This window comes from Eubalaena glacialis, chromosome 14, assembly GCF_028564815.1.
Source record: "Eubalaena glacialis isolate mEubGla1 chromosome 14, mEubGla1.1.hap2.+ XY, whole genome shotgun sequence".
Lineage (NCBI taxonomy): Eukaryota > Metazoa > Chordata > Mammalia > Artiodactyla > Balaenidae > Eubalaena > Eubalaena glacialis.
Window position 1 is genome coordinate 29,629,008 of NC_083729.1, and position 421,298 is coordinate 30,050,305.

A 421,298-nucleotide genomic window follows, 5' to 3' on the forward strand; every position below is an offset into this window, starting at 1 on the left:
CTATTACAACAAACCTGAAAGTGAACAAAAGCTTAAACATAAATGCATGTATTTCTTGCCCACACTAAGTCCAAGGAAGCACTTCATAGTGGCAGTAGGCTCCTTTCCAGTGATTCGGAGACAGTCTGCTTCCTTTTTTCCTTCCGTCTGGTGCCTCCACCACCCTCAACATAGTGGCTTATTAGCTCACAATCAAGCCAAAAATGGGAATAGCATGAAAAATAGCTTTACAAGTGGCTATGGGAGAGTCTTGGCATGCATAACTTTCATTCACATTCCACTGGCTAAAAATCATTCATATGGTATGTGAATGATATATCAATAAAGCTGTTATTTTTTTTTTAATGTAGAAAGAGGATTTAGAGAGTATGGTGTTATGAAAGCAAAGAGAGTTATCTGAGATAGGGGGTTAACTGTATCATATATTGCAAGGAGGTTGAGGAAGACGAAGCCTAAGAAGAATGCATAGAACTAATTAAGAGATTATTGTCAATCCTGAAAAAAAAAAACAGTTTGAGTAGAATGATGAGCATTCAAGGCTAATGGAACTTCGTTAAGGGCGGGCTAGGTTAAAATTGTAAGGAAGAGCAAGCAGTACTCAAAAGCTAGTCTACTGAGTTTTGCAATAAAAGGGAAGAGATATAAGACTACAATATTAAGTGATAAAGATAGAAAATGAAGGATTATTTTTTATAAGAGACCTAATGATACATGCAATGATATAGCACCTGACTCTGTAGCACTGTCTTATTGGAGGCTGGGGGATGAGATTCTATGCAAAAACAGAGGATTAGCCTTGCCAAGAAGAGATATTTCTTCCTCCAAAATCTTAGAGAAATAGAAAAATTGGGTGAAGAAATGTGAAGAAATATTAAATAGAGATAGTTGATCAGATGGTTTTAATCGCTTCAGTAATATAATGCTTAATGATATCTGCTAAGGGAAAAGGAAGTAAAATGTGTTTGAGATAGTGCAGGAAATGGGGCAAGTTTGGGATAACTGTCATTGGAAACACAATCAGAAAAGAAAATAAATTATCAGGGGTTGGTTTTTTTGGTAGCCTCCAAAATCTTAAGGTGAGTATCACATAGATGAATGGACAGGGATAAGAGAGTTTGGATGCAATAAATGTGAATTTAATTGACTGGTATTGCCTTTCTTTAAAGAGTTCAAATTATCAATTATCAGAAAGTCCTCAACAGGGGATGAATACATCTTTTTTAAAGTTGCCCAAATCTCACAATTATCTTTTCCTTTTCAAATGAAAAGGCTGCTTCTCAATTTAAAAAACAAAAAAGGGACTTCCCTGGTGGCGCAGTGGTTAAGAATCCGCCTGCCAATGGAAGGGACACGGGTTTGAGACCTGGTCCGGGAAGATCCCACATGGCATGGAGCAACTAAGCCCGTGCACCACAACTACTGAAGCCCGCGCACCTAGAGCCGGTGCTCCGCAACAAGAGAAGCCACCGCAATAAGAAGCCCGCGCACCGCAATGAAGAGTAGCGCCCACTTGCTGCAAGTAGAGAAAGCCCACGCACAGCAACCAGGACCCAACACAGCCAAAAATAAATAAATTAAAAAAAATTTTTTTCTAAAAAAAAAAAAAAAAGGCTGCTTCTATTCTTTGAAATATTTTCCACAAAAAAAAATGTGTTTTATCACAAGTCATCAACCATGTTACTCAGATGCATCAATAGATTTAATAGCTTATACAAAGCCCAATACTTTTTTTCATTTGTTCTTGTCCCTACGTATTTTATTCAGAAGAACCCCACATAGTTCAATAACTTCTGGGGATGCTTTTATTTATCTTGGGGGTGTTTCAGTACAATACATGAGACCTACAAAATTTTCAGTATGTATTAAATATTTATTGTCTAATTTCCCTGATCAATCCAAGAGGTAGATGTAGAGACCATGGTCCTGAGGGGATGAAACAGAGGCAGGTGACTGGTCCAAGGGGAAAACTCTAGTCAATAGGGCAATAACATTAGTGTACATTGGAAGACCCTCAGTCTCTGAGAGCAGCATGGATAGCAAGTTCTTGTGGACAGAAGGGGTGGCTGAAATAAGAATAGAGGGATGCAAAAGGCTATTACATTCCAGGATGACCTTAGCTTGAAGCAGCTTGAACGTGATCTCATCTGCCTGTCTGCTTGTGGGACAAGGGAAGAACACAGGGACAAATTGTTCTGGAGCCACAGGACAAACTCAAACTAAGAACTAGCCTCCTATGAGCTGAAATGGTCCCAGCAGTAAAAATTCCAGTATCCAAAGCAGCAGGGAAGTTGGATCTCATTTTTTACTGGTATCAATATTCAAAAATTCTGAGCTGGTTGAGACTCCAGTCACAAACATGGAAGCAGGAGCCTCCCTCAGACAATGATCATGGTCACACAAAAGGTTTTGTAATGGTTCCCAGGAGACATGATCAGTTTGAAATAGCTCTGCAATTGAGGGCTGGTGGTGGGGTTCCATGCTGGCTAGTGGGCTGGCAAGGCCTGGGAAGTTAGCAATGTCCCAGCAAACAAGATACATTTCAGGAGAAAATCCTAATACCAATTATGAACTCATCCATGAATCAGGAACTGAGTAACCATATCAGAGGTTAGAGAGAAACCAACATTTCAAGGAATGCTAGGCAACTGGGTTAGGTTGTAAGACTAGTATGGGGGTTTCTAATAATTATTCATTCATGCATTAAGCCATTATTATGTGCCTACTATCTTCTAGGTTCTGTGATAATTGCTGGTAATGCAAAGATAAATAGGGTATAGTCTCTAAGTAGTTTACTATGTCTAGAGGGAGAGACAGTGAAGAGCCAATGCACTATGATTTCGGTAGGGGATGCTTCTGAAGAGGAATGAGGGCCTTACGGAATTCCAAAAGGCCAGGGTACCTACAGTAAGCAGAAACTGACAACTCCTTATTTCCAAATCTTCCTTAAATCTACCCTACTCTGAACATAATTCTCCATTTGAAAAAAAAAAAATGGGGAAACTTCAAAGGAAATGTGAACGAGTAATTGTATTACACAAGTCAATCCCACAAATAGCAATATAAACATTTTTTTAAATTTCATAAACAGCCAAGCCCATCTGCATTTATCTTATCTCATCCAATAGCACATACAACTCTGTTTCCGTGGCTCCAAAACAGCAAGTCAATTTGGTCAAGTCAGTCAAATAAAAGTCAAATGAGTTTTTAAAAAAAGACACAAACTGGAATAGTTAATATCTTCATCCTGTATAGGCATAGCCTAAAACTTGATATTTATTTCTATCCGTTGGCTTTTTGTTTTAATACTGATTCTCAAATCCCTTTTCACTACTATTTTATAAAATGCACAACTTTGCCTGAGTTAAATTGTATATAGTATCTTAATACATCATCTTCCAATCATTAATTTTCATCAGAGAATGTCAGCAGGGAATTAGGTCAGATTACTTGGACCTGATATCTTCTCATAAATCCATTCTAACCTCTATACAGCCTTTCATTCTATCAAACATTTTCCATCTCTCTTGGAAGCTTCTTAAATTTTTTTCTTGAAATTAAAGTTGAACTTATCCAAACTGTTCCTGTTTTTTTTAACAAATGTTTACTCAGTTCCAATTATTTGAAAAGCACTGAAAAAAAATTAAAAAAAAAAAGAAAGAAAAGCACTGAATAAAATGTTGAGATGGGGACAAGTATTTTCTCTAATTTATAGGTAAAGTGGGATTTTCTGTGTTATTCTGAACAAAAGGCAAAAGTTATCCCCACTGACAAGGAGCTGTCCTCAGCTGAAGCTGGAGCCAGCAAGCTCCCTGCAGGACTTGTTGAGAGGCACAGTGCAGAGTTTTCACCAAGTGGTCGATCCCCTACTAATCCTCACATCCAAAAAGAAGACCAGGGAGCCATATGAGATGGATACTACAGTGTTTGTGAAGAAAAGATACTGAAATCAGGGATGTTTCCCCTCTGAAAAGTCAAGGTTACCATTTCTGAGGACTGAAGTTTCCAGAAAGAAAAAGTTAAAAACATCTAGTTCTCTGGCTGGAGGGCTGCTGAGCTGCAGAGCCCTCAGGCCCTTGCTGACAATACTCTGGGAAGGAGTATGCCAAGGGATTCTTGGGGGAGAGTTCTTTGGAGAACTCTAAAGGTTTGTTGTATTATCACTTTTGTTACATTTCCCCTACTGTGGAGGGAAGGAAGTAAGTGCTTCACAGATTTAAAGTTTAAAGCTCAATCTTGAACATAAAGAATGATGCCTCTTTCTGGCTTAGAGATTTATGAATGATGGAGACCACTGAAGCAGCCCATGCCAGTGGAGCTTAAGGTTTGATGTCCCTAGACACCTCGTCCCAACTCCCCACAACCCTCAGAGCATAAAGATAAATGTCTCAGCTCCACAGAAAAGAGCACAGAGATGGGCTGAGAATGCCTGGACAGTTGCTGGACCAGTTGATGGAATGTCCAGTCCAAAGAAGGAGTTGAAGTAGGTTCTGCTGGGGAAAAAGCAGGGGAGACACATCTGCTCCTCTAAGGGATGCTTCAGTGACAGAGAGAGCTGAGGTAAAGGTAAATACCACTCAAAGAAAACCAAGTACACCATCTGGGTAGAAACCTTTATACCAGCGGATACTACCAGCATCAGCTAAAACCAGACTAAGCCTAAGGGAAGACACTGATCCACCTCTGATACATGGGCAGTCATGACAAAAGACTTATGCCTCCCATATGCTTCCTTCTTGTCCACAACACCAGAGAAATAGGTTTGGTGGGGAGGGAAGACTCAGAGCCAGGTGTCAGCCTGCACCTCCTCCACATCCAGCTGCCATGGCCACAGCTGGGGAGAAGATGACATCCCATCAAGAGTAAGAGAAAAGCTTTAAAGTAAACACATATAAGTCTCCAATTGGAAGCCATTATTCAATAAAATAAAACAAGTTCTTGTATAGGTCAATGAGGTAATATCTATACACACAGAAACTTAAAAGTTGCATCAAATGTCTAGTTACTTCTATACATTTACAAAGCTGGTATTTTTTCCCCTCTCATTAAATTGTTCATTACCATCCTCATTAACCACTGAATACGACTTGTAACTCAAAAAAGAGCATATAGCATATATTGGAATTACTAAAAATAAAAATTGATCATACAAAATTGGTTTGGATCAAAATATACAAATGTATTTTATATTCAGTTTTCCAAAATTTTATGTCACTAACATATCCTTTAAAATTATTCACACTAATAATAAATGTTGTATATCAGAAAAAAAATGTATTTGCTGTAGAAGTAAAATGAAGCAATGAAATAAAGAATGTGAAAAACATCACTTCTTGAACACATCCCTGCAAAAATTATGTGTGTTTAAGTAAAACTGATTACTCTAGTATGGTTAGTTTGGCTGCAAAGAGAAGAAATAAAATTGCAAGTAAAGTGAAATGTATTTTAAAAATACAATAAGTTTCTTGAATCCCAGGGCTAATGGTGTATTTTTAAGAGGTTTCTAGAAACTAGAAGCAGAGAAGACCTATAATCTCTCCCTTAGGGCATCTCAAGTTCTCTATGGATGATTGTTCCATTCTCAGCTCTTCACTGAAGAGAAGCCCCCATGGTTTATACTGATTCATAAATTTGCTCCAACTCTCAGGATCATGACCCTTTGACCTCAGATTCCACCACTGACTGGCAACTTCCCTTTATGTTTCTTAATTCAAATAAACAAGTGAGACAATTGTACTGGTTTCTGTTTTTATTCCAAGCCATGTGATAATAGCCAAAGCAGATATGGACAATACTTAGGTCCCCATCCACCAGTCTTTTCCAGCAAGAGGGGGACACATAGTACTTGAAGAAACTGAGTTTCCAGTGAACTCCAGTCCTGGGTCCCCATGTGATATCTGATATAAAGGATTCTGATTCTTTAGTATATTATGCATAGTTTTATTGTTTACTGAATTTTTTACAAATAAATCAGCCTTTTTAAATCTTCTAACTCCACTTTAAGGCAGAAATTGAAGTCTTTTAAGAGAATATTTTTATTCATATGTTGGACCATGGCATCATTCTCATCAAAGGTCTCAAAGAACTTACAGGTCATCTACCCGATCTGTTCTCACTTGCTAGTTCCCCAAATTTTACCACGGTTCTAAAATTTTTAAATTGCAAGTAAATTATTTATCCATAGTAGAACCCAGAATACAGACATTTTCATATTATAGATAAAACAGTCACCTGAAGAAAGAGTGTGCTGGTGGCTCTACACTCTGAAAACCACTTCCCTTGTGGAAAAGAGAGCTTATAACCACAAAAGAAATCCTAGCCAGAAGCAGACTCTTTCTGTCATTTAACCTAACCACATCCCCTCACTCTTTACTCAGTGGAGACGAAAAATAATCTTTCTTGAATGAGCAAAAAAAAGCAACATCCCCTTTCTTACATAGTATGCGCTCAATAAGTGATAGCTAAGTTCAAACCTCTTTTGTTAAATATTGCTGGATTTGACTCAAAATATGGAGGTCCTCTTGAGCTCAATTCTTCCCTATCTTAAAAAGTGCTCAAGGTCAACTACTAGACGCCTATGAGGCGAATCCAAAAAGCCTTTCCTTTTGGATGCAACACTTTTGTTTCATGTAGCACTGCTGACTTAACCTCATGAAACAACTCAATAATAGGAAGGCAAGAATTAGTGGCTTCTAAAATTAAATGTAAGTGCTTGGTTTCCATATGATTAGCCTGATTGTAACAGATCAACAAAAATATAAGAATGTATTTTTCTTCCTTCTAACTTTTCAGGGGAAAATGACCAAACTATCAATTACATTTAATTAGCAATGCCATGCTTATTCCATGATAATATTTACCAACTGACACACAAAATGAATATGCTGCAGTAGAATACTGAAGACAATCTATTTGCAATCTGTTTGCAGTAAGGAGGCTCAGTAGCAAAACACTCTGGGAATGAACATTAACATACATTCTAGAATTTCTCTACCAATAGGTAATTGTCTCCAAGGGAAGAAGAGACAGAGAGGGAAGACCACATTAAAGAGTGAAGAGGCAGGTTCTAGAGAAAGGCTAGAAGCCAATAAGCTAAATGAAGGTCACTAACTCAGTTTTAATCAATTTCTAAATGAAATATACCTAGAGGGCAGAGCAATCCCAGGAAGAAATTGATTTAAAAAATGAGAAAGATTCTGTATTCTTTACTCTATTAACAGAGATACATTACTTTTAATGACTAAAATAAGTGGTTTTTCTTAAACATCTTTATTGGAGTATAATCGCTTTACATTGTTGTGTTAGTTTCTGCTGTATAACAAAGTGAATCAGCTATACGTATACTTATATCCCCATATCCCCTCCCTCGCCCGTCTCCCTCCCTCCCACCCTCCCTATCCCACCCCTCTAGGTGGCCACAAAGCACTGAGCTGACCCAGCTTACCTTTCCCCCTCCCCCATCCTTAAGTCCATTCGCTACGTCTGTGTCTTTATTCCTGCCCTGTCCCTAGGTTCATCAACACCATTTTTTTTTAAATTCCACATAAATGTGTTAGCATATGGTATCTGTTTTTCTCTTTCTGAGTTACTTCACTTAGTATGACAGATTCTAGGTCCATCCAACTCACTACAAACACTTCAATTTCGTTTCTTTTTATGGCTGAGTAATATTCCACTGTATATATGAGCCAAATCTTCTTTATCCTTTCATCTGTCCATGGACACTTAGGTTACTTCCATGTCCTGGCTATCGTAAATAGAGCTGCAATGAACGTTGTGGTACATGACTCTTTTTGAGTTCTGGTTTTCTCAGGATATATGCCCAGTAATGGGATTGCTAGGTCATATGGTAGTTCTATTTTTAGATTTTTAAGGAACCTCCATACTGTTCTCCATAGTGGCTGTATCAATTTACATTCCCACCAACAGTGCAAGAGGGTTCCCTTTTCTCCACACGCTCTCCAGCATTTACTGTTTGTAGATTTTTTGATGATGGCCATTCTGACTGGTGTGAGGTGATACCTCATTGTAGTTTTCATTTGCATTTCTCTAATGATTAGTGATGCTGAGCATTCTTTCATGTGTTTGTTGGCAATCCGTACATCTTCTTTGGAGAAATGTCTATTTAGGTCTTCTGCTCATTTTTGGATTGGGTTGTTTGTTTTCTTGATATTGAGCTGCATGAGTTGCTTGTAAATTTTGGAGATTAATCCTTTGTCATTTGCTTCATTTGCAAATATTTTCTCCCATTCTGAGGGTTGTCTTTTCATCTTGTTTATGGTTTCCTTTGCTGTGCAAAAGCTTTTAAGTTTCACTAGGTCCCATTTGTTTATTTTTGTTTTTATTTCCATTTCTCTAGGAGGTGGGTCAAAAAGGATCTTGCTGTGATTTGTCATAGTGTTCTGCCTATGTTTTCCTCTAAGTGTTTTATAGTGTCTGGCCTTACATTTAGGTCTTCAATCCATTCTGAGTTTATTTTTGTGTATGGGGTTAGGGAGTGTTCTAATTTCATTCTTTTCCATGTAGCTGTCCAGTTTTCCCAACACCACTTATTGAAGAGGTTATCTTTTCTCCATTGTATATTCTTGCCTCCTTTATCAAAGATAAGGTGACCATATGTGTGTGGGTTTATCTCTGGGCTTTCTATCCTGTTCCATTGATCTATATTTCTGTTCTTATGCCAGTACCAAACTGTCTTGATTACTGTAGCTTTGTAGTATAGTCTAAAGTCAGGGAACCTGATTCCTCCAGCTCCTCTTTTCTTTCTCAAGATTGCTTTGGCTATTCAGGGTCTTTTGTGTTTCCATACAAATTGTGAAATTTTTTGTTCTAGTTCTGTGAAAAAAGCCATTGGTAGTTTCATAGGGATTGCACTGAATCTGTAGATTGCTTTGGGTAGTAGAGTCATTTTCACAATGTTGATTCTTCCAATCCAAGAACATGGTATATCTCTCCATCTGTTTGCATCCTCTTTAATTTCTATCAACAGTGTCTTATAGTTTTCTGCATACAGGTCTTCTGTCTCCTTAGGTAGGTTTATTCCTAGGTATTTTATTCTTTCTGTTGCAATGGTAAATGGGAGTGTTACCTTAATTTCTCTTTCAGACATTTCATCATTAGTGTACAGGAATGCAAGAGATTTCTGTGCATTAATTTTGTATCCTGCTACTTTACCAAGTTCATTGATTAGCTCTAGGAGCTTTCTGGTAGAGTCTTTAGGATTACCTATGTATAGTATCATGTCATCTGCAAACAGTGACAGCTTTACTTCTTCTTTTCTGATTTGGATTCCTTTTATTTCTTTTTCTTCTCTGATTGCTGTGGCTAAAACTTCCAAAACTATATTGAATAATAGTGGTGAGAGTGGACAACCTTGTCTTCTTCCTGATCTTAGTGGAAATGGCTTCCGTTTTTCACCATTGAGAACAATGTTTGCTGTGGGTTTGTCATATATGGCCTTTATTATGTTGAGGTAAGTTCCCTCTATGCCTACTTTCTGAAGAGTTTTTACCATAAATGGGTGTTGAATTTTGTCAAAAGCTTTATCTGTATCTATTGAGATGATCATATGGTTTTTACCCTTCAGTTTGTTAATATGGTTTATCACATTGATTGATTTGCATATATTGAAGAATCCTTGCATTCCTGGGATAAACCCACTTGATCATGGTATATGATCCTTTTAATGTGCTGTTGGATTCTGTTTGCTAATATTTTGCTGAGGATTTTTGCATCTATGTTCATCAGTGATATTGGCCTGTAGTTTTCTTTTTTTTGTGACATCTTTGTCTGGTTTTGGTATCAGGGTGATGGTGGTCTCATAGAATGAGTTTTGGAGTGTTCCTCCCTCTGCTATATTTTGGCAGAGTTTGAGAAGGATAGGTGTTAGCTCTTCTCTAAATGTTTGATAGAATTCACCTGTGAAACCATGTGGTCCTGGGCTTCTGTTTGTTGTATGGTCTTTAATCACAGTTTCAATTTCAGTGCTTGTGATTGGTCTGTTTATATTTTCTATTTCTTCCTGGTTCAGTCTCAGAAGGTTGTGTTTTTCTAAGAATTTGTCCATTTCTTCCAGGTTGCCCATGTTACTGGCATATAGTTACTTGTAGTAATCTCTCAAGATCCTTTGTATTTCTGCAGTGTCAGTTGTTACTTCTCCTTTTTCACTTCTAATTCTGTTGACTTGAGTCTTCTCCCTTTTTTTCTTGATGAGTCTGGCTAATGGTTTATCAATTTTGTTTATCTTCTCAAAGAACCAGCTTTAGTTTTATTGATTTTGCTATCGTTTCCTTCATTTCTTTTTCATTTATTTCTGATCTGATTTTATGATTTCTTTCCTTCTGCTAACTTTGAGTTTTTTTGTTCTTCGTTCTCTAATTGCTTTAGGTGTAAGGTTAGCTTGTTTATTTGAGATGTTTCTTGTTTCTTGAGGTAGGATTGTATTGCTATAAACTTCCCTCTTAGAACTGCTTTTGCTGCATCCCATAGGTTTTTGGTCATCGTATTTTCATTGACATTTGTTTCTAGGTATTTTTTGATTTCCTCTTTGATTTCTTCAGTGATCTCTTGATTATTTAGTAGTGTATTGTTTAGCCTCCATGTGTTTGTATCTTTTACAGATTTTTTCCTGTAATTGATATCTAGTCTCAGAGCACTGTGGTTGGAAAAGATACTTGACACGATTTCAATTTTCTTAAATTTGCCAAGGGTTGATTTGTGACCCAAGATATGATCTATCCTGGAGAATGTTCCATGTGCACTTGAGAAGAAAGTGTATTCTGTTGTTTTTGGTTGGAATGTCTTATAAATATCAATTAAGTCCATCTTGTTTAATGTATCATTTAAAGCTTGTGTTTCCTTATTTATTTTCATTTTGGATGATCTGTCCATTGGTGAAAGTGGGCTGTTAAATCCCCTACTATGACTGTGTTACTGTCAATTTCCCCTTTTATGGCTGTTAACATTTGCCTTATGTATTGAGGTGCTCCTATGTTGGGTGCATAAATATTTACAATTGTCATATCTTCTTCTTGGACTGATCCCTTGATCATTATATAGTGTCCTTCTTTGTCTCTTGTAATAGTCTTTCTTTTAAAGTCTATTTTGTCTGATATGAGAATTGCTACTCCAGCTTTCTTTTGATTTCCATTTGCATGGAATATCTTTTTCCATCCCCTCACTTTCAGTCTGTATGTGTCCCTAGGTCTGAAGTGGGTCTCTTGTAGACAGCGTATATACGGGTCTTGTTTTTGTATCCATTCAGCCAGTCTATGTCTTTTGGTTGGAGCCTTTAATCCATTTACATTTAAGGTAATTATCTATATGTATGTTCCTATTACCATTTTCTTAATTGTTTTGGGTTTGTTATTGTAGGTCTTCTCCTTCTCTTGTGTTTCCTGCCTAGAGAAGTTCCGTTAGCGTTTGTTGTAAACCTGGTTTTGTGGTGCTGAATTCTCTTAGCTTTTGCTTGTCTGTAAAGGTTTTAATTTCTCCGTCGAATCTGAATGAGATCCTTGCTGGGTAGAGTAATCTTGGTTGTAAGTTTTTTCCTTTCATCACTTTAAATACGTCCTGCCACTCCCTTCTGGCTTGCAGAGTTTCTGCTGAAAGATCAGCTCTTAACCTTATGGGGATTCCCTTGTATGTTATTTGCTGCTTTTCCGTTGCTGCTTTCAATATTTTTTCTTTGTATTTAATTTTTGATAGTTTGATTAATACGTGTCTTGGCGTGTTTCTCCTTGGATTTATCGTGTATGGGACTCTCTGCGCTTCCTGGACTTGATTGACTATCTCCTTCCCCATACTAGGGAAGTTTTCAACTATAATCTCTTCAAATATTTTCTCAGTCCCTGTCTTTTTCTCTTCTTCTTCTGGGACCCCTATAATTCAAAGGTTGGGGTGTGTAATATTGTCCCAGAGGTCTCTAAGACTGTCCTCAATTCTTTTCATTCTTTTTTCTTTATTCTGCTCTGTGGTAGTTATTTCCACTATTTTATCTTCCAGGTGACTTATCCGTTCTTCTGCTTCAGTTATTCTGCTATTGATCCCTTCTACAGAATTTTTAATTTCATTTATTGTGTTGTTCATCATTGTTTGTTTGCTCTTTAGTTTTTCTAGGTCCTTATTAAATGTTTCTTGTATTTTCTCCATTCTATTTTCAAGATTTTGGATCATCTTTATTATCATTACTGTGAATTCTTTTTCAGGTATACCGCCTATTTCCTCTTCATTTGTTTGGTCTGGTGGGTTTTTACCTTGCTCCTTCATCTGCTGCATATTTCTCCGTCTTCTCATTTTGCTTAACTTACTGTGTTTGGGGTCTCCTTTTCCCAGGCTGTAAGTTTGTAGTTCCCGTTGTTTTTGGTGTATGCCCCCGGTGGGTAAGGTTTGTTCAGTGGGTTGTGTAGGCTTCCTGGTGGAGGGGACTGGTGCCTGTGTTCTGGTGGATGAGGCTGGATCTTATCTTTCTGGTGGGCAGGACCGAGTCCGGTGGTGTGTTCTGGGGTGTCTGTGAACTTAGTATGATTTTAGACAGCCTCTCTGCTAATGGGTGGGGTTGTGTTCCTGTCTTGCTAGTTGTTTGGCATGGGGTGTCCAGCACTGGAGCTTGCTGGTCATTGAGTGGAGCTGGTTCTTAGTATTGAGATGGAGATCTCTGGGAGAGCTCTTGCCTATTGATATTATGTGGGGCCAGGAGGTCTCTGGTGGTCCAATGTCCTGAACTTGGCTCTCCCACCTCAGAGCTTTAGGCCTGACAGCTGGCTGGAGAACCAAGACCCTGTCAGCCAGATGGCTTTTGGGAAGTCTGAGGTCTTCTGCCAGCGTTCAGTAGGTGTTCTGTAGGAGTTGTTCCACATGTAGATGTATTTTTGATGTATTTGTGGGGAGGAAGGTGATCTCCACATCTTACTCCTCCACCATCTTGAAGGTCCTCTAAAATAAATGTTTTTAAAGAAAATTATCTAAGACCCTTGTTTTCCCTGGGGATATTGTTTAGTTCCAAAGGAGTATTCAGACTATACACCAGAAAGCACTTCTGAGAAGTTTCCTTCCAAGTTTAAACATCTGTGATTTTTGTGGTCTTTTCACCTGGAGAAATAGTACAGTTGATTTAGTTTTTCCACTTTCTATGACACTTGGCCGTGTCTCAGATTTAAGTCACACTTGGGTTCAACTCTTCCCTCTAAGTGATTTCTGATCTTATATCAATGTCACCCCTTATTCAGTCATTCTTAAGTCAAAGTTAACGTTCTATAAACATGAGAATTAGGCCAGCATTTCAGAAAGTCGCAGACAAGAAAACCCAGGTGGGAACAATACGGAAATATTCTTTCCCTGTGTCAACCAACTCTACTCTCCTGCTAATTCCCTGCTATCACCTTCCCCAGCTACTCTCACCTTTCTTCTTTTGTCTAGTACACCCTCTCCATCTTGTTTGGATTAAGTAATCACTTATAAAAATAAGAATATGATCTCTTTTCTGAATAAGAAGAAATATATCACTATGTATAGAACTCCTCATTTCAAAAAATAAAAATACTGCTCTACGTTTTTGAGATCTGCCTACTTTTTATTCAGAAACAATTGTACCTAGAAAAATATGGGGGTCAGGAACTTGGACTGTTACCAGGTTGTCAAATACCGTGTTATAATCTAGAGATAAACTGTATTCACACACATAGGCCCAGCCTACTACATGTATATCAGTGGCCACTCCAGGAAGCAAATTGGAAGCACTTTACTTATCAATCCCCATGACCTCCACCTCACTAAACAGAGAATCTAAGCAAAAACTAAACCCTTTCTATGCAAACACATATTCAGCAGACTATTCCAGGCCCACATTTAAACTATATTGCTGCTGCCCCTAAACTCTACCCACATAGAAATCATGGAGCACTTGTGGCCTCTGACCCAACGGCATGAGAATGTCTTTCTTCAGAGCCCAAGGACCAAGGGACCATAATAAAACAAAAGGGATGGGGTGAATCAAAACCAGTAATCCAGAAGATCAGGTCATCCAAAGAAGCAGAGTCTGAGGTAGTCCTGAGAAATGAGAGCATAAATCCAAGAGATTAAACAGCCAGGGAAATGAAAAGATGATAGCAAGTCTGGTGGGCAATCTGAAGCCAGTCTGGGTGACTAAAAAACACTGGAGATTTTATTCAATACTGGGTTTTTACCTGCTCTCGATGGCAAGATGCCCAGGTGATCCAACTGCATTTGGAGGACTATGGTTGGTACAGAGATTATCTGATTAATCTATTAATTTAGACGCTGGTTCTGTAACTGGCCTAATTCTCAAGTATTAAGAATGCATCTACTCCTGCATTTGTCCATAAGCTTTTTTGTGACACTGGTAGCTGTCTATCCAAATCCTTTCCACCATCTAACTTGACAATATGCCAAGATAAAAATACTCACTTTCTTGTACTCCCCTGCAGCTCTAGATGGCTACATGACATAGTTACGGTGAATGATATTCAAACTGGGGATTTCCGTTATTGGAAAGAAATGACTCCCAGTTCCATATCTGCCAGAGAACACTGTTTCCTCTTCATACTGCCTGGAATGCTGAAGTGAGAGCCACTTAGAGACCATACATCCAAAAGCATGATAGTAAAGGCTACACACTAAAAGTGTGTAGGAGAAGGAAAAGAACCATGACCCCACCAGCATCACAAGGGACCATCCCTGGACTTCTTGGTATCAGAGACAAATAAATCTCTGTGTGTTTAATCTAGTGTTTGGGGGATCTCTGTCGCTTATAGCAGAACACATTTCCCACTGGTTATAATAAGATATCACTGTTTCAGTAATGGCTATGAACTTTGAAATTCCAGAAAGTTCCACACTCATCCTTTACCATTCTACCTGTGCCCTGTGAATGACTAAGAAAACACATTTCACTCAACGAAAGCACATGAGTACAGATATGATCCTAGAGATATACAGATTCTTAGTACACGAAAAAAAACTGGAAGTTATAATTAAGAAAAAATGTCCCAAAAAACCTCAACTGACAGAGGCTGCAACAATGCTTTCAAGAAACAAATTATCCACCTGTAGAACTGTCTTTGTCCAACATCTTATCATTAGATTCTGTAAGAATAAAATATGCTTCTAAATCATAATACCAAATAATACCAAAGGAAAAAGAAAATATAAAAAAATAGAGTAAAATCAAGAGCAGAATTCAGACAACTAAAGCAATCTGCTCTTGCCTGGCTGAATTCATCCAGGACTCTGGCCCATCTCCTCCCATTCTTTTTCACTTCTGATGTCTCTGCCAACTCCCATCCCTATGTTAGCTACCTTTGCTCCTCAAAGTCCTTTCTGCATCAACATTTCTATCTCCTGCCTTTGATCCCTCTTTGCTACAGAGGCCTCAGTTTTGGATTCTGCCTTCTCTTCATATTCAGTTTCTAGTTCTTAGATTATAACAGTTTCTCTGCCCTCATTCTTAGAGGTCATCTTGGATTCTGGTTGATTTCTTGAGCCCAGAGGCCAAAATCAGGGTTCTACTTCAAGTGCTGCCTCCCCGCAGCACCGTCCAGCCTGAGTCTCCCAGTTCTGTTTACACACACTCCCATCAAGGGAATTAAAATCCCCCTGTAAGCCCCTAACCTAGCTTCTCTTCACATACCAATCCACTGGCCAAGCAGCAGGCTTTGAATTTACTTTTTGCTAAATAAAAAAACAAATGCATTACAAAATTAAGACAGAAGTCACAGTGTATGACAGTCTCTAGGTCCATCCAGCTCACTGCAAATAACTCAATTTCGTTTCTTTTTATGGCTGAGTAATATTCCATTGTATATATGTGCCACATCTTCTTTATCCATTCATCTGTTGATGGACACTTAGGTTGCTTCCATGTCCTGGTTAGTGTAAATAGTGCTGCCTAGAGACTGTCATACAGAGTGAAGTAAGTCAGAAAGAGAAAAAGAAATACCATGTGTTAACACATATATATGGAATCTAAAAAAGAAAAAGGAACCTGAAGAACCTAGAGGCAGGACAGGAATAAAGACACAGACGTAGAGAATGGACTTAAGGACACGTGGAGGGGGAAGGGTAAGCTGGGACGAAGTGAGAGAGTGGCACAGACATATATACACTACCAAATGTAAAACAGATAGCTAGTGGGAAGCAGCCGCATAGCACAGGGAGATCAGCTTGGTGCTTTGTGTCCACCTACAGGGTTGGGATAGGGAGGGTGAGAGGGAGACGCAAGAGGGAGGAAATATGGGGATATATGTATATTTATAGCTGATTCACTTTGTTATACAGCAGAAACTAACACACTATTGTAAAGCAATTATACTCCAATAAAGATGTTAAAAAAAAAGTTACAGTGTAATTACAACTATGGGTAGTAAAAAAGGGGGGTCAAGTGACAGTCTGTATCCCCACTGTTCAGAATTAAGCTTTTATGTTTTGTTGCATTTTTAAGGTAGATTTAGAGTCCCAGAGAAGCTCTCACATAGTTGAATAATACATCCTCAAGTTATTTCTTTGAAAAATTTACAGAATTTTTTGGCAACTTAGAGTCCTCCCTCTCTATATTCACCGCTAAATTAATCAAAAGGGCAAGTGGTCAAAATTTGGTGTCTTCCAGTTAGTTCCTTGCATCTCTCCAAAAATGAGGGCCTAAAACCTTGCAGTAACTTCCAGAGTGGTACTGATATTTATACTGGATTATTCTTTCTTGCAAGAGTGATTTTTTAAAAGGCACCAAATAGAAAGAATCTGCATCATTTAAGAGTCCCCTGTGTGGAAGAATCTGTCCTAGTTTATGTCTGTTGATTTGAAAGGGTGTTTGAGAAAGAATGGGAAAATGAGCCCAGGAGATCAATATTCTGAACAATTAACCTATAAACAAATAAATAACACAGTACATGGGCTACTTAATCTCACATCTCTATAGACAGACAACAATAAGTTTGCAGGCGAGGTTGACATGACAGATATCACTAGATTACTAGCACACTATGCCAGATTCAGAAACAAAAGCACATGCACTTTCTTTCATTGTCCCACATTGTAATGGATGCTTCCCCACTCTTTAATCCCCTCATCCTGATTTTCATCAATAATTTGGACATTTATATTTATTCTCAAAGGAATGGCATATAATAGCCTTGCAGATGAAAAGGCAGGGGCAAACTTAACCATTGTGAGGCCAGAGTTCAAGTCATCTCTTAGGACTCCAAGGGATATACCAAAAAAAAAGGACACGTGTTGAGAAGCTGTAGTTTGCCTAGTGCCATGAAGATGCTTTTGCACCTGTATACATTTCCACAGTTTATCAATCTGATGATAAATCAATGGTTCACAATTCCAACTGCATATTAGAATCAACTCGGACGTTTTCTAAAATACTCACTCCTTGCCACCTCCCCAAAGCTAACTGAAATTAAATTTTTGAGAGTTAAGCTCTGTCATCTATAATTTTTGATGTGTTTGTAGGGGGAGGTGAGCTCAGAGTCCTTTTACTCCGCCATCTTGATCCTCCCTCCTGGCATCTGTAGTTTTTATTTAAATCTCCAGATGGTTCTGAGGCACAGGGATAGTTGACACCAACTACACTAAATAAACAATTTTTTTGTTATTCTGGTCCACAAACTACATCAACAAGGTCAAAATCTTACAAGTCACTAATATTACCTTTTCCCGTCTGCTAGAAAAGTCTTAACAAAATTAATATAAAGATGATTTGATTGGATCCTAGGAAGGTACAGAGTCAACAAGATATCCAGTCATGCCAGAAACAAAAACCATCATTAAAACTAGAATAGAAGGAACTCCCTGGTGGCACAGTGGTTAGGAATCTGCCTGCCAATGCAGGGGACAGGGGTTCAAACCCTGGTGCAGGAAGATCCCATGTGCTGCGGAGCAGCTAAGCCCGTGTGCCACAACTACTGAGCCTGCGCTCTAGAGCCCATGAGCCACAACTACTGAAGACCACACGCCCTAGAGCCCATGCGCCACAACTACCGAGCCCGAGTGTTGCAACTACTGAAGCCCGCGCGCCTAGAGCCCATGCTCCGCAACAAGAGAAGCCATCGCAATGAGAAGCCCGAGCACAACAAAGAGTAGCCCCCGCTCACCGCAACTAGAGAAAGCCCGCGTGCAGCAACGAAGACCCAACGCAGCCAAAAAAATAAAATTTAAAAATTTTTTTTAAAAAACTAGAAAATTTCACTGACCAAAATTTGCAGTTAACACATTGAACACATATCTCCTAGAGATAACCCCATTGTGATTTTCAAAACAGATATTTTTTAGATTTTAGGAAATATAGTCTAATATTATTACCTACTTAAGCACTTAAGGCTAGGAATCATATCAATATATAATTAAAGCATTTATATAAAATTTGAAATCTTACACAACTGTCCTAAAGAGAGAATACAACAGGTGAAATGGTGTTCTCTTCCTCACTTTTGATCTTTCTCCATTCCTTATAATATTTTCCTTTTCTATGGGTGGTAAGAATTCACAAGATTCTAACATAGAACAAATCTTTAGAAGGGGATGACACTGCTTTTTAAATAACAAAAACTAGGACTTCCCTGTTAGCGCAGTGGTTAAGAATCCGCCTGCCAATGCAGGAGACATGGGTTCAAGCCCTGGTCCGGGAAGATCCCACATGCCACGGAGCGGCTAGGCCCGTGCGCCACAACTACTGAGCCTGCGCTCTAGAGCCCGTGAGCCACAATTACTGAGCCTGTGTGCCACAACTGCTGAAGCCCATGTGCCTAGAGCCCATGCTCCGCAACAAGAGAAGCCACTACAATGAGAAGCCTGCTCACCGCAGCGAAGAGTGTCCCCCGCTCGCCGCAGCTAGAGAAAGCCCATATGCAGCAACAAAGACCCAATGCAGCCAAAAATAAATAAATAAATAAATTTAAAAAAAAAAACTAGATTAACTATTAAAGGGAAATATAAAGAAATTTACAAGAGAGACATTTCATGTGAAATAGCTATCCTTTTTTTTTTTTTTTTGGCTGCCTTGGGTCTTAGTTGTGGCACGCACGATCTTTCATTGCAGCGCACGGGCTCTTTGTTGTGGCACGTGGGTTGTGGCACAAGGGTTTTCTCTCTAGTTGTGGCATGTTAGTTTTTTTTCTTTTCTTCTCTCTCTCTCTCTCTTTAGTTGGGGCGTGCAGGCTCCAGAGTGCATGGGCTCTGTAGTTTGCAGCACTCGGGCTCTCTAGTTGAGACACTCAGGCTCAGTAGTTGTGGCACGCAGGCTTAGTTGCCCCGAGGCATGTGGGATCTTAGTTCCCTGACTAGGGATAGAACCTGAACCCGCGTCCCCTGCATTGGAAGACGGATTCTTTACCACTGGGCCACCAGGGAAGTCCCAGCTATCTGTTCTTTGAAAGAAAGAAAAGGTGTGGCATATTCTTTATCCACTAGCTTCTCCTCTGGGGTAAAACAGAGGTGAGTGCTTCGACAATATTTACATGAGCAGGATGAAATAAAGGAGGCAATGCCAGCTGCCAACAAGATAAAATCCAAGGAAAACAAAAATACAAGTAGTAGGTATGGGGGGAAAAAAGAAAGACATTAAAAATTAAAAGCCAGACAATAAATGCAGCAGAGAATTTTACATCTGAAAAGACTTTTGAACTACAGGTAGTGCTAACAATGGAAGATGAATTTAGGGAAAGTAAGGTAAGAGAAAGAGCAATCTAAAAGTAGAATGAAGAGTAAAAAAGAAAAGAAAAGAAAAGAAAATAGAATAAAAATTACCTCATCCGGTTTTATCATTTTAATGAACATAAGCCAAGGAGTAAGGTCACAGACAAAAGTTTTTTTTCATCTCTGTCCTTTCATCCGTTCCCAAGTCAACAAATATTCGGGCAGAGAATAAGAAAACCTTTAAAGCAAGAAACAGAAATGAGAAGAAAGCTAAGTGTGTATGTTGTTGTCAACGTTTTTAACCTTTGCTTTCAGATTTATTTCAAAATATTTGCTTCTGGTGTCTTGTGTCCTAAGCTGTAATGTATTTTGACTCAGCAGTCAGTGGACCACATTTTTGCCCAGGCTTATCCTCAGCTTCTTCAGTTCCACATGGCAAGGGGACCATTTGGAGTATTCTTCCTCGTGAAGGAAGGTCCAACACAGCAAAGTTTGCCGTTGCTTTCCAGGTTGCCTTGGGAAGGGGGGGATGGTGGGAAGGTGTTGATGGAAAGAGAATAGAAACTTCAGTGGGGACCTCATTATTCTGCAAACCAATAATAAAGTAGAATGCTGCTTTCAGATGAAATAAAATTGTTGCTAAAATAAAATGATGCTAATAAATAGCATTAGCATCATACAGGAACTTGTCAGAAATGTAAATTCTTGGACCCCATCCCAGACTTACTCAGTTAGTAATCTGATGGTAGAACCCACCAGTCTGTGGTTTAACAATCCCTCCAGGTGAGTCTAACGGATGCCACTGACTTAATCCAAGCACTATGACACAATCACTATACTATAGATAACTAATGTTCTTAACTGCCTAGAAGCTAGTTCTGGGGGAAGAAAAGTGCTCTAGTGCTCTTGCAGAGGCAACTTTTGAGATCTGAAACGTAAGGCAGGTGAAATGGAGGTTGCAGGCAAAAGCAACAGCATAAATAAAGACCTATAAAAATTATTTTGCACATCAGTTTTAAATGTTTGTTGTATACTACTTAAATGTGTTTTTTTTTTTACTACATCCTTAAATAAGCTGGTTTTTCGACTCCCAAGGCCTAAAACAATTTATGCTAGATGTGTGGTTGTTGCTAAAGGACTATGGGATATACCCTATAGAGCAGAAGGGCAAAGTCCAGGTAAGTTGCCTCCATGTGTTTTGCTCACTGGACAGTTTATCTGGGGCTGAGAACATTTCTAACTAATGAAAAGATTGTCATGAGCCTGACATGCCACTGATATGCAGGCATTATACCTCTGTTATTCCCATCTTTTGGCTTCTGTCTTTGGAAAAAAATATGATAAAGGACCTCAGAATATCTATTTTTATGTCATACTAAGTGGTCAAGTGCTAAAAGCAATATTCAGCCAAAGCCAAGGCTGATGCCAGATATCTTATCATAGCTCCTGTATTTGAGAATAAATCCTGAATTCAATCAAAAAAATTACTACTGCAATTTTATTATTAACAGTTTAAGAGTCAAATTTTAAGCACTTGATATAGTGCATGAATAATCATTTCTTAGCCTTGTCAACTGCTGAAATGTTCCTATGGTCACAATACTGCAAATTTATGATACCAAATAGATACTTAATTTCAACTGAGGTAAGTGAAAGAACAAGATATCTCTTGGGTATCTCATTTTTCTCTAGCACTTTCTTCTTTTCTTCACACTCTTTATATTCTTTACTATTCTGGACCAAAGATGATTTATTATAGATGTTGCACAAGATGAAGATGATTTCCTTCAAAAAATATCGAGATGGCAAAGTTGACACTCTGCCTTAATTCAATCTCAGGTGATGTGAAAAATAATCAAATAGAACTTTTTCTTGAAAGACTCAGAACTAATTTACAGGGCTACAAAGCTACAAGAGAGCAGAAGTTTGTTGCCCTCACTGACATTCCCAAGTATGTAGAAAGTGCTAAGCACATAGTAAGTGCTCAAGGAATATTAATGGGATAAATGGAAGATTAAATGGATTTCAATAACTACAAACTAAAAATCATTCTTAAAGCTTATTTCGCTTAATGTCATAATTACAAGTATACCAATGATTCCACAAGTATTCAAATTATGGTATATAGCCATGAGAACTCTGAAAGAGAAGAGGATGAGAATGGACCTCATTAAATTCAAGAATAGTCTAGAGCCACAATAATTAAAGCAGTGAAATAGCAGAAGATTATGTGGACAGACCAATAGAACAGAACAGAAAAGCTAAGTATAGATCTAAATACGTGGGATTTTGATGCATAATAAAGATTGAACCTCCAATCAATGGAAGTAAAAATGGACTTTTTAATAAGTGGCATTGGAGCCTCTGGGTAGCTATCTGGCCATTCACATACCAGGCCAAACTCCAATGGCTCAAAAATGTACTTGAAGAAAACATATCAAATCCCTTTATGATCTTGGAATGGGGAAGACATTTTAACTGACTTAAAATCTATAAGCTATAAAACAAATTATAAATTCAAATGCATAGTTGCATTTAAAAGAAAAAAATGGCATACTAAGCGGTCAAAAAAATCCAAGATGGAAAATAAGAAAAAATATATATTTACAACTCATAGTCAAGAGTTCATCTTCCTAATACATAAAAAGCTCCTAAAAATCTAGAAGAAAGCCATTGACAATCCAATAGAAAATGGGTAAACATATGATCAGAACCCTCACAGGGAAAAAAACCCACAAATGATCCTTAGACATATACAAATATGCTCAGCCTCAACCATAAGAGATACCAGTTTTCATCTACCATATTGGCAAAAATTCAAAAATATGACAACACATTCTGTTGATAAGGCTTTAGGGTAACAGGAATTCACATATCTTGGCCAGTGGGAATGCAAAATAGTAGAATCTCTATGGAGGGAAATTTGACAGTGTACATAAAATTTACAAGGCAATTGGCCAGGCAATCTCACTTCAGGGAATTTATCCTATAGATATACTTGAACACATGTGAAACATATAAGGTCATAGCAGCATCTAATTTTGAAAGTTAGGAAAAAGTCCAAGTGCCCATCAAAAGAAAACCATTTAAATAAATGATGATGAAACACTACCCAACCATAAGTAATGAGGAAGCTCTCTTTATACTGATGTGGAAAGACCTCTAAGACATTGTTTAGTAAAGAAAGAAAGTATGAAAATGTGTTTATAGTATGCTACCCTCTGAGTAAGGAATTAGGGAAGGTAAGTATATATTTGCATTTGCTAATATCTGCAATAATACTGAAAGTATATGCAAAAAAATATAGGGGTAGGGAATAGACTAAAGAAGCACAGACGTAAAGTGACATCACAAAGTATACTTTTAAATATAGTTTTTTAATTTGAATCATGTACTTATTCTTTTTTTTTTCTTTTTTTAATTGAAGTTAGTTGATTTACAATGTTTCAGGTGTACAGCAAGGTGATTCAGTTATACATATAAATATATATATGTATTCGTTTTCAGATTCTTTTCCATTATAGGTTATTACAAGATATTGAACATAGTTTCCTCTGTTATACAGTTAAGTCCTTGTTGTTTATAAAAACATATTCTTTTTATGTAAAGAATTGGAAACAATAAAAAAGAACTGTGACATAATCTAATCTATATAATTCTGCTTTGTACTATTATTTAAATGTTTCCAAACATCTGTTGGCTCAAAATGGTTATAACTTTTCTTAAAGTTATCCTGCTAATACACTCTTTTTAATATGTCTTCACCATGATTTCCTCGATTTCAACTTTAAAACAAAAATCATTATTAAGATTGTAGTGTGGGATGAATTGGGAGATTGGGATTGACATATATACACTAATATGTATAAAATAACTACTAAGAACATGCTGTATAGCACTGGGAACTCTAATTTACTTTGTTGTACAGTAGAAACTAACACAACATTGTAAAACAACTGTACCCCAATTAAAAAAAAAAAAAGATTGTAGTGTTTACTCTTTTAAAGGTTGTCAATGACCCCTATGACCCACCTCTCAGTTCTTAGCTTACTTGACTTGTCAATGGCCTTTGGCAGAGTTGATCTCTCCCTCCTCCTTGAAACTCATTTTTTCATTAGGTTTCCAGGATACACTCTCTTTGTTTTCTTCTTACTTCACTAGTGGTTCCTCATGTTCTTTGCCAGTTCCACCTCTCCTGCCCAACTTCACAGTGTTGGTACACTTATGCTCACTCATTTTGTGATCTCGTCAGGTCTCGTGGCTTTAAATACCCATCACATGCCAATAACTCCCAAATTTAAAACTGCAGCCCTGACCTCTTCTGAACTCTAGATTTATATTCCTCGCTGCCTAGCTGAAGTCTCCAGTTAGATATCTGACATCTCAAATTTAAGATATCCAAAACTGACCACGTAATCCTCCTTCCCAAACTGACTACCCACAGCCTTTCTCATTTTAATTGATGAGGAATTATCTTTGACTCCTCTCTTTTAAATCCCATCATCTACTGTTGGGAAATTCAGACAACTCCACTCTCAACCTCATCTGCTTGTTACCACCTTCACTACACACTCATTCAAGCCACCACCATCTCTGATCTGCATGATAATAATCTACTAACTGGATCTCCTCCTACAATCTCTTTTCAACACAGTACCCATTTGACATATAAATCAGATTGTGTCATTCTGCTGCTCAAAATCTCCAAGGGTTCCCCATCTCACTCAGAAGCCATAGTCGTTCAAATGTTCTACAAGGTCCCATATGATCTCGCTTTTCATTATTCATCTAACTTCATCTCCTATTACTCTTCTCTCATCCCTTAGTCCAACTACTCTGACTTTACACACTCCAGATATCTGCTTGGCTAACTCTCTCTTCTCCTTTAAATCTGTTCACAGATGTCACCTTCGCAATGAAATCTATCCTAATGATCCTGTTTAAACCTGTAGCATTCTCCTCATCTCCAGTGCTCCAAACACCCTTTGCCTTGCTCATTTTTTTCTAAACCACTTATTGACTTCCATATAATTTGTTTACTATATTTATTGTAAATTTTCTGTCTCCCTTCTCTGCAACATAAGTTCCATGAGGGAAGGAATTTTGTGTGCAAGCACCTCAAACGTTGCCTGCCATATGGTAAGTGTACAGTATAACACTTGTTATTTATTTATTTATTCATTCATTAATTCATTCATTTATTTTGGCTGTGCCGGGTCTTTGTTGCGGCATGCGGGATCTTTAGTTGCAGCATGCGGGATCTTTAGTTGCGGCATGCGGGATCTTTAGTTGCAGCATGCATGCAGGATCTAGTTCCCCGACCAGGGGTCAAACCCGGGCCCCATGTATTGGGAGTGCGGAGTCTTACCCCCTGGACCACTGGGGAAGTCCCAACACTTGTTAAATGAATATATAAATTCATTTTAAGAATAGAGAAGACAAGTATCCTGTTTGGAAAGAGGAGAGTCAATTATCAAATAGGAGAAGTCATTATTTGTTATCAAATTTAATTAACCCACAAAACTAATATCGAAGGAGCAAGTCTGGGAAAAATTTAAATTGAGTTTTAATATAGTACTGAAAAGAAATAGCTATTTTCTAGCAGACTTCTATTGGTAGACATTTAGGTTATCTACAGTTTAACAATGTTTCTATTTTCATCTTATTCATACCTCTTTATCTGTACAAGCATGTCTCTAGGATGAATTACTGGTAACAGATTCACTGGGTCAAAAAGCAGATACATTATAAATTTTGAAACATGCTACCAAATTACATTTGATGAGTGTATATCAATTTATACTCACATATTCAGGGTATAGACATGTCTGTATATTACCAATTTTCTATAATATCCTCTTTATTATCACAATAAAATAAATACCTGCACATAGAAAACATGTCATTTTAATTATCGGTATTTTTACAAAATATTTCAATAAAGTATAAACACAATGTCCAAAAAGGAAGTGAAAGTTGAATGATGACTGATAACTGATTTAATTAATTGAAAAATGAACTAATAGCTAGATGGATTAATGGAGGAGTGGATGGATGGATGGATGGATGGGTGGATGGATGGATACTGAGTGAGTAGATATCTGGCGAGAAATGTTTAAGAGGAGCAAATGCGAAAACAAGGTTACCTGGTTCTATAAAATGATCAAGGCAACAACAGGAAAGTAACTCAGCTTTGAGAGTAAAAAAAAAAAAAAAAAAAGACTCATTCAGGGAAACAATTGGAAATCAAATTTTGTTTCTCTTCTAATTAATTTGAAGAGAATAAAATGAAATAGAATGTGGGAAGCATCAATAAAAGCGTCCCCTCTCACAAAACAAAACACTCATGACTGCTTGAATAAAACAAGTGTCCGTGTGAGGCTAACTGGGAATAAAATGGTAAAGTTTCTCAAATTAAACTGTAAACTATATTCTAACTTCCCACCTCACAGCATAGTTAGTGCTTCAAAGATGCAGAGTAACTTGGAAGATTTGAGCATGAAAAGTAATGTCTAACCTTTAGCATAGTGAACTCTAAGTGGGGGAATGTTTCCAGACATCAGAGATGATGTTTCAAGTCCTTAATTCATTCTAGAACACATCAGAACCCTCTAACACTAAATGATCACCCCCACCAGCACTTCTCAGATTCATTCTCCTTCACAGATAATCTGACCCACGGCCTAGTGTGTTCTGACTGCGTACTACCTTCTTAAGGATATATGACAATATAAGATCCTCTTTGTTTCTCTTGTCTCTGTAAAAGCCAGAATTCTTTCTTTTCTTAATCAACATCAATAATCTAAGGTAATTGAGAAGGACTTTCTTGAGTCCCTTGAATAGTATATCTCTTCAGAGAATTATGAGAAAATATTTCTTATACATTTACCAGAAAATTTTCATGGAACTATGCATGGCTGGTAGGGTAGGCAGGGATTAAAAAAACATGTGTTTTGAAATCAGAGAGACTTGAGTTTGAATATTGACTGTGCTATTTCCGGCTAAATGACCTTAGCATCTCTAAGCCTCTGGTTCTACAGCTTTAAAGGGAAATAATATTTACTTTGATGGGTTGTAGATTAAGCTAGTCTGTAGAAGCACCAATTATCACACATTGCAGCCAACAATTTTTGAATAATGGTCTTCAAGATAAAACACAAAGGGGAAGATAAATGGGCCTGTGCAATCTGCCATTGTATATTGATTATTGATTTGGGGAGTTGAATAATTTGTAATTTATTATAAGAAATTTAAAGGTCAAGCAAGCAAAATACTTATATCAGTTATTGCATATGCCGAGAGCATCTAGGTGTTCCTTCACTGATGGGGAACTGCAGGGCATCTTCTAAATTTATGAAACATCTGTTAAAGAAGCTGGTTCTTCATTAAATAAAAATAATTTCCTTGGCAATGCTGATAAATGAGAACAGGTGATGATCCCGGGTGAGATTATGATTATAAATGAACCTATTGAAATTCTTTGGTATTTTTATATAGACATCAAAATCAAAATATATGAGAAATGAAAATAGAGTTCATGGAGCCCCTGAAATACACTGGGAACCACAGGAGAATGGCTCACTCATGCCCCAGTCAACTTAGATTCCACATTCTAAATGGGAATTAAATAGGATCAAAACTGATACTTTCTGCTGGACTCCCTAAATCTACTACCTGAAATTTCCCAGTTAGTAACAATAGAATAATTTCTAAGATTCAAATTCAAATCATAACTACACATAAAGAAAAGGCAACATTCCCTGAAAGTCATGTTGAACAGTCTGCCTTTAACAAGTGGGCACCAAGCAATAATTTAGGACATTTTATCCGCATAACTTCTCTATGAGATAGGAAGAAGGACTATGCTAACTTAATAGATGAGGGAACAGAAATTAAGTGACCTGTAGATCTACTAAGCATTTATACAAAAATGATCACATTTGGCCAAAAACGTGAGATTCAATCTCCAGCTTCCCATCAGTCAATGCCTTTTTATTAAAAAGGTACCTTAGAAATAAGAAAACAAATCAGGTCATCCAAAGTGGCAGTGAAACAGCTGGGAGACGATTTCCTGCTTTGTTCCTTATTCTTCACCTTACCAAGTGACCAATGAACTTTTCCAAAGCACACCACTCTCTAGCAGGTTCCCACCATAATCATGGAACTCCAAAATCCCAAAGCCCCAGAGGGTAAAGCAAGGTCAAGAGAAGTGACAACACTCTCATTGTGAGCCTGACTCAACAGAGTTGCTTTTAGAATTTAGGAGCGAGACATGCTCAACTGTTATGAGTTGCTGTGATGATGCATAATTAGACGGTGATTTAACACAGAGCTAAAAAAAAATGACAGTAATCATGGGGGGGAAGGAAGAAAATGCCAACGAAAGCAGTTAAATGAGCTGAAGTGCCTGGCATTTTTGTGATGTGTATCTGTTAGTAATTTGTCAGACTCTAACAATAGAGGTAATTTCACAAATAACAGGGGTTCATCAATTCACAATAGCACTCACTGGTATTTAACATGGAAGAAAAGGATTTGTATTTGGCTTATCAACTTAAAGAAATAGTTATGGGACTTAGGCCTAGCGTACAATTACAAAGTGAAGTGGAGAACTGGTCGTTAATCAGGAAAATTCAAAGCTGTACAAATCTGACTTATGATGACTTCCAAGGTAGAAAATTGCTTTGGGAAAGATTTCACAAAATTAAGAAAAAGTTAATAATGGTGTTTCGTGGGTAGGGCAGACTGTTTCCCATCACCTTCAAACATTGTTTGGCTACTGTACTTCTCTCCAGTTTCACCTGCCACCCCTCAGAGGCATCCAAAGTTTTAGCCATGGGAAGCCATGCACATTATCCCCAATGAGCTTATCTTTTCCACACCTGTGCACGTGATTCTTCCTAACTGAAATATCCTTTCTCTTTGTTCCACTCAGCTAGCAATTTATCCCCTAATGTTAAATTCAAATGACACTTCTCCCAAGACACTCCCCTGACTTGTCTCCTCAAACCCTACAATACTCATGTGCTGCTGCCCTGTACTCCATTCCACCCCATCATATTAATCACTCTATATTGTAATAACCAATTTGCATACCTTTCTTTCTGGGAGTTCTACACGGGCAATGACTGCATTTCTTTGCTATTCCCTCTTTCCTAGAAACATCATAGATATTCAACAAATACTGATGAATGAACAAATGAATTAACAGTAGACTTAAAGCATGGTCAGTGAGAAAGATATGTATTGAATCTCCTCTCTTCTCACCATTACTCTCTCCTCAGTACCCATGAAATGCACATAACAGGAGAGTCTGTAAGTTTCTCCTTATTCTTAACATTGCCTCTAACTCAAGGGATAATTTCAAACAAAAATATCTAAGAGAATATTGACTCAAAATATCCCTGCAACTAAAATGAATGAAAAATAGGAGAGTGAGAAACATGAAATATGACTTATTTAAATCTGGCATTTGAAAAGATTCAGATGATACTCCATGATAAAATGAGATAGCAAAGTAATCCTAGCTAGTCGTTTTCCTTTTTTTGTTATTCAGCTGTATTACAATAGGTCATAGTGTCTAATTAGGAGTTGCTATAGTTTAGGAAAAAAATCTCAAATGGCTTAAAACACAAAAATGTGAGACTTCCACTGTTCTATTTTTTTCTAAACCTCAAGACATTTTTTATCTCTTTGTTGATTCACAAACCTGGACAGCTTCCCAGGTGAAATCTGAAACCAGCCCCCATACATGGAGGGCAAGGAGAAATCAAAGAAAAATTCAGACCACTCCAGATTGGTAGGTGACGGTATTAATAAGCAAGGGAACTTACAGAGGAGGCATATCTTGGGCGACCTCAAGATAAGGAGATCACTGCACCCGCCCACCAGAATCTCTCGAAGGTTTATATGGAGCTTTAACTGGGCTCAATCACATCAATCACACCGTCCAGATGGTCTCAACAACACATTATTCTCTCAAGGCTGCGTCCTTGAAAACAACTCCCACTGTAGGAATGAAAGTAGATTCTACTGACAGCGGAGGAGGTGAAGAGCCCCCAGCTACCCAGGTGCAGCTCAAGGATCAACGGGTAGTCACATCCCCTTGATGATAATTTCAATATTCCTGTAAACCAACACAACCTTGTGTTTCTCAAAGAAAACATAATGCGATGGAAACATAAGCAACGTATGTAATTAAAAATCAAAATACAAAATGATATAAGTAACCCCCTTACCTTTTAAAAAGTCATAAAATAGTGTGTTTACTTGAAGAGGAAAGGATATCTTATTGTGTCACTCTCAGAGGAAGTACAATTTACGACTTATCAGTAAGGGCCCATAAAGAAAGATAAACAATCCTACACCCGATGCAAAATGATTATGCAAATAGGAAAGCTTTTAAATTACTGCCTAACATCTTTCAACATAGGATAATTGGCTTTTCCCCTTTGCCTAAGTCATCTATGTTCAAGCAATTGTGTCCCAATTTTGTCCGTCTTAGTCATAATAAATTTATCTTTTCATGTTCCTTCTTAAGTACTATCATAATCTTTATACTCATTTAACCCCAAGGGAATGATGGGATGATTACCCAGGTGAATCAGTTTGGGATCAAAGAAATCATTTAACACTTCCCGACATAAAGTGAGTAACATTTTAGAGGCTAGGGTGAGGGAGGGCACAGATTATACTCGAACAAGGGGCTGAAGCCCTGGGGGTTCCTTATACACACAATAGGAAGTACATAAAATCCATAGTCTTATAGAACAAACTGACAGTTTCCTGGGACAGTAAAATGACATTATACCACATTTACTATAACCAAGTTTCTTTTTTTTATAGGGATGGAGAACTACAGAAGGGAAATTATAATGTAGGAAGATACAATGTTTTATGTGCCATAACCCAGAAAGTACAATTTATCCCAGACTGCAGTACACCAAGCGAGTACTTTATATTACTTTTTTTTTAACACCTTTATTGGAGTATAATTGCTTTAGAATGGTGTGTTAGTTTCTGCTGTATAACAAAGTTAATCAGCTGTGCATATACATTTATCCCCATTTCTCCTCCCTCTTGCATCTCCCTCCCACCCTCCCTATCCCACCCCTCTAGGTGGACACAAAGCACCAAGCTGATCTCCCTGTGCCATGCGGCTGTTTCCCACTAGCTACCTATTTTACATTTGGTAGTGTATATATGTACGTGCCACTCTCTCACTTCGTCCCAGCTTACCCTTCCCCCTCCCCGTGTCCTCAAGTCCATTCTCTACTTCTGCGTCTTTATTCCTGTCCTGCCCCTAGGTTCTTCAGAACCATTTTTTTTTTTTAGATTCCATATATATGTGTTAGCATATGGTATTTGTTTTTCTGACTTACTTCACTCTGTATGACAGTCTCTAGGGTCCATCAACCTCACTGCAAATAACTCAATATCATTTCTTTTTATGGCAGAGTAATATTCCATTGTATACATGTGCCACATCTTCTTTATCCATTCATCTGTCGATGGACACTTAGGTTGCTTCCATGTCCTGGCTATTGTAAATAGAGCTGCAATGAATACTGTGGTACATGACTCTTTTGAATTATGGTTTTCTCAGGGTATATGCCCAGTAGTGGGATTGCTGGGTCATATGGTAGTTCTATTTTTAGTTTTTTAAGGAACCTCCATATGGTTCTCCATAGTGGCTGTATCAGTTTACATTCCCACCAACAGTGCAAGAGGGTTCCCTTTTCTCCACACCCTCTCCAGCATTTATTGTTTGTAGATTTTTTGATGATGGCCATTCTGATTGGTGTGAGGTGATATCTCATGGTAGTTTTGATTTGCATTTCTCTAATGATTAGTGATGTTGAGCATCTTTTCATGTGTTTGTTGGCAATCTGTATATCTTCTTTGGAGAAATGTCTATTTAGGTCTTCTGCCCATTTTTGGATTGGGTTGTTTGGTTTTTTTTAATATTGAGCTGCATGAGCTGCTTGTATATTTTGGAGATTAATCCTTTGTCAGTTGCTTCATTTGCAAATATTTTCTCCAATTCTGAGGGCTGTCTTTTCATCTTGTTTATAGTTTCCTTTGCTGTGCAAAACTTTTAAGTTTCATTAGGTCCCATTTGTTTTTGTTTTTATTTCCATTTCTCTAGGAGGTGGGTCAAAAAGGATCTTGCTGTGATTTATGTCATAGAGTGTTCTGCCTATGTTTTCCTCTAAGAGTTTTATAATACCTGGCCTTACAATTCGGTCTTTAATCCATTTTTAATTTATTTTTGTGTATGGTGTTACGGAGTGTTCTAATTTCATTCTTTGACATGTAGCTGTCCAGTTTTCCCAGCACCACTTATTGAAGAAGCTGTCTTTTCTCCATTGTATATTCTTGCCTCTTTTATCAAAGATAAGGTGACCGTATGTGCATGGGTTTATCTCTCGGCTTTCTATCCTGTTCCATTGATCTATTTTTCTGTTTTTGTGCCAGTACCATACTGTCTTGATTACTGTAGCTTTGTTATATTACTTTCTAGTGCTTAGACAAGTACTAAGGCAAGGCCTTCACAGTACTTTATGGTATTAAGGAAAATACTATGGGTGCTTATGTTCTACCCAAAACAAGATCAGGCAAACATTACCAAACCAGCAACGGCCTGTGAAGAGTGAATTGTTTTTTCTGTTTTTCCCAGCAAGTATGACATGGACACCTGCTAAAGAATATGCCCACAAGCCCCTAATTCTTCCCACCCTGTCCCATTCACATGGGCCCCACAGGAGTTGCTATGCTCTTACATGGCCACTGTTGATTAGCCCAAGGATAGCCACCTGAGCAAGTTGGGCCAATGAGCACATTCCCTTGGATGTTTGGACTTGGAACCCAAGAGAGAGCCAAAGCACTCTCTCTTCAGGAGACAGAAACTGTCAGCACCATGTTTTCATCAATATGGGAATAACTGCCAATGATGAGATTAATAAATGTGAAATATACAGAAGAGACATTCCTTAGTTGTTCATCCACTAAAAGAGGAAAACCACAAGACAGGACTTGTCTATGTAGATCACTCTCTTTCAGATCTAAAGACAACAAAAGTGGCCTTCTTTTAGCATCATTCCATTCCTCGGTCAATAGCACCTCTGTTCATCCAGCAGTAGTAGTCAGGAATCTGGAAGTTCCTTGAACTTGCTTTTTTCTCATTTCCTGTATCCAATCCAATTACAAACTCAGTTGACCATAAATTATAACGATCTTTAGAGTCAAATTCCATCTCTATTGCTACCATTCTAATTCAAGCCACAGTCTATCTCTCCTTGACTTCAACAGTAACCTTCTAACTAGCTTCCCTCAACCAATATGCACACTTGAACCCCATACTCATTTGATTAACCACACACAGCCAAAGTGAGCTTTCCAAAGTATACATCTGAAATCATGGGACCTTCTGCCTCCACCTGATCACTATATCTAAAACACTCCAGTGGCATCTTGTTCCAATAATGTAAAGAAAAAAAATCCTTAATGTGGCCTACAAAATGCTAATTTTCTGAACCCTACCTACCTATTAGCACTATCTTGCACATCAACTCCACACTGCCCAAATCTATAGATACCAAGGAAAGCATTTCTATTAGTCAGCTTTTTCCATATGAGGTAGCTATGGTTTTTGTGCTTTTCTAGTTCCCTTTGCTTCAAAGAATTGTTTAGCTTGACCAGTACCACTAACTATAAAAGATACTCCAGTCCTGGTAACAAGTGGATCTGCCATACAGCTAGCTCTTCTGTTAGGTGCCATCTCCAAAACAAAGAAAAAAATATCATATAACTACTTGACACATACTCTGCTCTGTTTAAATGTAATTCTAAATCCAGGGTTTTCAAAAGTGTTATTAGTGCCAGTGATTTCTCTTAAAAATTTTGAATTTTATAAAACCTCTGGAAGACATAACAAATTGAGCAAAGCAAAGACATTTTTGCAGGAGAAGAGACAGTAGACTAAATTCTGAGAACTACCTAAATCCACTCAGAGATGGGCGCTTGTTAAAAATGCAAACTCTTGTGTCTTCTCCTATACCTACTAAATCAGAATCTCTTTGGGAACACTCCAAAATATGCATTTTAATAAGTTCCTCAGGTGATACTTCTCCACATTAAAGGAGAGAGAGTCAAGTGAGGGAAGAGTTCCCAGGATCGGGCTGTCAGAAATATCAATTAGAAACTATGGAAGGAAGATGGAAAGGACAAAGGAGATTATGAAGAAGGGATCAGAGAAGCAGGAAAGAAACCATAACAGAAGTATCATGGAAACCAAGAAAGCAAGCTTTTCAAGGAGGGAGAAGCCAACTCAGCTGAATGGCAAAGTGAGGTCTTGTAACATGAGGACTGAGACATGTCCACTCAGTTGGGCCTCACAGAAGTAATTAATGACTTACTGTCACCAGTTTCAGTCAAGTGCTGGGGATGGAAGTCATGGTAGAGTGAGCTAAACACTGAATAAAAAGAAAACCTGGGAACAACCCTGTATCTATCAAAAGGAGAAAGTACTTCTACATAACATTCCACGGTGTGAATTTATTTGTAAATAAAACTGAATAAATTACAGCTGCATGCTGCAATATGGAGAAGTCTTAATAATATAATGTAAGTGAAAAAACTGAGTCCCAGAAGGCTATATTTAGGAAACAGTCTTTGTGTAATTTTAAAAATAATTAATATCAAATATTATATATTTCAGGCCTGCATAATTATTTGGTAAAATGATTTTTAAAGATAAAGGGAACAATATAAAATTTTAAAATTTGGTCACTTTGAGGGGTGAGGAAAGCAGGGGATAGTATAAACAAAGAGCACATACAGATTGAATGAGTGTCAATGCTCTAGTTCTCATGTGTTTATATAATTTCTATCACATGTGTCTATTATATCATTTAAAAATAAATATATGGGTTTCATTTCTGGCAGGAGAGCATGAAGAGCTCCATGGATTCACCCCTCACCCACACCCAGAGAAACTGATGGAAAATTATGTAAAAAGAACAAACATTTAAAGTCTCTGGAAATGGCCCTAAGAGCATACAGCAAATAAATTAACATCTATTCCACATATCTAAGAAGGGGTTAATATCCGAAATATGTAAGGAATTCATACAACTCAATATCAAAAAATAATAATAACCTGCTTAAAAATGAGCAAAAGACATGTCTCCAAAGAAGATATACAAGTGGCCAACAGGTATATGAAAAGATGCTCAACATCACTAGTCACCTGGGACATGCAAATCAAAACCTCAGTAAGATATCATCTCACACCTGTTAGAATGGCTATTATCAAAAAAACAAAAGACAAAAAGTATTGGCAAGAATATGGAAAAATTGGAACTCTTGTACATTGTTGGTGAGAATGTAAAATGGTGCAGCCACTATGCAAAAGAGTATGGAGGTTCCTCAAAAAATTAAAAAGGGAACTAACATATGAGCCAGAAATCCCACTTCTGGGTATATAGTATTCAAAAGAAGTGAAATCAGAACCTTCAAGAGATATCTGCACTCTCATGCTTATTGTAGCATTATTCACAATAGCTAAGATAGGAAACATCCTAAATGTCCATCAATGGGTAAAGGAGAAAGAAAATGTGGTATACAATGGAATATTATTCAACCTTTAAAAAGGAGGAAATTCTGCCATATGGAGCAATATGGATGAACCTGGAGGACATTATGCTAAGTGAAAAAAACCAGTCACAAAAAGGATAAATACTGCATGATTCCAATTACATGAGGTATCGAAAATAGTCAAATTCATAGAAGCAGAGAGTAGTACAGTGAGTTGGGAAGGGGACAAGGAGAAGGGGAAGGGGACGAGGAGAATGGGAAGTAGCTGTTCAACAGGTAATAAAGTTTCAGTTATGCAAGATGAACAGTTCTAGAGAGCTGCTTTGCACCAGAGTGCTTATAGCCAACAATAATGTATTGTAAACTTAAAAACTTAAGAGGATAGATCTCATGTTCAGTGTTCTGAATCCCAATTTAAAAAAAAAAAAAAAAGAAAAGAAAGGAAATAAATTTAAGGATAAGGGCATTTGCTGAATCCAGGGGCGCTTGAGCTTTGATTTTTTTTCAAGGCCTCCGAGAGAGCTGAGTAGACAGAAGTCCACCAAAAGATGGGGAGACCCCTGTATAAAAAAGAGCCCTGTGTAAAGAACTATATCCTCAGATCTCAGAAAAAGAGTGAAAGTAGAAATAAGTCTGTTCCCACTCTCAGCTCCAAGCAATAGCAAGTTAAACCACTCATCTTGAACCTTGGCACTGGGTGAAGAAGAACAAAAAGAAAAATTTCCTGGAAAATTCTCAACCAAAAATCAGCCCTTGTATGGGTTCCCAGCCTAAATCCATTCTTCCTGGATGATCCAAAACCCCTCAAGCCAAGAATTTAAATTCAAGTGGTATCAGACTTGAGGCTTTTAATGAGCACAGAATATAAAATAATTATGTTTAATTTATCTAAAGAAATTTTTTGTTTTGAAAATATGAACAAGCAAAAAACAAATGAACAATGAGATTTAAAAATAAATAGAATTTCAATAAAAGAAAAATTCAATAATGAAATCTGAAACAATGGATAATGGATAGGTTTAATAACATTTGACACAGCTACAGAGATAGTCATTGAATTGGGAGATGAATAATAATACACAAACACTTAGATAATGTTTAAATACTTGCTTACTATTCCAAACACTTTAAAAATATTAATTCATTTAATCCTTAAAACAATCCTATGAGGTAGGCACCATTAATTTTCCCATTTCAGATAAGAAAAAAAGAGGCATAGATTAAATAAATTGCCTAAAACTAACATTTGGAGGAGCCACCTCCCAAACAGGAGCAAAAGATTCCAGATAAATCATTTAACCTACCCTCAAAATTATTACTTAAACCCTTAGATTAATTGACAACAATTAGTCTGTTAGTCTGTTTTATATTTTAAATCATGTTCTAAAAGAATAGTTTGGGTATAATTATTAACTGTTTTTATACTTATAATTACCAATTAGGTTATTTTTCTAGATAAGAAAAAACTTGAATGGCATCAGAAAGATCTGATCATTGAGACCTTAAGGCTATAATCCATACATCATCATATCTTATGAATGTATTATATATGTTAATATTTATTCATACAAAGATGTGAAGTGGCTTCCAGGAAATAAAATCAACATATCAATAAAAAAATGTCAAGACCAAGAAAATCTAAATTAGAGTAAAAGATCAAGCCTCAAGAGAGGTAGAAGCTTCTAGGCTTCTTGGAGGGGTTACTTTGAACAGAGCCCTGGAGGATACATAGACCATCAGTAGCCACAGTATCAGAATAAATAAGGGTACACACTATAAAACCTCATCTTAATCAGATGTGCCAATGTGTTTCGGGGGTTTGTTGTTAGGGGTTTTATTTGGAGACTTTTTCCAAACTTTTTGATGCAATTTTTAAGTTGTTTCTCATTGACCACTGATAGCTGGATTCACCATTTTAAGCTTCAGACTCGTTATATCAGGTTTGCTTTTCTGAGAGTCTTTATGGAATCAATTATGACACTATCATTTCTCTGATTTAATATGCTTCTCAAAATATAATTTTTTTCTGTATTTTTAGTACATTTTCCCACTGTTTATTATCCTAGGGAAAACCAATCCTAAAGGCATTTCATACAAAATTGTCTGGTTTCTGGAACTCAATACATTTTATAGTGCTTGGAACATTTCATTGTCCATCCTTGTCACTTTGCTTTCCTCAAAAATAAATTTATATCGATTCATGATGTACCACACTTTTCCATTATTCTAGTGAGGCACATTTTCAGATTATTTCTCCAAAGTTTACTCTTTACAAAAGCATTAAATATAGTATGAGATGGAGTTTTGTGACTTCATCAAAAAAAGTAACAGTTTTCATCTAAAAATGTAGTTTTGGGTTTTATTACAGTACACAGTCTAAATATTATATTTGTAGATTTGTGTCAAATTTCCCCATGGATTTTTTTTTTTTTTTTTAGAAATGTGTTACACACGAATGTTGGCAACTTGCAATTCTAAAATTGTAAATTGTAAAAAATATTTTTGAAGAAAAGAGGTATGTGTCACCTTATATCATCCTTAAGTGGGGACTTGATAATAATATACCAATCAGTGAATTAAGCTTTAAACTTAAAGCTGAAGAACAAAGTGATAAGAATAGGAAAGAAGATATTTTTCCCAGGAAAGTAAATAATTTGACTTTAGGTCAGCCTTTTGGAGCACAGTCGGGAAAACCAAAATAAGAAAAGAGATGCAACTGGCAGGAAGACAGAAAAGACAGTAAAAAAGTGGCTCAGTGACTCCATAGTAAAAAGAGGATAAAGGAACACATTGCCCCTTTATTACATGGAGAGAAAAGCAATAACAGTGGATACCAAAAAGCCACAGGTTTAAAATTGTTTTGTTGAGGATATTATTTTTTTCCAAACTGAGTCAAAACTTCATAGCTGAGAGGACTAGAAGGTCTAGCACACTGAAGAAACTTTCAAAATGTTTTCAATACTGTGACTTCCTGTCATACTTATCATCTAAATATCATATTTTAAAACATAACCATATATTATGCTGTATTTTATCTAATTGTTTCATACAAACACACACACACACACAAACATACATACCCCTATCTATTAGTATATTCTAATTAGACTATAAACTTCTTGAGTAGAGAAACTGTTTTATACTTACTTCATAATGCCAGTTTCCAGCTTAGAATAAAGTGGATAGCAGACAGTCTAAAAAATATTTGTTAAATTGAATTAGGATTAGTAAAATATCTGATAGAATTTATCAAAAGTTGTCTTTCAGGAGGTCTGACTTTCAGAAAAGTAAAATACAACACATTGTAGCAGCCTGAACTTAATCTTGATTATTCAGATGATGACTTAGATATTTATTTTCATTATAGTGTGTGTCTCAGGACTTCCAGGTTTTAATTTTTATCAGTGTGAGAAAAAACACAAAAATACTTAGTAACAGAGACACTTTTAATTGAAACATTATAGACAACCCAGTTTAGATGGTATGCATTGTTTTAAAATCTACATTTATTGTGTAGCTCACACAATTCGTGGACATAAAATGATTGAAGCACAGAACCAAGAGCTGCTATGTGCAGACAAGGACTATAGCTGCATTCCACAAGAGCTGTGATGGCAGCCATTCATTTTCAGCTCTGGTCCAACCTAGGAGAGCCTCTCCCTTCAAAACATCCTCCCCAGCCCCTAAGGCAGGCAGAATGTTGACCACGAGGAATGCAAGGACAGCTAGCAGTGAGCTCAGATACAGAGAGAGATTTTTAGGACCTTGAAAACCAAAAAGAAGTCACTCCCAGGGTGGTAATTGCTGGAGGCCAGGAGATAACAGAAAGAAAGCATAGAAGAGAAAAAGCTGCATCCCTTCAACAGGTTAGTGAACAGTATCTTTACATTCTGAATTTCAAGCTATTGTAGACCCAGAGAGTGGTCATTTTTTAATGACCACTTAGCAATTAGTAATGAGGGCCCTGATACAGAGAAGGGAGAAGCCTCATGAATTACAGCACAGAACAAGAATCGTTTAAGACACTGAAGACAATCCTAGACAAGGTCACCTAAAACAAAGACACAAATTTGAACCCAACCAGAAAAGAGATGAAAATATAATTACAAGTGTATCATCGTACATCACATATAAGTATCCTGAAGTGGGGGTAGAATAAACTGAGCAGACACTTGGCTCGGATCCTGGCATTTTCTATCTATTTGATCCTGGGAATGAATGGGAAACTAACCATTCAGAGTCTCAGTAGCACTTACTTTTATGTTTTGTGAAAATGGCCCACCAAGTGGCTTTTGGGATCTTAGTTCCCCGACCAGGGATTGAACCCCGATGCTCGGCAGGGCAGTGAAAGCTCAGAGTCCTAATCACTGGATGCCAGGGAAATCCTGCAATTATTTTAAAAGCCCCTGCTCTGGCATTAGACAGGTTACAGGTGGACAGCAAGTAGTGCCTATTTTTATTATTTCTCTCACTTGTTTTTCTAGCTGTTCTTCTTTTAAGAAAAATGAATAGGACACTTTCATGATTCTCATTCTGTAGAGTCACTTCAATTACTTTTAAATAATGCTATGATTTCTCTATATATCCAGAGTTAAAGAAACTCCTTCAGTCAAGGACATGAAGCAAAACGGATAAACAATGCCAACTCCAGAAAGGAGGCCTAACAAGCCAGTGTCTGGGTTTTTTTTTTTTGCGGAGGGGTGCGGGGGAACTCTCAAAAATAGTGACAGGAGCTTTCACTATTTTTTTTCAGCTTGTATCTTGATAATTATGAGTTCAGAAGTCAAGAGATGGTTGCTTGGAGGGGGAGCAAAAGTACTACTCTTTCACCACAATTTTTAGATCTGAGAACATTGGGCATAGACATCTTTAAAATGTACCTATTGAGGGTTCAACATAAAGTACGTAACCTTTAAAAGCAAAGGAAAAGTGACATAGATTAATCAATTTTACATTATCACATGTTAATTATTAAATGAAACCATGCACTTGTTTTTCTTCAGATGCTACTAAATGAATCTAAACCCAGACACTATAGAAAACAGTATAATATCAATTACAGCAAAACATTTAGGATCAGGATTTGACACTTTCAAGTCTCTCACTGACATACCATCATTTGATACATGAAGTTGCTGAATTATTGTTACTTTCCTTGACCTGGTGCTACTTTAGAAGACATAATTACCAGGAACTTTGATTGTCTCTATCACTAAGTATGAATGATTCACTTTTTAGAAGAAGGAGAGTTGGAGGATCTGGAGCAGAGATGACAGACAGCATTGTTGAACTCCTCTCCCACCTACACTCCATCTTCACCTGCCTCCACCTCACCCTCTTCCAGAAAGGAGTGATGTTGCTGCAATGAGTCATTGGAGTTCAGTGCAGCACAAACCTAAGTTCCAGGGAGAGGCTTTGTCCTCTTGATTCATTTGGACTAATATGTCCATCAAAAACAAAACAAAAATTAAATAAATAAATAGCGTTAAGGTCCAAGAATTAAGACTAGACCACAGCTATCATAAAGAAGAGTTGTTTTCCACTGTGTGTGTATGTGCATGTCTGTGTTTCTTATTGATGATTTCACTGCTCTGTCTCTAAGTACTATTCATTCAGATTAGCACAAAGTGTTCTACTCTGGGTTCAAATTTGTTTACACACAAAGACACAAGTGTTCAGATTTAATTTGTGATGTATTTTGATAAGCATTATCAAAATGATCACTAGGTTAAGTGCCAGTGGTATGATCACTTACTGCCCAGTTACTCATATTTTCAGCTATCCAAGGCAGGACCACCCTTTATGTTCCTCAAAATAGAGTTGGCTACACGATTTTTTTTTAACGTACCTATTTACAAAAACAAAGTGTATTTTTTTACTATACCAAGAGTGATTTATTAGAATAATACTTGGTTTCAGAATTTCTCAAATCTAGCAAAAATATCCATAAAACCCTCCTAACAACTGGTTTAAGAGCAAAATTTCATAAACACACAAAAAAAGGACTAAAATAAGTTATTTCCACAGGTTTCTTGCTGAACTGTGAACTAAGAAGGCTTCCCCTGAAAATTATTCACTTGAGAAAGTTTAAACAATTGGGTGGAAATGACTGACAGAATGTTTTCTTCAAAATAAGTGACTGCCACCTGTAGCTCAGTGCCACTCACATGGAAAGTCCTTCATAAATGCCTGTTGATGGATGTGTATGTTTCAAGTACACACTCCATTAGCATCATTGATCCACATTCTTTGTACCATGATGCATTAGTTAAACATGAAGTGCCAGTGTTTATAATTGTGGTTTAGGGTTCATTCAGTCAGCCAGTCAACAAACACTTATTAAGTTCCTGATATTCATTTTTTTATTCATTCATTCAACAAACTGTATTCAATGCCTACAATATGCCAGATACTGGCCTTATCTTGGGAGGTTCAGCAGTGAGTCCAATTGACAGTTTCCATTTCCTTCAGGCACTTGCAGACCAGTGAGGAGAGAGGGAAAATAAACAAGGAAGCAAATAAATATGTAAGAAAGACTGGTGCTAAGTACTTAAAACAGAGTAATGGGATAAAGTTTGACTTAAAGGAGAGGGAAGACCTATTTTAGAAACTAAAGACAAGAAAAGTCTCTCTGAAAGATTGGCTACTGAAATAAATCTAGTTAGCGAATGAAATACCCGAAGAAAGAAATATCTGGGCAAACAGAAGAGTTAGGGTAAAAGTACAGGAATGGGAATGAGTGTAGTAATTTTGAGGAACAAAGACTAATGTGATTGAAACAAGAATGATAAATATTTTGATTTTATCTTAATTGTAATGAGAAGACATTTGGGCAGTTTTTAAAACCAGATTTATTGAAGAATAATTAATGCAAACAATTTGTGCAAAAAATTTGCCCATTTTAAGGATGTAGTTTAATGAGTTTGTCGAATGTGTACAATCATGTAACCATCACCCTACTAACGTAATTAAGATATAGAATATTTCCATCACTCCACAAATTACCTTGCAGTCAACCCCATTCCCCACCACAAACCACTGGGAATCACCATAAATTTGTCATATAAATGAAATCATATAGTATACAGTGTGCAGTCTTTTGTTTCTGACCTCTTATACTTAGCACAATGCTTTTGAGATTCATTCATGATGTTGCATGGTGATTTGAAATCCTATTCGATATCTAAGAAGCAATGTTGACTCGGCAATTAGATATACAAGTCGGGACTCAGGGAAAAGATCAGATCTATTGTCTCAACATCTAGATGATATTTAAAAGCATGGGATTAGATGATACCACCAAATGGGAGAATGAGGGAGTGAGTGACACCTGGGGCCCTGCAATGTTGAAAAGAGGCAAAGAAGCCACTAGACTGCAAAGAGATATCTAATGAAATAGGAAGAAAATAAGTGATATCACAGAAGCCAAGAGGAGAAGGCATTTCAAGAAGAAGAGAATGGTCAGCTGTGTCAAATATCAAGTAGGATGAGGTCTTAGTACTGATTTGTCAAGCTGGAAATTGTTGATTACCTTGATAAGAGCTATTTTAATGGCTCTGTGCCAGACATTGAAAAATGCTTGGTATGACACAGTGAACAAAGCAGAAGTGATATTCTCTCTTAGAATTTACTGGCTAATATGTGTGTCTTCAGTTTGGTTCTTTATTAACTGTATGTTGAGACTGGGAATTTAACATGTAACTAGCTATTCAACAGATGAGTTTAGAACTTTGGAGAAAATCTGAATTCTTTGAGTCTTACTCTTCGTCCTCTCAACAAAATTTTGATACAACTATACTAGAGAAGAATAAAACATTATAATTTTAATGCTAACCATGAGGGAAGGATATCATTTCCTTATCTTATATTTAAAGGAAAATATTTACTCTTTTATAAATTAATAATTCCTAATATGTTTGAAGACACAACCAATTAGCTGCAGTAATTTGCATTTTATGTTTTTTCATTAGTTTCCTAAGTCTTTTTCTGCTGTTTCTGTAATGAAAATGCCATCTTTCAAAGATGAATGACTGTTTTTGTATTTGCTTGGTAATGAGCTTTCTTTAATTATCAACTGGCTTATTTCACAGATTTCAAAGTAAACATAGCTGTTGGTGTTGAAAGACTAGCAAACTCATGTAATATTAAGTTTGCTTCTTTAACTTGGTGCAAAATTATTTCTCAACTACAAATGTATTGGGTAGCTTTTTTGTTTCTATAATTTTTTTGTTGTTGTTACTTATTTTACTGTTTTTGCTGAGTTTTTTATATAAATTGGATTCAGACCAATATTCACCAAACATCAAATACAAACTCTACAAAGTACCGTATACTTGACTTGTTTAATCCAAACCTCAGTGGTATATTCCCCCCACAGCATTATAGGAAGACAAATGAGAAGTGAACATAAGACACCACACAAGTAAAAACCCTGCATCATAAATTATTTTTTCCTCCAAATGCATACAAATTTTTATTCTCAGGCCTAACCCACAAAGGATAAAAAGGACTGAGACAGATGTGTCTAGTATATTTTAAGTCTAACTGACTAGCTTTAAAAACATAAATCCAATATTATCATTAATAAATGTTAGGTATACTGAAAACTCCATTAACCATCCATGACTTAACTGTTTAATTGTTCAGTAGGTGAACTTTCACCCTGAGAGGTATCTTTAAGCAACTGAAAAGTCTGGTTATTTAAAACTGGTGAAGTCTAGTTGTACATCTTTATGGATTTATTGTGATCAAAATAAGTCTTACAGTTCTCTATAGCAGCATAAAGGAAAAGAAAAAAGAGAGAACTGATTGAAAAACAACGTACAAACCAAAATAAAACTTGAAACACATTTACGCAAGAGAAGATATGTTTGCTCTTCACAGGCCTGAGGAAAATAGTGATGAGTGAAGTTTGGTTTCTTAGACTCTTCCTCTTTTTATCATACTCCCTACTCCAGGTATAAAGACCAGATCCTTATTTCCACGAACTTCCACCACAGACCATATCAGTCAGGATAGATCATGCAATGCTGCAATTACAAGCAACACCAAAATCTCAATGGCTTAACCAACACGAAAGTCTCCTGCACAATCCAGGGCTGCAAGTTCTCAGTGGCACCTCCCTCCGTCTGTTGCATCTCTCTCTACGTGTTCCACGCTCTCTACAGCAGAGGAAGAGAGCACTGGAGAGTCAGAGACTTGAACTAGCAATCAAATGCCTCAGTAGAGAAGCCACAACCATCTTACAATCCAAAGGGCAGAACTAATCATATAAGCCTGCCTCACTGCAAGGGATGCAGCAAAGTGTAATTCTCCCAATGTGTGCAGAAAAAGAGTGTCAAAAATGAACACTAGAAGTTTCTATATACTGGCTCTACTGAAACAATGCCCAAGCTCTCAATCTTTCCTACTCTGCAAAATTTGCTCAGAATTTGACTGGCAAAGTTGTCAGAAACCTTACTATCCTGACACTTCTGTCCCTCATGATACACATGAGCAATGCAATGGAGGGGAAAGGCCTTGTCCTGGGTCCCTCAACACACCAGACAGGACTTCTCTGACCATTCCTGTGATTTTTTCCACCAGGTCGTGACTCTTCTACTCTGGGTTGAACTCCTCTCCTCCACTTCAGACTCGTTTATCAAATGCCTACTAGCATCTCCACTTGTGTGTCTAAAAGAGATCTCAAACCAACATGCCCCACAGGGAACTCCTGATCTTTATGCAAAAATCTGCTCCACCCAATCTCACTGAATGGCAACTCCATTTTCCCAACTGCTCAGGCCAAAATCTTGGAGTCCCCCTTGACTCTTCTCTGTCATACCTCCATCTAATCCATCAGGAAATTCTTTCCCCTCTAACTTCAAAATACATCCATGACTGACATAAACTGGCTGAGTCATCCATTTGGTTGGTCAGTGCCTCTTCCACAGGCAGAACTCCCTGGTATATGTTAACAGGTGATACAAGTATCTTTACCCTCTGTGCCTACTCTGATAGGTCCACCTGCTCTTCTCTTGTCCAGACATATCTGTCCCCAATATGCTCATCTTGCTCCTTCCAGAACAAGATCAATCAGCTAAGCCGTTTTGCCATTGCCCATCGTCCACATTTATCTTTACCTCAGGCAATTTCTCTCTCCAAATAAAGTGGACTACCAAGTACAATATCCAAAGTTGTGTCCACTGGGAGAATTTCCCTTCTCCATTGTCTTTCAGGGCCACCTCAGAATGGGGTTGTAGTGTACCAACAGTCAACGTGGATATTCACAGCAGTCAAAATTGATATTCACAAACACGCCAGGCCAACCCATTCATGAACCAAGCTTGGATTTTTTTCCCTCCTCTGTCAGCTAGTTATAAGGAACCCCAGCCCACACCATAAGACCTAGGTGTGAGCAAAATTCAAGGTACTGGTACAACTGTGATGGGTGATATGGGACTTGGGGCTTCCGTTCTTATAGTTTACCTGTACCCTCTATACCTGCTCGAGCCCACTTCCAGATTTACTACTTCAAGCCCTACTAAGTTAGATGATTGATGGACCCAATTTGGTGGCTCGGACAGTATCTAGTTCATGATGGGCAGTTATGGCCATCCCATTCAGTCTGCTGGGGTAGTAGCATGACAGGATCTGATTTTCAAATAATATATAGTTCTCTGCTGCAGATGGCACTACTTACTCCAGGAAGTTAGGACTTCACTCTCAGACTCTCCTATTGTGGCTTGGCACAAGTGCCATTGCAACATTCTTTCCTCCGACTGATATCTCCAGTACTGTGGGATTGGCCAAGTCATCTGGTCCAAGCCACAGGACTGCTTGCATCACAGTCTAGGTATGCTACAGAGTGCTTTCTGGGCCTCGCTTAAAGTTAGCAGTATTTTACAACATCATTCAGCAAATGATTGGAGCAATATTTCCAAGTGCAAAGTATGCTGCCCACCAAAAGTTGAGGAGGTTTACCAAGTTTTATTACTTCTTCTTTAGGCTTGTGGTGGGCCCCTGAATCTATAGGGTTTATCTCCTACCCTCTGGACCTCACTTCTCTTACTAAGGCTTTCAGAGTACTTGCCACTTGTAGCTCCTCACATGCAATTTATCAATATAAAATTATATTGATACAAAATATTGACGTTGACATATAAAAACATATTGATGTCATCAATATAAAAGAACAGTGTGATGTTCCACAGAATATCTAAATGTTCCAGGTCCCTTTAGACCATATTATGACAGAGAAAGGAAGAATTCACATAACCCCAGGGCAATATCCTGATGGTATAATGTCATTGTACAAGGGAACTGCTTCTGATATTTCTTCCTGATGAATACGGAAAACACATTTGGCAGATCAATAACCACATACCACGTACCCACGGTTTTGTTAATTTGCTCTAACAAAGATGCCACATCTAACACAACAATTGCAATTGGGCTTCCTACTTGGTTAAGTTTGTAATGGGCCTCTCTCACCGACCATGATCCATTTGGTTTTAGTAGAGACCTGATTATTGATTAAAATGGGGAAATAAGGGGACCACAATGCCTGCAACTGCTGTCAACTACTAGGTCCATTCCAATGCCATTTTTTGAACCTGGGGAATGACACAGTAGTCATGGACTTGGTGGGTCCATGAACCCAGTGGACCCAGGGAATAATGATCTGGGCTAGAATTGCAGGTATTACCTCACGCCCATATTCCTTTATCCTAAAAATGGAAATATAATGCAGAGAGAAAATGTCTTTGCAGCTTCTTCAGCTACATTTATAGCTTTGCCAGGTAGCTTAAAAGAAGGAAAGTGTAGTGGTTCTTGAAGCCACTTAATCAGCCATCATTTAAAAGTCAGTCATTATATCAGCCAAGATGGCGGAGGAGAAAGGACCCTGAGTTCGTCTCCCCTCACGAGCACACCAAAACCTCAGCTATCTGCAGAACAACCATCTATGAAAAAGACCGAAACCTACCAGAAAAGATTTTCTGCAAGTGAAAACATAAAGACAGGTAAGAGGGGCGGACTCACAGTATAATCAAGTTCCATACCGCCCCCGGGGTGGGTGACCGAGGTTCTCCCACAGGAGTGAGAGTTCTGAGCCCCACATTGGGCTCCCCAGCCTGAGGGTCCTGCACCGGGAAAACGAGCCCCCAGAGCATTTGGCTTCCAAGGCCAGTGGGGCTTAATTTCGGGAGTCCCAACGGACTGAGGGAAACAGAAACTTCACTCTTAAAGGCACACACCAAATGTCACGCGCACCGAGACCCAAGGCAAAAGTAGTAATTTGATAGGCGCCGAGGCCAGACCTACCTGCTGGTCTTGGAGAGTCTCCTAAAGAGGCGGAGGGCAGCTTCGGCTCATGCTGGGGCAGAAATATCTAGGCGCTCCTTCTACCGCAACAAGCCGGCACCAGCTGGCGCCACTGTGGGGGCTCCTCCCTCTCGCTCGTTTGCGCCAGACCTGGCCCCGCCCAGCAGCCTGCAGCCGCCAGAGCTGGGGCACCTGCCTCAGGCCGAACGACTAAGCGGACGCGGACACAGCCCCGCTCAGCAGCTTCCGGAGCCCACAGTCACCTCTAGACAAACCGCGACACACGGCCCTGCCCCGGCGGGCCAGACAACAGCTCCACCCACCAGTGGGCAGAAAACCACAATCCCACAGCCGGCCAGACCCTACCCTGGAACAAGCTGGACCCCAGCCCTGCCCACTAGCAGGCCAACACAAGCTTTGGGACACCCCGGACCCCATACCCAGCTGTGTCGGGAACTCACACACACCCCAGCAATCTGACACCAGCTCTGGGATCCCTGGGCACTGCATCTGGACTCAGGACCTGGCCCTGCCTGCCCTTAGTCCGGCACTAACCCCAGGACCTGGCTTCACCCACCAGTGGGAGGGCAATAGCCCCAGAGTCTTCTGGACCCTGACTCCACCCACCAGTGAGCCCACACTAGCCCCGGGGCCCCCTAGGGTTCTGCAGCCAGCCAACTAGTGACCAGGCCCCACCAACCAGCAAGGGCAGCAGCATCTGCACAAGGCAGGGCCTGGCAACCTGCCAGACTAGGGGCCAACCAAGCATAACAGATCACACAGTCAACCCGCTGCAACAGAAGGGCCCACACAGCCTTCTTAGAGGAAATCCCTAGAACATATAGCTTGGGTGATGAGAGGGGAGTACACTGCTGGGACACATAGGACATCTCCTACAGAAGGCCACTTCTCCAAGGTCGAGAAACGTAAATAACCTACCACATACGTAAAAATACAAATAGCAACTTAGACAAAGTGAGGCAGCAGAGGAACATGTTCCAGATGAAGGAACAAGATAAAACCCCAGAAGAAGAACTAAGTATAGTGGAGATAGGCACTCTACCTGAGAAAGAGTTAAGAGTAATGATCGTAAAGATGACGAAAGAACTCAGGAGGAGAATGGATGCAGAGAGCGAAAAGTTAGAAGCCTTTGGCAAAGAGTGAGAAAATATAAAGAACAACCAAATAGAGATGAAAGATATAATAGCTGAAATGAAAAATACATAGAAGGAATCAGTAGTAGACTAAATGACTCAGAAGAACGAATCAGGGAGCCGGAAAACAGAGTGGTAGAAATCACAACTGCTAAACAGAAAAAAAGAAAAAAGAATAAAAAGAAATGAGGACAGTTTAAGAAACCTCTGGGACAACATCAAGGGCACTAATATTCACATTATAGGGGTCCCAGAAGGAGAAGCATGAGAGAAGGGGACCAAGAACGTATTTGAAAACATAATAGCTGAAAACTTCCCTAACCTGGGAAAGGAAACAGTCATCCAAGTCCAGGAAGCACAGAGAGTCCCATACAGGATGAACCCAAAGAGGAACACGCCACACACATTGTAATTAAAATTACAAAAATTAAAGATAAAGAGAGAATATTAAAAGCAGCAAGGGAAAAGCAACAAATAACATACAAGGGAACTCCCATAAGGCTATCAGCTGATTTTTCAGCAGAAACTCTGCAGGCCAGAAGGGAGTGGCATGATATTTAAAGTGATGAAAGGGAAAACCCTATGACCAAGAATATTCCACCCAGCAAGGCTCTCATTCAGATTCAACGGAGAAATCAAAAGCTTTACAGACAAAAGATAGATGAGTTCAGCACTACCAAACCAGCTTCACAAGAAGTGTTAAAGGAACTTCCCTAGGAGAAAAAGAAAAGGCCACAACTAGAATAAGAAAATTACAAAATGAAAAATTCACCAATAAAGGCAAACATGTAGTAAAGGTAGGAAATCATCCACATACAAAGCTGGTAGGGAGATTAAAGGACAAAAGTAGTAAAATCATCTATATCCACAATAAGCACTTAAGGGATACACAAAACAATTAGATGTAAAATATGATATCGAAAACAGTAATCATGAGGGGAGGAGACTACAACTGCAGTGTTTTTTAATGCATTTGAAATTAAGAGATCAGCAACTTAAAACAATCATGTAGGGCTTCCCTGGTGGCGCAGTGGTTGAGAATCTGCCTGCCAATGCAGGGGACACGGGTTCGAGCCCTGGTCTGGGAAGATCCCACATGCCGCGGAGCAACTGGGCCCGTGAGCCACAATTACTGAGCCTGCGCGTCTGGAGCCTGTGCTCCGCAACAAGAGAGGCCGTGATAGTGAGAGGCCCGCGCACCGCGATGAAGAGTGGCCCCCACTTGCCGCAACTGGAGAAAGCCCTCGCACAGAAACGAAGACCCAACACAGCCATAAATAAATTAATTAAAAGAAAAAGAAAAAGAAATCCACTCAACACTAAAGGTAGTTATCAAAAATGTAAGAGAAGAGAACAAAAGAAGAAAGGGAAAAGAAAACCTACAAAAACAAACCCAAAACAATTAACAAAATGGCAATAAGAACCTACATATTGATAATAACCTTAAATGTAAATGTACTAAGTGCTCCAACAAAAAGACATAGAGTGGCTAAATGAATACAAAACAAGACTGGTATATATGCTGCCTACAAGAGGTTCAGTTCAGATCTAGAGACGCACACATACTGAAAGTAAGGGAATGGAAAAAGGTATTCCATGCAAATGGAAATCAAAAGAAAGCCAGACATTTGATTTTAATTTGCAGCAGTTGATTATTGGTGAGTGAGAGCATTTCTACTGTGTTCAGTTACTGGCTGTGAATTACCTTCTGGTGTCCTCTGCTTGTTTAGAATTAAATTGATGGGTTGACAATAATAAAGGTTGATGGCCAATTTTTGTTACCAAAAAAAAAAAAATGAAAGCCAGAATAGCAAGACTTAGACAAAATAGACTTTAAAATAAAGACTGTTACAAGAGATAAAAATGGAATCATAATGGGATTTGGGGCTCCCAATTATCAGAACCAGTTTGGACTCTGGATTTAACAACACTTCAGAGTTCTAGGTATTTCTCTCTGCCCAGTACATGGTTACCAGAGTAAATGACCATAAATCCCTTTGGGGAAGGATTAAAGGAATTACTAGACTATACAACTTCCGTGTTTATTCAGGGTCCTTCATCATAGGAACTTTATCTCTGCTGATGAATCTGAGATTTGGTTTAGGTCTGGAAACAGAACAAGGAATTGTGACTTTTTCACTGAAGTGGCTGACCCCAGTCTTCTGCTCATTCTTGATCTCTTCTGACTATATATGCAGCAGCATTCTTTTTGCCTGCCCATCTATCTCGTTCTATAAGTACCAAGTTATATTAGCCATCTCAACAGACCTCTCTGTCTCAGGACACCTGGCTGCCATTTCAAATTTTCTATCATAGTACTTAAGCCCACCTTATGTCTTGCCTTTAAGTGCTGCCACGTAGCCACTGCTATTCTGAGATCTTTGTCATTCCCACTGCTGCTCAACAGAGCCAGTTTCATGGACATTCAACCAGCACAGCCCCACAGGGCCCTGCACTCAGAAGGGTCCCCATATTTGGAGTTCAATGCTCTGTTGTCACCATCTTGAATTTGCTTTTATAAGTGAAATTTGATGGGACGATGAAGCATACACTAGGGACTTGGAACGTTGGATCATATGTGGTTCCAGCTCCCATCACTTCACTCACCCTAGGACAAGTTCTTGACCAAGCACTCTTCCTGCTTAGTGACCACTGCCCCCTTCCATGCCCAGCAGGGGCCTGAATACAGATGTGGGTGACTGGGGTCAGGCATATGCACTGCACACCTGGAAGGGTCTACTATCACCCTGCAAGTACATATCTCATGCCCAAGGAATCACGCTTTAAATAGCAAATAAAAACAACAACAAAATGACAGGTCAAGAAAGACCAAAGAGGAAAGGAAGAAGCTTTTTTCTTGATTTTTCCAGATTCATTGAGACATATTTGACATATAACATTGTTAAGTTTAAGGTGCACTTGTGATGATTTGATACATTTACATTTTGAAAAATGATTACCACAATAAGTTTAGTTAATACATTTATCATCTCATATAATTACTATTCTTTGCTGTGGTGGTAGTCATGAGAACATTTAAGATTTACTTTCTTAGCAACTTTCAAGTATATAATACAGTATGAAGTAGAGTCACCATGCTGTACATTAGATCTCCAAAACTTAATTCATCTTCTAACTGAAGTTTATACCCTTTGACCAACATCTCCTAACTTCCCCCAACACCTCCCTCCGCAACCCCTGAACCCCTGGCAATCATCAATTTACTCTCTGATTCTATGAGTTCCACTTTCTAAAGATTCCACATATAAGTGATATCACACAGTATTTGTCTTTCTCTGTCTGACTTATTTCACTTAGCATAATGCCCCCAAGTTGTTTCATCCATGTTGTTGCAAATGGCAAGATTTCCTTTTTTTTATGGTTGAATTATATATATATATATAATGTATACATCCATTATATATCCTTCTTTATCCATTCATCTGTCGAGAGACATTGAAGTTGATTCCATGTCTTGGCTATTGTGAATAATGCTGCAATGAACAGATATCTCTTCAAGATAGTGATTTCATTTCCTCTGGCTATATACTCAGAAGTAGGATTGCTGAATCATATATTAGTTCTATTTTCCATTTTTTCAGGACCCTCCATACTGTTTTTCACTGTGACTGCACAAATTTACATTCCCACCAACAGTACACAGGGTTCCCTTTCTCCACATCCTCCCAACACTTATCTTTTTGGCAATAGGTATTCTCACAGGTGTGAGATGATATCATACTGTGGTTCTAACGTGCATTTCTCTGATAATTAGAGGTGCTGAACACCTTCTCATGTACCTGGTAGTGCTCTCAAGCATCTACATAGATATCCATCTCAAATATGAGGGTACATCCTTTCCTTACCAAGACCTTACTTTGGCTTGGGGTTAAAAGTTTTAAAACCCTATAGAATGCAGTCAAATATCCACTTATTGGGACTTCCCTGGTGGCACAGTGGTTAAGAATCCACCTGCCAATGCAGGGGACAAAGGTTCGATCCCTGGTCCGGGAAGATCCCACATGCCGCGGAGCAACTAAGCCCGTGCGGCATAACTACTGAGCCTGCACTCTAGAGCCCGTGCTCCGCAACAAGAGAAGCCACCACAATGAGAAGCCCACGCACTGCAACGAAGAGTAACCCCCGCTCGCCACAACTAAAGAAAGCCCACATGCAGCAACAAAGACCCAACGCAGCCAAAAATTTAAAAATTTAAAAATGCACTTATTATCAAACTTTCTGTCAGAGGATTATCCAACAGAAAATTTTATCTGCATAACTATATATACAAAATTAACTTCATTTTCTACTCAAACTTCACTTCCCCAAAGGTCCAGAGCTGTGTGGATAACACCCCTGCCCTGGCAATAACCCAAACTCAAAACTCAAGCATCTCTTTTGACTCCTCAAGGAGTAACATCTCTCTCACAATTTTACACTTCCATGACTGCCATTCTTAATTTCTCACTTTCAATTTTGCAATTCCTCATTGTCATCCTCAGTTTAATCACCCCATCACTCTAAGCTATGTTCCCTGTTACGGAGTTTAACTTCCTAACTGCTCTCCCTGCCTCTTGACAACCTTTGTATTCATCTTGTATACGGCTATCAGATTAGCTCTCCTGCAGCCCACCTATGTCATATGACAAGGCTTTTCAAAAACTGTCAATCATAAAAACTAAAGTACAACCCCTTTAGATAGCTCCTCAATGTTCTCCGTGGCCTGAATCTAAACTAACATTACATAGCCTACCTTTTTATTGTTTATGATTACCTCTCTTTATGTGCCATCCTCCCCATACCCTCCTTGTCCTTGCCTGCTGCTGCCTCTCTACTTGTTCTTCTAGCTCTGGTGGGAAACCACTCCTATCCATTCTTCCTGGCACAGGCTGGTGAATAGAGCTGTGGTTAAATGACCAGCCTCTAAAGCCAAACTGCAGGTCACTTGCTAGCAGGTTATTTAATCTCTATACCTTAGTTTCTTTTCCTGGAAAATATGCGGGGTGGGGGGGTGGATTGCATCCACCTCATAGAGTTGCTGTGAGCATTAAATAAGTTAATACATGCTTAAGGCCTGGTACCTGGTTAGCAATTAAAAGAGGTTAGCTCTTTTTTTTTTTTAATAAATTTATTTATTTTATTTATTTATTTTTGGCTGGGTAGGGTCTTCGTTGCTGCGCGTGGGCTTTCTCTAGTTGCGATGAGCAGGGGCTACTCTTCGTTGCAGTGCACAGGCTTCTCATTGCAGTGGCTTCTCCTGTTGCAGAGCACGGGCTCTAGGCGCGTGGGCTTCAGTAGTTGCGGCACGCGGGCTCAGTAGTTGTGACTCACGGGCTCTAGAGCACAGGCTCAGTAGTTGTGGTGCATGGGCTTAGTTGCTCCGCGGCATGTGGGATCTTCCCGGACCAGGGTTCAAACCCGTGTCCCCTGAATTGGCAGGCGGATTCTCAACCCCTGCACCACCAGGGAAGCCCAAGAGGTTAGCTCTTAATGGTTATTATCACCTCCTTCGTGTAGACTCCCCTGATTCCTCCAGTGAAAATAACCTATTCCTCCTCTCAAATACTATGATGACTTCTCTGTCCTTCTCTAATGATTTTTATCATTTCTTACCATGGGATATTTATTTGTATAGACATCTTATTTTCTCTATAGAATATAAACTTCAGTTTATCCTTGTATATCCCAACTCAATAAATTTCACATATTTAACATTAAATTTAATTAAGGAATTGTTGGTTGTCAGATTGAATATAATTGTGGAGAGAGCAGTAGAATTTTTTTTTCACTCTCTCTTAGAGGTTATCATCACTGTCACAACCTGGAGAAAATATCAATAAAATAAAGGAGTGTCTGCATACCCCAGCCCTGCCTACATCCTCTTTTGCATTGATTATTATTTCTCACCAAAAATGAGCTGTTTGTACAAAATGGCAGTGACAATGAACTATTGAACTATGGCTGACAAATTCTCTCTCTGGTTCCCCCTGCCCATAAACCACAGCAAAAAAGGCCAAACCTTGACCAAGATCCAAAGAGGAGAGGCTTCTGTGGTTGCCTTCTCCTTCATGTAAATTCCTATCATGGATTATAATCTCAATAATGGTACTTTTATTCTGCCTCATATTGTAGACATTTGCATGCAGTTTTTCTCATGTTTATCCCTTTGCCGTTAAAATGGAAGCTCCTAAGGTTAGAGGCCATGGCTCATGTATTTTTGTATCCCCTACAGTGCCTTGCACTGTGCTGCAAGTAGTATGGTCAATACTATATATTTGGAATACAGAAAAAGGAATCTTGATCTGTGCAGAGGTTGTGCTATCTTGATTTGTGCAGAGGCTGAACAATGTTGAAATTGACTGAGAGTGTAGGAAGGATAGCATTGCCTGGCAAGAAAGCCAGATAATATAAAAACAGTGTTGGCTTCTACATGAAGTAATCCAGCACTCAATAGGCAAAGTTCTCAGTCACCATAGCCTAGTGAAAGAGAGTGGACTTTAGAGTTGAACTGAATTAGTTGTGAGTGTGTGTGTACCACTCAGTAGATGTTTAACCTTGAGAACAGTATTTAAATTTTCTTGAGTTTCAGAATCTCCGATTGTAAATGGAAGGAATATCTACCTTGTGGGCTTGAGTCGAGAATTAAATGAAGTAACATATGTAAGGCTTACTGAACAGGGCTCAGTATATAGAGCATATACAGTAAGTGCTTGATAACGGTAGTTCTGTTGAGTATGACTTGATATGTGCTAGAAGGTAAAAAAGTAAAGAAGGCAAGTTTAGCTATCCTTTCAGGAATAGCCAAAAGAGATGACATCAGCAAGTAATTGAAAAAAAGAAGACAAGATAAATCAGTACAAGACGTAATAAGCATGTGCCTTTGTGAATACGGAGGAAAGCCCAGACTTGTGTGTTAGATGTGATGCAACGCTTTTCAGCCTCTTCTAGGTTGTACAAAATATTTAAGATATAAAATGGAAATCAATTTTATCAAATCAATTCGCAGAGTAAGTGAGCCAGCAAATACCCATTTTACTCTTGCAGAGATGATTTTTTAGAATGTTCATAGCTTATACAGAGTCCCTGGTGGAAGCAAGAGCCACCAAGGTAAAGTCTTTATCTATAACCACAGAGGGCAAGATTGGAGGAGGAGTGAGTGCCCATTCCAATTAGTAATGTCAAGTTAGTTATAAAAAACAAATATTCCCAAGTTCCTCTAGCACAGTGGGAGAGCAAATAGGGCACAGAGAAGACTCACTCTTCTACATGTTCCCTTAGCTTACCTCCTTCCTGCCCTACACTCCTATCTATTGATTCTTGGACCTCTCTGGTCATGGAAACTGGGGATTACATCCCAAAAAAACCTGTTATAGTCAGGAAATCACCAACACTCCATTTTCCTAGTTTGAGTGGTCTAACCACCCAGATTCCTGCTGACACACCTCACTTACCTTGTCCAGCTTCGTTCCATGCCTACCCTCCCTCCCTATCAAGCCATGACTGCTGCAGCAGAGAGAGCCAGACCACAGAAACCACATCCGTGAAGACAGCACTGTTTCCATTCACTGCTTTTCCAATGACTTGTTGGTGCTACTGCCCAAGTCCAAAAATCATAGACCTAGAGAATTTTTTTTAAAAAATGAAAGCCTATTAATAAATGTAAAAAAAATAATATTAGAAACACCATTTTAATGATGCCAAATGAAACTATATTTACCTTGTACTCTTCTCTTTATTGCTTTAGACAGTAAGCAAATATTTATTCTAGAATGATGACTTAAATACAAGGGGGTCTTTGATTTTATTAAACATGTCCTTAATACATTTACTTTTAATATCCAGTGAATCCCTAATCAGTGTATAAGATATGTTTATTCCAAAATTCAAATATTTGTTGGTTAAATTTCACTAGGTAGGCAACATAGTCTCTGCTTCATGCAATAATTGCAAAACGTAATAAGAGAACTATCCAGGTATAGCTCAGAACAGAGTAAATTTTGTTTGATTTTATTCTGTTTTTAGCTAATATTTATTGGGCGCTCACTCTGTGCTAGACACTTCACATGCCTTATCCCACTTAATGTTGGAAACATCTCTCAGAGGCTGGTAATAAAATTGCCTCCATTTGACTGATGAGGAAACTGAGGCACAGAGAACTTAGGGAGCTTGCCCAAGGTCATGCACTAGTAAATGAAAGAGTCAGGACCTGAGTAAAGACAGTGTGACTTCAGAGACCCACACCCCATCCCTCCACCCCCACCCCCGCCTACCCTAATGCTCCCTCTGCTGGACTGAGTCAGAAAAGCTGGGCTATCCGCAAGTAACATGATCTCAGTTAAGTCAAGTATTTCTCCTAAATCAGGCATTATTTCTGTATATTAAAATGTTAAATGAGTTGTATAAAATTCAAAAATATTTATGAAATCCAAACTGTTTCATTTATTAATGACTGGCTAATGGCTTGTAATTAAAGCACAATCTTTTAAGCTAAACAAACAAACAAAAAATTAGCTTATTGGTTTGGAAAGTAAATAGAGAATTCATTAACTCACTACTGTCTTTCCCTGCTGCTATATTTGATCTTTCGTTAGCACTTGGAGTGTATAGCTGGAATAGAGTAGATTGGCTTTCCTGGTAGGAAAATGTATACTACCTTTCAACTTTGACCTTTATTAAACCCTCCAAATCTCTGATATTCCTGTCAGGTTGAGAAAATGGGCTCACTCCTTCTTAGGAGCAGAAATCTGGCTGTTTTCCTTAACCACAAAAAATACCAGAAGATCTTGGCTATCTTTTTTGGCAGCTGCCTGCTACTGATTACTTACTAGTAAGATGAGGCAAGAGGCTATGAGTGACATTGCCCAAATACATCAGGACTAATGGAAAAACACTCAGAATGCATGTCGTGTCTAATGGTGGGTTAGTAATAACATTTTTGCACACAAACAACAGACGCATTTGTTTTATGACTTTTCATTCATTGATGACTTATTATAGGAAGCCACTAGAAACATGTGAAAATAAATATTTGCTCTCAGCTACAGTCATTTCTTCTCGCTTTTGATTGCATTCTCTTCTAACATCTGTTTCTCAAACAAGGGTAGGTTTTAGAATTATAATACAAGAAATCCATTCCTCGGAGAAAAACAAATATAAACCCAAGTGTTCCAATTAGCATTATTAGAGTACCCGGAAATAGGACTGCGTTACTGGAAAAACCCTTCGAATCACTGCTCTTTGAAGCAGAATTATTAGTATTTGAAAGAAGAGAAGTATGTTGTCCTCTAAATATGGACTCCAGAAATTTGCAGAAAATTGGAAGACCCAAACTCTGCAGTCTTCACAGTGATGCTGGGCTGTGAGTTCAAATATAGTGTTCCTTTTTTGGAAATGACCATTTTCATTGGATGTTAAACTCCAGCTAAATGTAAGACTCATAAGATTGATCTCCATTCAATAATTTCCTTATCCATCTCGTCATTATCATCATTATTATAGTCAGTGGCAAAGACATCTCCTGCTGCTTTTAGGAATGTACTCTGAAGTTGACACATCCTAGCAAGGAAGCTTGTCAAACTTCAGAAATGCCTCTACAGAAGCAATAATGGGATTTAAAAATTAAACACAAATTGCAATCCTTATCTTGCCTAGAAACAGCACTTACACACTATGTGTTATTAACATTTATTCTGCATGGCAATATCACCAGGCTTGCTTGCTTGGATAGACAAACTGCCCCCCTCTGAGCTTGCTAAGAAATCCTTTCAGGTGCACCAGCTTGGCCAGTCTTGGCATCGGCAAAATAGGGAGCTGACTGCGTGCTTTGTGGGCTCCACTTTCTCTCCTGCCTTGTCCCCAAATCCCCTCTATTAAAGTAAATTGGAAGTCTCAGATACAGAAGAGGAATGGCAATAGTAAGCTCCAAGGGGCTGTAATGCAGTCAACCCCTGGACTAAGTTAGCAGGTAGGTCCTAGAGGGGTGTCTCAGTGGAAGGTTGGGACAAGAGGGACCCATTTCAGAGTTGGGAAATGCATTTCAGGAGCCTGAGAGCTAGGTGGTGGAAGGAAAATATCTAGGAAGATAGCTTGAGTTACAGAGTAGCTATTATGCTATCAGAAAACTTGCAAACATGACGTCCTTGAAATAGAGTTGCCAGACTTACCAAATAAAAATGCAGGATACACAGGCCCTCCAATTAATTTAATTTTCAGGTAAACAACAAATATTTTTTTAAATTTAAGTCTGTCCCATGCAGTATTTGGGACATACATTTAAAAGATTATTTGTTTACCTGAAATTCATATTTAACTAAGCATTCTTTATTTTGTCTGGTGGTCCCTCCCCCCTTTACATGACCTATGTTTCAGCCTGAATTATATCCTTAAGCCCAAGAGCTTTAAGCTACCAGAAAACAGGTCGCAAAGTGTGATCCCTGCCTCAGCAGCCTCAGCTGCACCTGGGAAGCTGTTAAAGTGCAAATTCTCATTCCCCACTGCAGACCTGCTCCAGCCCAGAAATTATACTGAGACCTCTAGGAGATTTTGCCACACACTCAAGGTGGAGAACCATTTCCCAGAGCACCTGAAGGCTGAGGGACTGTAGAGGTTTGGTGAGATAATGAATAAAAGAGGAGAACTTGATCTGGGGAGTCTATGAGAAAGAGGAACAATCCCAGGTACATCCACTGGGTTGAAAAACCTGAGATTCTTGACCCCTTTGCAATGTGACTGTGCTCATTAGATTTGATTTCTACCATTTCCTAGTTCCTTTTATTGACGATTAATAAAAAAGGTTATAATGAAAAGAGTTTGTGTGCTTATCTTCAGGAACACTGAAGATGGGAATACCTACTATTTTTTAAATTGAAGTATAGTTGATTTATAATATTATATTAGTTTCAGGTATACAACATAGTGATTCAATATATTTATAGATTTAAATCATGCTTCAATTAAAGTTATTGCAAAATAATGGCTATATTTCTCTGTCCTGTATAGCGTATCCCCAGTGTCCACCGTTTTTGAAGGGAAAGTCATGTAATAGGGAAAAAAAGGGAGTTTTGGGCCCCGGGACTTCCAAGAAATGGCCTCCAAGGCCTGAGAAATGAGCTATGGGGGATTCCAAGCAGGAAGTTCCTTGTGTTTCCTGACAGGAGTATAGTGCTGAGCCTGAGAGACTTGCTTCCCACACAGCCGTGCTTTTAGGGACTAAACACAGCACAGACCTGGTGCTTTCCCCATGATTCCCACAACACGCCAGCATGTTACAGTGCGATGGGAGAGGGCCTCTAACCACCATCCAGTCCAAGCTACCTGATAACACTGCTCCAGGACCACATGCTGTTTGCCAGGCCTCTCTGTCCCCAACACTCATCCGCCCAGAGGCCGGCCTGGCTCCAGACCTGTCGCTTCATCCCAACTGGCAGAAGGATCATTCAAATGATCCTCATTTAAGCTCATTTAAGCTGAAGAGGTAAAGCCCTCTCACTTCAGACCTTCTCTGTGCTTGACAGTGGTGCCTACATTTTTTTTCTGTAAAATATAGATAATTATAATGTTTATCTTTGAGTATGGCTATGAGGATTAAAGAGTTAATGTACTTAAAGTTTAGAACAATGCCTGACTCACAGGAAGGGCTTGGTAAATGTTGTTATTAGTAGTAGTAGTAGTGGTAGTAGTACTACTACTACTACCACTACCACTACTACTACTACTAGAAATCATATTCCCTGGGCTCAGTGTTTGGGTTGGAAGGAAGAAAAGAGTTATATAACATCAGTACATCAACTGTGTATGGCAGGCTGTGCTTTCCCAGAGTTGGTCTATGAACAAAAGCTTCCCTGGCTCCTTAAAAATCAACTCAGGAGCTTATCATATATTCAGATTCTGGTTCTCCACCCCAGAGGTCTGATCTGGCAAGCAGGGAATGGATAACAAGCACCCTGGGAGTTTCTGGTGGTTTCTGAGGTTTAGGAAGCACTGCTCTAGGAGACAGCACCCCTCAAGCCGCAACTGCCCACAGCTTCAAGAAAGACCTTTCTGAAGTGACTCATTCTTCCATTCAATCAATTGCTTTCTTCTACTTCAAGTAACTCCTTGAAAGTTAATTGATGGAAAGTGTTAAATGATTTATTATGAGACTCAGTTCTGTTGGCGTCAGGAGAAGCTATTTTACCCCGGTGATGCATGACTAATAATAGTAGCTGTTACAGTTAAATGCTTACAATAATGCCAGGACTATACTAGGCGGTTCTTACACATGATGTCTAATCTTCCCAGGAAAATACTATTATTCTCGTTTTACAGATGAGGAAACCAGAACACCAAGAAGTTAAGTATTTACGTAAGGTCATACTATTACAAAATGACAGCGTCAAGGTTCAGGTCTGACAGACAATAAAGCTTAGGCCTCTTTCTCTACTCCAGTAGCTCTCAAACATTAGTATGGTAGGGAAATGGAAAAAACAGCAACAACAACAACAACAAAAAAAACTTAAAATATCAACTTTAAAAATTTCTAAAAATTTGGATTTCTGGGCCCAAAAAACAAAGCTTCTGGTTCAATAGGCATGGGTGGGCTTAGAAACCTGCATTATTAACAGGCAGCCCCTATAATTTGAATGCTGGTGGTCTTAGCCCACATTTGGGGAAGGACTACTCAGTGCAATGTCTCATCTTGATTTTTTTCCTTTTTTTTTTTTTTGAAAGACTATTTTTTAGAGCAGTTTTAGGTTCATAGAACAATTGAGAGGAAGGTACAGAGATTTCCCATATACCCCCTGCACCCCCCCCCCCAGGTGTAGCCTCCTCCATTATCAACATCCCCCACTAGAGGGATACATTTGTTATAAGTGATGAACCTACCTTGACACACCATTATCCCCCAAAGTCCGTAGTTTACTTTAGGATTCGTTCTTGGCGTTCTATGGATTATACACAAAGGTATAGTGACATGTATCTACCATTACAGTACTGTACTCTAACACTTAGATAGATTTTATTTTTTTATATATATTTTATTTTTTATTTATTTATTTGGCTGCGTCAGGTCTTTAGTTGCAGCACGTGGGATCCTCGCCGCCATGTGCGGGCTTCCCTCTAGCTGCGGCGCACCGGCCCTCGAGCCCACGGGCTTGCCCCGCAGCATGTGGGATCTTAGTTCCGACCAGGGCTCAAAGCGGTGTCCCCTGCATTGGAAGGCGGATTCATAACCACTGGACCACCCGGGAAGTCCCTCTAACACCTTGATTTTAAATCTCTTCAGCCCCACTGAATATTAAGAGGTTTAAATAAGTCCCAAATATTTTCTAAAAGGATAGTTTTGTGTTGATTTTTAAACACTTGAATAAAAGTTGTGTGATTAGCACTTGCTCCAAGGAAATCTTAAACTCTAGTTGTTACCTCAGAGGGCAGCAGATAAATAACCAAGGTTCTTTTTGGATTATGTCTTCAATAGAGACACTGTTCTGAGGAGGATTGTTTTAAAAGGGCTGTTGTTGCTTTTTGTTTTCTAACCATGACACCTAGATGAAATATACTTCCTTTTAATTATCTTAAAAGTGGAAATTATGTTCAGGTTCATGAATGGAAGACAGACGTTCCTATTTTTCTTTATGCTAAAGTAACTACCAAAATCCTTTAAATATCTGCAGTGTAGACAAATAGAAAATTACTATATTTATGATATAACATAAAATAGTATCAATAAAGAAATGTATGCATGGAACCAAAAAAAAAACAATGACTTTTGTTTAACCTCAAAATTCAAACCTGATCTTGATATGACTCCCTTGTACATGGTGATAGTGGGCATGTGTTCCAGGGCACTGAACATGAGTTCTCTTCCTAGAAATCACAGGCCACAGGTCTGACCCATAGCCCCAGGGAGGCAGAGGAGGTCCCAGTCACAAATCAGCTGAGTGAGGAAAGAACTTGAGGTGTGACAAACAGTCAAAATTGGAGGAACGTCAAAATATCCCTCTTCTGAGGTTAGCGCCAAGAAACAGCCTCCTCTGCATGTCGTTCCTGTATAACTGCAAAAGCATCAAAACGGGCAGGCTGGCCAGACCAATGGAAAGAGGCAAGACCTTAGTCAAATCTCTTCATCTTTCTAAGCCTCAGTTTCCTCCTATGTAAATTTGGGGGAGGAATTTCCTTCCTCATAGAGTTGTTAAATGAGATCATTTTTATGGAGTCCTTAACACACTGCCTGAGACAATGGCATGGAGAAAATGCTTTAAAATTTTGCATTATGCCTCCAACAGTAAATAAATTCGAAAAAACCTGACAAGCCTATAGGGCATAGTAAAAAGGAAAGGGAAATAGTTAAATAGTGTTCTCTGGAAGCCTTTTAACAGTCACTACTTTGCCCACATTATCAAAGTGCCTGGGTTTAAAATCAATAGGTGCACAATATGATCAGATAGAAGTACTGAGGTCATTTATAGAGGATGCAATCTGGCAAGTGCACCTTTCATTAACGTTTCAGGCAACAAATTTTACCTAAATATAGATGAGTTCACATCAGGCTCATCCAAGGTGCGAATGTTCTCTACTGCAGGAAAGCTAAGAAAATCTGTTTATGTTCTTTTTGTAACAAACACCCACTAATCGAAAGTAAAAGACTCTCTCTGGCCCTGCTTCCCAGGTACAAAGCACTACTTCTCTGATTAATGATCCAGGTATCTGTAAGAACTGCAACACCAACATTCTCTGGTTCTAACAGTCAGCTACCTCTGCCCAGATGTTAAGCCCATGCCCTCATCCTGGGGGGCGTTTGGTAATTAGCAGGGCCAGCAGGTGTGTGCACTTGCCACTGTTCCTCTGTTCCTGGTAGTTGAGCATATGTGTCAGGTCCCTGCTGAGGGGAAGAAAGAGGGTGAAATAAATGCTTCACCCCAGCTCTGGCAAGGTCAGCTCCTTAAAGAAAGAAAAAGCAAACTTTCTGCCTCGGTATCAAGCTCTATCCTTGTTCATCTGCTAAAACCCAGCTAATTTTGAAGTTGACTTTGGCACTTTCTCCGCCCCCATTTAACAATACTTCCTCATGTTGGCGCTCTCCAAATATCTCCCTAGGAATTTGCTGTACTCTGGGCCTTTATGACCCGATTTTCTGCAATTGGAACCTCCCTGTCTTGAATCTTACCACGTTTTCTCTGCCTTTACTCCCTGACTCTCAAGGGAATGCTTAGCTAGCCTGATAAAGTAACTGCTGAGTTATAATGAGTGCCCAAGTTGTGCCTTAAAAGAAGAGAATGACATGGCAGCTCAAAAGAGAGATGGAATATTTCCAGCTTGGGGTAAGCATTGGGGTGCTAAGGTTGCCAGATAAAACACAGGACACCCAGTTAAATTTGAATTTCAGTTAATCAAAAAATACTTTTCTTAGCGTAAGTGTAAACATGACCACTGATGGGGCTGGGTTTTGTAGAGAAGGTAGAGTCTGAATTGCTCTGGAGATTGGAGACAATGAATTGCAGGCAGAATGGGAAGTACAGTTACTTATTCAATTTTTGAGCTTAAATATCACCTTCCCAGAAAGGTCATTCTGACCTCTTTGTTTAAAATTGCAACTGCCTGTTCCTGCAGGATTTTTCTCCATAGCACTTATCACCATATGGCATATCGTGTGCTTATTTGTTTATTATTTATCTCCCCTTTCTGAAATACTACAGCAGGAAATGTCTATTTTGTTCACTGCTATATCCCCATACCTACAACAATGGATGGCATGAAATAGGTGCTCAATGCATATCTGCTGACTGAACTAAAGACAAATGAACAAGTAAATAGATGAAAATAGGCGGAAACTGATTCATTTTCTTCCTCTTGTGACTGACAGCTTAGTTCATATTTGTTAAAATGTGCAAATACTAAAACAATCCCAAACCTGAAGTAGTATTCAAACTAAATGAGGAAAGACAGTAACAAAAAAAAAATATGGTAAAGAAATATGAACTTCACCAAGAATCACAAATAGTGTATGCAAAACCTATGTCACTTCTGCCAAGCCAGCAGCTGTTGCAGTGGTTGAAGGACTCAAGTCAGCAGTGGCGACAGCATGGAAGAGGTGGATCTGGTCAATGGACTTCCAGGGAGAGCGGGAGGCAGAGCCTCTGGTCCCTCTGGGCCTTGAGAGCAGTCAAATTCCTTACTCTTGGACCATGTCTTCTACAGGTCATGTTTCTCCAGGAAGCAAACACACAGCCTAGCATCCTGCTGCTCATCTTCCTCCAAAGCGATGGCCAGCTCTGCAGATGGACTCCAGAGGCAACAAAGGGACCGAGTGAAAGGAGAGCGTGCATTCTGAGTAGAAAGGTATGATGATTCGGAAACCAGAAATCAGAGAAACGTATTTCTGCATACCACCTGTGGTAGTCAGGGTTTATTGGGCAATTTCTCAGAATCAATCAATGTTGCACGTCATGTCCGTGTTCCTCGCCACCCCCGCCCCCAGGAGAGGGCTATACAATAGCAACATCGCCTACAGTTAAAGTCAGACCTGGTCCCTGTCAATCTGTCTCACCATATCACGTGCTCTCTGTCAAGAAAGATGCATGTGTCTGTAGATGCTAATTGACGGGCAGATTCAAGATAGGAACATCTCAGAAAGGAAGGATCAGATGGCCCTTCCATTTAACAGCTACCACATCACTAAGACCATTGAGATGTTTTTTACATGAGCATGCACTTGTATCCCTCACTTCCTATCTTCCTACTTTCTAGTGACATCTCAAGGCCTTAATTCTCTGTTATTAAATTGTCAGTCACTGTCTTTTATGGGCTTGTGACACTTAGACTAATATTGCCAGAAAGAGAAAAGAAGAAGGAAAGAAGGGAGAGAGGGAGGGAGGAAAGAGAAAAGTAAAAGAAAGGAAAGGAAGGGAAGGAAGGAGGAGGGGTAAACCTAAGATATTGTCAATATTTCTACAGGAACAGTAAACAATAAGAAAATAAAGCCAAAACCCTATTACGATATAAGACCCTGCTATGTTAGAGCCTACATATCTTTTTTTGTTGAAGTATAGTTGATTTATAATGTTGTGTTAATTTCTGCTGTATTATACATACATATACATTCTTTTTTGTATACTTTCCCATTATGGGTTTTTTTTGTTTTTTAAATTATGTCAGCATTTTTTCCTTGATTTTTTTTTTTTAATTTTATTTATTTATTTATGGCTGTGTTGGGTCTTCGTTTCTGTGTGAGGGCTTTCTCTAGTTGCGGCAAGTGGGGGCCACTCTTCACCGCGGTGCGCGGGCCTCTCACTATCGCGGCGTCTCTTGTTGCGGAGCACAGGCTCCAGACGCGCAGGCTCAGCAATTGTGGCTCACGGGCCTAGTCGCTCCGCGGCATGTGGGATCTTCCCAGAACGGGGCTCGAACCCGTGTCCCCTGCATTGGCAGGCAGATTCTCAACCACTGCGCCACCAGGGAAGCCCCCCATTATGGTTTATTACAGGATATTGAATATAGTTCCCTATGCTTTATGGTATGACCTTGTTCTTTATCCATTCTGCTAACCCCAAACTCCCACTCCATCCCTCCCCCTCCCCAACTCCCCCTTGGCAACCACAAGTCTGTTCTCTATGTCTGTGAGTCTGTTTCTGTTTTGTAGATAAGTTCATTTGTGTCATATTTTAAATTCCACATATAAGTGCTACCATATGGTATTTGTCTTTCTCTTTCTGACTTACTTCACTTCGTATGATAATCTTTAGGTCCATCCATGTTGCTGCAAATGGCATTATTTCATTCTTTTTTATGGCTGAGTATTATTCCATTGTATATATGTACCACATCTTCTTTATCCATTCATCTGTCAATGGACATTTAGATTGTTTCCATGTCTTGGCTATCGTGAATAGTGCTGCTATGAACATAGGGGTACATTATCTTTTTGAATTATAGTTTTGTCCAATATATGCCCAGGAGTGGGATTGCTGGATCATATGGCAACTCTATTTTTAGTTTTCTGAGGAACCTTCATACTGTTTTCCATAGTGGCTATACCAACTTACATTCCCACTAACAGTGTATTTGGGTTCCCTTTTCTCCACACCCTCTCCAGCATTTGTTCTTTGTAGACTTTTTAATGATAGCCATTCTGACTGGTGTGAGGTGGTACCTCACTGTAGTTTTGATTTGCATTTCTCTAATAATTAGCGATGTTGAGCATCTCTTCATGTGCCTGTTGGCCATCTGTAAGAGCCTACATATCTTTAAACAGTGGAAACTTAACTTTACTGGAATAAACCTGAATTAAAGAAATGTGAACTTTTTAAAGATTTGCTCACTGGCATGTTCCCAGGGCCTAGAAGAGGATCTGGCACATAGTAGGCACTCAATGAGTATGTCTTGACTGGATAAATAAATTAATTGAATTAATTTACATATCTTGATCAAGAAAAGTATCACATGACAGTGTTCCTACTTGAAATGTTTTATGTAAATAGAACTAAAAACGGAACAGGGAACTATCCATTTAATTCAGCTAAAACACTATGACACTGAAGATAAGAAAAAAATCAATCTTCATCCAATACTTGGCTCAGAGTGGAGCATGACACTCATAACTTGGGATGGCACCACTGCCTGAATACTCACATCACTGGGAAGAAAATAAAACCAGTATTGAACTAGTCAATACTGAGTCCCAGTCAACCCCTTATGGTGTGTTCCTTCTGGAGGGACTGCCCATGTGTGCTGCATTCAGTGGCGCATACAGCCCATATGGTCCTTCCCATTGACCAACCATGTTGGCAGCATGACACCATCACAATTTTGGAAGAAGATGGACACATTTCTTATACTGATACTTTAGGCTTAACTACGCCAATGAAACCTATGGGGTTTTGCATGGTTATTTCACTCCTTACTCTTTTCAGCAATTATTATCTGAATTCTAGAAGGACTTCAAAGTATCCATCAGAATCAGGCAGTCTGTGATGTTCCAATGTTCTCAGAAAAGAATCAAGTTAGCGGGAGATGTAGGCTCGGGTGATGTTGAGGGAGGGAGATGACACTGAGTGAGAATAAGCAGGGTGCTGTGGTCAGGTGTCTTCCCTACCTCCTGCCAGAGATTTCAGTCTACAAATCTCAGTGAGCTTGTCCCACACAATTCACCTTGTTAATATGAAGAATGGCACTTAGAGGAAAAGGACACCAAACACATTTCAGAATGTACCCTGCCTGAGCTGCATTGCCTGGTAACACGAACCCAGCTGACGGGTAGCATGGTGTCTTCAAGGCCACACGTGGGAGCAGGTCTGAGTAGCAGCTGTTAGAGTGGAAGCTGAAAGGTGAGAAATTGAATTAAGAAAAAGAAGAATTCAGAAACCTTGCATTGTGGGATCTGTTGAGACCCTCACTTGCTTTTCCTTTCTCTTTGTCCATGAAAATAATAATTTTATCTGAAATTCAACTTACGTGTACTCTGCCCTTTCAAGTTAAATAAAACATTGTTCATGAAATATTTCCTGAACATGTCCTCTGTGCCAGACATGGGGCGAGGCCCTGAGGACTCAGAAGTGAATAAGACACAAACATTGCCCCCCTGGGGCTCCCCAGTTGAGGATAGGTGTTCACACCCACAGTCTACAGACTAGATGAATATGAATCCAGAGCTATCAATTCTCCTTTCAGAACATCCACCTGACAAATTAGGAATGGATTTTCTGTGATTCATGGAATATCCAACCCAGAAGCTTAGTTTTTGACCAGAAGCTTGAAAGACAATTAGATAAAGTTAAACGTGTCAGTTGGAGATATTAACTAAGGGTCGCCAATCAATGAGCTGGAGAAATATAAAAAATTTCCTGATAGAAATGTAACCTAAGCTTTTCCAGGCCTCTTGAACCTATGGGTGCAGATGGCATCACTGAAGCAGCAGTAATGCACATCTCATTGGCTCTTACCCCCATCTACTTGAAAAGGGATAAATCCTTCTCTGCTTGTATCTGGGAATGCCCAAGTGTCTCTTGGGATCAGGAAGGTGTCAGTGAAGTACACATCCTGCCACGTTCTTCTTATCTTCTGCCCTCCATTTGATGTCCACTTCATTAAATGTGTCTCTTCTATCAATGGTACTGCTCCTCTCATGAGTATATTCATGTCTGTGACACCTGTGCCCTCCCAAAGATGCCAACCCTTGAGATGCCAGGGTGGCCCTAGGAGCAATGGGATGATCGTCTCTCATCCACTTATGTCATACACCATGTGTGTCTACATAACTCACAGAGCCCTCATGGAAAGCAGTCCTTCACTTCCTGCCCCCTTTCATCATCATGCTCCACACAGGAGGTTTGGGGGCCATATTTTCATTCCTCTTCCTCCCATGCACATTAACTCAATAAAATAGACATAGATTCCTGTGTGCCTCCCACCCTCCAAAAGGACAAGTCCAGATGTGTCTGAACCCAGTAACTGGCACAGCTCAGGCTTAAAATGGAGCCCTTGATGAAGATGAATTCTGGACTTCTGTGGAAGAGTCACTAAATATAAATTTGGTTCATTTATTCTTCAAGTAATAGAGAACACATGTTAAGTGTTGGACACTGGGAATATATTGATAAATTTTTTAAAAGATATACTTAGTCCTGTGCTTATAGAACTAGTAAATTCAACAAATAAGTTTATAATTTCTAAGACAAAGTGTTATGAATGAAGTGAATTGTGAGGGAGAGGAGATTTTCATAGGCCTGCTAAAACACAGCCAACATCCTGGAGCCAGTTTGAGAGTTTTTGATAATGCTTTATTGTCTATTGTGTGTTGGCTAGTGCAAAGCTGTTGAGTTGGAACAAAACGTCATCCAGGTAACTCTTACAGCTCAACAGGTTCTACAGAAGGTAGCACCCTGTACTTTCTCATTTCAGTGATAAGCCACAGACTATCGTCAGATCATTGAAGAGGATTTGGAAGTGCTCTCCTTGACTCAAAAGGTTACACTGTGCTCTTTGTGTGTGAGCTTTGAGGTGTTAAGCCCTGCCATCTTGGTGCTGTTTGCAAACTTGATAATGCTCATAATTGCATTATCCAGGTTAGTGATTAAAAAAATAAAATACTAATCCAGTGTCATCCACTGACAATGTCAACCCAGGTGGATAAGTAGTAAGTCAGTACTACTATAAAAACCACTTCTTGTTGGTATTAATACCATGAGGAATGAAATGAAACCCATCAGGATCCAACTATGCTGTCTGTATTGCCTTCTCCCTCAGTATTCTCCCCAAAGGAAACTAAAGCCTTCTCACATGATCAGCAATTCACGGAAGGGCTGGGATGACCATGAAGTATTTTCAGGTCTTACCCATACTTACCAATTAAAGTATTTATTCATTTATGATCCCACATCACAGGCATGTAGTTGTGCTGGTGCCTTTTTGTGTCAAACTGTGCAAATTGAGTTACCAGGGGCTGTTTTCACATCTAACAACACTGCAGCCTTGGTTCTGCATTATATTGCATTCAATATTTTCCTGAGACTTTATGTAAATTAATTACTTTTAAAACTAATAACATATCCCACTGACTCAATTATAATTTCCAAGAATGGTTCCCACTGGGACTATGTTGGCCACAACACACATAACCTTCACATCTAGAAAGCAGCCTGTCTTTACCAATGCATGATCTATATGCATTTAGTAGCCTGCCCTATAATGTGTTGGGCAAATGGACAAATCAATTCACATGGTCTTTAGTCACCAATTGATAATGCATTCATTAAAATATGTCACATTAAATCAGTTTTGCATTAGATGCTCTCACTGATCTGGAAAACCTGAGTGTTTAAGAAATCACAAAGTTCATGCTATTGTTCCAGATATTTTATAACACCCAACAACTTTCTTGTCTGAATAAATGTTCTTTTAAGCAATGCTCAGAGTATGCAAAAAGATACTACTGAGCATTTTAGTGCAATTATTATGCAGTTATTTTTAAATTGTTAAATATGAATTGACCATTTATTTACTGATTGATGAAATCCACAACCAAATTAAATTTCTAATAAAGTGTACTGATGGATATGTTTCCATCTGGAAACAACAACTGTTTAACCAAAGAAATGCATTTAAAGGAACACAGAGCTGATATGGAAATTAAACATGTAAACAAAAATATCTATAAGTATCATACATATAATGTGAAATTTACTAATGAAATACGGATTAATCGTGGCAAGAGAAAAAGAAATATAATTAGCACTTTATCAGATTATATATCATCACAGTGGTTGCTGTACTCCCTCCTCAAATAGCAGATGGAAGAAAAGCACAAGAAGATGAGTACACACACACACACACACACACACACACACACACACTCACACGCACCTGCATGCACAAGAGCTACATGTGGTAAGTTCAGGACAGGAAATTCTACAGTAGCAGAGTTTGAATAAGCACCTTTCATTGCTGTTCACCTCCCTCTTCTAGCCCATGTTCATCCCAAGAAAAAATGGATTCACAGACTAGTAGAGGAACCGGCTCTGAAAATTCCGAACTCTGCTCCTTCACACGAATTCTTGAAACAAGGCGGTGATCTTTTGGGAATTCCCTGATGGTCCAGTGGTTAGGACTTGGCGCTTTCACTGCAATGGCCCAGGTTCAATCCCTGGCCTGGTCAGGGAACTAAGATCGCGCAAGCTGGGCAGTGCGACCAAAAAAAAAAAAAAAAAGTCATCTGAAAGAATAGAAATGCTGTTTAAAAAAAAAAAAAAGACGGTGATCTTTTGCATGCTAACAATACCTCCTTGTCCAACCAACAAATTCTTACTCATCCTTGACACCCCGGTCACTCCTCACTACCTCTTCTGTGATACATTCAGTGTCCCTGATCTGCACCCCCCAGTGAAAACAAACGTTTTATACACATTTTACTTAAATTCCTATTGCTCCCTGTAAAATATCCTACCTCCCTCAGTGCTCTTAAGAGACTACTCTGGGATTGTTTATAAATCTGTCTCCCCACTGGTTCAAGAGCCCATTAGGACTATGAATTGTATCCATATATTTCCAACTTCTATCTCCAGTGTCTTACACAATACCTGGCATGTAGTAGACAAGCATTCAATAAGTATTTGTTGAATTTGTTAAATAGATAAATTAAAATTGGTGAGAGTCTCATTTCTCACCTCTGCCAGAGAGAATCAAATGGAATTAATCTGATACTTTCACCCTTGACTTCATTGAGTCGTTCTATATTTCTATGTTACAGTTCTCAATTATTTTTGAATACTTCCCTTGCCATTACCATGACCTAATCATGAATATTTTTATGAAAGTGTATTCCCGCTCATCTCTATGACTGAATGGAGTGAAATGAAGAGTGAGGGAAAGTATCATTACATGGCAATAGGAATGCAAAATGCAGCCCAAAGGCATTTTTCAAACCTTGGTGTCTGAATATTTACAGGCAGGTCATTTAGGTTCTGTGATCCTCAGTTTCCTGATTTGTAAATTAAGGATGAGAATACCTCCCTCTGGGTGTGGTTGGGGGAATCAGAGCTATTATATAAAAAACCCTGACAGAGCACCTGATATACAATAGATGCTCCATGAATCACAACACTATAATAATGCAAAAGCACTTTGTAAGGTGTAGAGCATGACACAGATGTTAGTTACAGCGTTACCCCTCATCCTGGTACTTCAGTGTTCTCTAGACTCGTCATAATTGTAATATATAGAAAAGTGTCTAGCAAGAAGCCACCATAAAGCTTGGTCCCACTACCATAGTAACCAAAGAAGGGAAAACAGAAAAAGAGTACAGTGCACACCTGATTGCTTTTTGTTATATTCATGTGCTTTGTAGATGATCAAAAGCCTCCTCCCCTTTACCACCTGAGTCCTGCGATGATATAACAAGTCTTTATATCCCTAGCAGTCCCAAGCAATTGCCTCATTCTACTTATACAATGGCTATCACTCCAAAGCAGAGACTTCCCCCATGGCCTCCACAGGTCGTCCCCAGACACATGATCACCCTGGCGTCGGCCAGCTCTTTCCACTCCTCAGTCCTCCTCCATCAGCTAGAAATGGAGCTTCACTTAGGACACTTTGGGATGCAAACAACCAAACCTAACTCCAGCTAGTGTGTCAGGAAAGCCGTCGGGCCTCCAGAGAGAATTGGAACCAGATACTGGAAATACTTTAGGAATCCAGAAGAGGTGTTGTCTTTGTTTCTCAGCTCTGCTTCTCTTTTCTTGACTGATTTGTTCATTCTTCCTTCTCCATGACCTGGTTTCTCGGTTTCTCAATTCAGTTGCCAACCTCCCTTCCCACCCTTACACGTCTCTCTCCCACCAGTGCTCAGTTTTCCCATGTCCCTCCGTTCTGGCCACACAGAGAAATTAACTGGCTTCTCTGGATCAGGCGTGCACCCTGTTCTCATCAGTGACAGTGGGGAAAAGATGGGAGAGTTTCACATGCTATGAACATGGGAGCCAAGCCAGCCCCTGTGGATGGGCGGGCAGTCTCACAAGTCATGATGATTATAGAGCAGATCAGGTGTACCCACAGAGAGTGTGGTTTGCACAGGGTAACATATTTGAGGTTCCAGAGTATAGGCAATTAAGTAATATCAGAATCAATCAATTTAAGTTATGTAGATTTTAGTATCTTTAACTACCATCCCATTTCCCTGACCAGTGCAGCTCAGGTTTATATATATATATATATATATCTTAATTGGAGTTTAATTGCTTTACAATGTTGTGTTAGTTTCTTTTTTTTTTTTTTTTTTTTTTAAAGTTTATAAAGCTTTATTAAACATTTCAAACAGCTGTGCAATGAACACACCAGAAATAAAAGCTCCAGAATAGCAGTCCAAATGTTCCACAAGTGTGGCCTCGCAGTCCCATTCCCTAGATGGACTGCCTCCAGTTCTGTCCTCTGCCTGGCCCACCTCCCTCCCCCTTCAGGCAAGAGAAAGATGGATGGTTTAGACTGGAAGGACAATCATGCTGATCCCCAGCGGGCAGGGGCCAGGAGACAGTCTCATTTGCCAACACTTTTACTGAAGCGCAGAAAAAGAAAAAAGCAAGTGACAGTCACAAAGTCTTCCCGTGTATTCTTCATAACGTATACAGTCTATACGCGCGGGACCGGAGAAGCTCCTGGCACGAGGACGATGGCCACTGCTCCCCTCTGTCTCGTCTGAACCACCTCGGAGTCCAGTGTGCTGGTCACTCTGCAATCCCCATACTAAATACCAACTGTAGCGGCCCCTACAAGCTAGCTATTGCTACACCTCAAAATCAGAACACGTTCGATAAAGCTTCTTTAAAAAGGATTTACACATGTACTTGTACACGTACGTATACACACAAGCGCAGGCACGGCACACCACACCAAAAAATATCCAAACACCTATCAGGGGATCGTGGCTGTTATGAAACACACAATACTCTCCCATTCACTCGGCTGGGGACCGCTAGATCTACGTAAACACACCACACGTCAATCCTGCAGAGCATGCATGGGAGACAAAATGAGGCCCCCTCCTTGCGACAGTTGAGAAAGGCAGGAGGAAGGGCAAAGGAAGCGAAGCTGGGCTGCTGAGCAGGAGCCCAGACCCCCAGGTGAAAGAGCAACATGTATCTGTTACTTCTTCCTTCAAAATGAAGTGGGGAAAATACTGAAGATTTGTGGACAGCAGTCAAGACACAATTCTGTCTAGCCTGCCGGCCAGGGAAGAAGGATGAAAAAGCGAGGCTCTCGGGCATCAGCAATCTCTTTATATTCGAGATAAGTGCAAAACTGAGCCCTGTCTTGGACAGGTGCTCCCCAAAAAAGGAAAGGGCTAAAGAGAACTAACAGGAAGCCAAGAGAGGGACGGAGGAGTCAGTAACACTCTGAGAAGGGAGGAACCCCTGACAAGGAAGGGTCACAGAGGTGACAATGAGACTGGCATTTTATCTGCCCGGATCATGCTGGGGCAGTTGACCAGGATGGGTGCAGGCTCCTCGTGGGAATGAGGCGAGGGGGGTGGCCATCCTGCCAGTCGGGGGCCAAGATGGGGACAGAACACACACAACCACAAGACCACCCACGACTACAGGACTCTACGATAAAAGCACCGGTCAGTGCTATTATTCACATTATAAGGATAAAACGTCACAGGCCAAAAAGGCGCCATTAGGAATGTGGCACCCGCAGGGCCGCGGGATTTGAAACTCCAATGCTTTATGACCTATGTCAGTGCCTCCCCTCCCGTCTTCTGCTTCCTTGGAAAGCTAACTGGGCTGGCTGTTAGGTGCCCACAACGCCGGGGTCGTGTGCCGATTCCGGAAGCGGGGAATCGGAGCAGTGGTACAGGAAACAGTTTCCCCAGCAGCTATAGCAGATGAGGAACAGGGCTGCCAGGAAAACCAAGGCACAAATTGTGCAAGGCTTCCGTTCCAGGAGGAAGCTGAGCAGGTAGAAGCCCATGAACATGGAGTGGCTGAACCACAGGGCGGGGTTGAGGGGCTTGGGGATGAGGAGGACGGGCAGCAGCCACTGGAGGCAATACATGATCTCTGCTGGACAGGGCCTTCGCCAAGGCCACCGGGCACCGCTGCAGGAACCGACCTAATGGGAGCCAGCGGGCACGGGCGGCTGCCCTCTGCTTTCTTCAACCCTCGCTCTCCAGGAGCTGAGCCGCTGTGGTCTCTGGCTGTCAGCCCGGGATCACCAAGGCAGCAGGGATCCTGCGAGCCCTGCCATGGCGCCGCCGCCACCGCTGACGCCTTCGCAGCTGCAGCCTGCCTCCGCCTCAACTCGCCTCCGACGCCGCAGGAAAGATGTGTTAGTTTCTGATAACAAAGTGAATCAGCTATATGTATATATATATATCCTCATATCCCCTCCCTCTTGCGTCTCCCTCCCACCCTCCCTATCCCACCCCTCTAGGTAGTCACAAAGCATCGAGCTGATCTCCCTGTACTATGCAGCAGCTTCCCACTAGCCATCGATTTTACATTTGTTAGCATATATATGTCAATGCTACTCTCTCACTTCGTCCCAGCTTCCCCTTCCCCCCCTGTGTCCTCAAGTCTGTTCTCTACATCTGCATCTTTATTCCTGCCCTGCCACTGGGTTCATCAGTACCGTTTTTTAGATTTCATATATGTGCGTTAGCATACGGTATTTGTTTTTCTCTTTCTGACTTACTTCACTCTGTATGACAGACTCTAGGTCCATCCACCTCATTACAAATAACTCAATTTTGTTCCTTCTTATGTTTGAGTAATATTCCATTGTATATATGAGCCAAATCTTCTTTATCCATTCATGTCGATGGACACTTAGGTTGCTTCCATGTCCTGGCTATTGTAAATAGTGGCAGCTCAGGTTTTAAACCATCAGTAAGTTGTAGGACAGGCACACTTTGCCTTTATTCTTTTTAGACACCTGTAAGATGGGGATGGTAGCATCTGCCCTGCCTACTCTTGGGGTTGTTAGGATAGTGTCTACAAACACATGTTAAAAAACATTTTGAAAACTATAAAGCATTTTATGAATGTGAATAAGCACTGGGGCTAAAACTCTGACTCTGGGGTTCCTCTGATCTGAATTTAAATCCTGGCTCTACCACTTATTAATGTGAGACTTTGGGCAAGTTATCATAACCCTCTGAGCCTCAGTTTCCTTTTTTTTTCTAGTGAAAGAATTTCTTTATTTTATAGATGGTTCAATTCAACAGAAAGATAAAATAATCCTAAGATTATATGGACTTAATAATGTAGCCTCAAAATAGATAAAGTAAAAAATTTACAGAACTACAAAGGAAAATAGGCAAATCCACTGTCATGATGGGGGAATAAGGCAAGCAGACTAAAAAGTATCATCAGGATGAATAAGATTTTCATAATACAATGAACATGTTTCCCTTAATCATAGATCATTTCCATTCATAGATGTTCTTTGTCACTAAAAAAAATGGGGTTTTTTTTTATAGCTGATTGATGTGGTATTCCATTTATGAGCCTCAGTTTCTTTATCTGTAAAATTGGCATTAAAAATACTATCTCATAGGTTTATTATGAGTTAAGTGTGATGATGTGAATAAAGTGCTTTGCACAGTGTCTGGTATTTTAAAATTCATTATTATAAAACCTTATTAATACCTACTGGGTCTGTAGATTGAACTTTTAGCTTCTATGCAAAAATGAACAAATTTTTTAAAAAGTTTTCTTCTACTAGAAAATAAGTGTGGATTTTCCTCTAACTCCAGAGTAGCCTATTTTCCTATCTCCACAGACCATTTGTTTCTTAGGTAGACTCTTTTTTCTTAATCCACTAGAGACTTGGTCTTTCTGCTTTTATCTATCTTGTCTCCTCTGGGCTCAGGGTCTCTGTCTTTGGCTATCAGGTCCTGCTTTCCAGGCCCTTCATCTCAAAGTCAGTCATGTTGGCTCTTGCCTGTCACTTTATTTATCTCCTCTTTCAATTATTCACTTATTGATTTACTCAACAAGTAGTTTTTGGGTCCCTAATATGAACCAGACACTGCATTAGATGCTGATGATATGAAGTTGGATAAGAAGAGACATCATCTCTGTTTCCACAGTTTGATGGGAAGAGACATGTAATTGGGTAATAATTTTGTATAATGGCCAATGTGCTTATCACCTACTCAATCTTTTTCTCTGTGACCCTCCTTCGTTGGGGCACTTAGACACAAGGCATCTAACTACCTCAGGGAAGTATTATCATGAAAGAACTAGAGCTCAAAAACCAAATTCTTACTCCAGTTTTAAAAGCTGAAGCACAGATGTAAGATTTTTTTCAATTAGCCAAATTGATTAGGAAGAAGTACTTTATTCTAGCATTCCCTCCCCCACCAATTCCATCCTACAAGATAGAGTTATAGGAGTAGGAGGAAGTGAGGAGGGAAAGAAAGGGAGAGGAAGCATGTTGAAGGAAAGTCAGGGATGTAGGGCCGGGATCAGACCAAGAGGGAGCTTGCAGACAAGAGGGAAGGGTTACCCTCCCAGTTCTGCCCACCTTCCTTGTGAGTGAAGCACCATCTGTTGTCAGCACCAGGGAGCCAAGTGAAACAGGAGACCTTTCCATTGCACAGAGCCTGTGATCATATAAAGAAAAACTGATCAGTCCCCTTCCAACAACCTGTGAGGATTACCCCTCTCTTGTCCACATACACACATATCAGAGGCAAAGTGAGATCCTGGAAATACAGAAAGTGGTAGAGGTGTGGAAGGGAAGAGTGTCCGTGGCCAGTCTTGGTGAGATTCTTCCTCAAGCTGGGACAGTGATTAACACACCCCTGTTACACGGACATTAAATTAATAATCGTGCTAATACACAATTACAAACTGAGATAAGTGCTCTGAAGGAAAGAAATTTTGAGAGCACGTAAGAAAGGGATCTGACCTAAAGTGGAGGGTCAGGAATGGGTTCCCCTGAGGAAATGACATTTAAGCTTAATTTTCAGTGATAAGTGGCAGTTAATTAGATGAAGATCGGGGGGGAAGCATAGCAATGGCCCATGGTGTGTTCAAATAACTGGACAAGGGTCAGTGTGTGTGCAGAGGGAAAGGAAAGTGACACAGGGTAAATCTGGAACGTTGATGCAGAACATGTAGGAACTACTAAGAACATTGGTCATTGGCCCAAGAAAAATGGGAAGCCACTGAAGGAATTTAAGTAGAGTGATGAAAGGGATCACTCTGGTTATAACATGGAAAAGGAGTGAGGAGGCACCAGAGTGAAAGCAAGGAGGCTATTGCAGTCAAGAGGTAATAGGCAGAATGACTTTATTCCCTCTTCCTATAGATGGTTTCATTATTATTGCATTATTTATTAGTTTTTTAGGACCTTAACATTTTAATTCTGCCCTATATCACTTTTCCTTTAAAAAAAAAATCTCAGAACTTCTGGGTTGGTGAACATGTGGAGGTGCTGGCAGGGTGGTGAGCCTGGAGAGAGCATGGAAGTCCCCTAGTCCGTCCCCCATACCTTGCCCTATGCATTTTTTCCATTTGGTTGTTTCTGAGTTGTATCCTTTTACAATAAACGAGTAATCTAGTTTCAGAGTGAAGTTTAATGCTATGTGTGTTAAAATATCAAAACTATTTTCAGAAACATAAAGGTTTAAGTTGAATTGTAGATTTCCTCAATATCTATCCTGAGGGCTTCTGCCATTCCAGATGCAGCAGGAGCTGAACTGGGAGGAGCCAACACCAACAAAGGGAACCGTGGAGGGGCAGCTTAATTAATCCTGCTTCTTAAATTTGCCATTGATATAAATCAAGCAGTGCAGAATTAGCTGCCAGTGAGTGGCCCACACCAGCCCCCTGGCACCCAGGTACCCCCCATGCCTGCCGTGGAAATCAGTTCTTTCCCAGCATCCAATAGCTGGGGCCCAGGAACCTGTTCAGCATCGTGATGCCATCTACAGCCTTCCACACCCACTTTTCTTACTATTAATGTCAATTGCTTATCATGTACCTAAACATCACTATTAACATTACATTTTAAAATCACATTCTATCTGTGTATTTATAACAACCATCTTGGATTTTGAAATACACACTAAAAGAATTTAACACCCAAGACATTCTTACCAACATGCCTGACCACATTTTATTCTAGGCGATTTCCCCTTCTCCTCAATCTCTTATTCTTTGCATATTATGCTTGGTTTTGAGTGCTAAGCTTTGAGGATTATTAGAAAACAAGGTGTCCAGAGGATAATGACCAAGACAGGTTCAAACTGTGACACAGAAGATTCATGAAAACTGGAAATGGTTTTTCGTTACAAAGGGAAACCGTTGGGATTGAAATGACGGAAGCCTTCCAAATGCGATCACTATAAATAAGCAGTAATTTTTTTCCTGTGTCATCTAAAAAGTCAGAAACAGGACTAATAGGAGGATTCCAAATGAGTCCAGATATGTGCTTAAATAGAGCAAAAGTTAGATCTTTCTACTATATTGCCTACGGGTAGATAGACAGTATTTAATCCTTGGAAATGTTGACATAGAATCTGAACAGACACATGACACAAAGTTGGGGATAATCAAGCACCAGATGGAGGCTGGAGCGGGATGATCTTCAAGGTACATTTGAACCTTCCCCTTTAGTCTACCTATTGCCCCACCACCAACACAAATGTGGGGGAGGGTGAAGGTGGGCCTGATTCCCAGGTCCCAAATGGCAGAGAGGAGACCACACCCCAGAGAGAGGCAGGCTGGTGTTTGCAAAGTATGAGTCTGTGTTTAGGTGACTGCATTTCAAAAATCTGTCTACCTTTTTTTTAACCATTGGTTTCCATTATCTAAATCTTAGTCCCTTCCATTACCATGGATTATCATTTAACTATAAGGCATATTCCCGGAGATTGGTTCAAGATGGTGGAGTAGAAGGATGTGCGCTCACTCCCTCTCACGAGAGCACCGGAATCACAACTAACTGCTGAATAATCGTCGACAGGAAGACACTGGAACTCACCAAAAAAGATACCCCACATCCAAAGACAAAGGAGAAGCCACAATGAGATGGTAGGAAGGGCGCAATCACAATAAAATCAGATCCCATAACCGCTGGGTGGGTGACTCACAAACTGGAGAACACTTATACCACAGAAGTCCATCCACTGGAGTGAAGGTTCTGAGCCCCACGTCAGCCTTCCGAACCTGGGGATCCGGCAACGGGAGGAAGAATTCCTAGAGAATCAAACTTTGAAGGCTACCGGGATTTGACTGCAGGACTTCAACAGGACTGGGAGAAACAGAGACTCCACTCTTGGAGGACACACACAAAGTAGTGTGCGCATCGGGACCCAGGGGAAGGAGCAGTGACCCCATAGGAGACTGAACCAGACCTACCTGCTAGTGTTGGAGGGTCTCCTGCAGAGGCGAGGGGTGGCTGTGGCTCACTGTGGGGACAAAGACACTGGCAGTAGAAGTTCTGGGAAGTACTCCTTGGCTTGAGCCCTCCCAGAGTCCACCATTAGCCCCACCAAAGAGCCAGGTAGGCTCCAGTGCTGGGTTGCCTCAGGCCAAACAACCAACAGGGAGGGAACCCAGCCGCACTCATCAGCAGAAAAGTGGATTAAAGTTTTACTGACCTCTACCCACCAGAGCAACACCCAGCTCAACCCACCACCAGTCCCTCCCATCAGGAAACATGCACAAACCTCTTAGATAGCCTCATCCACCAGAGGGCAGACAGCAGAAGCAAGAAGAACTACAATTCCACAGCCTGTGGAAGGAAAACTACATTCACAGAAAGATAGACAAAATGAAAAGGCAGAGGACATTGTACCAGATGAAGGAACAAGATAAAACCCCAGAAAAACAACTAAATGAAGTGGAAATGGGCAACCTGCCAGAAAAAGAATTCAGAATAATGATAGTGAAGATGATCCAGGACCTCGGAGAAAGAATGGAAGCAAAGATCAAGAAGATGCAAGAAATGTTTAACAAAGACCTAGAAGAATTAAAGAACAAACACCTAGAAGAATTAAAGAACAAACAAAGAGAGATGAACAATACAATAACTGCAATGAAAAATACACTAGAAGGAATCAATAACAGAATAACTGAGGCAGAAGAATGGATAAGTGACCTGGAAGACAGAATGGTGGAATTCATGACCACAGAGCAGAATAAAGAAAAAAGAATAAAAGGAAAGGAAGACAGCCTAAGAGACCTCTGGGACAACATTAAACGCAACAACATTCGCATTATAGGGGTCCCAGAAGGAGAAGAGAGAGAGAAAGGACCCGAGAAAATATTTGAAGAGATTATAGTCGTAAAATTCCCTAACATGGGAAAGGAAATAGCCACCCAAGTCCAGGAAGCCACCCAAGTCCAGGCAGGATAAACCCAAGGAGAAACATGCCGAGACACATAGTAATCTAATTGACAAAATTAAAGACAAAGAAAAATTATTGAAAGCAGCAAGGGAAAAACGACAAATAACATACAAGGGAACTCCCATAAGGTTAACGGCTGATTTCTCAGCAGAAACTCTACAAGCCAGAAGGGAGTGGCACGATATAATTAACGTGATGAAAAGGAAGAACCTACAACCAAGATTACTCTACCCAGCAAGGATCTCATTCAGATTTGGCGGAGAAATCAAAAGCTTTACAGACAAGCAAAAACTAAGAGAATTCAGCACCACCAAACCAGCTCTACAACAAATGCTAAAGGAAATTTTCTAAGTGGGAAACACAAGAGAAGAAAAGGGCCTACAAAAACAAACCCATAGCAATTAAGAAAATGGCAATAGGAACATACATATCGACAATTACCTTAAAAGTGAATGGATTAAATGCTCCAACCAAAAGACACAGGCTCGCTGAATGGATACAAAAACAAGACCCATATATATGCTGTCTACAAGAGACCCACTTCAGACCTAGGGACACATACAGACTGAAAGTGAGGGGATGGAAAAAGATATTCCATGCAAATGGAAATCAAAAGAAAGCTGGAGTAGCAATACTCATATCAGATAAAACAGACTTTAAAATAAACAACAGTTACAAGAGACAAAGAAGGACACTACATAATGATCAAGGGATCAATGCAAGAAGAAGATATAACAATTATAAATATATACGCACCCAACATAGGAGCACCTCAATACATAAGGCAACTGCTAACAGCTATAAAAGCGGAAATTGACAGTAACACAATAAAAGTGGGGGACTTTAACACCTCACTTACACCAGTGGACAGATCATCCAAACAAAATTAATAAGGAAACACAAGCTTTAAATGACACATTAGGACAGATAGATTTAATTGTTATTCATAGGACATTCCATCCAAAAACAGCAGATTACACTTTCTTCTCAAGTGCGCATGGAACATTCTCCTGGATAGATCACATCTTGGGTCACAAATCAAGCCTCGGTAAATTTAAGAAAATTGAAATCATATCAAGCATCGTTTCCGACCACAATGCTATGAGATTAGAAATCAATTGCAGGGAAAAAAACGTAAAAAACACAAACACATGGAGGCTAAGCAATACACTACTAAATAACCAGGAGATCACTGAAGAAATCAAAGAGGAAATCAAAACATACCTAGAGACAAATTACAATGAAAACACAACGATCCAAAACCTATGGGGTGCAGCAAAAACAGTTCTAAGAGGGAAGTTTATAGCAATACAATCCTACCTCAAGAAACATCTCAAATTTGAGAAAAATCTCAAATAAACAATCTAAACTTACACCTAAAGGAACTAGAGGAAGAAAAACAAACAAAACCCAAATTTAGTAGAAGGAAAGAAATCATAAAGAACACAGCAGAAATAAATGAAATAGAAACAAAGAAAACAATAGCGAAGATCAATAAAACTAAAATCTAGTTCTTTGAGAAGATAAACAAAATTGATAAACCTTTAGCCAGACTCATCAAGAAAAAGAAGAAGAGGAGTCAAATCAATAAAATTAGAAATGAAAAAGGAGAAGTAACAACTGACACTGCAGAAATACAAAGGATCATGAGAGATTACTACAAGCAACTCTATGCCAATAAAATGGACAACCTGGAAGAAATGGACAAATTCTTAGAAAGATATAACCTTCCAAGACTGAACCAGGAATAAATAGAAATATGAACAGACCAACAGACTTGTGAGTAATGGAATTGAAACTGTGATTTAAAATCTTCCAACAAACAAAAGTCCAGGACCAGATGGCTTCACAGGTGAATTCTATCAAACATCTAGAGAAGAGCTAACACCCATCCTTCTCAAACTCTTCCAAAAAACTGCAGAGGGAGGAACACTCCCAAACTCATTCTATGAGGCCACCATCACCCTGATACCAAAACCAAAGATACTACAAAAAAAGAAAATCAAAGGGCTTCCCTGGTGGCACAGTGTTTGGGAATCCGCCTGCCAATGCAGGGGACACGGGTTCGAGCCCTGGTCCGGGAAGATCCCACATGCCGCAGAGCAACTAAGCCCGTACGCCACAACTACTGAGCCTGCACTCTAGAGTCCATGAGCCACAACTACTGAGCCCACGTGCCACAGCTACTGAGCCCGTGAACCACAACTAGTGAAGCCCGTGCGCCTAGAGCCCATGCTCCAAAACAAGAGAAGCCACCACAGTGAGAAGCCTGCACACTGCAACGAACAGTAGCCACCACTCACCGCAACTAGAGAAAGCCCATGCACAGCAATGAAGACCCAATGCAACCAAAAATAAATAAATAAATAAATATATTTTTAAAAAAAGAAGAAAAAGAAAATTACAGATCAATATCACTGATGAATATAGATGCAAAAATCCTCAACAAAATACTAGCAAACACAATCCAACAACACAATAAAAGGATCATACACCATGATCAAGTGGGATTTATCCCAGGGATGCAAGGATTCTTCAGTATACGCAAATCAATCAATGTGATACACCATATTGACAAATTGAAGAATAAAAACCATATGATCATCTCAATAGATGCAGAAAAAGCTTTTGACAAAATTCAACACCCATTTATGATAAAAACTCTCCAGAAAGTGGGCATAGAGGGAACCTACCTCAACATAATAAAGGCCATATACGACAAACCCACAGCAAACATCATTCTCAATGGTGAAAATCTAAAAGCATTTCCTCTAAGATCAGGAACAAGACAAGGATGTCCACTCTCGCCACTATTATTCAACATTGTTTTGGAAGTCCTAGCCACGGCAGTCAGAGAAGAAAAAGAAATAAAAGGAATACAGGTTGGAAAAGAAGAAGTAAAACTGTCACTGTTTGCAGATGACATGATACTATACATAGAGAATCCTAAAGATGCTGCCACCAGAAAACTACTAGAGCTAACCAATGAATTTGGTAAAGTTGCAGGATACAAAATTAATGCACAGAAATCTCTTGCATTCTTATACACTAATGATGAAAAATCTGAAAGAGAAATTAAGGAAACAATCCCATTCACCATTGCAACAAAAAGAATAAAATACCTAGTAATAAACCTACCTAAGGAGGTAAAAGACCTGTGCTCAGAAAACTATAATACACTGATGAGAGAAATCAAAGATGACACAAACAGATGGAGAGATATACCATGTTCTTGGATTGGAAGACTCAATATTGTGAAAATGACTATACTACCCAAAGCAATCTACAGATTCAATGCAATCCCTATTAAATTACCAGTGGCATTTTGTACAGAACTAGAACAAAAAATCTTAAAATTTGTATAGAGACACAAATGACCCTGAATAGCCAAAGCAGTCTTCAGGGAAAAAAACGGAGCAGGAGGGATCAGACTCCCTGACTTCAGACTATACTACAAAGCTACAGTAATCAAGACAATATGGTACTGACACAAAAACAGAAATATAGATCAATGGAACAGGATAGAAAGCTCAGTGATAAACCCATGCACATATGGTCTACTAATCTATGACAAAGGAGGCAAGGATATACAATGGAGAAAAGACAGTCTCTTCAATAAGTGTTGCTGGGAATACTGGACAGCTACATGTAAAAGAATGAAATTAGAATGCTCCCTAACACCATACACAAAAATAAACTCAAAATGGATTCGAGACCTAAATGTAAGACCGGACACTATAAAACTCTTAGAGGAAAACATAGGAAGAACACTCTTTGACATAAATCACAGCAAGATCTTTTTTGATCCACCTCCTAGAGTAATGGAAATAAAAACAAAAATAAAGAAATGGGGCCTAATGAAACTTAAAAGCTTTTGCAAAGCAAAGGAAACTACAACCAAGACGAAAAGACAACCCTCCAAATGGGAGAAAATATTTCCAATGAATCAACGGACAAAGGATTAATCTCCAAAATATATAAACAGCTCATTCAGCTCAATATTTAAAAAAAAAACACCCCAATTGAAAAATGGGCAGAAGACCTAAATAGACATTTCTCCAAAGAAGACATACAGATGGCCAAGAAGCACATGAAAAGCTGCTCAGCATCACTGATTATTAGAGAAATGCAAATCGAAGCTACAATGAGGTATCACCTCACACCAGTTAGAATGGGCATCATCAGAAAATCTACAAACAACAAATGCTGGAGAGGGTGTGGGGAAAGGAACCCTCTTGCACTGTTAGTGGGAATGTAAATTGGTACAGCCACTATGGAGAACAGTATGGAGGTTCCTTAAGAAACTAAAAATAGAATTACCATATGACCCAGCAATCCCACTACTGGACATATACCAAGAGAAAACCATAATTCAAAAAGACACATGCACCCCAATGTTCATTGCAGCACTATTTACAATAGCCAGGTCATGGAAGCAACCTAAATGCCCATTGACAGACGAATGGATAAAGAAGATGTGGTACATATATACAGTGGAATATTACTCCGCCATAAAAAGGAATGAATTTGGGTCATTTGTAGAGATGTGGATAGATCTAAAGACTGTCATACAGAGTGAAGTAAGTCAGAAAGAGAAAAACAAATATCATATATTAACGCATATATGTGGAAGCTAGAAAAATGGTACAGATGAACCAGTTTGCAGGGCAGAAATAGAGACACAGATGTAGAGAACAAACGTATGGACACCAAGGGGGGAAAGTGGGGGGGTGATGAACTGGGAGATTGGGATTGACATATATACACTAATATGTATAAAATAGATAACTATTAAGAACCTGCTGTATAAAAAATAAATAAATAAAATTCAAAATAAAAAAGGCATGTTTCCTGCTGCTGATTTGTATAAGACAGCTATGCTTAAATCAGTCATAATTGGTAAAAGAGAAATTGCTATTTTTCAATTCATTCTTCAAGCAAAATTTGTTAGGAAAAACCTATATAGGCCTTAATTTCTTTTAAATACCTGTTTTATGTGCTTCAGATAAGCAGATTGGGTGGTAACTATTTAAACCTGGCATGTTTAGCAATTAAAAGATAATATTTGGTGATGAGGAGATTCTGGTTACAAGTTTCTTTTCCAGCACCTGGACCATTTAGTTGTAAAGGAAAAGAAGCAAGGAACAAATTGGTCATGCTGACATGACCCTAATGGTTAATTCAGTCATTGTATTCTACCTTTTCCTACTCTCCCCAAGCACAAAAGAACAATGGCACTGATTACTGCTCTTTAGATGAGGTAAATCTCCAATGCTCTGTTCTATATATGGAGATGGCTTAAGCAACGGGCTGAAGCAGAAGTTGGTCAGTGGTCCTGCCTCCCCCATCACTCCACACATATATACAAGCTCATATTAAGAATCTCCTTCATCATCCCCTACCCTTATCACCGTCACTTCCAATCAACATTTTAAAGAAAAAACATCTCCCTTTGTTATTACATGTCACTCTTGTTTCCCTTCCACTTTCATCTCTTAGCCTCTCTTCCTTTCCCCCTTTGTGTGTGTGTGTGCAGGATGTGTACACATACACACATACACATGCCTGTTTCCCTGACACTTAAGTGCAATATTTCAAACTTCCCCCTTCTCACAACCCTATTTTTCTTTCACAATCAGAAAAGAAGTCAGTGGAGAACAGCAAACAGAAGTGGACCAAAAAATATTCAAATAACCTATCTTTTAAATTTGGGTACAATAATGTCTGGAACTTTTGAGTATTTATATTTTTCATCTTTTTTTAAAATTTATTTATTTTATTTATTTATTTTTGGCTGCATTGGGTCTTCATTGCTGTACGCGGGCTTTCTCTAGTTGCGGTGAGCCGGGACTACTCTTCATTGCGGTGCGTGGCCTTCTCATGGCGGTGACTTCTCTTGTTGCGGAGCACGTGCTCTAGGCACGCAGGCTTCAGTAGTTGTGGCTCACGGGCTCTACAGCGCAGGCTCAGTAGTTGTGGTGCACGGGCTTAGTTGCTCCGCAGCATGTGGGATCTTCCCAGACCAGGGCTCAAACCTGTGTCCCCTGCATTGGCAGGCAGATTCTTAACCACTGCGTCACCAGGGAAGCCCTGTATTTTTCATCTTTAAAAACATATCTTTGAATGTCTTCAAAACTTGGATGACTAGGATATTATTTAAACATAATAAGCACATGAACTTTGACGATAATAAACTTGGGTTTTAGAGTAATATGACAATTATACAGTCAGATAAAAAGTATTGGGGAGGACATGAGAAAACAAGGACCATCCTGCACTGCTATAAGGTATAGCCATTCCAGAAACAACCTGGCAGTACCTAGTAAAATTAATTACCATATTACATATGGCCCAGCAATCCCAGTCCTGCACATATATCCCATATGCCCACATTCCATACTGTGATGTTTGCACAGATATTCACCAAGATATCACTTGCAATAGCATAGAAATAGAGGCAACTTGGGTGTCCATCACTGGTGAAAGGTTATGTAAAGTACAATGCAGTCATATCATAGAATACTAATCAACAGAAAGGAACTGAACTCATATACAACAACATGAATAGATATTATAAACCTTACCTCCTGGGCTTCCTTAACATGTCCACCTACTTCATCAAGACTGCAAGAAGAATCTCTAGCTCCACTTTGCTAACAAAGTCTTATATTTAATGTATCCTAATCAAATATAATCATGAGATTGACAGCCCATCATATTTGCCATATTCTGTTGATTAAAAGCAAGTCACAGGTCCCATCCACACTCAAGGGGAAAGAGATTACACAAAGATGTGAATGCTAAGAGAATAATAATTAGGGGGTCACCTTAGGGTCTGTCACCACACCAGGAAACGTTCTAGACAATGAGATTACATCAGTGAGCAAAAGGAAAAAAGTCTGCCTTCAGAGAGAATACAATTGTGTGTGTGTGTGTGTGTATCCTCTTTTTAAAATCAATAGGATGATACTGTATATAATCCTTTGCATCTTACCATTTCATTTTATAACCTAGCTTGGAAAATTTTCCCTTCAAGTACTTATAGAATTATGTTATTCTTTATAACAGGAATATAATGTATTCAACCATTACCCAACTCACGGACTCTGAGATTGTTTCTAGGTTTCCCATTTAACAATGCTGCAAGAAATGCCCTCATACATGTATCATTAAGTTCTTGTGCAGGTTTATCCAAACAGAGTATCCCCTTAAGGCCAAATAAAGGTTCTACTCTGTTCTAGCCTTGGCTCTGCTTCATTCTAGCTATGGGAACTTGGGAAAATTACTTAAGACTTTGTATTTTATTTTCCTACTCTACTACAGAAGGATAATTGAAATGCATTCATGTTCAAAATGCACAAAATATGCATCCAGAGCATGGTAGACAATTTATATATTACTCTGCTTTTCTTGAGCACTTTATGAAATACAACCCAAACCTTTTGTATCTTCCAAATTAGATGAGAGAAAAGGGGTGTTCATGGAATGGTGATAAAAAGAGAGAAATAGGGTAGGATGATAGAGTGTCTTTTGTGTGATAATAAGGTGATTGGGAGCCTCTAGATAGCTTCAGGATGAGGGCTGGTCCCCCAAAAGACCAAGGCTTGATTAGAGGATTGGAACTTTCAGCCTCACCCCACCCTGGATCTCGGGGGAAGGGAGAAGGGCTGGAAGTTGAGTTAATCATCATTGGCCAATGATGTAATCAGTCATGAGTGTGGAACGAAGATTCCATAAAGACTCTAAATGATGGGGTTCAGAGAGATCCCAGGTTGCTGAACATATTGAGGTGCTGGGAGAGTGGTTCTCCCAGAGAGGGCACAGAAGTTCTGCATGCCACCAGCCCCGTATCTTGCCATATGTGTTGCTTCCATTTGGCTGTTCCTGAGTTGTATCTTTTATAACAAGCCAGAAAATGCAAAAAGAGAGAAAGAGAGAGGTAATTTTGAAACAAGGATAGATAATGTCCCTCTACGCTCCCTGATCTACTTGGCCTCGACATTTCCTATGGCCCAATCCTGTCCAATTTAATTGTCTTAATCAAGACCTATCCCTTCTTCCTTTTTCTTTATTATTTGAAACAATTACCCTTAAATATACATTCTCTGTGTCTTTCAAAAGGACATATAGATAATATAATTTTAACTCAATATACTTACATAATTTAATGTTAAAGTGCTTGTAAGGGGTGCCATAGAACAAATATACATCTAAATAGCAATGTTCTTACTTATATAATGTGCCCAACCTGGAGTAAGACTAGTGCAAACTGTGCTACAGATAGGAAGGACTCACTAATGAAGTGGATATTTGAGGAAGGGGAAATGCAGTCATGGCTTCAAATCGCACCGTAATTGTGGCCCCCTCTCTTAAAGCTTGCTCTGCCCAAAAAGGCTGATGAGTCTCAGGAGATGTTTGACTATGTGACCCCCACCTCCACAATGCTTATAAAACATGGGATTCATTAGCTTTCAATATGTGTTTCTTCATAAAAAAAAAAAAAAAAGCTTTTCCTTAGCTTTAAACTTAAGAGAAAAAGAGACATGAGGGGAGGGAACTCAAGAAAGTTTTCCTTCAGATCCAAATAAAAGAGAAGTTAAAGACTTTTCCTGATGAGAAAGGCGGAATTAAACTCCTTGTGTGCAGAATTTTTTCTCTGTCTCCTAAAGAAAAGGAGAACAGCTTTCCAAGGAATCAAGTTCTTTCTTGCCTTTGCATCTCCAAGTGTAGGGATCTGTGCAGAGTGACACCTAGTGGTCTCCAGAACGCCTTTAGCAGCAAGAGTAATGAAGTCTGAACGTGTGTGGATTGAGCATCTGTAAAAGAGCCTTTTTTCCTTCCCCCACACACATCCCTAAGCTGTGAACAAACTGAGTCATTAACTGGTTTTGATTCCAATACCACGACTTTCTGGCCACATATCCACTTATTGTCAAATCATAGAGAAAATTAATATTTAATATTTGAGGAGTGGGTAGAAGTCACAGAGTGGAAAGGCATAGTGATTCCAATGTGCAAGAAAAATGATTTGTCCAAATCTGGAATCTGCAAGGCAACAACAAAACACAGTATCCAACCCAACAGATATCAAAGGAGCAATGGCTTTTGTGGTTAGATTCTTCTGAGTTCATGCCAGAGTTCATTCCCACGTAGTTCCCACTCTGCCTTTAAAACCTCACCTGGGTGGACCTCTCCAGTTGCCCATCTGTATTCCTGATTGGACTGGGGAACTTAGGGGGCTAAGAAGTTTATAATGGAATGAGGACGTTTCAGCTTATCCTGATGACCTGTAGCTATCCAGGAGACATTTAAAATTCCTCCATTGTGCTGTAAGAAAGGAGTTTCTACTTCCTCCTTTTATCAATAGGTTATCTCTGAAGTGGGCTCCAGAAAATTTTGGATTTGGACTCTTATGGCTTGAATTGACAAGGACTTCTTTTTGGGGAACCTGACAAGTAAAAATTGAGGGAAGCCCTTTAGAATTTATCAAATTTAAATCTTCTTAAAGCTTCATTTTGGGGCTTCCCTGGTGACGCAGTGGTTAAGAATCCACCTGCCAATGCAGGGGACAGGGGTTCAAGCTCTGGTCCAGGAAGATCCCACATGCCGCAGAGCACCTAAGCCCATGCACCACAACTACTGAGCCTGTGCTCTAGAGCCCGCGAGCCACAACTACTGAGCCCGTGTGCCACAACTACTAAAGCCCATGCACCTAGAGCCCGTGCTCCGCAACAAGAGAAGCAACCGCAGTGAGAAGCCCGCGCACTGCAATGAAGAGTAGTCCCCGCTCAACGCAACTAAAGGAAAGCCCACGTGCAGCAACGAAGACCCAATGCAACCAAAGATAAGATAAATAAATTTATTAAAAGAAAAATTTTTTAAAAACCTCCATTTTGAGGATTAAAAAATGTCAAATACAATAAATATGACTGAATTCGGCCACCAAAACAGGTAATGGCAGAAAATTCTGGAAAATAATAACTGAAGGAAAGAATTTTGTGGGAGAATTTAAAGTAGCTCAAATTCTAGTAAAACCTGGGCCAGTTGGTTTTCCCAACTTATAAACTAAAGGTTAACTGGCCCCAAACTTTGCAGGTCCCAGGCTCCTTTTTTACCTGGGACCTGGTATCATTTCATTATATTCTGTAGTTGATTTTTAAGAACTGTGTCCAAAGAGGATCCACAGAATATTTTCTATCACAAAATTGGATGATGGACCCTAATGATTTGCAAAAATGTGTTTCTCTTTGTAATTTCTACAGGTGTAACTCTACCTAATCGGACTTGGAATATACCTCTCCTAACCCATTACCTTATAAGTTGTTCAACCCCTTCTTGATGAACTTCAAACCTGTTCAATCCAAAGAGCAAGAAAGCTTTAGGCACATTTCTTCCTCTACTCTCTACGGTTTTATGTTCCCTGTCACCTTAAAGTAAAATCTTTTTAAAACAACATACTATTTTGTCCTGTAGAGCACTTTTGACTCTAAGATCAGCCAATTATGGCCTATACTGCATTAGCTCAATAGAGATTCCCCATTTTAAAAACTAATATGGAGCCTGCATTTGACCATGTGGTTAGGGATATGGTTGTTGGCAAAATCTTTTTAAAGAAATAATAATTTCAAACAGAGTAAAATAAGGACATATCTGACCTTCCTTATTTTTAATCAGTATCTTAATAAGTTGTTTTTTTTTTTAATGACCTGGATGCATGCACTCCTTCACTCCCCGTTCTTCAGTTAATTAATTAATTAGTTAATTAATTAAATAATAAAGATAAGCATTATCACATATGTAGATGGCTTCATTTTATTGTCATGCATGTAGTGGTCTTAATAGATGTTGGCTCTACTTTCTACACCAAACACTTACAGTCAAACAGAAGCCCAGGCACCATGTTTGAAAGAGGTCCACAGCACCAACATTCACTGGCTTAAGGTTAAAAACCTCAAGAACAACATAATTCATTCAAGTATTTAGGTGTATTTTGTAGGTAATGCTTAGATTGCCAAAGCAATACATTCTGTTGGTGTTCTGCTGAGTTATTTTGTATCCCATATGGGGAATTTGGTTACACCCATTATAAAATATTTCTAGACTATTGTGGCTATAATTAGAGACCAAAGTTTTAGGGTCTTGAACATCCTTCTTCAATGAACTATAATGAACCCAAAACTACTTCTTTAGGGGAGTTTTGGCCTAGCCCAGGGATACTGTCTCTCCTTATCTTGATGTGCATGGTTCCAGGGAAGGCACCAGGAGAGGAATGGTCTTTTATTCTGGACATGTGTCTTTCTTTGGTTCTTCAACTTTCCCCAGAGGGTATAAACCCTAGGCCCAGCACTGCTGAGTGGAAGAGAACACAGTTCCTGGGAATTCCCTGGTTGTCCAGTGATTAGAACCCTGCTCTTCCACTGCAGGGGGCCCAGGTTCAATCCCTGGTTTGGGGAACTAAGATCCCACAAGCTGGGCAGCACAGCCAAAAAAAAAAAAAAAGAAAAGAAACTGAAGAGCATGATTAGAATGAAGATTAAATATTACATTAAATTACATTTGAAAATATTCCCCCAAAAATATGTACAAATGCTTCTGCCTTTTCACATTAAGGATGAGTAATTTGAACTCAGAGCTACTCAATATTTATCAAAAGTTGCATTGAGGATAACAATATTAATAGGAAAATCTTTGGTAAACTTATGGGCCACTTCTTGAATCAAGAAACTAAGTTAGGAAAAATGAAACTGAATAAATTTAGAAAATACAACTTTACAAGAGGAATTAAAAATATAAATCAGGGGCTTCCCTGGTGGCATAGTGGTTAAGAATCTGCCTGCCAATGCATGGGACACGGGTTTGAGCCCTGGTCCGGGAAGATCCCACATGCCACAGAGCAACTAAGCCCATGCGCCACAACTACTGAGCCTGCACTCTAGAGCCCGCGAACCACAACTACTGAAGCCGGCGCGCCTAGAGCCTGTGCTCCACAGCTAGAGAAGCCACCGCAATAAGAAGCCTGCGCACTGCAACAAAGAGCAGCCCCCGCTCGCTGCAACTAGAGAAAGCCTGCGCGAAGACCCAACGCAGCCAAAAATAAATAAATAAAATGAATAAATTTATTTTTTAAAAAGTCAATTGTATTTTTATACACTAGCAATAAATAATCTGAAAATGAAATTAAGAAAATAATTCCACTTACAACAGTATCAAAAACAATAAAATACCTAGAAATAAATTTAGTACAAAATAAGTGAAAAATACTGTTGAAAGAAATTAAAGAATATCTAAATAAACAGAAAGAAATCTCACAATCATAGATTGGAAAGCTTAATGTTGTTAAGATTCCAATACTCTCCAAATTGATCTACAGATATAATCAAATCCCAGCTGACTTTTTGCAAAAATTGCCAACCTGATCCTAAAATTTACACGGAAATGCAAAAGACCCAAAATAGGCAAAAACAATTGGAAAAAGAGCAACATAATTGAAGAATTCAAATAAAATTTCCTGATTTCAAAACTCACTATAAATCTTCAGTAATCAAGACAGTGTGGTACTGGCATAAAGGTAGACATAAACATCACTGGAATATATTTCAGAGTCCAGAAATAAACCTTACATTATGGTCAGTTTATTTGGGGGAATCAATTGAGAATAGGGAACTCCATAGAGACAGAAAATACATTAGTAGTTGTCAGGGGCTAGAGAGATGGAGGCGGGGGAGAGGATGAAGAGCAACTGTTCTTCATGGTTACTGCGTTCCTTTTTGGATGATGAAAATATTATGGAAATACATAGTGGTGATGGTTGCAAACTTTTACGAATATACAAAAATTCAGAGTTGCACACTTTCTAAGAAATGAATGAGTGAATGGACAGATGAATATTCTTTCTTTTTTTGAGTTTGAAATTGGACTTTTTTCTTTAAATTTTTTTTAACGTCTTTATTGGAGTATAATTGCTTTACAATGGTGAGTTACTTTCTACTTTATAACAAAGTGAATCAGATATACATATACATATATCCCCATATCTCCTCCCTCTTGCGTCTCCCTCCCACCCTCCCTATCCCACCCATCTAGGTGGACACAAAGCACCAAGCTGATCTCAGTGTGCCATGCTTCCCACTAGCTATCTATTTTACGTTTGGTAGTGTATATATGTCCATGCCACTCTCTCACTTCGTCCCAGATTACCCTTCCCCCTCCCTGTGTCCTCAAGTCCATTCTCTACATCTGGGTCTTTATTCCTGTCCTGCTCCTAGGTTCTTCAGAACCTTTTTTTTTTTTGGATTCCAAATATATGAGTTAACATATGGTATTTGTTTTTCTCTTTCTGACTTACTTCGCTCTGTATGACAGACTCTAGGTGCATCCACCTCACTACAAATAACTCAATTGCATTTCTTTTTACGGCTGAGTAATATTCCACTGTATATATGTGCCACATCTTCTTTATCCATTCATCTGTTGATGGACACTTAGGTTGCTTCCATGTCTTGGCTATTGTAAACAGAGCTGCAATGAACATTGTGGTACATGACTCTTTTTGAATTATGGTTTTCTCAGGGTATATGCCCAGTAGTGGGATTGCTGGGTCATATGGTAGTTCTATTTTTAGTTTTTTAAGGAATTTCCGTACTGTTCTCCATAGTGGCTGTATCAATTTACATTCCCACCAACAGTGCAAGAGGGTTCCCTTTTCTCCACACCCTCTCGAGCATTTACTGTTTGTAGATTTTCTGAGGATGCCCATTCTGACTGGAGTGAGGTGATACCTCATTGTAGTTTTGATTTGCCTTTCTCTAATGATTAGTGATGTTGAGCATCCTTTCATGTGTTTGTTGGCAATCTGTATAGCTTCTTTGGAGAAATGTCTATTTAGGTCTTCTGCACATTCTTGCATTGGGTTGTTTGTTTTTTGATATTGAGCTGCATGGGCTGCTTATAAATTTTGGAGATTAATCCTTTGTCGTTTGCTTCATTTGCAAATATTTTCTCCCATTCTGAGGGTTGTCTTTTCTTCTTGTTTATGTTTTCCTTTGCTGTGCAAAAGCTTTTAAGTTTCATTAGGTCCCATTTGTTTATTTTTATTTCCATTTCTCTAGGACGTGGGTCAAAAAGGATCTTGCTGTGATTTAGGTCATAGAGTGTTCTGCCTATGTTTTCCTCTAAGAGTTTTATACTGCCTGGCCTTACATTTAGGTCTTTAATCCATTTTGAGTTTATTTTTGTGTATGGTGTTAGGGAGTGTTCTAATTGCATTCTTTTACATGTAGCTGTCCAGTTTTCCCAGCACTACTTATTGAAGAGGCTGTCTTTTCTCCACTGTATATTCTTGCCTTCTTTATAAAAGATAAGGTGACCATATGTGCGTGGGTTTATCTCTGAGCTTTCTATCCTGTTTCATTGATCTATATTTCTGATTTTGTGCCAGTACCATACTGTCTTGATTACTGTAGCTTTGTAGTATAGTCTGATATCCAGAAGCCTGATTGCTCCAGCTCTATTTTTCTTTCTCAAGATTGCTTTGGCTATTTGGGGTCTTTTGTGTTTCCATACAAATTGTGAAATTTTTTGTTCTAGTTCTGTGAAAAATGCCATTGGTAGTTTCATAGGGATTGCATTGAACCTGTAGATTGCTTTGGGTAATATAGTCATTTTCACAATGTTGATTCTTCCAGTCCAAGAACATAGTATATCTCTCCATCTGTTTGTATCATCTTTAATTTCTTTCATCAGTGTCATAGTTTTCTGCATACAGGTCTTTTATCTCCTTAGGTAGGTTTATTCCTAGGTATTTTATTCTTTTGGTTGCAATGGTAAATGGGAGTGTTTCCTTAATTTTTCTTTCAGATTTTTCATCATTAGTGTATAGGAATGCAAGAGATTTCTGTGCATTAATTTTGTATCCTGCTACTTTATCAAATTCATTGATTAGCTCTAGTAGATTTCTGGTAGCATCTTTAAGATTCTCTCTGTATAGTATCATGTCATCTGCAAACAGTGACAGCTTTACTTCTTCTTTTCCAATTTGGAATCCTTTTATTTCTTTCTCTTCTCTGATTGCTGTGGCTAAAACTTCCAAAACAATGTTGAGTAACAGTGGTAAGAGTGGACAACCTTGTCTTGTTTCTGCTCTTACTGGAAATGGTTTCAGTTTTTCACCATTGAGAATGATGTTGGCTGTGGGTTTGTCATATATGGCCTTTATTATGTTGAGGTAAGTTCCCTCTATGCCTACTTTCTGGAGGGTTTTTATCATAAATGGGTGTTGACTTTTGTAGAAAGCTTTTTCTCACCAATTGAGATGATCATATGGTTTTTCTCCTTCAATTTGTTAATGTGGTGTGTCACATTGATTGATTTGCATATATTGAAGAATCCTTGCATTCCTGGGATAAACCCCACTTGATCATGGTGTATGATCCTTTTAGTGTGCTGTTGGATTCTCTTTGCTAGTATTCTGTTGAGGATTTTTGCATCTATGTTCATCAGTGATACTGGCCTGTAGTTTTCTTTCTTTGTGACATCTTTGTCTGGTTTTGATATCAGGGTGATGGTGGCCTCGTAGAATGAGTTTGGGAGTGTTCCTCCCTCTGCTATATTTTGGAAGAGTTTGAGAAGGATAGGTGTTAGCTCTTCTCTAAATGTTTGATAGAATTCGCCTGTGAAGCCATCTGGTCCTGGGCTTTTGTTTGTTGGAAGATTTTTAATCACAGTCTCAATTTCAGTGCTTGTGATTTGTCTGCTTATATTTTCTATTTCTTCCTGGTTCAGTCTCAGAAGGTTGTGCTTTTCTAAGAATTTGTCCATTTCTTCCAGATTGTCCATTTTATTGGCGTATAGTTGCTTGTAGTAATCTCTCATGATCCTTTATATTTCTGCAGTGTCAATTGTTACTTCACTTTTTTCATTTCTAATTCTATTGATTTGAGTCGTCTCCCTTTTTGTCTTGATGAGTCTGGCTAATGGTTTATCAATTTTGTTTATCTTCTCAAAGAACCAGCTTTTGGTTTTATTGATCTTTGCTATTCTTTCCTTCATTTCTTTTTCATTTGTTTCTGATCTGATCTTTGATTTCTTTCCTTCTGCTAACTTTGGGGTTTTTTTTTTCTTCTTTCTCTAATTGCTTTAGGTGCAAGGTTAGGTTGTTTATTTGAGATTTTTCTTGTTTCTTGAGGTAGGATTGTATTGCTATAAACTTCCTTCTTAGAACTGCTTTTGCTGCATCCCATAGGTTTTGGGTCGTCGTGTTTTCATTGACATTTGTTTCTAGGTATTTTTTGATTTCCTCTTTGATTTCTTCAGTGATCTCTTGGTATTTAGTAGTGTATTGTTTAGCCTTCATGAGTTTGTATTTTTTACAGATTTTTTCCTGTAATTGATATCTAGTTTCATAGCGTTGAGGTCGGAAAAGATACTTGATACAATTTCAATTTTCTTAAATTTGCCAGGGCTTGATTTGTGACCCAAGATATGATCTATCCTGGAAAATGTTCCATGAGCCCTTGAGAAGAAAGTGTATTCTGCTGTTTTTGGATGGAATGTCCTATAAATATCAATTAAGTCCATCTTGTTTAATGTATCATTTAAAGCTTGTTTTTCCTTATTTATTTTCATTTTGGATGATCGTCCATTGGTAAAGTGGGGTGTTAAAGTCCCCTACTATGATTGTGTTACTGTCAATTTCCCCTTTTATTGCTGTTATTATTTGCCCTATGTATTGAGGTGCTCCTATGTTGGATGTATAAATATTTACAATTGTTATATCTTCCTCTTGGATTGATCCCTTGATCATTATATAGTGTCCTTCTTTCTCTTTTGTAATAGTCTTTATTTTAAAATCTATTTTATCTGATATGAGAATTGCTACTTCAGCTTTCTTTTTACTTCTATTTGCATGGAATATCTTTTTCCGTTGCCTCACTTTCAGTTTGTATGTGTCCCTAGGTCTGAAGTGGATCTGTTGTAGACAGCATATTTATGGGTCTTGTTTTTGTATCCATTCAGCCAGTGTATGTCTTTTGGTTGGAGAATTTAATCCATTTACATTTAAGGTAATTATCAGTATGTAAGTTCCTATTACCATTTTCTTAATTGTTTTGGGTTTGTTATTGTAGGTCTTTTCCTTCTCTTGTGTTTCCTGCCTAGAGAAGTTCCTTTAGCATTTGTTGTAAAGCTCGTTTGGTGGTGCTGAATTCTCTTAGCTTTTGAAATTAAAGATTTTAATTTCTCCGTCAAATCTGAATGAGATCCTTGCTAGGTAGAATAATCTTGGTTGTAGGTTTTTCCCTTTCATCACTTTAAATATGTCCTGTCACTCCCTTCTGGCTTGCAGAGTTTCTGCTAAAAGATCAGCTCTTAACCTTATGGGGATTCCCTTGTATGTTATTTGTTGTTTTTCCCTTGCTGCTTTTAATATTTTTTCTTTGTATTTAATTTTTGATAGTTTGATTAATATGTGTCTTGGCATGTTTCTCCTTGGATTTATCCTGTATGGAACTCTTGGCACTTCCTGGACTTGATTAACTATTTCCTTTCCCATATTAAGGAAGTTTTCAACTATAATCTCTTCCAATATTTTCTCAGTCCCTTTCTTTTTTTTTTTTTAATTAATTAATTTATTTATTTATGGCTGTGTTGGGTCTTCGTTTCTGTGCGAGGGCTTTCTCTAGTTGCGGCAAGCGGGGGCCACTCTTCATCGCGGTGCGTGGGCCTCTCATTATCGCGGCCTCTCTTGTTGCGGAGCACAGGCTCCAGACGCACAGGCTCAGTAATTGTGGCTCACGGGCCCAGCCGCTCCGCGGCATGTGGGATCCTCCCAGACCAGGGCTCGAACCCGTGTCCCCTGCATTGGCAGGCAGACTCTCAACCACTGCGCCACCAGGGAAGCCCCATCTCAGTCCCTTTCTTTTTATCTTCTTCTTCTCAGACCCCTATAATTCAAAAGTTGCTACGTTTAATGTTGTCCCAGAGGTCTCTGAGACTGTCCTCAATTCTTTTCATTCTTTTTTTCTTTATTCTGCTCTGCAGTAGTTATTTCCACTATTTTATTTTCCAGGTCACTTATCCGTTCTTCTGCCTCAGTTATTCTGCTGTTGATTCCTTCTAGAGAATTTTTAATTTCTTTTATTGTGTTGTTCATCATTGTTTGCTCTTTAGTTCTTCTAGGTCCTTGTTAAATGTTTCTTGTGTTTTCTTCATTCTATTTCCAAGATTTTGCATCATCTTTACTGTCATTACTCTGAATTCTTTTTCAGGTAGACTGCCTATTTCCTCTTCATTTCTTTGGTCTGACGGGTTTTTACCTTGCTGCTTCATTTGTGTGTTTCTCTGTCTTCTCATTTTGCTTAACTTACTGTGTTTGGAGTCTCCTTTTCGCAGGCTGCAGGTTCGTTTTCCCATTGTTTTTGATGTCTGCCCCCAGTGGCTAAGGTTTGTTCAGTGGGTTTTGTAGGCTTCCTGGTGGAGGGGACTGGTGCCTGTGTTGTGGTGGATGAGGCTGGTTCTTGTCTTTCTGGTGGGCAGGACCACGTTTGGTAGTGTGTTTTGGGGTGTCTGTGACCTTATTATGATTTTAGGCAGCCTCTCTGCTAATGGGTGGGGTTGTGTTCCTGTCTTGCTAGTTGTTTGGCATAGGGTGTCCAGCATTGTAGTTTGCTGGTCGTTGAGTGGTGCTGGGTGTTAGCGTTGAGACGGAGATCTCTGGGAGAGCTTTTGCCATTTGATATTATGTGGAGCCGGGAGGTTTCTGGTGGCCCAATGTCCCGTACTCGGCTCTCCCACCTCAGAGGCACAGGTATGACACCCGGCTGGAGCACCAAGATCCTGTCAGCCACATGGCTCAGAAGAGAAGGGAGAAAAAAAGAAAGAAAGAAAGAATAAAATAAAATAAAATAATAAAATTAAAATGTTATTAAATTAAAAATTTTTTAATTATTAAAAATTAAAAAGTAATTTTAAAAAAACGAACAAAAAAATAACAGACAGACCCCTAGGACAAATGGTAAAAACAAAGCTATACAGAAAAAAATCACACAAAGAAGCATACACATAACCACTCACGAAAAGAGATAAAGAAAAAAATATATGTATATCTATATATATTAAAAAAAAATAGGAAGAGAGCAACCAAATCAATAAACAAATCTACCAATGATAATAAACTCTAAATACTAAACTAAGATAAACATAAAACCAAATTAGATACAGAAAGCAAACCCCACGTCTACAGTTGCTCCCAAAGTCCACCGCCTCAATTGTGGGATGATTCATTGTCTATTCAGGTATTCCAGAGATGCAGGGTACATTAAGTTGATTGTGGAGATTTAATCCACTGCTCCTGAGGATGCTGGGAGAAATTTCCCTTTCTATTCTTTGTTTGCACAGCTCCTGGGGTTCAGCATTGGATTTGGCCCCCACCTCTGCATGTAGGTCGCCTGAGGGCGTCTCTTCTTCACTCAGACAGGACATGGTTTAAGGAGCAGCTGGTTAGGGGGGTCTAGCTCACTCAGGCCGGGAGGAGGGAGGGTACGGAATGCGGGGCCAGCCTGGGGCGGCAGAGGCCAGCATGACGTTGCACCAGCCTGAGGCACGCTGTGTGTTCTCCCGGGGAAGTTGTCCCTGGATCACGGGACCCTGGCAGGGGCGGGCTGCACAGGATCCCAGGAGGGGCGGTGTGGATAGTGACCTGTGCTTGCACACAGGCTTCTTGATGGCTGTAGCAGCAGCCTTAGCGTTTCATGTCTCTGGGGTCTGCGCTGATAGCCGCGGCTTGCGCCAGTCCCTGGAGCTCGTTTAGGCAGTGCTCTGGATCCCCTCTCCTTGTGCACCCCGAAACAATGGTCTCTTGCCTCTTAGGCAGATGCAGACTTTTTCCCGGACTCCCTCCTGGCTAGCTGTGGCACACTAGCCCCCTTCAGGCTGTGTTCACGCAGCCAACCCCAGTCCTCTCCCTGGGGTCTGACCTCTGAAGCCGGAGCCTCAGCTCCCAGCCCCCGCCCACCCCGGTGGGAGAGCAGACAAGCCTCTCGGGCTGGTGAGTGTTGGTCAGCACCGATCCTCTGTGCGGGAATCTCTCCGCTTTGCCCTCTGCACCCGTGTTGCTGCGCTCTCCTCAGTGGCTCCGAAGCTTCCCCCCCACCACCCCGTCTCTCCCCCAGTGAAGGGGCTTCCTAGTGTGTGGAAACCTTTTCTCCTTCACAGCTCCCTCCCACTGGTGCAGGTCCTGTCCCTATTCTTTTGTCTCTGTATTTCTTTTTTCTTTTGCCCTACCCAGGTACGTGGGGAGTTTCTTTCCTTTTGGGAAGTCTGAGGTCTTCTGCCAGCGTTCAGTAGGTGTTCTGTAGGAGTTGTTCCACATGTAGATGTATTTCTGATGTATTTGTGGGGAGGAAGGTGATCTCCACGTCTTACTCCTCCACCATGTTGAAGGCCTCCCCCTGGATGAATATTCTAAATTATCCTCATACTTCTGGTCATTTATCAAAGTTTGTCCTGTTAGATAATTATTCTTGAACATATATTTTCTCCCCATATAGACTGTGTGATGCTTGAGGACAGGAATTCCATATTATCCACTTCTGTGCGAAGCAAAATAGTTGTACGCAGTAGGAGATCAATAAACACTTTTTGAATAAATTGGTATCCTCAACACTTCAAACTTTCATAGTTTTCCCTAGGAGCCTTCAAGATAGACTCCCAAACCTCCAATACAGCCAGTCCAGCTTTTCCCACTCACCTTTGAGATTTGCAGCTATTGCTTGCCAAATATTTAGAACCAAGAGCTTTGGTTCAAGAGAACCAAGAGTTTATATCAATGCTGATTGTATTCCATTTTTTGTCTAAAGAGCTACTTTGCTAGAGTGTTTTTCATCAGGAGTTCAGTCATTCAAGTCTCTGTTGTGCTGAACTTCCTGGTCTCCCCAGCCCCTCCTGACCAGTATACCCAGGCTTTCCTGTTCTCCTTCCCTCCCTGCTACCTCCATCTCTCCTGTCCTTCTTCATCTCCCTCTTTCTAAATTGGAAGCTCTGTAGCCAAACAATGAACACTTCCTCCATTTGTGTAGTCCCAGTCTAGTGCTAGGCTGACAGTTACCTCCACCTTCTGCTTTGGCATTCATTCATTCATGCATTTCTTTGTTCAACAAATACATATGCAGTACCTAGTACATACCCTGCACAGTTCTAGTTGTTGTTGCTCTGATTACTTTTTATGTTTATTCAAAGATGCAGAAGTGGAATGTTTGTTTGCTTACACAACTAAAGGAATTTTTGTCACAAAAGTAGGAACATTAGAGGAATTTGTGTTTGTACGTGCTAATACCTAGTGATAAAGTAGCTGACTCACTGATTAATACTTTCCATATTTGAAGGATCTTGGGAAATGAATCAACTCCTTTTCATCTACTATAGGCACTAGTATTTTAATCAATTCCAATTTCAAATCCATCTTGCAATTTAAGCAAGTTGCCATCTGTTGCTTGGATTGTACTGGTTATGGCTTCAGTGTTACTGTTACCTTCACAGCTTGTCAGGAGAGAAGAAAAATTGTTGAGCATTAACATCTTGCTTATATATGTATTCATGCCATGTGATTACTGGCAACTGTCCAGAAAATTTGGCCTAGTTTCTGGAAGCCTCTTCAGTCTGTCATAGTAAAAGATACACCATAATTTAATCAATTCAAGAATTTGATTATTTTCACCTAATTTTTTTCTTTTTAATAATGCAACAAACCCCTTCATTCCCATTTTAAGGCCTCAGAAAGCTGGGGGAGGTGCTTCAGAATAAGGTGAGTTCAGTCAGCCCAGAGAGGCCCATATGTTCCCAGTGTGGGGTTGCTGGAGCAGTGAAGGATTGGACGGGCAGGACCCACAGCTCCCAGCCTGACAGATCCAGTTTCCAAAGAGACAGCTTCTGTGTAGTGCTTGCTTAGTCCTGCCTCTTTCTCTCACTTTTCCTTAAACAACGATTAGTCTCATTTCCTAGCAGCTGCCTGCAGAGAAGAGGAACCAAAAAAAATTTTTTTTTAATCAAGTCTCATTTGGTCTTGATGTACAGCTGCCTACTTTGCTGTGGTGCCTCTCAGATCACATGTTGGGTCTGTCAGGAAGTGGCCTTTCTGCACCCACTCAGACCTCTCTCCAGTCTGGTAGCTAAAGTCTACCCCTGAAGGTTCAGATGTTTTTAAATCCTGAGAACAATTAAGGTAATTTTAGAACTTGAAGTCCTCTTAGAGCTTTGTTACTCAAAATTTAGTCCATAGACCAGTAGTAACAGCATCTCATGGGTACCTGTAGGGATGCAGATTAGACCCTACTCTAGATCTTTATAAAATCAGAACTTCTTGGGGTGGGGCCCAGGAATCTGTATTGTGACAAGCTGTCCAGGTGATTCTGATGCACACTAAATTTTCAGAAGCCCTGGCATGTTTATTATCTGGTGCCATTTTAAAAGTCAGACCTCTTGCCTAAACCCTGGTCATCTCTCTCCCAGACCCTCTGGCTTGGATTCCTGTTCCATTGTTTTTTGTCTCTGTCATTTTCTTTTCTACTAGGTTAGGTTCCTGATTCCAGCCTCCATTGGCCTCTCTGGACCAGACTCCATCCCTGCATACTGTATTCTGTATTTACCCACTTTGCTGGGCTCAATCGCTGACCTGTTTACTTATGATAGCCACCTTCCTGCTTCCTTTCTAACCTACCTTCCTGCCTACGGCAACTCCTGACCTGACAGCAGAGGGTAAAATCTACACATGAAACCTCTAGGCATGGTGCCCATTAGCACAGGTCTCCACACTGTTCTCTGTGCCATCTGTCTTTCCCTCTTGCTGCCCATCTTCCACACAGCAGCCAGTTATTTTCCTAAAGAAAAAAATTGATATTATCCTCTGCTTAATAACTCTGGAAGACTTCCAGTTTTCTGCAGGACAAAATGCAAACTTCTTAGCATGACATTCAAAGCCCACCACAGACTGTAACTAATCTATATCCTGAACTTCATCAATGTTGCCCATCTCAGCCCCAGCCTTACACTTCTGCCAATTTACTTGTTGACTTCAGTGCCTTTGCACCTGCTATTTTCTCTGCCTGAATCACTCCTTTTCCTGCTTCTCCAGCAGGCAAATGTCAACTAGTCTTTCAAGACTCAATCCAACTACTTCCATGCCTTCAGTAAGGCTCTTTCTACCTTCTCCAGGCTGAGTTACCTGTACTGTCCTTTGGGTACTTTGTTCACAACTCTTATTTCACCACTTGTGATGTTGTTTTTGACTTGTCAGCTAATCATCTTCTTCACAAACCAAAAGCTGTTTGTGGGCAGAGATGGTGTCTCATCTTAAATGAAATACCCAGAGTCTAGCATAGTGAGGGCACATTGTAGAAATGAAATAAATACTGTCAAAATACTGTCAAATGAATATTCAGATGCTTAAGAAGTGTGGCCCAAAGAATATTGTAGACCAAGTACCTGTATCACTGTATTAAGGAAGCTTGCTTTATAAAGGTGCATAAAATAAATCCTTTTGTAAATAAGAGTTTCATCTTCTAAAGTAAAGAATTGCTTTGTGTCATAGTCAGCTTGGGCTGCCATAGTAAAATACCACAGACAGGGTGGCTTAAACAACAGACATTTTTTTTTTTTTTCTCACAGTTCTGGAGCCTGGGAAGTCCAAGATCCAGGTGCCAGCAGATTTGATTCTTGGTGAGGGCTCTCTCCCTAGGTTGCAGACAGCAGCCTTTTCACTGTGAGTTCACATGGCAGAGAGAGAGCTCTGGTCTCTCTTCCTCTTCTTACAAAGTCACCGATTCCATAATAAGGGCCCTACCCTCATGACCTCATCTAAACCTAATTACCTCCCAAAGGCCTCATCTCCAAACACTATCACATTGGGAGTTAAGGCTTCAACATATGAATTGGGGGGTGGGGGGGAACCCAAACATTCACCCACAATACTTTGTAGTATCAAATAATCAACCCCTTTTTTCTCTATGAAGTGTTTTCATATATATGATTGTCCTAATATGGTAATTTGCACATAATTTTTCCAAGAATATCTGAAATTCTACTGTCTTTCTAATTCAGGAAGTTCTTTGTCAAAATCTTCCGAGTACCACCAGATTTGTTTTATTATGACTTCTGATAGAATAAGGTGTCTTGGAAAAAGGCAAAAGATGATATGTGGGTTATGAGTTTGTGGGTATGGGGGATTTTTGATTTTTAAAAAAATCTTTGATAAATGTAATAAATCTTTAACATATGCAACAAAATTTTGTAGGCTTTTATGAGAAAAGATACCTTCAAAATATTTTAAAATACTACCCAATTAAAGTTGTTTAAAGAAAAATTCATGTTACCTAAAATATATTTATATCTTCACATATGATTTTACTTGAGCCAGCCAGCAAGTTTGTGGTTTCTAGGGGATGGATGAAGAGTGCCTCAGGGCTTCCCTGGTGGCACAGTGGTTAAGAATCCACCTGTGAATGCAGGGGACACAGGTTCGAGCCCTGGTCCGGGAAGATCCCACATGCTGCAGAGCAACTAAGCCTGTGTGCCACAACTACTGAAGTCCATGCGCCTAGAGCCCGTGCTCCGCAACAAAAGGAGCCACCGCTGTGAGAAGCCTGGGCACTGCAACGAAGAGTAGCTCTTGCTTGCTGCAACTAGAGAAAGCCCGCGCACAGCAACAAAGACCCAACACAGCCAAAAATAAAATAAATAAATTTTTTTGAAAAAGCTTTAAAAAAAAAAAGAATATGGTTTAAAAAAGAGTGCCTCAGAGTCTTTGTGACCATGTGCCCTCTAGGGCTATGCAGTGCACAACCTGCACAACCATTCTTGATGGCCTTGTTGCAAAATAAAGTGTCTGTCCTTCAGCACAGACACTCCTCTCCTAGCTCTTCTTTTTTTTTTTTTTAATAAATTTATTTATTTCATTTATTTTATTTTTGGCTGCGTTGGGTCTTCGTTGCTGCGTGCGGGCTTTCTCTACTTGCTGCGAGCAGGGGCTACTCTTCATTGAGGTGCGTGGGCTTCTCATCATGGTGGCTTCTCTTGTTGCAGAGCACGGGCTCTAGGCGCACGGGCTTCAGTAGTTGTGGCTCGTGGGCTCCAGAGCACAGGCTCAGTAGTTGTGGCGCACAGGCTTAACTGCTCCACGGCATGTGGGATCTTCCCGAACCAGGGCTCAAACCCGTGTCCCCTGCATTGGCAGGAGGATTCTTAACCATTGCACCAACAGGGAAGCCCCTCTCCTAGCTCTTACTTGGGCTTTCTCCATATCAATGATTAACTCTGGCTGCACATTAGATCAATTAAACAGACTCTCTGGGGTGCGACCCAAGTATCAGTTTTTCAAAATTTATGGGTATCATTTTTTGTGGCTACAATGATTATAGGAGTGTGTTGCTCCTGGCGTTCAGTAGGCAGGGCCAAAGGATGATATGCCTCCTACACTTCATGATGCAGTCCCTTAAATGAAGAACTGTCTTGTGTTTTGCATCATTTTTTAATGTCTTGTTATATTTTTCATGTTGCTGAAAAGAATTTTTTATTAAAGATCTCATCCTGGAACCTGAATCTGTTTTACATATAAACATATGTAAATATATGTAAAAATATAAAAGCAGTTTTGTAGTTTTAATATATATTGAGTTTTTTAGGAAAGCAGCCATCAATTAAATAGAAGATTGTTCTCTTTTAAGTTCAGAACTTTACCAAGAGCACTTAGTCATTTTAGAAAAAAATTAATCACTCAAAGCAATGCTATTCCTGGAATTTAAGTCACTAAAGTAACACACCTATATCAATCTGCATTTGTAGCTAAATTCACAGGGGATCCTATGTATTAAGTACAAGCATATGTCTGTCTATTTTACTGTGTCTTCTAATGTTATTGTGTCTAAGCACTTACTTATTGAAATATTAATATAGAGTAGTATATTGTTTTCTTTTAATTACTCCTTGTATTTTAGTTAGAGAATTATATTGATTTTTAAAATTACATGTATATGCAGGTTATCTATAATTTACCCACAAAGAAAATAAAGAGGGCCTTACAAAACATTTGTTATTAAAAAGGGCAGTGGGATCTGAATTGATTGACAATGACTGCCATAGGTTATACTTTCTCTCTTCAAATTGTGGCCTCATAAAAAATAATTTTTAAAGAGCCCTACCTTGACTGGTTCCAACTCATATCTTTTTCAATTTTTGAATTGAAATTAAACCCCAAAAACTATTCCCAATTCTTATTTGAGGCTAAACTACAAGGGTCCTGAAGACAGTAGGTACAACTTTGAATGAGGATTTGTCTGCAACCTGCCATGATAGATTACATCATTGTGCCACATGAAAATACCTTTTAGGAGTTCTCAGTTGACTGCTCTTAATGAGTTTTTTGTTGATTTTTCTAAATTTTTTTCTTAATAAATCTTGGGCCACCAATTCAGTTTTAATAACCTCTTTGCCTCCAATGATCTATTTCTCCATCCCTTTTCACCCACTCACTGTCATGTTCATACCCTTCACCTTGTCATCGCTATAGGTCTGAATTCTCAATTTCAAGCATTCTATTCTTTGCTCACAGCCTTCTATCCTTAGAGTCACCTGCTCTAGAACACCCATCCCAGCAGTTCATTGAGACCTCCAACCCATTAATCTTGTCCCTTCCTCACTATATCTGATTCCCCCTTTTCTTCCCCCATTCCTCTACCCATCCCCCCACAATGCCCTCAAGTCTTCAAGCTTGTTCTCAGCCTAGGAACTAGCACTAGCTGTTCTGTCTGCCAGAAATACTTTTATGTCTCATACTTGAATGACTCACTTCTAGTCATTCATATTTCGGTTTAAAGATTACCTATTCAAAGAGATCTTCTCTAACTATTCCATCTAAAGCAGCCGCTTGGTCTATCTGAGATGACCATCATATCATCCATTTTAAGTCTCTGTAAAGCACTTATTACCAATAAAAATTTTTCTTGCTGCTTTATGATCTGTCTCCATTCACTTCAGTATATGCTACATGAAAGCAGAGAGCTTGTCTGTCTTGTTCATTGAGAAATTGTGCTTGGCAACAAAGTAGGTACTGAATAGATATTTGAAAGAGGTAGAATGAAAGGAAAGAAGACGAAGGAAGGAAGGAGGGAAGAAAGGAAGGAAGGAAGGAAGGGGAAGAGAGGAAGATAGGAAAAATAAAAATCAGTGTTAATAAAGAAGACTTCCCTTTTTAAAAAGTGAATACATGAGGAGTACATGAAAAAAACAATAAAAGTAATAATGATGATGGTTGACAAGCTTTGACTTCCCTCATCCCCCTTAGAGAAAGCTAATCATCTCGCCTTTGCACCATGACAGTGCTTTCTGAAGGTCCATATAATAACACTCCTCATCTTGTGTTACAATTATTTATTGACATTGTTGTCTCCCCCAATAAAATGTGATCTCCTTGTGGGCAGGGAATGTGTCTGATTCATATTTATAGCCCTAGTGGCTGGCACAGGAAAATAGTAGAAGCTTAATAAATACTGAGAGAACAAATGGGTAAAGGAAAGAAAGAGAACAAAACACTAGAAAAATAATGTAAGGGATGGAAATTGTGATAAATTCCTCTTTTTGGTGCTGTTCCTTCTCTAAGTCATTGAAAATGAACGCAGGAAAGCATATACTTATAAGATGTACACTTATAGGACAGCATAGCATGGAGGTTAAGAGCATGGATTCTAGAGCCAGTCTATCTGGGTTCACAACCTAGTGCAACTACTTGTCAGCTAAGTGACTTTGGACAAATTACTTAACCTTCCTGCACCTCAGTTTCCTCATCTACAAAATGGAGATAAAGACAAAATCTACCTCACAGTCTTGTATGAGAAATAAAGGAGTTAATATATGTATATCGGTTAGCTTTTGATGCATTAAAAACTGCCCCAAAATGTAATACTTTGTAACAACAATTATTAGCTCATGATTATTTGGGTTGAAAATTTGCCCTGGGCTCAGCTAAGCGGTTCTTCTGCTGGTCTCCCCGGGCTCATTCATGAGCTGGCAGTCAGCTTGCAGTCAGCTGGCAATCAGCTGGCATTCAGCTAGCAGTCAGCTGGGGCTGGTTGGCCTCACTTGCGTATCTTGTACTTGGCGTAGGTGACTCAGTTGTGTATCTCTAGCACTTAATAGGTTGGTCTGGACTTCTTCATGTGGCATCTGGGTTCTAAGGGTGGAAATGTGAGATCACACACAAGTACCCAAGCACTCTCCAAGCCTTTTCTTGTGCCATATTTGCTGATATCTCTTTGGCCAAAGCAACACATGTGGCCAAGTCCAGAATCAAGGTGTAAAGAAATAGACTACTTCTTGATGAGAGGAGCTTCAACATATTGTGGTCAGTTTTGAAAAATATACAAAAACACAAAACACACTTAGGATAGTGGCTATCACATAGTAAGGAGTATGTGAGTACTAGTTACCAGAATATATGGCAATACTTGTTACAGATGGTTTAGAACCCAGCCCCTATAGCACTTTGAGTGAAAATGGTAGTGAATTACAAAGTTAGAAGTAGAGACAGGAAACAGAACCAGAATGAAATATTCTCAACCAGTTTTATTTTATGGAAAATAAAATGGAAATTCTACAAAACTTCCAAAGCCTAACTCCACTTATAAGAGGCTGTTCAGTGTTGCTTAGGAGGCAGGATCCTGGGTTCTGGGATCAAATTGTGTACTTCCTAGCTGGGTAACTTCCAACAAATTACCTAACCACTCTAAGCCTCAATTTCAGTACCTGTAATATTGGAGAAATGGTAAGTTTTAACTCCCGAGGTCCTTGTGAGGATTACATGAGGCAAAGTACGTAAAGTACTTCTGGCACTTGTGAACATGCAATAAAAGTTAGCTATTATTTTTCTTATTATTTTCAGAATCAAAAATTATCTAGTACTGTTTAGAGATTTCCAACCTTGGCAACACATTGGAATTACCCAGGGAGCATAAAACAACTAACACCTGTCCCACTTCAGAGATTCTGATGTAAATGATCTGGAGGGAGAACTTTGCATGGTGGGGTTTGAAAACTCCCAAGTAGTTCTAATGTGCAACCAAGATTTAGTACCACAGGTCTACTGTAGAGGATGTTAAAGATGATCCAGGGCGAACATTTCACTGCACAAATGAGAAAACTGAGACCCAAAGAGGTGATAGGAATTGTTTAATGACAACCAGGTAGTTGGTGAGAAAACTGGAACCCAGTATACATAGACTCCCAACCATGGCTCTTTCCCTTTTGTCTGGCCACTGTGAGTGAGGACAGGTTAGCTCAGGCCAGCCTGTGCAACCCTCCTTACCAAGAACCCAGAGCTGGGAAAGGGGAAGCTGACTTCCTGTTAAGAGTACCTGATAACAAATTCAAGACTCCAGAATTAACTCCAAGGATGATTTTGTCCTCCCTTGATGATACAATCTTCTCCCTGCATTTTCAGGTCTGATTCAAAATAGGATTCAGATTCTGCTTATGTTTGTTTGAATTAGACTTTTATTTCATTTATTCAGTTTTCCTTAGCGAAGAAATTCCATCTTAAATACACATTCATGCAAGCTCAGAGCTATATTTCGGGGGAGGGGGAGCAGACTTTTCTTCATTTCTGTTTTTCTTCTTTCCTCCCACCCTCCCTTCTCTCTCTTCCTCTTCCTCCCCTCCTTCCACCCCTCCCCCAGCTCTACCCTATGAAGGACATTTGTCTTAGATTAACTACCTTCCTCAACCCTTGTGAATAATCTTTACTGTAGAGAATTTTCTCCTCCTTTTAAATTGTTTGTGGAAATAGGAGTGTTCCTCAGTTCATAATAGTGATTCTGCTGAAATGCCAAAAATTCTCAGGATCAGAGGACCAGCCTCCCTGCAAGGTCAGGCGAGGTGGGGGGAATTCTGTGACTGTTCGCTTGGTGAAAGGCTGACCCATGAGGGCTAAAAGAAATAGATGGATAGCTGGTGGTGTCAGGAATTTCTAAGGAGCAGGCAGAGTATTCAAAGAAAATTCTTTTTCTTCTTTTTTCCTCTCCAGCTTTAGTGTTTACAAATATTAGCCCTCTGTCATTTTCTTTGAGTTTCTAATTACTAAGATTGAAGGGAACAAATTCAATGAGCAAGAAAAAGGTGGGTGTAGAGCAAGTTTCTCAGGAACCTGGCCTTTTAAAAAAAGAAGTATTCTTACATGAATAAAGTTGGATAAAAAATTGAATATACAATATGATCTAATTTTCTCATTTATTATACATATATATGTATATATGATTATGTATCCCACAGAATGATGGGATAATAGAGAATATTTTTTATTGTTGCTGATCTGTAGCTTCTGATTTTTTATGATGAATATTTGTTACCATGTATCAGAAAAGCAATAAAATCATTATTTTAAAAACAAAACAAATGCTAAATATTGATCTTAGAATAAAACCCTGCAGTCATTCTTTTTTCACATTCATTATTCCCAAACTGTTTTCTTATGATGTTCAGGATCTTAGGAGAGTTATAAAATTAACTGATTTCTTTAATCACATATTGATTCATGTGTGCACGCATGCTCAGGTCTGTTGTATTTTTGGCCTTTATTCCAACCCCCACTTATCACTTTAGGCCAATTTGTATCATTTCCCTGGCCTTCTCAGCATTTGTGACATTTCCAATTCCATCTGCAGATTTAATTAACATCCTGCTTATTCACTCTTCCACATCACTGATAACAAAAGACATAAAACTTGACCCAGCACTGACTGCTACACCACCTCGATACCTCCCACAACTGGACACAACCTTCTGCTTTACCCAGTTTTGGAGTCAAGCTGATTGAAACTGATTTTGCAAGTAAAATTCACTCAGACATTGCATCAAGTGATTTATGAAGTCCATGCAGCCATGTGGTGTCCCATTAATCACAGACACTACAATAATCTACTTGTGTGCAGCAGTCCTCATAAATCGGAATAAAATAAATTCCACAAGCGCAGCCTCAGCTTTTGCGACAGGGCACATGGTATTATTCAGGGCACCGTCCACATAATGCAATGTTAGCAGACTTGCAGATTCCTGAGCTTGGTCAAGCAAGTAAAAATATGCATTCATTTACCAATGCATGCCAAAGCTAAAGAAATTATAGCTTGTTCATCCACCAGGTGAGATAATTTCTTTAGGGCTCAGCTCTCTCAAATTTTTTATGAAAACTGGTGTAAATAAACAGAGTATATGAGGCACAGCAATAAACGTGGTGAGATGATTTTGTTAACAAACAATCCAAAATTATATCTTCAAATAAATATTGAGACTTAATTGTCATCACCATGTGGAGAGTCTTATTGCAATGACATTATGAAACAATTTTGTAAATTCTCTTTTGAGATTGATCTGTGTTTCACATAACAAAAGAATGTCTTTAGTTGAGACAAGCTCACTTTATCTGTGAGTGTATTTCCTGTCTTGAATATAGTCCAAAATTATTGAAGACCATGTTTGGTAAAGATTGTGAATGATCCAGCTAGGTAATAGTAATTTTTTCCCCATGTTAACAAATTAATTTTTCCTAATTATGTAAACAGAATATTGTAAAATTAAAATATAAGATATAAAAATAAATTGCATTAAATAATAATGGCATTAAAAATTGCATAAAATCCTAACACACAAAGATAATCACTCTTAATATATCAGTAAATAGCTTTTCCAGAATATTATCTATATGTGTTTGTGTCTTAAGAGATGGATAATGGAGATACAGATATAAACAAAATGAGATAAGATGAGATTCCACCATAATTGTTGTATTATTACTTGCTTTTAAAAAAATCACCACTAGGGACTTCACTGGTGGTGCAGTGGTTAAGAGTCCACCTGCCAGTGCAGGGGACACGGGTTCAAGCCCTGGTCTGGGAAGATCCCACAAGCCACGGAGCAACTGAGCCCGTGCGCCACAACTACTGAGCCTGCGCTCTAGAGCCCACGAGCCACAACTACTGAGTCCACATGCCACAGCTACTGAAGCCCGTGTGCCTAGAGCCTGTGCTCTGCAACAAGAGAAGCCACCGCCATGAGAAGCCCATGCACTGCAACGAAGAGTAGCCCCTGCTCTCCGCAACCAGAGAAAGCCCATGCACTGCAACGAAGACCCAACGCAGCCAATAAATAAATAAATAAATAAATGTATAAAAAAAAAAAAAAATCAACACTAGATTGTGGATATCTCTCCAATACAATAAATATAGAACCACATCATCATTTTAATAACTATAATTTTCCATTACATAGATTTATTTAATCAGCACTCCATTCATGGACATTTAGTTTATTTTCAATATTTCAACTATGAACAAGACTATGATGGACATCCTGGTTGTTAGCTATGTGTACACTTGACCTTATTCTCTTCTTAGAAAGAGTTCTTAAAATAATAAATTTTCTTAGAATAAGAAATATTTTCTTAGAATAAACTCAAATCTGGATCAGGGATACACCCAGCTAATATTTTGAGGTGTATTGTTAAACTGCCTTCCAGAAAGATTGTACCAAGCTATGCTATCACCAATAATTCATGAAAGTATTCCTTACTCCCATCCTTGCTAATCCTGGATATTGCCAATCTTTAAAAATATTTGTCAATCTGATTGATGAAAAGTGTTTTCTCACTGTTTTAATTTGCATGTCTTTGACTATATTTGGTTGAACATCTTTTCATATGTTTATGGTTATTTATATTTCTTCTTTTGGGAGTTACCTGTCCTTATATATTTCCATTTGGGGGAGGCAACGTTATCAATTTTATTGACTTATGGCACAATTTTTATACTAAGGTAAGGCTGTTTTTTAATCAAAACCAAGGTATGAGCCTAACGAGTCTAGTTTTCTCATAGACTTTAACTGGATCAGAGGTCAGTTCCAAAAATATTTTGAGAAATGGCAACATTCTTAGAAATTGGGTTTGTTTTGCCAAGGTGACAACATGAGTGCTTTGAAAAACAATACTCATTTGTATATTTGATTCGTCTATATTTGTTTAAATAAAACATTATAATCCTTAGGCTTGACTAAGAGCCTGTGCTTTGGAATCAGATTGCCTATCCTCAAATTCTGACTCTCTCATTCAAAATCTGGGTGACCAAAGTCATGTTACTTAACTATTCTGTGCCTTGGTTTCCTCATCTATAAAATGAAGGTAATAGTCCCTACTGCATAGAGTTCTTGGGAATTCAATGAGAATATGTATCGATACATAAAGTATTTAGAATTGAACTGAGAACATTTTAAGTGCTCAATAAATATTAGCTATTATTAAGTGCAATCCTGTATGGTTTCATGACCTGCTCGAACTTAAACCACCAGTTCTACTTTAAAACATTTTTTAAATGTATGTTTTATTGCTCTCTTTGCAGGTACACCATCCTGATGATGTGATTAGACTCCTCAAATTTCAGTTTAGGAACTTAAAACTTAAGAGAGTTCTAGAGTAAGAAACAAATCAGAAACCAAAGGAAATTCTCTTCTTAGTCCTCTGGTGGCTTTTAAGATATCGCAACAAGAGAATAAGGAAAGGCGTTCAAATCCTTGCACAGGTCTGACAGTGACATAAACAGTTTAGGCATCACCTAAGCAGGATTTAGCAAGTTGCGGATCAGGACCAGGGTGAGTTGGATGCTGAGGCAGTGGGAAAGACCTAGAAGCTAGGTTGGAAGGCTTGGGTAAACTCATGGCTCTGAATAGGTAAATGGCCACTTCTCTAATCTTTGTAGGTAAGGACATGGAAGCACCAAGCAGCCTAGCCGAGACGTTCTGATCCTGGAATAAGACAAACAGATCAGACTCAATGTGTGATGAGTTGGTACTAGATAGAGGGTACTACAGCGTCATAGTGATGCGAGAAGTCACCAGGACTTGGATCTAAATCCTGACTCAGGCACATGGCTTATGTCCTTGTGATATTCAGGTAATTTCTCTGAACCTCAGTTCCATTTCTGTAAAAATATGTTTGATCATACCCTGTAATGAGATTGCTATGAGGATTAAAATCGTTAAGATATCAAAAGCATTTAGCATCTACTCGGTTCCATGTGCTTAATTAATAGAACCTAACAAGGAAGCAGAGTTGTTAAAAATATTTGGGATCTAAACTGCCTGGGCACTGATTGATTAATCAGAACAAATGCCTGACCAATGAGGACAATTAGGAGGGGTCCCCAGTGAATAGAGAAGTTGGCCCAATCAATAAGAAGGGATGCAGCCCCACACATCCTACTGGTATATACTGTTTCTTTTTTTTTTTTTTTTAATTATTAGCACCTTTAATTATTATTTATTTATTTATTATTTTTTTTTTGGCTGCGTTGGGTCTTCGTTTCTGTGCGAGGGTTTCCTCTAGTTGCGGCAAGCGGGGGCCACTCTTCATCGCGGTGCGCGGGCCTCTCACTATCGTGGCCTCTCTTGTTGCGGAGCACAGGCTCCAGATGCGCAGGCTCGGTAGTTGTGGCTCACGGGCCTAGTTGCCCGGCGGCATGTGGGATCTTCCCAGACCAGGGCTTGAACCCATGTCTCCTGCATTAGCAGGCAGATTCTCAACCACTGCGCCACCAGGGAAGCCCCCTATACTGTTTCTTAGAGATAAGAAAGTGGTTTTCATATTAAATAAGGGTTTCAGAGTTGGGGGCTTGGAGAAAGGAGCAAATATTCAACAGGTCCACCTAGCAAACACTCTAGAGTCAGATGGAGGGGAAAAAAACAGTAATGTGGGGAGTTCTGTTTTCTAGAGACTGTACTTTCGGACCAGGTGAAGTGCCTCAGGGTGGTATGGTAGTAGCTGCTGCACAGAAAAGCAGCTGGTGCCCATCAGAAACTCAGGCACCAAATGCCCAGGCAACAGAGCCCCACCCCAGGCATCATCACTCATCAGCAGAGGTTAGGATACAGACAGCCGGGTGTTTAGGCAAAAGGAATAAGATTGCAACTGTAGAATGAGTCAGAAAAAAAGAGAGGGGAACTGATAACAAATTTATTAGCTCTAAGTGTGGCAATTGGAGGAAAAGATCCTCTCACACTGTCTGCTCCGTAGTATAACTAGAGTCAGAGTACATGCAGAGGTAAGCGAGTAACCTGCTAGCCCAGAGGCGCATGGCGGAGGCTTCCACGCTAGACCCAGTGTGTATGAGATGGCGAAGCGTCAGCACATTTAAGATCATTAGCACTCAGGACCTCATTTTCCTCATTGATAAAATGAAGGAGTTGAACTTCAGGATCTCTGAAGCCTCTTCCAAGCCTCTATAAAGTGCCTTTATTTCTATAAAGAAAGAAATCTCAGTACTGAAGGGGCCTCCAGTTTCAATGGTCTTTTACCTTCCTCACAGTGTTGATGCCTAATAGATGCTAAGTAATACTATTTATACTTGTTATTCATCTGAGAAAATATGGTTTTAATGAAAAGCTAGAAGCTTGTTTTCAGGTTCTCACCATGTGGCAAAATAACAAAATGGAAAACCAGAAGCTAAGTCTAACCCGTTAAACTCAGGAACTCCTAATTTATTTTGCATTTTTCAAAATCTACTGTGGCATGTTTGGCTTTGTGTCACAGCTCATTACCGTTCATTATCGCTATGCTATTTGGTACACCTCCCACTTAGTTTTCTTGCTTCCATTCATTGTTCCTCTCTTACTCTGCTGCCATAATTTCAACTTTTTATTAAATATAAGGTGCCATCACTTGTAAGCAACCACATTATTTTATATACCACTGAGAAAGAAAATAAACAACTGCCAATTAATCTATGACACACCATCAATGGTGGGCTGCATCTCACTTTCAGAGTTGTTAAAATATTTTAAAACTGTGTCTTAAAATCAATAATAAATAGTATGTTTATAAAATAGGAATCCCATAAGGTCACTTGCCTCTGAAGTTTCCAAACACTCCCTGTAGGATGAACTCTAAACTCTTTGCTACAGATTTGGGGCCTTCACTATCCAGCCCAACCTTACTGGACTTTTCTCCTAACATATGCCACCAGCCATCCAGTTGCCTCCAACTTAATTTTTTTTTTTTAATTGCAAAAGCATAGGTTCTCTTCCTTCCTTCAACATTCCTAAACATCTACTATATACCAAGCCCTATTCTAAGCATTTCACTGTTTTCTTTGTTTGGAATCTCTCTTAACCCCTAAAACTGGTATCTATTTTTCCTTGAAGATCCAACCCAACTATCTTCTCATTCATGAAAAAGTTTTGTGAAACTTTCTCCAATTTCCTCATGTAGACTTAATTTTGTAAGCTTCTATTACACTGTGTTGAAACAGTTGATTCACCAGTTGCCCATCCTAGACAGTGGGCCCCTCAAGCACACAAAAAAGTGACATTTATTTTTGTAGTTAGAATCGGGATTAAGAATATGAGATCCAGCTTCCTAGCTTCTAAGTTCCTATCCTGCCTAATAGGAAATCACGCACCCTAAGTGGGGAGACAGACATGAAAAGTGACATTTTCGAGGAAGTACAGACTGCTAGGAAGTACAATCACTATGAGGCGAAGTTCCTGGGTTTGATCCTCACACAGGCCAGAAGTACTACTGTAAACCACAGACCAGACCCCATCTCACAAGCTTTGCAAGTAGCAAACCTTTAGTGAATATCTGAACCTATTATAGGTTAAGAAAAAAAATCCCATTATTAAAGATACTAGAAGACTTATTAAGAATTTATTATATGCTCTGAATCCTGTAGGTGCTAATTTCCCAAGTGACTGATGAGAAAAATGAAACTCTTATTAAATTACGTACTTAAAGTCACGCAGACAAGTGACTAACACAGTCCGAATTTGATCCCAGATCAATCTGATTCCCAAGATAAAGTTATTTCCATTAGAGTACTTTATGGCACAATACCTCATCATCATTGAAGACATTTCTCATTTGGTTAATAATTTGTCAAGGAAAAAAATGGATAGTCCTCTTCTTCAAACACCTGTGATTGGCATTAATGGCTAGCTCTTCTCCCTGGCAAATCTAATATGAAACATGACATGGTCTTTGGCAATAATCAGTTGATGATGAAGACACTCTTGGAATCTCTTTCCTTCCTGTGGAATATTTTCTTCCTGTGACGTTTCATGCCTTACAAGCTCAATCTTCTAGTTTTTTTTGTTTTGTTTTGTTTCTTTGTTTTTTAAAGATTTAATGTTGCTATCCATTTATTTATTTATTTTTAGAGATAACATACATATTTTATTTTATTTATTTATTTATTTATTTTTGGCTGTGTTGGTCTTCGTTTCTGTGCGAGGGCTCCCTCTAGTTGCGGCGAGCGGGGGCCACTCTTCATCGCGGTGCGCGGGCCTCTCACTATCGCGGCCTCTATTGTTGCGGAGCACAGGCTCCAGACGCGCAGGCTCAGCAACCGTGGCTCATGGGCCCAGTCGCTCCGCGGCACGCGGGATCTTCCCAGACCAGGGCTCGAACCAGTGTCCCCTGCATTGGCAGGCAGATTCTCAACCACTGAGCCACCAGGGAAGCCCTCAATCTTCTAGTTTTCTTGTTAATCTCAGACTAGTAGTCACTTACACAGTCACAGCCTACTGGCAGCTAGCATTTAGTCAATGAACTTGATTTGTTCCATGAACCTAAGTTTGAGCTTGAAAAAGCTAGTGAAGAACATATAATGCAGGCAGTAAGATGATCAAGATACATTAATGATAGAGAATATGGATATGCTATCAGTATATTAAATATCAAATCAAAATATTAAAATATTCCTTAAGTTCAAATGAGAAATAGAAGGAGGTGCTGACTTAAAGTCCATAATAAATCTATGGATATTGATGCAATGAGGGTGATACTAGTGGGGAAGGCTTCAAAGGGGAGCACACATGGGCAGCCTTGCAAAAGAGGCTTGGAGAGGAAGTAATATGTTCTGAAGGACTTGGAAGAAAGAAGGAAAATGAGGGTTTGAAGAGCCTCATTCTTTTTGGAGTTGCACAGGACAGGATCTTGGTGACTCACAATAAAGTCATGGGCAGAGATTGTCTGAGACTGTGGAAGCTCAGGAAATAAAACTCACTGGGTGACATAATATAGATGGCTACCCTCTCATTTGAATAAGTGGAAAGTTTTGATATTACTTATTTTATTGCCACTAATCAGTACTAACAAAATGCTAAGGTCTTCTTGGAACACTATAATATTGAAAATATTTTAAATGCCAGGATTGGTAACCTAATCATTATACATTCATTATATAGTCTACAAATAAGTGCAAGTTAGTTTTGAGTGCACATCAAAATTGTATCTTGTCTGAGAATGTATAATAATAGCTAAGGTAAGAATAAATGGTTAAAATAGTATTTAGGATAGGTTAACTGCTGTAACAAATAAGCCCCAAATCTCAGTGACTTATCACAGTAAAGATTCATTTCTCACCTAAATTACAGTCCCCTGAGATTCCATGAGGTAGATGTATGTAAATGCGTCTGTGTATAGGAGGTCTGCTTCATGCAGTGATTCAGGGACCCAGGATCTATCCATTTAATGGTTCTAAATACTTGTAGGGCTTCAGAGTCCCCTGTGGTATGCTCTGCAGCCAGCCAGCTGAGAGAGAAGAGAAAAGTACACAGGATTTTGGAAAGTACACAGGATTAGAGGCCAGTCTGGACAAGATCCCCATCACTTCCATCTATATTCTGTGGCCCCCATCTACTGAAAAGAAAGTGGTAAGTGTTGTCTAGTTGTGTGTCCAGAATAAAAGAAGGAATATAGATATTGGTAAGCACTACCATTATCCCCAGAAAATAGGTAATAAATTCTCATTTCAATGACAAAACAGCTGTATGATATATAGGCTGTGAATATAAAAGATAAGTATTCTGATGAACATTATTATATCAGAATTTACATTCAAATGAGTGATGTCTCCTTGTCAGCAGTTACTTGGAAAAACTGTATACTTGTTCCATGAAAACCACCGATGCCTATCACTTTTTTTTATTGAGATAAAATTGACATATAACATTATATAAGTTTCAGGTATACAACATAATGATTCAATATTTGTATATATTGTGAAGTGATCACCATTTTTTAAACACTTTTTTAAAAAGGTTTCCTCTGGAATATGTGTTGGTTCTTTTAAATATTCACAACAAATCTCCATCTTTAGAGGATGAATTTGATATTGTAAAAAGTAAGTTATAATATGTTGGGTCAGATATGACGATTAAACAGTGAGTTTTATTTTCTCATGAGATTACACAAGGCAATTCCAAAGTAAACATTTTAAGAATGTGTTGAGTAATGACATCATTGTTGGAAAAACTGTAACTGTATTTCTTAACATAGATGCCATTTAGATTTGGGGAAAAGCATCTGTAATTTGGATCTATGAATCTTCAGGCAATTGAAAGCAGGGAGATGAACAGGCAGCTGGGTAGACAGAGAAGACAGAGGTGGGTAGCACTATAGTAGGTGGAAATCCCTCCTCTTCTCTATAGTGCAGGCGTAGGTCCTCTCTTCTCAGTTTTCTTACTCTTGTTTTTTCCAGCCATTGAGAAGAATGCTTATAAGCACAGAATATCAACTAAAATAGACTTACCTTTTGGAGGGGTCTCAATCATTTATTCCCTTTCATTAGTTCAGTTTTATAAAAACATTCCTTTCTTGGGAGAAAATTTTTAAGTAAGGACATAACACTTTCCGTTAAAATCATACTGCATATAATTTACCAGGTTACATGACCTGGTAATTTGTAAGGTTAAAATATTTGATGATTCATAGTTAAAGCCTTCAAATGTTGAACATTTTAAAAGATCTAATAAAATAATGAAAGCAAAAAAAATGTTTTACGTTAAAAAAAAAAAAGAAAGCTTTGCAATGTAATGTGCTTTCCAAGAAACAGGGAAAGGTTTTTAACCCGAGGGCCCTCTGCACTGGGGAGATGAGCACTTTCACTAAGTGTTGGAGGGAATGTATGCTGATAAGAGTTTGTAGAAGGCAATCTGGCAACGCCTGTGAAAAAAGAGCATACTTTTGGACCCACAATTATCAATTCCAATTTAGGAATTGGCCAAAGAAAATCACTAGACAATTTGAAAATTTGGCTAAGTGGGAACCCATTGCAGCTTTGTTTATGACAGTGAAAATGTAAAACAAACAAACAATAAATCCTAAAAGTACATTATTATGTCATGATTAAATATAACATAGTACACCCATTCAATGAAATAATATTCAGTGGTAAGAAGGATGCAGTTATTGATCCTAAAGATCAATATGCCATGTATACAGATAAGTGAAAAAGCAATTATAAATTAGGATGACTATTCCATCTTTTATTTTATACTTTAAGGGAGAAAAGAAGGCTTCAAGATGTATAACAAATGTTAGTAGAGTGGTTAATATCTCAACGGTGGGATTATGGGTGGTATTTTTTTCTTTTTAAAAAATACTTATATTTTCTCAACCTCCCCCTCAATGGGCATGTATTTGTAAAGAATATATATTAGGAGTAGTATTGCATAATGTGGATTCTGGAGCCATACTGCCTGGTTTTGAATCCCAATTTTTCCTTTTAAATAAATATGACATTGGGCATATTATTTAACCTTTCTGTGTCTCTGGTTCCCTACCTGCAAAATGCAAGTAATTTTGTACCTACCTCATCAGGCTGGAGTGAGGATTAGAAGTGGTAATATACCCAGGCAATCAGTCAATATGCATAAAGTAAACACTACATAAATATTGTAATTTAGTAATTAGGAAAACAATGGAGCTATTTCCATTTTTCGAAAAACGCTAATCACTATTTTTCATATGCAAATTAGCGAAGAAGGCAAGATACCCTCATAGATATTAACAATTTAAAGTAGGTCCACAAAAAACAATAAAACTGCAAAGAAAAGCAACTTGCCATTCCCCAACTTACTGCATGAGGCAGTTTAACACACTAGGTTCCAAACCAGAAAGCCACTCACACAGCTCTGAGCCCTTGCAAATCACACAACCTCCTGCGTCTGCGATTCCTCAACTATAAAGTGGAGAAAACATAACGCATTGGAGATACTATATGGCTTTGGCCTTATAGGGCTATTCTGTAGATTAATTAAAATAAGCCATATGAAGTGCTTATTAGCAAGCACTCTATAAAGGTTAGCTATTATTATTATCATTACTGCTAATGACTACCCTTGAAAATAAGTCTTTGACTGGAATGAGTCCGAGAAAATATCACAAACGGCCCAAGATTAGACAGACTGCCAAAGTGGGACCAACTGAACGATCAGAAGAAGAAGAAAAGCAAATATCTGGTCAGGCAGATGCTACATAGGAATAGGTGCTGAGATATCACAGAGCAGGGATCCCAGCTCAAGCATAAAGCCCGAGGAGACACTCAAGGAGAAGGACTCTAAAAATAACAACAGAAAAGGAGAACAGCAATTTTATCCACACTGTGCCCTGTGTGGTTGGTCCTCTGCATTCTGGTCTCCATGTTACAGAAGGGGAAACAGATTCAGAAGGGATGAGCAAGGGAGACAGGATCCTAGGCCAAACCTTAAAGAGAACCTCTGTTCTGTGCACATCCTTGCCAGCTCTGAAGCAGCTGCCATACATGGGCGGGGCAGATAAGACAGGAACTGCCTCCCCCTTAATAAAAATGAGTCCAAGTACCAGGTTCAGAGCCCAAGATCAGACGCTTAGCCCCCAAACTGGGGATTCTATGTCACTGAAATTGCCTAAGCCTAGATAACTGAGAACCCATGCATAGCTGATCCCAGTTGAGGGGGAGCAGAGAGGTGGGGGGAAGAGGGTGAAAGGAGTCAGACTTGCTGTTGTCCTGGTTTCTTCATAGATTTTTCTAGTACGTATGCAACATCTTTATAAAACAATGACACTTTTTTTGCAACTCAATTCTAAGAGTCTGTGTATCTGACTCAAAAGATAACTTCTACATTTCTATTTTAGTTTCAGGAAGAGAAAACACGCACAGCAGGCACCTCCCAGAGTTGACTACAGTAGAGAGGCTGGGCTAGACATCGTATCTAAGGAGGAGGGCTCTAACGCTGGCAGTCTGTCTATTGCCCTCTCATTTCCACTTACTGCTAGGCCCCCAACTGGGCACTTTGCTTCTCAGACATTTTCAACAATTTAGCAAACCCCTCCCATCCGACCCCCACAATGGCCAATAGAGGGCGGACTTTCTCTTCTTCCAGACCTCCACCAGCCACATATTCTGATTCCTTTTCCTTTCAGACCTGTGGGTTTTTTGTTTTTTCCCCAGTTTGGAAGACTCCCTCCTGCCCCAACCAGCCATAGTGCTTTTTTTTTAAAAAGAGGTATTTCCTAAAACCAAGAGAGAAGGGCCACAGACAGAAATGTTCAAATATCTTTTTGTTTGTAATTCTTCCATCCCTCTGTCAACTCACTCCTGCATGCGTGCATTCTTATAAGTCCTGGCCTCTCCAATGAGCTGACAATCTAATGGGGGTGAATCAGAGCTATTTAGAGAAATACTTAATACAACATATTTATTTATATATTTTATTTATATATATATAAACATTTGTAATATAACATGGTAAATGTTATAAGCAGAAGTACTTATAAAATGTTATAAAATGGCTAAGGGAATAAGCTCAAGATGCTTCCCAGAAGAGGAGGCATTAAACCATATTCCGTGTATACTTCTAACTCTTACATTTGTACATGCCTTTCAGGGTCTATGTAATCCCTCCCAGTCCTCTTTCTCCCTTGACCCCCAGTGGTCATCATGTTGGGCCCACCTAACCTCTTCTGTATCCTTAGTCTGGTTTCTGAAGATGAGGGAATCCTTTTGTGTTTGAGCCCCAATCTCATTGCCTTGGCTTCTGGCCACCTATGGTCCCTCCTAGATCCCAGAGAGGAAACAGCTATTTCATAACTGAGCTCCTAGTTCACACACTGGTTTCAGATAAGCTGCCAGGCCCTTGCAGGTTTCTTATTTGCCACTAGTTATAGGCTTTAAGGAACTATGCTTGTTTTCTCTTTTGTTTCTCTATTAATTCTATGGCAAAGGACCACATGTAACTTGAATTTTCTCAGCTATTACATCCAACTTAGTCTAAGAGTGACTTGAATTCCCATGAGAAGTCAGACTATCACCTGTGTCTATCTACCTTGCAGGAGGTTCTACCTCTGGAATCCCAGGAACGATGGATTGTCTACATTGTCCCTTGCCTGTGTTCAATCTCTAGCTTTCCCTAACCTTTAATATATTGCCTTTAAAACTAAACAAACAAAAAAGCAAGACCATGGCAATGATTATTACTCTCTTTTTTCAACCTACTGTAGCTTTCTCACTTCTGTATTTTTTTACATTGCCTGACCTTGGCTTTTCCTGTTGAGTCCCACAATGTTACCCGCTACATTTTAATAATGTCTTTATACTTGCATTTGAACAGAAATATAGATAACCTCCTCTGCAAGAGTGGAAAGGGCCTTTTAACACAGCTCAATGATGACAGTTTGTTGGCAAATCCCACAGTGGAGTTCTGGTGCCTTGTTGGGGTACAAGAAACAATCATGTTTAACAGTGTTGTGTTTTATTTTTCTTAAATTTTGCTAATAGAATATCTAGCATATTTTAAATGATTTTACTATTTAATACTTATAATTGTAGAACTTTAGGGTATGAAAGGAGGAGGTCATCTAACCTGATGTCCTACACAAATGCAGGAATTGTTTCTACAACCTCCCTGGAAACTAGTCATCTCGACAGCTCTTTAAATTCTTCCAGAAAATGGGGTGCTCACTCCCCCCTTTCCACTTTTGAATGTTTTCTCTATTACCCTCTGATAATCAGTGATAATTAATGAGCCTCTTCCCCTCCTCAGGACAAAGAAATTTGATTGGAGAAATGCTTAGTTTTCTGATGCCAGTGACTGGGGAGTATTCCACTGGTATCTTTGGCGTTTCCGTTTAGGATTAGAGTGGTTAAACCAAAATACTTAGAAGAAGTATAAATTAGTTCTGCAAACATAAGATGTCAAAGGCATCTTTGTTTCTTTTCTCCTTACACTGCCCTGCTATTAGCTTTGGGTTCATTAGTCACGATTTTCAGATCCACTTGGCTGCCACCTTCCTGCAGCCAGACCATCTTGGATCAAAAGGTCGGCTGGCCATTCCCATCTCACACCTGCCACAAGATCTGATTTTTTTTTTTCCCCACACTGATCCAAGTCACTTTTTGTTAACTCACTAATATTATTGACCCTGTAACACATCCTGTGAATGGTGAGCCATTACAGAGCCTATCATTTCGAGAAGATTTTCTGACAGCTACAGATGAGAAACAATCCCCCACACGATGCATTTTGCATCACTTCAGCTGCTTCTTTACTTGGTTTAACACAAAGAACATCTTCTTTATTAGCACATTCACAATAAATGAAAAAATTGAGACCCACCACTTTTGTCCGTGAGCTTGGGGAAAAAAGGGGCAATGTCAGATGACATTAATGATGCATGAGATATGCAGGTCTAGTCATGTCAAGACTTGTAGTAATCCAGTATTCGGCCTTACTCAAGGGAGAAAAATTTACGTCCACTTTCCATTCGCCCCCTCCCTTAACGTAGCACCTCGGCAAAGACTGCAGAGCGACAAAACATACAGGATGTGCACAGTTAAAACGCAACTCAAGCTACAGCGGCCCCCAACAGTCCTCCCCACCCCACCCCCCGGAATAGTTACCTAGACCATTTAAAGCACTTAATTAATTCACCAGCAGCTTCGCTGGAGGCGTCTCGAGCTTCCCGAGACTCCATTACATAATATCTTTTACAAAGTCTATTCCCAGCTCGAGTGGAAGATGGATTCTCATCCAGTTTTGCGGAGGTTCCATGCATTTGCTTCCCTTTCCCGGGGTTCGATCCGGCGGGTGCCCCAGCCAAGGGCTGCAGCAATCCCCTCGGCCCCGAGCTCCGGGTTCCCCGCCCCTCTCCGAACTCAAAGCCGGCCCCAGAGGTGCAGCCGTCTCGCCCTCGGGGCTCCCAGGCCAGCCACGGTGGCCCCGGGGCTGGCGGGCACTCGGGACGCCGCGACTCTTCGCAGCTTGCCGGGTGCGCCCGGAGCCGCAGCGCGCCGGCGATGCCCGAGCCGCAGAGGCGCGCGAAGACTCGGCCGCAGGGCCGGCTCTGTGCGCCGGGATCCGGCAGGCGCAAAAGGAGGAGGGGGAGGCCTGGAGGAGGAGGCGTGCGAGGGAGGAAGGGCCCGGCCGCCGGGGAGGGAGGGCGGAGGAGGGGGGAGGGGGCCGGCCGGACCGGGCGGGGTGGGGGGGCAGCCAATGAGCGGCGCGCGGCACTGAGTGGGGGGGGGGGGGGCGCGGGTTGGGGGATGAGGTAGGATGGGGGAGGGCGCAGCCGGAGCGGCCGAGGCTCGAGCCATAAACAAGCGCCCGGAGGAGCGGCGCAGGACTGAGGCGAGCCGGGCGCGCGGAGCGGACGCCGCGGACCTTCTGCTGCGCCACCGCGCCCACTCGGCGGCTCGGGAGGCGGGGACCGGCCCGGAGGCTGCGCCGCCGCCGCCACCGCCACCGCCGCGGGGCCGACCGACGCGGAGGAGGAGAGGGAGGAGGCGCCGCCAGCCGGGGCTGGAGCCGAGCGCAGCCGCCGCCGCCAGAAGTTTGGGTTGAACCGGAGCTGCCGGGAGGAAACTTTTTTTCTATTTTCCCCCTCCCTCCCGGGAGGAGGAGGAGGAGGGGAAGCCACCGCTGGCGCCAACGCTAGTGGGCTCGGGGTCGGCGCGGCCCGCAGGGGGGGCGGGGGCCTCGCCCCGCGAGGGGAGGCGCGCCCCGGGGGCCCCGAGGGGGGCGGCGAGGACCGCGGGCTGCGGGTGCGGCGGCGGCGGCGGCGGCGCGTGTGCCCCGCGCAGGGGAGGGCGCCCGCCCCGCTCCCGGCCCGGCTGCGAGGAGGAGGCGGCGGCGGCGCAGGAGGATGTACTTGGTGGCGGGGGGCAGGGGGCTGGCCGGCTGCGGGCACCTCCTGGTCTCGCTGCTGGGGCTGTTGCTGCTGCTGGCGCGCTCCGGCACCCGGGCGCTGGTCTGCCTGCCCTGCGACGAGTCCAAGTGCGAAGAGCCCAGGAGCTGTCCCGGGAGCATCGTGCAGGGCGTCTGCGGCTGCTGCTACATGTGCGCCCGCCAGAGGAACGAGAGCTGCGGCGGCGCCTACGGGCTCCACGGAGCCTGCGACCGGGGGCTGCGCTGTGTCATCCGCCCCCCGCTCAATGGCGACTCCATCACCGAGTACGAAGTGGGCGTCTGCGAAGGTACGGCCGCCAGCCGCTGGCCCCCTCCCACCTGGCCCGCGCCGCCCCCTCGGCGCTGGTTGCGCCGAACAAAGTTTGGCCGAGACTTTCCCGAGGAGAGAGGGCTCCTCGGGAGGAGGGGCGCCCGCCACCCCCGGGAGAGAGCCCCGCGTCCCTTGGTTCCCGCTCGCTGCTCCCCCTGACGCCTGGCCAGCCGCGGGCGAGGTTGGATTTCGTGGGTGGGGGCCGGCAAGTGGGGGATCGCCCCTGGCCGCGCACAGACGCGCACACGTGTGGCCCATCCGGCTGGGGCTGGGTGGGGAGGCCCGGCCGTGCGCCCGGAGGTGAGGGTGCAGCGGGCAGGGGGCACTGCGGAGGCTGTGGCGAGCCCCTCGGGGAGTCCGGCCCCTGCCGCCCTCCCCGCACTAGCGCAGTGTGGAACCGAGTGCTGCACCGCGTCCGTGAAAGTCCATTTTCTGCTGGCGGAGGAGACGTGTCTCTAGCTCACACTCCCTGTGTGACTCTTTTATTATTTTTTCCTTGCGCTTTTCCTTCACCCCCTTCCTCCTCCTGCGCATATAAATCAATTTCAGCTCCGGAATATGTCAGCCCAGGGGAAGTTACATACGGTGGTTACTCATTTGTTTGCCTATTGAAAACGGTCAAAGGCTTTCTCTCCTGAATGAAGGGGCGGGGGCGGGGGCGGGGGCGGGGGGCTGGCACCTAGGAGTGAAAAGTTGTTTCTATTAGTTGCTGCTTTTTAAGATCAGATATCCGCGTGTTTCCGATCGTGTTGCCGGTTCCTTCTTTTTGTGTTTAATAACGAGGATTGTTCTGTTGGTTGCTGCACTTAAGTATTGTGCACCATGGTGTCTGACGGAGGGAGAAAGATTAGATTAGTGGAGCCTCCCTCCTTGGGAGAACCACTGTTGATGGGTGTCGGCCTTAAGCCCTGACCGCCGGCCTCGGCCTCGGGGTGCCTGGTGAGGTTTGGGGTCTAGAGAGACGCAGTGAGTTCTTTTTATTTGGCTTATACCAAATTAAAAGGACTCAGCACCAGTTAAAAGTGGGATCCCTGCTTGGGCTGACGATGGGGAGAGATGCTGTTCTGGGGCATCCTGGTGTATGAGCAGAGCGCAGCAGCCTTACTTCTGGAGGAACGGAGAGGAGGAGGGACAGGCGCCCTCTGCCCCGTCCCTTCCTTAGTACTCACAGCCTGCACGCAGGAGACCAGGGCGGGGTTTATTCTGAAGCATCCTTATGTGTGTATGTGTGTTTATTGTGCTGGGATACTGAGAAAGGAGGTAGCAGCCTTAAGGATAAAATGGGTCTGTTAAAAGGCTTCCATTCTGTGGTTTTCTTTACACACACGCATATTCATTGATAACTGCAGTTTTTAAAGTTTGGACAGTTCTGGAAAGTCAGGAAGGCCTTTCTGGTTTGGAGGCTAGTGGGAGGCTAGTGGGCAGTAATGAGTGAAGGGAACTCTTGGAGGGAAGTGCACCACTGCACCCTTGGGTTAGAAGAGTTTGTTTGCCTCAAGTACAAAAGCCTCTCACCTGGTGTTAAGTCCCATAACGTTTTTATTTCTCACAAGAAGAAAAACGGCCAGGAGATTAACTTCTGATACTATTTTATGTGTTTGACTTTGGGAATTCTGAATGAGTTGGACGAAAAGATGCGTCTTTGAACCCTGCCACTTGGAGTGTGTAATTTACTTAAGCCAGCCTCCCATAAATCTAAAAAGAACAAGCAACCTGAAACAAGGTTAAATGTGGTAGAAACTGGTCTGAGAAGGACTTGGGAAGGTTCTAAAGACTCCTAACCCTTGTTTTGTTTCTTCATGATAGATTTCTGGTGAAGGAAGTGTGGAGCTCAGGGAACATTCATGGTAATCAAGTGTTTTGGCACCAACATTCTGGTATCATAGTATAGAGTTATTTTGGCAGTTTGTTGGTGAGCGTTTCATTCCTCTGAAATGATGCGATCCCTCATAGCTTCGTTTCTTCTGGTAACACCCCACGCACTTGGTATTAGCCTTGAAAATGCTTGGAAGTATTTATTACCGTGATGATATCTCATTTAGTGTTCTCTAGCAACACTTTCCATCTAGCCAGTCTGTTTTCAGCTACCAAAACTGTGTGCTGAGGGCTTTTTATTTTATTTTGCTTTTTAGAACTCTAAAAGCAGCAGTCAAGTTGCACTCTAAATCCATGAACTCAAAGAAGGGCAGTGTTACCTAGCATGATATAATGGTTGGATTTAGACAGCTATTTCAATAGGGTGTCTAAAATTCCAAGAATTTTCACTTTACTACAAGATTTATGGAAAACAGGATGTCAGTGGCCTTTTTTCTTCCTTCTTTTTAAGAATTAGAGGAGTCATTCCATGGCCGTAATAATCTAGAAGGTGCTTTCTCTTTTGTTTTTCTGTTAATTGGCAAGAAATTTCTCAGTGGCCAGTGTTTCCCTCAGTTTCCATTTTTATTCAGAAATTCACACATAACTAACAGAAATAGGAATTGATACATTTTATTCATGCTGAAGTCTCTTTTGCTGCAATTTTTGCACTAAAATGACCCCTACTGGTTGTATCTGTTAATGAAAACTCTTTTGAAAACTTCTTATTTAATAGACTACACTGAGAAAACATATAGCATGGTATAGAAGTGTTATCGTGACTAATCTACCTGCTTTCGACTATGTAATTTAAATACAAATTACATTGCTCTATTTACCAACTTGCAGTAATTTTTATTTGTATCATTCCCCATACTGGCTTTGTGAGGGAAAAAAAAACACACAACAAACACATGTTTTCAATTGCAGTTCACAAAGTGAGTTAGGTAAATTGGGGCAGAAATGAACCCCTTCCAAATTGTGGCTCCCTGCCTTAGGTTTTTAAGGCACACTGGCCCATAGTAGGCTCCCAGTGAATGTGCATTGAATACGTGGATGAACAGTCTTCTCCATAGAAAGAACACTGAAGAAAAAATATTTTCTGAAAGTTAAATGACGTGAAGGGTGAATCATGTGACACATACACTTGGACTTCTTTTCAGCATCATTTAGATCATTACTAAGTAAATCCTGACTTACTTATTCCTTAAAAAAATTACTTTTGGCTACATGCATTATTAAAGTTGAGCAGGGAGCCAGATACCTACGTTCTTCTCTGCTCTGTCTATAAAGTGCTTTCTGGCCCCTGGGAAGGTACAGATCCCTTTCCCATTTCCACTGATTTGGTGAGTCTTCCTGTTGCCCTTTGCAGCTTCCTAAGTGGCCTGCTCCTTGGTTAGGCTGCCTGCCTCTAGGTAAATCGCCTAGAAGCCAGACAAATAAGTTTGGATTCTGAACTCCTGAGGGAGAAGACTGGGTGGGAGACCTCTTTGGGAGATCACAGACAGAGTTTTGAAAACCTACTGAAGTGGGATTTTTCTAGGAAGAATGTTTTTTTAAATTATTTATTTATTTATTTATGGCTGTGTTGGGTCTTCGTTTCTGTGCGAGGGCTTTCTCTAGTTGCGGCAAGCGGGGGCCACTCTTCATCGCGGTGCGCGGACCTTTCACTGTCGCGGCCTCTCGTTGCGGAGCACAGGCTCCAGACGCGCAGGCTCAGTAGTTGTGGCTCACGGGCCCAGTTGCTCCGCGGCATGTGGGATCTTCCCAGACCAGGGCTCGAACCAGTGTCCCCTGCATTGGCAGGCAGATTCTCAACCACTGCGCCACCAGGGAAGCCCCTCTAGGGAGAATGTTTGATTGACCAGTGAGGATTATATTTGGAGATGAGGGGTGAGGACCATTTTTCCTCCTCTGTGGAATAGGTCAGTATGCTTCTGTAAGGGGTGGGGTGGGGCTGGGGGAGCATGACCAGCCTTCTCTAAGTAATGAAAAGGCAGCAGTGGCTTGAGTTTGACAGTTTGTGAGAACAGAGTGATTTGGAACCTGATGGACACTATGGAGCGGCTCTGCTCTGAGAACTTTGTATTAGAGCCAGGTGATCGCTATCACAGATAAGCACCAATTTTTTTTTTTTTTCTCCCAGTGGTTATTTACTCAGTGGCTTCACGTTTATGGAACTGAACTTTCCGTGTTTTCAGTACTGCCATCCTAAGAACCATCTCTTTCAAAACACAGCCCTCCTTTGATTTCCCCCAGGTATTTTAACTTTTCTTCCCACCCACTTCTCATGGGGCAATGAGTAGAACCGAGGATGTGGGCTGGGTACTTAGAGCAAAGAATGGAATGTTGTTTTCTGAAACTGTTGGCGTTAGAAGGTTATGGTTTCTTTTCAGTCACTGGAGATGGTGGCTCCTTGGAAGAAGGTTTGTGGAGGACCTGAGGTGAGCAAGGCCCAGAGAGCAGGCTCTAGGAGGCCAGGGAATGCACCAAACCATTTGGTTGTGCACTGGCCACAGATCTCCTCTCATCCCTCTGTAACGTAGGACTTAGAGTTAAGAGTCCATGGATTTTAATTTTTACTAATTAAATAGAAGAGGGGACGGGAAAAGTTAATACTCCTGTACTGGCGTTAGAAAAATTTAAAAAACCAGGGCTCCTTGTTTTTGAGGAAGGTGTTCCAGTTTCCATCTCAAAAGTCTTTAGCTCTTAGATGCCAGGGACGGAAGCAAGCAGAGGGCCTATAAAATCACGTTAATACCGTATGGGAAGAGGAACCAGTGTAAGTAAACAAGGAAATAATTAGTTCTTCCCCAAAGTAAATATTGACAAAACATGGAGAGACTATTCACCGCACTTACACAAATGACAGGACTTTGTGACCTTCACTTTGACTGTCGAGCTTACAGAGCCCTCACTGTCGTTGAGGAGTCCAGTCACATAAAACACTTGGCAAAGGACAGATGAATCGCATAGCACCAGAAGGGCAAAAATAGCAAGTCTGGAGATTTTGCTGCCATTAACACGTATTTAACAGTGACTGGGAAAATCTATAAGCAGTATGTTGGCAGTGCAGTGGTGAACATACAGGTTGATTTATTGTAATAAATAATATTATTTATTATTAATAATTTATGAAGAAAACTGTCTGAATAATCCTTAGACTTCACATTACGACTGGCATTACAACCAGTTGTAGGAGGTATTAGTGATATGGTGCAGGTTTCTGTGTTTGGTGTGGCTTGCTTAAAATGCAATGATCTGGATGAACAAGGGAACATTTTGGGGAGGCAAGGGACAGGAATTTTGAAGTTGGGGGGAAATAGATAAAACAGATGACCCTAAAAAGATAATGGAGTGGGAGGACTAAAGAATGACAAATGGGAGAAGGGAAAAATATTGAATTCATCTTAGGGCAACTATGTCATCCTTTGAAGAATAATCCAAAACACATTCCAGACATTAATTGTGAAATTCCTGAAAAATGTGGGTGTGTTTAACGTCTTTCAGGCTATGGCACTAACATGAGAGATGGCAGTGCCGCTTTAGTGTGTAAATACCACTGGGTAGGAGATGGTAGATGACTGGAAGGTAAATATATTTGGTGAAGCAGGGTTCCTGTAACACCGTGTTCCGCAAGGCACAGGCAGTGTGAGGGCTTTGGAGACACCCCCCAGTAAAGCTCAATTAATTATTTGAGGAAGAAACAGTGGACTAGCCAAGCGTGCATGAATAACAAACTGAAAGCCTTCCTTCTCAGAGGTCGAGTTCTCCAGAGCTGAATTTTTAAAGCTCTCACTTCTCTCTGCATAGAAATCACTCACTCATTCATTGATCTACTCTGTTCAAGGCCTTCTGCTGGGGTGGGGGTGGGGGGCTGGGAAGCCTGGGGACCTCTCAGACCTGTGCCCTACTCCAGATACTCTCTTTTTTTTATAAACTTATTTATTTTATGTATTTATTTTTGGCTGCGTTGGGTCTTCGTTGCTGCGCGCGGGCTCTCTCTAGTTGCGGCCAGCGGGGGCTATTCTTCATTGCGGTGCGCAGGCTTCTCATTGCAGTGGCTTCTCTTGTTGCAGAGCACGGGCTCTAGGCGTGCAGGCTTTGGTAGTTGCAGCACGCGGGCTCAGTAGTTGTGGCGCACGGGCTTAGTTGCTCTACAGCATGTGGGATCTTCCCGGACCAGGGCTCGAACCCGGGTCCCCTGCATTGGCAGGCGGATTCTTAACCATTGCACCACCAGGGAAGCCCTCCAGATACTCTTTTAATCAAGATAAAGAATGAGGCAAGACCTTCAAAAGGCTACATAAGTTCAAGCCAAGTAGAACTGATTTCTCAGGTCTGCATATGATTAGTTGGTGAGGTATGTGGGTAAAATTTGTTCTAGGAATCACAGGATCTGAGATGATCTTTTCAGGCTCTGGTGGCAAAGCTGAAAAGGAGAATTCAAATTCCAACTAGGTTCAGAATTCGGAGTCAGAGCTCCCTTTTGGTGGGGGAAGGGATCCTACCCATTCTCAGAGCTTTTGCGATACATATCAGGTGTTTCCCAACATCTAAGAATGAGGCTGCATTCTTAACGCTCTACCAGCTGTGGTTCAAAATGGCAAGTTTCCTTTTGGGAGTGATTTTCTCTTTGTTCTAGTTTGTTCCACTAGGCAGATGAGCGTGGGCAGTGAACTGAGAGGTGTCAGTTTATCAGCATCTCCTGATTTCACCCACTCTCTGCTACTTGTTCTGGCCAGTTAGCCTAATCAAATCATGGAAAACCTCTGTGTTTGGACAAGACCTCGTCGGTCTTGCCGACAGGACAGAGGGGTGGTTGAATATACTTAAAGTTAAGAATGCCCTTGAGGTAAATGCTGGTAAGTGTTCATTTTGGGCCCACATGAAAAAAAATCAAAAGAGATTCCTTTTTCTTCTGCAATTACTAAGTGAACAGGGTTCAATTCCTTATCTCCCTCTCCCAACCCCAATTAATTCTCTGTGAGAAATACTTATACCTTGATCCAAGAATGTAATGGTTAGAAACTTAGCTTCTGGGGTCAAATCTGCACTCTGCTTCCATGCATCTTAAGTTTTCTCATCTGTTTAGTAGGGTTAATAATAGGGTTGCTATAAGGACTCAGTGAAGGAATCCCTATGAAGCACTTAGAAGAATGACTAGCACGTGGTAAACAGCAAAGCTACTAACCAGAATAAGTAAAATAACCGATATGGGCTCATTGTCTTGTTCGGTTTAATCCTCATCTACCTCAGTACCTGATCGCAAGGAGTTTGGGCTCTTAGAAAGAAAGCGAATTATTACTGAGTTCAGGTCCCCTCCTACCCCAACACCGTAAATGCATTGAGTTAAAAAACTTATTTAAAGGCCTCTGAAGCTATTTGCTACCTTTCCTCCTGATGCCCATTTGTTACACTTGGTCTAAATAATTTCTACAAAATTTGTGTATTTGGGATAAAACTAAAGAGGGAGGAATCTGAAATTTTTTGCATTAAGTTGTAAGAATTGTAAATTTAACCATTTATCTGTGGACTAGTATTTCATTTGGGGAAGGAGGAGCACCTAAACTCACACTTATCAGCAATGTGCATTTTCCTTCACATTTTATTCTGGAAGAAGATTTTGTTCCTAGCTCCTGAATTGTCCATACTGCTGGTCAGCACAGGATTTGGCCTGGCTGGAGCTAAGGAAACAGCCTGTATTGCTGCAGCTCACCTGTCCTGGCAGTAGGTACAAACTAGGCAAAACCAGAGGTCAGGTGTTTAACCAGGCCATTCCTCCGTTCTCTTTCTAGCCCTACCTGTTTCCCTGCCATCCTCCTTCCATGAATATTTACTGAGCAGCTGCCGTGGCTCTGGTCTTTGTGCTGAACTCTAGTGATAGCACGGAACTTCTCTAAGCCTGAGTTTCCCAGCTGTGAATAGTAATAGGTACCACCTATGTTTTCTCTGAGGATTAAATGAGATACAACTGTGCTTTTGAAATGTTCATGTGCACACAAATCACCTGGGGGATCTCATTAAACATACAGGTTCTGATGCAGTAGGTCCAGATGGGGCCTGAGATTCTGCATTTCTAATAAACTCCCACGTGATGCCAATGCTGCTGATTGCAGGACCACATTTGAAGTAGCAAACAGCTAGTGCCTGTGAAACATGTAACACGAACAGGGCGTATAATAAGAACTGATAATGTTACCTGCTAGTCTAATAATTAGTTTTCAACCAAAATAAATAGGATAGGGGCCCTGCTTTCACAGAGGCTGTGGTCTGAAGGTAGATAGTGACAACTGGGACAGTCCATTGTAGCCCAAGACAGTTCCTTACAGCTGGTAAGCCCTGAGATAGGAAGTGCTGAGCATCTTGGGGGCAACGAAGAGGGGCCCTGACTCCAGCAGTGACTACCAGGAAGGATTTAGCGGGGAGCAGCAGCAAGCCAGGCCTGGGGGTCTCTTTTCTTCCCTCCTCCTTCTCACTCATCTGTGCAGGATGTTTTAGGAAAAAGAAAATAGGCCTTGGGGCCGGACAAACCTGTGTTGTTTTTTTTTTGATTTGTTTTTTTAAAAAAAAAAATTTATTTATTTATTTGGCTGCATTGGGTCTTAGTTGTGGCACATGGGCTCTTTGTTGCAGCACGCAGGATCTTTCGTTGCAGCCGTGGGCTCTTCCTTGCAGCGTGTGGACTTTTCTCTAGCTGTGGCGCGTGGGCTCCAGAGTGCGTGAGCTCAGTAGTTGTGGCACACAGGCTTAGTTGCCCCGCGACATGTGGGATCTTAGTTCCCCGACCAGGGATCGAACCGCATCCCTTGCGTTGGAAGACGGATTCTTAACCACTGGACCACCAGGGAAGTCCCCACACAAACCTATGTTTAAATCAACTGTGTTCAACTGTGAACAACCAGCTTGCTTAATTGTTTCGGGCTTCAGTTTCCTCATCTGTGAAAATGGAATATTAATAGCTTTTATCAAGTAATTACAGTTAGGGTTGGAGAGAATTATTACCTATATTAAATATATATATGATTACGTGTATGTGTGTTGTGTATATACATGTATATACACACAAAAATATATGTAATGGCCAGTATAGTACCTGGTACCAAATAGATTTTTTTAAAAGGTAGTTAATGTTCTAATTTTTCTAATTTCCATTCTATTTTTTGTCCTTTCTCATTTTTTTCTTTGTTAGCTTTCTCTCTCTATAAGTTTAAAAAAAAATCTTCTTTGCGCATTGACCACACTTAACTAAATCTCTTCGACAGGGGACTTCAAGAACTATGGTCTCCGGTGTTTGTCAGAGAGAAAGGGACTGTGAAGCATTAAGAATGAGGGGCGTGAGTCCAGGGTCTCTGGGCCAAAAAACCCGTCATTGGTTTGATCCAGTATGACTGTAATTCTCAGTCCCTTTAGTCCTTCAGGAGAAGGTGGACATCTGCTCTATTTTGCAGTTTGAATCCTTACTTCCAGAGAGCTATTTCAAATAAATATTTTTTTAAAAGGTGACCTATCTTAATATGGATGGCATATGGTTTCATGAAAGTGCATTAAATTTCATTTTATTGTTAGAAGTTTTGTGTGGGTTTCCAGACATGGCTGGAGACATCAGAGACCCCACGGAGCATCGCCAAGGCAAGGCAAGTTGGGATCCTGAGGTTCCAGAAGGAAGCAGCAGCCGGCCCGCCAGCTCAGAGACCAGGGCAGGCATGGGAATGAGCAGGAGATGGTGCGCAGCCCAGAGTGCATCTGCGTTGCTTTTCTTGATCCAATGTGTCCCATCCATCTTTCATGTGGACTAATACTGCAGCTTTACTGTGGATTTGCATTGTGGTTTCTCTGGAGAGTCTGTGTGTGCTGCAGTGGAAGGCTAGAAAAGAGCGCCTAGAATGAAGACACCTGACGTTCTTGTCTCTCTGGTTCCTAGTATAGGTGTGGTCCCACTTCAGGAAGACAGAACTGTGACTTTTCCTTCATACCTGGTACTAAGTATCATGTTCATCCAGTAAATATGGGCTGAGAACTCATAAGGCAAATGCTTTATATTGGCTGTTATGGAATAAGGAGAAAGAAACATAATGATAATGTAGTCCTTGGAATCAGTAGTTTACAACTCTTTATTTTCTTCTTGACAACCAAACCTTATTATCACACAATAGAAATTGAATTTTTTTTTAAACAGAAACTCTCTAGTACCTTTCATTGCAGTGCTTCATCAAGAGTGTTGATATTCAAACATGTAACCTACAAGATGAGATAAACTTCCAAATTTCAGAGTTTTGTTTAAGTATGTTTGTCACATCCAAAAAGAACACCTTCATTTTGAAATATCCTGGGAACACTGGTTTTATGAACATTTAAGAAAGAAAATTAAGTGTCCATTGTATTTTAAGGTGTTGTCGTTTTACATTTCAGGTTCCTCAGAAGAGAATCTGAAGAGTCTGCTCTTTGGAAATTTTAGCTGAGTCCTTAGCAACCGGCCACTCTAGCTATGGCAAGGTTTAAAAAAAAAAAAGGTATAGGCTGTAACTAGAAACTGTGCCTATCTTATTTAGCATTTCAAAACAAAAACCATAAACAAACATCTCAGATTCAAAACAGAAAGGAATTTCTGGCAGGGCACAATGAAACCTGAGCCTGCAAAGTCCTGGTCTACAAGAGGTAACTTATTTAGCATCTTATCCAAAGGCCACAAGCAAAACAGTTCACAACTGTGATAAAACAAAAGGCATCTCAACATTGGAGACTTGTGATACCTCTTTTTTTTAAGACTCCAAAAGACCTGCCAAAATAAGGTAAAACTGTCTTGAGAAAGTGTGGCCTGAACTGGACTTTCAGTATTAAGAATTAGTTGGACTACTTCAGACCCATAAGGTGTGAGGAATCGTGCATACAGGATGTGTGGGCTTGGTCCCCTCAGAGTGTGTGTTTATAATTGTGCAGAGGCAGGGCATTCCATCATCTTGTCAAATGCAGATCTTGAAAACCTTCCCTCACTTTCCAGAGTTGGGAGCTTTGCCTTTTTAAAGGCATGGGCATTTACATTCTGAGGGAGGAAAAGGGGATAGATTTTAGACAGTTTTATCTCTGAAAGCCAAAGTCTTGGAAGGATTTTTAAATGTTTGGAGAAAGATTGGGTATGCTGTGTGTTGTCCAGAAATACTGAGTTCTTAGGTTTCAGACAAGTTTTAGGAAAATTTATTACCATGTCTACGACATTAAAATGAAAGGCCAAATAAATTTCCATATTTTCATCAAAAGAATGAATGGATTTGTATAGATCCTCACTTGTTGCAGGAAGGATTTAGGGCTGCTCAGAAAAGTAAACTTTGCAAAATTCTTGTACATGAGAGTAGTATGATTAAGGAGAAAAAAATAGCCGTGGCTTCCGGATCTTCCTTCATCCCCTAGTAGCCCGGTTACTGAAATAAAACCTCCTCAGCTTCCCTTGACTTGACTTTGCCTTAATTTGTCAAAAGAGAATTAAATAGTTACCTACCTAAAGGCAGGGGAACTGAACCAGATGATATCGTAAGGCCCTTCTAGTCATAAGATCAATGTTTTTATGACCTAGAAGTGCTGGGCAAGAGTCAAATATTACCTTGTGTTTGCAAAGCCAGAGAAGAAAAAAGTGGTAGTGTCTACATGACTCTTTGCCAAGTGCCCTAGACGGAAGGGCTTGGAGGAAAAGATCAAGAGTTCTCCCGCAGTTATGTTTATTGTGAGGCAATGGAGACAGCAAAACATAGTTATCGGGAAGTTAGTAACATCTTTTGAATGCCAGCGATCTTTAAGCCTTATTAACTGTGGCCTAGTCTGGATTCAAGGTAGAGCTTATGCCTCTCTTCCATGTCTGTGCTGACCTGCTGCCTTCACTCGTTCTCCATTTTCTCATTTACTTCATTAGTTATTATGACTGAGGGAGGTGACAGATACTACAAAGGGAGAAGCTTGAGCAAAGACAGGCCAAAACTTGCCCAAATTCACATGCTTATTTCTGCCTCTGACACTAAGAGAGAGTTGAGTAATTGCTGTTCTTCCTAATACTGCAGGCAGCAGCCAAATTCTCAGCATTCTTTTACCTTTGCTGCTGTTTTCACTTGCCAGGGAGTTTCCTTAAGGAGCAGCTGAATTTAAAGAAACATAACAGTGATCATGCATGAAAGGAGGGGCCCTGGCTACATGGGCACTTGCGTGCCTTATATTGGGAGGATGAAACAGATGAGACTCTGCGGAGGGACCTGCTGCTACCACAGCTCCCTTCCCTCTGTATCCCTGAGCCACAGGACCAGAAAGCTCTCTGCGTGTGTGCAAGATGGCAGATCTTCAATAAAGATGTTTCAGGTTCAGGCCAACCATGAAGCTTGGAAAGTTGTCTCTTGGGGTCTAGAAACTTCACCCTTCCTATGCATGTTGTCCAGCGGCAGGGTGTTGTGCTGTTAGGTGGTGTGGACCTGTGGTTCTGAAACTTGATGTAATACGTATGATTCTAAAGAATGCGATGCTCAGCCCAGCCCGCGGTGTGTACCAGCAATCAACTTGCTGTGCCTTGTGGATATTACATTTTTGCCAAGAGCAGCCTTCCAGAATGAGGTGCTAGTTAATTCCAGTCGGGCATTTATTCGTTAATAAGTTTGCTGAACACTAAATACTCCATTTGGGAGTATGTGACAGGAGAAAACTCAGCAGCTAATTATTATGTAGATCTCTTCCATGATTCTCAATTTCAATTACCTAAGCCATCAATCCCTAGCAATGTGAACTTATTTAATTTTTAGTTTTCTATGACATTTTGCTTTTTGCTCCCAAAGATTTCTTTTTGCTCTAATCTGTAGAACTTCTATAAGTTTATTAATAACTGGGTAGACATTTTATATTGTTAAATGGAAAACACTTCTAGTGGAGTACTATGGCTTGCTCTGTCTTTCCTTCTTCTTTTTTCTTTTTTAAAGATAATATTAAAAGTTAAATCCTGTTCCAGGTCGTCTCCTCTCCCAGGGTAGATTTCTGGATAGCTAGTGGTGGTGGCCTCTGAAATAGCCATTGAGGGGTGCGGGGTATTCATTTACTAATGGGAGCTTTTGACTAAAGAGCTTCTGCTTTACTCTTCTTTGCTGTAACAATAGGTCTTTACTTGGTTTTCCTCCCGCTTGGTTGGTGCATATTAGCTTCAAAACTTTTAAATTGTGGGGACAGGAAGAAAACTCTGAATGCCTGGGGCCCATCACTTCTCTCTGGGAAGCAGCCGGAGGGTTCAGTGTGCATCTGCTGTCCTGAGAGTGTTCTAGAAGGTCCATTTGGTATCTCCCATGCCCAGGTCTTTGTGCCGTGGTTTGGCCCTCCTCCTTTCCTGGTGAATCCCTGCCACGACCCAGTGCGGCTGGGTCTCACGTGCCCTGAAAGCCATTGGAAAGGCATGCGTTCCAGCATCTTCCCCTTTGCCTCCACACCCTCCCCAGCATGGCTGCATGCAGCTCTCTGTACATAATCCAGCTATTAAGAGAAGTTGGTGCCAAGTGTCAGTTCCTCGGTGAGGCCCCTTCCAGTAATGGTGTCTGTGCTAACAGACTGGCAGAGGCGTCTGTAGCAGTGTTTGGAGGGGGGGCAATGTTTGCCAGTACATAAAACTCATTTGACACTGTGGAATATGGTGCTGTGGGTCAGAAAGTGATAAAACTTCATAAAACAAGGCTCTTTACAAAGTTGTGGTAGACCTGCTGGCTTAAAAAGATGTGCCCAGGATGGTAAAATATATCCGTAGCATCAGCAACTGGCCCCTGGTCCAGTTACAGATGTGACTTTGAGAGACGACAGGAAGTTGTGATAACTCCTGTATGCCTTTGGATGTAGTATGTGTGCGCGCGTGTGTGTGTTCAGTTGCTGAGGGCACAACACAAAGAATACTTTGCACTGTATTACGGATATGCTGAGAAGAGCTTCCATGCTTCAAGCAAATTAAGTGTATTATCTACTCTGTAGATCAGCAAACTGAAAACGACTTCTTAATAAATAAAGATGGTGCATTGTTTTATGACATTAAAAAAAACAATTTTAATTAAAATGCTTTGGCTTTTAAACTGCCTGGTTAATTGGGATAGCTATCTGTGGACAAGTGGAGCTCAGGAAAATGACTGACTTCATTTCTCGGTGATTGGGACAAAAGTTTTATTATCCTTAAGGCAATGTGGGGTGATTTATAGTAGATTATCACTAAACATAGTTTCTGGCCTTACACAGCAAGTTTAGATGCAGGAAGGAAAAGCAGAAATTTAGGGTAAGAAATGGAACACCTCTGTAGGGGAAAAAAAAGGGAGATAAAAGAAGCCAGAGGTGTGTTTTGTTGGAAGGAGATGAAATTATATTTCCAAAGGCTATGCTGGGAAAAGGTGAGCCCTCAGAAACCAAGTTTGACTATCTCTTCAGGAAATTGTATTCGATGCTTTGGAAAGAGAAAGGAAAAAGACTCTCTGCCAATAGAGTTCTGGAAAACTTGAGGGAGATAAAGTATTTACATGCTTTAATAACATAAAACACGTCCAAAAGAAATATATAATTACAGCTACATTTGGCACTGAAAATAGTCCATGTATTATATTTTTTAAACTGTGTGTGACTGTGTGAGCGTGTACCTTTGCGTCAGAAATGCCTGGGTGATACTATTTCTTGAGAGAATGGAAAAGTAGAAGGTATCAAGAGCTACCAAGAGAGAAACCATGAAGGATGACTACCAGGAAAGAAGGAACAGTGAGCTTTTTTTCTTGTCATATGCATAATGATGCCAACTTTACTTTATTTTTTTTTTTTAAATAATCTTAGTATAATAAGCATTTAACTTCCCGTAGAGCCTTAGTAATTTGCATGTTATTACTAAAAGCCCACAGGTAAAGGAAAATTAGACTCCTAAATTCAGTACCTGACTATAGTTTATTTCAAGTTTATCTTGGACAGAGACCCTTTGAGAACTCAGGAAATTAGGAGGTATGTTTGACATGTACTTCCTAATATATATTGCCACCAAAGGTGTGGAGGCAAAGCAGCCACTGGAAAATTGATGTGGTGTCGGCTTTCAGATTCCCCAGAGTTATCTTAACATCCTTCAAAATGTGTTCTCATCCTCAGCCTCTACCATTTTATGCTGCTTCTTTTGTGAAGCCTTCCTGCCCTGCCCAGGAAAAAATAATGCCATCCTCCCAGACCTCCCCGCCTGCCCAGGGCCTGTAAATAGCACTTTCTCCTTCCCTTGTTATAGCACTTTTCACACTGTTAGAGTTCAATTTCTGTGTCCCGGCCTCGTTTTGATCCCCTTGAGTGCCAGGATTGTGTGTTATTCTAGCGCTTGGCACACAGGAAGAACTCAATGAGCATTTGTTGACTAAATCTAGACTCAAGGTCATCCAAGATATTCTGTAGAAACTTTTCTATCTGAACTATTTGGTCTGTATTGTGGAAACTGAAATAGATGGCACTTACCTGTAAAGAGACTCCCAGGGGGAAGTCATATTATTGGCAGAAGGCAGCTCGAAACTGTCCCATGTCCTCTCCTTCCCCTTTTCCCCCAAATCATTCTTAGAATTTATTTTTTTAAAGTTTGCTACGAGGGGTTAGTTTCAGCTGTATTTATTTTGGCAAATACTTAAAAGTAATTTTTATTTGTGGGGACTTTTCTTCTTTCCAGTTTGTCATAAAGGTGTCATCTTTCATTCACCAAACCTTCATCCGCTTGTAAGAATTTTCCTCATGGGTGGCTGCTTATAACCTTCTTACCGCCAGGGATCTTGTGTGGAGCAGTTGAGATGTTATGGTGATCAGCTGCTTGTAAACAACTGATAAACAATTATGAATTACTTTATAGACACAGTTCAAGTGACCATATGAATAATTGATGATGATAAAACAGACTTCCGATTTCTCAGCGAATCCAGGATTGCGTCTAAGACGTGAATGTTGACGAATGAGGAGGGAGTTTAATTTAACAAACATGTATTGAACACTTAGTCTGTGAGCTGTGCCAGTGCATGACACAGCCTGTTTACTGCCCCAGGTGATCTGCACATGTCCTCAGGAATTTAACTGTACAGCTTCTTTGAGGAAGGAACTCCTAAGCAAACAACATGAGGGTGGAAGTGTGTGACTGTGAATAATAAAAATGCCTCACAGTGGTTTTGCACAGGAAGTCCGTAGGAATGCAATATAAGGAATTTAAAAAAGCAGAATCCCTTTTGGATTTACTCCAAACCCTATGACTTCAGGGACTGAGGAATTCTTGATGACTAATGGCGGGAGTCCCAACTTGTTATTGAGCAGTGTGGAGTTGTTTTTTCCTTCAGCGCTAGCCATGAACTCATTGTTTGTTTGTTTACTTTTCTAAAGGTCTGAAAGTGGTTTGTAAATTCAGACAGTGCAACAGGAGACACTTAAGGATACAACAGCAAATTACAACCTTTGGGTGATACATTTGGCACTAAGCTTTTCAACTGGGAGAGAAGAGAGGTTTGGCCAAGATAAAGTATACAGGGTCCTAGACAACATATATACAGAATTATCTTGGGTATAAGCTCGGGCCCCCAAACCCCCCCCTTTTTTTTTTTTAAACAGCTAGGTTTTTTTTTTTTTAATTAATTAATTAATTAATTAATTTATGGCTGTGTTGGGTGTTCGTTTCTGTGCAAGGGCTTTCTCTAGTTGCGGCAAGCGGGGGCCACTCTTCATCGCGGCACGCAGGCCTCCAACTATCGCGGCCTCTCTTGTTGCAGAGCACAGGCTCCAGACGTGCAGGCTCAGCAATTGTGGCTCACGGGCCCAGCTGTTCCGCGGCATGTGGGATCTTCCCAGACCAGGGCTCGAACCCGTGTCCCCCACACCGGCAGGCAGACTCCCAACCACTGTGCCACCAGGGAAGCCCCCCCAAACCCTTTTATCACTTTAGTGAATGTGCCCAGAGAGCTCCATTCTCTGAGGGCAGGTTTAATTTTGATGTCTCTGCTGTGGCGTGTCCTTTCAACTTTCCCGCCTTTAAGATTCTCGTCTCACAGCCTGATGGTAATTGTTTATAATGCGGGTGTCATGAATTGGTGGCTTTCCAGTAACTCACTTTAGAGCCTTTTGTTCTTCACCACTGGTTGTTATACAGTGGTGGAATGGGGAGGAGGGCAAGCTGGAACTGATTGCTAAGTGAAGTTATAATGCTTAGCTGGCAATGAAAAGCGAAGATTCGAAGCAAGGTAATTTTTTGAGGGTCCACTTGATTTTCCGCTAACTCTTTAAAAATATTCTTTTTAACTTTCATATGGCTTCATTACTGTTGAAAGTTTAGAAGTCAGCTCCCAGACCCTGGGGGCAAGTATGTTCTCCTTGAGTGTTGTCTTCTCTTCCACGTTATCAGCAGGGGGAGTATTTGACCTAATGGTGGATGCTGCTCAAATCAGAGATGTGTGCCTCTCAAAACCTGTGGTTCCTTGGTTAATGTGAGGTGGTGGGTGAAGGACCCAGAGCTGTTCTTGATGCTAGAATGACACATTTACCCTCAGTCTTTATCAAAATAAATGAATGGAGGCAGAGGACTAGGAAACACACTTGAAGGAGGGGAGTGCCCCTCTGGTCATAAGCCAAGGTAAACAGTTCTTGTAACTGAAAAGTAGACTTCCTGGAAGGCAAGAACCAGAGAAGAGGGTGTGAAGTGCAACCAGCAAGTACCATTTTCAGCCATATAGATAGCTGTGTTGCTCCGAGTCCTGAAAAGAACCTCACAGAGCTATTGGAGAGAAATCAGTTTCTTGAACCAGACTCTCACCGGCTGTCATGCCTATAGTTGGACCCAGAGACAGCACTTGGGGAGAAAAGGTCACACTTGTGCTAGAGAAAGCAAGCAGATGGGGCTCTTTGAGGGGTAGAGACTAAGTCATCCGTGACCTAGGGGAGCCTTGCAGGGGAGCCTGTGGACTGACGGCGTTCAGTGGGCAGGCTGCTAGTGTGAGTGTAATTTAGTGTTAATGGAAACAGTCTTCCTGTCTCTTGTTACAGTAGAAAACTGTCATTGCAGTGGACAGCTGTGCAGACATTGCAAATTATATGTGCACATACATCCATACATGCAATGTGCAAACATGTAAAAAAAAAATCCTCATGGGGTCAGTGTTCGTGTTCTGATGGTCTCTATGTCCATTCTTCTGTGATGATAGCATTTTCTTCTAATTGGAGCTGTTAGGTTCTGTTAATTCCAACAGAAAAAAAAAATTCTGTGTGTGGCCATTATTAGTTAATTTATATAAATAAATATTTGTAGATTGACTCCTTAGCAACTTACATAAAGCTGTGGGCATCTCGCCCCTGTGTCTTCTCTTCTGCAGTTAATAAGGTCCTCGTCAGGTTTATGGTAGCTGATGTCCTGCCCTTGCCATGTGTCAAGAAAGGTTAGACCATCAAAAGGACTGATGCAGAAACTCCCTAGAACTTTTCATACTCAGAGATTCTTGGAGCTTAGTTACATGGGGGAAAAGGTCTTGTCTTGTAAAAAGAGACCCAAATCCCTTTAATGATCACTCAGAGGTGTTACCTGAATTTCCTCTCTGTAGTTTTATTTCTTGAACATCTTATTTCCCATAACTAAGCTACGTGTGTTGGGACCAAATATTAGGTCCTTTGCTTTCTTTTTAAGAAAAGTATTATAAAGGCAACATAACTTTACTAGACAGTTGGGAAACAGAGAAGAGAAACAGTGACCCAAAATGCTCTTATTACAAATAGAAGAACTAGTTGTGTGTTTTTATATGTATACCCTGTCTAGTCTTCCTCTCTCTCTATATATATATTTTATCATACATCTTATATCTTGCTTCTTTCCACTTAAAACCCAGTCTGGTATTCTTCTATATACATAATGTTTTAATCACACATCTTTTTAAAAATTTTTATTGGAGTATGGTTGCTTTACAATGTTGTGTTAGTTTCCATTGCACAACAAAGTGAATCAGCCATACACATACAGATATCCGCTCCCATACAGACTTCCTTCCCATTTAGGACACCACAGTGCGTTAGGTGGAGTTCCCTGTGCTATACAGCATGTTCCCATCAGTGGTCTATTTTATACATCGTATCAATAATGTATATGTGTCAATCCCAGTCTCCCAGTTCCTCCACCCTGCCCCTTTCTCCCTTGGTATCCATACATTTGTTCTCTGTGTCTGTTATCACACATCTTATGTTTTGCTTGTTTCCACTTAAAATTATACCAAGTATATCTTCCTATGTTGCTGTATAGACCCTATTATTACAGTGTCAGCAGATTAATCAGATATACTGACTACAGCTTTCTACTTCACTTCCTTTTCCCCCTTTTTTTCAGGACTATATAAAAGGCAAGAAGGGAAAAAAAAATAGTCATTCAAGGTGAATTTAACGGAAAATTCTTTGTAATCTTAATTTGTTTTCATGAGTGCCTAGGCTCTCCAAGCAGATGACCACAATTGCCTCTTGTCCCCTTACTAAGGATCTGACCACTTGCTCCCTGTGCGTGCCGTCCTTTGTTGTCTCAGGCTTGTGGCATGAGGACCGTGGCCCTTCATTGTTCTGTCTTAGATCCTTGCTGCCACCAGGACTGTGCTGACTTCTGAGGACACTGAAGCTCTGTAACGTTTAGTAATGACTTGGTTTTGTGCAAATAACCAGCCCACTGGGTAGAGACATTTTAATTCTGTTGCTTTTTTGGTAGTGCATTATTGGATTACAACTGTTTATTTAGTGTGAAAAATGGATATAATTAACTATGCCCTAAGTAGGGACTAGATATTTACTCCAAGATGAATTTGCAGCCTTTGTGCTTTGCATGCCTGTGACATAGGCTCTTGTTACTGACGATTTTATCTGAGGATTTGAAATAGTTGCCCACTTCTACCAGAGGTACTAGAAGTTATCCAGCAAGGCACACATATAACACGTCAAAAAACTTGGATCATTTTCTCAATTAAGTTTGTTGAAATTCTATCAGGGAAACAGACTTTTTTTTCCTTGTATTATTACTGATGATATAATATTAATAAATAGTTTCTGCAACTCAGATACTGGTTTCACATTCGAAAGGTACAGATAACATCTGTCATAATATTTCAGATTCATTTCTGTAATTTTTTAAATTTAAAACTAAAAATTTTCAGTTGTGCAAGCAGTATGCAGAATCAAATCACCAGGCTTCAGATATATTTTATATAAATTTTAAGTGCTTCTTAGATCATCAAAAGGAAGACAAAAATTGGATTACTTCTTTAATATTAAATTACAGTTTCTGAATTACAAATTTTTGAAAATTTGTAAATCATGCATGATATATACCAGTCAACATATTTCAATCCAGAAAGCACTGGACATTTACCTGACTGCTTGTTAGTTGGAGAGAGTACCTGTTCAGTCTTCTTTAAGCCACAACATATAGCAAAGCAATGCATGTGCACAACTAGAATTTAACAAATACTTTTTGTATGGTCATATTGATCTAAAGTAAAAGAGTACACTTCGTATTGAAAAAGTAATTTGAAGGTGAAATCACATCGAATTTAATAGTTTAACCTTGGATATTTGTGGAATTTTAGTTATATCATGGGACAATAACATTAAAGTCAACAAGTGTGTAAAATTTTTTTAAAAATTACAGCACAAAGTTTAATAGATATTTACATTCAACAATAATAAGCAAATACTTGAGATCTGCTACCACCACCAGAATATGTGTGCTGAAATTGTGTCTCCAGGATGAATATAAAGAGGTGTGGGAAGGCTGACTACTCTTGGGGAAGAGGTTTGGGACGGGGGGGTGGGGAGGGTGGCCGGGTAGCTCCTGTCGTAACCAATTTATAGAACTTTATTTGAAGGTGGGAATCAATAGATTGCCTCCAGGGCTAAACAGTTAATCATTAATCAGTTGATCTTTATTATCAGCCAAAACTGCTTGTGATTTCTTTTCAGAAGCTTCCTAACAGTATGATTACAAATGTTTAAATCAGTGGATAATGAAATTGACGTGTGTGCTCCTTGTCGTCATATGGTAGAGAGTAAGCCTCTGTGTTCAGAGGAATGTTCCAGCAGTGCGTTGAGTGCTAGCACAGTGTCGCTGGGCTGCGTTTCCTTGCTCACAGAGCCCTGGAGCTTGGCCAGCTTGGATGAGTGGGAGGAGCACAGGTTTGGGTTTGAGAGCCCTGGGTTTATTTCTGGCTATTGCGATGTGAGACTGTGGGAGAAGTCATAAATAGACTTTGAGGGAGGTTGTAGACTCAGGTGTTCTCGCCAGGGGTAAACGCTGGATATATTTGTTTATGGATAGGTCTGTTTATAGCTGCTTCACGCTTTTACCTCTCAGAGTTGGTGCTTCCAAGGGGCGAAGCTCAGTGTCTGGATATCGTTGGGTGGGTGTCTCGAAAGTCTCCCCCAATGCACCAGTCATGGCCACTCTGTTCCCTTTCTTTCTGTACTTGTAGTGAAATAACTAACTTCCTGACCTGCCATGCGACTTGATTTTTTTTTTTTAAAGTAAGAACACTAAGCATCTTGGGAAAAGACGGTTGTGTAAATACTAGACACATATAGCATTTGGGGCAGGAGTGGTGGGATGTGGGGCTTTATGGCTCTGTGTGTATGTCTCTGTGTATATATCACCATCTCCAGTGCACCCAGAGAGAGCAAGGGCGGCAGCTCCGGAGCCCCTGAGCTCCTCCTGAGTCTTTTGTCTCTTTGTGGATTGGTCACTGATTCCCTCCGTGCAGGTTCTGAATCCTTTTCCCTTGCCTCCGCCCATGTGGGTTCAGGAAGGCTCACATCCAGCTGCTGCCCTGGGTCCACCCCCAGCCTTGCACACAGGTGCTCTCTGCTGTCAGGAACTTGGGGACACTGCCCAGCCAGCCCGGCCACAGCCCTCCTCATCCTGGGGCAACTTGCCTGCCTTCTCTGGTGGCACTGGCCTCGCTCCCTGTTCTGGCCCTGCCTCCTCGGCCCTGTTGCTTGCTCTCCAGACTGTGAATCACCCTAGACTTGGGGCATTTTACCCGCCTGAAGGGCTAGCATGCATTGCTTCCATTTGTCAGGGAGCTTTAGGGATGCAGTCTTAAACACTGCCCGGAGGAAATGACTTCCTCAGGAGAAATTTAGATAATAAGTTCCTTAAGGAGAAACCATGTTTTATTAATGAGAGGCAGTATTGTATACTAGAGGGAGTTCTGGCTCTGAAGTCAGTTCATAGTCCCGCCTAGGGACTTGCCTGATGCGTTACCCTGGCCAAGCTACTTGACCTCTGTGCACAGTTTCCATCTGTAAAATAAGATTGTTACGAGGAATCCATAGGGTTGTTATGAGGAACAACTAAGTAGATTCATTTGTGTAAAGCACTTGAAGAGTGGCTTATACATAGAAAGCACATACTGAATGTTAGTTGTCATTGTATCATCGGCATTGAACGCGGTGGTTTATACATAATAGGTACTCATTAAATATTTTATTGAATAGTTGTAGCATTCAGAAAGAGGAAGAATGATTTCCTCATCTCTTACCATAAAATAAAAGTAGTAATGTTTGGTTGCAGCAAAGCATTGTAGGCATGGAGACATTTATCCTCTGGTTGGGGATAGAGTAGTAGAATGTTCCAAATTCATTTTCAGTAACCATGTACCTATGATATGTTCATCAGACCTAACACACTCAGTACGTCGAAGTTTGATTCATGTTTACTGACTCCCAAGGTAATTTTGAAAGGGTAAAATAGCTTAATCAGGTGATTTACTTCCAGAAAGCATTGTTATTGGAAGATTTCAAACTCCAGCATATTTGATGGCTGTATTAAAACAAGGCTCTGCTCTTTCTTTATGGGTTTCCTTCTACATTCTAACTTATGTTTGCTTTTAAGGTGGAGATGGGTAGCAAGGTGCTCTTTAATTGAATAGGTTCTTACCTCTATGTAGCCCACTCAGCACCTAGCATGGGGCCATGCAAGTGGCAGTTGTTCAGTAAATAATGTTTTCAGTTAATAAGTAAATCATGGGACATTTTTCTGTACCTTACATCACACCGATGCCTGGAAGGTGCTTTTAAGGAGATTTTGTTTATGATTTTCCCCCTAGGCTGTTGCCACCCTAATATGAGTGTTTCTGTCTTATTGTTGGGGTATTGAAATGAGGGCTGCTCTCAGAGTTCCTGCTCATCTACTATGAGAGGAACAGATGGTTCCCAAATGGTCTCGATGTGATGGTGGGGGAAAGGTCACTGCCACTCGTCTTTGATGAGGTGTCTGGGCCGTCCTCAGGGTGAAGATTGCAGCTCTGACAGAAAGAGGTGAGTCATTGTTTTTTAAGTTAAAAAAGTTGGTTTTAAAAGGTTATGCTGATAGTATTTCCCGTGGCGGGGACTAAAGAATATACATCCTTGTGTTAGTAGGGACGGTGATCACAAGGACAGCAGTTTCTGACCCAGGACCTGTAGATTACAATTTGGAAAAGATGGTTTCAGAAAACCGGTCATATCCATAACGGTGACAGGAACATGATCCTGAAGTTCTTTGTCAGTGGTTTGTAAGTGCATCTTTTCGTTCTAAAAATATTTATTGATTCAAAAAACGATTTATGCAAAAAGATTGCAACCGTCCTTTTTCCTTATGGAGAAATTGGAAGAGCTTTAAACAGACTTTTTAAATGTCATTTCTGTTGTCTGTTGTCATTTTTAATAACGGTTCCCCCCCCCCTTTTTTTTTAATGTCTCCGTGTATTCCAGACTTTTTTTTTTAAACTGTTAAATCCTCCCCGGTACCCAACTTAAAAAAAAAATAAATTTATTTCAGTGTAAATGCGTGCGGTATGTTTCTTGTGTGGCAAGATTATTTCACAGGTGGGTCATCAGGATTCATGGTTTTATAAAAAGAACAGGTGTGTATGATTGCCATCCCTCTGTCTCTGTCTGTCTCACCCACACTGAAGCCGCCATTCATAAAACCTGATCTTGGTGAAAGGACGCACTTTCTGACCGTCTGAGCACTGCTGGTGCAGCTCCACACTGAGCTCGTGTGCGACCGTCAGCCCTGGCAGCGGAGCAGCCCCGACAGTACAGGGAGGGCAGCACGTGGTGGTGACGTACAGATTGTACTGAGCAGAACTCCGAACCATTTTCTTATGAACGGTAGTGTCTACGTGGGGGAGAAGAAGTCCAAATTCTAGTTAGTTCCAGATGATTCACCACACAGAATGCATATTCTCTCACTAATGTTTGGGTCTTAGTGAATAAAGGGAGTGTTCTGTGTTGAATCTTGGCTTGACCAGAAGGAAGTGATAATTGATCAGGGATTCTGGGGGAGGGGGGGTTGTTATTTTCCCCCCACTCAAAGCGATAGCTTAGAATGAGATGACTCTACATCAGGATACCTTTCGCAGGATCATTTTTTTTTCATCTTATCTGCAGACTTAGTCTTCGCCGTCAGACTTTACTCATAGGGATTTATGAAAAACGATGGTTGGTTTCAAAAAAGGGGAAAGATAGACATTTGGTTGAAGTACAGTTGGTGGATTTTGACCACGTGGGAGTGTTTTTGTCCACAGAGCATGTTATAGAGGCAGAACCTGGCTAACGAATGCTATTTATGATTTTGTCTGTCATATGAATGGCAGCCCTAAGTGGGTTCCTCTTTTGTTATTTCCCCTGCCCAGTCTCCTCAGCACCGTATGTTTTTTTTTTTAATTAATTAATTTATTTTTGGCTGTGTTGGGTCTTCGTTTCTGTGCGAGGGCTTTCTCTAGTTGTGGCAAGCGGGGACCACTCTTCATCGCGGTGCGCGGGCCTCTCACTGTCGCGGCCTCTCTTGTTGCGGAGCACAGGCTCCAGACGCACAGGCTCAGTAGCTGTGGCTCATGGGTCTAGTTGCTCCGCGGCATGTGGGATCTTCCCAGACCAGGGCTCAAACCCGTGTCCCCTGCATTAGCAGGCAGATTCTCAACCACTGCACCACCAGGGAAGCCCCAGCACCGTATGTTTTTTTCCTTCCCTCCCAAATTCTGTTCCCATCAATCAGGTAGCTGATGAGCAGGCTGACTCCTGTCCCAAGTAGGTCAAACGCTAGCCCTGCTCCCCCATCCTCCAGGAGAGGATGTCATCTTGACCGTCTTGGGAGGGAGTTAGGAGGTCCCAAGCCCAGACTGAAGTCTGCTTATTTCATCTGTTCACACAGTGTTGCTTTGGGCTTCCAGGTCTTCATTCCTGCACAGCTTCTGACAGCAGTGGAGTGGAACTTCTGTGTTTGAGGGACTCAGCACTGGACACCATGCCTCCCAGCGCCACTCCCCACCCCCTTAGGTCCAGGTGGGGCCTGAGTTTTCAAGTCCCATGATGCTGTGGCCCTTAGATCTCTGTGATGGGATGCACATCCAGGAGCCTGATTTCTCTTGGGGCTCTGATTTCCTTGGGCTCTACAAGCAGGGGAAATTGGGAAGCCCTTGAGAAGCCAGGACTTGAGGGTTTGAGTTAAAACCCGAAGGACACAGAGATCACAAGAAAGACACCAAGAGAATCTGGGAGACACTGAGTTGGAGGCAGAGGAATCCGACATTGCAGGAGGAGAATTTTGCTTTGGGAGGTTAAAGAGGTTTGGTTGCCTTCTGAGTGAGAATGGCATTCTATTTGTTAGCCAGAAATACATCAGACCCTGGAAATGTCTGAGGCCAGAGAGCTGTACCAGGAGTGAGAATTATGGAGTTGGAAGGGCCCTTAGAAAAGCATCTCTAGGTCAGCCCCTTGTTTTACAGATTAAGGGACCGAGGCCCATAACACTTTGTCATGTTATCTTAATGTATTTTACAGTTTCTACAGCACCTGCCTCTTCCTTCCAAGCCCAAAGAGGTTGAGGGGCTGCTTCTTGCCCACTCTGGAGAGAGCTCTTGGGACCCCCGTTGCCCTCCCCACCCCTTGACCTTGGTCTCAGAGTAGTGGGCACAGCGGCCGAATCAGCCTCTGCTGAACTTTTCGGTCCCTGCCCGCTTCCCTGCCCCACCCCTACCCCCCATGCAGGAATCCGAGCCCTCCCCGTGGGGCTGTGAAGGCCCTGGAATGTGGCACTCTGACCTCTGGCAGTTGAGTGTCCTGGATGGACCTGGCCTGGGAAACAGGAAGGACTCAGGGGAGGGGGGGAAGAGTGCTCCTTGGCCTTGGGGTGGGACGGAGGGAAAGGAAGTGCTGGGCAGTGTCGCTTCCCCAAGTCGGCCCAGTCGACTCCCCCAACACAGGAGACCAGGCAGCAGGGGCGCTGGGGGGTAGGTTTCCTCAGTGCTGGGTCAGGGGGTGCACTGCCAGAGCACTTGGGGTGAGGAAGAAAGGGTTTGAGGGGGAAAGGGAGGAGCAGACCAGAGGCAGAGGAAACTGTTGCAGGAGATGACGGGCCTGAGGGTGGTGGGTGGAGAGAAGGGATGTCCAGCCCCTGTGCAGATGGACACATTCTCACTTTAGAAGCCAAATATGTTAAAAGGTGGGAAAGACCTTTCTAAAGAAGTTTCTGCCTCATTTTGAGACTCCAGAGCTTTTTAACATGCTCACCCTTCGCAAGACAGAGTTAGTGAAGCGGGTGGTTGCCCGTTCAGGTGTGAGGCTGACTGGCACTTAGCTGTCCCTTTCTGGGTTCTGTCAGTGATGGACCCCCCCCCCCCCACGCCTTGCGCATGCTCTGGTCAGTTACCTCCCTCAGAGAGATTTTCAAAAACCGTGAGGTCGAACCTTGGTCATGAAGTCCACACCAGCTCCTTGCCTTGTTCCCGGATAAGGGCACCTCGTGTCCTCAGCTTCCTCCCTGTGAAAGCACTTTGCAGGATGCACAGCAAGGGCTTGGAGCTGCCTCGTGCCGACCCTTGTGAAACCATGAACATCTTGCCAGACTGCACGTGAGGTCTGCCAGGATGGCAAGCCAGCTTTTCTTTGGGGGGGGGGCGGTTTACAGGTAAATTCCATGCTCGTGGGGAAGGAATAGAAACGAGAGGCGGCAGAGTGTCTCTGAAACACCTGTTTAAGAGGAGAGCTGCCGCTGTACCTGAAGGGGTTGGGTTTCGTTTGTAGCTGGAATCTCTCCAAGCTGAGTCAGTTCATTCTTCCCGTGCCCAGGGTTGTCTTGAATGATAATTAGTGTTCCGTGGTCATGCTACATCCCACTGAAGTGAGGGCGCTCGTCTCCTTTTCTCCTTTCTCGTGTGACATTGTACAGAGTCCTAGGAGTAGTGGCCCTGATGCTAAGTGGAAATGTCTTGGTTATCAGACTCATTCACTGGTCCTGCCAACCAGGGTATGTGGCGCCCTTCCTCCACCTAATTGATACCGAAAGCCACCAGGTGAGGCCCATAGGGATGCTGCATGCAGTGCAGCAGGTAAGCATCTTACTCAAGGTGTGCATCTTAGGGCTTCCCTGAGAACCTAGCAATCCTCTATAAACTTGAGAGTTTATTTATTTATTTTTTTATGACTGAAAAAGCCATTTATTTTCATTAAACGTGACTTTAGACTATCTAGATTGAAACCTAAACATCTCTCCAAATGATTTAATTTTCGCCTTTCCTCCAGTCTTTGATGATATCAAGACTGTACCCAGACAATACCTCCTCCTAGAAGCCATCCCTCCTCTCTGACCCCCAGCACATTGGATATGCCTCACATTTAAGCACCGATCATATAGCCTGTTGTGATGATTTATTTCAACAAATATTAATCAGGCACTTGCTACATGGCAGTCACTGTGATGTGGTTAAACCAAAGAAACCCCTGCCTCAGAGAACTTACAGAGGGGAGTCACTAACCAAAAAAGCAAACAGTTCTATGATACACTGCTAGATAAATGAATGTTGTAAAAAAAAATAGAGCAGGGTAAAGGAATAGAGAGTGATGGAGTGGGGGCACTTGGAAGTTTAAAACAACAGAATTATTAAAGAGCGTGTTAAGTGCTTGTATATACGTTCAACACTACGTATCTCTGTATATTCTAATCCTTCGAAAATTGGTGATCCTTGTTAGTTAAATAGGATATGGATTTGAGCAGAGCATCCTTTGGGAATGGTCTATATTTGGTATTTTCTTTTATATTCTAACAACCATTAGTTCTTTTTTTTTTTTTTTAAAGGAATTCCTTTATTTTTATTTTTTTTTATTTATTTATTTTTGGCTGTGTTGGGTCTTCGTTTCTGTGCGAGGGCTTTCTCTAGTTGCGGCAAGTGGGGGCCACTCTTCATCGCGGTGTGCGGGCTTCTCACGATCGCGGCCTCTCTTATTGCGGAGCGCAGGCTCCAGACACACAGGCTCAGTAGTTGTGGCTCACGGGCCTAGTTGCTCCACGGCATGTGGGATCTTCCCAGACCAGGGCTCGAACCCGTGTCCCCTGCATTGGCAGGCAGATTCTCAACCACTGCGCCACCAGGGAAGCCCCAACCATTAGTTCTTGAAAGGTATATTGAACCTAATAAAATAGATGGTAATTTTTAACCTTTCAGGTAGGAGTTAAGGTAGCTATATTTCCAGAAATTTTGAGTTTTATCATTTGAACAATTTACTGATGACTTCTTTTACACTATAAAGACTAAGTTTGAATAGAATAACATTGCAGAGTCGAGCTCTTGCAAAATTCACGTACCTAATTGCATGTGGGAATACATGCTGCTGTAGCATGTGGAAAAAGGACTGGGTGATTCATGTGGTTTTTATTTATGTTTCTTTTTGGAAGCAAATTAGTTATTCTCTATATGTGTATGTTTATGCATGCATGCGTTCAAATTTGAAATGTAGAAATTTATCAACTGTTTTCTTTAACTTTGAAAGAAAGTTAAAGTTTCTTTGCAGTGTTTTAAAATACCCAAAAGGTACTTGCTTCCTAAACCCCTGGAAGGCATGAATTACTATAAAGTATATTTTTTTGCATCTCAGACATTCCAGAAAGATGTTAAATATAAATGCATAAGTATTGAAGAACATAAGTAAACCTAAATCTTAGATACCCATGGAATATCTTTGAAGCTGCTGCTTTTTTTCCCCCCACAGGATATTATTAATGGAGTAGTTCCCTAGTCCAGTTTCACTTTCATTTTCTCCATTCAGCAAGTGGTGATTGGGACCCTACCCCCCCAGCAGCTCAGAATCCAGCTGCAAACAGACAGCTGCAGTGTCTTTGGATAAGTGAAGTGGGTGGGAGAAAATCAAGTTAACTTTGAGGAGAAAACATTTAAGCCACACACACAGTAAGATGGTAGCAGATTTCCAGTTAAACAGTGCAAGAAAGCTCGTGCCTCGCAGAGGACATGCAATCAGCAAAATACTCAGAGAATTGATTCAGTAAATATTTATGGAGGACCTACTGTGTGCTAAGCCCTGCTCTAGGTGCAAAAGATAGAGCTATGAACAAGACAGACAAAAATCTTTACCAACCTGGAGCTTTCCGGTAGAGAGAGACAAAATGAATAATGTCAGTAAGTAAAACATATACCGTGCCAGAGGGATATACAGTCTGTGCAGAAAAAATAAAGCTGAGAAGGGGAAGTGGTTTGCAGTTTAGAGTGGTCATGGAAAGGCATGCCGAGAAGTTCAGATTGATCAGAATCCTGAAGGGGTGGGGGAGTGAATGGACGCAGAACTGGGGTGGAGGGACGATGTTCTGGGTGGGGGGGACGTGGGTTCCCAGGCCCTGAGGCTTTAGTGCTGGGGAGGGAAGAGGTGCTGGCCTCAAAGTGGGACGTAACTGGGAGGCTAGCTGGGGCCGGGCACAAGCCTCTTTTATCAGTGTGAGGGGTTAGACTTGACTGTGGAGGCAGGTGGGAGCCATTGAAGACTGGGGGGTAGTGTTGGTGTCATGGCTGAGACCCCCAGGGTCTCAGAGCTTGGCATCTGTTAGGTGTAGATGTTTGATTACTACACAAAGGAAACTCCAGTGTTGTGGGAAGTGTGCAAATGTATTTTTCAAACATGTTCTTAAGATTGCTTAATCTTTTTATGGTCTCGTTATGTTTGCTTGTATGGTCGATATCACGTGACTCTTAGGGATTAAATCATTGCTGTACAAATCAAAGTTCTCCCAAGCGATTAATATTCATTTCTTGACATACCCTAAGGCAAGAGTCCTGCTTTTCATTGTCCCCTTATCTACATTTGCTTCTAGGAGGAGAGTTTCAGGTTGAATTTCAAGGACTTGATGCTTTTAAGAATCAATGTATCAGGCAGGCCCTGTGTGGCATGAGGTTTCGAAATAGGCCACAGCTCTCTGATTCTCATTTCTTTTTTTCTTTTTTTTTTTTTTTGGGCCATGCCGTGTGCGTTGTGGGATCCTAGTTCCCTGACTAGGGATTGAACCCGGGCCCCCGCAGTCACCGAGTCCTAACCACTGTACTGCCAGGGAATTCCCTGATTCTGGTATCTAATTTATAACACTTCTTCCCATATAAACATACGGTAGCAATGTGGATTTTAATGATGTTTCAAGAAAAGAAAAGATCTGGACATACACATCAAACTTTCACTTACCACGAAACTGGGCACATAAAAAAAAAGTTCATTGAATATTGCTGGCAACTTGTACTTTGTTGCCAGGACCAGATAGCAGGAGATCCATGGAGTGTATAGGGATAAATAAGATCACAAAATTATCATAGAGATAATTTTGCTCACAAAAATTTAAAGGTTTGGGATTGAGGGCGTGATATTTAGGGATGATATTTCTTTGTAGAACAGTATCAGAGTTAGTGGTAAGGATCAGTTAGAAATATAATTGCTGGAATTAAAGGTGATCACTCTTTCACTTCTTATCATCTTCTACTTTGTTCACTTTGAAGAATTCAGATAAATTACTAAGGTGAGGTTCACAGCAGGGCCCAAGTTGATTTGCAAAGACATTTCCTTCAAAATGATTGCTAACTGATTTCACTAATTCATTATCTTGAAAAGATTCCTTAGTGCTACTTACAGATCATTACACCTTTTAGAAATCATTACTTTCGCCTCAGGAGTATTGCTTTATGTGGAGGCATTATTGCTTTCACAAGGAAGCCTTTGTTTCCTGGATGATAGAATAGTTGAGGTCATGTTTATATTGTTGGGTTTTCTGTTCTTGGATGTTTCCAGAGGTTCTCCAGCAACTCCATTGTCTTGGCTGAGAAGGTGTCAGAGAGGCTGTGCCAGCCCTTGTGGTGATGACCGTCAGCCATGGGTCTCTAGGCCATATTCACTCAAGATGGGCATCTCCAGTGTGAGATGGAAAAATAGCAGTGTTCCTCTCTTTCTTTTCTCTGGTGCTTGGGTTCTTTAGACTCACTTGGACTTGACATTTTGTCCAACCATTCGACCACCTTACTTCCCTATTTCTTCAATTCCTCTTGTTGCCTGCTTGGTGATATGTCTGTGTGGAATTCAGACCTGGTTGCTTAGCTTTCCTCCTCAGCTAAATGTGTAAGTCTATGGAAAGCACCTAGTAAGGTCCCTGGCTTAGGAATTGTTAGCTGTTATCAGAAGATTTGACTGGCGGGGTGGGTGTGAAATGTGCTTCATTATCTGTGCTAACTGTTCAGCTAGTATAATGAAAAATTTATATCTTTCAAAGTGGTTATTTTCAGAATATCATGCTCATTTTGTTTTTCTTGTTGTTTGAAATTCTGGTCACATTTCTTCTTCTCCCTGTCGTGATTTACACTGTTGGATGAGTACAGTCAAGAAAAAAAGGCATTCCCACATCTAGCCTTCTGTTTGACTCTTGGTCATTTGACTAACAGATTTTAGGCTAGAGCATACATTAATATTTATAAAATGATACTGTGTATTATTCATATCCACAAGTACCTTTCTGGCAAGAAGCATTAACTTGTGTCACGTTATCTAATTATGGTCATGATAGACAAAAGTGGTAGGAAGGGAGATAATAGAGTTTATTATTTAAGTTATTATTTATCCAACATGGTTGAGGAATATTACACTTTTTCACTCATTTGACATATAAATATGTGATATGTGGAAGTGTTGGGTAATAAAATGTTGAGGCTAAAAGAAAACTTGAGTTAGTATTAATATTTCAAAAGTAGGAAGACCAAGATCCAAAGATGTTTCTCAGTTATTTCTGAATAATTGACTTTTTCCTACCACCAAACTTACTTTCCAGAAAAAGTTTGGCACTTAAAGATTCAGATTGCTTTGCTTAAGTTCAACTCCTCCTGTTCCTGTTTATTCCCTCTGCAGATGTTTATTTTGCTGAGCTACTATTTGCAAGCCCTATGATAGCCCAATGATAAAAAGAACCCACTTTCTGGTGGAGATTAGATGAGCAATTTCATTATACTGCCGTAAGTGAAATAATTTTAATGGATGTATAACAGAACTCCTACAGAGGAGACAATTCTTGATTTAGTCCCTATAGAGCAGATGAAACCTGGAGAAAGTATTAAAGACTAAATAGGAGCTTTCAAAGCAGGTAAAGAGAAGCAGCTTTCTAGCCAGAGAGAACACCTTGTGCGAAGCCCAGGGGTCAGGAACAGTGTGGGTCATTTGGGAGCACATCATTATGAAGTATTGCTGTAGTAAGTGGGGAAGAGTGGAAGAGATGAGGGTGGAGAAGTGGACTGGGGTCAAATCTAAACAGGCTTCATGTTCTGTGCCAGAGACTGGAATGGCCAGATGGTGGACTTTCTTTGGAGACCGTTGCTTCCCAATTCCATATCCTTAAGAAGTTTGATAGGGCTATTCTTATAACACCCTCACTAGGTGTTATTTACACCAAAGCACCTCTGTAGGAGAATAAAACACTGTGAGCCAGGTACCTAAGGGATGGCTAATCACCTGGCTTTAAGGACGGCTTTTAGAGAATCTAGATGAAGAGAGGAAATGTGAAAGAATTAGGTACTTCTCCAAGATAATTTTTCCCTCAACTAAGATGTATCCATTTTTAAGCAGCAGTACATTTTTTTTAATAATGGCATCCATTTTTTAAAAATTAATTAATTAATTAATTAATTTTTGGCTGTGTTGGGTCTTCGTTTCTGTGTGAGGGCTTTCTCTAGTTGCGGCAAGCGGGGGGCCACTCTTCATCGCGGTGCGCGGGCCTCTCACTATCGCGGCCTCTCGTTGCAGAGCACAGGCTCCAGACGCGCAGGCTCAGTAATTGTGGCTCACGGGCCCAGTTGCTCCGCGGCATGTGGGATCCTCCCAGACCAGGGCTCAAACCCGTGTCCCCTGCATTGGCAGGCAGATTCTCAACCACTGCGCCACCAGGGAAGCCCAGCAGCGGTACACTTGATAACAAAACCAATATTCTTTGAAGCTGGTTAAACAAGGGGTTACATGTTTTAGCGGACATTCATGCTCAGAGAAGACTGTGTTGCTTAATAATGACATGTGCCTGGCCAGAAGGCCAGTCCAGCACTGCATAAGCATGGGCCAGTGGAGAAGGCCTGAGATTTTCCTTTTAAAATATTGAGATTCAGTCTCAAAGTAGGGGAAATGAAAGGGGGTTGAGTTCTACACCATTGGGTTCAGTCAGACTAGTTGTAGCTAGGGAAGAGTTTCCATGAGCAATCAAGTATCCTGTTTTGATTATTTTAAAAAATTTCAGAAATGTAACCATTTAGTGTCTGACTTTGAGTAACTTCCTGGTAAAACCACACCAAAGAGAAACTGATTGAAAAAATATATTTATAGGTCCAAGTACCTGGCTGAGGTGACATGCTATATGGGACTGTTAGTCATAAGCCATTTATGAGATATCTTAATAATCTTTTTGAAGAATTAGTTTTTATTATGTTAATCACTTCTGTTGCTTTTATCTCTGTTACATTGATTTTCTCCATGTATTTATTAACTTCATCTTTCTTGTTTCTTTGGATTTGCTTTGTTGATCTTTTTCTAATTTCAGTTGAATGCTTAGCTCATTTTTTTTTAACCTTTCTTATTTCCTGTGAAATTTCCCTTTAAACACTGCCTTAGCTGTGTCCCATCAATGTTGACATGTGACATATCTACTGTTCTTCATTTTTCAGTATTTGATTAATTTTCCCATAATCCCCTCCCATTAAAAAAAAAAACCTTTTTATCATAGAAGTTTTCAAATATATACAGAAGTAGAGACAACTGTGTAATGACTCAGTGCTTCAGTAGTTATCAATTCAAGGCCAATCCTGTTTTAATCTGTTGAGACCTCAGCCAGTAAATCCTCTAGGATTGGAGGTGCTAGAAAAGTCCTGCAAAGTGATATTTGTTATATTAAAAGCACCTTTGGCTTGCCTTACTCTGCACAGTGATTGTTTTCCAGACCTTAAACTGGTCAGATAAATGGGAAATTATTTTAAATTTAAATTGTGACCACCATAAGCGTGTGATTCTCTGACACTGTGACCAGTAAATTGTTAACATTGTACAGTTTCAACTAAGATGCCAGAATCAAGGAAACACAAGGAGGAAGTCTAAAGGGACCTCACAGATTATCCATCTCACCTCCGTTTTAGTGATGAAATAAATTGGAGCCGAGGGGGCCAAATGCCTTGTACAGGGTCACTCTAATGACAAAGCTAAGGTTGTGGTCCCCTGGACCGGGGCCTCTCCATGAGAACAGACCTCTGGGCTATCTGATTTTCTATATGCAATTGAGGGTAGATAGTCCCTAATTTAGGCAGAATTGTGAAATAGGAGAGTTGTGTTCTGTAGCCCTGGTTTCTCCTCTCCTCATCTTGTTTCATGAATTCCTTCTAGAAATACTGCTTATCTTTTCTTAAGTTCTTCTCTGTCCCCACCAGCTTCCTGTTATCAAAAAGGAAATTATCCTTCCCTTACTTAATCTTTTCCCTTTGTTTCAAGATTCCTAGGAACATTTTATTCACATACTTGGTATGATTTTGGTTAGAGTAGTGGGAAATTATACTGTAAACTCCTCTTTCCTAGCATTTTAAATCCTTAGTACCTTGCTCAGTTCTTGATGTATAATAGATACCAATAACTGATTGAGGAATGAATGTTTGAAAGAAAGAATGAATGAACAAATGACTTTACATGCTACAGTTCGTCCCTGGTCCTCCTCTGATAGGTGTATTGCTGAGGTGTTGACAACAGTTACAGCAATGGAACATTGCTTATCATTCATAAATGTTTTACTATAAATTGATTTAGTAAATTGGTTCAGTACTGTTTGTTTTTCAGAGACTTCCCCACTTGGACATAATATGAATCAGTGGTCATGTTTGTTTGTTATATATTTAGAGGTTTGCATCAGTTTAAGAGTCCTCAAAAAAAAATTGTGTGCATATTTTAGTATTTCCATTGTTTTAGATTAAGGCTTGGTCTACTCTGATACATAGTTATATATGCCTCACATAGTTTTACTTTGTGGAAATGCCTATAAAACAAATTTTTATGTCATGAATCATTTCTACTGATAACCATAATTTTGCCCTTCTTGCTTTGCACTGATTACAGCATGAGGAAGAGAGGGAAAGGGAAGCACCAGCTTTTGGAACATCCGCCTTAAGCTGGAAGGAGAGAGAATGAAAGCTCACTGCATTAGATTCCTCCTTGAGCAGAGCTGAATGCACGATAACAGCCAGCCGGGAGCTGGGGGAGTTAAGAGCAGCAATTTTACATTACACTGGAGTTTCTAGGCTGGCATGGAAAGAGATGCCAGTACTAGCTATTTGCATCTTACTGTAGCCACAGGGATATGTGAACAGCTGGAGAATTAATTTGATATATATTCCCAGCAGCCTCTCTTCTGCCAACAGAATTCCATTACTGTGAGCTTCTGAGTGTGTACCATGAATTTGTGTCTTGCTTTTTAATATCTGCTATAGCGTGTTTCTGGTAAGTGGAATACCACACAATGGGGTGTAGCCGTATCTTGGTTTGGAGTAAACTCCATTACACTAAGCTGATATGAGGTAGAAAAGGTAAGGCTCTGAGTCTACAAATGCCTTCTGCCTTCAGGAAGTTGGACATTTCAGATGAACACACAGTACTTTGTCCAATAAGTGCGGTCATACCTGAAACATTTTATTCCATGTTACTGGAATTTCAGGCACCAGCAAGCAGATGGAAATATATTTTGACAAGCAGAGAATCTGGAACCAGTTGGGCCAGGGTTGCCGTGGCTGGTTCCTTGAGCTCCTGGGCACAGAGCGGGTGTAGCCCCTGGGGCTGCTGCTTCCCAGATCTGGAGCTGGCTGTGTCTCTGTACATCTTCCAAGACTCCTCTTCTTTCACATCCTTTTCCCCTCTCCTACCCTGAGGATCACAACTCCTTTCTCAGTAGCCTTTGCACTTAGAATCTGTTATATCAACTGTGGAAAGAAGGAATTTCAGGCATCATCAAGAATATTGGAAAGTAGTCTGTGGAACAGAAAGACCAAGTCCAGGGTTAGACTGAAGGTGACTATTGGAAGTACAGATGTTTCAGGTGTTTTTGCTTTGGTACCACATGTACACTCTTAAAAATTTTGTTTTTGCAAAATCATTCACTACACTAAAGGTAACAGAGCTGTTGGGAAAAATAGGGTTGGGGCAGGTAACTCAAAACCTATGGAACTGTGAACACAGAGGATAAATATAAACAATAAGAATCCAAATAAAGCTCCTGACTCAGGTAAGCTGCTCTTAACATTTGCATCTGGAGCCTGGGCAGCCCATCCTTTGCAGCCTTACACACTCCTGAGCTCAGGCTGCTTCCTTCAGGGCATGGGACCTCACAGATACTTACTCTGAATGGAGACTAGTTTCATCAGAATTAAATATAAGATCCAGGGGTAGTGTTTTGTTTTTTTTTGTTTCTTTGGCTGCGTTGGGTCTTCATTGCTGCGCGTGGGCTTTTCTCTAGTTGTGGCGAGCGGGGGCTTTTCTTGTTGCGGAGCACAGGCTCTGGGTGCGCGGGCTTCGGTAGTTGTGGCGTGCGGGCTCAGTAGTTGTGGTTCATGGGGTCTAGAGAGCAGGCTCAGTAGTTGTGGCGCACGGGCTTAGCTGCTCCGTGGCATGTGGGAACTTCCCGGACCAGGGATCCGAGCCCGTGTCTCCTGCATTGGCAGGCAGATTCTTAACCACTGCACTACCAGGGAAGTCCCCAAGGGTAGTTTCTTCATCATGACTTTTTAAAAACGGGAGAATATCTCTAGCTTTCTCATTTGTACATTCAACCTCCCCGGACAGTTAAATGTAGTGGAAAGTTCACCCACTAGAGCAGCCATTTCTTGCACTAAAGGAAGGAATTTAAACAAGATTATAAGCCTTTTCTTAAGGTGTTCATTTAACTGCGAAGACTTTTCCTTTTATTGTGAGAAAACTTGCTCCTGATGTTTTTATAACATTAATGTGCTGGGGGAAATCACACATGAACCAACACACCTTCTGCATTATACTGACATCATTTTGTTCCAAATTATGTATAACTAAAATCACGTTAGAGAAACGTGTTTTTATGGTTCAGTAGTAACTGTTAGGAGAAGAGGTACCCAGTATCTTTTGTTATTTCTCAAACCTGGGTCCTATGCTGTCTTGGCCTAAGTGTACCAGCAAGACATGCTCTTTAGAACAGCAGTTCTCAAAGTGTGGACCACAGACCCCTGTGGGGCCCTGAGACCTTTTCAAGTAGTACATGAGGTCAAAGTTATTTTCACAGTAATATTAACATATTATTTGCTTTTATTCTGTGTCAACATTTGCACTGCTGGTGCAAAAACAATTCTGGTAAAACTGCTGGCATCTTAGCATGAGCAGAGGCTATGGCCCCAAACTCTGTTAGTCACCGCTATGCACTTGCAGTAAAGTAAATACTAATAACCAAATAACAAACCAAATAAAAAATCAGTTTCCGGTCCGCTTCTCTGGTGAGACAGGGCCGGGAGATGCTCTCCTCGGCTCCTTGCCTGGGTGGACAAGTCAGGCTCTAGGGCCGGCAGAAATCCTTGTTTGGGGGTACCGCCAAGTTCCCAAGAGTGCTACAGCTGAGCGGAGCGGCTGCTTGGGACTACTGCTCGGGCGGTGCAGAAAGCCTTCTTGGAATCTGACATGACATCACTTTGGGACTGTTGGCCAGCTGCTCCTGACTTGGCCACATGAAGGCTCAGACTGTCCCAGTCTCTGAACTGAAGAGAACCAACACTCTTAGCATATCTCTCACCACCATGAATGCAACATATTTCAGTGAAGAGTATCTGGAGGACATCTGCAAATCCCAGTCTGGCATGTGTAAGTTCTGAGGAATGGTAGAATAACCCAATGTATCTGGGTGACCTTTGGAGACAGCTGAGACAGAGCTACAACAGGGCAGTGGCGGGCAATCAACTCATAGCCCATCTTTTCCAGCCGTGTGGCTGACAAGGTCTTGGTGCCCCGGCCGGCTGTCAGACCTAAGCCTCTGAGGTGGGAGAGCTGAATTCAGGACATTGGTCCAACAGAGACCTCCCAGCCCCACGTGATATCAATCGGTGAGAGCCCTCCCAGAGGTCTCTGTCTCAACACTAAGACCCAGCTCCACTCAATGACCAGCAAGCTCCAGTGGTGGACACCCCATGCCAAACAACTAGCAAGACAGGAACACAACCCCACCCATTAGTAGAGAGGCTGCCTAAAATCATAGTAAGTTCACAGACACCCCAAAACACACCACTGCACTCGGTCTTGCCCACCAGAAAGACAAGATCCAGCCTCATCCACCACAACACAGGCACCAGTCCCCTCCACCGGGAAGCCTACACAACCCACTGAACCAACCTTAGCCACTGGGGGCAGACACCAAAAACAAGGGAACTACAAACCTGCAGCCTGTGAAAAGGAGGCCCCCAAGCACAGTAAGTTAAGCAAAATGAGAAGACAGAGAAATACACAGCAGGTGAAGGAGCAAGGTAAAAACCCACCAGACCAAACAAATGAAGAGGAAATAGGTAGTCTACCTGAAAAAGAATTCAGAGTAATGATAGTAAAGATGATCCAAAATCTTGGAAATAGAATGGAGAAAATACAAGAAACGTTTAACAAGGACCTAGAAGAACTAAAGAGCAAACAAACAATGATGAACAATGCAATCAATGAAATTAAAAATTCTCTACAAGGGATCAATAGCAGAATAACTGAGGCAGAAGAACGGATAAGTGACCTGGAAGATAAAATAGTGGAAATAACTACTGCAGAGCAGAATAAAGAAAAACGAATGAAAACAATTGAGGACAGTCTCAGAGACTTCTGGGACAACATTAAATGCGCCAACATTCGAATTATAGGGGTCCGAGAAGAAGAAGAGAAAAAGAAAGGGACTGAGAAAATATTTGTAGAGCTTATAGTTGAAAACTTCCCTAATATGGGAAAGGAAATAGTCAATCAAGTACAGGAAGCAGAGAGACTCCCATACAGGATAAATCCAAGGAGAAACATGCCAAGACACATACTAATCAAACAATCAAAAATTAAATACAGAGAAAAAATATTAAAAGCAGCAAGGGAAAAGCAACAAATAACGTACAAGGGAATCCCCATAAGGTTAACAGCTGATCTTTGAGCAGAAATTCTGCAAGCCAGAAGGAAGTGGCAGGACATATTTAAAGTGATGAAAGGGAAAAAACCTACAACCAAGATTACTCTACCCAGCAAGGATCTCATTCAGATTTGATGGAGAAATTAAAACTTTTACAGACAAGCAAAAGCTAAGAAAATTCAGCACCACCAAACCAGCATTACAACAAACGCTAAAGGAACTTCTCTAGGCAGGAAACACAAGAGAAGGAAAAGACCTACAATAACAAACCCAAAACAATTAAGAAAATGGTAATAGGAACATATATATCGATAATTACCTTAAATGTAAATGGATTAAAGGCTCCAACCAAAAGACATAGACTGGCTGAATGGATGCAAAAAGAAGACCCGTATATATGCTGTCTACAAGACACCCACTTCAGACCTAGGAACACATACAGATTGAAAGTGAGGTGATGGAAAAAGATATTCCATGCAAATGGAAATCAAAAGAAAGCTGGAGTAGCAATTCTCATATCAAACAAAATAGACTTTAAAATAAAGATTATTACAAGAGACAAACAAGGACACTACATAATAATCAAGGGATCAATCCAAGAAGAAGATATAAAAATTGTAAATCTTTATGCACCCAACATAGGAGCACCTAAATACATAAGGCAAATGCTAACAGCCATAAAAGAGGAAATCGACAGTAACACAATCATAGTGGGAGACTTTAACACTGACTTTCACCAATGGACAGATCATCCAAAGTGAAAATAAATAAGGAAACACAAGCTTTAAATGATACATTAAACAAGGTGGACTTAATTGGTATTTATAAGACATTCCAACCAAAAACAACAGAATACACTTTATTCTCAAGTGCTCATGGGACATTCTCCAGGATAGATCATATCCTGGGTCACAAATCAAGCCTTGGTAAATTTAAGAAAATTGAAATCATATCAAGTATCTTTTCCGACCACAATGCTATAAGACTAGATATCAATTACAGGAAAACTGTAAAAAATACAAACACATGGAGGCTAAACAATACACTACTAAATAACCAAGAGATCACTGAAGAAATCAAAGAGGAAATCAAACAATACCTAGAAAGAAATGACAATGAAAACACGACGACCCAAAACCTATGGGACGCAGCAAAAGCAGTTCTAAGAGCGAGGTTTATAGCAATACAATCCCACCTCAAGAAACAAGAAACATCTCAAATAAACAACCTAACCTTATACCTAAAGCAATGAGAGGAAGAAGAACAAAAAAAACCCCCAAAGTTAGCAGAAAGAAAGAAATCATAGATCAGAAATAAAAAGAAATGAAGGAAATGATAGCAAAAAACAATAAAACTAAAAGCTGGTTCTTTGAGAAGATAAACACAATTCATAAACCATTAGCCAGACTCATCAAGCAAGAAAGGCAGAAGACTCAAATCAACAGAATTAGAAATGAAAAAGGAGAACAACTGACCCTGCAGAAATATAAAGGATCATGAGAGATTACTACAAGCAACTATATACCAATGAAATGGACAACCTGGAAGAAATGGACAAATTCTTAGAAAAGCACAACCTTCTGAGACTGAACCAGGCAGAAATAGAGAATATAAACAGACCAATCCCAAACACTGAAATTGAAACTGATTTAAAAATCTTCCAACAAACAAAAAGCACAGGACCAGATGGCTTCACAGGTGAATTCTATGAAACATTTAGAGAAGAGCTAACACCTATCCTTCTCAAACTCTTCCAAAATATAGCAGAGGGAGGAACACTCCCAAACTCATTCTACGAGGCCACCATCACCCTGATATCAAAACCAGACAAAGATGTCACAAAAAAAACTACAGGCCAATATCACTGTTGAACATAGATGCAAAAATCCTCAACAAAATACTAGCAAACAGAATCCAACAGCACATTAAAAGGATCATACACCATGATCAAGTGAGGTTTATCCCCAGAATGCAAGGATTCTTCAATATACACAAATCAATCAATGTGATAAACCGTATTAGCAAATTGAAGGAGCAAAACCATATGATCACCTCAATAGATGCAGAAAAAGCTTTTAACAAAATTCAACACCCATTTATGATAAAAACCCTCCAGAAAGTAGGCATGGAGGGAACTTACCTCACATAATAAAACCATATATGACAGACCCACAGCCAACATCGTTCTCAGTGGTGAAAAACTGAAACCATTTCCACTAAGATTAGGAACAAGACAAGGTTGCCCACTCTCACCACTATTATTCAACATAGTTTTGGACGTTTTAGCCACAGCAATCAGAGAAGAAAAAGATGTAAAAAGAATCCAAATCAGAAAAGAAGAAGTAAAGCTGTCACAGTTTTGAAGATGACGTGATACTATACATAGAGAATCCTAAAGATGCTACCAGAAAACTCCTAGAGCTAAACAATGAATTTGGTAAAGTAGCAGGATACAAAATTAATGCACAGAAATCTCTTGCATTCCTATACACTAATGATGAAAAATCTGAAAGAGAAATTAAGGAAATACTCCCATTTACCATTGCAACAAAAAAAATAAAATACCTAGGAATAAACCTACCTAAGGAGACAAAAGACCTGAATGCAGAAAACTGTAAGACACTGATGAAAGAAATTAAAGATGATACAGACAGAAGGAGAGATATACCATGTTCTTGGATTGGAAAAATCAACATTGTGAAAATGACTCTACTACCCAAAGCAATCTACAGATTCAATGCAATCGCTATTCAAACTACCAATGGCATTTTCCACAGAACTAGAACAAAAAAGTTCACAATTTGTATGGAAACACAAAAGACCCTGAATAGCCAAAGCAATCTTGAGAAAGAAAAACAGAGCTGGAGGAGTCAGGCTCCCAGACTTCAGACTATACTACAAAGCTACAGTAATCAAGACAGTCTGGTACTGGCAGAAAAGCAGAAATATACATCTATGGAACAGTATAGAAAGCCCAGAGATAAGCCCACACACATATGGTTACCTTATCTTTGATAAAGGAGGCAAGAATATACAATGGAGAAAAGACAGCCTCTTCAGTAAGTGGTGCCGGGAAAACTGGATGGCTACATGTAAAAGAATGAAATTAGAATACTTCCTCACACCATACACAAAATCAACTCATAATGGATTAAAGACGTAAATGTAAGACCAGACACTATAAAACTCTTAGAGGAAAACATAGGCAGAACACTCTATGACATAAATCACAGCAAGATCCTTTTTGATCCACCTCCTAGAGAAAGGGAAATAAAAACAAAAATAAACAAATGGGAGCTAATGAAACTTAAAAGCTTTTGCACAGCTAAGAAAGCCATAAACAAGACGAAAAGACAACCCTCAGAATGGGAGAAAATATTTGCCAATGAAGCAACTGACAAAGGATTAATCTCCAAAATATACAAGCAGCTCATTCCGCTCAATATGAAAAAAACAACCCAATCCAAAAATGGGCAGAAGACCTAAATAGACATTTCTCCAAAGAAGATATATAGATTGCCAACAAACACACGAAAGGATGCTCAACATCACTAATCATTAGAGAAATGCAAGTCAAAACTGCAGTGAGGTATCACCTCACACCAGTCAGAATGGCCATCATCAAAAAGTCTACAAACAATAAATGCTGGAGAGGGTGTGGAGAAAAGGGCACCCTTTTGCACTGTTGGTGGGAATGTATATTGATACAGCCACTATGGAGAACAGTTTGGAGGTTCCTTAAAAAACTAAAAAATAGAACTACCATATGACCCAGCAGTCCCACTACTGGGCATGTACCCTGAGAAAACCATATTTCAAACAGAATCACGTACCACAATGTTCATTGCTGCACTATTTACAATAACCAAGACATGGAAGCAATCTAAGTGTCTGTCGACACTTGATGATGAATGGATAAAGAAGATGTGTCACATGTATACAATGAAATATTACTCAGCCATAAAAAGAAATGAAATTGAGTTATTTGTAGTGAGGTGGATGGACCTAGAGGCTGTCATACAGAGTGAAGTAAGTGAGAAAGAGAAAACAAATACCGTATGCTAACACATATATATGGAGTCTAAAAAGAAAAAAATGGTTCTGTAGAACCTATGTGCAGGACAGGAATAAAGACCCAGATGTGGAGAGTGGACTTGGGGACACGGGGAGGGGTGGGGGTGGGCTGGGACGAGGTGAGAGTGTGGCATGGACATACTCTACCACATGTAGAATGGCTGGCTGGTGGGAAGCAGCTGCATAGCACAGGGAGATCAGCTTGGTGCTTTGTGACCACGTAGAGAGGTGGGATAGGGAGGGTGGGAGGGAGATGCAAGAGGGAGGGGATATGGGGATATGTGTATACGTATGGCTGACTCACTGTGTTATACAGTAGAAGCTAATGCACCATTGTAGAGCAATTATAGTCCAATAAAGATGTTGGAAAAAAAAATCAGTTTCCTTTAAGAATGCCCTTTATTGAAGCAGTACAGGTTATTAATTTTATTAAATTTCAACCCTTGATTATACATCTTGTGAATATTCTGTGGCATGAAATGGGAAGAATGCATGAAATAATCCTGCCTACTGAAGTCCCACAGTTGTCTTGAGGTAAAATATCATTTCCTGGTTTCTTCTAAATATCCAAGTGGAGATGTCAGGTTAGCAGTTAGTTATAACTGACTCTTCACTGGAGTACTCACATATTTGCATATATTTGAACATGCATGAATTCTAATTCATACATGAAATTATCACATTTCTTTCATTTTGTATATAGAGAAAATCACATTTGGATTTGGTATCTTGCAGAAGTTACAAACTTAAAAATACATTTGCAGAGGTATCTCAATTATCTTGACCTTTCAGGCTCGGAGACTACATCTTGTCCCATGGAGAGCACTAGGAAAAAACTACTTGATATAAATAGTTAAAGGGCAGTACTCCTGTTTTTAATCACCCCCCCCCTCCTTGTTTTTAAAGTCCTGACCAGTCCAAGGAGAAATCAGAAACTATATCAGAATCAGAACCTTGATCCTTGTGCTGTATATGTGGATTTACTTAAGAAAAGAAATTTTAAAACATCAAATTTGCCAAGTGCTGTCAGCGGCAGTATTGGGCTCAGATTTGATTTCTGTATAATCAGACTTCACTAAATTTTTGCTTTCAGTCCCTGTTGGATGGCTGTTACATTAAAGTATAATGTTCTGTAATAGAAAAACATAAAAGCATTTGTCTCATAAACATGTTGTACTTGATCCTATAAAGCAGTGGTTGCTAAGGGAACTATTTGCCAAGAAGAAAAACAAAGTATTGATTAGGATGGGGGGCATAGAATGGAAAGGGTTTCCTCTCAAAAAAGAAAATAAAAGCATGTAAGACATTTTTGGCTTTAGAGTCAGAGGCCTCCTGACTGGACCGGGTGACTGTGACATTTCCTGAGGGGATGGTCAGGCTTAGCTGTGCACCATCAGGTGCCGCCTGTCGCTGTTGCCGAGAGGCTTCTGCTGAGAACAGTCAGGAGCTGGAGAGGGCATTAAGGGAAGTTGCCTTTTAGTTCTGATTCCACACTCAGGGGAAATGGTCTTCCTGTGGGGGGGCAGAGAAAAACATCTGGCAGTGAAAACAAGTTGGCCCTGAGATGGACTCCTTGGAGGGGCTGTTGATGCCAGCCAGCTGATAAGAGGCTGAAGTCTAGAGCTGAACTGGGAAAGAGACTAATGACAGTTGATGCCTAGAGAGAAAGGTACCAAAGTATGTCTGAGCATTTCTTCAAAATGCCTGCCTCATTAATGCTTCACTAATAAGGTTTTTGAATAAGATTTTTATTATGTAAACATGTTCATTATAATGAAACATGTTTTCCTTGTTATACGTCTATGCATTTGTTTACAAGACATTTTCTGTTAAAAAAAAAAAAGCATAGTCAACAGCATTGACCATACCAGTGACATGGAAAACTAGATAGAGTTACTGAACGCTTGTACTAAGTCCTGGGGTTATGGGGGTTCAAAGTTGGATAAGACCTGGCTTCTCCTGCACGTGAGGCCTCTTTGTCTAATGGGGAAGTTAGACTTGCATGAAACCATTATTAGAAAGGGTAAGAGGTGTGCACAGGTGTTTGTAGGAGCGTGGAGGATAGAGAGCTCACAGTTGGAGAAGACTTCTCAAAGAGGTAACATTTGACTTGGGTCTTGAAAAATGAATAGGAGTTATCAGAGGAAGGCGAGAAGGAGGTGTTCCAGGCGATGATACTCTGTGAGCAAAGGCATGGGAGCATTTATTGAGGGTTTGTAGTGAGAATCTGTGTGCTTATTGGAGCATTAGGATGTGTGAGGGATTGGTGCACGATGAGTCTGTACAAGTAGGTACAAGCTGTATCATGAAGAACCTTGTATTATACAATAAGAAGTTTGGACTTGTTGGCAAGAGAGAACCAATGAGCAGGCTTGTCTTTTGAGGAAGATGATTCTGGTTGACAGTGTGGGAAATGGGGTAGTGCAAGGAGACAGGTTAGAGGATGCTGCAGTGGTTCAGGAGAGTGATGTCTTCAGGGAGTTCCAGTTATGATGGAGGGAAGGGATGTTTATTGTGGAAAAAAAAATCTGCATCAGAATCCACTTGATTTGGTGATACATTAACTGCATATATTTACAAAGATAGTAATAAAGATTTCGTCTTGGAATATGGGGTGGGAAAGAGGAGAAATACAGTTTTTCAGTAGTTCAAATGTTACTTGAGTTTCTTACTGATTTTTAGGTTCCTAGGGTTGAACTAATTTTGAATTACAAATTTGAATATACGGTCAAAAGAATTTCTTTACGGTAAATTTTGCTGAACTGTATTAGGCTGGTGGTACTAATAACATGTCAACAATTAAATATAGAGATAAGAAATTGTTTACGTGAGCCATTTTGTCATGTGTTATAACCAAAGACTAAATTATCACCTACTTTACTGTGTTGAGTTGTTTCAGTATATTCTATTCTGGTTTTCCTTTCAAAGTAATTTAGTAATTTCACTGTCGTCTTGAAGATAGGAATGTCCCTTTGTGTGTATACATGTTATATACCTGTTATTTCTAAAGACCAAATACAGTCTAAATAGGAAAATAAATCTTAAAACAGATAACTTGTGTTTTTGTTTAAACTTCTAAAATTGTTTTACTAAGAGATGAAGCTTTGATCAAATAAGAGAGCCTGATCTTCTGAAATCAAAACACAGGAGATTTTCTATTCTCCCTTTTCATATAATCACCCTGAAGCTCTTTATTTTGTAAATGATATCCTTCTAAAGACCCCTTGACAAGAAAATTATTTATTTCAGTGAGGGAGAACAGTCTTTTCCTGACTTAGGCAGTAAGTCAACGATGTCACCAGAAGGAAAAGTTAGCCTTATAAAAATTATAGCCATTTGTTTGCGCTGTCTTTTGTGAAAACACATTCTTAAGATGTCTTTATACCTGCCTTACTTTGAGCAACAAGTTTAAGTGTCTTAAATTCAAGCACTTTTAAAAGATTCTCTCCAGATATGGTTATCAGAAACATGTTTACTATTTAATAGTCAGTACCCAGTTAAGGTGTGATAAAGTATCTATTAAAGATAATGTTAAGAGGGGGGAAAAACTCATAACATCACAGAGACTCAGAGAAATAGTCTGGTTTCCTACAAGAGGCATTTCAACTATGAGGAATATTATTAAGGATTGAGTCTTGCTGTGGTTCTGTCATGTTTGTTTCATTTGTCTGAACTGGTTCCCATGAAAGTTGGTTTTACAATCTACTTGATTTCTTACAGTCAACTCCATTCCATGGCCCAGGATACTGATATGGTCTCAGCCGCAGAATTTGATGACCTCAGCCTCTCACTAGGCTGTAGCCCTTAGTTTTGTTTGTTGTTGTTTCTGGCTTTGGTTGTGGGCAGTAATGGACATTAGCATTTGTACTGAAGTGCATTGGAGGGCATCTCCTCCGTTGTATCCCATTCCTGACTCCTTGGGTGGTGTCTGTTTACATTTATTAGCACTGCCTTGATATATGAAGTTGCAGAGCTGTTTTAAACCTGAAGCTGGTCTCTATCAGATGGGGTAAAAAATTTGGGGGTTTTTTGGAATAATTTTGTAGATTGACAGATGTAGTTTTATTGAACATGGGAAAATCCTGGAATCTTTGTTTAAAATGAAGAAATTTAAAGGAATCTCAATTGTTTCTGTAATAACACATCAGAGGAGTAGTGGTTTTTGATCAGAAACGTTTGTATATATAGCTAGTTAATGTTGACGTGTATGGCTATATTTCAGTCTTCTCATTTATTAGGAGGTTGGGTTTCATTCATTTGTAAAATTGCAGCCAAACTGCCTTTCGTAAATTGAGGTGTCAAAATCGGATGTTAATCGTGACATCCTCGCACATTTTTGCTTTCAGACAGGCCTTTGAATGAAGCTAACAAGCAAACATTATGTGGTTGTTAATTGTTTTACAGATGAGAACTGGGATGATGACCAACTGCTTGGTTTTGAACCATGCAATGAAAACCTTGTCTCTGGCTGCAATATAATCAATGGGAAATGTGAGTGTGACACCATTCGAACCTGTAACAATCCCTTTGAGTTTCCAAGGAAGGATATGTGCCTTTCAGCTTTAAAGAGGATTGAAGGTAAGTACACATTTTCAGTCATAAGCGTTAGCATTGTGTAACTCTGAGCAGTGATGGTATTTGAGCTGGAAAGGGCAAAGACAAGCTTACAGAGATTGGTAGCTTTGATAATCTCAAACAAGATGCAGAAAGTTGACTAGGTACGGACGTGATGGCGTATGTGTGCCTGTGTGTCCACGCACGTGTGTGTTTCCTGAAAGCGGTGGAATGGTCATGCTGCGGTAGTACGGCCAGGGTAGTTTGTGCCAGCCTGCCTAGGTCATCTCTGCATAATGGATGATTTCACACGTGGCATGCTTGAGGTCAGCATCTGTTGTTACCATGTCCATTCCGCGTGATTTACCATAGGATGGTGCTCCATGAGGAGAGCACTAATTAGAAATGCAGCTCATCTGGCAAGAACGTGCATCTCTTTAGAAGAGGTGGGAGATTTGTGCAGTGGCGATCGGAGGCTGAGACTGGCTGAAAATCATATAGGTGTGGATGGGTCATTGGGTGCTTCCCCTCTGGAATGAAGTCAGAAATCACATTAAAATAACAAGAAAATAACGTGGCCCATAACTTTTATACATTCATACATAAAACCTAGAAAAGAAATTTAGGAATTGAAAATATCAAGTAATCAAGTAATTAGGAGTGGCATGCCCAGAGCTGAGTGCTGTGCCTTGCCACCAGAATTAACAGAGGGTGTGGCATGGGCTTGAGTCTCAGCCCTGCCCCTGATCAGCATTGAACTCTTGCTGAGCCCCAGGTTCTGCTCAAGGAAAAAAGAAAACTGAATGAGACTTTCTTAAATATACCTTTTGTCTTTACAATGATGCTGCTCAAAGATGGAGAAGTTGGTAATATAGTTTGGAATACCCAGGATTTTCCAAGTCCAAAATCAAGCTTATAAGGGCAGTAGAGCAAGGGCTGAAGTTTTTGAATTGTATTAAGTTTCTCAGACATATTAAATGGCAGTAAAGAATGGGAAATGTGCAGTAGCCTGTAAAATAGCATTTCTCTTTGTGTTTACCAATGCTGCTGAATCTTTAAAAGAGAGTACAATAGAAAACAACAGAAATAAAATTTTGGAAACACAGAGAGTCTTAGATAACATTTATTCTAGTCCTTGAATTTGAAAATTGAAAAACTCAGCTCTACACAGTGGATGACTGACAAGCCAAGTTCTAACCATGTAAAGTCTTTTTTGAATCACATTATGCCATAGAGAACACAGTTACCAAACTCGTTTTTATTGTCTTGCGGCTCTTTGCTCCCCCCTGTCTTTACCCCCGTTGTCCGCTAAAAAAATAGTATATTTTGCCAACTTCAGTGTATAAACTTTCAGGGGTAGAGATGAAGCGGTCAAATGTCTATTAAATTAATTTAATTATTCATACAGATTTTATCACGTCATATAAAATAATACAGCAATTTAGAGTATTACTTTTTGCTGTTCTTACATTTCACAAAACTGTTTTAGTCCTATTTCAAATGCCTCACCGTCACTGTCGTTGTCTTTGCTGGAGCTGATTTCCGTGTCATTCAACACTGTTTCCTGAGCACACCCTCTTTATTGCCATCTAAGTTGTTGGAGATGCAGCAGATTTTGAATCCAAGTTATCACAAGAAGTTTTGTTCCAAAACACGGTGTCTTTTCACATAAAACTAGGTCAGTTACATTTTTAATTAGTGAGGTGTATATTTATGATCTTTACAGTGTGGAGATTGACTGCATTGATTTTTCAGGTGTTTCTGAAAAGGCTGTTTACAAGATCCAGCACTTCCAATTTTGACATCATTCCCTCAGGAATAATTACTGTGGCTGATTAAATTTCTCTATGCCCCCCCTCCCCTTGTTTTTTTTTAACAGATTCTGTCTGATGGCCTCTTTATAATCCAAAAGTAGGACTGGTTGAGGTCATTTAAGGTTTATGTATCTTCCACAAATCGTACTTGTTTTTTTTAAAATAAAGCACCTTGTAATATTTGAGGCCTTGTAAGAAATCAATATTGAGGGATTTCCCTTTCCTGAGAGATAATTTTGAAGAAAAAGCTCTACTTCTATTCAAGTATATATTGCAAATGAAAGAGTGTTGGTATATCACTGTATATAATTAAATCATTAATAAACGCAATGAAGACTTGGAATGCTATAGGAATTTAGGGCCAAAAAAATGTGACCTGGCATTATGTGATAAGGTGTTGTGGAGGAGGAGGAGTCTGAACAATTTGGAATTTGGATGGTGATGGATTCCAGGAAGAAGAATGATATGGACAAAAGAATCAAATGTACAAGTGAGAGTTGCATGACTTACATGAAAGACACTTGGGAAATGAATCTAAAAGAGCAAGTTTATTTTTTTTTGCCATGGCAATAAAAGCGCCAAATCCTAACCACAAGACCACCAGGGAACTCCTGTAAAAGAGCAAGTTTTTACGTTGATAGGTAATAGGAACTAAAGATGGGGAGGCAGGACAGGACCAGATGATGAAATGTCTTCCACATGGCTCAGGCAGGTTAGGCCTGGTGATAGGAGCTATTGGAAATCACTGTAGGTTTATGAGCCGACAGCAGCAGAGCCTGGAGAAATCAGTGTTAGGCAGATTGGGGTTGTGGGGCGTGGAAGGAATTTGCAGGTGGAGCTTCTGTTGGAGAGCTCGGTGGAGCTTGTTGGAGAGCTATTTCCATTATTTAGATGTGGCGTCACAAGAGACTGGTCTAGGGGATGGCAGGGGAAAAGCAAGGAAGAGATGGAAACACGCCATTTTGATGGAAGAACGTGCAGCATCTGCTAACAGACAAGGGAGGGATGAAAATACAAAGATGATTCTGGGGTTCCTAACGTGAAAGAGTAGAAGAATGATAGTATGAGTAACAGAAATGGGAAAACATCTCAAAAGGTGGAACTGAAAAATGAGGTGGTTGTTTTAGAGGGATTTAGGGTCAAGAGGCACTTTAAAAATATGGAAGATATTACAGCATGTTTGAATGATGACAAGAATGATCTAGTAAGAAGGGAGAAACTGATAATGTTAGAAAGGTGATGACTGCAGGAGCAAAGTCTTTGAGGAGGGAGAGGAGCAAAATTGTTCCTCTTTCTCAGAGATGTGTAAAACAAGGCCATCAGCTGACATTGAGGCGTAAGAAGGGGTGTGAAAAATTGGGGAGGGAGAGGAAATGGAAAACAGACATCTCAGAGAGAGGACGAGTGGATTAAGTAGGGAAATGCATTAGGGTAACCTGCTAGTGCTGATAGCTTACTTGAGGTTATAAATTTGAAGGGAGACCAGCCAGCACAGTTGTGCACTTTTCCCTAGCTCTGGTGCATGCAGTGGAGGTGGAGAGGTGGCTTTAACCAGGGTTAGGATTTTTCCTGATGAGTCTGATACAAAGAGAAGGGCACTGAGATTGAGAGGTATGCCAGAGAGTGCTCATGGTGACTGGCCATGCCATTGCTGCTGGGAAGGGTACAGCAGCAGTCAGTCGGGAAGGAACAGAGGCAGAAGTTCTGTAGATAAATGCAACACCTACATGTAGTTGGTACATCATGTGATTGCATGTGCTTTATGCAAACAAGGTGTTATTTTTTTAAGGGGAAGAGGAAGAATGATCTGAAATTAGTGATGAGAACAAAGAGGACCCCTACCCCACCCCCAGGATTTATGGCATGTGGGCGGTGAAGCCGTCCCCACTTGAGAGGACTTCAGGGGACAGAGAGCAGTCAGGGAGGAGGACCCAGGTTTCCATTAGAGCACAAAGGTGAAGGCAACCATCTGGAGGGGAGAATGACAGCAAAGGGGATTTTGGTGATGACAGTCCACGAGTTCTAGAAGGCACAGTAGAAGGATTTGGATGGGAGGGTTGTGCAGAGCATGGGTGATTTTGCAGAGCCAAGGAAGATTGAGTCCAGAGATGATGGATGTACCTGGTAAGTTTAGACTTAGTTCTTGAGGTTTTTTATGAGAAGGTGAATAGTTAGTTCTAGTTAAAAGCCTTCCTTTGAGGACTGTTCTCTGGGGCGTTTTGTAACGTGAAGGTATGTATGCAGTTGGGGGTGGGGCAGAAGGACTAGTGTTCTTGCCAGAGCATAATGAGAAAATGTGGGTCCCCATTACTATGTTTTGTGAGCGAATTCTGAACATGAATTTTAAGGATAATTACAACAACATTTTTAGAATGTGTGGAAGTCATTGCAAGGCATTTCAATACCATATTTATAGATTTATGGAGAATAATGGCAATTTCAGGGTATTTAAAAAAGTTCTTGTGTATTATATTTGTTTAAAAGGGAGGGTATTGGTCCTGGATTTTAATGAACACATCATCATAAAGTCAGTTTGTCATAAATTTAGAGGAAATAGGATACTGGATAAACAGGCGGCCATGCCTTTGTACGGAATAATTTGTCAGAATCATCTTTGTTTCTCTGAGGAAGAAGAGAAAGAGTGATAAAGGGAATGAACTGCAAGTCATCCCATCTTGATCTTTTTAATTTTACTTTATTTATTTATTTATGGCTGTGTTGGGTCTTCGTTTCTGTGCGAGGGCTTTCTCTAGTTGCAGCAAGTGGGGGCCACTCTTCATCGCGGTGCACGGACCTCTCATTATCGCGGCCTCTCTTGTTGCGGAGCACAGGCTCAAGACGCGCAGGCTCAGTAGTTGTGGCTCACGGGCCTAGTTGCTCCGCGGCATGTGGGATCTTCCCCGACCAGGGCTCGAACCCGTGTCCCCTGCATTGGCAGGCAGATTCTCAACCACTGCGCCACCAGGGAAGCCCCCCATCTTGATCTTAACAAAGCTTTTAGTTTTATGCCATACTACCTATTTATCATCGGTTTGGTACATGCTGTACCGAGCTCCACAAAAGTTAAATTGATACACCATCAGAAGAGGGGACCACATTAACAAAAATGGTACCAGCCTCTGTGGCTGCCACAAGGGTTTTCTTGAGGGGCCTCTCTGGGCTTGGTAATGGTAGTTAAAGTTGATACGAAAGACTTCCATGATACAGTGAATAAGTTGGACTTTTTAAGTTTGCATCTGACTACAGGTTGGGGTAAGTAGCTTTTGTTTTCTAAAAAAATTACTATAATTCAGAGTGGTTGTAATAAAGTCGAGAAGTAATCAGAAATATGAAATCATGCCCGATTCAGAGAAGGATGTAAAACACCCTAGAAAACATTCGTCTGTCGATCCATCCATCAGATATTCATTGAGTGCCAGACATGTACTAGTCACAGCTCCAGTTGCTGAGGATACAGCTTTCGTGGAGCTCACATTCAGAAGGGGAGGGGTGACAATAAACACAAAAGTGAGCAGGTAAGTATCATGGAGTATGATAAGAGCTATGAAGAGTAATCGTCAGGATGATGTGATAGAGAATTACTGGGTTGACTGGGGAAGTTGTTTTAGATAAGGATGTCAGGGAAGTTTTCCATGAAGGAAGAGCATTTGACCTGAAATCTGACTGTAAGCAGGAGTCGAACTTGTGCTGATCTGAGGGGAGAGAAGTCCACGCAGAGGACACTGCAAGTGCGAAAGGTCTCAGTTGAGAGAGAGCTTGGTGTGTTGAAAGAATGTCGAGAAAAAGCAAGAAGGTCAGTGCGGCTGGAATGTCATGGGGGGTGAGGGGTGGGTAAGGGCCAGGTCACACAACGCCTTGTATTAGATAACGACGAGGTGTGTGGATTTTGTGATGAGTACATAGGAAAGCTGTTAAAGGATTGTGAACAAGGATGTAATGTAATTTGGTATGTGTTCTAAAAAATGAACATGGTAGAGAAGAGACTTGGGAGGAGGCTGGAAAGATGCAAGAATGGGAAATCGTCCACAGGTAGTGTTCAGGTAAGAGATAAGGGGGACTCAGACCTGAGAGCTGGAGATGGAGAGATGGGTGGGTTTGAGATGATTTGGAACTAGACTTGTTGATGACTTGTTGACTTGATGACTTGTTGTAGACTTGTAGACATGTGGGGGTGAGAGAAAGAGGAATCCAGGAGAACTCTTAGATTTGGGGTTTAAGCAAGTTGTAGTGTTCTTTACTAGGAGCAAGAGCAGATTTAAGGAGGACTCAAGAGCTTTGTTTTGGATAAATTAAATTTGACACCGAAGTAGAGCTGTTTGTCATTTAAGTAATTTTTGATGTAATTAACTCATTAAGTAGCATTCATATATATAGCTTCGTGATAAGTATACTGAGGGCTACAAAGACAGACATAACATACATCCTTGAGGAAAAGTCAGCCCTTTCCACAAGGAGGTCTGACCTTGTTGGGAGATTCTAGAGAAAAATAAAATCAACCCAAATTCACACTGATCTATCACCAGGCAGAGTCTAGCCAAAGGGATATCTGTGTGGGATCCATAAAATATGTTCTTAAATATACTTGTTTGACATCACACATCACGTGGATTACTGGAATAGTTTGGGTGCTGTGGAACTTATTCCTGTTTGGAGCTACGCAATGAACATTTTGCAAAAGGAAGAAGACACTTGGGACTTAAGAAAGTCCTCCTTTGTTTTAGCTGAAAGCACTTAGAGGTGATGTTTAAAGTTTTCTAATTTCAGGCTGTGTTTAATTATTTTTTCTCTGTAAGATATTTTAGAGAAAAGATAGTCAAAAATTGTCATGAGGTATTTTATATCATTGTCTTATGTTGAGTGGACAAATAAGAAATAAGAACTGCTATACATTCATAAGAGGGGTAAAGCAAGGAAGGCTTTGTGGAGGAATTGGGAACCGAGTCCAACTCTGAGAAATGCATTGAGTGGTTCAACAGAAGGGAAAGGAGAATTGAAGAGCAGCATTGGAGATAGACAAGAGAGGATGGAGAGAGGGAGCCAGATGGAAGGGATGAAAGTGGCAAGTCAGTGGGCTTTAGTGGCTGATTGACTCTGGAGGGTGAGGAAGAGGAAGACTCCCAGATTTGGGGGTGAGGGGTGATTGTCAAGATAGATGCTTGGCAGGGGCATGATAGTCAGGCTATGTATAGTGGTGTCATATACTAGGATGTGGAATACAAGGAAAGCAGCCTTATGGGAGGCAGGATGAGCTGGGTATTGAGTCTGTTTTGTTATGTTTGAAGTATCTGTGGCGAATCATGGGAAAAATGGGAGTTACGGGTCTCGAACTCAGAGATCTGGGCTGGAGATAAGGATTCATGAGTCATCCTCCCAGGGAGAGTATGGTGCTGTCAGTGACCTTGGAGTTTATAAGTGATGGGAGGAGTATGAGCACTTTTAGGAAGATTAATGTGACAGTAACGTGCTTAATGGAGGAAAAATCGCGACTGTAAGTGTTAACACACCAAAAGCAAGACGAAATGACCTGTGCAGCGACGGTGGTGCAGGAAGCGTCGAGTGCTCTGTTAGTATAGTGGAAGAAAGCCTTAGAACTGTTAACATCAGCAGACTGAAAGTTAGCCTAAAACACAGCTGTTGGCACCCAACATAGTGGGATGCATAAAACAGAATATATCATTTTAATTAACTGATCGGTTATTTCATTGATTTGTACCCCCTTATTCAAGAAAGCCTTTACAAGTGTTTGAGTCTAGGAGGTCAGACCCACCTGAGATTAGAGCCATTCAGAGTAGGAGCGCTAAGATGATGAAATAATGGGATAGGAAGGTGAAGAGATAGCGTTATAGTCGTAGACTCTTTGAGTCCAGAAGGATCCTGTCCTCAGCATTCTGTACAAGTGCCTTCTGAGGCTGCCCCTTTCATTTTAGAGCTGCTTTAATTCTTTATTCATTCATTCATTTGTTCACTCAAAAAGTATGTATCGAGCACATGCTATGAGTCACTGAACCTCAGATGCCACCAGTTTGACTTTGTTTTGCCTTTAACTGAAAGACCATTTTCTAAATTGCCTGAAAGGTCAGGTGCGTAAATTGACTCACATTTTAGATCCACTGTGGAAATTGGCTTTTGATTTTTTTTTTTTAAGGAATTCCTTTATTTTTATTATTTATTTATTTATTTTTGGCTGTGTTGGGTCTTCGTTTCTGTGCAAGGGCTTTCTCTAGTTGTGGCAAGCGGGGGCCACTCTTCATCGCGGTGTGCGGACCTCACTATCGCGGCCTCTCTTGTTGCGGAGCACAAGCTCCAGACGCGCAGGCTCAGTAGCTGTGGCTCACGGGCCTAGTTGCTCTGCGGCATGTGGGATCTTCCCCGACCAGGGCTCGAACCCGTGTCCCCTGCATTGGCAGGCAGATTCTCAACCACTGCGCCACCCGGGAAGCCCTTGATTTTTTTTAAAAGATATTTTATAAATGTCTTAAATGATACTTATAAGCATTTGTCCTATCTCGGAAACTTACATTGCATGATATGTATGCTTAAGCAGAAATTAAGGATTAGAAAGAATATGTTTATATGGGCTTTCATATCTGTATTTTTTCTGCTGCTTAAAGCAAAGGGAAGTTTGATTTTTACATTGTAAGGTGTATCCTCTGAAGCTAAACTAATTATGACACAGAGACAAATGGCTTCTGTTTAGTAGACTTTTCTTTCAGTTTTTAAAAATCCAAATAGCAGTTGCTTCAGAGCCTTAAGTTTTATTAATTATTCTGTGCCCTAAATTTACTATTTCAGTGCTACCTAAGGAAATGTTAACTATTACGTGAGCTTCTTACTCCATTTTTAGTTTTCTACATTGCACTTATTTTTTTCACACAAGTAAAGTGTAAGTGCTAAATGTTATTCTTGGTTGTTATCTTTTTGTTGGTCTGTAGCCTACAGTACAACCTGTGCTGTGTGGCCTAATCAGATATTCTGGCTCTTGATGCCATCTGTAATGTTTGTCAGTAGACACGCATTTAATTAGTATGTAGAAAGAATTACGATTCTCTCTGCTTTTATTCACGGAACTTTTTTACTTAAAAGTTTTTTGGTTTTTTTGTGGGGGTGGGATGCTCACAAAAAAGTACCCCAAGAAAATATGATCAAAGAGAGCTGGGCATATTACTTAGTATCCAGTCCATCTTTGAGGTAGTGCAGCAGAATTCCCTCTTGACCCTCTCGCCACTGGAACAGTGCTGGATGGAGACACTTTCATCTGTAGCAAGAAATCTGCTGCCATCCCATAATACAAGTACAGAGATGACAGGTACACCCAACTCTGTCCCATCCCGAATTCCCACATGGGGCTTGAGGTCCACGGTGAGCCCTGGGTATCACGCACAGGAAATCGCATAGGTTTCTTAAAGTTGAGAGAGCTTGACCGTCATACAGAGATTTTGATTTACCGGGACTGGACCAGGATGGGCGAGTCTGCATTTCCAACCAACCCTCAGGAGGAGCTGTTACGGCTGGTTTTTCACCACACTTTGAGTAGCAAAGTCATAGAGGGTTTATGTGAATCTGCCTCCCTGGATTTGCTGTACTGCTGTGAGAGAACATCTTGTCTTTAAGTAATCATTGGGCTTACTTTCTAATACATTTTTGTTTTTAAAAACGGAGCCTATGTATAAATTGCTTTACTTCAAATATTAATACATAGTAATGGTTTTATTATATGACTTTAAAAACTTTTTTCCAAGTAAATATTAAAAAGAAATTAAAACCCCACTGAGGCATTTCATACTGCATGTGTGGGATCACATGGTGAGGAACAAACAAATTCCCAAACTTTGGATGCTGGGGAAATTGTTTTGTTTTTAGTAGAGATGATTCTCTATATAACTTTACCTTTTTGACCTTTGCTAAACTTTAGAAATATGTCTAAGACCTTATATCTATGAATTTTTTTTAGTTATATTTATCTGCATGGTATTAAATATCACTATCCCCAAATCTTTCATAATATAGTATTGACTATAGTAAAAATGATCCAGTGTAATCATTCATTCACAGGCTTAGACATAGTGAGAGTCAAATTAAATGTTCTCTCAAAATATAACTGCTGTGTACTGTAAGATTATGATACAGCAGCATTAAATTTATAAGGTCCTTACAAATTATCAGTACTGTAATTATTCCATTGGAGGGCGGATAGAAACGGAGATAGGTGTTGTACATTTTACAAGGTTTATGAAGTTTAGGGAACTTTGGGAAGCACTTGGCCCTTCAAAACTGCTGTTACATAATCCTTGATAATAAAATATATGTACTGAACTACCAAAAAAAAAAAAAAAGAGAGAGAACCTCTCAAACTCTGATTCTTACTTATTTTGAAGCCAGGCATTCTGTGTTGCAGGGACTGTACCTTCTCTGCTTCCAGACGTTCATATGCACCGATTCACAGTTCTTAAGTTAGTCATTTACTTCATTAAAATTACTCATCACAGATTCTATTTTTCTTAGGCTAGGTACATCTGAAATCAATGTTATGCTTGTGAATATATTGCTTTAGATTATCTAATTTAAAAATATATTTTTGAGGAATTAAGTTAACATTGCTTACCAAGTTTAGAAACACTAACCCTTCCCTTAACCAAATAAAAAACACATTTAACCTTACCTTCACCTCCTTACCATCAAGGTCCCCCTGATTTTGATTTTTGCTTTAGCTACCCAAGTGCCATTAAGGTACTTGTTTAATTAAGGCAGTAAGGCTTTTATGCAACTTTAAATCTGTATTGCTGTTACCCTCTATAAAAAGTCATAAGTTGATAATGTGATTGTCTTTCCTTTTTTGGTTCATATATGTAAAATGATTTTGAAATCTAAATACACGTGTTTCACTTTAAATTCCAGCAGCATCCCAGGGAAGGTGTAGACAAAGTTATTTATTTTCATAAGTATTTTATTTATGTTGACAACCAAGTCAGTATTTTAGAGTTTTATGTTTTGGGTACAAATTGTTATTTTGATGTCTTGATAACTGGTACAGAGGAAAAAAAAAAAAACCAAAACAGCTACCAAGAGGCGGAAACCAGTTTCGAGTATCTGGGAAATCAAAACAGGAAACTCGGGGAACTTGCATAAGCCCAGTTGGAGAGGAGCAGTTGGCTGAATAATTATATAATTATACCTGCATTTTAACTGTTGGAAGTCATGCAGTGACCTTCTGGTGGTTGTGATTTCTTGTGCCTAGCAGGAAAAAAAGTCATGATTAAATATGTTATATCCTTGTGCTAAGATAGGATTGTGTGTGTGTGTGTGTGTGTGTGTGTGTGTGTGTGTGTGTTTAGAGGGGCATTTCATTCAATCATTTTGGGGTTACAATAAATGGTGTAAAATTTTTTTTCAATCTGACCCTTAGAAGATGCTTGCTGTACAGTTATAGGTAAATAGCCAGTACTACTTTGTTCTGTTTATTGGTGTCCTTCCCCTTTGTTTGCTTTAACTCTTTATCTGTACTTTCAGCCCATCTCTTCTGTCCCAAATTGTGTGTAGCTCAACCATCTGTCTGTCCTCTTCCTATACCTTCTCCCAGGTTAGTGACAGGAGTACCAGAAATTGTAGGTGAACAGTTTTTGCTACAAGTGTATGCTTGTTTCAAGATTAAATACCATATGCTTAGTAATACTGTTTTAAAAACACACTCACTGTTAAAAGGCCAAAAAACAACCTGACACCTTTAGCCAGAGGAATGGTATTCTTTGGGGACCATGCTGAAAACTGTATTTCCACCTACCAGGGATGCTTAAGAAACATTCATCTAAAGCTGGCCTTTAGCAGGTTAACGTTTTAGCTTCTGGGTAGCGCTGAGTAGTCCCTTGCGGATTTGTGGTTTCTGACTTGGCTGTAGGTGACCTCTCAGTTATTCCCAGGGCTTGGTGTGTGCTCTATCACACAGAGCTGCTGAGTTGCTGCTTTGCCCAGCTGTGTCTGTCTAAACGCTGGCCCCCACAAAGGCTTTTCCTGACATGAGCAAAGGGTCTGGAATCCCAGCCCAGGAGGCCTTCTGAGCCGCTGCAAAGGGAGCCGAGTGGGGACCACTTCCCAGAGCAGGGCCTCTCTGAGAGGAGTTACAGCTGCCCCTTCTGTGTCCTCCGGCCTCAGGCCAGCTGTCTCCATCAGAGTCGCAGAGGGTGTGGACCATCAGGAGTTGTCATTCCCAAACTCAAGCCATTAAAACCTCATTAATTAGTGTAATCAGTATTCCCAAACCATAATCTGGGGTTTTGGATAACTCAGGCAAGCTTGGTGGATTGTATTTGTTCTGCTTGTGCAAAAAAAAAAAAAAAAGTAGTCTGTTCAGAGGGAAGTTCAAGAAAGAGTTTGGGAGCATGATCGCTTTAGCGGGAATTTGCATTGCATCAAAAAGTGATCATTTCAGATGTTCTGATAATTTTATCAATATAGGTAAGGATTCTCTGGTAGGTAGTGTGTTTTTTCTATTTCCCAGCCTTGCCAGTATTTACCTAGTACCTTGATTAAGAGATCCTCCAGGAAAAAGCAACAACAACAAAAAAAACTTTTTTGAATAAAGAGGGTTTTAATTTTTAAAAAAACATGAAAATCTTTATTAATGGAAGGAGACAGCCATGAATGCATATAATCACCCATAAAGATATACCTCTAGGCAAAGCTACAATTTCCTCCACTTCTTCCTGTAGGCTAACAGAGCTAACTTAGGAGAAAATGGTGAAGACTGCCAAATTTGTCTTTTCTCCCCTAAGGCCACCCCTTTCTGTTCTTTCAGGTTTTTCCGACCTCAAAAGCCCAGCATCCTTTCTCTCTTTACCACCAGCACCAGTAATCTAGGAAAATGTTTAAATACTTACCTCTTATTGATCGATTACACTCTAGAATGTTGCTTCGTCTAGCATTCCCATTATAATCCTTTCTAATTGTGAAATTCCTATCGAAGGAATTCAGCCCAGAAGGAGGAGAACTCTTTAGGATGGAGCAAGAATTCCTAAAGTTAATCCTGCCCCTTCCTGACTGTGTCCTGCACACCTGGGGAGCATGGACCTGGGTCCAGCCCAGCTGTACCAGGGCATTTAAGGCGACATAGAAAGGATGTCGCCTCTAGTGGGAGAGATGAGATGGGCACACAGGCAGTTGTAATAAGGGCAGAGTGGCCATTCCCGGTCTGAATCGTGTTGTACATGGTTGGCATTCTAGAAGATACTGATAAAAAATAAATCAAAGCTTAATCAGTTTACAAGCTATTTTGTGATTTATAGAGCTACTATATTTACTTCCAGAGCTGGTGCTGTATCTTCTTTGTGAAATGTATACTTTCTCAGGAAAGTTATTTAAGAGCACTAAAATTTAATATTGGGGTTTTTTTAAAATTAGAAATGCTCTAATAAAAGGAAAATTTGACTCATTCCTTAGTTCATATTGACCACTAAGATATTGTTCTGAGCATTTGAATAATTTATTTTGAAACTTATGAGACCATTCTTCTAATGGTGCATAGTCTCTAAGATAAGGATAGTGGATTCACATTGGTTGTTGAAACATCTAAAGCTGGGGATACACCTTTTATAGGGTGCCTTCCTGCTTTTGATTTTCGGTCTCTGTTTCTAAGTGTTCTTTGCATCAGGAGGAAGTAACAGTATAAGTAGTGCCTGTAAAGTTGGAAGAGGGAAGGAATTAACATGTAATGAATTAATATTTGTGTGAGTTTTTCAGAGACTGGAATGTTCCTTTAAATTGTGGATGTGTTTTTCATTTCTGGCTGATAACTTCCTGGTTTTCCTACACTTCATTATTCTTTTCTCTGTTGCTGGGATTCTTTTTTTTTTTTAATTTCCCGAAAAGCAAGTAAAGTGCTTTCTCCTTATCAGTAGCCTTTCTTTTCCTGTTGCAATAACAAAAGAACAATACAGGAATTTAATAATGTTAAAAAATTGATACCCCTTTTTCTGAATATATCCGTGTATTTGTCTATAGATAAAATCCAGGTTTTATAGACATAGAGAAAAGCTGCGTGTCGGTAAAATGAGCTCATATTTTATCGTGTCCTTCTTATTTTTTTTTCCTTTTACCCAGTTTGGAAAATGAAATAAGGGATTTTTTTCCTCATCAAAATCTGTTCCCGTGGTCTGTTGTTAAGAGTCAAAGTCCTGAAAGTTAGAAAGATAGGTAAGACCAGTTGTTGTTCCCTTAATAGAAGGGCGTTTCAAAGGTGTCTGGAAAACATTCTGATCTTGTTTATGTATTTAATTATATAAAAGACTGTTATTTACTCTGTTTGCTGTTTTGGCAAAAATAAAGTCCAATCTGCTTCACAGAGCTTTTATAAATATCAGGGGTATGTTTTTGCAACAGTGGACATGAAAGGAAGCTTGTTTCAGTGTTTTGATGCAGTTTGAGTTCATGGCAGAGGTGCATTTAAAGTGGCTTCCTCAAGTATCCTTGAAACCACATTGAGCAAGGGCACTGGTGACCTGTCCCATGGTGGTCCTGCTGTGGCCTCAGAGGACCTGGCTGGCTTCTAAAGCATGAAACAAAATCTAACAATCTCAATTGTTTCTGACCCAGATCTGGGCAATCAGTGAGGTTTTTAAACTTTCTAAATACCTTACCTATAATATATAAAGTGATATTTATCTCTATGGCAGTAAAAGGAAAATATAATATGATCGTATTTATATGTTCCCGGTGCCTTTTGGTGTTCGGGTTGCTAATCACAGTGGAACCTTCTGAATGTTTTCTAATTGAGAGCCAACTTATTTTTGTTCCATCAGGAATTTTTGAGACAAATTAGGCTGTGGTGTCACACCTCAGTGTGACATGGAACTCCCCAAAATTTTATGTGTTCTTTCATGCCTCCTGGCCTGACTTTGTGTCTACCTAAATTCAGGCTGTATTATAGTGTTTTCCTTGATGAGGGTCTTTTAGATATATCAATAACTAAGCTGACATCTTTAATCCAGAGAGTATATCCCATATGGATCTATAATAGTGTGTTTATGTGCATAGGAAACATGTTTTTTCTATTAAAAAAAATATACATGTCACATGTGCATTTGTGTATTTTCTGTGCCAGAAAGTGCAATCTATACACATATGTCCCATGTGCATATATGAATCTATAGCTAGATGTATGTAAGCACATGTACACACATGGTGGCATAATAGTTAATACATGGAAATAAATGCAACCATAGGATTGTTTTTTATCTTACCTGATATGTATATGTGTGCATTTACTTATATGTTATTAAATATGACAGTGCTGATAATGGTGTTACCTTCTCTCATTAAGAGTTTTCTGAAAATTTTGCTCATCTTTGATGGTAGAAATTAGTCGTAGAATCTAAGCCCCAGCTCTACATTCCAACAGTTTTTCTTAAGAATTGGTGTAATATTATGCACTTTGTGAATAGCTTATAGAGGATAAGGCAAGAGTCTTCAAATAAATATTATTCAAACTCCTTCCACTTTCATTTCCCTTATCACCATAACAACCACACCCAACTTTGCTATTAAACCGTGTTGTCTATCTGCTTCCCACACGCTAGTGAAGCTGACCCTTTGAACAGCAAAGGAAATATGAGAGATAACGTTGAAAATTGTCTTCCTTCTGTTGACATTTCGAGAGCAACAAGTCAGAAAGCTTGTCTCCCTCTGGGTAGACAAGAGGCTACGGGTCATGATTAGATGGTATGTCCATTAGTAACCGTGATGACTCCCAACAGAATTATTTAAAACATTCCAGTGAATAACTCAGAATTCTGGTAAACAAAAGGGGAGTGGTTGTTAACTGACAAACTGTTTCAATTTTCTATATATGGGAAGGAGACTACTAGGGAAGAAGGTAAAGATCAACAGAAAATAGATGTCTCCACATTTCAGAGGTTAGGTGATTCTGGATCACCCCAAGTGAAATAGTGTTTCTCAGGAGCCTCCATATATGGCCGTTCAGAGCTCTGCAGTGGGAGTTCTTTGCTGTGTTTTACTGCTCTATTGATTGATGTGAGACCTCTATACCATCTTTGCCACATCTTATAGTTGTATACTGCTTGGTTCAGAGAGATTTTAATTAAATCACATACTGAGTTGATGCTTCATGGTTTTGAGTTACTCGTCTATTCCTCAGTCATATTAACCTTTCCATCAAGATTTTTGCCAGCTCTTAAAATAATTCCTTTCTTTCAGATATGTTTTGAAGACTTTGACTGATATGAGTGATATAACCAAATGGGGTGGCCCATTTGATAAACGTTCTCTGAACATAATGAAACATGGTTGATTTTGTTGTATTTCCCATGGGCTGAGGTACTGTTTTCTATTACCAGAAAACACATTTGAAGTCTTTATCAAATCTGATGTTAAGTACCTCCTAAGAAGAGAAATAAAGTGATTCTATCTTGCATTTATTTACTGTTATCTGTAGCATCAGAAATAAATGAATGTCCCCAGAAAAAAGTGTTATGAAATTATAGCACATAGACATATTGAGGGATTGGGAGGTAGTAACTGTGAAATGGGCTTAAAAATGACTTTATTCACTTAGTGGCATTTTGGAAAAACTTAAGCAGTCAGGGAAATGAGCCAATCTGTATTAATAGAGAGCATTAGAAATTTAAGTAAATCGTGTTTGAAAGCGATACCAGGATTTCCCTTGAATGCTTCTGAATAAATTCTGCTCGTTTAATGTCAGTTAAATGTGTGTCACTGGCATGTAGAAACTGAGAGGGCCACAAAAATATCCACTTTGGGCTTTAAAATATTGAAGTCCTTTAATGTTCTTTTGACCTTCAGTTAAAGGACATAGTCACACAGCAGAGGAAATGCCTCACATTCTAGCATCTGGGTTTGTTTCTTTATACTTTTTTGGCACAGTTACAACAGTAGAGCTTTTCTTTCCTTAAATTTTTTTCACAGTACAGTCAACACAGGCTTCTCACACAAGCGGGAAAGGACAGTTGTGAGGCCAAAAGCAATGTTTCTGCTCTGCCCTCCGTGGCAGGGCCTCATTGAATGGCTTGTTGTTTCACAGGGAGCCTAGAACCAGAAAACAAACAAACAGAATCCCACACAAATACAAATTTTGTATAAAGTTAGGTACCTCCACATGTGCACATAAACATATGTATACATACTCAAGACTTCATATTAGCAGTCAGTGTTCTTTTTTTTGAGCTTCTTGAGTCGTTGCCACTGTTCGAGGTATTTCATCTGTATATGGTTTGAGGATCTTCGTCTGGATTTTTAGCTGCTTGAAGCTGTTTCTTTCAGCAGTTTCTTTGGTAGCTTGAGAAGAGAACCTAGTTTAATTAAAATTCTTATAAAGTATATGTATTTTGACATGGGTGCTTTATTTCAGCTCTGTTAGTACTCTTCAGCCATGTGTATCATTTATCACTAAGGACAGGTCACTTAAAACTTTGGGGAATGAAGCAATGGCATCTGATTTCCCATTGATTTAAATACTCATATCAAAACAGTAAGCTGTGGACATCTTCATATTTTCATGTTTTCTCAGATTTACATCCAATAAGCTTCTGTGTATGTGAGCTTTTCTTGAGATCTTGAATAATATGAAGCAGCATCCCTCAGGTGTTGTTTTTTTCATAGGAGTTGAGTTTGGTAACATGTCTTTCTTTACAGTGGTCACCTTAGCCACCCACTGCTGAAGACCCTCTGGCTTTGGCATCGCCAGTGCTTGTGGGCCATTTGTGTAGTTCTGAGATGGAAAAGTTAGGAAGCAGTACTAGTATGCAGAGATGTTAACAGACTTAAAATTAAAAGTATCCTTACTTATACTCCAATAAAGATGTTAAAAAAAAAAAGTAGCCTTAAAAGTAGTTTTCAAAGCCGTCTGACTCACAAAAGCTTGTTTTGTCTGAAGTTTATGTATTGAATATATTTATCCTATAAACTCAAGTTGAAGGGGATAGTCATCTGCCCTTAGCAGATGCCTCTGTAGTTTCCCCTAATTTATTCATTCATGCATTCATTTTACAAATATTTGTGGAGCACTCGCTCTGTGTCAGACATTGTGGTAGATACAGAGTGAACAAGACAGACAAGGTCCCAGTAACACCGAGCTTCCAGTCTTATGGGGAAAATAAATAAAAGCCATAAACAAAAGTATAAGTGCGGTTGGATAACAGAATGCTGAGACCAAGATAGGACGGCTTGAGAAAAGTCTCTGAAGAGATGATGTTTAAGTGGTACTGAAAGTTAAGAAGGAAGTAGCTGTGCGAGGAGCCTAGGGAAGAACATTCTAGACAGAGTGAACCCATACCCAGCAAGCCCAGTGAAGGAACGAGCTCTGTGTGCTGGGGGATGAAAGGTTTAGGGGCTGAAGTGTAGCGAGTGGGGTGGGGAGAGCTGGCAGGAGAGGAAGTGGAAGATTAGGGAGGGACTAAATCACAGAGACTCTAAGATAAGGAGTTTGGATTTTACTCTTAAGTGTGATCAGAAGCCATTAAAGGGTTTTGAGCTTCAGGTGGAGATTGATAGGATGCCCTTTTTAAGAAGGTGAACTCTGGCTGCTCTGAGGAAAGTGTCTTGTAGCAGGAGGTAGGTGGAACCAGGGGGCTGGGGAGGGCACTGAGGGAGAGCCCAGAGGGTGCTACGTGGCCAAGTGGGGTGTTGGCAGAGGAGGTGGAGAGAAGGGAGTGGATTCTGTGCGTCATTTAGAGGTACAGTTAAAAAGTCTGGAAGTGATTGGATTTGAGGGTCAGGTGAAGAGGTGGGCTCCAGACTGACACCACGCTGCTGGCTTCAACAGTTGGTACCGTTTCCTGAGATGGGGAAGACTGGGCAACAGCTGGGTGGAGTCAAAGTTACCCTTTGAAATGCAACAAATACACCAAAGTAGGGGTGATGTTGAGTCCTTCTCTTCATATAGTCATGGTGTTTGGAAATTAAATCATTAACGTGTATCACTGTCTGCAACACAAGAGCAAAATTCTAAGACTCCATCTTGGTTGTGGTTCCTCAGCTTGGTCTTCTGCTGACTATCTAATCCTCTGGCTCTGCCATAGGCAGTGTTTCTCTCTGATCTTTAGTGAATGCTTCTATTTCTTCCCCAGAAGTGTCAATACAACCCACACCCCAGTTTGCTTAGCTTCTCTTTAAAATTGTTCACAGATTCTTTCTGTACGTTTCTGACAACATGCATCTCATGTCTCAGGCATGATTTATCTGACACTAGGATCCCAGAGGGAACCAAGGCCACCTAGGGAAATGCAAGTGCACGTGTGTCCCTTTTCATGCACACTCGTGAGCTCAGGAGGAGGCCCCATGCTGTTTAAACCATTCTCCCAATCCCCTAGCCGAGGACCTGTGTTTGAATGTGGTAGGACCTTGTTATACTTTCTTAGGCTGTGTACTTATACCATATTTTGCTCTCCTGCATGCCTGCCCATATCCCCTGAAGGCAGAGACAGTGCTTGGCACCTAGAGGGTAATTAATAAATGTCTGATGATTCTGAAAAAATGGATGAAAACTAAATTGTAAAAGATCACTCATGACATACTTTTAAAAGTTAGACTTTATCTTATAGCCATTGTGGATCCATTGCAGGCTTATAAGGAGAGGGGTTAAGAATAGAAAGTTAATAAAGAGATAGTATAAACAGGTTGGTTGTCAGAAAGTATCCTCAAGTATAAAACATATTCAGAATTTGGAAAAATTCAGGGTCATCATCATGAATATTAATTGCCATTGAACTGATAAGGAGAGAAGTATGTAATTACTAGGGATTTCCAGGTGATAGAAAAGAGGACACCAACTCATACTGTAATACTCTATCCTTTGAAAGGAAGAGGCATAATAGGTTTAGTATTTTTTGACCTGTCACTTGATTTTACTTATGCCTAATTTCATTTAAGCTTACCCTTTTGGCCCTAGTCACATTTCTTTTCGGTATTATTGCTGCCAATTTTTTCAAATACAAAGGCAAAATCATACTTGCTGTATGTAGTTGGAAGAAACCCTGGCACAGATCCTCCAGAAACCAAAGAGAGAAATTATTAGCAATATCCAAACCAGTAGCTGACTGGCTCAGATTCTTCCTCCCATGACCATTCCTGATTAATGGGAGAATCTGTTCTGTAGCTGAAAATCCTCTTTCCTGAGCCCAGTCTGTCCTGGCTTCAGAGCATGGCCAGCTGCACAGCGAAAGTCATTGCCAGGGCTCTGTTTCTGATTCCACCTTCAGCATGTCAGACATTGGTGGGCGGGTTAGGGAGCAGAGAGGTAGGAAGAGAATCCAAATCAATTCAGACATTTCAGCTGATAACAAAGACACAACAGCCTCTAATCAGAATCCCTTCACTCACATTGGACACTGTGTCCCCTGCAGAAGCATGTCATTCTCCTCAATGTAGATGTTGTAATTCTTCCTTTATTCTTTTGTTCTTGACTCCTATCCAGGCCACTTAGCTCCTGTGTCTACAGTGATTAATTTGCTCTGTAACTTTTCCTGACAGCCTTTTCCTCACCCCTCTTCTTTCTTCCCTTATCACCTCTTCCTCCATACTTCTAATTTGTTTCTCTTCTATCTACCTCTATCATTGCATTTCCGCTATTAAACTGAAATAGCCTTGTATGTTGGCCTATTTCCAGCAATATTAATGCACCTCGGTTTTTTTTTTTTTTTTTTTTTTTTTTGGCTAACCTAAAATATTTACCCATTTAACAAAGTTAATGCAGTTTATGGAAGAATTGGTAGCCTGAAATAATAAAATTCCATTATAGCAGATCATATATTTAATTTACCTTTCTCTCTTGTTTTCCTTATTCTGGATTCCATCTCTTTTATTTCAGGGGTCTGTTATTTAGGTGGTTGGAGTTTGGGATCCTTCCAGGGTCTTCAAAGGTAAACAGTCTCCACTGCATCTATGATATCTTAAAAACAGTAATAGGAAGACCCAGAATAAATTTGTCACAAATTCTTACCAAAGAAGATTTTACTGCAGTGAACGTTCACATACACAACAGTAAATAACATGTAGCCCTAGCTCAGATGCTTCCAGTTTTCTTGGGGAGGCAGGCATGAAAACAACTCACTAGAATAGAAAGTGGAATGAAGTAAGTATTTTCATAGTTTGGAGGTACAGGAAAAAGTCTACAAGGGTGCTGAGTGATATTCTGACTGGGAAAGTCAGGGATAAGATTCCTTCCCAGAGAAGGTAGCATTTTATTTGAACCTTGAAGAATGGACGGGATTCAATAGATGGAGAAGGACAAAGGGCCCTCCAGACCCAGGAGGTGGGGTGGGAATGGAGAAGCACCCCACGTGTGCAGGGGGAGTGCGGACCTTCCCGTGGGGCTCGCAGTGGCCGGCACATTGCTGTGAGTGGGTACCAAACAGTGACGAAAGGAACAGGAGTAGGTTAGAATTGTCGCCAGAAGGTAATATAAGATCTAAAAGAAGAGTGGTTTCTACTTTCTAAATTTTAGAAATTTAAGCATGCTTATAAACAGAAGGGAGGGAGAAATTCAAGGCACAAAACAAGAGTGCGAGGCCCCAGATGGCACAACAGACTTTAAGTACTGATGTTTAGACTTTCCACGCGTTGGCTCCTGTTCTGCCGTGTCCAGGCCCCCTTTACTATGTGAAGGTGGTAAAGCTGCTAAACCAAGGAATCAGCCCCCAAAATGAGGTAAAGTTACCCTCTCTCGACAGGAAGTCACGTCTACAACTCTCTGCAACTAGGTTGAGAGGATTCAGAGAACTGTGGTAGATTGCCTTGATAGAAAGTTTTGTTTCTGTTGGGTCTCAGTCCTCAAGTTGTCATGGATTTGTGACCTTGGGTAAGTCATTTATCCTCTCAGAGCCTTCCTTGCCTTTATCTGTTAAAGCAAGATGGTGATCCTGGACTTGTGTCCTAGACCATCACTGTTTAAAGTTGGTTACAAATCCACGCTCTCCCTTCTATCTCTTCTCCTCCTCACTTCCCTTCCTCTCTCCTGTTGTAATTATTAAGCTGATTTATCCTGACATTATCCCTGTGATAAATATACGTGGATGTTGCTAATTCAACACTAACATGTTTAAGGAAATTTTCTGACGATTCAATAAAGTGGTTGATAGGCTTCATATCTAAGAAGGTATCCTAAAGTTTAAAATTAGACTTCTGGTCATACATACAGCTCTTTGTTATTAGGAAACATGGTAATTTTGTTGAGAGAGTCCCTGTTGACTCTTTGCAACGTTGAAACGTACATATACTTTAGTCAGTTTCATTAATAGCTTTGTCCTTTTGATTTACATCTAGTACCTCTTTGGAAAGTTGAGATTGATGTCAGGATGAGCACGTGATTCAGTAAAAACTGCAGCTCCTTGAAGTACTTAGGTTAACGTTATAGTCCCCTATTTGCATTATTAACAAGAGTACATTTTATTGCCACTTAAAATAGATTCCCTGGCATCCCAGAAAAGGTAGTTTTGATATTGGCAACTTGTTAAAGCTGCACGCAGGGCATTGACATTCCATGTTCTCTGTAACGTGCCAAGTTCTTGGTATAGTTATTTATCATGTTGAAGAGACTGAATGTACTGATTTTAAGACAGAGGTCTCATGCCAGGGGAGCAGCTAGCTCTTTTATTTTACTTTTCTTATTCCTGAAGCTTAAGTTAGAATCTGAGCATAAGGTTTCATTTTATTTTCTCTGGAGCCAATTATTATTTGAAGATGAGAAATGCATGAGTAAATAAATCAAAGAAGGACTTGTAGAAATACTCTGACATGGGTGCTCTGTGCAACACATCTAAAATACCTCGGATGTGGTCATATACAGTGGTCATATCTGGTGGTGAGATTAAGAAATGATGACAGCTCATAAATAAATTCATACCAAATTGATAGCATTAAGGCCCAATGAGGTGATTGTTTTCTTTGTTCTACTGACCCTGCAACTTAAAAATCCTGTTCCATTCTCTGCTCATTTTCAACGTTCATCTCTTACTTCTGACTCTTATTTCCTCTTAGTCTTATTGTCTCCTGTCTTTGTATTTGTTTGAGCTCTTAACTCACACATATTTAATTCTCTCTCCAACTTCCTGCCCTCTTTCTCCTTATATCTCATTTTTCAGATCTTCCATGGTTAAAATGTTCTCTTGCCAGCAAACTATATTAGCTTAATTCATTTGTTTAAAAATAAGTCTCTTGGGAATTTCCTGGCGGTCCAGTGGTTAGGACTCCGTGTTTTCACTGCTGAGGGCCCGGATTCCATCCCTGGTCAAGGAACTAAGATCCCACAAGCCACGCGGCGCATCCAAAAAAAAGAAAAATAAAAAGTCTCTTATTTCTGAGAATGGGACTGTGGTGTAATAATAACTAACATTTCTAGCATGCTTACCATGTACCGGCTGTCACCAGGCACTTTATATGGCTTATTTTATTTAATAAACACAAGAACCCCATGAAGTAAGTTTTAAAGAGGTGAAGTAACGTGCCCAAGGTCGCACAGCCAGGTAGAGGTAGAGCTAAGATTGGAACCCAGTGGGATCATTCTGGAGCCCATGTTCTTAATTAGTTGTTACTTTGTCTCAACTATTCAGTCCATCAAGATTTAAAGGTTTATGTGTCTAGTGTGATGTCACTGCACCACACTAGACACATAAATGGTAGAACTGTAGCAAAGACCCCCCTTCCTCTTGCAGGACTGGGTCCCAGGTGTCGTTTGAGAGGCAGGTGTGGGTACTTCCATTACACTTTTCCTGCCAGTGCCTGACTCTTTTCGAAAGTCAGGGAAGTCTTCACGTCTAAGGAGCTGAAGTTTGAAGGATAAGAAAGAGTTTGCCAGCTAGGAAGGAGGAGAAGGCATAAAGACATGAGAAACAAGAGAATATGGGACAGTTGAGGAAGTAGCGTCTCTCACTGTAACTCGAACATGCATGGGTCCTACAAGAGTGGAGAAAGGGGGCAGATGGTGGCAATGAGTCATGGGATTGGTCAGGCCCAGATGCCAGGGGCTCCGAGTGCTGTGGTACAGTTTGGACTCTATTCTTCAGTCCCTAGGGGGCTGGTGTGCCCATACCATGTTTCCCTTCTCAGATCCCTCCTGCCTGTGCTACCTCATTCCTTAGAAGCTGCTGGAAAGCCTGGGAGCTCTGTGGTGTTTAACATCAGTAGCTGAGAGCACTGAGTGAAGAAGCTAGAGGAAATTTTATTGCCATAGCATTGTAAAAACTAGTGTTTCATACAACCTTTTGATCCTTGGCCCTATGCAACTATGAATTAAATTAAATCCAAAGCTATAAACAGCTTAATTTCAGTGCTTATATTCTTAACTGGTAAGATTAATACAGAGATATTTTCCAAAGAAGTTTTTATGTAAGCTTAAATGTATGGTTTTTATGCAACAGTGGTTTGTTTTTCCTAATTAAATTAAAATTTGGGGGAAGAAATTACACATTTACATGATGCTATATGAAGAAGCATTTGGACTTTGTTGAAGAGTTGTAATCAATGCTGTTTAAAATGCTTATTTACTTCTGTTAAATACTGTTTAAAATTAACCTTCATAAAGCAAACAGCATATTTCTTGATGGCATTTTTTTTTCCAAAAAACATTTTTATCAGTCATTTTTCTGGTCTTAACAAGATGACTAGATATGGACCCAGTTGCTGTTTTTTCATTTTAAACCCATTTTTCTTTTCTATTTTCAGTCAGAAAACTAAAGAGAAGATAATAACATTTCAATCAGGTTGCAAAAGTATTGTCTTACCTTACTCAGGGAAAGGGAATTACCTACTGGCCAAAAGAGTAGAATACAATGTAATAGTAAGATATACCTCATATTAAGATTCTTAGGTGGGGACTATTTGAACCAAATTCCAAACATATTTTAAAATCTAGAAGATGTTCACAGTCATTACCTTAGAAGCCCATGTGCTTGTTTTAGTGAGGCTGCCCTTGAACAAGGATGAATGTTTTCCTCTCTCCCTTTTCTCCTTTCCTTCCTTCCTTCTTTTGTTTTTAGTTGCCTTCAGCATTTGTAGCACTTTTCTTTTGAATGCCTTTGGTAATGAAAAACTTTCATTCTTTATAAGTTGGACTTGATTTGGGGAAATAGCCAAAAGGCATATGGAGTCATAGCTGATTAATAAAATAGGTGAGCACTTCGGGGAATTCTATTTTTGTTAAAATATAAGGTAGAACTATGAGGCACCAAGGCTGATTCTGTTGTAAATCTCATGAACTGCCTTTAAAGAAAATGTCACAAGGAACATTACAGAAAGGTGTTGAGAAATGGCAGAATTGGAATAACTATATAACTTCATAAAGGTGACTTCGTAGAATAACATGATCTGAATGTGTTAAGTTCTATTATTTTGTTTCTTGGGGGCTTTGTTCCCTTTTTTGCTGTCATATCTTATACATTAAATGTAATTAATATCTTTTAATTCAAAAAGAACATTAGTTAGTATATTACTGTGTATGTGGGAATATACTTGCACCAGTTAATAGAGGTTCCAGCAAACAGAGCAAATAGAATGCAGTAAGGCAAACCCTTTTTCTTTCCCCTGTGTAATTGAACGGTTGCGTCATTTGAAGTTCTGAATATCCAAAACATTGTTTCTGAGAAGCTTTGCTCTCAGTAACTGCCAGGGTTTATTCTGTACAAGTTATTTCACTACTTATCCCTCCTTCAATTCACCCTTAATTTAAGTAGTAACTTCCCCATCTGGAAAGGGGTAAGTTCTGCTCCTGAGGCTGTTATTATGATACTAAAGGTGTGGTTTGTCAGGGACTGTGATGTGATACCGATGGTTAAAAAATTTTAAATACTGTGGTACATGTCAGCTGCTTTCTTGACTTAAATTATCTGCTGCCCCTCCCTACCTCCTCCCCCCAGAGGTAATGATGCCAGTTTTATTTTTGTAATGTTCTCATTGCAACTCCCTAAATGCTCCATTTAATCCCTTGGAAATGGTTGTTCTCACCAGGATCTATCTGTCCTGTTATTGCTGAGTCAGTGATGGGTCTGGGGCTAAAGTTTGTTCTCTTGATTCTTGTCCATTGTCTCTCCTTGTCATATTTTCTCAGCTGCCTTAAATATGTCAGACCCAAGGACTAGTTACAGAAATACCGCAATGCATTATCCAGTCTAAAGCCTTTTTTCTTTCAAATGGGCTTTCAAGAATATAAATAGTATATATAACAGAAACAATATTTAGAGTGCTGGGTGAGAAAGGAATTACTTCCATGCTAGAGTATTTTACAACTCTCACCATGGAATCTCTGAATTGTCTACATCAGAGATTCTTGAGTACTTTAGAATTCAGTTCAATGCTCTTTAGCCTTTTAAAAATTACAAATAAATTTAGGTCATTTATTTTCAGAACTGATTTTGAGAATTTCATTGTATTTCTTAAGGCAACTAGTGTCATACTGGGGGGCCCCTAAGCCACAGTCAGCCAGGACTCCCTGAAGTTGCACATCCATTTGAGGCTTTTGATAGAACATGTTTTTAATGCTTTAAAATAATTACCAGCCTAGATCTGGAGACCTTTGAAAAGTCCATAAAGTTAATTACAACTTGAGACACAGCCTCTGCTCAATTGCTTAAGCACTGTATCAATCTTACAGTGTCCCTTTGTTAACAAAATCAATGTGGCTGAAATACAGTATTCTAGGAATATGCAGTTCATTGTATGCAGACATTTCGAAAGGAAGATAATAGTAATAATTACACAGTTATTAAAGAGTCCAGGCCTTTGCTATTGTATAGCTAAGATCAGAGGCTTGTGCTTTGCGTTGGTGCTACTGACTGTTGTGCTAAATTATTTGAGTCCTTTGCCCTTGTATCATTTGATGCTTTGACTTTCCGTTGTTGGTTTGGTTCCATGACTTCTAAAAAGATCCCAGAACCTTTTGTAACTATTTTAAGATCAGCAGCTAATGATAATCAGAGCTAACAAGAGGGTGCTTATTACTTATGTGCCAGGTATTAGTGTAAGCTCTTGACATGTGTTACTTAAACCTCTCAACAAACCATTGAGGTAGAAACTTATTATCCTTATTTTACAGATGAGGAAACTAAGGCTAAGAGAGGTTACCCAGGGTCATACACTAGTAGTAAGTAGTAGAACTCAATAGGTAGGTAGGTAGGCAAGTAGATAGACAGACGGGAAGAAGTAGAGACACTGGGAGTAGTAGATGATATTAGTGAGACACATAAGAGTTAATTGGCTGACTGCTGTGGTCTAGGCATTATTTTGGGCAGTAGGAAAACAAAGAAGTACAAGACTCAAGTCCAGCCCTCATTGAAATCACAGTTGATAGTAGAATGCCAAGGTATAAGTATAGATAATTAATGATACAATGCGAACATTTTGTAAAACTGATATATATACAAAGTCTGTAAAAATAGAGGAAGGAATCAGACTTGTGGGGGAAACAGAGGTGAAGGGATATTTCACAGAGGAGATGGTTTCTCTGTGAGAACAGGGACCATGTGTTTTCACTTTGTAACTCCGAATCCTTAGCAAAGTACCCAGGATGTAATGAGTGCTCAGTAAATGTTGGATGGGTAGATAGTGGCTTCTGGCTAGCGGTGAGTATGGGGAAAGAGCACTGGAGGGGATGGCTACCCCAGGTGAGAGCACAGGGGCAGGTAAGGGCATGGGGTGCTCTTCAGCAGTGGGGCTGTAGGTGTGTCACTGGGAAGTGGAATGGATGGGAGTGTGGCTGGCTGCTATATCACACATCACTCTCCTTTCACCACGTCCCGGGCTAGCAGGAGGCCCTGTGCCCAACCTCCCTGCTACACCTGCATTCCATCCTGCCCGTATCTCAAGGCCTTGATAAAAATGACACTTCCTCCAGAGAGCTTTCTCCACAGCTGCCAGGAGCAGTACTGTCTCCTGTCTCTAAAGTCAGAGTCCTCCTTGTCTCTAGCACTCCTTTGACTCTTAATAACATAATGCCTTGGGTCACCTCTGATTACTGTTTTGTGGTGTTGTTTAACTTTTCCTGTATTGTTCTCTGCTTCTTGGAGTGGAAAAAACCTTGGGGATCATCTGCTGATCTTCCCATTGATAGAGGAGGAAACAGAAAGCCCATAGATATGCAAAGAATTATACAAGATCACATAAGCAGTCAGTGACAGGCCCGAGTCTGTGGCCACAGCCCGGTCTGTGCTTGCTGGTGCTCCGTTCTTTCTCCCAAACCCTGTAGTGAGTTTGTGGAGGTGAGGAACCTTGTATCACACTTAACTGTGGGTCGCATAGTTGCTGCAGAAACTTTTGTAAGTGAAAGAATGAATACCACTTTGGCATTCTGGCTAACGTAAAAATGGTGTGGTTCTCAGCTTTAAAAGTGGCAACTAGGGCATTAAACATACAGAGAATAAGACCTCAACCATAAGATACGTTCATGCAGAATTAGTTTCAGAAGATCATCTGCTGGGCAGAGGTTTTCTGTTAATTTCACCAGGAATACTGTTAAAGGTGGCTGTTCTATTCATTACTTAAAACTCACTTGAACTAAGTCAGCTTTATATATTTCTGGCAGTTTAAACTTAGGTTGCATATGTTTAAGTTGTGATTGTAAGTTAGTCTAAGTTATTTTCCAGTATAAAAAAAGTAATTTTCTTAATTTAGGAATATTTGCTTCCTATTGACATAATTAAGGATGGAAATTAGACCTCACAGTGCCCTTGAAATTGCTAAGTGAGAAATTCTTCTCTGACTCAAAAGGAGGCTTACTGGGACAAACTCTATTGTCCCCAACATTCTCATTAGAGGCTCAGATGAGGAGGAGCCTTCTGAATGCATTCTTAAGTGGGCATTGGGGAGGGGGAGAGCTAGGTACAAGGTTATTGCTAAATAGGAACAACCATGACTTACGCAAGATTCATTACAGAGAAATCAACACAACAGACCCTTGCGATTCATTGATTTAACATTCACGAATTCAATTATTCATGAAACAATGACCCAGAAGATCCGTGACATGTAATAATTTGTAATTTGAATCAGGTGTGCTTGAAATACCTCTGCAGGAGCGGATCACTTAGCTGGTGACAAGCCAACTGCCCAGTTGTTTTTAGCTCATCACGTATGTAGCAAGTCATGAACTGGTCAAAATTTTTTTTCTTTATGAAAGAAAGCAGCTGCTAGGGCTGGTGATAAAGACTGAAGGGGAGTAAAGAGGTCCTAGAGTGACAGCTTTTTTTTTTTTTTTTTTTAACCAGAAAACAGAAATCTGGGACAAATTAAAAAGCTGGTGTGCTGTGTTTGGCAGTAGATTGAATCTCTAAAATACATGGTTCAAAAATGAGCAATTTCTAGAAATATCTCAGTGAGTATACTGGCCAGTGTGTAAGATTGCACTTTCTGGGGCACCTGTAATCTGTGGCATCATGCACCAATTAGAGTGTTTGCAAAGACCTTGGGAACTCTCTTGTGGAAATTCTGAGTCTACTATATTTCCATCTGTTTTTTATAGGAGGCCCAGTAATGATATGGTGACTAAACAGCCTTTTTAAATTACACCGTTAATCTTGCAGGTCAACTGCGATGTTCTTAAATCTCTTGTTGTTGAAGCCTTTAAGATCAGGTAAAATTCCTAGCATCTATTAGTAGCCACTTGTATCAAACACTGGCTATGTTTTTTGAAAGAATATCTGGCTGATCAGATTGTTCTAGCCTCCTAGGAGGAAATCATCTTGAATAGGGAGGGCAATGAAATGGTGCATCTCCAAGTAGAACTGGAAATTGGGTCAGTAGTCTCCCTAGATCCTGGAGGTCCAAGATTGGGCATCAAGTCAGGGAGAAAGGTAGCATCTTACTCTGTTGCTGAAAAATACTTAGAATAGAAATTCACATACAGCAAGCCCACGAGCTCCCAGTATCCCTACAGTAAACTTGTGGGATTACCTCCCCTCCTTGTTCATATCCAATCTCCTTCCAAGGCAAGTTTTTAAACTCTCAGTTATAGCATGGACAAAGGATAGTATTGACATAAACCCTGAATTTTAAAAAGTGGCTTTCCTAGGGATAAGGATAGCTGTGACTTCGAAACAGGAAATTAGTAAGGAAGAGAAGAGGAGAAAAGGGGAGGGAATAGAGAAGCTGGCTCTGGCCTCGTTGCTCAACAAGGGATCCACGGTGCTGTGACAAGACTGGGCAGGCAGAAGCATAAAACCGAGTGTCAGTATCGTGGGATATGCATCAGTAGGATTTCACCAGGAGCAGATGTGGGATATGCATCAGTAGGACCTCACCAGGAGCAGATGTGGGATATGCATCAGTAGGATTTCACCAGGAGCAGATGTGGGATATGCATCAGTAGGACTTCACCAGGAGCAGATGCCCAGATAAGTCTGGTCGATCACAAAACCAAGGAGCAGAACAAGAGCAGAGAAGCACTGTTGAAAATGTGAGGAAGCCATGGCAACCTAAAGGGATTTTACAGACAGAAAAGCTCCCAGAGGTGGAGGCTACACCAGGCCAAGGCCCTGGAAGTGATCTCTAGCTTCCACATGAGGCTTTCTGCCATCTCTAATGCTGAGACACCCTGTCTGGTATCACCAGCTCCTCTGGTCTTAGAGTTTCCACTTTTTTCCTGGCTGGGCCTCATCTTCTGAATGAGCTGGGGGAAATTGCCAGAGTTCCAAGTTTCCTAGGGATTAGATTGTTACAGAGAAGTCCCTATGGTATAGCGGCACTAGGGTGTTCCTCATGGGAGCCAACTCTGTCCAGGGCCCAGTCCCAAGGCCTTTGGTGTGCATGCAGATTGTCCTTGTAGTCAATCTTGGCAGGCCTGCCATCCCTCCCATTCCCAGCATATTTGTTCTCTGTGTCTCAGAGGGCGAGGCTCTGCCTGTGTGGGTGTGTAGCCTATCAGCACCTGGGTGGTGGACAGCACCCCAGCCACCCTGTGACCAGAGGTTGCTCTTCTGACCTTTCTTAGCCATTCCACTTGTAAAGGTTAGTTTTGGTTTGGTTTGATTTGTATATTTAGCTGATTTCATGATAAAGTTTTGTGATCAGACTTTTTAAAATTAATTAATTTATTTATTTATTTTTGGCTGCGTTGGGTCTTCATTGCTGCGCGAGGGCTTCTCTCTGGTTGCGGTGAGCAGGGGCTACTCTTCATTGCAGTGCGCAGGCTTCTCATGGCGGTGGTTTCTCTTGTTGCGGAGCACGGGCTCCAGGCGTGCGGGCTTCAGTAGCTGAGACACGCAAACTCAGTAGCTGTGGCTCGTGGGCTCTAGAGCGCAGGCTCAGTAGTTGTGGCACACGGGCTTAGTTGCTCTGTGGCATATGGGGTCTTCCCAGACCAGGGCTCGAACCCGTGTCCCCTGCATTGGCAGCCAGATTCTTAACCACTGTGCCACCAGGGAAGTCCCTGTGATCAGATTTTTAAGCTAGAATCTAAGCAGTCTTAAGTGTTATGGAAGAGATGAATATCAGACTGCAGACTGAAGGATGAGGAAGCTAGGATGATGATTGTGTGTCTTGGTGGAACCAGTGTGGGATTCCCCAGTAGACCTGGCTTCTGGCCCTTCCAGGTCGAGTGACCTGGGCAAGTCACTTGGCTTCTCCAGGCCACTGTTTTCTCTACTTATCTCTAAGAATTTCTGATGAAGAAAACTTTTCTTCTCCTTTGGCAAGTAAGTCCTGTGGATAAAACCATTCCCATGGAATGTAAATTGATACAGCCACTATGGAGAACAGTATGGAGGTTCCTTAAAAAACTAAAAATAGAAGTGCCATACGACCCAGCAATCCCACTACTGGGCATATACCCTGAGAAAACCATAATTCAAAAAGAGTCATGTACCACAATGTTCATTGCAGCTGTATTTACAGTAGCCAGGACATGGAAGCAACCTAAGTGTCCATCGACAGATGAATGGATAAAGAAGATGTGGCACATATATCCAATGGAATATTACTCAGCCATAAAAAGAAACAAAATTGAGTTATTTGTAGTGAGGTGGATGGACCTAGAGACTGTCATACAGAGTGAAGTAAGTCAGAAAGAGAAAAACAAATACCGTATGCTAACACATATATATGGAATCTAAAAAAAAAAAAAAAAAGGTTCTGAAGAACCTAGGGACAGGACAGGAATAAAGACTCAGACGTAGAGAATGGACTTGAGGACATGGGGAGGGGGAAGGGTAAGCTGGGACGAAGTGAGAGAGTGGCATGGACATATATACACTACCAAATGTAAAATAGATAGCTAGTGGGAAGCAGCCACATAGCACAGGGAGATCAGCTCGGTGCTTTGTGACCACCTAGAGGGGTGGTGGGATAGGGAGGGTGGGAGGGAGATGCAAGAGGGAGGAGATACGGGGATATATGTATATGTATAGCTGATTCACTTTGTTATACAGCAGAAACTAACACACCATTGTAAAGCAATTATACTCCAATAAAGATGTAAAAAAAAAAAATTCCCATGTTTTTATGCAAGAACAAGCCTATTAATTCCTCCTGCAATTAAACCTTCAAATCTCCAATCCATCTTTTTTTTCATACCTTAGTTGTAGAAAGGATTAGATTGATTTGTTGAAAATTCTGAGTTATAGAACATTGCAAAAGAAGCCCAGGCTTTCTGCTTCAAGTTTATATGTATGGAAAATCTAGGCTCACTGATAGCTAAGGGTTTTCTATTTATATATATCTCCTTGCTCTTATTAAAATATACAGTTTACTGCAGTGTGTTATACATGGTAGTTGATTATTAAATATTTGTGGATTTGCTGAATGAATAAGAAACTTCCTGGTACTTTTAACACCTAGATGTGGATCTTTGGTAAGAAGCTCATGCATTGCTTATTTGAGTGTTTCCCCAAGTGATTTTTCAGAATGCTTTTTTTTTACTTTCATTCTTCAAAGGGCAAGATACTTCCCTTGTTTATACAGTTTACTTTCATCGGAAACTTATTGTCGAGGTTTCTCGTTGTCCTCATGTCCGTGTGTCCATTCCCCTGTTCTCCCATAGATATACAATTTTAACTAGAGATACGGCCACCCAGAATAAAGACTGCATTTCCAGACTCCCTTGCAGGTAGGTGTGGCATGTGACTTAAGTCCTGGCCACATAAAGGGAGCAGAAGCGATAGTATAAGTTCTCACATTATGCCCCTTAGGGTTGTGACTCCCTTCCACTTTCTTCTCTTCCCACTGGTGGGAAGACTCTTTGGACAAGGGCTAACACAGCAGGTTTTGAAGAGCCAAAAAAATAAAAGGAACTTAGGTCCTGAGCAACTTTGTGGAGCCCGGGCCCCACAATACACGTAAACTTAAATTTCATGGCACTCTTATTCCTAATTGCCACAAATTCCCAATTATTGGAGTGTGAATTTGTGAGAGTTGCTGCATCATAAACTGCTGTGTCCCCTTTAATTCGTTCTGCTTAGACTTATTAATGGAATCATTGTGTCCTGTGTTGTATTTGAAAATATTTGGAAATAAGCTGTGTCCCTGAAAGGTGGGAGCAGCCCCGGCACTAAGCACGGTGTTCACTTTGGCAGCAGCCCTACCCTCTCTTGCCATCCAACATATAGGCCTGAACAGTGTGTCTGCTCTCTCCACGAGCGGCTGTCTGAATTCTGCCTCGGGCCTGAGATGGTAGCTCCATGCGGGTTGCTATTTAATATGGAAGAGGGTGAGATTGGCTAGGACCTCTGTTGTTCAGATCCATCAAGTCCATCTAGTGTATGTCACTATCCTCTTGTACCTAAAGCCAGCTCTACCACATGTCTATATAGAGACAGCCAGAGAAAAAGTTAGAGAAATAGCTTGGCCTAGGGGCAGGAGAAAGGGGCGGCTGAGCTTACGGGAGACTAAAATTTCCGAACAGATGTGATCTAAAGCAGCGGTACCCAGACAGCAGCATCAGTAAACTGTGAATTTGTTAGAAATATACATCCTTAGGCCCCAACCCATCTGAACTAAATCAGCAGCTCTGGAGATAAGGTTCACAGTCTGTGCTTTCAAAAGCCCTCTAGCATGTTCAAGTGAGAATCGGGGGTCTAAAGGGTGTTGAAAAGCTGAGAGCAGTAGTTACAATGGCTGTATCCCAATGAGAGTTACCGGGTCCAAAAAAAACGTGGCTAGAGGAAAAGGACCAGGTGGGGAATGAGGTGAGGAAGCATTCTCTTCAGAGAGAGGAGTAAAAATAAGCTGGGATTCATGTGATGCTCCTGTAAGGGGTCTAAATACTGTACCTCCTGAGTTTGGTACCAGGAGCCCATCTGGCCTCCTGCTTCTGGTTCAGGAGTATCATCAGCCAGATGTGCAGAAGTGCCTTTGTATCACCCTATGTACAAACTGTGCTTCTTAAATCGCCGGTATTTTTGAAGTGGAAAAAGGTGCTATAAACCCATGCTGACTGCAATGAATGGGGAAGGCTCTTCAGCCACTTACCTCTCAGCCCGGCAGGCTGAGCCCCACCTTAGCCTGGAAGAGGTTTTGAGCCAAGAGCTAAGCCCTTTCATGGCTATGGAGGAAAAAAAGTAGAATTTCCATGTAAGGGCTACCAAGAATATAAGTGCCTATTTAATAAATTATTTTTTGAAATGCCTTTTCCATTTTGGTAGTTGAAGTTGGAAAAATGTTTGGAGTACTATAATTATCATTTCTGGGAAAAAATACACATTGCAGTATTTTTGTTTTTGCTGCAGGTCAAGTTGTAGTTCAGGATGGAAAGTAAACATGTCCCTTTGCTCAGCTGCAGCTCACATATTTGTAGTCTCCGGGTGCCCTCTCAGCGGTTGCAGTGGATGAGGGTTTACGCCGTGGGTACACAAAGGATACAAAGACAGCATAGAAACGTGGGGCCCTCTCAGGGGCTCGGCCCGGCGCATGTCTGATTAGAAAGTTGGTGCTGGAGCCGAAGGAACGGTCAGAAAGGTGGAGAAGCCTTCAGAGAAAGTCATGGGAAGGGAGTGAGGCTGTTTAGAGAGGTGCTGACCATCAAAGGTGGTCTGCAAGGAAGAGGCAGCTTCTTACCCGGGAGGGCCTTCCTTCATGGTACAGGGGTAAATGTCAGGAGGCCTTTGTTTGTCTGGGGGGGGGGGCACTCATTACCATATATGCCATCCCGTCAATCTGGTAGCTTTGTAGGCAGGCCCATCACACATCCTGAATGCAGAAATAGCTGGGAAGACTCTCTAGGGAAAACAACCTGAATAAGGTAGCTTCCTTCCTTCTCTCCAGAGTGAGGACCGGTCTCTCAAAAAGCAGCATTTTAAAAAAAGGAATTAAAGTAAATGGAAACTGGCAGAGAAACAGCACTTGAGCACAACTTTTAGCATAGTAGGGTGAAGATGTGTGCTGGGCATGCTAAGATATGTATGTGATATAGGGCATATTTGTGTGTGTTTCATAGTCATCTTTTTTTTAAAATTTATTTTATTTATTTATTTTTGGCTGCATTGGTTCTTCATTGCTGCGCGCGGGCTTTCTCTAGTTGCGGAGGGCGGGGGCTACTCTTCGTTGTGGTGCGCGGGCTTCTCATTGCGGTGGCTTCTCTTGTTGCAGAGCATCGGCTCTAGAGCTCAGGCTCAGTAGTTGTGGTGCACGGGCTTAGTTGCTCCGCTGCATGTGGGATCTTCCCGGACCAGGGCTCGAACCCCTGTCCCCTGCATTGGCAGGCGGATTCTTAACCACTGTGCCACCAGGGAAGCCCCTCATAGTCATCTTTACCTTTGTCAATAATAGCAAACATTTAATGATCACATCTGTGTTCATTATGCCCAGTCATCATGTTGGGCATTAGGTTTAAAACAAACTGAGAAGGAAAGTGAACTAACAAGAGGGCCTGTGAGTGTCCTCTGTGTGTGTGTGTGTGTGTGTGTGTATGTTTATACACATACATACACGTATACATATAAAATACGTGAAATACTCTTTTACATTTATATAATATTTTATATATGAAAGAATGTGTATATTCTTTTAGTCTCCAAACAGACTTGTAGAATAAGTATTTTTATGCCCTGTTTAACACAATGGTATACTGAGTATTCTGAGGTCTGACTCAAAGCTCAGACTTTTTCTAATAATTAATGATGGTGATGATAAGAACTACTATCACTTGGGCACTTAGATGTGCCAGGCACGGGGCTACTTGCAATATTTATTATCTCACTTGACACTTAAAACAACCCTGAGGCAATTATGACCCAGAGAGGTCAAAAAACTTGCCTGAGATCACACAGCTAGCTGTAGAAGAGCCAAGATTTGAGCATAGTTCTTTCTGGCTCTCAAATCTTTGTGGTAAACCGGTAGCTATACTGACCCCCATGTAAGAGAGATAAAAAGTAACCTCTGTTAAATGACAAGTAAGTGTTGCAAACAAGTAGTTTATCTTTAGCAAGACAGAAATAAGAAAGGGAGGAAGAGGAAGAAAAAAATAAATGGCCAAAATATTTTTTCACAACTCTCTTTCTGTAATTTTAGCCACACGGGTTATTTTTTCCCCCCATAATGTGCAGACCCTCATGAGAACTACCAGTTGAACAGTAAGAGAGCCTGCTCTTCTTTATTTGCACTGCTACCGTCAGCAAAGACAGCAGCAGCCGTGTTCTGCAGACTCTACCCGTCCTTCATTCATCTGCCTTTTATTGTCGATCATTTTAACTGCATAAGTATAGTCACTTTGAGGAAACTTTGAAGACGTTAGGTCAGCACATAATATTTTTTGGGGTCCTTCTGGAGACTTTTGAGATCCATATGCCACCTCTGGGACTCAGGAAGTTATTGACAGTATTACTGACAGAACCTTGGTTTACTGTTCTTTTTTTTTTTTAAATCATATAAGATCACATTTCCTACTATACTGCTAAAACTCTACAGTGGTAACAAATACTGGAGTTCTAAAAGAAAAAGACTGGCCCGTCCCTTAATGGAACAATCATTTGTTGGTCTTCCTTAGCTGAGCAGAAGCCAGGAGCCCCTGGAACCTGACTGTGTAGGAAGGGCTCCCAGGGCTTCTGGCTGGAGCACGTTCATAAGATGACCACAGGGGCCAGCCCCTCATTTTACAGATGCAGAACACCAGACCCTTCATTTCACCTCCTTCACATCGGACATTTTAGTACATTTTCTCATATCCATGTCAGGATTAAAGAAAGTAACAACCAAGTTAGTAGCAGTATCCTTTCCTCTGTGGAGGAAAACTTGAAGTATGGAAAGCGACCCACCCAAAGACACAGAATCATTCAGCACAATAGAGGCTTTGTTTGTGTTCTAAACGCTACCCTGGGGAATTCTTCATTTCTAATGTTTATGCCTCTATGACATTTTCAAGCTGTTATGAAGATTCCTCTTAAGATGTTGCTGAACTGACTATACAAACTTTAGTTCATTTAAGTTTTCATCATTAGTCATTTGTCCCATTCTTTAATAATTTTCATTCTTTTTTTTTTTTTTTTGGCTGTGTTGGGTCTTCATTGCTGCACGCCGGCTTTCTCTAGTTGCGGCGAGCAGCGGCTATTCTTCGTTGCAGTGCGCGGGCTTCTTATTGCAGTGGCTTCTCTTGTTGCAGAGCACAGGCTCTAGGCGTGCGGGCTTCAGTAGTTGTGGCACGCAGGCTCAGTAGTTGTGGCTCGCGGGCTCTGGAGTGCAGGCTCAGTAGTTGTGGCACACGGACTTAGTTGCTCTGCGGCATGTGGGATCTTCCCGGACCAGGGCTCGAACCTGCTTCCCCTGCATTGGCAGGCAGATTCTTAACCGCTGTGCCACCAGAGAAGTCCCTTCACTCATTTTTTGTGGGCTTGTGTTTATGGCCAGAAGGGGACACGAGGTTTTCAGAGAAGGCTATAGTTTATTAGGTAAAATTAATCTTCTTGAAACCAATCTTCAGGTCTTTTACATTTATCCAAACTATCCTTAGGCCTTACTTTATTGCCAGATTTTAAAAAAATAAATTCATTGTTACGTTTTGAAAGCTTGTTACCGTGTATGAAGACATGAATATAATTATCTGAATGACAAATCCTTCTGGGAGTAAACTGAATACATATTCCTGGTGTGAATTAACAGATGATGAGATAAAATGTCTCTGGACTCAAAATTCTAATAAACTTTCATAAGTTAGGATTTTAAATCCTGGAGGATGCACACAGGTCTCGTTTGGGAGCTAATCTCTCTCCCACTCCCTATTCCTTCTACCCCAGCACCTACCATCAGAGGCAGATGCTGGAAACCCCTTTCAGCTTTTCTCATTTCTCCCAGGAAGATTCCAGAGAACTTGTTGATTCAGATTTCCTAAGATTTAAAGCAGCTTCCGATCCCCTGGGAGTATAGGGGACTGCAGGGGTGGCAGGTGGCTAGAACAGTGAATAAACCCTTACTGTACATTGGAGTCATCAGGGAGACTTTAAAAGATACTGATGCTGGGGTCCCACTTCTAGTAATTCTGATTTAATTGGTCTGGGATGTATTCTGAGCTTTTGAACTTTTAAAGTTCCTCAGGGGATTCTAATGTGCTGCCAGGGTTGAGAATCAGAATTCTAACATTGTGGTTTTCAAACGATAGTATGCATGAAAAATCTCCTGGAGGATTTGTTCAAGCACAGACTCCTGGGCCCCACCCTCAGAGTTTCTGATTCTGCAGGTCTGATGTGGGCCTTAGAGTTGCCTCTCTAGCAAGTTCCCAGGAAATGGCTGATGTGCTGGTCCACGGACTGCTGTTTGAGAACCACCAACCTAGAGCAGTTTGTCTCATCTGGGAACCTTGCTAAAATGCAGATTCTGATTCAGTAGGCTTGGCACGGGGTCTACGCTTCTGTAGCTCCAACAGGCTCCCAGCGGATACTGATGCTGGTCCAGCAAAGCTCTAATGGAAAGCATCGTTTTCAACCCAATTCAGTAACATCCTGCCTAGAAAAGATGTGTGGTCTGTGAGATTCCTGGAGGTACCATGGGCTCAGCATACAGCTTGGACCACTTGGAGGCAGGCAGAGATCTGGAGGGCTTAGTGCTGCTTTGGCATTTGGCCAGCTGCCGCTTGCCAGGATGTTTGAACATGCCCCTGGTGAAGCTCTGTTGTCAGTAGAGAACTTCACTGTAAAGATTCCCATTTTGCTTGGAGGAGTAACACAGTGGTCCTCAACCCCAATCACACAATGGAATCACCTAGGGAGCTATAGAAACAGATATTAATTCCCAGGCTCCTTCCCCAGAAATTCTGCTATAATTGATTGGAGGTGGAATCCAGACAGTGGCATTCTTAAAAGCTTTGTAAGTGATCCTAATGCACAGCCAGGGTTGAGAACCACTGAGTTCAAGGATCGCATGTTGTGGTCTTACAGATCATTTAATTATTTTTCTTTATATTGGGCTAATTTATATCCCACTCTGGTACAAACTAACTTTATTAGGTTTCTGAAAACAATTTAATGTGACATGTTTAACAAACCACCAGGGAAAGGCTCTACGTAGATGCCATCACTGTTAAATCCTAAATTCAGAGTAAAAGAAAGTGCTGGGAAAGTACAGCTGGTGTTTCCGAACGAGCTGAAATATGAAATATTTCTGGGACTGTATCAACAAGCCTAATTTTTTCCCCTCGGGGTTATGGTTGTGTGGAACAAGTCTTCACCACGAAGCTTGCCAAAAAAGGTTATGATAAAATCATGGAATGTGAATGAAAAGAATTCACAGTGTAACTTTAAAGGAGTCAGCCTCTAAATTTAAAAATGCAGGGATGACATGTGTCTTGCACTTGTAGTAGAAGTCTTCAGGACAAAATAGTGCTGGGTATAAGAGAGCTCCTCCTTTATGTCTGTATGGCCAAGAAGCAAATGAGATGGGGAGGATGGCCAACCAGAAAGTGATGAGGACACAGCTGAAGACCCTGAACCTCTTTATCTTTGCAAATGACTTTTTTTTAAATTTATTTTTGTCTGCGTTGGGTCTTCGTTGCTGTGCGCAGGCTTTCTCTAGTCGTGGAGAGCAGGGGCTACTCTTTGTTGCGGCATGCAGGCTTCTCATTGCGGTGCCCTGTCTTCTTGCAGATCACGGGCTCTAGGCGCGTGGGCTTCGGTAGTTGCAGCACATGGGCTCAGCAGTTGTGGCTTATGGGCTCTAGAGCGCAGGCTCAGTAGTTGTGGTACATGGGCTTAGTTGCTCCGCAGCATGTGGGACCTTCCCGGGCCAGGGCTTGAACCCGTGTGCCCTGTATTGGCAGGCGGATTCTTCACCTCTATGCCACCAGGGAAGTCCCTGCAAATGACTTTTGCATTCTATACTTGAGCAAAAATGTAGCCATTGACTCAACATACAAATACCAGGAAAGCTGAAGTTACTTTTGCTCTTGGCATTGTGGACTAGTGTGAAGATCGTGCTTTGGAGGCTCTGCCACTTACTTTGTGACCTTGGCCAAGTTTCTTAGTCTCTCTGTTCCTGTCTCCTCATCTGCCAAGTAGCAATGCCGATTTCATCTCTTTCACACAGGAGTGGGAAGGGGTGTGAGCACGAGGCGAGGCATGGCACCTCACACGGAGAAGGTGCCTAGTTGGTAGATATTCTTTCACTGCTCTAGCATGATCATGAGAATTGAATCCTTAATAAGGAACATCATCCAGCAAAATGTTTTTCTTACAAGGCTTTACTGGTATTTTCTACCTGTGAATTATACTAATTCAGATTTCTTCTTAACAATCATGAGACAGATATTTTCTACGTGGCGAGTAGGTTTGTTCTTGCCTCGGAGCCTTTATTCTTGCTGTTCCCTGCACCTGGGACACCCCTGCCCTGCAGTTTGCCTGCCTTCCCCCTTCTTTCATTCAGGTCTCCGTGCAGGTGCCATGTCCTCAAGAGAGACCTGCGTCACCCACCTGGCCAATGCATTACAGTCGTATTGTCGATTCTGCTTCAAAGAATTTGTCACCGTCTGGCATTATGCTGTGTAGTTCTTTGTTTATTATGCAACTCCTCTAGAATGGTAAATCCAGGAAGGCAAGCAAGGACTTTGTTTTATTCCCTGCTCCAAGCCCTGTGCCTAGAATCCTTGGCACATGGAACTCATGCAGTAGATATGTGCTGAATGAATGGGTGAAGGAAGGATTCATAGATTGCATCTCAGCTGGTACCATGAGGTGTGTCTCCCAGGACCACCTAGTGGCCACTGTGATACCCTAGGCCGATGCCATAGCTACTGCAGGACTTCACATTCTAAAGGAGTGAGGTTATAAAGGAGGGAGATTACCAGAGTAAGGTATGGGGAAAACAGTGATCCCAAACTCTTCCCCTCTTAACTCTATGTTCTATCTACTAAATTCTGTGATATTAGTTCTAATCCAAATTTGGGGTCCCTTGAAATAGCTCCATAGTTGGAACTCCCAAGAATTGTCTCAGAATGATGATGGGTTGCCTGTGTGCATGTATATTGTATACGTGAGAATTGGGATAGATTTCAGCAAAGCACAGAGTACCCAGCAGCACTGACTTTGTATTTGCCTATCTAAATTTACTGGTCCATTTTATGTGGCCTGTTTTTCCATTAATAAGTGTGCAGCATATCTGCTGTTATTTTTTTTTTTTTTTAAACATCTTTATTGAAGTATAATTGCATTACAATGGTGTGCTAGCTTCTGCTTTACAACAAAGTGAATCAGTTACACATATACATATGTTGCCATATCTCTTCCCTCTTGCATCTCCCTCCCTCCCACCCTCCCTATCCCACCCCTCTAGGTGGTCACAAAGCACCGAGCTGATCTCCCTGTGCTATGCGGCTGCTTCCCACTAGTTATCTATTTTACATTTGGTAGTGTATATATGTCCATGACACTCTCTCACCCTGTCACATCTCACCCCTCCCCCTCCCCATATCCTCAAGTCCATTCTCTAGTAGGTCTGTGTCTTTATTCCCATCTTGCCACTAGGTTCTTCATGACCTCTTTTTTTTTTTTTTTCCCTTAGATTCCATATATATGTGTTAGCATACTGTATTTGTTTTTCTCTTTCTGACTTACTTCACTCTGTATGACAGATTCTAACTCCATCCACCTCATTACAAACACCTCCATTTCATTTCTTTTTATGGCTGAGTAATATTCCATTGTATATATGTGCCACATCTTCTTTATCCATTCATCCGATGATGGACACCTAGGTTGCTTCCATGTCCTGGCTATTGTAAACAGAGCTGCAATGAATATTTTGGTACATGACTCTTTCTGAATTTGCTGTTATTTTTAAGTGGCCATTTTAAGAGGTTTTGAAAGAGGAAGAATGCTTCAGTGTCAGATGTGTGAGACTCTACAGAAATTAAATAGCTAGAATGAGAATCTGGCAGTATAATTTTTCTCTTTTTTTTTTTCTTTTTCCATTTAGTAGTTTTTCATTCGTCTTTGGTTTTCTTTAAATCTGTGTTTAAAGCAGAAAACCCTTGAATGCATTTGCTGCTTGTAGATCATGATTTTACTTTTCCTGTTGACATACGGACCTGGAAAAAGTCTACGACTGGCCAAGATGCAGGTTAAAGTGACTAGGATTGATACAAACTTGCCATTATTATTGTAAAGTCACTTTAATACTGGGTGACCCTGTCAATATTTTGAGGGCTAACCTCTTAAAGGGAGATAATTAATATGATGAAACCAGCTTATTTCCCTTAATTACCTCTGTTGCAAGTGATCCTGTCACTTTAGTCTTTCTATATCTGGGGCAGTTTTTTTGTTTTTGTTTTTGTTTTAAGATGCCAGTTGCAAAGTGTTGCCCGGGCAACCAGACTGAAGAGCTTGTTAATTAAGTTAAGTACTATATATAGACTTGTTAGACACCATAGGGAAAGAGTAAGGAGAGGCTTCTCTTCAAATGGATAAAATTTAAAATTCAGAGGTAATGTCAGAAAAGCCTTCTAAATGATAGAAAATATATGGTGTGTCTGTAGTTTTCTCCTTATTTTCTCCATGGAGGAGAGATGGAGACACAGATGAATAAATGAAATCGACTGCAAGAATTATTTAGAAACAGGCTGAGAAAGAAGGTTTTAGAAAAACAATTCCTGGTGCTATGGTAACCATAGTTGGGTTCAAGTGACAGGCTGATGATGGGGGAAGGGAAGGATGCTGGGTGAGTGTTCTAGATAATCTGTTGAAAAGTGAATAGAGGGTAGAATGAAGAGGAGAATAAAGCTAAGACACTTAACGATTACAAAATAAAAAGAAAGATTTAGATCTTAAGAAATCTAAATTCTTTGAAAGCATCACTTTACAATTTGCCAAGTCAGTATAACAGGCTTGAATCTTCTGCCTGCTAGTCATGAACTTAACCACACATCCTTGAAAAATTAAAGTGAAAACTGTTAGAAATATGAGGAGAAGTTGCTGGTTCATAGTGGGAGATTTTTTTATAGATCCTTCTTGGAAATCAGTTTAAAAATGTAAGACGTAAGTGAGCAGAATGTCATAATTAAGCTTGATTTAATAGATGCGCAAGTTTGGACTCAATAAACAGAGAATACATGTCCTTTTCAAATACTCATGTATTCAAAAAGTTGGCCATAGGCCACATGTACATACACGCATGCCAAAAAAACAAAAACAAAAGATAAACTCAAGAAATTAACAGAAGTAGAAAATTGTATAGCCTACATTTTCTGGCAACAGGGCAGTGAAACTATAAATTAAACTGAAAAGGAAAGCCAAGGAGAAGGAAAGGAAAAAGGAAAGCCATGCAGAAATTTATTAGCACTGTCCTAAAAAGTCTTTAGTTAAAGAAGAGATCAAAATTGAATTAGAAATGAGTTACATTGAGAGTAGTACGTATCAAAAATTAGAATATAACCAAAGCAATATTTGGCTAAAGTATTAAAATCATAATTAAAGTTATTCAAAAAAAAAAAGTTATTCACACTTCTGAGAAAATAGACATGAACTAAGCATCAATTTTAAACCTAGAGAAAAGCCAGTTAAACAATCTGAAAGACAAAGAAGGAAGAGATTCAAAAACTTGAGAGAACCCATGAACACATAAACCACAAAAAAGAAAGCTTGCTCCATAAAGCCTGAAATGAGTTTGTAACTCTAGATGAATGAGGTATTTCTTAATATATATAAACATATGTTATATATATTTCTAATATATGTTAGTATAGATAATTCTATAAAAGGTGGAACACCTGAATAATCTAATAACCAACAAAGAAATCTGTCCTTTCCTCCTTTAAAAATATACTGAGTTCAGATAGGTTCATGAGTTATATGAAAACATCAAAGAATAGATAATTCCTGTGGTATTTGAACTGCTTTACAGCCGAGAAAGAGGTAGAATGATAAACAGGTCATTGAAAAAGTTAGTATAACTCTGGAGCTAAGACCGGATGAGGCCAGCACACACACACACAAAAAGAGAGAGCCGCAGGCTAATATTACTCAAGCTTATTAATCTAAAAGTCTTAATATGTTAGGAAGTCACACCCAGCTGGATCTTTAGAAAGGGGGTTTATTCTAAGAAAACGAGGCTGGTTTAAAATCTACTAATTGATTATATTAGTAAATTAAAGGGAAAGCCAATATGAATCTTGAGAGAAGTTGAAAAAGCATTTATAATAAGATGTAATCCTCATTTTTAACATTCTTAAATCATTTCAGACTGTGGTTCAGACAGTGTCTGTGGTAGCCTACCTTATGCCGCGTGTGTTACTAAGGCAGGTCTTCAGAAGTAAATAAATCTCTCAGGGCTTGAGCTGCAAAATACATATCAGCCAGTGACAATGTTGGGACTGTTAAAAGAAACATAAAGAGCAGAATAACTAGGAAGATCTAATATGTTGGGTTTTCATGAAAACATCTTTCTTTGAAGCTTATGTTTTAAAAGTCTGATTATGCATACCGAATATTTTCTAGAATAAGAATGTAATAGAATGTGATACAGAATAAGTTAATTGCAGCACATTAACAAGAGTAGAAATTGAGTGCAGTTTGCAGTTAAAGTCATAGCACTCTTATTAGTTATGAGACCACGTGTTTGTGTTTGACAGATAAGACATCTACTCAGTGTGCTTTCCACACTCCCATCTCCCATACAGCCAAGGTTCGCTTTCTCCTCCTCAGCTCTTTGATTTGTTCTGCCCACGCTGATGGGGATCCAGGAGTGGAATTCCTCTTAATTATGTTCTCTTCTGAAGACAGTTGCTTGGGCTTGTAATATGAAAATTGGGTGTATGTATCCTCTGTATATCCTGCTGCAGCCACACTGGCCTCTTGCTCCTCTTGGGACACGCAGGAGTGCAGTAGCTGTGCCCTCTGCTGGGATGCTCTTCTCCCAGGTATCTCCATGGCCCACCCCTCACTCCTTCAAATCTGTTCAAACATCAGCTTCCCAGTGATGCCTATTCCGACCAAATTGTTTTGTTTTTTGTTTTTTTTTTTAAATTTATCTTTGGCTGTGTTGGGTCTTCACTGCTGTGCGCAGGCTTTCTCTAGTTGTGGCGAGCTGGGGCTACTCTTCATTGCAGTGCGCGGGCTTCTCATTGCAGTGGATTCTCTTGTTGCAGAGCACAGGCTCTAGGCGCGTGGGCTTCAGTAGTTGTGGCACGCAGGCTCAGTAGTTGTGGCGCACGGGCTTAGTTGCTCCGCGGCATGTGGGACCTTCCCAGACCAGGGCTCGAACCTGTGTCCCCTGCATTGGCAGGTGGATTCTTAACCACTGCGCCACCAGGGAAGTCCCCCGACCAAATTGTAACTGCCCCCCACTTCTTCCATGCACTAATTCCCCCTTGCTCTGTTCTATTCCCCCACCCAGCACTTATCACCCTCTGCTCCTATATAGTTTGCTTATTTATAATATTTATTGTTTATTTTATATCACCCTCCAGTGCACTGTAAACTATATAAGGGCCAGGATCTCTGTTTGTTTTCCTTGTGCTGTGTCCCAGGCTGCTGGAACAGCGGGCACTCAAGAAATGTTTTTGAATGAATTTACTAGAACTATGAGTATGAAGGCTCTCCTGTGCTATCTTTTGATTAGACAAGAAATAGTTACACAAGGAAGATGGACGGTGAAATGAAAGATACAGCAATCAAGGTAGAAATGACCTGAGGGACACTTGATTTTGGAAATAGACCTACTTTTGTAATATAAAGAGCTAAGTGGACTGAAAGTCAGGAAGCTTGGATTCTTGCTTTAATTTTACCACTGACCTTAGACACATCACTTGAATTCTCGGGCCTCAGGTTCTTTATCTACAAAATAGACTAAAATTTTTAGTTTAGAAGGCTGAACTAGGAGACCTCTTGCATCTAACCCTGCTTTGTGATTCTTTGTGGGTTTTACTTTAGGAAAGACAGAGCTTATGAACGTACCCCGATACTACATGGCATTTTTTTCACCCAACATTTTCCGAACTCTTTCCACTCAAGGTCATGAGGCCATGATGATGTGCTTTTGGTTTATTTCAGACTTTTTTTTTTTTTTTTTGAGTTTAAAAAGGTATTATTCTTTATTTTAAAAAATAGTGATAAAATATACATAACGTAAAACTTACCATCTTCACTATATTTAAGTGTACAGTTCAGTGGCATTAAGTACATTCCCATTGTTTGTGCAACCGTCACCACCATCCACCTCCAGAATGTTTTTCTTTTTTTTTTTTTCACACACACACACACTGTATTTTATTTTTACAAGAGATAAATAAACTGACACCAAGCATTGTAAATGGATGACCACAACAAAAGCAACAATGATTGCAATTACCAAACACGAAACACACTCATACTATGTCATGATATTGACATTCAGTCCAGTAATCCTCCACTGTAACAGCTCCATTACTTTGCAGTGAAAATTGATTTGTATATCTTTTGCCTCTTGAGTCCTTGTGGGATTTTTTTTTTTTATTCAAACAGAAAGTCACAAAAATTATAATCATTCTCATCAGTTCACTCAGTCCCATGTAATTAATTTTTTTTTTCATCTTGATCTTTTGTTAGCACTTTTATGAGTTCATCAGTTTTCCATTAGAGTTCTGAAAATGCTTCTTCATTCAGTTCAGCACGATAGTCAGTTACCAGAAACCTGTACTTGTCAGAGTCTTTTCCATGAATTCCTTGAAGATGAAACCCTTTTATAGGAACATTTTTGCAAAAGCATCAGAGTACACCCAGAACTGTCTGTAAATGACAAAAGACTTAAAAATGACCACGGTTAAAGATTTGATGAAAGTTCATAATAATGCAATTGACAAGGGCCTAATGTGGCTATAAGTTTCTTAAAAGCTTAAACCAAGAAACTGAGCTGTGCACTGGGGCTCCAGAAGCTAGGGCTTTGCTTGATTTATATTTCTTATCTGTAAAAATGGAAGTGCAGCAATAGGTTGGTGACATAATACTGGAGAAAGGAGAATGAGGTACATTTGATGGATTTCTGCTAGGGATAGAAACACACCAGATGCCATTTCGGGAAATTACATGGGAATTTGGCTCAATATCCATCTTGCTAAAGCTTTCCTATCATCTTAATCTGTTTATCGCCTCAAATTTCAGAGCTTGGAGGTCGAGTTCCTCCGTGGTGATTGTCATCCATCTTGTCTTCAGTCCCCAAAACAGCCATTAGGTATTTGTGGGCCTGTTTTGGTGTTTAAATGGACACTGTTTTCAAAGAACGGCCCTTAAAACTCCTCTTAAACTTAAAGATCTTTCCATTGGTCAGTGACTGAGTCCCGTTTTCAGAGTCTGCACGTCACATAGGCATCTTCCCTCTGCCTTTCTTCACCTGGTCCATATGCTGGACATGGATTGTTCAACACAAGGGAGGGGACGGGCCGATGGAGAAGGCAGCTTCCACCTCTCGCTCTGGTGTCATGAGCAGGTCTCAGGAAAGATTTCCATGGGACGCTTAGCTGTGTTTGAGGGTTCTCACCAGATTGCTGTCCCTCCTGTACTCTTTGTTAGTCTATCATCAGGGCTGCCTGCACTTATGGGGAAAGTGCCCCATGCTGCCCCTGGGCCTGTGCTAAACTCTTTCTCTCCCATTTAGAAGAGAAGCCAGATTGCTCCAAGGCCCGCTGTGAAGTCCAGTTCTCTCCGCGTTGTCCTGAAGACTCCGTTCTGATCGAGGGTTACGCGCCCCCCGGGGAGTGCTGCCCCCTCCCCAGCCGCTGCGTGTGCGACCCCGCGGGCTGCCTGCGGAAAGTCTGCCAGCCAGGATACCTGAACATACTTGTGTCCAAAGCCTCAGGGAAGCCGGGAGAGTGCTGTGACCTCTATGAGTGCAAACCAGGTATGCACGGGCTTGGTCCCAGCAGCCTCGCTGCTTTGCATCAGAGGGCGGCAGCAGCCAGCCTTCCCCCGCCCCCCGCCCCACCCTGACCACCTGACAGTGGGATGCTGCAAACCTGTTCCTCTGGGCTAATGGCAGCCTGGCTTCTGCCCTCCAGTCAGAGAACCAGATAATCCACTGGTACAGAAGTGCCTTCAGAGAGGGACCCTGTCTTTTTCTCTTTTCTTCTTCTTTTTTCTTCCTTCAAAGTATGCTTGATGGGGGCAGTAGGGTTAAAATTTATGGTACTGTGGTTGCCTGCTTCATTCCCCCAGAGGAGGTCATCATCCTCATTTGCAGATATATCTGTCACTTTAAAGTATTACATTTAAAAACAATCATCATACATAAAACAGAAAGTTATTTTTAGATAAATATATGCATCAAAATGCCAGACATTTTATAATGAAATACTCAGCCCCAATCTTCCTCCTTGCCAGCTCCCCACCATCCGTCCGTTAGCTTTATAGCATGTGCTAAGTCATCTTTGACTGTTTACTCAACTTCTTTGCCACATTTGTTTTGTAGTCATGTCCCAGCTGTTTCTGGATCTATGGTATTTTTAACATCTTTGTTCTCGTGGCTGCATTTCTAATGTGGTCTGTGAATAGGTCTGGACTGCAGAGATTTCCTCTTCCAAAGTTTCTAACCATGGGTCAGATTTTTTTTAACTGCTAGGTAAATGCTCAAGCCAAGCAAGCCCTTGTTCATCTCTTGAACTGTTTCATCAGAAATGCCTCGGGCTGATCGTCACCATCCACAGAACCACCACTGGTTTAACTCTCTGTCTTTCTCTGTGTCTGCATCTTAACTCTTCAGTGTCTTGTTCCCTTCTTTTCTTGAACAGAAGATTTGGGTCATATTACAGTTCTCTAACGTTGATGGAAATGAAAATGCCAGTGCTAAGACAGGGTTTCCAGGAAGCAAGGAAACTACAGAAATTTGAAGAGCCAGTGTTTCATTTGGGGACTCAAAATGCAAGGAAACGTAACGGTGAATGGTGCCTCTGTTTGCCCCCCAGTTTTCAGCGTGGACTGCAGCACTGTGGAGTGTCCCTCCGTTCAGCAGGCCGTGTGCCCCCTGGACAGCTACGAAACTCAGGTCAGACTCACAGCGGATGGTTGCTGCACCCTGCCAACAAGGTCGGTCCGTCATTCGTTTTTTACGCTTTCTCCTCTGTCCTGTGTGTTAGCATCACAAAAGGCACAGTTTCAGGCATGCCGTTTGTTTTCCCCAAGGGTCAGAGAACCCTAATATCCTCCTGTTTCTATGGAGAAGTCACTGAACGGTTACTATGACTTGGTAGTTCCATGTATCGTTCCTGGGGCCAAAGTCAGCTGTTCTCAGGTTAAGTCCCTAATCCTTAGAGGTTCCTCAGGTTGGGGTGCCTGTGCACTTTTGCAGGCTGCAAACTAAACAGGCACGTGTGTCCCTCAGTCTGGAGCCGGGAAGGCAGCAAGGTATCGATCCATAGTAGGCATGTCATTTGATCCTGTGCAGTGAATCTTACAGGTGTTTAACCATTGTGTCCAATGGGGTGAAACACTGCATGCATCATAGAATTGCTCCCCAGGGATCCTTGACGTTTGCAGTCACACATCTACCCAGACCTGTAACTTGCTGAGGCAACAAGGAGTTTAAATTCCTATAATGCTTTCTGGAGGAACAAGCACATCTCTCTTTGGCTTGGTGGGGAGAAAGCTGCTGTCAGTTTAGTCTTAGTAGCAGGACATGCCCTTAACCCTGCAGGGCCAGACTTACTCCAGAACGCAAGGGTCCCCAGGCCCCATCCTTGACAGTCTTCATAGCACCACCGTAGAGCTGGTACTTTGTGCTTTGCTTTGGGAAAGACCGTGCTTGGAATCACAGGGTTTACGTTCTGTTTCCCCTGCTGAGTGCCCTCCCTTCTTCCCTACCAGGTCCTCCCCTCCATCTTTCCCAGGTCACTAAGTCATGATTTTGACTAAGCCATCTCATTTCTTTCAACTTTTGCTTTACATTTAATATCCAGAGTTAACGTGGTACCTTCCTTAACCCCCCATATCTAAGCTCTCTCTCCCTCAGTCCCTGTGCCAGGCACTTAGCATCTGTGTTTGTTGCATGAGTAATTGTGATTAAACAAATGGGTTGCTAAGGTAGGAATGTGTATGGTCTGTAGTTAAGGAAAGTATCAGTCATTTGTCCATGATTGAAGTAGACATCCAGAGTTTGTTCTGATAACTACTTTTTTCTTCTTCCTTCTCTTAAAACATGTTAATTCTTTAACATTTACTAGCCATTGTTGTGTCAGAAACCATAGTATTCTCTCAGACATATTTTACAGGACTTGCCCTATCCTTTATAGTGCATCATAAAACAGGTGCAGAGATTTTTGTGAAGGTAACATACAGTGGCGTAGCACTTTCTTACGACACTACGTTGTGATAATTTATGTGAAGATGTTTGGAAAGCGTTGAAGTATTGTGCAAACATAAGGTATTACTAATCAGTAAAGGAGGAAAATGGAGTATTACTAACAGTGACAGATGTCCCTTCCAGTTCTTCATGAAAAGGAAGGTGGCACATGATATTAGACCACCTAATTAATCAAAACTAAGCCAGTTGTCAATTAAGACCTTTAGAGGGCAAAAGGGACATTTCTCAATTCACTGTTACAAATGTAATGTAGCACCATTTGCATGTAGGAGGCACAGTAGGCTATTTTTTTCACTCTAAGGGGTTGAAATGGATAGAAGCAACAGGAAGACATACTTAATTTCAATTTAAGGGAAAAAAATTTCTTACAACTAATGATGTACAGTCATGCACTGGGCTGCTTCCTGAGATAAACTGAGCTCCCTGGGGCCGGAGAGACTTCTTTCCGTCTGGATGGCCACCTTCCAGGAATGCTTAGAAGAAATGTTACCTTGGAAAGGAGGTTCAAGTAGAAGCCTTCCGTTTTTATCCCCAAGCTTCCGTGAGTCTGGTAAACATAAACCTTAGGGTGATTATTACGTATTGACCTAATTTTGACTTTGGCATTCAGAACCAAAGGATATTCAGTTAAAGGTGGCTCTAATGAAGAAATTGGAAGCATGGAGAAGGAAGCCATCCAAAAATCCCAGGGTAAATTATTTGCAGGGAAGGATAAGTTCTCACAGCTCTTTGGTTTCCTGTATTTTAAATAGTCAGTGACCCTTCCTCCCCTGCTGCCCCTTCTCCACATGCATCCTGTGTTCCCACCTGAACTGGATCCCCCCCACCCCCCAAGCTGTCTCGGGATCTGGGCCTTTGCATTTGCAGTGGGCTCTTCCCTGATTGCCTTCCCCTTCTACAAACTTCTCCTCTTTCAGGACTACATTTCCTTCTCTTTGAAGTGTTTTTCAGTCTTCAGCCCCTAAAGATGACTTAGGTGTCTCTCCTCTGCTCCCTTGTAATCTAATTCCCATGTATCTCTTTATCATAGCCCTTTTCATAATACATGGAAATCATTGATTTTTTTGGTCAGTCTCTCCTACTCTGTGTGCTTCTCAAGGGAAGGGAGTATTTTATAGCCTCTAGTACATAGAACAGGACTTGATATAAAATGGTAACCTACATTTATGAATGAGTGAATGAATGAATGAATGAATGAACAGGCCCACTATTGGCCATGATGACTTATATGTTGAAGAAGAGAAAAATTATCTTCCTGCCATTAGGTGGTAATACTACTCCTTGTCTCACTATAAAACCCTTGCAGTTTCCCCCCAACCCCCTTCTTTATGGCCAATTCTCAGTATTGCAGAAATCCTCCACTCCAAGCACTGGGCTCACCTCTCAAAGCATGAGATGCCTTTATCTCTCCATTCTACCTTTTCTAATAGTATTGTTCATCCTGCAGGACTCCCAGTTCAATTCTACTTTATCCACAAGGTCTTTGTTCTTCAGCCAACACCCGTCTCACTCCCTAGGTACTCCCAACATATCCTGTCCATGTTTCCAATTAATCATATACTTCCTTGCATTGTTATGTAACTGTTAACATGGGTAAAGTCTTGTCTCACCAGCTAAAGGACATTTCTACAGGTCAGGGATTGTGTCTTCTTTCTTTTCCTCTGTGTATGCATTAATTCCGAATGAATCAGTAATGCAGAATACACTCAGACTGTGACTTAACCTAGTTGAGCATATTAAATGGGTTCCCACTTATTAAGGAGGATGACAGACAGGTCATACTTTGATAAGAGAATAAAAACCCAAACAATCGCGTGAAAGTGGAAATAAAAAGAAGAGAGCCTAATATGTTGTAATAGTGGTAGTATTTTAAGAGAAGACTACCTAACTTTATCCTTGTGTGTGATCCACGTCAAAGGTTTTCTCTTTGAGACCATGATTAGGTATAAAGAAGAGCATTTTAGAATATGCAAAACCCTGTTATGATGACTTGACCTTTACCAGCATATTGATAAAGAGCACTGTTAAGAAATTAGAGCCATTTGAGATCAAAACTGATTGTGTGGTGAATTCAGGGGGAAAAGCCCTTTACAGTCAGGACAGAGTAAGGTAAAATATTGGAAACTTTAGCAGTAGAGGTTTACCTTAGGTGGAAGTCACAGCCCCTTTTTTGTAGGACTTATTATACTTGCATAGACTAAAAAAGGAATTTGTGGACATTCTGCCCTCATCTTAAAGAATAAATCCCTCCCTCCTTCATTACCATCCAAATGGAATTGCCATTCCCAGTGAGACTGTGTCACCCATTAAGGCCCCTGACTGCCCTGTTTGGGTGTAAGTACTTGCTCACTTTGTGAATTTTCTTTTGAGTTGCCTGTTCTCAGTTCATTTATTCATTCAGTTATTCATTCATTCATGGAACATGAGCTGAGCTCTTCCAAGTGATAGATACTCCCCTCCAGATGTCCTTTTGGTGCATGGATATCTCTTTCCACTTCCATGCCTGACAAGTACTGGTTCTCCCACCCACCTCTGCCCTTTCTAAGGATACATTAGTCCTTCTCCCCTTGCTGAGTCTCTGCTTTTTCTTAATGGCCCATCCTTCATTGTCCCCTCTTTTGCTGTCTTTTCTCCTGAACTTCATCCTGTTTAGATATCATTCTTTATGATATAATTATCATTTTTAATTCTTCCTTCCCTCAACTTGGTTTAGGTGTCCAAGCACTCCGCTAATTCTTTTCATCCTCTTCTCTTCTGTTGGTGCTAGAATATGTTGTGAGGTATACGGCAGCTCATCGTACCTTTCAGGAGATAGTGAAAAGGAATGAGACTTAGTGGCTCTGGGCCTTAAACTGGGCCTGAACCCTGCATGATGACAAAAAGGAAAAATGGGACTGTCCGTGGGGCTCATGACACCTCATGGTCTTTGCAAGACCCTTTGTACATGTGTGCATGTGTGCATGTGTGCATGCCATTGCCTCCATGCAAAAGGAAACTTACAAAGAGAAAGTTATGTCAGATGCTTTGATCAAATGATGTCTTTGCAGGGAAGGAAAAACAGGAAAGTCTTTAAGTAACATCTAGGTGGCAGTAACAGTGACAGCTTAAACTTGTAGTGTACCTTGCTGTTTACAAAGCATTTTTTACCTTTGCTGCCCTCATTTTGTCATCTTTCTGACTCCATGAGAAATTTATGGATGTGAAAACAGAGGTTGAGAGAATAAGTGACTTGTGCAAGATCACAAATGTTTTTTGGTACAAGGGACAGAGCAGGTCCAAGTCTTCAGCACAGGTTCTTTGATTCAAAGCCCTATACTCTCCAGTGCAGTTTTTTTTTTTTTTTTTAATACAATGTTTTGTTGTTGTTTTTAAGTTCAGGAAATATATCAAAGAATATGAATTTATATCTCACCATCATGTTTGTTTATATCAGCATAGTACATATTAACACAATATGCCCATGTTTCAGTTACACATTGCTGTGTAACAAGGCACCCCCAAAAGTAGTTGCTTAAAACAATGAAGATTTATTATTTCTCTTGCCTCAGTGTTTTAACTGGGAGGTTCTTCTGTAGCCAGCTGGTGGGTCATCTGGGGCTAGGTGGTCTACGGTGGCATCATTCTCACACGTCTGGCTGGAAAGGCCTGTCACCCCCTGTGTGGTCCTTCATCCTGGCTCCTTTATGTGATGGCAGAAGCAAAGAAGGAAGTAGCAAAGCCTTAAAAGAGACCAAGAACTTGGAAGTCACACAGCATGACCTCCACTGCATTCTGATAGTGTAAGCAATTCACAGGGAGAGCCTTGGTTCAAAGAGTGGGGCAGTGGATTCCACCTCTTGATGGGAGAAGCTGCAAAGAATTTGTGACCATTTTTAATCCACCATAACATACATGTCATCAAAATAGGGGCCCCCTTAGGTTTCATTTTCTAATGGTCGAAAGTTGGTGGAGTGTTGCAACTCTGCGACCTTCTTTCCAAAGACTAATGTCCTTCTGGCCCTGGGACTCAGGGCCCTCCTTTCTCTCAGCTGCTCTGTTTCTGCCTCTCCCTTCACTTGCCAGTCAGCAGTTCACCTGGGAGTAGATACATGATTTAGGAGCCTCTGAGCACCACCTCGACTTTAAGCATCATTTAGCCAATCATTATTTTTAACTCCTCTCCTTATGGAATGTTGTGACTATCTAGTTGATCTTGGTTTTCTCTCATCACGCAACAGGGAGTGCCGTTTTTGGACGCCATAAGATCTGCCTGATAAAACCAGGTCAATTTTTAAAACAAACAGAAAAAAAAAAAAACTTTCAAAGACGTACATAGTAATTCCCTCGGTAATGGTTGATTCTGGAATGGATAGTTGTCTGAGAGAAATAGACCCACCAGGTGTGGTTGGAGGGTAGATCCAGCCTGGGCTGTACCTCTGTGCATCCCATGTCCTCCTGTGTCGGCCAGCTTAGACTATTTATTAAGAAGAAAGCTCCCAGATCATGTTTTGTTTTGTTTTGTTTTTTTCTCTGCACTCCTCACCCTTTGCTATCCCCGATGTATGTGCTGCATTTTACAGAGTTTTCCCTTTGCCTCTGTAATTTTTCACCAGGCTTTTTAGATACACGTTCACAGGGGAGAAATTAACTAGTTAAAAATCTAAAAAGTAATACCTTTACTGTATTCCCTTTTACTGTAAGTCAAATGAGTGTTTCAATACCCTTATGCCTTTTGCTTTGTTATGTAACTATTCTTATGTTTTTATTAAGAAGATGAATGAATATAATATGTTATTGACAGTCACCCATTCTAAATTTATTTTAATGAGATTTTTCCACAACTTTTTGTTCTGAAACATTCTGTTGTCAATTTCTGTCTCTAAATATCCATTCCTTAATAGTTATTTAGAAATATCCAATCCAGTTATTTTGAGGTGGAAATAAATTAAGTCAGTGTTTATAATGTTGAAAAACTTAAAATAGGGTTTCTCTTGGGTTGTGTGCAGTGTATCAAGCCAGGTTCCCGAGCTCCCTCCTGGCTGCAGCCTCTCTCTGACTAAAGGGTCTGATTCTCTTCCAGAACCTATATCCAGAACATTTATATCTCTTGCTTTCTGAGACTATACTGAAAATCCTCTTTTATTTTTAAATCAAGATTTGGAAGCATTTTTAACTTTTTCTTCTTAGTCCAAAGTAATTAAAAATTTTAGATTATCTGTAGGCTAAAAGGTTGACTAATAATGTGACTTTGGTTTTCTCTAAAACGTTTAATAGAATGTCTTGAGCACATTAGATTCTGAGTACAGTTCCAGTGAAAATGTAGCTGAACCTGAATCCCAGCGCTGCCCCACCCACAGGAGGCAGGTTGTATGGCTCTCCCGTTTCAGGAAGGGTCCTGCCCGCTGAGTGGCAGAGCCAGGCTTTGTGAGCACAAATCACCAGCTAGCACCGTGCTGCTGTGGTCCTGAGCTCACTCCCCATAGCCCCTCTCCGGCCCCACTGCTCAGGGGACCTAACATTCCATGTCATACACTTTCTTTTACAGTGTAGTCTGTGGGCAAATGTGTACATGTGAGTAGACCGTTCAGCAGCTAAAGAATACTCCTTCACACGTCACCTGGTGGTGTGCAGAAAGAGCCTGTGCCTGGATGCTGAGTTCTAGAATCCAGGTCCACTTCTGCATGAATCTGGACAAGCCTCTCACATCATCTGGGTCTGTTTTCTTACCTGAGAGAGAAGGAGGGGAGGAGGGATTTGATGATCTCAAAAGTAACTTCTACTTAAATTTAAATTTTTTGACTTTTCCCAAACCCTTTGGGGGGGGGGAAACCCCAATCTGCTGGTGATAGGAGACTCCTGAGAAAGAAATGAGAAGGAAACTTTTAGAAAATCCCAGAACTCAGAAGATAATGGGAGTAATACATGGTTTTCATCATGATAGGAAGGGGGTAAAGTCCAAAGGAAGTCATAAAAGAATTACGGTTCCTTTTTCTTTTTAAAAAAATAGGAAAGGCAAAATGAAATAATAATAATAATTTTTTCTTAGACTAATAATTTAAACCAGGATGCTCAGAACTGGTTGAATTGTGAAAGCTGAGTGGTAATCCAGCAAAAAAATCCAGCAAAATAGATTGCCTGTTGGTTAATGGCTAGTTGAATACTGCTAGTTAGTTGTTTTTTTTTTTTTAATATCTGTAAATAGATAACCCCTTATATAGCAGGAGCAGAGACTGTGTGGCCAAAGGCTGAATCCATAAGATAAGGACTTACTGTGTTAAAGTGCTTTCTCATAGAATGTGGATATCTCTGCCTGTCCGCCTGCCTTTCTGGGTACGTTGTGGGGAGCGTGCTGGGTGTGGCATCCTTGTACCCCTGCACACTCACCACCATGAACTCGCATCAGCCTGTGCATGGCTGCTGGCTGGCTCCCACACCAGTATTTGTACCTGTCTCTCCGCAGCTATTGCTACCCCACTTTCCTTAAGGTAAAGTCTGTCTTTGTCTCTCTTCCCTGTCACTCCTCTTTATCCAGCGTCTCCATATTTTTATTGCATTTTTCTTTATTTCACACTAACTTGTGTATACACACGGAGAGCATTATATTTGTGGAAGGGGTTTAGATTCTCTCTTCCTAACTTTATGATTACACCATTTCTTTCTATGTCTCTTAAAATAAAAAATGGTCTACTGAGTTAAGTTCCCTTTTCTTTGTTTGAGCCTCAGTTTTATTTCTGTCTTGTAAGACATTGACCTTAGAAGACAATTTCTCACTCATACTGTGTCATATTATAACAGCTCCAAACACTGTAATTCCAGGAAAGGAAACAAGAAAAAAGGAAGGATGCCCAACCCTATTGTATCAGAAAGATACATCAGATATACAGTCCATGACCAGAACGAAGGTCATGAATTTTTTTTTCCTTTACCACAACATCTAGATAGTCATACTCTGCTGCTTCAGGCTGAAAATCTAGGATGCTTAGTTCCCATTCCTCCATCCTGATTTCTCTGTGCTCTCAAGAAAATTTGTCTTGTTGGTACTGTATTGTATTACAATAATAGAGTCTTAGCAGATTGCTGCACGCTGTTTCTTGTGACTGGATGTAGATATTTAGAAAAGAAGCTTTCCGGGGTTTCAGAATTTATAGCCTGAAATTGACTCATCCCGGCTGAAGCCAACAGAATGGAATCTTTGGCAGGTTGTCTTTTCCTTTCAGAAGCGCTTGAGTTACATCAAACTTAATCTAACCACAAAGCTACAGTGAGTGAAAACAAGGTGCAGATTTGGAAATGCTCAGTTAAATGGCCAAGACTCACTGAGAACCTCATGGAAGACAGAGAACTCTGGGCTTGGTGGTAATGAATAAGATAGGGACAAGGCTTGAAGGAACTCAGTACCTAACAAATATCACCCCTGCCAGTCTCAGAAAAGTCTCAGACCTTTGGAAGGTAATAAGAAGGGAACACACACACACATACACACACACACACACACACACACACACACACACACACATCACTGATGATCATTTTTCATATCCCTCCATATTTGCCTGTAGTTTCAAAGCTTGGAATCTACAGGTATGATCTTACAGAGAAGTCCCATTGTATCCCTCTGCCCCATTAACATCTCTCCACTTTTGAGTAATAGTCTTGGAGGGACAGTGTCAAGACTTTGCTGCTACACTTACACTTGGGTGATTCAGCTTTCCAGAGCTCCCCAGTCAAGTCTTGACTCCAGAGCCTCAGCCTATCATTCTGCTGGTTGACGCCTTTGGGAGGTGTTGAGGGCCTGGAGGGTGGGTGGGAGGATTACACAAGGGTCAGGAACACGGAGGACAAGACTGTCATCACAGGGCCACATCAGCCCAACCAGACACGGATGTCAAAGCCAGAAACTTCCTGCAGGTGGCTCAGAAAAGGCAGGTTCCTTCTCAAAGCTCAGGGAGCCCCCCCCTTAGTTCTTTGAGATGGTGTTAAGTTCTTTAGATCATCAAATAACAGTTATTGTAGCTCCCTATGCTCTTAACAGTGTGCTAGGTAATTAAGTTGCATGTATCATGCTTATGGAAACTAACCAGTGGAAATTATCCCTGAATATTCATTTTCAAAAGGACTTTATCAAATTAAGAATCTTGTCATTAATTCTCATGTCCATCTGTTCCCAAGACCTTGTCTTGAAGAAGACGGCACTTAATAACAGTTTTGGGGTTTTTTTGGTAAGATTAATCTTTTAGTAGACAAGTATCTCTAATTCAGTTCACTTTTTGGTTGTTCCCTTTAATTTGAATAATGTATCCAGCTGCTTTTGGGGAATAAATAAAATTAAGTTATCCAGTATGTAAAATATGGATGAGCATAGCACAGATTTAAAACATTCCTGACTCTTGACATGCTATCATGGTAGCATTCTCTCTGTTTCTAAACACATGCAGAAAAATTTGGAAATATATTTGAAGCCCTTCTTTCTCAACTAAGAAAAGAACGTCTATTCTGTTGCCCTCTGTCACAGTAATTTTTGGCCCAAAAGAGCAAGTCAACTCATGACGAAAAAAGCCAGAGTCTATATTAAACTCTGATGTTTTTAAAACAAAATAATTGTAGGAATTCCATGTTATTATTGGACTTATCCCCAGAATGAAGAAAATATGCTTTCCTAGAAGTAAAGCCCTTGCCCATTGGAGGTGAACTATCTCCCTAGTAGAGAGTTTAATTTGTCAATAATTCACTTCAGATGTGTAAGCCCTGCACTTCTATACTAGTGCCTTATGTCTTTTGCGTTTCACCATGCATTTGACCAGTGTCTCGTCTTAGTTTATATTTGTTTCAGTCCTGAAACAAAGCTCAGGGTTCTCACTCAGAGGCTTTCAGTTTGATCTGAGTGAGCCTGGCCATCACCAGATGATGAAGACATGGCCTTCTGACTCTCACGCAAAGAGAGTAACTCAGCTGAATTCCATAAGACTTTCAATTAAGTTGGAAAGTGGAATCCACAGCCCGGATAATATTGAACCTCAGAGGGCTTTCCCCACCCACCCTCCTTTGAAATCATCACCATCATGACACAACTGAACGGAAGAACAGCTCCAGACAGTTCTGCAAAAATGTTCTGTGAAGCTGTTTACGTAACCAATAAGCAAATCTAACATATTAAAATCCTACCTCTTCTGGAGATGCCAAAAGCAACCCCAAATTTGGTGGACTATATTTTACTCTTCATTTGCACCTTTACATAGGATGTTAGTGATAAGACTCACCACTGTGTAGACACAGAGTGCAGAGGGTTCAGGGTTATATTTGCCCAGCAGATGTTTAACTGCTTGACTGCAACCCTGAAGGTGGAGACAGCTGGTTTCTCTTGGACTTGATGCCCAGTTAGTCTGTTGTGAATGCATCATGCAGACAAGTGCATTTTAAATGATCCTGTCCTGATTTTGCCTTTTGTTTGTATGTCATGACTCTTATGATAAGATGATGGAGTACTTTGATCTCCATAACTAGATCATGGATTCTTGAAGACTCTTATGACACTTCCTAAGACATTAGATTGTGTACTTTTTTGAGGACAGGGATGCACCTTGTAAGTCTCAATCTCATCATTGCCTACCACAGTATATGCTTCTGGTTAAATTTATAGATAGTTAAGCTGTGGCAAGTCCTAGCATCTGAATCCCATAGTGTTTTTAGTCTGTGTGGAGAAGAAATATTCGAGTGTTTATCATGTGCTGGATGTTATGCTAACCTTGTAGGAATAAGACGTAGACACTGATGTCAAGGAGCTTATTGTCTAAAGGAAAGGCATATATATGCCACATCTTCTTTATCCATTCATCTGTCGATGGACACTTAGGTTGCTTCCATGTCCTGGCTATTGTAAATAGTGCTGCAGTGAATATTGTGGTACATGACTCTTTTTGAATTATGGTTTTCTCAGTGTATATGCCCAGTAGTGGGATTGCTGTGTCGTATGGTAGTTCTATTTTTAGTTTTTTAAGGAACTTCCATACTGTTCTCCATAGTGGCTGTATCAATTTACATTCCCACCAACAGTGCAAGAGGGTTCCCTTTTCTTCACACCCTCTCCAGCGTTTATTGTTTGTAGACTTTTTGATGATGGCCATTCTGACCAGTGTGAGGTGATACCTCATTGTAGTTTTGATTTGCATTTCTCTAATGATTAGTGATGTTGAGCATTCTTTCATGTGTTTGTTGGCAATCTGTATATCTTCTTTGGAGAAAGAAGATGTGGCACATATATACAATGGAATATTACTCAGCCATAAAAAGAAACGAAATTGTGTTATTTGTAGTGAGGTGGATGGACCTAGAGTCTGCCATACAGAGTGAAGTAAGTCAGAAAGAGAAAAACAAATACCGTATGCTAACACATATATATGGAATCTAAAAAAAAAAAAAAATGGTTCTGAAGAACCTAGGGGCAGGACGGGAATAAAGACGCAGACATAGAGAATGGACTTGAGGACACGGGGAGGGGGAAGGGTAAGCTGGGACGAAGTGAGAGAGTGGCATGGACATATATATACTACCAAATGTAAAATAGATAGCTAGTGGGAAGCAGCCGCATAGCACAGAGAGATCAGCTCGGTGCTTTGTGACCACCTAGAAGGGTGGGATAGGGAGGGTGGGAGGGAGACACAAGAGGGAGGAGATATGGGGATATATGTATATGTATAGCTGATTCACTTTGTTATAAAGCAGAAACTAACACACCATTGTAAAGCAATTATACTCCAATAAAGATGTTAAAATAAATAAAGGAAAGGCAAACATGTAGAAAACAATGCAATTTAGAGGGCTATGTGCTTTAGAAATAGAAGTGTGCAAAAAACAGTAAGCTCACAGAGCAAAGAGATCCTATTTGGAAAACTGTTGGATTTGACTTTTGAGCTCAGTCTTTAAGAATGAGTCAGAGTTCACTAGATGGAGAAAGAGGAAAGGGCATTCTAGGCTATTGTGGTCATTGATTTTTAAACTTTTAATGTGTCTTGTAACTTAAAACATTACCACTAGAAAAGGGAACCCTCTTGCACCGTTGATGGGAATGTAAATTGATACAGCCACTATGGAGAACAGTATGGAGTTTCCTTAAAAAACTAAAAGTGGAACTACCATACAACCCAGCAATCCCACTACTGGGCATATACCCTGAGAAAACCATACTTCAGAAGGAGTCATGTACCACAGTGTTCATTGCAGCACTATTTACAATAGCCAGGACATGGAAGCAACCTAAGTGTCCACCGACAGATGAATGGATAAAGAAGATGTGGCACATATATCCAATGGAATATTACTCAGCCATAAAAAGAAACAAAATTGAGTTATTTGTAGTGAGGTGGATGGACCTAGAGTCTGTCATACAGAGTGAAGTAAGTCGGAAAGAGAAAAACAAATACCGTATGCTAACACATATATATGGAATCTAAAAAAAAAAAAAAAATGGCTCTGAAGAACATAGGGGCAGGACAGGAATAAAGACGCAGATGTAGAGAATGGACTTGAGGATACGGGGAGGGGGAAGGGTAAGCTGGGACGAAGTGAGAGAGTGGCATGGACATATATACACTACCAAATGTAAAATAGATAGCTAGTGGGAAGCAGCCGCATCGCACAGGGAGATCAGCTCGGTGCTTTGTGACCACCTAGAGGGGTGGGATAGGGAGGATGGGAGGGAGATGGAAGAGGGAGGGGATATGGGGAGATATGTATACGTATAGCTGACTCACTTTGTTATACAGCAGAAACTAACACGCCATTGTAAAGCAATTATACTCCAATAAAGATGTTTAAAAAAAAAAAAAGCCAACTACACTTCAGTACAAAAAAGAAAAAGAAAAAATAAAAAACATTACCACTAATCCTGCCTATCTTTATGATTCAAGAAAAATGGAATTCATGACAGTGTTGGTTTTTTTTCTTAGATAATCATCTCTTTGCAAGACTCCATCACTTGTTCAAGATATTTATTACTTTCTTATTGCTTTCAGTTAAAGATACTTCTTAGTGTGGTATGCAAGGCCCCTTGTTACCCAGCTCTGGCCTATCTCACTAGCCATGCCTCCTGCAAGTTCCCCACAGTATCCTCCAGTCCCAATCCCAGCATAGAATATGCTTCTGGTGGCTGAACCATTTGCTCCAACCTAAAACACTCTATTCTTTCTTGCCCTGTAGATTTGAGTAGGTTCTTTCCTCCTCCTGGAATGTCTTTCCCTCCATCTCCACTTCCCCTTGTTTGATGGACACTTCCCATCTGTGCCCACTCACACTCCCCTACTCACACATATACACACAGCATCAGGTCTTTGTGCCTCTAGTTGGAAGAATGATCCTTAGGGATGAATGGAGGTCTTTGGACACGTGAGGGACTCCACTGTTGAAGAGGTGGAATAGCTACTGCTGAGTGTGTACCCTTTTTTTTTTTTTTCTCTCCACCAGTCATCAACAGCTTGGGTATTTGCAGTTGGCAGCCTTTGGGCTGAATTTGACCCCAAGACATGTTTTCTTTGATTTGCCTTTTTTTTTTTTTTTTTTGCCATCTTTAAATTAGTTATCAGCATTTAAAAACTGGGATGCTTGACGTAAAACTCTGGCTTCTCTTGAGCAGTTGAAAGGTATAGCAACACTGTACGTTTCTGCACGGAGTGAGTAGTGAAGCCCCTTCAGAGGGCACAGACCCTCTAGAGTTGTCTGCAACATCCCACTTCCCTTTGAATGAATACAGGTTTGCCAGCTCTGGGTGTAACTGACTTGGGGTTGGTGTCGAGAGAGAAGATATGGATGGAGGTTAAAGGGGCAGGAAATTTAGAAGTATCATGAAGGTGGTGACTCAGGTAAAACGCCATGGGTTTGGGCTGTATCGTTAAGGAGGTGCCATCAGGATGAGGCCCACGCTAAGAAGAAAAGGGAGAGATTTGGGAGTAGATGTCTCCGGGAGGTTGAAGAGTTGGTGCGGGGGGAGCTTGGGCCTGAGAGACCTGGAAGGAAGGATGAACTGTTGTGCTCAGCGACTAGGATATCTGACTTGAAATTTGAGATTGCTGTGGCTAGTAAAAAAGTGGCTGAAGTGGAGGGGCAGCAAGGGTCACTGGATTCCAAAAGATCAAGCGAGGTCAGGATGTTGAAACTGCTTCCTCCACATAGACCCGGAAGCTTCCAGATTATAATGATATATATAAAATAGCTAACAGGTGTTGAGGGCTTCTGTGTTCCAGGCACTATCCTGGGTACTTTTCACATATCAGTTTATTTAATCCACATAGCAGTCCTGTGAGATATGGGTACTTTAATCACCCTCATCCTACATGCGGTACAAGTGAGGCTTAGAGGGGTGATGTGATGCCCAAGGTCATACAGCTTCTAAGTGGCCAGAACTCAAACCTGAGACTGCCGGATGTCAGAGTACATTCTCTGAACCTCCACCCCCGTAGGAAATGGGCAGGAGACAAAGCCACAGAGAGGGAGGGCCTGCATGAGGGAGGAAAGCAACAGCTTTCCGTGGGCTAGCCCACGGTGGTCAGCTTGGAGACGGTCAGCCTCCCTTCCACCCCAGGTGAAGGGTGAGTGTGGGGAAATTCATGGTCTCACAGTAAGGAAGTAGTGTTTTCAGGCGAACCAGGTTAGGACAGATTTGATGGTGTACTCTTTGATGATGATCAGATGCTGAGAGAGGAAAGGGTGGGGAAGGCAGAGCAGTGGGCGTGGGAGGATGAGTCCTTGGGAAGCAGAGCGATTCTCTGGGGATGTGCATTCCCTTGAGGACGGGAGACCAGAGGACCTTGCACTTTGCACTGATGACAAGGATGAGAGGTCTGGGAGTCGACAGCCCACAGGGAGCCTGTGGACGTGTGCTCAGAGTCAGCTCTTTCAGCACCAGCTCAGGCTGCAGGCAGCTCCGAGGAGCTGAAGGAGCGTTAGCCGCCCAGGCCGTGGAGGATTTGTCCAGATTCTCAAATAGGAGGTTCAGTCCTGATGTCGTTAGTGTTTGTGCGTCACATGCTCCGGGGAGGAGACAGAATAGTCCCCATCCGATTGTGTTCTGGTGTGTGATTATGTATATCTGACACCTCCCTAAACCAGACTTCCTAAACGGAGGGTCAGGACCCCGTGTATCCCCAGCCCTACCCAGCTGAGTGCCTACCACACGCACACACTCGGCAGATAGTTACGGGATCACTGCATGTTTACCAACAAGCTGATTCCACGTTCCAAAGCATCCATTTCTAATACGGTCGGCGAATCCAGCCCTGAAATGGAAACACCTGGTGTTTCTCTGTTACAAGGTCCTGTCCCCACCAGACCCACTCCTCCTCCTTCTCAGAGTGCCACGTGCCAGTGTCCCCTCCTTCCTGCTTTTCCCGCCTGGGTCTCCACGCGCCTCTCCTGTCCCCCTCTGCGGCCGTCCTGCCCACCATGGGAGCACACGCCGGTGTCTTTCCCCCGGACCTGGGGAGGTGAAGGCAGAGAGCCTACCTGTCCTGGGACGTGGTTGTTATCAGCTTGTCGGGCTGAACTGAGTGCAGTTAGGATGCCTGCCAGATCCCAGCTCTCACGGTTCTATAGGGGCACGGGCCCTGGGGGTGCTTCCCAGCTGTGTGTCTGTGCCTCTGGCTCCCTTGCAGGAGGGAGTCTCTTGGGAACTGCCCCAACTCTCCTCTTCTTTAAGCAGTCACGTGGAGGCGGTAACCGAGGTGAAGTGCCCTTGCTTTCTCCTGACCTCACCTGCTTACTGTGGGGCTTGACTCTGAAAGAATTTATAGATCTTCCAGGAACCATGCGGGCCCACTGCCTCTATTTTCTTACAGTTTATACCACTTTTCTCTCAAACTTTGCACCTAAGGATAAGTTTCCTGAGCCACAGGCCAGCCTTGAGGATCCAGCCATAATCATCTGCTCCTTGAGAAAGCTGGGAAGAGGGCAGCTAAAATGACTACGTCATTAAGGGCTTGCAGTGGACTTTATCATTATTGCCAATACTGCGTAGTAAGAAATGCAGAGGAATATCTTACCTACTTGCCCTCAATTGATACCGTCCCTATACTGGAGCATATCCTTCAGTTGCTCCCCGCAGAAAAAAGCAAAACATGACAACAGCAACCAAAAATGCAGAGTGAGTTTGCTGTTGTCTCTGAAGGGTAAGTGGTGAAGAACATGGGGTTTCTGGTTTTACAGGTGAAAAGAGGAGCGGGGAGGCTTCTGGAAGGAGGCACGTGTGATCCTTAGAGCTGGGTCGTGTGCTTGCTGCTGCAACTAAGGCACGTGCCTAACCCCCGGGGTGGTGGAAATGTAAGGCATCACAGGAGGAACGAGCAGGAGAGAGGGTGAAGGAGGGTTTGTTACTTAGCAGTAAATCTTATAATGAGGCAGGGGAAACATGGTGGTCCTAAGAAACTTCCGTAGGGAGGAGTGCAGTTTTCCATCAGGATAGTTGATGGAAACCCATTCAGGTGGGAAACCCATTTCTTTTTGGATGTTTAATTTGCAGTCTTCTTTTCTTTTTTAAACTTATCCATACCTAGAAAGAGGTAAGAAATTTAATCCGTAGAAAGATAGTACATCAGATTTAATTAAAGTTGAAAATACTTTTTATAGGATAAGAATATGTTTTATGTGTCATTGTAACTTCCTTTGCTGACAGTTTCATTGTTACCCTGTGTGGAATCCTAGTAGTACACGTGCTTTGCCCTTTTAATTCCACATTCATTCTTGTGTAAAGGGAGCCTTCCTTCCCACCTGAATAGAGTTGTTTTTGATTTATAGACAGTGTTTCTCCCCTTTCAAAGGGCTCAACACTCAGTTTGGGTGTGGAATAAATGCAGGGTTGGGAGACATGTTTGTAGGGGCCTCACTGAGCTGTTTTCCCTCCAGGAAGGGGCAGGGAATAAGAATCTGCTTGGGGAAGATGAGGAGGCTGACAGTTTGCTGCTTTGCTGAGTGGTGGTGGGAGTGGCAAAGAGGATTCCTCGCCCCACGGTGTCTTCTTCTAACTCCCTATTGTTTAGCATCCTTTACAGTTTCTCTAGTCACTCTGGTGAAACAAACTATTGATTCTTCAACTTGTTGAGTATATTGTTTCTTTTCCTGCATTCCCCTCCAAAACAAAACAAAACAAAACAAAACAACACAACGTCAGAGACAAGGCCCATGTTGAGCCAGGCCTGAAGGTTGAGGTGCTTGGTAAGGAGGAGGTGGGTGTGGAAGGGCGAGATGGTGATATGCTCCAAGGACAGGGTGCAGGCGAGGAGAAGCCACAGAAGGGGATGCGCCGGGATCAGACTGTGGCAGTGATGGGAATGACAGTAATGGAATCACAGGATTTTATAGTTTGGAGAAAGCTCATTAAGGTCCAACCATCTTGTTTTATGGACAAGAAAACTGAGCATCCCAGAGTTTAAGTGGCTTGCTAGCAGTCATCCATTTTCTGGTGGATGATGGATGGTATTGGATAGTAAATAGAGTTACTGTTTTCTTCGCTCTATGTGTCTCTCACTCATAGGCAACTGTATTCAGGCAGGAGCAAGTGCTACTAATCAAAATGTGCTACTAATTAAAATAAAACTAGTTGTACACAGCTTTTTCCAATGGAAAGTGCAAATTAAACTGTGATGATTGAGACACTGCACCTTTAGAAGCAAGTTGTTCAGAAAGTGGGTCCCAGATTCCCTCCAGTGGAGTCTCCTGGAGAGCTTATTATACAGGCAGATTCTGGAGCCCTGCCCCAGACTCTGAGAAACAGTCCTTGACTGTGGTGCCCTGGAATCTGCATTCTAAACAAATTCCATCGTCTTTCCCTCCACAGACTGATTTTGAAAAGCACTGCACCAATTAGCCCTGAGTTTAAAATTTATAAACATAATGCATGGCCTAACCTCTGACTTACTAGCCATGAAAAAAAAATGTTTATTCTAGATTATTGTTTGGATGTCTTCATGTCATTCATTTTTTCATTTACAAGACAAATAAGACATGCCCCTGCACTAGGGGAATTCACAGGAGAAACAGTAGGATTTTGACTTCATAGGAGGAACAGGTCCACTCCAAGAGGAGAGAAAACTAATCCTGGTTGCTTTTTTGGTCGGAGAAAGCCTTGTAGGGCCGTGGCCTTAAGGCTGTGTGGGATTCACCTGGGGCACAAGAGAGGCAGGGATTTGAGGCGGAGTGGACGCTGAGCTGTGGCACTGAGTGACAGGAGTGGGTGTAGGGGTTCAGTGAATGGCAGATTGCCATTGTTACTTACGTGTGCAGGAGCATGTAGAGGGGCCAGTAGAATATGGAAGCTAGAGGAGAAGTAGAGCCTAGACTTGGGAGCACCTTGTAAGCTGTGCTAGGACTCTGGGACTGTCTGTGTAGACCAGGAAACAAACGACCGGAAGGGAATGCACGAGTGTGCACTGCCTTTGAGCCCGCAGAGCAGCCAGCATGGGCCTCCTAAGGAGGGGAGTGCCCTCTAGGGGCTTAGATGATTTTTCTGAGTGCTGTTCGTCTTTGTACTCAGCCACCCACATGCCCACTAAGCTGAATCCATTACCTGCTGGAGAGAGAAAAAAAGACAGCTTCACCAACCTACCTGGCTGCAGCTGTGATTATATTATGCAAACATTTATTAGTTTGGTACCTTGATTGATGATTATCTTAATACTGAGGATAACATTAAAGGCTTGATTTTTCAGGCAAATGGCAAATACAGGTTGCTTCTTGTTGGAGGTTAAAAAGCCCTTAGCCCATGATTCTGTTTATGTGAACTGACCAAAATAGGTAGGTCCATAGAGAAAGAACAGAGATTCGTGGTTGCCAGGGGCTGGGAGAGGAGAAATGGGAAGTACAGGGTTTCTTCATGAGATGATGAAAATGTTCTAAAATTAGGTAGCGGTGATGGTAGCACAACCCTGGGAATATAAAGACCATTGAATTGTATACTTTAAAAGGGTGAATTTTACAGTATGTGAATTGTATCTCAGTAAAACTGTTATTTTATTTATTTGTTTTCTTTAAAAACCCTTAGCACTTCTGCTCCAGGTGTCCTAAGAGAAGTGTGGTATTCGGGGTTTCAGAGAGGAGCTATTACCTGAGGTTGGCCTGGAAAGACAGATGGTATCTAGACAGACAGCTGGAGATGAGGACTAGATAAGGAATGTTCAGGAGACAGTAGGGTGAGCAGTGGAAAGACAGCAAAGGGAGGGCTTGTTTGGAGAATAGAAGGTGACTGTAGCATCAGGAGAATGAAGAGAAATACTGCGAGATTGAATTCGAATAAAGATCTGTGGACTTGAGAGTGTTGAATGCTAGGCTGAGAAGTTGATCAGTTAAATGAAGAGTAACTGAAGGTTTTTGACTCCAGAAGTACAGGAACTGAGCCCATAGGATGGGCGTGGCATGAACTGGGAGAAGGGGAGACTTTGGTGAGAGGAGACCAGGTCGGAACCTGGAAGTTGGAGGAGGGAAGGTTTTAGAAGCGAGGGGTAAGTGTGGACATCGATTTACTCAGAAGTTAGTCTGTTTCCTCAGCCGCTAATCCACGTGTTTTCTCCATTCAATCGCTTGCTCTTTAGCCAGGCATTGGGGTAAAGGGTAAGAGGGAGATTGGGAGGAGGGACCAAAAAAAGAATCAGAATGAAGAGAAAAGGTGATGAGGGCAAGATTCTGGTTGAGTGCTTCAGTTGTTCCGTAATTCAGTGACTCACTACAAGAAGACTCTAGGCTCTTCTAGTGGAAAATACAGGATAGGAAGCCTTGTTTGATTTTGATTTATTATGTATAGACATAATACATTTCCTTGGCAAATAAGGGTCCTGATGAGGCCCCTGTTTGTTACCTGAGAGTGTGTGTAGACGTATCTGTCGAAAAATAACTCACATGAGTTGTATTATGTTGAACTCTGTGAAATTGCTATTTGACTATTTTTGATCTGCAAAGAAAGCAGTTTCGTGAAGTCTCAACCTAATAGATACTTGCTCGATAGATATCTGATGTGAGCCCAGATTTTAACCTTTTCTGATTCCTTCATAAGTTCCTTCTTTATTAAGGTGCTAATGGTCTTGAACATCTGCTAGTCTCAGGTTCGGGGAAGCTGTGAAGAATCAAAAGGTGGCAGTAAGTAGGGAGGGCTTGCCAAGGGGCTGGTAGAGAAGGGGAAGGAGCTGGGAGCCAGCCTGCCGGCCAAAACCAGGGCATCTGAATCCTTGGATCTTTAGTGTGCAATCATTCTGGGTTTAGAAATAAAAATTCAACCTAAAGGGTTTTCCTTTCCTAAGTGGGTCACTAGGCAGTTGTGCAGTTTTAGATCTTCTGCAACATGCTGGAGATAACCTGTATGGGTCTCTGAGAAAACAAGAGAGATGTTTAAATGTTGGGAAATAGATCAAATGTAAAAAGCAGAAAAAAAGGGCAAACTCAGTCATGGTTTTCAGGTTGGTGTGATTTCTGTCAGCCCAGCAGAAAGCCTGGCACGCAAGTGCACACACGTGTTGAGGAAAGGTCTCTGAAGGGTTGAAAGGCATCAGAGGAGGTATTTATTGGTTGATCGTGCGCTTCCTGGTGTTTAACCTAAAGTAATTTCCTAGAACACGTCAGTGGGAGAGAAGGGGAATTCCCAAAGATGTGGAAAAAGGTTAGTCAGCTATTCTTGTAGGATTCTTTCACTGTAATGACATCCAGATATTGCGATCAGGGTGGGGCCTCTCAGTACTCTACCCCCATTAATCTGTAAACTCTGAAGAGTTTAAGTTGTACAGAGTGTGAAGTGCAATAAATGTAAATGAGCTATTGTTACTGTAATGTCACAGGGATATGATCATCTGCTTAAAACTGCAGTGCCTAGGCACATAAAAATGAGAGACTGTGGGATAACCTTACCAGGGACTAAAAGCTCAGTTCATATTTACTCAGCTGTAGAAGGTGATTGTCCGGTAGGAATAGAGATTATGAATCAAGAGCTCCCGGCTTTGCTCACACAAAACAGCCAAACATTTATTTTAAACCATAGTCAGAAATACCATTGCAGCAAAACTTTAATTACCTAACACCCTCTTCTCCAATATAATCCGTATATAACCATCTCCCCACATGGAAGAAGCCTGAGAGGGGATATTCACACCTTTCCAATGGCTTTAATGGTGTTTGGTGCAAATTTTAACTTAATTCATTTCCTTTTTAGTTCCACAGTTAACTATAAATGTCATTAAACCTCTAGGCCTGATTATGGAAGTACTTGTGGACAACAGTCATATTTTAATTTATGAAAGATCCAAAGAAAAATAGGAGAACAAAACAATCAAATAAGAAGAGGGAAAAAACAGAATTAATGTGCTAATGGTTCTTCCCTGCTGGGAATGTTACCCTCCCCTGATCTTGTCCTCTCTGGTACATAAATACCCACATACTTCCGGCAAGGATGTCTCTTTTTAGGATGTCTTCCTTTCACTCCTGCCAACCTGGGAACTCCCTTAGTCATCCCCTCTACCCTCTGACCCACACTTCCATTGCCAGGGGAGTCCCAGGGCAGAGTCTAGCTGCTCCTTCCTTGTATTACATTTACATCCTGACACCCTGCTGCCCTGAGCTTCTCATTTCCTGCCTCTTATTTCATTATAACACATCAACATCAGGCAGTTGACAATATCTTTTTCTCCTCTTATATTTACCTGCCTCTTCTTTTCCTATGGTCAGGCAAGTTTTGCAGCGGAGTTGAAGTTAAGGGTGAGAGCCAACAGAGGTAGTTTGCATTCAGAGAAATGCACACATGCAGCTTAGAAGGTCCAAAACATTAAGACCTTCAGCTTCCAGATAGCTGTCACAAACTCCATTTGCTAAAGCTTATGCCCTTTATTTATAAAGCTCCTCGGTCTTCAATCAGAATCTATTTCTTTTATTATACACAATTATAAATTAATTAATGTAGCTCCAGAGGAGGATGCTACTAGACACAATCACACAGATTTAAAAAAAAAAAAAAGCCAACACTAATAACCTGTTAGTTGAAAGAAGAGTCAGAAAATTTGCTGAAAAACACCTAAAGGTCAACAGCAGCCAAGCAGCAACATAGAATCATTTAACGCAGGCGCATCATTCTGTGTCAGACCGTGCAAGCATCACTGATGTCTGGAGTAACAGGATAATGTATGCATGTAAAGATGGCCCTGAGTCATCAAGAAAATGTTTGTTATGCTCAATACCAGTCTGGTTAAGTAAGAAATGAAGTAATGCATTTTAGGAATATTTCTGTCAAAATGGTTAACGTTAAATATCTGGGCGTATACTAAGGAGATGAGCCTTAGTTATCTGGAATGCCAATTATGTTAGGACACGCTCCCCATTCCCCAGCGACACCAGATGAACAGGACAGTGTCATAGAGAGGGGTGAATAGTTTTCCACAGACACTTTGTTTGTGGTCTCCCGACTTCTGTGTTGTTGTTTATTCATGGGGTTTTCCTTCCCTTTTCTTTGGTTTCAGATGCGAGTGTCTCTCTGGCTTATGTGGTTTCCCCGTGTGTGAGGTGGGATCCACTCCCCGCATAGTCTCTCGTGGAGATGGGACACCTGGAAAGTGCTGTGATGTCTTTGAATGTGTTAATGGTACGTGGGGTTTCTCTTGTTCTCAGAGAGTGTACATTTGTGCAGGAGGAGGAGGGAGGGTTCAATCTAGCTGTTTCTGTCTTTTAAAAGGCAGAGAATATACTCAGGGACTTGATGAAACTCAGAAAGAATATTTGTTTAAGATCCCACTAGGCAGTAGAGAAAGTTAAGAAAGGAATCATCATTCCATCCATTAGAAAGAGCATTTTGGAAGTGTAATCACAGACTGCATGTAGCCATCATATTTTGCTATGTTTCAGTAGTTCAGAAATTTTAGGATTGCAAGAAAAGGATCATGGAAAATGTGGTCGTATCCCTCCTGTCATTCAAGATCTCATTCCATTATTGTCAGAGGTAATCTTTGTAACTAACACCACATTGGAGTGTCCACAATTTGAAAGAGAAAAGACACTGTTTCTCTAGTTTAGCATTTTCCTACTTAGAGGAAACACCTCTGGCCATTATATTGGCCTAGTTGGAGCTGGAACCTTGTGGACCAGAAAAACAATCCTTCAGTCATAAGATTACTTCAAATAGAATCCACCTTTCTCCCTTGGTGTGTGATGACCTGGCGTTTATTGAATTTAGATGCTAGAAGGGAGGAGAGCCTAAAACATGTCCCTCCATCAGAATTTTCAGAAGAAAAACAAAGAATAAACTCAAGCAAGTGAAATGTCAGTAATTTTAGAGGACATTATTTAGTCAACACCTAGACACACAAGGAAAATGATTTTGGATTTGGACAAATATAACAAAATTACGCATATAGAAGCGTCCATATTTGCCGCCTACAAGAAGTCGGGGTTCAGAAGATTTTCTGCCCTCCTCCCAAGCTGCCCCTCCCCCACAAAAAAAGGTTATATTAAAGTCCAGACCTGTTTCACCGAGTCCTGTAGTTTTTAGTCCAGTGGCTGCATATTTTGTTTTGTTTTGCTTTGCTTTGCTTTGAAGAAACACTTGTAGTATGGCTTTGTGGTTAAGAGAGAACATAGACTACAACTAAATGACTTCAGTTTGAAAACTAGTTCCTCCACTTAGTAGCTGTGTAACTTTGGGCATCCCTTGGTCTCCCTGGGCCTCAGTTGCCACATCTGTCATATGGAGTGAATAACAGTAAATTAAATGAGGTTTTATATGTGAAGCACTTGAAATTGTGCCTCGAGAGCAATTAGTCTGTATAGTTTTGTGTGCCCACCTCCTGTTCATATCCAAAGATGCTGTTCTGGACATTGCAGGGGGATGGAGAAGGTGAGGGGAGCCTCCTGACTTAAAGACCTTTATAAATACAGGCATGCAGGGAGAGGTGCAGGAAAAGTTCCACGTGCATAAATCTCTTCTCAGTGCTTCTCCCCACCCATATTATTATCCAGCCGGTAGTAATGTCTGTTAACCACCAGCAAATGGCCAAGCCTCTGGTACTGCTGAAGTGAATTGATTGTAGGTGACATTTTGTGAATATTTAACTTGTACCATTGAGACAGAAATAGTTGGTCCTTGTCCTGGGCTCCCAGCATCTCAGATGTGCTTCCTTCCAGTATTCATCCCTCTGCACGTCTGTCTCTCATGCTAGAATCTGAACTGCCAGAGAACAGAGAATCTATCCTTGTGTCTGTGTTATTAGCACATTGCCTGCCTCTCAGAGTGCACCCAGGTTCTGATGGGTAGTTGGGTGGGTGAGTGAGCAAGTGATCTGATTCATATCATCTTAGTTCCCTCTAGAGTGGCTGTTAATTATCAGCCCATAGAGGGCTTACTTTGTGGGAATTCGCCATCTTTTACTGCCCTACACTTTAATCTTAAGTCTCTTGTCCCCAGGAAATATCACCTCTAGTAATACAGTTTGCCGTTGTATCCTCTGGGTGAGGAAGAGGAGTGCCTTTCTTCTTTCCTTGCTTCTTGATTATAGAAACCCAAGTGTCATGACTTTCTCATCAGGACATTAACTTTACATCTCTCCCCAGTGTGATATGGTTTGGACAGCTGATAACTGCCCCCCGCCACCTCAGTGGCCTTGCCCCCGTTTATAGAGCCCTGACTTCAGGAACAGGAGTTGCCTTCAGCTGTGAGAAAATGTTGAGATGACAAAGCAGTCACAGGATTTCTGGTGTTTGCCTCTTTCTTGCCACCATAAATTGGTTGGGTGATCTTTGCTTTATTTCGTGTCCTGCTATAGTGTGCCTATTTCTATATTAGTCATTCAATTGTAGATGAGACTAGAAACTACAGTACTCTGAAGATTCAAAATCCCACAGAACAGTGTTTATGGAATTCTGTCTCAAAGCCTGTATTTCGCTTTTTTTGTCATATACATACACACATACACATACCTCCCCTCCACGCATACACATATTCGTATGTAAGTGTATGTGTTTGTTTGTTTATTTGGCAACTGGTGCCCTGGGAAAATCATACTGTTGTCATAAGGTCACCATTAGAGGATATTACATATCAAAAATTCATTATCATTGCCCAGATGAGCAGAGGTCTATTTTATATATACATATTTTAAAAAGCCATATATATGGCCTTTTAAAAAAAAAAATATATATATATATGTGTGTGTGTATATATATATATATATATATATATATATATATATATATATATATATGTATGTATATATAAAGCCTTGCTTATGCACAAAGGATTTGAGGCAACTTTACACTGAGAACAGATACAGTAACATAGTGGTAAAATATTAATGAGAAAAGAGAATCAGAACCGTAGAGTTGTATGTAAAAGTTGAAAATGAAAAGCAAAAAGAAAGTGCCTACAGGTATGCAGGCCATAGCATCTGTCTGTTTAATTGTTGGAGTTAAATGTCAAGTTAGGCCCCCAGCGTCCTGGCCATCAAAGTGAAAAAGGAGATAGAATCAGATCTGCAGTTCTTATTTTTAGAGACAAGAAGCCTGCTGAACAGGGCAATACTCTGCTCATATGGAAGCTTGAAAAGAGAGCGCTGGATGACACAATAGATCCTATCCTTAGTTGCTTTAATCCCTTAAATGTGGAAACAGATTTCCTCTGGCTACTCTTCTCAATAAAAAGCAAAAGCAAAATATTAAAATACACCTCAGCAAAAGCAGTTTTCAGAGGTGAGTTTGACACCCAGCTGGAACCTGGGTGCTTAGAGGACTACTGATTGATTTTGAGAAACCCCCAAACATGTAGGAACACGTAGGAATAGATCTGGGAACCCCAGTTCAGGAGACAGTGGGTTGCATGTTAACTAACCCCATGTGCAGACACAGAGATTGCCTGCCAGCACTCGGCTCCTAAGCTGCCATCCAGGTGACCTATATGCTTATGTTATTTTTTTAAGGTAAGCGTTATAGTGAACAAAGAAGGTTAAAAAATATTCACAGAGAATTCAAGAACTCCTGAGTTTTGAAAACATTAGCCTAGATGAATAGATGGAAAGAACATTCTCCATAAATATTTGTTCTCTTTTCTGTTGGGTTCGGTTTTATTTTGGGGGGGAGGATGGGAGAGTTGCCCATCGGATTGTTATTGTCTGTGACGAAGGGCTAAAAGGAGGACCTGTGAGATATTGGCTGAATGAGAACCCTGTTGTTTAGAAACCAAAGGAACAGGTGGTATGATTGAGCTCCTTTTGTGTAAACTTAGAAGACATCAGTATCATCCCCTAGAAGTATGACCTCCACAGCAGTGTTGTATAATCCCAGATCTTCTTCAAGAAACAGTTCTGTGTCTGCTCCTGCCCATAAGCAAAACTTTTGTCATTAGTCAGCTGGAGCTGAGTGATGGCCTCTACTTTTAGATGGACATGTGTTCTCCATTTGGTTACAATACACCCTATTGCCTTACACTGGCCCAGCTCGCTCATTTCTAGAGGCACTTGGGTTTGAATAGGGAAGTCATCCACATACAGAATATGGAAACAGTCATTTGGTTGCTTAGATATGATCAGCTGTCCAGTGTACATGCACAAAAATCCAAACTAGAACATCATGGTTTGAGTGTTGTAGCCACTAACTGACTCTTCCAGCATCAGACACACTAACATGTCAAATCCATCAGTCACAGGAGAGCCATACCCAAAGTCAGCTTGCCCCTCATGTAAAATTTGGGACTAGAAAACTAAGACCTGCAGTTTGTTAAGAAAATTAGTACAAAAACTTATAATGATAACCCATTGTCTGTTCAGTGATAATACTCAGTAATATTTCTAGGGACATAATGTCTACTTCTACAGTGATGGAGAGAATATGGCACTTTGAAAGAAATATTCCACTCAGTACGCATTTATTGAGCATCCATTGTGTTCCTGGGGTCTTATCAAGCTAATTTTGCTTAAGAGTGATACAGTCTTTTGCAGTCCTATTTTGTAAGTATTGTTCCCCTTCCCTTATCCTGAAGTAGTATCCGCCTGGTATTCTCTAGCACACACACCCTGCTTCCCCCCCCCCCCATAGAAAAGGTGTTTTCCTCCTTCAGCTATCTGGAAGCTCATGTACCCTGTCTTTGTGATTACATCAGTTTGTTGCTGATTTATGGAGAAATTTTCAGACATTTCTCATCTGTCATACAGTTGTCTTTCTTTTGACTTCTTAAGTCTGCCCACTTGCTTCCTATACAGCTTACCCCCAGTGAAAGGAGACCAGAGGCAAAACATTAGCCATTTCCTACTGAGATATTAAAGAGAAAAAGCAACAGAAGTATACCTATTTGGATTTTTTCTCCATTTTCACATTTGATGTGAAGTTCTACATTTTAGTCTTTTCCTTTGCTAAAATTATATACCTATCACCGTCTGCCAATCAGTGTAATTTGGCAGGCAGTAGAAGTTATTAACAGTCTATAAGGTTCTTTGTCAGGAGTTCTGGAGTATGTTAAAGAGGGAAGAGAATATTCCAGAACTGAGAAACATAAAATTTAATTGGGCAGACACAAAAAACGTGCAAAAATACCTAAAAAGACACTTTTGTGCATCTCAATGCATATACACTTTTATGCATTGATAAGTACAAGTTAACACAGTAAATTATTTTATTTGTAATATTATTCTTTTCTCTATCCATGGAAAATGTCCTCTTATAGAGGTAGTGGTAAACTCCATAGGGTTCTAAGATTCACATGTATCTCCAGCAGGTGAAGAAGTAATTGGTCATTGCTCCTCAAAGACCACTGCCAGCCATTTTTATCATGCACTTTTCTGAAGAGCTTCTATAAATTTGTCTCAGCATCAAATAGGTATTTCATTATGTCATGTGATTTTTTTTTTTAATCCTAAAGAATCGATTGTGTTTCCAAGGCTGTGTTTTCTGGGACTCTCCATCTCTCTAAATTCCATTCCCTTGCTCTCTGTGCCTTAGCTAGTGAAATGTAACTCTTGTCAATCCCATCCCCTCCCGCTCACGTTTCTGCACAACCCACCGTAAAAGCGAGTTCATCTGGAGCTGCTTTATTCATAACCACAGCCTTCCCTTCTCACTCCTTCAAATCTCACACCAAGATTTGTGGCTTCACCCAGATGGTAGCTGTGGTTGATTAAGGCAAATAAGTATTGATAATTAACATTGATTGGTTTCTAAAATACTTTTTTTTTCTTCAGTTTGAATGGAAGCTCAGCATTTTGTTAGAATGCAGTATTTTGCCTCCTTCCACAGCATGCAAATTTGATTGATAAAAAGCACTCCATTTTCTACACTTTGGAACTTGTGGTCCAGCTGCCCAGTTTCTTCCAATCCCAGCTCAGTTTAGTATGTTAGCTAAAAGTATAATAAATTCTGAGCTGTAATAAGATGATTCTTTCTGACATGAGTTTTCTGAAAAAAGAAATAGTATATCCAGCCAGCACTAGGGAAGAGGTTCAGACATGCACATTTACTGCCTGTGTAAATATATACACACATCTCATCTCACACTAGCTATGTGACTTTAGACAAGTTACCTGATCTCCTTAAATTTCATTTTCCTCATTGAAGAAGTGGCTATTAATATTTGTTCTGTCTTCTTGACAGGATTGTTATAAAATCAAATGAGAAAGTACTTGTTTGTCCAAGTACAAAACAAATGTAAATATACTCAAATTAAAATGCAGTGACAGTCTCAAATATTTCAAATATCCAAGGTGACATGGAGAAATGACGTTAGGACAGCAGAGCCCATGAGAGTTGTGTGTATCATGATCTGGTTTTTCCCATCTTATTAAACAGGGTGCATTAGCTCAGGAGAACTTTCTTTAGCTTGGAAGTACTTTTATTTTACCAGCTTTATTGAGACACATACTATGCACTTCACCAAGTGAAGTTGCACAATTCACTGTTTTTAATGTATTCACAGAATTGTTTGATCCTCACAATCAATTTTAGAACACTTACATCAATCCCCCCAAAATTCCCAAACTCATTAACGGTCACTCCCCATTTCCCCCAAACCCTCCAGTACTTGGCAACCACTAATCTACTTTCTGTCTCTATACATGTGCCTATTATGGACATTTCATATAAATAGAATCATATACAGTATGTGGTATTTTTTGACTGGCTTCTTTCACTTAGCATAATGTTCCCCAGGTTCATTTATGTTTTAGTATATATCAGAATTTCATTCCTTTTTATGGCCAAGAAATATTTCATTACATGGATATACCACATTTTGTTCATTCACACATCAGTTGATAGACGTTTAGGTTGTTTCCGTTTTTTTGGTTATTATGAATAGCACTGCTATAAACATTTGTGTACAAGTTTTTATGTGAATAGATGTTTTCATTTCTCTTGGATAAGCTTATACCTAAGAGTAGAATTGCTGGATCCTCCGGTAACTCTGTGTTTCATATACATCCTCACCAGCGATGTATGAGAGTTTCAGTTTCTCCACATCCTCATCAGCATTTGTTATTATCTATATGTTTTTCATTTTAGCCATCCTAGGATATGAAGTGATGTCTCATTGTGGCTTTGATTTGTATTCCCTTAATAAGTAATGATGTTAAGCATCTTTTCATCTGCTTCTTGGTCATTTCTGTATCTTATTTGGAGAAATTTCTATTCAAATATTTGCTGTTTTTCAATTGGGTTGTTTTTATTGTTGTTCTTTATATATTCTGATGCAAGTCCTTTATCAGTATTTACAAATATTTTTTAATCTGTGGGTTATCTTTTTCTTTCTTTATGGTGTTCTTTGAGGCACAAAAGTAGATGAAGTCCAGTTTAACTATTTTTTCTTCTGTTGCTTATGCTTTTGGTGTTGTATCTAAGAAACCATTGCCTAATCACAAAGTCTCAAAGATTTACTCCTGTTATCTTCTAAGAGCTCTGTAGTTGTAGCTATTATGTTTAGATCATAGTTCTGTAATTCATTTTGAGTTATTTTTTGTATATGGTATGATAGTGGTCCATTCTTATTCTTTTGCATGTGGATATCCAGTTGCTCCAGCACCATTTGTTGAAAAGACTATTCTTTCCCTCAATGAATTATCCTGACACCCTGTTAAAAATCACTAAATATGAGAGTTTGTTTCTGAACTCTTAATCAGTTCCACTGAACTGTATATTTATCCTGATGTCAGTACTACAGTGTCTTGATTACTAGCATTGTAGTATGTCTTGAAATCAGAAAGTGTGAGTCCTCTAGCTTTGTTCTTCTTTTCAAGGTTGTTTTGGCAGTTCTGGGTTCCTCACATTTCCATATGAGTTTTAGGATTGGCTTGTCAGTTTTTACAAAAGAACCAAGTAGGATTTTGATAGAGATTGCAATGAAAATATAGATCAATTTGGGGAATATTTTCACCTTAACAATATTATCTTTCAATCCATGAACATGGAATATATTTTCATTTATTTAGGCCTTCTTTACTTTCTTTGAACAATGTTTTTTAGTTTTTAAAGTACAAGTTTTGTGCTTCATTTATTAAATTTGTTACTAAATATTTTATTTTTTTTAATGCTACTGTGAATGGAATTTTTTTAAACTTCATTTTCAGATTGTTCTTTGCTAGTGTGTAGATATACAATTTATTTGAGTTGCAGTTGTACCCTGAAATCTTGCCGAACTTTTTGTTCACTAGTTTTTTAGTAGATTCTTTAGAATCTTTTAAAATTCAAGATCATGTCGTCTGCAAGTAGAGAGAGTTTTCCTACTTACTTTCTCATATGGGTGCTTTTTATGTCTTTTTGTTGCCTAAGTGCCCTGGCTGGAGCCTCCAGTACAAAGTTGAAGTGGTGAGAGTGAACATTGTTGTCTTGTTCCTGATTTAAAGGGAAAAGCATTCACCCTTTCACTATTAAGTATGATGTTAGCTGTGGGTTTTTCATAGATGCCACTTATCAAGTTGCTGTTTAACAACTGCCACTCCTAAGTTATTGAAAGTTTTTATCATGAAAGGGTGTTGAATTCTGTCAAATATCTTTTCTATGTCTACTGAGATGATCCTGTGTTTTTTTCCCTTTATTCTATAGACATGCTGTATTACATTAATTGATTCTTGGATGTTAAACCAACCTTGCATTCTTGGAATAAATCCCACTTGGTATATAATCTTTTTTATATGTTGCTGGATTCAGTCAGCTAGTATTTTTTTTTTTTTTGAGGATTTTTTCTGTCTGTATTTATAAGAGATAGTTTTCTTTTTCTTGTGATGTCTTTGTCTGGTGGGAGTTCTTTTAAGTCAACCAAAATTAGAGTTAAGAAATGGATTTAGGGAGAGTGTTTTAGGGCAGAGAAAAAATTTTAAATCATTGGTGTCATTATGAGAATTGTAAGTGCAGGGCTTTGAGTCCTTAGCAGAACATAGCCTTGAAACACAATGGAAGGAGTACAAGGTTTTAGTTGAAGAGCTACTGTTTTTGCTTCTATCATTTGCTAAATGTGTGACTTTGAGCAAATTACCCAGGATTTCCTCACTTCTGCACTCAGGATAAGTATTTCTACATCAGACCTTTGTTATTGGGATTAAGTGAGGTAATGCATGTAGAAAGTGTTTTTTTAAAGGCCAAGCACTATTATAATTACAGATTATTAAACAGGATAGAAAAAAGAATTTCGGAGAAAACACTGGAGAAACAGAAGAACATAACCTCTTAAAAGGCCTAAATAAATTTTTTGAGGCAGAACAAAACCTAATGTGGAGGCAGGATCATTTACTTGAGGGTAGAGAATGATTTAACAAAAAAAACTTTTGTTTAACAAAAAATCTTTTTAAAGCACAAATCAGAAATGTGAGTTTCATGGTCACATGGTTACTTTTATTTGGGATAAGGAGACGCCAGTATAGATTTTACTAAGAGGAATTTCTATTCCTTAGTATAATGAGAATAGTGATGTGTTTTATTTATTTTATTCTACTTCACTTTGCATTGCTTTGTTGCTTCTGTTGTAAAAAATTATATTGAGTATAGTAAATTTCCTTCAAATTTTAACCTGCTGTCAGACAGTATTTTCTAGAGGCTGTTTGAAAAGTATGAAAGGACACCACTCAGAAATGACTTTGAATCTGCCTTGTTTGTTTTAACTCCTTTAGAAACAAAGCCAGCCTGTGTATTCAACAATGTGGAGTATAGCGATGGGGATATGTTTCGAATGGACAACTGTCGGTTCTGTCGATGCCAAGGGGGTGTTTCCATCTGCTTCACCGCCCAGTGTGGTGAGCTGAACTGCGAGAGATACTATGTGCCCGAAGGGGAGTGCTGCCCTGTGTGTGAAGGTAAGGACAGGTGCCAATCAGAGAATAAGAAGAAGAGACATGGTTTAGGGACTTAATATCAAAATTGACCTACTTCAGTCTCACTCCAAAATAGAGGAAGATTGAAGAAGTTCCCGTTTTTTGTCATCGTGGTCTACCTTGTAGGACTTGGGTAATGCTAGGTAGACTGTGTGAAACTGTCAATACTTCCCTGAGGGAAGTTACACCCTGGGTGTAGACAGCGGTCACCTGTTTCCACAGATCGACCTGAGGTTTCCCGGAGGTGCTTTCTGTTCCTCCTCTGTGGTTCCAGCAGTTCCCTGGCAAGTCCTGGGACTTTCTCTTCATCCTGACATTAGAATTCCACCTACCCTGCTCCCCTCAGATTGCTCAGCTAGGACAGGACCGCCCTGGTCCCTGACCACCTCAGCCAGTCAGCTCAGAGAGGAGCCGACCCTGCTTCCTTTCCGATACCCACGGCAGTCCCGGTGAGAGCAGGGCTCCCCGTCCTTTGAAAACGTGTGGTGGTGAGAGTGGGGTCATGGTGTGGCATGGTGGTGACACCAGGGCAAGGCCCAGACAAGTGTCCACTGTGGCCCTGGGCAGAAGGATCCCCAGGGCCTGCTTTCTCTTTATTCCCCTTTTCCCTCCAAGAAATAATAGGTCCGTGTTCCTCCAACAGGCTCGACCCTCCTGTCTCTCCTATTCAGAAACAATAAACATTTCAGAATGATCACTCTGAATATCATGTACTACAATCCACACATTTTAAGGATCAGGATAATCAGAAAAGTAGTCACCTGTCTGAGTTTCCAGTGAAGCCAGGAGCAGTGAGTGCCTGATAGTGTCTCTGGTCTGACTGCCCTACACTGTTTCCCCAGAAAGGAGGATCGCGTGAGCTTTCTTGTCCTGCCCGGACCACAGACCTTCAGTCTGGAGTCAGGCACATCCGTCTCATGTCTGACACTCACCCTGCCCTTACCTCCGCACGTGAAATGGGAGGACAGAATTTCATGCCATGTTCCGTAACTTTTTCTGTTTTCTAAATCCATTTCTTTTCAATATTTGAGTTCTGTTTACCACATAATACTGAAGATATGAAATTGCTTAGAGTATGCAAACTACATTCCTAACATTGAACAGTGGTTCATAACAGGGAGGCCGTCTTCCCTGTTAGAAATTATTTTTGCTAACATAGGTGAAAGGTGGTTCACTTTTTAGGTGTCATCAGGGATTTTAAGAAAGTCACATCAAACTTTTAACCTTCCCAATTGATTTGTTCCCTAGCTAGTTGGTCGTGTAAAAACATAGATATGGACCTCTGTGTAATAATCATAATGAGTTGTCTGGACATAGATCCGGTTATGTCTCACTCCCTGGAATTCAGATCCAGGCTCAAAGTAGAAATGAAGTATGCAGTGTAATATTTTTTATAAAGAAATTTTATAAAGTCTTATCTAACTCAGGTCTCTTGGCTGCTTGCATCTCTGGCAGACTGCCCTTCTGAAGCTGTGACTGCATGCTTTTCAGTGTTGACCTTCTAACTCTCTTGTAATGCCCTACTACCTCTTTGGAATAAAGAGGACCAAACTCGGAACTGCCTGGACTTTGCTTCCAGCACAGCAGCACTTCTTGAGGCCAGATTTTATGTTTCTGAAAAAGAACATTGAGTGATTTATCTAGTTGCTTTCATTTATAAGGATATTTGGGGGTTTTTTATTTATGTGCTTGTCAGCAACCTCAGAAAACTTTTTTACACTATCCTCGGCTACCTACGTTCCCCAGCCTCAGCTGCTGCTTGACTGCTCAGCTTGGGGGAGAAAAATGGCGTCGGTTCACAGCTTTCCCTCCAGGGCACAAGCAGTGCCATGTATGGTTTAGAGAAGCTGTGTTAGCCCTGTCCTGAATAAGGCCACAGCAGGGGACTGTATACACCTCACTGTGCCTCCAGGCACCGTGAGATAGACTTCAGTTACTCCTAGAAATAACAGGCTCACTATAAGTTAGATGGGGCATTATTCTTTCCACTTTACAGGAGGTAAAATGGAGGTGTAATAAACATTTAAGTTGGCAACTCAGAAGGCATCATCAGAGCCTAAAACGGATCAGCATTTTTTTCTCACGACCAGCCCACAGCTCCGTCCACGAAGTTTTGCACCTTTATGAAATGATAACACCTGCACATTGGTTTTTATGCCTCAGATCCCCTGCCCTGTGTGCCATGTCAGGATGGGTGGACAGAAATTCAGCATGACAGCTGCTTTTGCATGCCCCCCTAGAGACACCTCCTGCAGCCCTGAGCTTCTGCTGAGCACAGCTGGAAAAGAACTGCTGATGACGAGAACCTGGGAAAAAAATATCTCTGGGTGCGGGCAGAGATAAGATGTAGAATGCCCTCAGTCTTACTCTGAACTCACGTTTTAATTTAGATCCCGTGTATCCTTTCAATAATCCCGCTGGCTGCTATGCCGATGGTCAGATCCGTGCCCACGGGGACCGGTGGCGGGAGGACGACTGCACGTTCTGCCAATGCATCAACGGAGAGCCCCACTGTGTCGCGACGGCCTGCGGACAGAGCTGCATGAACCCCGTCAAAGTGCCTGGGGAGTGTTGCCCTGTGTGTGAAGGTAACCCTCGTAGATTCTAACGAGCCCCTGGCGAATATCTCATGTTGGATAAGCTTCTACCAGTATGTGCTTGCTTGTTTTCTGTTTCCTCAGGCATAATGTCTGCTTCGTGCTGTTACCATTTGCAGATGAATTTATTATACAGCCCAAACTAATCATTTGGGGGAAATGTTACACATTTACAGTGAGAATAGTGTGGTCTTTATTTTGCCACTGCAGATAATGCTTATCTGAATACTTTACAGTCGAAGAATATATACATTTTAATTCAGTTCACCGCAAGCCTGATTAACATCCAAAGGTCAACACAATGAAATGAAATGAAATTGGAAATAAGACCCATGACTCAAAGCATAGCTTGTTCAACTTGTAATGCTTCCATAAGCCCAAGAGTCCTGGCAGCTAGAAGAAAAACCTGGAGCCATCAAAGGTGGTTTTCACTGCCTGGAGTCCTCACCCTGAGCATCCATTCTGCTTCTAATATCTCGACGGCTGTGGCTTTGCAGTTCCTCTCGGGCTTTTTCTTATGTCTTGGTTACCTGCATTCACTACCTCTCTTCCTGTTTAATGGAGAAAGCCTGAGATATCCTGGACTAGTCTTTCCATCCCAACCGCTATTCCAGGCCACTTCCCCCATCCTGGGAAGATTCTTCGCACAGTTACTCAAGTCAGCCTTAATCCTTGGTCCACGTCTGTTACTACAAACAAGAGATTGAATATCTATACTGACAGGTCCAATAGAGAGTGTCTGTCATTAAGAAGCACATTTGCAGAGTGAAATGAACTAAAGTGGGTCAAAAATTAGTCCTAGTGGAAGATGGATCCTTCTAGAATTTTTTAAAACAGCTATTAAGGAACTGACAGGTCTTTTCAGAAATTCAGTCAAGTAGACTGAGTCCTCTATCAAGAAGTCTTTTTGCTTCTACCGAAATTTTAATCAACTCAGACTTCAGAGTTTGCCTGACTGGCTTCATTAACTTCTGAGGGGTTAGAATTATTAAAGACCTTAAAAATCATATAAAAATTTAAGCTGGAGGATTCTGGTTCTATTGACATCACCAATTCCCTCACCATTACTCTACTCAGAACGCAGCTGCCACACTCCAAAACTTTATAGCTTCCAGATGACCAATTTTGTGGGAATCACCCACCCACCTCGCACATATACTCCTCCTATCCCCTAAAGGCAGCATTTCAGTGCTGGAAAAAGGAGTGTGCGATAATATGTTTGATGATGTACGGTCAGCTTTACAAGGAAAGATGCCCTGCTGAAGCAGATAAAGATGGGAACATCTATCCCTGAGAATTAAGGGCAATCTGTTATTGGTTTGAAATATTTAAGTATATGTATGTGCATGATAATGTAAGAAAAATTAAAAGCATACATATAAATCCAGTAAACAGTAACCCTTTTAACTTCATGAGTCTTGAGTCTAGATTGAAAATAAGACTTTGAAAAACTTGTTAAAAAAAAAAATAGGGCCTTTTTTCTAAAAGTAAGAAAGGAAAATCCTTTGCGCTCATCTTTGGCCGTCATTAGCATATCCATTGTGGTGAGTAGAGAAGGGAAGCAGTTGGTGAATAGACAAAAATATATATTATATGTATGAGAAACTGATTTATCCTTATGTCATATAGATGTTTGGGTAGGAAGTAGATGTTAGTTTGATCACTTAGAGTTTGGTCTCTGCAACATCTGGGTCACGTTGTAATCTTATCTTCCACTGTTTGAGAAAAGAGTGACAGTTTGGGTCAGCCACTAATTCCAAAAAATTTATTAAGAACCTTCCGTAATCCAGATACCACATCGGACACAAAGCTAAATAAGGGACAATTCCTAGTAAACGTCAAACTATTTAGGCTGTTTTAAATTAAACCAGGAAAAACAGAATGTCTGCATTCAGGTGCTGTGGGGTAAGTGCTTTTTATTTTGTACCTGATTTCATTTAATCCTCACATCAACACTCTGCCAAAGGCCTTATTATACCATTTTAAAGATGAAGAAATCAGGGTTTAGAGAGATTTAGATAATTTTTCCCAAGGTCAGTTGCCAATATGTGGCTGAGCTGGGATCAACTGAAGTCTGTCAGATTCAACTACATTTTTGTCTGCTTCCTCTGCTCCCAGAGGTCATCTCAGTTTCCTCCTGCCCCTATTTCTAGTTCCCTTACATCTCTCTTCATCTCTGGCTTTTGGCCCTGTGTTGGGACACACAGGAGTTAGATGACAGGGGAGGAGATCATTTGCAGTTTGACAACTACTCCAGGTGTTTTTGATGTGATCTCCCACCTGCCCTCTCCCCTGAATTTGAGGACCTCGGGGGAAGGATGCCTTTGAGACTCATCCTCGATTTGCTTCTCGAGCCTCACATTCAGGTTGTCTCCTTCACTTCACCAGACTCAGCATCTTTATTCCAAGCTGTTAGGCTCTGCTGGTCTCAGCCTTGCAGAAAGTTCCATTGTTTAGTTCTCAGAGAACTAATTTATCTTCTGTTTCTTGTTTTTGTTTTAAAGTCAGTTAAGTAATAAGTTTCACATAAGACTGCATTTACTCTCCGGTGACACCCTCATTTTAAGATGTGTTCAGAAGACAAAAGATTCTTTTGGCATGGGGATAAAAAAAACAGTGTACAGCTTAGGATAATGATCGTTAAAGTTTATTTTTATCTATGAATAATGTTGTAATAAACTTATTATTAATAATAATAAACTTACAAAATAATGCAAGGCAAATAAATCTTATTGCTTAGTCTTCAGGATCCAAGAAAGACTCTGGAAGTATTCAAAAATATTTTTCTCAGCAGTTATTCAGTAGCCTATTTAAATAGAATTTCAAGTGATTTCCGAAGAGCCAAAGGATTAGACAAAATAAGAAAAAAGCAAGGCATTGTTGTGTAATAAATAATCAGCCAGAATTATTTGGAGGAAACAGAAAGACTGGTATTTATGCAGTTTATACACAGTAAATTCCTCTGTACACAATTGCATAACAAATGTTGGCTCTCACCCTTATTAGCTACAGTCCCAAGGTACATAGTCAGAGTCTGAAATTTGATGAAAGGGACCCCACACGAGGATTGTGGGTTTAAATTCTTCCTAAATAAATTACTGCATCACCAAATATAGTGCGTTTGGACCTTCAGGGAGGAAGAACCTTGTTGTGACTGCTGTTGTTATTAGAGATACATACCTTCCAAATGACAACATAATGTGCTTGGTTACTCCTGGAAGACTGGGAATGAGAACCTGGGGGCCCTTAAAGACTATGCTGTTACTTGACAGCTAACTCAATTCACAAGTACCTGAGTGCTGTTTAAATTGGCACTTAAGTACTCTCTTGATTAAGTCTTAGCAAGTTAGTGTCAACACCCAATTCAGGTACACAGATAAGCCATCCCGGTCTGTAAGTCTATAACTGATTGTATTCTTATGTTTTGTGCTGTTGGCTTTTCTCTACATCTCCTCTTGCTCATCAATTGCATTATTTTTATTTTCTGGCCCTTGTAAAAAGCTAGAATGGAAACACATGGAATAGCAGATAAAGTTTGCAGTTTAAGCATCTATATGGGAGATACGTCCTTATTTTCTTACAAACTAAAAACAAAAAAGGAGGGCAGCAGAATTGTCTTCCTCGGCATCTAGCACCATTTGCATCATCTTCTTTGTAGCCCTTAATGAGAGTAGCTGACATTTCTTGCACACTGTGACTGGGAGCCAGGCCTCAGTGCTTTGAGAGCATCAGCCCATTTGGTCCTCACCGCTGCCCTCTTGTGCAGGTACTGCCATCCCAATTTATGATCACAGAACCCAAAGTTCAGAAGTCATGTAACTTGCCCAAGGGCCTACAGCTCGGAAGTGGCAGAGCAGTGTATCTCCAGAGCCCTGGGTCTGGACCCCTGCAAGGATACTGCCTCTGAGACAAAGTGCACTTACTGACCAGTAGCCTAAAAAAGGCTACGTCCCCCATGAGCTAGGATTTACCATATGCTTTTGAATCCCTAAAACAGCACCTGTCATGTAAGTAGGTGCTCAAAAATGGTTAATGAATGGATGATGAGTGAGTGAGTTAGCGAAGGGGGAAAGGACTGGAGTAAGACAGCAGACCCTGATAGAGGGTTTCCTTAAACAATGCTGTTAAAGGGGTCAGATGCTGACCTCTGGTGAACTGAAGAAAGATTAATGTGTAAATGCTTCTATTTGAAAATGCACTTTGAGAACAGAAAGCAGAGTGTTATACGAAGTATGTTTGGCACACGGTGGGTCCAGATGCCTACAGGTGAGTTGGACCAGTTAGCTTCAGATTGACTCCTCACCCTCCTGATGAGCACTTAGCTCTCGACTCCCACCCAGGGGCAGCCTTCCAAGACTGGTTTGTAAACTCTGGTTTATCCTCTCTCAGTTCAGCCCCTGAAGTCCAGAATCACAGAATTAAAGTGGGCCTTCTCCAGACCCTCCAAGGCTAATGCTCACTGTCACATTTAATGTACTGCTTTTAAGACCTGCCCTGAGAGTGTGTAAGCGCCACTGCCTTGTTTTCAGGTAGACTTTTTTTTTTTTTAACATCACAGTTAGGTATTGAGAATAATTTGCTAGTTGATTTCCCAGTAATGCCAGGTATAAATCCTATCTAAGTTGATTCTTAATGTCAGAGGGACCCTGAGGACAGGATGCCATTTTCCATGAAAAAAAATATCTGTTTGTTTTATAATTAAAAGTAAGATAAGGTGTTGGGGAGGGAAATACTGGCTGCATGATGTAATGACATGACTGTGATGACGCAACAAGAAAAATGCAAGGTATGTGGACAAGTGTGAGGCCATCTCCACCTGATGCAGGAGATAAGAATTTCATCATCCCTGATTAGTCTTGATGTCAGATCTGATCTGCTGTCTCATCTTGGGCTGTGGCTGGACCCTGCCCAGGTGGCCACTGTGACCTGAGTGTTCTTCAGGCCCAGTATGTGCAGAGTCTACAGCTGGGATGAGTTGATGGTTTTGATGACCCTGGGGATTTCAGAGCCAATGCCAAGAGTATCACTTTTCAAGAACTAGAAACAACATAGGTAATATTTTACAAGTTAGCAGTCAATATTAGGATTTGAGTTGCTAGTAAATAAAGTCCATGCTTGTGGTTGGGTACTTTCCAACCACAATGAGTACTTTCCTTTGTACTATTTCTGTTTCTCTGAAACAAAAGCAAAATCCATTTCCAAATTCACACAGGAAATAAAAGAGTTATTTGTAGATTGTCACAGCTGAGTAACGGGTATATGAGGGTCCATCATATTGTTCTATCTACTTCAGTGTTTTAAAGACTTTTTCCATAATAAGAACTTTAAATGAAAGTTATTTGCAGAGTTATTGTCTGAAACTGAGCTGAGTTTCAGGCAGGCCTTGTGATTCTGCTAACCTGGACTTAACCAATTCTTGAAGTGGAGGAATAAAAATTGACTCCCTGTCCATGGAGTCTTTCTAATTCTCTGGACTTAGGATGGAATGTGATAGCTGTGCCATCAACTATCTTCCTGCTGACTGGCTTTCTTGGATCCCTTACTTGGGAAATCCTGGTCCTACTTGGGACAGTGTTGAAGAGAGGCCATGAGGCATTTCTTGACCTTGTGGATTTAATGAGCCACTTCAGCATCAGCTCACCCAATAGATCATATGCTGTGGTCCTCTAAAGAGCTGGAGGTCTTTGAGCTGTGAAATAGACTGTCCTCCTCATCGTCAATACTAATTTTATGGGAGCGCTATATTCTTTCCATAAATTCTGATATAGTTTGAATCAAGCCACCCTTCAAATGAGGTTTCTACTGGGCTGCTGGAAAAGTCTGTACCAGGCACATATCTGGGTGGGAATTCCTTGAAACAAGAAAATATGTTTCCAGCCCTGCCCATAATACTTCCTCACCAAACAGTATCTCAAACGATTAAGCTACTGCTTCTGTGGCAAGGAATCAAACATAGTTTGGCTGACCCCAGAGGCAGTGAAGTCAAAGATGCCACAGGGTCACATGATATTAATGTTCTGGTACGTAACAGGGATCAAAACTCAGTTTATGGGTGGTACTGCTTCAGTGCCATATACTATGCTATTATTAGTAGGCCAAGAATAATAAAATATTCGTAATATTTCAAAGACTGTTAGGCATGTTGTTTCATCCTTTAACTCTAAGTGTCCTGGAAACTAGTTCCATAAATGGAAATTAAAATATAGCACAGTGTGTTTTTTGGCTTGTCCAAATAAGGTCATATGTGGGGTAACAAATGCATAGCAGATGACCATGTGTCAACCTAGGTGTCCTTTAACCTAAGCATCCAAAATTGTTCATGAATGAATTTCATAGTATTTTTATTTTCTCTGGGGATTTAAAATATCTTTAGGTATTTCAAATAACATTAGAATGGTATGGTTCAGAGCTGATTCTGAAACACTTGATTAGAGAAACCTTTGCCTCTGATTTTCCAGCATTTGGCAGTCCCAGCTATTAAGTATTTCTCTGTGGAAGTGGCCTGCAAGGGGCAGGTTCCTCTTTATTTCCTCTGCTGTTTACTTCCCATACCTAAATGGGCATTACTGCCAGGAGTCTCATAATTTTCCTACTAAGATCATAATCGAATCTAATAGTTCAGACTTGGGCCTGCTAATTTTCATCTAATCAACAGAGGCAGGAAAACAGAGTCTGGAATGCCAGCTATGTGAATGAAAAATATTTAGTCATTCTTGAAATGATAGGAATGTTTTTCCAACAAGCTTAAATAAACACAGTCTCTACTGAGACTGTGTTAAACTTTTTTTGGATAAGAGACAACTCTTAGGCAACCAAACAGAAGTTAATGAAGGTTATTAAGAGACATGCCCTTCAGAAGAGGCTTATGGACATTAAAAAAAAAGATTCCATTTTCTTTAGGGTACAACCACTGACCAGAAGTAGCAGAATTGGTTTCCTTTTAGCTTTTGTCAACCTAATAGAATTTAGCATTTTAACTGGTAATCACATTGTCTACGTTTTGAGAGATGTCCTGCTTTACTAGCCATGGCTTATTAGACCATCTTAGACCATTAGACCATTAGACAGTTTAAAATCCTCATCTTCATCTCCTTCCACTGTTTGCCTCAATTCTAAGGAATGGATAGGTCTCAGCACACCTGTATTTATAGCACCTGACAGCACTTTTTATAGGAAGCTTGTTTATTTGTTCCCATCAATGCAAGGTCCAACTATAAAGTAGTGAAATTATTTTTAACATAATGAAATTATTTTTAAACATAACCAAGATTTACATATCCAAGTGAAGTGTTTTACCTTTCAAAATAGTTATATGGGAACTGTACAGCTATTGCAAGAATACCATTGTTCAGAATATTTTTGGTACTTCTCTGTTGAAACTGACATTGCAGCTTGCCGCACATCCTTTTGAAAATTCTTAGCTTTGTAAACCCCTGACTTTAAAGGTTTATTAGACTCTAGGAAATAGTCAAAGTCATTCACATCTAAGTCTGGTGGAAAGGCTGGGTGATCTAGCTGGGTAAAACTTTTCAGAAGAAGCGAAAAGTGACAGTAAAGTAAAGGCAATCTGTCTTCTATGACACTGTAATTTCCTCTGAAAGCAATTCTGAAGAGAAGTTTCAAATAGAATTTAACATGAACAACATTTTAGCACAAATATATAGCCCACAAAAGTGAGTGCTTTTAGCAGTAACACTTATTTGTAAGTACAATTCCTGGTGTGTTTATTGGAAAAAAAATCAATTCACTTACCACATAGTATTTGTGTGACTTCTAGGGACTAGAGGCATATACTTAAATGGTCATCTATTATATTACAACTTTTTGTGGAATTGCAGGTGTTCCATTCAAACTTATTTTCAAATAAGTTAGACTAAAATAATTTCCCTCTAGAAATAACTATTTTAAAAGTGGTGGTGATTCCAATATAATTTATTTCTAATATTTTAGTTCTCGAACTCCACTTCTGATTGTACCATTTTAAACTGTCTCATTGTATAGTCTTAACCTTAAATGAGCAAAATGATTTCACATTGTTTAATACATGAGGGTTAGTATTAGAGATGGTGAGCAACCCAGTGAACTGTTTTTAAAGGCCCTATTGAAGTATTTTCTGTGCTGTGTCTGGCCAATTGTTGAAGATAAAATATCTGCTGCAATATTGTTGTAAAATAGCAGGGCAGAGCGAAGGAATGAAAATGTCTACTAAAGAACATCCCTTGCCCATTGATGGACCTCCCGTCACAGGTGGCTGCTGAGGTGTCAGGGAGCTGGATCGTACCCACCTGTCATCCTCTGCATTTGAGACTCGCGAAATGCTCACTATCCATCATCATGCAGATTGGGAAATCTGTTCCCCGGGGGCTTGGCAGGGCCAGATCTTGGTCCGGGGTCATACCATCAGTTTAATCCAAATTTGATATGGGACAAGCAATAATGAACAGTTAGAACTTTTTTGAAATTTGTTCGAAACGTGAGAGGATAGTGATGCATTGCATTTTACACATTTTTCAATTCGAGTTGAATTATTAGCAGTTTGACCAAGTTTTCACTTGCCGTGTATGTCTGCAGGATACCTGTTTACACATCCAGTGAATTTTACTTTCACATCTAAGAGATTAGCTGGATTTATCACATTCGTTTGAAACAGAGCCCAATTCAGGGATCCAGACCATTGGAGACCACAGAATTTAATACTCGCTGCCAGTCGAAAATAAGATTCGGTTCAAGGCTCCAGCTCTCATTCTGCAGCATCATGAACCAAGACTAAGAATCCCCCACGAACATTCTAAGACCAACAAGTGCTTGGTTCTTGGGGACCCTGAGAGTCATGTAGTGCTCTGGGTTTGATTTTTCCCCTTGGCTGCTAGAGCAGACTGAGAGATGAGTCTGTAAGCCACGTCCCCGACCAGGCAGGACCTCACAGCATGCACCCTGTGTGCCGACCTCATCCCTGGCTGCAGCGTATTCTTTCTACTTAAAAGTTACCTTGGTCCTCATTTCCTCACTTTAAAAATGTATACATATATAATTTGATACTGCCTTGGGTCTGCTTTGGAATCCAGCAAAGTATATTTAATGCTTGTTTATGTATTCGGTGCCCCTGCGCCGGTGCCTTGCACTGTGGTCCTGCCACCCATAGTTTGGGCATTTGAAGGACAACACAAAATGGTGTTCCTTTTCACCTTAATTGGAAAGCTATTGCCCTGCAAATCAGCTCACATTTTAAAGCAGTTCAGGGAGTCTCTATTTTGTTCGTGAAACTAAAAAAATGTTCAGAGATAATAAACTGTCAGTTTGGGCTGGCCTCAGGCCTTGCATATTGCAAGAGGGCAGCAAGCTTAGATCTTTTCAAGACTGTGACTCTCCCATGCTTTCTGGGAACCAAGTTTTAAAAAGATTCCATGGAGATCTTAGACCAGATGAAAGCAATAGGGGTGTTCCGCAGTGCTGTGACAGAGACGCTGAGGACATTATTGTTTCAAACATGACCACCCCCACCAGTATTATTGTTAAGAAAGTACTGGTTGAATTATCTCTTATTATTGACATAAGTTTCATATCACTGACTTACTGAAACTAAGATTTGCTGATCAAAGACATCTTTTAGAGATGGATTTTCCATATCCTCTTTCAACTTGAGGATGGCAGAACTACTGGCAAAACTACCAAAACAGTATAAATTGTACTGTGATGAATTTGCCCTCATCTTCGAAGATCCAGCAAGGCACCCATCATGAGAGAGGAAGCATGGGGTCAGCCAGGCACACAGAAGCATTGTTTAAACTCACACTGGATAAGCTGATTACGAAGAGATTTCTCTTCTCTTTGAGACACCATGGACACAGTCAAAAGTCGAAACAATGATATTCAGACTGCAACTCAGCAAATGTGAAAGGCGCCAGTGGCCAGTCACTAACACCCTCCAAAGCTTACCAGACCATATGAAAGGATGTCATGGACCCACCCACATCCCAGATGCTTTTCATGTTATCACAGTGGAGATAGAAATGATGCTTAAGTTACAATGGACAGGATTCAGAATGCCAAGCCAGTTGTCAGAGCATTTATCAGCTGAACATTTGAGGCTTGCAAAAGGACTCATAATTCATTTACTGAGCCATCATCTGAGACCAGTTCTAGCTCTAAGCAGGCAGGATAGTCATTTCAACAATAACTATAGCAACAAGTAACATTCTGTTAACACTTTGAGTTTATGGAATAGTCCCCTCTTTACGATCTTATTTGAGTCTTACGATGATCTTGTGAGGTAGGAATAGTGGGAATTCCCACTTTATAGAAGCCCAAAGAGGTTCAGCATCATGTGTAAGATAATGAAAGAACAGGGACTCAAGCTCAGTCTTCTAACCCCAAGTCCATGTCCTTGGCATTGCTTCTCTAGACCCTTATCGTAAGGAGGGAGAGGGTGAAGAAAATAAGTCAGTGAATATCAAAGTATTTGATCATCGTGGCTCAGATTCAAAGCTTTTCTTGCTCCTGGCTCCATTCTCATTACTGAGACCCAGTTACTGTTATTTTTATCTTTTGTGACCTAGCCTTTGATCCGGGTTCTTTCCCCGAACCTCGGCCTGGAATTTTGACCTTGCTGTTTGACCTCTTGGAAAGCCTGCTTCCCCTTGTCCGTTCCTGCCTCTCCCACCTGGGGAAACAGCTCCACCCGAGAGCGCTGAGCTGTCTCCCCAGATGTCTCTATCCTAACACTTGCCTTGGGCCCAGCGTCATTCACACCCAGCCAGGCTGCAGGCCCTGAGCAGTGGTAGTCAAGTCTCCACTGAGTGTGCCCAGCACCGAGATAGACCATCGTCAACACTTGTGCCTTCTCATCCACACGCTTCCCTCGTCTCTCACTCTGATTCCTGCCGGTCGTTGCTTAATCAGCAGGCAGATTTGCTGGGCCTTCGGCACGAGCACCCATCCTTCATCCAGTGCGAGATGAGCTGCCGAGTTGAGTGAGTGCCAGGTTATTTTCAGGACTATTTTAATAACACTTTATTTATTTGGCACCATCAAGGAGTGAGGTAGTCACAGAAATGGATTCCCCAGGTAATTGAAATTTGGGGTGTCAGATTTTATGTTAAGAATTTTGAAGGGAGGCCTTCCACAGTGCTCTGTGTACTTTTGTGCCTTGTTAGGCCAGAAGTGCGGATCATAATTTAACCATTTCATAGGCTACTGAGTACCTCGTTTTAGGCTGTTTGGGTTTGGGGACTTGCATTCAGTTTTCACTGTTACTAGTGTGTCAGGTTCACACCAGCCTTCTGATCTAGCTTGCTACTTCAGTGGAGCTCATTTACTGAGTACCTACTATGTGCAAGGGACTTCTGCCTTGACGAAGACCCTAAGGAACGTACTGTCCAATCCTACAAAAGTTAGGAAATTATAGATTCGGCCTGTTGGGGACAATATTGAGTGGGGCTCTTTCTAAAATATGTGTCCTGACTTTCAGTTCTCAGGTGTCTTTTTGTCCTCTTTGTTCATTCATTAAGCGTTACAGTGGGCCAAGTACTGTGCTAGATGCTGAAGTTGTAAACAGTGAACAAACCATTGCCCCTAATGTGAAGATCCTTCCCCACTGGTCCTCAGCCATTTCCCAGAGGGGCAGGTTGAAATAACAGAATTCTGACCATCTGACACCCCTCTCCCAGCTGAATATAGCTATTAAAATGTGCAGATACACATATACACATGTACTTATAAATATGGCACATTTTTCCCAGTTAAAGGTTACCAAGATATAGTCTCTCTGAAAATAAACAATAACAATAATATAAGGATAAAATATAAGACAAGTATAAAAGGTCCAGATTATTCTTGGAATCCAATCATTTTGTGAGCTCTCTCAAGCTGAATTCCTGGAAAAAGATATCCCATTCTCTGTTAAAAATTTTTTTTAATTTTTCTTTTTGTGGTCTTTTAATAATCACATAATTGTAGTACTGTCTTTTCCTATTAAACATGAGATTGGTAAAGGAAGAAAAATATGACCGACAGCCAAGATTCCTTGGAAAAGCATACAAAGTTAATAAATAGGCCTAAAGTAAATATATTGCTTCTCTATCTGCCCATGAAATAATACAAGTCTTGGGAACATTTTCACACCATTCATTTTAAAATAAAGAAACTGCTCTGAGATAAGTACTTTAGAAATTACAAGGATGTAGGTGTTGTTATGAGAAATATATACAAAGGAAAAAAAGGATAACTAAATGTGTAGTGGCTGAAAGAATTTGAAAATTCCAACTGTAGGAGATTTTTTTTCCATGACTTAATGAGACTTTCTTAAATACACATTCATACCCCATGGAAATTCCCACTTCCAGATTAGGGAATTTTTGTATCCTCAACTTTTTTTTTCTTATTGTCTACATTAATAGAGTTTTCCCTCTAGCTTCATTTGGGAACATTTCATCTTTACCTTTTCCTAGGCTGCAATTATGTTAACAATTTGCTGATTTATTTGAATGGTTTTCTGACTAGTTATGGTCACATTTGAAAAGCCACTGTGGTAACAGAATGACATATGAAGACACAGTAAAACAGATAAGCTATCTCCTTTGGTTCTGTCTTGGCCAACTTTATCTCCAGTTTTATGGCCCTGGACAGGCTACCAGTAATTGGTAGGCTATAAGGAGGCCTGATATATTTAGCCGTATAAACCAAGTGAAGCTTTGGAATTTTCCCACTTATTAGATACTCACATTGCTTAACCAAGTCCAGCCATTCTCCCTGCCCCCACCCCCCCCCAAGAAATCTTAAGGAAGAAGAGTGCCTGAATTAGGTCTGAAAAGACAACATAATTGTTCATCTTTGTTTCTTGCAATCAAATAAGCAGGCTTGCGAATTTACACAGAAAAGCTACGTGAAGTATGCAAACCATTAATAAATCCCAAAAGGAGAAGTAATAAGAGACAGATAGGAGTTAGCTTCGTTTATCTTATTACTTCCATATGAAATTTTTTTAACTTATAAAAGAAATTTAAGAACATATCTGCCATTAAAAAAACACTGTGTTTTCTAGAAATTTGCCTATAGAGAGATTTTTCCAGGAAAACTTCTCTTGGTTTGTGGGTGTCTGTGTGCGCGTGCATGCACTTGTACGATTCGTAGGAATCTAGGGTGCTGGTAGACAGCTGCTGCCCGCAGCCAGGCCCTCCAGGCCTGCCATTCACCCAGAGCACAGCACGGGGAAGCAGCAGTACTCCTAGAGACGATTGAGGTCTGAAACCAGAGCTAATTATTACCCTCCTAACAGAGTCAGTGCTGCAGACAGTCCTAAGCACGGTGGCTCTGTATGCCTTACACGAGTGTACTTTTCCAGAGTCACCCACCCCCGACCCATACTCAAGAGCTACTAATTGGCTGTCAGCCTTCCCAGGGTTGCTAATCAGAAAGAGTGCTTCACACATTTCTCAATGGAGATAATTAGTATTATTTGCAAGATAAATAGCTCGTAGTAATCAAGCTAATGAGAAGAACCTTGTATGTATTCATTCAAAACCAAGAGTTCGATGGAGTAATACAGTTTAGACACCAAAAAGCATCTATTAACATTTTCATTTAAGCTATATCTGAAAAATAAAAATCAGTGATTATATACATTGTTTCAGAAGCAAATTAACATTATTATTACACATTTTTAAATAACTGGTAGTCAAAATACATTCTTTTTTGTTCTGTTGTTGTCCCAAACATGTTGAAATATCCAATATGATGATGACAGGACTGATATTAAAACTTTAAGTCAACACCTTAAGAGGTTGGATTGGAGTTTCAACTTCTTACTTTCCTTTCCTCTTTTTGGAAAATTTTCCATAAAATAAAATAACAAAAAGCAAGAAAGTATAGAGCTTAGATTTGCTTAATACATTTATACCCCCTGAATAATGAAATATATGTTACCTTATGGTCTAGTGCTGTGGCCTTGGAGTTAAAACAGTGATTTTCATTTCAACTTTATACTCTTGACCAAATTAATTGTGATCACAGTGCCTTAATATCCCCATTGAGCAGATAAAATTGCTTCTAGAAAATACTTGAACATCAGTGTAGAATATTGGTGGTGTTCTTCAGAAACTTAGTGTCTGAGGTTCTCTAAATCTTGAAAAATGTGAATGTTTTCCTGGAAATGTTTTTACTGATAAGGGGTTTGTTGGGCTTCCTAGGATGTGAAAGAAATATCCATCCCTAATTTTAAGTAAACATAAAATAAAGAGCCAGTATGTGTTTGCTTATGTTACTGCAAGTTATAATAGTTTTTTTCCAGAATTTTGTTTTCTAAGACTTGGGATAAGAATTGGTGCTGAACATCTGCATTCCTGACACAATCCCAAGGGTTCTTGTAAAAATAGCTCTTCCAGACAGTATAAGGTACTTGGAAAGTCTTTAAAAATCATTCAGGAAAAGGACAGGTTGAGGAAAGTAGAGATTCCCACCCAGATTCAGGGTAGGAAACAGCAAATGGATATAGACATAACAAACACCCATTTTTGTTCTTTATTGCTTCTAGGCTCAGAAAATATTTCTAGAATTCTTCTCCACAAAGAAGCGGTTCCAGGGTTCCCTTTAGAAATAGTTGTAGCCAAAGACAATGAATTCCTGCTGTTTCAAGCCTTCTTCCTTTGGAGGACATTAAGGTATTTCTTTAATTCCTCAGCTGATTCAATACAAGATGAGATGGAATTTCAGGGTGATCCTGTAAGCAGTACTTCATTGAATTTCCCCTCGCCAAATCCATCCTTGTGCAAGCATTTTCTTATTCTCCTAAATGAGGAGATCCAAGACCATTTCTCTCTTCTGAAAGAGGCCCACTAACACATATCTGCCCAACCAATTTAAAGGGAGACCATTTTCTTTGCTTCCAGCAACAGGCAGATGCATGTGTCTCCAAAAGTCTTAGCAGGACCTCTGTTCAACTGATAATCACCAAACTCTCCAAGGACATGGCATCGCCGTCATCCTTCTAGAGGAGCATGTACTCTCTAGCATGTCATGTCAGTATTGTACCCCCATGTAATCTAAGAGCACAGAAAAGTAGGATTTAAATGAGAATCATCTGGTCTTCAGGCCAAGACCCATCAGGATATATTCCATATTCAGAGCACTGTAGCATAGACTAAAGAAGGTGTGGGATAATAACAATTCCCAATACACAAATTTCAGGCTGCTCTAACAAGCACAGTGCACGTTTCACAGATTTCACTAACACTTCCTCAAGCTCCTTTATTTATTTGGATTAGAAACAATCCTACTGTGATACCATGATTCTGGACTCTTCAAACTTACCTCTTCCCCCACCAAGAACTTCCTTGTATAGAAACTATGCAAAAAGTCTAACCAGCTCTTGGTTATTCTCTAAGGACTGTAAATGCAATGTTGATTTGAAATACTCTCATTCAGGATGGTATCAAGTGTGTCTCACTTTGGTGTTCATTATGTAGAATAAGAAATTGAATTTCAGTAGACTCACAGCACTTCATTCTCAAAAGACTGCCCTGATGTTAGTAACAGGACCAGTTCTGAGATTACATATTAATATACTGTACTGAAAGCAGACTCTCAGATCCGTTTATGATAATGTCAGGGTTTTTGCTAGACAATTTATAGTTTACAGAATTCTAAAATAGAGATGGCCTCACATGGTAGGAAACTGAGCACTAAAATGTTGAGAGAATGATGAAAGGGAATAGTACATAATGTATGACTTTAGATAAAATGTTAGGAGACAGCTAGTTGCCGGCATATGTGTCTGTTACAAATCAGCAGTTACTCCAGTGACAGAGGACAACAGCAGTAAGTAAGTACCCCAGACACATGCGCCACCATCCTTAAAAGGTTTTTAAAATTTGTTCCACTTTGTATTTGAAAAGGAAAACAATACTTATTTAACGTAATAAAGTGAGATGACTAGTGTTAAATGCTTTTTAAAAATAATTTAGACTTCTGTCTACATTTAATGTATCACCATGAGTGTTGTGTTCAGCCTAATCTATTGAGGGGCAGTTGAATAGTTTTAGAGCAAATTGGTTTTGTTGAGTTTTTCTGTGTTTTATTTTAATAAATATTGAGGGAGTCAGAGTTTGAAACTTACATACTTTCCGGTTTCTTCCCTCTAATGTACATCATCGATGAATGGGGAAATATTAATTTTAGAGGCACAGAATAATGTTTGGCTTCTTTGCATTCTGCCACATCATCTGAGGCCTGGAAGACATCCAGGAGGACTTGTTTTACCTAAAATATTTACAACACAGTGTTGTAGAACCAGCACCTACTTAAATACCCCTTCTATGCATTTTTTCCCCCGTTTGTTAAACTGAGCTTAAGCTGTTATCCTGAATGTTACAGGGAAACGTGTTGAACATATTTCTTCTGCTAAAGAAATGTGTGCTTGATATACCCCTGGAGCTGGCTACCTAGCGGATACAGTCATTTGGATAAAGGGTGGGACTGTCAGTATCGTGGTTCTGATCCTCAAACAACCCAATTTCTTTTTTTTTTTTACTTTCTAGCCACAGAGCACAATCCTAATCCCATCCGTTAATCATAATATGTACCAAAAATAGTGTGCACATCACCATTGATTCTCTTAACAAATCCCTAAAATTCACTGAAAATAAAATCCCATACTGCCCTGTGATTATTATGCATTTTCAGTGTCAGTGTCATCTGCCCAGATGTATATTTTTCCATCATATACTTTCTGAAGGCAAAAGTTTCTCATAAACTTGAATGTCAGTAAAGAATACAAGCTTTGGGTCTGTGCAGATGTGCCCAAGACATTTCCTTGCCCGTAAGCCATGCACTAAAGCACTGGACAAAGAGTTTAGAATCCTTCCCTGATCCTTGCTATTAACTCTCTGGAATGTAGACCTAATTCCTCCTTCGATGGGATCATCTGTGGTATGGTTTACTCAGACACGATCCAGGTCCCCTGCTCTATCTTATATTTGTGGTTAGAATAATTTTGACGAAACCTCAGCAGTCTTATGGCTAAAGGCTGAAACAGAATTATTATCTTGGGTGTATAACAAGAGTAGTGATAAAGGAGAGACTGTAGGTTTAAAAACCGACGATATTTACAGTAAATTTTAAGAGAATGGAGGAAAACAGCGCTACTATATTTAATTCACTAACTCTTAAAACTTGCCTAAAACTAAACCACTTTTTGATGTTTACAGTTACCTGTCAGAAAGGATACTTTAGTCGTTGAAGGAAATTAGAAATTTCACAGCAGTGGAAATCTTAGATAAAAATTTCAGGGAGATGTTCTTCCAACTGTGCTGTAATAAAAATAGAGAATGTGCTACACCGTCTTCATACAGATTTTCACTAGGAGAATGCTGATGAAAGCATCTCTTTAATAAGTCCTAGTTGCTCACTACCTGTGAAGAGTTGAATCACTGGCCTCTTTTGGCAGGTGGATAAAAATGTAGAACTCTTGATCTTATCAGTGGCACATAAAACACTTATTTTTGGTCTCTCTTCCATGGTAACGGGAGGTGAAACTTGAGAAGACAGTGTGGACTAATGGATAGAGTGTTGGACAGGAGGTCAGGCACCTCTGTTCTGTTCTGTTCTGTTCCCAGCCTGCTACTGGGTTGCTATGTAAACCTAGATAAGCCACTTACCCTCTCTGCACCTCATGTTTTCCATTTGTGAAAACATAGGTAGAGACATTCTGTACTTAGTGCTTCACAAAGATATTGTGAGAACCAGCTTACTCTGAAGACGTTCATAGTATCTTTGGGTTGAAAAGAGGCTATGTAAATATGTCAGTGTCCTTGTTCCCTTTGACAACACTCTCTCCACAGTCTGACATTGTATAAACTGTCCCTTATCAATCACTGCAAAACAGGTACCATTACAATGCGCTTTGTACTGCACAGAAGCTGAGAGTGTGACCCTAGAGCCAGAACACCTGGTTTGAATCTGGGGTCCACCACTTACTAACCCTGTGACGTTGGACAAGTCAGTATGCTGGATTTCCTCATCCGTAAAATAGGGATAATGACAGCACCCATCTCTTTCCGACTGTGATCCAAAACTTGAAGGCATTTATGAAGAGCACTTCAGATGTTATATAGACGCATAATACACTTTACGTAAGTGTGTGATTACTGTTACTACCCAGAACAATTCTTCATTATTAACATGGCAGTGAAGGTCAAAATCACCTCTGGCCTTGGTTTCTTCTGTGCATCTCGTCTCAGGATGGCTGCTCTCTCTTCCTCCCGAATGCTTGTGTCTCTCTCCCCCACTCCCTAAAGCCCTGAGTATAAGCTCCTATAGATTATGTGATCTGTCATGTCATCTATAATAATTGAGAGAGTGTCACATAAAAGGTCAAAGAAATTCAGATATTTTAAAGTCTCAGAAACATCTCTGATTTATTAACTTGAAAAGTTGCTAATAGATTTCAGAAGTATTGCAAAATGGAGAGTGAGATCATTGACAGCTGGAAGCTGTTTCCTGATTGTTATAAAAAATAAACTCAGAAAACATCAGGAGGAAATAGAAGAATAACGACTTAAATTCATTTTAACCTTTCTTGTCTGCTTTCTATAGGGGTGAGGGTACCCCAAAATGCATAAATTGCTCAAATGTAAAGAAATAGAGCATCAGGATTTTCAAAAATTTAAATAAAAATATTTCTTTTTCAGGGGTTAACAACCTTATGAAAGTATAAAAGTCTAGGATTTGATGAAGATTACTGATTAGGTTTTTTCCTGTGACTTACCATAGTGTGGGATTTCAAAGATTGAATAGCATCTAAGAGGTAATCATATGTTTCATTGATTTTTTTTTTCTCTCTTTATTATTAGAACCAACCTACATCACAATTGATCCACCTGCGTGTGGAGAGTCATCAAACTGCACCCTGACAGAGAAGGACTGCATTTATGGTTTCAAACTTGATCACAATGGTTGTCGAACTTGTCAGTGCAAAAACAGTGAGTACATGGAAGACTGTGTTTTTTCAGAACCTAATATTGTCAAAGCATATTGTGTGATTGAATATCTTTTTTTTCATTCCTATTCATGACATTCCCTTAGCAACCTGAAAGAAGGAAAAAAAAGTGTATTTAACATAAACACACAGTCATTTGGAGAAAAAGAGCTGCTCCTTTATTCTGGTTTTTGCCTTCATTTCATTATATTCAGATACTCCTTGATGTCTGGCTGCATCATGGGTGCAGCCCTGGGAGCTCTGGAGCACATGTTTCCAAACACCCAGGGAGCTCTCAGTACCGCCCTTGCTGGGGTCATCAGTGACAAGGAGGTCACTCACACAGAGGTGTCACATTCCATGTGTGGCAGCCATAGTCTTTAGAATGTGTTCCACTTTCTTGATCCCAGCTCTCTTCCATGTAGATTCCAATCACGTCTCCAGGCCATGATCTCTGAAACATGATAGAGTATATTGCATTTCTTACTGGAAAAAAAAATTGCCCTTCATGTTTAAAACGATTTTGAATTCCTCTAATTCTTCTACCAGAATAAACATCTTTAGTCATTCCCCAGGTGACATAGTTTCTAGAACTTTCTTGGTCCTTATGTAAATGTGTGGCCTAGAAACAAAGTATTGCAGAATCTGGTCTGGTTATTGCAGTGCTGTTGTGTGGTCTAAGTGAGCATTTGCTCTTTGGATTATACACTGTTGGCGAACACTGAGCTTATAAGCAACTAGAACCAGTTGGTACTTTTTACATCAGCTGCACATAGGTGGTTCTCATCTGTTCTGTATTTGAACATTTGATTTTTTTTTTTTAATGATATAAATGCAGGGCCAAATTTAACCAGAAATTACCCTGAGAGTTTTCAACCGTTTACCAACTAGTTGGGATATTTTTGAATCTTGATGATATGACCTCATACTTTATCTATGCCTCCCAGCTTATATCAAATAAGCATAACTTACATGTCCTCATCTAAATCATTGCACTAAAATAAATTAAATTGTATAGAACCAAGGAGAGAGCCCTGTTAGCACTGAAGGCCTTCCTGCGAAATGACTTTGAACATAATCCTCACTTTTTCTATGGAGTTATTCAACTAACAACATATCAGCTCCATCTCCACAAGGAAATCTTGAAACCCTTGATCTGTATCTTATCTGAAATCAAAATACGTTCTATTTACAACATTCCTTTGCTGGAAACCCTGCTTTAAACATAAAACGAAGTTAGTAGGGCATGGCTCCTGGTAGTCATTGCTTTCTTTCCTAAATGTCGCATATCCCATGTTTAACCATTCCTTCTGCAGAATTTCCAGTTGTGAATGTCAAGCTTAGTTCCTGTAGTGTTAGAATCCTTTGTCCCTTTTGAAATGACATTTGGCCTCTTTTAGTTTTGTGAAATCTCTTTCCATTCCCTCTGATGTCTCCAAATATGGACAATGCTTCTATAATCAGCAGGTTCTCCATGAGCCTCTGGGTATAATTACCCTGGACTCAAGAGAGTCAGAATTACTTAATGTAGAGAGAGGATCTCTTTCTTATTTATCAGTTTTCTTGGGCTCTGTATTCCTCTTCACCTTAATCATTCAATGCTTTCTTTTGTAAGAATATTTTCGGTGAAGACAGATACTAAGTAGGAGTTGCATAATTCGATTTTCTCAGTTACTTGTTACCATCACACTGTCTGCGGGATGGACTTGGTGCTGAAAGGGAGGTTATCAAACTGTTGTTGTGATGATGGTTGTTTCCACCTTTAAATTTCCCATAAGCCTCCACCCATCGGGGACTGCCTGCCTTCCTACACTTGTTTCTGTTCAGAGGAGGACCAGTCCCTGTTATACACCTATCTGCCTTTTATACCTCCCTTTGGAAAGCCAAGTTTACTAGGGAGCTGCTTTGGTAGCCATATTTGTTGGCTTAAATGGTCAACTTTGATTTTTTGACACCTAGATAATTGGTGATTGTATCACAAAGAGTTTATATTTTAATCCTTCTCATATCTCTTGAGCTGTACATCCTTTCTGATCATGGGAGCATACCTAATTTTTTTTCCTGAACTTTTTGAAGTCTAAAAATATAGATTTCATTATGCCTAATCACCCCGCCTACCATCTTCACCTGGGCTTTGCTATTATGAACTTTTGGCCACATGGGCACACCTACACAAGACCCCTGCTGATTCACAATGAGCCCTTTGTAGTTAAATCCAAAGAAGCAATTTCCCTCAGTTGTCATTGAAGCAAGTCAGAAGCATATGACTGGCTTTTTGCAAATTGAGACTTATCAGGAAAATTCTGCTTTGCCTGTCTTTGTGTTAGCGTTGCTTTCTGGCTTTGTAAAAGGAATATCCACGCATACTACCTGCTTTGCACCTCCGTTTCATTAAAACATAGGAGGAAATATGTACAGGAGACCATTGCATTTTATGTCAGCTGGAATTTGTCATTTTGTCTATATCATACACAAAAGTACACGGAAAGTATATGACAGAGCCATAGAGCATTCTGCTTTCATCCCCTCGCATTAGCAATCCTGATTATTTGACACCTTTGGGTGGTGAGTCAAATTAAATCAACCTGCCACATCCTCGGTTGTCAGATTCTTGTGACTGTATGTACCCAGCTGTCCTCCCAGACTGTGGCATCAGACTGACTTGTATCTGGGTGATCAGGGCAAGTTGCTTTATTTCCTAGAGCCTCTGTGTCCTCACCTATAAAGGGCAGGTAATAATACCAAAGTAATGGGTTGTTTTGAGGACTAATTAGTGAATGCAAAGCTAGCTTTACTACCCGACATGTGGTAATTGTTGACACGATAGCTGTTTTATAACATGCATTTCTGAGTCAGCTAGAGCTAGCTGACGTGGAAAGCCCCCCGTTTCCCTCCTTTGTTCCGACACCAGCCTGCCTCCTGTTCTTCCTGTCCTCTGAGGACACGCACACAAACAACTTTCCTTTTGCCTTTTAATTTTAACCCTCGAATATTCTCACTCTCTTTCACCTAGCTTTAGAAAAAAGGAAGTCCCTGGTACTGAAGGATAGCTAAGTATATTCTTTTTCCCATTGCAGCTATGTGATAAGTATGGATTTTGTCTAAATCTCTCCTTTATGTTATTTTTCTGCATCCCACCAAAGCCTGTTTCACATGCAATGGTCCTAACCATTTATACCCAAGTTTTCTGTTAGGGGTTAGACGTTGTATATATAGAACACTGGCATCAATATTTCTTTCTTAAAATAAGACCAATGCCAAATAAATATTTCTCCCCTGTTACTGGCCTGTTGGCTGCTCATTCATTCCTTCTTTCATTCATCTAGCATTTATTGAGTGCCTACTATACACCAAGAACTAGGGGTACAAAAAAGATAAAAATGGACCTTATCCCTGACTAATCTTGGTTATGTGTTGGTAATATTGGTAATATGCTAATATGTTGTAATGCTATTACAATATAATCAAGCATATTATAGACAGTCACTTGAAGATTGAAATCAAAACCCAGTAGAAACACGTTCTTCAAAAGAACATGGAAGGTATATGACAAAGGATTCTTTTATTTCAACATACTGTAGCTTTTCTTTTTTAACCTGTAACAAATAACAGTTCTTATAACACTGCTAAGCAAAGTAATGCATCAAGGGCATATAGAGAATTTAAATTTTTTTCAAAGACATACTTAGAATAAAGAAAAGAAACATGGTAGAAAATGCTTAAGAATGTATGATAGCAACAAAAGTTAAAACTAAAATCATTTAGATAAGCTACTAAAAATCTAACACTTCATTGGTACAAGCTGTTAGTAGCATTCCTTTTTAACCAAAATGTTTGCTGTCAAACATACATAATACATTTCAGCTTACTATAGGTACTATATGTAGTAAATGACATCTATGTGAATTAAATGGCATCCATCTTTTAGCATCTTATCATCTACATTTTTAAATCAAGTGGATTTCATCAGATTATTTGTAACTGCTCTTCCAGTTTTAACAATCTGTAATTCTAGGGGTTAATAGTGCTTTTAACTAGAAACCAGTGCAGACATAGAGAATTAATGGTAGCAGGGAGAAAAAACCTTTCATAATTTTCATGAAACATATATCTGAATCAAGCATCTAAAGAAGGTCGCAGCATCAAATACAAGGAGGCAAGCTCCTGTTTTCATTTCATTGTTACTCTGAACAAACACTTATCAAGGTCAAGATTGGGACCACCATTTGCAGTGTTGCACTTCTTTATTTAACAGTCTCAGGAACTTTATTCTTGGTATCCTTAACTGCTTGCATGTTGCTGAGAATTGCCAGAACCCAAAAGTGTGAAGTCCTGCAGCAGAGAAGCACAACACAACTCTAGGGGCACCATCACACTGTGTTCTGTGTGCAAGCTCCATGGTGTTCAATTACAACAAAGTACAAACGATGCTCCCACACAGTTGGGCCACATTTTGGCCCTGGGAGCAAAAACATCTTTTTTTCCTCCCGAATAAACAGAGAGTTTACTGCATAGCTGCTATCGACCAGCCATAATGCACAGGCTCTGTATTTTGCCATTATTTATCACTTTCTCCTCAATGGTAATTTTCCCCTCTGGATTAGAAAGCATTCTTAGATCACAACAAAGTCATAATGTTGAAAAATTATGAACATAAAGCCACCATTCTTTCTGTGGTTGCCTCCAGTGACGTACTAAAGCTTTTCAAACAAACTTATAAACTCCCACCCATCTATGAATAAGATGTTTCTAATCTATCTGTTCTGCTCTTTATGTAAATGTTTGCCTTGATGTTATACTTCTCTGAAGAAAAATCCATAATTGATACATGGATCTAGGAATACCTTGAAATCTTTAATGTTCTCTATTTCTAAGCTAGAAGGTGGTATTTGGAGATGTTTAACAAGTGCCAGTATTGTGAAATTTTTCAGTACTAACAGTAAGTTTTTTCATCCCATTATTTTTCTGTTAATGTGGCAGTCTTGATGAGAGTAGAGGAGTGAATAGCAAGAATCCCGATTGGTTCATTCATTCAGCAAGTATTTATTGAACACTCACTCCATGCCGAGCACCATGATAGCACCTGGACTGTGTAAATAAAGAAAATAGGTCCCTGCCCTAGAGCTCCCTTCTGCTGGAGAGGAGAAACGAGATAGCAGGACGGTGAGCAGTCCCAAGTCAGGGCAGCATTGTGGCAACCTGCCCAAGATGTCACAGCCAGTCCGAAGTCTATGAATGTCCTGTATTTTTGTTCACACATAGCAGCCTTTGCTTGAAATTCCCTTCCACTGCAAAGCAGAGGTAAAGACAAACTTAGTTTGTATCAAATTTTTTAAACTTAGTGATGCAACAGCTTTCATTAAGGATGAAGCCCATTCTAGATTAAAAACTATGGAAAAACTCCTTTTTTACAGGACCAGAGAAATAAAGGCACAAAGGTGCTCAGACTCAGAGTTTCAAGGAATTTAATCCTCAGGGATGTTCCCACAGTGTTGTCAGTTCATCTGTTTCTCAACATAATCTACTTGGTGTCAAGACTTAAAATTTTTGCAATAGAAAAATGGATTCACAACTTAGATCTTGGTGTCAGAGAAAGAAATGTGGCTATGACAGTCTTCTTCCTCCTTCATCATTCCCTTAATAATGGGAAAGAGATGAAAAATGATGACCTTTCAAGTCATAATTACAAAATTTTAAATGAGCCATTTAGAATTTCACTTTTAAGGATGCAAATTAGTAATCAGTTGCTTCACAGTATGATACAGACCCACGAGGTTATATTAAATATGTGTAATGAAAGGTTTATGATGATGACAAAGTAGAAAATTATACTATAAATCACATTATCCTTTTTAAAAGATAGCAAACTAAATATGCAAGTATTGCCAGCTAAGATTCGCAAAAGATGCTATCTTAAAATATTTATGTAAAATATGAACCCATTTCACCTATTAATTGTAGTTAAGGTTTAATTTTAGGTTGTAAGATTTGTGTGTGGAGGGGACAAATGTGTTCTGTTTTTCCCAGTAACTTATGCATAATTTACAATATTTATGCTTAAAGGATATGCACATAAAATTCATTTATTATTCCAACAAAAGTAGTCTCAGCTTCCCATTTTACCAGTCCACGCAGAACTATAATCAGACATTGCCATACTTTTGCCATCATCATGTCTACTCCTTTAAATTTGATTATCTTTCAAATTCTGCATTTAATTCAGACAAGTCTCAATTTGCTTTAGTTACATCACCAAGCATGCTTTTCTTATTTACCTTAACGTTTTTATTGCCTATATTACTCTAGTAAGCCCTACATCACACCTTTTAAAATTTCTTTACAAGGTTTCCATTAAGCTAATAGAAGTTTCTTGTGCCAGCCACCATTTCTTTGTTCCTTTTTTTCCCTTCTACAATAATAAGTTATAACTGACTAACAGAGGACAGTTAAACATCACTCCAGATTCTGCTAACAGGGGAGAGTTTGAACATTTAAAAAAGTGGATAGTTAAACATTAATCTAGATATTTCCTTGGCACATACATTTTTTTTTTGGTCAATTAACTAAGTGTATCTAAATACCTGGATATTTGTCAGCGGTAGGGAAAAAAAATATCTAATTGAAACACTGATTATTTCACTTTGTATTATGTTATTAGAGATATACCTTTTAAAGAAAGGGTAAGCAATGCTTTATGCTGCGTATGGTATGCAGTATTATATGGTAACATCTAAAACTCATAAAAGTAAACGTGTGTGAACCTTTAAGAATGTGTTTCTCATGGGCATGCAGTAGGAACAAAAATACATAATGAAATTTGGGATGTAAGTTTCCACTTCTCACATTTTGAACAATAAATGGTAATCAGTGGTTTGAAATGGCTGATAAGAACAAATTTCATGAGAAAATGCCCTCCGTTTTATCCGCATCTCAAATAGTAGTTGCCAGCTTGCTCTTTAGCCCCAGTCTGGAGTACACAGCAGAAATCTGTTTTTCAGAGTTGGACTTTATTGTGTATATTAGTACCAAAACATGAAGTTACGTTCTGATAACCATGAAATAGCACAATCTATAATTTTTAACCATTGCTGATGCTGTGGTAGAGCTGAGAAATTTACATTGCTGGAAGATTGGAAGATTAGGGGAAGGCAGTGAAGTGTCAAATGTTCTGTTCCTTTCATCTTTGGAAGAAACGTGCTGTCCATGTGTCTTCACAGGGGAGGAACTTTGCACGGGCCTCAAACGAGGCTGCACCTTGGACTGCCCCTTCGGCTTTCTAACCGATGCCCACAACTGTGAGATCTGTCAGTGCCGCCCACGCCCCAAGAAGTGCAGACTCATAATCTGTGACAAGTATTGTCCATTTGGATATCTGTACGTACTTCTTAAGTCAGAAGATCTGTTCTTAATTATCTATAACTTGACGAAATGTCTCTTACTTTTTTTGTTGGCTGTTTTGTGTGTGTTTGTGAATGAATCAGCAATGTACTGAATCCAGAATATCTATACTTGTTTTGTTAGAGGAATCAGAAAGCAGGGAAAGGAGGTATCTCCAAAGATAAGAATCAAGTTTTACTCTTTTTTGAAGATGGGCCAGAGCCTTGTTATGACACTTTGGGCCTGTTAGGTGAGATTTCCTCATAGCAAGGGCCTTTGGACACTGCCAAGGGGAGTGGAGCTGTCATGAGGTCCCAGTGTTGTAAGCGCTTCAACTTTGCACCACTGTCGCAGCAACTGTTTTGTGATAACTTATTTAATCTGTACTTTAAGATGAATTGACAGCTACTGATTTGCAACATGGAGCATCCTTACCTGTCACGCCTCCCTGTCCTACCTTGATGCTTGTCTACGTTTATAATATTCTTTAAATAGCAGTAGATCTTATGAATTTCCTTGGTGATAAGAACTATGACTTGTATTTTAAAATATTCTTTATTGAATCAAATCCCATGAAAATTCAGATTATTCTAGGGGGAAAATAGACATTTCACATGTTACTTTTGTGTCTGTCTTAGAATCTACTTCTGTCTTTATGTCAAGTTGGTTCCTTAAAAATAACCTTTCAGAATTTTGCTTAGTCATTCCTGCCTTGGTTCCTTCCAGTTTGGTCTCTCTGCCTTTTCACTTTGTTATATTTTTATATAGTGCTAGTAATTATAAGGGATTTAGAGCCATCACCTCTTGCCCAGCATCTTAAAGGCATTGCTTTTATTCTTCCTCTTGGAAATTCTAGTTTAGCAGGGAGAGGGGAACCTTAATTCTAATTTTAATTGGATAATTAGCTTGGGAACATTATTCTTTAAAATTCCCCAAGTAAACTAATAAATCATCATTGTTCTTAATCCTACAATATGAATATGATATTAATAAAAGTAGAGCTATTTCTTAGCTTACCTGCTGATGTAGAATAAAGTATTATTATCATAATAGTACCTACAACCACTTGCTGCAGTGTTATGATAGTTCAGAACCAAGGCTGCATTCAAGTCCAAACTTCACCTTGGAGAGAAAACTCTTAGAGGATTATAGATTCCACTTGGTATTCCTGTCAGTAAACACATTCAAGAAGGACCAAGTTGACTCTTGTAGGCAAACGAATACTGCATTGGCTAGCACATGTTTCAAGGACAGCCTCTGAGGGAGAAATACAGAGAAGGGAATGGGAGAAGGAAGAAGGAACGGATAGGTGAATAAATGAGTGAACAAACAAATCCATTAAAGCCCTGTTAGGGCTTGAAAATGGCACAGTCTATGACAGGAGTGGGAAGCATTCATTTAATTCATTGTTTTCATTATATTGATATAAATACGTAGACCCTAGTGTTCAGTTCTCATTTCACTTAGCAGATTGTAGTTTGTCACTTGGGCAGTTATATACCAAGGGTTTCCCATGGGACCATCTTCTTTTAGAGCCCCTTAATTTGTCCAAGATGAGAAAGAACAGGGTTTATTTTTTTAGTTGAACACCACTGTTGACACTTAGGGCTCCTTGGGATGAAACCTAAGGATTAATAGACTTAACTCCGCCTTCTCTGCTGCCCAGGAAGCCCAACTAGGGCAAAACTTGTAGAGGAGATGTTGAGCCTAAGAGAGGAGCTGCAGGTAGTGGACAGAAGACACAGGAGGGCGGGTTAGCACCTTTTGTAATAGACAGGGTCATTCTCCTTTTAGAGAAAATAAGGAATTGTTGCTAAGAATTTTTTTGTCCACTTAAACTATGGTGATCTTTTAATAAACATATATTTATTTAATATCATCTTTTTGATCAACACAAAATTTAGGCACTCTAGCTTATTAAAGGGAAAAAAAGTTCATCCAGCCATTTCGCTTTATCCTCCGTGCTTCAGTCATGCCCCACAGGTGGAGCGTTTTTCAATTGGTATTCTTTTCTGACTAATGAGGTAATTACTGGACACTGACTGCAGGACTTCTTAAACGTTTTGTTCTTCATCAACATTTACGCAGCATTCCCAGGTCTATGGATCCTTAAGTTCTCCTATCTGCTAAAAAATTCTGTAGATATCTCAGTAAAATGTTTAGTAGTGTCTGAAATTTCTCAAGAGAATGTGGTCGTCTGAGGAAGCCTGTGGTTCTGACAGAAGAAGGACTTCTGCCCTAATGCTGGCCTCCAACATTGACCAGCAATATATCTTTCACCTTCCTATTCATGGAGCTACACATTCATCTTTTTGTACTGTGGTACCACTTTTCCCAATTAAATCAACAATTATGTCATTGGGATTCTGACAGTCACATCCTAGAGCACCTAAGTGCTTGGACAGTTCTAACCATTGGCCATGGGTGGGTGGTGGTCATGGCCACAGGGAGCTAATTACACATCACTCCAGGGGGTTTTGAGAGCAGAGGGTCAAGTCATTCTGCTTAATGAGAATATCACTTCAGTGACCCTTGGTCTAAGCACTTGGGCATCACTTGAGACTTTTGGATTTTCTGACCTCTGACAAAATTTTAATTACCCAGGAAGAATAAGCATGGCTGTGACATCTGTCGCTGTAAGAAATGCCCAGAGCTCCCATGCAGTAAGATCTGCCCCTTGGGTTTCCAGCAGGACAGTCGTGGCTGTCTTATCTGCAAGTGCAGAGGTAAGTCCCAGCGCATAACCCTTCCCCGCTCAGAGCAGTCAGAGGCACAGAAACCAAGAACGGAAGTCAATGAAATAATTTCAGTGATTGCTGTCCACTCTGACACCACTGTCACTCTCTAGAGGACCATCCCTTGTCCTTTCATCTCAGTGGAATAAGAGCTCAGAATAGAATTTAAAGGAACGGGCCACACGTTGACGAAATTAATCACTTCTTAGCTCTTCAGTTTTACTTGTCTCAGGAACTTTAGCCTAAAGCGTCTTTATCTTGGCTTCCATAGAGTCTCCCTCTGTCCAGCAGTGGATCGAGACAATTGATACAGCGAAGGTCCCTTTTCACAGCCCTTTGAGGGTGGGTGAGGCTAAACAGTCTGCTTGTGTATTTTCTTGGTAACACAGTTTTCCCTGAGAATGTAGACTTTTGCTGAATAACCACATGCCAGCCTGTAGTTGTGTATAGGTGTGAGTCCTGGGTGTACCTTTTGCAGGACTTCCCCCTCAAGGAGTGTTCCTGAAGCTGTGTGAGCCCTTACCCCAGCTCCAGCGCCACTGCCCACCCCAGTTGGTTTTAGCTGTCCACATGAGCCACAGATGAAGCAGTAAAAGACCCCTAAAGTTTATTCTGTGTTTTTTCAGAGTTGGACAGTTACCACCTTAACTGTTTTTAGGGGGTCAGAGTAAACAGAAATCTAGTCACTGCTTCAATTGTTCTGCTGAACAAAAATCTGTTAGTTACTAGCGGCCCAGGATTGCCCCCCTGAAGATTTCTAGAGTGATTATTCTGCATGTATTAAACATATGTGTAACATTCACGCTGAAATCAATCATTGCTTTTTTACTGTATAGAATATGAGAACGTAGAGTGAAGGGAGGAAAAATAAGTGATAAGCCTACCAATAGCAGAGAAACGTATTTGCAGGGTTTTTTTCTCCCTTTTTCCTTTTTTCAAAATTGAGAGCATATTAACTTAAATTCTTTTCATGATCCTTTCCTGTGTCACAAGCTGTGCTGTGTAGACAGGATTTTTGGTGGCTGGGTAGCATTACCTGTAAGGAACTACAGGCTGTTTCTCCTGTGCAGTAGCTCCTTCTTTACCAGGCTGCCTTCTGTCTGTCCAGAGGTCCCTGCTGCAGCCGGGCCACCCGTCCTGTCAGGCACATGTCTGTCCATGGATGGTCATCACCATAAAAATGAGGAAAGCTGGCATGATGGGTGCCGGGAATGCTACTGTCACAGTGGACGGGAAATGTGTGCTCTGATCACCTGCCCGGTGCCTGCCTGTGGCAACCCCACCATTCATCCGGGACAGTGCTGCCCGTCATGTTCAGGTAAAAGCTGGCCGCCGTCTCGTGTGCTCCCTAAGCAAATGACTTTTGCCTCATCACATCTGTAATTCCGGGGGAAGTGCAGGGGACGACCCCTGGAACATATTTCAGCTCTCTGGTTTTTGTCAACAATAGCCACGAGTGTCAGCCAGGTGCTATACATGATTAGCCAAAAACCAGAGAATTATTCTAAAGCTCTAAAACCACTCTCCTTATTTTTGAAGGTTTACTCAATTACATTGGTCTTTGAACTACATTTGTGTACAGGTTTGTGGGCTTATGTACTTAAAGCTCCAGCTCTCCATCTTATGGATAGTGTATTAAGGCTGAATGTCTTAGTTAATTGGAGGGGGTTGTTGTTAATTTTATTCCATGAAAGCTTCTTATTTATAAAGTAATATTCGAGAGGGAGAGAATTACTGAAGTCTGTGGATATTGCTTTTTTTTAAATTAATGGATATGTGGTAGTTTTGCCAAATGGAGATGTTTAGAGTGACCACACATCCAAAACATTTACAGTCATAATAATGGTAATCCAGATAAGTTAGTAGAAGAACATAACAGATTTATAATTCATAGCGGTCCAAATTATGGTTGTCCATAACAGTAATTATTACCGTAATACCTCATCTAGTGCCTTTGATCCAAAGAGCTCAGCATGGTTTCATAGTTATTATTTCTTCCACCGAGTGGAGGCCACTGAATTAGGGAAAAATACGCTTAGGCAGTTTTTGTTTGGAAAACAGACACAGAGAGATTAGCTTTCTTACCCAAAGTAAAATAGTGTGTCAGCTAGAGGGCCAGGGAGACATGAAGTCTCCTGATTCTTGCATCGGATTTCTTTTAAAGTTGAAATGTACTGTCCGGTTTTGGGGTAAGGATTGTATTTCCCCGGTCAGTCTTCGTTCTGTATCTCCCTCCACCTGTGCAACGGGTGCAGTCAGGAACCTGAGGCCTGGGCCTTTTGCAACAAGGCAGGCCCGGCCTGGGAGGGAGGTACCGCATGCTGGCACTTCAGTCTGCACCTGCTTTGCCTGCCAGGGAGGGGGTTGGCAGAGGGGCACTGGAAGTCCTTTTTAGCCCTGACATTCTACACACCTCAGTAACTAAGGTATCAAAGTGACAGGCAGCCCCCATACCCCTATAGGGGACCAGATGACAAAGTTGTTTTGTTTTGCTTCGCATAGTTAAGCCAGATGTGCTCTGTATCAAAACTGCTTCCTCATTCACATGTTTTGCTAGTTAAATATGAAAAACCGCTAGTGTCCACTGAAACAGAAGATAAATGAACAATTTAATGAGACAGAACTCTGTGTTGACTCTTTGGGGAAGGAAAAATCATTTGTTCCAATGAAGACCCCATGCTTTAATTATAGGCATGAGTGTGCAGAGTGTGGCCTGCACCTGGGTCTTTGCTAAACGGTGGACTCAGTGAAGAACTCCGACCAGTGGAAATGCAAAGATATTACTAAGAATAGATGATTGACTTAAGCACTGAAAAGTCAGTGAAACCAAATCTAGTTTTCTCTATTACAGAGATATGGAAAGTTCTTAAACGCACACAGAATTATTGATGTATTATTGTGGATGTGTGACTATCTAGATATACACATATAAAAACATACAGGTATTGATATATGTAGTATGGATGTGTAGGTATATTTTTTTCCAAAAGTCTTTAGTGAGTTGCCACATATGGATCTTTCTGAATAGAGACCCCAGCATTGTTGCAATTGTGGACTCCTACTTTAAAGAATATTTTCTCCTGCCTTCTATTCAAGGATCAGCTGTTTTTCCTTCTGAGATAAGTGAGCAGCCTCTGAACTCTTCTGACAGAAGATTCACCAAATGATACTGTGTCTCAGATTTTTTTTCCCTATCTTTCTTACCCTCTACCTTTCAGTTTTTCTATCACCTCCGTCTATCTGGTCACTCATGTTTTGCCTTGAGGCACATGGATATATATATAGCAAAGGAATTCACAGAGTAAGACACCTGCAAACACACATCATTTTTCTTCTGACCACTTCCTTACATGTCAGCATTTAAAAGGGCAGCAATTGTCGATCCTCTCCAAGTCCTTTCAAAAGGGAGACTTTTTCCAACAGTAGTTTACTAATAGTCTTTGGAACTATTTTTCTTTTTCTATAAATGGTGAGAAATGCACTTTTATCTCATCGCAGCTCAATTTTCATTCTAATTATCTTCCTTTCTACTTTCCTCATATACTAGAAAGTTTGGCCCAGTTGGTTATGAATGTAAGCGTTGGCTGATGTCAGTTTTCTGTGATATGTCCACTTGGTCAAAGTTCCAGTCTTTACTAGCTCCCTTGAGATAAAGCTGTATTAAAAGTTATACAATGCCTTCTTAGCTGGAGCTGGGCCCGCACCACTGTATCTCATCAGTATTGCTACCTCTTAGGCTGACCACTGCTTTGAAAGTCACAGCCCGTGAGTTCTTAGGAGACGTCAGCTCTGAGTATCTCTGCACAAACAGGGTAGTTCTTCTGAGGCCCAAATTCCACTGATCTCCAAGCGTGAGCCCGCCATGGTGTCTCCAGATGGCTTCTCCGCAGGGTTCCACACTGTCAGCACCTTCTTGAAACGCCTGTTGTATTTGGATGACACGAATATGGTTAATATCTTCATACTTCTCATTTCCCCAGCACAACTTGAGGGCAACTCCCAGTGCCTCTCCAGACATTTTCAGCATTAAATTCCCTCTCTATCACTATCATCTCACCAAGAGCCCCAGATCGCCTCTCGTCTGGGGAAAGAGCTCATAGTTATCATCGGCCCCTGGGCGTTTACCTCTCTTGATCATATCGCCAAACAAATGTTTAGTCTCAGGTGAGGGTTCAGACTGTTGATTCTGAAAGAGCATTCCTGCTCGGTGTGCCGGCAGCTGGTCGGGATTGGGGTGTGTCCTGCTCAACAGTAGGACTTATTTCTAAGCCTGAAAGGACTCAGGGTCCCAGAGATAATGAAGTGAATGGGGCACAAATCAGTTGACAATTGTATTTAATCTGGAGGTGTATCCATGATCCAGACAAACATAGACTTGGGTTCAGATCCCTTGTCTGCCCTTAATACTCTGGGTTCTCAGTTTCCTTATATGTTAAATAGGATAACAGTACCTATTCACGTGATTGGTGTAAGGAATAAGTGAAGTAACATATGTAAAGCACTAACATGGAAACTGGACCATAGTAAGCATTCAGTGCATGAGAGATCTTTATTCTAGATAACCCTACACATACGCAGACATCCCCTAAGGGGCTCCTGTTCTCTTCAACAGTAGCAGTCCCCGTAATTTAATTATCTCGTGGGAGCCTCTCATTACTATTGACAAACTGGAACCACTTGAACCTCACTTCCTGAAACTAGCTCTTCTGCTGTTGCCTTATATTTCTGTGCATGGAATGTTTTCTTCCCTGTTCTCTTGAGGGAAACAGCCTATTCATCTTCTCTGTCCCTTAAAGCCCACAGCACCAGGTTCTTCCCGAGCTGGTAAGACTGCAGATGAATAATTTCTTGTGTTCGGATTTTGTGTCGTTCCCCAGATGACTTTGTGGTGCAGAAGCCAGAGCTCAGCACCCCCTCCATTTGCCATGCCCCTGGGGGAGAGTACTTTGTGGAAGGAGAAACGTGGCACATTGACACCTGTACTCAGTGCACCTGCCACAGTGGGCGGGTGCTGTGTGAGACAGAGGTGTGCCCACCGCTGCTGTGCCAGAACCCCACGCGCACCCAGGACTCCTGCTGCCCACAGTGTCCAGGTAACCGGCACTGCGCCTCGGGATGCACTGGGCCGGCGGGGAGGGGCTGCAGCCTGGGCATTGTCATTCTGCAGGACCGGTGGGCTGGGTTGAGCCCCACGTGGGAGTGTGCCAGACCCAGTCACCAGTAACCCGGGCAGGAACATCTGGCAGGCAGCTTTCTAAATTCATTCCTTTCTATCGACCGCATATTTATGCAATCAATCTGCCTTGCACCTGAGGTGACTTTGAACAACAACAGCAAAAAAAAAAAATTGTTTCTTTCTACCCTTTTTTTCTTAACCCTGCATCTCAGACTCAAGAGACAGTCCTGCTTTACCAGATTATTCCAGATGATTCTGCTAATGTGAAAAGTCATCTTTGTCTTTACAAAATGTGAAGAGCAGTTATTGATAAATAATGTAAATAAAATTCTTTGAAATATGTAAGGGTGGTGGAGATACTTGGAGAATGTTAAACAGAGGAATCGCTAAAAGATGCATAATGCCCACCTTCTCAAATCTGTGATGATTAAGTTAAGATCCAAAAGTACTAAGTGACCAGCACTGCATATGTACAAAGAGTACTATTGTTTTCTTGGTTTTTTTAGTTCTCAGATAATCTGGCCTTAGCAGGTGAATTTATGGTCATGAAACAAATATAATGAAATTTTGTCAGACTTTTAAACATAAGTTGCTGATTATGCAACGAAAGTAGCAATTCTAATTAACACTAGAATATATGACTTAATTTGTATAATTACCAAGTTGACAGCACAATAGTTTTGTTGTTGCTCAGTCTTTTATCTTTTCAGCTTAAATCAATAATCATTTACCTTCTAAATGTATGGTCTTAGAGCATTTCTGCTCAGTGAAACACAAGCCCTTGTATTTTATTACTTTTTTTACATTGGATTATCTAGTCAGCCAGCTAGAATCTATTGTTCTGTCATTATATAACCAGGGTAGTTGATGTCCAGAATTCTTCCTGGGTTCACATTGATGATATTTTTTAATTGCATCAGAGGAAATTGTGGGGATAGCAACATTATTTGCTGTTGTCATCATGCCCTGCTGCTGAGGTATTATCATCTTAGTACAGAATCTTTGGCGTAATTTTCAACCATGTTAATCTGAAAAGCTTAATTAGTGCAACGTCTTTTCTAGTATAAGAAATAGTTCAGATGTATTATGTTGTTAGGATATACCCTAGTCCCTCCTATATTTTTATCATCACTCTTTTACTTAGACACAAACCCTAATATTTCTCTGTTAATATATGACCATGACTGTTCCCATCCTCCTGGTGGAAACTACTCTGAGTGGTCTCTTCACTGGTGGTCATGAATTTATATCCGTTCATATATTCATTTTACAAGTGCTTATGGAATGCCTGAATTGAGCCATGGGGATCCCGGGGTTGATGAGAACAGCCACAACTCCTATCCTATGGAGCAGTGATCCAAAAGAAGAGCTGAACAATCCAGTACTCCACCTTTAAGTAAATCATGACAGAGTGAGAGGAGTGCCTGGAAAGGAAAGCATTAACAGCACTTGTAACCCAGGAAGCTTTCACTAAAGTGGGAAGTACCTCTGTTCCCACTTGTCCGAGGATCTGAGGACAAATATAGGGGTTGGCCCAAATTTATTGGTGGGACACGTGACTGGACTCAGAGGTTCAGCCCAGGCAAAGAACAAGAGCTCCCTGGAAATGGGACTCCTGTGTGTGCCAAGGACTGATTTCTTAGAGCCAGGTCTCAAGGCCAGTGCGCATGAGCAGAGGCCCTGCCGATTCTAGCAGAGCAGAGATCTCCCCTCTAGAAACAGGAACAAGCACCCCATGTGTGCCTGGCTTTGGCTTCTCCTTTATAAACGTATGCCTAGGTGACTCTCCCTTACTTTACATATAACTTGAGAGATACTTCAGTGATAGCCTTCATCTTAAATGTCAGGACTTTCTGTTTCCTAGATCAGTATTCTGAAGGTTACACTTAAATCTGTGAATAAGTTTGTATCTAGAATGCTCTTGTATTTTAAAATCAGTCACCTACCCCATCATTGATCTTTCTGAACTTTCCATTCATGGTTGTGTTGCAGCGATAAAAAGATAAAAAGTCTTAAAATTCAAAACATTGATTTCTTCACATTGCAGTACATTTCGACAGCAGCATTGATAAATGGAGTATTTCACATCTAGAAAAATACCATCTCTAATCTTAGGATACTTGCATCCTAAAGTTGTCCCAAAATGATATATATGTACAACTAGAAGAGTTGCATCCCTCATGGTGATTGTATCTCCTGGGATGCCTTGTCATTCCCTCTGTCCTTAACTCCCCCTCTCCTCTGGCCTGGTTTAGAGCAAGGTCTAGAAACAGAAGTGGGCTCATGAAGAAAGACTGAGCATCCCTGTAGGTGATGATACTTCACCAAGGTGAGAAAGGCAGAGAATAGAAAAGCACTTCTTTCTTTTTTCACACTTTTAAAATTCTCTTTCATTTTTGATTTTTTAAAGTTGGAAAGAAGCGTAGCACAGAAGAGAGATCCCTCGTTTCTTCTTTTATTTCTCTGGTATAGAAATAAAAAGAATGAATGAACACCAGTGAGAGAACTGGTAAAAACAAAATAAGTGAGTTAATATTTAGAATCAGAAGTGTAAAGAAGGGGTCTCATTTTTTCCTAAAAATTGAAAGAAAGGCCCAAAGAAGGAAGATAGCCTGGGCAAGATTCCCAAATGATGTCTTCAGTCAGGGCTCAGAAGTCTCTTGCCCTGGGGGCTAAAGACCTGCAGACACTGCATCTCAGCTGCAGCTCTCACTCCAGCTCTGCCGGCACATTCCCATGTCTCCTGGGGTCCCCTCCAGACTCTAGGATGTTCATTTCAGCTACTATTTCATGCTTCCATCGCTGCCGTCCCTGCTTCCTCTTCTAAGTTTTCAGACACCAGGTTGGGTGTTGCTTGTAAGAGCTAAGCTGTCATAACACACAGAAACCTCGTGGCAATTTGCAGAGCCTCGTGTAGACTAGTGTGAGTTGCCCTGATTTCCAGCCAAATCAAAAGTTAACATCAGTCAATCTCTTAAAAAGGAATTATCCCTAGACATGGATGATCCAGAAGAGATGCCTGAGAAAGTAATCCCATTTTACCAACTTTAACTCATATGCATGTGATCTTTGGAAACTTACCTAAAATTGGACCTGAAGCACATTTGGAACAGTGGAACCAATGGCTGTTCTTTCACTGTCGCTGCCTTCAGGACTGGCAGTAGGAGATACAGTTACACGCTTTGGGTTCAGAGCCCAAAATAAAGCAATTGCCCCGCTTCTCAAAGAGACTCTTCTTGTCAAATCAAACTTGTTGGCTGTAGGGTGTATTCAGGAGGTGGATGGGAGGAAAATGGGACACTTAGAGCTTCTGCATCACTGTGATAACTACATGTATATGAAAGAGCAGACTTCATGATGTTGACTATGAGAACAGATGATTCTTCTGACCCTGTATCCTTTGAGAAAATGGGATTCTCTTAGAGGTTTGCTGGGTGGGACCATCATGGCTTTTTCTAGACTCTCAAGTGCAAAGGTGGTTGGAAGTGCTCTCTTGTCAGTGCAATTGTGACATTTCTAAACTAGGAAACCTCACTAACTAGTATTACACTTTCCTTTGTTATATCCCAGTCAGCTTTCTGCTTGAGCTTACAGCTCTCAAGTCAGTTCAGTGAATGGCAAGACCCAAAGAGATATCTGAGTTTTCTGGTGACGTTCTTTTCTGTTTCAAGTTGTTACTAGATCTGGAGACCCTCTAGTCTGTATTTATGTAGCAAAAACACACAAGTCTTGCAGATGATTTCTCTGTAGGTGCATCCTCAGGAGTGATTTACATTTCCCATCATCTTTCAGCCATTAATGTGAATGCCTGAACATTGAAGTGTTACATACAGTTTGAAAATCTGTTTGGGTGTTAATTGGTTTAGGACTGCGTGTGGCTGCAAGTAAGAGAAAACCCAGCTACAGTTTTTAAACAGAGGTTTCTTTTCCATACATTATGAGAAGCTTGGAGGCAGATGTTGATCCCATTGATTTAATGTCTTAGTGATATCAAGGCCTCTCTCTTACAGGTATGATAAGGGTATTATAGCTACAGGCGACACACTCATATTCAAGGCAGGAAGAATGTGGAAGCATGTGGGTAGCTTCACATCTGCCCTTCTTTTAAGAAAGTGAAAGCTTTCCCAGAAATCTCTGATTAGCCAGTGAATCTGTTAGCCACAGCCAGGTGACATGGCCACCCCTAGCTGTGCCGGAGACTAGAAAAGGAGGGAGCAGTGGTCCCACGTGACATATCCCCCTTGTGATCCAGGGCCTCAGCCACCCCACCCCCGACCTTAAAATCAGGAGCTCGTTAAGTTAAGGAGGAAAGGTAGAGTGGATATCGTGCAAGCAACTAACAGAATCTCTGCAACAGATCTCTTTTGGTCTTTGTTGTTTTTGCTTTAAAACTCCAGACCCTGTCAGAGTCAGACGTGCTGTGTCGTTACTGAGTCCATTTTAAGGAGGCACACAAAGCCCTGGTGACCGAGCATGCTTTGTATGGGACAGAGTGAAACTCACTGTGTTGCATAGTGGGTGGCCTGCAGCATCTTTTTTTCTGCTGACCTTCTGTTCATTTTTCCAGATGAACCTCTCCAGCCTTCCTCGTCCCATAATGACAGCGTGCCTAGTTACTGCAAAAATGATGAAGGGGATATATTCCTGGCAGCGGAGTCCTGGAAGCCAGATGTGTGTACCAGCTGCGTGTGCATGGATAGCGTAATTAGCTGTTACTCTGAGTCTTGCCCTTCAGTATCCTGTGAAAGACCTGTGTTGAGAAAAGGCCAGTGTTGTCCCTACTGCATAGGTAAGACCAAGAAAAAAAATCCTTCCTTTCTCCCAGTGGCCACTAAATCTACGTTGACAGCCATTTGCCTAGATCAGTTAATAATTTTGAAATCTGTTTTTCTGGTTGACGTGCCACATAGAATCAATGTAGTCACATCAGGCGGAGGAAAGACATGGTGGATGTGTTCCCGAGATAAAGCATATTAAGGATAAGAAATGCTCTCTGAGGATGTCGTGATGCTATAGCGCTGTCTCTCTTGGGCTCCTTTGCCATTTCAGGATTTTCAATATTGGAACTCTTCCTTCACCCTGTTACTGACCGTGGTCTTTTTGTCCACAGAGAAACACCATGTCCCATATCAGAGTACACTTAGTGCCTAAGCTTGCCACTGCCTTGAGATCAGCTAAATACCATATACTAATTTAATCCCCCAATTACTCCTCTGTCTGCTAACACTTAATTGATTCTATTTAAACCATGTGGTTGTCCGTGTGGAGGGCTTAGGGACACAGAGTGAGGCCTGAGTAACTGACAGAGCCCTCTCCTTCATGTGACCCACGGGGATACATCTTGTGAGCAGAGGACATATGTATATCAGCCCCTGACGTCTATACCAAAACTGGGCCTATGGACACAAGCCAGATGCCGTTCTGGAGTCCAGAAGGCGAGGCTCAGACAGCTGGCAGCTCTAATACAGGCACAGTCCCTGCTCCCAAGGCTCTCACTCTCCGATTGCTTTTGTCTCAAGTAAAGCTCATAAAGTCAAGTGAAAGACAATGACATATCTCAGTCCAGTTGTGAACCTGTAATCAGAGTTAGCAGGTGAAAAATTAGGCAAGCTGTATTAATGACAGGCATCATGCAATTTATTGTTGAAGATTTTTGCATGCTTCGTAGATGCAAGTCAGTGCATATATTTGGGGTGGTGCCTGAGGAGGAGGAGAAATCCTCTGGCCACAGGGCTTTGTAACAATCCCCATAGATGAGTCGATAAATGGCGCTCAGGTGCATATCGGCCACCATTCAAGCTTATCAGGACAGCTCCTCTGGCCACTCTGTGGGGCCACTTCCTCTGAAGACTTATTCTACGCATTGGTATACAAGAGATGGAAAGATTTTTAAAGCACAATTTCTGGTCTCAGGAATTTTACAGAGCTTGAGTTTCTCAATGTAATGGTCAGGGAAAATTAAAAATTATGTGTGAAAGATGGATTCTCTTAATAGGGTGACTGTCTATCCAATTTATTCTTTAAACCATGCTTTTGTGAGTGAAGTGGGGACTGTTAATAATTATGTTGGGACCATGGCTGTAGGCCAGGAGTGTCCCTAGTAAATCGGGACATACGGTTGCTGCACCTCTCAGTGACTGGAGCGTTGGGTCTGCTGTAATACCCGTAAGCTTTGTAGCTCCTAAATGGAGCCAAAAATGTATCAAGGCATCCACCCAGCTTACTGCTACGTGTCTTCTCAGAGAGCTGACCAACAGTCATCTGGAAAGTGGCACAGCCCTTGGTGAGACCTGAATGAAAGGTGTAACCAGGCCGCTATTTCAGACCAGGGTGTTGGTGGAGGGAGGGGGAAATGTCCAGCCAGGACCACTGTATTTAAATACCAAAACTTCAGTCCTAAAGGAAACAGATGATAAATCAACCAGGGGCACTTGGATCACAGTTGGAAACTAGGGCCCAGGAGGCCTGAGAATTCTATTACCTTCAGAGGAAAAACCCAGCAGTGAATTTCTTGTGTGTTGAAAACCCTCAAATTTAATTATTTTTAGATAAAAAAAGTTCCTGTTGTGTTTTGCTACTTAACTGGTAAATATGTGATTAGTAAATTTACTAGTTTCCATGTGATAACAGTAAATCACTTCTCTTTCTCACAAAACCAATTTAACAAAACCAAACTTATGGAAAGAAACCTGCATATCATAGTATTCTGTGCTGTCTTTTTTTTTTTTTTCTTTTGCCTGCATATTTTCCTATTCCAATTCCTGCATTATTTAGACCAGCAGTCCCCAACCGTTTGGGCACCAGGAGCCGGTTTCATGGAAGACAGTTTTTCCATGGGGGGAGGTAGCGTTGGTTCAGGCTGGTAGCGCAAGCGATGGGGAGCGGCGGGGAGTGGCAGATGATGCTTCACTCACTCACCCGCTGCTCACCTCCTGCTGTGCGGCTTGGTTCCTAACAGGCCTCAGACTGGTAGCGGATGCAGCCCAGGGGCTGGGAACCCATGATTTAGACTATACATTCACTTTTAGTGTGGGGAAGAAAATACCAATTTGGCCCCAATTTGTGATTTTGATTTCAAGTTAGATTGTAAGCACTTTCACTAAATTGTGGTTCATATAAGCTCATAATGATAGAGTGGAAATTTTATTTCTGTTACATCTCCCTCCACAAATACTACCCCCTCCCCTTGACACAGGTATAACTGTACTGTATAAACCTATGACATATCTTCTGGGGAACGTATTGGGGAGTCTTAACATTTGATGCGTGATGCTGTGTGCTGTTGTCCTTGCATTCATCTTAGTGCTTCATACATGTTTTCTTACTGAAATAGTCATTAGGAGTCTCTATATGCATCATACTTTTCTGCAAGTAGCAAGGACCAGGTTATGTCCAAGCATATGAAGTCAAGTTCAGTTCATGACTGTGATATGGGGATTTTCTGACCCTCCAGTTTGCTCCCTTGGCCTCTCCAGGCTTATTCTCTTGTCAGCTTCCCGTCAGTGTGGTCCCTCTGTAAGGGCACCAAGCCCGGGCAGCACTAGTACACCTGCAGGCAGTTACTGGCGATGCCCCAGTGGCAAAGCCTGCATCCCCATCCAGATCACCTAGCAAAGGAAGAAGGTAGGAAGGCCATCATTCTGCATGTCATAAAGCCCCCAGTTGCTTCTCAGCAGGCATCGAGGACCAGTGCTTTCATTGTCTCCTGTTCTGGGCTTTCTCAGTTTGAACCCAGCTCCTTATTAACCCAGATAATCTGTTCCCGGGGTCACATGTGCCTCCTCCAAGCCTACAGTGCTGACCTCACCATGGCTGCAGGTCTCCCTAATCAGTCAAATATGGATCTCTAAAAACCTCAAACCTGCCTTTAATCTGGCTTCTTTTTTAGTGCTAAAACCCCTGAAGAAAAGTGTGCTTGCTTTCACCTTGTAAAGTAGCCTTTTTTCTTACCACAAGAGAATTGAAAAGGGTGATCCTACTAAAAGTAGTGTAATTACGAATGTTTGTGTTCCTTTCAGATAAATTATCAAGTCACTAAAGTGCAATGATAATGCTTCTCTTCTGGTGTATGAAGGCCTCATATTATGTGCGCTAATTTAATAGAATGTGTAATACAGACATAATTAATAGGATTGATGATTAATTTTGAAAAGTGAACAGCTTTGCCTAATTACTTATAATACCCATCATTAGGGAATTCATCCTTGTCCTAGAAGGAAACTAAGTAGTAATTACCCAATCATTTTAATGGAACATCTTCTGATTCCCTAATTTTTTTATATTCCAGCTTCCTACACAAATACACACAAACTTAGATTTTATTTTCATAGGCTTTTTGACTGTAATGATGGCTTAAAGAAAGGGGAACAAGAATCAAGAGATGACTTGAATGTAGATCGGGGTGGGGGCGGGGGGAGGATAAAAGACCTGGTGGGAATTCTAATGTGTGATAGCAGATTTGATATGTGGTTCCTTATAAACAACAGATGCCTTCGCCATGACAGACTTCACCATGCAAGGTAGCCTGATAGCCTTATCACTGACTACATGCTCCATGCCTTTCTAACCTCTCTGGAGCAAAAAATTATTTTGGTGCTTCAGTGAGATCTTTATTCCATAGCTCCTAAAGGGCAGCAAACAATTAAGCCCAAAACCCTTACAGCACCGGCACTTCCTGTGCCTGAGGGGATGCTTGTCCTGACACATCACCCTTGCTCTGATGTTTGTGTGGGTGATGCTTCTGCGAAGGGCCAGACTCTAGCAACTTCTGTCTAGCAAGATCATCCCAGCAGATCTGCACCATGGCCAGGGGTGCAGTCATTCCTGAAGGTTATGTTCATAACTATTATATTTACATTATGTAATATAAAATTTATATTATCTATTACAGAAATATTATAAAGAAAGGCACTACCTTGATCATAAAGATCTTTCTTAATTTAATGTATGAGGTCTTCAAGCTCATATTGCTGCTACATCATACCTGTTGACTTTGGAAATGTAGATGCTCAGGTGTCCCCCGATGAAGAGTTGCGTAAGCAGCCCTCGTGTTGGCCAAGTCATAAGTATGACTCAGTGCATAGAATGCTGTTGTGAAACTTACCATTTGGCAAGCATTTTTACTTATTTGTAACCATGTATTATTTTAGAAAATATTTGAGGTCATATATTTAGAGATATTTATATATCAGATATTTAGATATTTTTTGGCTGGAAATCCCTGAGTCAGTGCATCTTTCTCATTTAAGTTTTTGTTGAAGGTTAGTTATCTTGGGATGATAGTTGTTTGTGTGTTATGTGTGTGTGTGTATGTATATATACACACGCATATTTATTTCATAATTTGATGTGAACAAAGTTATGATACTCTGATTACATGTCTTCAAGTCATCTAGTATCTTTTAAATGTCTTTAAGTATCTCTTATCTTTAAGGATCTCTGAAAACAAGTTCTATTATAGATGGTACATGAAAAAATGATTTTCTTGTAGGTTGTACATCTGTCTGATTAGAGGTTAGCTATTTTTTAATATTTTTATATGTCTTATATTAATATTTGAGGTAGAGCTTTCAGGTGGAGTCCAGCTGGCTTGGCACTCAGTCGTGATGGTGTAATTCTATTTCCTCTCCATAGTGATCTTTAACTAGCAAATGGTTAATAATGTTTCTTCTTGGTAGGGACCATGCCTACGCTTTATATCAAGTCAGTCTATCATACCACATTCATTTTTTGCTTAGATTTATGTTTATTTGTTTAGGTATCTTTTTAAAATTTTTATTGGAATATAGTTGATTTACAATGTTGTGTTAGTTTCTGCTGTATAGCACAGTGAATCAGTTATACATATACATATATCCACTGTGTTTTAGATTCTTTTCCTCTATGGTCATTACAGAGTTTTTTTTTGTTTTGTTGTTTTAAATATTTATTTAATTATTTATTTATTTTGGCTGTGCTGGGTCTAGGTTGTGGCGTGCAGACTCTTAGTTGCGGCATGCGGGCCTCTTAGTTGTGACGTGCAGACTTCTTAGTTGTGGCATGTGGACTCTTAGTTGCGGCATGCATGTGGGATCTAGTTCCCTGACCAGGGATGGAACCCGGGCCCCCTGCATTGGGAGCTCAAAGTCTTACCCACTGGACCACCAGGGAAGTCCCGTAGGTATCTTTTCTTAGAGATAAATACAAATAGTATCTCTTTGGAACATCTGTTGATTATTGTGTATTTAACTCAGCCCAGGAATCAAACAGTAAATATTTAATTCAGCATCTCTAAGATATACAACCCACAGAACTAAATGTTGTACATTTTTAAGCCATAATGTTATGATACCGGCATCATCATTGGAACACTTTTCACAGCTGTTTCTCCAGTGTGTTTTCTTAAAATTAAAAACTTCTGTGTATTGGAAAGAGAACGTACTTTGACCCCATTTCTGGCACGTTCTAGCTGTAGGTCTCAGTGGTAGGACGTAACTGTAGCTCAGTTTCCTCATCTATAAGATGGGAATAATAATATCATCCTGTGCTTCACTAAAGTGCTATGAAAATTAAGCGACGTAATATACATATATGAAAGCACTTTGTAAACAGTGAACAGGATATGACTATGTACTGGCTCAGAGTTACAGCTCTCCTAACACGGGGTGCACCTGACGTGGGTAACGGGTGTCACGTGGACTCCAGTATCTCACTTTAAATATGGCATCCGCCCTTCTGCAAGAGAAAGGCCTGGATAGTGCGTCCCAATGATAAGTTTTTGAAGGACGAGAGAATATCTGAGAAAACACTTCGGTGTGGTGTACCTCATCCTGCACACTCTTTGCTTAAATAAATAGTGCATGACAACTTCAGTCACCTTATTGTGACCCCGGTGGGAGCAGCGTGCTGTCTAAGGGGTTGTAGTGCAGCTGGGTTGTGGCAGTGCCTGGCCCCACACCTCAGCACTTCACTGTCCTCCCATACCTCTGGATGTCTCGCGGGAGAGAGAATGGAGCTCTTCTCTTTTTCTGTTTGTGTTGAGAGGCTAGTCCCATTTGAGGAGTCCAAGGACTCATTGTGCGGGATCCGATATGATTCCTGGAAACAGAGGTTGTGGCATTTATAATCGGGGAGTGTTCTTGTCGGAAGGAGCCCCGGGGTGCTTCCTGCACATTCTTCAGAGCTCTCAGTTCCAGGGGGCCCTGCTCCACAGCCCCGGTGGTCACAGTTAGTGCCGAGTGATTTTAAACAAAAGGGAAGGGAAGCAGGATGCTTTTCTGTGTAATGTTTAGAGAGTGTAAGGCTGACGGCATTCTGGTTGTCAGGCACTGTACTAACTTTGGAACTGGTCTAAAGTTGTCCCAACAAAAATAAACAGGGTTTGATTTCAGTTTGTTTATTAGGTCCTGCCCTCCACCCTAGGAAATATCTCATCTTGCTTATCCCCTAAGCAGCTTTCTCTTCTCACTTCAGTATCCCTTCCAGGCCCCCGGCTGTGTAAACAGAAATTCAAGTTGTTCTAGTTAACTTGGGGGAAACCTCTGAGTGGCATTTCTTTATCTGGGCTCCAGCCCCATGTTCTTGTTTTAAAGACGTCTGCTGCACAGAAGGGAGGCTGGCGCTGGTGTTTCCAGAGATTATTAGCAGGTGCCTTTTGCGTCTTATTTCTGCCCAGGAGGCCAGCCCTGACTGTGTACCCTCTAATGAGGGAGGAACGACCCTCTATAGCAAGATTACATTTCAGCGACAAAATGCAATCAGACCTGAAGTCAGTCTGCAGACCCACCCGGAGGTGCTGGTGGAGTGTTCCTGACAGCTCTTGGGCTGTGACAGGATGAACCACCTCCTGTAGGTGCAGAAACTCCTCTGGTGCAGAAACTGGCCACGCTGGGCTTCTACCTCAAAGTTTTCTTAGCCTATGTAAGAGTCAGTCTTTATACTCTATCAAGTTGGAAATGGAATGTTTCCTTGAACTTCTATCCATGAAGTGCTTAATCAACCCATAACAGATGCTTAATACAAAGATTAATAAGTTCTATTACTGAGAAAGTCCGTCCTCTTTGCATGAAGTAGGAATCAGCCAGAAGTTACTATGTTTATCAGTTTGGTGAGATTTCTCTTGGTGGAACTCAGGGAAGTTTATAATTTCTCTATTAACTTGGAACCCTGTGTCATCACCTGTTCTTTCCAGTATGTTGAAGAAACCTGAAAGGCTCTTTTCGCCTTTATAAAGAGACCTGGACTCCTGTCCCAGAAATAGAATAAAATAAAGCAAAAATGGGACTTTCAAGAAAAGTCTTAAAACTGTGGTCAGACCTGCCTTTACAGCAGTTAAGACATTGTAGAGTTTGGGGTTTTTGAGCACAAGCCACCCGTTCTCCTTGCTTGGCCCTGCCATAAACCTTTCTCTGCTAAAAAAAAAAAAAAAAGAAGACATTATATGGAAGTAGGAGTCAGCCTATATGGCAACATTTGTCTCAGTTTTTTCTTTTTATATAAGTGAATTAAGAGCAGATATTTTGTTTATTAGAAGCTAAAAGTTGTAAGATAAAGTATGCAATTTTTGAGGTTAATAAAGTTTTTTTTGCATTTTTAGGCAAAAAAACTCTAAACATTTGCTGATAAAATTACTATGTATGAGATCTCTGCCTCAGTGAAATTGCCTAGGCCACCTGCATCTGTTTTTAGTAAGACTTCAGCTGAGTTCCGCTTTTATATTCTTTTCCAGTCTGTGGAGGTCCAGCGAGCCAGCATGTTCAAAATCAGTCGTCCTCTTCTATGTCTGCAAATCTCTGTCCACTTCTTAGTGACCTGCTTGTTTACTTGCTCAGATTCCTTCTTCATTCTGATTTCTGTTTGTCTCCACTTCATGTAAAAAAAGTAAAAGCTGGTTTCTCAAACAGGAGGCACCCACGTTCCATTGATCCTCCATCGTGGAGTTTGTGCCCCGAATGTGCCCAACTTGGGATATAAAAATACAGAGGATGTCACAAGGCCAGGGATCACAGTGTCTTGTCAGCTAAGAGAAAATAAAGTATAAGGTAATACTAGCATCTCATTCCTTTGTGGGAGTTAGAGAGTATTTGTAATGCATTGTTACAGTCATAAGCCAAAACTTAAAAAAGCACTTCCTCTATACTTACCCAAGTCAGCCATGTCAGTGGAAACACTTGGCTGCCTTTTTCACTCTCTCTTCTAAGTCTTGTGTTACCCATAGTGTACCTGGTACCTTTCTCCACCTGCCTAAATGACTGCACGAAAGTTTTCTTTAAAATCCCTCGAACCTCACACTTAAACTGATTTGAAGTATAATATCACTAGCAGGGCCTGCAGTTTGCACAATTTTTTTCAAATCATTTGGCGCATCTGTTTTGAACTGAAATCACACAGAACTGAGGAGATCCTCTGGATCCAGGAGCATCGCCCCGAGGGCAGAGACCCCCACCTGCCTTGTGCACCACTGCACCCCCGGCGTTTAGAACGGTGCTCTCTACAGCGATGTGCAGAGAGAACGAGCACCCACTGCACAACTGCACTGGATTGTTTTGCAGTGGGACTTACTCTGAGAGTAAGAGCTGCATTTACTTTCTTGGCCACGAGCATCCCAGAGTAAATTACTTTTCAGGTCTCTAAATAGTACGTTGGAGATTTGGAAGAACTGATGCAATTTCTAAAGCTGCCGAACTTCCTCCCCGGAAGCTACTCCCACACCAAGACTCTGACTTCATGGCCATCACAACCAGAGTTAGAACCTGAACTATCTATGCAGGAACGTTGTCTCCTGGTAGAAATGGAGAAGTCCAACGGTAATGCAGATTCTAGTGGATTTTAGGTTTTAAAACCTTTCACAGAGCAAAGGGGGTGGGGAATCTGGAAATGCTTTCTTTTCATCATGGTCAGATTCAGAGCAAGGCCTGAGCTACTACATCAGTGACTCCTGAAATAATTGGATTTTTATAGAGGAAGAAAACGACATGATTCTAGTATCCGGGTTTTACTGTTAATTAGCTTTATGGTGTAATTAGTAAAATAGCTCAAGAGTAAAAGCAAAGTCCAACTTTTAACAGCCTGGTAAGCCTCTTCTTATCTTAAAAAGAAGTAAGATAGCGAGGTTCAGACAGGTGGAGAGGTCAGCTTGAAAGGAGTTAACATTTCCAGGCCTTGCCACTTCTTCCTCAGCCCTTTCAGATAACCAGAATCGAGGAAAAGGAAAAAAAGGAAAAACCACGCTGAGTTTTCCAAACTCTATCACTGAAAGAGATCACATATTTTTATTGTAGTCAAACATGATGCAAGATAATATTGCTTCTTTTTGAATCCAAAAATATAAGACATATGTCTGAGCGCTGCATGAGTTAAATGGCTGGCCTGCCTGAGGAGCTATGGGCATGAGTGCTCCAGGCTCCCGACACAGGATGCTGAGAATGACGCAGCAGTAAACCTCCATCCTTTAGCAGGGAGGGACTTTGTTTCTGATAGAGGCCAAAAGTCATTTCAAGCCGATCTGATGGATAAGATAGAGGCCAGAGCTGAGGAAACCAAATACCAAAGCTGATCTAAACCAAGGAGTGGCCATAAAATAGTGACCGTCTTCCTTGCCTGTTTCAAAATTTGGCTCTGGATGTCATTGCAAAAGGAAAATTCCAAAGCCGTATGAAGCAGGGGCAATATCGCCAGAGTACGTTTATAGCCCTCAACAATGACTACGTAGAAAGGGATCACATGTGTTTGGGTATGTAACTCCTGATGGTTTGTTTTAAAAATAAACCTTATTATATTAGTGTCATACCTCATTTTTTCCTTGGAACATTCTTCTAGAATCCTCTTCCTTGAGAGAGAGAGGAGTGTTAAATAGAAATCTGCCTGAGAAGAACCACAAGTCCTCAATAACCACTGTATCTCCATTACTTGATAGGATTGTGCAGATGTCTGATGCAGTCGGTTGAAGGGTAATCTGCCTTTGAAGGCAAAGACCTTGAGCCCCAACAAATGTAAGGGGTAGGAAGTCTAAGCGCCCATTCTCCAGAGTCAGTGAGCAGTAACCACTTTTGTTTGTGTGGCCCAGATCCTTGCCCAGGAACATGGAGCTCTCTGAGGTTATCCCACTGGGGACGAGGCAGGCAGACAGTGTGCGGGGACTGTGGAGGTGTGTGTGGTTTCCATCCTGGCCCTGCCACTTCCTAGCCATGCGTTTTGGGCAAGTTACTTACTTTCCCTGTGCCTTGGTTTTCTGTAGAATTCAAATAACACCCTGTTCCATTGGCCTGTGGAGAGCATGTGGAATTGACTTGTGAAAAATGCTTGGTTAGGGTGGTCCAGTGGTTAAGACTCTGCTCTCACTGCCGAGGGTCCGGATTCAATCCCTGGTCAGGGAACTAGGATCCCACAAGCCATGTGGCACAGCCAAAAAAAAAAAATGCTTGGTTAGCACCATGCCCAGTACATAGTAGGCAGTCAGTAAGTGGAAGTTATGATTATCATTAGGTATTGAAGAATAAACCTAATGTCACTGTCAGCATAAGCAACCAGTTGGAGTGATGAATACCACAGTCAGAATGAAATGGACAGCCCACTTGATAACCAAATAGAAACTGTTTAGGTTACTTTTAGTTGGACAGTTGCCACATCTCTATTTCTGCATCCCTCTTCAGCCTTAAAGCTTAAAATGCTTTTATATGGACTTTCAATTAGACTATGCTGTTTTCCCCCCAAAACTACAATGACTTCATTAGTTTATTATTTAGAACCGCAAATTGTGTAGATTAGCCACCATGTCTCCCTGTAAACCAAGTCATTTCTAAAATTTTCTGACAGAGCTTTCTCAGATTGACCCAAAAGTGCCATGGGAGGAAGTGGTCCATCCGAGAAAAGAAATGAGCGTGTAAGAAATAGGGGCACCGGCATTTGCAGCAACATGGATGCAACTAGAGATTATCATATTAAGTGAAGTCAGAGAAACATAAATACCATATGATCTCACTTATATGTGGAATCTAAAATATGGCACAAATGAACCTATCTACAAAACAGAAACAGACCCACAGACATAGAGATCAGACTTGTAGTTGCCAAGGGGGGCAGGGGGGATTGAGAGGGATGGACTGGGAGTTTGGGGTTGGTAGATGCAAACTATCATATTTAGAATGGATAAACAACAAGGTCCTAATGTATAGCACAGGGAACTATATCCAATATCCTGTGATACACCATAACAGAAAAGAATATTAAAAAAGGATGTATAGGGACTTCCCTGGTGGCCCAGGAGTTAAGAATCCGCCTGCCAATGCAGGGGACACGGGTTCGAGCCCTAGTCCGGGAAGATCCCACATGCCGCGGAGCAACTAAGCCCGTGGGCCACAACTACTGAGCCTGTGCTCTAGAGCCTGCGAGCCACAACTGCTGAGCCTGCGTGCCACAACTACTGGAGCCCATGCGCCTAGAGCCCATGCTCCGCAACAAGAGAAGCCACTGCAATGAGAAGCCCGTGCACCACAACGAAGACCCAACACAGCCAAAAATAAATAAATAAAATAAATTAAAAAAAAAAAAAAGATGTGTATAACTGAGTCGCTTTGCTGTACAGCAGAGATTGACACAACATTGTAAATCAATTATACTTCAATAAAAAAAAAAAAGAAATAGGGGCACCGGGATCCATCAGTCAACTGAAATTCACAACATACTTTCAGGCCTCTGTTTAGATCACTGGCTTTTCAGATGAAATTTGGTCAAAAGAAAAGATGTTTCTATAAAGCCTCATTAAGTAGAATCTAAGTAATAAAATCTAATCTAGTCTAATCTGGGCCACATAGCAGCCACCCCAGAAAAAATTAGTCAAGGCTTTTACAAAAAGGAGTCCTCATTTATTTCACATGAAAATTCCACAGAGTGGTGACCAACCCATGTCTTAAATGTGGCTTTGTTTTAAAGCATGTTTGAAGAAACAAACTTTACTGTTATGAAATATATTGATATTGCGACTCAGACTGATCAGATGTGGAGATATCACAAAAACTGTTGCCGACTCTGAAATGGGGCTTGTCATGGATTGAAGTCCACATCCTCAAGCCAGCTGGCCCTGACATAAAACGTCCAGTGTTAACCGTGGCTCAACCCTGGTCACACATTGGATCCAGCTTGGCCTCCACCTGAAAAAGCTGGATAGCCAAAAAGTTGTCCACTGTTCCAGAGAGGCCCAGGCACAATTGAGGCCACATGAAGGGGGCTCTGTGTATTCCTGGGAGGGTAAGAAAGGGAGCTGTTAGGTAGAGCTCAAGGCAAAGAATGTGGGCTTTGCAGTCAGATGGAGCCAGGAGGAGATGCCGGCTCCACCGCCTACTGGCTTGGTTACATCAGGTTCCTTCCCCTTGCTGAACCTGAGTTTCCCCAAGAGTAGGATAGACAGCCCTACCTCAGAGAGTTGCCATGAGGCTGAACCATGGGAGGCTCTTGAGCACAGCGCCTGGGTACCACGGATGCTCAGCAGGTGCTAGTTCTCTTCTTCAGTGCTTGGCCCTAGATCCTTCTTTCAGGACCGTCCCTCTTGCCTCTACCACCTGCGTCCTCTGACCTCCAGTCTGTAAGGAGATCAGCTGTGAGAGTGCTGATCATGCAGGTCTTAGATCTTGCTGTGGTCCAGCTGAGCTCTGCACACGAGCCTAAACACTGGTTTTAGACTTCTGGGCAGACCTTGAGATACCTCATTCTTATAATCAGGTCCCTTTACAAGGTCTTTTTGGGGCCACTGGTCCCTTTTGCACTCTCTGCCACCTCCAGCGAGAGACTCATTCTTTCGGCCCCTGCTTTCAACCAGCGATTGATTGGCATCGGCCTCTGTGCTCTACCCACCCCTCCCCCACCCCCAGTTGTTTAAACCTGATAAGATAGCTTCCTGATCTCAAGTCAGAGTTAATTCTGTTGAAAATGAAGTGAAGTTGAAGGTGAGATGTTTCCACGGTAATCTGATGAGGAGAGCTTGAATGGAATAGAGCTAACTTGGTAGAAGCACCTGGAAGTTGGGTCCATGGTGGTCAGCCCCTCCCTGGAGCGGAAGAGCTTCGTTATGGCCCCTGAATCTCCTGGGGCCCCACTGATCAGACTCCAGCTCCACAGCTGTGTGCAGAGCCTGCTGCAGCATCTCTGTGCGGCTCCCATTGAATGGGTTTCACCGTTTCTTTGTCATATTGCTGCACTCGATTGAACTCTTAATCTTCATTGAATTCAGAAAAAGATTTATTTTTGTAACAAAATCAAATGAGAAACTTCAGTTTCATCTAATATGTCGTCGAAGTTCTTGGTTCAACCTACTGCCTCCAAGACATCCAGAGTAGTTACTCTCCCTCTTTTATCATTTTATAAATACTCCTTGGGACAGTGATCTCATACAGTTACTGGATGAGCAGTTGCATAGACACTACGTTATGCTGTAGCTCAGCATTTGCTCTCTGGCATGTCTTCTGTGGTTTAATTTTCTTGCAGACCATTGATATTCTTCAGAGTGGGTCAGTAGCGTTCAGAAAGCACCACACCGCATGACCAGGTTCTTTAGAACCAGGCTCAGACTAAGCTTTTCTCTTCATTGTGTGTGTGTGTGTGTGTGTGTGTGTGTTGGGGATGGGAGGGGAGGTTGATAATGCATGCACGTTATCTGTTTGAAATAATCATTTTAATATTGTTGCCTTATCAAGAGTAACTCATTCATTGCAAAAGAAAAGTTAAAGAGAAAAATTCACCCTTGATTCTAACAGTTACTGTTAACATTTTCGTTTCTTTCCAGACAGTTTTAAATTTTCCTCTTTACGTGGTTGAGCTTATACTACACATGATGCATTTTAACAGCTGCACAATATTCTCTCCTATGATTGTATTGAGTCATTAAAATATCCCATATTGTTGGACACAGGGTTTTTTTCCCAATTTCTTGCTATTATAAATAATACTGTGATGAACATCTACATAAACAACTTATTTTAGGCCTTTTCTGATTATTTCCTTGGGATAGCTGACTAGAAATAGAATTATTGGATCAAAGAAGTATAATGTTTTTAAGGATACATGAGGGATACTGCCAGTTTTGCCTGTTACCCCACATTCTCACCACTGGTGATGAAACTGTGTTCCCTCTTACTTTGTTGAGCCCCAAATCAGTTCTATCCTAGAGGCAGCTTCATGGTCATGTTCACACAGAAAGGCTAAGAGTTTGAAGGTCAACCGCTGCAGCTCTGATTGGCCCACTGGAATATCTGGTTTGATAAGGCTTGACCAGGTCCTTGACAGGCTCACCAGCTGTTTATTTGTTAAAGCAGGAAAGTGACTCATATATTGGAATTACCTCTGCATCACCTCCCATTGCAAGAAACAGGGTTGTCCTTCACACCTCCGCCCCCCTCACTGTCCATATCCTGACCGCTGTTTCTCAGTAATAGCTCTCAAACCTAGCCTTGCCTTTCCACCTCCATCACCTCTGCGTTAATCCAGGCCTGTAACACATCCTGGTGAACAGCGTCCCCTTCTTCCTAACCCTGTTTAGTCTTCCACATTGTCATATTCCAGAGTTCTCTTCTTGAAGACAAAGCTGATAAGGCCCGTCCCCTCCACTGCAGGAAGGCTCTAAATCTGTCATTGTTCTTCAAGGCCCTTTACGATCTGATCCCAACTTCATCTCCAGCCATCCTGCCTGTGGCCCTCACACCTCTCACTGTCGTTCCCACATGGCAAACTGTTGGATGCACCACCGTCTACTTGCAGTGTCCTTCCTTCCAGCTTCTTTATCTTCTATTCATCCCTCGAAGTAAAACTGAAGCATCAAATCCTGGGTGAAGCCTCTCCCAGTTCCCCCAGCAGACAGTTGCTTCACCCTCCGTGTTGTGTTGTCCAACTCCACATTGAATTCACAGCACTGTGGCTGCTGCGTGGTACCTGGTGAGGAGTCCTGGTCGCCAGCCTGTCTCCACCACTTCTGCTCAGTCCTCTGGGTCAGGGTCCTGGTCCTGCCTTTTTTGCATTGATGATAAAAGTTTGTAGAATAAGTGAATGAATGTCTTTATAATGTTTAACACATAATTACAATTTTTAATATCTTAATTTTATAGATAGTTTTAACTTCACAAATATTAGCATTGATTTAATATCTTAAGATGTAATAAGTGTTTTTGCCTAGATCTTAAGAAAATACAGACCAGTGCTTGGCCTTGACTTGAGTTTCTTTTATTACGAAGTCCTGATCCTTTTTTTTTACTTTATTTTACTTTATTTTTGTGGTTTGGGGGAAATTTGCCAAGTATACTCTCTTTCCTGGCAAAGGAAATTTTTATTTCCTTTTTTTAAAATAAATTTATTTATTTATTTATTTTTGGTTGCGTTGGGTCTTCATTGCTGCATGCGGGCTTTCTCTAGTTGCGGTGAGAGGGGACTACTCTTCATTGTGGTGTGTGGGCTTCTCATTGCAGTGGCTTCTCTTTGTTGTGGAGCACGGGCTCTAGGCATGCGGGCTTCAGTAGTTGCGGCACACAGGCTAAGCAGTTGTGGCTCGCGGGCTCTAGAGCGCAGGCTCAATAGTTGTGGCGCACGGGCTTAGTTGCATATGGGATCTTCCTGGACCAGGGCTCAAACCCATGTCCCCTGCATTGGCAGGTGGATTCTTAGCCACTGCACCACCAGGGAAGCCCCCTCATCCTTTCTGTGCCTCTTTCTCATTCCCTTCCTCCTCTTCTCTAAGAAGAGAACTGGCAAAATGCCTGTGGGAGGAAAAGCACAGGAGAAGGTGATGGACAAGATAGGGTGGGGAGTGTAACCTTCTCTTCTCCCAGGTCCTTGCACAGTAATACGTTACTCAAATTTTATGCAGCGACATTGGTCCATCATGTGAGCTGTTACAAGGTTTATGTGAAATATAATCAGTAGTATTGCCTTATGAAGAAATGCTTCCTTTCATAAAGAATTCTCTGCATAATAGACTGTAGATTTGATGGCAAATCTAATGTCCTCAATGACATGTTGGCTCAAGGTCAGTATATTACTTGAATTAAGTTCATTAAATGATTCTACTCATCCATTTGACATGTACATTTTGGGTATCTTAATGAAGTCACCTCCTCTAAGGATTTCAGATTAGCAAAAACTTCTACCATGAGTTTGGTGTGAAAGCCTCCAAGTGAGTTTTTAAGGTTAACATTCACTGCACCAGAACCCTTTCTGTGGAACACTCACAAATACAGTGAAGTACATTTTTAAATAGATATTGAAAAAGAATTTCTGCTTACAACTAGAACTTTCTGTGATTGCTTAATATCCCTTGCTGAACATCAAGCAACAGTAATGAGAGAAATAATGAAAATGCATTGGGAAACAGATTATGCATTTTAACACTAGACATAGAGTACTTTCCATGCTTACTTATAACACTCCACAATGGACCAAGACATACCTTTGGAAACACAAAATCCTGTAGTCATAGGACATTATTAGTGCCATTTAGTCAGGGGCATATACTTGAGTAATTGGTAAGAAGAGAATGTGGATTCCAAAGACAGATATTTCTGCCTGTGACCCTTCTCTGGTAAAGCTCAACAGGAAGCTTCATGCTAGGTCTTTACAGAGTGGTTGCAGCCGCCCGGGAGCGCTTGGCTACAGAGGCTGGGGTCCTGACGCCCTGCATATAGATGTTCCTCATTGCCCCTCAGGCATTGTGGGTTCTGTCCTTTGTGCCCGGGCAGTGAATACTGCCCCTCTCAGAGCTTCCAAGGTGCCTTCCAGGGAGAAGACACCACTTCTTTCCTAAGGAACTTTCCTTCCAGATGCCTTTATAGTTTTTCAATTACTAGTGACCAGTGGTGAATGGAGCTGCCCATAGAATCTGAGCATAAAATTTCCCCAGCTTTGTAGGAGTCATCCAGTTATCGGCCTGGCCGGTGACAGGGAGGGGCTGCCCCACCCCCATCCCATGTTTCTCCATTGATTGGCCCCATCGCTGCTTTGCTGGGCATTGGGCCTCACTCTGAGCTCTAGAGGGAATGTGACCACTAGTAAGTTCAGAGAAACCAGGAGAAGGTGTTGAATCAAAGAGAAAGGAACTTTCAAGGAAAAGGTTGGGAGAGGGAAGATGAGAGGATGGTAGGGGAGAATGGAGAAAAAAAGACAAGCAGAATGTGTTAAGCTGTAAATTCTTATACATAAAAAATAGCTCTTAAAAATATATTGTTCTCAAAAAGCATAGTTTGCTGGGGAAAAAAATGGATTGAAATGAAGTGAGGTTGTTTTTGAAGTAGGAATGTCCTGGTTACTGAGAGGGAAATCCATCCAGCATCCCTGAAAAATGAAGGAAATGGTTCTCTCAATGCTGATTCCCTTCTGGGAGAGCACAGGAGGCCTACCAGTTCCCTGCGACAGACCACTGTTATTCCTTATCATTCCCGCATCATTTACACAGAGATTAACTGGAGATGGGAATTTCTTCAGTTGTTTCTATAAGTATACTCAGCTGGACTTTTTCTCTCTTTCCATGGAACAGAACCTCTGATCCTGTCTCCCTACCTATCTGTATTTCAGTTTTAGTTTCTTCATGTGGTATGTTCAACAGCCATGCGATGATTAAGTTTGTATATTTTGCAATGACAGTCTAATGGCTCTTGGCCAACGGGTCTCGTTCCCAGCTGGTTGTCATAGTTACCACCTCTGTCAGCCTCAGTGGCCCTTGATCAGGTTCAGGCCACGAGAGGAGAGTTCAGAGGCTTCTGCTGAGCAGAGGAAAACAACAGTAGGGACTGGGGAGGCGGAAGTTTTGCCCAATTCTGGGAATCCTAGAGCATGTTGCGATTGTGTAGAGCTTTTCCCCTTCATGTCTCAAGTATGATGAGAAATTGTGTTTGTCACATGGAGCGACTCCACCATGTGCCGTTCTTTTCACTAGAGGACACAATCCCAAAGAAGGTGGTGTGCCACTTCAGCGGGAAGGCCTACGCTGATGAGGAGCGCTGGGACATTGACAGCTGCACACACTGCTACTGCCTGCAGGGCCAGACCCTCTGCTCGACCGTCAGCTGCCCCCCGCTGCCCTGCGTCGAGCCCATCCACGTGGAAGGGAGCTGCTGCCCAATGTGCCCAGGTATCTAAGCCGCTGCCCTGCCACTTTCCAAGCTGTGATGTTGACTGAAGAGGAAGCTAGGACAGACTCAGAACCTCCCCCACCCGTCCCTTAGCTCCTGTGGCCCAAACAGAGACCTGGCGGGTAACTTGAGAGCCTGTGACCAACTAGGTGAGTGCCTGATTTTTGGTTCCATGCCAGGATTGCTCTCTTCTGACTTGCATTCTCTAAACGTAAGTGGCAGGCCTTATGGGTGTAACAGACCTGTGAGGGACACCTGCCGTATCCGAGTAGCACAGTTTTAGCGCAGTGTTGGACGAGCCTAGCGGAAAAGGTCCATCATCGGACACAGTAGGGAATACACTTAACAGCTGTTCTAAGGTGAATATCTATCAGAACCAGAATGGAAGAGCTGCATTTAAAGAATACGAAGCTGGTCCAATCTTTCTTCAGTTCATCAGTTCCAGTAGTACCCAGGCCACCCCATGAAGCCTTCTCCCAATCCCTCCCGTGAACTTTCCATCTCTTCCCACCTAGACCGGAACCACGGAGCACGCCCCCAGCTGGCTGTTGCAGAATCACATGCCTACGTCTGTCCCCACATTCCACCCTTCATGTCAGCTCAGTAATCCGCCTCCCAGTTTCAAACCTAAGTCCCCCACAGCTGCCCAGATCCTCCCCCAGGCCTTCTCCTGGTTTCCATGTCTGTGTCTCCTGCCAAAACAGCTCCTTTGTTTTCTGCCCCTCGTTCCCAGCAATGCAGGACCTGAGCCCGCGGCAGGACCGCCTCTGGGCAGTGTTCCAGATCTAAAGCCCTGAACACACAGACTTCACAGGCAGTCCAGACCACACAGACCAAAGGGAGGGCTCACTCTAGGAGCCCAGAGAGGTCCTGAGCAAGTCAGGAGCCCCTCCATCTTCACCTCGATTCTGTGTTTTCTTGCGGCATTGTATTAGAGACTCTTGCTCCGTGCAGCACAGTGGGCTAGGAGTCAGGGCAACTTAGAAGGGCATCTACACCGTGCACTTGTAAAATGGGATAGCCAGTTAAACCCGAAGAGTTTCACTGAGCTCTGCATACATTTGCCTTTTGTTTAGCTGTTGTGCCAACTAGCCCTAATGGGCACGTCTAAAAATGTCCATTTATCCCCTAAAAAGGATGGGATATTCTGCCAGGTCAGGAGGCTGAGTCCTTTTCAGATCTCTTATTGGGTGCTTTTCATAGTTTAGTCTCCTTGGCCTTGTTTAAGGTGTAAATTGAGAGTCACAAGTTCACTTCTGTGATGTCGTATCCCTCGGTGTCCACATAGGGAAAAAACAAAATCCTTAAGTGTTTTGCACGAGAAGAATGAGGAAAAACATGTATTTCTCATTGGAGTTGCTTTATCTATTACATTTCACCTGTTTCACAAGTTTCATACCAGTTTTCCTAGTAATATGCCTTGAGCAGTTCAAATGGTGAAACTTGATCTTATTTATTCAACCAAGATTCATTTCGTGCCTACCCTATGCAAGCACTGCTCGAGGCCCTGGGGAGACAAGGGTGAATCCAACAAGTCCCCGTCCACACAGCTGATGGTTTCGTAGGGAGAGACAGGCAGCACATAAGTAAACAGTAAACAGCGCACAAGATGAGGATAAGGGTCACAGAGAAAACACATAGCGAGGCTGGGGTGGGGGAGGAGGGGCTAGGCAGAAGAGGAGACAGGATGTTCTGATAATCCGGGAATGCCTCACTGATCAGATGACATTTATAAAGGGACCCAGAAGAGTGGCAGGAATCATGGGGTAGAGGCAGAATCTCTGCGGTATAGGCAGGACAAAAGCCCAGGGGGTGGGAACATGCCATGAACGTTCAAAGAGAAGCAGGGAGGTTGTGTGGATGTGACCCCATGAGCAGGGAGGGTAACTAGAGGAAAGCAGAGAAGTAGCCGTGTGCCAAAACACGAGATCTCATGAGCGATTTTAGAATTTTATTGGGCAAGATAGAAACTCTGGAGGGTTTTGAGCAGAGGAGTGATGGGACGTGACTTGTAGGAGTGGAAGCAGAGAGGCTAGTGATGCAGGTGAGAGCTGAGTGTGGCTTGGACCAGGGCAGTAGCTGTGGAGGTGGGAGAAGTGGTTGGGTTCTGATTCTAGTGAAAGGGTAGAATCCATAGGATTTGAACGTGATGTGAGGAGTGAGAGGAAGAGAGATGCCAAGGACGACTATAATGTTTTTGACTAAAACATGGAGTTGCAGCTCTGGTGTAAAATCAGTTTGGTTTGGGGAGTTTTTAGTTGGAAATCTCCATTGGACATCTAAGTGGAGATAATGAATAGACAGTGAATCTGTCTGATCTGGAGTTCAGGAGAGAAATGGGAGATGGATCTATAAACTTGAATGTTGTCAGCCACAGGCGGTTTTTAAGCCTTGAGACCGGACAAGGTCACTCAAGGAGTGAGTGGATATAGAGAGGAAAAGGGAGCCTGGGACTGAGCCCAGGAACCCTCCAACTTTGGGATCTGGGCAGGTGGGGAGGGACTGGCAGAGGAAACAGAGAATGAGCCCCTGCCACCCAGGAAGCAACTGAGAGAGCTATGACCTGGGAGCCACATGGAGAGAGGGGAGGAGGAGTGCTGTTGGGTGACATCAGGTGAGAAGCAGGGACTGCTGTGTATTCAGCGTTGTCCTAGTCGTCGTGACGAGAGCCATTTCCGTACAGTGGTGGCGGCAAAGTCTACTTAGAGTGGTTTCTAGAGAGAAGGGGAGGGGGTGAATTGGAGACAACCATTACACAGCCCAGTTACAGACCACGAGTGCTAAGTTCACAGATAGGATTTTCCTGTAGAGTAGAGGGGGGCCTTGGAGGCTTTCACTGAAAGATTGAGCTAGACCTTGAAAAACAGTGGGTTATCTTAATTGGAGTGAAAGGGTAATCTAACCAAAGACCCTGAGACAGAAAGGTCAAGGCCAAATGCCCCTGGAATAGGGAGTTCTAGTAGCGGGAAATAAGGACAGAGAAGATGACTTTGGTCAAGATTTTTAGGGCCTTGTCAATTGGAGAGGTAGATTTTGTCCTTTGTCCTTCGTGGCTCATTTTTGAGCAGATGAAACACAAGACCATGGAGGTGTTTTGGGGAGCCAAACAGTAATCTGTAGGAGGACTGAAGCAGGGAGAGACCAGAAGCCAGGACAGCTGTGACTTGCACTGTAGACATCCCAGGTGTGTGATGATTAGGACCCAAATTCAGGTGATGGCAGCAGGAATGGAGGGAAAGATCCACTCTCCTCGGTTGCGAGTTCAATAGAGGAAAGAGTGCAGGTTTCACTAACATCCTGCTCATAACTAGAGATTTCTCCAACGACTTCTCAGTCAGCATTTACTGTTGGATTGGAATTTAATTTCTGTTAAGTCCCCCTTCTGCTTCTGATGTATTATTCATGAATCATTTCTCCATCTTATCTCACCAAATTTTGCAGTCAGGCGAGCTCTGCCACCTTACATTTGATTAAGTGTGGCCCGCCAGGAAGCCTGGATTCCTGTCCCGTTTTTCTCCTGGGCCCTCTGAAGTTTCAGGTTGCCGATTCTCACCTGGAAAGCTCAAGCTACCTGGCTTTGTCCCCTATGCACATCAGCTAACGTTCTGAATAGCCTCACCTTTACAAAGCACTTTCCCCTTCTGCCATCTTTGGATACAAGTACCAGACCTGTGAACTGATTTGCTGGTTAGTACTTGTCCCATTTTATAGAAAACTGAGGGTCAGAAAAGTTAAGTGAATTATCCAAAGCCATGCAGCTAGTTAGCAGACGACCCAGGAGTCCCCAGTCCTAAGTTGACTTGTGGTTCCATCTCCCAGAAAATGGTGTCCTCACCTTGTAAGCCCCAAGCACCCTGCCCCATATCCAGAAAAGGACATTTTAAGGAGGGTGGCTCTTACAATGGGCCAGGTGCCTCTGACTGTAAAATGCATCCCCAGTAAGTTGTCTTAGGTTCCTCTGAAGTTCAGGTCAAATCTGACCCCAGTTGTAATTCTTTAATTGTGACCAAGTGCCCGTGATCTGTGCCACCTGGCCAGGTAAAGTTTTGTGTCACTCCCCTGGCCCTGTCATCCACAATGCCAACAGCTTTATAAAGGGCTCTTGTAGTAAATGCCGGAAGGGTTCTATTTTAGAGTTGGGGTTGAATGCAGTCTTTGGCCATGGCAGGCCTGGGCCTAGGCATGGAAACACAGCAGCACCCACACTTCTTTTTGTTTCTTCAAGCAGTTTTTTTGCTGAAAGATTTATCCTTTTTGGCAAAACTGCTCAGAGGTGGCTTCCCTCTTATGTTCACATCAAAGGGAAATGACACTCTCCCCTTAGACTTGAGGGCTCTGAACTAGAGCTTTGAGTATTTTATGATAAAGAAGGAGGCGTGGGTAGATTTTAATCAGAGCCGAACTGAGTTTAGTGGAGCAAACTGGTCCAGAGGACAGGCCATGAGCTGCCAGACGGTGAGAAGTAACTCATCATGAGAGGCCCATGAGGGCAGGACTGGTCCTGCTCACAACTGTATCCCCCAAACTTAGGCCAGTGCCTGCCACATAGGAAATACTTGGGAAATATTTGCTGAACAATGGTGATTAAGTAATCACTGAGTAAGACATCCTCCTCCATCCTAGGTAGATCCTTCCAACTTTCCCCTCTGTTGCCAAGGAGAGCCTTTCTAAGCACCTGTGGGAAGAGAACTCACACTGTCAAGTCTGTGTTGTTTGTAGGGTTTCACTGAAATCTACCTGTAGGCAGGTATGGGGCACAAGAATTTCAAAGCTGCTTGCCTGCTGCTGTCACTCAGGAAAGACCGTGAGCTGAACTGAATTGACCCCTGAGCTGAACTGAATTGACCCCAGCCCTGGGAGTCTCCGCAGAGGTCTTTGCTGCTTAGCTGCTGACATTCACAGGTTTTCGGCATGGATCTCATGTTAGCCTTTTCTCCCGAGGCCTCAGAAGGCAGTGGCAGGTCAGCCCCTGTTGTGATAGGGAAGCTCAAGGCTGTGCGCTGGACCAGACAGGGCAGGGGCTCAGGGTGCCCTGGCACTGAAAGATGTCACGTAAATGTCAAGGGGGTTTTCTTCCCAAATTCCTCCAGGAAATTGGTATCACATATCGAGATGTCTCAGTGGGCGAGCTGAACGCCATCCCTACACACACCCACCCCGGACCTATTGAGTCAGGACCTGTGAGCATCAGCACATTTTATAAGCTCCTCAGGTGATGCAGATATGATAGAAAAGTTTGCAATCACTAGTTTATACTCAGACCCCTGCTTCTGTGAATGAAAATGTTTTCAATAACTTCTCTTTTTAATTCTAGAGTTTTTAGAGACCTATTGAACCTTTCAAAACTCTAAGCGTGTCTAGTTCTTGCCGTGTTTGAGGTCTTATAATTTAAGTAAGAAAAGCTAAAGCCAAATGACTTTATTCTTAGGGGCAATAGGAAGACCTGGGCTTTGGAATCACAGAACTGGATTGGAAGCCCAGCTCTGCTGGTTCCTGGGTGCATAATCTTGGGCAATTTCTTAACGTCTTAGCATTTATTTCCCTGGCAGGTGCTCAGTTAACTCACAGTGGAAGTTTAGCACGTACTCTATTCTCTATCACTCTTCCCTTCTCTCAGATTTATCCTTTTTAAAGTTCACTTCTTGAAAGGCTGGTAACTTTGGGATAGACAGTGATCACTGTGAGCAGAGAGGATTTTCTTTTAACTTATATAACGTATTTCATGTATTTTATTTTGGACTAAATTAGGCTGTATATTAGTGAGTATTTCGTATTACCAATGTTGGGTAACCTTATTATAAAAATCAGTTAATAATATGGCAGGCCCTGGCCAAGAAGTACATGATTAAGCCTGACTTCTATTGTTATATTTTGAAAACAGAGGTTCTTAAGAATTACTTCTTTTAAAAGTTGGCTAATTATTGTTAGCCACATGAAGTAGGGATACACAGATATTTATGTAGGAACCAAGGAAAGCTTTGGATTTTCTCACTGGTCCCTTTAGAACTCGGCTTCAAAAAAAAAAAAAATCCTGATATTGGAGATTACTGAATATCATTCTTCTCAGTTTTGTTTCATGTTGTAGTATCTTGTTGACCAAAGTGTCTATATGATCGAGTTAGGTAATATTAATATGTTTACTCAAGATCAGTTTCCAATCTACATGGTTCCAGGAATAACATAGTAGACATTTAAGACTTAAATCGGGCAGCCCCTCATGAGCTCTGCCAACATCCATTCCCATTGAGGGGAAGGGAGTGGAGGGGAAATGAATAAAGAATGGAAGATGCTTTAACTTTTTCACTTCCTGTGACATATTTCATATAAATGATTCAACACTCATTTATTAAAGAGCAAGTTATTAAAGTATAATTTAGCAGATGGAAAGTAAAAGAAATCCTTTCATTTCAGCCAGTGACCATCAGCTTGCACGAATCTGTAGAGCCAACAGCATTTGTCATGAAAAAGCAGAGCTTCTGACCCAGGTGGAGGAGTAATCTTCTCCCATCTTTTTAAATGGTTATAGGACATGTTTCCCACCCCTACAAAGCTAGTAACTCTCTAGCATTAATGATGTCAAGGTGGAAACTGGATCTTTCATGTCCCAGGACATGTTGTGTTGTACTGAATGCACCGTCCATTTGGATTGAGGAGACAAGTCATCAATAAGGAGCCCATCCATCATCTCTTATGAAAAATGTCCCCTTCTTTTAGAAATGTATGTCCCGGAACCAACCAATATACCCATTGAGAAGACAAATCATCGTGGAGAGATTGACCTGGAGGTTCCCCTGTGGCCCACACCTAGTGAAAATGACATTATCCATATCCCCAGAGGTAAGTGCCAAAGTCAGCTGAGATCTGTCTAGTCTTGTGTATGGTTTACTTTTTTTTTTTTTAATTTTCAAAACTTCTTTTGGGTAACCTTTTAAAATACGTGCCCAAGTAAGTTCAAATAACCACTCCAAGAAAGACCTGCTTGGCTGTAACATATTTAACAACCCAGGATGATGAAATAAGTCTGCAGCTAAGTGGGTAAAATGCCTCTTTTCTGGTCCCACATGCTCAGAGGCTTAATGATGATGGAAAGAAATATGTCCCTGGTCATAAGAGCTTCTTGGTATCTGGAATTTCTAAGCCATCTCTCAAAGGTATGTGTGTGAATAAACTTTGTAAGCAGAGTAATAATAAATTACTCACTTGTCCCTGTGGATTCTGTACTAAGCATTTATGCATTAGGTTACCCTCTACTTCCAGGTAGTTTTCACTCCATGAGGAGTTCAGTTTATTACTAATGTGTTGATGTTTCCACTCGTCAGGCTTAGTCCATGTGTTTTTTTTTTTTCCCCTTGCTCTGTCCTTTTAGTCATGTGTAATAGAGATGTTATTCTGCCTCTCAGCAGCTAAGTGGTAAAGCAAGGCCAAGTTCCTGTCAATCTTGCCTTCTCTCTAAAAGTAGTCCTCTTGATCAAAAGAGTATAAGCTTGCTCTTAGTCATGACTCAGTACTGCCTCCTGTCTACTCCAAGGACATTTTCAAAATCACTGTTAGACTGTTTTTATATTTCTTTTGGAAGAAGCAGTATTCATTGCTTGAGAGATTAATGGTCTGTTACGCTAGATATTGTGTTATGCTTGGATCAAGCCAGATGACCAGAGCACCAGATTCCTGGACCCATGTTTTGGCTCCTTATATAATCGCTGACTGAATGGTGCTTCGGCATTATGTTTACAGTCATTCAGTCAACAAATATTAGTGCCTACTGTGTGCCACATACTGATCTGGATGCTGAGCTTTAGTCATAAGAATAGCCATATTTATTATGTTACGTTGAGGACTCTGTATTACATAATATTTCTGTTATAAAGACCCTGAGGAGAAATTTCTTCATATATCAGTAGCAAGAAAATTTATGATTCTCCTAAGCAACTGATTTGTTTTAATCTTAAAGACATTGTGAATCTTATTGATGTTGCTTATTTCCATTTTTGCTTTGGCTGCTAGGAAGCTTAAAGCTAATTTTATGGCCTGCTTTTTGCATCAAAACAGAATTTAAGGACTAAATTTTGTAACAGACCTCAACTGAAGCTTCATTTTCCTTTCCCCAAGATTTTCCTTAATTTACTTTTTAATCTTCTTATATGACATATATTCCTAAAAACACTTCCAATATCATTTGGAATGTGGGAAGGTGAAAATTCATTCTTTATTCATTGTGTTTTTGAAACCTGAATTCATCAATAAAATGTTACTTTTACCTTTGGGAATTAGAAACTACTCTTTTTTTTGGCCGCTCCGCACAGCTTCCGGGATCTTAGTTCCCTGGCCAGGGGTGAAACCCGCGCCCTCAGCAGTGAAAGTGCGGACGGGGTCCTAACTACTGGACCACCAGGGAACTCTCCCCTTTGGCATTTTTCTTGATGCTGATAAATATGTTCCCTTTTTTTCCCCCCTTCCTATAAAGTATTACCATCTACACTGTCTAAAATGACTAGGAAGGGTCTCTTCTTCCCGTCCCCCCACATACACACAGAAGGATATTAATTAAAATCTGAGTTTTAAACTATAGACAGTATTAACATCACAAAGCTGTGCCACTTCATGAGCTGAGTTTCCAAAACAATTTAAAAGCAAGTCCTTTTGATTGCATGTGTTCTGCATCTTTCGCTAACCTGGTCTTTGATGCATTTAAAGACATCCTGACTACAGTGGTTTATTTGAAACAAAATAAAAGAAAAATAAGGAAATCTTCAGAGAGTGCTCCTGATTGGTATCTATTTAAATTTGTTATCTCTGTCTGCGGTGTTCATTGCAAGAATGATGATTTAAAGGAAAAGACCATCATTTATAAGAGCAAAATTAAACGTCCCTTGTACAATAACTAAGGCAGGAAAATGATCCAATAGGTCCAGTGAGTTTTCAACAAGTTTATGAAAAGTACAGCATTTTTGCTTAGAGCTCAGTAAACCAGAATATTAACCAAAAGACCAAGCTCTTGATTCTGGCTTGGTTTTTACGAGTACACTACTAATTAGTCTTATCTATTACACTACTAAGTAGAAGCATATACTTTGTCCTAGTCTCCTATTTGTTAGTAAACAGGGAGCTAAGCTGATGTTTCTGCTTCAAAATCTTAGAAGACCATAAAGGTTAACATTAATCAAAATATTTTCAGTAGTCTAATTTTAGTCACTTTTTTAAAAAATGTTTTTTTATTTATTTATTTACTTATTATTTTTGGTTGCATTGGGCCTTTGTTGCTGCGCACAGGCTTTCTCTAGTTGTGGCGAGCGAGGGCTACTCTTCGTTGCAGTGCGCGGGCTTCTCATTGTGGTGGCTTCTCTTGTTGTGGAGCACGGGCTCTAGGTGCGCGGGCTTCAGTAGTTGTGGCACACGGGCTCAGTAGTTGTGGCTTGCGGGCTCTGGAGCACAGGCTCAGTAGTTGTGGCGCATGGCCCTAGTTGCTCCATGGCATGTGGGATCTTCCTGGACCAGGGCTTGAACCCGTGTCCCCTGCATTGGCAGGCGGGTTCTTAACCACTGCACCACCAGGGAAGCCCTAGTCACTTTTTTTAAAGTTTACGTAAGAATTTTCTTATTTTCTTTACTAGCTAGAATCAGCATCATCCTGCCCAATTACTATACCTTCTCACCCTAATATTTTCTTTTTTACATCCATCCCTAAGAGCTCTGCCCTCTCATAAGAGCTCTTTGGATCCACATTAGACTTTAATCATGTTTTAGCCTTAAAGTACTAGGAAGCAATAAAACCACGTTGCTGATCTCTATTTGCAATGTAATTAAAATAATCCTTAAAAATTCTGGTTTAGGTAATAAATGCTTGTAATTTTTTTTCTTCTAGACGTGGGTCCCCTCCAGGTAGATTACAGAGATAATAACAGGCTGCACTCAGGAGAAGATTCTTCACTGGACTCCATTGCCTCAGTTGTGGTTCCCATAATAATAGGCCTCTCTATTATAATAGCATTCCTGTTCATCAATCAGAAGAAACAGTGGATACCACTGCTTTGCTGGTATCGAACACCAACTAAGGTACTGTACTGACAAAGTTTCAGCCTCTTAAACGATCAAACTAGGAAAGTTTGTATGCTTAGATTTCCTTAGTTGCTTGATATCTTCTCTATTAGCCAGTGAAATGTTTACTTTGCTCTTCATAGCTTCAAATGCACATCAAGCTGTGGTGATCAAGATATATAGTATTTGCCCTGGGCTAGATGGCTGGATCAAGTCTCCATAAGTTAATGAATCCTGACCTTTCACAGATCCAATTTCCTGGATTTACTTTAAAGTTTTCAAATAAGCAGATACCCCTGGATTGATTCCTAAGTGATTGTTGTTTATATTAGAAATTAAAACTTGGTCACTTGGTATTTCTCAATCATCTATCGACTTAGAATTGGGAGAGGAAGAAAAAAAATCACAAGGTTAGGGAGATAACACACAGAAGAGGGCAAGAGGAGAGCTAAAAGATCATGACAATGTACAAAAGTCCAAAGGACAGGCAGATGTGTCAAAGGCAGGCACAAAGGGGAAAGGTAGCAAACGATGAAGAGATTGTGTGAAATAATACCAGACAAGGTGGACAGAGTCAGATTTCATATTGCAGGGGAAAGAATGTGTGTTTGTTGTCAATACAAATGCAAAGGGCCTCAATCAGCCTATTTTAAAAAGCAGGAAATAATTCATTTTCATGAAGGGAAATAAATCATAATTCCTTTGAACACTAACTCTACCTTTTGCAGTTTGGTTTTTACTAAAGAAAAAAGATATACAACCTCAAGAATTGAAAACAGCCAATTTATCATCCAGATAATACTTTCACGTAAAATTTCTGTCAGATGGTTATCCTACCTCTGATTTTCTTACAACAAATATGTAAATTGCCTCTGTGCTGGGCACATGCTGGGTCAGGATATAGGGCTGCACAAGACACAGTCCCTACCTGCAAAGCTGGGGAGAGAGCCGCTCATAGTGTGTATGGCTGGATATAGACAGACTGGCCCAACCTGGGATGCTGATTTTTACAGCCTGATAAGAAATGGTCTGTGTATCTTAAAATCTGCCTATCTATCTGGTACCTTCCACTCATCTTTCAACCCTCTTAAGCACTAGTCTGTACTTCAAGGATTTGAAAATAATTATGTCACGTCCATATTTTCTCAGTTCCTTCATCCCCTCCGTTTGACATAATTTATTGACATTTCACCCTTAAACACAGTTTGTCAGTATCCCTCGTAAGAGTATAGTTGGCAGCACTTCCCTGGCGGTCCAGTGGTTAAGGCTCCACACTTCCACTGCAGGGGGCACAGGCTGGATCCCTGGTTGGGGAGCTAAGATACCACGTGCCATGCGGCGCAGCCACAAAAAAAAAAAAAAAGTATAGTTGGCACCAGAGCAGGATGTGAACCCACGTAGGTCTGCCCATCCGTGTGCTGTGATGCTGTTTTCTCACTTGAATGAGGTACTAAATATCTGTTGATCTGAGATATGTAAAGCAGCTAATGCTTTGTGGTTCTTTTTCCTCCTCCCATTAAATAGCCTTCTTCTTTAAATAATCAGCTGGTATCTGTGGACTGCAAGAAAGGAACCCGAGTCCAGGTGGACGGTTCCCAGAGAATGCTGAGAATCGCAGAACCAGACGCCAGATTCAGTGGCTTCTACAGCATGCAAAAACAGAACCACCTACAGGCAGACAATTTCTACCAAACGGTGTGAAGAGAGGCAGTGTGGATGAGGTTTTGAAAGACAGAAAAACGACTCAATCTGCTCTTAAACTAGAATCCGTGCACTTGCTTAGTGGATTGTTTTGGATTGTGACTTGATGTACAGCGCTGAGGACTTCCTGGGCTGGGCTCTGTCGACAGCAGTGTGCAAAACAAGCATTCCCACTCTTCCTCAAGATAACTGACCAAGTGTTGTCTTAGAACCAAAGGTTTTCAAGTTGCTAAGATATATTTGCTTGTAATATAGCTGTAGAGATACTTGGGGACGGGGACAGTGAGTTTGGTTGGGGCGAATGGGTGGGAGGGTGGTGACGGGAAGACAAATTGGTCAGCTTGGCTTGCGGAGAAATCCAGTCCAGTGGCCCAGAGGATATTTTTTTTCCTGTTGCTCGGAAGACTTGCACTGGTTGCTGCAAAGCTCAGGCCTGAGCGAGCAGGAAAACTTTTTGCGATCCAGCTGCCATAACCACCTTAGACTACCAGACGAGCACATCAGACCCTTTTGATAGCCAACCCAGGCCTAAAGCCACATGCTTCTTTTATATACAGTCACAGCTGCAGTAGGTGGTGAGGAAGCAAGAGAAATGGGGTAGCGACGTTTCTCTAAAGCGGGTGATTAAGGATATATACAGTTATACTTTTTGCTGCTTTCTTTTTCTTCCAAGCCAACCAATCAGCCAGTTCCTAGCAGAGTCAGCAAATGAATAAAACCTGAGTCGTTTCTTGATGTGAGCACTGGAGCTTTTCTGACAGCAGTGTGGCAGGAAGGAGAAGAGGGTGAAGGACACCAGGCATTTCTAGGGGCTATACTTCCTTTGTTGTTGCTTTCTTCTGTTCTGTCGGTTGTTCATAGTTTTCGTTGAAGCTCTAGCTTAAGAAGAAACTTTTTTTTAAAAAAAAGACTGTTTGGGGATCTTTTTTTCCTTATTATATACTGATTCTACAAAATAGAAACTACTTCATTTTAATTGTATATTATTCAAGCACCTTTGTTGAAGCTCAAAAAAAAATTATGCCTCTTTAAACTTTAGCAATTATAGGAATATTTATGTAACTATCTTATGCTTCAGAAAAACAAAAGTATTTGTGTGCGTGTGTATATAATATATATGCATATATATTTATACACATACAATTTATGTTTTCCTGTTGAATGTATTTTTATGAGATTTTAACCAGAACAAAAACAAACAGGCATTCCATATCAGTGCTTTTGATCACTTAAATTTTTGATTAACACAAAGTCTCAATCTACTTGCAAGTTTAATTGGGAAGAGAAACGTGTGAGTGTTGGGTGTATGTGTGTTTGTGTGTGTATGCACACGCCTTGAGCAGTCAGCATCGTACCTGCTATGGAGAAGGTATTCCTTTATTAAAATCTTCCTCATTTGGATTTGCTTTTGGTTTTCAATTTGCTCACTAGCCAGAGACCTTGATGGCAGTTTATCTGCATCACTAATCAGCTCCTGGATTTTTTTTTTTTTTTTTTCTTTCAAACAACTGTTTGAAACAACTACTGGAATATTGTCCATTATAAGCTGGAAGTTTGTTGTAGTTTGCCTCAGATATAACTGACTGTATACTATAGTGTTTTAACTTTTCAAACAGCTCTTAGCACTTTTATACTAATTACCCATTTGTTGCATTGATTTTTCTTTTTAAAATGCTTGTTGTGAAAGACACAGATACCCAGTATGCTTAATGTGAAAAGAAAATGTGTTCTGTTTTGTAAAGGAACTTTCAAGTATTGTTGTAAATACTTGGACAGAGGTTGCTGAACTTTAAAAAAAATTAATTTATTATTATAATGACCTAATTTATTAATCTGAAGATTAACCATTTCTTTTGTCTTAGAATATCAAAAAAAAAAAAAAGGAAAAGAAAAAGGTGTTCTAGCTGTTTGCATCAAAGAAAAAAAGATTTATTATCAAGGGGCAATATTTTTATCTCCAAAATAAATTTGTTAATGATATGTTACCAAAATAGACTTACATCAGCCTGATTAGTATAAATTTTTGTTGACAATTAATCCATTCCTGGCATAAAAAGTCTATCAAAAAATTGTAAATGCTTGCTTTTTGTTTTTTCAATCATGGCCATATTATGAAAATACTAACAGGATATAGGACAAGGTGTAAATTTTTTTTATTATTTTAAAGATTTGATTTATCCTGAGTGCTATATCTATTACTCTTTTACTTTGGTTCCTGTTGTGCTCTGTAAAAGAAAAATATAATTTCCTGAAGAATAAAATAGATATATGGCACTTGGAGTGCACTATAGTTCTACAGTTTGTTTTGTTTTCGTCAAAAAAACAAGGCTGTAAGAGGATTACCTGCAACTTGATTCTTGGCAGCAAATAAACACTTTGACTCTAAATCACACAGTGTCACTTTCAAAAAGATTCTGTGTCTGAGATGAGAAAGATGACTCGTCCTTTTACTTTAAAGGCTGTCAGTTCCGGCATCACAAGCAGCCCCAGTGCTTCTCTCAGAAGGCAGGCCTTTCCCAAGGAATCCTTGTTAAAAAAAAAAAAAAAAGGTGTCGTCGTCCCCCCGCCCAGCAATCAAGTGTACAGCACAGGGATGCTGCTGTGAGAGAAACTTAAAACCTACCTGTTGTCAGTCACAGATCAGAAACACGCCCACCTCGTCATTAGTGTCAAACTCATTCATCATGTGTAAGAGAAAGGTTATAGTGGGAAACCCTAGGGTTTTACTGATGCTGAAGAAAGAGGTTACCAAGCAAAACAGGGGAAACCTCATTAAGAGGGGACTTTGAGTTGATAGGAAAAAATAGCATATTTTTCATACATTTCAGAGGCATCAACTTAAGAATGAACTATGAACAGACCACTGTTGAGTCGCTTCAAAAAAAAAATCTCTTTTGACTCTTTAGGATGCCCTCCAAAGTGATATTTTTTCAGTATAAGAATTTTTACAAATTCAGATTAGTTTAAATTATTAATATTATTGTATTAGTATGCCTCTTCATCAATTCAAGGGCAAGGGACAAATTGGTTCCACATATCCGCTTTCAAATAAGACATTAATAAAACAAGGAACCATCTCAAGTTCCACATACTCCTAGAGAACGGCTTAAGTGCCACGCTGGCATCAACTCCAAACTGAGCCACTGCCGTTGCAGTCCTGGTGTCCCAGTTACGGAGCAGAGTCAGGAATACGGGTAGCTCTGTATGCTCACAGATGTTTAAGTGGAGTTTTAAAAGCCCGACAGCAGGTCCTATACAGACTCTACTTACTCTCACGTTGTCAATGGGAAGAAGCTGCCATGGCTGTTAGGAATGTCTCACGGACCCAGAAAAAGAACAGGACTTCCATCATTCCACAGCAGCTTAGCACGATCTGAAAAAAGTCCCTCTCTCCCCTCCTTAGCATCATGAGGCTAATCAAGATTTCACCAGCTCACACGCTGTAATGATGGACAATGTGTGAACAGTGAGGGGAGGGATCCAGCACCGTTAAGGGAAGAAAAAAATCAAAAACTCAAAAATAAAGCTCTCAAGTGTATATTACCTTTTTTTTTTCCCCCAATATTTATTAAATGACATTGACTTGATTGGAACTGGCAAAAGTTTTTCATGACTAGTGATGGATCCATGAGTAGCTGTTTCTAGAATTAGTACTTTAGGAAAACACATAGGCATGAATAAAATATAACAGTAACAGGAAATGGGCAATGCTGCAGCATACAGTTTCTTAAGCACCTCAAAGGATACAAACTCCTTTTAAAGGACACTTCTTCACAGACAAGTGAAATGAAGCATTGAAACCTCTAAAGTTAAACAATACAAGATTCTGAAAGTAAATGGCATCTTAATGGTTAAAATATGAATAATGGTGAAACCCAGCAACCTCTAAAATCAGTCATCTCCAGCTGTTAAGATATTGACTAAGTATTAAGCCAAGACAACGCATATTCTGCTTTCCCTTCTTCCAAGAACACCTCAATTTTTAAGTCTTAGTCTCTCTGGACAATACTGGTAGGTAATATTTACACTGACAATTCTCTTACAAAAAAATCAGTGTTGGTTCTTGCCAGCACTGAAAAATAACGAGTATAAATCTCTCAGTGCTTTGATCTAGTTCTTGAGTGAGTGCAGTTTAGATCTAGAAAGCCTTAAAAACTCAAACAGGCATGAAAAATATAACTGCACGTGCACAATTAACATCACTCCCCCTTACTCTATAAAGCTGGAAAAGAGAAGAGTTCATAATTGTTAGTATTTAACAAAAAACCATCTCTAGAATTCAAAATAGTGCCATAGTTCCCTCGGTTCGTAATATAAAGCATTAGAGAAGGCATGATCTAGTAATACTGAATCACAAACCCAAGTTCAGGTGTCCTGAGTTTCCAATAGCAGGAAGGTAATGGTAGCCAGCTTTCAGAATAATGCTATAAGCAATTTAGTTTGCTGTCCACGGAAGATAAAGCTGTTCCTGAAGTTATGCTGCCCTATGTAGGACACAGAACTAGAGGAAGAAAAACAAAACAAAACAAAAAAAAAACTTTTAAATAGAAATGAATATTTTGTATATATTTACACAAGATGTATATATATACACATTTTTATGTATATACATTTTATATGTATATAAAAAACACCATTAGAACTAAACATTAATGCAAGGATCTATAGTAGCAATCTTTTTCTAAGGTATAAAAGGCTACACCCAACAACGAAACATTTTCTCAAGACACATTGATGAGAATTGCCCAGAAATGAGATACCAAAAGGCCATGTCTCTTAGGGTACCACTTCGAGATATAAACCCATAACGTTAGCCCTGTACGAGGCTTATAACACAGCAAACGGCTCCCCAGTGAAGTCAAAGAAGGATCCAAGTGTCTGCACACAATTTTCTTCCCATCTGGGGTCAGCACAGTGGCAGCCAGAGCTACACTACTAGCCTTTGGTACGGCTGTTGAGGGCCGGAGTGGGAGCAGGCTGCGGTGGCGTAATTACACAGCAGTGAGAAAGAGAAGCTTAAGTAGCCCATACGGCATCCATCCCATCTTTTCCAGGCCAAATGAGGCCACTTTTCTACCTTCTTTCACTTCTCACCTTCGCACTGAAATTAAGGTGGTATACGTAGGCAGCTAAGCCATAGTCACTGGCATTAAAAACAACAAGGAGAAAGTCCCACCAGGAAAGGGGAAGGAGAGTTCTCCCTTGAGCAATACCCTCTTCCTGGGCAAAATGTTCTACTGGTCCCCAAGGAAGAGAAATCACTAACTGGCTATGGATTTCTAGAATGGGTGGAAAAGAGCGTTTTAAACAGCCCTCCATCCTCACCTTCCCACGCACGTGAACTCCTCTGAGTGTTACACGCCCCTCTTCATTTTCTCAGAGCACAGAGTCGCCCTTTAGTCTGAACCCCAGCTTCTTTTCCACCCAGTCCTCACAATACAAGGCCAAGACCAAAACCGCAACACATGCACACAAGCAGCTCGTCAGCCGCAGGTACGGTCTAGCTAGACCTGGGCTCGCAGACCAGAGCCAGCGGCCCGAGCAAGGGGAGCAGAGCTGGAGGCACGCCGCCTCCCTAGGGCAGGCGGCGCAGGGTCGCGGTTACAGTCCCAGGTTTTCAGGGAAGAAAGGAAAAATCACACCCCCACCATACAACCCAGCAATCCCACTCCTGGGCATATACCCTGAGAAAACCATAATTCAAAAAGAGACATGGGGGCTTCCCTAGTGGCGCAGTGGTTGAGAATCTGCCTGCCAATGCAGGGGACACGGGTTCGAGCCCTGGTCTGGGAGGATCCCACATGCCGCGGAGCAACTGGGCCCGTGAGCCACAACTGCTGAGCCAGCGCGTCTGGAGCCTGTGCTCCACAATGGGAGAGGCCGCGATAGTGAGAGGCCCGCGCACCGCAAGGAAGAGTGGCCCCCGCTTGCCGCAACTAGAGAAAGCCCTAGCACAGAAACGAAGACCCAACATAGCAATCAATCAATCAATCTTTAAAAAAAAAAACAAAACAAAAGAGACGTACCACAATGTTCATTGCAGCTCTATTTACAATAGCCAGGACGTGGAAACAACCTAAGTGTCCATCGACAGGTGAATGGATAAAGAAGATGTGGCCCATATATACAATGGAATATTACTCAGCCATAAAAAGAAACGAAATTGAGTTATTTGTAGTAAGGTGGATGGACCTAGAGTCTGTCATACAGAGTGAAGTAAGTCAGAAAGAGAAAAACAAATACCATATGCTAACACATATATATGGAATCTAAAAAAAAAAAAAAGGTTCTGAAGAACCTAGTTGCAGGACAGGAATAAAGACGCAGACGTAGAGAATGGACTTGAGGACACGGGGAGGGGGAAAGGTAAGCTGGGACGAAGTGAGAGAGTGGCACGGACGTATATACACTACCAAACGTAAAATAGATAGCTAGTGGGAAGCAGCCGCATAGCACAGGGAGATCAGCTCGGTACTTTGTGACCACCTAGAGGGGTGGGATAGGGAGGGTGGGAGGGAGACGCAAGAAGGAGGAGATATGGGGATATATGTATACGTATAGCTGATTCACTTTGTTATACAGCAGAGACCAACACACCATTGTAAAGCAATTATACTTCAATAAAGATGTTAAAAAACAAATCACACGCCCACATCCCCCTGGAACACTGCTCTCTGGGTCATAAAGTTCTCCCATGCAGTCTGACGATAAAATAGCTAGAGAATGCTTCAGAAGCTCATTCTATCTCTGGCCCTCATGGCAGTGCCCTAGGGACCCACTATAATTGAAAATTAAGACATGTTCTTTATGTGCATCTCATTCCTGATTCACATCTATGAAGAACAAACCTCAGAACAATCCAGCTTTCATACCAATGCTAGCACAACACAAAAGCAAACAAAGATGTCAGATTTCTTTGTTTTGTTTTGTTTTTAATTCAGAACGTAGTAGGAAGAGAAAACCCTCCTCCATCAGAAAGAAAAGAAAAAAGCTTATTTAAAAAACGATCATGTCAACTTAGTCTTTTCTACCCTCCTGTTAACCTACTAATGGCTGGCTTGGCGTCAGGTCTTACAGGTGATAGTCATGTAATATTTGCTTTGTGCTCATGACTATACCAAGGGTTCCCCCTTTATGAAGCCATGATTGAAGAAAAGTCCCATCTGAGTTATCTAATGTCTCACAAATCCCAACCTTCGGTTCAGCTAGCTACTCTTGATGGAGAAGAGAGAGAACCCAAAGAAGAGAAGTGTGACCAGAGGAGGACTGCTCTCAAAACTGGATCAAACACTACAGGATGCATTTTACGATGCTCTGAAAATATGTTATCTAAAAAACTGCTACTTTTTAAGAAATAATTTCACTGAAAAGTATTATTTTTGCCTATAATTAAATAAGTTCTTCAGTCCCTCTATCATCCAAATTTTCTTCCTTCCTCAGCAAAGTAGGTGATCTCGTTAAAGTCTCAAACGATCTTCCTTTGCCTCATCACTATTCCCATCCCGTGAGATCCTGACCTTGCTCATAAGATTTATGGCTCGTTCTTCACTGCCCTGGCTTTATGAAAGTCCATTCTTTTTCTCTTTCTCCCTCCGCTCCCTGTCCCTTACCCCATCCCCGTTCATATTCCCTTCGGGACTGTTAACTGATCTAACTGTTCCCTCCTTCATCCGTCCTTCTTCTAGTGTCCCCATGATGACAGAGGCCACCTTCCTCAAATCCTCAGTGTCAACACCTGAGACTCACATAATTATGGCAATATCTCCATAATATTTCCTCCAATGCCTTCTTTTTTTTTTTGGCTGCTCCACGCAGCCATGTGGGATCTTAGTTCCCCGACCAGGGATGATCAAACCCGTGCGCCCTGCAGGGGAAGCTCAGAGTCTTAACCACTGGACCTCCAGGGAAGTCCTTCCGTTGCCTTCCTTGATGTTTATAATTTAGCTGTGGAAATTATTTCTAGCCCAGGACTTCAAATAAAAATTAAATTTTATATAACCATACTTTATAATGTTGGAAGCAAAAATAAGTCGTCACGTTATCTATTCTCACCCTGCAAAATAAAAGTTGCGCGTTTGGAAGTTACTTTTTAATCTATTAGCAAGACAATGCATTTATTGACCAATCAAAACTTCCACAACCACTGCACATACACTATTCTAAAACTCACCTTTCAGTATATAATCAGTTAACAAACTCGGAACTTTTTCACTATCCTCTTTCATGGCACGAAGAACTGCAAAATAAAGGAGAAAGAAAATACAATTTCAAATTCAGATAACCTCAATCATGGTAGCCTTAGTCTTAATTACATGATATAACCAATTCATGCAAATTGACTATTTTCTGGATGAGAGAATGCAACTGCAAATGTTCAAGAATTTGTTATAGTTGAATAAGTCCTCGTTCAGGTAAGAATACTGCAGCTACCTGAGAGCTATTTCCCTGATTTAAAATTTCTAAACAGTGGAGGCAGGAAACAGGAGCTGGGTTATTACACAGAGCCCCAGTTTTGTCACCATAAATACTGGCAAGTGAGTTACCATAATGTGCACTTCTATGAGCTCTGGAGAGGAGAACCTTGGTGCTGCAGGTCTCATGAGCTGGAGGAACTGTTAGGGAAATGAAGAGTTAGCCGTACTCTCCAAGGAGCACATCAGTCAGCCTTCTTGGAAACTTTTAAAGAAAAAAACAAAATGAAGAACAGACTTCCATGAAGCAAGCACCCAGCCAGGCTGCTTACTTCTTGATACTCCAAAGGCACCTGGGTGATTTTGCCTCATCCTAAAGAGAATCTTTGACAATTTGATCTCTAAGCAAAGACAAAATAGAAAACACAGCTACTATTACAGTGGTTAAAAAACATCTAGACCACCTATACTGCCCTTTCACAGTGACTGCCAACTCAAACTCTCCAGAGCATCCTGGGGAAAGGCCTCACTATTCTCCCCCAGACGTTATGACAAGACAACCTAGTGTAACCGTCAAGTCAGTCTTCCTGGGTTTAAACCCCGGCTCTGCCACTTCCTAGCGGTGGGACTGTGAGCAAGTTACTTAATCACCCAGTTCCTCATCTGTAAAATGGGAATAATCATTAGACTTGTCTCAAAGGGTTGTTGTGAGTATTAAGTTACTAATTCAGGTGTAAAGGACTTAAAGTAGTACCTGGAACATAATATACGCTATGCAAGCATTACCATCATTATTAGCACAACTAATAGTATTCTAATTCTTATCACTACTATTATTGCACCTCCAATAGCTTTTATGAAGAAGGATACATATCTAAACACTGCCCGTCTCTACGGGGCTTCCCCTGCAGTAACATCTATAGGTGGGGACAGCAGAGGCTCAGATTCTCCCCAAAATTTTCAGGAGATAACCACTTTTCTTAAACTTTCAGAGTAAAGGTCATCCTTCCATCTACTGTCTTCATGTAGTATATTAACTTGGACACTCATTCACACACCCTACATACATTCACTCACCCCAAATTCCAAGTTGTGTCAGTCTATAAAGACATCATCTAAGGATCGGCCTAGGACATTCTGATGTGGGAAGTATGACAACTTTGGTTTGGCCAAGTATGTGTTTGTCCTTGATCTGAGAAGCTGAGATCCCTCAGTAATTCCTGGCTTCTAGGCAATATTTGTGCTCTCTTCTTAGAGAAATACTTAATGTTCAGTATTTCTGCTTCCAATCATATTTTAGATTTGTTTTCAGTTCTACATAAAATCACGTACCAAAAACCAGCACTATTAAAATCCAGCATTATTAAAAAGTGCGGCGGACTGGAAATTACGAGACGCAGCCCTGTAATGAACCATTCTCCTGTGTGATCTTGGACACTCATTCTTCCTGAAAAGTAGAGGGCTAGCCACCCAGTTAATCTCTTAATTCTTTATTTTATACAGGCTGGCATCACTTAAGTATGAAATGTTCTGAAAAGTATTGTTCAAAGGAAAGAATAAAAGCTTCAGGTTAGCAAGCAGGCTGCTTGCAAATAAGACACTTCTTTCCTCGTGCTCCCCCCACCCATGCCTCGATCACCTCAATTTCCAAAATCAATATCATCATTAATATCCACTCATGTGATGCTCTCTCATTCGGCTCCCTCTTCAATTCACAGTTATCACAAATATTTATAAATAGAAAGAACCTAACAGATCAGCAAATTCAATCCCTTCAAGAAAAACAAGGCCAAGTGATTGACTTATCCCAAATCACACATACATTAATTTATTTACTATGAGGTAAAGAGAGCAAATATTTTAATCCTCATTTTTCACTGTGACTGAGAGAGTGTAAATGACTTCCAAGGATATCCCTATAAGTAACGGATAGAACCAGAATTCAGGGCTCATTTATGGCTATCATAAATATATATTATATTGAATGTCTCTTAAGTCTAACAAATTATTTTAAAATGCAAGCCCACTGAAGGTGGAGTATTTTTGTCTGCTTTGTTAACTGAAGTATCCCAAGTGCTCAGAACATGGCCTGGCACAGAGTAGGCCTTCATTAAATATTTGCTGAGTGAATAAATATTCTTAAAATATTACTATCAATTTATTTTCTACCTGTAACTACCTACCTTGGTTTCTACATTCCTAAGAAAGGAGAGTGTTTTAGGCTGCATTTCTAAATCTGTCCTACTGAGTTTCTGACAGTCATACTAATATAAGATCCATGAAGCACCTTATTAATTGATAAATGGATATATTCTTAAATATACAAGAGGTGATGGGAAATTGTTACATTTTTCCTCCAAAAGTTCAGCTTGTAAATGTTTCAAAAGATAAGAAAAACAGGAAAAATACAAATCAACTCTAGATTGAGTGCTGTGTTTGTCACAACGATTTATGGCTTCATTCTCAAAAGAATAAATGACGACATCCATCATTTACTATCCTAAATTGACAAAATAAAACAATAACAGAAACAAAACCAGCCAACTAAAATCAGTGTTTAGAATCAGCAAAAGTAAATAAGGTAACAGTTTAATTTTGTCTTTGCTTACTTTTTGTTAATATTTGAAGATCTTCAATAGATGGTGGTCCATTTTTCTTCTCGTAAGGAATGACTGTTGTCAAGTACTGCCAAGTTAAAAAAAAAAAGTGTCACTTAAATCTGAATTACCTTCTCTGCAAAAATTTGATATAGTTACTAGAAAGTTCGTTTTATAACATGAGAAACATGAGCCACTTTAGTGATGAACACAGGTCTCTTACTATCTCAGCTGGAACTCATTTTTTTTGCCCACCTGTTTACATAAATATCTACTTTTTCGCCTTTCAATTATTGAAAATTTCACAGGAGTAAGTCTGAGAGTGATGTGTCCAATTTGTTCATTTTTAAAGTGAAGTCTTATCTAACATTCTCCTTGCATACTTCAACACATTTTTGAAATGGTAATTTAAACTAAAAACATAACCATTCTGCATAACAAAATAGTTCCCAACAGTCAAATGATTCTGTTTTAGACCATTTTTTTCTGCTTGAACAAAAACAGTCACATGGATAACTTGACAACTTTAAAAATGAATACCAGCTTTCTCCAGAAGCTAAAAAAGAAACACTTACCCAAATAATTTTAAAGATGTATTACTATTATTTTAAATTATTGTATAAGTAGTTATAAATGCTTAAAGGTATTAAAGGAAAAGAGAAAAGTGAAAGGAGATAATGGCCTAATGAATAATGAAAATTCATGTCTGATATTGAGACAAACTGCCTAGTTCACTACTGTAAAGGCTCACAAGTATCAGTTATGTCCTATAACTATGTCCCTTGAAAGCATAATCTAAAAATTATTGTCCAGATTCTCCTATTCTGGCCACGCCACCAAAAAATGTATAGTTCAATGTAGTTTGCATGTGCTTATCTAGAGATCTACTAGTTTTTTTTGACTTGGAATCTCTCCAGACCCACCCATTATTTAGCCCCAGTCCTGAATCTCAGCTCTATTCCTAATCCTCTTTGAGCAATTTTTTCCCACTCATAATCAAAAAACAAAATAGAATTGCTTAACAATAACTGATTACAATGAATTGTTTCAATCTTTAAGAAACTTAGTTTCCACCATCTTTATGGTGTAGGCCTCTCCAAGATGATGCCCAGTTGTATAACCAAACATGTCTCTTTGTAAAGAATACACAAGAAGCCAAAACACGCCCTCCTGGGGCCTCGCTAATAGCATGCATGTTGGGCAACTTGCAGAAGCACCAGGAAGCCGCACCTTGGCATGCATGCTGTCTAGCCACACTTTCAGGCCTTCCTGCCCCACTCCCACATGTTGGGTCAGTTTGGAAGTTATTCTGCCATCTTGTGGGTTTGAGAGAGGTGAGAGGCACCAGAACAAAAAATAAAAAAAAAATTCAACCGTCCCTTAATGGAGTCCACTTATGAGCTGCAAATGTCAGTGTGAAAGATTATTTAATGTCGATTATTTCCCTTCTTGAGTAATACAGAACTATCTGCAGTAAAAACCTAGGCTCAAATGCCTTATTCTGATAAACTGCCTACAAGCTACACTCTGCACACTTTCTCACTCTTCACTTAAGAACTAAATTGAAGAGTTTTCTTTTTAAAGTGAAGGTTTCAATTGTGAAAATTCTAAGCACATTCAGTGTAGATGTGTTTCCCATGCTCTTGACATTCCATAAGTCATTATATCAAAAAATGCTAATAAAAAGCAAACTGCTACACATTTGACTGTATATTATATCCATGTATAATTTGGTATAAATAATGTCTCATGCCTCATTCAGCAGACAACTGAGTTGACTGACCACATGATACACCTTAAAAGCACATGAATTTCATTTAAAAGTAGGTAAGGTATGCTCTATAAACATTTTGACCTAGAACTGTAGTCTAAAAGATACCAACATCTGGCTTTCTTTCCCCCAAAATGAGATCTTGTTTCTTAAACTTTTAGAATTACAGTAGCATATTCTAGTTTAGTTATTTTCACAGCTATATATTCTACACATGCAATTCATTAAGTCAATATGTTAACAGCTATTCGTTTAAAGGTAAAAGTGAAAAATAGAGTTCTAAAACATGTATTAAGAATACACTGAATCTACTGTCTAATTTGAAAAACGCTTTTTCCTAAAAGGAAATTCTATGCATTATCAAGGCTATAAATATAATGAACTTTCATTTCTTTAAGCAATAGTCTTAGTAGATTAGTAAGACTGCCAGCTTTCAGGACCTTCACTTACACAGAGAATAAAACAACAGAGAATGAGGAAAATAAGAATAACCAAGCACCTGTTTCTCTCCACCTGAATTTCCAAAGGTGTGGCGGAGGCCATTCTGAATGACATTTGAGATCCCTTCCATGCTGAAGCGCTAAAGGCAGCGATATACGGCCCAGAAGAAAAGGACAGAGAAAGAAGTTCAAAGACTATTAGTAAGAATGTACCATGATGACTTATGTACCCAAGAGGCAAGCAGTTAGAAAATGCCACTAACTCATTGAGATAAAGCAGACAAAATCATGCTGTTTTAAAATGCTTTTGCTTCCATTTCTTTGCAAGTCAAATGCAAAAGCAACTACTTTCATGCAACTATATATGAAGATTTTTCCTGACATAGCTGATAAATGTGCTCCAATATAAACACTATAAGTTGTACACATATTTGTTTTATGCAAAATTTACCACATAACTTTAAAGATACCTTTTGATATTGTTTACCTACATTTTTTCAAAAGTCTGAAAACTTAACACTGACAGTATGCATATTTTCAGTCTAAGTTTGCACATTTCCACCATAAGTTTGGAGAACATTAACATAACATTTGGCAAATGAACATGCTGTTACTCGGAGAGCTGATTATTGCTTCCCACTCACTCTTCAGGACACCTGCCATCGCCTTGGGGCAGAAAATTCGAACTGGAAGAGCACATATGCTTCCTGGAGAGCAGAGTGGATCCCATGTGCCAGCGAGGTCCCCTAAGACTTCTGCAGACTTTTCCATTCTGTTTCTAGGAAACAATTCTAGCTTTTTTCTCCCAGCAACCTCCAAGACTTCCTAGAATTCATTGTACTGAAAAGGGAATATTGTTTTCCTACACTACTCATCTTGATTTGTAACCAGTCTACAATGTCATCAGACAGTGAAAAAGAGTCCAGTGGCACCTCTGTGGCTGCTCAGTCAAAGGACTTCGATGGATCCTCTTACCGCATGACTAATTAAGGGGAAAGGCATTCTGAAAAGGAAGTTCAGTCCTGATTCACCGGATGCTTCCTCCCCCTGTAATTTTATAGGGGTGAGTTGAATCAGTAAATACATTTGAGGAGTCAACATAAAGAGTATTTTACCAGGCCCTAATGAACAGAAAAAAGGAAACTAAGGCAATGGTTTCTGCCCTCAAGAAAGGCATAGTGTAGCCCAGTGATTCTCAAAGTGTGGTCCAGGTCAAGACAGCTCCACTAAACATGCTGTACTTTGCTAGCAGCGTAACTCTTCTTTTGATGAAGTAGGCTAGTTTTAAAAGAAAACCTACAGATAACCATGTCTGCAGATTTTTCACATGCTATCATATAACTTGTTCACATTTTTTAAAGAGATTATCAAAAGAAAGGACCTCTTAGGCTCCAGCGTCTGCAATAAAACTTATGGGAAAGTCTTTTCAAATAAACAAGTCAGCTCTTTTTTTAAAAAAATTATGTCTATCAAACGTAGTTCCTTTCAAAAGCAACAAAGAGAAAAATACTGAATTTTCTATATTACTTCACTCCATTATCTACAGGCATGTTAAAGGCAGATACAAATGCAGAAAATCTCAAGCAAGATGAAGCGTTTTAGAATCCATGTATCAGAAAACTAAGGTATACTTCATATTTGAACAGTGTATTCTAAAAACACCATCTTTACCTTTCCCAGTTGGAAACCTAATTCCCATCTCTTGCGGGTGGGGGTGGGAGCAGTTTATGCAAATTTTTAAATTCTTAAGCTGTAATTTAAATTTCTTTATTAAATGTCCAGTTGTGGACATTACTGAGCCATTTCAACTGCCAATAGCCTGAGTATTTGTGAAAGATGGCTTTCATGCAACCAGGCTTAGTGGAAATAAATGAAAATGCAATCATGTGAAGCCACGGTAACTTAGGAACATACAAAACGAAAGAAGTTAAGTAAAGGAACTCCCAGTAGAACCTTTGCCCTTGCGGCTGATGACAGCTGAGTCAGTAGCTGTGGCCAGTCAGGCCCCACTGTATCCTGACCAGGCAAGCAACACGGCAGCCAACAAGGTTCAACTGGGAAAATGACAGAACAAGAAAAATCAGAACATTCAGGGGAAGCACAAAGAAACCAACTATGAGATACCGCTGAGAACGTTCCACCCCCAATGCTCAAGCTGCCATCAACTCCCACCTCCCCAGAAATCACTCAGTAACAATTTTCTCCCTTTACTCCATGTTCAAACTCTTCCTCTCTGCTAGCTCTTTCCCACATTGCCAACTTTAAATTCTGAAACCCCCAACCTCTCTTTCCCCAGGGTTTCCAGAAACAGCTCTGCCCAGCGTCATTTCTTTGATGCCAAGGTCTGTGGACACCTTTCAGATCCCTCGCAGACATCCAGTAAGCTCTCCTCCCTGCCTGCCTGGGTTCCAAGACACCACACTCTCCCAGAGTCCCCCCTGCCTCTGGGCTGCTTCTTCTGAGAAGTGCCTCTTTCTTTGCTCACCTCTTATATACTGGTGTTTCCCAGGGATTGTGTCCCTATTTTTTTTCTCATGCACACTCTGACTTTTCCCACTTCAACTTCTGCCTCTGTAGATCTACAGTTCCACTTTACTAAGAGCAATAAAGTGCTTGGAACAGAGCCTGGCACAAAGGAAGGGCTCAAGAAACACTAGCTACCTTTATTTTAATTTCCCTCCTGAGCTTCGGACTTGTATGTTTAGTGGTCTGTTGGACACTTGTACTTAAACATTCCAAAAACACATCATATCCAAGACTGAATTCATCTTCTTCTCCCCCAGAAATTTTTTTTTTTTATTAAAAGCCTGTTTCTCCTTCAGCATTCTATACCTCTCTCCTTCATTTATTCATTCTTTCAAAAAATATACTGAGTCACATATTATTCCAGGTATTAAGGATTCAAAGCGAACACATCAGCCAAGGCCCCTCCCACCCTCATGACCTGACATTCCAGCCTAAGAGGAGCAGAAAAAATAAAACAAGTAAAGGAACTAGATAACTGCAGATAATGCACGCCCTGCCAACAGCTACAACAATTAAAACCTGGATGCCTACTTTATACTGGGAGGTCAGAGAAAAGTTCTCCTAGGAGGTGACATCTGAGCTGAAACATGAATTATACACCCTCCCAGATGAGCTACAAAGGACAATGGACAAGAGATCCTCTCAGAACAAAACCAAAAGCAGCCAAACTGGCCAACCAAGGAGTTCACCCTGCGGCCAGTGAGCACGGGTCCTGTTATTCTTCTGCAGCAGGATGTGAAACAGTAGCTACTGAGTATTTCCATTCTCCCCTCCTTCCAATAAGAAGGTTTTATTACAGCGGCCCTGTTCTCTCTCCATCTTCATGTGCTGGATGTGCTGGAATGGGAGGCTTACTCTTTGTACCATAAGGAGCTACATCATCCAGAGCTGATGGGAAGGACAGACATCCCCCGAAGATACTGTGCTAGATGCAGTTACTGTTGAAGAGATTTGCATATCTCACTTTGGGGAAGGGGTACACATGTTCTATCTATGCCACCCCAAGGCAGAAATCAATGACCCAATCCTGGCCCCTCCCTTCTCCAGAGCCCCAACCGATAGATTCAACCACCTTAATATCTCTGAAATTCAACTATTTTCCCATTGCTGTCACTTCCTTGGCTCAATTCTTTCCTGATGACAGCAACAGCCTCCAAATCAATTCCTTATCTCTAGTTGTCTCCTTCCGATTACTTTCTCCTTGAAACTCTGAAGTTACCCTTCCAAGAGACAAATCTGAATATGTAACAAGCCACTCAAAACCTCTCCTTGGTTTCCTACAGCCTTTAAATAAGGACCAAATGCCATAGCGAGGCATACAGTACAAAGCCCTCCATTTTCTGGCTTCTACTTTGTTACTCCACACCCTCTTCTTCTTGACTCACTTCCTCCCTCAACTTCTAGCCATAATGAACAAGCTGCAGTTCCCCAGGCGCCCTGTCACCTCCAAGTGGTTGCCCACACCACCCCCTCTGCTCGGTATGCCTGTCCCCTCCTTCCTCTGCTTGTCCTCAGGATTCAATTCAGACCCCTCAACCAAACTCGGGGTGACAGTAATGCACACACACCGCTACCACAGGACGGTACCAGGCACAGAAAGCACTAAAAACGTGGTAGCTGTTTTGAATATAGCAATAATTACCCTATCCTTGGGTTTCTCAACCTTGACACTACTGACACTGAATTACAGATATGTAATTCTTTGACGTGGGAGCAGCCCTGTGAATTGTAGGATGTTGAATGGCATCTCTGGTCTCTACTCAGCCGGATGCCAGTGACACACCCCCCCGCCAAGTAGTGACAGTGACAAATGTTTCCGGACATTGCCTAATGTCTCCTGGGGGACAGAATTGGCCTGGTTGAGAATCACTGCATGTGCATTGGATGGTCTGTCATCAGATCCCCTGCCCACAGGTAGCATGTCCCTGGAGTCTGGGATTTACTCTGCATCCTTAACACCCATGCCTGGCACATAATTACATATCAATATATGTTTGTCTAATAGTACTACATGAAAAGATAAAAGTTTAATTTGCCACATAGATGGACCTTGAAGGCATTATGCTAAGTGAAGTGAGTCAGACAGAGAAAGACAAATAGTGTATGATCTCACTTATATGTGGAATCTTAAAAAAATAAAATAAAAACCTAAACTCATAGAAAAAGAGATCACACTTGTGGTTACCACAGGTGGAGGGTGTGGGGAGAGGGGACTGGAGGAAGGTGGTCAACCAGTATAAACTTCCAGTTATGAGATAAATAAGCACTAGTGATGTAATGTACAACATGATGACTTTACTTAACACTGACAATATGATGTATAGGAGTAAATCCTAGGAGTTCTCATCACAAGGAAAACCTTTTTTCTCCTTTCTTCTTTCTTTTTATTGTATCTATATGAAAAGACAGATGTTAGCTGATCCTACTGTGGTAATCATTTCACCATATTTATAAATCAAACCTTCATGCTATATACCTTAAACTTACACAGCAATGTATGGCATTTATTTCTCAATAAAACTGGAAAAAAGAAAGAGTTTTTTTTTTTTAAAGTGGGGATGAAGCACAAGATCTAAAAAACAGAGCAGAAAGAAAAAAAGTTTTGGTTAGGTTAATTTTTCAAAAGCTCAACCCCATCTCAAAATCTTTAAGGAGAGAAATGATGTCAGATACCCCTTTTGTATGCCCACAAAGCACAAGCCCATCCTCAGCACGCAGGAGGCACTTGATCGATCGTCATTGGCTTCAACTGCAAAATTCTTCAGCAATTACTTCCCCTAACAGTGAATACTTCCAGATTTTTTTTTTTTTAATGAAACCAGGAATCACACCTTAGTCAAAAGTATTTGGAATCAGAAAATTTTTCAACAGTCTTCTTGGATAGAAAAATGTTGGACTAGAAATCAGAAATCTGGGCTCTCTCCCAGCTTTGCCACTAACTGTGTGACATGACAGCAGTCCCTAAGCCTACAGAGGCCCATTTCCTCATCTGTGAAATGGATGATTAAATGATGTCATTTTTAAAGGTCTTCTTATTTGTAACTTCTATGAATCTACAAAAGTTAACTCCACCTAGAAGATACATGATTTTTTAGGAAGGCAAATCCAAACCATATATATGCACGCACACGCATGCACACAGAATAGTACAAGACTAAAAGGTCACATAAGCTATGATGTTAGTGCTCTAGAATGACAGAATTGCCCAGCAAGATGATACATTCAGAGCACACACACGCATGCATACAGAACAGTACAAGACTAAAAGGTCACATAAGCTATGATATTAGTGCTCTAGAATGACAGATTGCCCAGCGAGACGATACATTCAGAGCTGTCTACTCCCGTGGCTTCCTTTTTCTTCTGTGACATGAGTACACTTTGAAGAGAAGAGACTAGGTCTTAGTTTCTCCATCCCAGTGACCTGCACAGTGCCTGTGCCACAGCAGGCATTTATAAACGTCTGCTAAGCTGAAGTTGTAACACACCTAAGACCAGTCTTAGAGCCTGTGATAACCATATCGGGAGGCCTCTTGACTTCTTGCAGGAGAGAAACTTTTTTAAAAGAGCTAAAAGGCAAAAATAATCTGAGGGTGAACAGAAGAAGGATGACATGATGAGATATAAAGTTTTCTGTCAAAGGTGTGAACAGCGGAGTTCTGGAAAAGCCCACTGAAGAACCTAGTCTGAGAAGTCAACATGAGATTAATAAAGATAAAATCATCCTGTTGACATGGTTTGTAAAACAGTGTAGTGACTAAGAAATATAAAACCCCTGGGATAATAAAAGCATAGCAAGTAGAAGAAGGTCAATGAACTAGAAGGATCACAGAATGAAAAGACTACCAGTGAGACAAGGAAGGAAAAGGAAAAGAGCTCCGCAAAACACACAACAGAGTCTGCTTTACAACTGCCCTATAAATTCCAAAAACAATACACCCTCTTGAAGGCAAAATGAGTTTAAAAAAGATAAAACCTCAGAGGCAGACTAAATTTACTTTTAGTAAACATCACCTCATTTAGGAACACTGCATTTACATGCTTGAGGGCAGATACAGTGTTATTAGGTGCTTATGGTACTTAACTGGGCCAGAGGGAAGACTCTCTCTATGCTTAAATTTTTTAAGTGTGGGGCGGGGGGCGGTGGAGGGATGGAGGGAAGAAGAGAGGCATTTCTTTGTTGAACATTTCTGAAGGTGACAGTGCCAGAGCCATGTCAAAGCACTGACAGAAGTTAAGTCTCAAGGTTATGAATGCTCGATGAAACAAAGGACATTCAATAAAAGGTTGTTACAGTTTAACTAAAATAACAGCAGTATTAAGTATGTCAGGAAGCCCAATCATGCCTCCAGGTAATCCACCACTTCTAGATTTGAAGTAAAGGATCCAAATGTTCAAATTCAAAGCGAAGCGCTTGTGAAGATTCTGTGAGTCTAAAATTATTTTGTAATCTATCCGCCGCAGCTTTATGAAGGAGTTAATTGCTCTGTAAAATGCCCTTCGCAGAATGCAATTTTTGATGGGAGCCCTTTTATAAGCAGGAAAATGATTAAGCATTACAGTATTCACTTTATTGTTCCCCTCACCGCTGACAAAGTGCCAAAGTAATGTGGCAAGGACAGGGGAAGGGGTTTACTGAGTTCAGGGCCTCAGTCACATGGTTCATACTGAGAATACTCATGACTGCCTCACGACCGTTTGCTTCCCTGGCGTGAGTATGTATTAAAGTCTCAAAATCAGTCATTCTCTGGAAACTTTTCTCAGATGAAACCAGGAACAACAAAGTGTAAACAAGATATAGAAGAAAAAAAAAAATCTGAAAGACAAAGAAATGAGCCAAGACCTCCATGCCCATCCACAATACGCCTGCACAGAACTCCCAGAGCCATAGGTTCCCTACACCCACCTCTGTACAACTCTGTACATCCTCGCTCCAATGTACACTGGTTCTGTGAGCTAAAGCCTGTTGAGCTTTTGTTTACCCATTTATGAAATGGCAGCAACAATAATACCTGCTTTATAAGGTTGTTGTGAGGATTAAATGAAATAATCCATAGGAAGCACTTAGCAGGGTGTTCAACAAATATAAATGTTCAGAAAATGTCTGGGTTGTATTCCCTTCAAAAGGCTAGACCAACATTTGGGACATAACTCCCAAACAGAAATAACCATACCTTTCTGCTTTTCTCCCAAAGAGTAAACAACAGTATTTCAAGTTCTCCTCATATAAATAAAATGGCAACTGAAAAATAACCACCCTGATTATAGTCTCTAGCTTAAAAGGACTGAAGACAACACAAGGAAAAGATACTACTGTCTGAGACTGAATCAGCCAGAAAGCTTGAACAGAAAACAAGTAACACTTTTAGGTAATTCAAGGTCTTTCTGAATAATAAAAAGAAAAGAGCTAGAAAATACCACCTCAACTGAAAAGCAACACAGAATCAGATAGAGAGTTGTGGTTTGTTCATTCTTTTCCAGAGTCTTAACCATACCAACTCATTCTCTGCACAGTATATTCACCAGCTCAACTAATTTCACAGAAAGCAGGATCCAAGAACGGGAAAAGCCAAACTAACCCAGAGGTCAGGAAATTCAGACTATTCCTGCTATCAAACTTTTCTTAGCTTTTCTCTTAAGCTGAGGCCTCACCTGATCCCAGTGGCACAGATCTCTAACTAGCCAGGAAAGCTTTTAAAAATCTCAATATCAAAGCTCAATATCAGAAAAAAAGGTTGGGAAAAGCAATTAGGAAATGCTTTTTCATCTATTTCTGACTCTAATCTATGCTCTCACTCCATTAATATTCTTTATACTCGAGGTTCAAAAGAAAGTAAAATTCAAACATAATTATTGTTCTTTATACATCACATCATTTTTAGTAGTTTGAGTGACATGATTTCAAATATTAATTTATGGAATAGTAGTTAATGTTTTAGTTAAAATTCTTAAAATAATCAAAATACAAAACATGAGAACAGCATAGAATTGAAAGCAATAGTTAAATGTAAAAAAAAAAAAAGTAAAAACATTCAAATAATTAGTAAGCTATTACCTAAGATGTAAAAATTGATCTTGCTTGTTTTGACACTTCTTCAAATCAAATAATTTTAATGTGAATGATAAATCAGTTATAAATGCAAATTCCACCAAAAAAAACTTTTTTGAAAAAGATCCAAGTAAGTGAGAAAATATGAGTTACACCAAAGCAGATAAATATTTGAACATGTCTTAAATATTGAACTACTAATTTATAAGTTCAATCTCAAAGCAGAAAGATGTGAATGAAGATTTTCAAAGTTAGGAGTTAAATGGACTAGCATCAATTTAAGTTTTTGTATCTGAAGATCTTTTAAGATTTTTATGTAATTTAATCTTAATATGGTAATTAAGTATTGGCAAACATTTTCAAAGCTACTAAAACTAGAGTAAAATAATTAACCCTGGCAGTTTTATAAACTCTTTTCTGATACTTACAGATATTCTAAATATATAATAAGATCACAATTTCCTGGCATATTATGGCTTTTAAGTGAATTTGTATCATACTAACAAATAATTAACAAACCTCTCCAAGACATAAAGGAGTCAAGAATAGACTCCTGGGCTTCCTTGGTGGCGCAGTGGTTAAGAATCCGCCTGCCAATGCAGGGGACACGAGTTCGAGCCCTGGTCCGGGAAGATCCCACATGCTGCGAAGCAACTAAGCCCGTGAGCCACAACTACTGAGCCTGCGCTCTACAGCCCGCGAGCCACAACTACTGAGCCCACGTGCCACAACTACTGAAGCCCACGCGCCTAGAGCCGGTGCTCCGCAACAAGAGAAGCCACCGCAGTGAGAAGCCCGCGCACCCCAACGAAGAGTAGCCCCCGCTCGCCACAACTAGAGAAAGCCCGCGCCCAGCAACAAAGACCCAGTGCAGCCAAAAATAAATAAATAAAATAAATAAATTTATAAATAAAAAATAAATTAAAAAAAAAAGAATAGACTCCTGATTTTTATTACAGTAACTGCTGAGTCATAAAAGCTCACTATTACCAGTCTAACACCAAAAAACCATTGCAGAAAACGAATAGTGGATAATGGTAAGATTTCAAAAACTGCTGATAACATATTTCTCTAGGCAATACTACCTTTCAAAAAACAAATTTGTGGGCTTCCCTGGTGGTGCAGTGGTTGAGAATCCGCCTGCCAATGCAGGGGACACAGGTTCGAGCCCTGGTCCGGGAAGATCCCACATGCCGCGGAGCAACTAGGCCCGTGAGCCACAACTACTGAGCCTGCGCGTCTGGAGCTTGTGCTCCGCAACAGGAGAGGCCGCGACAGTGAGAGGCCCGCGCACTGCGATGAAGAGTGGCCCCCACTCGCCACAACTAGAGGAAGCCCTCGCACAGAAATGAAGACCCAACACAGCCAAAAATAAATAAATTAAAAAAAAAATGTGTTCCACATCTAAAATAATTCATAATTCATAGGTATGAATTATTAAAACAATAAACATGACACAACTAAGTTTCTCTCCACCCTACAATGACTTTCCATTTTATGCCTAACACTAATTTTTAGGAATATTCTTTGAAATAAATAAATGCAGAGAAATACTATCAAAGATCACCAACAAATTATTGTTGAAAATGTGTTAGTATTTACATTCAAGTATGTATACAGGACAGACTTTATCCTCTCAACTACCACTACTTAGAAAAGGGGAGGACACAGCCCTTTTCCTCCTTCTCCTCTGCCTTCTTTAAACTACCTTTTATCACTGTGTATAAATACAATGTGCCCGGAGCACTGTCAACATTTTTATTTTTTTCATTTGCCCCCAATCTGGGGACAACTGGGCTACCTGCTGACTCTCTTCACCCAGCATACTGGGCATCTGACACACACAGCACAAAGGGCTATTGCTAGGTGGGGTGCCTGCGGCACGTGACTTGGAGATGGCTGGTCACCATCTGCGGGCACAACTCAGGCTGCTGGAGGGGCCCTGAGCAAAGGAGTAACTCAACACACTCTTAGGATAAAACAAGGCTACATTTTATAATAAATTTTAGTCACAATATAGTGATCTCTTTATCTACACAAACTCGCTTAAATGGAATTTACATCTTTTCTCTTCTAATTTTTAATTTTATCAAATTTTAGTCTAAATCAGGGGTTGGCAAACTTTTCTATAAAGGGCTAGATAGTAGATATTTTAGATTTGCAGCCCACACAGTCTCTGTCACAACTATTCAACTCTGTCCTTGTAACACCAAAGCAGTCATAGACTACATGTAAATGAAATGACATAGCTGTGTTCCAATAAAACTTTATTTATAAAACAGGCAGATGGTTGATTTGGCCCTCAGGCAGTAGTTTGCTTTGCCAACCCCTGGGCTAAATCATCTTTAAAATTCCAAATTGAAAAGAAGGCACAACAACAACAAAAAGCCAGGTCCTTATTATTTTAAAAAGCACCAAATTCAAATAGTTGTGCCAGAACAATTCCTTCCAGGCTTATTGCTAGCATAAATTAGAACAACTTCAGAACAATCTAATAGCAGCTGTCTAAACAAAAATAAATTTCTCTTACCTTAAAGTCAGCTTTGGTCAAGATTAAATGAAAAAATATTACTGGGGCATTTTTGCATGTAAAAGAGAAACAAAATAGATTGACTATTGGTCAGAATATGAGCTAAGTGAGTCATAAAGACAGATGGAGCAATGCATCTGTGAAAGAAAAATATATACAAGAAAGAGCATCTATCATCCAAGCCCTAGCTCCTCCTCATCCTTAAGCAGTTATCTCTCCAACCCACAAAAGCAATAAATTAGGATAACATGATTCTTTTTACAATGGAGTCACTGACTGCTAATACCCCACAAGTTTTCAGAATAAACTTCTTCAGGTTAGATTGAAGGAATTATACATTTTTGCTGGTGGTGAGAGCAACACACTAGAACTCTCTCTTGAAAGTTCAATGTGATATGGACAACAGAAAAGATACTATACGTTCCCATCTTTTCAATCCTAGACTTCGAATAAGAAGCCTTACACATGACTTTAATTTACAAACACTGGATTCTAAAGGAGGAAGTAGTCTGTTTTCATCCTTATAAGCTTACTAAGTAAGGTATGATGTTAGGCAGGTAAATACTAATGTCTTTACAACTTCAGATAACTCCAGATGACAACCACTACTAAATTACTTTAATTTTTTAAATTACTACTTTAAAGATAACTGATGTACTTCAACTTGTTCTTCTACTCATGTGAACTGCCACTGAAATTCAATGACCTGTGAATCTATTTGATATAAACAGAAGACTAGCCAAAAAAAAAAAATCTCTGATAGAACAATAATTCAAATACCACAAATCCTCTGGGATTCCATCTCCTTTATAGTGAAGTTTCAATTTAACAAACATGCATTAAGTGAAAAATTAGGTGAGGTGCTGGGGAAACAATGTGAATGAGCCTTTGGGAAGGCTGCACTCTTTTCTAAGGAGAGATTTAAGCAAATGATTACAATAGAATATAGTACTAGGACATAAGAAGTATGTGCACCCTCATTAATAAATAGGAAAAACAACTCAAATGTGATATAACAGGCAACGCACAAAAGAATACAAACAGTCAATAGATCAAAACCTTATTTGCCTATCAGATCAGTATATATGAGAAGGTTAATAATATCCATCATAAGTTGGAGGTTTGGAGAAATGGCCAGTTACTTAGGCTGTTACTGGGTAACGTTTATGTAGGACAATTGGAAAAGACTGTTGTTTAAAACTGCATATTCTTTGACCTAAAAATTCCACTGGTTTTAATTTTTTGTCTGAGCAGAGGGTCGGCGCCCCTAACCCCTGATTAGTTCAAGGGTCAGCTGTATTGCAGAAAAGGATATCCTTGAGTGTTGTAATTCACTTTTTCTTTCTGAATAAAGACAATATAAGTAGTTTGTTCCTATTAAAAAATAAACATTTAAAAATAAAAACATATCCACCTATTCCTCTAAACAAAAAATAAAATAAACTTTAAAAAAAAATTCCACTGGTTTTGGTGAATGAGTAGACTAGTTTCACTGACAAAAGAAACATATAAGGAATAAGTTCACCTTCAGGAAAATGGTAACATTAGTCTGATAAATTTCGATGCCCGCAAGATATTCAGGGAGAAATGTCTAGTAAACAGTTGGACATATAATAACTAGCATTTACTCAGGATATATGCTAGTCTTACATACATTATTTCATTTAATCCCTCCAAAATTCAAAGGAGTATGTACCCAGTGGCAGGATCATGATTCAAACACAGCTCTTAACCCAAAGTTCTTAATCAATATGCAATTCAGCCTCAATACATTTGGCACCTGGCAGAAAGATCCAAGGTAGAAATACAGATTTGCAAAAAAAAAAAAAAAAAAAATCTTTTCTTAACTATTTATTCATCAGGAATTTATTGAGTACCTAATGTGGGACCTGGGTATACCATGAAAATAAAGTTACATTTTCTATCCTTAGGGAACCTAACAGAGACAGACATGAAAACAAAAAATTGCAATATGATATGACAGTACTAACAGAAATAGTTAAGAGGAATAATAATAACCCCAGAAGGAGAGAGTTGTCAATTCTGCACTGGAGGAAGAGTCATCTAGAAAAGTTCTAAGAAAGGAAGACAATGCTTGACCATGATTTTGAAGAATGAGTTTAAAAAAAAAAAACAAAAAAAAACCCTCCCAAGTAGACAGTGGAAGCAGGAAAGGAGAAGGAGGGCTGCTCTAGGAAAAGGCAGTAGCATAAATAGAAGCATCACGGCCCAAAACAGCATAGTCAGCTCAAAGAAGTGCATGTGGGTCATCAAACCATTAACAGACAGTACCCTTCAGCCATTCCAGTCTCTACTCCCCACCCGTTTCTCTAGATTTTGAACAGGATAAAGGAGATAGAAAGTTTTTGAATCTGTTGAGTCTCATTTGCCAAGGAGAAGATCTACTCTTCCAACCTCCCCTCCAAACAGAGAACTGGAGAGGGACAGAACAGCCTGCCCTGCCAATCAGGAGGGGCAGTGACACAGTGACCACCCCTTCAAAAACAGCTCCCCACAGCACTGCTAATAACCTTACCAAGCCTTTCGTTTTCTCTGTGGCATTTATTACTACCTGAAGTTACGTTGTCTATTCATTCTTTTCTTTGTTTAGTGCCTGTCTCCCTCATTAGAATGTAAGCTCCAAGAGGCCCTGGGCCTTGCCTATTTTATTCACCACTGTATCTTCAGTGTCTGGCACAAGAAAGACACTCTGCAAGTATTTACTGAATGAAGAGCTTTATCTTATCCAACATATAACAGATTACTTTAAAAATTAAAACAAATCAACATTTCACTTTTATAATACTCAGTATTTTATTTAATATTTATAAATAGCATCCCTAAGCCCCCTAAATTTTTTTCTCACTGCAGCAAATGTTTCAAACAAAGTATGTCTCCAAAATGAACACCTAAAGAGTTTAACTCTATTCTATTCACACGCAGATATTTCATTACAGTATCTCTGGACCTAAGAGAACAAGCTAGCAATGATGGATAAAGTGTGATACCAACTACAAATTGATGTTTTGTTTCAAAGAAATATGCTAAGGAAAAATGGCAGGAAGCTATTCCATGCTTAAGGAAAAAGTAAAAGTCCTGCTAATAAAACATATCTAAGGTAGAAAGAAAAAAGTGACCAATGTTATTAGAAAACAGGTAAGGCATGATATCACCAATTCTTAGAAATTAGTATCACTGATGATAGCTAACTCATAGAGATCAGGCCTTGCCAAAACTGTATATTATACAAAAGATCTGGAAAGGAAGTTATCTTGGAATCTGTTTAGCCAACTGGCCATTTCACTTTAAGGTTCTTTTGAGCCACCAACCACTATTTTCAGAATCATAGGTTTCAGGCTCCTTGTGTCACAAATGGAATGGTCTTTTGCCATCATTTCAGGCGTCAGAAAGAAGGAGGGAACTAGTACTACAAGTTTAGCCATGCCATTACTAGCCTGATTAAAGGTTTTGACACAAATAGCAGATCAGAACTCAAGAAGCAACTTCACAAGTCCAAATATTGTGAAAAAAATTTACTGTTCCTATGAATCTATTTCAAGACTAATAAAGGTTCAAATAAGACCTAAATGTTGCCTTGTCAAATCCATTTCTCAATATAAATGCCATCTAAAATTACACAATGAATCCACTCTAACCCTTTTTATACGGGAGTTAGAAAAAGAAGCCCTTAAATGTCTCTAGGGATACATTTATTTTCCTCAGCCAAGTGTTAACATGAATAAATGGAGGATTTACATGTAATCCCTAAAAGCAGATAGGCAGACATTACCAACCATGCTATGACTTTTTAACTAAGCATTTTATTTAATCACACTTGCACAATAGGGCAATTTAAAGGGTACAATTTTTTTTAAATCTGAGATACAAAATATTGTCCCTAATATTTTAAAGCAAACTTTCCAGGACTGTATATTCAAAAAAATGTTTTGGTTTTTGCATGTTTTGGTGGGGTTTTTTTTGTTTGGTGGGTGCTGTCTGTTTTTTTCATTGTAGTCACTAGAAGTGACTAAACACTTTTCAACCAATACTACCATTTCTCAAAACTATTTTGTTCCACATATCTGGCAACTTTTGCAAAGTCAGTTTATAAACTGTCTTTTCTATGTACAAACGACATTACACTAAGAAAATGTGCATTTACTCATAGGCCAAAAACAGCATAATGAATGGGTTAAATGGTAAGATTCTTTTTGTTTGTATTAACTCTCACTGGTGGCTCAGCACGCCAGAACTGCACTCTCTTTCCTCAATTCCATCAGAGTCTGATTAATGAGATCTATTTCTCTGATAAGTATTCTTTAGAAAAAAGTGAATCAAGACTTAGGGCTTCCCTGGTGGCGCAGTGGTTGAGAATCTGCCTGCCAATGCAGGAGACACGGGTTCGAGCCCTGGTCTGGGAAGATCCCACATGCCGCGGAGCAACTAGGCCCGTGAGCCGCAGTTACTGAGCCTGCGCGTCTGGAGCCTGTGCTCCGCAGCAGGAGAGGCCGCGATAGTGAGAGGCCCACGCACCGCGATGAAGAGTGGCCCCTGCTTGCCGCAACTAGAGAAAGCCCTCGCACAGAAACGAAGACCCAACACAGCCATAAATAAATAAATAAATCCCATTTAAAAAAAAAAAAAAAGTCATGTTCCTTGCTTTAAAAAAAAAAAAAAAAAAAAGACTTAGTCAATGACAGAACTTTTATAATGCAAACCATATAACAGCCAGTCTGTGATGATCTGCATTACCATGTTATCAATATTATGCATTTAAAAAGTACACTCCCTTTAGAAGTGAATCCCTTTGCCCATCCAGAGCTCTCCCGGGTCTATCTGGGGTCTGCTAACAGACTGGGGTCGACAACTGCACTACAGCCTTCAGAAAGGCCTTCGGATTGGAACTGAGTCCCAGGATGTGCCCTGGGAGGAGTTGTTCAGCAGGTTTCAAAGCCTCTGTCAGGCCCCTCCACCCTCTGAAAGATAAAGTTTTTACTGCCCTGAAGTCCTGTAAGGCTCAAGATGGAGATTTCGAAGTCCCTGGTCTTAGCATTTGGACAGACCTGTTGTTAGCTCTTGGTAGTAGGGTGTGATATTGCATTTGGGCAGAGACAAGTTCTCAGCCCAGGCCCCAATTCTCTATGGGCAACATTCTGTTATTGAGCACTCGAATATGTGGTTTACAAAATTAAAATCCCAGTGTTCTTACCAAAAAAAAAAAAAAAAAAAAGGGTTTCTCTCCTTTTATTTTACTCTAAAAATAAAACCAACACTTCTTCACATACAAACAAGATAAAGGTGACAAGGTACAAGGTCTCAACTGATCAAAGAATAATGAAATGGCCATAAGACCAATAAGGAAATGCATCTCAAATACTTAACAAAGGTACAAGGTCTCAACTGATCAAAGAATAATGAAATGGCCATAAGACCAATAAGGAAATGCATCTCAAATACTTAACAGTTAATGTTTATAATGAAATTTAATCAAGTGAAGTTAATAGGACACCTTAAGGAAAATGAAAAGCAGAAAACAAAAAACTTCATACCAAGAGTCAAAGATTCAAATATCCTAAAGTTGTTTTCACCAGTCAGTAATATTCTAGTCTGCCAAATACTAGGCCAAATGGCCGATGTCATGTAACTGCCTCTAACATCCTCACATTCCAACTTCACTCATAAATCAGGAGGAAATGGTTTACAAGTCAACCTATGCTTTTAGGCTCAGCACAGTTCAGCTACCTCTAAAAGCACCCCTTTTTTTTTTTTTTTTTTTTTTTTTAAACATCTTTATTGAAGTATAATTGCTTTACAATGGTGTGTTAGCTTCTGCTTTATAACAAAGTGAATCAGTTATACATATACATATGTTCCCATATCTCATCCCTCTTGCATCTCCCTCCCTCCCACCCTCCCTATCCCACCCCTCTAGGTGGTCACAAAGCACCGAGCTCATCTCCCTGTGCTATGCGGCTGCTTCCCACTAGCTATCTATTTCACATTTGGTAGTGTATATATGTCCATGACACTCTCTCACCCTGTCACATCTCACCCCTCCCCCTCCCCATATCCTCAAGTCCATTCTCTAGTAGGTCTGTGTCTTTATTCCCATCTTGCCACTAGGTTCTTCATGACCTTTTTTTTTAATTTTTTTTTTTCCTTAGATTCCATATATATGTGTTAGCATACTGTATTTCTTTTTCTCTTTCTGACTTACTTCACTCTGTATGACAGACTCTAACTCCATCCACCTCATTACAAATACCTCCATTTCATTTCTTTTTATGGCTGAGTAATATTCCATTGTATATATGTGCCACATCTTCTTTATCCATTCATCCGATGATGGACACCTAGGTTGTAAAAGCACCCCTTTTTTTCCTACTATACAACTCACAAGAGATAAGCAAAAACAAGAAAGCAATACCATTCATTTGCCCACCAGCCGAACATAAATCACCCCTATTAACATTCTGATGTATTGAAATGGTCACCTGCTAAAGCTTCTTTTCTTTCAAACATTCTCCTTTATTCCCCCTCTTCCTTCCACTTACCTCCCTCCTAAATATTTCAGCATTGAATTATCCAGATAACCATTATACACTCACCAAGAAAACACCTTTCTGAAGGAGCAGAGCACAGTGGCATTCTTGAACAGAATCCCTTTAGCTCTCTGGTGAGAAGCACCCCTACTCCTGTACGCACGGGCCCTGCCCGCCTCTGCTGGCCCGGAGCACTGGAATGACCACTGAAGCCGTTTCCAGTGTGCGATGCTACCTGCAAAACATCACTTACTGTGCCAGGCAGGTGACTTCTCTCGTTCTTCCCATTCTGAGAGCTGCTGTTCTTGAGTTTCTTTTTCTTTTTGGCTGTTTCTTTGTGCTCTTTCTGTTTGTTCTGCACTTCAATGAGAACTGAAATAAAGCTGTTCTTCACTTCCTTTTCAAACTCCAGTTCATCTCGCAGGGCCAGCTGCTGCACCAGCTCTTCAGAGTACTCCTTGATGGCCGTCTCGATTTCTTCCAGCAGTTCATTTAATTCAGATACGGACAGCCTTTTCACTCCTAGGACCAAAAAGCAAAGCACAGCAGACACTAAGACCAAAATGTTTCAAGGCAGCACAACAAGGTGTTTAATGCCAAAGAGCAAAAAATCATATTCTAAGTAATTAAATTGTTCATGATCTTCTCAGACTCCTCAAACTTCTGGTGGGCAGGTCTGAGTAGAGGTAGGTGGGCAAAGTTACTTCTCAAAGGGCTGAGAAGAAAAGTATAACAAAATTTTTTTTACTTGTCTAAAAATCAGTAAAGCAATTATACTCCAATAAAGATGTTAAAAAAAAAAATCATTCCATGAATAGTAGTTCAGTCAAGACTTAATAAGCTTGTAAAAGAAAAAGAACAAACACAAAAGCAGAGGAAGGGTACAGAAAATACCTGCTGACAAGAAATCACAAGCAACTTAGCAGGGCTCTGGGACACTTCTGAAGAGAGGAGAAGTCAATTTGAAAGAATTAAGCTAAATACATACTTTTTATTAATTTTCATTGGAGTATAGTTGCACTTTTTTTTTTTTTGTCGCAACACGCAGCATATGGGATCTTAGTTCCCTGACCAGGGATCAAATTCGCACCCCCTGCATTGGAAGGGGGAGTCTTAACCACTGGACCACCAGGGAAGTCCTGGAGTATAGTTGCTTTACAATGTTGTGTTAAGCTAAATATATATTTAAACACATATGCCCCAATGTGTGAGTTTTATTGAGAATTGGGAAGATGAAGGGAAGAATATTCCCTGAAACCCCCTTTCAGTTTTTTCTCAGCACTTCCCTTTATCTGAAAGGACATCATTGACGTTCTAACCCTCAGTACCTCAGAATATGGCTGTATTTGGAGATAGGGTCTTCAAAGAGATAATTAAGTTAAAATGAAACCATTAGGGTGGGCCCTAATCCAATGTGACTGATGCCCTTAAAAATGAGAAGATTAGGACACAGATACACACAGCAAAGTCCATGTGAGGACAGAAGGAAGAGGCCTCAGAAGAAATGAGACCTGCTAACACCTTGATCTCGGACTTCTAGCCTCCAGAACTGTAAGAAACAAATTTCTGTGGTTTAAGTCGCCCAGCCTGTGATACTTTGTTAGAGCAGCCCAAGCAGACAAATACAGTATTCAAAGGTGAGTATGACACAGTCCCTGAGCAATGATGAATACATGCCCCGAGTAGGCAGGGGCATATATTATATATACCCTTCCCCTGGAAGGCAGGGGAAGGGTATATAACGCAGCCTATGAGAGCCAAAGACTTCTGGAGATGGTCCCACTACATGGCTGAGGTATACAAAAGCACAAAGAGTACTGATTTAAGTCAGGCTTCTTACTCTCTTCATAACTGCTTGTACTAGACCTCTTAAGAGTTTGAATTTCCTGGGAAAGCATTGAAAGCCGATCTGACTGGGTGGGTGTTTCATCATCTTCTGGGTCTGGTGACTCTTGCATCATTTCTTCGATTTCTTCAATCACCTTCCAAAATACACAAACCACTGTTAATTAAATACACATAGGAAAAATGACCCATCTGTAACACGGCACTCATCTGAAGCAACCACAGTAGAAGTACACTAAATTCTCCATTAACCAACAGTGTGCAGGAGTCGTTGTTCTCAATAACAAAAATTGACTGTAAGAGTACACATGGTTTACCAAAAAAAAAAAGTTACAATATACTAAACACAAAAATAAACAAAATATGATTTAATATGTCCATCAGGATTCAGTAGGCCCTATCAGATCTTGTAATGTCTGAGAAGTGGTGCTACAAACACACATATAATCTATTTCAGACATGCCAGAACCAGATCATAGTCATAGTTAAAAGAAACCAAGTGACAGAAGATTTACCATATACCACATCCAAGTGCTCAATCTAAAGCTATTTAATAAAATTGACATAAAATTTAGAAAATACAACAGTGTAAAAAAATTTATATGTAAAGCAAGAAATTACCTCTATGGTAGCAAAATTTTCCTTTAACAGCAGAAAAAGAATTTCATATATTAATTCACTGGAAGATAAAGGTATATTTAAAAATTACTTTAAATGTAGAAGTTTAAAGAGGAAAAAAAAGCTACACAAAAGCAGGAAAATTTCAGAAATATATCTGCTTTTGAAACAATGATCCACTGTCATATGCTGTGTTGCTCAAACCTTACAGCAGTTTCTTGTCCTGTTCCAAATTCCAGAAGTTGAGAAGGATATAGAACTCAGTGAAAATTGGCTATTTACAATAGCCAAAACATGGAAGCAACCTAAGTGTCCATCAACAGATAAATGGGTAAAGAAGATGTGGTATATATATACAATGGAATATTACTCAGCCATAAAAAAAGAATGAAATAATGCCATCTGCAGTAACATGGATGGACCTAGAGATTATCACATTAAGTGAAGTAAGTCAGAGAAAGACAAATATTATATGATATCACTCATATGTGGAATCTAAAAAATAGTACAAATGAACTTATTTACAAAACAGACTCACAGACACAGAATACAAACTTATGGTTACCAAAGGGGAAGGGGAGGGGGAGGGATAAATTAGGAGTATGGGATTAACAGATGCACACTACCATATATATAAACTAGATAAACAAGGATTTACTGTATAGCACAGGGAACTATATTCAATATATTGTAATAAATTATAGTGGAAAAGAATCTAAAGATACAGATATATACATACATATATAAACAAATCACTTTGCTGTATACCTGAAACTAACACAATATTGTAAATCAACTATACTTCAATAAAAATAAAAATAATTTTTTTTAAAAAATGGACCTAAGAGTTTAAAAAAACTATTTAAAAAAATACAATAAGAATCATCAAGCCTAACGTATAACACTTAGTACTAAGGAAAAACAGGTAAACCTGAGCGAGTGGGGATTATGCTAATTAGTAAGAAGAGTTTCCAAAACAGGCATTTTAAACAGGAAAATGAGACACTGAAAGAGGCTACAGAATCTTTCTCTCTGTCCTTTTTTTTTTTTTTTTTTAATTTATTTACTTGTTTATGGCTGCGTTGGGGTCTTCGTTGCTGCGCACAGGCTTTCTCTAGTTGTGGCGAGTGGGGGCTACTCTTCGTTGTGGTGCACGGGCTTCTCGTTGCGTTGGCTTCTCTTGTTGTGGAGCACGGGCTCAAGGCACACGGGCTTCAGTAGTTATGGCTCATGGGCTCAGTAGTTGTGGCTCGCGGGCTTAGTTGCTCCGCGGCATGTGGGATCTTCCCAGACCAGGGCTCGAACCCGTGTCCCCTACATTGGCAGGCGGATTCTTAATCACTGCGCCACCAGGGAAGTCCTCTCTCAGTATTAAAAGCAGAGATAGTTTATGGTTTTCAGGCAGAGTACGGAGGAGACAATGAACTTTCCCTGGAATATCAGGCTGTACCGCACTCAGCCCTCTAACTTACTATCTTGTTTTTTAAGCACCATGCTCTTTCCAAGCTTCAGACAATCCAACCACAAATACGACTAAGAGGAGCATCAAAATGACACATTTTTAACGTACTCCTCCCAACCTTGCCACAATATCTCTCTTTACCGGCCTTGTCTTTCCAGCCTAAAAATACAGTGCGGTAGAACTCACAGTCCCAGTAGCTGTGGAACACTTGACTTCAGGAAGAAGCTCTTGCACCACAGTTTGACAATACAGCAGAAGTGGGAAGAGTATTCAGAAAATGAGAAAGCTGATTCAACTGGTTTTAAATGAATACAGGGTTGACATTATTAGAGCATTCCACAGGACTAATGCTCACTTCTTTCCTGGGTACACAATAAAGACTTCTAATAAGTGCTAATGATTTCTACATAGGTTTTAGAGAAACTAGATAATTTCTGCACAGATATAGTTTGCCCATGTCTGGTTAAATGTAAAGAAAGAAGAAAATTCACAGGACTTTTTCTGATTCCAGTGTAAGTAATAACCCTCTTTTAAAGTAACCCGCTGTACTGTTTTAACAATGTTTATCTTGGAAAATTGCATATATTGAAAAATCTTCCCAACTAACATAATCCAACTGCTTCAGATTACATCATATACTTTCTTCTTTCCTCAGGAGAAAACTGTTAAGCCTGTATTACCAGAAAATACAATAGAAATAAGTAAATTCCAACACCCCATCACTTATGGCCACAATAAGAAATCGTTTTTCAGCCGAGGATCCCTTCCCTTGATGGATGGGATTCTCCTTTGTACCTGGTCTGCCGTGAAGAGGGGCTCGTCGTTAACGCAGGAGACGATGATTGAATGCATATCCAGCTGTTCTCTCAGCTCCTCATCGTCTGAGGTATCAAAGAGCAAGTTGTCACTCGTCTAAAAACAAAAACTACCCACCGTTAAGAGGAGGACATTCTGATCACAACAAAGTCGAAGCATCTGGGTAAAGGAGGCTGCAGAGGGAAGCATCTGCTGAGAGCTTCAAAAGGCAGATATTATTACAGCTGCTCTGTGCCAGGCAGTGTGTGAGGTGCTTTGCATAGTCATCTCAAACAGAAATGAGAGGAATGTAGAATAAATATGAAATTAAGGTGCTGCATATATCCCCTCTTGCCCAAACGGATACACACTTAGCTATTTATTCCAAGGGGAAGAGTGTCTAGGAAGTCCAAAAATATATGGTGTTCGATAGCAATTTGTAGGGAATTGTAGCAAATGGGGCGGGGGGGAGCGGGAGACAGGGGCAAATGTTATTTAATTAATGATCTAATAGGAAGATTAGTATATGTAAAAATTCCACAGAAAACATAGAAGTTAGTTTGCGAGTAACTAACTTTAACAGAGTAACAGATAAGTAATCAACTCCCTGGCAGATGGGAACTGTCCACGAGGATCATATTGAGCCCTTCCAGTTGAATATCTATCTCTTCTTCCAAAAAAGAGTATTTCTAGGTTCCAAAAATATCTTTAAACCAAACTATTGGAGATTTTCTCTTTGCCTCACTACCGTTTTTCTCCCCAATCCGTGCCCCCGGAGGCTGACCTTTATGGGCTACATCAAAGGATGCCCTTGACTTCTGGCTTCCAGGTGGGTTAACACACTGGTAGACACTAGCAGGAGACTGGAAAGCAGGAGGGGAAGGGTTGGGCATTTATTCTGCTGTCTCCCTCCCTACCAGATTCCAAAGGCTGCAGCTCCTGTCAAGCTGACCTCTCCCCCATAGCTACTCTCCCCAGGTTCTGGTAACTTCTCCCTCTCCTTACCTCTCTTCATGCCTAAGGGTGCTAAAGGGCTGCTTGCTGTTGCCACCACCAGGGTATTGCACCATGTCTACCTCGTATGGTGTCTCTTAACCTGCCCACATGAATATCAACAGCCCCTATAATAATGACCTCACCTTTACTAACTATAAAGGCCTGACCTGGAAAACCCAGCAGATTAAAATGGACAAGTGATCATCTATCCATCATGACACGACCATTCAGATGATGAATAGAACAAACTAGAACTCTATTCATCAGAAGGAGTGGCACACTGAGTTCCCAAAGAACAAATGGGCAACCAGGAACTACGTAAGAAGCAACCGTGTAGTTCTAGCAGATAGTACATAATTTAAAAAATATATATCTTACCTGGGAAAATTATTTACCAGTACAGAGGATATATATAAAAACTGAAGATACAATTGGATGGATGTAGGTCCCTCCTGCCTCCCTAGCTCCTACAGGTCTGAAGTTTAATGGTGAATACACCCCACAGAATAAGAAACCTGCAGGTGAGAAGTGCAAAGAAAAACACTGACGTGCTGCCTTTCATAACATTAGGCTGGGGGAGGAGCCACATCAGCACTCCAGCTCTATCTCCTACCACATACTGCAATGCCATGCTGCACCACGGTGATGACACACCTCCACATTCGATTTCTCACTGCACCATCAGGCTAGGAAAGGCCTGGACATGGCCTTCAACATATGAAATTTCAAAAAGCTGTGTGGGCAAAGAAAAAAAAAAAAAAAAAACCCTAAAAGCTTCCAGAGAGAAAAAACCATCACATTAAAAGGATCAGAAATCAACATGTCATTTGAATTCTCAACAGCAACAACAGAGACTTAAAAAATCAATGCAATTTCCATGTTTCAATAAATTTCACCCTAGAATCCTATATCCAGCTAAACTAACAATTAGGTAGGGGGTTAGAATAAAGAGATTTTCAGACATTCAATTTCTCAAAGAATTTACCTCTCAGGTACCCTTTCTCAGAAAGCCATGCAGGAGGGAGGGGCAAGATGGCGCAAGAGTAAGACGCGGAGATCACCTTCCTCCCCACAGATACATGAGAAATACATCTACACGTGGAACTGCTCCTACAGAACACCCACTGAACGCTGGCAGAAGACGTCAGACCTCCCAAAAGGCAAGAAAATCCCCACGTACGTGGTTTTTCTCCCTTTTATTCTGAGCCGTGTGGATGAAAGGCTCTTGGTGCTCCAGCCAGGCATCAGGGCTGTGCCTCTGAGGTGGGAGAGCCAACTTCAGGACACTGGTCCACAAGAGACCTCCCAGCTCCACGTAATACCAAACGGCGAAAATCTCTCACAGATCTCCATCTCAACATCAAGACCCAGCTTCACTCAACGACCAGCAAGCTACAGTGCTGGACACCCTATGCCAAACAACTAGCAAGAGAGGAACACAGCCCCATCCATTAACAGAGAGGCTGCCTAAAATCATAATAAGGCCACAGACACCCCAAAACACACCACCAGACGTGGACGAACCCACCAGAAAGACAACATCCAGCCTCATCCACCAGAACACAGGCACTAGTTCCCTCCACCAGGAAACCTACACAACCCACTGAACCAACCTTAGCCACTGGGGACAGATACCAAAAACAACGGGAACTACGAACCTGCAGCCTGTGAAAAGGAGACCCCAAACACAGTAAGATAAGCAAAATGAGAAGACAGAAAAACACACAGCAGATGAAGGAGCAGGGTCAAAACACACCAGACCTAACAAATGAAGAGGAAATAGGTAGTCTACCTGAAAAAGAATTCAGAATAATGATAGTAAGGATGATCCAAAGTCTTGGAAATAGAATAGACAAAATGCAAGAAACATTTAACAAGGACGTAGAAGAACTAAAGAGGAACCAAGCAACGATGACAAGCACAATAAATGAAATTAAAAATACTCTAGATGGGATCAATAGCAGAATAACTGAGGCAGAAGAACGGATAAGTGACCTGGAAGATAAAATGGTGGAAATAACTACTGCAGACCAGAATAAAGAAAAAAGAATGAAAAGAACTGAGGACAGTCTCAGAGACCTCTGGGACAACATTAAACGCACCAACATTCGAATTATAGGGGTCCCAGAAGAAGAAGAGAAAAAGAAAGGGACTGAGAAAATATTTGAAGAGATTATAGTTGAAAACTTCCCTAATATGGGAAAGGAAATAGTTAATCAAGTCCTGGAAGCACAGAGAGTCCCATACAGGATAAATTCAAGGAGAAACACACCAAGACACATATTAATCAAACTATCAAAAATTAAATATAAAGAAAACATATTAAAAGCAGCAAGGGAAAAACAACAGATAACACACAAGGGCATCCCCATAAGGTTAACAGCTGATCTTTCAGCAGAAACGCTGCAAGCCAGAAGGGAGTGGCAGGATATACTTAAAGTGATGAAGGAGAAAAACCTACAACCAAGATTACTCTACCCAGCAAGGATCTCATTCAGATTTGATGGAGAAATTAAAACCTTTACAGACAAGCAAAAGCTGAGAGAGTTCAGCACCACCAAACCAGCTTTACAACAAATGCTAAAGGAACTTCTCTAGGCAAGAAACACAAGAGAAGGAAAACACCTACAATAACAAACCCAAAACATTTAAGAAAATGGGAATAGGAACATACATATTGATAATTACCTTAAATGTAAATGGATTAAATGCTCCCACCAAAAGACACAGACTGGCTGAATGGATACAAAAACAAGACCCATATATATGCTGTCTACAAGAGACCCACTTCAGACCTAGAGACACATACAGACTGAAAGTGAGGGGATGGAAAAAGATATTCCATGCAAATGGAAATCAAAAGAAAGCTGGAGTAGCAATTCTCATATCAGACAAAATAGACTTTAAAATAAAGACAATTACAAGAGACAAAGACGGACACTATATAATGATCAAGGGATCGATCCAAGAGGAAGGTATAACAATTGTAAATATTTATGCACCCAACATAGGAGCACCTCAATACATAAGGCAAATACTAACAGCCATAAAAGGGGAAATCGACAGTAACACAATCATAGTAGGGGACTTTAACACCCCACTTTCACCAATGGACAGATCATCCAAAATGAAAATAAATAAGGAAACACAAGCTTTAAATGATACATTAAACAAGATGGACTTAATTGATATTTATAGGACATTCCACCCAAAAACAACAGAATACACATTTTTCTCAAGTGCTCATGGAACATTCTCCAGGATAGATCATATCTTGGGTCACAAATCAAGCCTTGGTAAATTTAAGAAAATTGAAATCGTATCAAGTATCTTTTCCGACCACAACGCTATGAGACTAGATATCAATTACAGGAAAAGATCTGTAAAAAATACAAACACATGGAGGCTACACAATACACTACTTAATAACGAAGTGATCACTGAAGAAATCAAAGGGGAAATCAAAAAATACCTAGAAACAAATGACAATGGAGACACGACGATCCAAAACCTATGGGATGCAGCAAAAGCAGTTCTAAGAGGGAAGTTTATAGCAATACAAGCCTACATCAAGAAACAGGAAACATCTCGAATAAACAACCTAACCTTGCACCTAAAGCAATTAGAGAAAGAAGAACAAAAAAACCCCAAAGCTAGCAGAAGGAAAGAAATCATAAAGATCAGATCAGAAATAAATGAAAAAGAAATGAAGGAAACAATAGCAAAAATCAATGAAACTAAAAGCTGGTTCTTTGAGAAGATAAACAAAATTGATAAACCATTAGCCAGACTCATCAAGAGAAAAAAGGAGAAGACTCAAATTAATAGAATTAGAAATGAAAAAGGAGAAGTAACCACTGACACTGCAGAAATACAAACGATCATAAGAGATTACTACAAGCAACTCTATGCTAATAAAATGGACAACCTGGAAGAAATGGACAGATTCTTAGAAATGCACAACCTGCCGAGACTGAACCAGGAAGAAATAGAAAATATGAACAGACCAATCACAAGCACTGAAATTGAAACTGTGATTAAAAATCTTCCAACACACAAAAGCCCAGGAACAGATGGCTTCACAGGCGAATTCTATCAAACATTTAGAGAAGAGCTAACACCTATCCTTCTCAAACTCTTCCAAAATATTGCAGAGGGAGGAACACTCCCCAACTCATTCTACGAGGCCACCATCACCCTGATACCAAAACCAGGCAAAGATGTCACAAAGAAAGAAAACTACAGGCCAATATCACTGATGAACATAGATGCAAAAATCCTCAACAAAATACTAGCAAACAGAATCCAACAGCACATTAAAAGGATCATACACCATGATCAAGTGGGGTTTATTCCAGGAATGCAAGGATTCTTCAATATACGCAAATCAATCAACGTGATACATCATATTAACAAATTGAAGGAGAAAAACCATATGATCATCTCAATAGATGCAGAGAAAGCTTTCGACAAAATTCAACACCCATTTATGATAAAAGTCCTGCAGAAAGTAGGCATAGAGGGAACTTTCCTCAACATAATAAAGGCCGTATATGACAAACCCACAGCCAACATTGTCCTCAATGGTGAAAAACTGAAACCATTTCCACTAAGATCAGGAACAAGACAAGGTTGCCCACTCTCACCACTATTATTCAACATAGTTTTGGAAGTGTTAGCCACAGCAATCAGAGACGAAAAAGAAATAAAAGGAATCCAAATCGGAAAAGAAGAAGTAAAGCTGTCACTGTTTGCAGATGACATGATACTATACATAGAGAATCCAAAAAATGCTACCAGAAAACTACTAGAGCTAATCAATGAATTTGGTAAAGTAGCAGGATACAAAATTAATGCACAGAAATCTCTTGCATTCCTGTATACTAATGATGAAAAATCTGAAAGTGAAATTAAGAAAACACTCCCGTTTACCATTGCAACAAAAAGAATAAAATACCTAGGAATAAACCTACCTAAGGAGACAAAAGACCTGTATGCAGAAAATTATAGGACACTGATGAAAGAAATTAAAGATGATACAAATAGATGGAGAGATATACCATGTTCTTGGATTGGAAGAATAAACATTGTGAAAATGACTCTGCTACCCAAAGCAATCTACAGATTCAATGCAATCCCTATCAAACTACCACTGGCATTTTTCACAGAACTAGAACAAAAAATTTCACAATTTGTATGGAAACACAAAAGACCCCGAATAGCCAAAGCAATCTTGAGAACGAAAAATGGAGCTGGAGGAATCAGGCTCCCTGACTTCAGACTATATTACAAAGCTACAGTAATCAAGACAGTTTGGTACTGGCACAAAAACAGAAACATAGATCAATGGAACAGGATAGAAAGCCCAGAGATAAGCCCACGCACATATGGTCACCTTATCTTTGATAAAGGAGGCAAGCATATACAGTGGAGAAAAGACAGCCTCTTCAATAAGTGGTGCTGGGAAAATTGGACAGGTACATGTAAAAGTATGAAATTAGAACACTCCCTAACACCATACACAAAAATAAACTCAAAATGGATTAAAGACCTAAGTGTAAGGCCAGACACTATCAAACTCTTAGAGGAAAACATAGGCAGAACACTGTATGACATAAGTCACAGCAAGATCCTTTTTGACCCAGGTCCTAGAGAAATGGAAATAAAAACACAAATAAACAAATGGGACCTAATGAAACTTAAAAGCTTTTGCACAGCAAAGGAAACCATAAACAAGACCAAAAGACAACCCTCAGAATGGGAGAAAATATTTGCAAATGAAGCAACGGACAAAGGATTAATCTCCAAGATTTACAAGCAGCTCATGCAGCTCAATAACAAAAAAACAAACAACCCAATCCAAAAATGGGCAGAAGACCTAAATAGACATTTCTCCAAAGAAGAGATACAGATTGCCAACAGACACATGAAAGAATGCTCAACATCATTAATCATTAGAGAAATGCAAATCAAAACTACAATGAGGTATCATCTCACACCGGTCAGAATGGCCATCATCAAAAAATCTAGAAACAATAAATGCTGGAGAGGGTGTGGAGAAAAGGGAACACTCTTGCACTGTTGGTGGGAATGTAAATTGATACAGCCACTATGGAGAACAGTATGGAGGTTCCTTAAAAAACTAAAAATAGAACTACCATATGACCCAGCAATCCCACTACTGGGCATATACCCTGAGAAAACCATAATTCAGAAAGAGTCATGTACCAAAATATTCATTGCAGCTCTGTTTACAATAGCCAGGACATGGAAGCAACCTAGGTGTCCATCATCGGATGAATGGATAAATAAGATGTGGCACATATATACAATGGAATATTACTCAGCCATAAAAAGAAATGAAATGGAGGTGTTTGTAATGAGGTGGATGGAGTTAGAGTCTGTCATACAGAGTGAAGTAAGTCAGAAAGAGAAAAACAAATACAGTATGCTAAAACATATATATGGAATCTAAGGGAAAAAAAAAAAAAGAGGTCATGAAGAACCTAGTGGCAAGATGCGAATAAAGACACAGACCTACTAGAGAATGGACTTGAGGATATGGGGAGGGGGAGGGGTGAGATGTGACAGGGTGAGAGAGTGTCATGGACATATATACACTACCAAATGTAAAATAGATAACTAGTGGGAAGCAGCCGCATAGCACAGGGAGATCAGCTCAGTGCTTTGTGACCACCTAGAGGGGTGGGATAGGGAGGGTGGGAGGGAGGGAGATGCAAGAGGGAAGAGATATGGCAACATATGTATATGTGTAACTGATTCACTTTGTTGTAAAGCAGAAGCTAGCACACCATTGTAAAGCAATTATACTTCAATAAAGATGTTTTAAAAAAAAAAAAAAGAAAGCCATGCAGAATATGTTCCATTAAAACCAGGAGGAAAACCAAAAAGGAAGCAGACATAGGATCTAACACAAGAAAGAGATGAAGGGAATTCTTATAATGACAGTGAAGTAAAGATCCCAGAATGATGACTGTGGAGCTAAACTAGAGAGTAACCAGTTCAGATTAGAATTGTTACTGCAGAAGGAATCAAGAAAAGCATGAAAGAAAAAGAGAAAGAAAGCCTGACAGATTACCTAGTGTGTTTCACTTACTAAAATGACTTTTATGGCTCTGTTGAGGTTGAATTAGTGAGCTAATGATAACCTAAATCAACCACAAAAAGGCAATTATTACTACCTTAAGAAAAAACAAAAAAACAAAAAAAAGAGGACACGCAATCATAAAATGTACTTAAATGTGAACATTTATATAGTCAATATAGGGCTTCCCTGGTGGCTCAGTGGTTAAGAATCCACCTGCCAATGCAGGGGACACGGGTTCAAGCCCTGGTCCGGGAAGATCCCACATGCTGCAGAGCAACTAAGCCCGTGAGTCACAACTACTGAGCCCTCGTGCCACAACTACTGAAGCCCATGTGCCTAGAGCCCATGCTCCGCAATAAAGAGAAGCCAGCGCAGTGAGAAGCCTGCACACCACAATGAAGAGTAGCCCCCACTCGCCACAACTACAGAAAGCCCACATGCAGCAACAAAGACCCAACACAGCCAAAAATAAATAAATTAATTTTTAAAAGAAAGGTCAATATGAATTATGAAGGTTAATATAACCAAAAATTTTGACATAATTATATTGGGAAGATGAGGGAAGCAAAAGTTTTTCTGAGGGTTGTGGTTGGAGGGCTGGAGGGAAGACTTTGAGAGTACTAAACCCTCATCCTCTGGGTAGAAAGTAAATGAATAAAGTCTAAGTTGAATAAAATCAAGTAAAATGATAGGAGAATGTTATCTGCTGGACGAAACAGTTGAAGTAGTTGAAAGTGGTTGCCTCTGGTAAATGAAATCAAGGATGATAAGGTAAATAGGGCAGAGGCTGCTTTTTCATGTTAAGTCCTATAGCTTTAGTTCACTTTTTTAAACTAGACAGTTATCCTGTTAATAAGAAAGGAGAAAGGTCAAGAGATTTGGCTCTTGATGAGAGAGGATGTTTGATTTCAAGATAGTAGAAGTGGAGATGAAAAGTGCCACACAAGGGTGTACGATGATGTAGAGTACCTAACAATTACATTCACTGATCCTAAAACTTCAACACCCTCCCCCAAAATCACAACTCTATGTTGTGACTTGAGGACCATAGTTTTGTCTTATTTTTCCCCTTATAGACAAGTGAAAGTTTTAATTTTAAAATTACTCCTAAGGAAGCCATTATTATCTTCTGTTTCTACTCCTTAAGATAAAAAGGTGCATTAAACAAAGTCCCTGTCCCTGAAGAAATCCTCATGATAGAAGGAAAAACACGGCACAGGAGATGTTCCTAAGGCAAAATGATTTAGAAGCATTCTATCACATAAGCATGATCAAGAATGGCACTGGATTTAGAACAGGTTTACAGCTATTGCCAAAACACATGAGTGATACCAATAAGCCATTAGAATAAATTTCCATGACAACAGAAATAATGATCCCAGACCATCTTTCCAGAGAGGGAGCCAAGCCCATTCCCCACAGAGATGGCATATGCTAAGGGCTGGAATCCCTTTCGGGCTTTGAAAATTAACCTTGGCTGTCACGGGTATCATCATTCACGCTCCCACTCGGCATCAATGTGCCTCTTTGCCAAACATTCCCATCACTCCTTCCTATGCCAGGTTTAGATACAGAGCCATGGTTCTGTTTCCCTCTATAAAACTGAAGCTGCCTCAAATGGAAAAAATGTGCCCATGTAAGAACTTGGAATGTACCAGTTGCCTTACTCTAGAAAAGACCCATCAAATTTAGAAGTGTGCCATCTTAAACATCAATGAAAAAAAAATTAAAAACAAATCTAGGGAACTATGGTTTCCTGTTTTTCTCATCCTAACCAAAAAGAAACCTCTTCCCCTTTTGTCAAAAATTTCATATAGGGGACTTCCCTGGTGGCGCAGTGGTTAAGAACCCGCCTGCCAACGCAGGGGACACGGGTTCGAGCCCTGGTCCAGGAAGATCCCACATGCCGCGGAGCAACTAAGCCCGTGAGCCACAACTACTGAAGCCCGCGCACCTAGAGCCCGTGCTCTGCAATGAGAGAAGCCACCGCAATGAGAAGCCTGCGCATCGCAACGAGGAGTAGCCCCCACTCGCCGCAACTAGAGAAAGCCTGCGCACAGCAACGAAAACCCAACACTGCCAAAAATAAATAATAAAATAAATAAATTAAAAAAATAAAAATTTCATATAGATACTGTTATACAACTGGAATAATCTAAAGAATGTTTCTGAAAAGTAAATTGTGCATAGTTCAGTTATGAAAAGAATAGAGCACACAGTTGGCAACTTCCCAGGTTAAAAAAATTAATTATATGCTACCTAATAACATGGTTGCTTCTTATATCGTACCTTGTTGTGCATTTGTTCTTCAGGAACTTAATGTGTGCTACTCATTCCTGAGGACTAGACTTCTCATCTCAGTTGTATTCAACACCTGGGTAGTCATGTCAAGACAGACAGATGTTAGATGATCACTTGTCCATTTTCACTTGCTGAGTTTTCCAGGTAAGGCTTTCACAACCAGTACTAGTACTAAACTCCACATCATTACTAATCACTACCCTTGGCTATGCCATTGCTCTAGCACTGAAAACAGTCAAAAGGCAGATAAAGGGAGTGACGCCCCCAGAGGTAACCAAATAACAATATTCAATGAAACTGGATTAGAGTGTTCCATTCATGCTACTAACGTACTTCCCTTTGAAACTATGAAAAGGTCTCTTCTCTACTATTTTTTAATATGTCAAACAAAAAAGTACTCATTGACTGGCTATTGATTCAACACTATGTTAAATAATATAGAAAACATTTAAAAAAAACTTTCCACCATGGTCTCTGACCTTATATAGCCTCACTGATGAGATTATTCATTTGTTCACTCAACAAACACTTGTCTTAGTAATCAGTATGTGCCAGGCACAGTGGTGGTTACTGAAAGACAAATACAAAGATACCTACCAGGAGGTTACAATCTAATGACAGACCCAGATACATAATAAGAGAACACAATAATGATTTGAGACACGGACAAAGTACTCTGAGGACCAGCATGCAGGAGACTAGGGGGCTAAATTCTGTGGGACAGGTAAGTCCTTTACGAGTTTCACACCCCAACAAGCGTAACCGATTCCCACAGAGGAGTGCATTTTCCTTCCGTGCCAGGATTGAGGCCATGGCAAAATGACCGTCTGTCAGAGATGCTGTAGATGGGGATTCCCCCCAAATGAGAGACTGGATTAAGTGTCCTTTAAAGTCCCTTCCAACTCTAAAATTATATAATTCCATGAGATCAGCAAAGGCTAAAACAGTAATAGGAAGCTTCAGAGAGGAAGGGAAACTTGAACTAAGCCCAGAATGATAGCTAAGATGCAAATAAACAGAAGACAGAGCATAAGATATTTTGTTTTATTCCTTTCCCTAAATGTATGTCAGGTCAGCCTGCAAAACAGCTTAAGGGGATTAATAATTGGTACAAATAATAAATCCTATATCTACTAGAATACAAAGATAGTCAGAATTATATATTTTACAAGAAAATAGTAGGGAGCAAGCTTTTCTGAATCACATTTTTCAGAAAATCATTTCAGAAAATGATTTAAAATACTCACAGCCCTACTGCATTATACTCCCAGTAATTACACAAATACACTTAATGAAATACAGAGCATGCCAAACGACCTGGCATGAGCTGACACTGCTATTTGATGAAGAATTTAAAGAGTCAGGCCCTGAAACTTCCATTTGGCCTCGTTCCTCATCAGCTTTAAACCACACTGTGATTTTCCACTTAAAGCAATTCTCTTCGTTTTTCTGTCCGCCTTGTTGTCCTATCACCTGTGCTCACACTTCTTACTCAAGGTGTCTTCACTTTACAGTTCCAAGACATATATAGCAGCCTCCAACAGTTAGCCAAGAACACATTAAAAAGCCAAGAACTGAAATCTTTTAAAGGTTCCCCAATATTCACAGAAAAACACAATCTTCAGACGATATGTCACATCTAGCAAGTCATTAAATTCATCAGAAAGTTAACTAACTCTCTGTAGATATTCCATTACCCTCTATATATTAAATCAAAGGCTAGGGTTCTTACTGAGTGTTCTCAGCACATCAAAATTATGTTATTTAAGCTGGAAAAAAATGCTGATCATTGCTGTTCATACACAGGTGATGAAAATTTACCTAAACATAAAAAAGTTGAGTGTGTGCTGGGGAAGAATTGGAGGGAAGTGCTAGCAAGCTGACAGTAGCAGAACCGAGATGGCAAAAGAGGGCCACTCCAATTGCGATAAGCTTGGAAATAAGAAGCAACTCAACCAACTGTGGTTAAACAGAAATGCTACTTTATAGTTCCATTATCAGAATCAGTTATTCAGAAACTACTGGTGCAATTCCTAACTTACCCTTTTTTCTGAGAGGTTCAGAGTAAGCAAATGCAAGGTCCTAGTATGGGATGACTTCCAGTCTACAGGCATTACATTTCCGTAATTATCTGTCAGGGCATTCCAAATCCTTAAAAAGAAGAAAACTACAATCAATGAAAGTTAACATTCTGTATGTCGTTATTAAACAGATACCTAGTACTACAGTGAAAGAGAGAACAAAAAGTATCAAAGCAGAAAAACAGGAGGCTATTGTTTCTCAGAAAAGCATCAACAAAGTAGAGGCTCCAGAATAAGACAAAAGGAAAATCCTATCATTGGGCCTGACAAGAAGTCCTGAGGGAAGGTGACAGGACATAGAAAACTCTCACAAAGGCGAGAGCTGACATTTCCACTGTATCGTGTGCCAGGCTCTAAGTAAGCAATTTACATATATTCTAAGCAATTTACATACATTAACTCATTTAATCCTCAAAAACAGTATTATGAAGAACTGTTATTATCCCCATTTGACAGATAGAAACTAAAGCACAGGAAGGTTAAATAATGTTTCTCAAGCCAAAACAGGTAGTAAATACACTGTGCTTTATACTTATTTTTCTTCTGTAACTTCCGAACATATAGACTATTTCATAGAATGAATAATCTCTCTCTAACCAAAGAGAAAGAATTTTCTGGAGAAAGAATTCAGTCTCAATGTGAGACTAGAGTTTAATATCTAATTTATAATAGACTAAGACTAAGATAAGATGAAAAGGGAAAGAAAGGGAGTTCACAATAAAATGCAGATTATACCCAGTGCAGTTACCCTTCCTTATTATCAAACAGCATTTTGGGGAGGCAACAGGGTAAAATGAAAAGGGCACTTGACTAAATTCAGAAAACAGACTTGTCTACATTCATCCTCAATGAGTCTTTGACCATGTCCCTTAACCTCTGTAGGTATTAGCTGGACTTTTTCAAACGAGAAGCTTGGACAAGAATAGCAGACATTCCTTCCAGCTCTATCACTCTAAGCATTAATTCAAATGAGTTGTATTGAGAAAAGTCCCAAACCACACCGGAATAAGGACTGCAAACTCCAATTTCATGACCAAAATTCATTTCAGTCCCAAAGTATTACCCAGCATTCTTTTTTTAAATGACATTATATGAAAAACATGAGTTCAGAAATATAAATGAGATGAAATTTAATTAGGGTAAGTAAAGTTAAACAGTACACATATAAGCTACTTAATGGCCAGAGATACACACATAGAAGTCATAAACAAAAAAACAAAAAAACCAAAAACACCCTAACATTTATAACAGGTATCCAATTGTGAATAAGCCACTAAAAAATTGGGTGGGTTTTATTTCCAAGCATGTTAAGATACTAGGATACAAAAACAAGACCACCGGGGACATAAAAATAAGAATGTAAGCTTTAAAACAGAGAAACAACATACTGATTTAATGAATTGGGATTTGGTGCTAAAGAGAAGAAGCAATGTGACCACAACTGCCAAAAATTCCAAAATGATGTCTGGCTTTGGAATGCACATTAGCCTCAATGAAAATGTGAACCCAAAAAGCTCTAGAAAACTGGCTCATTTACCCAGAAAATCTCCCATATGCATGGTTCATTCCTATCCTCCTCTCTGCAGGAATCATCTCCTCTAATGCCAGTGTGCTCAAATTGGAAACAACACTTCTGGATGCTAAACTTGCTGAGTTTCTGGCCCACATCTTCCTGGATAAAAGATTTGCAAATACTGAATAACTGACCATGTATCTAACCCTGGGTAGGAACTACTAGCATATTCTAGTAGGTGAAGACAGTCCAGAGTTTTTGAGGTTTGTTTTGTCTGCTTGTTTGCTCCTTCTTAAATGAGGCTATAATAAAAGGACAAGTGGAGTGGAAGATTTCATGTAGAACTGACTGTGGGTGAATTTGATGTACCAAGAAAATGAAGCACAATTCACAGTCCTCTATCTTCACCAGGGCCAGAACATTTGTGGTTGGAAAGACATAGGGCCGAGTTAACTGAAAGATTTGTAGAATTCTCCAGTCAAGACATGAACTGCCTTTGTCCTTATCATAAAGTATTACAGCCAGTCATAAACAACTAGCAGGGCAGCTCTTTTCCAAAGGTCAAAGTCCTGCTGACATTGAATCCCACACCAGACCCTTCTAAAGTAAAACTTTAGCAGATAAGCACAATCTGTATTTAACCAAAACTAAAACCAGGACTCAGAAGTGAAATAAAGTGCCCTAAGGCAAGGCACTCTGGGTGAAAGAATTCTCAGCCCTCTCTAGTGAAAGAAACAGGAATGGACTCTATCAAGCAATGGAGAGCAGATTTATGCAATAGAACAGGGACAATGCGAGTGGTGAGCAACCCCAGCTCAGAAAAGAGAGACAGATTTCTTATGCATTCCCAAATCAAGGGACATGCTGTACCACCAACATAACATCTACTATCTACTAAACCATTATCAAGAGTAACAAAACTTTTAAGTTTTATATCAACCAAAGATTTAAGCAAAGGCTAAAATACACTACTTTTCAGACAGTACAGGTGATGCAAAAATAGGGACTCTTATCTGTGTACAAACCACTAATCTGTTTTGAGAAGTTATTCTTGATAAACCCAAATATATAATAAATATAATTTTAAAATCCAGAGAATGTCCTGAGTCTAGTGATTCCAAGTATATAGATCTATGTATAACAATACCTTCTCTTTGGGAATAGACTGTTTAATATGTCATCTTTTGCCACTGATTGCATGCATATCTGTGTGTATAATATCCAATCAAAAACTCTTCCTTCTATGCCTGGGCAGAACAGTGTACAGAGGTAGCAATGAAAAGATATACTCTCCAAGCATAGCTGGGCCTGAACCACTGCTAAGCTATGTTTACAGGCCCCCATTCCCAACCCCCTCTTCCTGATAAATCTTCTGATTCACAGAGGAAACTGACAAGCCCCTTTCTATGCCCATGAATCCTTCTCTCAGAATTCTTCCCTAACCTCTCCATCCCTTCAATGCTCTGAAAACCCACCCCTACCCACAACCTCAGTGTTTACTCCATAATTTCACCCTCAGCCTCTCCAGGGCTCCTCTCCCCCTACATTACAATATTGTCAAATTCCCTCACTTTCATCATTCCTTTCTGTATCTTCTGGAGTAAAACTATGGTACATAATTACAACCCTTATCTAACCAAATTATAACTGGGTTTCTGGGCAGTTAAATAACCTCTGTCCCTCCATTCCCCTAGCTCTCATAAAGCCCTGCGAATTTCCTATCATTGCACTTAGATGATTCTGTAATAATTACCTGTTTATGCATTGGTCTCCCTACCAGACTAGGAGATCCTTGCTATTAATAACCAGAGTTTTTCCTTTATGCCTCTGTGGGAACTCACACTCAACCTGGGCTCTCAGATGGAGCCAATAAATTCCTGTGGCAAAAACGCTGCTTCAACGTCAGTACCTTTGCATGTGCTGTATCCCCGAGCTAGAATGCTAGACCTTTTTTCACCTGCCAGGCAAACTCCCACTCACCCATCAGGGTCCAGTTCTCACACTTCTTTCCCTATTAAGTCCTTCCTGACTCTCTCTCACACACACACACACTAAATCTCCTATATTTTGTACATATATCCATTAGAGCGTTTGTCACACCCATACAAATGTTTGTTTACAAATCTAGCTCCCACCCTAGGTTGCCCTCTGCTTGAAAGGGGTAATGTCCAGTCATCTTGGTATTCCCAGTGCGAAGCAGCCTCTGGCACGTAGCAGGCGCTTAAAAAATGCTAGTTGAATGAATGAATGTCTACACATGTGCCCGAGGAGATACTATCTCTAAACTACGGGGCTCTGTACACGACTCCCCTCTAAACCAAACAGGAGTTGGTTTCTAGGAAGGAGGAGGACGTTTAAGGGTTCGTTGGGGGCCAGGGGAGCAGGGGATTTAAATAGCCAGGGGCGCAGAGGCCGAAAGCCCCAAGGAAGGAGGTGGGAGAACACGGAGGGGCGGGACCCCGGAGTTGATGGAGGCGGAAGGAGGGTGCGGGGAGGAGCCTGCGGCCAGAGTCCCGCCGAGGCTGCTGACTGATGGCCGGCGGGCAGGGCGAGGGGCTGGACGAGGGGCAGAGGAGGCTCCCGCCCGCTCCCGGCCGGGACCCGCACTCACTCGTCCCCCTGCAGGAGGCTGCACTCGGTGATGGGCCGCACGGCCGCCCTGGGGGGCTCGGCACCCGGACCCAAGGGACGGAAACACAGGCTCAGCTTTTCCTCCAAGCTGCAGGCCAGCGCTGGGAAGCCGTCGCCTCCCCCGCCCGGCCCTGCTTCGGCCTCGGGGCTCGCGTTACAGTTCTGCTGGTCCTGGAGGCTCAGGGCCGGCTCCTGGAACTCATAGAAATCCTGCCAGTCCCCGTCCGCCGCCATCGCCGCCTGGTGCAGTCGCGCGCCCCGCCCCGCCACGCCCCGCCACGCCCCGCCACGCTCCGGCCCCGGCCCCGCCGTCTGGCCCCGCCGTCTGGCCCCGCCCCCGAAGCACCGCCCCGCCCCCGAAGCACCGCCCCGCCCGAGGCCCCACCCCCTACCTCTCGCGGAGGTTTGGACCTGTCCCGGGCCTCGCAGCCCCGGGGTCTTCCCTTCTCCTGAGTCTTCTTTGAGTAGAGCGCTGGTCCCGGTAGAAAAGAAAACTTTAACTGCGTTGAGTCACTTTCTATAGTCTATCATTCAGGAATAGCTTTACTCTAAGATTTCCTTAGTGGGAACCTGGCCTAAATGTGGCTAAAATAAAGGACTTGTTTAAACTTGCACCCAGTGTCAGATTACTCCCCAAATCATTTCCCCAAAGTAATCTGGCTCCTTTGGTAACTTTTCAACCAGAAGAACAGCAATAGTCACTTGGAAATGCTTAAATGGTACCAAAATTCATTCCACAAATATTTTATGTCTCCCACGTGTAAAGCACGTGCTAGACCCTCTGCAACATACAAAGATGAACAATTATGCGAGTTAATATTTGCAAAGCACTTGGAACAGTGCCTGACAGTAAGTACCAAATGTGTATGTTTTATAACCAATACATGACTGCTCCCTACAACGGGCTTACAATGCAGTTAGAGTGATAAAACTGGAAAGCGTTTATACCAAAAAGTATAATTGGGAGTAGAGAGTTACTGTTTAATGTGTATTGAATTTGTTTTGCAAGATGAAGAGCATTGGAGATGGTTACTCAAGAATATAAATGTACTTAATACCACTAAACTGTACACTTGAATATGGTTAAGATGGTAATTTTATGTTATGTGTATTTTACCATCAAAAAAAAATTAGGGGAAAAGATATAATTCTAAGGGAGTGTGAATATGTAGAGGCAACAAATACCTAGGAGCTGATAGAAGCAGTATGTTTGGACTGCAGTAATCAAATACTTCATTTAGGAATCGGAACATAGTTGGGTCATAAAAGATGAATTCCTATTCTGAAAAATAAATACGAAGTTAATAATAGAAAATAAGATTTTCCCAGACATGCTCTGTCCATGTCTTGACAACGTGGAAACCTATCCTCAAGAATACATGTTAGGGGGCTTCCCTGGTGGCGCAGTGGTTGAGAATCTGCCTGCCAATGCAGGGGACACGGGTTTGGGCCCTGGTCTGGGAAGATCCCACATGCCGCGGAGCAACTAGGCCCGTGAGCCACAACTACTGAGCCTGCACGTCTGGAGCTTGTGCTCCGCAACGAGAGGCCGCGACAGTCAGAGGCCCGTGCACCGCGATGAAGAGTGGCCCCCGCTCGCCGCAACTAGAGAAAGCCCTCACACAGAAACGAAGACCCAACACAGCCAAAAATAAATTAATTAATTAAAAAAAAAAAAAAAATACATGTTAATACCAAAATTTCCTATTTACCATTCTGATGAATTTTGTCTCGTATTTCAATGATTTGTCCCATATTTAACAAGATACTTCTATAAATCAAGCCTAAGGAACTGCTGATAATTACTTTAAAGGCAATATCATTACCTTCCCATTTCCTTTGAAACCATGAAGGGAGCAGATGTTGAGCTCTACCTAGCCAAGAGCTAGAACTAATTACTCAATGGTTAATAGCTTTGGGGTTGATGAGAAAACATTAGCTCAGCTGACATTCACCTATTTGAATATTACTCAAAAATGATACTCTAAATGTATCAAAGATCTATTTTTCTCTAGGTATTGGGCTAGAGTCATGAGAAACTGTGGAATTGACTCAGACTCTTCTAATTATGTACATAGCTAAGGCAAAAAATAATTTTTTTTCTTGACCTGTATTTCCATTTACCTGTGTGGTATATGTATGTTTGTTAGTGGAAATCAAAATTACTTACTCTTCCCACCTAAATGTAACAACTGTCAAATTTTTCATATGCCTGCAAATAAATTGCTATTGGGTTAGCTTTAGTGGTCTCAGAATTTTATTTTAGTCAAATTTTCCACATAGGAGGCTTTTTACTTTTAATTAAATGCAAATTACCTGGTATCACCCCAGACACTTTGAATACCCCATTGCAAAAACAAGATTTGAATCACTTTTCTTAATTAATTTATATTAGCACACCTATAGTAATCTTGGCACTCAACACAATTTATAAAAGTGCTCCCCAAAAATGTGCCTAGGAGAAAACTGTGCTACTTTATGGGGAAAGAGCAATGAGACTAGAAACTATAGTATGGAATAAAATGTTAATTGGGGCTCCTGTAGATTTTAAATAATGACTGTAAACATGAAAGAGTAACAACAGAAAAGTTTAAATGGTAAAACGTTCATAGCCAGGTAAAATTACAAAGTAGCAGTACTTCAAAGCCTTCCACACACCTCTCTCCCCATGGGGTACCTGGGGGCTGCATAGAGCTCCACAGCTTCAAGGACATCCAGCAGGAGTCTGTATTCCACCCGGTTGTGGCCTCATTTCTTTATGCCTGCTCTTTCCTTTAGTCCGTTTGGTCCTCCACTCAAACTGCTTTTTTTTTTTTAGAAAATCCAGCTCCCAGTTACATTTGTTACAGAACCAGGTTCATTTTGCCTGACGGGCAGCAAGCAAAAGCACTGAAATGCCAGGAAACAGAGGGTTTACTCACAAGGCAGTCAAAGTAGAGACAGAACCACTCTCAAACCCACCTCAGGAAGACAAGGGGCTTGGGGTATTTATGAGATACAGACTAAAGGAGTAGGGCAGTCTGAAGCGTGGGGGGGCCTGAGGAGCCTGATTGAAAAAAGGTGTGGTTAATCCGCACAGGTGGAACTAAGCTACAGGCCTCTGCAGGTTCAGAAGTGGAGGCGCTTAGCACAATCTGAGGGTGGAGTTTTTAGCCCTCTAACATCAAAAGGTCACCCAGCAGGCATGCCTAGTTGGAGGGTGGGTGGTCCTACCCAGTCTTAACCAGCTCATCTGGAACTAGACACACCTGACACCAATTCCTGGATAATGACTTGGGCAAAGATCTTACTGTTGAGGCTACATGCAGCTTACAGGACCTGCAAGTCTTTTTAACAACAATTAAAATGACCTTGATTAGTGAAGACAAGTTACAGGTGAAATGGATTTAACTAATGATTACCTACAGTTTCACTATTCCCTAAACCTCCTCACTTAATAATTTCCTGACAGCAACCTTACCCCACTTTCCAGCAACTCTTCTTCCCATCAGCTAAATTCTAGCTTCCTAACGTTGCCACAGATCTGGCCAAATCATACACTTCCTGCCAGTCTCACCTGTTTAGTTCACTCCATCAACACCCAAAGGCTTCTGATTAAGAAGAGGTCCCCTGACTTCACTGTATCTCACATGACCTAATTCTACTAATTCCAGTAGAAAATTTTAGGACAAATTCTAATTTGTCCACCTAAATCTATTTATTTCAGGCTTTTATTTCCTAGAGAGCAGATAAATATGAACACGTGTAAACATGTTTGCTCACTCCATGTATTAAGAAAAGTTAGCCTATAGAATGAATTTTCAGCACTTGATTCAAAATTAGAAAGCTAATATAGAGTAAGTTTTAAAGAGAGCTTCATGGCACTTGGGTATTATGCTCAGATTAATCATTCAAGATGGAAAAAGTTACTTCTCTCGTTTGACAACGTTATTTAAATTTTGCACATATATAGTATATCACAGTGAAAATTTAAGTAACAAAAAATAGAAAAGTAGATTATTCAACATATAGACCACCTAAACATTTAATTAATCAGAAAATATAAGAACTGCAAAAGAAAGAAACAAACAATTGAACACAGGACCAGAAAATATCTGGTTCTTAAAGTATCACACAAGCAAATGCTGAAGGCATTATAAAGCAAGAGTAAGACAATGAGAATGTATATAAATGAAAATTTCTTGAGAAAAGCTAAGCTAATGGCTAAGTTTATTCAATAACAAGGTAAAAAATAAATAAAAACAGAGCTGACAAAACAAAAGTAAGAAGAATTGAGAAATCCATATGTTGAACCAAGAATTTAAGGAAAGGCTGCTGGTTTCCCAAAAATGGAAAGGGTGGGCTCTTTCCATTTTGTCTCTATTAAAAAAAAAAAAAAAAAATCAAGAAACTTTTGAGTAATCAAAATATCACAATGTAGGCTTTATTATTAAAGAATATTTAACTCTAATTGTCCAAGTTTGTTAGTGATGAATCTTTAATTTTAATGATCAGATCAGAGTCTTGATCAGGCAGAACTTGATCAAGGGTCTGTGGAAGCAGAGCTACACCACCAAGAGAAGGAACCAAGGTGACTGGCCATGGCCACAGCCTTACAAGGTATCAAAATAACTGAGTAGGAAAGACAGTGCCAAGTATATACCTGGTTGTGTTCTGGGTAGTCAAATGCTGGTCTCAGAAAAATTAATGGAAACAACTTAACCTTCAAGGATCCTGTTATGGAAAGCACCCAGTGCACACTCTAAACTGCCTAAATTCTCTGCTTTGGAATATTCTTAATTTTCTCATCTGAAATTAAGATCATGCAGAGTTGAATATGCCAAATTTTATCTAATGATTTTTTTTTTTTTTTTAAGACTTGCAGTATTCTGTGCACGGAGGCATCTTGGGATGGTGAAGCCCTCTCTGTTCCCTCTTTTCTATGACTGTCAGTACTGTATGCCCTCACTATTCATCTTATCATAGAACAAAGAACGAGGAGTGGAAACTCTTCCTCCCACAAACAAGAGGAAGAGGCTATACGTGGCTCTTAAAATTTGTAGAAGAATATTCTTGCCTCCTTTAGGACTATGAGTAAGACAAAATATGAACAAAAGAACTATAACAATGGGAATGTAATATATTCTCTATTATTTCTTCTCTTCAGAAGATTGTGATCTTGGTTTTTCCACATCAACATTCATCTCTAACTTTCCCACAGGAAAGTTGGTCCTAACCTTAATCAGTCAAGCTGACATTTTTGTGCACAAGTAACCTGAGTTCAGTACCTCTGTCACTGGGGTCCTTGTACGTATTTCAGCATCTTTGTCTCCCCGAGCCTATCTTGCCCATATTTAATGAACCCTTTATTCTGAATTCTTTGTCTCATTACCAACCAAGATCATTCAGGTCTAAAAAATTCTCAAAATTAATCCACTGTGGCAGAAAGCAGATGGTTGGTGCCCGGGGCATGGGATGGTTTGGGGTAGGAGAATTAACTGCAAAAGGACACAAGGAAAACTTCTGGAGTAATGGAAAGACTCTATGACTTGATGATAATGGTGACTATGTAGGTGTATACATTTATCAAACAGTAAGCTTAAAACAAGTACATTTTATTGCATGTAAATCTAACTCTATAAAATTTTTTTAAGGTGTGGCTTTATAGCCAAAAAAATGGAAACAACCCAAATGTACACAGACAAATGAATGCATAAGCAAAATAGGGTGTGTGTATATATATATGTATATATGCAATGGAATATTATTCAGCCTTAAAAAGGTAAGTAATTCTGACACATGCTACAACATGGATGAACCTTGAAGACATTATGCTAAGTGAAGCCAGACACAAAAGGATAAATACCATATGCACTTATACAAAGTACCTAGAGTAGTCAAAATCATGGAGTCAGAAAGTAAAATGGTGGTTGCTAGGGGCTGAGAGGAGGGGGAAATGGGGAGTTAGTGTTTCATGGATACAGAGTTTCCATTTGGGATGATGAAAAAATTCTGGAGATGGATAGTGGTGATGACTGCACATATTGTGAATGAACTTAACTCACAGAACACCTAAAAATGTTAAAATGATCATTTTTATGTTATGTATATTTAACCACGATTTTTTCTAAACAGAGTGGCTTTATTGAATCAGTTGTTAGAATTGCCCTGTACAGATATGCCCTGCTTATTCAACATCTGATCTCTTTAAAGTGGATTCAAATCAGACATTTAAAATTAGTTCATACACTGTATGGAGTAATTGTTGATGGACTGTTAACTTGTTAACTATCTCTTCTATTTTACTTTTTGATTCAAACTGTATTTAATGCTGCAATTATATACACTGACTTCACTAGAAAGTAATGCAAGATTGATAAAATCGACTGTTGTCATTTGAAGACTTGAGTTTGAGGGGCTAACTCTGAGGAGAAGAAATTCAGTAGAGATGGAAATCTCTCTGGCCCAACACAGGAAAAAAAATAAATAAAAGAGGAAAAGGTGCCTTCCAGAAGACAGACCAAGTCCACTTCCTATTGAATTGGCGGGGTGGGGGACTAAAAAATAAAAATAAGCTCTACTGAGCACAACAACAGACTGTCAGAAGGTGACACTGGGGAAGACTGACAGCACGTTCATTCAGGGGACCAGGTGGCATTAATAGAGGCTCCTCCAGATATATAGTAAGACATAGATGCAGACAGTTCATAGGCGTTTGCAACTGAAGAGAAACCAGGAGGCTTGGATCACATTTGGATGAGCTAAATGGATTCTGTAAATGATGATACTTTTTGTCTGATCCAGGTCGCACATTTTATGTTCATCATGTGCATTATGTTCTATTTTCTGGTATACGTATTAATATAAATTTCTTATAAGGGTATTTCCACAGTCTCAAGAGTGTTAGGCTGGGGAACCACAGCATCCAGCAATACTCCATGAAATCAGCTGGAGGAGTCTTCCAAAATTTGACCGATGAGGGTATTACAAGAATAAGTATTAAAATTGGAGTGTCTTCGGACTTTTATTTTCTAGGGTCTTTGTCTTCGACTTGCTTTTTCCCTCTGAAATTTTGTTTCCAGAGATGTTGACATTTCTTTTGCTATCTTTAGAGAAGGAAAATTTCATTGTGAGTGGGGCTGGGATGGGCTGAGACTGGAGGGCGGATATCTGTTCTACATGTTACATTATAATTTTTTAAAGCTGTAAAATTTAACAGGGGTTTTCTTTTTTTAAAAGAGTAGTCAAAATGTCTTGACATCTAAGGAGCTGCACCAATATTGCTGCATCCAAAGAGGCTCATCAAAATGTTATGGATCTAAATAAATAAACCACTTAAGTCAGATAGGGCTTGGATCTGCAAAAGCAAAGCAAAGTGGCCTATTAAGATAATTATTTACATAATTTAAGCAAACACACACATAATTGCTTAATTTTCTGCTGGATTTGACTACGGTAGACTCGAAAGTGAGCTAACTGTTTCTAATCTTGTATCAGAGGGTTAAGACTAGGTATCTTGGGAATTCCATGTTGTTTTTTAAAGAAAGAAAGGTTACTTTCATTCCACATCATAAAGAGAGAGTAGCTTTGTAATTGTGAAGGGCTGATTCGCTCCTTGGAAAACTGGATGAGTGTACACCCTGAACAATCCTGAGTCTCACCAGACTGGGCGTTCCAATGGAACTAGCTCAGTCATTCCCGCTCTGTGACTCAAGACTCCAAGCAGATGAGTGGTATTTGGGAGGACAGCCATGCTCAGGGCTTTACCCAGGGGGGCCAGCTAACCCCAGCCTCAGCCTTCTCCTCCTGTCATGGAATGAGTTGTGTTCCCCCCAAATTCATGTTGAAGTCTCAACCCCTAGTACATCAGACTATGACTGCACAGACTGTCCCCAGCTTGCCATGGTTCAGCTTAGGATCTTTAGACTTTACAGAGGTGCACAAGCAATACGCATTCAGTCAAAACCATACTTCAGATGTTGAATTTTGATCTTTTCCCGAGCTAGTGATACGTGGTCTGACACTCATGATGCTGGGCAGCGGCAGTGAGCAGCAGCTCCCAGTCAACCACGTGATCACAAGTGTGAACAACCGATACACTTACAGCCATTCTGGACCCACACAATCATTCTGTTTTTCACTTTCAGTACGGTATTCAATGAATTACATGAGATATCCAACACTTTCTTATAAAGTAGACTTTGTGTTAGATGATTTTGCCCAACTACTGGCTAATATTAAGTGTTCTGAGCATCTTTAAGGTTAAGGCTAAGAGATGATGTTTGGTGAGTTAGGTGAATTAAATGCATTTTCAAATTAATATTTTCAACTTACAATGGGCTTATCAGACTATAACCCCATTGTAAGTCAAGGAAGAGCTGTATTTGGGGATAAGATCTTTAAAGAGGTGATTAAGTTCAAATGAGGTAGCTGGGGTAGGGCCCTAATCCAATATGACTGGTGTCCTCATGAGAAGAGGAAGAGACACCAGGGGTGCATAATGAAAAGACTATGTGAAGACACAGCGAGATGGTGGCCATCTGTAAGCCAAGGAGGGAGCCCTCAGAAGAAACCACCCTGGTGACACCGTGATCTTTGACTTCTAGCCTCCAGAACTGTGAAGAAATAAATTTCTGTTGTTTAAGCCACCAAATCTTTGGTATTTTGTTATGGCAGCCCTAGCAAACAAATACACCTCCCCAAGTCATACCAGTGGTTTCTGGGAGTCTCCTCTTGAGCTCAGGACAGATATGATTCCGTTCCTTCTTCTGAGTATTGTTCTCTCCTAGAAATAACAGAATGCTAAATGGGTGAATGACTAATAAAGAGCAGAGCCAGACCTTTCCCTGTATCCCATTACTCATCTATAGGAGAGAAGACTAGAAAGTATAAAGGATTAGAGTCATTGAGATGCAGAGCTGCCCCCCCATATGGTTGGGGTACTCCCCACTCAAGCCAAGTGAGAGAGCTTCCCAAGAACCAGAGAGTGGGCAGAGCTTGCACTAAGGGTAAGCAGTGTCCTTCTCTCCAGCCAGATGGTTACTGAGATGCAGGACCCAGACCCCAGTGCTCCCATGGGCCCAGAGTAGGACACCGTGAGTTCTTGGAACAGAACTTACAAACTAGAGATTCTTCTTGCCTGGAGAATTCTGTAGACAGGAGGCTGGAGGAGCTGCCCATGATGACAGGTCCAAAGAGAGAAGGCAGCAGAGGAAGCAGCCACACATACACTGTTTGTTGGGCAAGTGTTATGATTTTCCCCTGTGGGCCAAGTGGACACCCCAGAAGGTATCTAGACTCAAGTCACCTTACAAGGTCCCACCAAAAAATATTAGCAGGGTTAAGGAGACTCCAGCAGGAGACCTCAACCTAGGAGGAAGGGAGGATGCAGAGCAAAAAGGGATGCGATGCAGACAGGGTGAAAAGGCAAGCTAAACCCCTTCCCCTGCTGGTTCCCAGGTCAACCCTGAGCAGGGGAGGGGAGAAGTTTTGACATGAACATAAGATGGAAGTGGTTATTTACACTGAGTCAGATTTTTTCTACCTGAAAATGAGACTGTTTTGATTTATGAAAGTGACAGAAAAGCCATAGAATCTGACCAAGATGTCAGTCAGAGGTAGGGAGGAGAAATTGGAGGAGCATGTTAAAGGCTGAGATGGGAGAGGAAAGGGAGACTTTTCCTCATTGTATTCTACCAAATTCAACCTATACCATATTTCAGCACCATGACACTCAAAAACTTTAGCTCTAACCACCCTGGACAGACACCATAGACAACCTCTCTATTCTCATCTCTCTGAGCTGGTTCCCATTCCCTGCAGCCCATGCACAAAGCCCTCCCATTTTCTTTCAAAAACAGCAATGCCTGATAAATATCAACTCATACAAATACAAATGCTTAAGGAGTTTGCAAACCCAGTACAATCAAACTCAACCTCGACTCAGATCACCTGGCACCACTATAATGATAATTAATCTACATTTAAACCACCAAATAAAGACAATACCAAGTAGAAACAGAATGAAGTACAGATGAGGACCATCTAAATGAAAAGTCTTCCAAAATTCCAGGCTGCAGTCAGGATGCAGTGCAGTTGCTTAAATGGGTCACAGATCAGGGGAAAATCTACCAAATCTCTGGTCCCATCATAAAAGAATGATGGCTGGAAGGTATTAAGTACTGGAAGTCACAGAGGACCAAAGACACCAATTCTGTGTCTTTGGTTCTCTGTGACCAAAGAAAGTTTGCAAGAAAATGCAGTTCAGGTGAAAATGACAAGGTTACCTTTTGCTGTGAGATGTTAAATGATTTGGTTCAGCACATGCATCCATCATCCCTACCTCAAAGTTTAGGGCTTTGGTAGTTGACAAATACAGATCCTTTCTCCTTTGCTGAATACATGGTTTAATGCTAATATATCATCATTTTTATTTGTCAAAAAAATTTTATTATTCATTTCCTCTCCTTGGTTATTCGAGTTTGCTTTGTCACTAGGTTCAAATTCCAGCCCTCCAAATAGAGATGCCTGTGTACACGTTCATGGAAAAAGTTGATAGGAATGAAAAAATAATACATCAGAAGATTCTGAAGCCTCTCACTCCTCAGAAGATTTCACTAATTGAGTAAAGACAGCCAAAATTTAAGAAGCAGCAGAAACCATTTGCTTTGTCATTAGCACCTGAGAAATGTTTTAGGCAACAGAGAACTGAAAATATCTCTCCAATTCTCCCAATAAAACACAAAGAGTAACAGTTGCACATGGACAGATTCTTGTATTTGAACAAAGGAGAGACTATGATAAGCCACTATTATTACGGGCAGTGTCTTACCTAGGAATTTGTTTCTATGAATTGTTTTGAAGATCGATTTGTTTCTATGCTTGTTCTACATTTAAAATTGATATCAAATTAGTCTCCCAAAAGCAAAGGGCGACACAGCTAAAGACTTCGCTTTAATACTCCCTGAAGCAGGCATTGATTTTATATGAGTTTAATAATATTAAATGACCTAGGAAGCAGAGATCCATTTCCAGTGTCTAATAAAATAAACAATATTTAGTTATCTGAAATAAAATTCTTTAACTGAAGATCAGCTATAAGGAAATGTGGCACTTACACCTTCTAAAAATGTCAGAAGAGCAAAGAAGGATGACCAAATTACTAATTACTTACTAATAATAAGGAAAAATATATTGATAAATTATGTTAGAGAAAAGATTGAATTTTCTTTCTGTTGTCTGTGGAAAATGATGTTACAAAATTGCAGTCCAATGAAAGGTAAATCAAGAATAACAGCCAAAATGTAAGAGAAAAGTATTATAGAGATGTGTTAGAAAGGTAATTCTTTAGGGGAACCCTCCTACACTGTTGGTGGGAATGTAAATTGGTGCAGCCACTATGGAAAACAGTATGGAGGTTCCTCAAAAATCTAAAAATAGAGTTGCCATATGATCCAGCAATCCCACTCCTGGGCATATATCTGGACAATACTATAATTCAAAAAGATACATGCACCCCTATGTTTATAGCAGCACTATTTACAGTAGCCAGGACATGGAAACAATCTAAATGCCCACTGATAGATGAATGGATAAAGACGACGTGGCATATATATACAATGGAATATTACTAAGCCATAAAAAAGAATGAAATAATGCCATCTGCAGCAACATGGACGGACCTAGAGATTAGCATACTAAGTGAAATAAGTCAGAAAGAGAAAGACAAATATCATATGATATCACTTATATGTGGTATCTAAAATAGGACACAAATGAACTTATCTACAAAACAGAAACAGACTCACAGATACAGAGGACAGACTTGTGGTTGCCAAGGGGGAAACGGATGGCAGAGGGATGGATTGGGAGTTTAGGATTAGCAGATGCAAACTATTATATACAGAATGAATAAACAACAAGGTCCTACTGTATAGCACAGAGAACTATATTCAATATCCTGGAATAAACCATAGTGGAAAAGAATATGAAAAAGAATATATATATGTGTAACTGAATCACTTTGCTGTACAGCAGAAATTAACACAACACTGTAAATCAACTATACTCCAATAAAATAAATTTTTAAAAAAAGAAAGTTACTTCTTTTATAATATTATGTTGTTTTTCTGGATTTTATAATGTTTGTGATATTTGTCACCTTTTTAGAAAATGTTACTTGTTATAAATTTTTCTCATTCTAAATATTTAGTTTGATAGCTAATTTTGTATTTTTTTCTTAAGCAGATTCCACCAAATTATACAAGCTTCAGGATCCAAAAATCTGCACTGCCCCTAATCAAGTGGTCTCTACTAAGGAGGTGGGTGGAATCAGCCAGGTTTGGCCTCACATTTACCGCTATTTGCAAGTAGTTAAATATTCATGAACATACAATTTTTAAAGCTTTAGTTAAAACTGCAAAAGACTGGACTATGCTTCAGTATGTACAACATGTGTCTCGGGAGGAGATTTTATTAAAGCCAAACAGGGAGGATATCTGTGGTAGACACTGCTAGCCTATATCCTACCAGATTCCTCTTCTTCCTGGGCACACATACGGACTACATTTCCCAGGCTCCCTTGCAGTTGGGTGTGGTAATGTGAATGCATTCTAGCCAATGGAATGTGGATGGAAGAGATGTACGTTCCCCTTCCAGACCTAGCCCATGAAAACCTCCCACCCAAGAGCCTCTATTTCTTCCCCCTCCACTGGCTTAAGGCACGCAAGCACAGTGACCTGGCAAACCACAGTCAAAGGTAAAAGAGACATGAAGTGGAGGGAAGCTGGGTCTCTCTTATTCACTGCTGGGAAGAAAACCAAATTTGAACATCCATTTTGTTCTTCAAGTTAGCAAGAAATAAACTGTTTATTGTGTAGCCTCTGGGATTCAGGGGTTTATCTGTTATGTCAGCTAATAATATTTCAACTAATGCTGTTTTATTACTGGAAGAATAGCACTTTTAAAAAATTATGTTATACGTAAGTTTAATGAGATCCATTTGTCTGTATATAAAAATGTGTATTAACGTATATATGTTTTATGTATATAAATATGTCTATAGTCACATTTTCTCTTATGGGTCACATTTTACATTACTAGTTAATAACAGACTACAGTAGATGCTCAGCATTTCTGAGATTTGGATATTTTCTAACAGACATTAAAATTTCTAAAGACTTAAACCTATCCATCAATGTAATAGACCTTTAAGGATTGTGACTTCCCCTTTATTAACATTTAAGCTGAGAGGCTCTTCCAAGGATGCTAAAGAAAAGAATCCTGCATTGTGATGGAGGTTCCACTAAAGGACATCTATGTTCCTCGTCAACTTTGATTCTAGGTTCCATATATTCTACGTATAAAGCAAGGTTCCATTGGACTCTCTGGGTCAAACTACATTAATGATAATAACCCATGTTTTATTGCACTTGCCCTTACTGACTTATGCTGGTCACACCGTGTCTGCCCTCACCTTCAGCTAGGTCTTGCCTCACATGTGCTTAGAATCAAGTCTTTTCAGTTTCTGCTTCTTCTAGCTACCAAGGTTCCTTCTGAGGACTTCAGCTTCTGCCAGACATCAATCAGTACCACATCTGTAGGACACAAGTGCCATGGCTGGGTACCACAACAGGGGTTGAACATTGCACAGGCTTCTGGATTCCACAGGTGCTTCCCCTAGGGCCCCATCATACCTACTGTGTGCCACTGTGGCAGCTCTGAGCTGTTGCCCATTCCGATGTGCAGCACCACCTCTGCGAAGCCCTTGCCACTTCCATCGAGAACCATGCCTTCCTGCTGAGCATAGCCACTGATGCATGGCAGTCCACAAGATTCTAAAAGGACAAAATGGTCTGTGGGGAGGTGGGGAAGAAATGCCTTTCAGTCTTTTGCGCTATAATCTACTGCAGTCTGGTGTCTTAGAAAACTGCTAATAGACAAGTTTTTGAGTTTTCATATCTTTGTTTTTGCCAATCCTTAGACATGAATCTATGGAGCTGGGTCAGGAATACTTTTGAGTTACAGATATTTCATGGCTTTTAGAAACATGCCTTTCCTATCACTCCGGGATTTACTTTAGCAAGTTGGTCCTGGCTCCATCTGCCCTTAGGATAGATGCTCTTCAAGGAGACACCGTGATGATCCAAGTTGGCCAGACTTGCTGGAATTCCATTTTAGGCTCAGGTGTGGTGAGCTTGAACCAGGTGTCTAGTTGATAAAATTGCTCTAAATACACCTAATCCTCTAAGAGAATAGAACCTTCTGTACTTTTTGTTTCTCTGAACTTCTCTGATGACAAGTTGGGGCAAATGAAAGTCCTAACATAGTGGACATATGAAAATTGCGAAACGTGAAATATTCTCTGACATGAGAACAAGGTTAATATATATTTTACTCTATTACTACTATGGGCCACTTTTTAAAATTGGGTTTTAGAAGAAAAAAATAGGAAGAGAGGTGGGAAGGAAGAGAGCAAGTGTGGACTGAAGATGAAAAGGTCTATTCATTGATTTACTCTCTGACTTACCTAGGGGGAGGAAGGTCCTTAAAAGCATTGTGAAGATCAGAGATCAGAATTTTTTTAAGGGGAGATTGATCTTCTTGATCTTTCATTTTTCTATTTGATCCACTCCCCACCCCCTGAAAATTATTAAGCAGCTATTATAACCTGTAACCTGTGATAATGAACAAACTGCTGTGGGCAGAAGCAATCAGTGACTTCTCAGGCAAGGCCTTTGACCTACCTTGTAAGTGCTCTCCACTTCACCTCTAAGACAAAATGGTACCACAGTTAAGCAGCCACAGAAACCATCCACAGACCTGAAAGACAGTGAACTTGACTCTCTATGAGGAAGAGGAACAGGGCATAGATGACACAGGTCAAAAACTGCCTCACCTAACAGCAATAACTAACATCCAAACTAAACAAACATTGAGAGTCAAATCAGTTGGCATTCCTAACTTAAACAAAAGTAAGTAACGAAAATTGAAGGGTTCATTAATCATGTTTACCAGATTACCTCTTTCTGCAGCACTAGACTGGAGCAGAAGTCTACAACTGTTTACAGTTTTTATAAATAAAGCTTTATTGGAACACTCTCATTAGTGTATACATTGTCTATGACTGCTTCTCACTACAATGGCAGAACTGAGTAGTTTCAGCAGAGATTTTAAGGCCCTCAGAGCCCAAAAGATTTACTATCTACCTTTTACAGAAAAAGTTTGCCAACCTCTAGACTAGGTGGATAGAGCTGTGAGGCTATTACTATGCTAAGGAAGTGGCAGTATTTGCTACTGGGAAGTGTAAAATAGTCACCCTGTCCAGGATCCCCTTTTCTTCCTGGGCCAATAGAACAGTCTCCAGGAGAGAAATGAAGTGAAACAGACTAGTGGAAAATTATGCTTTTCATAGTGAAAAAAAAAAAAAAAGCTTTCAGAAAAAGAACAGGAGACAAATATGTTATTTTTTTGTATATCAGCTACTGCTGTTTGCTACAAGATTTTTCTACAGCCTAACCACTGTTCACTGCTCAGAGCAAAAGCTGCTATTTCCAAACTAACAGAAAAGATAGATCAATGGTTTCCTGATGTTGGAATGGAAAAGTAATTTCTAAGCATAAAAGTAAAGAAAGAAACCAATAGAGTAGAAAAATGACTTATTCTCCAGTGAAATATTAAGTACAAATTATTTATGTATAAAATTTTATAAATTATAGATACATGTTCATCCAACACATAATTTCATGTTCTTAAATGACCTAAAAGAAGAGCATAGAAGGGCATTAGCTAAAAATGTGGAGCATAATTTGGAGTGGGAGGTAGTGCCCAGAGAAGAAGTCCCTGTGTACTAACAAAAAGCCAATTTTCAAGACTGGGGCCCAGAATAAAGAGATGAAGGACCTGGCTGTACTGACACAGAGAAAGATCCGACAGCTGGCTCTGGAGGTCTGACCTTCTGGGCATTACTTCTCATGCCACAATGATACCTGCAGGAGAGCAGTTTCATGCACCACGTTCCACTGGAACTGTGGGTGGGCTCATTGGCCAGTGAGAGTAGAGCTGCTGTGATTCTGTGGGGAGCATCTCACTTCACGGTGAACTCGCTCTGTACCATCATCCTCTTTGCCCTTTGTACATCCTTTTGTCATCCAGATAAGAAAAGGTATAAAGAAGGAGAAATAATAAAACCATCTCAAGCCATGAACGTCTAATTGTGTTATCTGTTAGACCCTAACAGATAATTATATTTTACGAAGAAAATTTTAAAAACCTTAATTAAGCCTTTAAAGCCCAATCCCAAAGCAGAAATCTTATAGTAAACCACCAGAACTGACTTAATTTTGTAAAAAATTAATTTCCTTCTGTTATAAAATGCCATAAACAGAACCAAAAAGCAAATGACAACCTGGGATTATATTTGAAACATAGATAAGAGACAATGAAAGTCATTAACAGATACAGATGTTTTCAAATCTGTGAAAAATAGAGATAACCCTAAAATAGGTGAAGATCATGAATGATCAATTTGTGAAAGAACAATTGGCTAATACACAAGTTAAAAGTTCAGTGTCGATCGTAAACAAGGAAATACAAATTAAAGTGAGATAATTAGTGCCTATAAAATTAGAAGGTAATTTTTATTTTTTTATTTTTTTATTATTTATTTTGGCTGTGCTGGGTCTTAGTTGCGGCATGTGGGATCTTTAGTTGTGGCATGCAGACTTCTTAGTTGCACCATGTGGGATCTAGTTCCCCGAGCAGGGATCGAACCCAGGCACCCTGCATTGGGAGCGTGGAGTCTTACCCACTGGACGACCAGGGAAGTCCCTAGAAGGTAATTTTTAAATGATAATATCAAATGTATTCTTTATGGTGAAGGTTAAAGGGAAGAGGTACTTTCAAACACTTTGGGACAGAGTGTAAATTGGTATAAACTTTCTAGAGGGCAATTTGGCATATATATTAGAGCAGTTGTTGCCCAGTCAAGCATTTAAACACAGGAAATTTAATACAGGAGTTGATCAGATAATAGTTAGAAGGGCCAGAGAAACCAAAGGGGAAGATCATGCTACCTGGAGGTCATTAACTTCAGGACTAACTCTACCCCTTGGCCTGGAGAAGCAAAAGGAAAAAGGTGGTATTACCCAGGGTCCACAAGCGCCACCACAGGCCCTGGGCAGAAAGTCAACATTGGTGTTTCTGGACTTGCTGCTGGAGACTGTAATCACTTGCAGTTGGCTTCCAAGGCTGCTGATGGAGCTAAAAGCAGGCAAAAAATGGCTTCTACCCAACAGGCAAAGGAGTCTGGGAAATGTAGTTTGCAGGCTCCCAGTCACCTGGTACAGAAGAGAGTATTAAAGGGCAAGTATGGGTCTGAGAGCCAAAATTTAAAACTCCAGTGCATGCATCAGCATAAAAATGTTTATATACTGTCAATTACAACAATTTTCCTATATAAATGTTTAAGGAAATAAGTAGCAAAACACAAAAAGATTTATGTACAAGGACTTTTGTAATTGTGTCACACTCAGTAAGATTTGCCATGTCTGGTTGTTTTTCCCTTCCTGTATTCCTCGTGGTTGCAACTAGACTTGACCCATGAGTTCAGAAGTGGCATGTGTCACTTCCAGGATGCATTTAATCGCCCCTGTGAATCTCTCCAGAGTTATATTTTCCCTCTGGCACAGTGACCAACTACATCCGAGATGGCGCTGCTGTTAGACTAGGTCCCTACATGACTATGATGTGCAGAGGTCCCTTACTAACCCCATACGTGAGTGAAAAATAAATCTCTGTTATTTTAAGCAATCGAAAATTGAGGGTTGCTTGTTATAACAACAGAGACTAGACAAATTTGACTCGCACACATGGAATGCTTTATGAGAGCAGATAATTACAGTGTGTTCAATAATATGGGAAAGTGAAATAAATTACTATATATCCACATCATGGAATATATTGTTGCCAGTGAAAAGTGCTTTTGGAGAATATTGAAAGAGATGAGAAAATCTTCACCATAGAAAATTAAGTGGAAAAAATAGAATGTAAAACAATATATTTAAAAAACCAATGTATATTAAATGAGACTCATACACGAGATTATACATAAAATGTTTTGTGCAGTGAGTGTTCAAATGGTATGTTATTACTGTATAATCAGAAACATGTAAATGACATAGTACTGGGCTCAGTGGATGGGCCACCCCAGATTCGGACACATGCTTGACATTCCGGCTGAGATGGCCCTAAGCAGTGTCTTGTATTGTTCCTGTGGTCATGGCGTCAGGCAATGCTGCAGTCTCTCATGACACTTGTGGGCATGACCAGCCAGCATCTTACCTGGACTTCCCTCTTGTTGCTGAGGCATGAGACGCTATGGGCTTTGGGCTAAATGATGGCATGGAACCCAATGGGCACCCACCAAGCGGGACCTGCGAGGTTGCATGTTGCAGGCAAGGATGTGGGAAGTGCCACTGACGCATGCCTACACTCTGGCTCACCCTGAGGACTGTGATTTATGCTACAGATGCAACAGTTGCCATCTTGGATCTAGCCTCCCCGACAGACAGCTGAGACAGACGGCTGATGGAGGGAGCAGGTGGTGCAACCTGGAAGTGTGGGGCAGTAACGCCCTGCAGAGCACACTTTGATCACTGGAAATGGGAGCCAGAGGATAATTCTTCTCCCCACCACCACCAGAAAGGAGCTGCAACAGCTTCATAACAGCTTTCTGAAGACAACCTGCAAGAACGACCAATCAACAGCACTTGTCACCCAGCTGTGGCCAGCTTCGTAACCCACTCTCCTTCTTCCTTTGCCTCCCTCTTGCCTCCTGGGATTGGGCTCCCCAGTGAAGTGTTTTAAGGTTTAGCCTTAGGCACTGTTTTCTAGGGATAAGCCTCAGACAGTTACTTATACTTCCATACATGTTTCATGGTTCCAAGTATAAGAGCAATGCTTCTAAAATAGCTTACACAATGGGACTTCCCTGGTGGCACAGTGGTTAAGAATCTGCCTGCCAATGAAGGGCACAGAGGTTCGATCCCTGGTCCAGGAAGATCCCACATGCCGCGGAGCAACTAAGCCCGTGCGCCACAACTACTGAGCCTGCACTCTAGAACCCGCGAGCCACAACTACTGAAGCCTGCGCGCCTGGAGTCCGTACTCCACAACAAGAGAAGCCACCGCCATGAGAAGCCCGTGCACCGCAACAAAGAGTAGCCCCCGCTCGCCACAACCAGAGAAAGCCCACGCGCAGCAACGAAGACCCAACGCAGCCAAAAAATAACTAAATTAAAAAATAAAATAAAATAACTTACACGGGGCTTCCCTGGTGGCACAGTGGTTGAGAATCTGCCTGCCAATGCAGGGGACACGGGTTCGAGTCCTGGTCTGGGAAGATCCCACATGCTGCGGAGCAACTGGGCCCGTGAGCCACAACTACTGAGCCTGCGCGTCTGGAGCCTGTGCTCCGCAACAAGAGAGGCCACGACAGTGAGAGGCCTGTGCACCGCGATGAAGCGTGGCCCCCGCTCGCCGCAACTGAAGAAAGCCCTCACACAGAAACGAAGACCCAACACAGCCAAAAATAAACAAATAAATAAAAATAACTTACACGATCCTGTCCCCATCTACCTGATAGCAGCACATAGCCATGTCTCCTGCCAACGTCACCTCCCAATCTCTTTGAGGAAGAAACAGAGGAGAGGATAAGACATAGAACATACGATGGAGGCTTTAGTGCCATAATTGCTTGAATCTCAGCAAAGCTGTATGAATTTTAGATATTTGATTATTTTAGAAATGCAAAGAAAAGAGCACAGCAACATTTCATTTCCCAAGGGATGATAGCAGATGCGAGGCTTGCTAATACAAGCATATATAGCTTTTCTAACGCTTTGCTATAGAAGGGTTCCATCACAGCGTGTTGCAGCTACCACAGGAAGTTTATTTCTTCTTTCTTCCTATATTTGACCTAACTTTCTGCAGCCTCATTCACCTACTTGTACCTGGAGGACCTAGACAAGCTCTTTTGTGATTGGTTTCTGACCCACGCCAGCCTGAAAAAGCTCAGAAACAGCTATCAGCCAGGTCTCTCCAGCATGGATGTGTGCTTTTGTCCCCCTGGGCCCCTGGCTGGCCACCTTGAACTTCACAACTTCAGAGCTTGCCTTGGCCTGAGCTTTTCTGTGCTTGAAGCCAGGCTCCTGGCTTCCTCTGACTCCCGACATTTGGGTGTCCTGTGACCTGTGAGTCATCTTGCTCATTGACTCTTGGCCTGCTTTCACTTCCTGACATCGGAGCTAGTGCTGGTAACTGCTCACCTTTCAGGCACTGACCCTTGGCACATGGCAGATGTTGCTGGCCCCAACTTTTGCCTTGACTGAATCCCTAGCCTCCCACATCTTGTAGCATAAAATGTGATCACTCATTTTTAAATACAACTGTCTCTTGTTCACTCTAAATAGTACTGAGTATTTACCAATGGTCTCATACTTGATGAAAGCAGAAGCCAAAAGGAGTTATTTAACTGTGATCATAAAAGCTAAGAGAGGAGTCTTTTATGAGAACAAATTCTCTTAATAGAAATATCAGTAATACTTTGCTGAGTACCTACTAGGTACCAGGTACTCATCTAGGACTTTTACAACTATTAGCTCATTAAATCATCACAACAGCCCTATGAGGTAAGTACTCTTATTGCCGTTTTATAAAAAGGTGGAGAGTATCCCTTCCATTTCATTACCTCTCCGTGTTGTAAAATAGTTCATCAGTACCTTGAAATCTCTCACCAGTCTTATTGTCTCTCTCATAACCAAAATAATGACTTAATAATATATATTAATTTTAATGTGGCCTCAGTATCTTAAATTTATATTATTCTCTTATTGGTCATCTTCCAAGCCAACCATAACAACCCCACAGTACAATTTAGCATTAGGTATCAAAACTAAAAATATCCATTCCTTTTCATCTCAAAATTTCACTTCTAAAAAAATATAAATTCTCCTAGTAGATAAATATATGTAAAAGAGTGTTTACCACAGTGCAGTTTATAGTATCAAAAAACTAGGAACAAATTGACTATGCATCAGCAAGAGATTCATTAACTCAATAAAGGCACATTCATACAATGGCCTACTATATACTATCAATCCACTGAAAAGGAGAAGGTAGATCTATATGAACTAACATGGAAACATGTCCAAGATATGGTGTTGAATGAAAAAAGACTACAGATTCTATTAATGCAAAAAATTGTATTTATAAATTATACAATTTAAAAATTTATAATACATATTTATGTAATGTCTGAAACACTAAGTTATTAATATTAGTGATTTCTCTGTGGCATGAGATCAGTTATGGGGGTAGCAGTGGGGGCTTTCATTTTCTATTTTATATGCAATTACATTTTTTACATTTTTGAAGCATACATAATTTTTATAATAAGAAACATTAAATATATCAATTTCTATTTTGAAATTAAAGTTTCCATGGAAGGCAAAGTTTCCATTTAGTTATTTTTCACTCCAGTGAACAGAGACTGACTGTCCTCATGAAAACTTTAGGTCTTGCCCTCATGTGAAAGGTGCAAAAATCCCCTATTCTTATTCTTTGCTCATCAGTTGCCAGTGTGGTATTAGATGAATTCAATCTTTCTTACACAAGTCAATATTTAAGAATTCCAGCATACTGTAAGTTACATATTTCTTTTTTTACTTCCTCCTTTTTTTTATATAATTTTATTTTTATACCAGGGTGACGTGTGTTTGGAAATCATTGTGATGTTCATATTACATAAACAGAGAAGCATATTGAATTCCATGGATTATCTCACATTAACCCAGTTAGATCAGATGTTAGTGTCTGTGCTTACAAGAGATTCTTAAAAATCTTTAATGTGTTTTGAGATAATGGATTCCTCATTCCTTATATGGACTTGCTAAATAAGGAAGGATCAAATGCAGAAAGATTTAAGTAGGGAAAAAAATGCATACCCCATGAATTCAGCTGTGTTACCCAACTTGTAATTACTCAAAGGTTTCCTAAGAATCAGTAATTGAAATTTAATTCACATCCGGGTCCCAAGTTTATATAAGAAACTAAGTTATCTAAATTTTGGGTTATCAACTTAATAAATTATCCCTAGTGTTTCTAGCCTTAGAATTCTACTCTTGTTTTAGGGAAACCCCCTCTGCCTTCTTAGATATAAACTTCTCACTATAAAAATAGTAGTGAGGGACTTCCCTGGCAGTCCAGTGGTTAAGAATCCATGCTTCCATTGCAGGGGGCACAGGTTCAATCCCTGGTGGGGTAACTAAGATCCTGCATGCCACGTGGTGTGGCCAAAAAAAAAAGTAGTGAATAGTAGTAGTAGTAGTATTGCACATATTTTCTTAGTACCTTAGATTTATTATGTGCTTTCACAGCTACACACAACTTCAAAACTCACAGGAACCCAGTTTTACAAGGAAGTCCATCATGACTGTTAGTGCCAAAGGAACCCACAAGGCAGCCCTTTGCATGGACTTGAAGACAGGTTTTGTTTGTTTGTTTGTTTGTTTTTGTTTTTTTGGCTGTGTTGGGTCTTCATTGCTGTGCACAGGCTTCCTCTAGTTGCAGTGAGTGGGGGCTACTCTTCGTTGTGGTGCATGGGCTTCTCATTGTCATGGCTTCTCTTGTTGCAGAGCACGGGCTCTAGGTGCACAGGCTTCAGTAGTTGTAGCACGTGGGCTCAGTAGTTGCGGCTTGCAGGCTCTAGAGCTCAGGCTCAGTAGTTGTGGTGCACGGGCTTAGTTGCTCCGTGGCATGTGGGATCTTCGCGGACCAGGGCTCGATCCCATGTCCCTTGCATTGGCAGGCAGATTCTTAACCACTGTGCCACCAGGGAAGCCCTGAAGACAGTATTAAGGTGAAATGCTTATATGTACATCTTCAGAAAATAGTCTAAAATAAATGGATCTCTCTTCCAGTTTCCATATAAATGAAATCTCTTTGGAAAAATAATAAACAATAAGCATAACTAATATTTGAAACATTAATCAAAGCAAAAATGTATGAGCCAAAGATGTTTTATCAATCCCAAACATCCCTCAAGTATTGAGGTTGAAAATCAGAGACTATTGTACCCAGGCCCCCTTCACTAGGAACCTGCTAGCAGACAAGCTTCACCCAACCATGAGACAACTGGGAAATACTAGCAAAGGAACTGGTGGTGAGCATAAACACATTTAGAAATAGGACTAAAATAAATTCAGAAATGAGTAGAAAATAATATGCAAATATTATGTGCTCTGATATTGTAAAACTAACACATCTAACAAAATGTGGGGGGAAAAGGGGAGAAAATGGATCATAGCCCAAAATGTAAAAGCTAAAACAATAAAGCATTTAGAAGAGAGCATAAGAAAATGTCTTAGTGACTTGGGGGTAGGCAAAAGCTTCTTAGGTCACTGGAAGCAATAACTATAAATTTTAAAAACAATCAAATGTCAACAAACTAAAAATGTCTGCTTATCAAAAGATGCTGCTATGAAAATGAATAAGCAAGCCACAAACTAGAAGAAAATATTCTTAAAATGTATATCTGGCAAATAATTGGTATCCAATATATTAGAACAAATAAACAAATCTACAACTCAATATAGAGAGACAAACCACATAATTTTAAAACGGGCAAAAAAATTTAATACACATTTTATAAAACAAAATATGCAAATGGCAATAAAGGAATGAAGAGTGCTCAACATTATTAGTCATCAGGGAAACGAAATTTAAAACCATTAAGATACAACTACACATCCACTAGAATGGAGAACATTTTAAAAGACTGACAACACAAAGTTGGTGAGGAATGTGGAGAAACCAGCACTCTTAGACATTGTGAGTGTGGATATAAAATGGTACAACCAGTTGGGAAATGGTCTCAAAGTTTCTTATAAACTAAACATACACCTATGGCATACCCTATGATCCAGTAATTCTACTCCTAGGTATTAACCAAAGAGAAATTTGAAAAGCTCACAAAAACACTTGTACAAAAATGTTCATAGAAGCTTTACTCATAATAGCCCCAAACTGGAAACAAAGTGTGTGTTAATAAGAGAATATACAACAAACTGCCATATGTTCTTACAATGAAATATTACTGAGCAATAAATAGGACTAAATCACTGATACAAGCAACTGCATGGACATGTCTCAAAGACATTATGAATGTCTTTGTGTCTGAATGAAATGAACGTCTGAGTGAAAGAACTCTTACTCAATGAGTACATACTGTGTGATTATATTTCTGTGAAGTTTCTAAACCGGTGAAACTAATTTATGGTGGAAAAAAATCAGAAGTCTGCCTCTGGGAGGGGAGTGGGGATTGACCGGGAAGGAGCCCCAGGGAAATTTTGCAGGGGCAATGGTAACCTTTTATATCTTGTCAGGGGTTGGGTTACACAGGTGCATGCAATTTTCAAAACTAGCAAAGGTATATAAGATTTGGGTGCTTTACAGCATACAAATTTTACACCAGAAGAAAAATACTTTAAATAAGTATTAAACTCTAGTTGATGATATATATGCTGAGGTATTTAAGAGTAAATGTATTAATATCTGCAGTTTAATTTGAAGTGCATCAAAAAATGAGATGGATTGACCAATAGCTAGATGGACACATATTGATAAAGCCAATATAGTAATATGTTAATTACAGCATCTGGGCACTGGGCATATGGGTGTTCACTGTAAAAATCTTTCAACTTCACTCTAAGTTTGGAAATTTTCACAATAAAATTTTGGAGGAAAAAAGGGGGAAGAGAATAGGGTAAGTAGAATAACATTAATTGCATCATGAGCAGTAAGAGGGGGTCATAGGATATGATTTAATGCTAACAAACAGAACTGTAGACACCTAAAAGTACAGAGAAACACTAAAAAAGAGAATATTACTGACTAAAATTGGAAAGCAAACAAGAGATGAGAGAGTGTGCAAGCTAATTTTATTTTGCTCAGAGTGTGAAACCAAGGAGAGAGGGGACTGTTAGTATTTATAATATGTATTTTAAAATGAAAGAAATGAGATCAAACACAGATGTTATATAGATAAAGCTTAACTAACCTAAGATAAAAGCAGAATTCAACTCTATGCTGTATACAAGAGACTTGCCTAAAACAAAATGATTTAGAAAGGTTAGAAATAAAAGGTTATGCAAAGTAGTGCTAGTCAAAAGCAAACCGAAAGAAAGCAGGGGTTAAGGCTTTGATATCAGACAAGGTAGAATTCAAGCCAAAAATGTATTAAGCAAGACAAAGAAGATACTATATAACCGTGCTGTCCATTGCAGTAGCCATGAGCAACACATGTAGCTATTTGAAATGCGGGTAATGTGACCAAGGAAATGGATCTTTAATTTTAGTTCATTAATTTATATAGTGCAGAAACCACTTCCATCATCACAGAAAGTTCTGTTGGATAGTGCTTCTTTATAATGTTGAAGGTTCCAAGTTATAATGAAGATGCAACAGTTATAAATATCTACACACCAAATAACATAGCATCTACTTTCATAAAGCAAAAATGATGGAAAGATGCAAACCCACTATAAGAAAAGACTTTAAGGGCTTCCCTGGTGGCGCAGTGGTTGAGAATCTGCCTGCCAGTGCAGGGGACACGGGTTCGAGCCCTGGTCTGGGAAGATCCCACATGCCACGGAGCAACTAGGCCCGTGAGCCACAATTACTGAGCCTGCGCGTCTGGAGCCTGTGCTCCGCAACAAGAGAGGCCGCGATAGTGAGAGGCCCGCGCACCGCGATGAAGAGTGGCCCCGGCTTGCCGCAATTGGAGAAAGCCCTCGCACAGAAACGAAGACCCAACACAGCCATAAATAAATAAATAAATAAATAAATAAATAAATAAAATTTAAAAAAAAAAAGAAAAGACTTTAAAATCAAATTTCTCCATTCAAGACAAAACAAGGAAAATATCCAGAGCTTAAGTATTGAAATTGAAATATACGTTGCCGGAAGACTTAATGAGCTGATCATTCTTTAAGTTCTCAGAGTATCTCTAAATACTCTCCTCTCCCAGCACAAAGTTTGCATTTGCAGCCCTTGAAAACATTTGGTGATTACTTAATACATTTTCAGGGTTCCTAATGAATATGCATGGCTATAAAAGGAATTATGGGAACACATTTAACTGCCCTAAAAACATATTTGCATGATAACTGTACTAGCCTTCAGAGTTGTGGTGAGAATACAATTAGTGGGAATTTTTGAAGTGTTCTGAATTTTTAGGAAGAAAGTCATTGCATAAGCATTTCTGTTTTGGCCTTTTAACTGAGTACATGGGTCCCCAAGGAAAAACCATCTTTGTCCTGCTTCAACTATTCACCCCAATTAAATCCTTCAACACCCGGGTACATTTGAGGAACAATGCCCCTGACTCAGCTGACATTTCCTCTGATAATAAGCTATTTGCAAAACATTTCTTGACTTCCTTTCCTAAGCCTACAGCCTGATGACCTGTGGAATAATCTGAACTTTTGGTACTGTCATGGAGGCCAGGCAGAAGAAGGGAGAGTCATATTGGTCTTGTCTTTAAAGACCCATCAGTGGCCCACCCACTTCAGCTTCCTAACAAACATAGGGCAGAATGGTTCACCAGGGAAACAGGTATAGAACTAGGTGGAACCTCACCAAAGCCACAAAAACCCCCTCTGCTTCCTTCTTTGATAATGACCATGTCCCTCACAAAGGCCAACCCAACATTCCAAGGCCACAGAACAGTTTTCTTCAATCAATAGGTGTTATGGTAACACAGAACTGCCCACACCTATTTCAGTTGCCTTTAAGGCTGCACAGCGTCAAGGATTACTTATAGGAGAAGGGGGTCTCCATCTTTACATCTTTTCTAGGGGTGATTAATTAAGATCTTTATTTTTAAAGGTTTGACGAGAAAGGGTTTTACCTGGTCTGCCAATGTGGTATCACAGGTTACCTGCGTAGCAACAAGTAGAGTTTGGCCATCAGAAGACCTGGTCAAGTATGTGCATGGAGTAGCCTGTGTTGCAGATGCTGTTTGTTTCTTATTTCAATTACTTATCATAATCTTTCCTTCTAACCCCCGTGTCTTATTGTTGATCACATGAAAGCATAAAGATAGGAACAACTAGGGCTGAAGCAGAGGTCACTGAAAACATTCCCATGGCCTGGAAGTGCTTGCCCATCTTGACGACTCATTGAATGGCTTGTCCATCCTTTTCCCCAAAAGAAGCGTGTTGCCATTAGTCAGCTGTGTGTGACCAATGTGGATTGTCCTTGCTTGCAGATGGTCACTTCGCAGATCTTGACCAGCCCAGTTCAGCTGTAGTTGATGATGATACGGTTGTTCTTGATGGATGAGAAATGAAAATGCAATATCCACTCTAGGGGCTTCATCGTGAACAATGTATTTGCCAACATCCAGGGGACCTTATAACTTGATCATCTTCCCATGGCATATATCAGAGGAGAAGGTCACACTCAGCCTATCTTTGGCATGACTCCTAAAGTGGTGTGAAATATCAGAAATGGTGGGTGTTGGGAGCCTGGGAGGGCAAACATACCATCTGGGAAGGTGACCACATCAGTGAAGGCAGCAAACTTGCAGACCCCACTGAGGATTCTATAAAACCCTACAGACAACATCTGGGAGTCAGGAGATGTAGCAGTTCTGTATAAGGCAGGCTTTGTGGAATGTTTTCTGTTCACACATATAGGTTGTTAACTGGAGGTCTACTTCACCAGGGAGACTGAAACTGTTTTGCTTAAAGAAATGAAGCAAAGAAAAACAAATGTATAACATTGTTCATATGTGGAATATAGAAAAATGATACAGATGAACTTATTTGCAAAGCAGAAATAGAGACAAAGACGTAGAGAACAAACATATGGATACCAAGGGGGAAGGGAGGTTGGGATGAACTGGGAGATTGGGATTGACATATATACACTACTATGTATAAAATAGATAACTAATGAGAACCTGCTGTATAGTACAAAGAACTTTACTCAAGGCTCTGTGGTGACCTAAATGGGAAGAAATCCAAAAGGAAGGGATATACGTATACGTATAGCTGATTCACTTTGCTGTACAGCAGAAATTAATGCAACATTGTGAAGCAACTAGTCTCCAATAAAAATTAATTAAAAAAAAAAGAAATGAAGCAGAAGCCTAGAGACGTTTCGCTGTCCAACTCTTTGTGACAGCAGGGATGAAGTAGTCTGTTATTGCTGGTGAGGTAAGCTTCAAATGAACATCAAAGGCAGCTTCAGCCTAAAGAAAACCTCACACACCCAGTCTGAAGGGTGAGTTAGCCTTGATAATGGCAGGTCGGATGAGCACAGCGGAGCAACACCCTGTTTGGATTCACTGCATTTATGTATATGGGCGTTATGTCTATTCTTTCTCCCAGAAGGCCCACTTCACTGACTTCCCTAGTGAAGCGTCAACAGAGTTCCCACAGTATACAGGGTTTGGAGGATACCTTTTTATACTTCTGAAATACAGAAGTCCAATCTTCTAGAATCTTACCCTCCTTCTTATTAGTCTTGGGTGGAGCAAAGAATATGCTTAGCAGGTTGTGTCCTGGAATCCAGGCTGCAGTCCAAAGGTAGGCTCCTTTCACCCAAGACTGCAAAGCATGGAATCGGCCAACATACAGTAGAGGTCTCAAAATCAGAGCCTAGACACATGGCCCAAATGCATCTGCCAATCCAAGTAACCAGATGGAGAAGCCCAGAGAATCAACTTTTTTCTTCATTCATTTGAGAAATATTTACTGACAGTCAAATAAATGCCAGGCACTTGTTCACGAAGGTAGGGATTTGTCTATGAACAACAACAAAATACATCTCCTTTGGGCATCTTACATTTAGTTGGGAGGAGACAGTGATGAAGGAATACGGAAGTGCGCAATGGAAGCAAGCCGGAAGGTGTCCCAGGATCAGGGGCAGGTGCCTGCAGCAGGTTCACACACCAGCCCGCATGGGCATGAGGGGTGCTTTCATGGAGCCTGAAGCTGGGCAACAAAGCCAGTCAACCGAGAACCTCTCTTGATTCCTATTTTTTCCATTTGTAAACCTGAGATAATGATATGTTTTCGGATGCTTTGAATTCCAGGGGTGAAAAATAATCCCTGCTGTGAATGCAAAGTTATTCTCACTAAAGCATGAAAGTTCTCTGGGCTTTTTGATCTTGTCACATTTTGAAAGCTGTGTGCTCCAGTAGAACGGCCCCCTGGGCTCCAATCAGGACACCCATGCTCCAGTCCAGCTCTGCCATCAGAAGATGTGTAACATTAGGCAAAGTGCTTAACCTCCTGGAACCTTAGTCTATCCACCTGTAAAATGATTGTGTTGGGCCAGGTGATTCGTAAGCTCAAAATTTTTCTGATCTCCAATATACTTCAAAGAAATGTAATCTCCTGAACCCGTCTTACCAGTACAAATGCTGCTCATGACTAGAAAAATTCCCTTGTTGTGGCTTATGGCCGGAACTAACTTTTGTTCATCTAATGCAACAGTCTTATTCTTGTTGTTTCAGAGACTAAAATTATATATTTTTCCTACTTTTTGCTTCTTTCCTGAGTATTTAATTAGCAAAGTTTCAAGATCTCTTCCAATAGGTTTGCCATCATATTTAGCTTTTTGGTTGCTCTTATGAGCTTCTTCCTTTTTTTTCTTACTTAAAATCAATGTTCTTGTTGTTACTTATGCAGCATATTAATAATATACAGTAGCTAATATTTATCAAGTACTTACTATAGGCCAGGCACAAATCATCTCATGTGATCATCACAGCAACACTAAGAGATACACTATTATCATCTTTATTTTATAACAGAAGAAAAGATGCATTGAGGGGGTAAGAGGTATCCCAGAGTTACATAGCTAGTGAGAGCCCAGCTGGGATTGTCTGACTCTAGAGTTCAAACTGGAGACCTCTACTCCAAACGGACTCAATTGGTGTCTAAAGAGAGGGGGGCAGAGAGAAGGGGCGTGTGGAGAGAGAGGAAGGAAGGGAGGAACGGAGGAAGGGAGGAAGGGGGGAGGAAGGAAAAGGGAGGGAGGGAAGGAAGGAAGGAAAGAGAGAGGGAGGGAGGGAAAGAGAGAGGGAGGGAGGAAAGAAAGAGAAGGAAAGAAGGAAAGGGAAAAAGAAAGAAAAGCAAAAAATATTAAACTCGGAAAATAATTTAAGCTGCTTACACTATTTTTTCATTCTAAATAAAAATAGTTTTATTTAGTTGCATGGAAAATGTATAATATTATAGTTTAGATTATCTGCTGTATTGAAAACTAGAGTACACATGAGAAAAATAAGACTTCTTATTTTAGCCATTACAATGTTGTTATCTGGGTCTATTTAGGAAGCAGCAAAATGGAAGCAGCATTCCAATCTTTGACTCTGAAATTAGATCCTGGGCCCTATGACAAGGGTAGGGCAGGCAGCATGTGGCCCAAGGTCAAAGACTGCCCAACACAAACCCAAAGGCTCATGCCCCGAGAGAGGTAAAAACGAATTCACAAATTCCATAACATTAAATAGTGACTCTTTCTGAGCATCTGAATAACCCGTTCTATTTTCAAATAAGGTCAACTCAGGAAGCTGAGGTTAGAACAACTAAGGGCCAATAATATCCTTGGCTGGAAAGCCTGCCCTTCATCAACAACTGAGTGCCTGTGATGCCCTCTGACTTACCTACATTCATGACCATTTGGGGAAAGGTATATCTCGCTAAAGCCTCAGATTTGCTCCTAAAGTTCTGGTGCCCACAGCAGAGAGGCAGGCAATGGTTCCCGCCCACAGAGGCAGCATTCTGTTCTGCGGGGTAGGGCCTCTAGCACCAGCACAGCTGTTGTCAAGAGGTCCTTAACGCTCCATCACATCTATTGACAACCTGCAACCAGCTAGGTCATGGACTTAATGCTTCACTACAGTTATTTATGAGCCACTGTAACTTCAGGGTTTTTGTTTCATGCAAAGATCAGAAATACAAAAACAGATTCACTTAATTAGAGAGCTAGAGAATAAGAGTCTTGTACTTGTAAATTCTTCATCTCTATAGACCAGCAATCCCTCCTCACTGCCTTTTAAAAATTATATAATTTTATTCAATTTCAAGGATCTTATATTCCCTCAAACCATTCATGTTGGTAACAAGGGAACAGAAAGCCTGCGTGAGCAAATACATTTATGTTCTACAAAGGCCTATAAAACATGTAAATCTAATAGAGACCAGTCTGCATCTTTTTTCCTTAAGACATGTTTGCCTGAAACCGGAGAGGAGTATTTTTCAATCAAAGCCATAAAGTTTAAAAAAAAAAAATAACATCTATCTTTTTTTGTTTACCATCTTAACCATTTTTAAATGTACAGTGCAGTAGTATTAACCATATGCACATTGTTTTGCAACTTTTTCATACTGCAAAACTTAAACTCTATATCCATTGAACAACAATTTGCCTTCCCCCGCCTCTCCTCAGCCTCTGGCAACCGCCATTCTACTTTCTATCTCTGTGATTTTGACTATTCTAAGTACCTTGTGCAAGGTGGAACCCTGCTTTATCTTGCTGTGACTGGCTTATTTCACTCAGCATAATGTCCTCCAGGTTCATCCATGCTGTAGCATTTGACAGTATTTCCCTCTTTTTTTAAGGCTGAATAATATTCTATTGTATGTACATACCACATTTTCTTGATTCATTCACCTGCCCATGAATATTTTGGTTGCTTCTACCTCTTGGCTGTTATGAATAATGCTGCAATGAAAATGAGTATGCAATATCTCCTTGAAATCCTGTTTTCAATTTTTTAGGGTATACATCCAGAAATGGGATTGCAGGATCATATGGTAGTTCTATTTTTAATTTTTTGAGGACATTCTACACTGTTTTCCATAGCAGTTACACCATTTTACATTGCCACCAACAGTACACAAAGGTTCCAATTTCTCCACATCCTTGCCAACACTTGTTACTTTCTGGGTTTTTTGATAGTGGCCATCCTAACGGGTGTGAGATGATATCTCATTGTGGTTCCTCACTGCCTTCTATAAAAAGAAAAATAATAACCAAGCAAACAATTCCAAGTAGTTCAATTAAATATTCTATCAAATTCTTTGCCTACAGTCCTCAAACACTGTTTTCTTTCTGGCACTAATTTGTTCTTTGTCCAGTAATAAAAAGCACTCTTTGATGCAAAAAGTAGTCAGCATATATAGACCCTCTGACTCAGCATTCCACCCCCCGGTACACAGTCAACATAAGTGAGTAAGCATGTCCACTATCAGACATGTATAAAAATGTTCATAACAGCTTTATTCATAATAGCCCAAAGCTGGAGATAGCCAAAGTCCATCAACAGTACAATGGATAAATAAACTGTCATATACTGACACAGTGGAATAATAAACAGCAGTGAAAAAAATAAACTTCTGCTACATGTGACAACTTGGATGAATTTCACATACCTAATACAGAGTAAAAGGAAGCAGAGTCAAAAGAATACGTACTATATGATTTCATTTGTATGAAGTTCAAAAAAAGGCAAAACTATGGAGCTAGAGGGCAGAATATCATTTCCATTGGTGGAGTATTGACTAGCAGGGTACACAGGGGTTATTTGGGATTTTGTAAATATGTTATATCTTAATATGGGTACCAGTTATATGAGTATATACATATATGAAAATTCATTAAGCTATACAGTTTATTTAAATCTGCATACTTTCCTTTTTTTTTAATAAAAGGTATTATTTATTTATTTATTTTGGCTACATTGGGTCTCCGTTGCTGCGCACGGGCTTTCTCTAGTTGCAGAGATCTGGGGCTACTCTTCGTTGTGGTGCACAGGCTTGCGTGGCGGTGGCTTCTCTTGTTGCAGAGAACAGGCTCTAGATGCATGGGCTTCAGTAGTTGTGGCACGTGGGCTCAGTAGTTGTGGCCCGTGGGCTCTAGAGCTCAGGCTCAGTAGTTGTGGTACACGGGCCTAGTTGCTCCGCGGCACGTGGGATCTTCCAGGACCAGGGATCGAACCGGTGTCCCCTGCATTGACAGGCGGAGTCTTAACCACTGCGCCACCAGGGAAGTCCCTGTATACTTCCCTTTATATAAGCTATAACTATCAAAAAAAAAAACTAAGAAAGATTAATCTTAGCAAGAAGATGCATTTGCAGTGATAAGATATCTCCCTTTGCGATTTTTTTTAAGAGAAGCTACTACCCCAAAATCAACTAGTTACTGGACTGAATGTCAATATTATGACATAGTATGAGTGTGTTTCATGTTTGGTAATTGCAATCATTGTTGCTTTTGTTGTGGTCATCCATTTACAATGCTTGGTGTCAGTTTATCTCTTGTAAAAATAAAATACAGTGTGTGTGTGTGAAAAAAAAAAAAAAAAAGAGGAAAGAGTGGTAAGTGCCAGGAGCTCCTGGAAACTACATAAGAGATGAAGACCCCAGAATTGTTGAGCTTTCTAAAAGGCCCAATGACTCAAGTAAAAACAGAAGGCTTAAAACTGAAACCTGGGGATATATGTATACATATAGCTGATTCACTTTGTTATACAGCAGAAACTAACACAACACTGTAAAGCAATTATACTCCAATAAAGATGTAAAAAAGAAAAACAAACCAAAAAAAATCAATTAGTAAATGAGTTGGGGTAATATTGTAAAGGGAAAAAAGAAATGCCAAACTTAGCGTTGAAGTGAACTTCAAAAATTGGCAGAGAGATGGAAGGCAGAGATGAAATAATAAGCTTCATTCACTCTGAACCTAATTCACTCCATGGCAGTAAATTAGAAAAAATAAATTAATTTGGAGGTATTCATAGTCCTCTAATTTACAGTGGTGTCCTCAGCACTTGAATGTGTTAATTTTTAAACGCTAAAATCCATCACTCAGTTGTCATTCACAACAATCAACTGAGAATCCACTGTGAGCTTAGCTTTGTTTATATGCAGTTGTTGCCCTGCATTGTTAGGCATAGAGTTACATTTGTTTGTGTTCATTCCTTATTGCAACAAAGCAATCCAAGGATGTAAATAGAGGGTTGAAAATCAAGCCATCGCTGAAAGATTAGTGTTCTACATAACTCAGCTCTAAATAGAGTTCCATCAACTCTTCAATATTAAAGGAAGCATTGCCTCATGAAGTCATCCTAATTTATAGCCAGGACTCTATATTAGTAATAATAACATGGCAATGTTTAGATTTTGAGATATAAAAGTAAACCATAAAATAAATCCTAGTTTAATTAGTCTGTGTTTTCCACTGAAACAGGTCTTGGCTTGCAACACCTATTCTGGGACAATTAGGTGGTACGGGATTCCTCCAGGATTATAAATATATACAATTCAAGACAAACCTACTTCTTGTGTGCTGAGCCACATGAAAACAGTTACAGTTCCTACCACGGCCCAGTGCAACCACTGTCGTCTCTGACCTGCACAATTACAATAGCATCCTACACAGAGTCCCTGCTTCTACCCTGCCCTTAGTCTATTCTCTATACAGCAACTGGAGTGGTCCTTTTAAAACCTAAGTCAGATCAAAACCCTTCTTTGTTCAAGACCCTCCAAAGTCCTTACAATGAATGACAAGGTCTTACACTATCTGGCTTCTTTAGCCCTCTGACCGGCTTTGTAACACCCTCCCCTTTCACTCTCTACTCTCTAGCCAGCTGGCCCCTTCCTGATCATGAAAGCTCCTGTCCAAAAGCCTTTGCATTTGTTTCCTAGATACCTGCAGAGCTTGCTCTCTGGTTGCTTTCTTGACCTAGTTCAACTCTCACCTCATTTTAGAGATTCCTGACCACTCAATGATAGCTCCTTCAAACAATATCTATTTCTCCTTCCTCCCTGCTTTATTTTTCTTCATAGCACTTGTCAGCACCCTACGTGTTTTAAATGTACTTGCTTATTTACTTTCCATGTCTCTCCTCTAGAATGTGAGCTCCCCCTACTGGAGAGTAGGGACTTTGTTTGTTCACTGTTGCATTCCCAGAACCTAGTACAATGCCTGGTAATATGATAGGTGTTTAATAAATACCTGCTGATTAATCATGTAATGAATGATTTACTGCATATTCAGAGAGAATGCAATCTGTAGGTGTTTTTAAGTTAGGAATTAGAAAATCATTTCTAAGCTACACATTGTCTGAGTTATTCGGGTATCATCAGCATTCTTCTAACAAACATATGTATAAATGGGTTGTTTATAACATTTAAAAAAGCATTGATATATATGACCTGATATAACTGCACCTTTCATCCTGGTGACATGATATAGAGCATAAAGCTTCATGATACTGACTATATCATAATTTTTGGCCATCAGACTCAGTGTCTAGCAGCAAACGTATCTGTATCAGGGTTACAGAGAGCAAGAGGTTCCTTGTAGTTCCTTGATATACACCATCTGGTGCAGGAATACTGTAACTTCCACTCCCTCATTGTTCAAGAGAAATATACAGACATGCATTACCACTCATCGCTCTACAGCAGGAATAAGCTAACTATGGCATGTGTACCAAATACAGACCAACAGTCTGTTTTTGTACAGTCTGAAAGCTAGCAGTAATTTTTATATTTTATAGAGTTGTAAAATAAACAAAAAAGTATGCAACAGAGACCCTATGTGGCCAAGAAAGCCTAAAATATTTGCTTTACAGGAAAAGTTTGCTGATCCCTGCTCTACAAAATCAGGTTAATGGACATGATTTTGGATCCTTAGGAAAAAGGGTCTTGAAAAAAATACCTGGAACATAGATGGTGCTAAAACATCTAGTTTGGCTTATTGAATCAGTGCATATGACAAGGACAATGCATTTTCTAACAGAAGATGCATTGAATTAATTTTTGCAAAGACTGAGGAAAGTGATACTGGCCAGAAAAGCATAAAATTCCCCATGAACTTTGAATCTTGAGTTTCAGAAGGGGAAAAAACCCATATAAAAATCCATATAAATTTAAAAACTAATATAAGGCAAAACATGCATGAGAAGAAAAAAATAAGCTCAGGAGCATTGGAGCCAAGTTCCTCTTTGGACTCCAAGATGTCCATAAATAACCATTCTCCCGTCTTTTAATAACGAAACTTCTAAATTTGAGCTTGGAAGAAGTCTGTCCAACTAAAGGCTGTATTTCTCAGCCTCCCTTGCAGCTAGGCATGGCCATGTTCTGGAAAGTGGAATATGAACAGAAAAGATGCATGTCATGTCCACAAGAGTAGCTTCTAGGTCTTCTGTAGAATGAGATGGCCTGTGTTTCCCTTTACCCCTCCTTCTTCCCAATGGCTGGGAGATGGAAGATGCAGGTTAAGGGTTGCAGAGTCACCCTACCAACCTTCAATTGCTTAGCTAGGTAACTTTTTCAAGAGCAAACTAAGCTCCTATCTTGTTTAAGCCCTTGCCTTTAGTAGTCTGTTACGGCAACTTACACTGAAAGATGAGAAACAGTGATGTTCCCAATAGCATGAGGTTTTTATATACATTAATGCAAAAAATATTGACATAACATAAAGTGACTTTAAAATTTTAACGTAAGAGTAATTTTGCCTATATCTTATAGAATCATATTCATGTATTAGCTTGCCAGATATGTACACTCATGTTTTCTTTACAAAATATTATGGTTTTAAAATTTAAATTTAAAACTTTGATCAACCTTAGAGTTCTTTTTTTGCATAAGAAGATAAAGAGTTAGTGCTATTTTTTGTTGTTGTTCTAAAGAGCTATCCTGTTGTCCAAACATTATTTCAAAATAACCCCAGTGATCTGAAAATCTACCTTTATTAATTATTTACGTATGGATTCCTTCTTTCACTCAACAAATGTCAACTGAATGCCTACTGTGCCTGGCACTGTGCTAGAATCTGAAAGGACAGTGATGAACAAAGCACAGTCTCTGCCATACAGTGCCATACAATGGGGCCTATGGTATGGTGGAAGGACAATAATAAGCAGGTAAACAATTATAATTTGCAAAGGGCTACGAAGGAAACAAATACAGTGCAGAGAGAGAATGATGGGGTGGAGATGCAAGACAGCTTCCTCTTACAGACTGCTTGAAGGAAGTCCCATTGAATTTAAGTTGGAGCCAAAAGCATGAGATTGAGCCAGGCTCACACTGAGCCAGGGGACAAGCATGCCATGTGGAAGCAGCAGTGCATGCAAGGGCTCCAAGGGAAAAAGAATTTGGCTCTTTGGAGGAAAAAAAAACCGGCCAGCGTGGCTGAGACATTCTGAGCATGGAGAGACATGCTGCGAGATTAGGTTAGCTGGACTAGTGGATCTGGGTATTCAGGGTAGGAATATGGATTTAATTTCAATTGCATGGAAAACCATCAAAAGCTTTTTTTTTTTAACGTCTTTATTGGAGTATAATTGCTTTACAGTGGTGTGTCCCCATATACATGTCCCCATATCTCCTCCCTCTTGCGTCTCCCTCCCACCCTCCCTATCCCACCCCTCTAGGTGGTCACAAAGCACCGAGCTGATCTCCCTGTGCTATGTGGCTGCTTCCCACTAGCTATCTATTTTACATTTGGTAGTGTGTATATGTCCCTGACACTCTCTCACTTCATCCCAGCTTACCCTTCCCCCTCCCCGTGTCCTCAAGTCCATTCTCTACGTCTGCATCTTTATTCCTGTCCTACCCCTAGGTTCTTCAGAACCTTTTTTTTTTTTTTTAGATTCCATATATATGTGTTAGCTATGGTATTTGTTTTTCTCTATCTGACTTACTTCTCTCTGTATGACAGTCTCTAGCTCCATCCACCTCACTACAAATAACTCAATTTCGTTTCCTTTTATGGCTGAGTAATATTCCATTGTATATATGTGCCACATCTTTTTTATCCATTCATCTGTCGATGGACGCTTAGGTTGCTTCCATGTCCTGGCTATTGTAAACAGAGCTGCAATGAACATTGTGGTACATGACTCTTTTTGAATTATGGTGGAAAACCATCAAAAGCTTTTAAGCCAAAGGTTTATATAGGCAATAACTCTGGATGTTATTTTAGGCAATAACTCTGGATGTTTTGAGGAGAAAGGCTAGAAGGAGGCTAATAGAAGAAGGAGGATTATAATAAAGAAAATTGGGAAATTATTGAAGTAAATTTGGGGAAACAAAATTTCTGTGTACCTTGGAGTCTATTTCAGAGCTCAGTTCTGTTCCATTGATCAGACTATTTATTCCCACACCAGTAGCACACTGCAAAAATCTTTATAGTTTCATAATACATTTTATAATATAAATAGTTATATTATATAAATTTTAGCTTCATAATATATTTGTGGTAGAGCAAGTTTTCTCATCCCGTCCAACTCAGAATTTCCTAAATATCCCAGCATGTTTATTCTTCCATTTGATCTTTGAGATCATATTATCAAATTTCACAAATAATCAAGATGAGATTTTATTAGGATTGCACGAACTTTACAAATTAATTTAGGGAGAATTAACATCTTTGTAATATTAAGTCTCCCTGTCATCCAATAGCAAGGCATGTCTATACATTTATTCCTTTTTGTCTGAGCCTCAGTAGTTATTTTTATAATAATTTTCTGTATGTTAGTCCTGTACATTTCTTTCTTTTTTTTTTTTTAAAGAGAAGGTAGTCACTTTTATCTGCTGGTTTCTTTTTTTTTTTTTTTTTTTTTTATTTATTTTTGGCTGTGTTGGGTCTTCGTTTCTGTGCAAGGGCTTTCTCTAGTTGCGGCAAGCGGGGGCCACTCTTCATCGCAGTTCGCGGGCCTCACACTATCGCGGCCTCTCTTGTTGTGGAGCACAGGCTCCAGACGCGCAGGCTCAGTAGCTGTGGCTCACAGGCCCAGTTGCTCCGCGGCATGTGGGATCTTCCCAGACCAGGGCTCGAACCGGTGTCCCCTGCATTGGTAGGCAGGCTCTCAACCACTGTGCCACCAGGGAAGCCCCAGACATATTCTTAGGACTTACATACATACATACATAATACATACACACACTCACACACACACCCTAAAGTGCAAAATAGAATCCTCTGAGGGACATGAATACAAACTGGTGGGGGTTTTTTTTGTCAGTACTCTTTTGTATTTTCCAAATTTTTGCTAATGAACCAATTTTACTTTTATGATCAGGAAAAAAGTTGTTTGCAACCTGAGAGAATTTCAAATAAATCAGAGAAAAGAGCGGGAAGATTCAATGCTTAGATATTCTCAAAGAGTATGTGGCTTGAAAGAAATGCATGCATCTAAAAACTGAAATCGGACCATAAGATCCTCTGTAATTCCAAAAGGACTGAAGGACAGACGTGAGGAAAGAAAGAGAAGCAGATGAAAGGGGGAGAGACAGAAAAACATGAAGTGTGACTCCACAGAGAACTCTTTGATGACTGGGAGAAGCGAGGTCTATCGAGCTATGTGTGATTGCTTGTTCTTCAGTAAGTGGATTCTTTTTCAAAATGGAAAACATGGCCCCAACAGGCAGAAGGAGGTAATGCTCCAAATGAAATGATCTCAGGCTCAAATAAATGACAGGAGTGCAGAAGAAATTCATGTCACAGCAAAGCCACTTCAGCTAAGCGTTACAAGATCATAGACATTGGGAGGAATGTCTCAGGCCACAGACAGACAGGCAGCCTGAACTTCAAAGAGGAGAACAAAAGGTTGCACAGAAGCAGCAGATGAGCTTGATAGTAATTCCAGAAAAAGTCTAGTTTGGATTATTAAAAATTGGCCTTAATCGTTTAAAAGTGCTAGCATTTCAGCTTTTAAATCCCAGAAAGAACACTGGCTCTCTTTCTCCCCATTAAATTAGCTCTGCTTGGTATATGCATGTGATGGTCTTTAAGGAACAGCTCCATCGTGCTCAGGT

General features: G+C 40.5%; 3 protein-coding genes across 6 annotated transcripts; 1 reads left to right on the forward strand and 2 right to left on the reverse strand.

Moving 5' to 3' along the window:
- Positions 1 to 73,446: 73,446 nt before the first annotated feature.
- LOC133105070 (bladder cancer-associated protein) lies at positions 73,447 to 75,477 on the reverse strand. The gene has a single exon (XM_061210960.1). The coding sequence runs from the start codon at positions 75,219 to 75,221 to the stop codon at positions 74,958 to 74,960; it is 264 nt and encodes an 87-aa protein (XP_061066943.1). The 5' UTR covers positions 75,222 to 75,477; the 3' UTR covers positions 73,447 to 74,957.
- Positions 75,478 to 127,475: 51,998 nt separating this feature from the next.
- CRIM1 (cysteine rich transmembrane BMP regulator 1) lies at positions 127,476 to 331,481 on the forward strand. Of its 2 annotated transcripts, XM_061168558.1 has the most exons (17): positions 127,479 to 127,835; positions 175,641 to 175,814; positions 223,580 to 223,822; positions 224,883 to 225,003; positions 247,723 to 247,844; positions 257,332 to 257,514; positions 259,923 to 260,120; positions 278,972 to 279,100; positions 286,314 to 286,470; positions 289,078 to 289,199; positions 290,317 to 290,526; positions 294,086 to 294,301; positions 298,952 to 299,173; positions 317,270 to 317,464; positions 324,180 to 324,302; positions 327,328 to 327,518; positions 329,025 to 331,481. In XM_061168558.1, exons 1-17 carry the CDS (start codon positions 127,505 to 127,507, stop codon positions 329,199 to 329,201), a joined length of 3,114 nt encoding a protein of 1,037 aa, XP_061024541.1. In that variant the 5' UTR covers positions 127,479 to 127,504; the 3' UTR covers positions 329,202 to 331,481. The 2 variants fall into 2 exon arrangements, with proteins under 2 accessions (XP_061024542.1, XP_061024541.1); XM_061168559.1 differs by lacking the exon at positions 317,270 to 317,464 and having other exon boundaries at positions 127,476 to 127,835.
- A 58-nt stretch (positions 331,482 to 331,539) lies between these two features.
- Positions 331,540 to 381,656, reverse strand: FEZ2 (fasciculation and elongation protein zeta 2). 3 transcript variants are annotated; one of them, XR_009697208.1, is made up of 10 exons: positions 381,398 to 381,656; positions 377,235 to 377,343; positions 364,788 to 364,904; positions 361,908 to 362,049; positions 360,321 to 360,589; positions 342,480 to 342,560; positions 340,222 to 340,297; positions 337,372 to 337,437; positions 333,561 to 333,702; positions 331,540 to 331,727 (listed from the first exon to the last, which is right to left on the reverse strand). XR_009697208.1 is itself a non-coding variant. In XM_061168560.1 (9 exons), exons 1-9 carry the CDS (start codon positions 381,649 to 381,651, stop codon positions 333,686 to 333,688), a joined length of 1,131 nt encoding a protein of 376 aa, XP_061024543.1. In that variant the 5' UTR covers positions 381,652 to 381,656; the 3' UTR covers positions 332,779 to 333,685. The 3 variants fall into 3 exon arrangements, 2 of the variants coding, with proteins under 2 accessions (XP_061024543.1, XP_061024544.1); XM_061168560.1 differs by lacking the exon at positions 331,540 to 331,727 and having other exon boundaries at positions 332,779 to 333,702; XM_061168561.1 differs by lacking the exons at positions 331,540 to 331,727; positions 342,480 to 342,560 and having other exon boundaries at positions 332,779 to 333,702.
- Between the last annotated feature and the right edge of the window lie 39,642 nt (positions 381,657 to 421,298).

Excerpts from the sequence above, each read along its gene's own strand:
- LOC133105070 (XM_061210960.1), bottom strand. The coding sequence starts at position 75,221 with ATGTATTGCCTCCAGTGGCTGCTGCCCGTCCTCCTCATCCCCAAGCCC.
- CRIM1 (XM_061168558.1), top strand. The coding sequence starts at position 127,505 with ATGTACTTGGTGGCGGGGGGCAGGGGGCTGGCCGGCTGCGGGCACCTC. Across the intron at positions 260,121-278,971 it reads GTGTTGCCCTGTGTGTGAAG|AACCAACCTACATCACAATT; the intron begins GTAACCCTCGTA and ends CTTTATTATTAG. Across the intron at positions 286,471-289,077 it reads TATTGTCCATTTGGATATCT|GAAGAATAAGCATGGCTGTG; the intron begins GTACGTACTTCT and ends TTAATTACCCAG.
- FEZ2 (XM_061168560.1), bottom strand. The coding sequence starts at position 381,651 with ATGGCGGCGGACGGGGACTGGCAGGATTTCTATGAGTTCCAGGAGCCG. Across the intron at positions 360,590-361,907 it reads TACAAGCAGTTATGAAGAGA|GAGTGAAAAGGCTGTCCGTA; the intron begins GTAAGAAGCCTG and ends TTTTGGTCCTAG. Across the intron at positions 337,438-340,221 it reads TCTTCAAATATTAACAAAAA|TTCTTCGTGCCATGAAAGAG; the intron begins GTAAGCAAAGAC and ends TTTATTTTGCAG.